Below are 576,716 nucleotides of genomic sequence, written 5' to 3' on the forward strand. Positions count from 1 at the left end.
TTGTGGGGATGTGTGTGTAGGGGGGGTGGGGTTCCAAGGCCAGAATCCAGAAGCCTCATGGAGGAAGCAGTGCCCTGACTCAGGCAGGACAGATGGACAGGCAGAGGCAGGAGGGAGGCCAACTAGGGGACCACCCCTGCCCTCTGGGCACTGAGCAGTCTCTAGAGGGCCAGGCAGGAGCTGGCGGGATGGGGATGTCAGAGGCAGGTGGCCTGGTCTGCAACATGAGCATCACTTTTCAGCAACCATAACCCATAACCCAGCCCGCACACCAGTCTCAGCCCTAAGGCTATCCCTTCAAGCCACCAACACCAAGCCAAAGCTAATCAAATCAAACAGTACGTAATAATAAGAAAACTACACCAGTATACCGTATAAACATGAAAGCAAGAATTCTCCACAAAATTACAGCAACATGAAACCATCAGAACATTGAATGGACGGTGCCATAAGCAATATCTCTACACCAGAAATGTCAGGTTGTTCCACATATTAAAACTAAGCAGTGTATTGAACCACTATAAACTGTGAAGCAGAAACACATGATCATTTCAATTACTGCAGAGGAAGCTATAATCAAAGTCCAGTGCTATCTCATGATGCAAACACTCAAGAAAGTAGGAATAAAAGGAAATTTGTTCAATGTGAGAGTAGCATACAAAGCCACATCAAGCTTCATGCTCAGTGAAAAACAGTGGAAGATTTACTCCTGAAATTGGGAACAAGGACAGGAAGCCGGCCTTCACCACTGTTACTCAGTAGGGTACTGGAAGTTCTACCCAGAGGTCTGAGGAAAGAAATAAAAGGCATTCATACATGAACAGAAAAATTAAAACTGTGTCTGCTCACAGAACACAGATCACACTATCTTATATGCAAAACTTCCTATAACAACGAAAAATTATTTGACTAGTCAACTAATTCAGCAAAGTCATAGGACAAAATATCACTTTACAAAAACCTATCTTGTACATATACACTAGCAATAAATAATCTGAAAATGAGCTTATAAAAATAATTCCATTTAAATGTTAACATTAATATTTAGGGATATATCTAATCAAGACACAAAACTTGCTCTCATGTACATAAAGTTGTCTATACATCTGAAATTACTGGAAAATAAAATACTTTTCAAAGTACCATGTCAAAACCATGCCAGAAAAGCAAAGAAAATATTAAACTTCCATATAGAGGCCAAGCCTTATCCAGATCCAGTTCACTCAAAATCCACATGGAATTCAGAAGCCACTGTGGGAAGACTATATTAGGGCTTCCCTATAGAGGCTCTTTGCAACCCCATGGACTATAGCCTTCCAGGACCCTCTGTCCATGGGATTTCTCAGGCAAGAACACTGGTGTGGGTTGCCATTTCCTTCTCCAGGGGATCTTTCCAACCCAGGGATTGAACCCAGGCCTTCTGCATTGTGGGCAGATTCTTTACCATCTGGGCCACCAGGGAAGCCTGACCATGATGCTGGGGAAGAGTGAAGGCAGAGGAGAAGGGTACGATAGAGGACGAGATGGTTGGATGGCATTACCAACTCAATGGACACAAGTTTGAGCAAGCTCCTAGAGATGGCAAAGGACAGGGAAGCCTGGTGTGCTGCAGTCTATGGGGTCACAAAGAGTCGGACACAACTGAGCAACTCAACAACAACAACAACATAAAGGACTTCCCTTTCCTCCCTGTTGTGGACAACCTGGATGTGGCAGAAACTGGGATTTAAAATTCCAATTTTCTACATCATTCCACCAAAAAACTACTAGAAATAATAAATGAATTCAGTAAAGATGCAAAATAAATACACAGAAATCAACTGCATTCCTAAACAATAATAATGAACCATCCAAAAGTGAAAAAACTCTATTTACAATTGCATCAAAAAGAACTAAATATCAAGGAATAAATTTAACAAAGGACGTCAAAGACCCGTACACTGAAAACTTTAAGACAATGATGAATAAACCAAAGAAGATACAAATCACTGGAAAGATACCTGTGCTCATGGAACAGAAGAATTAGTTAAAGATACTTCTGCTCACCATGAATATTCATTGATAGCCTGAATATTCGTTGGATGGACAGATGTTGAAGCTGAAGCTCCGATACTTTGTGGCCAAAGTATTGATGCAAAGAACTGACTCATTGGAAAAGACCCTGATGCTGGGAAAGACTGAGGGCAGGAGGAGAAGGGAGTGACAGAGGATGAGATGGTTGGATGGCCTCACTGCCTGGATGGACATGAGTCTGAGCAAGCTCCGGGAGTTGATGACGGACAGGGAAGCCTGGCGCGCTGCAATCTATGGGGTTGCAAAGAGTCGGACAGGACTGAGTGACGGAACAACTTGTGTTCATGAACAGAACAAATACGGTTGTTAAAATGTCCATTCTACTCAAAGCACACAGTGAATGCAATCCTTCCTAAATTTCCAATGATATTTTTCACAGAAAGTGCAAATCCTCCTAACATTTGTGTGAATCACAAAGGACCCCCAATAGCCAAGGTGACCCCAAGAAAGAACCGTCTGTAGGCATCTCCCTCCCTGACTCCACACTAAATCTGGTGAAGCTACAAAACTGTGCGGAATTGGCACAAAAAAACAGGCACACGGCCAGAGGTACAGGATAGAGGGCTCAGAATTCTGCCCACATGGATGGTCCGTTATCCATGGCAAAGGGGCCGAGGACTCACCAAGGGGAAGGACAGTCCCCACAATAAACAGAGCTGGGAAAACTAGACACCACATCCAAAGACGGGCCCCGGACACCGTCTACACCGTCTACAACTGACTAAAACCCCCGCTTTCCATCACGGCCTCCTGGGTCGCCTGAAAACAGTAGTCATTCGCACACAGGAAACTTCACCAAACTTCTCCTGAATTTTCCCCACCTTTTCTTCTCGACGTCGCCTGAGTCGTCAGGAATCCCAGCTCCCATCAGTGTGGACGCCGCCCCGTGTTGTCCTGAAGCCGACACCCCAGCGACTTCCAAGGCGATTGAGCGCTCACCTGGGAGTCCCAGACGAAGCCCTGCCGTACCTGAGCGGACAAACTCCCCTCAGCTACGCTAAGTCGGAGCTGCAGGGAACACGCATGCGCTGTGAGTCAGTCACGCGGGCTCAGCGCCACCCTGTGGTCAATAAGGAAAGTGCCGGCCACGCCTCACTCACAGGTCACGGGGCACAGCGGCCGCTGCTGGCAGAACTGCTGAGTCTGTTAAACTGGAAAGCGAAAGTCGCTCAGTCGAGCCGGACTCTTTGAGACCCCATGGACTATACAGTCCATGGAATTCTCTTGGCCAGAATACTAGAGTGGGTTGCCTTTCCCTTCTCCAGGGGATGTTCCCAACCCAAGGATCGAACCCAAGTCTCCCGCATTGCAGCCGGATTCTTTACCAGCTGAGCCACTAGGGAAACCCATTAAACTGGAAATTCAAACTCAAATTGAATATTCGTTGGATGGACAGATGTTGAAGCTGAAGCTCCGATACTTTGTGGCCAAAGTATTGATGCAAAGAACTGACTCATTGGAAAAGACCCTGATGCTGGGTCTTTTGAAGACAATATCCCATAACTTTTAAAAAATACGTAAAGAACAAAGAATTGAAAACCACATAGAATGAAATAAATGTAGACGCAAACTTTACGAGGTACACAAAATTCACTCAAAATTATTTATAGACAACTTGAAAGGTTGCTGCTACTGTCCACGTGCTATGCTGAGATTTGCTGCCTCCAGAGGAGAAGAATTTGATCCGGGGCCAGAGACGAGGCTTGACCACTGGGGCTTTTTGTGTAACAGAATTTTATTCAAGTATAAGGGAGATAGAGAAAGCTTCGGACATGGACATCAGAAGGGGCAGATAGAATGCCCACGTGCTAGTTTTTAGCAAGGCATTTTATGTCTGTTAGCGAGCTTCTAATCAGATAAAAGAAACACCTCAAGGGTGAGGGGAGTTTCACCAGGCCCCCCCTCTCACAATATGCATTTTTGAGATAGGATGGCACAAGTTGTATCATTCCTGGCCATAAAACAATTGCCATGAATACTGCCTTGTTGAGCCATTATTAGCCCAAGGTTTGAGAAAAGAAAAAAAAAGTTAGTCTTAGGCAGAACCTGTTTGATCAACAGAGAAGGGGAAAACAAAAGAAAACAAAAAACGTCTGCCACTTGCAGTTCCCCCTGCTGCTTGGGGGCCTCTGGCCTTCCTGTTACCTTCTCACAAATTTTAAATGCAAAACTATTCAAAATTATAGAAGAAAACACAAAACAAAATTGACATGAGCTTGGGTTTGGTCATGTAGATCACAAGCTTTGTAGTTGTAACACACAACACAAAACACACCATTCCAGAAAGAAAAGCAAGAGATTCCATGGATGTTATAAAATTAAAGATTGCTACTGTTGTGAAAACCTCATTCAAAAAATCAAAAAACAACACAACTGGGAAAAAAATATTTGCAAACACATATTTAATAAAGGTTTTATCTCAAAATATACAAAGAACTCTAACACAACCCCATTAAAATTAGGAAAGCTCTAAATGGACACTGGGTCAAAGAAGGTACACAGTTCACAAAACTGTGCCCAGGACTGGGGAGTAGAAAAATAATGGTCCAGTTTACTCCTTGAGCCATGTGTGACCATGGACTAGTCCTGTCCCTCCTGGAAGCCTCAGAGAGATAGAGAGGGAGCAAGGGGACGAGAGCCAGTTGAGCTTATACCTAACTAACCTGACCATTCTCACCACTTCCATTCAGCATGGTCTAGCAGCAAGAATACTGGAGTGGGTTGCCATTACTTTCTCCAGGGGATCTCCCCAACCCAGGGATTGAACCCAAGTCTCCTGCATTTCAGGCAGATTCTTCACCATCTGAGCCACCAGGGAAGCCCTCCTTGATTTCAAAATATACTACAATAATAATACTCAAGATGGTATGGTATGAGAACAAAAGATATACACACAGACCCATGGGACAGAATTGAGAGCCCAGAAATAAGCATATAGAGAGAGAGCTGACTCATTTGAAAAGACCCTGATGCTGGGAAAGATTGAGGGCAGGAGGAGAAGGGGACGACAGAGGATGAGATGGTTGGATGGCATCACTGACTCAACGGACATGGGTTTGGGTGGACTCCGGGAAAGCTGGTGATGGACAGGGAGGCCTGGTGTGCTGCAGTTCATGGGGTCACAAACAGTCAGACACGACTGAGCGACTGAAGTGAGTGAAGTGATACAGTCCGTTCATCTATGACAAAGGAGGTGAGACTACACAAGGAGGAAAAGAGAGTCTCTTCGGTGAGTAGTGATGGGAAAACTGCACACACATGCACAAGAATCACACTGGAATCCTTTCCATGCTATCCTCAAAAGCAACCTCACAATGAATCAAACACTTCAATGCAAAACCTGAAGCCATAAAACTGCTAGAAGAAAACACAGGCAGTACACTCTTTGACATCAGTCCTAGAAACATTTTCTGGATCTGTCCCCCCAGGCAAGAGAAACAAAAGCAGAACAAATGAGACTCCATCCAACTGAAAAGCTTTCCAAGGGTAAAGGAAACCATTCACAAAATGAAAGGCAACCTGAATGTGAGAAAATATTTGCGAACAATATCACCTGAAAAGGGGTTCATATCCAAAACGGATGAAGAATTGACACAAGTGAACCTCCAAATACCCAATTAAAAATTGGGACTGAACGTTTTTCCAAGGAGTAGTACAGATGGCAAAGAGACACATGCAACTATCATCGATATCGCCTTTCATCTGGGAAATGCACATCAACAGAACAAGGAATTTAGGTTATCACCTCACACCTAAAATAAAAAGACTACCATCCAAAACACAATAAATAAGAAGTATCAGCGAGAATGTGGAGAACCCTCATGCATTTTGTTGGGAATGTTCACTGGTACAGCTACAGAAAATAGTATACAGGTCCTCAAGAAATTAAGACTAGAACTACCATGTGATGCAGGAATTACACTTGGGAGTATCTTTCCGATGAAACAATACCACGATCCAAAATGATATACACACCCCTATATTCATGGCACTTTGTTCATAATAGCCAAGACACGTAAGCCACAAAATGTCCATCAACTGATAGATAAAGAAGTTTTCATATATATACATACACACACAATGCTATATGTGAAGTGAAGTCGCTCAGCTGTGTCCAACTCTTTGCAGCCCCGTAGACTGTAGCCCACCAGGCTCCTCCATCCATGGAATTTTTCAGGCAAGAGTACTGGAATAGGTTGCCATTTCCTTCTCCAGGGCATCTTCCTAACCCAGGGATTGAACCTGGGTCTCCTGCATTGCAGGCAGACACTTTACCATCTGAGCCACCAGGGAAGCCCCACTGGTATATGACTAAGCCACAAAAAAAAATGATACCTTACAACAACATGAATGGACCTAGAGGGAGAAATGACAGAGAAAGTGAGATATGACAGAGAAACAGAAACACCTTATAATGTCACTTACATGCAGAAACTAGAAAATAAAACAAGCGAACAAGTACATAACAGAAATGAATTCATAGATTCCCAAGAATGTGCTGGTTGTTGACAGAGGGCAGAGGGGTAGGGGCATGAGTGCAAAGGGTGAGAGAGACTGAGAAGTACTGAATTCCACTTGTGGAACAAATGTCATGGGGATGCAACATACAGACTAGGGAATAGCGTCCATGATACTGCACTAACATTGTATGGTGATGAATGGTAACTAGACGTATCTTGGTCATCATTGTGTAATGTATAAAAACATAAAATCACTACGTTGTATACCAGAAAATTAACACTGGGCTGGCCAAACGCTTTGTTCATTTTTTCAGTGAGGTGACTCTCTGTTTGTGCTTAGTCACTCAGTCGTGTCTGACTCTTTGAGACCCCATGGACTGAAGTCCACCAAGTTCCTCTGTCCATGGGGATTCTCCAGGCAAGAATACTGGAGTGGGCTCTGGTAGGGCTTAGTTGTCTTTAACTTCATTAGAAACAATTTTTTAAATTGTATTTTGACAGCTGTCAGAATGTATCTGTTAAAAATTCACCCTCTGATCGACAAGATGGCGGAGGAGTAGGTGGACATGGAACACATCTCTCTCCACGGATACATCAGGAACACACCTTCAGACACAGAAGTGCATGCCGAACACCAGCTGAGAGCGGACAGGAGTACCTGACCAGCGGAAAAGACTATATAGAGCCACACAAAACTCGGTAGGATGAAGGAAGTAGGGGGGAAACGGGAGTGTTAGTAGGTAGGACTGGGCCTGCCCTCGGTGGGTGAGGGAACTGAAGCAGGGGTCCGACCCCGACATCGGGGCAATTGTCTGAGTCAGAGGAGAAACATTTAAGACTGAAAGGGAAACAGCTGATCTGTGGCAGCCTAAATGGAATGAGAATCAGACAGACCTTGTCACAGTCTAGTGGCTGGGAGTTGGAGTTTAGGGATTGTGGAGCAATCCCAGGGCAAGGGCTGCTGTTGACTGTGGAGAGATGGATTGAGGGGATGTGAGGGAGGAGATTGTGGGGGGAAATGCCTGTAGAGGAAAGCCAGGCAGCCATGGAAACTAGGCAATACTGCTGAGTCACGCGTAGGGGGTGGAGTCATCACCACAGCCTCTCCCCCGACACGCCAGCATTGGCAGCTGAACAATAGAGAGCCTGGCCCATCAAATGCCTGACACACTGAACTACAGAGTAGGACCCCAGCCCGGGTGCCCCTTTAAGTGCCTGATGCGCCAATCTATAGAGTAGGACCCTGGCACCGAACAACAGAGAAGGACCCCAGGTAATGAAACAGACCTCTAAGTGCCTGAAAGGGTGGAGCTATGGAGAAAGACTGGTCAAAGAGGCCTTCTGATTGCCAGCTACAAGAGGCTTGAAAAAAGACTCTGATAGGGCCATAACTCCTACAGCAGAGGCAGTCCATGTCCCTGTACACTTGGCACCGCCAGGGTCCCTGCAAGCCAAGCAACTGTGCTACCTTCATGCTCAACTCTCACTGGGGCAGAGCTGCCACAGGCAGCCTTCGCCTAGGCGTGCAGGATCACTTCGGTAATGTCTGACTCTTTGCAACCCTGTGGACTGTGGACTGCCAGGCTTCTCTGTCAGAGAGAGGGGTTCACCAGGCAAGAATACTGGAGCATATTGGCCAATACTGGTTGCCCTACCCTTCTAGAGCACTATATTTCCTGCTGCCCTAGCTGCCAACTCCCCTGAGTACCTGGTGCTGCCAGAACCCCTGCGACCCAAGCAGCTGCATCGCCTCCACATCTGGCCCTCACAGGGGCAAACCCAATTTCTCCAGGGCAGCCTCAGGAGCAAACCCCAGCGGACGACCCATATCCAGAGGTGGAAATAAAACCACAATTGAAACCCAGGGGCAGTGTGACTAAGGAAGAAGACCTGAAACCCTTCCATCAGCTGTACAAGCTGCAGATTAAATCCACACAATCAACTAGGCAGACTCTGCATCTGTGAAATAGATAAAAGTTAATTGAGAGCTCCCACAAAAGAAGACACACTAGTTCTGACAGCTGTGGACATTGGAGGCAAGAACACAGAGGCATAGGAGCAGATTAGAATCTGAGCTGCCCTCAAAGCATGTCCAGAGATCAGCACAGTGTTAGAGGGCATCCTAGGGAGGTGAAGTGGACTGTGACTCCCAACGAGGGAAAGGACTCTGACAGCAGTGACTCAAGAAAAACATTTAATATTCTTATGTTTTGACTTGTTCTGTAGATCCTTTTTTCTTTTCCCCCCCTTTGTTGTAGTTGTCAATTTTATTGGCACTATGAAATCTAACTAAGCTTTTGAGCTTTTTTCTTTTCTCAGTCACATTTTTTATTGTTGTTATAAATCTCTGCCTCTGTATTGGGCTTTTGCAGTTTGGGGGAGGATTCGTTGTTGTTGTTTTTTAATCTTTTAAATCTATTATTATTTTTTTCTACATTTATTCCTTTGTTTGCTTTTCCTACTGTTCTTTTCCCCCTTTCAGTTAATTTTTTATATAAATCTTCATCTACCTCTATTTAACTTTGCATATCTATTCTTTCTTTTCTTTCTTTCCTTTAGCCTCAACATATTTGTTAGTTTTATTTTCATTGCTCTATACCCCAATTCATACCTTGCTTTAGTTTTGTTTTCCAGTTTGTGCTTTAGTTAGTTTTGTTCTTCTTCCATATTTTTTTCTTCTCTATTTTATAATTTTAATTTTTAATTTTCTTAAACTTATTGTATTTTTTCTATATTTATTCCTCTGTTTGCCTTTCCTACTGTTCTTTTCCACTTGCAGTTAATCTTCAATGTATATAAATCTTCATCTACCTCTATTTAACTTTGCATAGCTATACTTTCTTTCTTTCCTTTCCTCTCAACATATTTGTTAGTTTTATTTCCATTGCTCTATTCCCCAATTGGCAGCTTGCTTTAGTTTTGTTTTCCAGTTTGTACTTTAGTTAGTTTTGTTCTGGTAGATATAATTTTAGGCTTCCTTTGTTCTCCAGGTTGTACTTTATTTTTGTTGAACTGTTTTGATTTTGCTTATGGATGTATGTGTGTGTGTGTGTGTGTGTATTCAGTCACACTTTTTATTATTGTTATAAACCTCTGCTTCTACGTTGGGCTTTTGCAGTTCTGTGGAGTTTTCCTTTCTCTTTTTTTTTCTTTCTTCTTCCATTTTTTAAATCTTTTCTCTTTTTTTATAATTTTAACTTTTTATTTTTTTAAACCTATTATATTTTTCTACATGTATTCCTTTGTTTGCCCTTCCTACTGTTCTTTTCCCCTTGCAGTTAATCTTTAATATATATAAATCTTCTTCATCTACCTCTATTTAACTTTGCATATCTATTCTTTCTTTTTTTTCTTTCTTTATTTTCCTCTCAACATATTTGTTAGTTTTACTTTCATTGCTTTATTCCCCCCTTGGCACCTTGCTTTAGTTTTGTTTTCCAGTTCATGCTTTAGTTAGCTTTGCTCTTAACTGGTAAATAAAATTTTTTATTTCCTTTGTTTGCCAGGTCAATCTATTGTACTTTATTTTTGTTGGACTGTTTTGACTTTCTCATGGATGTATATGTGTATATTCCATTATTTTGATTATTATTTGCCTGATTTTGTAACTGCCATTTGTCTGGAGTTCATCTTTGGTTTTTCGTTTTTGAATATTTGTTTTAATCTCACTTAATGCCATAACAAACCACTTGTGGAATCTTCATTCCTGACCAGAGATCAAGTCCTGAGACTATGGAGTGGGAGCACTGACTCCAAGACCCTAGAATACCAGAGAACTAACCTTAGGGGGTATTAAATAGTGAGAACTCAAACAAAGGAAACCACTGTAATACAAGACCCGGCATCACCCAATCACTAATAGCACCCTGTGCAGGACATCTAAACAACAAACAAAACTAAAATACAAACCCAATCATCAGCACACAGGATTACCACCTCACTCAGCCTTGCCCCTCAGAGGAAAAACAAACAAACAAAAACTCAGCACAAATCTTACCTTATAAGAAGCTTACACAAACCACTGGACCAACCTTAGAGGGCAGAACCAAAAGGAAGAAAGAATTCAAACTTGAAGTCTGGGAAAACGAGAACTCAAATGCTCAAACACAATAAATTTTTTAAAATAACAATGAAAAGGCAGAGAAATACTACACAAATGAAGGAACAAACTAGAAACACAGAAGTCCAAATAAATCATGAGGAAATGGGCAAATTACCTGAAAAAGAATTCAGAATAAAATAGTAAAGATGATCAAAACCTTGAAAGCAAAATGGGGAAAATGCAAGAATCAATTAACAAAGATCTAGAAGAATTAAAGAATAAACAGAGACAAACAACACAATTATTGAAATTAAAAATACTCTAGAAGGAATCAATAGCAGAATATATGAAGCAGAATAATGAATCAGTGAGCTGGAAGATAAAATGGTGGAAATAACTTCTGAAGAGCAGAAAAAAGTAACAAGTGTGAAAAGACTGAGGACAGTCTCAGAGACCTCATGGACAATATCAAACACACCAACATTCAAATAATAGGGGTTTCAGAAGAAGGAGAGAAAAATAAAGGGTATGAGAAAATTTTTGAAGAAATTATAGTTGAAAATTTCCCCAACATGGAAAAGGAAATAGTTAATCAAGTCCAAGAGGCACAAAGAGTCCCATACAGGATAAACCCAAGGAGAAACATGCCAAGACACATACTAATCAAACTAACAAGTACTAAACCCAAAGAAAGAATATTAAAAGCAGGAAGGAAGAAGCAACAAAAACATACAAGGGAAACCCCATATGCTTCACAGCTGATCTTTCAGCAGAAACTCTGCAGGCCAGAAGGGAATGGCAGGATATGTTTAAAGTTCTGAAAGGGAAAAATCTACAACTAAGATTACTGTACCTGGCAAGGATCTCATTCCAAACTGATGGAGAAATAAAAAGCTTTTTAGACAAGCAAAAGTCAAGAGAATTCAGTACCACCAAACCAGCTCTACAACAAATGTTAAACAGACTTATATAGTCAAGAAATACAAGAGAAGAAAAAAGATCTACAAAATCAACCCCAAACAATTAAGAAAATGGCAATAGGAACACATATATCAATAATTACTTTAAATGTAAATGCATTAAATGCTCTAAACAAAAGACACAGACTGGCTGAATAGATACAGTAACAAGACCCATATATATGCTGTCTACAAGAAACCCACTTCAGACCTAAAGACACATATAAACTGAAAGGGAGAGAATGGAAAAATATATTCCATGAAAATGGGAAGCAAAAGAAAGCTGGAGTAGCAATCCTCATATCAGACAAAATAGACCTTATAATAAAGAAGATTACAAGAGATAAGGAAGGACACTACAAAATGATCAAGGGATCAATCCAAGAGGAAGACATAACAATTGTAAATATCTGTGCATCCAACATAGGAGCACCTCAATACGTAAGACAGACACTAACAGACATAAAAGGAGAAATTGACAGTAACACAATAATAGTAGGAGACTTTAACACCCCACTCACACCAATGGACAGTTTATCAAAATAGAAAATTAAAAAGGAAACACAAGTCTTAAATGATACATTAGATGAGATCGATCTCTTTGATATCTTCAGGACATTCCATTCAATGCAGAAGAATATACCTTCTTCTCAAGTGCACATGGAACTTTCTCCAGGACAAACCACATCTTGGGTCACAAATCAAACCTCAGTAAATAAGAAAACTGAAATCATATCAAGCATCTCCTCCGACCACAATGCTATTAGACTAGATATCAATTACAAGAAAAAAACTGTAAGAAACACAAACACATGGAGATTAAACAACACATTTCTAAATAACCAACAGGTTACTGAAGAAATCAAAAGGGAAATAAAAAAATTCTAGAAACAAATGACAATGAAAACACGACAACTCAAAACCTATGGGATGCAGCAAAAGCAGCCCTAAGAGGGAAGTTTATAGCAATACAATACTACCTTAAGAAACAAGAAATGGATCGAATAGACAGTCCAACTTTACACCTAAAACAACTGGAAAAAGAAGAACAAAAACCCCCAAAATTAGTAGAAGGAAAGAAATCCTAAAGATCCAAGCAAAAATAAATGAAAAAGAGATGAAAGAAACAATAGTAAAGCTTAATAAAACTAAAATATGATTCTTTGAGAAGATAAACAAAATTGATAAACTTTTAGCCAGACTCATTAAGAAAAAAAAAGAGAGAAGACTCAAGTGAACAAAATGAGTAATGAAAAAGCAGAGGTTACAACAGACAATGCATAAATACAAAGGGTTATAAGAGACTATTATGAACAACTATATTGCAATAAAATGGATAACATGGAAGAAATGGACAGATTCTTAGAAAAGTTCAGTCTTCCAAGACTGAACCAGGAAGAAATAGAAATTATGAACAACCCAATTATAAGCACTGAAATTGAAGCTGCGATCAAAATTTTCCCAAAAAAACAAAAGCCCAGGACCAGATGGCTTCACAGGAAAATTCTATCAAACATTTAGAGAAGAGCTAATGTCTATCCTTCTAAAACTCTCAAAAAATTGCAGAGGAAGGAACACTTCCAAATTCATTCTACAAGGCAACCATCACCCTGATACCAAAACCAGACAAAGGGAACACAAAAAAAGAAAACTACAGACCAATATTACAGATGAACATAGATGCAAAAATCCTCAACAAAATTTTAGCAAACAGACTTCAGCAACACATCAAAAAGCTCATACACCATGATCAAGTTGGGTTTATTCCACAGATGCAAGGATTCTTCCATACATGTAAATCAATCAAGGTGATACACCATATTAACAAGTTGAAAGATAAAAACCATATGATCATTTCAACAGATGCAAAAAAAACCCTTTGACAAAATTAAGCCACCCATTTATGATTCAGTTCAGTTCAGTCACTCAGTCGTGTCCAACTCTTTGCAGACCCATGAACTGCAGCACGCCAGGCCTCCCTGTCTATCACCAACTCCCGGAGTCCACCCAAACCCATATCCATTGAGTCAGTGATACCATCCAACCATCTTATCCTCTGTCGTCCCCTTCTCCTCCTGCCCTCATTCTTTCCCAGCTTCAGGGTCTTTTCCAATGAGTCAGCTCTTCGCATCAGGTGGCCAAAGTATCAGAGTTTCAGCTTCAACATCAGTCCTTCCAGTGAATACCCAGGACTGATCTCCTTTAGGATGGACTGGTTGGATCTCCTAATAGTCCAAGGGACTCTCAAGAGTCTTCTCCAACACCACAGTGCAAAAGCATCAATTCTTCTGCACTCAGCTTTCTTTATAGTCCAGCTCTCACATCCATACATTACCACTGGAAAAACCATAGCCTTGAGTAGATGGACCTTTGTTGGCAAAGTAATGTCTCTGCTTTTGAATATGCTGTCTAGGTTGGTCATAACTTTCCCTCCAAGGAGTACACGTCTTTTAATTTCATGGCTGAAATCACCATCTGCAGTGATTTGGGAGCCCCAAAAATAAAGTCTGACACTGTTTCTACTGTTTCCCCATCTATTTGCCATGAAGTGATGGGACCGGATGCCATGATCTTATTTTTCTATATGTTGAGCTTTAAGCCAACTTTTTCACACTCCTCTTTCACTTTCATCAAGAGGCTCTTTAGTTCTTCTTCACTTTCTGCCATAAGGGTGGTGTCATCTGCATATCTGAGGTTACTGATATTTCTCCTGGCAATCTTGATTCCAGCTTGTGATTCTTCCAGCCCAGCGTTTCTCATGATGTACTCTGCATAGAAGTTAAATAAGCAGGGTGACAATATGCAGCCTTGACGTACTCCTTTTCCTATTTGGAACCAGTCTGTTGTTCCATGTCCAGTTCTAACTGTTGCTTCCTGACCTGCATACAGGTTTCTCAAGAGGCAGGTCAGGTGGTCTGGTATTCCCATCTCTTTCAGAATTTTCCACAGTTATTGTGATCCACACAGTCAAAGGCTTTGGCATAGTCAATAAAGCAGAAATAGATGTTTTTCGGGAACTCTCTTGCTTTTTCCATGATCCAGTGGATGTTGGCAATTTGATCTCTGGTTCCTCTGCCTTTTCTAAAACCAGCTTGAACATCTGGAAGTTCACGGTTCATGTATTGCTGAAGCCTGGCTTGGAAAATTTTGAGCATTACTTTACTAGTGTGTGAGATGAGTGCAATTGTGTGGTAGTTTGAGCATTCTTTGGCATTGCCTTTCTTTGGGACTGAAATGAAGACTGACCTTTTCCAGTCCTGTGGCCACTGCTGAGTTTTCCAAATTTGCTGGCATATTGAGTGCAGCACTTTCACAGCATTGTCTTTCAGGATTTGAAATAGCTCCACTGGAATTCCATCACCTCCACTAGCTTGGTTTGTAGTGATGCTTCCTAAGGCCAACTTCACTTCACATTCCAGGATGTCTGGCTCTAGGTGAGTGATCACACCATTGTGAATATCTGGGTCGTGAAGATCTTTTCTGTACAGTTCTTCTGTGTATTCTTGCCACCTCTTAATATCTTCTGCTTCTGTTATGTCCCTACCATTTCTGTCCTTTATTGAGCCCATCTTTGCATTAAATATTCCCTTGGTATCTCTAATTTTCTTGAAGAGATCTCTAGTCTTTCCTATTCTATTGTTTTCCTCTATTTCTTTGCACTGATCACTGAGGAAGGCTTTCTTATCTCTCCTTGCTATTCTTTGGAACTCTGCATTCATATGGGTATATCTTTCCTTTTCTCCTTTGTTTTTCACTTCTCTTCTTTTCACAGCAATTTATAAGGCCTCCTCAGACAGCCATTTTGCTTTTGTGCATTTCTTTTTCTTGGGGATGGTCTTGATTCCTGTCTCCTGTACAATGTCACGAACCTCCATCCATAGTTCATCAGGAACTCTGTTTATCAGATCTAGTCCCTTAAATCTGTTTCTCACTTCCACTCTTCAAAAAAAATGGGCATAGAAGGAACCTACCTCAACATAGTAAAGGCCATATATGACAAGCCTACAGCAAACTTTATTCTCAATGGTGAGAAACTGAGAGCATTCCCTCTAAGATCAGGAACAGACAAGTGTGTCCAGTTTCACCACTATTATTCAACATAGTTCTGGAAGTCCTAGCTACAGCAATCAGAGAAGAAAAAGAAATAAAAGTAATCCATATTGGAAAAGAAGAAGTAAAGCTCTCACTGTTTGCAGATGACATTATACTGTATATAGAAAACCCTAAAGATAGTATCAGAAAATTACTAGGGCTAATCAGTGAATTTAGCAAAGTTGCAGGATACAAAATCAATACACAGAAATCACTTGCATTTCTATATACTAACAATGAAAAATCAGAAAGAGAAATGAAGGAATCAATCCCATTCACCATTGCAACAAAAAGAAAAAAATATCTAGGAATAACCTACCTAAGGAGACAAAATAACTGTACACAGAAAACTGTAAAACACTGATGAAAGAAATCAAAGGCAACATAAACAGATGGAGAGATATTCCATGTTGTTCAGTAGGAAGAATCAATATTGTGAAAATGACTATACTACCAAACACAATCTATACATTCATTGTGATCCCTATCAAATTACCAATGGCATTTTTCACAGAACTAGAACAAAAAATTTCACAATTCATATGGAAACACAAAAGGCCCCAAATAGCCAAAGCAGTCTTAAGAAAGAAGAATGGAACCAGAGGAATCAACCTTCCTGACTTCTGATTATACTACAAAGCTATAGTCATCAAGACAGTATGGTACTAGCACAAAAACAGAAATATAGACCAATGGAACAAGATAGAAAGCCCAGAAATAAACCCATGCACCTATGGGCACCTTATTCTTGACAAAGGAGGCAAGAATATATAATGGGGCAAAGACAGCCTCTTCAATCAATGGTACTGGGAAAACTGGACAGCTACATGTAATAGAATTAAATTAGAACACTTCCTAACACGATACATAAAGATAAACTCAAAATGGATTAAAGACCTAAATATAAGACCAGAAACTATAAAACGCTTAAAGGAAAACATGAGTAGAACACTCAATGACATAAATCAAAGCAAGATCCTCTATGACCCACCTCCTAGAGTAACGGAAAGAAAAACAAAAGTAAACAAGTGGGACCTGATTAAACTTAAAAGCTTTTGCACAGCAAAGGAAACTACAAGCAAGGTAAAAAGACAACCCTCAGAATGGGAGAAAATAATAGCAAATGAAACAACTGACAATGGATTAATTTCCAAGATATACAAGCAGCTCATACAATTAAATACAAGAAAAACAAGCAGCGCAATCAAAAAGTGGGGAAAAGACTGAAACAGACATTTCTCCAAATAAGAAGTACAGGTGGCTGACAAACACGTGAAAAGATGCTCAACATCGCTCACTATTAGAGAAATGCAAATTAAAACCACAATGAGATAGTACCTCACACCGGCCAGAATCGCCATCGTCAAAAGTCTACAAACAATAAATGATGCTGGAGAGAATGTGGAGAAGAGGGAACACTCTTGCACTGTTGGTGGCAATGTAGATTGATACAGCCACTATGGAAGACAGTATGGAGATTCCTTAAAAAACTAGGAATAAAACCACCATATGACCCAGCAATCCCACTCCTAGGCATATACCCTGAGGAAACCAGGGTTGAAAAAGACACATGTATCCCATTGTTCATTTCAGCACTATTTACAAATCTAGAACATGGAAGCAACCTAGATGCCAATCAACAGATGAATGGATAAAGAAGTTGTGGTATATATACACAATGGAATATTACCTAGCCATAAAAAGGAATGCATTTAAGTCAGTTCTAATTAAATGGATGGACCTAGAACCTATTATACAGAGTGAAGTGAGTCAGAAAGAGAAAGAAAAATGTCATATTCTAATGCACATATACGGAATCTAGAAAAATGATTCTGAAGAATTATTTACAGGGCAGCAATGGAGAAACAGACATAGAGAATAGACTTATGGACATGGGGAGAGGGGAGGAGAGGGTGAGATGTATGGAAAGAATAACGTGGAAACTTACATTACAATATGTAAAAGAGAAAGCCAATTGAAATTTGCTGTATGGCTTAGGAAACTCAAACAGGGGCTCTGTATCAACCTAGAGGGGTGGGATGGGGAGGGTGATGGGAGGGAAGTTCAAAAGGGAGGGGATATATGTATACCTACGTTTGATTCATGTTGAGGTTTTACAGAAAACAAAAAAATTCTGTAAGGAAATTATCCTTCAATAAAAAATAAATTTAAAAAATAAAATAAAAAAAAACCCACAATGAGATGTTATTTCATACCCACCTACATGGTTAAAATCAAAAGACAGGCAATAACAAGCATTCATGAGGATATGGAGAAATTGAAATGCTCATATATTGCTGGTGAGATTATATCAATAAAATTAAAAAACAGTTTGGTAATTTAAAATATTAAACATAGAGCTACCCTACAATGCAGAAATTTCACTCTCAAGTATATGTCCATAAGAAATGAAAATATATATCCACACAACAACTTGTACACAAATGTTCACAGGATCATTTTTCATTAAAGCCCAAAAGTGGAAACAATCCAAATTCTCAGCAAGTTATAGATTAATAAAATGTAGTATATCTATACAATGGAATATTACTCAGCCATAAAAAGAAATGAAATATTGAAACATGCAACGTGGATGGACCTTGAAACATACTATGTGAAAGAAGCCAGTCATAGAAGACCAATATTGTATGATTCCATTTATATAAAATGTCCAGAATAGGCATAATAGAGAGTAGATTAGTGGTTGTCTAAGTCTGGGGTGTGGGAGAGTGTGAGGTAGAGAATGAGAAATGACTTCTAATGAGTATGGGTTTCCATTCTGAAGTTATGAAGATGTTCTATTATTAATAGCTGCCTAACAGTCTTGCCTGGAAAATCCCATGGATGGAGGAGCCTGGTGGGCTGCAGTCCATGGGGTCATGAAGAGTCAGACACGACTGAGCGACTTCACTCTCACTTTCCACTTTCATGCATTGGAGAAGGAAATGGCAACCCACTCCAGTGTTCTTGGCTGGAGAATCCCAGGGATGGGGGAGCCTGGTGGGCTGCTGTCTATGGGGTTGCACAGAGTTGGACACAACTGAAGCGACTTAGCAGCAGCAGCAGCAACAGTATTCTTACCTGGGAAATCCCATGGACAGAGGAGCCTGGCGGGCTACAGTCCATGGAGTTGCAAAAGAGCTGGACACAACTTAGTGACTAAACAACAGTGAATGTACTAAAAACCATTGAATTGTACACTTTGATGAGTGATTGAAGCTGTGTTTTATATCACAATAAAGCCCCCCCCAAAAAAACTCACCCTCTGACCCAAATCACAGCAAGACCCTCTGTGACCCACCCACTAGAGTAATGGAAATAAAAACACAATAAACAAATAGGACCTGATTAGACTTAAAAGCTTTGCATAACGAAGGAAGTTATACACAAGGTGAAAAGACAACCCTCAGAATGAGAGAAAATAATAACAAAACTGACAAAAAGCTAATCTCCAAAATACACAAGCAGCTCATGTAGTTCAATATGAGAAAAACAAACAACCCAATCAAAAAGTGGGCAGAACACCTAAACAGACATTTTTCCAAAGAATACATAGAGATGGCTAACAAACACATGAAGAGATGCTGAACATTGCTCACTATTAGAGAAAAGCAAATCAAAACTACAATGAGGTATCATCTCACACTGGTCAGAAAGGCCATCATCAAAGAGTCTATGAACAATAAATGCTGGAGAGGGTGTGGCAAAAGGGAACTATCTTATACTGTTGGTGGGAAGGCAAACTGATACAACCACTATGGAGAACAGTAGTAGATTCCTTAAAAAACTGGGAATAAAACTATCATACAACCCAGCAATCCCACTACTGGGCATATGCCTTGAGAAAACCATAGTTGAAAAAGACACATGCACCCCAATGTTCATTGCAGCACTATTTACAATAGCTGGGACATGGAAGCAACTTAGATAGCCAGCAGCAGATGAATGGATAAGGAAGTTGTGGTACATATACCCAAAGGAATATTACTCAGGTATAAAAAGGAATGCATTTGAGTCAGTTCTAATAAGGTGGATGAACCTAGAGGCTATTATACAGAATGAAGTAAGTCAGAAAGAGAAAGACAAATACCATTTATTAATGCAAATATGTGGGATCTAGAAAGATGATACTGATGATCCTACATACAAGGCAGCAAAAGAGACACCGACAAAAAGAACAGACTTTTGGACTCAGTGGGAGGAGAGGGTGAGATGACTTGAAAGAATAGCACTGAAACATATACAAACAGATAGCCAGTCGGAGTTTGATTTATGATGCAGGGTACCAAAAGCCGGGGCTCTGTGACAACCTGGAGGGATGGGGTGGGGAGGGAGGTGGGAGGGGAGTTCAGGAGGGAAGGGACACAGGTATGCCCATGGCCAATTCATAGTGATGTACAGCAAAAACCATCACAATACTGTAAAGTACTTACCCTCCAATTAAAGTAAATGAAAACTTTAAAAACTTACCAAATTTGTGAATTTTTATATAGCAATTTTAATATTGAAGATGGTAGAAAAAGTAATATTTTGGCATATTATACTTTATTATTTCAAGAAATGTAAAAAGTCAACTGAAATGCAAAAAAAAAGATTTGTGCAGTGTATGGAGAAACTGTTGTAACTGTTTCACCATGTCCAAAGTGGTTTGTAAAGTTTTATGCTGCAGATGTCTCACTGGACGATGCTCCACAGTCAGGTAGACCTGTTGAAGTTGACTCTGATCAAATAGAGACATTAATTGAGAACAATCAACATTATACCACACAGAAGATAGAGGACATACTCAAAATATCCAAATCAAGCGTTTAAAATTATTTGCGTTAACTTTGTTAATCACTTTGATGTTTGGGTTCCACATACGTGAAAAAAAAGCTTCTTGACCATATTTCTACATGCAATTCTCTACTGAAACATAACAAAACATCCCGTTTTTAAAACAAATTTTGATGGACAATGAAAAATGGATACTGTGCAAAAATATGGAGTGGAAGAGAATGTGGGGTAAGTGATATGAACCATCACCAACCACACCAAAGGCCAATCTTCATCCAAAGAAGGTGATGTTGTGTATATGGTGGAACTGGAAAGGAGTCCTCTCTTATGACCTCTTTCCAGAAAACCAAATGATTAATTCCAACAAGTACATTCAGTTAGACCAACTGAAAGCAGCACTCGCATTGTCCTGAATTAGACAACAGAAAATGCACAATCTTCCAACAGGATAATGTAAAACCACATATTTCTTTGATGATCAGGCAAAAATTATTACAGCTTGGCTAAGAAGTTCTGATTTAGTCACCATATTCAGCAGACATTTCAGCTTCAGATTCCCATTTATTTCAGTCTTTACAAAATTATCTTAATGGAAAAAATTTCAATTCCATAGACAACTGTAAAAGGCACCTGGAACAGTTCTTTGTGCAAAAAGATAAAAAGTTTTTGGAGGACAGGTACCTAGAATTAAAAAGATACCTGGAAAATGGCAGAAGGCAGTGAAACGAAATGGTGAATACATTGTTCAGTAAAGCTCTTGGTGAAAATCAAAACTGTGTCTTTTATTTTTACTTAAACACCAAAAGAAATTTTTGGCCAACTCAATACATTTATATATCAATTTTTTATTGTCATTTATATATCAATTTTTTAAAAAGGGAATTATCTTGTGGTCCAGTTGTTAGAACTCAGTGTTTTCACTGGGAGAGCCTGGCTTCAATCCCTAGTTGGGGAACCAAGATCATGTAAAACAAAAATTAAATAAATAAATAAATTTTAAAAGAAGAAAAATACTCTTTAAAAAGTAAAAGAGTATAGTGAGAGTAAAAAGCAGATGTCACATGAAACTTAGAAAGGATGCAGGTTGAAAGGAAAACATCTGCTGAAGTTTGACTCTCAAGCGGATCAGACAAATTGAGGAACTGAAGAGGAACAGTGATGGCATGCTACTGGAATGTTTGTTTGTTTAAACAGGCTTTATCGTTTTTTTAAGGAAGTTTTGAGTTCACAGCAAAATTAAGGGTACAGGGAGGTGCCTTAAGCTCCCTGCTCTGCTAGTCCCAGCCCCCCACCCAGGTGCTCAAAGCCTCCTGCTCCCCAACTACCCTATCAGCATTCTGTGTGCCCGTTACTATGGATGAATCTACATGAAAACATCATGGTCACCAGAGTCCAGCATCGACATTAGGCATCACTCCTCGTGTTGTACATTCTATGGGTTTTGACGACTCTTATCTCACTGTATAATTTCCTGTCTTAAAAATCCTCTGTGCTTGACTTGCTTACCACCCCCCACCCCTCAACACTGCCACAAAGTCCTGGCTACACACTGATCTTTTCACCCTTTTCATGGTTTGCCTTTTCGGGAAGGTCCTAGGTAGTTGGTATCCTGAGCTTTGCCGCTTTTCCAAATTGGCTTCTTTCAATGAATAATATGCACTGAAGTTTCCCCACCTGTCTCCCCATGACTCCATCACTCTCACAACTGTTCAGCACTGAAGAACATCCTGTTGCATGGATGAAGCCCAGTCTATGTGTCCATTCACCTCCTGAGGGACATCTTGGTTGCTTCCACGTTCTGCCAGTTATGAATAAAGCTGCCATTAAAGTCCTATATAGACTTATATAAGCATTAGATGTAAGCATTCGACTCACTTGGGTCCATGGAAACAAACAGTTCAATGGCTGGATCATACGGTGAGAATGTGTTTCATTTTCAGAATTTCTGAAGATGGTAGCTGACAGCATGTTAGCATACTGAGGAACTAAGCCAAGGAACAAGGTAGAATTCAGTGATCCCAGCAAGAAAGATGTCGCCAAGACAAAACCACACTTCCACCCTCGGAGGGTTGACAGCTGATCCTGAGAACAAAGTGGACACAAGACTGATGCACAGGAGAGAAGCATCTACATTTATTTCCCATGAGTTTTATGTGACCCAGGGCACCCTCCCAAGGAAATGAAGAAAGACCCGCAGAAGTGGCAAAACCTAAATGCTTTTCTGTTGAACAAAGAGAGGTGATTGTGAAAAAGGAAGTACACCATGTGCGGAGGCTAAGGTGGAAAAGGTCTGTTTGTACAGAATTCCCTTGTTCTCAACTTTCTGCCCTTGACAATAACAATGTCATTCACCTTCCAGCAGATGAAGGACATATTCTGTGGGGGTAGGGGTGGATATTTTCTCTCCTGCTTCCAGGAAGAAAGAGGGGAAGGCTCAGCACACCCTTTTTGCACTTGCTGTTTTGAGGGTGTTGCTTTGTTTTTGTTTTTTAAAGTGTCTGTCTGTATGTATATGTATGTGTTAGTCGCTCAGTCATGCCTGACTCTTTGCAACCCCATGGACCCCAGGCTTCTCTGTTCATGGAATTCTCCAGGCAAGAATACTGGAGGGGGTTGCCAGCCCCTTCTCCAGGGGATCTTCCTGATCCAGAGATCAAACCCCAGTCTCCTGCATCGCAGGCAGATTCTTTACCATCTGAGCTACCTGGGAAGCCCTGAAGTGTCTGAAGCTCAAGACAGTAATCTGGTTTCCCTCACATCTAAGTCTTTTACCTGGGGTTTGCTTCTCATGGGAGAAGGGACGCCTTTTGCTGCCATGATGGGCCAGGCAGACTGAGGAGGATAAAGTGGCTGCAGGCCAGTGTCTGTTCTTTTCTCATGTGTTGGAGAGATGAGTCTGCTCTTGCTGGATGGTATCTAATCTCTCCGTGAACAATCTAGCAAGGTATCAGCAGAAAAGAGGAAGGAAATGGGTCAGGAGAACATGGAGAAGATTGTTGATAGATGCTGGGGTCTCCTGAGCAACGGTTTTGTGGGAGGCACACACACATCCCCAGTCTCTGGACCACCATGTTGATGGTGGATTTGGGGTGTTGGTCGTTTTGAAGGTATGGTGCTTCCATCGGGCCACTTTGGGGCACTGTGTCCAGCTCACCTGAGCAAGGCCGTCATAGCGACATGAGATGGGGCTCACCAGGGATGGCACTGTGCCAGAGAAAGGGACACAGCAGTAAGTCATTGAGCTAAAGTACTTCTGAGATAGTGACTCTGAAGTGGCTGAGGTAGAAAGGGACCAGCTGGAGATCTGTCGGCTGGTTTGCTGACTTGGGTGTTATTATCTGGATGAGGAAAAAGAACTCTTAAAGGGGAGGTGTTTGTACAAGGGGTCTGGCAGGATGGGAGGGTGCGGGTCAGTCTCTGTGCCAAGAAATGCAGAGAATCTGCAGAGGCTCAGGCTCAGCTTTTCTCAGAAATAGGCCGAGAGAGGAGTTGGCCTCGGTTGTCACAAAAGTAATGGCACCTCAGCAGTCATGACAGAAGGCTTCCAGAAGGAACTAACGTGCAGAAGCCAGCAGGCCTCCAGCCCTGCAGCCTCAGGCCTCAGGTCTCAGGTGGTGTACCTTTCACAGGAGAGATTGATTCCTGCTTCCAAGGAGACTGACAGGAGATGGAACCCTTAACCTTAACCCTTGAATTGTGCCCTTTTCACATGATGCTGGGGATATGAGAAGTATTGGCAGCCTGACTCTTTCAGGGAGATTCCTTCCAGTCTCCTGCCTGGAGATGGAGGAGGAGGAATCCCCATCCTCCTCGTCACACCCGATGGAGTAAATCCTTGGCAGCCCGAGTTTTCAGCAGGAGAGAGGGGGTGTGTCAGGGAAAAGAGGGTGTGGGTCAGGGTTATGTGCCACCGACCTCTCTGTTCTTCAAAGACGCAGTTGACTTTTCAGAGTGATTGTGTCTTCATTTTGGCTTGCTCCTACGTCAATTTCCAGGACCTGCGATGGTCTGTTTTTTCTTTTACTTTTCACTAGCTTTGTCTGTTTACTAGGATGTGGTTCAAAGTTGTTCTTTGTGGGCTCACTATTTACTCCCTTCAGAAGCCACATGGAGCCATCAGAGGATCCGTGGTTTTGGAAAAGTTATAGCTAATCAGAAACCCAATGTTTATTATTCAGAACTGTTTATGCTTTTCCTGGAGCAAATAGTTACTGGAACCACAAAATAAATAATAAATGTGAATACCTTTATGCTGTAACATTTAACATGGATTCATCTGAGCTTTATTTATTTACACACCAAGGTGAGCATCTGAATTGTCCCTTGGTGTGGGCAGCAAAACGCTTCAATGAGCTCCCCCGAGTTGAGTGACAAATGGGAGCACTTTCTCTGCATTTAACACACACTAGGCTGGGTATAAGGAATTCACAGATACTGCAACTTTCAATTCTCTGGGTTATATAAGTTACCGAACCAGGTTTGATTTCCCCAAATTGCATGTGTGCTCAGGTATGTTCGACTCTTTGTGACCCTGCAGACTGTAGTCCAACAGGCTCCTCTGTCCATGGATTTCCCAGGAAGAATACTGGAGCGGGTTGCCATGCCCTCCTCCAGGGAATCTTCCTGACCCAGGGTTGACCCCACGTCTCTAGCATATCCTGCATTCTGCATCAACAGGCAGATTCTTTACCACTGAGCCATCTGCAGCAAGCCAAATGCTGAGAAGCCAAGCCATGCAGCTGAGAGGGAGCTTATCCATGAGGCAGCCAAGTGTGGAGACAGAACAAGTCTGGTCCCCAGCCCCCCAGAAGGTGAAGGGCTTGTGATCTGTGTGGGTAAAGCTGAGATGTGGCAAGTGTAGGGAAATGTAACGGGCAATGAGAAGAAGGTGAGGTAATTGTCCAGCACAGGCACACCTAAGCTGCACGCTTTAGAACACATACTCAGGAAGTGGCAACGCCAGGGTGTTCCCAGGGGGTTGCTCTTAGCCCTCTGAAGTCAGAAGGTGAGTGAGTGGAAACTTGCACGTGCCTAGCTGGAGGGTCAGTGGTCTTAGCCCACCTTTAGTAGCTCAGTTCAAACTGCACCATCTGACTCCAAGTTCCTTCAACAAAAACAACTTGAGCAAACATTGTTTCGATTACATTTGAAGGACATACCAGTCTTCTGCAGCAACAAGTAAAGTGAGCATAATCAATCAAGGCAGGTCACAGGATTTAACTTATGATTACTTCCTTTTTAAGTGAAAGTGAAAGTCAAAGTGTCCAGCTCTTTGCGATTCCATGACTATACAGTCCACGGAATTCTCCAGGCCAGAATACTGGAGTGGGATCTTCCCAAACCAGGGATTGAACCCAGGCCTCCTGCATTGCAAGTGGATTCTTTACCATCTGAGCCACCAGGGAAGTCCAAGAATACTGGAGTGGGTAGACTATGTCTTTTCTAGGGGATCTTCCAGACCTAGGAATTAAACTGGGGTCTCCTGCATTGTAGGTGGATTCATTACCAGATGAGCTACAAGGGAAGCCCTTGTTCTTAAGTAAGCCAATGGAAATCTTCTCCCCTTCTTTTTTTCTTAAAACTCATAGTTTACTGCTCTTTATTAAGTATCTGTTTGTGAAATATTAAATTATATAAAGAATCTAAGTGTTGGCGAATAACCTGTTTAAAAATATACTTCTTTGCTGTGCAACCTTGGAAATGATACAGGAGTCATACAATCCACATGGAAAAGGACAATAATTATATCATGTGTGTTAGAGAGTTATACTAATAATAACAATGTATACAGTATATCTAACTTAGAATATGTGATGAAACATAACTCATGGAGTTTGTTAAAACTAATGAAATCAGTATTACCTTAATGTGAATTGTGTTCCAATATTCTTAAATTTTCCATAAGTGTCATGTATCTATCAATTATCAGTTAATAACATATTTTGCTAATTATAGTAACTAAAAAGACATGCAGCATTAGATACTGATACTTAGTGTCACAAAGTCACAGTTACCTTCATTATAATTCTATGACATAAAATATACTGAAACTCAAAATGGCTAAATAGTATAAAATCACATAGCCCTGAAGAAGTGGTATGGTCCAGATGAAAACTATATCTGATAAATGCTAATGCTATGCTCTTACTTGCTTTATTTTACTCAATTTCCTATAACAGCAAAGAAACTTATTAAAGTCCCGATAGAGTTCTCCCAGATTATACCTACCTTTCTTCCCATACACATGGAAGAGAAAGAAAAACATTAATATTGATATGTGCGAGATAAATTATTTTTCCTCTAAATATCTTAAGTTAAAACCACATTGTGTTGTACTGGATTTATTAATGTTACACTTTGTCTCTTTGATAGGCTGTGAGGTCCTGCAAAGATTGGTAAGAGTGTTCTGGATCTATTTGTATTAATAACAAGCACTTTGCAGGAGTTTCATGAAAAGCCTGTGGAAGAAAGGAAGGAAGCTATGCAGGCAGGCAAAAGAGAGGAGAGACTGGCTGACACTCCCAGGGTCTAAAAGCAAGACCCCAGGACTCTGGAGTTCTGAAGCAACAGCACTAAGGGGCTGAGGGAGGGAAAGCATACAGCAAGAAGCTTTAGCGTGTGCTACAGCCACAAGTAGGAACTAAAAGACTTTGTGTCATAAAATATATACACGGAATTGAGAAAGTAAAAGGGAATCAAGTTAGCCACCACGAGCAGGATGGTGTCAGCGGCCCCTTTCTCAGGAGACGTCCTACGGGCGAGGCTGGAGTGGTGGATGTAATGCACTCTCCGGTGGGGACTATGCAGGAGACACACCATGTGGACGCTGGCCAAGATCATAAGGACTATTAACATGGCACCCACAAAGGAGACTGGGATTACAGATAGTCCAGACAGGGAGAACTTGTACTGGCAAAAGAGGAGGTTCTCTGTTCTGGAAACACTGTTATTGTCCCAGGAGACACTTACCTGCATGGGAGAGAAGGAGTTGATTGCCAGATTCAGGGTCCAGCAGAACAGGCAGGAGGAGCCCATGTTCTTTGACGCCCAGCCCTTCAGGCTGCCCATGCCGCACTCCTGGGGCTAATGGTGGTGGCTTGCAGGCAGCTCAGCAGGCAGGTGGTGCAGAGAGAACGATCCCGGGACACCCTGTCCAAGTAGTAGGTGACTCTGCACCCAGCGGTCCCCAGGGGACCCGGGAGTCCCAGCACACCCACCACATGAGGTGTCCCCTTGGAGACGAGAACCAAGGAGTTGGCCACAGCCAAGCTGGACAGAACCACGTCTGTGGGCTTTAGCCTGTGTGCAGTGAGAAAGGAGGAGCTATAGGTGGACAGGAGGAAGGAGTTTCCCAGAATGCCAGCTCCCGCCTGGAAGGGGAAGACAGCCTTCAGGACCATGGCATCAGTAGTCACCTGTGCTATGTCTGTGCCGGCGTGTGGCTGGGGAACCAGGTGGCCTCCTGGAACATAACAAAATAGCATGGTAAGCCCAGGAATCACAGGGACCCTGGCCCTCACCATTTGCACTGAGAGAGAAGGAATCACAGGGACCCTCGCCCTCACCATCTGCACTGAGAGAAGGGATCACAGGGACCCTGGCCCTCACCATCTGCACTGAGAGAGAAGGGATCACAGGGACCCTGGCCCTCGCCATCTGCACTGAGAGAGAAGGGATCACAGGGACCCTGGCCCTCGCCATCTGCACTGATGGAGAAGGGATCACAGGGACCCTGGCCCTCACCATCTGCACTGATGGAGAAGGGATCACAGGGACCCTGGCCCTCACCATCTGCACTGAGAGAGAAGGGACTCTGAAGGCCTGAGAGAGTTCATCAACCAAAGAAATCAATGGGCTCACTGGGATGGCCAATGGTTAGTACCTCCGGTCACCGTGAGCAGAGCACACAGAGGGACAGCTTATGCTCACCCAGGTCAGGCCTTCTCTTTCTTCTACTCTATCGAACCCCTGCTTATTCCCAACTCAATGATTGGTGAAGTCTTCATTTCTGATTTTAGAGGAACAAACTCATAAACACATTTAACAATTAAATTTAAATTATCAGAATAAGAAATGTGCAAATGTCTGGAGGAAGTAACATCAAGGAATATGTGAAGGTTGTCCAGACTCCAGGATATCTGAATTTAGTTTTAGAATGAAAAGGAGACCAGCAAGGAGAAAGCCAGGGGGATAGCATGATAACTAAAAATGGTTATCTTTCTCTTTCTTCACTGAGAAGGCAGAAAAGTAAAGAGAGTCAGAGGCAGGCTGGAATTCAGCACGCATGGAGCCTTTAGGACAGCTTTAGCCCCCACACTTCTGGGGAGTCAGAGTCCCCACCACAAGCTGCCGCAGCCCACACAGTCCTGCTGAAACGGGGCCCAGGCAAGACTGGGTGCCACCTGAGACTGGAGGCCAGGCTCTTGTGGGCTCAGATCTGCGCCCCAAGCACCCCCGCCAGGAAGCACGAGCCCACTAGCAGCCCAGCCCTGACCTGAGCAACCCGAGGACACTCAGACTCACCTGCGCTGCTGGGCCTCTGGGTAGGGAGTGACCAGCAGGATGTGCAGGGGGCGTCTGCGGCCACTGATATAGGCATGGGCTTTGCAAGTCTGGTCCCAGAGCAGCTGTCACTGTGTCACCTGCACTGACCCTGAACAGGGAGTCTGGGTATCTCCAGGGAGGTATGCACGTGTGTCCCAGGTGTGAGTACAGCAGCGGTTACCCGTGATTAAGCAGGAGGCCTAACGAGCAGCATGCACTGCCGAAGGGAAGGTCTTCCAGCTCCTGGGGCTACAGGGGGAGGTTTATGTCAACTGCGGGGAGGGGAGTATTGCTCAGTGGGGAACAGGGACTCCCCCAGCCAGTCTCCCACATGGGTTCATTGTTGTCCCTTCTAACAGGGATGTCCCTCTGTTAAGTTCAAGGTGACCCACGGATGGTCCCCAGCTGTGCACCAGCGCTCCCAGCCAGGGGTGGGTGCTGTTTCCAGTCCTGGCAGTCCTAGTCCCTTCCCCTCCAGTCTCATCCCTGTATACAGGACGTCAGGGGTTTGCAAACATCTTCCAGCCTGCATGATCCTGACACAGCCTTGATGACTTCTAACCACGCCTTCACCCCCCAGCTACGGTTCCTTTGCTTCATGAAGTTTTCTTAGCTGTGCCTTTGCTTCTTAGATTTGCACCTTCTGTGAAGTGAGCTGGTGATCTGGTGGGGGTGCGTGTGTGAACGGGACCTCCCTGCTATGCCCACACCCTGAAGGGGGAGGAGTTGCATGTCCGTTCAGTGGGCAGGAGATGAAGGGAAAGGAAGTAGGCGCCGGGATCGTGGCTGTTCCTTCTTCCCCATCCAAGGAGAGGAGAGGATGCCAAGCAGCCCCTCAGGTCAGAGACTGGCCCAGCCAGTGCCTTCCCAGTCCCTTGGGAACCTTTCCCTGGACAAAGTGCTGAGAGAGAGGCTGTAGCCCGGAGCCTAGAGGAAGCCTTGGGTCATCTTGGGAGCAGATGGGCAGCCTGGGGAAGGAGTCCTGAGCCTGGCCTGGCCAGAGTGTGGAGATGCAGCAACCACTCTGGAAACTCGGTGGCTCACCTCCCTCCCTCGTCATCCCAGCACCACCGCCTCTGATGGGCCTTCTCAGGAGCCTCCCCACCCACAGCTGTACCCCATCAGCCCACCAAGATCCCCCGCTCCAGCCCACTGCCATTCCTGCCCTTCTACCAGAGCACTTGGGCCTTTGTGCTGTTACCACCACACACACACAGACACAATACAGACAGACAACACAAAACACAGACACAGATAGACACACAGACACAGACAACACAGGCACACACACAACACAGATACAGATAGACACACACAGACAACAGACACAGACACACAGACACACACACAACACACAGACACAGGCACACACACAACACAGATACAGATAGACACACACAAACAGACACAGACACACAGACACACACACAACACACAGACACAGACAACACAGGCACACACACAACACAAATACAGATAGACACACACAGACAACAGACACAGACACACAGACACACACACAACACACAGACACAGACAACACAGGCACACACACAACACAGATACAGATAGACACACACAGACAACAGACACACAGACACACACACAACACACAGACACAGACAACACAGGCACACACACAACACAGATACAGATAGACACACACAGACAACAGACACACAGACACACACACAACACACAGACACAGACAACACAGGCACACACACAACACAGATACAGATAAACACACACAGACAACAGACACAGACACACAGACACACACACAACACACAGACACAGACAACACAGGCACACACACAACACAAATACAGATAGACACACACAGACAACAGACACACACACACAGACACGGACACACACACTTCTCATCATACAGGCCACTTCCTGAGGGACACATCCTCTGATCCCTAAATTAAGTTTCTGTCTCACAGAAACTACAGCACTGAATCATGGGCAAAATTACACCCTCATCTTTTTATATGTGCAGCATGTTTCCATCTGAGATGTTGACTCTTGGTGTTTCTTTTTCTTGACTGGCTTCAATAGGCATTTGTGAACTTTGTTTCTTCAAAGAACCAAGTGTTGACTTTGTTAACCTACTATAAATTTTTTAATATTTTGTTCATTCCTCCTGCTTATTACTTCTTGCTTACTATCCCAATGACTCTTTAGATCACTGATTTATCATTAAAGGATATTAAAAGATATGACTCAACAGCCAGGAGTATCTGTCCTCTGAGGCCTGAGGCCCCACATGGAGATGGGTGGGAGCATGTGGGTTCCCTGCTTTTAAAGCTTTCTGCAAAGGGGCCAGAAAGCTGACTTTAGGGTTTTTATGGAGGCTTTTTCACATAGTCAAGATTGACTACATCATTATCCACGGGTGACTGACAGACCCCCCAGCTACCCTCCCCTTCCCAGAAATCGGGGTGGTCCTGAAAAGCCCAACCCTCTGTTCACAGGCTGCTTCCCCTGGCAGCCAGCCCCATTCTAAAGTGCTTCCAAAAAGTCACCTCAGTCGCATAACAAAAGATAACTGGTCACTCTCAACACCTGGACTATTCTAGCGGTTTGGGAGTTGGAGCCAGAAGGTGAAGACGGAAGCCATTTACATGAGAAATACATTGGGACCTATGAATAATCGAATACATATTTCTTCTAAGTCACAATATCACATACACTTCATTTTCTTGGGAGGGACGATGATTGGTCTGAATAACCTAGCTTGCCAGATTCCCAGAAAAAGAAGACAAATTGATTACAATTAATTTTTAAAATGAAAAAGTCACCTGTAATCCCTCACCACACCCAAAGTAGGAGGTAGTTTCATTTTTACAAAAGGCTTTTAATATAACTTTTAAAAGTGTACTTATATGTAAATTGTGTTCTGCTACATTAATCTAACATAAAAACTGACATCTACCCAGGCCACATTATTTTCCAAAATTTCTATGGAATGTAATATTGTAACCATTGAACATTTGAGTTGTTTCCTGTTTTCCTCTGAGAAATGAAGTCGTTTAAAGCAATATCTGTGGAGCCAGATTGCTTTTGTTTGTATTTTGTTATATAGCCTTTGGCAACTTCTTCAGTTTCATCATCTATAAAATGGAGATAATAATGGGACCTACTTCAGAGGTAAGGTAGTGGTGTGAATTAAATGTATTAATTATACAAAAGGTGCTATAAAATATGTCTGGACCATAAAAAGCATTTAATTAAGGGAAACTTTTTATTATTATTATATATTTTTTTACTTTACAATATTGTATTGGTTTTGCCATACATCAACATACATCTGCCCTTAAGGGAAACTTTTTAAATTGTGGATTTTAATAACATGGTAATTAATGTCACCAGGCATTAAATTCTGTCCTGTTATCCCAGTCTCATTATTGCCATATAATCTAATTCCCACCACAGTACTCAAAAGAACTTTTAATTGATTGTATCTCTCAGACTGAAGGCTTCACAAAGACACTTGGGATGAGAGATCATCTTTCCTCACCAAGAACCATCTTCCAGAAACCAGAATATATGAGGCCTGGAAGTGCCAAGGCAGCTGGAGGTCAAGGCTGAGGGGCAGAGGCAACTCAGCACAACTCTGGAGCAAGTCACAAACACCACTTGGCTATTACTGATGGAAAGAGGGGCTACCAGCGTTGTCAGTTCTGTGTAGACAGCCCAGCATCCCTACCAGAAAAAGGTTCTGAAATGGGATGCTCAGTCAGCTCAGGGAAGAAACTCCAGAGTGCTAGAAATGTGGCAACAAATTGATGGTCTTCCCAGACTTTTGGACACAACAGAGCTCGTGCTGGAAAGAAGCTGTCTTCAGTGAATATTAAAAAGCCGTCAGCCAGAGCAGCATGTTTCTTTTGAAACACAGATAATTCACGCTCACAAGGGTCCTTGGATGCAGAAGAAGCCCTGATCAGAGGATGCTCTATTCAGATGCAGACACTTGGTACCAGAGAGAATTTTTGTGATTGCAAAGAATATGGGAAAGCATTCAGCAGTAAAAGTTAATCAGTAACTCAACACCACATAATTCATGTGGGAGGGAAATCCAAATGCACAGAACATGACAAGGCCTCATCTGCAGAGTACACCGTACTCAGCACCTGAGAAGCCATTCTGGGGGCAAATCTTTTCAGTGTAATGAGTGTGGAAAACTCTTCAGCCTCACCACATCTTTCATTCAGCACCAGTTAATTCATTAGAGAGACCACATAGAAATGTAGCAAACTCAGAGAATGACTTCAGAACAATTCCTTACTCAAGGACTTCCCTGGTGGACCAATGGAGGGGACAGAGGTTCGAACCCTGGTCCAGAAAGATTCCACAACCAAGCAACTAAGCCCGCAAGCCACAACTACTGAACCTGCACTCTATAGCCCATGAGCCACAACCACTGTGCCTGCGAGCCACAACCACTGAAGCCCGCATGCCCTGGAGCCCTTGCTCTGCAACAAGAGGAGCCACCGCAACGAGAAGCCCACACACCGCAACTCAGAATGGCCTTTCCTCACCATGAGAGAAAGCCTGCACGCAGCAGTGAAGACCCAGCACTGCCAAAATTAAATAAACACGTTTTTAAAAATTCCCTTACTCAACATCAGGGAATTCACACTGGGGAGAAAGCCTATGAATGTGGTAAATGTAGGAAAGCTTTCAGCCAAAGCTTCATCCTTCACTGAGCACCAGAGAATTCACAGTGCAGGGAAGCTCTAAAAGTGTGGTAGGGGTGGATAAGGCTTCAGTGACCTCACAGCACACAATCAGCAGCAGTCCATTCACACGGAAGAGGAATCGCATGTATGTTTTGAATGTGGGAAGACCTTTCAGGGACACTCGGCTCTCAGTGAATATCAAAAAGCACAGTGGAGAGAAACCCAGTCCCTACATAAACAGTGAGAGTGAGAAGGCATTTAGTCAGGATTCCCACTTATTGGTCATCAGGGGACACACAGGAGAGAAACCCCACAGGTGCAATGACTGTGACAAAACTTTCGGCCAGAGCTCCTACCTTGCAACACATCCCAGAGGTCACCCTGGAGAGAAACCACCAAGGTAACTGGTGTGCAAAACGCTTCTGAAGAAGCACAGCAAGCATTTCATTCCAGAGAAGAACTCTAAGTGGAACAGATTGGAAAAACCTTCAGTCAGAGCTCACACCTTACAGTATATCAGAGAATTCAGTCAAGAGAACACTGTAAAATGCCATGCCTGTGCAAAAGCTGTCAGTCAGAGGTCACACATTACAAGTCTCAGACAATTCACATGGGAGAAAAGTCATATAAATATAACGGATATTGCAAGTTTTCAACCAGAACTCACATTTAAAAAAAATTCCATCTAATTCTCCAGGTAAAGTAGCTATAAAAACGTATTTTATAGCCTTAGACAATATCTTCTCTAGTCTGAATCAATTATTTTTTATTATATAAATTACTATTTTAATATGTTTTTTGAGTGGAGTCTTAAGGATTTTCTAATGTAATATCCTGTTACCTGCAAGTGCTAAGATTTTTACTTCTTCCTTTCCCAATGTATTCATTTTTCTTGTTTGATTGCTATGCCTAGGACTTCCAGTACTATGCTGAAAGAAAGTGGTGACAGTGGTCATTCTTATCTTGTTTCTGATTTTAGACAACAGCTTTCAAATTCTTACCATTGAGTATAATATTAGCTGTGAGCTTGTCACATACGGCTTTTATTATATTGAGATATGTTTCCTCTACACCCACTTTTTCTTGAGTTTTATTTTATTCTATTGGCTGTGCTGTACAGGTTGCAGGATCCTGGTTCCCTGATCAAGTACTGCACACGGGGCGCAACAGTGAAAGTGCTGGGTCCTAACCACTGGACCATAAGGTAACTCCCTCTCTATACCCACTTTGTTTAGAGTTTTAATCATAAATATACGTTGAATTTTGTAGAACACTTTTTCTTCATCTGTTGAAATAATCATATAATTTTTATGGTTCATTTTGTTATGTGGTATATCACATTGACTGGTTTGCAAATGTTGAACCATTCTTGCCCTAGAATAAATCTCATTTTGTTATGGTCAAAATCACTACAGATGGTGACTGCAGCCATGAAATTAAAAGACGCTTACTCCTTGGAAGGAAAGTTATGACCAACCTAGATAGCATATTGAAAAGCAGAGACATTACTTTGCCAACAAAGGTTCGTCTAGTCAAAGCTATGGTTTTTCCTGTGGTCATGTATGGATGTAAGAGTTGGACTGTGAAGAAGGCTGAGCGCCGAAGAATTGATGGTTTTGAACTGTGGTGTTGGAGAAGACTCTTGAGAGTCCCTTGGACTACAAGGAGATCCAACCAGTCCATTCTGAAGGAGATCAGCCCTGGGATTTCTTTGGATGGAATGATGCTAAAGCTGAAACTCCAGTACTTTGGCCACCTCATGCGAAGAGTTGACTCATTGGAAAAGACTCTGATGCTGGGAGGGATTGGGGGCAAGAGAAGGGGACAACAGAGGATGAGATGGCTGAATGGCATCACTGACTCGATGGACGTGAGTCTCAGTGAACTGTGGGAGTTGGTGATGGACAGGGAGTCCTGGCGTGCTGTGATTCATGGGGTCACAAAGAGTCGGACACAACTGAGCGACTGATCTGATCTGATCTGATGATCCTTTTAATATATTTTTGAATTTGCTTTGCTAATACTTTGATGAGGATTTTGAAATTGATGTTCTTCAGAATTACTGGTTTGAATTTTTCTTTCCACGTGATACCCTGCCTGTTTTTGTTATCAGGTTAGCCCTGGGCTGTAGCCTGCCAGGCTACTCTGTCCATGGGATTTTTCAGGCGACAATACTGGAGTGGGTTGCCATTTCCTTCTCCAGGGGATCTTCCTGATCCAGGGACCCAACCCATTTCTCTTACGTCACCTGCATTGCAGGCAGATTCTTTTCTTGCTTAGCCACCGGGGAACTTTATCAGGTTAATGGCTTTGTGAAATACGTTTGGAGGAATCCCTCTTCTGTATTTTGGAAGGATTTGAGAAATATTGGTATTAATTCTTTGAATATTTGGTAGAATCCACCAATGAAGCCACGTGGTCCAAAATTTTTGTTTTTTGGAAGGGTATCCATTACTAACTTAATCTTTGTGTGTGTGTGTATATAAGAATATTCAGATATTGTTTCTTCATTATTCAGTCTTATAGGTTACATATGTGTGTGTATGTGTCTGTATGTACTCTTGTTGGATGTATAAATATTTATGTTATATCCTTTTGATTGATCCCTATATCATAATGTAATGCCCTCTTATTACAATTTTTGTTTTTAAGTCTATTTTGTCTGATATAAGTATATAGCTAACCAAGCTTTCATTTCCATTTTCATGGAATATCTTTTGCCATCCCTTTTCTTTTTCCCCCAATTATGTAAATTATTGTCTATAAATCTTTACTTTTTTATTAAAGTATAGTATACAATATCTATATATTCTTTCACTTTTAATCTGTGAATGTCCTTAAATCTGAAATAAGTCTCTTGTAGGTAATATATAGATGGGTCTTGCTTTTTACCTGTTAAGACCTACTCTATATCTTCTGACTAGACTGTTTAGTTCATTTGTATTGAAAGTAATTAGTGATAGGTATGCACTTATTGCTATATTATTTTCTGATTGTTTCACATTTCTCTGTTATTTTTCTTGTTTCTCTTCCTTTGTGATTTGTTGACCTTTTTTTGGTCATACTTAAATGCTCTTTTTTTTATCTTTTGGATAGCAACTATAGGTTTTTGCTCTGTGGGTACCATGAGACTTACATATAACAATTTATATTTATAATGGTCTACTTTATGATGATAATAACTTGAGTTCGAACCTATTTTAAAGTTCTACATATTTATTTCCCACCAACATTTTGTGTTTGTGGTATTTTGTATCAATATCTATTGCTATAAAAGATATTGTACATCTTTTTATCCTGTATAACCACTAATTATTTTATAATGAATTTTATGGTTATATATTTTTTTACTATTTTTATCTTTTAATCTCTATACTAGCTTTATAAGTGATTAACCTACCACCTTTACAACATTCAGTCAGTTCAGTTCAGTCACTCAGTCGTGTCCGACTCTTTGCGACCACATGAACTGCAGCACGCCAGGCCTCCCTGTCCATCACCAACTCCCAGAGTTTACCCAAACTCTTGTTCATTGAGTTGGTGATGCCATCCAACCATCTCATCCTCTGTCATCCCCTTCTCCTCCTGCCCCCAATCCCTCCCAGCATCAGGGTCTTTTCCAAAGAGTCAGCTCTTCACATCAGGCGGCCAAAGTATTGAAGTTTCAGCTTCAACATCAGTCCTTCCAGTGAACACCCAGGACTGATCTCCTTTAGGATGGACTGGTTGGATCTCCTTGCAGTCCAAGGGACTCTCAAGAGTCTTCTCCAACATCACAGTTCAAAAGCATCAATTCTTCAGCACTCAGCTTTTTTTACAGTCCAACTCTCACATCCATACATGACTACTGGAAAAACCATAGCCTTGACTAGATGGACCTTTGTTGGCAAAGTAATGTCTATGCTTTTTAATATGCTGTCTAGGTTGGTCATAACTTTCCCTCCAAAGGGTAAGCATCTTTTAATTTCATGATGCAGTCACCATTTGCAGTGATTCTGGAGCTCAAAAAACAAAGCCTCAGTTTCCACTATTTCCCCATCTATTTGCCATGAAGTGATGGGACCAGATGCCATGATCTTTGTTTTATGAATGTTGAGTTTTAAGCCAACTTTTCCACTCTCCTCTTTTACTTTCATCAAGAGGCTCTTTAGTTCTTCCTCGCTTTCTGCCATAAGAGTGGTGTCATGTACATACCTGAGGTTATTGATATTTCTCCCAGCAATCTTGATTCCAGCTTGTGCTTCTTCCAGCCCGGCATGTCTCATGATGTACTCTGCATATAAGTTAAATAAGCAGGGTGACAATATACAGCCTTGACGTACTCGTTTTCCTATTTGGAACCAGTCTGTTGTTCCACGTCCAGTTCTAACTGTTGCTTCCTGACCTGCATACAGATTTCTCAAGAGGCAGGTCAGGTGGTCTGGTATTCCCATCTCTTAGAGAATTTTCCACAGTATATTGTGATCCACACAGTCAAAGGCTTTACAACATTAGGTTATTCTAAATTTTACTGTCTATTTACCTTTACCTATGAGATGTATACCTTTATGTTTTCTTGTATTTAGTACTCTTTTCTCAAGATAAAGAAGTTATTTTACCATTTCTTTAAAGCCATTTTAGTGACGATCAACTCCTTTAGCTTTTCCTTGTCTTAAAATTCCTTAGCTTCCCTTCAGTTCTGAATTATAACTTTTACAGATAGACTATTTCTGGTTAGAAGATTTTTAAAAAATCATTTTGTATATATTTCAGCCACTCCCCTCTTGGCCTATAGATTTCTGCTGAAAAATCTGCTAATAGTTTCATGAGGATTCCCATGTTGCTTTTAATAGTCTTGTTTTTAATTTTTGACATTTTAATTGTAATGTGTCTTGGTATGGGTCATAAAATAAGCCTCAACAAATTTAAGAGGGGAGAAATTATATCAATCATTTTTTTTCCAACTGCAATAGTATGAAACTAAAAATCAATTGCAGAAGGAAAATGGATAAATACGTGGAGATTAAATAACATGATACAAAAAAGAAAAACAATTGGTCACTGATAAAATCAAGGATGAAATCAGAAAATACCTCAAGACAAATGAAAATGGAAATACAACTTTCCAAAATCTATGGTATGCAGCAAAGCAGTTCTAAGAGGGAAGTTTTTAGCAATACAGGATTTCCTCAAAAAATAAGAAAAATCTTCAATGAACAACCTAATCAACCACCTAAAGGAATTAGAAGCAGCAGCATAAACAAAGCTCAAAGTCACTAGAAGGAAGGAGGGACACCAAAAAACTACTAAAAGAGAATACACACAGAACACTCTCTGACATAAACAGTAGCACTATTTGTTTTGGGTCAGTCTCCTAAGGCAAGAGAAATAAAAGCAAAAACAAACAAGTGGGACCTAATTAAACCTCAGAGCTTTTGCACAGCAAAGGCAACCACTGACAAAATGAAAAGATAACCTACCGAGTGTGAGAAAATATTTGCAAATGATATGACGGACAAGGTGTTAACCTCCAAAATATACAAGGAGATCATACAACTCAGTATAAAAAAATCAAAAGATGGGCAAAATACCTGAACAGATATTCTTCCAAAGAAGAAATACAGATGGCTAATGGGCACATGAAAAGGTGTTCAACATCACGAGTTACTACAGACATGCAGATCAAAACAATAATGAGATATTACCTCATACCAGGCAGAATGGCTATCATTGAAAAGTCTAAAAATTTACAAATATTGGAGAGGAGATGGAGAAAAGGGAACTCATAATGTATAATGTGAATGGGAATGTAAATTGGTACAGTCACTATGGAAACGAACATGGAGGTTCCTCAAAAAACTAAAACTAGGACTACCATGTGACCCAGCACTGCCAGTCATGGGTTATGAAAACACTAATTCAAAAAGATAAATGCACACCAAGGTATGCAGCAGTATTATTTACAATAGCCAAGACATGGAAGCATCCCAAGTATCTGTCAACAGGCAACTGGATTAAGACATGATATACATATACATATATATATATGTATATATATATAATGAAAAAATTACTCAGCCATAAAAAAACAATGAATTTTGTCATTTGCAGTAATGTGGATGGAACTACAGAATATTATGCTAAGTGAAATAAGTCAGAGAAAGACAAATACTGTATAATATCATTTATATGTAGACTCCAAAAAATAATACAAATGAAGTGAAAGGTACTCAGTCATGTCCGACTCTTTGCGACTCCATGGACCATACAGTCCATGGAATTCTCCAGGCCAGAATATGGAGTGGATAGCCTTTCCCTCTTGCCTGGAAAATCCCACTGGAGAAGGAAAGGGAAACCCACTCCAGTGTTTTTGCCTGGAGAATCCCAGGGACGGGGGAGCCTGGTAGGCTGCAGTCCATGGGGTCGCACAGAGTCGGACACGACTGAAGCAACTTAGCAGCAGCAGCAGCCTTTCGCTTCTCCAGGGGATCTTCCTAACCCAGGGATCAAACCCAGGTCTCCCACATTGCAGGTGGATTCTTTACCAGCTGAGCCACAAGGGAAGCCCAAACACAAATGAACTAACATGCAAAACATAAACAGACTCACTAATTCACTGATCTAAAAAATAAATGCATGGTTACCAAAGGGGAAAGGGAAGGGGGAAAGGACAAATTAAGAACATGGAATTGATACAAAGTACTATGTAGAAAACAAATAATCAACAAAGATACAGTGTATAGCACAGATAATTACAGCCATTGTTTTGCAGTAACCTGTAATGGAGTATAATGTGCCAAAACAATCACTATTCTATACACCTGAAACTAACAAAATATTGCAAATCAAATATACTTTGTTAAAAATACAAAGAGGGTTTAAATTTTATACTTAACTTTCTATCAGCATCTTTTGAATGAAAATGATGAACTTCCTCCACTAAGAGGTAAACTCATGATCCACAATTTATTTCTGCCTAATAAAGACCGTATATGACAAACTCAGTCAACATTATTCTCAACTATGAAAAGATGAAAGCATTTTCTCTAATATCAGGAACAAGACGAGAATGCTCACCCTTACCACTTCTATTCACTATAGTTTTAGAAGTCCTAGCCACAGCAATCAGAAAAGAAAAAGACATAAAAGAAATCCAAATAGGAAAGGAAGAGGTAACACTGTAACTGTCTGCTAACGACATGATACTACACATAGAAAACCCTAAAGATGCCAGCAGAAATCACAGACTTTGGTAAAGTTGCAGGTTGTATACAAAATTAATATACAGAAATCTATTGCAGTTCTATACACTAACAACGAAATATCAGAAAAAGAAATGAAAGAAACAATCCCATTTACCATCACATCAGACAGGATAATGGTCAATACCAAATCAGATTGATTATATTCTTTGCAGCCGCAAGATGAAGCAGCTCTACAGAGTCACCGAAAACAAGACTAGGAGCTGACTGTGGTTCATATTATGAACTCCTTATTGCAAAATTCAGACTTAGATTGAAGAAAGTACGGAAAACCACTAGACCATTCGGATATGACATAAATCAATACAGTGGTTATACAGTGGAAGTGACAAATAGATTCAAGTGATTAGATCTGATAGACCAAGTGCCCGAAGAACTATGGATGGAGGTTTGAGATATTGTACATGAGGCAGTGATCAAGACCATCCCCAAGAAAAAGAAATGCAAAAAGGCAAAATGCTTGTCTGACAAGGCCTTACAAATAGCTGAGAAGAGAAGAGAAGCTAAAGGCAAAAGAGAAAAAGAAAGACATACCCATTTGAAATTAAAGTTCCAAAGAATAGTAAGAAGAGATAAGAAAGCCTTCCTCAGTGATCAATGCAAAGAAACAGAGGAAAACAATAGAATGGGAAAGACTAGAGATCTCTTCAAGAAAATTAGACATACCAAGGGAACATTTCATGTAAAGATGGACACAATAAAGGACAGAAACAGTACGGACCTAACAAAAGCAGAAGAGGTGGCAAGAATACACAGAAGAACTATACAAAAAAGATCTTAATGACCTAGATAACAACGATGGTGTGATCACTCACCTAGAGCCAGACATCCTGGAATGCGAAGTCAAGTGGGCCTTGGGAAGCATAACTATGAACAAAGCTAGTGGAGGTGATGGAATTTCAGATGAGCTGTTTCAAATCCTAAAAGATGATGCTGTGAAGTGCTGCACTCAATATGCCAGCAAATTAGGAAAACTCAGCAATGGCCACAGGACTGGAAAAGGTCAGTTTTCATTCCAATCCCAAAGGCAATGCCAAATAATGTTCAAACTACCGCACAATTGCACTCATCTCACACACTAGGAAAGTAATGCTCAAAATTCTCCAAGCCAGGCTTCAACAGTCCGTGAACCAAGAACCAAGATGTTCAAGCTGGATTCAAGCAAGATGTTCAAGCAGAGCATCAGAGATCAAATTGCCAGCATTCCTTGGATCCTAGAAAATGCAAGAGAGTTCCAGAAAAACATCTACTTCTGTTTTTTTGACTATGCCAAAGCCTTGGACTGTGTGGATCACAACAAACTATAGAAAATTCTTCAAGAGATGAGAATACCAGACCACCTTACCTGTCTCCTGAGAAACCAGTATGCAGGTCAAGAAGCAACAGTTAGAACCAGACATGGAACAACAGACTGATTCCAAATTGGGAAAGGAGTATGTAAAGGCTGTATACTGTCACCCTGTTTATTTAACTTATATGTAGAGTCAGTCAGTTCAGTTACTCAGTCATGTCCACCTCTTTGCAACCCCATGGACTGCAGCATGCCAGGCTTCCCTGTTCATCACCAACTCCCGGAGTTTACTCAAACTCATGTCCATTGAGTCGGTGATACCATCCAACCATCTCATCCTCTGTCGTCCCCTTCTCCTGTCTTCAATCTTTCCCAGCATCAGGGTCTTAATGAGTCAGTTCTTCCCATCAGGAAACCAAAGTATTTGAGCTTCAGCTTCAGCATCAGTCCTCCCAATGAATATTCAGGACTGATTTCCTTTAGGATTGACTGGTTTGATCTCCTTGCAGTCCAAGGGACCTCAAGAGTTTTCTCCAACACCACAGTTCAAAAGCATCAAATTTTTGACACTCAGCCTTCTTTATAGTGCAACTCTTACATCCATACATGACTACTGGAAAAACCATAGCTTTGACTAGATGGATCTTCATTGGCAAAGTAGTGAAAGTAATGTCTCTACTTTTCAATATGCTGTCTAGGATGGTCATAGCTTTTCTTCCAAGGAGCAAGCGTCTTTCAATTTCATGATGCAGTCACCATCTGCAGTGATTTTGGAGCCCCAAAAGATAAAGTCTTTCACTGTTTCCCCATGTAATTGCCATGAAGGGATGGGACCAGATGCCATGATCTTAGTTTTTTGAATGTTGAGTTTTAAGCTAACTTTTTCACTCTCCTCTTTTACTTTCAGCAAGAGGCTCTTTAGTTCTTCTTTGCTTTCTGCTGTAAGGATGGGGTCATCTGTGTATCTGAGGTTGTTGATACTTCTCCTGGCACTCTTAATTCCAGCTTGTGCTTCATCCAGCCTGGCATTTCGCATAATGTACTCTGCATGTAAGTTAAATAAGCAGAATGACAATATACAGCCTTGATGTACTCCTTTGCCAATTTGGAACCAGTGTGTTATTCCATGTCTGGTTCTAACTGTTGCTTCTTGACCTGCATACAGATTTCTCAGGAGACAGGTCAAGTGGTCTGGTATTCCTATCTCTTGAAGAATTTTCCAGTTTGTTGTGACCCACACCGCCAAAGACTTTGGTGTAGTCAATAATGCAGAAGTAGATTTTTCTCTGGAACTCTCTTGCTTTTTTTATGATGCAGAGGATGTTGGCAATTTGATCTCTGGTTCCTCTGCCTTTTCTAAATCCAGCTTGAACATCTGGAAGTTCACGGTTCACATACTGTTGAAGCCTGGCTTAGAAAATTTTGAGCATTATTTTGCTAGCGTGTGAGATAAGTGCAATTGTGCAGAGTACAGCATGCAAAATGCTGGGCCGGATGAAGCACAAGCTGGAATCAAGATTGCCAGGAGAAATATCAATAACCTCAGATATGCAGATGACACCACCCTTATGGCAGAAAGCCAAGAGGACTAAGAGCCTCTTGATTAAAGTGAAAGAGAAGAGTGAAAAAGCTAACTTAAAACTCAACATTCAAAAAACTAAGATCATGGCATCTGGTCCCATCACTTCATGGCAAGTAGATGGGGAAACAATGGAAACAGTGACAGATTTTATCTTCTTGGGCTCCAAAATCACTGCAGATGGTGACTACAGCCATGGAATTAAAAGACGCTTGCCCCTTGGAAGAAAAACCATGACCAACCTAGACAGCATATTAAAAAACAGAGACATTAGTCTGCCGATAAAAGTCCATCTTGTCAAAAGTATGGTTTCTCCAGTGGTCATGTATGGATGTGAGAGTTGGACCATAAAGCTGAGAGGCAAAGAATTGATGCTTTTGAACTGTGGTGCTCTAAAAGACTCTTGAGAGTCCCTTGGACTGCAAGGAGATCATACCAGTCAATCCTAAAGGAAATCAATCTTGAATATTCGTTGGAAGGACCGATGCTGAAGCTGAAATTCCAATACTTTGCCCACGTAATGCGGAGAACTGACTCGTTGGAAAAGATCCTGATGCTGGGAAAGATTGAAGACAGGAGGAGAAGGGGACAACAGAGGATGAGATGGTTGGATGGCATCATCAACTCAATGGACATGAGTCTGAGCAAGCTCCGGGGGTTGGTGATGGACAGGAAGGCCTGGCATGCTGCAGTCCATGGGGTCACAAAGAGTCGGACACAAGTGAGTGAACTGAACTGAAGAGACAGAATAAAACACACAGAAAGAAACTTACCCAAGAAGGTAAAGGGCTTCCTTGGTAGCTCAGCCAGTGAAGAATCCACCTGCAATGCAGGAGATCCTGGTTCAAATCCTGGGTCAGGAAGATCCACTAGAGAAGGGATAGGCTTACAAACTCCAGTATTCCTGGGCTTCCCTAGTGGCTCAGCTAGTAAAGAATCTGCCTGTAGTGTGGGAGACCTGCGTTTGATCCCTGGGTTGGAAAATCCCCTGGAGAAGGGAACAGCTACCCACTCCAGTATTCTGGCCTGGTGAATTCCATGGACTGCATAGTCAATGGGGTCGCAAAGAGTCAGACACGACTGAGCAACTTTAAAAAGGAAGCAAAAAATCTATAATCTGAAAACTAAAAGACACTGATGAAAGAAACTGAAGATGATGTAAACAAATGGAAAGATATGCCTTGTTCTCAGACTGAAAGAATCAACGTTGTTAAAAGGACCATACTATGCAAGACCGTGTGCCAATTCAACGCACACTGATGGCCTGTGGCAGTGCTGACAGGCGGGGCTGGGAAGGTCAAGTGCGTCTCCTTCTTTTGTACCACTGGGAACATAAGCCAATCTGTGGCAGGTGGACACCTGACTCACAGAATAAATCTGTTCTCCGCTCTGGATGCTTTGTCGTCTGGGGGCTCTGTCTCCTAAATTCCAGAGGCTGAAGTGAATGCAGAATGTTTGACTCATTACAGTAGGTTTTTAAGGAAATACACAGGCTTTAGCAGTGCCATGGATGTGTGACCCCAATACCCAGTGGCTTCATTCTTATAGTCCTTACACAAAAAAATCTGAGAAAGAGGTTTATCTAAAAAGCCTGTCCTTGTAACTTCACTACTGTCTCTCACAGAACAGGAGAATCATCCCCTGAAGAGGGCACTAAAGTCACACTTTCTGTCCTTTTGATGCTGGCACTTCTCAGAAACTTTGTTTCAGACTTCAATTTGGAGAACTCTTCTTGCCTGTATCTTACACGTTATGAAGCACCCAAAAATGATCCCTTGTGAGGACTGACATGTGACTCCTCAGTGTTAGGAACAAGCCAGTCCCACTTTCTAACCCTGACAGTGCCTCTTAGCTGGAGTGTGTTCAGGCATGCCCAGTCCCCAGAATTTCTAGAGGACAGACATATCTGGAAAGTCCACCTGAAGCACAGCATCTGAAAAATTTCCATAGCAACATTCTACGGGACTGGGGGTGGGGGGTGGGTGGAGAGGGGAGAGGACATAACTTTACTCCGGTTAAAAAACGGGGTAAATAAACACGGGGGAATCCAAGGCTCCAACATTTTCAAGAAAACGCTTTCTTATGTGACTGCTTCCTTTGGACAGTCCTACTCAGAAAACCACACAAAATCACTCAGAATCAGAAAACTCAAGATTCCTAACTATGAGAAATCATGAACAACTTTATATTTACCTTGCATAAATTAATAGGAAAAGACAGTAGGTGGAGACATTTAAGAAATGAGTGTGAACTACTAACACAAAAGCTAAACTTTAAATCGTATTATTGTATTTCTATTGCCTTTAAAAGTCATAACAAATTCCTACTTTGTTGGTCTATGATCTTTCCTTTCTCATTTTTGGAAAAGGGAAGAAAATTCTTATCGAAAAGTTATCATTAATTACTAGTTACTTCATCTAAAAAATATGGGCGTAGTATCTCTCAAGCTCAATCCCAATGACATCCGAATCTACTAATCATGTCACCGAATTATTTTCAGGAGAATACGGTTTTCCCTGCAAGTATTTATTTTGCATTCCCTGACTAGGGAGGGCTTTAGTAGCGTTTTTTTGTCTTCCAAAATAAATGTCTTTTCTGAGAGTGTGCATGAACCACACATTAGAAGTTACTTTTGGAATACTGTGGAAGGTTGTGGGGCTTGTGGATTGCCTGGTGTTGGGAAGTAGCAAAATGAAAAAGGATGTGGACTGAGGCCCGGTCTGAAAACGGACTGTGATGTGAAAAATAGAACTAACCCGAAATGCCTGACCCAAATTGTAGCAAATGTTTACCAACAAAGCCAATTGACAGTCTTCTCCTGAGTTTTATAAAGTGAAAAGCTAGCAAGTTAATACCTTCTCAGAGCTACTAGTCTAAATATTATCTTTTTCTTAAAGGGGAACTACCCCACTGCTTTGGATCCAAAGGCGCTTCTTTTTGGAACACTGAACAGAAGGGGAAAAAAAAAAAAAAAGTCTGGAAGTATAGATAGGACCGAAGTAAGACACCACCGCAAAATGGGACTGCTCTGTGGACCTGGAAGCAGGGTCCGGGGCGCGGGGCTCACAGGAGCTGAGCTCGGAGTTCTCGGGCGCTCTTGGGGTTCATGGGCGCGCGGGGTTCGAGGCTCTCCTTGGCCCCAGGCGCGCTCCCCAGACATGGCCGAGCCTCGATGGGGCAGCGTCCCGACCTCCCGATCCCCGCGATAGGGAAGCACCGCGGCCCGAACTCCCTGAAGCTGCGGGGCAGCGCCCCGGTGCCCTAGTTCGCGAGCCGGTCCGGTGCCCCGTTCTGGTTCCGCCCCGGAGGCGCCGACCCACCAGGAGGAAGAAGGAGGCGCGGCCAAGGGAGGGTCGTTCCCGGCAGCGCCGCGCGGGCCGGGCCGGCGGGCAGGAAGCGCGGGGGAGGCGCGCGGGCGGGGGTCCCGCGGTTCGCGGCCGGGGCGGGGCGTGCGCGTCAGCCGGGCTAGAAAAGGCAGCGCCCGGCCCGCCCGGGGACCGCGCTCGCCGCCGGCCCGACGCCGCCATGAGCGCCGCGCTCTTCAGCCTGGACGGCCCAGCGCGCGGCGCGCCCTGGACGGCGGAACCCGCTGCCTTCTACGAGCCCGGCCGCGCGGGGAAACCGGGTCGGGGAGCCGAGCCCGCCGCGTCCGCCATGTACGACGACGAGAGCGCCATCGACTTCAGCGCCTACATCGACTCCATGGCCGCCGTGCCCACCCTGGAGCTGTGCCACGATGAGCTCTTCGCCGACCTCTTCAACAGCAACCACAAAGCGGGCGCCCTGGAGCTACTGCCCGGGGGCCCCGCGCGCCTCGGGGGCCCTGGCCCGGCGCCGCGACCCCTCAAGCGCGAGCCCGACTGGGGCGACGGCGACGCGCCCGGCTCCCTGCTGCCCGCGCAGGTGGCCGCGTGCGCGCAGACGGTGGTGAGCCTCGCGGCCGCTGCGCAACCCACACCGCCCGCGTCGCCAGAGCCGCCGCGCCGGAGCCCCGCGCCCCCAGCGCCCGGGCCCGCGCGAGACAAGGCGGCAGGCAAGCGGGGCCCGGACCGCGGCAGCCCCGAGTACCGGCAGCGACGCGAGCGCAACAACATCGCTGTGCGCAAGAGCCGCGACAAGGCCAAGCGACGCAACCAGGAGATGCAGCAGAAGCTGGTGGAGCTTTCGGCCGAGAACGAGAAGCTGCAGCAGCGCGTGGAGCAGCTCACGCGGGACCTGGCCGGACTGCGGCGGTTCTTCAAGCAGCTGCCCGGCGCGCCCTTCCTGCCCGGCGCGGGGGCGGCGGACGCGCGGTGACGCGGGGGCCGCGCGGGCTGCGGCCGCACTGCCTGGAGCCGCCGGGCCGGACTCCCGCGCTTGGCCGGGACTCGGACAGCTGCCGCGTGGACCCTAAGTTACTGTGACGGCAGCTTCTCTACATCCTACGCCTAGGATGCAGCTAAGGTACTTTCGTAAAAGAGACTTTTCCGACAAGCCTTTGTACTGTAGATACGAGGGAAAGACTGAGCATGCTCACTTTTTTATACTGATTTTTACAGTATTTGTAAGAATAAAGACGCGTTAGACCCACTTTGATTCCTGCGCTCGCGGCCCTCCGAACCCGCAGGGGAGGGCGCGCATCTGGCTGACTTGCACCCCGGGGCCGGTCATCCCGGGTTGCTTTGCTTCTCAAACAGGCCGAACTCCACCTGCGGACGTGCTGGTTAACTTGCCGAGATCCGTTCGGGTGGAAGGTGCCCGCGCCCCGGGAACGTGTTGGAAACCCGTTGGAGTGCGTCCCACTTCGAGTGGGGGTCTAGGGGCAAGGAGAAGAGGGCTCGGTTACCCGAAAACCAGCCCGACTCATCTTGGCTTTCATGGGATTTGCTTTCACTTTCCTCACTTCTGTAGTCAGCTTCAAGTAGATTTTCCAAGTGCGTGAAGTACAAGTCATGTAGGAGATGGAAAGGACAGTCACAAAGCTACTTAAAACTGGCTACCTTGCCAGTACTTGTAATATTTCAAAGATTAACCTGGACGAATAAATAAAGTCGTTGCCTTTCCCCCATGAGAGTGGGTATTGGGCAGCCTTTCTTTGTCTTGGCTGCTACCTCTATATTATGTAATTTATTAACCGTGGCCTGTCATGATTATATTGTCATAGGGAGGAAACAAAATCTTTAGTGTCCAGAGATAATTAGTCCGGGGTTTTACTTTTAACTCAGATACTCTGCCAACAAGGTGAACGATGACCCAGCTCTCCTGTGGCGGGGTGGCCTTGTCTCTGCACCCAGTGCTAACCAGACCTGTTGTTCTCTCACTTTATCTATACTTTACTCATAACAGTTTGACCTCTGACATAGTGCCCCCAGAACATTTTCCAAACAATAATAATGAACTGCAAAGTACTTAGGTTGGACACTGACTGTGCAGGGCAGTAATAGACGAGAGGACAAAGGTTGGCCCTTTGCTGGGTATTCTTTGAGGAAATGTTAAAAGAAATGGGGAAAAAAACCTGTTGAATCATGGTAAAATTTGAACAGAACACTTTAAAATTACAGTAGGACAAAATAATTTTTTCTACTGTATTATCTAAAATAAATACGAAGGCCTGAAGCTTATTTAAGCTTTAACATGCAGAAAGGTAATAAAAAATACATAATCATAGAAAAAAGTATTTTGATTTATAGTTTACAAAGCCATTTTACTAACATGAAGTTCTATTTCAAGATCATAAAGTACATTCACTTTGCCCAGGGTTAAGAAATTACCCAAACCACCACCACCTCTCAGCCACTTGGTAAAGTTCACAGATCCTGTGGCCGTTGCCAGTGTTCTCAAGAGGCTCTCCCCTCGCTCAGGAGCTCAACCTCCTCCAATCCCACGCTGCTGGTCGGGTGGGTGGTGATGCACCGGACAAAACAGGTTAACGGCCCCACCTCCTTTCCAAGGACACTCCTCACTTCGTAACTCTGCAGGGAGGAGAGGCAGGCTGGTTAGAGCAAACAGCCCTGGACACCCTGCTCCCCGCCGACTTGGCACACCACAGCCAGAGCAGGAGGCCCTTCCCTGGCCCGTGACCCTCTCTGGAGGTGAGAATAGGCTGTGATACAAGCAAAGGAACTGCTTTTTTCTGGTAGCTGAGTTTGTTTTTACACAAGAACATCAAGAATGTCTCTTATCGATGTCTGTCAGTGGATACAAGGCGCACACCTCTCAGCTGGCCGCTCTAGGACAGAAGCTGGGGGGGAAGCACACGGGAAGCCGTGCCTGGGGTCCCAGCGGGAGTTCTATCGCGCCTGCTGCTGACTCCCACTTCCGCAGTCGACCAGCACTTCTGGTCAAGGACTTGCTCTGCCTGCCTCAACAAGGTATCTCTCCCAGAGCTGCCCTGAGCTGAGCGCCTCTCCCCATGCTGTAGAAAGGCCTTCCATCTCACTGTCTGATGACAGTCTCAGGGAACAGGTTAGCCCTGGGCAAGCATCATGTCCACTTGGGAATGCAGAGCTCCAGGCGACGGGGCCCGGTGACCAAGTTGGGCAGTATGTTGTGCCCTCCTGGTCTCCAGGTATCAGACCTCAGGACACTTTCTTTGGGGGAATAGGGCTGAACAAAAAGAGAGGCTTATTGGTCTTCAGGAAGACTGAAGCCTCAGGTCACGTGTTCTTTGGGAAGTTTCTCCACAGGACCTGAGGCGCAGTGCTGGGGCTCCTCCCAGCCCTGCTCTGTGCCAGACACCTGATGGATGTCTGTGATCACTGAGTTCAGTGCTAACTTGCCCCTTCCATCATTAACGTGTCCTGGCAGGGAGACCCAGGCTGGGCGGTCAGCAGCATGGCCAGGGTTGGCACGTCTGTGTTCCTGATGGGCACCTCACTGCCCTCACCCCGTGTCTGGCTTCTTGTGAGCATGGTGTGGTGGGAGGGGCATGGAGTGTGCCCCATCCCTGCTCAGGACCAGACGCATGCCATGAGGGGGTCCAGACCACGTGGGTTTCTGGCTCAGGGCCCAGCGAGGTCCCAGCCGACAGGAGCATAAGGGCCAGCCAGGGACTGGGGGACATCTGTGACCACAGTCTAGCCTTGTGACTGCTGCCCAGCAGAGCCATGTCCAGACAGTGGGTCTGTGTGCACAGCATAGACACACTGAGGCCTGAGATGGCTCCTTCTGCAGCAGTAAATGTCCAGATTGGTCTGGGATGTGGACGCTGTGAAGCCAGCTCACTGCAATCCCCGTCTCCCACCTACAAGACAGGCACAGCACCAAATGCCCTGTTTCCCTACCGTGGTTCACAGGGAGGTCCGACCTCCCTGGTAGCACGTTCAGGTAAAGCGAGGGAGAGAGCTGAGGTCCACGCAGGTGAAGGGGGGAAATGAGAGGATGAGACTGGACAGTGTGGAGGCCTCCCGCCGGGCTCCTGTGGCCAAGACATCAAGGTCACACCCCCTCGGTCACTCCCAGGGCTTCTGTGCTCATGAGGGGCCTCGCACAGGCGCAGTGGCAGGAAGGCGGCAGAGATGCTGGAGAAGGGGGCAGGAGGTTCCCACTCAGGGCTGAGAGGGACAAGGTGATGCTGTATGCCGCTGTGTCGTCTACAAGGGCTTCCCCGGTGTGTATCCATGGGGGGCCCAGGTCCCCTGGATACAAGCACTAAACTCTGACTTGGAAAAAAAAGTCTGAAAAATACCCTCTTTTTAAAACGCCAGGTTTGGCAGCTATAGTTTTCAATAATAACTCTATCATTTATAAATAGAGATTTAATTATACCTATATTGGGGGGAAATTAACATGAAGAAGTTAAAAACAATCACAGTACCAAACTCACACGTGCTCGTTTACATGAATACATGTATTTGTGTGTGAGTATAAAACGTGCCTCTGTTTTTAAAAGGTACAGTGTATTTTCTTTGACTCTTGCTTCTGTGATGTCACTCAGGTAGAGTGGTGGGTGTGACCACTGCCTTCACATCTGAAGCTGGACCTTGTTAAGTGGAGGCCTGAGACCCAACACTCCTGGGTCCTACCAGAAATGGCACAGTTTGTTCTGGGAATGCAGTCATGGTTCTCATGGAGAGTCATCTGATTCTTTGCAATTTGTGAATGTACATCCGCACCCTAAACTGACAGAGTTCAGGTGGTCTTCGTGGCCAATGCCCCCCTCTCACCCACACCCGTGTCCACTTCCTTCCAGGTAGACATAAAGCCTGAGAATCCACTGAGTGCAGAGGCGGGGTTGGGGGTGACGAGCTTGGCACCTCCCCAGTCCTACTGGCCTCGCCTCTGCTGGCAGAGCAGCACAAAGGGGACACTGAGGTGCTCGCCACTGGGCCTCTCAGCCAGGGCACTGGTGCACATGCCCCACACACATGGATCACATACACACAAGCATACACAAGCTCTCTAGGATGCAAGCAGTCGAGAAGTCGAATGTGTGGGAGGTACAGCCTGCCTCCATTAAAAGGGAATAAGTGAATGAGTGGGTTCCTACCAGGCCTCTCAGACTCCAGGCCCCTGAAGAGAGCAGGAGGTCGAGGGCCACTGTCCAGGGAGCCTGGGGCCCAGGAAAGGCACCCGGGTTACTGCAGGGCCCATGGATGCTCTGGGTGCCATCCCTAAGCACTCAGCCATGGGCTTCGATTTGTTCTGCTGTGTTCTCCTTGAGAAGAACTCCCCCAGCATCCTATCCTCCACGGTAACAAATTCCAAATGGCTCTGACACAGACAGAGCTCTCCTCCCTGAGGGCATGAGGTGAGATGGACCTGCCATATTTAGTGTCTGTTTAAAGCCCCCTACCTTGGAACTCTCCAATCCATGAGCCTTACCCAAGGACCAACAGTCACCGAACCACAGGCTCACCACCTGTGAAACACAGGACTTCCATCTGAAGAGAACACACGCAGGGTCCCTGTCGTCCCCACCCAGGCTGGCTACCCTCTAGCTGTCGCTTGTGAAGACTGCAGTGACCTTCCCTCTGCGGGTCTCTTTGCATCTGACAGGAGCCCTGTCCCTGTGGCCTCTCCAGTCAGTGTGGCCTCTGCCCATCTTGAGGACAGCAGGGAGCATGGGGGCTGGCTGCTCTAACTGCTGATTCCCATCACACTTGAACACGATCAGGGACACCTGTCCACAAGCCCTCCTCGAGACATTGGTCCCCACCGCACAGCAGCCCCTTGGATGAAGGTTTGTTGGGGGGAGGGGGCAGGGGGTCAACAAGTTGCTCTAAAGAGGTGCATGAGGCTGGGGATTCGAGTTGGAACTGCAGCCAGACCAGGGCTCCTTACAGATTCTGTGCACGGACATTCCGATTTACTCAAAACTCTGACATCTGGTGTAAAGTAAAGACTGTAATAAGTGCCACTTCTCCCCCCACCCCTAAGCCCAGGAGGGGCTGGCAAGCAGCTAGGAGGGCTGCATGGAGCCTCCAAATTCAGGCTGGATGCAGAGTGGGCCTGTGGCTGTGGGAACCCTTAGCTCTGCCGATGTGAGCATCCTCTTTGCCAGCAACTGCAGGAGCTGTGCACGTCTGCCACCTGGGTTTCAAACACTGAGAGCAGACACGCAAGCCCCTCACAAGCTTCTGCATGGCTCTGACATGGACAGAGCTATCTGCTCCATAAGGGTGTGAGGCAAGGCAGGTGTGTGCAATTAGGTGTGTAAGGGAATTCAAGTGTGTAAGGTAAAGTGAGTGTGTGAGAGGTGTGTAAGGTAATACCAGTGTGTAAGATGAGGTGGATGTGTAAAGTGAGATGGGTATGCAAGGTGAGATGGGTGTGCAAGGTAAGGTAGGCCTGTAGGTGAGGTAGGTGTGTAAGGTTAGGTGTGTAAGGTGAGGTGGGTGTATAAAGGAATGCAGGTGTGTAAGGTGAGGTGGATGTGTAAGGGAATGCCACTGTGTAAGTTGAGGTGGTAGTATAAGGTAACAGTTGTGTAAGGTAACAGGTATGTGAGGTAAGGTGGGTGTGTAAGGTAAAGTGGGTGTGTAAGGTGATATGGATGTGTAAGGAGGTAGATGTGTGAGACTGGTGTGCAAGATAAGGTAGGCATGTAGGTGAGGTGGTTGTGTAAGGTGAGGTAGGTGTGTGAGGTAGGGTGGATGTGTAAGGGAACACAGGTGTGCAAGGTAAGGTGGGTGTGTAAGGTGAGGTGGGTGTGTGAGGGAATGCAGGTGTGTAAGGTGAGGTGGATGTGTAAGGGAATGCCAGTCTGTAAGTTGAGGTGGGTGTGTAAGGTAACGTGTGTGAGGTAAGGTGGGTGTGTAAGGTAAGGTGGGTGTGTAAGGTGAGATGGATGTGTAAGGTAATGTCAGCGTGTAAGGTGAGGTGTGTATGCTCAGGTGGCAGTCTCTTTCAGGAGCATGCCTCACACCTCTTCACAAAGCCACCACCATTCAGTCAGGGTAGCTCTGAGAGGTTTCCATGCACTCAGACTCACCCAGCAATTTAAAAAATGTATGTCTCAGATAGCTGTTCTATTAGGTCTAACTTGAAACCTTGAGACCATCCTATCACAGTGGAAGCCAGGGGACAGAGCCCCATATCTCCTGCAGGACTGATGAGAAGTAACCTCAGTTCCGAAAGGGAAAGGCGTGAGTCAGAGGAGGAAGCAGGGACCGAGCTGAGCCTCCAGAGTCTGACCTCTATTGGTGCCCAGCACACGAGGAACAGGCAGAGGGGAGAAGCACACACCCAGGGGCTGGGCCTCCACTTACCCCATCCTCGCAGGCAGCAAACTTCAGGAGCGAAGAGATGCTGTCTTGTAGCAGCTGCAAGAACCACCAAGGGGGCTGCGTCAACACCCAACCCCACTCACCGGAAACACCCCTCCCGGGGACTGCCGTGTGGCTCGAGGCCACCAGCCCCACTGCAGAGACTGAGCCTTCCCTCCCCGGGAAGAGACCAGGAGAGGCAGCCCCCTCCTGGCCGCAGGTGAAGGGGCCCTGGAGGTGGACACAGATGCGCCAGCCCCTGCCGGCTCCTACCTTGACCCTGACTGTGCACCGGGGTTGCGAGGGGGAGTCCAGGAAGACCTGCAGGTGCCTCCTGAGGATGGGCAAGGTGACCACGTGGGAGCAGTCCCCACAGGAGAAGGTGCCGCTGCTGTTGGAGACAAGAGGACAGAGAGTGGGAGCCTGGTGGGGACAGACAATTGCTGCACCCTGGGTCTGGGCGTCACGTTCAGAAACCCAGGTCTTGACACAGGCCCGAAGCAGCCTGGGCGCAGAGATCTGGCCACTTGTGGAGTGGCCGGAGGAGGGAGAGACCTGGCAGGGAGCTCACCCGGCTGAGTGCCTGGCCAACAAGGGGCGGGGCCAGGCAGACCTGCTCTGGTCACCTGCGTCCCTGCTCCTTCCTGCCTCCCAGGAACCTAGCTCCACGCTCCCGTCGTCTCCAAGTCCTGGCCTGCACTGTCTGGTCTGGGCCCGAGGCCACCACCCAGCAGGTGTCCAGCAGCAGGAAAGTGAGGGCGCCCTGGGTGCCTCTAACGGCCAGTGGGGCCAGAGGACTGGCTCGGAGGGTGGGTCCAGGGTGTGTGGGGGACAGGGGGCAGTAATGCTGGGCAGGAAGGTATGTCAGCTTGCGGAGGGTCGCCCGTGCGGTCACCAGCATGCCACACATTTATGTTTGCCCTAAGTTCTTTCTCTCCCACTTGACAACAGAGGAGCTGAGGAAGCCCGCTCTTTTCTCTTCTAGGACCAGAGGAGCCTCAGGGGAGCAGCAGGAGCGCAGTGGTGACTTGGGGAGAAAACGCGCCCAGCCTCCTTTGGCAGCTCGGCTGCCCCATGTGCCCCCTTAGCCCCAGGCCGTGGGGTTCCTGGCGGCTGCCCCCTACCTGTCTGCCAGGCTCCGTTCCAGTCTCTCGCTGCCACACAGATCACACACAGGCCACGAGCAGGCGGTGCTCTCGTCCACAGCAACCACGGTGCCTGGGATCAGGGAAGGGGAGCTGGGCTCAGAGGCGGCTCTGTCCCCCAGCCTCTCTGTGCCCCTCAGGTCACAGATGGTAACAGGAGGTGCCCAGGTTTGTTTCCTCAATTTGTGAGTTTATATAAATGCTCCTAAACTTATTATTATTACTTCCCTGGTGGCTCAGATGGTAAAGCATCTGCCTACAATGCGGGAGACCCAAGTTCAATCCCTGGGTTGGGAAGATCTCCTGAAGAAGGAAATGGCAACCCACTCCAGTATTCTTGCCTGGAAAATCCCATGGATGGAGGAACCTGGTAGGCTATAGTCCATGGGGTTGCAAAGAGTTGACACGACTGAATAACTTCACTTTCACTTTCAAACTTATTATAATTCCCATTTATTGCACTAAGTTACAGCAAAGGACAAGTTTTAAAGCGTAAGCCTATTACCACCTACCCGAGTATTTTTGTCTTTGCGTTCTCCCAGCATGCGTGTTATGAGTACGTGACAAGAACGCATGCCTGCGCCGTCACGTCCTGCCCTGAGGCTCTGCATGACTGAAGATTTACGTCAGGGTTCCCCTGACCACTCTCCAGACTGGACACTAGGCGTCCAAACTGCTCTAGGACAAGGCAGCAGGCATCTGTCTACTGGGCCCTTTCCGTGAAGGGCTCTTCCCCTGGAATGGACTCATGGGGTGGACGGAGTCACTGTGTCCAAAAGTGTGAGCCCAGAGATGGAAAAACCCTCAGAGGTGCATCCCACAGGACCTCTGGCTCACACTGTTCACATTCGCCCACTGCCTGGACATTTACAGTAAGCATCTGCCTCCTGGATGGTGGAATGGAATCCCACATCTTGGTTTCCACTTTCTTGATAAGGAAAGATTCTTACTGGTTTGTTAGTATCTCCTCTTATGTGGTTTCCCTATTTCTCTTTACTCCAACATTTGTGATTTATTTATTCAACAAACAAATATGTATACAATGTTTTTTACTGTGGGATATAAATGTAGCACTGTGAACATAAGAATAAATGCCACAATTACAATGGACTCCACAGTCTGACTGGGAAAGCAGATAAACAAATGAGTAAAAATATCATGAAATATGGGAGAAAATATCCGCAAAAGACACTCTGATAAAGAATTGCTATCCAAAATATACAAATAACCGTTAAAACTCAATAATAAGAACCAGAATAACCTGATTAAAAAATGGGCCAAAAACTTCAACAGACACCTAACCAGAGAAGATACACAGACGGCAAAGAAGCACACAAGAAGATGTCCAGTGTCATGTCATGAGGGAAATGCAAATGAACACAGAAGTGAGACACCGCTGCACACCCATGAACACAGAAGTGAGACACCCCTGCACACCTATGAACACAGAAATCAGACACCGCTGCACACCTATGAACACAGCAATGAGACACCCCTGCACACCTATGAACACAGCAATGAGACACCCCTGCACACCTATGAACACAGCAGTGAGACCCTGCTGCTCACCTACAGGGACAGCCAAGTCCTGAGCACTGATGCACCAAATGCTTCTGAGGATGTGGAGCAACAGGAGCTTGCAGTCACTGCTGGTGGTAATAAAACATGGTATGGCCACTGTGGACAGTTTGGCAATTTCTTACACAATTAAACACTGTCCTATGGTACAATGAACCAATCACACTCCTTGGTATTTTCACAAAGGAGTTGAAAACACAGGTCCACATACACATTGCTGCTGCTGCTGCTGCTGCTAAGTCGCGTCAGTCGTGTCCGACTGTGCGACCCCATAGACGGCAGCCCACCAGGCTCCCCTGTCCCTGGGATTCTCCAGGCAAGAACACTGGAGTGGGTTGCCATTTCCTTCTCCAATGCGTGAAAGTGAAAAGTGAAAGTGAAGTTGCTCAGTTGTGTCTGACCCTCAGCGACCCCATGGACTGCAGCCCACCAGGCTCCTCCGTCCATGGGATTCTCCAGGCAAGAGCACTGGAGTGGGGTGCCATTGCCTTCTCCACATTGGCATGTGGCTATTTACTCTTAATTACCAAAACATGGAAGCAACCAAGAAGTCCTTCAGTAGGTGAATGGATACATAAAGTCTGGCTTATCTAGAAAGTGCAACACTGTTCAGTAATTTTTAATAAATGAGCTCTCTGGTCATGAAAAGACATGAAGGAACCTTAAATGCATATTACTAACCGAAAGAAGCCAATCTCAAAAGGCTACAGACTGTATGATTCCAACTATAGGACATTGTGGCAAAAGCAAAACTATACAGATTGTGAAAAGATCAGTGGCTGCCAGGTATTAAGGGGGAGGGCTGAAGAGGTGGAGCACAGACGTTTTAGGTCAGGAAAACCACTCGGTACAGCACTGTAATGATGGCTGCATGTCATAAGTTTGTCTAAATCCACACAATGTAGTCACCAAGAGTGACCCCAGCTATAGCTATGACTCTGGGTGATGAGAGTCGGTACAGGTTCATCAGTTACAACAAACGCACCATCTGGTGGGGGTGCTGACGGTGGGGGAGGTTGTGCATGTGTGGGGGTAGAGAGAATGTGCAAAATCTCTGAACCTTCTGCTCAATTTTGCTAAAACTGCTCTAAAAAATAGTGTCTTGAAGGAAAAAAAAAAGTAGAACATAAAATACATGCTAAATTGAGAAATGGAAAAGACCCCTTAGAGGGGCCTAAGAGAGGCCCTCTAGGCTGGCCTAAGTGTCAGGGGAGGCTTCCTGAAAGAATGGAGCTGAGGTGGGGCTGCTGGTAGGGAGGGGCACAGGCCCACCCTTTACCCTGAGGCAGAGAAAAAGGCAGGTGAGACAGCAGAGAACTGTTCGGGCCAGCACCTTCCAAGTCTCCTTGGGATTCTAGACTTGATCTTGGAAGGGATGAGAAGCCAGGAAGGAATTTTAAACAGGAGATTGAGTTGGTCTAATTTTCTTGGAATGTGAAGCACTGTACATACCATCAAGATACACTGCAAATCTCAGACCATCCTTGTTGAAGAGTGGTGAAATGAGACATGTGAGAAAAAGTAAGATGTGAACTAAGTTTCCAGAAAAACAGGAGAGTCATCCTTCCCACTCTTGGAGCAAAGAATTTAATTTTCCACTAGAACAAACATTAGGAGAAAATTTATCTGTAGAGGATAAAATAATGAGAACTAAGTAGGCTTGGTTTATTAAAATGCATTCCTGCAATGCATCCTTGAATGACTTTTTGAAAAGGAAAATAATACATCCTGATTTAAAAAAGACTGCCTAGCTAATTTCATTGTTCTTACAAATCTAATCAAGATTGAGTCAAAGTTAAGCCAGTAAAAGCACAGCCAGAAGGCTTGTCTTCACAGAGGGCAGAGTCCAAGCTGAGGGGAGGGCTCCCAGCACAGAGACTCAATCACACAGTTATGGCGAGTCTGCTAAATGAATTAAGAAAAAGAAGACTGGTACAAACCACAGTTCCTTTTATCCTACGGTATCCGTGAGCGCTAACAATATTTACAATTACATGGGATTAAGCAATTTCCTTCCAATTACAGAACACGACTCGAGCTGAGGAAATACATTTTGTCTGGGGTCTTCATACCACTGGCAACCCCCTTCTGGCAAGCCAGGCAATGGCTGGATCTGGGTTTGATCCCTGGCTCCCAGTGTGCATAAAAGTTACGTCCACACTATACTATGGCTTATTAAATGTGCAACAAATGCATAATGTCTAAAAAACGAACACCTTAATTAAAGAATACTTAATTGCTAAATTACGTTAACTGTCATCTAAGCCTTCAGCAAGTTGCAATCTTTTTGTAATAGTAGCATCGAAGATCACTGATCACAGATCACCATGACAAATATAACCATAAGGAAAAAAATTGAAATACTGCGTGAATTACCAAAATGTGACACCAAAACACTAAGTGAGCTACTGAAGAAACAGCAGGGAGAGACTTGCTTGACACACAGCTGCTACAAACCTTCAATGTGTAAAAAGCATAGTATCCACCAAGCACTATAAAACGAAGTAAGCCTGTATTAAAGAATCGGAATCAATAATTCATAACTTTCCAAAACAAAGCACCAGGCCCAGAGGAGTTCACTGATCAATTGGAGCAAACATTTAAGAAAGAAATTATACCAATCCTATGCAGTTCCCTCCAGAAGACAGTAGCAGAGGGAGGGAGTACTTCTCAGCTCATCCCCTAACAACAGCATGCACCTAATTCCAAACCCAGATACAGACACTACCTGAAAAGACAACTACAGACCAGGGTCTGTCATGAACAGAGCTGCAAATGTCCTTAGCAAGATATCAGCAATCTAATCCAACTATATATAAAAAAGGATTACACCATGACCAAATGGGACTTATTCTAGGTTTATAGGCCAATTCAATATTTTAAAAAATCAACTAATTTATCACCGGGTGTAATTTATCACCGGGCTTCCCTGGAGGCTCAGCACTAAAGAATATACGCCAGTGCAGGAGACACGGGTTCAATCCCTGGGTCGGGAAGATCCCCTGGAGAAGGAAATGGAAACCCACTCCAGTATTCTTACAAGGAAGTTCCATGGACAGAGGAGCCTGGTGGGCTACAGTCCATGGGGTCATAAAGAATCAGACATGACTTACCGACTAAATAACAACAGTCTATCATATCAACAGAATAAAGAAGAAAAATCATATGATCGTATCAATAGATGTAGAAAAGCCACTTGACAAAATCCAATACCCACTGATGATAAAAACTCTCATTAATCAACGAATAGAGGAAGTTTCCTCACCTTGGTAAAGAACATTTATTAAAAGCCTACAGTTGGAATAAACCAATAAAGAAGTTCTGTGATTTAGGAAAGGATGACCCTAAAGGATTAATACAGAGGAGGCCTAGATGACAGCTGACAGCAGAGCAATCAGTCAAGGAAGGTTCAGAGGGACAGAAGGCTCCAGGAGAGAAATTACATAGGAAAAGGATGGCTCCAAAGATCTGTCACCATTTTTGAGGATTTGGAAAATAATTAAGAATATAGAGCAGGCAGTGTAAGTAAAACAAAATTCAACACAAAACTCCATGAAAAGAATCATACAAGAAAGGAAATACAGTATGTACTAGTTTCCTGTTCAGCGAAAAATATTTATATAATCATTATAATAAAATACCATTTACTGTTTTTCATCTATGAGGATCAACCTGCAACAAAGGGCAAAGCTTTACAGCTACAGAACGGAACATTATCGATCTTAATAATCAGAACTGACTGGAGGGGAAGTAAGAGACCGGTACATTCTTTCCCTTCAATATGTGGAATAAAGAGATATTATCTTTAGCTGAAAAAACAACAAACACTCAAAACCTGACAGCTGACATCACTGACTAATGGTGGGAAAGGTGGTGCTTTCTCCTTGAGATCAGCAACAGGGCAAGGAGGTCTCTCTCATCACTTCTCTTCAATCTGGTGCTGGGAATCCAGCTAAGGTGAGAAGGCCAGAAAAAGAAATAAAATGGATAGAGACTGGGAGTGAAGAAAAACTTGTCCTTGTTCACAAGTGACAGTTTCCTATATAGACTATCTCAAAGAATCAACAAGAAAAAAATCTAGCGCTACAAAATGATTGTAGCTAGGTTGTAGGATACAAAGGTAAAATACAAAACTCAATTGCTTTCCTATACACTAACAATGAACAAGTGAAATTTTAAATTAAAAACATACAATACCATTTATATTAGCTAAAATAAATGAAATACTTAGGTATAAGTGTAGCAAAATACATACAGATCTGTATGAGAAAAACTGTAACACTGCTGAAATACATCAAAGATCAAAATTATGAGAGAGATAGTCCATGTTCACGTACAGGAAGACAACACTGTTAAGATGTACACTTTTTCTAAGGTGCACTGCAGATTCAACACAATTCTCATCAAAAGCACAGCAAGTCACTTTGTGGATACCATAAGCCAAGTTTCAAGTTTACACGGGAGGCAGAAAGGCCTAGAGTAGGCAGGACAATACTGGAGAAGAATGGAGCTGAGGACAGACACACAACAGAGCCACCGTCATCAAGACAGCATCCTGCCCTCGAAAGAAAAAACCAACGCAACAGACCAGAGAGCCCAGAAACACACCCACACGAACACAGTCAACTGACCTGACATTTCAATAGAGGAAAAGACAGTGTTTCCAATAGTGTTACAGCAACTGACAAACACCCTGGAAAAACAGGAATCTAGAAAAAGACCTTACCTCTTTTACAAAATTTAACTCAAAACAGATTGTATACTGAAGTGTAAAATGCAAAACTATAAAATTCCTAGAAGAAAACAGGAAAAAAATCTGGGTGACCTTAGTCCGGCAATGAGTTTTTAAATACAACATCAAAACCACAATTCATAGGGAAAAATAAGTCTATGTTGGACTTCATTAAAATTAAAATTAGTCCACAAAAGACACTGTTAAGAGATGAGATGCCATAGATGGGAAAAGATATTTGCAAAATACCTATCTAGGACAGGACTGCTATCCAAAATATATGAAAAACTCAAAAAACTCAATAAGAAAGTGAGTAACCCAAATAAAAACGGACAAAGCCCTTGGCAGACACCTCACCACAGAAGATATACAGATGTCAAATAAACACAGGAATGACGTTCCATAGCACATGCTGTCAGGAAAACGCAAACTGAATCAGCAACCTGACACTAGCACACACCTGAGAGAATGACTGACGATCTACAACCTGAGAATACCCAGTGCTGGGAGGACGGAGCAGGGGGATGTCACATGTCACAGCTCTGCTCCAGGAGCGCGAGGCAGCCTGTGTCGGCCCAGGGTCACTCCACAGGCACCGCTGGCCAGAGACCCTCCACCAACACTGCCCCTCTCCAGACCGGTCACAGAGGATACCTGATCTCCCTCATCTTGGGCTGTGCCTCCCGACACTCCCTTTGGTCACCACGTCTGGACATGGGGTGTTCAGTCTCAGCCTCACGTTCTGCCCTCTCAAGGGCCACTTCCTACAGATGCCTCCCCCATCACGTGAGGAGGGAGCACAACTTCTGCTGCTGCTGCTATTTGTGACTGTGGCCCACATGAAAACTATGTCAGACATCAGGCATACACCCAAAGAACAGGAAGTAGATGTCCACCCAAGGACCTTACATGAAAATTCAGAGCAGCATGAGTTATAGGATCAAACAAGTGTGCATCCACTGATGAATGGATAAATAAAACAGGCTCTATCCATATGATGGACTATTCAGCCCCAGAAAGGAACAAAGCCTGAGAAACGCCTTGAAAATGTCCTGCTGAGTGCAAGCAGCCAGAAACCAAGGAGCACACAGCGTATGATTCATTCACATGAGTGTCCATGAGGTAGAGGGCAGAGGAGCAGGAGCCAGGGGCTGGGAGGGGATGAGATGTGAGTGCTGACGGACACAGGGTTTCTCTCTGGAGCTTAGTGGCCATGCTTGCACAACTGTATGAATACACTACAATGAGTTGCACACTTTAAAAGGGTGAATTTCTGCTCAATGACACTGTGATTGAAAACTAGGCTGCCACTCTATTTTCAAAGCCAGTGAGACGACAAAGGCCAAAATGTAAACTAGGAGAGGGTTGCACAGTACTGTAAATGGACTGCCACCGAATTTCTTGTTCAAATGGTTAAATTTTGTATTTTGTAAATCTCACTGTAAATTATTATTTCTTTAAAATGTGAGGTTCTTTAGGAAAGGCAAGTCTCTGTCTCACCACTGTCTGCACGCTCCTGGCCTGCATCTCTATGCTTCTTACTCCCTGGCTGCAGGTAAGAGCGGTCTGGCTCCAAACCCTTCTCAGGAAGCCAGCTCTTCAGGTACATTTTCTCATAAAATGCGGGAGGGGTTTGGGGGTGGGAACTGTCACCCGGAGTCACTTCCTCCTCCTTCCAGGGGCTCTGAGCCTGGATGACCCACCCTGGGAGACCCGAGGGGATGGGAGCCTGGAGAGCATAGGCCGCGGAAAGTCTGTGCGGCTCTGCAGAGTCCGGCCTTCACGCCTGTCCACCGGCCTGCCCAGCCTCCAGACTCTCAGCCAACCTCTCCTGTGCTCCTCCCAATAGCCAACAGCCAGCCCCCATTTTACTCCAGAGTCGACCCGTGGTGCTGAAAACAGGGCTTCATCAAGACAAAAACCTGACTGTTCCACTCCGTTAGCACAGCTGGGACAGCAGAACAGGACAGGGCCAGCTGGCCACCTTGGCCCCTCTCCTCCAGCACATGGAGCTTGTGCAGCTGTCCTGGGTTTCCCACGTGCCCTCCCACCTTTCTGAAAGGCCTGCACCAACTCTGCCTGGGCAGGGGTGGCAGTCTGGGCCCCATCCCTGCTGTCGCTGGCTCCAGCCCCCGAGCCCCCAGCCAGCCGCCCGCCTGTGGCAGTCGGAGCACAGAACTTTGGCTTCCCCGTCAGCCCACGGACTCCTTAACCAGTCTCTGAGGTCAGTCCTGCCATCCTTGGAGCAGAGATGAGAGAGCGGGGGCAGGAACAGACCCAGCTGACGGCTGGAGCCTGCCTTCTTCAAGTCCATGAGCCTGAGGAGCTACATCTTGGTGGGAACACTAGGGTAAAGGGAATGCACCGAAGGAAACACAGCGGACACGTGCTCAGCCTCACAATCACACAGGGGACTTGGGCTCAAGCAGCAGTGGGGTCACAGCCTTTGCTGTTCATAAAAAGCACACGGGGTTTGGGGGTCGAGTGGCCCTGGGGTGGAGGACACAGGCCCGCGACGTACGTGTGGAACCTCTGTACCTTCTGGAAACTGACTAGCACGGTGCTGTCCCAGATCACTGTTCCCCCACGTGTCCGGTCTCCTGACCGAACTCTCCCTCACATACACCTCCGCCCTGAATCCCCCTACCCCCGACTGCCACCCCCGCCACACACACCTCTGCCACCTCCTCCCACTTCGGAGCTCACCCACCCCTGTCAGCAGCCTGGGCAGGTGTGCTCGCCCCCCACCCCCGCCCCGCCCCGCCCCTCATCTGACAGGCTCACCCTCCCCTCCCCCTCGGCTCAGGGCTCCTGTCTGTGCCCACAGGGAGGGCCCAGGACAGGCACTCGGAGCCCCAGAGGCTGCCAACCTGGCTCTGCTTGTGTCTGAAAGGCCGGCGTCTTTTCATTTTGTTCCTCATGTACCCTATGTCAGGTACTCAACAAACACTCACTGAATAAATAACGAACACAAAGTGAGTGGGGTATTTAAGAAAATACAAATCTCTCTTCCATCAAGATCGATACACACCTTGGATGCTGCAAATGGAGTTGACCCGAGTGGCAGGGCCCAGCTCATCCAGACGCAGGGGGCCCGTCAGCTCCCAGGCACCCAGGGTCACACCCTCACGGGGTTTCAGAGGCAGGAGGACAGTTCGGCCAACACAGACAATCTGACCTGCCAACAGAGATGCTTTGGATTACTGCAGTTCTAGGTTTGAAACTAGCAAGTTCTCCTGCCAGGAAAGACTCATCCTTTGCCAGCCTCCTGGCAGTTAGTGGCAGAAGGGGTGGCCAGGGGCACTGGTGTGGGGCCCCTGTGTGTCCAGGGACACAGCCTATGCAGAAAGGGAGCCAGAGCTGTAAACACACACAAACACAGGTTCACATTCGATGCAGAAAGATCAATTTCGTGTCACGCAGCTTCAACACTGAAAATATGCTGTCCAGGCAGGGTCCTACTGTGGTTCCTGGAAAGAGTGCTGACGGGTTATAAGCAGAGAGTCAGGTCTCCGTACCTACAGGCCCCATATCTGCAGACTCCAGCCAGAACGGACGCAGACTACCGTGGGTGGAAAACACTTAGGGAAAGTTCCAAAAAGCCAAATGTGGATTTGCTGCACATCAACCAGTATTTACACAGCCTGACATGGCACGAGGTACATGTTTTACAGGGTTTACCTGGTAAGAACATGTATGTAGGTCACATGCGAACACCACCTTTCTCTAGACGGAGACTTGGTGCTGCAGAGGGTGGACACTGAAGGATGGACATTAATGCTTGAGCTCTCTGTTTGTTTTACAAAGTGGTGCTCTAGGCAGCAGCTTTGTTACTTCTGTACCCATAAAGCATGACCCCAACAGACCCTCCCCAGTGACCCCAGCATCACCCCTGCATGCCAGCACCACAGGCGGGGCTCTATTCTGTCTAGGCAGCTGTCACAGGGGCCTGGTCTGCAGGGAACTCTGGGCCGGGGAAAGACCAGTGCTTTCAGTAAGAGGAAGGCGTACCCTGGTCTCGGAGAGCGTCCCGGAAGAGGAAGCTTTGGGAGGTGGTCTTGCAGAGAGCATCCCGGACCTCCTGGTCCAGTAGGCAGGAGGCAGCAACACGCACAGGCATGGTTCTGGGGAGGCCTGAGTCCTTGTCCAGCGTCTGCAGAGTAATGTCGGTCACCACCAGCCACATCTCCCTTGGCTCCAGAAACAAACTGTTTGCCTAGAATTCAAAGTCACAGTCAAGGCTATTAACCTGGTGAAAGTGAAAGTGAAGTCGCTCAGTCGTGTCCGACTCTTTGCGACCCCATGGACTGTAGTCTACTAGGCTCCTCTGTCCATGGGATTTTCCAGGCAATAGTACTGGAGTGGATTGCCATTAACCTGGTAGCTCTTCTTAAATCCAAAATTATTTTTAAAGGCAATAATCTTAGATGATTATTATTAACACTAATATTTCTGATATCATTTCAATAAGTATTTCCACAGATGCAACGGCCTTTGCATATGTGGTCATCAGCACCCCGGACATGGCCAAGCCCAGTAAGCTCCAGCCCTGTCGCTGTTCTAAGGGCTCCATGGCTCGGGGGAGGCCTGTCCCTCCCTGGCTCCTCTCTCCAAGTCCTCTGACCAAAGAGGAAGAAGCCACGCACTTCCTCCCAATCCCACGTCCACAGGGTGAGGATGTGAGTCATCATAGTGGCTTCCACGAAGCACACACACTCTTCTCTCCTGCGAGATGTAAGTGTCCCAAGGATGAGGAAGTGTTATGAACGAAATGCTCACACCCCTGGCCCCACGGATGCACATGGTGAATCCTACACTCCAGTGTGACGGTCATGGACACAGGGCCTTCGGGAGGTGGCTAGGACACAACTACATCACAGTCTTCTGCCATTAGGACTCAGTAGATGCACATGGGGACAGGATCTGACTGGAATTACCCCTGGGATCAGCAGGGCCAGGCTATGAGAAGCTGGTTGGCATGAGGGTGTTGCTGGGATGGATGGTGGTCAGGCTGATGATCCCACGTGGCTAGTGGACATGACTGGGCAAAGAAGGTGACTGGTGAAGTCAGGGGCTGTGAGCTGAGTGGAAGAGGTGGTTCACATGGTTGGGAGGTTGATTACATATAAGAAATTAAAGAAGTTTATACTGAGGAAAGTGAGAGCCGGGTTTCTCAGAGCTGGATGAGGGAGTTATTAATACGGAAGTGAGGAAATCTAGAGTCAGTTCCATGGTTATGGCCTCGAGTTGGAAGTACTGGTATAAGATGATGAGTTTTAGGTAGACACAGATGTAAAGAAAGAATAGATGTGGAGCGGTAGGTACACGTGCATGAGGACACACACATACTTCCTTGTTCCATCTGCTGAGATGGCCCAGCAGCAATGAGCCCACCAAGGACCCAAATCTTGGCTTCTAAATGCCATTCTTCACTAAAATCAACCAGGGCTCCTTAGCAGACAGCTGACTTCAGAGCAGAGGAAACACAAGAAGAGTCTGAAGCATCTTATTATTGCAGAAAGTAAGGCAGCCCTTGAGGAGTGATGGGGACATGTCCAAAGGACACGGGAGCTGTCCTGAATCTGGGGAGACGTAAGCATTGGAATAAGTGACAGTTACAGATAACAACCCATTGAATAAAAATTCAATCTACTAGTTCAAGCTGAGATAAATGACTTAATTCATAAATAAATCATGGAAATAAAAGTTCCTAAGTATAGCCAATGCCAACTAATAAATGTAGAAAAATGCTGAAATTAGAAAATTATCATTTAGCCACTATCAGAGTAATAATTCAAGTAAGATTCATATAGATGTTACAATGAATGGGTAGAAGTTTGATAAGAAACAGGATATTAAAATAGTCTTAAGCTATCTTCCTACAAAACATTTGTTACACAGTTATTAAGCAATAAGTATGGAATATTTATTAGTTAACTTTAGAGTAGAGAAATCTTAATCAACTGGTATCATGTCACAGCACTGGGACAGCTCAACTGTGTGCTCCTGGTATGAACACAGCATTTTTATGTGGCGTAGATCACAAATCTCTTTGTGATCAGGCAAATCTAAATGGAGGGGCATTCTGTTAAGTAATCAACCTCTTCTTCAAAAATGACAAGGTCATAAAAGAAAAGAAAGATGAAAAAACATTCCATCTGAAGGAGACAGAAGGGACAGGACCCCAAGGTCCTGCACATGGCCTTACACTGGACGGAGGAGTTCATCTTAGCAAATGGTCAGTTTCTCAGGAAGGGTAAGGATTTCCACAGACCAGCCGAAGGTGGCAGTGCATCTGAACACTCCTTGCCCCTCCACCTCTGGCCCAGCTGCAGGGCTGTGGGCAGGAGCCAGTGAGCGACAGCCACGAGGCTGCTGCTCGCGTCCTGAGAGCACACTCAGGCTTCACACCCAGGACTTCATGAGAGGCCACAGCCCCACCTGCACAAGCAGTGCACTTACCACCATGTCAGTGCAGATCACGCAACTGGCATTTAACAATGCTTTTCTGTTTGGGGACTCCACCCATTTCTGAGGGAGATTATCCTTTGGTAAGCTGTACGACATGTGAGGAGAAAGAGAAATGGATCACCTGTGGTCTCCGGTAAATCACTCTGGCACAGAAGCTGCAATGGGTACAGAGGCCATCCGTCTGGAATGTATTGAAAACAGTGTGTAAGTCTCCCCAAGCCCACACACACAGCAAAGGAACAGAGGCCTGGCACACAGAAAGGCACCACCTGCAGAATTTCTTTTAAGAAGCGGGGAGTCGGTGGCTGGTAAAGTTCTGCAACAGGGTCATCTTCAATTACATCAATCTGCCCCACGTCTGGATGAGCGCTGAGGATGTAACAGAAGCTAGGAGGAGGCAGATGAGTTTTCTCCTGTTTAAAATGAAGACAAAAGTAGAACGTGAATGCACTGCCAAAAGACTCAAATGCGCTATTAACATAAATTGACTCTTCAACAGAGCCATCTCTGCTCACAGATGCAGACTGACTCTCTGCAAGGTTCTTTACAGATGGGGTTGTTTCTCTCTGGACCCAGCATGAGAGTTTCTGTGCTCCTGAATTTATCACCAATTCAAGATGTCATTCTAGAAATTCAATCTCCAGATTTACTGAAGACTCCATTCACAAAGTTCTTCCCTGTGAGGCATCTAGAAATGGCATTTCTGACTGGGCCGCTGCTCCAGCTCTGGACAGAGCTACTGTGTCCGCCTGTGCCAGGAGTCAGAACCACACAAGCAAGGGGCCAGCTCTCAGCCTGGGGAGCCAAGGCCTGAAGCAGTAGCTGCCAGCCTGCTGGACAGGGTTCAGAGCAGGAAGGACAGATACTCTTCCCAATTTTGCTACCTGTGGGCAACTAGCTACCATACACAGAGTGAGGAAGAAGGAGAGGGAGACCCCGAGCTGAGATGAGCTAGCAGTTGGACCGATGCCCACAGATTCCGTGCACTGAGTCTCTGCTCTAACTGGTACTCAGTGGTGGTTCTACTACTGACTGGAAGGAGGCAGGGAAACCACATGCTTCTTGTTGGGTGCAAGGCTGAGACCCTCAGCGTGCAGTGGCCCATGACAATGGGGGTGGAGAGAGGTCACCATAAAGGAACCTCCGGAAGCACGCATGCGACATGGTGGAGAAGGTAGCCAGACTCCAGCCTATAAGTGAGGCAGCAGTGTGACCTCTGTCCTGGCTCACACTCACTGGATCCAGGCTTCTCAGGGGGTGTGCACTGTGTGTGTAGGGGGGTGGGGGGTGCCTCAAAGCCAGGCTAACTCACAGGGCTTCTTGGGAGGTGCGCTATGTGTAGGGGTGCCTCAACGCCAGGCTAACCTCACAGGGTTTCTCAGGAGGTGCACTGTTGTGACAGGGCAGTGCTTCAATGCCAGGCTTACCTCGAAGGCCGTGCCAGGGCCTGTTGCTTTCAGAGCTGCCCGTGGAGGCCACATGGTGTCAATCAAACTAAAAAGCTCAGCCATCCTGAAGAAAGAAGAGATGCTGATCAGTGAGCCGGTCAGATGCAGGCTGAACACCAAGAAGCCAACATTCAGAATACGTGATGAAGTCAGGGGCACACACACAGACAGACAGACCTTGCAACCTGGAATGTGTAAGCTCAGGAAAGAGACTGTTCACTAAATTATCATGCATTTGATATGTCTAGAGAAAACTCTAATTCAAAAAGACACATGCACCCCAACTCTCATAGCAGCACTATTCACAGTAGCCAGGACATGGAAGCGACCTAAATGTCCATCGACAGAGGACTGGATAAAGAAAATGTGGTGCATATATACAATGGAATACTGCTGCTGCTGCTGCTAAGTCGCTTCAGTCGTGTCCGACTCCGTGCAACCCCACAGACAGCAGCCCACCAGGCTCCCCTGTCCCTGGGATTCTCCAGGCAAGAACACTGGAGTGGGTTGCCATTTCCTTCTCCAATGCATGAAAGTGAAAAGTGAAAGTGAAGTCGCTCAGTCGTGTCTGACTCTTCGTGACCCCATGGACTGCAGCCTTCCAGGCTCCTCCGTCCATGGGATTTTCCAGGCAAGAGTACTGGAGTGGGGTGCCATTGCCTTCTCTGACAACAGAATACTACTCAGCCACAAAAAAGAGTGAAGTAATACCATTTGCAGCAACATGGATGGATCCAGAAATTATACTAAGTGAAGGAAGTCAGAAACAGAAAGACAAATATCATGTGATATCACTTATATGTGGAATCTTAAGAAAATGATACAAATGAACGTATTTACAGAATGGAAATAGACTCACAGATGTAAGCAACAAACTGATGGTTACCAGACTGGAAAGGCAGTGGGGCTGGGATATATTAGGGCTTTGGGATTAACAGATACACACCACTATACATAAAACAGATAAACAGTAAGAACCTACTGTATAGGATAGAAAAATATATGCAATAAATTGTAATAATCGATAATGGAAAAGAAACTGAAAAAGAATATATATGCATGTATGTATAACTGAATCACTTTGCTATCCATCTGAAACCATGTAAATCAACTACACTTCAATAAAAAAATACACAAAATTATGATGCATCTGCACAATGAAATATGATACAGCTTTTGAAATGTTTACACAGAAACTATTTATGGACATGGAAAGATATTCATGATACCTTGCTAAGTGAAAAGCAGACAACAAATTATAACGTCTCTCTCTGAAAGAGTAAAAAAAATGTTTTTAGTGGTTATCCGAGTAGAACTTAAAGGTGACATTTATTTTCTTCCTTTGGTTTAAGTCTTTCCTGTATTTTTCAAAAACAGATACGTTTTACTCACAGAACAAGAAAAATTACCAATATTATCTAAAATAGAGAATATAGTCAGACACAAAAAGACAAGTAGTGTGTGATTCTATTTATATGAGATCCCCAGATCAGATCAGATCAGTCGCTCAGTCGTGTCTGACTCTTTGCGACCCCATGAATCGCAGCACACCAGGCCTCCCTGTCCATCACCAACTCCCAGAGTTCACTCAGACTCATGTCCATCGAGTTGGTGATGCCATCCAGCCATCTCATCCTCTGTCCTCCCCTTCTCCTCCTGCCCCCAATCCCTCCCAGCATCAGAGTCCTTTCCAATGAGTCAACTCTTCACATGAGGTGGCCAAAGGACTGGAGTTTCAGCTTTAGCATCATTCCTTCCAAAGAAATCCCAGGGCCGAACTCCTTCAGAATGGACTGGTTGGATCTCCTTGCAGTCCAAGGGACTCTCAAGAGTCTTCTCCAATACCACAGTTCAAAAGCATCAATTCTTCGGTGCTCAGCCTTCTTCACAGTCCAACTTTCACATCCATACATGACCACAGGAAAAACCATAGCCTTGACTAGACAGACCTTTGTTGGCAAAGTAATGTCTCTGCTTTTGAATATGCTATCTAGGTTGATCATAACTTTCCTTCCAAGGACTAAGTGTCTTTTAATTTCATGGCTGCAGTCACCATCTGCAGTGATTTTGGAGTCCCCCAAAATAAAGTCTGACACTGTTTCCACTGTTTCCCCATCTATTTCCCATGAAGTGATGGGACTGGATGCCATGATCTTCGTTTTCTGAGTGTTGAGTTTTAAGCCAACTTTTTCACTCTCTACTTTCACTTTCATCAAGAGGCTTTTGAGTTCCTCTTCACTTTCTGCCATAAGGGTGGTGTCATCTGCATATCTGAGGTTATTGATATTTCTCCTGGCAATCTTGATTCCAGCTTGTGTTTCTTCCAGTCCAGCGTTTCTCATGATGTACTCTGCATATAAGTTAAATAAACAGGGTGACAATATACAGCCTTGACATACTTCTTTTCCTATTTGGAACCAGTCTGTTGTTCCATGTCCAGTTCTAACTGTTGCTTCCTGACCTGCATACAAATTTCTCAAGAGGCAGATCAGGTGGTCTGGTATTCCCATCTCTTTCAGAATTTTCCAGTTTATTGTGATCCACACAGTCCAAGGCTTTGGCATAGTCAATAAAGCAGAAATAGATGTTTTTCTGGAACTCTCTTGCTTTTTCCATGATCCAGTGGATGTTGGCAATTTGATCTCTGGTTCCTCTGCCTTTTCTAAAACCAGTTTGAACATCAGGAAGTTCACGGTTCACATATTGCTGAAGCCTGGCTTGGAGAATTTTCAGCATTACTTCACTAGCGTGTGAGATGAGTGCAATTGTGCAGTAGTTTGAGCATTCTTTGGTATTGCCTTTCTTTGGGATTGGAATGAAAATTGACCTTTTCCAGTCCTGTGGCCACTGCTGAGTTTTCCAAATTTGCTGGCATATTGAGTGTAGCACTTTCACAGCATCATCTTTCAGGATTTGGAATAGCTCAACTGGAATTCTATCACCTCCACTAGCTTTGTTCGTAGTGATGCTTTCTAAGGCCCACTTGACTTCACATTCCAGGATGTCTGGCTCTAGGTCAGTGATCACACAATCATGATTATTTGGGTCGTGAAGATCTTTTTGTACAGTTCTTCTGTGTATTCTTGCCATCTCTTCTTAATATTTTCTGCTTCTGTTAGATCCCTACCATTTCTGTCCTTTATCGAGCCCATCTTTGTACGAAATGTTCCTTTGGTATCTCTGATTTTCTTGAAGAGATCTCCAGTCTTTCCCATTCTGTTGTTTTCCTCTATTTCTTTGCATTGATTGCTGAAGAAGGCTTTCTTACCTCTTCTTGCTATTCTTTGGAACTCTGCATGCAGATGTTTATATCTTTCCTTTTCTCCTTGGCTTTTTGCTTCTCTTCTTTTCACAGCTATTTGTAAGGCCTTTCCAGACAGCCATTTTGCTTTTTTTGCATTTCTTTTTCATGGGGATGGTCTTGATCCCTGTCTCCTGTACAATGTCACGAACCTCATTCCATAGTTCATCAGGTACTCTATCTATCAGATCTAGGCCCTTAAATCTATTTCTCACTTCCACTGTATAATCATAAGGGATTTGATTTAGGTCATACCTGAATGGTCTAGTGGTTTTCCCTACTTTCTTCAATTTCAGTCTGAATTTGGCAATAAGGAGTTCATGGTCTGAGCCACAGTCAGCTCCTGGTCTTGTTTTTGCTGACTGTATAGAGCTTCTCCATCTTTGGCTGCAAAGAATATAATCAATCTGATTTCGGTGTTGACCATCTGGTGATGTCCATGTATAGAGTCTTCTCTTGTGTTGTTGGAAGAGGATGTTTGTTATGACCAGTGCATTTTCTTGGCCAAACTCTATCAGTCTTTGCCCTGCTTCATTCTGTATTCCAAGGCTAAATTTGCCTGTTACTCCAGGTGTTTCTTGACTTCCTACTTTTGCATTCCAGTTCCCTATAATGAAAAGGACATCTTTTTTGGGTGTTAGTTCTAAAAGGTCTTGTAGGTCTTCATAGAACTGTTCAACTTCAGCTTATTCAGCATTACCGGTTGGGGCATATAGACTTGGATTACTGTGATATTGAATGGTTTGCCTTGCAAATGAACAGAGATCATTCTGTCATTTTTGAGATTGCATCCAAGTACTGCATTTCGGACTCTTTTGTTGACCATGATGGCTACTCCATTTCTTCTGAGGGATTCCTGCCCGCAGTAGTAGATATAATGGTCATCTGAGTTAAATTCACCCATTCCAGTCCATTTCAGTTCGCTGATTCCTAGAATGTCAACATTCACTCTTGCCATCTCTTGTTTGAGCACTTCCAATTTGCCTTGATTCATGGAGCTGACATTCCAGGTTCCTATGCAATACTGCTCTTTACAGCATCAGACCTTGCTTCTATCACCAGTCACATCCACAGCTGGGTATTGTTTTTGCTTTGGCTCCATCCCTTCATTCTTTCTGGAGTTATTTCTCCACGGATCTCCAGTAGCATATTGGGCACCTACTGACCTGGGGAGTTTCTCTTTCAGTATCCTATCATTTTGCCTTTTCATACTGTTCATGGGGTTCTCAAGGCAAGAATACTGAAGTGGTTTGCCATTCCCTTCTTCAGTAGACCACATTCTGTCCCCAACCAGAGCAATTCACAGACAGAAGGTAGGGGGTGGCTGTCAGGGGCCAGGGAGCCCTGGTTCAGGGCATAGAGCTTCACTTCACGAGGGTGACAGGTTCTGGGACATGCTGGTATGATGGCTGCAGAGCACTGTGAATGTACTTCCTGCTACCTAAAAACTGTAAGATGGAAACTTTTATATTATGTGGATTTTATCAGTTTTAAAAATGCCGTTTTAGTTGAAAAAAAAAACTATATATCTCAAAGGCTTCTTAGATTTTGCCCTAATTTTCAACAGTGTTAATAGATAATAATGTTGTTTACGTTATTAAAAGCTTGTGGCCTTGACAATTAATATTACACATTTTTATTTTTTTCCACATTTAATGTTGAGAAATGTACTATTTTAAATGCTTAGGATCCAGCAGTTAAACTCAGAGTTGAGAGCCTTGGCATCACAGAAAAGGAGACTCAAAGCTTCCCTGCTGTCTTCTGGCCCCTCGCATGGATCACAGCAGAAGCGTGGTGCACAGGGCAGGGTCTGCAGCCAACACCAAGACTCTGGGTCCAAATCAAGAACAAAAGCGGCAAGTAAATGGGGACACGCTGGTGAAAAGTCACTCTCCCCTTCTCCTGGCAGCAGCTGTTTGTGTAGGTGACCGGACAGAGCTGGGTGACTGACCAGGGCCAGCTGAGGTTGAGAGGCGGCCACTGGATGCCGGGGGTCCCCTGGAAGCTGGGGGCTGGTGGGCCCACTGTGCCTGTCTGCCCACTTCTGCCCCTCCTCCTTCCATACAGCTCCCTGAGGGATGGGCACCAAAGTGCTAGCCCAGTCGAGGCTTGGAGACCCTGTGAGGGAGTAACCAGCATTCACACAGTCTCATGTGCACTGACACAACCTCAGAGAAGAACCCCGCATAAACAGAGTCATGTGGTGCCTGGTGTGTTCAGTTCGGCTTCCGTCACTCAGCACAGTGGCCTTGAGGTCCACCCAGGCTGCAGCGGCACCAGCACTCGCTGCTTGTACTGCTGAGCGCTGTCCACGGTGTGCACGTGACACAGCTTGTTTACCATTCACCTCTGAGGGACATGGGGGTTCTTTCCAGCTTGGGGCTATTAAAAACACTTGGCACAGAATTTTATGGGAATGCTGATGTTCTTTTCTCCAGATAAATGCCCAGGGGTGCAGCTGCTTGGCTAAGTATGTTCAGGTTTTAAAGGGACTGCCAATTCTGTTCCTGCAGGGAACCACACCACCCTACAGCCGTACCAGCAACATGAGAGACCGTTTCTTCACATCCTCACTAGCATCCAAGGCTGCCACTGCTTCTCATTTCAGTTGTTCTGACAGGAGTGTGGTAATATTCACCTCAGTCATGCTGTGCTTCTACCTGAGGACAGTGACGTCAAACATCTTTCCAGGCGTTTATCTGCCATGCGATGTCCTCTTTGGAAATGTCTCTTCATGTCCTTTGCCCATTTCTAACCGGACTGAGTGTGTGTATGTTTACTGCTGAGTCTTTAGATTTCATTATATAGTCTAAGATATAAGATTTACAAATATTTTCCCATGGTCTGTAGCTTATCTTTTTCATTCTCTTAATACAATCTTTTGCAGAGCAAAAGATTTTTATTTTGATAAAGTCCAACTTACTGATTTTTTTTCCTTTTGTGGAACACACTTTTGGTGTCTATCTCAGAACTCTTTTCTTAGTAGGTCCCAATGGTTTTCTACTAAAAACTTTATAGTTTTATGTTATATTTAAACCTAAAATATTTCGTGAGGTATGAGATTGAGGTTGAGATTAATTTTTTGCCCATCCACGGGCAGTGAGCTGAGACCATCCTTCCTCCACTGAGTGGCTTTGTTTGCACTTGGTCAGGAGTCACGTGGCTGTAATCCCACAGCCCTTCCTAAGTTCTCTCCACTGACTAGTCATGCCTCCACCAATGCAGCAGTTTCTTGTAGCCATTTAATAAGTTCTGAAATTGGGTACCATTCCTCCCACTCTATCCCTTTTCAAAGTGGTTTTATCTATTCTGGTTCCTCTGCATTTCCCAATAAAGTTTGGAATAGGCCTAGACATATCTACACATTTTTTTTTGTTGGAACTTTAATGGGCATTGTGTCAAGCCGATCCACTCTTCTGGGGAGAAGTAGCATCTTCACGATGTTGAGTCTTCCAATCCATGATGTGGCACATGTTTATTTAGATGTCGACTGATTCCTTTAATCAGTGTTTTGGAGTTTGCAGCATACAACTCCTGACATATTTCATTAGGGTTATGCCTAAATAGTCCTTTTTCAGCAACTGAAAATACTGTGTTTTAAATTTTGGGTTCGAAGGGTTCACTGGAAATGTGACCGATTTTGAATGTTAATCTTGTATGCTGGGACTCTGCTAAACTGACTTACTCATTTTAGGAACCTTTTTGTCTTTTGCAGATTCCTTGGGATTTCTGACCTAGACCATCATGTCATCTCACAGTTTTATTTCTTCCTTTCTGATTCTTTTGTTTTGCCTTGCTTCACTGTGCTAGTCAGTCTGTTTAGTACTTTGAAAGCACTCTATCAGAATCTAACATTTAACTTCCACATATATATATATATTATATATATATAAAATCTATCTATATATATAATCTAACGTTTAACTTCCACTTTCAAACACTCTGATATGAAAAAACCCTGAGAGGACATCAAGGACAGAGAACATGACCAGGAGCACATGGAGAGTGGGGGGGTGTGATGTCAGCAACGGGACACTCACGAAGCTGGATGAAGGGCAAAGTCACTACCCTATTCCCTCAACCGCAGACAAGTTCTCTCATTCCTTTCCACTTTCTCCCTGCCCCCACTACATAATGAAACTACTCAAAGAAAGGCTGGGCAAGGACAACAAAAACTACAAACCCAGGCGAACTTGTGGAAGAAAAGCACACACGCCCCTTGCCATTCTGTGCATGTCTGTCTGAAGCTAAAGCCCTGGTTTTACCAACTGGACTGGCCATCTTGGTGAGTAAAAAGAGTGGTACAATACTACTGACTGCTATATCCATGTAACAGAGCATCAGGCCGCCATGAAAAGGGCTGAAGCACTGACACATGATCCAACACGGATGGACCTCACTATCCATGGTTCCTCACTATCCATGGTTCCTCACTATCACATGTTCAGTACGCACAAACTCACAGACAGACAGCAGATGAACAGCTGCCAGGGGCTGCTGACAGTGGTGGGGGCCGGGGAGGGAGCGGCGGCTCATGGGGATGTGCCTCTTTGGGAGAGATTCCTGAATTAGAAATCAACTGTATTAGAAATCAGCTGTTCCTTAATTAGACAGTGATGGCATCAAGTCGGGCACTCTGACTTCAGAGACCATGCTCTGCTAAGAACACCCCACAAGTGTGGGGATTACTAAACACGTTGCAAGGTTAATCCAGTGCATTTCAGGATGATATTTTTCAAATTGTAGATAGAGATACTGAAAAAATTAAGTGCTCAGAGGGTAAACTGACAAGGTTAAACAAAGCCACAAACAGACACTCCAGACAAGACAGCGGAGCTGTAAGACAGAGGAGCTGGTTTCCTCAGAAGCTAGTGAAAGGAAGAGAAACCCAGCAAAGCTGGGAAAGAATCAGGGGACACGATCTCAATACAGAGGTGGAGATGTGGCAACAGAACAGAACTTATGGTGACCGTGGTAACTGGTCACACAGCGGTGACCATTTCATGATGTATAAAAATATCAAATCACTATGTTGTACACTTGAAACTAATATAATATTGTATGTTAATTATAACCCAGTAAAATTTTTTACGTTAAAAAAAAAGAAAAATAAATGCATACACATCTGAATTTAAGCCTTTTTTACTATTTCTTTGTACCATCACTTAAATTTATTATATAACCATGTAAGATAAATTTATAATTTTGGAATACCTCACATTTTGCAGGATATCTGGTAGTTACATTTTTAAAATGTCCTTCCTAATCTTAATTCTTTCTTCAAGATTTAGGATATAAAAATATTAACTAGAGCTTCCCTGGTGATCCAGTGGTTAAGAATCCACCTTGCTAAATCTCTTCCAACTCATTTGTTATAGTTTTAATTCTTTATAAAGGCTACATGATATTCCATGATGTGTGTATCAAAATTAGTTCAGTATTTTCTCTGTTGATAAGCATTCATTAAAAAAAAAGTATTGATACGTTGGTGGCATTTACAAAGGAACAGAGTGAAATTTACATGCTCACTTTTATATTTTTAAGTTGGAATTGTAGCATTCAAACTGGTGAACAAATGCTAAACATGAGTTTATTTTCATAAACAAAGCTATAATTACTGATTAAAAAAAAAAAAAAAAGAATCCACATTGCAATGCAGGGGACACAGATTCCAGCCCTGGTCCGGGAGGACCCCACAGGCCACGGAGCAACTAAGCCCATGTGCACAACTGCGCCCATGCCCTCCAGCACCCGTTATGTCACAACAAGAGAAGTCACGGTAATGAGAAGTTTGGGCGCCACAATGACGAGCAGTCCCCACTCGCTGTAACTAGGGAAAGCCCCACGCAGCAGCAAAGGCCTAGGACAGCCGAAACACTAAGTAAATAAATAACTAACACAACTTTGGTGATTGAAGTAAAGTCCGATGCTATAAAGAGCAATATTGCATAGGAACCTGGAATGTTAGGTCCATGAATCAAGGCAAATTGGAAGTGGTCAAACAGAAGACGGCAAGAGTGAACACTGACATTTTGGGAATCGGTGAACTAAAACAGACTGGAATGGGTGAATTTAACTCAGATGACCACTGTATCTACTACTGTGGGCAGGAATTTCTTAGAAGAAATGGAGTAGCCATCATAGTAAACAAAAGAGTCCGAAATGCAGTACTTGGATGCAGACTCAAAAATGACAGAATGATCTCTGTTTGTCTCCAAGGCAAACCATCCAATATCAGAGTAATCCAAGTCTATGCCCTGACCAGTAATGCTAAAGAAGCTGAAGTTGAACGGTTCTATGAAGACCTACAAGACCTTCTAGAACTAACACCCAAAAACGATGTCCTTTTCATTATAGGAGACTGGAATGCCAAAGTAGGAAGTCGAGAGATATCTAGAGTAACAGGCAAATTTCACCTTGGAGTACAAAATGAAGCAGGACAAAGGCTAAAAGAGTTTTGCCAAGAGAATGCACTGGTCATAGCAAACACCCTCTTCCAACAACATAAGAGAAGACTCTACACATGGACATCACAGATGGTCAACACCAAAATCAGATTGATTATATTCTTTGCAGCCAAAGATGAAGAAGCTCTATACAGTCAGCAAAAACAAGACCCGGAGCTGACAGTGGCTCAGATCATGAACTCTTTATTGCCAAATTCAGACTGAAATTGAAGAAAGTAGGGAAAACCACTAGACCATTTAGGTATGACCTAAATCAAATCCCTTACGATTATATAGTGGAAGTGAGAAATAGATTTAAGGGACTAGATCTGATAGACTGAGTGCCTGAAGAACTATGGACGCAGGTTTGTGACATTCTTGGGGATCAAGACCATCCCCAAGAAAAAGAAATGCAAAAAGGCAAAATGGTTGTCTGAGGAAACCTTAAAAATAGCTGAGAAAAGAAGAGAAGTGAAAGGCAAAGGAGAAAAGGAAAGATATACCCATTTGAATGCAGAGTTCCAAAGAATAGCAAGGAGAGATAAGAAAGTCTGTGAAAGTGCTGGAGTCAATATGCCAGCAAATTAGGAAAACTCAGCAGTGGCCACAGGACTGAAAAGGTCAGTTTTCATTCCAATCCCAAAGAAAGGCAATGCCAAAGAACGTTCAAAGTACCACACAATTGCACTCATCTCACACGCTAGCAAAGTAATGCTCAAAATTCTCCAAGTCAAGCTTCAACAGTACGTGAACCTCCAGATGTTCAAGCTGGATTTAGAAAAGGCAGAGGAACCAGAGATCAAATTGCCAACATCCACTGGATCATCGAAAAATCAAGAGAGTTCCAGAAAAACATCTACTTCTGCTTTATTGACTATACCAAAGCCTTTGAGCATGTGGATCACAATAAACTGTGGAAAATTCTTCAAGAGATGGGAATACCAGACCACCTAACCTGCCTCCTGAGAAATCTCTATGCAGGTCAAAAAACAACAGTCAGAACAGGACATGGAACAACGGACTGGTTCCAAATTAGGAAAGGAGTATGTCAAGGCTGTACATTGTCACCCTACTTATTTAACTTATATACAGAGTACATCATGAAAAATGCTGGGCTGAATGAAGCACAAGCTGGAATCAAGATTGCTGGGAGAAGTATCAGTAACCTCAGATATGCAGATTATACCACCCTTATGGCAGAAAGTGAAGAACTAAAGAGCCCCTTGATGAAAGTGAAAGAGGAGAGTGAAAAAGTTGGCTTAAAACTCAACATTCAGAAAACGAAGATCATGGCATCCGGTCCCATCACTTCATGGCAAGTAGATGGGGAAACAATGGAAACGGTGACAGACTTTATTTTGGGGGGCTCCAAAATCACTGCAGATGGTGACTGCAGCCATGAAATTAAAAGACGCTTGTTCCTTGGAAGAAAAGTTATGACCAACCTACACAGCAATATATATATATATATATATATATATATTTTTTTTTTTTTTTAACACAGCAATATTAAAAAGCAGACATTAGTTTGCCAACAAAGGTCTGTATAGTCAAACCTCTGGTTTTTCCAGTAGTCATGTATGGGTATGGGAGTTGGACTACAAAGAAAACTGAGGACCGAAAAATTGATACTTTGAACTGTGGTGTTGGAGAAGACTCTTGAGAGTCCCTTGGACAGCAAGGAGATTCAACCAGTGAATCCTAAAGGAAATCAATCCTGAATATTCATTGGAAGGACTGATGCTGAAGCTGAAACTCCAATACTTTGGCCACCTGATGGTAAGAACTGACTCAGTGGGAAAGACCCTGATGCTGGGAAAGATTGCAGGCAGGAGGAGAAGGGGAAGACAGAGGATGAGATGGTTGGATGGCATCACCGACTCAAAGGACATGAGTTTGAGTAAGCTCCAGGAGTTGGTGATGGGCAGGGAAGCCTGGTGTGCTGCAATCCATGGGATCACAAAGAGTCGGTCACGACTGAGCAAATGAAGGGAACTGAACTGAGCTCAAGTTCATATAAAACAAGTACTTTGTGCATTTCTGTTCTACCTGGGCAGGAACTGCCACACACACACACACACACACACACACACACTCAGAGAGGGGAAATAAGGAATTCTTGCTGCAAGCTGCTGCTGTCCAGAACTGCAGACAGTTCTTAGGCTGGTCTCAGGGCCCAGGAGGTCTTTATCACTTCAACAGTGTGACGTGACCTACTTACCAGTGTGGAGACAGGAACACTCACGCTCCACACAAAATCTGTCAGCCCAGATTTTCTGATAGATACATACACTTTTTATCCAACACTACCGGTGCGCTCTCATATTTGAAACAAGCTAGCCTCTTCACAATCTACTCCATCACCACAAATTCACATACCACGTAGCTGCCCTGCACAGACTCCCCGGAAGACCCTCTGCTCTCCTGTGGGGATGGTCTACATGGGCACAAGCAACAAACCAACACAACCCTCCGCCAGTGACTGGGCTCTGAGGCAACATAAAATGGTAAAACTACAAAGAAGACAGCGGGGGAAATCAGGGCTGCAGAGGTCCTGGGGCGTGGGGTGGCGCCTGGACGCCCAGCATGTTTTGTCCTTTGAATCTGGTGGTGGCATCCTGGGTAGCCCTACAGTTGTTCACTCTACTCTGCACTGAGGAACAGCTCTCATGTCTGTCACGTTTCCCCATAAACAAGGCTAAGTGAGTGAAAAGATCAGTAAAGGAGACACAGGGCGCACACACGTGTCCGTTACTAGCGGTGGCAGAAACTGGAAAGGACACCGTTGGAAACAACAAAGAGAAAAGCAACCATTCTCCTTTGTTTATAAACAAGTTTGCATTCGTGGAGAAAGACATGCAGTAAATGCCCAGCGGAAAGGAGATGTTTAAATTTCCTTTTCCCCATATATTAACAACCAGTGACGGCGGCAGCTGTACTATGAGCTCCCACAGATAATCCTGGAGGCCTGGTCTGATGCTTCTCCAACATGTTGTGGTCCAGCCCCAGGGCACCCTTGGGACCACTCTCTCCACTGTCAGTGATTCCAGGCAGAGGAGCAAAGTCTTTGGTTTAAAAAGAATAGTAATGAAAATGACTATACTATAATGAAAAATAGTAACGAAAATGTCCAGTTCTTAAATGTCATATTTTCATTCGTAAGTGTCTAAGTAAACAGGAAAAAAAAAATGTTGAACTAAACCTGAGGCATTCAGTGCAATTAGTATGGATCTGATGCTCCTCCTGTCATTCAAGATAATTGCAGCAGAGATGGCTCACTGCTGCTGTTTAACAAAAACAGTGGAAAACACCAAGAATCTAAATTTACATCACTCCTGACAAGAAATGGTCAGACTTCTGATCTGAGGGCCAGGGATTACAACTATAAAGCAAATGAGAAATTTAACAGAAGTGAATTCCCCTGGAACTGGAAGTAACTACATGTAGGCCAGAGCACCAGGGATGCAGCCGATGGCCTCTGGAGGACCAGGCTCCAGGCCCACCCTTGACCTGCAGCCAAGTTATTACTTGTCTCAGGAGCTTCCGGGTCTTTACTTAAAAACACAGTAACATGACCTAATTTGCCAGCAGGCTGGAGAGTTGAAGGGAAAGAAAGAAGGACCACAGTGGCAGTGACACTTCTCTTCCCACTTCTACGTCCTATATGAACGGACAGGCATTTTACTGCAAACAAAAAGATTTAAGTAGCTTCTACCTAAAATTATCATACGTAAGATTCTCCAAATTTGAGAAGGCACTTAACAAAAGCAAAATCAAGCATTTGTGTTTCATATTTGAGATGAACAAGGAACATCCCACCAAGCTTCTGAATCACATGGCCCAGTGCCCCACGATAAGGCCTGCTGCCCCAGGCTATTATGCTGAGAGAGGAAGAGGAAAAACCATATACATATATTTTTATACTTAGTTTTGTTTATTTATTTGGCTGTGCCAAATCTTAGCTGCAGCATGCAGGATCTAGTTCCCTGACCAGAGATGGAATCCAGGCCCCTTGCCTTAGGAGTCTTAACCACTGGACCACCAGGGAAGTCTCAAGAAAGAACCGTGTGGATATGTGAAATGTCCAGAACAAAAGCCAGTCCTCAGTGATCACTTCCCAATCACGCAGCCCTAGGAGCTGGGTGGGGGCCATGGTGGCCCAACCCACCACCTCCCAGTTCTAAACAGAAGAGCTCTATGCAGATTTATTATTAACACAGAGCTTGCTGTCTGGACTTCTATTTTTTAAAAGTTTGAAAGCTTTAAAACTGCTGGTCCCCTGCAGGTAGATCATTTTGATTTTTGTGAGATGAGTGTGGGGAGAAGGGGAGTACTGAGATTTGTAAGAGAAGGAATGAATGAAAAAGCAAAAAAAAAATCCTGTCCACTGGCTGAATTCTAGACTTACTGTGCTGCAGGTAAATTTACTGGATAAATTACTAACCAGAGTTAGGCAGCAGATGTTTTTGTGTTCCTGTATCAGCTGATCTTCCTTCTGGTCTCTTGGATTCCTGTTTTAGCTAAAATCTCTCTGTACTTTTAACTCCACTGGCTTCATTACCCCTTCTTGCCCACTGTTATAATTAACAAGGCCAACTTGATTTCTGTTCTATCTTGGAAAAAAATAAAAACACTTCCAACCTCTAGTTATCATTCTTCTAAATTACTCATCGTACTCTTCCCATTTTGTTTGTAAAAACAAGAAAGAGTTAGATTAATGCTGACCAGAGCTCTACTTTTTAGTTAAATGGAAAAGAGAAAAAAGTGGGAGGAGCAAGGGCAGAACCACTACCATGGTGTTCTCAGGTGTGCAGAACCACTTGTGTGTGAACTCACGAAGTCACAACCGCCTGGGAAGGCAAGTGCTACCTGTCCTGCCTGACGCCTGAGGGGTCAGCCCCCAGCGCACAGACCGACGCCTGAGATGAGACACACAGACGGTGGTGCAGAGCCCTGCTCTCCCCTCCACTGCCTCTACTCAGTGACCAGCGTTGCTCCTGAAGCTTTGATTTTGCTAAGCAAGCCCCCTGCACCAGTCAGGCCGACACTGCCAAAATCACCCCAGTGAACTGGGTTCGACTTAGGAAAGGGGGTGGGTGTCTGAGCCACTTCGGAGATTGCTACTAACAATTCCTTTTTCAAATGGCCAAGAACTACTGTGACAGTCTGCTGTGGTTCAGACCTCATCATTTTAGTCAGGTTTTCACTGCACGCTCTATTGATTGCTACAGAGGACATGAGGATAAGTAACACTTGGCTCCAGCAAGACAGTCTATTTTTGGTCAAGAGATAACAGGAATGAACTTATGGGTGGGGACGTGCCCTCCCATGGGTGTCTGCCATGAACTGGAACAAGCCACACCCTGAAAGCCTCTGGGTAAAGCCCCACCCGCTCCAGCAAAAACCTCCTCCGACTGTCAGTACAGCCCCGCAGGCAGGTCAGCTTCCTGCTGACTGGACTGACTTCAGCCCTGCATCCACACTCAGCCACCGTGTTCATGAACCACTGACAGGGACAGACATGCAGAGGACCCTCAGGGCAGAACTTCTGTATCTAACTGCCGACAGGGTGAATTTCTTTTTATTGGATGGTTTTCTGAAGCACTACTAGGGCAGTAATCCTGACAGTGGTTAATGCTTGGCCTACACAGTTCAAACGCCTCTTTCAGGTGGTTTGTGGTTCTCTTCTCCTCCTCTTCCTGTGATCAACCTGGTGGGCGTATGAGCCTCTCTGTAATCTGCCGGTTTTCCCCTTTGTCTATATATTCATCACTGGTTACACAGAGAGATATACAAGAGTTTTCTCTTCTTAAGGGTTGTTCATTGAATGATAAAGGTAAGGAATGGTTTAGAAGTGCCCAGTTTACTAAAGAAATCTGTCCTGCTGCTGCTGCTGCTGCTAAGTCGCTTCAGTCATGTCCGAAAAGAAATCTGTCCTAGTTTCCCAGAAATAATCTTTACGGTTCAAGTTCAATACTCGACATTTCCTTCTGAGCCCCTAACTCCCGACTTAGGTCTTTTTGAATGATGTGAAATTATGCCTAGACATTCCATTTAGAAACTATTCTTCTCCAACTGGACTTATGAAACATTTGTAGCTGTTTTCATAACACAGTGTACTTTTGGGGCAATGAATTCATTTATGTCCCTTTAAAAGGCTGAGGTGAAATTCACATGACGCAGGATTAACTGTGTCACACAGCACAGTTCACTGGCAGTGAGCACATTCACAATGTCGTCCAGTCCTGGAATACAGTCATCGTCCCAGCAAGACACGGTGCCCGCCAGCAGTCACCCCCTGCTCTCCTCCCGTCTGGCGAGCACCAACCCGCACTCTGTCGCCATGGGTTTGTCTCCTCTGTTTCATGCAAGCGGGACCCCACAGCATGCATGCAGCCTTCTGCGTGGACTCCCTTCACTCAGCATCGTGTTCTACATGAGTCAGTGCTTTGTGCCTTTTGGCCAGTTTTTTGAGCATCCTTGGTTTTAGGATTTAGTACATTCTCTTTCAGTGACACTTTATTCTCCTGCCATTAACTGGGTGGTGAACCCACCAGGAACAATTTTTCAAAATGATGAAAGATTTCTTGAGTATGTCTCTTGAAAGAGGATTCCAACCACAGCAATGAGCAAACCCCAAGGGAAGTGTGTCTCTTTAAGAGGCAGCTGTTTGAAGAGGGGAATCAAAGGAGGAAGTCATTGAGGCTTCTGTTCCCAGGAGCACATTCACCAGACTCGCTTTCTGCTGAAACAGCATCTGAGATGATGCCTCAACAACGGCCCCCAAGCCCCGTCCACTCGTGCTGGACGGTTCCTAAAAGCTTCCTGTGCTGCCCCTCCACACACCTGGCCACACAAGGGCCTCCAGGAGACCGACGCCCCAGGGCCCAGAGTCACGCAGAGCCTGACCTGGGCTAGCCACCCTCACCTGTTCCAGGCCCTCCTCCATAAGCTGGGATTCCATCCCTGACAAAGTGCTTTCCCATCACCCTCAAGCGCGTCCCCCTGGGCATAGTGGGGAGGAGCCAGGGTCCCAGCCTGGGGCACACAGAGGATGTGTTTCCCATCTGCACTTGGTCTTTGGACAACTCAGCCTCCAATCTTCCCTCTAAAACTGTGCACCAGTGATTACTGCCAAGAAAGCACAAGTTCAAGGCTTGTTGAGGAAAATCTAAGATGAATCCAAGCAAACAACTAATGTCCATTCCACAAACACTTCTTATGAGCCTCTCAGGTGCCAGGGATTGAACCGTGCACAGGAAATACAATGGTGAGTGAGAAACAGAGCCTGCACTCACAGAGCCTGGCGATGGGCAGGCCAGCGTGGACACTGGCCACCAGGTATGCTAATCCACAAAGGTCTACACCATGCAGAGGGGAGTGACTGGGTTGAGAACCAGTCTGTATGTCAGTAAGCCACTGGGACTCTGAGCTGGGCAGCCTGTACCTGACACAGGCAAGCTAGGGGAGCCATTCCAGGGCTCCTCAGACAGGTGTTGATAATTGCATATTATCACTAAGATGTCACTCAAATTTACATTAGAATACACCCCTCTGGTGGGACACAGGTCATGAGAAACCCACATAGCCCTGAGCACTGGGCCAAGGGAGCTGCTGCAGGAGACAGAGGGCCTTAGAGAGCCCAGATATGAGGGCAGGAAGGACTGGTACCTGGGACAAAGGGTGACTGCTCTGGACAGGAAGTACTGTGGGCTGGGGGTGGGATGGGGGCTTCTGACCTCCTGGCCGTGGGTTAGTTTGTGAGCAAGCTAACTAAGCTTGGTTTTGAACTTAAAGATTATTGGTACTTAAATCTGTTACCTTTAAAACAAAAGCTGGCATGTAAACACTAACTATTAATTGGACCATTTTCTGAAATACACCCCCCTCAGCGTCCCCAACCCCTCACTCTATCCTCAAAGCTTACCAGTCTCTGCCCCAGGCAGGGGAGTGGATGTCTCAACCAGGGGGGTGGGTCCTCCCGCCCTCACCTGAGTCCTCAGCCCCCGACTCCTGCAGTTCTCTCCAGGGTCCCCAGATCTGAACCTGCCCTCTGAGCCCCACAAAATGGCTGCTGTGTCTGGTACTCACTGTCGGGTGTGTTTCAGGACCTCCTCCTGGCTCTCCTGCTGGTCTGTGAGCTCGGGCAGGAAAGGGCTAATCTACCCTCCTGGCATCAGTCCTGGCTCCCTGGAGAATCTCCCCACTCCCACCCCGGAGTGACCGGAAGTTACAAATCCACGGTGCCAGGTCCCTGCTTCTGCCCCCAGCGGCTGCAGAGATCCCCAGGTCTGCACCGCTGCCCCAATCACTCCCTCTGTTTCAAATATATTAAAAATACAAGACCAGAATCAGCTCTACTCCATTTTCAATTTTGTTACCTCTTCGTTTCTTCTCTCAAAAACTCCTAGGGGCCCTAATTTTCCCTGGGTCACTGCAGAATTCCTAGTTAACAGGATTTGAGGCTTCATCTGACTGACTTTTTATTTCAGTACTTTCTGATTTAGGATAAATCCCCCAAATCTAGCAGAGCAGTAACTAGCCAGACACATAGCACAAACAGGCACCAAATATTTAAAGAGTAAATGAATTATACTTTCTCCTAACCCTACTTTTATGTCTTCACAGATAACATCTTACCAATTTGAGGAGAAATTTTCTATTTGCAAGATCAAGATGTCTGTACATTCTCACTCACTGCTTTCAGGAAATCTTCTGAGATCAGATATTTAAGACCTCATCACTTAAAGCAACAACCGCCCAAGTCCTTGGGCAGGTCTAGTCTTCAGTTCAAAGGAGGCAATTCAAGGTCAAAGACCATGTAAGTTGCTTCCTCATCATGGTCAGCACTCAGGCAGACTCGTCTGTATACAGTGAAGGCTGACTAAACAACAGTCTTCAGTACATTACTCTCAAAGTGCCACTGAAAAAAATCTAAACAAATTTTCCCTCAGTATTGATATATCACATAAAAATAAGATCACCTACTAATCAGCAATAAAAAGATAAAGCTCATACCCAGAATTAGGACATCAAAGTAAAGTGAGTTTTCAGCCTATCTGACCTCTACACCGTTGCAGAGGCCACCTGGGAGAACAAAGGTCAGGGGACACGCCTGTCCCTGGACAAACAGCCTGAGTCCTGGGGAAGAAGCGAGCAGGGCAGGGGTGGGCTCAGCAGTGCTATTTGAAAGGGTCTTTGCCATTACATCCAGGCTATTTTCCTGACTCTTCTCACTTTAACTGGTCAGTAGGGACACAAAACACCAAAAATGTGTCAGAGAAACACAAAAGACGGCTGTTTTTGTTCAACCATTCCAAGGGGGGAAGGTGAACAGGGTGGGGTGCCCTGCACAGGGGCCCAGCCCCGAGGCCATCAGTCCACCTAGAGCTGCCACTAGGACAGTGGACCATCAGGAGCTAAAATTTAAACGACTCCATGACTTAGCCCAAACAAAAACTACCTTCAAACTGACAAAGAAGCAGCTTTCTATATTAGACATTGGAGTTATATAATTACAATTAATCATTTTAGCTTGAGTTCTGGGAAGTAAGTCTATTTTGTTAAGATTTATGAGAAATATATTTTGTTAAGGTTTATGAGTTGCTACGAAACACAATAATTTAGGGGAAAAAAGAGACAATTTTTGTTTACTGGGCCATGGATGGATGACTGGCAGTGGGTGATGTCACTAATAGGCAATTATAACATTCAGCATTCCAAAACTATTAAATAATTTGTTTTGAAGAAATATAGCTTCCAAAAGAACAAAAAGACAATCTATTTGGATGGTTACATGTCAAAGTAAAGTTAAATACATAAGATAAAGAAATTAATTCCAACCTAAAAAGAAGTATCAACTATTTCAATAGCAAACCCACCCCATTATTCTTGCCTGGAAAATCTCACGGACAAAGGAGCCTGGGGGGCTATAGTCCATGTGGTGGCAAAGAGTAGGACATGACTTAGCAACTAAATGACATTTAGTCAAATTTTAGTTCAACTTAAAAATGGAGTGGGTTCCAAAAGTTTGTCTGTAAACAAATTATTTAGATTACTCAGTGCATTTCCTACAGAAAAAATATGTCCTATGGCAATGTTGTAGACAATAGTATACCTCCAGTACAACTCACAAGAACCCGGTTAAATGTCAGGTACACAGACGGTTCTGTGGCCTCACGGTAAAGAGCAGGTGCTTTATGGAGCCAGAGCCCCTGGGCCCCAGGCTCTGTCAGTCCCCAGGAGCACGGCCCTGGAGGTGAGTCCCGCCTTCACCAGCAGGAAGTGTGTCCCCAGAAGCAGCCCCTTGGCCTGCAGCACTCCAGGAGATCTGCCAGCTGGAGGGGCTCCATTGAGATGCACGTGACGCAGAGCCCCACGTACCTGGTGTGTGGTGGCGACGGGGGGAACCGTGCTGAGTGCACCTCTGGGAGGTCTACACAGGGCCAGTGGAGTTACTGCCGCCAGGCTAATGTCAGGGCAACACCTCGCTTACCACAACTACACACGGTCTTTCCAGATGCTTGTGATTCTGAAACCAAGGGCTAAATGGGGTTCAACTTCATAAGGACAAGGTTCATGCGGCCCAGTTGGGCTTTCCAAATATCTGGGCAGTGCTGTGCCTAACGTATAAGGCAATTACATTATAATACAGCCACCTTTCCACAAACAGGAGGAAGAATCTGTTACAAGACAAACATGCATGGATCAACGCAGGGCTCACAAGGGATCTGTCCTTCAGGAAAGCAGGGTCCTGGGTGGAGCCACTGCTCACCTGCCTGGTGCCACGTGAAAGACAGATTAGGCACAGAGCCGGGATGGGGAGAGCGGACTGTGGATGGAGGTCAGGTGGAGGAATGCTCGGCAATGCTCCAAGTTTAGGAAGACCACAGCAGACGGCTGCGGTGCAAACCACCGGCTTCCAACCTGCTCCAAGTCAGACCGCATGTGCACATGATGGGCTTGCCCTCCCGCAGACAGTGTGACAAGCTGAGACGTTACTCCAGCAAAACACGGACATCAAGACCTACAATGACATGCTGTTTGAGGAAAGAGGCTCCAATGAGAAATCCCCAAATTCACTGTTTACAATTCTCTACATGACTGGATAGTTCCATTAAAAATGTTCTTCTTTCCCCTAATTCAAGACTAAGATGATTACTTGAATGGAACAATGAACTGCTGGGCCAGATCCATGTACTATTTCTACCCAAAACAACATCGAGGGTGAGGTGCCATGCAGCTCGACAGAAAATATGCTTTCTTGCCATGGAAAGCAAAAAACACGGCAAAATAAAGAGTTCTGAAATGCCTTTTCACAAAGTTGTATTTTCATTTATATAAACTGACTCATGCGAAGCTACCTTATTAGTATAGATAGTATATAGAAAAAACTTTAGAATGAAAAGACACATGTATAGCATTTTTAATCCTAATCTTAATAAAACTGTGAATCACTAAACTTGCAACATTATTTCTGTTGTCACTTATACTGTTTCTCTCAGAAATACTTTATGAGCTTAACCCAACTCCCAGCCTTGTTTTAGAGGCAAACTTTCAGGCCTAAAAATAAAAGTACAGATGTCTCACCTTGCTCTGGTGACCTTCTGCAGAACCTTCATGCCTGACAGCCTGCAGCACTTCCCCTCCAGCCGCCTGTCTTTCAGGATGCCGCCCTCCAAGTGCACCTCACTGAAGAGTCCAAGGGCGTCTTGCACAAGAAGGCAGACTCTACAAAAAAGCATCCACATGTGCTCTTTAGGAAACAGGTTTTGATTCGGTACAGAGACCAGAATTTCCTTCTCCTTCAACAGAAATCCACTGTAGGCATCTTCCCAAATAGGTGAACCAGGATAAATGAACAATATTGAACTAAAACATGCACTTCTTAGATTTGTACAAGCAGGTGCGTGGACCACCACCCACAGAAAACAGTAGGAGACAGAATTCTCTTCAGGAAGATAACTACGCCCTAACCCCAATGTGCTTTACAAGAGCACACTGAGACCACCTTTCAAATCAAGTATTTTACCACTGCCAGACACAGAGTAGCCCCTTTCCCTTGTTTACCCTGTCTGCCGTAACAGAAACATTTATGTTTCGTATGGATGCTCAACACTGAGCCACGGTCTCTCATGATCCTGTCCTGTTTGGAGCAGCCTGCCGAGTGAAGGCAGGGATGAAGACAGCACGCACTTCCATGTTACACCTATCCTGTGGTTTTGTCCCCTGACCATTCCGCAATGCAGAGCCTCTAGGAGGGAAGCCCTTCGGTTTGCCCTGACTTGCTCCTCTGCTCCTAGTCTAACTCAGGCTGAGGCAGGGGCAGGTGACCAGGCTCCATCTGCCAGCTGTGAGAGGGCAGGGCAGGGGGTGCTACACCCACTCTCATGCCCTCGGTCGCCTCACCGACCCCTGGAGCATTTCACACTGCTCTGTATTACTGTTAACATATATGAAGTCAAGATGTATACAAAAACCTCCATGGATCTGTTTTTAAATTTATTTAATTGGAGGCTAATTACTTTACAATTATTGTAGTGGTTTTTGCCATACACTGACATGAATCAGCCATGGGTGTACATGTGTTCCCCATCCTGAACTCCCCTCCCACCTCCCTCCCCATCCCACCCCTCAGGGTCATCCCAGTGCACCGGCCCTGAGTGCCTGTCTCATGCATCGAACCTGGACTGGCGATCTGTTTCACATTTATGATGATATACGTGTTCCAATGCTTCTCTCAAATCATCCCACCCTGGTCTTCTCCCACAGAGTCCAAAAGGATCTGCTTTTTAAGACTAGAATTTTTTTCTTAATTGGAGGATACTTGCTTCACAATGTTGTATTTGTTTCTGCCATGCAACAATGGGAATCAGCCATAAGTGTTTATATATCCCTTCCCTCTGGAACCTCCCTCCCCACCCCACCCTACCCCACCCCACTAGGTCATCACAGAGCACTGGGTTGATCTCCTCAAGGCTCACAGCAACTTCCGACTAGCTATCTACTCTGCATATGGTAATGTATATATTTCAATCCTACCTGAAACTAGAGAGAATTTCTGACTGCTTGTGTTGAGAAGGGGGAGGTGGGGAACTGGATCCTACCCTTGCCTTAAACCTGCTCTGACGTTTGCCCATGTCGCAGATGACCCAGGAAGGGTGCTCCTGTTTATTCTTCTGCCTGGAGTCCGTCCTGACTTGGGGGGGAGGGAGGCACTCAGGCCCCCCTACTACTCTCCTCACCGTGTTCACACCCAGCACACACACCCTCCCGCCTTGCTCTGCTCTCACAGGCAGCTTTGTCCCTCTGGCCCACGGGACGGGAGCCGGGCGGTCAGCACACTCCCAGTGGGAGCGGGCTGAGGAGCACACAGGAGCCCCAAGCACTACACTTGTTTCCTGCTCCTGACCAGCAATCTTCAAAAACCACTGCAGGTCTGCACAGAAAAGGCCCTCGATCAACTTGTTTTTCCTGAATCAAGAGGTGTTTCCCATAAATTACATCACATTCAGGGAACACGAATGCCTTCGCAGGGAGGTAGTACCCTGGGGGTGACTGCAGTAGCTGGAATGTTCTCACTGTAAGGAGATGGTGGGGAGTGAGCTCTGGGGCTGTGAGCAGGAAGGGCGCTCGGGCTGGCACAGGGACGGCACCAGGAGTCCGTCCTGCCTTGGGGGGAGGGAGGGGCGCTCAGGGCAGTTTTTAGAACAAGGTTCTCTGTACAGCCCATGCTCCACCTCCGTCGGTCTGTGACTAGACTGCGCATGACTGTGCTTGCTGTTTTAGATGGTGTTTTTCTTTGTGGCCAAAGGATGGAAAAAGTACAATCAGCTCCTGTAATTCATCAATCCTAATGGAGTTTACTATTCACAACACTTCTAAGGAGGTACAAGTTACCATCTGGTCTGTGCATAAGGAAAGCGTCCACCTCCCAGCCCCGATGCTCTTTTTGCATCATCTTCTCTGACTGCCCTTGAATGTCTTCAGTGCCACAGTGAACAGAGGCAGTGACATGGCATCCTCATTGTGTTCTTGATTTTAAAGAAAGTTTGTATCCTCAATTTTTTTTTTTTTTGGTTGTAGATATTCTTCATCAGGTTAAAGATTCCTAGTTTACTGAGAAAGTTTAAAAATCATGAATGGGTATTAGAGCTTATAAAATGCATTTTTTGTAGTCAATGAAAAGACTGTATGTTTTCATCTCCTTTACTAATGTGGTTAAATGACAATGACAGTTTACCAAGTATGAAACCAATTTTTTACTCCCAAGAAAGAGCAAGGATTCTGCTGTGTATTCAGACTTGTTATCTATACCCATGAGTGATATGGACCTTTAATTTTCTCTCTTAGATTTGGTATCAGGATTCTTTATATCAGCTTCATATAATGAGCTGATAGGAATTCCTTTTTCATGTGAAGACTTCATATAAGACTTGAGTCATATGTTTTTCGACACATGACTTTGAAAGGATTTAGTAATAAAATGACTTCGCTACCATGCTTTCTTTACCTGGGAAGACTTTAACTCTCAATTTCTTGAATAACAGTTGAACTTTGGGGGATTTTCTGGTAAGTTATATTTTTCTAGGGGTTTATCCATTTTGTTTACATTTTCAAGTTTATTAGCATAAAGATAGAATAATACCCTCTCACTGCATCTCTAACTGATGGGGCTGATCCTCATATCTTCCCTTTTCAGTTGTGCTTATTTACATCTTCTCTCCTCTCTTTATGAGTTTTTCATTGAATTATTATTAATCATTTCAAAGAACCAACTCTTGGCTTTGTTTACTCAGTTCATGTCATTAATTTCTACCCTTATGCTTATAATCTCCTTCCTTCTATTTTCTTGGTATTTATCCTATTATTTTTAAATTGCTTTTTATGTTAGAGCCTTGGCTTATTTAATTTTGAACCTCCCTTCTTTCTAAAGTGAGCTTAGACTATAACATTTCTTCTAAGTATCAAACTAATGATATCACATAAAATTTGATATTTAGTATTTTTACGATTATTCATCAGTTCTAGGTATTTTTAAATTTCCATTATTATTTCTTCTTTGATCCAGGAATTATTTGGAAGTATTTAAAATTTTTTTCTGTAAGGATTGAAAATGCACATATTTTTGTCATTAACTCTAATTTAATTGTACTACAGTGAAAGAATATGCTCTCTGATAATGGTTCTCTTACATTTGTAGGATCTGCTGTATGGCCTAGCACACAATCACTTTTTAAGACAATATCAACCAAGAAGAATGGACATGCTCTAGTTGTTAAAGATGGTTTTGTATGAGATTTGTAAGTCAAGTTACTTAAGTGTATTTTTCAAGTCTTGTGTTCCTTCACTAACTTTTTTTGTCTGCCTCACTGACTAGTTATTCGATTAGCTACCTATTGCTACACAGCAAGTCATTCTACAAGTTAGAAGCTTAAAATAACAAACATTAATTTTTTTGAGTGGGCATGGGTTAGAAATGCATCATCTTGACAGTGGGTGGTGGGTGCCAGGCCCTGTTCCATGGGCATCATTTTATCCTTAGATGGCCTCTGAGGGTGTGATTATTCTCACCCTCACTCAGCATACAGAGAACTGAAGATCAGAAGGTTTTCGGGTCTTGCCCAAGACCACATAATGTTACATAAGAGAACTCTTAACAATAAGATAAAATGAACATATAAACATATTTAACATAAATCTCTTTTTAAATGTACAAAACTGGGAAATTACCAGGCTAAGAAATTAGCCAGAAATGAAGCTAAACTCCTTATGTCAAGACAGGTAAACCCGATGAACACACAGTGGGAGTGAGGAGCAAAGCAGAGAACGGCAGCCCGCAGCAGCGTGTGGGCTCAAAAACCGTGCTGATGCGTGGCTCTGCACCCGCTGCGGCAGCCACGCAGGCTGCTGAGACTTCAAATGCGGCTAACGTGGGCGAGGAGCTGAATTTTAAGTTTTACCTAACTGTAATTAGTTTAAATGTAAACAGCTACATATGGCAGCACAGTCTAAAGGCATAACAATTAGAGTATCCGAAAAACTATAAATATTATACTTAATAATCAGCTAATCAACCTTTACATACAGATGTGAGAGTTGGATCATAAAGAAAGCTGAGCATCGAAGAATTGATGCTTTCAAACTGTGGTGCTGGAGAAGACTCTTGACAGTCCCTTAGACAGCCAGGAGATCAAACCAGTCAATCCTAAAGGAAATCAATACTGAATATTCACTGGAAGGACTGATGCTGAAGTTCCAATACTTTCTGTACCTGATGCAAAGAGCTGACTCATTGGAAAAGACCCTGATGCTTGGAAAGATTGAGGGCAGGAGGAGGAAGAGGCAACAGAGGATGAGACGGTTGGATGGCAACACTGACTTAATGGACATGAGTTTGAGCAAACTCCAGAAGACACTGAAGGACAGGGGAGTCTGGCATGCTGCAGTTCATGGGGTCGCAAAGAGTCAGACATTACTTAGCAATCAAATTATGTTTTACCAAACATTAATATTCAAATATATTAATAGGTATTCCTTGAAAATCATCACCAAAATGTTGCTAGCGATAATTTTTCTAAAATTTACTTTGTCAGATCTACAGAGGTAAAAATACATCAAAATCATATATAATTATTACTGTGTTCAATTTTCCTTGCAATATAGTATTTTATACCCAAGAACACCAGGAAACCCCTGTCCGCTCACCTGATGCACTATGGTTTCAGTCTGTTCGGGAGTGGTTATTTGGCAGGTGGAAACCAGAAGAATGCCCTATCTATCTTAAAGATACTAGTGTTAAATTTCCACACATGTGACATTTTTTTAATATGCTGTGGCTATAAGACATTGATACTGGCTCTAAGAGTTGTCCATGGGTCAAGCAGCTGACTGTCCAGTGTGGGGACGGAGGCGGTGTGGAGGCCTGCAGGGCAGTGAGCTTTGTATCCACCTCTCCCCGTGGGTGTGCCGACTGCTCCTGAGCGCACCCCTCCTGTCTCTCAAGTCCGACAGCGATTCCTGGGCAGCCCTTGGCTCTTTCCCTGATGCTCTCTGTTACCTGCTCATGGCTCTGTCATCTGCCTGAAGCACTCTGTGAACTGCTCTCCCAGATCCCGTTCCCTTCACTCTCGGGTACCACCTCCCTCTGGGCAGTGCCCCTCTGCCTGCACGGATGCCTCTGCCCCAGCATGGGTGCTGGTGGGCGTGGGTCTTCTGGGCGAGCCTCTCACCCTGAGGGTGAGCTAGGGGAGGTACTCTTGGCCCCCCACACTTGGGGTGGAGCCTCTCAACAGAGGCCTGGGGATGAGGGATGTGGTGGACAGCCCTCCTAGAAGGAGACCGAGTGCTGGACTGGGCACTGTCTGTGGCCCTGGAGCAGAGCCTAGAGCAGGAGCAGCTGGCAGGAAGTGGGTCAAGGCTCAAGAGCCACAGACTCACTGTTCTTACTGAGACATAGTAGGTTTCCATGATTCTACAGATGGAATGTCCTCCATCTGCTGTGTGCCCTTAGGACAATTTCCAAAAGCTCAAATGATTGTTGTTCAGTTTCTGCAGCTACAATGCTAGTTTGTGAGGGAAGAGTCCACCGTGCACTCACTGCTACTCCAGAAGCTGGTTCTTATCTGACTCTGCAACTCACATCCTCGCCAAACAAAGACCCTCTGGACAGCCAGCATGTGCCAGGCTCTTCAGCCATTATTTGTGAGTTATAAGAGTATTTGGAAACTCTCTGAGTTCACAGACTTAAGTGTGACTTGTTCTTTTTTCCTTAAAAGACACCTTGACTTGTGTGAACACAAGAAATGAGCCAAATGCAAAATTACTGGGTCAGACGCAGGAGTGCTTGACGTAGAGAGGCCTTGAGGGGTGAAGAGTCAGTAACAGTGGCACGAACATGCTCATCCCCGTGCCCCGAACAGTGCCCCAGCCTCGAGAGGTTTCTTGTGTGCTAAGAACAGCGGGACTGCGGCGGTCCCAGGCCTGGGCAGGGCCCTCAGCTCCTCCCCAGGGCAAGGCCTGGCCCAAGCACACACACGAGCACAGGCGCGGGACTGCTGGAGCCTGCGGCAAAGTGCTGGGGTGGAAGGGCCTGGCCAGGTGGTCGGGGAAGGCTTCTTCCAGGGCTGGTCTTGAAGCCTGTCCTGCACAGGGTTGACAGGAACACACTTAAGAGCAGGGCGCAAGGCACACTCAAAAACTGGGACAGCAACATGGGAGTTTTCCCATGTTTGAGAAGTTGAGAGAAGGCCGGAAAATACTATGCAAGAACAAAGATAGAGGGAAAGTGGTCATAAGGGGAAAGACTACTTACTATTCGGGTATTCCCATGCATTATTCTTAATTTAAAATCAGTTATGTTTATGGAAACAGGGATGGAGGTAGAGATGTCACCCTGGTTGGCAGCTCTGGGGGCGGTGTGGAGCCGCAGCGAGCAGCCTGTGTGGGGTGGAGGGTTTGGGTCCAGGGCCAGGTGGGTCAGTCACTGGCCCAGGACAGCCAGCATGCCCACCTCCTACCACTGGGGAGTAAGGGGGATGCTGTTGTAGAAACACGGCCGCTGGCACGGGAGGTAGTTGTTTTAACAGAGAATGTTCGGAGCCCCAGCCAGGACGCCCAGGACACCCAGTGACACCATGCCCCAGGCTGCAGGTGACTTTCATGCATGCTGAGCACTGATGCTGGGATCCCAAGCCTTGCATGGGAGGTAAACTGCTGCTTTCAGATGTGGTCCACTTGGATAAACGTTGATAAACGCTGAAACAGCACAGAGAAGATGTCTCCAGGGAGGAAGGGTTAAAGAGCCTGTCAGTCTGCCATTCAAAACTCTCCAAGAGTCTGGCAAGAGAATGCCACTTATCTCAGCTCAAGGTTCCACCCAAGCCTAAAAGACTGACCTTCACCAAGTAAACCCCTCCCCCCCTCTCATGGCTGTCAGCATGTGGTGCCTGGCTGTGGGGGAGGGGCTCCTCTACCGCTGGAGACCTGCCCGGCTGCTCGGAGCTCCGCTCTGACCCTCACAATCCAGGTAACTCCAATCTGTTTAGCCCCTGGTGAAGAGCCTGCCCCTACTCTGCACCTAAGCATCTCAGTTTCCTTCACCCACCAGGCAAATCCAATTTGCTACCAGACAAAGCTGATTGACAGGAAGGTGGCATTCTCTGGTCAGGTATCAGCTCTCCTGAGTGGTAAGAGGTGTGAGCCCCTTTGTAAAAGGCCGATCTCCTGCGTGAAGGGCCCATAGGACAGTGACTGAGGCAGTGGAAAGGGCTCAGAAACAACGCCGTCCTCCCTGAAGCCAGCTCAGGAGGTGCCTCAGGTGCCGACCACACCACCCGGGTCTGTTGTAAGGAAAGCGCCTCTCTGCTTGAGCAGTCGAAATCAATGACAAACCCTCGGCCGCCGCTCGCCTGGTCCCAGAGCCCTTGGCTGCAGTGCCTTGACTTTCTTGCATTCATGAGCCAGGAGGGTGAGGCTGGAGGAAGGGAGTAAAACTGCTGCGCTGCACAGCACCTGCCCAGCAACAAAATAACAGATAAGAGGTGCAGGGTTCAACCTCAGCCGTATCACCATGGAAGTATAAAGTCCACCATGGAGTTAATGTTTGTCTTTAAGAATGCTTCTTTCTTTCCTTCTCTTATGGGCTGAATGTCTCATCATCTCATCATGCTAACTAAAGAACATTTAAAAAATTCTGAATGTGCATGTACTGTTAATCTGTGAAAGCAACAAAACAAGCATAAGGAAGAAGAAAAACAAAACTGTTGATTCACAGAGGGGGTTTCAGAGAGCCTATAATTTAATTTCTGAAGCTTCAAATGCCCCTTCCCAACTTTTCAAAAATATTTATTTTTCCCTCCTTTCGTTCACTGGCTCTGCATCACAGACACAGAAGCAGAGTGGGAGAGAACCAGTGAGCGTGTGTGCACACGTGTGTCTGCGGATGCTTGTGTTCCAAGGGAGAAGCAGATGAAGTGACATGTGGATGTTTACATGAGTCGTGGAAGCAGTTCTGAGCACTTCACTAAGAATTCCCGGAATCAGAGTCAGGTCCGGCTGCTCTATTCTAGGTCAGAGTCAACCGAAGCAGTCTCTGATCAACAACGGTCCTTCTCGCCACGTTATGATCCCTTACTAAACCCAATCTAAGAAATAAACAGAAGAAATTCCAGGATAAAGTGAGAAAAAAAGCAGGAAAGACAGAAAGGGGAGGAGAGGTTGGGAGGGGAATTTGGACCCAGCCCGGGGCGGGGGCGGGTGGGGGTGCGGTGTGAGGTGGGGGGGCAGGGTTGGAGGGGGTGCGTAGCACGAGGGGCAGGGCCTTTCCCAGCTCCAAGCCGCAAGCAGACGGGAAACCAGATACAGCAGGACACTGTGTCCTCCTGAAAAACAAGCAGACCGCGCTCCTAAAGTAAACAGTTAATCCTGCTGTTTATCTTTTCAACATGAGATGTTAGCAGGATGATCTCTACTGCACGGAAATGTGGTTTTATTCATCAGAAAAATCATATTTTCTCTTTGCTAAAATAAAAGTGTGACATGGAAACTTTCTAATATCAGTGAATAGGAAAGAATAACAACCTTTTTTTTCCCCTGCTAAACGTAACTAAAGCATGGCAAAAGTCCCGAGAAAGGCCTTTTCCACACTTTCACTTCCTCTTTATTTTCGGAAAATACTGCATTGGTGAAATTAACCAAACAATAAATCCTGCTGCAAGCTTGGTCTGAAGGAGGACACAAGTAACCAGGACATAACTGGAGTCCTGGACTTGGACCGCAGTCACCGCCCCTGGAGATGAGACTAGACTGGGCCGAGGCATGTCGGAAGAGGACATCTCACAGCCACAGAAGTCCGCCTCCAGAACAAGTTTTCAAAGAGACACAGCTCCTCTTACACATTTTGAAGTGAAATTCCCATGGACAGAGGTGTCAGTTCTGCCCCTTCCCCCAGTGGCACACTGTCCCAGGCCGACAACAGTCAGACATCACACCAGACACTCGTGGCTGCCACGCACCTGGGCTCACGTCTCACCCATCCCGATGGTATCTGTGTGCCGTGTGCCTGGTGCTGTGAAGTTCACCACTGTGGACGTCCTGCACCCACCTCCACAAGGACCTCCCAGGGTCCTCCACAGGGACGCCTTGGCTGTCTTTTATCACCCACCTCCCTTCCCTCCCCTCCATCCCCAACATTTACAAACTGCTGATCTGTCCTCGGTTTCTAAGATTTGGCCACTTTGAAATGTTATAAAAATGGAGTCATCTACTATAGGATCTTTGGATTGAACCTTTCGCCTCAGCACAATGCCCTGAAAACAATCAGGCTGATATGCTTTGTATTTTTATAACAGCTTTACTGAGACCTAATTTACATGCCATAAAATTCACCCAAATAAAAATATTGTGGCAAAACACACATAAAACATACAATTCCACCATTCTAAAGTGTACAATTTAGTGGCATTACGTACATACACGTGTTCTCCAACCACCAGCACTGTCTAGTCCCTGAACATTAGTCCAAAAGCCCCAAGCTGTCACAGGGCCTCCCTGCTCTCCCCTCCCCCAAACACACTGATCTACTTCCTCTCTATGGATCTGTCTGCTCTGAACATTTCACAGGAATGAAATCACGGAAGCTGTGGCCTTCTGAGACTGGCTTATTTCACACAGCATAACATTTTCAAGTCGCATCCAAGCTATATTAATAGGAAGTGCCAGTACTGAACTCCTGTTTATTGCTGAATAGTATTCCATTATATGCATATGTAACATTTTATTTATCCATCCACCACTGTTGGCCATTTGCGTTGTTTCCACATTCTTGCATTTACAAGTAATACTGCTATGAATGTCAGTGTACAAGTTACATAGATATATGTTTTCAATTCTTTTGGGTTTATACCGAGGAGTACCTTTGCTGGATCATATGGTAATGCGAAGTTTAGATTCTTGAGGAACTGCCAGACTGTTTTCCAAAGTGGCTGCACCATTTTACCAGCCATTATGAGGGCTCCAGTTTCTCCACATCTTTGTTCAGTTCAGTTCAGTTGCTCAGTCATGTCCGACTCTTTGTGACTACATGGATTGCAGTACACCAGGCTTCCCTGTCCGTCACCAACTCCCAGAGCTTGCTCAAACTCGTGTCCATCGAGTCAGTAATGCCATCCAGCCATCTCATCCTCTGTTGTCCCCTTCTCCTCCTGCCTTCAATCTTTCCCAGCATCAGGGTCTTTCCCGATGAGTCAGTTCTTTGCATCAGGTGGTCAAAGTATTGGAGCTTGAGCTTCAGCATCAGTCCTTCCAATGAATATTCGGGATTGATTTCCTTTAGGATTGACTGGTTTGATCTCCTTGCAGTTCAAGGGACTCTCAAGAGTCTTCTCCAACACCACAGTTCAAAACCATCAATTCTTTGGCGCTCAGCTTTCTTTATAGTCCAGCTCTCACATCCATATATGACCACTGGAAAAACCAGAGCTTTAACTAGACATACCTTTGTTGGCAAAGTAATGTCTCTGCTTTTTAATATACTGTCTAGATTGGTCATAGCTTTTCTTCCAAGGAGCAAGTGTCTTTTAATTTCATGGCTGCAGTCACCATCTGCAGTGATTTTGGAGCCCCCCAAAATAAAGTTTGTTACTGTTTCCATTGTTTCCCCATCTATTTGCCATAAAGTGATGGGACCAGATGCCATGATCTTCATTTTTTGAATACTGAGCTTGAAGCCAACTTTTTCACTCTCCTCTTTCACTTTCATCAAGAGGCTCTTCAGTTTCTCTTCACTTTCTGCCATAAGGGTGGTGTTATCTGCATATCTGAGGTTATTGATATTTCTCCCGGCAATCTTGATTCCAGCTTGTGCGTCATCCAGCCTGGCATTTCTCATGATGTACTCTAAGAGTGCCTTTTCTAAATCCAGCTTGAATATCTGGAAGTTCATGGTTCACATACTGTTGAAGCCTGGCTTGAAGAATTTTAAGCATTACTTTGCTAGCATGTGAGATGAGTGCAATTGTGCGGTAGTTTGAACATTCTTTAGCATTGCCTTTCTTTGGGATTAGAATGAAAACTGACCATTTCCAGTCCTGTGGCCACTGCTGAGTTTTCCAAATTTGCTGGCATATTCAGTGCAGCGCTTTCACAGCATCATCTTTTAGGATTTAAAATAGCTCAAATGGTATTTCATCACTTCCACTAGCTTTTTGTCCATAGTGATACTTCCTAAAGCCCATTTGACTTTGCATTCCAGGATGTCTGGCTCTAGGTGAGTGATCACACCATCATGATTATCTGGGTCATGAAGATCTTTTTTGTGTAGTTCTTCTGTGTATTCTTGCCACCTCTTCTTAATATCTTCTGCTTCTCTTAGGTCCATACCATTTCGGTCCTTTATCCACATCCTTGTAGACACATATTATTGGCTGTCTATTTTATTACAGCCACCCCAGTGGGTGGGAGGTTATATATCACACTGTGGCTTTGATTTGCATTTCCCTGATGGCTAATGATGATATCATGCGATTCTTGGCCAACTTCTTTGGTGAAGTGTCTAATCAAATCCTCTGTTTTTCATTTGGGTTATCTTTTTTTTATAATGATGCAACTTTTTGCATTAGCTTTTATATTTATTTGGTTACAAATCCCCTACCAGATACGTGATTTGCAAAAAGTTTCTCCAGTTCTCTAGGTTGTCTGTTACTTTCCTGAATGTCCTGTGAAGCAAAGAAATTTCTGTGTTTATGAAGTCCCCTTTATTTATTTATTTTTGGGGTGTGTATATACTTTTGGTGTCATATGTAAGGAACAACTGCCCAGTATATATGGTTATGAAGACATATTCCTATTTTTTCTTTTGAGTATGATAGTTTTAGTTCTTATATTTAGGCCCATGATCTATTTTGAAATAATTCCTATTTATGATTTGAGGCAGGGGTCAACTTGACTCTTTTGCATGTGCATATCCATTTCTCTCAGGGCTACTTGTGGGAATTACTATTCTTTCCCAGTTAAAATGTCAGCTCCCCTGTCAAAAAATCAGTTGAACACAGATGAAGTGAAAGTCGCTCAGTTGTGTCCAACTTTTTGTGACCCCATGGACTATATGGTCCATGGAATTCTCCAGGCCAGAATACTGGAGTGGGTAGCCTTTCCCTTCTCCAGGAGATCTTCCCAACCCAGGGATTGAACCCAGGTCTCCTGCATTGCAGGTGGATTCTTTACCAGCTAAGCCACCAGAGAAGCTCAGATCACAGATGAAAGGTATTTATAATTTTAAAAGAACATATATATCATGCCAGTGATATCTTTTCAAAAATGAAGTATATGAGTGTAGGTCTTCAAAGAAATAGTCTGAACCCACCAAAGGAGAGGATTTAATTAGATTTTTTGCCTATCATTAGCACAGAGATGTATAAATGCATCTATCCTTCCCAGGATATACAGACTAAAGTTGTTGCTGTTGTTTATTTAGGTCCAGGGAAACGTGAGCACAGGTAACTGACCAGGATCTCATTTAATCCAGTTCTATGACTTTATCATCAGAGGACTCCCAGTGTCCTGTGTCTTGTGGCCCAGACTTGAGGTTCTTCCTGTGTGTTCCCTCTTTGTGTAACACAGCCACAGCCCCACCATTTCTTGGTCACTCTGTTCCAAAATCTGCAAGTGACCTTTATTTCCTTTTCCATATCCAGTTGCTGCAGTCAATCCATTTGCCCCATGTTTATCTTTTTTAACATCATCCTTCCTTCTCATTCCTGTTTTGCTTCTTGCTTTGCATGTTACGTGGACTAGGGATATGTCTCCTAACTGATCTCCTAACCTGGTCCTTCCCTCTCACCACTCCTGTAGGTTGCTCTAAAACACTCTTTCCTAAGGGACAGTTAGTCATATCACTGAACTAGTTATGGAAGTTCCAGGGCATGCTCATGACTCCTGCAGGTCTCCTGATTGATGCATGTGTGAGTCTAAGACCAAGTTACTGCAGCCTCACCCCCAACTGAGTCTTGGCTCCCATTCAGTTCAGTTCGGTTCAGTTCAGTTGCTCAGTCATGTCTGACTCTTTGCAACCCCATGAATCGCAGCATGCCAGGCCTCCCTGTCCATCACCAACTCCTGGAGTTCACTCAAACTCATGTGCATCAAGTCGGTGATGCCATCCAGCCATCTCATCCTTTGTTGTCCCCTTCTCCTCCTGCCCCTAATCCCTCCCAGCATCAGGGTCTTTTCCAATGAGTCAACTCTTCGCATGAAGTGGCCCAAGTATTGGAGTTTCAGCTTCAGCATCAGTCCTTCCAATGAACATCCAGGACTGATCTCCTTTAGGATGGACTGGTTGGATTTCCTTGAAGTCCAAGGGACTCTCAAGAGTCTTCCAATACCATAGTTCAAAAGCATCAATTCTTTGGCGCTCAGCTTTCTTTACGTTCCAACTCTCACATCCATATGACGACTGGAAAAACCATAGCCTTGACTAGACGGACCTTTGTTGGCAACATATCAATAATATCTCTGCTTTTGAATATGCTATCTAGGTTGGTCATAACTTTCCTTCCAAGGAGTAAGTGTCTTTTAATTTCATGGCTGCAATCACCATCTGCAGTGATTTTGGAGCCCCCCAAAATAAAGTCTGACACTGTTTCCACTGGGCTCCCATTAGTTCCTCTACACAAACTTCATGTTCCCACCACCATACCTGTCTAAAGATGCTCATTTTTCAAAGACAAACTCATTCCACTTCTTTCTCAATGTTTCTCATTCTATAGTGTAAACAATTTTCTTTTTTCCTTTCTTTAGTATTTTATTTATTTATTTGGTGGCACCAGGTCTTAGGTGTGGCATGCAGGATATTTAGTTATGGCATGCGTGTCACAGTTTATTGACCAGGGATTGAACCCAGGACCCCTGTATTGAGAGCATGGAGTCCTAGCCACTGGACAACCATGTAAGTTCCCAATTCTTCCTTTTTCTTTGTATGCAAAATGATTTATTTTTTGCCTTTTAGCTTTTATCACATTCTACTCAAAAACCTGAGTAGATCTTTTCTCTCTTCTTTTTGACTGCACATTCTTGGGGATGGGAACATACTTTGTATTCTCCACGTGCCCATCGCAGCCCTTAGCTGTGTATTACAGATGATCAATATGTGCTTGATGTACCAAGCTGAATTAACTGACAGGCATTTATTCTGGCTTTGTAGGGACAGAAGGTGTAAGAAGAAGTTTCAATACTTGTGGACGAGAATCAGTGTTAAAATGCCTTATACAGCTAGTTCACAAGCTGAGACTTTTTCACTGCTACAACGGGTAGGAGTATTAGTGGCCTAGTGAAGTTCTAAATCAGAGTAAGACAGATGAAGGGAAGAAGGGATCTTAGTTAAGAAAGTTTTTACTCAAAATGTGCCAAATCCACTGAGCAGCCCTGGGGGCTGTGGTCTTGTTTTCCCTCATTCATCCCCCAGTCACTCTCAAACGAGGGTCATTTGGTATTCCCACCTTTCCATGGCCTCTCACTGCTGAACCTGAAAGGCCGGGGGCCTGTGCCTGAGTGCAAAGAAGGAAGAAGACATTGAGTGCTTCTGTATTGCCGAGGGAGGTCACACATTCCATGATGCTCCCTGGATCACCACGTGGCTTGGCGGCCAAACCCAGAGTCCTCACTGCCTCTCTCGCTCAGAGTTCTCTGTGAAGCCTGAAGCCCTGACACACTAAGGCCGCACTGAATGCGACAGCTCCGACCTTCCCGAGCATCGTGGGGGCACTGGTTACATGCAGTCTTGGGAGAGAAGAGTCCTGAATATCCTCAGGGTCTGTGGTTCCAGGAAGGGCGCCAGTTGAGAGCAACCAGGCTGCGCTGGACCTCGTGACGCAGCAGGAGCAGGGTGACTCATCCCAGACGACCGGCTTCTGAGTCAGGGTTTCACACTAGAAGCTGACTAACCGGCCTGGAAACCGGTCCTGTCCAACAAGCAGCGTGTAAATCACCGGTGTTTGTGAAGCAGAGGTACATGTTCTACCTGCTCTGACCTTACCAAACAAAACACAAACCACCTCAGCAAGAGGCATGCATGCAAGGCTGTCTTCTTTTTTAAACATCAATATTGAGTTTGTAAGTTCTTCTGTAATCCTAAGAACACCTGTTCTAGGGACACTATCACTAAGCAATAGTAAATTGTTTTAGGGAGTTTGATAATGACATAATTTCAACTTCAAAGAATAAACCATACTCAGTTTATCATACTCAAGAGAGCAGATGAGGGATCACTTTCAGAAGACGACTCGACTGCAGAGAGAAGGAAGGTCCTCAGGTATGAATCCACGTCAGGGCAGGACAGTGGCCACACCCGGCCTCCAGCCCCAGCTCTCCCAGCTGGTCGCCCACCCCCAGCCCTGTGAGCAGCCCCTGTCCCGCTCTGTCGCCACAGGCCAGCTCTGTGTGTGGACCAGCACGGTGAGTCCCTGTAAGAGCAATGCTCTCCTCCCAGCAGGAGCCCTGCAGCCCTCTCTTCTGTCGTCTTCGAGAAACTACAGGTCTCACAGTTTCGAATTTTCTAAAACTTCTAAATACAGTACAAAGCATTCCCTCCTCTCCCTCCCCGCCCCCAACCCTGAATCACTAGTGTCCTAGTGAAGTTGTAAATAGAACAAGATAAATGAAGGAAGGACAGATCTTAGCTAAGAAAGTTTTTACTCAAAATCAGTTGAGTAGCCCTGGCGGCACTGTCGTCTTGTTTCTCTCACTTACTGCCCAGTCACTCTCAAATGAGGGTCATCCCTATAAACAAGGACCTTCTCCTGTGAAAATCACTACTGACGACCACAGAAGTGAGGAAAGGAACACTGTCTGCCCTCACATGCTCCGTGTTTCCCCACTCTGTCCGTCCCACACTCTGCAGCAGGAGACAACGCGGAGCTGCGTGCTGCTGTCGGATCCTAGTCCTCCTTGACTTTCATGACCTTGACATTCTCCAAGGACGCAGTTTTGTGGTACACAAACTCTCACTTTAGATTTCTCTGATATGTTCTCACGATGAGATCAGCTCATGTATTGCTGCTGTGTGCTAACAGTGGGCATGCTATTTCAGTAATGACCATTTGCGACGATGATCAGTTTTATTACTTAATTGAGGTGATGTCTATCAGGCTTCTCAACTCTAAGTTACTTTTTCCTTCTGAAATTTAAAAAAAAAAAAAAACTGTGTGGCAAATACTGTCAGGCTATGTAACTATCCTAGTCCTTGTCGAATTTTTGAATCATTAATTTTTAAAAACTGTGGATTCATGAATTCTCAGACAATGGATTGTACCCCAAACTATCATTGTGATGCTCAACTTATCCCAGAATCAGCTGGTTGTGGGCTTTTTTCAAGCTGGCTCCTGTGTCCTCCAGATATGTTTCCATCATTCTTTAAGAACATTCCTTCTTTTCCACATAAAATGTTCAAGATGCATATCCTATTTTCTCCCACCCCACCCTGGAATCACCCATTTCACCAAGAAGCCCTGGTTTCTTTCAGATATTTAAAAGCTAATACCCAGGTGCTAAATGTGCTCAGTGCTCCTGGAGTGTCACAGGCCCAGGACCTCACAGAAGACACACACCCTCCCACATACCAGCACACGTCCACCTCTGTTTACTCACCCGTGTGCCCATCACGAAAACTGTAAGTTTACTCATCACACAGTTCATTTTAGTTCTCTCTTTCTACATCTGTAACTCACAGGTACCTCAAACTCAACACATCTACAACAAAACCCACCCCTTTCCTTCTTCTTTCCACATCTGTTAGCGCTTCAATTTCCTATCTCCCTTATGGTACCCACCATTCATCTTGTGGCCCAAACCACTGAATCCTTCTCGGTTCCTCCCTTTACTCCACTCCCCACATCCAACACTTCATGCAGTCCTGCCTTTTCCTTGTCTTCAGGGTGCACCACCTCTTTATCCACCATTCCCCGTGCTTCTCACATGGCATTTATGATACATCCTCTTCTGACAAAACCTCCCAGAAGCTTTGAGTTGCACAGAGCATAGAGTCAACAGTCCAGCCACAGCTTCCTGACCTTCTTATGACAGACCCCTGTCCACCCTGCCCCCGGGACACTCTCTCCAAATGCCTCATGGCTTCTCACCTTTGGGATTTTTTTTTCCCAATGGCAGATAATTGCTTTACAATATTGTATTAGTTTCTGCCATACGTCAACACAAGTCAGCCATAGGTAGACGTATGTCCCCTCCCTCTTGAAGCTCCCTCCCACCTTCCACCCTAACCTACCCCTCTAGGTGGTCACAGAGCACTGAGTTTGAGCACCCTGTGTCATACAGCAAATCCCCACTGGCTACCTATCTTACTATGGTAGGGTGTGTGTTTCCTTCCACTCTTTCACTCAGATACTATGTAATCCACAAGGCTCGCCTCGATTCTTATGTGAAAGCAGCAACCACTGGGTCATCCAGGTTTATTTGAAGTCAGAACCAACATTACTTTCTCATACAGTATGTGTTTGCCTGCTGCCAGTGTTCCCCAATCTAATGTTGGTTCCATTAGCGCACAGACTTTGCCTTTTTTGGTCTTATTTATTGCTGTATCCCTAACACCCAGAACAACGAGTGACGGAGGTGGCACAAAGGTGCGTGCTATATGAATGTCTCCACTGGTCTTCTTCAGTATATTATGCAGCAGCTCAATATTATATCGTGAGGTTTGTCAGTGTTAAATAATCTTCCTTATACTGAATACTGGGATTGCTTCTATTTTTCCATTATTATAGGCATTGCTACCATTAAGAATAGTGTGCACTCTTGTGATTTTTTTATGTTTCTTATGAATTAAATTTCTAAGAATTTTAGGGTCAAAGAGTGTATCTTCATTGCTCTATGTACTGCTTTCCAAAACCATGGGTAATGGTTAAAAATTCCCAAGAGCAACGACTGTCTATAAAAGTCCTTTGTTTTCCTAAATAATATATAATTAAAAAAATTAAATTATACAGAGTTATGTGACAAAGATTCCCTCCCATTCTTGTCCTCTGTCCCCTAGTAATCATATGCCCTTCACAGATTATCACTGTTGCTTTTTACGTGTCTTTCCAGAGTTTCTGTTTATAAATTTCCAAGGAGCACAGCACATTTTAAAGACTGCCCTGCTCCTTGCTTTCTGTATTTAACCAATACATCGATGTTTGGGTATCAGATCACAGAGTGCTTCCTCATTCTTTTTATACAACAGCATAGACAGACAGCTGTGTAGTAAGTACCCCACTGGGTGTGATTTAGTTTAACCCTCTAATGCTGACCATTTACGCTGTTGAAGAGCACAGTTCTGTGCATCTGCAGGTAAGTTCCACGAGGAGTCTGGTGGGGAGGACGAGCTGTCACTCTGGGGGAGAGGGGCTGGGGGTGCATGTTTAAGCGCGGGTTTTCGGCTTGTCCTGTGTGGACCCAGCACTTCCTTCTCCAGTGCAGGCTGAGATAAGCCAGATCCAGCTTCTTTCTTCCCAGATGGCTTATCTGTTGTCCTCACACCACTTATCGAATGGCTAATCTTTCCCCATTGTTTTGAAATACGCATATTATTTATGAAATTCCTATATATATTTGGGATCTTCTCTCTTGTTCCATTGGTTTATCTATTACACTAAGGGGGAAAACTCTGCCTTCCATTAAATTCTAACAGCTAGATATGACCCAGCTCATGGTGTTTCCCTCTGTCCTGGGCACGGCACCTGGTTCTCAGGGCTTCGCCTCTCTCCTCCACTGCAAGTTCACGTGCAGGCGGGCTTCTCTAGTCTAGTCTCTCACGGGCACCTCCATCTCAAGGACGTACTGGACCTCTCAACTTCCACTCAGTGCCTCCCGGGTCACTTCCCCTCAGTAACTTGAGCTGCCCTCAAGCCAACAGCACACAGTCATCCCTGACCCCTCCTTCCATCACCCCACATCCAGCCACTGGCACCTTTAACAGAGTGCGAGTCTCTCTCCTTTCCTCCAGTTAAGCACAGCAAGCTCACCCAGATCACCCGCCTCCCATCTGGACTCCCGAGACAGCCTCGGCCCTCTCCTTGGGTTCCTGCTCCTCCACATTCCATGTGATCCAGCACAGCAGGAGCATTCTTGTCGAGGCACAGATCAGAGCAGCCCAGGCCTGAGCCCCTGGGGCCTCTCAGCACACAGGAGGAAGCTGCCTGCCTCCCCTGGCCCCTGTGTGTCAGGCCTGGGGTCGTGGCGCCCCAGTCAAGCCAGTTCCCTGCTTCCTGAAACACAAAGTTCATCCTTCTTTGCAAGCGATGGTCTTTCTAGAAAGTGCGTCTCCTGGAGCTTTCCAGGCTGGATCCACCTTTGCATTCAGGTCTTTCTTCAAAGGGCTCTTGCCAGCCTTCCGTCTCAGTCACTCCAGGTAACCCTAACACCCGACCCAAGCTCCTCCATACACACCATGGTATCACTTCCCATAAGAAGAGCAAACAGTTTTGAGCCCTCAATTACGAGGAGGAGGGAGGCAACCTCAGCCTTCATTCAGATTTACCCTCTTGCCAGGAGGTGGCCGAGGAGGCCAGCAGTGGCGGCTATGGCCCCCAGGGTCCTGCCTCCTTGATGACCCCTCGGCACTGGCTTGGCCATGACTCAGCTTTGCTGATAGCAAGAGTCACTGCCGAGGGCTAGTGAGGACAGAATATGGAGCCTACGGGTTCCAGAAATGTGAGCTCTGGGGACACTGTGCTTGGCGTTTAAACAGTGTGATTAACAAGCATGTGCATGTCACTAACTATGATGAAGGGCCTCAAAAGTTTACACAGTTGAATAAAACATATCATGGAAAAAACCAACCTTTAATAAACTGAAAGCATGTTTTAAGTATTGCTCTACAAGGCCATGACAGCACAGAGCTGAACGACTATTCCATTTCGGACAGGAAGCAAAGTCTTCCCATTTCAAATACCACTCTTCAAGATGTTTTTGAATACACAATTCAAAGTTTTTTCATGGCAAATGCTTTGTTCATATATAACACACTAAAAATATTTCAACTACTCGGCTGCAGTTTTCTCTGAAATAGATGATCACAGTTACAGCATGGAGAAAGTTACATAATGCAGAAGAGAAAACAGAGGACACTGCATCCATTAATTATCTGAATATTAGTACTTTCCACCACAAATACATAGACATGGGCTGAATTTGACTTAAAATACGTTCTGCTCAGAAGTTCCCTACAGTTTGTGTACAGAGCTAGGGTCCTCCAGTTTACGCACGGAGTTTTGTGTCCTCCAGTTTGTGTGGAAGACGTGTTCATGCTCATGTTCTCAAGCCTCTGTAGACCTTGACAGCTCTCTCTGGGTTAGACGCTGAGAAGACAAACACGGTGGCACTGATTTCATGGCAGGAGGACAAAGTAGAATAAATGAGAGTGCTCTGGATTCATATGCCAGAACCCTCATGTATGAATAAGACACATTCCAAGACCTTTATAATTTCCCAAGTTACAAAGACTGGAAATATTCGTACATCTTGCCTTCCACCAAATTACATTTTTTTCTTGAGAATTTTCCATGAACAGACTCATACTCACGACTGCTTTTTCAACCTTTGCTGAATTTCCCCTCTTATTAATGACCTTTTAAGATGAGAAAAGCACTATCATTTTACTAGGGTACCATGTGGAAGCGACAGCGTTGCCCTGATAGGAGGTGTTGGGTGCAGTGGAGCAGGGGCCTGGCCCCTGTCCTCGGTCACTGCTCATCACACCAGAGCAGGCCTCGGGTCCCCTCGCACACCGATCCGTGTATGCCAGCGTGACTGAGGCCACAACTCCACACCAGGCCTGTCACTGCCACGCAGACCTGCCACTGCTCTCAGGCCCCAAAGACCACAGCCAGGTCAGATTCAGTCTCTCCAAAGTGCAGGCAGGCGTTCCCTTTCTGTTCATCACTGAGTAAGAAGCTGTCTAGGAATCCATCAACTTCTCACCCAGCTCCAGCATGTGTGGGGCTGAGCTCCACTTCAGTGTCCCCTCTCCAGAGTCAGTCTCTGTCCCCCAGAGTCTGAGCACTGAACACAGCCCTCAGCTACATGTGCACCCACTGTGTTCAAACCGAGTCTCCTGGGTCGGGAAGATCCCCTGGAGAAGAAAGTGGCAACCCACTCCAGTATTCTTGTCTGGGAAATCGCGTGGACAGAGGCGCCTGGCAGGCTACAGTCCATGGGGTCACAAAAGAGTCGGACATGACTGAGCAACTGAACAATAGCATTCCATAGCTAATGGCATTCTAAAATGAAATTTTAGGACTGTGGGTCTTTGCAGTTCTCCTCCACAGGGAGATCTTCTTTATTGTACTTCACTTGATTGTGCTTTGCAGATACTGTGTGTGTGTGTGTGTGTGTGTGTTTTAAATAAATTGAAGGTTTGTGGCAACTCAGTGTCAAGCAAGTCTATCAGTGCTATTTTTCAAACAGCATTTGCTTACTTTGTGTCTCTGCATCACTTTTTGGTAGCTTCATTTACTATTGTATTAGTTTACGGTGATCTATGATCAATCATCATCAGTATTACTAATACTACTATAATTGTTTTCGGGTGCCATGAACTGCGTCCATAGGAGACGGATCAATCAACAAATGTTGTGTTTTCTGACCACTCCACAAACTGACCATTCCCTCGCCTCTCTCCCCCTCTTTATGCCTCCCTTTTCCTAAGACACAACAATAATGAAATTAGGCCAGTTAATAACCATACTAATGGCCTCTAAATGTTCAGGTGAAAGGACAGTTGCACATCTCTCACTTTAAGTCAAAAGTTAGAAATGATTATGCTTAATGAAGAAGGCAAGTTCAGAGATGGGTCAAAAGCTAGGTCTCTTGAGCCAAACAGTTAGCCAAGCTGCAAATGTAAAGAAAAGTTCTTGAGGAAATTAGAAGTGCTACTTCAGTGAATACACAAATGATAAGAAAGCAAAATGGACTTATTGCAGATTTAACTCTCCTCAGTTCTGTGAAGGCTGAGACAGATGCAGAAGCTGCAGAAGACAAGTTTAAAGCTGCCAGAGGCTGGTTCATGAAGCTTAAGGAAAGAAGTCACTTCCATGACAGGAAAATACAAGGTGAAGCAGTGAGTGCAGATGCAGAAGCCTCACCCAGTCATCCAGGGATCAAGCAAAGAAAATTCATGATTGTGGTTATACTAAACAACAGATTTTTAACTCAGGTGAAACAGCCTGCTACTGGAAGAAGATGCCACCCAGGACTTTCATAGATGAGCAGAAATCAGTGCTTGGCTGCAAAGCTACAAAGGATAGGCTGACTGCCTCGCTAGGGGCTAATGTAGCTGGTGGGCTGAGGTTGAGCCAGTGTTCCCCTACCATTCTGAAAATCCTAGGGTGCTTAAGCATCGAAGCTAAGTCTACTCTGCCTGTGCTCCAGTGACAGCACAACAGAGTCCGTGTGACAGCACATCTGTTACGACGCAGTTTGCTGAGCATTGTGAACCGACTGCTGAGACCTGCTCCTCAGAAAGATTCCCCTCAAAATACTAATATTCACTAACAATGTCCCTGGTCAGCCAAGAGTTCTGATGAAGACGTTGAACAACAGAATGAATGTTGTTTTCATGCCTGATAACACAACATCCACTCTGCAGCCCATGGATCGAGGAATAATTTCAACCTTCAGGCCTTATGATTTAAGAATTCCACAAGGCTACAGCTGTCATCGACAGTGATTCTCTGATGGATCTGGGCAAAGTTCACTGAAAATTTTCTGGAGGGGAGTCAGCATTCTAGATGCCATTAAGAACATTCATGATTCGTGCAAAGGAAGAGGTCAAAATACCCACAGTGATAGGAGTGAGGAAGAAGTGGATTTGGAGCCTCACGGACGACTGTGAGGGTTCAAGACTTCATGGGAGCAAGGGGCTGCAGGTGTGGTAAAAACAGCAAGAGAATTAGAAGTGGAGCCTGTAGATGTGTCTAAATTGCTCAAATCTCATGCTAAAACTCTAACAGGTGAGGAGCTGCTTCTTACACATGAGCAAAGAAATGGTTTCTTGAGATGGAATTGACTCCTGGTGATAAGGTTGTGAAGACTGTTGAAATGGCAACAAAGGATGTAGAATATGACATAAACCTAGCTGATAAAGCAACAGTAAGGTCTGAGAGGACTGACTCCAATTCTGAAAGAAGTTCTGTGGGTAAAATGTTACTGAGCGGCAATGCATGCTTTAGGGAAAATGTTTATGAAAGGAACACTCCATCGATGTTGCAAACCTCACTGTGGCCTTATTTTAAGAAACTGCCACACCAACCCCAAGCTTCAGCAACCACCACCTTGATCAGAGAGCAGCTCTCAACACTGAGAAAAGATCCTCCACCAGCAGAAACAGAAGACTTGCCAAAGGCTCAGGTGATGTTTTTTTTTTTTTTGCAATAAAGTATTTTTTAATTAGGGTATATACATTGTTTTTTTGGAAATAATGCTGCACACTTAATAAACAAGAGTATAGTGTAAACATAAATTTTATACACATGGGGAAACCAAAACATTTGTGTGACTCACTTTATTGGGATATTCACTTTATTGTGGCAGTCTGGAATTGAACCTTCCATGTCTTCGAGGCGGGCCTGTATTTCTTTCAAACATTTCTACTTCTCTCTTTTCAATTTTTCTAACTGTTCTGGTGGGTAAGAAGATTCCAAATGCCTTCTCTGGGCCTTCCTAGACCCCAGAGGCTGCGAGCAAACTGCACTTATAATGCTCCCTGCAGCAGAGTTCCTCCTGCGGATCAAAGGCGGAGGGTCTGATTCTGTCCTGCTGCTGCCAAGCACGACATTAACAGAGATCTCAGGGCCTGGCCAATCACTGTGAAGGCTAAAAGGCAGACATGAGGCATCACGAGAAGAGGCTTTGGAGCTATGAAGGGCTGGAGTGGGGAGGTCCTCACGGCACCCTGGCTCTTCAGTGCCACTCGGAGAGTCTGTCCTGAAGTCTGTTTCCTCACTTTTTCCAGAAACTCTTTAAGCCTTCTGAACTCTTTGATGAATCTTTTTCTGTTTAGGTTAAATGGAGTAGATATCCCTGTCACTGAGCCTAACTTCTTCAACATGAAGATTCTCACAGGAAGTAGATTGTGAGGGAAGAGAATGCTATATGCTTTTATATGCTTTTTCCTCAATAATCGACAACAACCAAAAAGGCAAAAACAAACTCATGAACAAAGACTTGTGTTAACTTCCACAGATAATTTTAAGTCTCTGAAAGATGAATGAGATCAGAAACACACCAGTTCACATATCTATGCCCAGAGTCCCCTGAGCAGGGACCCCACGAAGCTTTTGAACCTGGGGTTTTTCTACATAATTGCTGGACGACAGAGGAGAAAATCTGTAAGAAATATTACTTATGTGTCAACAACTATAGAGCAACTACATGGTAGCACATCCTGAGAAAATGAGTGACCCACAATAAAAAGAGGGTGTACCCAGAGTTTTTCTTTCCTTCTATTGCTTAGTATGATTTTCATAAGGCAACCACCAGTAAAATACATCTCAGCTAATAATACCAAATTTTTCTAAAAAACAGTATTTCTGGTGCTTAAAAAAAAAGGGGCCTTACTGTTTGGAAACCAGTGGTTAAAATACCTAGGTGTTATCTGGCCACACAATTTATTTTAAGAAGTATTTGAGAAGGCACATTCTTTTAATACCATAGTCACAGATCATAGAAACCATAGCATCTAGCACCAGAGACGCATAAAACAAACAGTAAATCATTTAGAGGAGCCTTTTTGTGCAGAAATATCCTGAAATGGTTCAGAGGACACCAGGGCGCAGGCACGTGGCTGAGAGGCCCAGCGGGGCAGGTGGAGGAGGGGAGGCAGTCCCAGGAGGGCGGCATAGATACCGAGGCTGACAGTGCACTCGCCCAAAAACACTGCAGACAACGCTGGATGACGAACGGCATCTCTGGAAAGATGGCGAGCATGACTGTGAAAGCCGTCTGAGAGACAAGTGAGCGCAAGACAAACATCATCTCTGGAAAGATGGTCGAGCATGATCGTGAAAACCGTCTAAGAGACAAGTGAGCGCAAGAGCTAAAGAGAGTTCTGTGTACAGAACAATGCTGAGACAGGCCATCTTCCTCGGACTACAGACAACCCCTGCCCAAGGTCAGGGCTACACAACAAACACTCCAGAACCAGGCACTCCTCTTTCTAGAGCCTCTATCTGACCCTGACTACTGAAGCTGGCAGCAACCCTATGATGCTTTAAGCGGAGCCTGCATTCTCCTTTTTAAATGAATTGTTTACTCTGTCCGTGCTGGGGTTTGTTGCTTTTTCCATTGTGGTGAGTGGGGGCTACTCCAGCTGCACGGTTTCTCATGTGCCAGCTCCCCTTTTGCTGAGCGTGGGCTCCAGGCGTGCGGGCTTCTGTAGTTGTGGCGCATGGCCTTGGTTGCCCCAAGGCATGTGGAATCTTCCTGTACCAGGGGTCAAACCCATGGCAGGTGGATTCTAACCCACTGTGTCACCAGAGACATCCTGAACTTGTATTTTCTTAAAATTGTGTTTTCTGGTATCTCCAAACCATTTTCCAACAAAAGAAACTCCTTGTTGAAATGGCTGATTCTAGCATAGGGGCAATAAACACTATGCAGTGCCAGGAAGTAAGAAAATGCTGAAGACAAAGCACAACCAAACTGAAAACCCACAATGATGGGAGTACATCAGAGAGACAAGGAGTCAGCACAAAGAGCTTCAGGGGCCGAAGCTGGAACAATCTGAGCAACAAAATAAGCAAAACAGTACTGGATTATAATCCAAGTATTAAAAAAAATGAGTCCATGCTGATCTAAATAAGTGAATAAATACATGAGGAACTCCAAGTCAGGACTCCGCGGACACGGATGCCATTGGAACCCATGCCTTGGGCTGGGGATGTGCAGACCAACTTCTTCCCAAAGACTCCGGGGAGTGGGGGTGGGGTGGGTAGTGGGGTCCCAGGAGACATGGAGAACCCGTCAGCCAGCAGTTAGGCCAACAGCAGCAGCAGCAGGATGTGTGAGCCCTCACACACGTGCCACTGCAACCCCACAACCCCGGTCTAATCCTGAGTCATCAGACCACTTCCAGTTAAGAGGATTCCACAGAGTACCCGCCCTACCCAGTCGCCCTGAAAACTGTCATCAGAAACTGGCAAAGCCTTAGAAGCAGTCACAGCCCAGAGGACCATAAAGACACAGGACTATTAAATGTGATGGGCTCCCTGGATAGGGTCGGGGTGGGGGTGGGGGACAGAATAAAAACATTAAGTCTAGGGAAACTGAATAAATTAGGGACTTCAGTTAATTAAAAAAAAAAAACCCTCTGGGGCTTCCCTGGTGGCTCATTGGTAAAAGAACCTGCCTGCCAATGCAGGAGACATGGCTTCGATCCCTGAAGGAAGATCCCACTTGCCTCTAAGCCTGTGTACTACAACTATTGAGCCTGTGCTCCAGAGCCCGGGAGCCACAACTATTGAGTCCATCTGCTGAAACTATTGACGCCTACGTGCCCTAAAGCGTGTGCCTCACTAGTGAAAAGCCCACACAGCAACAAAGACCCAGCACAGTCAAAAATAAAGCTAAAAAACAAAACCAAAAAACCTCTATATACTTTCAGGAAGTAGTCCATTCTGTGGCAGACACTTCAGTCCATGCAGATGATGGTGAGTGTCCATGTGGATCCCAGGACCCCTCACCCTAAGCTGAAGCCTTCAGGGCAGCTCTGTGCTCAGCACTACGCAGGGAAGGAACAATAATGCTCTATTATATTTTATTTTTTCCAGTTTTACTGAGATACAACTGACATACAGCACTGTTTTCCCAGTAGTCATGTACGGACGTGAGAGTTAGCCTATAAAGAAAGCTGACTGCCGAAAATTGATGTTTTTGAACTGTGGTGTTGGAGAAGACTCTTGAGAGTCCCTTGGACTGCAAGGAGATCCAACCAGTCAATCAAGGAATCAGTCCTGAATATTCATTGGAAGGACTGATGCTGAAGCTGAAGCTCCAAGACTTTGGCCACCTGACGGGAAGAACTGAATCATTGGAAAAGACCAGGATGCTGGGAAAGATTGAATGTGGGAGAAGAAGGGGAATGACAGAGGATGAGATGGTTGGATGGCATCACTGACTCAAAGGACATGAACTTGAGTAAATTCTGGGAGTTGGTAATGGACAGGGAGGTCTGGCCTGCTGCAGTTCATGGGGTTGCAAAGAGTCAGACATGACTGAGCAACTGAACTGCACTGATACAGCATAATGGGATAATATTTTTCTTGACTAGTGAGACTACTGAACTACTTTGTTACTGGTTTGTGTTTCTAAATTGCTACAGGTTTAGATTTAATCTCATTTCTTGGTCAAGCATTCATGAACTACTTAGAAAGCTTTCCGGACTGAATTTCTGTTCACAGAGGGACATGGTTCGCTGTGTGGATGGGCTGTGCTGCCTGAGCCTGCACAGCCAGCCAGCACGTGTGTGCGCCCAGTTTCCACGCCCAGGATGCCGGTCTGCAGCACACCTCCTACTCCCTTACAGGCTCAGAGGCATTTTCTGAAAAGCAGCGCTGCCCACAGGGCCGGCAGCAGCAGGAGGTAACACCGAGGGGCTCAGGGACCTTTACTTTCTCTCTTTATCAAACAGCTTAGGCAATTTACCACTGGATACATGACTGACTTTTTGTTTAAAAATCTTTTAGATGCCAAGAAATAATGTTATCAATGTTAATATTCCAAACACCAGATTACAGCCAGCTGTTTGGACAGGTGTGTTCTTTGCAGTTACTGTGCAGGCAGTAACTGCTCACACTCAACTACAAACGCCACTAGTAGCTTTTCTAGTATCAGTGCCAGTGCAGGCTGCACCAGAGTGAGTGAGAGTGCTTACAAGGACCCAGTGGTTTCAAATGGACAGTGTTCTACTGAACTCTGGAATGGGGCATACCTTGGCTGCTACACTTAAAATGGCAAATGGCTCAGAGCCACAAGGACTTGATTCTGAGTTCAAGCTCGGCCTGAGACAAGCTTAGCCTCCTTCCCAGTCGGTGGCCTCCTCTGAGCAATGGGAAAACTCACACCCACCTCTCCCAGGTACTGGCCTTTTCCATTGCTGCTGTGCACAGGGCTACTGGCAGGTACTGCATGGATATTTTATGTGCTTAATTAGGCCCTCAAGTGAAGTGAAAGTTGCTCAGTTGTGTCCGACTCTTTGTGACCCCATGCACTATACAGTCCATGGAATTCTCCAGCTGAGTCACAAAGGAAGCCCAAGAATACTGGAGTGGGTAGCCTATCCCTTCTTCAGCTGATCTTCCTGACCCAAGAATTGAACTTGGATCTCCTGCATTGCAGGTGGATTCCTTACCAACTCTGTGGCTCAACTGGTAAAGAGTCTGCCTGCAATGCAGGAGACCTGGGTTCAGTCTCTAGGTTGGGAAGATCCCCTGGAGAAGAAAATGGCAACCCATTCCAGTATTCTTGCCTGGAGAATTCCATGGACAGAGGAGCCTGGTGGGCTAGAGTCCATGGGTCACAAAGAGTTGGACATGACTGAGTAACTAACACATGCACACAATTAGCCCCTCAAACAATCACACAAAAACAGAAGCACTCGGCATACTGTAGGTCCTCAACCAAGTTCCCTCTTTCCTCCTTGAGTACAGAGTGAAAGTGAAATGTTGCACAAAGGAAGCAACAATAATAACAGTGTGCCGACATTCTTTGGGCTAAGAAAACAAGTGTTTTATGATTTCAGCTTGAAAGAAGTACCATAAAAACAGAGAATATACAAAATGATTACACGGTGAACAGAATTAGAATAATTTTTCTATTGCTGGAAATTTTCTATAGATGTCACCATGTTGCTTTTATGGTTTAAAAGTACACAAAAAATATTAATGGACCAGGCTATTCCTTCCATGGTTATGTTACTTCATGCACAAGATGGGCTGTGAGCACAAGCAATGCAGTGTGCAATGTTGAGCAACGCTGCTCCCAGAGCAGTCCTGCCAAGCCTGGCCCACGCCTGGGCACCACGTGTGACCTCCCCAAGTTCAGAGCAGGTAGAACGCTGCTATCTGTTTGACATAAAGATAGGATGGTCTTTCGATTCGGTACTTCACTATCAGCAGAATCAATCACAGTACAGGACATGTCATAATTAAATTAAAACATAATCATTTTTTATGGGCTGTAATGCAAAAAGTTGTGAAAAAACATTTCCTAACTCCCCTGTCATTTTTCTAAAAATAGTCCATTCCAAAGGGTTTAACGCAAAATATGTTCTGTTTGGGTGTTGGGGCGCGGGATGTGTGTGCAGAATTCTCTTTTACATCTGTGACTCCTGCAAAAATATCTGGCAGTACATTCAGTTCTGTGTCTTAAAACCTCACAGGGACAATTTAAAAATAATATTATAAATGCTCATGGTTATCATCACTTAACTAATCTAAAGCAATGAAACATTTGGCTCTTCAGTTTTCTCAGATCATCCGGAGGTAACGGCTGAATCCTGGATGCTGGTCTCACTGAAAGACTTAAGTTTGTCAGGGGGTAAATTTCACATAAATCAAGGAGCTGTATTTTACTGGCCTTCCAGAAAGCAAAGGACAATTATAAATGAAAACCGTATGTTGATTCTCTGAATTTTACATGAGTTGTGAACTCTGAAAAATCTAATAAGAATTCTTCATCTGCCCTTCAATCCTTTTTCAAATGTTAGGAATAGATAAATCTAAACTTGTTTTTGAGATACAAATTTCCTCTTTCACCATTTGCCCTGATATGTCTAATGTGATGACTCCTGAATCCAGTGCTTCTGGGCTACTTTTCAGTTTTACAGTATACATTAATATTTGTGAAGTTATTAAATCCATTAATACATGAAATATGTAATTATGAGGAAGTAAGACCCATGTGATTATGGACAAAAGCCTAAATTCTTACTTCTGTTTGTACAAGTGCAATACTGATTTTCCCTAAAATCTACTGTAATGACAAGTTTGCAGCCTGAAGTCCCCACTGTTTCAAGGCCAGCAGAGGCTGCAGGGAATAGCAGACTTGGAGGGGGAGGGCCCACCTCCCCTGCCTCAGCCACCCACCACCCCACCACGGGGTTGGTTGGATCCTTGCTCTAACCTCTGCCCAGCCCTGAAGGAGGCACCTGACTTCCTGCTTTGTTGCTTTTGAGCCCACAGGAAAGTCAGTAGGTCTGGGCTACACCCCTATAAGGACGAGTCGTGTCAGACTGGCTGCAGGTTCACCTGGGCTCAGGGGCGCAGGTTTGTGACCGACAAGGAGGATGTAGAGAGCACAAACTGCCACCACTCCACATGACTCCGCACCCGACTCCGCACTGGTGCGTGAGGCTGGACGAGGGCATGGCTGGTGGACCTGAGGCCCAGACCGAGAGTGGACCAGGTGAGTCTGTGCATCGTTTCCCCCAGCCCTGGGAGGCTGCTCGGACCGCTATGATTAGGTGAGGCTGCGCTCTCGCGCTCGGCCGGGTGGACCCGGAAGCTCGTGATGCACCTCAGCACCCACAGGACAACGTGAAGCCTCCACCCCCACTGCTTGCCCAGGGCTGAGGCCAAGGGAGCGCCAGGGCCGGCTGCTGAAGGTGAGACTGGAATCACACCCTGCTTCCCACTCCCCACTGCTTCACTCAGAATTCACATTAACAAAGCTTTCACCCATAATTTGATTAACATGTTTTCCTAGTGCTTACTATTCTCCTGTGTTCATTCTCTCACTTGTAAATCATAAATCCTGGTATAAAGGTTTCATGTTTTTACTTACTTTGGCTCACAAGTTTGCTATACTACCTCTATCACTCTGTAATTCATCACATCTGAAGGCCAAGTACACAGAGATCCCAACATTCCTAAAGTCAGGTCATTTAGCATGTGACAGGAGCTATTGTATCTGAAAATTAATATATTAACCATTACACACTTTAATTTCACATATTTTTTTGTATGTAGTTCAAAGCATATACTTATGTCTTCAACTGTTATTGTGACAAGAAATGTTAACCATTGCATAATTTTTACAGATCACTAATAGCTAGATGGAAATAAATGTCTATATATATTCAATTCTATGTAGAGAACTGGAAATGGGAAATAAAAAGCATTTTGAATGGAGAGTGTTTATTGGAGAAGGAAATGGCAACCCACTCCAGTATTCTTGCCTAGAGAATCCCCATGGACACTGGACCCTGGGTCGCTGAGTCAGACATGACTGAAGCAACTTAGCAGCAGCAGCAGCATTGAATTCTTGTGCTGCTTGTTTTGGGGGATTAACGGATAAGCCAATTTAGCTAGCATTCCAAAGTTGCCAAAAATCTGTGGGGCTCAGCTCCTTGATGGATCGGTCTCACTAGAGGCGAGAAAGTACGTTCTTTCAAACCTGATTTATCAGCAGAAGTGAGCTTCTTCAGCATGTGAAATGATGACGTCTTGAAAACACAGGGGCTGAGGTTTCTCCTCTGACAGGGGCAGCAGCTGCTGGAGGAGATGCAGGCCCCTCTCACAATCCAGACTTGTCCTTGGCTCCTCCTCATGTGCCTCTCTTGCCCAGAGCAGACTCTGACAGGGTCAGAGACCTGGTAGCTACACTGGTCAGGGTGGGGCTTCCCTTGTAGCTCAGTTGGTAAAGAATCTGCCTGCAATGCAGGAGACCTAGGTTCGATCCCTGGGTTGGGAAGATCCCCTAGGGAAGGAAATGGCAACCTACTCCAGTATTCTTGCCTGGAGAATGCCATGGACAAAGGAGCCTGGCAGGCTACAGTCCATGGGGTCACAAGAGTCGGACATGACTTAGTGAATGAAACTACCACCACCATTGTCAGGGTGGTGCCAGGGGCTGGACTGTCATTCGCCTCACTGGGTTGTTCAGGGGATTAAACGAGGTAGCAGAGGTGAGGAACCTGCTTACAGTGGGGCTTCGCTGTGTTCTCACTTGTGGAGCAGAGTCAGTGAGGATGGTATTTCAGGCTCTTGCCATTATTCACCTCAGCCTTTGAGGTGTGAAAGCACCTCTGGACAAGAATGCCAGAGAACAGAACAGATAGGCTGGTCCCAATAAAACTTTATTTACAAAGAGGTGGCAGGATGAATTCAGCCCACATTTATTTCCATCTAGCTATTAATGATCTCTAACAAGTTAAACTCCGCCTTCAGTCAGAGTTCGGCCCATGAAAAGCTACAGCGATACAAACAGATGTGTTGAACTTATCCAGAAATGACTGGGTAAATAACTCTCTACCCCAATAAGATGATGATTCCTTGCTGTGGGAAGAGGGAAAACCACTCTCTCCACCCAGTTTCTCTAACACCAATGGGAAATGTCTGCGCTCTCCTCACAGGCGTCAGCCCAGAGAGCATGATCTATGAAGGACGGCTGGCTTCACAGGAGAGCTATCTGTATTTTCTGTTTTCAAGGGTGATTTGAACAGCTCCCAGGGACTTCCTGTGTTTTCACGGAACCACTCTAAATCACATCCCATGACAGACGACAGGGTGAGCTCATGTAAACACGGTCGTGGCATCATGAGTAACAAAATCTCTTTCCACCAGAGGCCCTTTATCCTGCGTAAGAGACCTGTGCACTAATAGCAGCCCCGGCTTCAGTTAACCAGCTACAGCTGACTGGAGGCTATAAAAAGAACTAACGAAAACATGAACACTGCCTCTCACCCCACTTGAGCCAGTGTGTCAAGGCTGCTCAGCCCTTTCCAAACACTCTGTGAATGAAGCGGCTGAGCTTGGTTCTCCCAGTTGTTTACTGAACAGTGTGTGCAGGAACCACTGAGCAGAGGTGGGGAGGGGAGGAACCACAAGATCCATTAGCACATGGGGCCAACATTCCGCCTGATCCCAGATTTAGTTCTATAACATACAGGGGGCAGAGAAAACCTTCAAAAGCAGAGCCAGAGTACTCTGAGCAATTTTTTAAGCACACATACACACTTTGAGTACTTAGGTTTATGTTATGAAAAATTGATCATTAAATCTGGGATAAATTAATGCCTTATCAGATATTCTGAGCCTCATGGCTCAGCTGGTAAAGAACCTGTCTACCAATGCAGAAGATGTAAGAGACAATTGTTCGATCCCTGGGTTGGGGAGATCCCCTGCAGAAGGAAATGGCGGCCCACTCCAGTATTCTTGCCTGGAGAATTCCATGGACAGAGGAGCCTGGCAACCACAGACCACTGGGTTGCAAAGAGTCAGACACTATTGAGCGACTAACCATCTCATCCTCTGTTGCTCCCTTCTTTTTCTGGCCTCAGTCTTTCCCAGCATCAGGGTCTTTTCCAATGAGTCGGCTCTTCGCATCAGGGCGAAAGTATTGGAGTTTCAGCTTCAGAATCAGTCCTTTCATTGAATATTCAGGGTTGATTTTCTGTAGGATTGACTGGTTTGATCTTGATGTCCAAGGGACTCTCAAGTCTTCTCCAGAACCACAGTTTGAAAGCATCAATTTTTCAGTGCTCAGGCTTCTTTATGGTCCAACTCTGATATCCATACATGTCTACTGGAAAAACCACAGCTGTGACTCTGATATCTCTGCTGTCTAGGTTGGTCATAGCTTTTCTTCCAAGGAGCAAGTGTCTTAATTTTGTGGCTGCAATCACCATCCACAGTGATTTTGGAGTCCAAGAAAATAAAATCTGTCACTGTTTTCATTTTTCCTCCAACTATTTGCTATGAAGTGATGGGACTGGATACCATGATCTTAGTTTTTTGAATGTTGGGTTTTAAGCCAGCTTTCATGTATTTTAAAAATAATACCTCATGTAGAGTAATAAATTGCTTCTCAAGTAATTATAAAAAGGCAACACATTTATTTATATTCTTTTTGCATAATAAGTACTAGTGTGTTTTGAAAGTTTATATTCACAAAATTAAATTATGAAAAAATATAGCTTCATAAAGAGAAATTAACACCTGTTAAACTTCAGAAATGTTCACTGCACAGCCTATCATCCTTGGTGGTATTCTATTACAGTTTGTGTTAATGTATGCACCCAAAGGGAAAAACCAGTAATTCAAGTGATTCAGATTTCAAATAAATTCAGTTTAGGTTTCCTTCAAGACTAAATAAAGCAATTAAATTGTTTTAGTTGAACTGGATGATAAGAAAAGATGTCATGGATAGATAGATCTCAGCTGTAGAAGATAAAAGGAAGATATCTTACTAATTTAAAAAACCCAGCTGAACCAATCAACTGGAAATGACACATGGGAGGAATTCTGATTCAAACACAAATCACAGATATAAAAGTGTGTAACTCCGTCACCTGGCACTCTCCACGTTAGGACTTGCTTGTGACAGGAAGGCCCACTGAAGCCTCAAGGAGTCTTCTGAGGACTTGCACACACTGCAGATGCTTAGCTGCCCCGTGGACCATGCATGGCGCTGCCTACTTCAAGCACACAGCCTCCTGGCACCAAGTGTGTACATAGGTGCCCCGACACACACAGGACATTCTCACCTTAGAGTCTCCAACACCCACATGGGATCAATGCCCATCCAGGGCGAATCTGGGCACAGAGGTGACTTGTGCAAGCTTCTTTTCTGTTAATGCCATTTTTTGCACTGCAGGGTATTGCACCACAAGAGGCTCATGAAGATCTGCTAACTGACCACTCCTCTACACCATGGGTCCATCATCCCCCTGACCCTCTGCTAACTGACCACTCCTCTGCAGCATGGGTCCATCTTCCCCCTGACCTTCTGCTAACTGGCCACTCCTCTGCAGCACAGGTCCATCATCCCCCTGACCTTCTGATAACTGACCACTTCTCTGCAGCACGGGTCCATCTTCCCCCTGACCTTCTGCTAACTGACCACTCCTCTGCACCATGGGTCCATCATCCCCCTGACCTTCTGCTAACTGACCACTCCTCTGCAGCACGAGTCCATCATCCCCCTGACCTTCTGCTAACTGACCACCCCTCTGCACCATGAGTCCGTCATCCCCCCGATCTTCTAAAGGAAGACAGAGGGTCTTCTGATGGCCAGAGTAACGCCTTCTCAGCATACAAGCATGTTTGTGGGGAAAGAATCCTAACTCTGTACTTCCCACACAGAAATGAACATGAATAATAAATGACGTCAAAGATAACCAACTCAGAAATCTGACTCACATATCACTTTGCTCTGAGCCTATAAAAGTCACAAGCGCTCTTGGTCCAGACTCCCTCCAATACCAATGGAGGAAACAGTGAATGCTCTAGCTTTGTCATTATCCAACAGGAATTAAAACATAAAGCTAATTTTTAAAAATTACTGACAGGGTGCATGCACCCTGACATGATGTGTTCAGCATGGCTCTTCCTCCCCAAACCCATACTGGCCTAAACATCAAGAGGACACAAAACAAGGGATATTCTACAAAACACCTAGCCAGTAATCCTCACAACTAGCAAGGTTATCATAAGAAAGCAGATCTATGACACTGACAGTCTGGAGTAGCCTAAGAAGACATATCAGCTAAATGTAGTATGGTCTGTGGATGGAATCCTAGACCAGAAAAAGGACATTAGGGAAAATCTGAGGAAATCTAGTAAAGTATAAGTTTCAGTTAATAATAACAGAATCACTATTGGTTCAATAACAATGAGATTGCATGATAATAGTATGATATTAAAAATAGCCTGAAACTTATATAAACTTTTATAAAATTGTAAATCAACTATAGTTCAATTTAAAAAAAAATAGAGGAAGCTGTGTATGGGATACGTGGGACCTCTCTTTGCAAATCTAAAACTATTTTAAAAGAAAAACTGTATTAAAATCAATTTTAAGAAAAGCAAAGCTAAGTGCATGCTTGTAAACTCCCATTACAGAGAATATTATTGCAGAGAAGGATCAAGTAGAATAGAAGCAGTTCCATAACCTGGTGACTCAAAGCAATTATTTTAATAATCTGGTTACAATACCTTCTCTACTAAGAAACACGACGTTAATAACTTCTCAGATTCCTAACCTTAAAATGTATAATCCCAAAAAAGTTGGATTAGGCTGTGCAAAAAAGCATCTGACAAGATCCAACACTCTTTCATGATAAAGATATTCAACAAACTAGGAACAGAAGGGAACTTCCTCAACCTGACGTAGGACATATATGAATAATCCACAGCCAACATCAGACTCAATGGTGAAAGATCAAAGTTCCCCCTAAGATCAGGAACAAAGTGAAAATACTTTTTCTTGCTACTTCCTTTTAACTGTTGTACTGGAAACTGCACCCAGAGCAATTAGGTAAAAATAAGAAACAAATGACAAATATACTAGAAAGGAAGACGTAAAACTAGTCTTCAGACTAGTTACAAAAGTTGTTATTAAAAGAAAGACAGTAACATGTGTTAGGGAGGGTGTGGAGAAATCACAGGCCTGATACAGGAATATGAAATGGTGCGTCTCTGGTGGCTCCTCAGAGAATTAAACACAGAAATACCATACAGCCCAGCAATACTACTCCTGGGGATATGCCCAAGAAAAATGAAAGTATCTGTTCCCAAAGACTTCTAGAAAGATGTTCACTGAGCATCATCCATAACAGCCCGAAGTGGAAACAACCCAAATGTAAATCAGCTGATGAGTGGGTAAATACAAATGTGATGCATCTATACACTGGAATATTATTCAGCCATAAGGACAGAAGGCTCCAACATGGACAAACTTTGAAACCATGATGCTGAGTAAAAGACAGCAGGCACAGAAGTCCACACACTGTTAGGACTCCATTTACAGGAAATGTCCAGGACGGGTGGAGACGCAGAGACAGAAAGCAGGGCTGCGGTTGCCAGGGGCCGGGGGTGGGGGAGGCTTATAAGAGGGACTGATAATGGGCGCAGGATATGCTGGAACCAAATAGAAGTGGTGGCTGCGCGACACTGTGATGAACTAAGTATCATTGAGCTGCATGCTTTAAAATGGTTAGTTTTATGTGAATTTCACCTCAATCTAAAAAAAATTTTTTTTAAAGAAAAGGTGACATGGACACATAGAATCCATGTGTTCTAACAGGCATTCAGGGAACTGGTCCCACAATGGACAATTCCTCCCCAGGCAGTGATGGAAACAGCCCCTCCTCGTGTAAACTTCCAGGCGGCCTGAGAGCCCCTGAGAGGGGCTTCACTGCCACACCTCAGTCCCAGGTTTGGTCTCTGCTCCACTTTTCATTGACCCACCCCCACCCCAGAAGAGAGCACCAACTCTTCCTTAGGAAGCACCTGGAAGAAACTCCAAGTTTAAACATAAACAGACTCTGGTAGACTGTCCCCATGTTGGATGACACTAGCTACCAAATATGCTGTAGCCCTGGTACAAAGCATGTCACTGTAGGAATCTCATTCTGGCCTTTTCTGAAGAGAAGATGTTAATGAGCAGAGTAAAAACTGGAATTACTTGCTTTCGAAAGATTTAAAGATAAAATTTTCCAGTGTCTTTGCTGTCACTGCAGTTTTCCACTTTTCTGCAGCTCCCAGACAGACAGGCCTTCGAAGAATGTCTATGGTCTCCGACACACCAGGATCCTACTGCGGCTTCTCTGGGCATACACTCGTGGTGCAGAGCCTCCTAGGCCACCTCCCAGTTTTCCAGTTCAGTTGCTCAGTCGTGTCTGACTCTTTGCAACCCCATGGATCGCAGCACGCCAGGCCTCCCTGTCCATCACCAACTCCCAGAGTTCACCCAAACTCATGTGCATCGAGTTGGTGATGCCATCCAGCCATCTCATCCTCTGTCGTCTCCTTCTCCTCCTGCCCTCAATCCCTCCCAACATCAGGGTCTTTTCCAATGAGTCAACTCTCTGCATGAGGTGACCAAAGTATTGGAGTTTCAGCCTCAGCATCATTCCTTCCAATAAACACCAGTTTTCCAAGAGACTGTGTAAGTGGTGTGATGGTCTTGGTTTCTAAGTCATGTTCAACTCTTTCTGATCGCAGGGACTGTAGTCCGCCAGGCTCCTCTGTCCATGGAGTTTTCCAGCAAGAATACTGGAGTGGTTGCCATTTCCTTCTCCAGGGGATCTTCCCTGGAGTATGACCCAGGGATCAAACCCACATCTCCTGCATCTCCTGTTTTGGCAGGCAGATTCTTTGCTGCTGCACCACCAGGGAAGCCCCTGGTATAAGTAGTGAGACGTAGGGAAATGTAGCTCTTCTCTTTCCTCTCCCCTACGTGTAGCCGGCCTGGTCCTTCTGCTCCCTCTGTGTTCAGACTCCACCAAGGGGAGAGGAAAGACAGGCCAGGACACAGCCAAAGACCCCACAGAGCAGCAGGCTGACAGTAAGGGCTACTCCAAACCCAGAGACTGGCCCAGCCAGCTGCCCCTGCATGACTCAGACCTTCTCTCTTTCATTCAAGTCATGGGTTCCTTCCTCCTCACTAAGTGTCATTAAAATGTTTTTATCCTTTCATCTTCTACCTGTGGGGGCTTGCTTTTATCTTGATTTCTTAGTTCTGCACTAATTGTAACAAATGCTTTAAAACCTTCAGTCATTTGCAACAGGTTTTGTTTTTTTTTTTCCTCTTGATGAACACCCTGGGCCCAGAGCAGCTCTTACTCCTTCCTTGCTTCCTCTCTAGAAGCCCCCCTGCCTGCTGCTTTATACTGAATGACCCCCCTGTAGGGGCCCTGAGTCTTTCCTGAAGCACAGTGTCCCTGGCAATTCAGTAAACCACCCACCCTAAGCCTCCTCATAGGTCTCTTTTGAGGAATGACGGCTCCTGTGCTCCGCTGTGCCCACAGCTTGGTTAGTCCTGTGTGAAGACGGTGACACAGCCAACCATACACTGCACCCTCAGCTCCTCTCCCACTACTGTTTCTCCCATCCCCACAGGCTGCCTTCGTGGTCCTGTACCAAAACCAATGAGTCACAGTCCTTGACCTCAGATGGTTAAACAGGAGGAGTGAAATTTAAAAACGACATGTATGGGCTGATTTTGAAAGTACTGACAAGTGCCAGTGAATGCACAACACCCGGCCGTTATCCTCACTCTACAACAAGCACTGTCTAGATGCCCCTGTATCCATCCCTCTCTCTTTTTGTATCTGTGCAAATAAACATGAAGGTTCAGAACGTTTTCATCACTGCTAGGCCAGCTGATCCAGAAGAGACCAGGAGTCTTTGTTCACAGTGTCTCTCTCTTCCTAAGAATTGTTCTGGAGGATACGTTTGCTGCAGTTTTCTGTGGCACATGGCGCTCATCAGGCTCAAGCTAATTAGAACTTCAGGGCCAAGAAATGAGCACAACGAGGGCAAGCCTCCCAAGACTGCCAGCTGGCTGCCCCAAGTGCTCTGGATCCAACAGCAGCTGGGAGGCAGGGCGGAACAGGTCCACGTGACACAGGCGAACGGGGGAGAGGGGGCGGCAAGCCTGGCAGCCCAGCTGGAGTGGGAGGTCAAGTCCGGTCTCTCTGATCTCGCCCCTCTGAGCATCTGGCTGCAGAGGCACGTGGGGCTGAGTGTTTGCATCTGCTCCCCTCTCCCCATGCCTCCCACCCCAATGCTGCCGGCTGGCACCTTGTCTCCCACGGCTCTGCTCTGCGCTGTCCTCTCAGAGCACACATTCCAGAGCGCTGTCTGGCTCACAGGAAAGTTCTAGCGTGACCACAGCACAGCTCCAGATCAAGCTGCAGGCACGAGAGGGTGGGGGTGCAGACCATCAGAGGTCTCCGGCCTCTTTAAGAACAGAAGTTTCCAGAGAAAGGAGGTCAGGAACAGGCAGAAAATTCCACGGCTTTTATATAGGGCCACCTTGAAATCATTCTTGATCTTGATGGATAACAGGTGCTGGAAAATCACCAAGGTCAGACTAATATGCAAACTCTCAACTATGGATACACGCACCACAGTTGTCTGGCTATTAATTTGGAAAATTACTCTTGCTATCTTCATCAGGTTATGAACATTTTATTTTCCTAAATGTCTGTACTCATATCACTAGGCTGTTGCCATTCCTTTTGATTTTTTCCTTCAAGTGTATCACTGGTTTAATACATAAAAAAAGAATGAGGGAACCTTCATTGCTATTTTATATTATCAATAAGCTCATTAAGCATACATACACACATTCAAGGTACATGTATGCTGTAAATATAAACAGGATCAATGATATAGGTTGGTATTACACAGTTTAAAGAACATGAACATACTGCTTTCAAATTATTCATAGCTCTGATTCTACTCTGCAACATTTAAAATTGCAACCAGCTACCTGTAATCTGACACTAGACCAATAAAATGATAAAAGCTTAAAAAGGAGATAAAGGGTAGGAAAATGGATCCATTTTGTGCCATCTAGAAGAGGAGAAATGAAACTCACACAAACCATCATAAATGCCAAAAGAGATACATCTAACTGAAAAAATATTCAGGGATATATAACTATAGATATAGTAGGCACAGTATGTGTACCAGGAGGCAATAATAAATATTCCTACACATAATCCTTACCCACAAGGAGCTGACAACCTTCCAGTAAAGACGGACACTTCTATAACTAACTGTAATACAAAGGACTACAGCTGTCATAAAGCAAATAGTGTTAAGAGTGTATGCTTGGCACCAGGCATTTTATAAATCTTATCTCACTGAATCTTCAAAACAATTATACATGACTGACAATGACGTTACTAACTGCATGGGGCTGTTAAAAAAAATTAAGAGAGTTAAGATTATCTACCTACCTATCTTTAACCAAGAAAATATAGCTAGTAGGTTAGCAAAGCTCAGATTCAAACCCACGCCTGCCTACTTCCAAAATTTGCTTTTTTTTTTCATTCTAATACACTGATAAAGAGACTATTTGCATGGCTAAAACCAGGAGAGACTTCGCAGGGCAAGTGGCATACAACCATAGTGAAGTCTGCACAGGCCTCAAAAGACTGAGAAAATGAGTTGGAGATGAGCTACTGTGAAAACACCACAGCATTAAATAACCATTTTGGTTTTTCTGCCTCAAGAAAATTAAGAGAGCTTCCAGGGAAATTAAGAAAGAAAAAGAAATAAGATACATCCAGATTGAAAATGAAGAAGTAAAACTGTCTTTATTCAAAGACTACATGATTTTATGTATGAAAAATCCTAAGGAAACCACTAAAAAACTATGACAGCTAACAAGCAAATTCAAAAAGACTTCAGAGTATAGGCCAATATATAAAAATCACCTTCATATCTACACATTAGCAATAAACAATCTGAAATTAAGGGAACAACTGCATTTACAATAGTAAAAAAAACAGACAATACTCAGGTATAAATTTAACGGCTGAAAACTATAAAGCACTGCTGAAAGAAATGAAAGATCTAATTGAAAGACATCCCATGTTTATGGATCCAAAGACTAAATACTGATAAGATAGCAATTTTCTTCAAATTGACATACATATTCAACACAATCTCTATCAAAAACCCAGTTGATTTACTGAAAAATAAATAACAATTAACAAGCTGATTCTAAAACTCATACGTAAATATAAAAGACTCAGAATTCTGAACATCATCTTGGAAAAATACAGTTAGAGGACTTATACTTCGTGATTTTGAAACATAATATAAACATAGAGGGAGAAGGTAATGGCACCCCACTCCAGTACTCTTGCCTGGAAAATCCCAGGGCTGCAGTCCCTGGGGTCGCTAAGAGTCGGGCACGACTGAGCAACTTCACTTTCACTTTTCACTTTCATGCATTGGAGAAGGAAATGGCAACCCATTCCAGTGTTCTTGCCTTGAGAATCCCAGGGATGGGGGAGCCTGGTGGGCTGCTGTCTATGGGGTCCCACAGAGTTGGACAGGACTGAAGTGACTTAGCAGCAGCATAAACATAGAGTAACTGAGATCACTGCAGTGCTAGCATAGAGACATGCAGACAGCACAAAGGGCGAGAAATGAGAGTTTAGAAATAAACACTTACATGTACAGTCAACTGATTTTTGCCAAGGGTGCCAAGAAAATTCCATAGACAAAGAGTAGTCATGTTAGCATGACTGTGAGGCTGGACCCCAGCCTCACACCATAAACAAAAATCATTCAAATGGATCACAGACCTAAATGGAAGAGTAAACCTATTAAATCTTAGAAGAAAATACGGAAGTAAACCTTCATAAGCCTAGATTAGGCAACACTTCCTTAGATGCAACACCAAAAGCACAAGCAACCAAACAAACAAGCAAAAAGATAAACTGGACATCACCAAAATTATAAACTTCTGTTTCAAAGAGAGCTATAAAAAAAGTGGGGGAAAAAGCCCACCAGATAATGGCAGAAAATATTTGTGAATCATATATACGAGACTTATATACAGAATAAAGAACTCTTATAATTCAACAAAAAAGGACAAATAACCCAAATAAGAAAGTAGGCAAAGGATTTAAACTAGCATTTCTCCAACGAAGTATACAAATGAGCAAGAAGCATTAAAAGATGCTCAACATTGTTACTCCTTAGGGAAATATAAATCAAAGCTGCAATGAGATACAGCTTCATACCCACTAGGATGGCTGGAAGAAAAACCCGCAATGAGATACGGCTCCGTAACACTAGGATGGCTAGTAGAAAAAAGACCATGACAAGTGTTGAGCATGATGTGGAGGAACTGGAGCCCTCACACAGTGCTGGTAGGAATGTAAAATGCTGCAGTTTCTTTCAGTTCAGTTCAGTTGAGTCTCTCAGTCGTGTCTGACTCTGCGACCCCATGAATCGCAGCACGCCAGGCATCCCTCTCCATCACCAACTCCCAGAATTCACTCAGACTCACGTCCATCGAGTCAGTGATGCCATCCAGCCATCTCATCCTCTGTCGTCCCCTTCTCCTCCTGCCCCCAATCCTTCCCAGCATCGGGGTCTTCTCCAATGAGTCAAATCTTCGCATGAGGTGGCCAAAGTATTGGAGTTTCAGCCTCAGCATCAGTCCTTCCAATGAACACCCAGGACTGGTCTCCTTTAGGATGGACTGGTTGGATCTCCTTGCAGTCCAAGGGACTCTCAAGAGTCTTCTCCAGCACCACAGTTCAAAAGCATCAATTCTTCAGCGCTCAGCTTTCTTCACAGTCTAATTCTCACATCCATACGTGACCACTGGAAAAACCATAGCCTTGACTAGAAGGACCCTTTGTTGGCAAAGTAATATCTCTGCTTTTTAATATGCTATCTAGGTTGGTCATAACTTTCCTTCCAAGGAGTAAGTGTCTTTTAATTTCATGGCTGCAATCACCACCTGCAGTGATTTTGGAGTCCCCCAAAATAAAGTCTGACACTGTTTCCACTGTTTCCCCATCTATTTCCCATGAAGTGATGGGACCAGATGCCATGATCTTAGTTTTCTGAATGTTGAGCTTTAAGCCAACTTTTTCACTCTCCTCTTTCACTTTCATCAATGAGGCTTTTGAGTTCCTCCTCACTTTCTGCCATAAGGGTGGTGTCCTCTGCATATCTTAGGTTATTGATATTTCTCCTGGCAATCTTGATTCTAGCTTGTGCTTCTTCCAGCCCAGCGTTTCTCATGATGTACTCTGCATAGAAGTTAAACAAACAGGGTGACAATATACAGCCTTGACGTACTCCTTTTCCTCTTTGGAACCAGTCTGTTGTTCCATGTCCAGTTCTAACTGTTGCTTCCTGACCTGCATATAGGTTTCTCAAGAGGCAGGTCAGATGGTCTGGTATTCCCATCTCTTGAAGAGTTTTCTACAGTTTATTGTAATCCACACAGTCAAAGGCTTTGGCATAGTCAATAAAGCAGAAATAAATGTTTTTCTATGTTATTGATTGTGCCAAAACAGTTTCTTTGGAAAACACTAATTCCTCAGAGAATTTAAAAAAGAGTTACCCTATGACCCAGATATTCCACTCCCAGATATATACTCAAGAAAACTGAAAAATTATGTCCACAGAAAGAACTTGGATTAAAATGTTCATAGCAGCACTATTACAAAACAGACAAATCCATAGAGACAAAAAGTAGATTAATGGCTGCCATGGCTGGGAGAAGGGAAGTTAGCAGCCAATTGGTATGGAGTTTCTTTTTGAGGCAATAAAAATGTTGTAATACTAGAATGTGGTCATGACTGACCAACTCTGCAAACATTAAGTATTGAACTGTATACTGTAAAAGGGTGAATTTTTACAGCATGTGAATTATATAAAAAAGAGGAGACAGAAGTAAGATAGTTCCAATGCTGACACCTCTTCATATGCATTAAGAACAGTAAGACCTAGAGCTGTAATTCCAAGGACACGATGCTGTTTTTACCCTTCACGGTACTCCAGAATGTGAACAGAAGGAAGGGCAGAGAACATAATAAACAGGTCTGGATGTCAGTTAGTAGAATCACCAGTAATAAGACAGGCTGTGAAGGAATCAGGGCTGAATGACCCTGAGATATCACAAGGACCACCAAGAGCTGTTTGAGAGATCAGACAGGCAAAAGGTAGGAGCTAGGAAGCTGAGATTAGAGGCTTTATTTAAGACTCATGAACACAGAGCTAATGATTAAGAGAAGACTTGTATTTACTGAGAGCACAGGTAAGTAAGGAGAACCTGAGGAATGGGCTCTGACATCATTTATGAGGAGACATTAAGAAAATGATGCTCTGCTCTTATATCTTTGCATCACAATAAAAATACTCAAACCATTGAAAAGGAGTGATTCCAATTTTTCTACAATATGAAGAAATAAAGTACAAGTAACAATAACAACCTATGAAAATGTGTTGCTGTGCAGGTCGATCCATACAATCACTGCACAGACTGGTGGAGTGTGGGGGACACAGAAGGGCGCGTGGGGCGGCCTATGTGTCCTGGTGAGGAGGAGCGGTCGTCCTCCCTTTGCGCTCTCTCCCTGCGGACATGCATAATTCGCTATTCTGGAGGAACTCCATGCCACTCTGTCTTGATACACACAAGAAGAAAGAAAACTGGTACCTGTCTTGGGAGCAAGAAACAGAATGCCTGCACTGTAGTTCTCTTGTGCCACTGAATGCTGAGCATTCTCATCCCCGTCTGCATCAATAAGACCTTGCTATCAAAACCTGTCCATGCTCCTTGCATCACACCCTCTTCCGTGCCCAGGGAGCTAGCTTCCACCTTCCTCCCACCCCCTCGGTAACTCCTGCACGTAAGTCACCCAGGAACTTCACCTGGTGTCATCTGTCACCTTGTCAGGCATCTCTGCAGCATCAGATCAGCTGCCCTCTCTCACCTGAGGCACTGCCCCATGACAGAGTGCTGCCACGACCAGCCCTTCCCCTCCAGGCTCCATCCTCCAGTGCTGCAGGACCTGAAGTCTTGGAGCCAATGTTTTCCTTCCTTGGTGTCTGCTATGTCCGCAGTGTGCTCACATCCACTGCCTTGGCCTTAGACAGTCTCCGCCTGTGATGGAACAGCTCTGAAGGTATAAAGGGAGGAGGGCCGAGGGCATCTTGCTCTCTCTCCAGGCCCCAGGACCTCTGGAATCTGGCACCATGGACAAAAGTACTCTTCATCAGCCACACACGAATGCACATAACAAATACACAGACTGGCAAGCTGGAGGCTAAAAATCCCTCAATACTTACCTCCAAGCTAAAGTCTTCCCTAACTGTGAGATCTATTTATCCAGACTGTTCACCTGACACCCTTTCCTGGATGCCTCAAAGGAATCTCAAACTGAACAGGCCCCAGATTGAATCTGCCTGAGAAGCACTCTTACTATTTCCTTCTGCCTTACCACCCCCAACCCTCCATCCAGTCACACGCACATGAGAAGTGTCTCCATTTCCCTGCGGCATTGTGTGAGATGGGAGCCTTGTCTGTGCTGGGCCTGGCAGGAGCTTCCTCTGGGCCTCTCTACTTCCACTGAGGCCATGCTCCACGCCCTCTCATTCCCAAACCATTTCCGTCCCACAGCTGACGTGTCTGCCGGACAGGCACACCAGTGGCCCACACTCGCTTGCCACTCTGCCACCTCCTTCCTGTTTGGAGCTCTAGAAGGCCCCCCACACCCCTGCCTCCATGGATACTTCTCTTTCATCTCTTTTTCATCCAACATCCTCTGAGCTTTCCAGTGTCACTTAAGTAGCACTGCTTCAGAACACGGGCCTTCGATCCCCAAACTGTCGACTCACTGTCTCTCAGAATATCCTGTTTGTTCTCACCAAGCACTGACTACAACTTAAAATCATAAATGTCTTTGGTTTCAATTGGTTTATGTGGGACTCCCTCACCAGACAATGCTCCATGAGCACAGGACAATGCCTGGTTTTGTCAACTATGTAGAACCAGAACCCAACCCAGGACCAGGGGAAGTGAAAAGAGGAAGAAATGTAAGCCAAGAGACTAAGTAAGGGTCAAAAGATGAAAAGAGAATAAAACGTCAAAGTAGAGAGAAAGGACAATGTTTTTCTTTCCTGAGTTCAGTTCAATGAATTTCCATGAAACTAAAATGCAGCTTATGGAGAAGGAAATGGCAACCTACTCCAGCCTTCTTGCCTGGAGAATCCCATGGATGGAGGAACCTGGCGGGCTACTGTCCCTGAGGTCACAAAGAGTTGGACACGACTGAGCAAAACACAACATTAGTTCAGTTCAGTCACTCATTGTGTCTGACTCTTTGTGACCCCATGGACTGCAGCATGCCAGGCTTCCCTGTCCATCACCAACTCCCAGAGCTTGCTCAAACTCATGTCCATCGAGTCAGTGATGCCATCCAACCATCTCATCCTCTTTCGTCCCCTTCTTCTCCGGCCCTCAATGTTTCCCAGCATCAGGGTCTTTCCCAATGAGTCAGTTCTTCCCATGAAGTAGCCAAAGTATTGGAGATTCAGCTTCTGCATCAGTTCTTCCAGTGATTATTCAGGACTGACTTCCTTTAAGATTGACTGTTTTGATCTCCTTAGAGTCCAAAGGACTCTCAAGAGTCTTCTCCAACATCACAGTTCAAAAGCATCAATTCTTCTGTGCTCAGCTTTCTTTACGGTCCAACTCTCACACCCATACATGACTACTGGAAAAACCATAGCTTTGACTAGATGGACTTCTGTTGGCAGAGTAATGTCTCTGCTTTTTAATATGCTGTCTAGGTTGGTCACAGCTTTTCTTCCAAGGAGTGTCTTTTAATTTCATGGCTGCAGTCACCATCTGCAGTGATTTTTGGAGTCCCCAAAAATAAAGTCTGTCACTGTTTTCATTGTTTCCCCGTCTATTTGCCATGAAGTGATGGGACTGGATGCCATGATCTTCATTTTTTGAATGCTGCGTTTTAAGCCAACTTTTTTACTCTCCTCTTTCACTTTCAAATCAAGAGGCTCTTTAGTTCTTCTTCACTTTCTGCCATAAGGGTGGTATCACCTGTATATCTGAGGTTACTGATATTTTTCCTGGCAATCTTGATTCTAGCTTGTGCTTCATCCAGTCCAGCATTTCACATGATGTACTCTGCATAGAAGTTAAACAAACAGGGTGACAATATATAGCCTTGATGTACTCCTTCCCCAATTTGGAACCAGTGTGTTGTTCCGTGTTCGGTTCTAACTGTTGCTTCTTGACCTGGATACAGATTTCTCAAGGGGCAGGTCAGGTGGTCTGTATTCCCATCTCTTTAAGAATTTTCCAGTTTGTTGTGATCCACACAGTCAAAGGCTTTGACGTAGTCAATAAAGCAAAAGTAGATGTTTTTCTGGAACTCTCTTGCTTTTTTGATGATCCAACAGATGTTGGCAATTTGATCTCTGATTCCTCTGCCTTTTCTAAATCCAGCTTGAACATCTGGAAGTTCACGGTTCCCATGATGTTGAAGGCTGGCTTGGAGAATTTTGAGCATTACTTTGCTAGCGTATGAGATGAGTGAAATTGTGTGATAAATTGAACATTCTTTGGCATTGCCTTTCTTTGGGATTGGAATGAAAACTGACCTTTTCCAGTCCTGTGGCCACTGCTTAGTTTTCCAAATTTGCTGGCATACTGACTGCAGTACTTGCACAGCATCATCTTTTAGGATTTGAAAGAACACAACTGGGATTCCATCACCTCCACTAGCTTTGTTCATAGTGATGCTTCCTAAGGCCCCCTTGACTTCACATTCCAGGATGTCTGGCTCTAGGTGAGTGATCACACCATCATGGTTATCTGGTCGTGAAGATCCTTTTTGTACAGTCTTCTGTGTACTGCTGCCACCCCTTCTTAGTATCTCCTGCTTCTGTTATGTCCATACCATTTCTGTCCTTTACGGTGCCCACCTTTGCATGAAATGTTTCTTTGGTATCTCCAATTTTCTTGAAGAGATCTCTAGTCTTTCCCATTTTATTGTTTTCCTCTATTTTTTTGCACTGATCAGTGAGGAAGGCTTTCTTATCTCTTGCTATTCTTTGGAACTCTGCATTCAAATGGGTATATCTTTCCTTTTCTCTTTTGCCTTTAGCTTCTCTTCTTTTCTCAGCTATTTGTAAGGCCTCATCAAACAACCATTTTGCCTTTTTGCATTTCTTTTTCTTGGGGATGGTCTTGATCCCTTCCTCCTGTACAGTGTAACAAACCTCAGTCCATAGTTCTTCGTGCACTATGTTTATCAGATCTAATCCCCTGAAATAGTTAAATATGAAGGGTCTTTCCCTCCAGGCTTTCGTCCAAATGCAAGACCACTGGACAAGTTCTATGAATTCAATGCCCTCACGAAAGACTAACTCTCCAGCAATAAATGTTTCTGCAGTGACAGGCTAGAAACAACGTGTCTCTGAGGGATAAAATTATCTGTCCCTAAGTTAAGCATCTCAAGGAAAAAGGAAGTGATGGTTTCAGAAAGGGAGGAAGAAAGTCAATCACCACGGACAGGGAGTAGAGTGGTCTAGACACCACTCTGCCAGGAGGGGGTTGTGGCAGGCAGCCCACTTCTGCGCTCTCTGCTGCAGTTCCCTCCAGAAGAAACTAGTGCTCCCCCTGGGCTAAAAAGCCTGTGGTCTGATTAGTCATACGTTTACCTAGCACTTATCCAACATGAAGTGGGTCCAGGTAAAGGTGTGTGCTGGTGCTGAACAGATTTCCTGCTTACTGTTTAGGGAGTGCTTCGGGTCTGGCTTCTGTTACTTTTGATTGAATGATTTATAAAACTAAAGTTCATGTGGCTTACTCTGATATATAACACCTTGAGAAACCAAGTAAAAATGTTTTCTTTAATAGCGTGAGTTAAAAGAAGTCATCCAGAAGAACAATGGACAGCAGACTCACATATGACATTTCTGAAATCTAACGTAAACTTTCGCTAATGTTTCACAGCTCAGAGGACAAATCTATCTGACCCTCTTCAGGACTGGCAGGCCTCAAATAAATTTCTCTTAATTTCAAAGGTGACAAAAATTGGGCTACATGCCATCAGAAGCTAAGCTGTGACTGATCTCATAAAAGTGCCATGGGTAGAGTGCTGGGAGCAGACAGACAAACGAGATCAGGTGCCAAGTTAGACGTGAGTCATCACAGTGTTTCCTCGGGGGGCATCTGACCTGGTTGGGCAGGAAGGGAGAATCACTGTAGCAAGAGTCCCAGAAAACAGACTTGCTTCTGTTTATGCCCAGGCACAGGCCTCAATTTACTCTGACATGGCAATTTCTGGCTCTACGGAAACAAATGGTGATCAGAGAAGACTTCAGTTCACTGCTGGAGCAGAGGTTCTTGGGAAAAAGCAGGTGAGCTAACTCAGGGGAGTGGCCCTCACTGTTCAGTCTCCCTGCTATGTCCTCCGTGCTCGGGCCTCTGGACAAGACTGACTCTGTGCACTGCACGGCTGCCCGAAATTACCAGCAGGCAAGAAGTTACAGGCAGAAATCGCTGATAGAAAAGAGCATTCCGGGCAACACGCCTACGTCTTCTGAGGGTGTCTCCCCTCGTATCGTGTGGCACATGCAGGTGTGAAGGTCCACGCCAGGACACATGCTGCTGAGTGACTCTCAAGGACACACCTTATACACACCAGCAGAGAATCAGTAGAGGGCTAAGGGTCTTATTCCTTCTATATTAATTGGATTTGTAAACTGGAGACCTGATCATTATTACAGCAAATGAATCTAGAAAAAACTAATAATGGAGTATACAGTAAGACCTTTCTGTACCCCAAATACATTACAGAAGGCTCGTCTCCCACCCCAGGCCAAACGCTATGACCTCTGTCCAGAAGGACCACCCTTCCTCATGGTACACAGTCTACTCAGGTCCCATGCCGGCTTTCCAGGGTGACTGGCCCCTGGCCATCTAGCATCAAACAGAGCCTGCTTCCAAGTCAATATTCTTCCCTTTCTTTCAGCTTCAGTATTCTCTACAACCCTGTCATGTGGGGATTCTATATCTCATGATGGTTTTCTTTCATCCACGTATAACTGTCAGCAAGTCAATCTCTGAGGCCCAGTGTTCTCATCTATGAAATGGGTTACCGTCCTCCAGCCTCTGTTTATAATCTCACATGTGCTACAAGAAATCCCCATGCTCACTGATGCATATTCATTACATCTGATTAACTCAGTGTTGCTTTCTTATTTCTGAGCTTTACACCTGCCCTGCCTTCAATCCACTGTGAGCACAGCCTCAGTTGGTATGTGCCAGGTGGGAGCAGTGCTCTGCGGGCTTTAGGATCTTCTCCTCAGAGCCCAGCATGGTCACAGACCGCAGAAGCAGCCAAGCAAGACAAAACCTTTGTCTGATCTGTAACTGTCTCAGGTAAGTCTGTTTAAAAGGACACAATTTTAAGTCTAGAACAAAACCGGTCAACAGCTACAAGTGTGCTAAAGACCTAAAGACGGATATATTGGTTTCACACATACATTTTCCAAACAGAATAAAAATAAACTTTTCTATAATTCCACAAGAAATATTCTGTAACTCTGCACCTGAAAGGACTTTGTGAAATTCATGGTCCTTCAAAGTAAGCTGCAGTCCACCGGAAGGCGACTGACAGGTAACAGAGTCGTGCTTGCTGCCGCTCCTTCAGAACATCAGAAGGCACCGTAAGGACAGGATGCCTGTGACTTATTATTGCTTCAGTATGTGCTTCTCTAACAGTAGAGGCACAAAATGACTGATTGTCAGATAAACTGGCATCTACACTTTTAATTTCTATTCTTCTATAAATCTGTTACTGCTTTGAGAGCAATTTAACATAGAAAGATGACCTCAGAAGGGTCTGACAAGGACAAAGAAACTCTTACTCAACCATGTGTCTACAGCTGTCTGCAAACACACAACCAGGAAGAGTGGAAATGCGAGTAGAAAGCTGCCGCTCCCACTATCTGTTGGAGCGAAGCACCGTGAATCACAGGTCTGCCCTTGCTCCCACAGCTGCTGAGTTAGGCAGGGCACCAAGGCAGCCACTACCCACAGGGGGCTACCTAAAATGACTTAATTAAACTTCAGTGAAATTATAAATGTAGTTTGCTCGCCCCAGCAGCCGTAGTGCCTGCGTGGTCAGTGGCTGCTGCACGGGCGAGGGCAGTGAGCAACATCCGCATCACTCACAGATCCTGAGGTAACACCGAAGTGAACTCAAAAGGCCCATCTGAGAGCCACAGACCCACCAGCTGCCATTTCTTTATCCTGGTTTCTAAGACATAAAACTTGACAGCCATTGTCATGGTCTTCTTAACCTTGCCTTGGCTCTTTCAGAACAATACCAATCATGTTTGTATGACGTTCAGTAACATAAACAATCAAAGGTAAAAGTAAATGTGACTAACTTTTCTACTAGGTCTATTTAGATAAAATGGAGAAGGAAATGGCAACCCACTCCGGTATTCTTGCCTGGAAAATTCCATGGACAGAGAAGCCTGGCAGGCTACAGTCCACAGGGTCACAAAGAGTTGGCCACAACTGAGCAACTGAGCACATTTAGATAATTATACGTGGACAAAATCCTCTGTCATACCAGGTGTTTCAAATTTTGATGTAAGAGAAAACCAACCAAAGAAAAACCACCCCTGTGCGTGGTGATGAAACCACTCTGAGAAGAGCTTCCCCTCTGTGCAGATGAGTGTGGGCCCGGCACCCATGTCCGTCACTCACCGTGCCCTGGTTGGGTCTGCGCTGTCTGCCTGCTGGCCTCTGCAGGGCAGGGAGTACACTCTCTGCACCACCACTCGCACGCCCACTCCCGTCCAGGCGGCAGCTCCGTGGCTCTCGACTGCATCCAGCAGAGAGTCCCTCAGGGGAGCTTGGCTGGGGACGCATGGCTCCACTTGTTCAGGATGGAGGGTCTGGTCTGTGCCCACCGCAGTGTGACTATCACACAGAACCTGATGAGACATGCAAAAGGAACACTTGCAGCCTGACTCACGAGGGCATGCACCATACCAAATGTGGCAGCCCGCGTGACTGTAGGACACTCAAGGAATGACAAGGACAAATGCACAGCCACAGCTCAGGGCTCCCACCTGCGGGCCACCTGTGCAGCCATGGTGAGCGAGGCACACAGACCACCTCGGGGGTTTGAGAACATGCAGAAAGGACTCCTATTAAAATATCTCATGGTAATTTTAAAAGTTTTCTTCTATGAGGTAACAATCTCAAAGCACAAACTACAAAACAAAACGAAAGAAGGACCAGGGTTACTGTGAAGTGCCAGCACTCTGCACACTCCAGTGAACCACAGGAGCCGCCTCAGCAATCCCGGTAAACACCTTCACAAGAGGACGGTGCCTCCAGAAGACTCTGTGCCCCTGCATCCCAGCACTGTTCTCTACATCCTGTGCTTGCGTAACAAACATGTGACCCTCACAACCCAAGGAGGCAGGCTGCACCGTCACCACTGTTATACAGACAGGCGTGCTGAGACAGGAGCCGAGAATCCTGCCCAAGACTGCCAGCAGGAAGTGGCTGAGGCAGGACCCGAACTCGGCACTGAGGTCCACAGCCCGCACTCTCGACACTAAGCTCTCTGGCAGCTACCCTGGCATAGATGGCAACGTAGACACATTTCATGAATTTAACATCACATACTTGTTTGAAACTGTATGTTAAAGCAGTAATGTAGTTTGGGCCATATACTGTACATCTGTTAAATTGATTAAAGGGAGATTTCATGTAATTCCTTCCAGACACATGTTCTGATAGTCAAAGAGAGGCCCTGCTTGATTCCACACATACAAAGCAGGATGAAAGTCCATTTGCTTTGCTTTCTGGTTTCCCCTCATGTGGTCACCCTCAACATACCCCTCAGTGCTGACGCGGGGAGCCAGGTGACCCTGAGGTAGCTGCGCTGGAGTCAGACACTTGGAGCCCACAGCACCCCAGGAGTGTCCTCTTGCCTACCACAAGTGTGGCTTAGCGCTCCCCCAGTTCATCATCATGGATAGTCATGGCTCAGGGTCATTAACATTCCAAAAAGCAATCTCCAGTGTGTAACCTCAAGTTTACGCAACTCTCTTTATCCCCAGGGCAACAAACATCATGAAAAAGAAAAAGATGATTTTTTAAAATAAATTAAAGAGGCTTAAGTAAGCTCTTAGGCAGTTATGAGAACAGAAAAAAAACTCAAATTTTAATAAATTAGAGTATATATGACATATATGTGTGTTGAATACTTAAAGAAGACCAAAGGAAAACACTTCTATAAATACCTGGCCTTTAAATGCAGTATTATTACAAAGTGAAAATTTCTAAGTTGAGGAGTATACCTTGCTTTCGGGTGAGCTATCGGTTAGGCTCTTAAACTGGAACATCTGAGCCAGAGTGCTGCTCCTCCTCGGACAGGGCGTGTAACACTCGTGCCCATCACGTGATGCTTCTGAATCTTCTTTGGCAACAACTTTCTGACAAAAGTAAGTATTCAGAATAACAGGGCAACTTCCACCTGGGATAATAAGCTTTTGCCTGGAAAGGGAAAGAAACGCAAATAAAAATTTATTTGCAATGCTGGATTCCTCTCTCTTGCTAAATCTTGAGTACGAAGGGCAATGGCGTGCTGGCTACAGACACCACAAACCAGCCCCAGGGAGAGCGCCCTGGCCTCACGCAGCGTCAGTGCATCTGCTCTGCTGCTCGGAGCAGATCCTGCCTCTGGAGTCAGGTGGAGGAGGCGACCACACCCCTGCCAGTGGGAGCTGCTGCAGGGTGGCCTCAGGACCCCTCAGGGGCAGGCACCACCAGAGGGGAGGAGCACAGACCTGAAGGGAACGTTACAAGAAGACAGCTCGCCTCTTTCAGAGAAGAGGCGTCAGACACCAAAGGAACTCCACCTTCGCTACCAAACGGACACAGTTACAGTCACTGCGGTGGCTCACATTTGAGCAGAAACAGGACAAGGTTCTCCCGGTGCCTCTCAGACTCTCAGGCTCATTCCTCACACAGGGGGAGCTGCTTAACATTCAGGGAGATTTAGAACCTCCACTCCCAGGGAGATGGAGGAGATACACTTTCCCTGTTTCTCCCCCTAGACACAGGGACTGCCTGATGTTGCACAGAAACAAAATGAGAAGATGCTGAAAGGAGAGAGGAGCAGACAACACCCTCAAAAGCGCACTTTCTCCGACTGAAGGACAAGGAAGGGGCAGCCCAGTGAGCCAGAAAGGGTTTTGCTGTTTCCTTTTAGGCAAACTTCACAGAAAAACCGTGACCCATGGCCACACACACCAGCCAAGGGCGAGAGGAGCCCACACGTGGCCCTTGACAGGCTGTCGTGGGGAGTCTCTGCAGCCCAGTGGGACCGCCCACCCCGCCATCACAGGGTGATGCCCGACGCCCAGAACCAAGCCCCACCTCCAGCCCACGCAGTGTCAGAGGAGGCCCAGCAGTGTCAGGGCTTTCCCCACAACCCAGTCTCCCACCACCGTCCACTGCGGTCAGCGGGGGCCATGCGGGGGGCAGGGACGAGGGGTATCCTGACGTCTCCCTCTGCCTGGTAGAGAGAACCCCCCCATCCCCCCATTTCTCTTCCCAGAGCACTGTCAGACAAAGCCAGCTAAAACTGGTTTAAATAAGATCCAGGATCTCATAATACCTAACGTGCACAGTTACCATCTAAAATCACTTGTTACACAAAGACTGACGCCAGGAGGCGAACAGGGGCAACGGGGATGAGATGGTTGGATGGCATCGCTGAGTCAACAGACATGGGTTTGAGCAAGCTCCAGGAGATGGTGAAGGACAGGGAAGCCTGGCGTGCTGCAGTCCATGGGGTCGCAAAGAGTCAGCCACGTCTGAGTGACTGAACAACAAGGTTTGTAAAAGCTCACTTGATAAATCACATGACAACCAACAACAGCAATGAACATCAACATGAGGCTGGGCCTGCACGGATTCTTCTGCTAAGGAATATGAGGAATGCGATGTGTTTACTTTCCAGTCCTCGCTCAGGACCTCCCTGACGAGGCAGCGGCGGCAGCGGCACAGGCTGCCATGCAGGTAGTCACACACGGGGACACACACAGAATCCTAGGGTGTGGAGCCAAGCACCAGGGTTTCTACTGAAGCTCATTTAGAAAAGAAAGAGAACCCTGTATATTCAAATAGAAACAGTAATTTGTCAGAATGTCTGCTTTCACGAAGAACCATTTCCATTGTTCTTTACTGAGTCTGTTATGAACAGAATTCAGGTAAACAGGGAAAAATAGACTGTTTTTTAATGTCACCAAGGGCACAGAAGGAAAACCAAGTGAAATCTCTTTTCATTTTCCAGTGCTTGTCAACCCTGCCAAAGTGTGAAATATCCTATTAGCAGCTCAGAACAAACAGTATTTCTTTCACATCACAAATAAGATCAATGTGTTTATTTACTGTCTAGGAAGAAGGTGTCCTAATCTGGTGGGTGGCAAAGACAACTGTTGGGATTAATGCTGTGACCTAAAGAAAACAAGACAAACAGAAGGAATTCCCTTACTTTTTTCCTTCTCTCTTATTTTAATGGCTAGTTAGCTAAAGAGTCAGACTGAGAACTGTAGTCGTCAGAAAAACAAAAGGCAATGGCACCCCACTCCAGGACTCTTGCCATGAAATTCCCGTGGATGGAGGGGCCTGGTGGGCTGCAGTCCATGGGGTCGCTAGGAGTCAGACACGACTGAGCGACTTCACTTTCACTTTTCACTTTCATGCATTGGAGAAGGAAATGGCAACCCACTCCAGTGTCCTTGCCTGGAGAATCCCAGGGACGGGGAGCCTGGTGGGCTGCCGTCTATGGGGTCGCACAGAGTCGGATACGACTGAAGCGACTTAGCAGCAGCAGCAGCAGTCTTAATCTACTTTCCACTTATGACATACCTGGGACCAGTAATAAATTCTGTTTACAATTCTGTCTCCACTGGAAGCCACAGTACAGAGCTGGCTGGTGTACACGTCCCCCACCACCATGGGGGGCAGGCTGAGGGGAAGACAGCCCACAAGGGGACAGACACCAAGGGAACACCCGAGAGAAGCAGATCAACGCTGGTGCTGCCGGAACCCAGGCTTCTGAGGGCAGACAAGCATGGAGCTCTCCAAGTAATTAATCATCTACAGATTGCTATCCCTGTGAGAGGTCTTGTCTGATTGGTTCACCCATCATTATTTCATACAGATAAAAATGTTTTTCAAATGGATGTTACCCCTTTTTCTGGCGTCTGTGGCAAAAGCACCTCTTCTCTCTGTACTCACTAGTGCTTTTCAAAATGTTTATGCTGGCCTCTACAACTAAACCCCTCAAATCCTAGAATAGATCATCTGCCTCTCCTTTATCTTTGTTTCTGAGTGCCAGACAGTACCTGACATGTGTAAGGGACTCAATAAATGCTTCCTAAATTAATGCAACCAAAACCACTTTATTCCTATTCATCAGATGTGTTTATAAAGAAATGAGCGTGCCTTCTGAACAGATAAACCAGAACTTACACAGCTGTGTCCATGTTCTTTAGAGGAGGAATCTGGCCGTGGCACACATTTCATATCAGGCCGTGGAAGAATAGAAGGTTGGAGGGGACGTGTGCAGGCACAGAGCTCCAGAGCACAGCACACGATGGCTTGGGAGGCGGGGGGAAAGACATGGTTTGGATTCTAAGAAGCCTGGGTTTAAATCCTGGCTTTGCTACTGAAAAAGTCAGTTTTCATTCCAATCCCAAAGAAAGGCAATGCCAAAGAACGCTCAAACTACCGCACAATTGCACTCATCTCACACGCTAGTAAAGTAATGCTCAAAATTCTCCAAGCCAGGCTTCAGCAATGCATGAACCATGAACTTGCAGTTGTTCAAGCTGGTTTTAGAAAAGGCAGAGGAACCAGAGATCAAATTGCCAACATGCACTGGATCATGGAAAAAGCAAGAGAGTTCCAGAAAAACATCTATTTCTGCTTTATTGACTATGCCAAAGCCTTTGACTGTGTGGATCACAATAAACTGTGGAAAATTCTGAAACAGATGGGAATACCAGACCACCTGACCTGCCTCTTGAGAAATTTATATGCAGATCAGGAAACAACAGTTAGAACTGGACATGGAACAACAAACTGGTTCCAAAGAGGAAAAGGAGTACGTCAAGGCTGTATATTGTCACCCTGCTTATTTAACGTCTATGCAGAGTACATCATGAGAAACGCTGGGCTGGAAGAAGCACAAGCTGGAATCAAGATTGCCGGGAGAAATATCAATATCCTCAGATACGCAGATGACACTACCCTTATGGCAGAAAGTGAAGAGGAACTCAAAAGCCTCTTGATGAAGGTGAAAGAGGAGAGTGAAAAAGTTGGCTTAAAGCTCAACATTCAGAAAACTAAGATCATGGCATCTGGTCCCATCACTTCATGGCAATTACATGGGGAAACAGTGGAAACAGTGTCAGACTTTATTTTGGGGGGCTCCAAAATCACTGCAGATGGTGACTGCAGCCATGAAATTAAAAGACGCTTACTCCTTGGAAAGTTATGACCAACCTAGATAGCATATTCAAAAGCAGAGACATTACTTTGCCAACAAAGGTCTGTCTAGTCAAGGCTATGGTTTTTCCAGTGGTCATGTATGGATGTGAGAGTTGGACTGTGAAGAAAGCTGAGCACCAAAGAATTGATGCTTTTGTACTGTGGTGCTGGAGAAGACTCTTGAGAGTCCCTTGGACTGCAAGGAGATCCAACCAGTCCATTCTGAAGGAGATCAGCCCTGGGATTTCTTTGGAAGGAATGATGCTAAAGCTGAAACTCCAGTACTTTGGCCACCTCATGCGAAGAGCTGACTCACTGGAAAAGACTGTGATGCTGGGAGGGATTGGGGGCAGGAGGAGAAGGGGATGACATAGGATGAGATGGCTGGATGGCATCACTGACTCGATGGACGTGAGTCTGAGTGAATTCCAGGAGTTGGTGATAGACAGGGAGGCCTGGTGTGCTGCGATTCATGGGGTTGCAAAGAGTCGGACACGACTGAGCGACTGAACTGAACTGAACTGAGCTGTGTGAATGTGGGCAAATGTAACTGATGACTCAGTTTGTATAACACAGGAGCATGAACAGTAGCTATAAGGACCGCAGAGATTTCTTCGAGGATGAAGTAACAGCATGGTGTGGGGTTCTGGGAGCAGCTTTGCACAAATAGATGGAGGCTGCCAGTACTGCTGCTCCTCCAAGAATTACACCTTCAGTCACTTCACAGTAGTCACTGTCTCTTGTTTAGCAAAAACTAGGGTAACAGTGTTATTTGCCTGTGGCCCATCTTCTTTCTCCTCCTGAAGGTCAGTGAGAAGTCTACGCCATGAGCAGAAAATACGACTCCCCGCTGCCTCCATGTGCTCATGTGCACGAAGACGCCTGTGTCGCTCCTCCTCTCTGGCTGGATTCTGCTCTGGGTGCTACTGCACTGGCCACACTCTCATTCAGTCCTCTTCACAATGAGGAGGCCTGTCTGCATTTTCAGAGGAGGAACGATAACAACTGTGTCCACAGCAAGGGTCCACGACAGGGCTGAAACACAAGCCAACGGCTTTAAAGCCAGTCTGTTCTCTTTCCTGGTGGGAGGACGGGACCCACCACTGAATGTGGCCAGAAAGGTCCCGCACCACTCCCGGAAGGGCAGTGCCTGGACAGGAAGTGGCACGGCTGCCAGGCAGGGGCCAGTGCACAGGTCAGCGGAGCCACCAGGACAGTGTGAGACAGTGGGGGGCCCATCTGACAAGCAGCCACGCAGGGACGTAAAAGCAGATGCACAAAGGTCTCTGGTGACAACAGAGCCTCAGAGCCACTTTCTACACCCGTGCCTGGAAGGCAGCCATAGTGGCAAATAGATTTTAAATAAAATGAAAGAAAACAAAACCTACAATACAGATCCCAAGGTGCAGGAGCCACGTGTCCAGTCTGCGATGTGGTCAGTACCATACTGGGCAGCACAGATCACCGCACAGAGTTCCACGCAGCTATCGGAGAACTTCATTCTCCAGAGAGAAAATAAACCACATTCCATTCACTTGGTAAGCCCTTTTTCATTGATCAACTTGCTGGATTTAAAAAGGCTATTGTACCTCTTGACTTCTGAGCCACTGCACAAGCTCAGGCCCATCTGGCCCCTCCCCCAGACACCAGCATATGAATCCCTGCGTGAAACCCAAGTTGGCAACAAGACAGTGTTAGCAGTGTTTTCATGAATTTTTAAAAACAGCAAAATATCCTGCCCACATTTTCAATTATTCAAAGAGTGAATGGGCACTCCTCCTCTCACCAAAAATCAGATTTATTCTAAAAAATTTAAAACCTTAATCCTAGGAAATCTCTAAACTGAAGAATCAAACCAATTTAAGAAACAGTAAGTTTACAGTTCATACTCCCTTTATTTTCAACTTCTTATTTGACAAGATTTATCACCTGGTTCAAATATGTTTCTTTTACCTTCCTATCCAAATAACACCCACATTACCTAAAAAACTGATAAAAACACTGATGCAGAACACAGTTATAACTGTGTGTTATTTTAAATTCCCAGAGTAGACATTAATTCCTTTTTTATCCAAATAAAGACATCACTGACAGTTTATTCCCATTCTAAAGTGGACAGCAAAAGACATTAAAGATGAATTCATGGAAGAATATAAAATGTAAGACAGACTTCCTCTATAAACCAGAAGCCTAATTCTCCACACCAACATAAGTTTCTTCCTCTGTAAACCAGAAGCCTAATTCTCCACACTAACATAAGTTTCTGACCATATCCTTTTTCAGGCACAGGTCACTGGAAATTCCAGTTTACAGAAAGAACCACCACTTTTCTGGCAGTAGGTGTAAACTTTATTTTCAAGGCACAAATCCCACACTTATTCAGTAACAAAAATTCTGTTAAAATATAATAGAAAATGCAGAAAGAAAGAAGGAAAGCAGGAAAAAGCATGGTCTGATGTCAGACTGACCTCGGTTTAAATTCTAGCTATGCTACATGCTGCCAATTTTATCTTCTTCAAATTACTTAGATTTTTCTCAACTTTAACTTTTTCATAACTAAAATGGGGATCATGCCTACTTAATGTTGTTACTGTGAGACTAGGTGCATACATTCCAATATACAAACCAGAGAGAGACGAGTACATACCAGGCTTGGCATACACACTGGCTACTAATTAAAATAGTACGTAATACATTGGCTATTTTAAAACTCTCTATAGGTTAACGGTATTTCCAGTGTAAGACAGGAAACCTTAAAAAAATTTAGTTTCCTCTGGGTTCATGCTAATATATGTACTTCTATATACAACTGGGTAATTAAAGGCCTTAAAAATGTTTATTCATTTTTATTCAACAAAGTCATTGTTAAGAATTTATACCAATGAAATAATCAGAGATGTGGAGGAATAAGACACACAAAAACATTAATCATACTCATATATTATAGTGAAACACAGCAAAGAAGCTAACTTTCTAATAAAAAGTAGAAAAGTAATGAAACAGCTATACAAATGATAGCATAAAGAATCCTAATTAAAGAAAAGTAGGGGTCTTCCCTGGGGGCTCAGTGGTAAAGAATCCATCTGCCAATCAATGCAGGAGACACAGGTCGATTCCTGGTCCAGGAAGATCCCACATGCCACAGAGCAACTAAGCCGGTGCACCACAACTAGGAGCCCGTGCCCCAGAGCCCGGGAGCCGCAACTGCTGATCCCCCCTGCTGCAAGCCCTGCAGCCCTAGAGCCTGTGCTCCGTAACAAGACCAGCGACCGCAATGAGAAGCCAGGGCACAGCAACAAGGAGTAGCCCCCTGTGGGTAACACCACTGTGGGTGACAACTGTTATATTGTTGAATTAGAGAAACAGATTCAGGCTCGTATGAACTATGAGATTCCCAGATAGTAAGACTACATATTATTTATATAACATTCTTACAAGGAGGAAGTTTTGAGATGAATTGCACCAGAAAACTAAGCAACTTATCCTTAAATAAAAGGATTATATACCAGTAAGTTTGAATGCTCTTCTTTATATTATTGTCTTTTTTTCCTACAGTAAAAATGTATTCTTTAACAGACACAAATAAGCACTTGAATCAACCTTTTACTTAACAATAAACTGCCTCATTACTTGAATAAACTAAACAACAACCACTTCCTGTGAGTAACTCTCAAATGAGTCCAAACTGACCAACTGGTAAGAGTTCACATGCTCCTTTCCCATCTCTTCCTCAGCACCTCAGTTCTATTGTCTGTCTACCCATCTCTAAGTTCAGATTTGCAGCACGACAGTACCACCTTTAAAGATACTCAGAAAGTGGACTACCATCTTTCAGCCACTCTGCTTCATTAAAGCATATTCCACCAGCTTACACAGCACAGTGCTGTGGCTGGACTTCCTGCAGCTGTGGTCTCTGGGTAAAGGACTCTCCCTGCTCTATTCAGTTCTGTTTCTTGAAAATCAGAAACAGCGATCTTTATGACAAGACCTAAATATATGCATTAACAAGGACAGTGAAGACAGAAACCTGATGCCTCAGGATCAGTTGTGGCCGGCCTCTATCTGTAAGGTCATAAGCATTTCCTGAACACAAACCTACAAGTATTCCCACGTTGCCACACCGCTCTCTCGGAGCCTATCTGAAACCTTTACTTACAGACTTTATCTCCTAATGTGACTCCAGAACAGAAAGTTTTAACTTGAGCATGAATCAGAACTACAGGCTTGTTACAACACCCACTGCTAGGCCCCACACCCTGAGCCTCTGATTCAGGAGTCTGGGGAGGGGCCGCCTAATCTGTGTTGGTTACAGGCTCCACGGTGACGCTGCTGGTCCCCTCACCATACTCGGAGGATTACTGCTCTAGAAAAACCCACACAACCATCACACCTTCCTAACTTCACTCAAGAGACTGGCAGCCCTTTCAAGTTTACTCTTGTTAGCTACAGAACACCTGCTCCACCGTCAGGACTTCCTGCACAAAGGGCAGGAAGCTTCTTGGCGGAGTCTTCTGGCTTTGCCAGGACTTGTACAAAGGCAGCACTTCCTCTTTTGCTCTCCCATCACATCTGGTGACCTGTACATATCTAAGACTTTAACTCACTGATTGGCAGGGCTTGGCCTTCTCACCTTTGAATTAACAATAAAGATCTCGCTCCATGCAGCAGAAAAAAAGAGAAAGAAATTATACCTCTTGTCTCTGGCCCACAGCTCAATGGCTCCAAGATAAAAATCACAACGTGATGAAGCGTTTTCTTCATGTGACGGAGTGAACAGCGCCTCCCTCACATCTCATCCACAGAGTTGGAAGACAAGGCTGCAAGTACTGGCTTGGCCGAAAACTTTGTTTGAGTTTTTTTGCTACATCTTAAAAAAACCTGGATGAACTTTTTGGCCATCCCAATGAAATGCATTTTTTTTTTTTTTTTTTAGAAACTTGCAACATAACACTCCATGCTTCTTTCTAGGTAAAAATTGTCTATTCAGAGCAGCAGTTTGGTACAGCAAGTAGAACAAGAACGTGAAAGTCTAGAGATTTGGGTTCAAATCCCATTTGGTCACTTACAAGCCAGATGATCTGGACTGCATCGCCTAAACAAACAGAATCCTTTTTGTCTTGTTCTGGTGGATAACAACATTTAAGCTTGACGATTTTAAGACAACAATGGATACCAAAGTATTTGATACATTAAAATGCTTTATATAAATGATGGTTATTATTCTTCAACAACCGTGGATTATAAAAATTCACCCATTCTAGAAAACTTCCAAACAGCATCTTTCCAATTACAAACAATTTAAAGCTGCAATTTCAATGCAACTTAATGTTGAACAGACAAACAAACAAAAAAGATGCTTTTTTAAAAACTATCAAAAGTGAGAACTCTTTTGGTGTATGATTTTTTAATCAGAAATATATTACTTCCCAAATACATAGGTAACAAAGCTAACTTCAATTCTAAGATGTCTATAACCACAAACCTCAATGTGGAGACCACTTTCAAAGAAAAATGAAACTTAGAAACAAAAAGATGAAGCGACAAGACACAAGGCAAGCCAGGAGTCAGAGGAGTGACTGAGTTTTTCCTTATGCTCGCCTTCACTAGAGCTCTGAAGGAAAACCTGGCTCAGGACAGACCAAAGAACCACAGCAGTCAGAATGGCTAAGCTTATCTTGTCCAGGTTTCTCTTTCCAACAGAGATACAAAGTTGATTTAAAAATCCACTTTTATCAAGAAATGTTACCATAACTATTCATACAAATAATTTAATCCGCAAATAGATTCAGATCACCAAAAACTAACGAAGGCAGAAACATAATAGTGTTCTGTAAAAGGAATTCTAATAATGGTCACATAATATATAATATAGATCTCAACAAAAGATGACAGTATTCACATGTAAAATAAATTTTTTAATGGTTTGATCTTTTGATCTCACCAAGAAAAATAAAAGTTGAGGTAACACAAAAAATGAGGAATAGACTACAGTATTTGAATAGTGTGTCAAGAAAAAAAAAGGGAGAAAAACAAATCAAATGAATTGAAAAATATTTTTCTAAAATCCAAAAAATGTCCCAAACTGAAATTTCAGTACAAAAATTTATGAAATTTAGACCAAAAGGATTCACAATAAATGACATTTAAAGAAACTTTGGAAGACAATGATCACAAAAGAACTGAAGTTGACAGTACTAAATTCAGAGAGTTAATTAAGACTGTCCTCAAAAATCTCAAAGCCTGGGTTTAATTATTACCACAAACAAAACCTAGTCTAGCTTCAAACTGAAGGAGCATCAGCTGAACTAGATAAATGTACAAGACTCATTAGAGGACACGCTTTAAATTATAAAAGGAATAAGAATGTTCTGGGACAACAAAACACTCTTAGAAGAAGCAGTAGCACAACTTCTCTTGAATGGCACAACTTATCTTCATGAAAAAGAAATTAGGGCAAACAAGAATGGCAGAAACCTCAGAATGTAACATAGCAACCAGGGCAGAGCAAAACCATAGCAGGGCGTGTCATACGCCAGAATCAAAACCAGTATCTCTATGTGCGCTTCACCCACCCAGGAGAAACACTAAAGTAACTAGAGCCAGACACACAAAATACAAGTTTGGGCCTTTAAACAGTGAGAGTGTGCCGCACAAAAGAAAAACCTCCCTTGAGACGCCACAGCTAGCCGAGGCTGCAGTCCTGCGCATTAATCCAGGGGAGGGGATGAAAGCTTCTGTACTTAGTTTCTCCCGAAACCTTCCGCCACGTGGGTCCACCTGACAGTGTGTCCCCCTGAGAGCTGCCTAGCCCTGGTCTTGGGTGCCACACCCCCACAAACACAACTGCAGAGCAGAATCTGAGGGTGGTCCCAACATCACTGAGGCCTCCTGAGCCTGCCTGACCTGAAAGTGACTGTATGACCATGGAGCAGTTAGTATGCCATTACCCTTTCAACTCCTTACCGTGGAAGGTTAGTAACACAGCTTGAAACATACCTTTAAGCTACAAACGCCTACCCACATTCCCAAGTCTCCTCAGGTACGAGCTTGCCCAGTGCCCTGATCGAGACAAGCAGTGTGTAAGCTCACCGTGCAGAAGCTCCGCTCTGCAATTTAGATACGTTTAAATAGAATCAGGCTCACCTGTATTCAACATACTATTTGAAAAATTAATATAAATGACTTTCTACTTAACAAACTTAAATCATTCTTGTTTCTTAATACAAAGACAAGCACATAAGGATTTGTTTTCCTCAATGATGGGATTGTTTCCTTCCATCCACTGGGTACTGTTTAATGCTCTCCTCTTCCTGGACTCCATTGAGTGGGCTCCTGGGGACAGGCAGGGCAGAGCCCCAGTTCCCAGAGAGACACTGAGTCCGTGTGTGTGAGGCTGCAAGAGGGAACGGACTTACACAAATGGAAGCCTTTTTCATATTTCATTTTTGTCTTTAAAACGGTTATAATTTGCAAAGTGAATCTTCAAAGGAAACAATTCTACAAGTGTTTCTATCTTCTTTTATGAGTTTATTACTATCTATGAACTAAATACAATACCTATCAACTGAATTCTTGGTTCCTTAAAATGTATAGTTAGAGATATCTATACTTATGGTTGTAAATTATCACTCTGAAAGTATTAATCATTCAGTGTGTCAGACTGTTTGCAATCCCATGGACTGTGGCCTGCCAGATTCCTCTGTCCATGAAATTCTCCAAGCAAGAATACTGGAGTAGGTAGCCATGCCCTTCTCCAGGGGATCTTTCTGACCCAGGGATCAAGCCCAGGTCTCCTGCATTGCAGGCAGATTCTTTACCATTTGAGCTACCAGGGAAGCATACAATGGTAGAGATGATCTTTTTGTCATTTTTGTCAAAACAGACCAAAAAAGCCATTGACATTAATTCAAAATAGCCCGCTGCACCCTCTCAGAAAATAAAACAACACTCAAGTATTTCATATAATTACAAATTTTATACTATTTCAGCCACGAATTCACCTGCAAATACAGGAGACATGGGTTCAACTCCTTGTCCAGACAGATTCTACAGGCTGTGGGGCAACTAAGCCTGCATGCCACAAGTACCAAGCTTGTGCTCTAAAGCCAGCGTGCCGCGACTACTAAAGCCCGCACACCCAGGAACCCACGGCGCTCAGCAACAAGAGAAGCCACCGCAGTGGGAATGTGCACCACGACGAAGAAAGCAGCCCTCACTCGTCGCATCTAGAGAAGAGACCATATGGAGCAACCAAGGCCCAGCAGAGCCAAAAATAAATACATTTTTAAAAATAAAAAGTTTATACCATACCAATTAAATTCTCCTCTAGTACATTTACTGAGCACTTATTATACACAAGATATTACTCAGTAAACCAAATGATACAAAGAAGAATAGGATTAACACAATAAGAAGCTTAGTCTATTAGGAGAGGGAAAGCATAAAAATAACATACATTGTTATGTTAATTATAGTAATGCTTAATAATTATAATAATGTTTATTGTTATGTTTATGTTTCATGCACTAATTAAATGAACACTTTATAAATTATTTTCCCTTAAATTATCTCACTTGATTCTTGTAACTGCCCTGAGAGGAAAGTAGGGCACACAGAATCATCTGCATTTTAGAGGTGAAGCCTGTGGTCTGCTTGGAAGATGAGTGAAAAGCAGGGCAGGAACCAGGGTGCAGATGCCTGCACCGGCGCCTGGATGTGGCCAAGCACATGACGACAACCAAGAGAGCCAGCATTTCCTCATGCTTCTTAGGTGCCAGACACCCTCCACTCATGAACGCCTTCAACCTCAAAGGAGACCCCCTGAAGTACAGAAAAGTGCAATAAGAGTACATAGCTAGCAAGTGGGAGGCCAACATCTGAGTAGAGGCAGTCTGTCTGGACAACCATTATTCTTACTGGCATTTGTGTGTCTTCTCTGAAGAAATGTTTATTCATATTCCTTGTCTACTTTAACCTCATTCTTTTGCATATGGATATCTGATTTTCCCAGCCACCATTTGCTGAAAAGACTATCCTTTCCACATGAATGGCTTTGGCACCTGTGTCAGCATTCCATTGACCATATGTGTAAGGGTTTATCTTGGGTATTCTGTTCAACTCACTGTCTATATGTCTACCTTTATGTCACTATCATATTACTGATTATTATAGCTTTGCAGTAATTTTGAAATGAAGAAATGTGAGTCTTCTAGCTTTAGTCTTTTTTTCAGGATTATTTTGGCTATTCAGGGTCTCCTGAGATACCAAAAGAATTTTTTAAAACTTTTATTTATTTAAATAGTTGTGGTGTGTGGGTTTAGTTGCTCTACAGCAGGTGGGATCTTCCCACATCAGGGACGGAACATGAGTATCTTGCACTGGTAGGTGGATTCTTTACCACTGAGCCACCAGGAAAGCCCCATATGAATTTTAAGATGAGGTTTTCTGTATAACAAACAAAAATAGAAAAACTACCCCCTAAATTCAAATCCTTTGATAAAGATTGTATTGATTCTGTGGATAGCTTTGGGTGGTACTGACATCTTAATATTATTAGTTGTCCAATCCATGAACATTTTTAGGTGCACATATGTTTATAATTGTTCTCTCTTCTTGATGTACTGAAACGTTTATCAACATAAATGCCTTTCCTTATCTCTTATAATCTGAGTTAAAGTGGACACTGTCTCACAATCATCTGATTACTATCGGCATGGAATATCTTACTCCATCCCTTTACTTTCCATCTCTTTGCGTTCTTACACCTAAGGTCAATCTCTGGTAGACAGTATACAGATGGATCCTTTGTGAGAGGGAAACTCAGTCCTCCAATCTCTACCTTTTAATAGCTGAGTTTCAATCAGTTACATTTAATGTGATTAATGATAAAGGCAGATTTGCTTTTGGCATTTATAAATTGGTTTCCTAGTGTTTTTTAACTCTTTTTATGTATGTGGTTTTTATTCTTTTTAGGTATGTGTCTTTTGGTTGTTGTTCTTTATTTAGTTCCTTCATTACTGCTCTTTAAATATTTAGCTGATTTTTGGGGAGTGTATCATTTAAATTCTCTTCTTTCCTATTCTGTATTTTTAAATTTTCTTAGTAGTTACTTTGGAAATTATAATTAGCATCCTCAAAGATGTAACAGCCTGGTTTGAATAATCTCAAAGTAGTTTCAATATCATATAAACACTCTGCTCCTGCACATCTCCATCTCTTCCCCTTTATATGGTTATTGACACAGATAACAACTTTATGTATTATATATCCATTAGATGTTCACAGAGATTTATAACCATTGGTGTATATAGGAAAAAGTGAGAAATTACAAATATCTAAAATACAATAATACCAGCTTTTATAGTTTACCTATGTAGTTACCTTTACTGGTGTTCATTTTTTTCTTATGGATTCAAGAGGCTGTTTAGTATCCTTTCATATTAGCCTGAAGAAGTCACTTTAGCATCTGTTACAGGACAGTTTAAAGACATCGATTTGCAGAGTCTGACTAATAATTCCAATGTGTGTGCTTCCTCTAGGATGGTTTCTGTCAAATTCTTATTTCCTGTGAAAGAGAAATACTTTTCCTGTTCCTTTGTATGTTTTTTCTTTAGAACTGGGTATTGTGAATATTATGTTGTGGTAATTCTAGAAATCTAATTTCCCCACTCCTCGGGAACAATTTTTGTTTGCTGAGAGCTGGAGCTATCCTTCTGTGACTCTTCCAAAGCTGTTCTGCAAACTGTGTATTCTTACTGTATGTGAGAAACTAAACTTTCTCTTCATTTGTCTCTGATGACAGCCACAGACCTAACCAAAGGATTCTTCAAAAGTCTGACTCCCAAGAGTGGGGGAAGGGAGAGTTTTGTCTCTTAAATCCCCCAATATCTGGAAAGCAACTTCAGCCCATAGTGGAGTGAAACAATGGCTGACCTCTCTGTCATGCCCACAGTAATCAAAAGCAGCAACCAGCAATCAAAACTCGCAACCCTCATTGCTGGAGGACAAAATCCTCATTGCCCACCGTGGCACCAGCAAGCTGCATGAGGAATGCTTTAGCGCCTGACAGATTCCTGCCACAAGGCTGGAGGTGGCCGATGGCAGCCACAGCAGCGTGAACATTGAATTCAACCAAGATTTACTGAAATTTACCATTGTCTTCATCAAGTTCTCCCCGAACACTGCAAGTGTCCTATTAGATCCAAAGTTCCAAACAGTTGCCTGAGACATTTTTGAAAGTTCAGTTGTTGTTTTGGTGGAGGGACATGTTCCTGGAACTTCCTGTTCTGCCATCTTCCTTGACTTGGTTCCAAAAATAGCTCATACTTACTAAGAACTTACTTTGTGCCAAGTACTATGCTGAACAGTCTCCACCCTCATATCTTCCCACTGTGAGAGTGTATTAGGAGGCTTCCCATCTTACAAGTGAGGGATCAGAGACAAAGCAACAAGTCTAATCAAAGAGACGCAAAATAGTGGATCTGGGCCACAAGGCAGTTTAGCATCAGATTTGTTCTCCTAACCACTACACTTTGCACAAAGAACTTCAGTAGAGCTAGAAAATACCTTAAAAATCATCAGGTTTGGGTCACTCATTTTGTAAATAAGAAAACAAAAGTTCAATAAAGTTAGTGAATTGTCCAAAGGTCACACAAAGAGTCTATAAATCCAAAGTGATGATTATCACTTAGTCTACTAATTCCCAGCCCTTCTCTACCATATATCCTCACTTCTCTGAGCACCAAGGCATTTGGAATTTGCAGCAAAATCTCTGCCTCAGTAGAAGTATCTTCAGAAACAATGGCAGAGTCCAGAATTCACATTCTTCAGACATATGGCCTATCTTCCAAAACCAGGTTAATCTCCAGTATCTCCAGAAAGCCTACCATCATGAGTCCAGTAAATGCAGTCTCCATTCTGTCTGTACTACCTACATGGAATTCACTGCCTTACATTACAATTATTTATGTAGTCATGTATTTAAAAGTCTTTGAAAGAGAAAAGAAATTGTGTTTTCTCTTTATCTGTCACATGGATATATAAATAAAATTAGGTCTAAAACAAATATGTGCTTAGTGAGTGATAAATGAAAGCTTTTTGCCCAGAAACACAGATTAAATCTACTTAAAATATGACAGCCATTGCATCACGTCTATGCTAAGATATCCCTGATGGCTCCATATACAGAATAGAATCCTTAGTGTGATATTTGAGCCCATTCGTCTCTGTAGCGTAGTGGTTATCACATCCGCCTGACACATGAAAGGTCCCTGGTTCAAAACTGGATGGGAACAGACTTTTAGGAAGTCCCTGGTGGCTCAGATGGTAGAGTCTGCCCGCAATGCAGGAGGCCTGAGTTCAATGCCTGGGTCCAGAAGATCCCCTGGAGAAGGAAACCATAACCCACTCCAGTATTCTTGCCTGGAAAATCCCGTGGACGGAAAAGCCTGGCAGGCTAATTGCAAAGAGCTGGACACGACTGAGCGACTACACATTCACTTTCAACTTCTAAAAACGGCCTGCAGAGCCTTCAGGGATGAAATTTTAATTTATATATGTCTCAGCATATAATACTACGTCTTGTATGTACTAAGTGACAGTGGCTTAAACTATAGTGAACATGATCTAAGATAAATGTGAAAAGCAGAAAAATGATTCAAAATATCTAACAGTGGCTCCAGAGAGCTTTGAAATCTTTTTCCCAGGAGATTTTCAAGATAAAAAAGAGACAGTCATCTGCCTCAAGCAACTGTCACCCCATCTGGAGACAGAAGCTGGACTCTACCAGTCCTTCCCAGTCCTACAGTTCTATGATAATCCACTTAAAATTGCATACTATCTGTCAGGGAAGAAAAGAAAGTAGATGTGTACCTGTGGCTGGATATGAAAACTCGGGGGAGGACATCACTTTAGATTAGAGGAAGAAAGTAGTTCAAGAAAGAAAAAATCTGAATACAAACATCAGATCCTTATCAATAATATTCTGGTATATACTGTTTACATAATTTTCAGCCAAAAAGAAAAAAATAATTTCCCATTTGAAATTTTATTTTTATTCTTTTAGTAATATTTAATACTTAAATCTTAATAAACAGGTTAAATAGTAATTTATGGACTAGCATATATATTTATATTATATTTAATACAATGCAAGTATTAAAACTATATAAAGACTATGAAGACTACTGTGAAGAAAGCTGAGTGCCAAAGAATTGATGCTTTTGAACTGTGGTGTTGGAGAAGACTCTTGAGAGTCCCTTGGACTGCAAGGAGATCCAAGAAGTTCATTCTAAAGGAGATGAGTCCTGGGTGTTCTTTGGAAGGAATGATGCTAAAGCTGAAACTCCAGTACTTTGGCCACCTCATACGAAGAGTTGACTCATTGGAAAAGACTCTGATGCTGGGAGGGATTGGAGGCAGGAGAAGGGGATGACAGAGGATGAGATGGCTGGATGGTATCACTGACTCGATTGATGTGAGTTTGGGTGAACTCAGGGAGTTGGTGATGGACAGGGAGGCCTGGCGTGCTCCAATTCATAGGGTCGCAAAGAGTCGGACATGACTGAGCGACTGAACTGAACTGAAATGAACTGTGGGCTTATTTTACTAAGTATAATGTCCTCAGGGTCCATCCATGTCACAAAGGGCAGAAAAAATTTTCTTTTTCTCATGGCTGAGTAATATTTCACTGTGTATATATAAGTCACATCTTCTTTATTTATTCATTTATTCATGGATACTCAAGTTGTTTCCATATCTTGGTACTGCAAATAATGCTGCAATACACATGGGAGTACAGGTACCTTTTTGGTATCTGGTTTTCATTTCAAAGACTATAGAGTCATACATTAAATGTTTATTGAAATATTAAGTAAAAATATGTAATACGACATGGTTAAAATAACTGCAACAGTTAAAAAAAAGATACAAATGAGTAAATACTACATGAAAATGAAAAAAATCTAAATAGTTTATTATAATAGTGGGATTTAATTAGGTGCCTTTCTAAATATTTATGAGAATCACTCTTCTTTATTGTATCACAGATACCAAATTAAACAGAGTGGTAGAGTAACCAATTTTAAAGCTAGTGTAAAAGTCAAAACAGCAAAGTTGGGACACAGGTCAAGATGTGAGAAAGTAATTCTGTTTGGAAGCTCCCTGTGAAAATTACAAAAGAAATATATTTGAATTGAGAAGCACTTTTATTTGATATGCAGCCACACAGGTATACTTGACAGGCCCTAATCGGGCAGCCTGGAGCCACCTCAAATAGGATCTGAATGCATGAACAGTTCAAGCCTCCAAGTGCGAAGGTTTTATGAAACACCTGTTCTGAGCCAGGCACGCTGCATGTTTCACCTGGATGAGCTGTTAGGCCCGCTCTCCAAAGGAGGTGCTGTTGACATCACAAATACAGGTGAAGAAACCAATGTGGAAACAGGTTAACATACCAAGATCACAAAGCCAGGAACAGAAAAACTAGGTGTGAACTAACGTTATCTTACGTGGATAAGACCTAGAAAGGACATCCCCAGAAACAAAGGAATCGTCAGTTTCATTTTACAAAACAGTCCAAAGGGGTTGTTTCAGGTGAAATGCTTACTTTTTCTGAAGAAAACCCACATAGATACTAACTCTTCAAGTAGTAAAATGTGGGATCTGTTGTAGACTTAAGAATAGATAGATTTCCCCAAGGTATGCATAAAGGGGACAGGAGAACAGGAAGAAAAACAGTTGTTCTGATTACGAAAACCATAAACAGTCATTACAGACAACTTGGGAAAATCAGAAAAGTACAAAAAAGAAAGAATAATTAACAAGCAGACAGGCATTTGAATATGCTGGTATATCTCTGTAATTCTGGTGGAATATGTAAAAGCAATTACACTGGGCTTCTTGAACATCTGTCCCTAAACAAACCCAGAGTTTTGGCAAAATGATTATGTAATCTGAACCCCTTGTTTGAAACTGGAAGGCTTTTCATGGAAGAGAAAATTCTAAGCGAACTACTAGATGCAAGAAAAGCTGCAAGTGTCGATGAGAAAAACAGTAAGTGTGGATGCTTGACCCCTGAAGACACAGAAATGGAACTGTGAGTGGCTACCTGAAGACGTCTAGGAAAGACGCTGGCGCCAAGAATCTGAACACCAGTGGACAGGTTGTCCCCTTGGCTTACCAGGACGAGATGTGGAGAAACAGATTTGGAAATGCCAGCTGAGACTGTAACAGAGCGACAGTTCCTAACAAGAGAGTGGAACAGATGTCAAGTTTCACAGACATGTGTACGTCAGAATCCCAGGAAGAGTGTGAATACAGGAGAAATTGGGAAATGCTCTTTAATGCAGCCAACAACAACAACCACTTTTGATAAGATCGTCTGCAACTTTCTCAGGTGTGGCACATCAACATAACATAAGCAAGGAAATTTTATCATTCTGAGAGTTATATCTGCTTATTTTCCCCAAAGAGAATAAGCATTTCACTTCAAACAAGTAGCATCATATTACATGTTAGTCTTCAGAAGCTGGTTACATAAAACAAAATCAGGAACCACAGTTTCTGCTGGTGCTTGGTAAAGTCAACCTGATCTGAAGGAGAAAACTTGGATTTGGGTCCCAGATGGAAGACTCCAGTATTCTTGCCTGGAGAATCCCATGGGCAGGGCAGCCTGGGAGGCTACAGTCTTTAGGGTTGCAAGAGTCGGACACAACTTAGTGCTATCTTTCTTTTCTGGAAGATATAAGATACAACCATACAGCTTTTGCTATGAAGATTTCTTTCCTAATTTACTTCTTCATAAATGAGTAAGGTCCCACAAACACAGCACTATGTACTGCTGCCACCCAGCCTCGCCTTGAAACCCACTGCAAACAAGCCCAGGGCTGTGTCTGTGTCACCCACACTTGACCCCTGTCTGCTCAGTAGCCACACAGAGAAGAGGAAATCTCACCAGCAGTCAGATCACCCCTGCCTGACCACGGCTGTCTTCATGCCACTAGACACTTTATGGATGGGGAAGCAGACACACCAGACAACAGGTGGTGGCTCATGGCGGTCCCAGAGCTCAGGAAAGAGCATGGGCTCAGGTCAACTGGGCTGCTCAAAGAAACTGCTTCCAACAAAATACGTACAGCCACGCTGGTTAGACAGTCAAGTCTAGGCAGAGTAAAACCGATTTTTAAAAAAGAATATGCAGTTTTAGTCAGATGACACACTAGAATACAGGCACAGGCAGTTAAATGCAACATGTTTTTCAGAACAGAACTGTTATTATTCCAAAAACCTGTGTAATTTTAAAATGTCCACTCTTCCTGCAGGTGACTTTTTTCACCTCTGTGTCCAAAACTGCTTTTATTTTTCCTTTTATATTATACAGTAATCACTTCAAGGAATGCTCCAGAGTAACTAGCGCCAGACTAGAGAAAGAAACAAGAGCAAACATTCCTCGGAGCCTAAAACAAACCACGTCACCAGCAACCACAAAGGATATTAAAATCTACAGATAAGGTCACATGCTGCACAAGATACACCAGTGCATATTTCACTGGCTTGTTACAAGGTTAATGTGGAATTCAAGCCTTCCTTGGGTTTAAAAACAGGAGAGCTTGTATTTACCTGGAACTGGGTTTGTAAAGACGACAATAATCCCCATGTTCTGAAAGTAACCATAATTTGCTCATTATCTATTAGTATCTTCTGGAATAAAGACATTATGGGGCTTTTTCTCTTTGGGAGTATATAATTTGTGTTCAGCTGGAGCTATATAAAGGTTCAAAACAAAATTTTTACATTTGCATAATATGAATATTTGTATCAAACTCAAAAAGCTCCATTTTTTAAGAATATTAAAAATGTACCATCATAGCAACAGAAGCATCAGCATATAAAGCAGGCTTCTTTAAACCATTTACAGAATTCGAAAATCTGGTGTACATCTAAAAAGACCTTAGGTGTCTCAAGGACCACACCAAAGGCTCATATCCTCAAATAAGTAGACCTGTACACAACGCTGGCCGACGAACTAAACTAAGAGTCTGAAAGACAGTTAGGTAGTGTGGGCTTCAGGCTACATGGGAAGTGTTCAGCCAATGCATCTTTTGTCCACCATCGCTTACAAATTGACAATGATGCAATTAACATGCTTTAAAAATGAGAAACATACACATCAAACATTGTACAACCAGTTTCTGAGCTGCCTCCAACTTAGGAAATAACCAAACACACGCACAGACAGTATTTAGACAGCACTCCTCAGCATTTCCCCTGTGCCGTCTTCCGGCAACAACCCTTCTGGGCCAGTTCAGAACAGAGCAGTCTGGCCTGCACAGGTATCCTCTCAGAGAAGGCATACAGACCTGTCAGTGCTCAGGATGGCTTCTCCACGTATTAAGACATGCCAGCCTCCAGATAACAGATTCTCTCTTCCCTTCTCTCTCTCCCCACTCCCATGCACTTAACGCCCTTAACGTCTGAGCTTGGCCTCAAATTTTTCTTAGAGAAATAATGTTATAAATGTGGGATAAGGCAGCTCAAGTTCCACTGTCAGTAAAATGTTAGAATGCATTAAAGTGAAAGAGACTTTTTGGAGCTGGCCTGGGAATGAAGCCATTCTTCTACTACTGTTCTTTGGGCAAATGCAGTCCAAGTTCTAAGAAAGGAACCCTTGGGAGACAACCCATTCATACTTTAGGGTGTGTACTTTGGGTCCAGATACTAACAGGTAGCAAGGTTGGGGACAAGCAAACACTCTGATTTAAACTTAACAAGTTTTATTCCTACCACTATAGTAACCTGTGATTTCTAGTCCTAAATACTCACCTACAGGTTTCAATTACAACACGTAGTGTAGGCATTATCTGTTTATGTCGAATCAGAAGACTTCATTCATCAATTAATGTGAAGGCTAGATATGTTATGTAACATACTGGTGCTCCAGAAAACAAAAGCCAGGAATTTTTCAGCCCAAATATCTAGGTCCCAGATGACAGTTCTGGTTTGGGAGGCTGCTCATCTGCAGTCAGAGTGTGAGACTGTACCTAGTTTTTCCCCGGGACGGGAACCAGTGGGACAGAGCGGTGCAGGCAGGCTGAGAATCCACGTGGGACAGGCATCACACAGGATGAAGCCAACTCAGAGACACACCCCTGTGCAGCCCCCTGGGAACCCACCTGCGGCCAGCCTGCCTCCAGACCACAGCATGGCTCTCCGTCTAAGGTCACAAGGCCCACGGTTTGTTTTCATTACTGGTCCGTCTGGCCTAGCAGAGACTAAAAGCAATGCCCAGCTAACAACAGATGATGTAGCAGGAGGGAGCGTGGCCTTCAGGGAACTTCAGGACGTGGGCATCTGTGTACAAGAAACTCAAGGACACGCGTAGGGCATCTCTATTTGTCTAAGACTGGTGATTCCAGTCCTCTATTCGGTCCTCTTAATAACCCTGCCATTAAATTCCTGGTACTAAAAAAAAAAAAAAAAAAAATAACCCTGCCAAGGTGGAGAGGGTGCTGTTCTTATTTGATAGGTTAAGAACGGTGCCAAGGACTGCCCTGGTGGTCCAGTGGTTAGAAGGCCGCCTGCCAATGCAGGGAACATGGGTTCGATCCCTGGTCCAGCAACATTCTGCATGCTGCAGGACAACTGAGCCTGCACTCTAGGGCTTGGAGATGCAACTACTGGGCCCACACATCACAGCTAGTAGCCCACAGCCACAGCTACTGAAGTCTGAGCGCCTAGAGCCCATGCTCCAAAATAAGAGAAGCCATCACAATGAGAAGCCCACACTCAGCAACGAAGAGTACAGCCCCTGCTCGCTGCAACTAGAGGAAGCCAGCGTGCAGCAATGAAAACAAACCAATTACCAGACCACATCATTACAGGTGAGCGAGCACCTGTCTCCCAGGACCTTCCAGAGGACGTACCCCATGAGATCTTAGGGACTGGATGACAGCTCCTATTTTTCCACCTCATGTGGAATGCAGTAAGTGCTGGGCACACAGCAGGCGTCACCAGATATATGTTGGAATGAATGTTTCTCGGTTTCTTCAGCAAGTCCTTCCTATCCCAGGATGGTTATTTCACCTAATGGATTACTATAGATGAATTCATTTTCTAGTTTTGTTCCTTAAGAAATACATATAATGTCTTTGAAATCTGTGCTTTAGGACAATAAAATGATCCCACGAAAAGTGGGAGAAAGTCAAAGCAAAGCACAGAGAAAAGATAATAAAAAGGGAACTGTTTATACCATTCATTTACCTACAAGTTCTCTAGATTAACTCATGACCGTCTAAAGTTTCTAGACCAAGGACTGGAAGACAGGAACTTGATATTTCTAAGTAATCAAAATTATGGGATGCATGCATTTGATATTTAACCTAGACAATATACATTTCAATACAAAGAACTGTTAAGATAGTCAAATACACAGGATGGAGTATTTCCTCTTGCTTCTTAAAATAATTTTAATCAGTCCTTTTATCATTTTTGTTAAAACAGGTAGAATTATGTAAAAAGTTGACGTTTTAGGCTATGTTCTTCTACTCTTTTGGAGAAGGCGATGGCACCCCACTCCAGTACTCTTGCCTGGAAAATCCCATGGATGGAGGAGCCTGGTAGGCTGCAGTCCATGGGGTCACGAAGAGTCGGACACGGCTGAGTGACTTCACTTTCACTTTTCACTTTTATGCATTGGAGAAGGAAATAGCAACCCACTCCAGTGTTCTTGCCTGGAGAATCCCAGGGACGGGGGAGCCTGGTGGGCTGCGTCTATGGGGTCGCACAGAGTCGGACACGACTGAAGCGACTTAGCAGCAGCAGCGGCAGCTTCTACTCTTTGTGTTAATGTACATAGCAGATCTAAGCTATATTTGATTATCAATTTTATATAATCTGTATACTTCATGTGTCATGCATCAGTACTGTATCATATTCATTACTGGATTTTAATTTAAGGCAAAAGCCACTTTTTCCTGTCTTCTCATTAATAATAGAAAAATTATAGGAAGATCACCAAACATTTGGAAACTAAATAACATACTTCTAAAAAGTCCACGAGTTACACAGGAAGTCTTAAAGGAGACTGAAAAATATGCTCCACTGAACAAAAATGAAAATACTACACAACAAAACAGGTAAGATGCAGCTAAAGCAGCGCTGAGAGGGAATCTCACAGCATCCCTGTGGCTCAGCGCTAAAGAATCTGCCTGTGATGCAGGAGCCACAGGAGATGCAAGTTCAATCCCTGGGTCAGGAAGATCCCCTAGAGTAGGAAATGGCAACCCATTCCAGTATTCTTGCTTGGAAAATTCCCAGGCTACAGTCCATGCGGCCATGAAGAGTCAGACACGACTGAGCAAATGAGCCACAGACATAAGAAAAGTTTTAAATCAATAATCTAAACACTCTCCTCAGTGACTTACAAAAAGAAAATGAAAATAAACCCAAGCAAGGAGAAGAACAGAAATCACTGATGTTGAAATTTTTAAAAAAGAGAAAACCAATATAACAGAGAACTGGTTCATGGACAAAATCTACCAACCAGTATCAGAAATGGAGCAAGGGATCTCACACAACTCTGCAGACAAAGGAAAGGAAGGAAATACTACACACAGCTCTACACACATAAACGTGACGTATTCAATGAGACGAACCAATTCCTTGAGAGAACACACACCACCACAACTCACACAACACAAAATATTTGACTAGACTTAAGAGTCAGTACGAAAATTAAAAATGTAATTTTAGAACCCCCCGAAATATCTCTCTAAATCTGGGCAATTTCACTGGAGAATTCTACCAAACATATGAAGACACATTAACATTTGTAACTATACTACACGATCTCTTTCAGAAAAGAGAAGTGGGAACATTTGTCTATCATTTCAGGAAGCTAGAATCACCCCGATACTAAAAACAAAACAAAGACAGCACACACACAAAAGAAATCTACAGGCCAGTGTGATTTATAAATGTAGCTCTAAAAATTCTTCACAAAATAACAGTAAACAGAATTCAGCAACATGTAACAAAAAATTCATACACACACACAAACACATCCTATGAGCAAGTAGAGGTTAGTGCAGGGATGCAAAGCTGGTTTAATACTCGAAAATCAAGCATTATAATTTACTACATTAAATGCTAAGAAAAAAATCATACAATCATATACATCAATAAAGAAAAACTGTTTGGTAAGATTCAACACTCATTCATGATTTTTAAAAAGTCAGAAAAGTAGAAATAAAGGGAAACTCCCTCACCTTGATAAAGAGCATCCACAACAGACGCACAGGTACCCTTACACTTAATGGGGAAAGTCTACGAGTTTTCCCTCAAGATCAGGAACACGTGCTCTCACTGCTCTTCTTCAACACAGGATGACTGGCTGTGGCCAGAGCGGGGAAAAGGTGCACAGACCAGAAAGGGAGACGCAAACTGTCCTACCTGCAGATGACATGCTGCCTACATATAAATTCCCAAGGATTTTACAGAAAAATTCTAGGACTGATAAATGAGTTCACTTATCAATGCAGGACACAAAATCAACACACAGAAATTAACTGTGTTCATATGTACTAGCAATGAACACCAAAATTAAAAATACTCTTTACAACTGCTTTTATTTATTTATTTTTTTTACAACTGCTTTTAAAAAGAGGAATATTTCACTGTAAATCTAACAAAACATGTATATAAGACTTACATGCTGAAACTACAAGATTCTGGATGGGGAGGGAGATGGGAAGAAGGAGAGGGAGGGGACATATGTACACTTATGGCTGATTCCTGTTGATGTTTGACAGAAAACAACAAAATTCTGTAAAGCAAATATTCTTCAGTTAAAAAATAAATACATTTTTAAAAATGAGGAAAGAAATCAAAGAAGTATTAAACAAATGCAGAGAAATACTATGTTCACTGATTAAAAGACTACATAAAGGAATGATGTCAATTCTCAAACTCATAAACGTGTTTGACATAATTCCTATTGAAATCTCAGCAAGGTTTAAACAAAAATTATTCTAAAATTTATGTGGAAAGGCAATGTTTGTCTAGAACAGTTGAAACAGTTTTGAAAAAGAAGAATGTGGGGGTAAAAACTGATCTACCTAATTCCAAGACATTAAAGAGCTTCTACAATTAAGAGTGTATGGTACTGGCAGAGGGACACACATGTAACTCAACAAACAGAACAAAGAATCCAGCAATAAAACCACACACGTATGTTCAACTTATTTTGGACAAAGGGGCAAAAATAATTTAGAGAAAGATAGGCTTTCAGCAAACGGTTCTAAAGGAACCAGGTATCCACAGGCACAAACAAAGGACCTCCAAACAAGTGTCACACCTTATATAAAAAATGATTCCAAGCACATTGTGGAACTAACTATAAAACAACACAGGAGAAAATATTTGGATACTAGGGCTAAGCACAAAGTTCTTAAACTTGACAAGAAACACATAACTCAGAAAAGGGAAAACTGTTAAGTTGGACTTCGTTGATTTGAGAAAAATGTTGTTCTGTGAAAAGACTCTTAAGAAGGCTGAAAAGATAAACTAGAAACTGAGATTAGAACTTGAAGTCCTAGAATACATTTATGAAGCTTCAAGTCTTAACAGTAAATAGAAAACATTCCAATTGGAACATGGGTAAAAGATACAAACACACATTTCACCAAGAGGACACACAGATGGCAAACAAGCACATCGAAAGATATTTAATGTCATCTGTGAAAGGCATTTAAACCACACTGGCAATCACTACACACGTGGCTAAAATAAAAAGTGAAAACAAGATACACTCACTGGTGAGCATGTGGAGAACCAGGATCATGCCCACACTGCTGGTGGGAATGTACAGTGGCATAGCCAGTCTGAAAAAGTTTGCAGTTTGTTAAAAAACCGAACATGTAACTATTTATAAGATCCCATAACTACACTCTGGTATAGTGTATTTACCCAAGAGAGACGAAAGCATATGTTTACACAAAAACTGGTATATCAATGTCCACAGCAGCTTTATTCACAAAACCCTCAACAGGATAAACTACTACATTGCTCCTCACAAGGGAAGACTACCCAGCAGTGAAAAGGAAAGAGCTACTGACACAGGTGACAAGCTAGACACACCTCCAGAGAATCATCCCGAGTGAGAAAAGCCTACTTCAACACATTATGTACCATACAATTCCATTTAGGAAATGCTGCTGATATACCAAATAGCAACAACAGGAAACAGATAAACGATTGTCAGTGATTAAGGCGGTTGTTGTTCAGTCACTCAATTGTGTCCTACTTTTTGTGACCCACCCGTGGACTGCAGCACGCCAGGCTTCCCTGTCCTTTAGCATCTCCCCGAGCTTGATTAAACTCATGTCCATTGAGTAGGTGATGCCGTCCAACCATCTCGTCCTCTGTCATCCCCTTCTCCTGCCTTCAATCTTTCCCAGCATCAGGATGTTTTCCAATGAATCAGCTCTTCACATCAGGTGGCCAAAGTACTTCAGCTTCAGCATCAGTCCTTTCAATGAATATTCAGTGTTGATTACCTTTAGAAAATTACCTTTGTAGGCAAAGTAATGTCTCTGCTTTTTAATATGTGGTTAAGGAGTAGGGTGGGGTAAAAGGAAAGTAGGTGTGGCCCCTAAAGAAACAGGAGTGCTCCTGGAGCAGCAAGATGGGAGAGAGACCTGGCCCCGGAGCAGGCTGTGAAGTCCTTCTTCACCTACCTGCCACCCTTTGTGGTATCTCATCCCACTGCACCCCAGGGAAACAGTAGGTATTCATGAAGTAGTTATTAGGTGTATTAATGAGTAATGGAAATTAATTCTGATGAAACAAAAGTAACACTTAACATTTAAATTAACACTTAACATTTAAATTAACACTGTTTAAAGTAAGTACTACGAACCTCTCTTTGTACTGAATTCTTCGCATGAATGACCTCATTTAGTCTCACAATAGCCCTGGAAGTCAGAAACTGGCACTGCCCCTTTCTGACAAGAGGGGCGTCTGCTCCAGCCGGCACTACTAAGAGGCCCAAGAACATATGTTCTCAGAAGGTCCAGCCCTCCTATCCTCCCTTCCTCTGACCTGGAAAAGAGACCGCACACTTGTCCAAGGTTAAATCCCTCATTCTGGCTCTCTCCAACCTTCTCTCGTAACTCTGCCTCATCTCCGTCTTCAATCCCTTCCTATCCAAAGTTTTCTTGCCACCAGGTGAAAAATGTCCATGGTTTTCCCAGTTAAAGGAAAGAAAAAAGCCCTTTACTGCCATTTCTGTTAGCCACCATCCATTTCTAAGGCCTCTTCTTAGCCAAGCTCCTTGAAAGAATCACTGTTTGCTCAACCTTTAGTAGTACTGGCATCCACTGCAACACCCCTAGTCACCACAACCCCTAAGGAAAGGGGCACTTCCTCGTCTTATTTCTTCTGTTGACCACTGTCTTTCCCAAGGCTACTGGATGGCCATCACCCACTGTGGCCCGTCTGAAGGTCATTCCTTCCTCTCCCCTCTCTTTTCCCACAAGTGTCACCCCACAGGATGGCTACCCCATGGGCTCCTCAGCTCTGGCTCCAACCTGCTGACCTGCTTCTCCACGTGTATTTGACTCTAACGACCGACTAGACCACGTTGGATTTCAAATGAAAATCTGTCAAAAATGGAACGGGAAGCTTTCCCTGGCCTCAGTATTATTTATCTTGCCTAAACGTCCCACTAACATGCAACTGTCAATGTCAGAATCCGGGAATGGTCTCAGACCTGTCCCTCTTCCTCCTCCAAACTGTCCTGATGGAGTCCTGTCACTTTAAATACCAGCCCCAAGCCGTCCCTCCCAACAGCCTCAGCCCAGCCCGAGCTCATCCGTCAAGCTGCTGCCAAAGCTGCTCACTGCCAGCATGGGCTTTCTCACCCATCACGGGCCCACGCTCCATCCCACCCAAGGTTCTGGATTCCTCTCTTCCCCCGTGCAGCTCCATCAGTTTTTGCCTTGCATATGTTGCTGGTCAGTTATTAAGCACATACAGTTTAAGAACTGCTATGTCCTCTTAGAGAACTGATCTCTTTATAATTATGTGATGCTCCTGTCTATATCTGATCATCGTCCTCATGCTGGAATCAGCTCTGGCTGGAATTAACATGGCTACTGCAGCTTCCTTTTGAATCTTGTTAGCTCTTTGCATCCATTTACATTTTTGAACATTCAGATATAACTGACATTATATTATGTCAGTTTCAGGTGTGCAACATGATATTTACAGACAATGCAAAATCATCACCACAGTAATCTAGTTGACATCCATCACCATACACAGTTACAAGATTTTTTTTTCTTATGACAAGAACTTTAGGAGCTACTCGTGCAGCAATTTTCAAATGTGCGTATGGTGTTATTAACTATAGCCATCCTGGGTACATTACATCTCCAGGATTCATTAACTGCATAACTACAAGTTTGTACATTTTCACCCTTTCTGCCACCTTCTCCCATTCTCATCTCTTGTCTCTGGTAACCACCAATCTGCTCTCTCTATAAGCTTGTTTTGTTGCTGTTCTTTTTAAATTCGACATATAAGTGAAGTCAAATGGTACTTATCTTTCTTTTCCTGACTTAAATTTAGCACAGTGCATTATATTCACAAATGGCTAGACTGCCTTCATTTTTAATGCCTGAATATTATTCCCTTGTGTGTGGAACACACACACCACATTTTCTTTACCCATTCATCCATCGATGGACACTTACGTTGCTTCCCTGTCTTAACTACTATAAATCATGCTTCAGTGAACACTGGGGTGCATATACCTTTCCAAATTAGCGTTTTCGTTTTCTTTGGGAGTAGGATTGCTGGACCATGTGGTAGTTCTATTTTTAATTTTTTGCAGACCTTCCATGCTGTTTCCATAGAGATCAGTCACTCTATGACTGATCTGTCCCTTTTGCGACCCCATGGACTATAGTCCACTAGGCTCCTCTGTCCATGGGATCTCCCCGGTAAGAATACTGGAGTGCGTTGCCATTTCCTTCTCCAGGGGATCTTCCTGACCTGGGTGTCAAACCGCATTTCCTGTAAGTCTCCGGCACTGGCAGGCGGGTTCTCTACCACTGAGTCAGCTGGGAAGGCCCTCTCATCCTCTGTACCTTTTATCTTCTGCCACTGTCCCACAGTTCTTGGATACTATGTTCCCTTTTCATTACTCTTTTTCTCTCCCTCTACACTTCAGTTTTGAAAGTTCTACTGACCATTCTTCCAGCTCGTGGATTCTTTCCCTGGGCATGTTCAGTCTGCTGATGAGCCCACCAAAGGCACACTTCACGTCACCGTGCCTTTGATTTCTATCATTTTCTTTTGCTTCTTTCTTAGGGCTTCTCTCCCTCTGCTTGCACTACCCATCTGTTCTTGCCTGGTTGTCCACTTTTTCCTTTACAGCCCCCCAGGATACTAACACAACTGTTTTCCGTTCCTAATCTGAGTGATTCCAACATCTCTGCCACATCTATGTCCAGTCCTAATGCTTGATCTGTTCTTCAAATTATGATTTTTGCCTTTTAGAATGTGTTGCAACTTACTGTTGAAAGCCAGATATGATGTCCTGGGTCCAAGGAACTGAGGTGTGCAGGCCCTTAGCATGAGGCTTTACGTCTGCCTCATGAGGATTCACACTGTCTTTGCTGCGTGCGTAGCTGTAGTCGTCATAGCCAAAAACTTTCTCTGTGGTCACTGTTTTGTCTGCCCTTTGTGTCTGCCTTTCCCAAGAGGCTTCTTAAAGGAGGTCTGAGACGTGTGGCCCTTTCAGTTTTACTCCCGTGACAGTACAAGGAGACCTGGTGTGGAGGTGAGGCAGGACCTGAGGGGTGAAGCAAATGTCCTAGAGCCTACGATCAGGTCTCAGGGCTTCCTGAGCCTAAGCCTCTGGACTATGACCCCCTCAGGTGAGACAGGAAGATGGAGGAATCTGGCATGGGCTCTCTTCCCTCCCCACCAGGTCTGTTGGGCTCTAACAGTCGTGTTCAGTCCTGTCTTTTTGAGACCCCACGGACTGTAGCCCACCAGGCTCCTCTGTCCATGGCATTCTCCAGGCAAGAATAATGGAGTGGGTTTCCATTTCCTCCTCCAGGGGATCCAACCCATGTCTCCTGCATCTCCTGTGTCTCCTGTACTGCAGGCGGATTCTTTAGGGCTGAGCCAAGAGGCTCTGATAAGACCTGGTTAGATAGTTCCCCGAGGCCAGGACCTGTTAAGAAGTAAAGAGTGCCCTGGTGTCTTTCAAAATGGTTCCTGTTCCCTCTCCAAGCCAGGTGCCTGGGGGGAATTTTCTCTGATCTTTTCTGTGAGAATCTGGTAGGGCTCTGAGAAGTAGTCTCACAAAACTGTACCCTCACCCCCAAGGTGGGGCCCCTGGGATTTTTAACTCTCTGGCTTGTCCGCACTGAGCCCCAGTAGTTCTTCCACTACTGTTAAGGCCCTTCCGGCTTCCCTGATGGCTCAGTCGCTAAAGACTGAGCAGTGCAGTGCAGGGGACCTGGGTTTGATCCCTAGGTCAGGAAGATCCCCTGGAGAAGGAAATGGCAAACCACTCCAGTATCCTTGCCTGGAAAATCTCAAGGACAGAGGAGCCTGGTGGGGTGCCATCCATGAAATTGCCAAGAGTTGGGCATGACTGAGCGACCAACACTTGCACTTTCAAAGCCCTTCCACCCCAGTTCTGGTCCCAGTGAAGCCTCTACAAGTTGCTACATCTGCTCGCCCATCTCTCTCTATTGTGGGGCAGGGATGCGCCCTAGGACTTCAATTCTCTGTCGGACCTAAAGGAGCTGCTGATTTTGTTTCTTTGGCTTTTTTCTTGTTGTGAAAATAGAAGTGCCTTCCAAGTTCCTTGTATGTCAGACCAGAAACGAAATCAGAACTCCTGTTCTGATGGCTTCATTTGGGCCTTTAACTCTTCCTATTGCTCTCCTTGGGCCCTCCTTGTTTGCACCATTCCCGCGGCAGGCTCTGGGAAGCTTACCACCCACCAGCTCTTTTTTTCCCACATCTGATTACTGTCCAGTCTACAAAACATCCACGTGGGAACCTGGGTCTTTCTTTCTGTTCACACTCTGCTCTGAGATGACAGTTGGCTGGGCTTAGGTATTCTACCCAAAAGAAGACCATGGGCTCCCTGTGGCCAAAACCTGTTTCTCAGATGTTTGGATATTCTCTTAGTACTGAGCAAAGCAGCAGCAAGGCAGCAGGGCTCTCTGCTCCTCACTAATAAAAAACTCAAAACTTATTGATATTTACTCAATTAAACACTCAAATTTCTTCCATTTATATAAACTAAGTCTGAGGAAAAAGTGATCTAGCTCTAACCCAACGGGCCAGACCAGAATTAAATAAAATAGGGGCAGCAAGGGACACAGAGGCTGTAAGGTCACCAGGGCAGGATGGGAATCCACCCCGGGGCATCACCACCACACCCCTCATTTCACTTCAGGCGGGGCTGCCTCAGAGAGGGAACAGATTTGCAGCAGCAGCTGATCAGCCCACCCCCCCACCTTATCCTTTCCCCAGGTTAGGAGGGCTCAGAGTTTAACCCAGGGGAACGACTCTAAGTACTGTACCCCTATGGTACCTGGGGTGGCTGCGCTGCTGGATCCTTCTGGATGCCCTTCACATTTAATGGGAAAAATAATCCTTCTTAATGCACACTCTGCAACGTGTCTACTGCACTCAGCCATGTGTGGACCACCTGGAGTCATACTGAGTGGACTGAATCACATCTTCTATTAGTCCAGGTAGAGGGTGTGGCCTTGCAAACCTCACTCACAAATCCCAACAGCAGCCTGCTGATCTGGGCCCTCAGGACGACTCAGTGGGCAGAGTCCAGTCGGGCTGAGCCAACCAGCAGGGCCCCGTGAGTCTGCTCCTTTAGAGAAGTTCTTTCTTGAACAAAACTTTGAAAAGAGGGAGAAACATGAAGCCTATTTTTCACCTATGTTTTTTACACAGTAGAATTGCGGTATTCAGCTGCCAACACTAAGCTGAGAACCATAAAGAGATCTTAAGCAGTTCCTGTGTGCTGGGGTTTTCAGGCTGTCTCCTATTCCAGTAAGTGGAACACTGGGATTCTGCACAGGGTCATGTGACGGCCAGGCAGCACACAGCTGCCCTCTGGCACCGTATGTAAATGAACTCAGTCACCCTCTGGGTTTTCCCCTTTCCCGTCCCTGTTCTTTGCGGAGGACTCAGAACCATAGGGACGAACTAGCAGAAGTTTGCTCTGTGCTTTAACAGCAGGCAAAAAGCCAAACGACAAATACAATGACTGGATTCAGTTTTACAAGCAAACACTGGAACTGAATTCACCCTGTCCGGGAATAATGCCTGCCATCAGAACGAGCAGGAAATCCAATTCAAACAGGGCGTGTCACCTTAATTCACAGCAGGGCCTTGACACCTTGACTGACAGCCTTTGGAAATAAGAGCTTCCAGGTGTTAAAGGCCCATACAAGAGATGCCGTTTCACTCAGATGATCTAGAAATACTGTGCAGGACCTCTGAATGCCCACAGCCAGGCCCTGGAGCGGCTGGGAGCTCTGCTCCACCCCCTCTGGATACCGATTATCAGTCTTGGAAGGCAGTAAAGTTATCTAGTTCTGCCAACCCCTTCCACTCCGCAACCCTCTCTGACACTGTATCAGCCCGCTCTTGTCCCCTGGGTCACCTGAATAACTTCACAGGGGTCTCAGAGCTGGAGGGAGGGAAGACCTCCACACCCCCAGAAACACACCGGGGGTTTTACATGCCCGTCTCCCTTGCCTCTGGCTGGAGGGACAAATTGGAGTGCTGGGCCAGTGGTTTCAGGAGGGAGGGGTCAGGAGAGACAGGAACTTGCCCTGCTGCCACAGCACGGCTGGCCCTGACCTAAATGACAGTGACTCCAGGAGCCAGACACGTGAAACACAAGGGGCCAAGCGCCCCTCACAGAGATTTCCATTTGGGCATACGGGAGCGGAGTGTAGAGGGGTTAACATGAAGTAAAGTACAGGCTTCCCTGACTTCAAGGTTTAGATGAGGAGTAAGAAGGGGGGAAATGTTTCTTAACCCCACAAGGACATTATTTTAATGAATTCAAGAGGTGCTATTACTATTGGAAGAAAAACTGAGAGGCTTCTTTAGGATATACAGCAAGGAGCAATAAAGAGCAAAGAGTGGCAAAGCTGGGTGCAATCTGCTGTACACTGGGGGTCCTGCTGGGAAAGACTGAGGGCAGGAGAAAGGATGAGATGGCCAGACAGCATCACCAACTCACAGGACATGAGTCTGAGCAAGCTCTGGGAGATGGTGAAGGACAGGGAAGCCTGGCGTGCTACAGTCCATGGGGTCATAAAGAGTCAGACATGACAGGTTCAGGAGTGAGCGGAAGGTCAAGGACAACAGCGCTGAACTGACAACCCTGAGGCTGGTGGCTCAACTAAGGGGAGAAACAGCTCAAGTGTCACAGCCACAGCTCCAAGTCTCTGTGTCACATAGTAGGGGTCTCCCCTAAAGCACAGTCATCAAAGCTCCAGACTCCCAAGCCAGATTTTCAGGCCACGAAGTTACCATTTGAGGTCACAATCCCACCAAAGTCCATCTGTGTGCAATGCCTCCACCTTACTGATTCGGTCAGGGTCAGTGAAACAGGAGTTCAATAAAGCACCAGGAAGCTCATAAAATAGAACTTAGGCGAAAATACACCAAACTAGTAGCCAGGTTCAACTTGTGAAAGAAAAAATTGCCTTAAAACTTAAAAAAATTCCTTATCTTAAATGTTGCTTTTAAAACAATGTGGCAGAAACATTATTAGATTACTGTAGATTTCACAAATAATACATAATAAAGAGCTTTCCCAGAAACAGAATATTACTACCTGGAAGAAGAAGAAGAAGAAAAAAAAAAAAAAAAACTATCCAAAAACAAAGATATCCAGAAAATAAAATATTTTTTAGGATTAAAAAATAATAATATAAACTTGGATTTTAAAACCATGTTTTAAAATTCTACAAATAATTTCTACCTACAATGGTCTTTTCAAAAAAGGAAAACAATAGAATATGGTGCACACAACACAGTGATTTGTGATTTCTGACATGAACACACCTGTAGCCCAGTCAGTCCTGCAAACTTGGAGAGGAGACCAGTCAGGCCAAGGCTACTCTGGAAGCCGGCAACCTCTGAGCCAGGCCTCTGAGCTCACAGGCCCTTGCCTTTCCACGCTGGCTCTGACCAAGCCTTCATCAGCTTTTTCTGCCACTGACAACCAAACAGGGAAAATAAATGAATTTTACAATGGTTATTTTCCTCACAAGTTTGGAGAAAGAGATAATGCGAGGGAACGTGTGTGGGTACATGCAGTGATGTGTCACAGTGCCGCACAGCCAGTCAAAGCCACATGCTTACTGAAGCAACGAGCAGGTGGGACAGCATGATCCTCTCAGGGCTAAAATCATTTCTCTACTGCTCACACACTTCTAAGATCTAGCAGCATCCTTCATTAATGTGAAACGCTACCCTAAAACTAACTGAAATGCATCTATAAAACCCACCTGAAATGCTTTCAAATACAAAATGGATCTACTCTCTATTAGGACAACAAAAACATCTAGGTATTTCTTCTAAAATCCTCCTCGCCATTTCCATATTTCCTTCATTTATACCAACATACATTCCATAATACCCAAGACAGAAATTTCTGGCTTTAATCATTTGCTCTTGAGGAGAAAGTAGTAAGGAAAGGAAGATAGTTACTACTATTTATTCATCAAAGCAACTTAATCAAACATCCACAGTAAAAGTGAATGAGGTCACCCTCAACATGCACCTGGGGCCCTCTGCTGGGTCCCACCCACTCTGCCTCTGACCTGACGCCCACTCTGAAGAGACTCTCTGCTGGGGGAGGACTGGGATCCAAGAGGCAATCTCAAATGCTACCCATACCCTTTTCTCTGAAAGAGCAAAGTCTGGGAAAGGCCATGACCACAGTAATATGAAAGTCGCAGAGCACATCAGGAAAAGGTCCCTACAAAACTCTTGAGAGCCTCAGCCAGTTGCTTTAAATTTTCTCAAGGTCATTTCAACAGACTACCAAAAGCTCAGGAAAACTTGACATCCCTTGCTCTCCATGTGCTCCATACTACAGCAAGTCTAAGACAAAGATGGGGCTCCTTTCTGAAGCCAGGTAACCAGAACTCCTTCTAGGTGCCGACCTGCCCTGCACATGGCTCTGCCAGCCTCAAGAGTGGTGGACATGCAGCGAATGATCTCATCTCCCTGACTTCAGTCTCCCCATCTGAAAATTTCAGACAGTTATGCTTCTCTTATATTTGTGTTAAGGATGAAAAGAAGTAACATCCATGAAACATTATATCCAGTGAGCTTCTTCTCCAAAGAACAAGAACGTTCATGCCATCAGCTGCGTGTTGTCTTGCGTGGTCACAAGGCAGACCAGGAGAGGCAGGAATCACCCCGGGGACTGAGAGGAGAAAATTCAGGGACAAAGATTCTGAAGTCAAACTCTAAAATGAACAAACCACTCTTCAGTTTGCTTGATACAAGCACAAAACTCAACAATTTAAGTTTTGTTTCATTCATATCAAACAAACACTCAGAATGTGTGCCAGTTTCAAACTTACGGTTAACAAAGGGGAAGCGGGGGAGGGATAAATTAGGAGACTGGGATTGACACAAACACACTACTATATGTCAAAGACATAACTAACAAGGACCTACTGTGTAGCACAGGGAACTCTACTCAGTACTCCGTAATGACCTACACGGGAAAAGAATCTAAAAAAAGACTAGATATATATATACATCAGTTCAGTTCAGTTCAGTCACTCAGTCGTGTCTGACTCTTTGCGACCCCGTGAATCGCAGCACGCTAGGCCTCCCTGTCCATTACCAACTCCCGGAGTTCACTCAGACTCACGTCCATCGAGTCAGTGATGCCATCCAGCCATCTCATCCTCTGTCGTCCCCTTCTCCTCCTGCCCCTAATCCCTCCCAGCATCAGAGTCTTTTCCAATGAGTCAACTCTTCGCATGAGGTGGCCAAAGTACTGGAGTTTCAGCTCCAAATACTGGAGTTTTCAGTAGCATCATTCCTTCCAAAGAAATCCCAGGGCTGATCTCCTTCAGAATGGACTGGTTGGATCTCCTTGCAATACAAGAGTCTTCTCCAGCACCACAGTACAAAAGCATCAATTCTTCAGTGCTCAGCCTTCTTCACAGTCTAACTCTCACATCCATACATGACCACAGGAAAAACCACAGCCTTGACTAGACGGACTTTTGTTGGCAAAGTAATGTCTCTGCTTTTGAATATGCTATCTAGATTAGTCATAACTTTCCTTCCAAGGAGTAAGCATCTTTTAATTTCATGGCTGCAGTCACCATCTGCAGTGATTTTGGAGCCCCCCGAAATAAAGTCTGACACTGTTTCCACTGTTTCCCCATCTATTTCCCATGAAGTGACGGGACCAGATGCCATGATCTTCGTTTTCTGAATGTTGAGCTTTAAGCCAACTTTTTCACTCTCCACTTTCACTTTCATCAAGAGGCTTTTTAGTTCCTCTTCACTTTCTGCCATAAAGGTGGTGTCATCTGCATATCTGAGGTTATTAATATTTCTCCCGGCAATCTTGATTCCAGCTTGTGTTTCCTCCAGTGCAGCGTTTCTCATGATGTACTCTGCATATAAGTTAAATAAACAGGGTGACAATATACAGCCTTGACGTACTCCTTTTCCTATTTGGAACCAGTCTGTTGTTCCATGTCCAGTTCTAACTGTTGCTTCCTGACCTGCATACAGATTTCTCAACAGGCAGGTCAGGTGGTACATATATATGTATAAATGACTCATTTTGCTCTACAGCAGAAAGTAACACAACATTTTAAATATATTATGTATAATTCAGCTTAAGGTAAACAGTTGTCCGATTTACCAAATAAAATATAGGATGGCTATGTTTTATTCCTAACTACACTTCAATAAAAACTTTTTTTAAAGCTGTGCCAATTTTAACATGAAGTAAAAAGGTGACCAGAACAGGTGACCTCCTTGGGGCCAATGTTAAACTGATCACTAGCAAGCTATGTCGTTGTTCAGTTACTCAGTCATGTCCAGGTCTTTGCAACCCCATGGACTGCAGCACGCCAGTCTTTCCTGTCTTTCCTGTCCTTCACCACCTCCCAGCATTTGCTCAAATTCATGTCTGTTGAGTCAGTGATGCCATCCAACCATCTCGCCCTCTGTTGTCCCCTTCTCCACCTGCCTTCAATCTTTCCCAGCATTAGGGTCTTTTCCAATGAGCTGGCTCTTTGTATCAGGTGGCCAAAATAATGGAGCTTCAGATTCAGCATCAGTCCTTACAATAAATATTCAACCCTGATTTCTTTTAGGATTGGCTGGTTTGATCTTCTTGCAATCCAAGGAACTTAGGGGATCCTTAAAGACCTGCTGCTGCTAAGTCACTTCAGTCGTGTCCGACTCTGTGCGACCCCATAGACGGCAGCCCACCAGGCTCTGCCGTCCCTGGGATTCTCCAGGCAAGAACACTGGAGTGGGCCACCATTGCCTTCTCCATTGTGTGAAAGTGAAAAGTGAAAGTGAAGTCGCTCAGTCGCGTCCGACTTGTAGCGACCCCATGGACTGCAGCCTACCAGGCTCCTCCATCCATGGGATTTTCTAGGCAAGAGTACAGGAGTGGCTTGCCATTCCCTTCTCCGCTGATCAATAAAGTACTTAAAAAAAAAAAAAAAACTCCCTCTGTTATAATAAGCATATTGCTCTAAAATTCCTTTGTAGAGTTTCTCAAGAAAACTGAGCAACAAAGAAAAGTGAGTCAAGCAAAGTACCCTTCATTGCTGAGATCCCAAGCGTGGGCTGTGCATCTGTAGTGAAGTCGGGTCGTCCTGAAGTAACAACCCTGCCTGAAGGTGGGATGAAGCTGTGCTGACTGAATGAACAACGGTCAAACCCAAGGGCAAGAGAAGAATTACAAAACCCGCCAGATGTTGTGTTCATGGACTGGTAGGCTGTTATTTTTGAAACCGATCATGCACTTTGTTTTAAAATTTTTAATGATTTTGCCCCCCGATCAAGTGTATTTATCTATAAATTATTCATACATACACAGAAGCAAGGCATTGATTTATATCAAGGTTTACTGTCTATCAACACAACAAAACAGAATATAGAGCAAAGAAATAAATCCTAGGATACAGGAATATAATAAGCAATAAGAGAAATATTTAGAGTCAGTGATGGAAAATTATTTAGAAAGTGAGGCTGATAAAATTATTTGGAAAACATTAAAATTGATCCCTATCTCATATTATACACCAAAATATATTAAAGCATTAAATATAAACATATTAAGGCAATAAATGTAAATAATGAAATCATGAAATTACTAGTACAGAATTAAACATTTAATTGATTTCATCATTTTCACATGCCCTCACGGTATAGACCCTTTCTTTTCCAATTACCTAATGCCTACATATAGCTTTAGACTGACTTCCCAGGTGGCGCAGCTGGTAAAGAATCCACCTGCCAATCCAGGAAACCAAGGGATGTAGGTTCGATCCCTGGGTCAAAAGGTTCTCCTGAAGGAGGAAATGGCCACTCCAACGTTCTTGCTGGGAAATCTCATGGACAGAGGAGCCTGGCGGGCTACAATCCATGTGGTCACAGACACAGCTGAGCACACACACGCACATAGTTTTAGATTAAAAGCTTGGTTTGTTTAAGAAAATTAGTAAGTGTAAGTGAACATAATCATTTTTCATACTTAATGAATCTGATACAAACACAGCAAAAGAACATGTTGTGGAAGGGTTGCTGCTGCTGCTGCTAAGTCGCTTCAGTCGTGTCCGACTCTGTGCGACCCCATAGACAGCACCCCACCAGGCTCCCCTGTCCCTAGGATTCTCCAGGCAAGAACACTGGAGTGGGTTGCCATTTCCTTCTCCAATGCGTGAAAGTGAAAAGTGAAAGTGAAGTCGCTCAGTTGTGTCCAACTCTTAGCGACCCCATGGACTGCAGCCTACCAGGCTCCTCCATCCATGGGATTTTCCAGGCAAGAGTACTGGAGTGGGGTGCCATTGCCTTCTCCATGTTGAACGGTTACCTGACTTGAAAAGAACTTTTTCTATTTTTCTGAGCCCTGAGAACAGTGGTCCCAGCCTTCAGTCACAGATGCAAATGTTGAAGAAACTGTGTTTGTGGGCTGGAGAGGCCACAGTTGCAGTGAAAATGGTCTGATGAGGAACTCTTCATCTTCTTAGAGACTTTTAATTGTTTTCTGGGTTATTTTGGAATTTCAAAGTGTATTATGTGCTCAACATCGCTAGTCATGATGGAAACTCAAACCAAAACCAGGATGAAATACCACCCCACACCCATTAGAATCGCTATTTTTTTAAAAGGAAAATATCAAGCATTGGTGAGGACATCGAGAAACTAGAACCCACTGCTGGTGGGAATGGGCAATGGCTGGGCCACTGTGGAAAACTACAAGAGTTCCTCAAAAAGTTAAACACAGAATGAACATATGCTCTACTATTTTCACTCCTAGATATATGCTCAAAAGAACTGAAAGCAGTAACTAAAACAGGTATTTGTAAATCGATGTTCACAGCAGCATTTTCCACAATAAATGAAAGGTAGAAACAACTCTAGTGTCTGTTAACAAATGAATGAATAAATAAGATGTGATCCATCCATAGAGTGGCATGGACTTTGAGGACATTAAGCTAGGTGAGAGAAGTCAGACACAAAAGGACAAATACTGTGTAACTCCACTTATACGAGTTACCTAGAATAAGCAAGTCTATAGAGATGAAGGTATAACGGAGGTTACCAGGAGCTGTGGGGGGCGGCTGGGGAAAGAGGTGGGGAATTATTATTAAATGGGTACAGTTTCTGTCTGAGATGATGAAAAAGCTCTGTACACTGGTGATGCTTGCAACACGTTACAAATGTACTTAATACCACTGAATATGTATAAAAATATTAAAATGGTTTTATGTTATGTGATGTGTATTTGCCACTGTTTTTTTTTAAGCATTGATGAATTATGTGTATACATATACGAGAGTTTACAAAGTAAAGAATGTAGTTTTGTCTCAAAGTATAGAAACATCACTTACTCAGTCAACAAATATGTTAAATTTCTAGACACTCCTGGGCTTTGTAGATTACTGGAGGATCCCATGTGGATGGCGTGACAGGCCCTAGGTGCCTCTGCATCACCTCCAGCCTCAGGGCTATTGGCTATGCCCTGCCGGTGCTTATCCCATTCTCAAGCAAAACACCTACCAGAGGTCGGCAAGGATTTTCTCTGCAATGTAATTAGCGAACACACATTTGGAAAAGGAAGAGAACTATTCCTGCATTCTGAAATATGAGCATCGTTCTGTTAATAATTCCTTATGATCACCTCTCAAAACAGGTCAATGACTCCCTTGGTATAGCTCAGCAGAAGGTGACAATAGAGGTGGTCAGGAGACAGGACAAGAGCTCCCTGAACAGCTGCTCAGCGGGGCTTCCGCCTGCAGGCCACCTGCAGAGTTCCATGTGCCTCCCCAATGGCAGCGGCTCTACTCACCAGAAGGACACCTACTCTTCCTTCTGTCAACCTTCACATAACAGGAAACAGTTTTAGAACATGCTCTATGATTCCATGGTGAGTGTTAACAAAGAGCCACTCAATCTCTTTAGGAGTGTGTGAGAAGGGTAGACTCAGACACACAAGGCGACTGTCATGCTGTTTTGTGAGATGTACGTGTGTATGGAAGGAAATGACTTGACGTAAGGAAATATTTAAATTTCTTAAATTTCCTCTTAAGCAGTCCTGAGTAACTGTCACATATACTGGAGTACTTCCCTCATCTCCCTTATAAGCTTGTTTTTTTCAGCACTGCCTACTCAAATTACTTTCAGTCATCAAGTTTGACATCCTCAGAATCATATTAAAAGAGGCAACCCACTCCAGGATTCTTGCCTGGAAAATCCAAGGAACAGAGGAGAAGCCTGGTGGGCTACATTTCATGGGGTTGCAAAGAGCGACTAAGCACAGCACAATCTGACAGAATCTAGCATAGATCTAAGTATATCCCTTCTTTGTGCCCCACTGTACCTATAGAATTCTACCACGATAGCCATAACAGAATGCTGCACAAACCATGAACGTGTGCTTCCTGCTCTGGTCCTACATGCAGCACCGCTGCCCTCAGAGAGGGAACTAAGGGCACATCTTCCACAGCACCTATCACCCAGCACTCATCGCCTAGCGCCCAGCACCCAGCAGCACTGGCCTGGAACAGAACAGTTACTCGGCGAGTGTTTGTGGAATTGATGGATGGGTACACTTTGCATTAGATGAGATTAGATATGCATTTAGAAGTGAATTTTTGTTATAGATAGCTCCTCTCCCTCAAATTTAGCAGACATCTCCATACCAAATGAATGAAAAATAAATTTCAACCGGTAACTTCAGATTTAGACAATTTAACATACGTAAAATATTCAGGACAAAGCCAGGTACATTAAACGCAACAAATCTTAGTTTTTCTGCTAACTTCTGCCCGCTAATATTTAAAGTTGTAAATCATTACTATTAGTTTCAGAAACTTCCAATTATAGATACAAAGAATTCAACACCTCTTTCTGGACCAACCCCCCTAAACGCAAGCACCACCATCCCTGACATTTCATAGAGCCCACAGCCAGACACCATCCCAGCCTGAGGGCATGGGGTTCCTGTGGGGGGCAAGATTCAGACAGAACAACAGTAGGTGACTACAACAAAAACAATCTGGTTTCCAAATTCTAATAATAGCCTGTAGAAAAACACATTTACACACATACCTAACCCTAGAACTTTTAAAGCTATTAGCAAGACTAATAGTCCAACCAACAGCCTCTCTTCCACCCCCACAGCTACATCTAAAAATAAAGTAGCACATTACCCAGGCATATTTTGCTTGCTTCAACGAGGAACTCAGAAAACCCCCTCATGACTTACTGCAGTGGGATCAGTCCACTGTACACCATGAGTCAGCACTTCTCCACATTTCTGGAAATTCCTTACCAGCGACATGACCTACAACAGGAGGCCAACTTTCCATTTCAATATGTAACAGGAAGTATTCAAACATAGTTCACCTAAACTGGAGAACTGTTTTAATGTAACTGCTATGATACAGAAATAAGAGAATCTACTGAAAGGCACTGTTTAAAAAAAAAAAGAAAAAACTTTTTTACTTTAACACACACAAATTATGATATGCTAAGCCAGTACAATCACTGTGAACAAAGTACTTCAGTGCCTAGAAGACAGGAAAACACAAATTAAGTTTAAACTTAACTCAGTTACTGTCCAATTTTCTGTTGCACACACTACTGCAGAGTTGAATGACTTCTGGGAAATCTGTGTTTATTATATTAAGAGTCTGCTATGTTTTGTTTTGAATACCTGGCTTGGCCAGTAACATAATATTCAGAAACAACAACGTTAATGCGAATATTTTCAGGAAAAAAACTTCTGTAGCATATATCTTAATAGAATATACCTCTCCCCTAATTAATGGATTGAAGTTACTACATTAACACATTACAGAGACTTCATGTTTCAGAAGTCATGTTTCCGAAGATTATCAGATTTTACACAGCCTGTTCATTAACCACAGCACCTGGGCCTCAGTGCGCCATTCCCCACCCCCCTTTACACTCAAAAAGGTGCCTGCAGATAAAATATCAACTACAAGAAGTTGTTTTTCCAGAATTCTTAAAGAGAGTTTCAAAACTTAAGTTCAATAAGAAGCCAAATAACTCAGCTATTACAGTCATTAATAAATGCATTTAACATTCGTGCAGCATCAGAATGTTAGACATCTGGTTCTAATTTCAATTTTGGCTCAGAATAAAAGTGCCTCCCCCACAATAGTTTGATTATAAACTGTTCTCTTCCTCCTCTTTCTTTTTCTTCTTTGGAAGCTGTTATCCTTCATTCTTGCTGGAAGCCACCTGACCACTGCCAGGAAGAGGAATGCAGAACATTCCCAGGAGCGGCTGTGACGTCAGCCCCGCATTCCAACACTCTGTGGTCAGGGCTGTCGGGAAAGCCAGCCTCCAGCAAACCCTCCAGTGAGATAACAGCAGAGGCCTGCACTAAATCTCATTAAGAACGCCTTCATGTGATGCTCTAAACATGAATAGTTAAGATGGCAGGGCACTGAGCGAACTTATAAAGTACATGTAACACTAATCTTCAAAAATTTTATGTTTCTTGGGAGAAAAAAATACAGAAAATGATTTAGCAACAATGATCAACAGACTGATCTTAGGCTTAGCCATTACTATGCAGATCAGGTAAGATGGACAACAAAATAGGCTGGGTTTCAACCTGCAGAACTTCCTCAATTAAACAACCCCTCAACCTGTCTCCAAATCCTCTTACAGGAGGAAGAGATGGAAGTCCCATTCAGGGACTTCTAAAGCAAGCAGTGGATGCATTTAGAAAGTAGCAGATGTATTTCCTCTGGAGAGAATTATTGCATAGAGATAGAAACTGAAGGTGTGAATATTACAGAGAAAATACAAACATGCACATACTCTTTTTACCTACAATTTTCATTTGTAACTTCCTAGGTTTCTGTCAAGTGTGTTTGTTAACTTACTTGCAAATATATTCTTAAATATAAGCTGTAATTAGGGGCAACCAGCATCTAACACAACTGTGAACTGTGGTTTCCGGATAGAGACACGTATGCCACCCTATGTGAGCCACTAGGCGTGTGTTGAAGAGACAGCACAAGGTAAGGAGTCAAGGGATTCAGGTTCCAGTCCTAGTTCTGCCTCCAGAAAAGTAATTACCTTTTCTGAACCTGTTTCCTCATCTGTAAGAATCTAGTTCTATTTATACCACAAGGTTATCTGAAGAGGAAATAAGAAAACAGACATGAAAGTACTCCGAGAAGTTCCTTGATTAGCTTCTGTCTGTTAGGTATTGTAATATATCACTACAAAACGCATTTCAGGGATGAAACTGGGAATTCATCACAGTGGCCAAAGTGTTTGTCTTTAATTAGAACTATCCTATAAAAGCCCAACTCAAACTTTCTGCCTTCTGCATAGCCCAGAACAGAAATCAGAATATCTGGATGCTAGCAATGTGACAGTAAAAGACAGAGACAGAAATATGAAGACTGAGAGACATCTGTCATGTGTCATGGTCACCCACCTCTTAACTTGACCCCTCGGGGAGCCACAGAGAAGGTCAGTATGGCAGAGGCTGCCCTTGAAATAGGCTCCCAGATTTCCACGAGGTAAGGAAAAGTGGAGCCAAGTGCCCAGAAGCAGTCAGGCAGAGCACACATAAGGACCCAGAGGACCTAAGTTATTAATACGCCCTGAGGTACAGGAATATTTGGTGGAGGATGGCTACTGAGAGATTTGTGGAAGAGCTGAGAATCTAAAGAAACTCCCATATAACCTCTAGGGTAACAGAGGCCCTGCCTGATCAAGCACCATAAGGTCCAGGAGTATCCTCTGGGTCCCAGCCTGAGTCAGAGGCAGTCCCAGAGCCCCTGATTCAGAGAGCAGCTGGTCCTTCAGGAAAGAACCCTTCACTGACATCCTAATCCTGTCAGTTAATTCGTCCTTCTTCCCAAAGCGTTACTTTTGGGGACAACTGTGCACTGGAGGGAGAAGCCTGGTAGGATGCAGTCCACGGGGTCACTAAGAGTCGGGCACAACTAAGCGACTTCACTTTCACTTTTCACTTTCATGCATTGGAGAAGGAAATGGCAACCCACTCCAGTATTCTTGCCTGGAGAATCCCAGGGATGGCGGAGCCTGGTGGGCTGCCGTCTATGGGGTCGCACAGAGTTGGACACGACTGAAGCGACTTAGCAGCAGCAGCAGCAGCAGTGCACTGGAGAAAGAGAAAGCTAGACCTTTCGGGACTTACGGGTCCCTGTCCTGATGTAATGTTGATCCCCGAGGACTCAATACCCCTGTGCTCTACTGGCCAAGTTGAAGGTTTCATGAGTGACAAACACAAATGAAGTCTGTCTTATGATTATCTGCCCAGATCTTGAGTTTGTGGATGGAACATATACTCAGAAACAGGAAGAACTCCCACATTTGCACCTTGATTCATATAATGAGAACTGCTGTGATGAGATGAGCTGAAAAGAAATCCAAAGTTTCTCTGCACTGCAAACAACAATGAAAGAGATACCACATCTTCTGAGGGATCATCTCAGAGACTGAGACAGGCATGCTGCTGACTCCTCTCTCCCCTCCTGTTTGGCATCAGGCCTCCATAGAACACAGACGGCTTTGAGGATGACAGCAGTTACCACAGATTTTACCAGGAGCAGCCCCTGCTGCAGCTGCAGATCGAGCTGTGAGTTCTACTGGAGAGAATCAGCACATTGCCTGCCCTGGTTGGCAGCTACTGATCTCAGAGCTCAATGTGTATGTGCAGGTGTGTTTCTCTGTCCCAAACAGCAGAGAAAACAGAAAGCTACCTGCTTTCACCTGGCCGACAGCAGGCTACTTCCATCTTGCTGACATTACGCGATATAAACTCCAGTTCTCACTGCAGCTCAGCCTACAGGAACCTCATCATCTCACTGTTTCACAGGACAAGAGGGCGTCATACAGATAGAATGTGTTAACAGGAAACAAAAGGTAGCCTCAGACACCCTGGCAATACAAGCCTGTACCAATGGACAGAAGATAAATGCTAAAAGAATTCAGAGTAAATTTTGTGCCCTGCGCAAAGTTTCCAAAGGTGCTATGATGTGGAAGCATGTTAAGGTATTTCCTCCAAAGAGAAAAACTGTTGTGCTCTTCATCTGCTACCACCAAAAAAGAGGCACGAATGTCAGTATCTCTCATTCCACCCACCTGTGTTCTTCTCTATCTCCTGAGTGACCTAAAAGGCTCAGCATTCAGCGAGGTGAGAGAACGCACTCCATGTGGGCCAGGATACAACAAGGATCTCTGTTCTGGTCTCAGTAACTAATGGAAATGCCTACAGCTGATTGAGATACTTGGAGCCAAAACAGAAGAGCAGAAGGACCAAAGGTCTGGGGGCTAAGACATGCTTTAGTCAATAAATAACTGTTTTCCTTTTGACAGGAAATCCTGGCTTGCTGCTGGCTCCCAGTGGTGACAGGACACCTGACTATATTAGATAATCATGCAGCCTTGACAAGGGACATGAGATGGCCATGGACTTATCATGAACTGGGCACTATCTGATTCAACTAGTATTAGGGAAGGATACATCCAGGAATACCATGTCTGCAAGTGAAAGTGGTGTATGTAGCATACTAAGGGTGAAGAGCATCTGAAACTAAGTTCCACAAACAGGAGGCTTGTACTCTTGCTTTACCTACTCCTGTGACACCGGCCATCCTTCCCTCAGCCCACACTTACGGCCTCATAGGAAAGTGCATGACAAGTAATCTGAAGAGAAAAAGTCAGGTCTGGTTTTCAGATGGGCTGACGTGACAGAGGGCAGTGGCTGGAAATAAGCGTGTTAGCCAACTCATTGGAAAAGATGATGCTGATCTGGGAAAAAAAACCCTGATGCTGGGAAAGACTGAGGGCAGGAGGAGAAGGATAAGATGATTAGATGGCATCATCAACACAACAGCAGGAATTTGAGCAAACTCTGGAAGACAGTGAAGGACAGGGAAACCTGGCGTGCTGCAGTTCATGGGGTCACAAAGAGTCGCACACAACTTAGCAACTGAACAACAAGAAGAATCATGAAATAGCCATCTAATAAGCACAAATCTATTCCTTGAAAGCTGGTTTGATTTCTACATGAAAGGCAGGAAAAGAGTAAAAATCAAAACAAAGTGAGATAACAAAATATACTACCCTGCATGAGTACATTCTACTCAGAATATGTTTCCGGAATACTTGGCAGGGCATGAGGAGGACAGCAAACTGCACCCGTATGCCTCTGCTGGACCACCAGCCTGCCTTCCTCAACAGCTTTCCCTAACGCAGGGGCTTCAGGTAAAGACAACGCCAATCCAGCTGCCTTTATACACAGGGCAGCATCACAGGAGAATCATGCCATGGCTTCCCAGCAGTCTCCAACAGTCTCCCACTCTCCATGGCAACCTCCCCAGGACCTGAAGAGAATCTATGAAGCATCTACTGCTAGAACATGAAGTTGCTTCCTCACAGATCCAAAGTAACTTAAATAACTACGTGTCCATGACACTGTTAGTAAAAATGGTGATAGACACAATGCAAGCAGATGTGACAGTCAAGAATTTTGAATGTTATGACCCAACTGCCTGCATCAAACAGCTACACTTAAACTGTATTAATTCTGTTCCCTCATCTATAGTATGGAAATGACAAATTCTACATCCCACAAAAGAGAGCAGGTAACAAGTTAATTCTGTATTGGACTGGAGTCATAGTTCTTAAATCAATTATTTCTAAAATCCTTAGGATTCTAGATGCAGGTAAAATCAAACAGGCATTTCTATTTTCTGTTACCAGAAAAAAGAAAAGGGTCTGAGACCAACTTTGGAAAGGAAACGGAGTCAGAACTCTTTTTACATTACTGTCTTCTCTGAAGGAGAAGAGTATGCAAAATGATAAGCTGATCTGTTCATAGACATTGTAGAAGGTAAGAGCTGACCTTCAGCCCAATGAGAAAGTGGTCCAGGGTTCAGAACCACTGAGAGACTGATGCTGTGACTGGGGTTAGAGAAATCCCTTACATATTAGTGTTCCCACTACAGTAGTCTTTGGATTATTCTTTCAAGATTACATTCCTAAAACAGCTAAGGATGGCATTTTTACTGAGCATAATTACTGAGTAAGCTATTAATTAACATATATTCATTTTCAACATTATTTTCAAACTTCCTCAAAATATCCATGAATGTTCCACACGGTTTTGAAAAAAAAAAGCCTGATACTATTAAAAAAATATGCTTAAGATTTGTGGTCAAACATATATCTACTTCCCAATCATCAACCAGACTACTCTGATTTTTTTCCGCCTAGTGATTTTTCTCCAGCCATTAAAGGATGGTGATGGAGTCCCTACAGTGTCGCCATGCTGGGCTGAGCGAGAGTATGGCTCCTGTGAAAACAGCTGGAGACCCAAGGATCCTGCTTGTGCAGAAGCACTGTTCCTGACTGCTTGGTGCTGACTGATGAGGACAGCACTGCTGTTAAGTGAACACTACCTGTCCTGTAAGCTTGTGGAGAGAGAAGGAAAACTTCCAAGCATTTTCATGTTAGCTAGGCTAGGAAGATCTAATAACTGAGTGCTTTCACAGATACAAATACTGGTACACATATTCCCACTACCATTTCAATTCCTCAAAAATGAGCTGGTTATCTAATCTCAAGATTTTCTGAGAAAACATGGATCCATGGACAGAGTCTGGAGTCTGGCGGGCAACAGTCCATGGGGTTGCAGAGTCAGACATGTCTGAGCAGCTAACACCTTCACTTCGCTATGGTCATATGGTCTTGCAAAGCACCAATCACATGTGCCCTGCCCTCAAGAAGCTCACCATGGAGGGTCAGACAGAAGTGTGACTGAAATGATTTTCTATCAGATGTCTTATAATAGCGGCGTGTGGAAGGCACAATGTGGCATGTAAGCAGAGCAACCAAGAGCGTCTTGAATTGGGAAGAAGAGGCAAGGAAAGCATACAGAAAAGGGGCAGGAGAGGCATAAGTTTTGTCACGTGGACCTGGGGTCATGAAAAACCCTCTAGTAAGAAAGAACCATACCTACAGAGGCAGAGGGGTGGGGTGTGTGTGTGGACTCTCAGTGACCACAATAAGCCACTGAAGAACAAGACCATGCAAAAGTCACCCACTATCTATTCTGGCTTTTGTCTTTGTTTCACAGATTATCATTATGTTAAAAATAATAAAAGAAAAAACAACTTTGAAAAATTAGGAGAAACTTCATCATTCTAGCTAGGACATGTACGGATAAGGCATGTTATGCTTCCATGATCTGAACTCCCAGAAGGCAGAAAGCAGGATTGTTTCCAAGACCTTTCAACTAAGAATAAATCTATACTGAATTATGAGATATTTCCTGGGTTCGTGGATGTGCTTTAATCTGACAGGTCACGATGTGTCTGTTTATCTGACAGAACTCGTGTGCTACACGGAGTGTTCCAAGAGGGAGACACACCAGGAGAGCCGGGCAGCGACACTGGCTGCACTTTCTCCACCCAGGAGCTCCGGGGCTGTGCTTTGCGCTAACAGCCCACCTCTGGAAGACCACGGCCAGAAAGCAGACACATTTTTAAAACAAGGAAACTTTTTTGCTTTTCCAATCTTTATTTTTATGATAAAGAGTACACGTGGGCCAACTGGGAGGCCACATTAGACATGAAGCATTCCATTCATTCATTAATGTATAATATTTAACCAAAAGCTTAGTGCTGGAACCATAATGTTTCTAACAGGCCTTCACAGCACTTGTGCCTGTGCCAGGAGCTGCCTGTGTTGCTGGATCAAAATGACTGATGTGTAGTTTCTCTGAAAGAAATCAACCTTGCTCAAGACAGAAAAAGGGCAGTATCTGCTGACCTCAGTAAGTCTTCCTCTTTCAGAACAAATCCACAGAACACTTTATCCCTAGGACTTCACTTAGCTTACCCTAAATGTGTCACCTCAGTAAGCAGTGTTGAACTCAATGCTCTGTTACCTAAAATACTCACCAAGATTACTTCCTAATTCTTCACAGAATTTTCAAAATTACTGTGTGAAGTCGAAGCCCCTGAACCACACAGTTATAATTATGTTTTATGTCACAGAGAAAAACATGTAGAAATAGTCTGGTTCAAAATGGAGTATTTATTATCATTTATCTTCAGTCACCTTATGGAAAAGCACAGCAGCGTATCCCCGCCATGCGAATCAACAATTATGTATTTACCTCATGATAACTTAATGAAATATAAACTTGTAACCTGTGTATGATTCTATATGTGTATTATATTGGTCAATTTTAAAACGTATTAAAAATTTAAATAAAGCAATTCAAGTTGCCTGTGATATCCTCAGCCTATTTGGAAGAATTGAATTAGAGACTAATGCTCACTCACTATAGACAAAATGAAAAGATCCCTCCTCTGGGGAAGAAGTTAAACTTAAAGATCTTTACAATGACAATGACAATGTTAGTCACTCAGTTGTGTCTGACTCTTTGTGACCCCATGGACTGTAGCCCACAAGGTTCCTCTGTCCATGGAATTCTCCAGGCAAGAATATTGGAGTGGGTTGCCTTTCCCTTCTCAAGGGGGTCTTCCCCACCCAGGGATCGAACCTGGGTCTCCGGCATTGCAGGCAGATTCTTTACCATCTGAGCCAGCTGAATTCAAATCTAAGAATTTATTGATGAATGAAATTTAAAAAATGCCAGTAGGGGTGCTTTCCTGGTGGTCAAGTGGTTAGGAATGCACCCTGAAATGCAGGGGATACCAGTTCAACCCCTGGTCCAGGCAGATCCCACAGGCTGCTGAGTAACTGAACCTGTGCGCCACAGGTGCTGAAGCCCATGTGCTCTGGAGCCACGCACAGGAGAAGCCACCGCAGTGAGTCCATGAACCACAAGCAGAGAGTAGCCCGCACTCTCTGCAACTGGAGAAAGCCCACACAAAGCAATGAAGACTCAGCACAGTCAAAAATAAACAGATAAATAATTTAAAAAAAAAAAAACTGCCAATAAAATCAATATCCCTGAGGGACTTCGCTGGTGGTCAGTCCAGTTGTAAAGACTCCACGCTCCCAGTGCAGGGTGCTCGTGTTTGATCCTTGGTCGGGGAACTAGACACCACATGCCAACACTTAAGACCCCGTGTGACACAGTGAAGACTGAGGGTCCTGCCACAGCCAAAACCTGGAGCAGCCAGATGAACAGGTAGTTAACTTAGTAACCCTTAAAACAAGTCTGTGCAAACTTTCCCTCTTTTTATTGTGGTAAAAATTAATATCCTATGCAGAAGAAAACAAACATGGTATCCTCAAAAATAATTTCTGATCCACTAGTGACCACTTATGCCCCGGAAGATTAAACCCCTATTTCATCTTACTTTATGATTTTTACCCCTCCGACAAAATAATCACCATTACTAAAATTACATTTCTAAGAAAAATAAAAACAGAAACAGCCAGATTTTATAAAAACATGGCCCTTAAGCAGAAATTTTGATGTGGACCTCCACCCCCACCAAATTATCGAAACTTTGTTGCCAGAAGTACAAACAAGCCATGAGAGGCAGTTCAGAGCTTCTGTTACATAAAACCCATGTTGAATCCTGGCTCCCTTCCCCTGGCATCACCATATAATAAAGTCATAAAAATGTTCCTGATAACAAAGTCTTTTGAGACACACTCACAGTTGGTGACTGCACTCACCAGGGAGGATAGATGTGGACAACATCCTGTGGACGCCCCCTGAGACAGTGGGCAGTCTCCTTGGTGAAGAGAACCTTCAGGCTGGCCCCCACAGCCCCACCCTGAGAAGGGCTGTCAGCCTGTAGCTCTGACAGCTGCCTACACGTGGCGACGTGGACACTGCACTCCTCATGCAGCTCTAGAATCTTCACAGTTAAGACACCAGATTTTATACCTGGAAGGAGATGAACAAAGGCAAACCCATCATTTCATAAAGCATGTTTTTACTCTAAAACTTGAACCCTTTCAAAAACAACAACAAAGGGAGCATGACCGGGGTCCCCCTGTCTCACACGCTCCTCCACTTCATTACCTGCTCTGATTGCCTACTTGTAAACGATGCAGTATGACTGACCAGCTGCAAATACTATAACAATCATACAGATTAAAAGTTGTGGATTTCTGTGGAATAATGGGAGTTAGGGCTCGAGACTGAAGTGGATGGAATTTGATCTGGATTCAATCACCGGCTCTCTTATTAAGTTGGCCCAGTTACACAGCATTTCAACACTTCATTTTTCTCATATGTAACATGGGGATCATGCCACCTGCTTTGATTAATATTTTTAAGAATTAAGTAAGATAAATAAAGTTGACAGTGTGCATAGCCTGTAACCATATAGCAGAAATGCATCCAAGGCCTCTGTCACATGCTCCCGGAGATCGAGACAAGGCCATACAACTCAGTGTTGTAAGAGCCGGAAACCAACCCAGCATCAATCGGTGGCCAGTGGGTGGGCTGAGGGGGTGGACAGAGGAGACTCCACGGCAGCTACATGAGTGGACCTGATCTGTGTGTATCAGCTGGGAGAGATCTCAGTAAATAAAAGGGGTAAACAAGCCGTGGGCAGCCTAACACCCTAATGCTATTTCTCTCAAACACAAAGACCAATAAAATATCATTACAGACACAAATGTCAGACAGTTACAGAAATATGGACTAGTAAAACACACAGAAAACTTGTGATAACCACTGCATCATAAGAGAAAGGAGTGTGCCTCAGGATGGGAAGCCAAGAGACTTCAAACTTATCTGCTATACTGTTATAAAAATACGTGAAGCGGAAGACACAGAAGATTAATGTGCTGTTAATCCTAGTTAGTGACTACTTATTACTTTTATTACTCTCTGCTTTTTAATTAAAAAGTAAATGCATTAAATGAGATAAAACCTAAGTGTCTGGCACGTGTCTTGTTAATAACAGATACTAATACAAGTTTCATTGCCACTTTAGCTAACCGGTTAATGAAAGGCTTTAACGGAGCCAAGGCTGTGGATATACAGTTTAATCTCGTTTCCATTTCTAAAAAAAAAAAAAAAAAAAACCCTTTCACTTTTCTCCATCATTTTCCCCTCTTCCCCAAATTGTTCCATACTCTCCTCTCTCTGAGTGCCAACAGCACTTCACGTATGAAGTAAGGTCACAGCACCTCCCCAGAGCACAACCGGGAACAAGCGTTTCTAAGGCATGCGTCTACCCTGAGGAGGGGGAGGTACATGAACAAGCACAATGCTAGGCTGCACTGGTCCCTGCAGGGAGTAAAAACACACCATAAGAACAGCACTGCCTAGGAAGGGAAGACGGACTCGGCTCTGCCACTACAGGCGTCTCCAAGTAAAAGGCAGTGCACCCTCAGCAAGCGAACAGGAAGAGAAGTCAGCATATGCGGGGTCACTGTGGTGCACACATTTTTTGCCTGCACTGGGCAGCAGAGCAGTGGGCGGAGTCAAGTTCACCGGCAGCAAAAAGAAAAGCCCTAGGGTTAGGGCTAGCCACAGGAACATTTCTGGACATATTTCAGGAATTATTAAAACTTGTATGCGCACTCAGGGCTCACCCCCAACACTATCCTCCGCCACTGGCAGCGGCTGCTGCCCAGGGCTCTGAGGCCTGTGCTCCCCAGTACCCACTGCCCCGCTGGAGTTCAAGGGCCAGCGCCTGTCCAGGCAGCACTGTTCTTCCTCCGGTTACCAGTCACTGTTACGTGCGGCTGATCACAAAGTGACTTAGGTTTTCAATGGTCTGCCTCCAACTCTACAGTCCCTGACAGATTTTACAGAAGGCCAGACACTACAGAGACATGTAAATAGTATGACAGTAGAAATACCTGTAATTCTGAGTCACACTGCTACTGACTGCAGTTTCTCTGAAGATTTTTATGAGAACTCCTGACAATACCTAATAAATATGAACCCTGATCCGACCATTACCACTGGACGCTTCCTGACTAACAGGTCTTGGCTGCAAGTGGGGCTCGGGGGCTAGGTGGGGGGGTGTGAAGCTCCTCCCACAGGCCAGCGGGGAAGCCGAAGTCGGCTTTCTCTGGAGAAAGGAAACAGGGTAACCTCCCCTTCCTCGGCGGGAGACAGAGCCTGGACAATCCAAGACCAATTATGCATTCGATCCAAGTTTCAATCCGAGCACAGCAGATACTGGTTTTACAAATGACCAATTTTGCAATTAGATGGAGGGGAATACAAAAAGGCTATTCTGTGATGGTGGGACAACAGTTTTTCATAAGCCCTGTTGAGACTCGGTCGAAGCTTCTATCTATGTTGTCAAGGAAGTGTTTCCTGAATCCCAGCCACAGGCAGTGTTCCTTCCCTCAGAAACCCTCAACTGCCTTATCTACACTTATCTTTCTCATGAGAACCCTCCTTTTAGAATGGAGATGGTATCAGCTATTGTCTAGAACACTGCAAACACCGAGAGACACGGAGAGCATACAGTGCAGGGCCTGGTTTGCTACCCGCGCAACAGAGGCGGCCACTGTCATCACAGCGCTGTCACAACACTGACTTTCCAAGGCATTTCTACATCTATTGATATTCTCGCACCTGATCCACAATAACTCTATGAAATAGGTAAGGAATATACTAATCTCCCGTTTTGACCAGTAAGAAAACTGAACAAGTTAGCTGCTCACATGACTTCTTCAGGGCAGAGAGGATCACTGGCAGGACTCAGGGGTTAGGGTTAGGTGAGAAAACAGTGTTCTCATGAGTCCTGGAAGCAGTGTCTTGAGGGTAAATGCCAGTGAAAGACAGGAAACTGAGGATGCTTTTACCCCTGTTTTATTATACTAAAACATTGGACTTGTTTAAAACAATTTTTTTTTTTTTAGGTACACCAGGTTGAGAAATGGACTCCAGTGAGGCTTCTCACTGGCAGGACACAGTCAGGATTTCAACACTGGTAAGGAAGAGTGTAATCTGACAGAAACCAAACTCCGAGGAAGAAGAGCTCGAAGACCAAATGGAGGGTACGGACAGCAACACAGCACCAGAGCGGGGAAGGCTTGGGGAAGACCACTCACAGGAAATACGCCACCAGGGCTGAGCAGACAAAACGCTCCGCGCTACAAGGGAAAACAGGCGCCTTCCAGGCAAACATCTGCTGAATGAATGCATCAATAAGAGACTTATTTTTATCACCTAACTGCTCTAAAAAAAGTCTTTGCTTTTAAATAAACAAGAGGTCTAAAAACAATCAAGCAAATAATATAATTTGATATTTGATACTTGAATTGATTTATCTGCAATATACAGGTGGCTAGAGTCCATTTACAATACATGTTAATTCCAATCTTTCTCAGTGGGTTACATTGATGAATTAATATATATATTGTGAGGACAACTTTCATGAATACCTACATAAAAATACTATGCAAAAAACTAACAAAAATTATAAAAGAAAGTAGCAAGTGAGCCAAATTGCTATGTGGGGAGAAATATTGAAATCATCCTCCTATTGAGACAGAAACATCTGTAATTTTTTATTATGAAATACCTTTCATAATGGTTGCATTAACTTTAACTTGTTCCATTTACTTATCCAAATGTTGACCACAGAGTAATTTGGGATTTTCCCCATATTATTACTCTTTGTCTTCACAGATATTCCAACAGGCTAACCTATAAAGAGTCTGGCTTTAAAATACATGTCTACTATTCTCTGAAACTGGCACTTTTTCTCTTCATCAGGCCAAATCATCAGCAGGTGCCCATCATGTTTCCCTCGGTCCTCACTCCTCATGTACACACATGTGTTTACACATGCACACATGAAAACACACATGTGCACACACAGGCTGGGGTGGGAGGGCAAGACAGTAGAGCAAATCGGGGCTTCCTGTGCAGACAGAGGAGCAGGCGTGTGTGTGATGGGCAAGGGACAGGGGACAACAGTGATATCAAGATATCAGTGTTAGGCTTAGTAAGACTGAGATGTCTCTTAGTTATTACAACAGCCTGGCCCCAACTGACCTCCTCAGTCTGGTACCAGACTGCTCGGCCCGATCCCAAGGCCTTCCAGAGCTGTCTCTTTCCGCGTAAATTTGATGACAGCCATTCCTGTTCTTGAACGCTTCAGGGGCCAACCACTGAGTAACCCAAACAACGGTCCACTGTTTAGAAATGCTTTTGTAACCAGTTACTTCTCCCTGCTCTGCCCTCAAGTTCCACAGCTCTCAAGAAGCTTTAAATTATTGCCATACTCTCAGTTTAAGAAAGCACTTCATCACCATCTCCCAGGTGAATGCTCTGACCACAGTTGTTTCCCGTTCAGTAGTTTATCTCCATTATGTCATCACTGTAGCTCTTACTTACCAAGATTTTAACACATTAAATGAATAATTTTGTCTACTAAATCATTAACTTTGCACTGTACTTAGATAAATACCAATGAAATACGTATGAGCTGAATGAATTCCAACAACACAAATCGGTGTAAAGAAATTTGGGACCTCTCTTCTGTTCTTGATTTCACTGCCGACCAAGATGGTTGTGACCTCCCTCCCCTCAACTGGAAGTGATGTGTACCCAAGGGACGCAAAATAAACTGCAATAAACACTACAGTCCAAAAAATCAAATCCAAGTGGTATTTGATCTATTCACTCTATTGTACCACTGCTTATTTTCATTAATATATACTGAAAGTTGAATTGTATTTATTTGTACACAACTGTACTATCTTTTCTTTTGAGATGTTACAACAATGCCTGATTCTACCAATGATCTCAAACACCCAGCAACAGTATAGGCCTGTGAGTGTTCAGTTACTGAGTCTTTAACTGCACTGTTGTTGTTGCAGTTCAGTCATTAAGCCGTGTCTGACTCTGCAATCCCATGGGCTGCAGCACTCCAGGCTCCTCTGTCTTTCACTATCTCCCGGAGTTTGTTCAATTTCATGTCCATTGAGTTAGTGACGCCATCCAGCCATCTCATCTACTGTTGCCCCCTTCTCCTTTTGCCTTCAATCTTTCCCAGAATCAGGGTCTTTTCCAATGAGTTGGCTCTTACCATTAGGTGGCCAAAGAATTGGAGCTTCAGCTTTAGCATCAGTTTTTCCAATGAATATTCAGTGTTGATTCCCTTTAGGATTGACTGGTTTGATCTCCTTGCAGTTCAAGGGTCTCTCAAGATCCATCTTCAGCACAACAACTAGAAAGCCTTCTTTATGGTCCAACTCACATCCGTACATGACTACTGGAAAAATGACAGCTTTGACTAGATGGACCTTCGTCAGCAAAGTAATGTCTGCTGCTGCCTAGATTTAGTTTTTCTTCCAAGGAGCAAGTGTCTTTTAATTTCGTGGCTACACTCACCGTCCTCAAGATTTGGGATCCCAAGAAAATAAAATCTGTCACTGCTTCCACTTTTTCCTCTTCTGTTCGCCATGAAGTGTTGGAACCGGATGCCAGGATCCTAACTTTTTTTAACATTGAGTTTCAAGCCAGCCTTTTCACTCTCCTCTTTTACCCTTATCAAGAGGCTCTTTAGTTCCTCTTTACCTTCTGCCATTAGAGTGGTATCATCTGCATACCTGAGGCTGTTGATATTTCTCCAGGCAATCTTGATTTCAACCTGTGATTCATCCAGCCCCACATTTTTCATGATGTACTCTGTATTTAAGTTAAGAAACGTTACTCTGCAGGGTCACAATAAACAACCTTGACATACTGCTTTCCCAATTTTGAACCTGTCTCTTGTTCCATGTCCAGTTCTAACTGTTGCTTCTTTACCTGCATACAGGTTTCTCAGGAGACAGGTAAGGTGGTCTGGTATGCCCAAGTGCATTATTATATTATTACTAATGCTTGGTACATCAAAATTTTAGTTTCTGAGTAAATGTTGTAAGCTGCCATCAGATTCATTTCACAGATAATTTCACAATAAAATTCATAAAGCTCTAACTAGGAGTTCTAGATTACAATACCTAAAAACTGAATTCTGAGGAAATTTACATCTTAATCCTGTAAAAGCACAATTATTCTTTGTAAAACTTATGCTCCCCCTTAAAATTTTAAGTCATCTGGCAATGATGAACAGACACATTTCTTAACCACAACTGCTTACTGAACTGTAAACAATTATGCTTTCACTTCTTGATTCTACATTTTTTTTTTTGTTTTGGCCTTTTCACCCAGTTTAAAATATTCTCTTCCAAAAGCCACAATAATTCTAAGCATGAAACAGAAATCTGAAACCCAAGTCTTAAAAAGAAAAAAAAAAAAAAAGAACCAGACAAGACAACATGGCCTGAGAGGCTGTGATGCCCATCACAGTCCCCAGCAATGTGAACAATGGAGAGAGCACGTCAGCCCCTGGGATCACAGAGACACAGAGCGGCCACCAGCTGTGTCAGAGGGTCTGTTCTCTGGGGTAGCCTGCACTGTTCTGGAGAGGGTAAATGAGCAATGGAAGGTCTCATTTTTTAAGAAATTCAAGTAAGGAAAAAGCATACAGAAATTCCAGGAAAGCAACAGACCCCTCAGCAAAGTCCATACAAAACCAGAGAAGAGGGAGCACTCTGGAGAGCATGCCTGTGTCCCCCTAAACCCACGTATGCAAGCCCTAACCCCACGCTGTGGCTGTATTTGGAGACAGACCTCCAAGACAGTAATTAAGGTTGAAAGAGGTCATGGGAGGGGCTGATGTGACAGGATTAGTGAGGGTCCTTGGGCGAACAGAGCCACAGCTTCCTGTATCTCTTTGCCAAGCAGAGAGGAAAGGCCCTGTGAGCACATGCCCAGATGGCCGCCGTCTCCAAGCCACGAAGACAGCTCTCTCTAGAAACTGACCACGGTGGCACCTCAATCCTGAACTTCCAGCCTCTAGAACAGTGAGAAAATAAACGTCTGCTGTTTAAGTCCTGCAGTCTGCGGCATTTTGTACAGCAGCCAAAGCCGAGTAAGACAGATTTCGGTACCATGAAGTAGGCTTCTGCTATAGCAAGTATCTGAAAATGTGGGTGCAGCTTTGTAACTGGACAGTGGGCAGATACTGGAGAAGTATGAGGTACATATTAGGAATACAGATGTTAAAGGAGATTCTGGTGAGGTATCAAGCAGACGTAAGGAACAAGTCATGGACAGCGGAGGACAGGGGACTGCTATGGACCGAATGTTTCTGTCCCCACAAAATCTTTATATTGAGGTCCCTAACGTGATGGTGCCTGGAGGTGCAGCTTTGGGAGGTGATTATGCCAAGACAGAGCCCTCAAGAATAGGGTCAGAACCCTTATAAGAAGAGACACAGCGAGGCTCTCCCTCCTCGCCTGTGAGCACACAGCAGAAGGCAGAAAGAAGCAAAACTTGAAGATCTGTAAAATTCTCAGCCTGTCCATATTGCCAAACAATGAAAAAGCATACTGGGACAAGGATCCCAACGATGTAGCTAAACGATCACTCAGTAAAGAGATTCTGTGAGCACAGACACTACCAGTCTGCATCAGAGGAGACAAAGACCACGGGAAATGAAGGAAGGCTGTGAGGCTTCTTCCCAGGACAGAAAAGCTAGCCTGCAAATATGTGTCACCCTTCAAAAAAGGGAATGATGACCCTAAAGGCCACCCAGAGATCCTAAGGGCTGCCACTCTCACCACAAGGCCAGGGCAGGGCTGGTATTCCCTTCTGTGCTTCCAAGGGCAGGGCTGCATCTTGGGTTTGTGGGGAGAAGATGCCCTTCTCCGCCCCAGGGGTGGTGTCTCTACAGAGAGCCTTCGGTGAGAGGCCCAACAGAGCCGTGGGGGTGACACCGTCCTCCAGGGGGCCTGGGTGGCAGAACACTGAACCAAAGAGGATTTTCCTTGACCTTTAAAATTAATAGAATGACCCTTGGTAGTTTCTGGGCTTGCTTGGGACTTATCACTGCATTCTTCCTTCCTGTTTCTTCCTGTGGAAAGACAATGTCTGTCCTATACCTGACCACACTGTATCCAGAAGCACATGACTATGGTCTCACAGCTATTGAGGAATTCTGTCTCAGGCTGGAATCGAACCTCAAGTCTCACCTACATCTGATTCAGACATCTAGACGAAACTCTGGACTATAGAGCCGATGCTGGAAAGGCTTAAGGGTTTGGGGGCTGTTGGGATAGAATGAATGCATTTTGAATGTGAGAAGAACATGAACTGTTGAAGGCTAGGGCAGGATATTTGAGACTGAATGCTTTGGTCCCTCAAAATTCATACACTGAAGCCCCCTCGCCTCCCAGTGTGGATATAGTTAGAGACGGGGCCTCTAAGGAAGGGTCTAACTTAAATGAGGTCATAAGGATTGGGGCACCAATTCTAAAGGATTAGTGTCCTTTGTTGCTGTTCAGTTTCTAAGTCGTGTCTGACTCTTTGCAACCCCATGGACAGCAGCACACCAGCTTCCCTGTCCTTCACTATTTGAGCCTGCTCAAAGTCATGCCCTTTGAGTTGGTAATGCCACCCAACCATCTCACCCTCTGTCATCCCCTTATCCTTTTGCCTTCAACCGTTCCCAGCATCAGGGCCTTTCCCAATGAGTCGGCTCTTCGCATCAGATGGCCCAAGTGCCCTTAAAATAAGAAGAGAAACTAAAGAACCAGATCTCTCTCTCTCTGCATAAGCACGCAGCCAGATGGCAACTGCCTAAAAGCCAGGAAGAGAGCCTCGCTAGAACTAGGTCTTGCCAGCACCCTGACTTCAGAACTTCACCTAAAGAGCTCTGAGCAACAACATCTGCTAGCCAAGTCACCCAGTCTATGGTACTAAGTTATGGCTGCCCGAGCTGACACAGGGTCTAGTACGGGTTAGATTTCCAAAGGAGCTGTGTGTGGGACCACCTGATGTGCAAACTGACCCTTCCACTCTGAGTACACCCAAAGCAAGGTCTTCTTTATTGAAAAACTTCCTTGTTTAAAAACTTTCCTTCATAGTATTGTAGGTAGTATTTTTGGCTCAGAAAACAGTGTTCTAAACAGTGTTCTAACAGTGTTTTAAAATGGTGTTCAAAAATCATATTGCCCACCTCCTAGAGTAGTGGAAATAAAAACAAAAATAAACAAATGGGACCTAATGAAACTTAAAAGCTTTTGCACAGCAAAGGAAACTATAAACAAGATGAAAAGACAACTCTCAGAATGGGAGAAAATAATTGCAAATGAAACAACTGACAAAAGATTAATCTCCAAAATATATAAGCAGCTCATACAGCTCAATATCAGAAAAACAAACAGCCCACTCAAAAAATGGGCAGAAGACCTAACTAGACATTTCTCCAAAAAAGACATACAAATGGCCAATAAATTCATGAAAAGATGCTCAAAAGATACTCAATATTATTCATTATTAGAGAAATGAAAATCAAAACTGCAAAGAGGTATCACCTCATAGCAGTCAGAATGGCTATCATCAAAAAATCCACAAGCAATAAATACTGGAGAGGGTGTGGAAAAAGGGGACCCTCCTTCACTGCTGGTGGAAATGTAAATTTATACAGACACTATGGATAGCAGTATGGAGATTCCTTAAAAAAAAAAAAAACTAGGAATAAAACTACCATATGACCCAGCAATCCCACTACTGGTCATATATCCTGAGAAAACCACAGTTCAAAAAGACATATGTATCCCAGTGTTTACTGCAGCACTAGTTACAACAGCCAGGACACGGAAGCAACCTAGATGTCCACTGACAGGTGAATGGATAAAGAAGATATGGTACATATATACTATGGAATATTACTCAGCCATAAAAAAAGTATGAATTTGAGTCAGTTGTAGTGAGGGGGATGAAGCTAGAGCCTGTGATACGGAGTGAAGTCAGAAAGAGAAAAACAAACATTGCTTATATGTATATATGTGTTAGCATATAGATGGAATCTAGAAAAACAGTACTGATGAACCTATTTGCAGGGAAGGAATGGAGACGCAGATGTATAGAACAGACTTGTGGACACAGTAGGGAAAGGAGAAAGTGGGACGGATTGAGGGGGCAGCACTGACACATACACGCTGCCCTGTGAAAAGCAGACAGCCGGTGAGAGGCTGCTGCATGACGCAGGGAGCTCAGCCGGCGCTCCGCAACGACCTAGAGGGCCAGATGAGGGAAGAGGAGGCGGGTGCAGGAAGGAAGGGATAGGTGTACAATCATGACTGATTTGCACTATTATACAGCAGAAACTATCCCAACACTGTAAAGCAATTTCCTCAAAATAAAAAATTTTAAAAATCACACTGAAAACAACTTTTAAAAGGTCATAGGGCTGTTAAATATCTCTATTTTTTATATATTTAACATCAGCTATAAAGCAAACAAATGTCTTGAGAAAAATTTTAGGAACCCAACTACAAAACAGCCAATTACTACTTCTGGATAGTTATTAACTAGCAGAGTCCTCTAGAAATCAGGGCTCATATCCACCTTCTCTAAGCCATCCTGAGGGAGGCTAGAGTGCGTGTGCATCTGTGCAAAGTGCACACTCACTGGCAGTCCAACATACTGAAAATCCTGCAGCCAAAAGAACTAAAGACACGTGTACTGACGTATGGACAGATCCAGGGTGTCCCTAAGGCCCTGTTACTCTTGATACTCACTCCAATAGCAACCCTAATCCCCTCCCAGTCTCTGAGAACTATTCATAAAGGATATTCTAGTGAAGAACTTCTAATCCATCAGTTAAGCCACTTTATCATTTTATTTTTTATTTTTTTAGTTAAGCCACTTTAAATTGGGTCAAAATAGGCAAGCTTCCCAGGTGGTGTAGTGGTAAAGAATCTGCCTGGCAATCCATAACCCTAACCCTGGGTCGGGAAGATCCCCTAGAGGAGGAAATGGCAACCCACTCCAGTATTCCTGCCTGGCAAAGTCCATAGACAAGAGCCTGATGGACAACAGTTCATAGGGTCACAAAAGAGTTGGACATGACTGAGCACACACACAGGCAGTATCAATACTTAGAGCAGTGTACGTTCCAGCAGGAATTACAGTGAATTCACAACTGCTAAAGAAGAGCAGGTATTTCGGTCTTGGGTGCCATTCCCTTTCCAAGGACACTGTAATTGACCCTAAGAGGGAGGAGAGGCAAAGGAGAGCAATCAGCTGAAGGATTAAAATGAGATGATATAGAAAAGTTTATCGTCTCTCCAAGGGCATGCATGGAGAGACCAGGGAATACAATCACCAGAGAGCCTGAGGGGGAGCACTCGGAGGATGCCTTCATGCCAGAACAGTGGACAATGGCAACACAGGATCTCAAGAAGAAATCACCAAAGGTTTGGCTAAGACAAATTTTCTCAGGAAAGAAAGACGCACAGATCAAGTGACCTGCAAGGGCCTTCAGCTCCTTCAGCAGAGCTAGGACCATTTCTGTACTCTGGTGTCATGGAAAAATTTTTAATTTAAACCACCGACATCATTTATTTACTTCATAAACACCTACTGAGTCCTCGGGCACAGCTCAGGGTTGGGGTCAGCCCTGCACATCCTTGTGGCACTTTGCAGAGCTAGGATTTACCTTTACTTGGTATACCTACCGAACAACAGGACGCCAGCAGTGTAACTACCAACAGAGAAAAGTGTACTGGGCCTGGTGGTCAAGTGGCTATCATGAAAGACACGGCAGGTGCAGGGCAGCTGTGACAGGCTCAGGGTGGTATGTATGTGAGAAATAACTAGTTGGGTGGGCCAAGACCCAGACCAAGAAAGCTCACACCACAGGCTCCGACGGTGATGGACACTTACTCCAACACAAGAGGCAGTCAATGGACATGTTTTAAAGCAGATAAGTGACAGCAGATTTGCCTCTTAGGATAATGACCCCAACAAGCTGAAAATGAAGACAGGCAGGGACAGGGAGACCAGGCGGGAGTGACGCAGCAATCCAGGCACAAGGGGACAGGGGCCTGAGCTCGTGGCAGATGGGATCGCTGAAGAGGTCTGACCTGAGAGAGTTGTGAGGAAGAATCACCAGCACTGAGGGACTTGATGGCTTGAAAACATGTGCAAGACAGACCATGGGGAAAAAAAAAGAGAGCCCATGGAAGACACTTGGTGTATGGGCCGGGGTAGCAGGTGGCAGGCACACTGGTCCGCTGGGTGTGCAGGCACTGAGGTGCCGGTGGTGATGGTGCTGGGCCAGGGCAGTTTCCAGACTGCCCAGCAGTCCTGGGAGTGGGGGGGGGGGTGGTTGGAATGGAGATCCCAGATTATCCAGGAAGGGGACACAGAACAGAAGAGGTCAAGGCAGAAGCCTGACAAACACCTGCTGAAGCTGCACACAGAGGAGGAGTCACACAGGAGGAAAGTGTACACAGGAGGAGGCAGACCAGGAAGGAGCGTGTCCCTGAAGGAAGGGCGACCAGCTGTGTGAGGCTGCATGAACACAGCGCCGAGGAATGACCACTTCCGCATACTGGTGGAGATGGAGCAGCGTCACAGGGGATGGAAGCGGGTGTGCTCAAGTTGCTACCCTCGTAAATCGCTGTCACAGTACAAAGGCAGTTTCCAAACTTTGTAAGGCATTTTACTAATCCAAGAACTTACTTATTCTGCACGCATGTTGAAAAGTTTCCTATTTTGTAACAGAATGTGTTCGGAAAGCTTAGGAGCATTGTGTGATAAGCAGCCGCACACTCTAAGACCACCATCCTGCAACAACACTTATGAGCCGCCAAGTCGGCTGGCTCACTCCCCTTCCTCACCATCTTCCGGGGAGACACAGGCAGTCAAGCCTGGACTCCTACTTTCAAGCAGACTCCTTCAGGCACCAAGGTCCCAAGTGGAAATTACAACCTCCCTGAAAGTAAAAATGAGCTCACAGAGTTTGGAAAGATAGACTGGTGAAAAGGTTACGATGACACACTCAAGATTTCACATCAGGACGAAGGCCGACACGATACTGAACTAGGCTGGAGGGTAAAACGACAATTGCCTGAGCAAGCCAAAGGGAGTGCTGCCTTGCCAAGATCAACGCTTTTCTAAAGGTCACAACTAGCATTTTGAACATACAGATAATTTTTGTCATTAATGAGGTCCCAATTTAACTCTATGAATGAATTTTTATTCATTGAGCCACATGTGGAATTCAACAGCAAATGTGTATTACGCACTATATAATTCATTTAGAATGGGCTAACTTTGCAGTCTTGTTTTTGGATAATTTACAAAAGAAAACAGAAATAAAGATTCTTTTAAACCTCAGATCTATGAGAAAAGAATCTGTAGAATTACTGTTTTTCTTTTCGTGTAAAAAGAAATGGAGAAAGCACAGATTAAATAAACTTGCAGGGAATCTGAAAGCATCATTTAATTCTGCTGTGCCACCAAATCTCATTACATGGGTTTTTAGGTAGAAAAACTCACAAGAGATGAAAAATAGATGAAGCAGAAACAGCTAAGGACTGACACACAGTAGCTAGAGAGTTGGGTTTGGTGTCAGTATCCTTTCCTCTCTCTCTCAGGTCCCATCAATACTTTAACATAATTATGAAATAACTTGATCATATGAACTCTTTTCTACTAACTTACACTTAAAATGATCACTGGAAATTACAGTCATTTGGGACATGAAGTCACAGTTCTAACAGTGGGTAAACTGGTATCATTGTTTGTTTCCTGACTTAAATAACTCAAAGAGAATTAATGTGAGTTCCTCTTGCCCATGACTACAAAGAGCAATATTAAATACCACTGCCGTACCTAAATGTGGGTTTGGATATAAAAAGTGGAAAAAATAAAGCTTAGACACTAATCGGCTTTCTGGTTTTATTGGTCAGAGGGAAGCTAGAAATACTCCAGAGGCAGCTCCCTTGACCCCAGAGGAAAGCGGAAGTTAGGAAAAAGAACTGCAGCTAGACCTCCTCAGCATCCTGGAGCTGACCCACACTGAGCAGGTCACAGGCAGGGTCCCTTCACTTGAAGCAAAGGGTAAATAACTAAGATAGACCAAGGAGTTGAAGAAAACATTTTAAATGAGTTTAAGACTTGGAACTAGGAAACTGCAACCTGTTTCAGGCCATGTCATTATCATTCCATAAATCTGAACAAACATGTATTGTTTTTAAACTTGTCATATTATGTCAAAAACCCCACATCTTCACAGAAACCAAAATTTAACAGGCACAATACTGCCAAAAATCAGACAAATTAAATAAACAGCCAACCACATGCCTCTCTTTCCTAGCTTTAAGCTCTCAATATTAGAATACTTAGACCAAGTCATATGTATTTTCTATCAAGTATTTTTTTCAAGTAATTGAAGGATCTTAGTTTACCAACTAACTAGGTTTGGCAGAAATAATCAACCATTTACTAACACCAAGACACTTTTTATTTATGAGAAAATACTGCAATGAAGAAATTAAGACGGACATGGCAACCTATTCCAGTATTCTTGCCTGGAGAAGCCTCAAGGACAGAGGAGCCTGGCAGACTGCAGTCTATGGGGTCAGGAGTCGGACCCTACTGAGCGACTAAGCACAGCACAACACAGGAGACAACACACATCTACACAAAATCCCTGGTCTTCGGGCTCACACCACCATCACTGTGTAGAAAATGCTGGCCCTGTCATTTCTTCTTCCTGTCCTGACCACTCAAGTGGGGAGTCTTGAACACGACCCTGTTTCAGGGGCCTCCTGAGTCTTAGAGGGGTCCCTGGGAAGCAGTGAGAAAGAGGCAGGGGCCAGATTTCTGGCTTCTTGCTCCAGCAGGGCCGAGGGAGACCCACTCCACAGGAGCCACTACTCTGGACGCTTCCTGTGCCTCAGGGGCACAGCAAAGGGAGAGGAGGGCTCCAGGAGCAGTGCCCAGGGGACCCACTCTGCCCCTGGAGATGAAACTTCTGAGTGCTCACAGCTAATGATGCTCAAGGACAAGGAGCATCTTGTTACTCAGCGTTGTAACAACTGCCTCACTGGGAAAATCAACCTCAGTTTTAAAAATATTTTTTAATTGGAGGATAATTGCTTTAGAATGTTGTGATAGTTTCTGCCGTACAACAACGCAAATAAGCCATAATTATATATGTATATATCTCCTCTCCCTCTTGAGCCTCTCCCTCTCTCCCCCTATCCCACCCTTCTAGGTCATCACAGAGCACCAGGCTGGGCTTCCTGTGTTATTCAGCAGCTTCCCACTAGCTCTCTGTTTTACACGTGCTAGTGTATATGCTGCTAAGTCGCTTCAGTCGTGTCCAACTCTGTGCGACCCCATAGACGTCAGCCACCAGGCTCCCCTGTCCCTGGGATTCTCCAGGCAAGAATACTGGAGTGGGTTGCCATTTCCTTCTCCAATGCGGAAAGTGAAGTCACTCAGTCGTGTCCGACCCTCAGCGACCCCATGGACTTCAGCCTTCCAGGCTCCTCCGTCCATGGGATTTTCCAGGCATGAGTACTTGAGTGGGGTGCCATTGCCTTCACCAAGTGTATATATGTCAATGCTACTTTCTCAATTCATACTTCCCTTTCCTTCCCCACAATATGTCCACAAGTACATTCTCTGCGTATCCAGTTCTTCCCTGCAAATAGGTTCATCAGTACCATTTTTCTAGATTCCACATATGTGTGTTAATAAAAAATATTTGTTTTTCTCCGACTTACTTCACTCTGTATAATAGGCTCTAGGCTCAGAGGGTTTCGTCACAGAGATACCCCATGAGTCCATCCCTGAATTTCAGCTGTTCACTACATGGCAGTTCCTGGGATTGGGGAGAAAGGGAATTACCTCTATTTAATATTTACAAGTTTTTCTCTTATTTACCAGTTGCTATAAACATACAGAAGTGAGAAAATACTTTTTTATATTGAAAGGAAAAAAAGTCTTCTGCCAGCCCACAAAGGAAACAAAACACCAAACAGTGAGACGTTCTTCCTAATATACACCTACAGTGAGGTGTACCAAAAGTAAAGAAAAAGACACAACTTCTTACAAATATCAAGGAGAGGATTCATAGGTCTGAAAAATAAGAAATTCATCAAAGAGAAAAACAAAATCCAAATTCTTAAATACAAAGACTTCTAAAAGAACAATCTATTGGAGTTGGTCTTATTCATGTTTTCAATTAATAGACAATTTTTGCCTGTTTTTTTATTTTGCTTTTCTCTTTCACTCATCATATCAGTAAGTACCCTCTATTCTCAAATGAAAGAAAAGAAAACAAAAGGAAGATTCCAAATAAGCTATCTGGTGTTGATGAGCCAAACAAAAGCTCATCTGTTCCCTTCAGTCTCAGCACCCAGTCATACTTGTTTTACCTGGTATTTTTCTTGTCCAACCTCCAGAACGTACTTTCTCAGCTCTATGCTTGACCATCTGGTTAATTCACTTTAATGAGAAGTTGAAGTAGCAACTTTTAAGCTGCATACTACACCTCATTAGAAGGGTTCTACATCAATTTAGTGAGACAAGGACTTGGGATACTATTGAAGTTAGTGTTTATTGAACATCTGTTTCAGGTGTGTGTGTGTGTGTGAATGATATGTGTGAATGTTTCGGGTGTGTGTCTGTGTATGAGTTATTATGTGTAAATGTTAGGTTAGTGTTTACTGAATGTCTATTTCAGGTGTGTGTATTATGAGATGCAGTAAGATGTACTGCTTACTATGGGTCACAGTCACAACAATCAGAAAGCTACTGAAACAGATAAAGCAGAAACAGATATAATATAGAACCCTCCAACTCAGATCTTTGGCACCTAGAGAAAAAGGGGTAAAAATAGTAATGTATATATTTTAATGTAAAAATACTTTTACCTGGCATATTCTTTACTCACATATACCAGTGCAAGCCTTACCTGAAAGTGTCTTTTGGTAAGAAAGACCCTGATGTCTCCACAAAGAAATGGTGGATCTCTCTCGATTCTGCAGTCCATTTAGTCTTTCTGCTAGCCCGCCTCTGTTCAACAAATTATAATGTATTAAGTTTAGTGAAAAGAAAAGCTTCAGAACAGTTGGAACATTTATACTTTATACCCTCCAATCAGGGCATGCAAGTTTTAACTCATTTGGCATTACATTCTCTTCCTACAGGTCAAATCCTTCTACGTTAGTGATCTCCTTTTTTAAGACTTCTTGGATGATCAGTTTTCTGATTCTTAGAAATGTGAGCTCCTCTGAGATGAGTCTGACTTTCTGACTACTCTTTCTTAGTTAACTTACTCCATACATATATACCGATTATGTGTTTCCTGCTATGCCGAGCCAAGCACAGGTGCCAAGGATGTGAAGAAGGCAACAAGCCACACCACGGTGGACCTTATAGTCTAATCCACAGATGGGCAAAAAGATAAGTGTAAAATGGGTTCAGAGTTGTAATCAAGAATAAAACCTGCACCCAGTTGACAGGCAGAACACTCACATAAGAGGATCTGGGTATGAGCTCATTACTTGACCTAGAGATAAGTGAGTATTAACTGTAAATACAGCCAACATTATACAAAGGAAAAAACTTCCATGAATGGCAGGAAGATGACTAATAATAAAGGATACACAGGCACTTCACAAGAGACCCGATCTATCAATGAATAAATAGACATACAGATAAATTATAAAGCTCATTTGGGTTTTTCCATGAACTACCTACATTCAGAAGAGTCAGCAATTCCTAACATATCTCTGACCACAAGAGAAACCATGATCAGCTGTTAATCACCATTTGACTATGTAAGTCATCAATTATTTATTATCTCATAAAATTATGTTCACTGATCATTTCTCATTATTTCATTTTATTCTAATAATATTCCTTTGATGTAGAAACAACAGATATCAATACCCACCTCATACATGAAAAAAGTCAGAGCTTAAAGAGAGATCAGGAAAATTCTCCAATATTGTATAACCAGCCAGATGAGGAAACAGAAAGGATGCTGTGTCTGGCATTTAGTCAATCTTCAAGAAATGGTTGTCACTGCCATTACTGACTCTGTTAGATTTTTACTTGCACCCTACACTCTTTCCACAATGACTAAAAGACCTCATTTTAATAAACATTATATATATTATCACTACAAATTACTTCATTTTCCTATTAGGTAGGGTTTTTTTCTACAGGCACTTATTATTTCTGAATATGTGTGTGAGAGAGCAGTATATATTACAGGAAATTTTTAAAAATTCTCACAATCATATATATGCCAAAGCATCTCTACTTTATATATACGTAAGCCTTTCTTCAGATCATTCTGTTCACATGAAGTGACTAAGCAGGCACTACTGGCATCCTCACATGACACAGGACAAACAGAAGCACTGAGAGTGCAACACTGTGCAAGGTGAGACATCTGCTGAGGGGCGCAGCTGGTGAACACCAGGCGGTCTGGCTCCAGAGATCACAAGCTCAAGACTCAGTGACACACCTACTGCCTCTTCAGGAATACCTGCTACTTAAAGATACTAAGAATACATAGAAAAGCAGAAGACCGTGTTCTCTGCACAACGACCTAATTATTTACCAAATGTTTGTTTGCAAACTTATGACTTTAAGGGAGAAGGAAAAAAAAAAGAACATACAGTCTGAAAGCATTATCTTACAAGTGAACTTAGGATTGAAAGGTAAAAATCAGGAGTGAAAATGAATGAATGCAAAACTGTCCTCTGTCACATGTGGGAGCATCTGAAGCCTAAGAGAGAACCTACATTCCCTCCCAGGCTTTGGTCACAGGATTCCTCTGTTCCAAGAATTCCTGCAGGGAATTCTGAGCAGGTAGACCAGAACTCAGGAATGGAAACACCATGATCTCTAGTCAACAATCACAATTCCAGTAAAAAATCTCTTGTATATTTTAAAAAAAAAAAAAAGATTCAATAAGGCTCTGCTATAATATATGCAAAATAATTTTTTTCTTTTTCAGTTTTATTGAGACATATTTGACAAATGAATTTGTAAAGTACATACGGAATATACAGTGGTGACTTGATATATGTATACCTGTGAAAGGATCCTCCCCCATTTACTCAGCTGATAGATCACATGTTTATATTTTATCTTTTTTGATGTAAACATTTAAATTCCACTCTTGACAAATTTCAGTTGTACAATGTAGTGTTCTGAATAACGGTCACCATGTTTACATCAGATCCTCATAACTTACTCACTTTATGACTATAAGTTTGCACTCTTTTCGCATGAATGCATTCCCAGAAGTGGGACTGCTGGATAGTATGGAAGAATCTACTCAGTTTCCTCAGAACCTCCATACTGTTTTCCTTAGTGGCTGCACCATTTACACTCGCACCAACAGCCCACGAGTGTTCCCGTTTCTCTGCATCCTGGCCAGCACTTGTCATTGCTTGTCTTTTTAATGACAGTCATTCTGACAGGTGTTAGGTGGCATCTCAGTGAACTTGGACTTGCATTTCCCTGATGACGACTGATGTTGAACACCTTTTCTCACATCTTTGGTCATTTGAATGTCTTCTTTGGAAAATGTCTATTCAATTCTTCTGCTCATTTTTAAAAGCTGATGGTTTGATATTTTTGCTATTGAGTTGCATGAGTTAATGATGTGTTTTGGATATTAACCTTTATCAGAAATAATTTACAAGTATTTTTTTCCATTCTGTAGGTTGCCTTTTTCATTTGCTTCTGGTTTCCTTTATTCTGCAGAAGCTTTCTATTTTGAAAAATTCCACTTGCTTATTTTTGCTTTTTTAGATTTTGTTTTGGTGTCAAATCCCCAAAATCCATCACCAGGACCAAGGTGAAGGAGATTACCACCTATGTTTTCATTTAGGACTTCTACGTTTTCAGGTCTTCCACTGAAGTCTAACACCTGAGTTGCTTTAATGAGTGGTGTAAGACAGGGGTTCAGTTTCATTCTTTTGTATGTGGCTGTCGAATTTTCCCAACATTACTGAAAAGACTACCCTCTATCCATAGTATATTGTGGCTCCACAGTTATGAGTTAACTCACCATATGTGCACAGGTTTACTCCTGGACTCTATCATGCTCCACTACCACTTTGTAATGCGGCCTGAAATCTGGAAGTGTGATGCCTCTAACTTTGCTCATCTTTCTCAAGATTGCTTTAGCTATTTGGGGTCTTTGTGGATCCACATAAAGTTTAGGATTGGAATTTTGATAGGGGTTGCACTGGCTCTGTAGATAGCTCTGGGTAGTATGGACATTTTAACCATATTAATTCTTTCAATCCATGAGAACAGAATAACTTTCCATTTATTTTTGTCTTCCTCAATTTCATTCACCAATGTCATAATTTTAAGTGTTTTTTTTTTTTTTTTTTTACCTCCTTGGTTAAATTTATTCCCAAGTATTTTATTCTTTTTGATGGAACTGTAAAATAGGATTTCTTTCTTAATTTTTATTTTGGATAGGTTTGTGGTTAGCATAGAGAAATGCAACGGATTTTTGTACACAGAGATACTAGGGACTTGGTTCCAGAACAACACAGTGAATTTATTATCATAATAAAGCAGATCACAATAAACTTTTTGGTTTCCTTATACATGTAAAAATTAAGTTTACACTACACAGTACTCTATTAAATGTACAACAGCATTATGTCTTAAAAATGTATATATCTTAATTTTAAAATGCTACTAAAAATGGCAGAAAAACACAGGGTTGCCACAAACTTTCAATCTGTAAAACAAAAACACACAATACTTGCAAAATACAATGAAGCAAAGCACACAAAAAAAGAAGTAGGCCTATATTGATTTTGTATCCTTTACTGAATTTATTTACTACTTCTCACAGTTTTTTTAGTGAGTCTTTGGGTTTTCCTGTATAGTATCATGCCATCTGTAAATAAGACAAGCTCTAACTCTTCTGATATTTAGATGTCTTTTATTTCTCTTTCTTGCCTAATTACTGGGGCTAGGACTTTTAGTACTGTGTTAAATAAAAGTGACAAGAATGAATGAACATCCTTGTTGTTCTTGATATTAGAGGAAAAGCTTTGACCTTTTCGCTGTCAAGTATGATGTCTGCTGTGGGTTTGCACTTTGTGGTTTTTACAACGTTAAGGTATGTTCCTTAACACTCAGTTTGTTGGAAGTTTTTTTCATAAACGGATGTTGATATCTATAAAAACATTTTCTGCGTCTATTGAAATGATATGATTTTTTTGTCTATCTTATTAATGTGATATATCATGTTGACTGATTTGTGAAGTGTGAACAATCCTTGAATCTCTAGAATCAATCCCAATTGATCATGGTACATAATCCTTTTAATATATTGTTGAACCTGATTTGCCAATACTTTTATTAAGGATTTCTGTGTCCATGTTCATTAGGGATATTGATCTATAATTTTCTTTTCTTCAGGTGTCCTTGTCTGATTTCCATATCAGGGCCATGTAAAATGAGTTTGCAGTTGTTCCCTCCTTTTCTGTCCTTGGAAAGAGTTTGAAAAACATTGGCATTAATTCTTTATTGACTATGAGACAGAATTAAATAGTGAAGCCATCTGTTCCTGGATTTTTCTTTGTTGTGAGGTTTTTGATTACTGATGGTAAAGAATCTGACTGCAGTGCAGGAGACCCAGACTTCATCCCCAGGGAGGGAAGATCCCCTGGAGAAGGGAAGAGCAACCCACTCCAGTATTGCCTGGGAAATTCCATGGACAGAGGAGCCTGGTGGGCTAAGGACGGTGGGGTTGAAAAGAGTCAGATAGGACCGAGCAACTCACTTTCTTTCAATCTCACTAGTAGTTCCTCCATTCAAATTCTTAATTTTATCTTGATTCAGTCTTGGTAGGTCAATGTTTCTAGGATTTATCCATTTCTTCTAGGTTGTCCAATTCGTTGGTATATAATTGTTTATAGTACCTATCATAATTTTTTCTATTTATATGGTATTACTTATAATGACTCCCTTTTTAGTTCCAGTTTCGAGACTTTTCTCCTTTTTTCTTGTATCTAGGTAAGTGTGTGTCTATTTTGTTTAGCTTTTCAAAACATTAATCATTTCTACAAATCTTTTCAATTGTCTTTTCAATCTATATCATATATTTCCCTACTGATTTTTACTATTTCTTCTACTAACTTTGGGCCTAGTTGTTCTTCTTAATATGATTCTTTGAAGTGCAGTTAGGTTGTTCGTGCACTGCTGACTTCATCATTATGAAATGATTTCCCTTGCCTCTTGTTATAGTTCTGGGTTCAAAGCCTATACAGTATGGTACAAGTAGAGCTACCCCTCTTTCTTTAGGTTTCCATTTTCATGGAATATTTTTTTCCATCCCTTCACATTCAGTCTCTTTCTCTCTACTTAAAGGTGAAGTTTCTTACAAGCGGCATTTGGTTGGACTTTTCTTTAAAAAATCCATTCAGCTACTCTTTGTCTTTTGATTGGAGAATTTAGTCCATTTACACCAAAAGTAATTACTGATAAATACGGATTTATTGTCACCATTTTGTTCATTGCTTTCTGGTTTTCTGTAACCCTTTGTTCCTTTTGTCTTCTCTTTGTCCCTTTCATTTCAATTTGTTGATTTTTCTCTATGGTATGTTTTGATTCCTTTCTCTTTAACTTTGTTATCTATTATAGGTTTTTCACTCTGTGGTTACCATGAGGCTATATAATATGTCTGGTATTTAAAGCAGTCTACTTGAAGCTGATAACAACTTAGTTTCAAATGCTTACCAGAATTCTATACATTTACTTTATCCCACTCTGACATTTTATGTTTTTGATGGTACAATTTACATGCTTTTATCTTATGTATCCATTAACAAAGCACTGTGCTGCTGCTACTGCTGCTAAGTCGCTTCAGTCTCGTCCAACTCTGTGTGACCCCATAGACGGCAGCCCATCAGGCTCCCCTGTCCCTGGAATTCTCCAGGCAAGAATACTGGAGTGGGTTGCCATTTCCTTCTCCAATGCATGAAAGTGAAAAGTGAAAGTGAAGTCGCTCAGTCGTGTCCGACCCTCAGCGACCCCATGAACTGCAGCCTTCCAGGCTTCTCCGTCCATGGGATTTTCCAGGCAAGAGTACTAGAGTGGGGTGCCATCACCTTCTCCAAACAAAGCACTGTAGTTACAGTAATTTTAAATATTTTTGTCTTTAATTTTTTTTCATACTATATTTAGAGGTGATTTACTCACCACTATAACAGAATTAGAATATTGTGAATATAACGATATATTTACATTTACCAGTGAGATTTATTCTGACATGTTTCCCATTACTTTTAACATCCCTCTTTTCAGTTTGAGGAACTCCCTTAGCACTTACTGTAAGGCTGCTGCTGCTGCTAAGTCACGTCAGTCGCGTCCGACTCTCTGAGACCCCATAGACGGCGGCCCACGAGGCTCCCATCCCTGGGATTCTCCAGGCGAGAACACTGGAGTGGGTTGCCATTTCCTTCTCCAGTTCATGAAAGTGAAAAGTGAAAGTGAAGTTGCTCAGTTGTGTCTGACTCTTCGTGACCCTATGGACTGTAGCCTACCAGGCTGCTCCGTCCATCAGATTTCCCAGTACTGGAGTGGGTTGCCATTGCCTTCTCCTACTGTAAGGCTAGATTAGTGTAATAGATGTACTTCTTCAATTTTTTTGCTTCATCTCTTGTTCAACTCTGAAGGACAATTTTGCTGGGTACAGTATTCTACGTTGGCATTTTTTCCCCTTCAGTACACTAGATATATCATGCCACACACTTCTTGTTTGCCAATGCTGTGCTAAAAATCTACTCATAGTTTTACTTTGGTTTCCTGGTACATAAGACACTGATGTTCCCTTGCTGTTTTTACAATGATTTACCTTAACTTTTGATAATTTCATTATATGTTTTGACATGGGTCTGTTTGGATTCAACTTACTAAGAATTTTCTAGACTTCCTGGATCTAGATGTTTGTTTCTTTACCCATCATAGGTAAGTTTCAGGCATTATTTCTTTGAATGAACTTTCTGCCTGCTTCTCTCTTCTCCTTCTGAGACCCCTACAATGAAATACTGGCCCACTTAATGGTATCTCAAGTCCCTGAAGATATCTTCAGTCTTTTTCATTCCTCTCTCTTTCTGGTTCTCTGTTTGGATGAACTCTCCTGCCCTGTTTTTGAGTTCACAGATTCATTCTTCCACTGGATCTACACTGCCGTTGAAACCCTCCACTCAGTTTTTCAATGAAATTATTGCATTCTTCAGCTTTGTGGCTTCTATTTGGTACTTTCTTATATCTTCTATCTCTTAAAATTTTCACTTTGCTATTGCATTATTCTCTTGACCTCAGTGAGCATCCTTAGGACTATTATTTTTGAACTCTTTTCAGGCAAATCATTTATGCCTCTGTCTGTTTCCAGAGTTTTCTATTGTTTTCTTTTTTTTAATGTATTTCTCTTATTTTTTCATTTTGTTTGACTCTATGTGTTTAGGAGAACAACCTTATTGTTCAGCCAGGCCTGAGTTCTTGGTTCCCGCAAACTTTTGTGAACATCCAAGATGTCTTCTTTGTTCTCAGTGTCCTGGAAGTTGAGAGTGTGCCAAGACCCATCAGTGTCCCAAAGGCAGAATCTCAGTCAACACCTTTTAAAGAACACAAGTAAACTTCTGCAGGGAAATACAGGGAGCTGGGCAATTCCGTGCACTCCCTCTGTGTTGAGCCCTTTGGGGATAGCCAGATAAGAACTGCTTCTTTATTTGCTACTGTCCTGCTCAATCCGCAAACGCCAGTCCTGCTGGCCATCAGACATAGGCAATCAAGGTATGTCCTCTGGGTGGCAGTCACAAAAGCTAAAATGCCAGACATGTGCACAAGCCTCTTCTAGGAGACATCATCAACCCACAGCGATGTGGAGAGAGAATGAGAAGACGGCACCTGCTGGCCTCCCATGTATCCAAGGAGAATGGCAGTCAGCAGCCAAGATGTGTGATAAATTAGAACCTGATCCTCAGGTAATTGTGCAGTAGTTTGAGCATTCTTTGGCAAAGCGGGAGACCAGGGTTGGAGCCCTGGGTTGGAAAGATCCCCTGGAGAAGGAAATGGCAATCCACTTCAGTACTATTGCCTGGAAAATCCCATGGACAGAGGAGCCTGGTAGGCTACAGTTTATGGGATTGCAAAGAGTCAGACATGACTGAATGACTTCACTTTCTTAGGGATTGGAATGAAAACTGACCTTTTCCAGTCCTGTGGCCACTGGTGAGTTTTTCAAATTTGCTGGCATATTGAGTACAGCACTTTCACAGCATCATCTTTTAGGATTTGAAATAGTTCAACTGGAATTCCATCACTTCCACCAGCTTTGTCCATAGTGATGCTTCCTAAGGCCTACTTGATTTGCATTACAGTATGTCTGGCTCTAGGTGAGTGATCACACCATCGTGGCTATCTGGGTCATAAAGCTGTTTTTTGTATAGCTCTTCTGTTTATTCTTGCCACCTCCATATCTTCTGCTTCTGTTAGGTCCATACCATTTCTGTCCTTTATGGTGCCCATCTTTGCATGAAATGTTCCCTTGGTATGTCTAATTTTCTTGAAGAGATCTCTAGTCTTTCCCATTTTATTGGTTTTCTCTATTTCTTTGTATTGGTCATTGAGGAAGGCTTTCTTATCTCTCCTTGCTATTCTCTGTAACTCTGCATTCAAATGGGTATATCTTTCCTTTTCTCCTTTGCCTTTCACTTCTCTTCTTTTCTCAGCTATTTGCAAGGCGTCCTCAGACAACGATTTTGCCTTTTTGCATTTATTTTTCTTGGGGATGCTCTTGATCACTGCCTCCTGTACAATGTCACAAACCTCCATCCATAGTTCTTCAGACACTCAGTCTATCAGATCTAATCCCTTGAATCTATTTGTCACTTCCACTGTATAATCATAAGGGATTTGATTTAGGTCACACCTGAATGGTCTAGTGGTTTTCCCTACTTTCTTCAAGTCTGAATTTGGCAATAAGGAGTACATGATCTAAGCCACAGTCAGCTCCTGGTCTTGTTTTTGCTGACTGTATAGAGCTTCTCCATCTTTGGCTGCAAAGAATATAATCAATCTGATTTTGGTGTTGACCATCTGGTGATGTCCATGTGTAGCGTCTTCTCTTGTGTTGTTGGAAGAAGGTGTTTGCTATGGTCAGTGCATTCTCTTGGCAAAACTCTGTTAGCTTTTGCCCTACTTCGTTTTGTACTCCAAGGCCAAATTTGCCTGTTACTCCAGGTATTTCTTGACTTCCTACTTTTGCATTCCAGTCCCCTATGATGAAAAGGACATTTTTTGGGGGGTGTTAGGTCTAGAAGGTCTTGTAGGTAGACAGCATATTAAAAAGTAGAGACCTTACTTTGCCAACAAAGGTCTGTCTACTCAAAGTTATGGTTTTTCCAGTAGTCATGTATAGATGTGAGAGCTGGACTATAAAGAAAGCTGAAAACAGAAGAATTGATGCTTTTGAACTGTGGTGCTGGAGAAGAGTCTTGAGAGCCCCTTTGACTGCAAGGAGATCCAACCAGTCCATCCTAAAGGAAATCAGTCCTGAATATTCATTGGAAGGACTGATGCTGAAGCTGAAACTCCAATACTTTGGCCACCTGATGTGAAGAACTGACTCATTGGGAAAGACCCTGATGCTGGGAAAGATTGAAGGCAGGAGGAGAAGGGGACGACAGAGGATGAGATGATCGGATGGCATGACCAATTCGATGGACATGAGTTTGAACAAGCTCTAGGAGCTGGTGATGGACAGGGAAGCCTGGTGTGCTGCAGTCCACGGGGTCACAAAGAGTTGGACACTGAGCAACTGAACTGAACTGACCCTCAGGCAACAGCTTTTATCATATGCAAATAGGCCTCTTTGGGAGAAAGAATGGGAGATGTTTTTGTCAGCTCACTGTGGGCTGAGCCCTAGAGGAATAGCCACAGGGAGTCTTGGTAAGTTCATTAAGAACTATATCTCTGCTAAAGTCTGGTGGCAGGACCAACTGGATGTACATGAGTTTGAGTAGGCTCCGGGAGTTGGTGATGGACAGGGAAGCCTGGCATGCTGCAGTCCATGGGGTTGCAAAGCATTGAACACAACTGAGCGACTGAACTGAGAATCTGGTGGGTCTCATAGACACAAGCCCTTTTGGCTTTTAGAGCCAGGTGTGTGGGGGGCTAGTCCTTCCAGTGAAAGTTTTAGAAGTTGAAGTGCTAAATACTGGATCCAAATTCTCTGCTCCAACATGCAAACTGCATGTTGCTGAGCCAGGGTGGGGTCTATGGTGAGGATCTCATAAATTCACTAAGCAAGTTGCTGCTGCTAAGTCAAATCAGTGGTGTCCAACTCTGTGCAACCCCATAGATGGCAGTCCATCAGGCTCCCCCGTCCCTGGAATGCTCCAGGCAAGAACACTGGAGTGGGTTGCCATTTCCTTCTCCAATGCATGAAAGTTTTCAAGTGAAAGTGAAGTCACTCAGACGTGTCCAACTCTTTGCGACCCCGTGGACTGTAGCACACCAGGCTCCTCCATCCATGGGATTTCACAGGCAAGTTAAGACAGTCCAATTACCTTTTATGTAAAATAATTGGTACCAATAATTGGTACCAAAAATAGATTGGCATCAATTCAACAAGGCTAAACACTTATACAAAATGTGAAATGAAAAAGAGAAAGATTCAAAAGCATTCTAACTAATTTCCAGAAAAAGAATCACCACATACTTTTAATACACTCTACCAGGTGAAGAAATCAGGTAAAGAGAAAATAATTTAAATAAACATACTATATAATATCTTCAAGTTTTGCTTTCTGTCAAATATAGCAAGCACTGCAAAAAAAAAAAACAAAAACACCTGACCGTAAGACTGGTGAAATATGGCCTTATTATTGACAACCTAACTAAAATATCAAAGCAGTGCTAGATTGCCTTTCATTAGTTATGCCTTAAACAGTGCCATGCATCAACAAAAATAAAAACAGGACTTCCCTTGTGGCTCAGTGGATAAGAGCCCACTTCCCAACATAGGGGACATGGGTTTGATCCCTGGTCCGGGAAGATTCCACATGCCAAGGAACAACTGAGTCTGTGTGCCACAGCTACTGTACCCACCCTCCAGGGCCCACAGGCCGCAACTACCGAGGACAGTGCTCCTAGAGCCCGTGCTCCACGACAAGAGAAGCCACTGCAACAAGAAGCCTGTGCACCACGACAAAGAGTAGCCCGCACTCCACGCAAGTAGAGAGAGCCCACATGGAGCAACAGGACCCGGTACCACCATGAATAAATACATAAATAACTTTTAAAAAATAAACAAACAAGGAAGAAGGCCCAAAGACGCTGAATTAACATTTCCCTGTCGGACAAATCACAAGAGAGAGGGCCAATGTTCTCCAGCCTTGAAATGCCAACTACTTAACTGGATCCTTGCTAGCTAGTCCTTATGAGGTTTAAAAAAAAGAAAAAAATCCTTTTAATCGCATTTATAAATATTTTATTTGTGCTACATTTGTGCTACACCCACCTTTTTCCTCACTGCAGTTTCATTTTCCACAGACTGCCCCCCACCCCATCCCCAGCTGAACTTCTGTGACAATGGCTTGTGACCCTTCCCTGTGAAGATTATCAAGATGTCTGTATCCACAGCATTTTCATAAAAGTTCACTTCAACAAGTCTTTCTTTCATCATTACTAGACAACTAGTTAAGAGATTTTCTCAACTGAAAACATGATGCTCTAAACAGAACAGCCTATGAGCCGAACATGTGACCTTTCCCCTGCTTCTGAACCAGGTCAGCAAACCTGCTCCGGGCAGCAACCATGGGCCTTCAGGAAGTTCAGTAAAGCTCCTCCTAGTGTCAACAGAGAGTCTTCCAGTCTGATGCCTGAGACAGACAGCCCTAATCACACCAATCACACTCTTAGTATTTCAACACAGTAACTCTGAAAGAATAACCACAAAACAGACATCTCTCAGTTATCACTTAGAAATCACAAGAAGAAATCAACTATTTGCATATTGCTGGAGTTGCTTCAGTCATGAGCAAAGGATATTTGAATCCCTTTAATTAGATTCCTTTCCTGTTTTCTCAATAGACTACGACATCATTCTCATTTAAGGGTATTTAATAACTTCTTCACTCTGGGCATGAGGCATTCTGTCTTACTTTATGTCAAAAACAACAACAGTGAACAGGCATCGACATATCACCAGACTATATCCATCGCACTGGATCAGTCACATTCTTCTAGTCTCCCCTCTGCTCCTTTATTCAAAACAGGTCTCCTTCTCCCATTTGCATCCCTGGATATGGACAGCGATTATTCCTAACCTCTGTCTCCACTGGGTCTTCTCTATTATTTTCTAACTCATCTCACATTTTTCCTCTGGGATCTCTTTTAGACACTGGATCCCAATCAAGCCTGATCAAACGTGTGCCTGCCCCTTTCCTGCTTTGAACTGCAGCTTCTAGCAGAGGTGACACTGCTTTCCAGAACTCAAGCTCCTTGCCTCCTCCCCCACTGACCCAACACTAACACCATCACTGGGCTCTCCTTGGTGTGTGCTGTACTTGCCCTCCGTGAAGTACACAGCCTCAACAGATCCCAAACCGTATTCTTCATTAGTGCATTTACACACTCTACTGTGCTCCTGCACACATTCTGCTGGCCCTCTGTAGCCTAGCTTCTATGGTTCTTCACACACACACCAGCCAGTATCAGGCCTGTGAATCCTTGCTCTCGCCAACTACAATCACAAAAGCAATCTCAATACTCTTTATTTCTATTTCCCTCTTTAGATATAACTCACTCAAAAACAAGAACAGTCATTTACTTGTATTAACTGTCAAACACAGCACTTGGAACATGGTTACTAAATAAAATTTGATAAACCCAACCAACCAGTCTCCATTAAGGAAAACAGTTACATAAGCTGGTTATGATTGAAACAGTGGATGTTCAACTTATATAAACAAATCCATAAGTCATCTCCAGAAATTAGGACCCTATAACTGCTCATCAGAACTACAATTCTATTCTATAAATCTTCCTTCCCACATAAATAGATTTTTTTTTTTAATAAATAGATATTTTTAAATTAACATTTTAGGTATTTGGATTTTTTTAGAAAAAGAAAAACTGTTTTATAAAGTATTTAACCTTAAAAGCTTCTTCCTTTTTGCTGAACTTTCTGGAGTCTTGGGAAGTTTTGTCTGTTTCTTGGGTGTCTGCAAAATGGTCTCCGGAGTCTTGGGAAGTTTTGTCTGTTTCTTGGGTGTCTGCAAAATGGTCTCTGTAGATTCTACCCGCAGGTTTTTTTGTCTCTCTGTGACCTGTCTTCCATCTGATCCAAAATCCATGTGGTATTTGTGAGAGGATTCTGAATCAATGAGCAAGACGTTCTCAGAGCCGTCATCTTCTTCACTATCTGATGAATACTCTAAAATCTCTGTAGGATTTGTCTGAAAACAAAAAAAATTAAGAGAAATTCAATTAACTTTAGAGAATTGTTTATTCAAATCCATATTTATACCACGCCTATTATTCTACTCCCCTATGATTATACTCATTGAAATAACTTTGCAGACATAATATCTGTATCTTAAACTTCTTTCTTGATACAAAATCCAAACTAAGCAAGCCATATACCCAAAGAAGAGATTAAACCAATTGTAAGCCAGACACTATCTCACAGAATCCACCAAATCCAGTACAAACATTTCAATCTTCCTTCAATAAACTAAAAGAAATGTGCCACACATTTGTCAGTCTCAAAAACTGAATTAATAGCATGAACCTGAATGCCATCAGTCATTTAACACCTACTGGGGAAAAAGTAATCTTTTGATTCTGAATTTTAATGTGGGGTATAATAATAATTTACTATTTGTTAAAACTCAAATTTTCTCTAAAACTGCCTCTTCAGATGTAACCCACTTAATTGACCAAAGAAGTCTCTAAGGATAAAGATGAAAAATTGAGTTTTCCCATATAATTCCAATGAAATATTTTCCAGAGGCCAGTTTGAAACTGCTAATAAAATTAATACACAGAAATCGCTTGCATTCTTATATACTAACAATGAAAACTCAGAGAAATTAAGGAAACAATCCCACTCACTATTGCAATGAAAAGAATAAAATACTCAAGAATAAATTTACCTAAAGAAACAAAAGACCAAGTATACAGAATAAAACACTGATGAAAGAAATCAAAGATGACACAAATAGATGGAGAAATATACCATGTTCTTCAATTGGAAGAATCAACATAGTAAAAATGAGTATACTACCTAAAGCAATCTATAGATTCAGTGCAATCCCTATCAAACTACCAATGGTATTTTTCACATAACTAGAACAAATAATTTCAGAATTTTTATGGAAATACAAAAGGCCCCAAATAGCCAAAGCAATATTGAGAAAGAGGAACGGAACTGGTGGAATCAATCTTCCTGACTTTAGGCTATACTGCTGCTGCTGCTAAGTCGCTTCAGTCATGTCCGACTCTGTGTGACCCCATAGCCAGCAGCCCACCAGGCTCCCCCATCCCTGGGATTCTCCAGGCAAGAATTCTGGAGTGGGTTGCCATTTCCTCCTCCAGTGCATGAAAGTGAAAAGTAAAAGTGAAGTCGCTCAGTCGTGTCTGACTTGTAGCGACCCCATGGACTGCAGCCCACCAGGCTCCTCCGTCCATGGGATTTTCCAGGCAAGAGTACTGAAGTGGGGTGCCATCACCTGCTACAGTCATCACGATAGTATGGTTCTGGCACAAAGACAAAAATATATATCACTGGAACAAAATAGGAAATCCAGAGATAAATCCATATACCTATGGACACCTTATCTTTGAAAAAGAAGGCAAAAATATACAATGGAGAAAAAACAGTCTCTTCAACCGTGGGAAAACCAGTCAACTACGTGTAAAAGAATGAAACTAGAACACTTCATAATACCACACACAAAAATAAACTCAAAATGGATTAAAGACCTAAATCTAAGACCAGATACTATAAAAACTCTTAGAGGAAAACAGGCAGAACACTCTCGAACATAAATCACAGCAAGATCCTCCATGATCCACCTCCCAGAGTAATGGAAATAAAAACAAAAATAAACAAATGGGACCTAATTAAACTTAAAAGCTTTTACACAACAAAGGCAACTGTAAGTAAGGTGAAATGACAACTCTCAGAATGGGAGAAAATAATAGCAAACGAAACAACTGAAAAAGAATTAATCTCCAAAATATACAAGTAGCCCATGCAGCTCAATACCAGAAAAATGAACAACCCAATCAAAAAGTTGGGCAAAAGACCAAAACAGACGTTTCTCTAAAGAAGACACATAGATGGCTAATAAACACATGAAAAGTGCTCAATATCACTCATTATTAGAGAAATGCAAACCAAAACCACAATGAGGTATCACCTCATGTTGGTCAGAATGGCTATGATCAAAAAGTCTACAAACAATAAATGCTGAAGAGGGTGTGCAGAAAAGGGAAACCTCTTACACTGTTGGGTGGAAGGCAAACTGGTACAGACACTGTGGAGAACAGTGTGGAGATTCCTTAAAAAAACTGGAAATAGAACTGCCATACGACCCACCAATCCCACTGCTGGGCATACACCCCGAGGAAACCAGAATTGAGAGAGACACATGTACCCCAATGTTCACTGCAGCACTGTACAATAGCCAGGACATGGAAGCAACCTAGATCTTCATCAGGAGACAAATGGATAAGGAAGCTGTGATACATATACACAATGGACTATTACTCAGCTATAAAAAGGAATGCATTTGAGTCAGTTCTGATGAGGTAGATGAACCTAGAGCCTAATATACAGACTGACATAAGTCAGAAACAGAAAGACAAATAATGTATATTAACGGATATATACGGAATTTAGATGGTACTGATGATCATATATTCAGGGCAGCAAAGGAGACACAGATGTAAAGAACAGACTTTTGGACTCAGCGGGAGAAAGCGAGGGTGGGATGATTTGAGAGAATAGCATTGAAACATACGTATTACCATATGTAAAACAGATGGCTAGTGAAAGTTTGATGCATGAAGCAGGGCACCAAAAACTGGTACTCTGGGACAACCCAGAGGGATGGGGTGGGGAAGGAGGTGGGTTCAGGATTGGGGAGGACACATGTATACCTGTGACTGACTCATGTGATTGTATGGCAAAAACCATCACAATACTATAAAGTAATTATTCTCCAATTAAAATATATTAATTAATTAAAAATAAAGGCAATAAAATAAAATCCTCTTTTCACTGCACATCAAAAAAAAAAAGAAACTAGTCCTATGCACTTTTTCCCCTTTTAATGTCTTGTTTTTCAGAATGTTCTATTAATTTGTGTTTTTGTGCTATCTTGATAATTGAGGGAAATATCATGGCATGGTGGATAGAACTGTTATGCAATATAATATAATTATAATATAATAATAATATGCTTGAGAGCATAACAAATATTTACCTTTGGAATTAAAAAACAAACAAACAGGAACTATGTTAGAATGAGTCACTGAGTCTTTTTCCTAACATTTCCTATACTTCCTTCTACTCAAATTTCTGAAGTACCAAATAAGAATTTTTGCTTTGAACACCAGATTATAAAACAGGACTTCACATTAAGAGCCAAAACTAGGGCTTCCCTGGTGGCTTAGTAGTAATGAATCCACCTTCCAATGCAGGAGACATGGGTTGATCCCTGGTCCAGGAAGATCCCACATGCCTCAGAGCAACTAAGTCATGCACCACAACTACTGAGCCTGTGCTCTACAGCCTGGCAGCTGCAACAACTTAAGGCCACACACCCTAGAGCCCATGCTCTGAAGAGAAGCCACCGCAGTGAGAAGCCCGAGAATCTCAACTAGAAAGTAGACTCCCCTGCTGCAACTAGAGAAAAGCTCGTGCAGCACTGAAAACCCAGTACAGCCAATAAATAAATAAGTAAGTAAATAAACTGCAAATCCTGGAGAGAAAAATCAGAACATTCTTCTGTAATATCTTCTGTCTTTGCCCAGAAACATGCTAAAATGTTTAAATATGGTAGATATTTTCCTATTACTTGATTTTGCAAGTCACTCTCATTGTTTTAATGTCAGCAACAATTTATCCCTCAACATTCTAATTTTCCAGTATATTAGTAGCTGCTCCTAATTTAATAGCTACACTAAATTTTTAACTCCTTAAATGTAAACTGTACATTTAGTTGATTGGGTTCTATACCCCATTGATTCATACTGCAGCTACAGGGACCCTCACAAGGAGCACTTCCTATTGATAGTCAGCTTGGACAGTGTCTAAATTTTTAACTCATTAAATGTAAACTGTACATTTAGTTGATTGGGTTCTATACCCCATTGATTCATACTGCAGCTACAGGGACCCTCACAAGGAGCACTTCCTATTGATGGTCAGCTTGGACTGTGTCACTGGCACTGTAGCAGGCACATGGACACATGAGAACGAGGTTATCACTTGTGGGTGTGTGTGTGCGCATGTGCACTGGGGGTATGTGTGTGTGTGTGTGTGTGAGTGTGTGTGTGTGTGTAGGTTAGCATTACAATTTTAATCATTTACTAATCTACACACAAGGCAAAAAATTGATCACATTTGGCCTTTTAAGAATCTTATCGTTAAAATCTTTTTAAGAGCTTAAAAAGGACCTCACCTATTCCCACATCTCAAAAGTTTGGGTGGTCACCTGTTATCAGGTGCCATTTAAAATATGAAAAAGTACATGAAAAAACTGTCAAAAGAAGAGCTTCATCCCACAATCCTCTCCACAGGCTCAACTGTGTGCCCACTTTACTGTGTTACTGAAGTATTCAGTAGGAGAAGGCAATGGCACCCCACTCCAGTACTCTTGCCTGGAAAATCCCATGGACGGAGGAGCCTGGTAGGCTGCAATCCATGGGGTCGATAAGAGTCGGACACAACCGAAGTGACTCAGCAGTAGCAGAAGTATTCAGTACTACACACTGCTCGTCAGGGGCACCTGTTCCCCTCAACCCTGCCCTGCCAGACACAGCTTCCGAGTAAACATTAAGAACAGGCCACAAAAGAACCACAGTAGCGGACACTGAAAACTAAGTTTCTCAACATGAAATTTTCGGATATTACTTGAGAACTCCCAGTTTAATTTCATGGTTTTGCTATGGAATGTCTTTTTCTTCAGTACTCGAAAGTTGTGCACTTCCCACTAGAGCAGGGCTGCTCAGCGTCAGCACCGCTGCCATTTCACCCAGGATAACGTGGGGGCGGTCCTGTGCACCGCAGGGTGGTTAGCAGCATCCTGGCCACTACCCACTAGCAGAATGATCAAAAGTCTCCAGGCATCCCCCGATCGAGAACTACTGTCCTAGAAAAAAGTCAACAAATAACCAGCTACACGTGGCCTGTGCCAGGGACTCACATGAAAAACTGAGGAGGTCAAAATGAAATAGTCACAGAACAAACTGGTGGAAGTACTGCAATAGAAGTGTTGTTCAGGCTGCACAGGAACAGGTAAGAGAACAAAGCCAGCTGGGGCACAGGGAGAGGGGAAGAAGGAAACAGATGCCACTAGAATCAGGACTTGCCACCTAAAGTTGAATGCGAACTGCAGGTTATTAGGCAGAGAGAAAAGGAAGTGCATTCGGGGACTGAAATAGCACGACCACAAATAGGAGGCCAGAAAGAACAGAGCGCACCAGGGTAATCTACAAGAAGCAGAGGAAAGGGGCATTGAAGGCCGAGCAGACCACAGCAGGGCATGCTGCTGCACTCTGAGGCCCTTGCGAGCCACGGGCAGTTTTACCAGGGGCAAGCCAAGGCTCATGCTGGTGTGGAGAGATCACCCAGACAACATTCTGAAGAACAGACTCTACTGTTGAAAGGAAGAGGCAGCAGCTAGCAAGAAGTCTCCTCCATAATCAAAGCAAGAGATGAAGATGTGAGAGGTGGCAGGAGGATACAGAAGCAGACTGGAGAGAAAATAACAAAGAAAATGTAACAATACTTGAGGACTCCCAGATGTCAGAAATGAAAGTGAAGGCAGAGTGAAAGGAGACCCCAAGCACCTGGTCTGGGCAACAAGAGAGGTCCATTTATCAAGAAAGGGAATTCCAGAAATATATCTGGAACAGGATTGTTCCCAATACTGAATTTGGTTTTGGTATGTTAATATTGTAACGTCTATGAAATAGCTGAGGTAACAATGACCAAGAGGCAGCCACGGCTTAACAGGCCTGGAGCTTAAACAAAGAGATTCGACATGGAGATTCAAGTGCAGGAACCATAGGGACAGAAACTGTGCGCTCAAGTTGAGGGCTCATGGGAAAGACGGTCCACAGAAACCATGTAACCGAAGAGAAGCTCCAGGCTGGAACTTTGGGAATATCATCAACATTTAAGCTGTATTCAGGTGAGAAGAGACAGAAAAGTGAACTCACTTGAGAAGGAAGAGATTGCACAGATACGAACCCAACACCATCTCAAGCTCAGCCCTGCCCTCAATCGCAGGTTATCTTAAGCAATTTATTTAACTTTCCTATGCCTGTTTTCTGAAGGAAATCAGTCCTGGGATTTCTTTGGAAGGAATGATGCTAAAGCTGAAACTCCAGTACTTTGGCCACCTCATGCGAAGAGTTGACTCATTGGAAAAGACTCTGATGCTGGGAGGGATTGGGGGCAGGAGGAGAAGGGGATGACAGAGGATGAGATGGCTGGATGGTATCACTGACTCGATGGACGTGAGTCTCAGTGAACTCCAGGAGTTGGTGATGGACAGGGAGGCCTGGCGTGCTGCGATTCATGGGGTCGCAAAGAGTCGGACACGACTGAGCGACTGATCTGATCTGATCTGATGCCTGTTTCTTCATCTTCAATTTGGAGACACAGTAACATCTAACACATTAAGCATTTCATCGTCATTTAGTCACTAAGTCGTGTCTAACTCTTGCAACCCCATGATTATTGCCCACCAGGCTCCTCTGTCCATGGGATTCTCCAGGCAAGAATACTGGAATGGTAGCCACTTCCTTCTTCAGGGGATCTTCCCGACCCAGGAATTGAACTCGTGTCTCTTGCACTGCAGACAGATTCTTTGCAACTGAGGTTTTAAGCATTTAATAAATGTATTAAATTTTATATTTATTTTCTTTTTTAAGATTTTTCTTAATCCCTAAGAGGATCTCTGTAAATGACAATGAGGAACAGAGCAAATAATGTCTTCAGCAGCCGATCAAACACGAACAATGCCTTAGCCAGCAAAACAAACCATGGAGAAGGGAATGGCAAACCACTTCAGTATTCTTGCCTTGAGAACCCCATGAACAGTATGAAAAGGCAAAATGATAGGATACTGAAAGAGAAACTCCCCAGGTCAGTAGGTGCCCAATATGCTACTGGAGACCCGTGGAGAAATAACTCTAGAAAGAATGAAGGGATGGAGCCAAAGCAAAAAGAATACCCAGCTGTGGATGTGACTGGTGATAGAAGCAAGGTCCGATGTTGTAAAGAGCAATATTGCATAGGAACCTGGAATGTCAGCTCCATGAATCAAGGCAAATTGGAAGTGCTCAAACAAGAGATGACAAGAGTGAATGTCGACATTCTAGGAATCAGCAAACTGAAATGGACTGGAATGGGTGAATTTAATTCAGATGACCATTATATCTACTACTGCAGGCAGGAATCCCTCAGAAGAAATGGAGTAGCCATCATGGTCAACAAAAGAGTCTGAAATGCAGTACCTGGATGCAATCTCAAAAACGACAGAATGATCTCTGTTCGTTTCCAAGGCAAACCATTCAATATCACAGTAATCCAAGTCTATGCCCCAACCAGTAATGCTGAAGAAGCTGAAGTTGAACGGTTCTATGAAGACCTACAAGACCTTTTAGAACTAACACCCAAAAAAGATGTCCTTTTCATTATAGGGGACTGGAATGCAAAAGTAGAAAGTCAAGAAATACCTGGAGTAAGAGGCAAATTTGGCCTTGGAATACGCAGTAAAGCAGGGCAAAGACTGATAGAGTTTTGCCAAGAAAATGCACTGGTCATAACAAACATCCTCTTCCAACAACACAAGAGAAGACTCTATACATGGACATCACCAGATGGTCAACACCGAAATCAGATTGATTATATTCTTTGCAGCCAAAGATGGAGAAGCCCTATACAGTCAGCAAAAACAAGACCAGGAGCTGACTGTGGCTCAGACCACGAACTCCTTATTGCCAAATTCAGACTGAAATTGAAGAAAGTAGGGAAAACCACTAGACCATTCAGGTATGACCTAAATCAAATCCCTTATGATTATACAGGGGAAGTGAGAAACAGATTTAAGGGACTAGATCTGATAGATAGAGTGCCTGATGAACTATGGACTGAGGTTCGTGACATTGTACAGGAGACAGGGATTAAGACCATCCCCATGGAAAAGAAATGCAAAAAAGCAAAATGGCTGTCTGGAAAGGCCTTACAAATAGCTGTGAAAAGAAGAGAAGCAAAAAGCAAAGGAGAAAAGGAAAGATATAAACATCTGCATGGAGAGTTCCAAAGAATAGCAAGAAGAGATAAGAAAGCCTTCTTCAGCGATCAATGCAAAGAAATAGAGGAAAACAACAGAATGGGAAAGACTAGAGATCTCTTCAAGAAAATCAGAGATACCAAAGGAAAATTTCATGCAAAGATGGGCTCGATAAAGGACAGAAATGGTAGGAACCTAACAGAAGCAGAAGATATTAAGAAGAGATGGCAAGAAGACACAGAACTGTACAAAAAAGATCTTCACGACCCAGATAATCACGATGGTGTGATCACTCACCTAGAGCCAGACATCCTGGAATGTGAAGTCAAGTGGGCCTTAGAAAGCATCACCATGAACAAAGCTAATGGAGGTGATGGAATTCCAGTGAAGCTATTCCAAATCCTGAAAGATGATGCTGTGAAAGTGCTGCACTCAATATGCCAGCAAATTTGGAAAACTCAGCAGTGGCCACAGGACTGGAAAAGGTCAGTTTTCATTCCAATCCCAAAGAAAGGCAATGCCAAAGAATGCTCAAACTACGGCACAATTGCACTCATCTCACACGCTAGTAAAGTAATGCTCAAAATTCTCCAAGCCAGGCTTCAGCAATATGTGAACCGTGAACTTCCTGATGTTCAAGCTGGTTTTAGAAAAGGCAGAGGAACCAGAGATCAAATTGCCAACATCCACTAGATCATGGAAAAAGCAAGAGAGTTTCAGAAAACATCTATTTCTGCTTTATTGACTATGCCAAAGCCTTTGACTGTGTGGATCACAATAAACTGTGGAAAATTCTGAAAGAGATGGGAATACCAGACCACCTGATCTGCCTCTTGAGAAATTTGTATGCAGGTCAGGAAGCAACAGTTAGAACTGGACATGGAACAACAGACTGGTTCCAAATAGGAAAAGGAGTACGTCAAGGCTGTATATTGTCACCCTGTTTATTTAACTTATATGCAGAGTACATCATGAGAAACGCTGGACTGGAAGAAGCACAAGCTGGAATCAAGATTGCCAGGAGAAATATCAATAACCTCAGATATGCAGATGATAACACCCTTATGGCAGAAAGTGAAGAGGAACTAAAAAGCCTCTTGATGAAAGTGAAAGTGGAGAGTGAAAAAGTTGGCTTAAAGCTCAACATTCAGAAAACGAAGATCATGGCATCTGGTCCCATCACTTCATGGGAAATAGATGGGGAAACAGTGGAAACAGTGTCAGACTTTATTTTTCTGGGCTCCAAAATCACTGCAGATGGTGACTGCAGCCATGAAATTAAAAGACGCTTACTCCTTGGAAGGAAAGTTATGACCAACCTAGATAGCATATTCAAAAGCAGAGACATTACTTTGCCAACAAAGGTCCGTCTAGGCAAGGCTATGGTTTTTCCTGTGGTCATGTATGGATGTGAGAGTTGGACTGTGAAGAAGGCTGAGCGCCAAGGAATTGATGCTTTTGAACTGTGGTGTTGGAGAAGACTCTTGAGAGTCCCTTGGACTGCAAGGAGATCCAACCAGTCCATTCTGAAGGAGATCAGCCCTGGGATTTCTTTGGAAGGAATGATGCTAAAGCTGATACTCCAGTACTTTGGCCACCTCATGCGAAGAGTTGACTCATTGGAAAAGACTCTGATGCTGGGAGGGATTGGGGGCAGGAGGGGAAGGGGACGACAGAGGATGAGATGCCTGGATGGCATCACTGAGTCGATGGATGTGAGTCTGAGTGAACTCCGGGTGTTGGTGATGGACAGGGAGGCCTGGCGTGCTGCAATTCATGGGGTCGCAAAGAGTTGGACACGACTGAGCGACTGATCTGATCTGATTCTTGATGTAGGCACGTCCAATTTTTAAGAGGAAACAAAAGCCATAACAAACATCTTTGGGGAAAGATGGCAAGCAGCAGCACTTCAGCACATTTTCCTTTAGAACTGCTCCCCAAAGGCTGAAATCCTGATGAGTGTGGACGAGCTCTCCTCACATGGACACAGGGAGAAATGGCCGCTCACGAGACCCCAGCTGTCTTAGTCCCAGCCTGACAGTAAGGAACTCATTCTTTCACAAAGCATGCTGAGTCCATGAGTGCACACGCACTGTGTGTCCCTGTACATGCATGCAGAGGTGCAAGTGCATGGGATAGGAGGAGAAGGAAGGAATCAAAGACCGCTCACAGGAGTCTGCAGGTTCAGAAGCTCCAGGTGACTTTTATCTTTATTGTAGAAGCTGATTAATGAGAATGGAGGGCTATGAGTTTTGGAACAAAAAAAGACTTGGTTTTCAATCACAGGTCCCCTGTTTCGTAGTTGCACAAGTCACTTTGCTGGCTCTGTCATTCCTTAGCTAAATGGAAAAATTCTTCCAGAAGCATTTTAAGAATGAGGGATAATGACTACTTATTATGAAATGATTTAAGCACATGGAAAAGTGCAAGAAATAAAAAATACCTGTGCTCATTACCTAATCACTCTTCATCAAATATTAACACAATACAAATTTTTCTTCAGTTTTTTTTTTTTTAAAAGGCAGTTGAAAATTCCTGCATCTCTCTTCATGTTCTAGTTTTCCTCCACCCTAGAGGTAACTCCCTCCTGAATTTGGCATTTCATCAACATCCTCTTTGTATTCTTATAAAAGAATATTATTCTCTCTTTATTCTTTACCACACACACAAATACTATAGTGTATTATTTTGTGAGCTTTCAAACTTTATATAAAATTTTTAAATGGTATCCTCTGAACACAGCTCTGAATGACCTATTTTTTCCACCAACATTATCTTTTTTAAAACATTTATTCATGTTCATACATGTAGCTCTATTTCAGTGCTGCCCAATAAAAGATATATAATTTAAAACTTTCTAGTAGCCATATTGAGAAATAAAAAGAAACAGATGAAATTAATATAACAACGTTATTTAACCAAATATATAAAAAACAGTATCACTTCTTTCTCAGGTCTCACCGGAATCACCTTGAGCAGTCCCTTCACCCCCGTCTGTTTTTGTGTCTCTGTACCTCGAAATTCTCCCAGCCTTTCCCCACATCCAATTCTGAAGCCACTTCTGCACTTTAAGGTGTTTGCTATAGCAGCACCACACTTCTCAGCACCAACCTCTGGATGAGTCTGCTTAGGCTGCCAGAGCAAAAGACGAGAGACACAGGGAGATGGAGAGACTGACTTCCAGCAGGTTCCTTGTGAAAGCTGACCAAATGGAGCCCTCCGAAAACTTTCACATATAATTACTTTCTTCAGGTCTATAGTCCAGTTACAGAAATAATATATCCAGAGCAACCTCAGGATATACTAGCATGGTTCTAAAACCTTTACTCCTGTTCAACTATATTTGCTTTTTGTTACTTGCAACTAAAAATTAACTATCTGTTAAATATCTCAAGGTACAAAAAGTGTTCCATTAAAGAAATAGCAGCCTTATTAAGGATATACTATGTGTAAGGTGTTATATAAGAAACAAAATTTAATGAGATACAGTTCCATAACGAACCTGAAATCAAATAAAGGAGATAGTGTAAGCACGGCTCACATGAGATGTTCCAAATGAGCACAGAATAGAGCCCCTGTTTCTGGCTGATCAGAAACCAGCAGATGCGCTGGAAGAGACAAAACCTACACTGCGTCTCAAAGGACCGAAGAATCCTTAGCATTTTAAAGATGAGAAAAGATGAAAGAAAGCACATGAGGCAGGGAAGGACCAGGATATTCAAGATACAGGGACAAGTCTTGACAAATCAAAGTGTGGAGTTCCCACTGGGAGGCAAGAGATAACAATGTAACCGACAGACTCAGGGGTGTAGAGAGCACAAACGTCCTCTCACATAAAGACAAATCAAGCAAGCCATCAGCAGTGGGAAGTAGGTTCTAAATTTATTTCTTGGAATGATGATAAATTTGATGGCAAATTCACTCACATACTTTCCGTGTGCCTTCTTGGTACCAGGGACTGCTCTGGGTCAGTGATAAGGTCCATGCCTTCAGATTTCTTTCCATTCCCAAACCCACTGAAGACATGCTCTAGCAAATTAAGTTTGTTGTTGTTTAGTTGCTAAATCACATCTGACTCTTTGCGACCCCACGGTCTGTAGCCCACCAGGCTCCTCTGTCCATGGGATTTCCCAGGAAAGAATACTGGTGTGGGTGGCCATTTCCTTCTCCAGGGGATTTTCCCAACCCAGGGCTTGAACACATGTCTCTTGCATCTCCTACATCAACAGGTGGATTCTTTACCACTGAGTCACCTGGTAAGTCCAGCAACTTAAGTTACTATAGTATTTTAATGTGTGGAAATTCAGCACACTGGCAAGTGTAAATGCATTCACAGCCTACTACTTTAATAATTATTATTCTAAAACTGTTTGGTAACCAAATAGCACTAATGAAAATACTGCAGATAGTCGGTTCAAGTAATGCACTACAAAAGGCCAAACTTCAGTCAAGACAGTGGTGCTGTCTTGACTGAAACAGAGGACACATTCAAGAGCAAAGAATGGAAAGAGAAGCTGTTCTTTGGAACACATGGAGTTTTAAATGATCACAGGATGAGCACAGACACACAGAACCACCTAGCAGGAGACTGGAAATTCAGCTCCTTGACAAAGATGCCACTGGAGAAGAAATGATTCAAGACACCAACGACACCAACCCGTAAGACTCCTCATGGAGGACACGAGTGAAGACAAGCTGGCTGCAGCACTCTGATTTCTGGGCTCCGTGGACCGAGTCCAGGTGCATTTATTACTTCAGCCTCACCATAAACAACCAACCTCCTACAGACTATATCACGAATCACAACGACTCCATCTTACTTTGATAATCTGTAATACTGTGCACCTAAGATGATAAAAAAGACTCCACTGTCTCTCCCTTAAAATCTGCCAGTTATCTGGCAGTGCATACATCTGGGTGATGAGAGCAAGGAAAATATGGGAAGCATACACACACACTTATGTGAGCTATAATCACTGGAAAAATCAGGAATAAAAAAATTCTTCAATTCTCCAAATAGGTAGATATTCAACACGTTTTATTTAAAATAGATTTTTAAATAAGTATCACAAAATTTTAATTTAAAAAATTAATTCACACAATATTCCATGTAATTCATCTGATATTCTTTAAGCTGAAGTTACCCCCTGTAATCCTATCCACTAATTTCTGCATGAAATGTTCAGGAAAGAGTCTCATAATTAAAGAACTAGCCCTGAACCTAAGCATCCTAGTTCCCACATCAAATCTAAATCTAAATCCATGTCTACATGTGCAGGGTCGTCCTGGATACAAACAGCGTCCACTAACAAAGTCAGGAAGTCAAGCGTCTACCTGCAAGACAAAGACACACTGCCATAAAACAAGTGAAACCAATCAGCCAGATGAAACAACACTCTCTAACTTTCAGAAATTACAGCTTTCAATTCTAAAATGTATAGGCAGGTTGCACCAACAGCAACAGTGGAATATCAGTAACAAATGACGACCTCTTCCATTCTAAATGACACCTTTGTAAGCTAAATTACTTACCCAGCTGGCAAAACAAACGAAAGGTAACTAAACTAAAATCACTTCTTGAGATAACCGATTACAGGACAAAAACAGCTCACTTTACTGTATTTTATGCAAAAACAAAAGCCTTACGCTCTGGTCTCAGCCCTGCAGGGTCAGTGAAGCACCCTGTGCGGCCGGGGCCCTGCTGTGGAGGCAGCTGTCGGCTGCACCCTAACCGGCAGGCCCGTGTCTCGAAGCACTGGTTTCTGCTCTCTGAGGCTCCCACCCAATTACTGGCTGGCCCAGACCTGCCCGGGAAGATCAGCGAGGCCCAGGCCACGCCAAGTTCACGTTTATCCTGATTCAGCCTCCCTTTCTTCAACTCACACTACAAATGACAACAGTCACGGGAATTTTAAGGACATTAGAAGAGAAGTATAAGGTTCTGCCTGTTTAGGAGCTTTTGAATCTAATAACAACCACTAAACATGTTTATGTAGGTTAAAAGGTGCAGGCAACAGCTAAAATGCTAAAGAAGATATGCCCTGGCAGCTGTGATGAGTGAAACCACCAAAACCAATACAGCTCTTAAAAATTAATGGGAATGAGGAATACTGGCAGCTGATAAACCAACAAATTTAGTTATCAGACACTTCCATTTCCACTCAAAACTCTAAAATGGAATTCATTCCTTTAACAAATCAGCTCAATGCTGCTGTGCATCAGAAATCATTCTGGGTACAATGGATCTAGTGGTGGTGATGGGGGGAGCCGATACCAGAATCCGAACCTCTATGGTCTTTAAATTCTGGTGGAATCATCATACGCACACATACACACACACATATACACACTCACTCCTTCATTAACGTGGGCTGTTCTCTATCAAGAACAACACTGGATGTGTAGAAAAGGACAGCAAAACCATTGAGACCAGGAGTGTATCAGACTTCCAGATCCTAACAGAATTTTATTTTCTATTGGGATTAAAAATCAGTAAAAGCAACATAATTCTAGATAATACAGCCTTAAACTAATCACAGGTGATACACTTTCACTGTTTACTTTCGTGCTTTTTGTGACTGAAACTTTATCCATGAAAATCATTGCCAACTAGTGAGAGGGAAAACAAAAGCGACAGATTTTCTCACACATTCAAGAAAAAAAAAATTTTTTTTCTGAGGTAAACAGGTTTAACAAGCTACACCCAGAGTTACACCTCTGTAAACCACTTGGCTTGCCTTCCCCAAACAAAATGTTTCCAACCTCAAATTCCAGCCCGATGAGAACAACAGAACTCAAGTCCTACCGACGTTCTGTGGGTTCACAGAAGCACCGTTCCACCTCATCTTTACAACCAAAGTGCCTGCTCTGAGGAGCCCAAGGGGAAAACAACGATCAGCAGGGGAGAGGCTCATCATTAGAGACAGCAAGACAGCGACTGCAGCACTCAAAAAGGAAGCTGTGGGTCAAAGTTCACTGAGCAGCAGCCGAGAGCACAGAAGTGCCTAATGGCCCGGGGCCAGCAGGGCCTCGCAGCAGAGATCCACCCAGAATCAGGATCCCCCAGCCCAGAGAGTGACTACAGGTCAGGAAGTGAAAGCACGCCTCCTCCCAGGAAGACAGGGCTCGACTGGAGTACAGACGCAGTCTGTGACACAACCTGGCTGCCTCTCTCTCTGTTTCAGACATTTTCAGGGAAAGACACAGCCTGTCTTTCCCTGAAGACACAGGTCTTCTGGCAGATAGGCAGGGGTGGCATACCTTTCCCTGGTCAGCTGGAGGCTAAGGAACATCCAACTCAGAGCACGCTCAAAACTGGAGCCTCAAAACTAACAGAAAGGCAAAATGACCGCACACTCAAAAAATTAATCTATTCATTTGCAAACAGAATCAGAGGCAAGACACAGGCTGTTGCTGGTTATGAGCCAGACTTTGCTTTTTTTCAAGGCAAAGAATTAAAATCGTACACAAACTATTAGGTACAAAATAAGACCATGGGCATTCCCCTATGGCTCAGTGGGTAAAATATCCGCATGCAAGGCAAGAGGCACAAGAAAGGCAGGTTCTATCCCTGTGTTGGCAAGAACCCCTGCAGGAGGAAATGGCAACCCACTCCAATATTCTTGCCTGGGAAATTCCATGGACAGAGGAGCCTGGTGGGCTATAGTCCATGAGGTCGCAAAGAGCTGGACACAACAAACTAAGCAAGCAACCAAAGCTACAAGGGTATACGATACAACACGGGGAACATGGTCAATATTTTATAACTATAAATGCAGTATAACATTTAAAAATTCTGAATCACTACATTGTATACCTGTAACTATATAATACTGTACAGCAACCACACTTCAATTTAAAAGAACTAAACTGAAGCAAAATAAAATCCTACACAGTGCCGAATGGGGTGGGGGTGGGAAGTCAGAATGGAGGGAGGAGTCTGGAGAAGGCAGAAAGCTTCCAAGGAAACAAGCCAGGGAAGTGCCCTAAGGAACAAGGTGGTAAACAAATCCAAGTAGGGCGCCAGGAGGCATTAACAGGCATGAAGATGAAGGCAGAGGGAGCTCCACAGTCAAGGCAGTGTGAATAAACGCGGATGAATGAAATTAAATGCTGAGCTTTCTCAGGAGCCTTTACTACGTCCTTCCATCTGTGATCTCTAAGGGAGGGCTGTAGTTTTCCATAACTTCTGTCTGTTTAAATATCGTAGACTGAATGTAGTTTAACATTTTCTTGACAGCTGTTCTCATAGAGAAACATTACTTAGGATGTTGAGGTGTGCAGTTCTGCACGTACCAGATAGGCTTCCTTTCCCACCATTTGCAAGACTGCTGGTGGGCCTCAAACCTGCGATGCTCAAGCCCGCCCCTGCTGCATTTCTGACTATCAAAGTCACAGGCTCCTTGCTTGCTCTGGGTTTGAAACCAGGAAATAGCAAGGCTCAGTGCTGGACAACAGAAGACTAAAAAATATATACTCTGCTCTTTAGACACCTCTATCTGGCTACTTGCTTATAACCGAGTGAAGCCAAAACACTCACTGTAAAGCAAATCTAACAGCAAGTATGTCAGAGGACCTAGGCCTCGCTCCAGACCCAAGGTTAGCTGAAAGGGTCCCAACTGGACGTCAGGCAGGTAGCACCTGACCGTATCTTATATATAAATAGATGCTTCTTCAAAATAATCAAACCTCGTCAAAATAATCCTCACAAAATTCCTTTGAGATGAAAGAGGACAAATTAGGTAAACTGAAATACAGAAGATGACTTAAACATAGTTGTGCAGTCACACAAGATAAGGGAATAATCTCAGGAATCCTCACTATCCACACAGAATCCTAAACACACTGTATCAGCCTCTGTCAAGAAAAAGAAAACAACGCCGGGCGAAGGAATAGAGGAAAACTTATACATATATACACACACACACACACACACACACACACACACACACATACACACATATGTATACATATTTAACTTTGATAGTTACAGAAGTACAGGAAGGCAAAACTTATAAGAATTCTGTCCATAGAAGAAATCTGTCCTGTATATTTTTCCATAACATGAGGGTTGATAAAGGTGATACAGCAAGCACTTTATATTAAGGTATTTAAAAGGTGTAATGTTTCGTAAAGCTCATTTCATCATTATTTCAATAACTAAAAGATAATGTTTAATACAGTTAGGAATTTTATTGGCTACAATGAGCCAAAACAATATCATGGAGGTAAGTCAACTCTGAAAATGATTACTCTTTAACATTCATGCAGGAACATGAACTATGAAAAGAAGTACCAGGCTGTTTTAGTCCCTACAAAGCCAGAAACAGCAAAGTAGTCCACCCTTAAGAAGATACTTGATTTAAACTATGCTGCTGCTGCTGCTAAGTCGCTTCAGTTGAGTCCGACTCCTATCGACCCCATGGACTGCAGCCCACCAGGCTCCTCCGTCCATGGGATTTTCCAGGCAAGAGTACTGGAGTGGGTTGACATTGCCCTCTCCAATTTAAACTATAAATTCAAACAAAACAATGTTTATCTTTGTGAAGTTTTAAAGACCCATGATTCTGTAAAGTTATGTTGGGCTTGATACATGAAGCAATGCAGATTTTCTTACTTGAAAAATAAAGATAATGCTGACTAAAAATAATTCACTAAAAGAACATACTTGAAATACAGTTGTAACTAGAAGAACATTCTATATGTACCTGAAACTACATACATAAAGACTGTATAGCAGAACATTTACAACCAACAAAAACTCTGTGTGTGTTTCTGAACACGTACCATGGAGTGCTCAAGAGCATTAACGCACAAGCTGAACCAACCACGTGTGCTCAGAAGGGTTGCTTTACTCACTGCCTCTTGACTGGCACTAGAGAACTGACCTCTTGGAATATTCAAACTGATAGAAACATTTTGCACACTCAGTACCTTGGCCACACTGTACTGTTCTGTCTAGGTGGTCTGTGCAAATAATGTGATTCATGGTAAGCATCTGCTTTCCTTCTGGAACTGGGTTTGGTCACTGCCCAGTCACCAGGCACTGTTACAGGGACAACCAAAAGTGTGCGGAACCAATGAGCTTACTACACCCTGCAAGAGCTGCTGCAGGTTGAGATGAAGCATGTCCTCCGCTACCCCTGGGCGAGGACTCTTTGAAGCTTGTGCCTGGTCACCCAACTTCTGACACACTTTCCCCTGTGGACTGTGCTTAGTATCATTTGTTGTAATAAATCACAGCCTCAAGTATAATGACTTCCAAGTTCAATGATTCCTCCTGACAAATCGCTAAATCTGGAGAGGGTCTTAGGGACTCCAGACACACAGAGTTCATAATTTTAATACACTTTCCATCATTTGAGTAGAATAAGAGGTAAAAACTAGTCTATACAATCCTGGTAATCAGATACAGCTCTTCTAATAACATAAGTTACATGACTTAGAGAAATATCAATCTCCATTCATGGAAACCATTTATAGTTAGATAAATACGGTTTTAAATCAGATCACCATCTAGAACACGGGATGGCAGTTTTGTTTTTTTGGGTTTTTTTGGTAAAGGACCAGATGGTAAGTACTTTAGGCTTTGAGGGCCACACAGTGTCTTTCACAAATACTGAACTGTGTCACTGCAGCATGAGCACCATAACAGACAGTGCAGAAACCAGTATGCATGGCTGCATTTCAATAAAACTTTATTTGCAAAGACAGGTAAGGGGCGTGATGTAGCATGCAAGCTACAGTTTGCCAACCTCATTCCAGAACAAATGATTTTTTCAATTTCTTTCCTAGGTAAAGAAAACCACATATTAAAAATATAATAAAACAAAAAGTAAACAAAGGAGAATACCAAAATTCTTTCTTCATCACTCAATGTTGCTATAATAAAACTCAAATGACCTAAATCATAAATTTTAAAAATCAACTTAGGATCTGCTGATACCTTCTATGAACTCAGAATAATACCAAAAGTCACGAAAAGGCAAGCCAGGGGTAACTTCCTGGCTCTCTGGCACTGGGAAACTCTAGCCTGGGTTTTCTATTGCTTCATAACAAATCACCACTAAGTCAGAGGCTTAAGGCAACATCCATTTATTAGCTCACAGTTCTGGTGTTCAAGCCTTTATTCAGGGCAAGAGAGTCCAGGCTAAAGTCTCTACACAGAGTCCCTAAAGGTCAGTCAAGGTGCTGGCGGGCTGCTTCTCATTTGGGCACAGGGTCCTCTTCCCAGTCCCCACAACAGAAGAGTGAGCTCCTCACAGCCTCTGGACTGAGGTTCCTGCTGCCCGTCAGCTGGGGGCTGCTCCTACCCAACATTACTTTCCACATGGCCGCCCCATCTTCAGATCCAGCAACAAACAGTCCTGTTCCTGTGGAATCCTCACATAATCTCCTGCAACTTGTTCCTACAGTCAAAGTCTAAACATTTAATTTAGACAATAACTGGATTCAGCATTGCTCAATGAATATCGCAAAGTGTGCCTAACAAAATCAAAGCCCTGAAAAATCATTGAGAGGTTTTGAAATGAGCTTTTTTATAGAAATGGTCCGACCTTAAGAACATTTAACCCAAGCTTCTGAGACACTGGACCAGCACTGACGTGAACCTTAAGCATTCAAGGACTACATGACTTTGAATGAGGTCAAACAAACATGCTTATCATGCGAGGTTCTTAATCATACCTGTTAAGTGCCCCAAATCTATATAAATTCCTTCCTTCATCTCCACAACTTGCTGCCTTAATGATAACTAACACAAAAGAACAAAACAAGAAATTTCTAACAACTTGAGACCATAAACCAATTAGAGCCATTTTCTTGTTGTTATGCTCAATCATGTCTGACTCTTTTCGACTCTACGGACTGTAGCCCACCAGGCTCCTTTATCCACGGAATTTTCCAGGCAAGAATACTGGGACGGATTGCCACTTCCTCCTCCAGGGGATCTTCCCCACCCAGGGATCAAACCCTTGTCTCTCACATCTCTTGCATTGGTAGGTGGATTCTTTACTACGAGCACCACCTTGGAAGCCCGTGAAATGCCCTGCCTCTTTCTCTTCTACCAGGCAAATTCTTATTTAATGCTGAAGACTTTGTTAATCCATCCATCATCTACAAAGTCCTCTCTACCCCAACCTTCTATTATGAGTGAACACCCACACATCCACCACTGAGGATACCCCATGGCTACTCCCACACTTTGCTTAGCATGTATCTACTACAGAGCTCCTCCTAACCCACAAAGGCTTTTCTCTTGCCAACACTACATAGTGTACCCACTTCTATTACTGAATTTCTATATGTTATTTGTGTACATGTCCGTCCTTTGAGACTGTGAGCTTAAAAGCCTAACCTGGTTTCTGTATGCACGGCTTCAAGAGTTTAGACTGGCACAGAGAAAGTTCCTGTGAGAGAGAATATGAAACAAGTAGGTTCTGACCACATCACTCACTGAAAACTTCTCTTTATCTGATCTCTAAATAACAACAGCAGAAATCCATTTTTTACACTATATACCCTTCCCTTATGTGCTAGGCACAACAGTTCCATCTGAACAGCAGCAATGGGGAAATGAGTTTTGCACCACTTCTGCAGCTGGTAGAGAAGGAAGCTAAACAGGCTCCTTCTGCTTTGGGAGGAGCGCAGATTCTGTCTATGTTACGTAACACACACACAAAAAAAAGACCCTCGGGGAGACCACAACCAAACTTACAGATACTACTCATATGAGAGGGTAACCACCTCGGCTCTGACCTATTTTTACATCCAGGAAACTACCTCTTCAGGAGAGAAATGTGAAATCAGGTCCTGTGAGAGAAGATGGGATTAACAGAAAGCAACAGACCTGAAGTGACCGTAGGAAAACAGTCACTAACAATAGGATCTTTTTCAGACTAGGGTGAAAATATTTCTCTTTCTACAAGTATTTGTTCCCCAGATGACAAGACTCTTAAATGTACCATAGAAAACAAATTTTTTCTACAAAGCATCCCCCTCATAACTGCCTATCATGACACAGCAACCAAGAAACACGAAGCTTGTTCTGGGGACAGTCAACTGGTGATTTCCTGCTAGACTTTCTCAACTCAGAGGGTGATGAAACGGCCTGGTGTTGCAATGCAGTTATGGCTTGGGTGAAAACGCAGGGCATCCAAGGCAGAAGTGGCCGAAGACAGTGGAGCCCAGCAGGAAGTTGTTCGTACAAAGGAAATTGCAGGTTCTAAGATGAAGAGGAAGTCAAGAGGGAGAATTAAGTGTCTTAAGAACTTGAGAAAATACTGAAGAAACTACTTGTGGTCTCACACATACTTAAAACCTTATGCAGCATATTCAGGTTATCATTAATTATAAATTTGAAACTTTGCCAATGCAGTTCAGGGTAAAGTTTACCCACAGTGGGGATTTCCGGATGGCTCAATGGTAAACAATCCGCCTTACGACGCAGGTTCAATTCCTGGGTCAGTAAGATCTCCTGGAGTGGAAAATGGCAACCTACTCCAGTATTCTTGCCTGGGAAATCCTATGGACAGAGGAGCCTGGAGGGCTACAGTCCATGGGACCACAAAGAGTCAGACACAACTGAGCACGCACATATATGCCTCACGTTTTCACCTACAGAAGTCAAATCCTGTCTTCGTTAACTGTCTGTGAGGAGCTGCTGTCTGCCTCTATTCCTTGCAGGGAGCTCTTCTGTAAGAATGTCTATGATGACACTGACTAAAGGGACAGAGGAAGACCACTCTCACCCGTCTGCTCCTACAATGAGAATCCTGGTCATACTCCTCTTCATGATAACCATGCCCTGCACCCTCCTTCTCACATACAAATGCTCCCACAGGAGCTTTCAGTCTCCATAAAAAATGGTAGATTCTCTGAAAGTGTATTTCCATTTGCCAGTAAGATTGTCGTAGTCACAAAGAACATACTACTAGTCAGCTCCTTGGCAATAAATGAAAGAGCACAAATGATCATTTTGAGTTCAGAACAACTTTCACAGTGAGACCTAAGGACTCTCCGGTAGAAGTTGTTTCTGTCCCCTTCATCTGTGCATGCACGTGTGCTAAGTCACTTCAGTCATATCCAACTCTCTGCGACCCTATGGACTGTAAGCTTGCCAGGCTCTTCTGTCCATGGGATTCTCCAGGCAAGAATACTAGAGTGAGTTGCCATGCCCTCCCACAGAGGATCTTCCCAACCCAGGGATGGAATCCTGCACTGCAGGTGGATTCTTTACCACTGAGCTACAGGGGAAGCTACAGACAACAGAAACTGAACAGAAACTTCATATCTCAGGATTGATAGGATAGGATGCTTATAAATATTCACAGAACACACCTTTTCACCATTAAGCAAGAAATAGCATTGCATATATGTTTTTAGTCAATAACAGGCTTTATAAATATGAGTAGTGGCATTAACAAGACTATTCACAGGTTTCATACAAGACCACATGTGACTTTCTTTCCCAAGTCTGGAAAGTAAGTGTGACCGTGTCGATTTCTCTCTAGCCCGACTCTCAGCATGTTTACTTCTGTGAGTAATGTGAGGCACCAGAACCTGCTTTTTATTCTGATTGTCAAAATCAGAATGCCTCACGTTTTCACCTAGAGAAGTCAAATCATGTCTTCGTTCACTATCTATGAGGAGTTCTGGTAATCACTATTTTACTCTAAATGACCTGCACTCAACAGTGAGATCTCCCTTGAAAAACCACATTTTTGATATCTCAACAGTCACTGAAATCATCATCCTACACTTCTCATCTGGCTTCTGAATCCCTGTGTTCTTAGATCGACATCTCCCTGTCTCACTTTCATTCACGGACCAAACACCCCTGAGCGCCAGGCGCTCTGCTCACTGCTGCTGCACAAACACTGAGGTAGATGTGGGCGAGGCGTGGGCAGGGAGTAACCTGTACCACCGAGCACACCACGTGCCATGGCAGGAGGAAGGACAAAGCGCTATGAGGTGGGGAGCAGGGCATGAGCCTACCCGGGGTGGGTACAGGGAGGGCTCCCGGGAGAGGCTGGCCCTGTGAATGTCCTAGGCCGCCGGCAGTGGAGTTTCTGGCCAGCTGTTTAACTTCATCATGTTCGCATATTTCCACTGTCTTAAACATGTGCTTAACAACATGCACTGCCTGTGCCCTTAGAATGCTGTCCACAAGCTCTGCATTTGTTTTCTTTCTACCCTATGCAACAGGGTTCCACAAACTCAGGGGACTGCAGTCACATTGGCTTATTACCTAGCAGTTCTGCAGGCCACAAGTCTTGCTTGTTTTTCCCTTGTGTTTTTGTGGCCGTGTCAGGTGGCATATGGGATCTTAATTCCCCCACCAGGGATTGAACCCATGCACCCCCTACACTGGAAGCAGGGAGTCTTAACCACTGGATTGCCAGGGAAGTCCCTTGCTCATTTTAACTGAGTATTCTGCTCAGGGTATCACAAAGGTGACATCAAGGCATGGCTGGGCTTAGTTCTCCCCCAGACTCTGGAGAAAAATCCAATTCTAAGTTCAGTCTTCTTGTTGGTAGAATTCAGGTCCTTCTGACTTTAAGACTGAGGTCTCCACTTCCTGGCTGGCTGGGGGTCAGGGTCCACCCTGAGCTCCTAGATGCTCCCACACTCCTTGCCCTGTGGCCTCTTCCAACTGTGAACCAGCAATATTACATAAATCCCTTTTCTGCCTCCAATTCTGACTCCCCCATCTCTGACCTCTAGACCCAGATGGAAAGGGTTTGTGGGATGAGGCCAGGCCCAGAGGATCAACTCTTGTCCTCAAGTCCACTGAGCTAAATACAAAGTTTAATCAGGGAGTAAATGCACCCAAGTCACAGTTTCAGGGGCCGTGCAGGATTCAGCAGAAGTGGGGTATCAGGGTCATTTCAGAACTCTACCACAATTTATAAAGAAAACGCAAAAACCACAAAAAGCTGGCATCAAAATACTTGTCATCAAGGAAGAATTTATGGTACCGATGAGAAATAGAGTACAAGTTTCTTTCTATGTAAGGATTTTATTTTTCAAACTTGAGATTGCAAAAACCAAAAAATTACAGACAACAGTCAAATCTATGCCTCCTGCTTTTTTATCCTTAAATCACTCATCTTTACAAATACCTGAGACATTTATATTTGAATATCTCTCTCAACCTTACATAATACAAGCAAATTTATAGCCTTCCCCCTTCTTAGATTTTTGTTACACCCGCAGGCAGCCAGTGTTCCAGGCTACCTGCCTCAGCATGATGACTTTATCTTTTGCTCTATGTTCTCTGTGACAACAAGCCAAACTGAAACTAATTCATTCATAGGTCTTAATACTCCTTCCTCTCTCCATTCCCACGCACACTCCGTCTGGAACAGGGTCATTAGAAACCCAACCTGACCTCCCCTCCCTGGGACTTTCCTTCTTTCTCCTGTCCATGAACAGACTGGCCCCGCTCCACCCATGCCAGTGAAGTCCTCAGCAGCCCACTCAGTCTCCTCCACTTGGGAATCAGCGTGGCCCCCTTGCTCCAGTCACAGGGAGCTCCTCAGGCCAGCACCCAAGGCCAACACTTAGCATTCCCTGAGCCCCAACCTCATACTTCAAGGCCCTCAATCCCACTTCACACCAGAGTCGGCCTCAGGGACTCCTCCCCACGAGGCCCACACCTCAGGTTCAGAGCACACATGCCTTAGCCCTAGAGGCTCCTGAGCCTGCTCCACGGAGGCTTTTCTGGTTATAGCCCCCACCTGTCTCAGACACTCTGTACCCACACTGCCCAGCATGAGCCTCATCTGGCTTTGGCACCTGTCACTTTAATAGGGGCACTGTGCTTCTCTACCTTGTCCAGATCTGTGTGTGTGTGTGTGTGTGTGTGTGTGTGCACTCAATATACATATATACACACACACATATATTTAATAGGGGCACTGTGCTTCTCTACCTTGTCCAGATCTGTGTGTGTGCATGTTCAGTATACATACACACACACACACACACACACACATATATGTTTAATAGGGGCACTGTGCTTCTCCACCTTGTCTAGATCTGTGGGTGTATGTGTTAGGTATACATACACACACACACGTTTAATAAGGGCACTGTGGTTCTCTACCTTGTCCAGATCTGTGTGAGTATGTGTGTGTTCAGTATACATACACACACACACACACATTGTTTTCTAGATCCCTCAGACCTTGTGCAGCACACCTAAGAAGTTAGGGAATTTGTCATTTTTCCCCACTATCCAATTTATTGATATCTCCAGTCCTAATTTTTCATCTGTTTTTAGAATCCCTTTATTTCTTCCTGCTGGAAAGAACAACATGTTCAGAATAGAGGCTAATACAGTAAGTGATCCATTCTCCTCCTCTCTATAGGAATGAGGTAATAGCATAACTAACAATCCAGAGTTACAGATAAGTCAATTTACTTAATGTCTACATTAAATAATGGAAAAGAGATTCTAGGAAAATAAACTACTTCTTCTAGAAATCAAGGACACATAGTAAAAGCTTTAAAGTAGGGAGAGAAACATAACTTGGAAAATCTACATTTTCATATGCAAAACTGCTATGCATGGGGGCTGCTTTGTTTCCCAAGTAAAAGATGGGAAACAACTTGAATGTCCACACACAGGGGAACGGCGCGAGAGAAGGGGGTCCTGCCCTGTGTGGGCCCCGCACCACACTGGGCAGTGAAGGGGACCTCCTGCGTTCCCAGGGAACGACCCGGGCACACTGCCTGTGCACCCCGCGTGCAGCGCTGTGTGTCAGGTACGGAAGGACCCGGGCACACTGCCTGTGCACCCCATGTGCAGTGCTGTGTGTCAGGTATGGAAGGACCCAGGCACACTGCCTGTGCACTCCACATGCAGCGCTGTGTGTCAGGTACAGAAGGACCCAGGCACACTGCCTGTGCACTCCACGTGCAGCACTGTGTGTGAGGTATGGGAGGACCCGGGCACTCTGCCTGTGCACCCTGCGTGCAGCGCTGTGTGTCAGGTACGGAAGGACCCAGGCACTCTGCCTGTGCACCCCATGTGCAGTGCTGTGTGTCAGGTACGGAAGGACCCGGGCACATTGCCTGTGCACTCCACGTGCAGCACTGTGTGTCAGGTACGGAAGGACCCAGGCACACGGCCTGCGCACTCTGTGTGCAGCACTGTGTGTCAGGTATGGGAGGACCCGGGCACTCTGCCTGTGCACCCCACGTGCAACGCTGTGTGTCAGGTACGGAAGGACCCGGGCACTCTGCCTGTGCACCCCATGTGCAGCGCTGTGTGTCAGGTACGGAAGGACCCGGGCACACTGCCTGTGCACTCCGCGTTCAATGCTGTGTGTCAGGTACAGAAGGACCCGGGCACATTGCCTGTGTACTGCACGTGCAGCGCTGTGTGTCAGGTACGGACGGACCCGGGCACTCTGCCTGTGCACCCCGCGTGCAGCGCTGTGTGTCACATATGGGAGGACCCAGGCACACTGCCTGTGCACTCCACGTGCAGCGCTGTGTGTCAGGTACGGAAGGACCCGGGCACACTGCCTGTGCACTCCACGTGCAGCGCTGTGTGTCAGGCATGCTGGCATTCGTGTACAGAGGTCAGGGGACAGAGCGTCACACACTAATGTCTCTGGGAAAACTTAGTCATAGTGGTTGCCTGCTGGGGAAGGGGACTCTGGGAGAGAGGCAGCTGCCACCCTGCGTGTAGTATGGTGACTGCAGGAACCTGGTTCCAAAAGAGGCCTGGCGGAGCTGCTCTGCGAATGCAGGAGCAGGACAGACTGGCCCACAGCTTGTTACCAAGCTCAGGGCCCCAGAAGAAGCCTCCTACTTGCAGAAACCCACCTATGTCTTTACCTGACCTTCTCTGGCAGGGGAAGTTGCAGAGGTCACACATCCTAACACCTGTGGACCCCACTTCTGCGGCAGGTGCTGGGCTGCCCGCAGCACAGACACATCGGAGAAGACCCACAGCCTGTGGTGAGGGTGGTCAGGTGGCACCCGCCCACCCTGCCATAGAGACCATCAGATGTGCCATGTGTGACTACATGAATGGAACTCAAGGCCATTACGCTAAGTGAAGCAAGTCAGGGAGAGAAAGACAAGTCCTACATGGTATCATCTATACGTGGAATCTAAACAAACAAGCCAAACTGGTAGAGGCAGAGAGCAACACAATGGTTACCAGGGGCTGGGGGTGGAGGGGTGGGACAGATGCTGTGACGGGGACAGACCTGCAGCCAACAGGAAATAAGCCCCAGAAATCTAATACACAGCAGGGAATACAGATAGCAATAAGTGTTCTCATCATCAAACTGGCTTGGAGACTGACACCTAACAATTGCAAAAATTAAGAAGAAATGATAATTATGTAACATAACAGAGGTGCTAATTATCCCCACAAGGGCAATCATGTTGCAATATACAACTGTATCAAATTAACAGGCTGTACACCTTAAATTTACAGGTGGTATCTGTCCAAACTATTTCAGTTAAAAACTGAATCAATTATAAGTTAAAAATAAAGAAAAAATAAAGCCAATCCATCTGCTACCTGCCCCAGTGCATGCAGGGAAAGGCTGGAAACTCACCCGAGACTGGGCAGCAGCTGTGGACCCAAGACAAGGTCTGACCATAAGCTCAAAGGAAAAACCTAACTACTAGAGATGGAGACACTTTTCAGTAAACATTTTTGGAATATGAAGGCTGCTTTACCAGAAACACCCCTGAGAAGACTTCATGAGAAACCTGGTATTCTCAAAAAAGTCTGTAAGATTTGTTACCACTGAAAGAAATCAAATGAACACTGGGTATCTTCCAAATGACAATTCTATGTGGGGCCTGCGACTGATAATTAAACAACTGAGCAGACCTAGCCAGCTAGTGGAGCTGGTACCTCATCTAGGACTAGGCTCTACAAAAACAAAACCTGCTTTGAAGTTACAGGATCAAAAACACTGCTTAGGGATTTGAACTAGACTTCTGGTGATCATCCTGTGACACACACAAAAGACATACAGCATCATCATGCTGTACACCTGAAACTGCTACAACCTTATATGCCAATTACATGGCAACTTAAGAAACAGAAAAATAAACAAAGAACCAGAACACAGCTTGAAACCAAGCGGGGGTTCCTGTGGCAGCTTCTGGCCCAGATTAGGCCAACAAGACAACCACGGCTCTTCAAAGTGAGGCCCAAACTCCAGAGTCAAGGACTTGGGAGTGAACACCCAGCACAGAGGAACCTTGGCTTGATGGCCAACAGGGCAGGAGCCATGAAAGAGTTCAGGGAGGAACTCTTTATCTGTAGGATTAAATGTGATTGTTTACTCTCCTGGGCAGTACGCTTTCACAATGAACCAAATGTTTTATTTCATATTAACAGAAGAATAATGCTTTATAGGAGCAACCACTAAACACAGAGAGCATATTGCCCCTTCTCCATGTTCTCCTTTGAAACAGTGACCCATGTATATTTAAAACAGATGTCTACCTTTGATTTTAGTACTCTACAGGCACTTCAGCCACCTCGCTTTAAGCCCCCAAAACAGCTAGAACTCTGCTAGAAGAGAGTGATTTTCCTTAACTCCTAGAGATGGAGGAAAGGAGAGAGGGAGGGAGAGAAGCAGGGAGGGGGAGGGGGAGGGAGCACACTGGCAGCGGGCCACCGCACTCTCCCGACCAAACATGAGCTCAGCGGCCCCCAAACTGAACTGCAACACAAAGCATGTTTCTGCTCTTCTGAAGAGCAAAATCAGAAAGCGAATGCTTTTTTTAAAAGAGTCATTTTAATAACATGCAGAACTCTGTGATGCTTCCAAACACAGGCATGGAAAGGGGCCATCCAACAAGCCTCCCTTCTGAGAGGTCAATGCCAGAGGCAGGGTTGGGGGCAAGGACAGAGGGGAACCCAGAAACTGAAGAGTTCGAAATATTTTCCTACCTAAATAACATTCCTTTAAATAGCTCTAATTTCCATGTCTTTTAATTCCCCGGGAGACACTTTTGCAACATGAATTAGCCCATGAGTCTCCCCTGGAGCTTACTGTAACGCAACCTCTGACAAAACACACCGCATTGTTGGCTCACCAGGCAGCGGCGGGACAAGACTGGATAGGTAAGGCTTTGATCAAGTGGAGGTGATGGTGGCCCCCCAAACAGGAACATGGGTAAGAAGGGAGGAGGGTGCCTAAATTCTCCCTGTAATGTGTTATTTCCCAGGCTGTGCAGATTCATGGGTGCTCATGATTTTTTCTCTATTTTTGTATACCTATTTTATTTTTAAAAAAACAGGCCAAAAAACACAACGCACATATTCTAGAAATGGCAGAAATCAGATGTGGTGATGTGTAAAGGTGTGTGGGCCAAGAGTGATGGGAGAAAAGGCTCAAGGTAGGACTCGGAGACACACCTGCAAGAGGTGACCTGTGCCTGGCGGCCTGCAGACACGGGGCCCGGAGGAAGGCCCCCCAGGCCAGTCCCACGACAGCTCTGCAACAGTCTTGATGGGGGCTTCTGACCCCACCACACATCACAGCTACTGTGCGTCTGTAAACACGAGGCAAGTGTTCTGTCAGCAGCACGCAAGACAGGCCCTCGCAGCCTCTTGTTTCTGGGGCAGCACAGCAGGCCTCTTCCCCACCAACCTCAGGAAGCGCGCATGTCACCTGCCGTGCTGCTCGCATCCATGCACACACACCCCCTCCAAGCTGCCCCAGAGCCCTCCACTGCACCTGCTGTGCTGCACACATCCACGAAAGCATGTGCATATGCAAACACACACACCCTCCACACTGCCCCACAGTGCTCCACTGCACCTGCCATGTTGCACACATCCATGCACACACACACATACCCTCCACCGCACCTGCTACGCTGCGCGCACACACACCCTACACACAGCCCCACTGCCCCACAGCCCTCCACCACACTGCGATTAGGCTCACACTAACCACTCTGCCTTCCCGGGGCCCCTCTGGCTACTCCAAAACCTAGACTCAGGTCAGAAGACATGAAGCATGCAGAGCCTCTGGACTGGATGACCACCGCAAAGGCAGCCCAGAAGCGCTGGCCGTGACCTGACAGCTGACGAGCCCTGTGTTCCTGACACCCATCACCGAGGGCCTGCTCTTCCAGACCCAACTGAGCCAAACTAAGCGAGCACTCCTGCACTCCCGGAGCCCTGAGTTCCGGATCCCCACACACGCCAGTTCCAAGACTACTCTACGACACATATCTCCGAATGCCTCTCCGTCTTGGCAACGTTCAAGTCACAGAACGCCTGCAGAGCTCATTAAGGACAGCTGGGCCTCACCCCTGACTGATTCAGTGGTCTGTGGCTTGCCCGAGAATCTGTATTTCTAACAAGCTCTTAGGTGGTGCTCTGCTGCTGGTTGGAGATGACGTCTCTACACAGGCCTCACATCTGAATATTTGGTTTTAACTCCTGTCCACTTAATGCAGCCTTACTGAGTCCAAGCCTGTAGTCTCCCCAGGGGCAGTGAACTCCCTAACTAGGCATGGGGGTTGGCAGCCCCCACTCAGGCCCTTCCTGGGGGCCACAGTGTGTCACTGACCTATAGACCAGGGTCAGTGTACTTCCAGCCTGTCTCCTTACTAAGGGTCGGATGGCTAGAAGGCACTCAGCATATAAGGAACTCAATTATTAACAAAAATGATTTATTATGATGACAAATTCATATAATGCTTTACCATTTACAAATCCTTCATCCTCTTATGTGGGCTCACTGGAACCTGACAACAAGTTCTAATAGCAGATATCACTGTCTGCATTTCAGGGCTAAAAGTGAAGTCAGAGCAGTTTTGAACCTACTCAAGGCCACGCACTAGCACTTTAGACGCCTCCTTTTGCGTAACTGTGGTCATTTAATCCATTTATCAGCTGTAATTTTTTTTTTTTTACAGTTTCATCAGCATCACTTATCACTTATTTTCAATATTAAAAAGCACAACAGAATCTAAGCAAGGTGTGAAAGACATAGGTGAATGCTCACCATAACACAAAATAAATGCTGAATCAGAGTCCTACCCGCCCATGAATACAAACAGCACCAAAGCAATGTTCCAAGAACAAGGTGATGGGCACCGTGAAGCATCAACACTGCCTCAGACTGGCAGTAGCTGAGAAGTTTCCGTGTTTGCTTTTCACCCTATGGAGTGTTTCACTTTTCGTTTTGATTTTCTTTGCATGAGCTGCCTACATGTAGAAATGGGGAGATTTTTACAGATAGATCTGGAGAGCTTCCTGGAAACTGAGAGGATCTGATGTGGGAGCCACATTCCAGTAAAGCAGCACCTGTGGGAGCCTCCTAACAGCTTACAGGTCCTGTGCCCGGCAACCCCTCAGAGGCCTGACGCTCTGAACCACTCCCCCAGCCCACAGGCCTCCTACCTGTGGACCATTGATCCACAGGTAGAATCAATGACAGAGACAGGTGAGCAGAGGAAACTCCCCAGGCTTCAAGGTGAGCACAGTAAACGGAATCACCACTTGAGAGCGATGTCCTCTGGCTGCTTAAGAACTAATGAGAAATAACCAGCCACACAGCAATGATTCTTATTGTCTGCTTTCTGGAAAAGCCAGTTTCTCTCCATTTCTATAAAGAGTGTCCCAGACTCTTTCAAGCAGTTTTACATACATACATATGCATTGTTCAGTCTGAAAGTCAACCCTGATTACACTGCTGTGGTTTGTTGCTACTGAGGATTCACTTGTTGAAGCAGGAAGAATACCTGGAAGGAGAAAGCTAGTGGTAAATTTCAAAATGAGAACTACCGTTCGTGATGTATTCTTGACACACACAAAGTACCTGAAACACACACATCCACAAAAGACTGCACTCTCCAGAGAGATGGGGTGCTGCCTACCTTAAACTGGAAGACACCGATAAACCGTACAAGGCGCTAAGTCGAGTGATCAAATCTCAAGCTTGTCTGCAACGGTTAGCTGATTTTCAAGGAAAATGAGAAAAAGAATTCAAATATTCATTCCCCACCTTCATCCCTGCAGAACAGGCTGAGACATAAAATCACTATCCTGCATTCCTGCATTCCTAAACTCTCTTTTCAATTCTGCCCCTGTGGGTTCAGCCGAAAGGGAAGGCCATCTCAGGCTCTTCATGTGCTCTGACGCACAGACCTGGGACCAGAGACTCCCAAACAAGCAGAGGCCTTGTCTGTGGTACTTTTAAAGGAGTGATGCTGTCAACATTTGGGACTAACAGTGCTCTGACGTGGTATGAATTCTTCATCTAATGTGCCACGGATAATAATATAAAAATAGAACTCGACTAAAAACTTATACAAGTAAAAGGGTCGGAGACACTATGCTTCATTCTTATTACCAGATGTCCATGAAATCCCAGTCACACAGAGTTCACATCTTAAAATGAAAATAAATTATATAAAAGTGCTGATTCTAATTACCTCCAGCTAGACAGACTATAGAAAAATTACTGGAATATGAATTAATAATGAAGACAAAACTCAAAAGAGGGTGTATGTGTTCACATGTGTATCCTACATCCTAACTTCTTAAATATAAATAACTTTGGGCAGGACTAAAACCCATAGAAAAGAAAGATTACATGAAAATAGAACCTTTGAAGTTTCCCACTGAAGTAATATAAAGGTGAGAAAGTGCTCTTGAATTGAGAAATTCTTATGAGACAGTTTGAGCCAATGCCATTCCGTATTAGAGACAACTACAGAAAGAGCAGACGTGAATATATTTAATTGTCTTCACGTCACAAGACTGCTGTGCAATGGGCAGAAGGATATCTTAGCCTTAAATCTGAATCTTAAGAAAATCTGTTTCTGGTTCTGTCTTCCTGCCACCACAGGAAAATGTGCCAAACTCAGGAGTGAACCATACAGTGTAAATCTATCATTTTGGATGTGCAGTTATTTGGGGGAAAAATAAGATAATCATTCAATATTTTTAAATTAAATAAATAAAATGTTATGCCTAGAGCCCAGTTTACTTGTTAACAGATTTTATAAATACGGATGGCAATTTTTACCAGGGTGGAGAGCAAAATCTGTCAGAATAAAATATGTGCAAGCCACATTTTAGTGAGGAAACACTCACACATCTACTGAATCACAAATAAGCATATTTACATTTAATACTTTCTAATAGGATTTACTGACCTTAATGCAGCTTTAAAACACTACATCCTCAACACATAAGAAATCTCCTTTCCTTTTTTTCTCATTTTCTTCTTGTTTTTTTTTTCACAACTCCAAATTTGAGATTTCAAATTTCTTTCTTGTAAATAAACAAAACAAAGGCACATATTTAAGGAAATAAGGCCCTTTGAGCTTTCTTTCTTAGAAGTTCAGCTCAATAAAAGAAGCAGAAATCATACAGTGGGGAAAATAAGTGCTATCTTGCTCCATCATACCACACAAAGAATGTAACTCATAGCCAAAGAGAAAGGATGGATAAGATAAAAGAAAGAAGCTTGACTTAAGCAAATGTCCTCTTTCCCTTGGCCTTCCTAAACCCCTCCACTCAGTGCTTTTTTCAGGCAGAAATCCTAGTACCTAGCAGGACATCTTTAAAACCTGTAAGATACACACGGAGCAGAGCAGTGCGCTGATACCTTAACACAAGCAAGACAGGCACAAGTTCTGACTTGTGGCTAGGAGTGGGTGTCGGGACGTGGAGGCAACGGCTGCTGCGATGTGGAAACGTGGCGGGATGATGTTCCCTCCCTCAGATCCAAACAGCAAGTATGTCAAAGGTCCAGCAATTTGGATGGAAGACTCAGTAAAAGATGAACAAGAAGCACGGGAGTATGGAAAATTTAACATGTTTCCCTTATAATCCCTGTAGATAAATTCACACTTTCCCCTACTCCTTAAACTCCTACTTATTTAAGAATCAAAACCTTTTTTTTTTTAATTTTATTTTTAAACTTTACATAATTGTATTAGTTTTGCCAAATATAAAAATGAATCCATCACAGATATACATGTGCTCCCTTTTATATGAACACTCAACTAAACTGAGTAGACTACAAGCAGGTATCCCCTGCTCCCACACCACAAACGTGCTGTGTACTGAAGAGTGTTTCCACTACAATTCCTCCTAGAAATATAAGTGATATAGACCATTAGCACACATTCAATCTCTGAGACCCGTGTGCTTTGTTAATGAGCTCTCTACTTGGAATGTAGGTATCATACAAAATTCTGGTAAAACGTTTTCAAGTGGCTAAGCCATGTGATCATGCATGCTTATTACAAAGTCATTTGTTTAACTTTTTCCTAATTAGGTACAGAATCTTTCTCCACTTAGCTTTTCTCACAGCTGAAAATTTTGATGATATCAGGACACATACTTTGTTAAGTACCCTCAACTACAATCTGGAAGTTTGGGTACTGACAGGCACAGTGACTGGATGAGAAATCATGCTCCCATGACAGCACTCCGACCCCATTACTCTGTCCTGTCACCCTCACTGCAGGCATAAAGCTTTCTGATAAAAGTAGAGAAATGAAGGAGAATAAATAGACAAAAAATAGAATATCAGCTATTCAATTTCCATAAGAATGAACATTTAAATAGTTGTATTTAGTTCAGCTTTCACCACAGATATAGGTATTTAACTTGAGAATATATGAGTGTTGCCAGCAGTGTTTTTACAAAGTCCCTGTCACTGTCCATCTGCATGTCTTGCCTCTGTTTCACTCATTCATTCATTCCCTCACTCAGGTAGACCCTGGACTTCAAGAAACTTCAGTCTAGCTGGGGAGAAAGGCAATGTTTGCTGGGAGCTATGATAAAGGGCACAATGGAAGCAAAAGGAGTGCCATGGCGATATAATACCCAACCCTAACTCTCTACCAACACTACAGAGTGCCTCTTGAGGAAGGGAGGAATGCTATATTCCTTCCAGCACTTAACATTCTAAGGCTTTCTGAGAAATTCGTGCATATTCTATCTGCATTAACAATATTTAATACTGTTCAAAGGTCCTTGGAAGAGTGGTAAATTAGTATGCTTGCTACATGAAGATTTGATGGAAGAAGTTTCTTCTGCTCAAGCTTTACTAGAAGCCCAAAGTAACCCAGGCAGAAAAATTAGCCAAACAAATACTTATGTTACAGCTTTTGATAACATGTTTGCTTTTAAATAAGTCTGTAAAGGCATATGCTTATGATTTATTTGCTTCATGGGATTATTTTTTATGATATAAAATATGTTCCCAGACCTAAATGCTCCATCATCACACGTCTGACCCGTGGCGTGACTGGTATCCATTAACTGGCCAACTGTTGGTACCCGGTGAGCCGATGAGGACAAGGCATCCTGCTCGAGTCCAGACAGGCATTAATGAGTAAGACGGTGATCAGTCACAGGAAGAGAACTATTATGTGACACCGTGACCAATCACAGAAAGAGGGCCATCACCAGACACTGGCCCCCCAAACCACATATTCCAGCAGACAGTAAGTAATGCACGCGTTCTTTAAACTTTATCAGTAGCAACACCAACTCCAAATTATCCTTGGGTAAATACTACAATGAACAGGAAAAAAGTAATCTTCTAGGATCTAGTAAGCCACTTATAAGCCAAGATGTGTTTGCTCAATCACACACTGACAAATTAAATACTTTCAGAAAAAAACTGTTTAAATGTAATTTTCAGGCAAAATAGCTCTAGTCGTTATATTTCTGTGTACTTAGTAATTTTTAATATAACAGAGTCAATGAATTTCTGAAACTGGAAAACAAAGATGGTAACTGAGAAATTAAACCAAGGAACTAAGAAAGAACCATTCCAATGAGTGAAAGGATGAATAAAATCCTTAAAGATGGGTATTTAATAGCATTTTTCTTGCTTCTAATCCACCTTTTCCAGCTTTGATGTGCATATGTGACTGAAAAGAGCACTTCTTGAATCCTGCGTGTTCCCTTCAGTGGTGTAAAGCACAGTTCACATGACAGAGCAGAGCTCATCCAGGGCCTGCGAGGTAGTCGTCTGGAATGGTTAGGAGAGCAGCGCTATTTCACTAAGTCAGACTCAGAGTCAACAAACAGACAAGAATGTGACATTAGCACAACAATCTTCGAAAACAACTGATCCTCCAAACCCACCTAACATGCCAAGACAGAGGAATGTTCCTCACTCAGTTTACTATCTACACTGAAGCTTATCTGAATGAACTTGACCCTGGTTGGCAGCAAGCCAGCAGTCTTCGTCACTGAATGACTTAACAGAACACTGTGTTCTTGGCACAAGCAGAAAAAAAGGTGTTGAAATCCACGCTAAAAAGAAATCTCAGCTTACACTTTAAATCAGTTTTTAAATATGATAATAAAAGTTAAATATGATGAAGGCTGTTCCGTGTTCTGTCCATTTTTAATTCAGGTCATTTTTTTACCCCTACTCCATCTGGCTCACTTTCAGTACTTCCTGGAACAATCCCTGGGACTTCCCCAGGCACTGTGAATCTTGCTCCGGCCCTTCTGTGCTGCCTCCTCTAATGATATACCTGGAAAATTCCAATGCACCCAGCGCTGGCATGGGAGGGAGGGCCAGCAAGTAAAGCCAGAAACAACGTATTGACTCACTTCCGCAGAAAGCCCTGGAGAAAAATGTGGGCCACCGTGCAGTCCCCTCACACGATGCAGTCAGAATTAAGTGAGAGATAGGAAAGTTATGTCATTCCCACACAGGTTACGTTAACTCGTCCACAAGGGTGAGATGCAAATGAGGAGGCAAGGAACACACAATCTGCAGGCAGTCTACATACTTTCAGAAAAAAATGCGTCTCTTTTCCTCTAGTTTCTGTCATCTGCTTTTTCTCCTACTCCAAAAACGCCATCCTTGGTGTAACATTACGACAGTTCATCCTCATGAACTGTAGCAGTTCACAACCAGCTCCTGATCCGGGGAAACCCACAGGAGTCCTACAGTACTCACAGAGACAAGACTCAAACCACAAACACTCGGCAGTCTACGCTGGTAGAAGGCCACGATGAAATCACAGATGTTTGTTCACCCTTTAGTTTTCAGCCTTAATTTTTACTAAATAGTTTCATAGGTCTCTCGTCTTACAACAACACAAACTATGTCTTAAGATCAAAGCAAACAGGCCTATCACATCTTTAACTCTGACAGAATCACGTAGTCAAATGATTTTCCTCAACATAGTAAAAGGTTAAAAAATCTTGAACATTTATTCTTTTAAAATTATCACATACTTTAAACCTTACTCTTTCAAAACTATGACATAATTATTTATTCATAATTATTTCAAATTATGTTTAAAGTAAGTTATAAATAATACTAGCATAGGAAGTCAAAGGAAAAAAAACTGGAAATATATATGGTTTACCTTCTGATAAAAGCTTCTGTTTTCAATCAAATATGATTTACTCAGATGAATGTTAAAACTAATCTAAATATCTTGACATCAACTGACAACTAAGGTTACATGGACCAAAACTGCACCTAGAAGTAGGCCTAGGCTTCAGATTTTGTTATAATTAAAAAGTCAATTCTACTGTGGATTGAAGGCTGTAATTATGAACACCTGAACGCTGTAGTTCCTGTTCTCCACCCAGCCCAGGCCCCTCAGAGGCAGTCCTAAGAACACAAAGTTCACACATCTAGTTAAAGAAATGTTTTACTCATACTCCTCAGTGTGCATTCACCCATGAAGAGACACTATAAATAACACCTTTGTTTAAAGTAAAACAACGCAAGCTCAACTGATACTACTCACTCTACCCTTAACTCATGAAAACATTCCCTGTTCTCAGGGATCCTATCAATTAGTATAAAAGAACGGCAAGGCTGACATCCCACCAACAACTTGGATTCTGTTCACTGATGTAAACCCCTAGGCTATGTGGCAGTCCTGAGCATATGGTTTTTGTAAAGCAACTGTCTGAATAAATAATTGATTTTACAAAATTCTCATGGGCTCATGAGAGCTACGTGATTTATCAATGAAGTTTTCAAATATGGACTAGAAAAATAGACACTCAGTGTCTATCTACTGTGCAATCATGCACATAAATATTCTTTGTAGTGTAGTATAGACATCATATCTGCGGTTTTTACTGCCACAGTGAAAAACTAATTTCATAACTCCCAGTCAAGAAAAAGGTGACTACGGTTATCACTCACAGTGCTCCTAGGACATGTTGGTATTGAAACAGTACACATGTGCTCCGGTTCCTCGATGCCATTTAGTCAATGTTGGTTCTATCTCTACTAATGACACTCTTCTTCCATTGTATCACCTAATCACTAACTTCCAATGATTCTCTCAAAGGTTGTTAGATTTTGTTTGAAGACCTCAAGTCTTAACCAGGAATGTGTGAATAATTAGGCTTTCTGGTCATGTTACATTTACAGTTAGGAATTTTACAGCATAAAAGTAGAACAGCACTCTTCCAACCATGCCTCTCCTGAAATCTTCAGGCCCTGACCACTACTAGGTCATTTCTAGAATGTGGTCTCTTTCCTGCAGAATGCTCCTCTGCATTCCTCATGCTCCCACACACCAACACCAGGAGAAGGAAACAGGTCCTCCCAGCCATGGACGGGTGGGGCAGAAGAGGACAAAAATAGGAAACTCATTTTAAAATACATATGTAAATGCAACAGACCCAAAATAGCCAAAACAATCTTGAAAAAGAAAAACAGAGTTAGGGAATGCTAACTTTTCAGTTTCAAAATCTACTACAAAACTACACTAATCAAGAGAGGATGGAATTGGCAAAAGAGGAGGCATACAGATCAGTGGAAAATGATTTAGATTCCAGACATAAACCCATCCACATATAGTCAGCTGATTTTTGACACGGATACCATGACCTTTAAATGGAGAAAGAACAGGTTTTCAACACATGGTGCTGGGACAATTGGACAAACTCATGAAAAAGAACGAATTTCACCCTGCCTAAAACCAGGTAAAATATTAATTCAAAAAGGATCATACATCAGTATTTAAAAGGTAAAACTACAGAAAATCTAAGAAGAAAGCATAGGTTTAAATCTGCATGACCATATATTATATAGTTTTTTATATATGACACAAGAAAAGCACAAGGAATCAAAGAAAAAAATAAATAAACTGGACTTCTGCAAAATAAAAACCTTTTGCAACCAAGGGCAATATCAAGAAAGTGAAAAGACAACTCATACATGGGAGAAAATATTACCAAGTCATGTATCAGATAACACATATATACACTATATACAGAACTCTTTTATCTCAACAGTAAAAACCCAAATAAGCCAAGTGATAAATAGGTAAAAGATCTGAACAGAAATTCCATGTGAAAGAGAGAATAAAGAAACTGAAGAGAGAAATTATAAAAGTATACACAAATACCCAATAAGCACATGAAACAATGTTCAAAGCCATTTAGCTATTAAAGAGCAAATAAAAACCAAAATGAGATACCACAAAAAGTTCTCATTACAAGGTGATGCGGAGGGCCGACAGACACATGACAACATGCTCTACATCACTTAGTCATCAGGGAGATGCACATCAAAACCAAAATGAGAACCACCTCACACCTGTGCGGATGGCCATCATGAAAAAGTCTACAAATAACAAACGTTGCTGAGGATGCAGAGAAAAGGGAACCCTTGTACACTGTTGGTAGGAATGTAAATTGGTGCAGCACTGTGGAAAACAATATCGAGGTTTCTCAAAAATCTAAAACTAGAACTATCAGAGGACTCAGTAATTCCACTTCTGGGTATATATCCAAAAGCCCCACTAATTTAAAAAGAGGCATGCACCCCAATATTCATAGCAGCATTATTTACAATTGCCAAGACATGGAAACAACCTGTGTTCAACAACAGATGAATGAGTAAAGAAGATGTGGTACATACACACACAAAACAGAATACTATTCAGCTATAAAAAAGGAATGAAATTTTTTACCATTTGCAGTAACACAGATGATAAGCCTAGTAAGTATGATAAGTGAGATAAGTTAGAGAAAGATAAATACTGTATGATATTTCACTTATATGTGGAATCTAAAGACTACAACAAACCAATGAATACAACAGAAAAGAAGCAGACTCACAGATGTAGAGAAAAAACTACAGGTTACCAGTAAGTAGGTGCGGGGAGAGGTAATATAGGGGTTGGAGAGTAAGAGGTACAAACTGCTGGGTATACGACAGGCTCAGTGATATACTGTACAACACCAGGGATACAGCCAATATTTTGTAATAACTGTACATCAAAAATTGTTAAACTGTATAAAAACTTTAAAATTTAAATTAAATAAAAACACAATTCAGAATGGTGAGGTATGCAAGACTTTCCAATTTGGTGAACACAACCGTGAGCTAGGAGAATAGCAGACCAAGAGACTCCCTACCCCTTGCCGTACCTCCACCCCCATAACAACTTTTCCTATACGTCTCTTCCTTTTATTTGGCTGTTCCTGAGTTATACCCTTTATAATAAAACTATAACCATAACTATAGGGCTTCCCAGGTGGCCAGTGGTAAGTAGCCACCTATCAATACAGGAGATGTAAGAGATGCAGTTTCAATCCCTGGGTCAGGAAGATCCCCTGGAGAAGGAAATAGCAACCCACTCCAGTATTCTTGCCTGGAGAATTCCATGGACAGAGGAGCCTGGTGGGCCACAGTCCATGGGGTTGCAAAGAGTCAGGCAGGACTGAGTGACTAACTTTTGTATCTACTGTAGATGCCTTTAAAAATGTTCATGATTTCAACTGCATTAAATCTACATATCAACTAGAGAAAATTATGTTCTTTAATTTTTTTAAATATGAATTTCTCCTGGATATCTTATTATTACTGATTTCTACTTTAAATTCTATCATGGTTGCAGAATATCATGTTCAGAGTTACAATCTTTTGAAGTTTTTTGAGACATTTTATGACACAACATATGATTTATTGTGGTATGTATATCGTGTGCACATGAATAGAATGTGCATCCTATTGTATTTGTATTGCATGAAATATTCTACAAATACCAATTAGGTGCTTGATCCCATCACTTCACGGCAAATACATGGGAAAAAAGTGGAAACAGTGACAAAGTTTATTTTCTTGGGCTCCAAAAACACTGTGGGTGGTGACTGCAGCCACAAAATTAAAAGATGCTTGCTCCTTTGCAGAAAAGCAATGACAAACCTAGATAGCATACTTAAAAACAGAGACATCACTTTGCCAACAAAGGTCTAACTAATCAAAACTATGGTTTTTCCAGCAGTTACGTGTGGATGTGAGAGTTGGACCATAAGGAAGGCAGAGCACCGAAAAACTGATGTTTTCGAACTGTGGTGCCCGAAAAAGACTTAGTCCCTTGGACAGCAAAGGAATCAAGCCAGTCAATGCCAAAGAAATCAACCCTGAACATTCACTGGAAGGACTGATGTTGAAACTGAAGCTCCAATCCTTTGGACACCTGATGCAAAGAGCCAACTCAATGGAAAAGACTCAAGCTGAGAAAGTTTGAGTGCAGAAAGAGAAGGGGGCGACCGAGGATGAGATGGTTAAGTAGCATCACTGGATGGACATGAGTTTGAGACAACTCCTAGGGATAGTGAAGGACAGGGAAGCCTGGCATGCTGCAGTTCATGGGGTCACAAGGACACGACTTAGTGACAGAAAGACAACTCTACATTTAATTAGAAAGTTCTCTTCAATTTCTATTTTTCTGTTGAGTTTTTGATCGGTGCATTCATTATTTGCATATTTTCCTTTCTGTGCTGGAACAGAGTTACAAGATCTGGTAATTCTAATATTTGAGTTCTAATATTCTAATATTATCTAGTATATTCTAATATATCAGGGTCTATCTCAATTATCTGCCTTTTCCTTTAAACATGCATCACATTCCTGGGTTTACGTGTATATGTGTCTATGTCTAACAAATGTGAAGTGTATCCTGGTCATTATCAGGGATGTAGACTCTGGATTCTGTTACGCTCTTCTGAGGAGTATTTACTTTTCTGCTTAAACAGTAGTTAATTTGGCATACTCACTCCCCTGTGAGTACAGAAAGTACACTGCTTTCTCCTGTGTAGTGAAGAGCAGCTGAAATCTGTGTAGTTCTTATGGCCTGTAAGATCTATATGCATAATGTGGGGTTCTCCCTGGGAGGTTCTACTTTCACCTTTAACCTCCTATACCCCCAACTCTGTGTTATGATTTCTATCCAAGTTTAGTCACCCTGACCAACACAGACAGGGGCCTGCCTTTGGGTAAAAAGTGGTGATAAATGAAAATCCCTCCTTGCTTGTGCCATTTTCTTCTTTAAAATGCCAACCCCTGCAAGTCTCTGCCAGCTGTCTTCTCCTTCTATCTACTGTCTTCTCCTTTTATCTACTGTCTTCAAGTATTTTTATACTCTTTATATTTTTATATAAACTTATTTTTAAAATATATTTAATATACTTTATATGTCCAAAATTTGTCATTGCTATTTGTAAGAAAGGTAATCTGACACATGATGCTCTGTCCTTACTGCAAGTGGAACTCCTAAGGATTTTTTTAAATTAGAAAACTAGAGGAGAAGGCAATGGCACCCCACTCCAGTACTCTTGCTTGGAAAATCCCATGGATGGAGGAGCCTGGTAGGCTGCAGTCCGTGGGGTCCTGAAGAGTCAGACACGACTGAGCGACTTCATTTTCACTTTTCATTCTCATGCTTTGGAGAGGGAAATGGCAACCCACTCCAGTGTTCTTGCCTGGAGAATCCCAGGGACAGAAGAGCCTGGTAGGCTGCCATCTCTGGGGTCGCACAGAGTCAGACACGACTGAAGTGACTTAGCAGCAGTAGCAGAGGACTAAAGTCACACTGTAATGACTCATATTATGACTTTTTAATTTATATACATGTAATGATAATTCCTCAGAGAAGACAATGGCACCCCACTCCAGTACTCTTGCCTGGAAAATCCCATGGATGGAGGAGCCTGGTGGGCTGCAGTCCATGGGGTCGCTAGGAGTCGGACACGACTGAGCGACTTCACTTTCACTTTCATGCATTGGAGAAGGAAATGGCAACCCACTCCAGTGTTCTTGCCTGGAGAATCCCAGGGATGGGGAGCCTGGTGAGCTGCCGTCTATGGGGTTGGACAGAGTTGGACATGACTGAAGTGAATTAGCAGCAGCACCAGCAGCAATGATAATTCCTACAACACTCTTTTCTATTCTACCATTCTCATACCAGAAAACAGATGAATTTAGGAATAAAAGAAACAGAAGGAAAAACAAAACTGAAGGTATAAGAAATGACAGGGTGACAGTGAAAAAGGAGGAAGATTTACACTGAAACAAAAAATGACAAAGTCTCAGACCTGATATGTCATAAGCTAAGGTTTAGCCAATTAACAAGGGAGATGTGGAAGAATAAGGATGTTAAGTTCTGAAACAAATGCTACAAATGATATTGGCACATACTCACTTTCCTAAAGAGAATAAAAGCCAAAATATGCTATAGCGCTATCAGATCAAGAACAGATAGTGTTCACAGATATATGCACACAAAACTAATGTAAAACAACAACAAAAAGTACCTATTCCTCAGTACTACTCCTAAGAGTCCTCCTTTTTAACATAAGAATACACTGGAGTACAAATCTGCCTCTCTTTTAAAAAGCCCTGTGTTTAGTTATGTGTTTTTGGCTGTGCTGGTCTTTGTTGCTTTGTGAGGGTTCTCCCACTGCAGCGAGTGCGAGCTGCTGCCTACCTGCAGTGCGTGGGCGTATCACGGTGCTTTCTCTTGCTGTGGAGCACAGGCCTAGGTGCATGGGTTTCAGTAGCTGCAGCCCCCAGACTCTAAAGCACAGGCTTTAGAGCACACAGTAGGAGCAGCAGCACAGGCTTAGTTGCCCTGTGACACGTGGGATCTTCCAGGACCAGGGATGGAACCAGCATCCTGTGCATCAGCAGGTGGATTCTTAACCACTGGACCACCAGGAAAGCCTTGACTTTGTTTCTTAAATGTAATGTTTCTATACTGAAATCTTCAAAATATAATCAAATGAAATCATGGCTAAATACTCCCTATATTTTCCCTTTTACAAGCATGAAATTTTCATTTTATATAAACATAATTACATTTTAGAGAGGATTTCTAAAATGTGTGCTTTTGATCATCATAATCAAATTCCGTCAAATCTACATGGATAAATTGGGGAGTTCTCAGACATTAACAATTAGTACATATTTAGTTACATCAATTTATTCTGATTCATCATTTAAAATGATTAAATGTTAAATTACATGTGTTACTTTCAATTTTTCATATAATATAAACAAAGAATTACAAACATGCTCATTAAACTTAGAAATACTTTCAAAGTCTGCCAGATTACTTTCTAAATATCCTCTCAAGAAATATAAAATTTTGCTAGTCTACTTTTATTAAATTTTTCCCTATTCCATATTCTGTGAGATACTGAATCATTTGTTCTGCTCTTACTGTTAAAAATACACAGACAACATCTGTTTTGTAACAATGAATCCATATTTGAAATTTGAAAATCACATTTGCTTTCTCTTTAAAACTACAACTTTCAGATCTTGTTTGTCATCCAGCTTATGTTGCGCACCTTCAACAAAACTCCAACTCTCACTCAGGTTATCTGATATTTATTAAGCTACAAGCCTGTATTTGCATAGGAATCACTATATAAAGTACAAGAGAATTACATAACAAAGCTCACTTAAAGCCAATTTTCTTTGTGCTTCCTGAAAAATGTAGGTTAGTAGAAAACTCACTGCTGTATCTCTGCTGCCCTCTATAGGAAGGGTTCTTGGAAGACACATAAAATAAATGGAAAACCCAGATAACAATACTGAATAGGAAGTCACAGCAAGAATCAATTAATCACATGTCCTAAAAGGTGACATTATGAACTGAAGCTATGATCTTTTGATTTTCATCATGCTTTTCCTCCAAGTTGCATAACTGTGCTACACTGCAGGGGATCATGCTACACTAGTTAGAACCTCATTCTGCATTTACCAGCTATGTCTCAATCCCCTAATCTGCAAAATGGGGCTAATAACAACATCTACATAACATGATCAGCACTTACCAAAGTGTGTGGCATATAGCAATAACTCAGAGTTACTGTATTGTTATTAATGGTATCATTGCTATTACTATTATTGGCACTATAACAAAATGGACAGGACCACAGCTGTGAGCTATTTATCTTTTCTTTACTATTCTGCAGAAGTTCTCACTATATTCTGGATAGAAGTGTAAAGTGTCCTTTAAAAATTTTTTTAATACAAGTAATGCACGTACATGGTTCAAAATTCAAAATAGCATAGAAAAAAGTTGCCTCAACGCAGAGATTCCTCAATGCAGAGACAGTCCATACAGATGTACATTCTTTCCATTTTTCTACACAATTAGTCTATGTTTTTGTCATTTAACAAACTATTTTGAATATTTCATAAGCACACAGACTTATATCCTTCTTATACTTGAGAAAATGTTTTATCAATTCCACTGACATATGAAAGTATCACCACAATCAAGATAAACCTTCCCAATCAGCCCCAGAACTGTGCTCTTTGTCCCACTGTAATCCATCCATCTCCACCCTCATTCCCAATAAACCACTGGCCTGCTCTCTCACTAAAATCATTTGCACTTTTTAGAATTTTACATAAATAGAATTATACAGTATATATTCTGCCTCATTCATTTTAAGGACCTGAGGCTAAACTGTAATGGTCGAATTACATGGACCTTGATTCTCAGGCTGTGTGGGGAGCCACTGAAAGTATAAATAAGTAAATGATGAGGTGATAATGCTTATTAAGATGAATCTAACAAAAAGACATAAGCTAAGAAATCAGTTATGAAGCAAGGAAACAAGACAGACAACAGGGGAAGGGGCCCAATATAGGGAAGAAGTGGTAGGGATGCTGTGATTTTGAGGCCAAATCTGCATGACCTGATAATGAGTAGATTAAGGCAGTGCAAAAAAAAAAAAAAGAACTAGGACCAAAACACATGGAGAACATGAGCCTGGATTAGAAGGAAGAGGGACAGGACTTGGAACTCTGAGACTCGCGGTATGTTTAGGACATCCACACAAAGATGTCATCAGGCAGTTGAAAACCCACATGGAATTCAGGATGGCAAGGGGGTCAGAAAAAGACTTAACAATGAGCAGCTTGAAGATAATAAGGATAATAATTGAGTCTTTGTTCCTATACCAGGAAGAGAAAGGAGGAAAAGAAGGCAGGAGTTAAGGCCACAGAGAACACGGCTATGACTAGGCAGACCACAGTTTCCCCATCACAGGAACGCCTCCCAGGGCCTGCTTGGAGCAATCCATTTTTTGAGTCACTTTTTAATAACAACATAATATGTCATATTTTAACATATTAACTACTAAAAAAAAACAAGTGCACTTGATGAGAAACTACATAGAGAAATACTGAATTTTTTAGATAAAGAGCGAGCCACGGACTTCCCTTTTCTATCACCATAACTTTCAAAGTTCTCACGTGCGTGTGCACGCTGCTTCTGATATAAGAAAGCAATCAACGTGGATCCTGAGGCATTCAACCACCACCCAATACTTTCGTTGCAAGGTTTCAGAGCGGCCTTGATGATTATAGAAATAACCTGGTCACAGTCACATACCTTTAATAATACACTTTCCTGTCTGAAAATAGGGCATAACACCATTGACTTCACAAGCTTGTTCTAAGGCTCAAATGAAAAATGTACTGCTACAAACTCCATGCTGAAACCTAATCCCCAGTGTGATGGCACCTGGGAGTGAAGCCATGCTGTGTAGCCCTCATGAATGGGATTAATGCCCTTCCTGGAAGGTCCCAGGGAGACCCCCTAACCCCCTCCATCACTGAGGACACATGAGACGACAGCTATCTAAGAACCAGGAAGCAAGCCCTCAACAGACGCCATATCTGCTGGCTCCTAGATAGCAGAACTTCAGCCTCCAAAACTGTCAGAATTTCTGTTTTATAAGCCACTTAGTCTATAATATTTTTGTTACAGCAACTCAAACAGACTAATACATAAAGCAATTAGTACAATATAAGGCCCAGTAGATGGTCAATATACATGATCTGATTCTTCCTCTTCCTTGAGGGAAAAGCCAATGACTTTTCTGTCTTTTATTATTATTATTATGAAATATATATATATATAGCAAAGAAGGAAATAAACTTCTCCAATAATTCTACCACCCATAGACACACACTTCTCATAAACTATACTTATTCAAGTGAAAAGTGAAATTGCTCAGTTGTGTCCGACTCTTTGCGACCCCATGGACTGTAGCCTACCAGGCTCCTCAGTCCATGGAATTTTCCAGGCAAGAGTACTGGAGTGGGTTGCCATTTCCTTCTCCAGGGGATCTTCCCGACCCAGGGATTGAACCTGGGTCTCCCGGATTGCAGGCAGACGCTTTACCATCTGAGCCACCACAGAAGCCCACTTCTTCAAGAGCTAGCCTGAAAAGTCTGTGTTGTACTGTAATTTGTAATTTTAACAAGGTGTGAATTTGAATTGCAAGCACTACAAGACCTGTGTGCACGAGTTTCTCAATTAGCTGAGTTAGTAAACCCCAGTCAGCCAACTGCATCTCCACCACGCACCATTACAGTTCTAACAGACGTGGTTATTTACACAACTTTCAAGTGATAAATATAACCGTAATTAACAAGAGTATTTCCCCCCAAAAAAGCCAAGAAAAAAATTTACACAGCATAATGTTATCAAGTTTCATCCACCTTGTACCACGTATCGGAATTTCAATCCTTTTGAATGCTGAATAATAACCACTGTGTATGAAACAGAATAGGATCCTGCCTCTCGTTTGTAGAAAAGCTTCACCTGCTAGGACCTTCCCAAGTTCCAAAGAACAAATTTAATTAGACAAGTAAGAAAATGGAGGAACAAAGGAAAGCTGTCAAGCAACATAAAACAGTAACAGTTCAGCTACTGAACACAGTCAAGGACCTTCAGTTCTTCCGCAGGGGACAGAGGTATTATCCTGAGCACTGTCCTTGAGTCGTTCTGCTGACACTGAAACCTCACCAGGTGGAATAAATTAGCTGCATGCTGACCACAAGCACACAAGCCACAGGCTGGATGTTGCCAGAAGTGGGATAATGGTGACTCCTGACTACTTCAGCACCAGCCAAGCAGAAAAATGTCCACAACTGATCAGTCACCCTGCAGCCCTGTCACTAAAAGTTTTGCCCTGAAAGCCATGGCGGAGTTTGGGTCCCTGGGACCCAAACTCATGCCTCCACGCTCAGCCCCAAACAGTGGGAGTGCCATGCAACAAAGGCTGCACTTGCCCTCACCACAACCCAGTGTCAACAGACTGGCTTTACTACACCAGAGCAGGCAGACCCAAGTTTAATTCCGTAACACACACACACACACACACACACACACACACACACACACATATCTATATCTATATACAAAAACACACATATACGTACACACACATTGAGAAATGGTATATTTCCTGCCACATCAGTAAACAAGGGCTGGCACAGTCATTACCGATTGCAGCCACCACAGAAGATGAGCTGGTGAGCCCTGAGGGAACGCAGGAAGGAAGTACCTGCTGTCTAGCAGCCATCAGACTGCAGTCACCCCCCACACTGAGCCCTGAGGAAACTTGGGATGAGAAAACACAGGATACTGGCCCTAGACAGTTAAGATGTGTATCTAAGGAATGATTTAAGGGAATTCAGACTCTGGTATCTTCCCAAACACAGAAAAGCACTAAATTCCTTAACTTGAGATACCAGGTTTTCTTTAATTAACAATAACCTTTTGATGTTCAGACTACCTACCCTTTGTTGCATAACGCCTATATATTCTGACTACCCCTCCCCACTCAGCTCATTACAGCAGTTTATCTCGGGGTTACTTGTGATGCTGCCTTCCAGGCCTTAAGTCCTAAAAATTCCCACCAAATAAAACATAACTCTCATCTTTTAGGTTGTGAATATTTTTTTTAGTACACAATATACATTTGTTGTTGTTCACTCACGAAGTCGTGTCCAACTCTTCTGCAACCCCATGGACTTAGCCCACCAGACTCCTCTGTCCATGGGATTTCCCGGGTAAAACTGAGGAATGGGTTGCCATTTCCTTTTCCAGGGAATCTTCCTGACCCAGGGATCTACCCGCATCTACTTCCACTGGCAGTCGGATTCTTTACCAGGGAAGCCCAGACAATACACATACCCACACATTTTGTTTATTCCTTCACCTGATGATAGATATTTGGGTTGCTTCCACCATTAGGACACTGTGAATAGTGCCACTATGAACATTAAGGTACAATTTCTGTTGAGACCCTGCTGTCAAATCTTTGGGGTCTATGTCCAGAGGCAAAATCACTAGGTCATATGGTAATTCTACTTTAACTTTTGAGAAACCAACAAACTGCCTTCCAGAGTGGCTGCATCATTTGAAATTCCCACCAATCGTACCCAGGGGTTCCAATTTCTCCACATCCTCAACATTTATTTTCCCATTTATGGGTAACAGCTATCCTAATGGGTATATAGTAATATCTCATTATGGTTTTGATCAGCTAATGACTAACAATTAGGAACATCTTTTCATGTTCCAGGTTGCCTGGAAAGAATCCAGAATATGGCCATGATGGTATAATAGGAAATGGATTTATCCTCTTGCTTGAAATAACCAAAAGGAAAGAAATGAGACAAAATACTTGAAACAATGGCTTTCAAGACATGGGACATCAGGCAAGAAGAATACTAACTCCTTAAAGATGGGAAACAAAGAACTGAGCCCTACAATTGACTCAGCTTACTTTCCAGAAATTTCCAAACTACACAGTGAGGAGGGGGAACTGAGGTGGAGACTCAGGGCTCCCTGAGTTGAAGGGACAGGGCCGAGAGTCCATGGAGACAGAAGGAGCTCAAGTTCATAGGCCAGAGCACCAGAAAAGCCAGAGCTGCACAGAGAAACCCAAACATCCCCCTCAAGTATTCGGCAGAGTACTGATCAGCATGTGCACATAAAGAAACTCTACATCAGGGAAAGAGTCCCTCGGGAGCAGAGAAGACCAGCGCCTAGAGTTCATACAGGGTCAGGAAACTGGCTGTTCCTGCTAACCTGGTGGAAAACTGTAATTCAGGGCATTACAGAGAACACTCGGGAAGGTCCTGCTTCAGCACTAAGACCTAAGACTGAGTACTCCTCCAGACGCAGAGAAAAAACCATGAAGCAACATTAAAAAGGATGAAACTGTTTCCAGTAACTGTACCACAGAGCAAAGCCTCAGAGTATTCAAAGAAATTTTTTAAAAATCTAGTACCCAACAACATAAAATTCAAAATATTTGATATACACTCAAAAATTTCCAGGCAGGTAAAGAAGGAGAAAAATACAACTTCAAATGAAAAGAAGTATCAATCAATAGAAAGAGACATAGAAATGACACAGATGATAGATTTACAGAAAAAGCCATTAAAACAGCTATTATAAATAGACTATTTATGCTGAAAATACAGATAAATGTATGATTGTGTTAAGGAGAGACATGGACAATGTAAAATGACTCATATCAAACTTTTAGAGGTGGCAAACAGCAGACTAGAATGACAGGAAAAACGGTTAAACTTGATATAACAATAAAAACCGCTCAAAATGAAATGCGAGAAAAAATGGGCACAACATCAATAAACCATGACATAAAATCAAGCAACCCAATTAATACACAGATAATTACAGTCACAGAAGAGAAGGGAAAGGGAAATCAGAAAGGAAAAAAAAAGTGCTGAATAAAGGCAAAAAACTCTTCAAATTTGATGAAAGCTTTGTGCCCACTTGTGAGGAAGAGAGTTAACTCAGCAGACCTGAGACAGGTGTCCCGCGAGCTCCTTGTTTGCAAGGCTGGTCCTTGCCAACCTCTGGGAACTAACCTGGATGTCAGGATGGGCCCACCATGCCCTAAAAGATGTCAGGATGAGCCCACCATGCCCTAAATGATAACAGTGGCTCCCTGCGCCTCAACTGTGCCAACAATGCGGCTTATGTTGAATACCCGTTTTTCTTCCTGAAATCTGAAATTCTGGCAATGCTAGGCAGACAGCACCCCTCAGTAAAAATCCTGGGCTCAGAGTCACTGATGAGGGAGCCCCACTGGTAGACACAAGTGCACATATGTTGTCAAAACTCACTGCTGGAGCAATAAAGCATACCCTGTGTGACTCCGCTGAGAAAGACTCTTGGAAGAGTGATGATTTTGCTTTTGTATGCTAAGTTCTGCATGTCTTCCTGGCAAATCACCGAACCTAGACGGGAACTTGGGGATCCCAGACCAACCACAGATCCAAAAACTTGGCAAACTCCGAACAGAAAACTACATCTAAGCACATCACAACCAAAACAGTTTAAAACAGGGAAGAGAAATCTTAAAACATCAAGAGTAAGAATAACTGCTGGTTTCTTGATAGCAACTCTGGAACTAAAAGAAAAGGAAGCATTGCCTTCAAAATTCTCAAGAAAAATGATTTCCAACCAAAATTCTATATAAAGTTTCAACCCCAGGTCAAAGTGTAATGACTGCATTTTCTGACATGACAAATTCCACAAAATTATCTTCCATAAATCCTTCCTTGGAAGCTATTGGAAGAAGTGCTCAATCAAAATGAGAGTAAAAACCAAGAAAGAAAAAGACATGGAATCCAGGATAAAGTTACTCCAAGCAGGAACAAGGTGAAGGGAATTCCCCGAAAGAGGGTGAAGAGTGGCAAGGTTCACAAAGCAGAGAGGACTCTCAGGTGACATCAGAGAGGCTAGGAGTTTGTGAGAAATAGTTCTCCACAAAAACAAAACTAATCAAATGCTGAATATTTATTCATTCATTCATTATTTATTCATTCAGCATTTGATTAGTTTTGTTTTTGTGGAGAACTATTTCTCACAAACTCCTAGCCTCTCTGATGTCACCTGAGAGTCCTCTCTGCTTTGTAAACCTTGCCACTCAGCCTGGTGGGCTGCCGTCTCTGGGGTCGCACAGAGTCGGACACGACTAAAGCGACTTAGCAGCAGCAGCAGCAGTATATAATCACAATGGAATATTACTTAGTCATAAAAAATGAAGTAATGCCATTTGCAGGAACATAGACAGACCTAATCATACTACGTAAAGTAAGTCAGACAGAAGCAAATATCATATGGTACCACTTCTTTGTGGAATCTGAAATGACACATATGAACAAATATACCAAACATAAACAGACTCACAGACACAGACAACAGTCCTGTGGCTGCCCAGGGGAGGGGAACAGGGGAGGGATGGATTGGGAGTTTGGGATTAGCAGATGTAAACTAGTATATTTAGAATGGATAAATAACAATGTCCTACTGTATAGCACAGGGAACTATATTCAATATCCTGCGATAAACCATAATGGAAAAGAATATGAAAAAAGAATACATATATACACACATACATATATATAAAATTGAATCACTTTGCTGTAGAGTAGAAATTAACACAACATTGAAAATCAACTATACTTCAATAAAATATTTTTTTAATTTTCTAAAAACTTAATAGAATGCCTGCTATGTCTGAAAATCTTAATGAGAGAACTGAACAGTGAAAACTTAAGAGTTTTATTCATAAGTAAAACAAAGCAGCATAAACCCAAATAATTAACTCCATAAAAAAATGAAAGCTGTAAAGGAAAATCACAATTAGTAGTTGTATTGCTATGAATATTATTATTCAGAATTGCACATTGCTGAATCTAATCTGACTAGACCACGAGACACCTGTCCGGATGGAACAGAAGGATCCTGGGAAAGACCCATGTGTACCAGAGGGGAGAGCAGGTGAGAAGAGAACTCAGTATTTATCCATGTTTAAAAGCACATTACCAGCATACTGTTTAGAGGAGTTGCAAACAAAACACCAAAGGCTGTGACTAAGACATGCCATGAACAGAATGGAAAGTTGGAAACAGTTCGTCCTCACCTTAGGAAGCTCAGGTGGCGTCTCTGCTGGTGTCAAAGAACGACTGCTTGCGCCGGAAGCACAGTCAGATATCTCCACACTTTCACGCTCTTCAAATTCATCACATTCACAAGCATCTTCCCTCTCACTGTCAATCTCCCAGTCAATAACCTGCAGGTCATCTAAAAATACAATTTTAAAATATTCTTAAATTGTATTAAATCTGTGTGTCCTCAGGATTTTTAAAAGACCCATGTTGTTCAACAATTTAAAAATATATTAAAAGGCAGAAGAAAGTATATTTCTACTTTTATCTATAAGCATCTCATTTCTCCCACCTCTGACTACCACCTCAATTCTCAACTTCTATTAGTTGCTTTTCTGTTCGTCTGGAGTTTCTTCAGCATTACTGTTGATATGGAGAAAGTTTTAGTATCTCGATAGAAGATCAAACCAGAAACAACATTCCCTGACACCAAAGCCTAACCCAGAGCAAGGCCCTAACTCTCCTCAGTTCTGTGAAGACTGAGACAGGTGCGGAAGCTACAGAAGAAAAGTTTAAAGCTGGCAGAGACTGGTTTGCAAGGCTTAAGGAAAGAAGTCACTTCCGTGACAGAAAAGTGCAAAGTGAAACAGTGAGTGCAGATGTAAATGCCTCACCCAGTCATCCAGTGATCAGGCAAAGAGAATTCATGATGGTGGTTACACTAAACAACAGATTAGCAAATCAGGTGAAACAGCCTGCTACTGGAAAAGAGGCCACCTAGGATTTTCATCAGTTCAGTTCAGATGCTCAGTAGTGTCAGACTCTGTGACCCCTTGGACTGCAGCATACCAGGCTTCCCTGTCCATCACCAGCTCCTGGAGTTTACTCAAACTTATGTCCATTGAGTCGGTGATGCCATCCAGCCACCTCATCCTCTGTAGTCCCCTTTTCCTCCTGCCTTCAATCTTTCCCAGCATCAGGGTCTTTTCAACTGAGTTAGCTCTGCATCAGGTGGCCAAAGTATTGAAGTTTCAGCTTCAGCATTAGTCCTTCCAATGAATATTCAGGACTGATTTCCTTTAGGATGGACTGGTTGGATCTCCTTACACTCCAAGGGACTCTCAAGACTCTTCTCTAACACTACAGTTCAAAAGCATCAATTCATTGGCGCTCAGCTTTCATTATAGTCCAACTCTCACATCCATACATGACCACTGGAAAAACCATAGGCTTGACTAGAGACGGACCTTTGTTGGCAAAGTACTGTCTCTGCTTTTTAATATGCTGTCTAGGTTGGTCATAACTTTTCTTCCAAGGAGCAAGTGTTTTTGAATTTCATGACTGCAGTCACCATCTGCAGTGATTTTGGAGCCCAAAAAAATAGTCTGTCACTGTTTCCACTGTTTCCCCATCTATTTCCCATGAAGTGATGGGACCAGATGCCATGATCTTAGTTTTCTAAATGTTGAGCTTTAAGCCAACTTTTTCACTCTCCTCTTTTACTTTCATCAAGAGACTCTTTAGTTCTTCACTTTCTGCCATAAGGATGGTGTCATCTGCATATCTGAGGTTATTGATCTTTCTCCCTGCAATCTTGATTCCAGCTTGTGCTTCATCCAGTCCAGCATTTCACACGATGTACTCTGCATAGAAGTTAAATAAGCAGGGTGACAATATACAGCCTTGAGATACTCCTTTCCCAATTTGGAACTAGTCTGTTTTTCCATGTCCAGTTCTAACTGTTGCTTCCTGACCTGCATATAGGTTTCTCAGGAGGCAGGTCAGGTGGTGTGGTATTCCCATCTCTTGAAGAATTTTCCACAGTTTGTTGTGATCCACACAGTCAAAGGCTTTGGCATAGTCAATAAAACAGAAGTAGATGTTTTTCTGGAACTTTCTTGCTTTTTTGATGATCCAACAGATGTTTGCAATTTGATCTTTCATAGATGAGCAGAAATCAGTGCTTGGCTGCAAAGCTACAAAGGACAGGCTGACCGCCTCGTCAGGGGCTAATGTAGCTGGTGGGCTGAGGTTGAGCCAGTGTTCCCCACCGTTCTGAAAATCCTAGGGTGCTTAAGCATCAAAGCTAAGTCTACTCTGCCTGTGCTCCAGTGACAGCACAACAGAGTCCGTGTGACAGCACATCTGCTATCAGGCAGTTTGCTGAGCACTGTGAGCCTACTGCTGAGACCTGCTCCTCAGAAAGATTCCCCTCAAAATACTAATGTTCACTGACAATGTCCCTGGTCAGCCAAGAGTTCTGATGAAGATGTACAACAGAATGAATGTTGTTTTCATGCTTGATAACACAACATCCACTCTGCAGCCCATGGATCGAGGAATAATTTCAACCTTCAGGCCTTATGATTTAAGAAGTTCACTCCACAAGGCTACAGCTGCCATCGACAGTGATTCTCTGATGGATCTGGGCAAAGTCCACTGAAAATTTTCTGGAGGGGAGTCAGCATTCTAGATGCCATTAAAAACATTCATGATTCGTGCAAAGGAAGAGGTCAAAATACCCACAGTGATAGGAGTGAGGAAGAAGTGGTTTGGAGCCTCACAGATGACTGTGAGGGGTTCAAAACTTCATGGGAGCAAGGGGCTGCAGGTGTGGTAGAAACAGCAAGAGAACTAGAAGTGGAGCCTGTAGATATGACTGAATTGCTCAAATCTCAGGATAAAATTCTAACTGGTGAGGAGGTGCTCCTAGAAAGTGGTTTCTTGAGATGGAATTGACTCCTGGTGAAGAGGCTGTGAAGACTGTTGAAATGGCAACAAAGGATGTAGAATATGACATAAACCTAGCTGATAAAGCAGCAGCAAGGTCTGAGAGGACTGACTCCAATTCTGAAAGAAGTTCTGTGGGTAAAATGTTACTGAGCAGCACTGCATGCTTCAGGGAAAATGTTTATGAAAGGAACACTCCATCGATGTTGCAAACCTCACTGTGGCTTTAAGAAACTGCCACACCAACCCCAAGCTTCACTTGAGTAGCCATCAACACTGAAGTAAGACCCTCCAGCAGCAAAAATGTAAGACTTACTAAATGAAGGCTCAGATGGTACATAGAAGTTTTAAGCAATAAAGTGTTTTTAAATTAGGGTGTGTCTATCATTTGTTTAGACATAATACTAGTGCACACACACTTACTAGACTACAGTAGTATAAACACATGACTTGTATGTGCTGGGAAACCAAAACATTCAGGTAACTTGTTTACTGCAACATTCACTTTACTTTACTGTGCTGGTCTGGAGCCAAACCCAAATACCTCCAGGTACTTTATGCTTTATATTATATTATTTATACTTTATATATTATTTTATATTGTACTTTAGAGAACTGGCTTTGATCAATTTTAACATGTTCAAGCCTAAATTGTCAACTGTAAAAATAATCCTGGTAATACCTACCTCTGAGGGAGTTATTGTGAGAAATATTATGAGAAAATGTTTCTAAAAGGTTGGGACTCAGTAATATCAAAATCAATGCTAAGTATTAGAAGAGAAGTATAAGTTATTTGTATTATTAAAACACAATATATAATAGAAACTAAATTTCTTTAAAAAATTATCAATTTACCTTCACTGGCCCCATCTTCTGGACATAAAATGTTGCTGTTACAACACCTGCCTGTTCTAGAATGATATCCATTATCTCTTTGTGATTTAAAAGCTGTTTTATCTTCATCTGACAGATCACTTCCACTAGAACTCCACGTTATAGCTGCAAGCCCACTGGTACTCTTAGAGGTGGTAGGTTCTGCAAAAGAAAAAAAAATCTTAATGGCCAATTGATTATGGTTATTGATCAATATGAGGTTTAATACATGCTACTTTGCCAAAGGCACAAATATACAAAGTTCTGTTGATAGTGAAAACAATGTCTTATTTCAAATCTTTCCAACTAAAGGTCTATGAGCAACCTGGCTAAATTAAATCCAAACTACAAGAAGAAAAAAAATAAAATCAAAGTTATAAAAGACAAGGAAAATGACTGGAGCACAAATGAAAAGTCAAAAAATAACCCTGAAATAACTATAAAACTATAACTTTGTTATAGAATATTTCATCAAGCCTTAAGGGTAAAAAAGTTCCCCAAAAAACAAAAAATCAATAATTATCTACAAAAGGAATGCTTCTGTGTGCTTCCTTTACTATACTAGGAGCCCTGGTAACAGCAGTTTGCTTAAAATGCTTAACAGCGAACTTTTAAATTTAATTAACCTTATTTTCAGATTATAGTTGGTTCACATACAATTGTCAGAAATAACAAGAGAGCCCTGGTATGCTTCAAGCAGCTGCTCCAGGGGTAACATTCTGCAAACTACAGAACAACATCACAGCCAGAATGCCGACAGTGATGCTGTCAAAACAGAGAACAACTCCATCACTGTGGGGATATCTTGCACTGCCTTTTCAAAGCCAGTAACAGAGCTCGCCTCCCCACCTCAATTCCTATTTCCTAGCAATCACAAAGCAATTTTTCACTTCTCTAATTTTGTCATTTCAAGAATAACATACAAATGATATCACCTACATCCCCTTTTATCACTGGCTTTTTGAGCTTAGCATAATTACCTGGACGTTCACCAGGCTGTTGTATGTACCAACAGTCACTTCCTTTTTTTTTTTTTTTTTTAAATTACTGAGCGCTGTTCTGTGGTGTGAATGAAGCACAACACGTTTAATCAGTTACCCCTTGAAGGACATTTGGATTGTTTTCAGTTTGGGGCTATGACGAATGAAGCCACTACGAACACTGTGTACGGGATTTCATGTGACTGCAATTTCATTCTCCAGGATGTCTAAGGGTATGACTGTTGGACTGTATGGTAATTGCATGTGAAGCCTTATAAAGAACTGCCCAGCTGTGTTCCAGAGTGGCCGTGCCATTCTACAGTCCCACAGCACTGTGAGGGTGATACAGTTTCTCCGTATCATCAGCACGTGGTGTGCTCACTATTTTTATGTTGTCCATTCTACAGACAGGAAATCTAGCAGGAATGGAGCATCTCCACTGCAGTGGAACCGAAGTTTAACAGAAAATCTTACTGATATTAATCAGAACAGATTAGATATCTAATAAAAATCAATTTTCCTATTCACATTGAGTGGATAATTGAGTTATAATGCTAAAACCAAGGAAAAAACCCTTAACCACATTTCAATACACTATAAGAGATTAGATATTACAACTCAAGTTTTACAGAAGAGGAAACAGTATCAGAAGCTAAATGGCTTCATTAAATACATATTTATATAACATCTTCGATACAGTAAAACCTTGAGGAAAACAAAAAAAAGAAGAAAATTCCTGCCCTCGAGGAATGCAACATTAATTAACTATGAAAAGAAAAATCAAATACTTTATTTGAGATATGTCACAGAATATTGAGGATCACACAAAAAAGTGAATGCTCCACTTTATACTAATCAGGAAAGGAAGATTCACTGACAAAATGGTGTCTAGAAAATCAACACTTACAAAGGCACAAGAACATGAAATAATAGTAAACATTTACTGAACACTTACTTTGTGTTATGAACATCTAGAATTACTAAAGTTGTCTATCCATCAAAATATAAAATTAAATGTAAACTATTCAGAATAAACAAAGAACCCATATTGATTTAAAGAGCTAATAAAACTAAGCTGTGAACTTACTTACAAAAGACATTATCAATCTTTTTCATTATTATGCATCTGGAAAAGTAATCAAAAGGGAAAAGTGGAATGCTCTATACACTGAATGTGTGAGTCCCCCAAAACTCACACATTGCAGCCTAATCCTCTGTGATGGCCTCTTCAGGAGGTAATCAGGTCATAATGGTGAAGCCCTCAGGAAGGCAATTAGCACAAGGTGAAGTGAAGAGGAACTAAAGAGCCTCTTGATGAAGGTGAAAGAGCAGAGTGAAAAAGCTGGTTTAAAACTGAACACTCAAAAAACTAAGATCACGGCATCTGGTCCCATCACTTCCTGGCAAACAGAAGGGGGAAAAGTGGAAGCAGTGACAGATTTTATTTTCTTGGGCTCCAAATCACTGATAACAGTGACTGCAGTCATGAAATTAAAAGACACTTACTCCTCAGAAGGAAAGCTATGACAAACCTAGACAGCGTACTAAAAAGCAGAGATAACACTTTGCCGACAGAGGTCAGTATAGTCAAAGCTATGGTTTTCCAGGAGTCAGATACAGACATGAGAGTTGAACCATAAAGAAGGCTGAGCGCTGAAGAATTAATGGTTTTGAATTGTGGTTCTGGAGAAGACTCTTGAGAGTCCCGTGGGCTGCAAAGACATCAAACCAGTCGATCCTATAAGAAATCAACCCTGAAATTCCTTGGAAGGACTGAAGGTGAAGCTCCAATATTTTGGCTACGTGATGAGAAGAGCCAATCATTGGAAAAGACCCTGATGCTGGGAAAGATTGAGGGCAGACGGTTAAGGGGGCAATAGAGGTTGAGATGGTTGGACGGCATCACCGACTCAATGGACATGACTTTGAGCAAACTCTGGGAGATAATGAAGGACAAGGAAGCCTGGCGTGCTGCCGTCCATGGGGTCGCAAAGAACTGGTCACGACTCAGCGAATGAACAACAAATCCACTGATATGTTAAGTTCTAACCCCAGCATCTCAGAATGTAATCGTATTTGGAGACTGGGTCTTTAGGTAATCAAATTAAAGTGAGAAGTTAGTGTGGGCCCCCATCTATTACGACAGCTCTCCTTACATAAAGGAGAAATCTCGACACCTAACCACACATGCAGAGAGGGAAGACCTAGGAAAGAGATACTTGGAAAAGAAACAGCCACCTACAAGTCAAGGAAACAAGTCAGGAGCACATTTCCTGGAAGGAACCAATCCTGCCAATATCTCACTTTGGAATTCTAGCCTCCAGAACTGTGAGAGATAAAGTTTCTGTTGTTTAAAATATCCTGTCTGTAGCACTTCATTATGGCAGCCTTAGCCATATGCTAACCCAAGTCACTTTGGAGAGAAAGATGAGCAACAGAGGAGGGTCTGCCCTGAAAAAAACCTATGGTTCAACAGGGAGAAAGACACATCAAAAAATAACAATTTAAAAATTTACTGATGCCTTTCAAGGAGATTTCTGACCTCAACAAAAAACAGCCTCTGAGAATATATTCTGCAGAATATTTCAAGAAAAATAAAATAAAACACACTATTTTTTTTATTACATGGTTTCATTTGCTTAGGAAACACATTTTCACATTTTTTAAAAAGTTCTTCCTTTTAAAGAAAATCACTATTTACAAAGGTTCCAGCCTATTTTTATTTCAGTTTTCTCTTCTTCCACCTGCTACAAACCTTCCGGCAAGATCCTTTGCCAGCAAGCAAAGGATCACCTCTCTCACCCCTTCTCTTCTCCTCCATCTCCTCCCCCTTCCTTGTCTGGTTCTCAGTACCTTACAGGTAAGGAAACAGACATGGAGATAAGGAAATGGAGTCTCCCCGTTTTTTGCACACTTTGCCAAAGTATGTTCCCCCACTTTTGCTTCCCTGTTCTCAAAAAAATACTACTTCCACATTCTAGAAATTTTGTTAACAGCCTATCTTAAACTAACACTTTAAAAGTTACTATTTTTAAAATAAACCAGTTTCAGGGAATGCCTTGAGTCCCCTTTTCTATCAGTTTCTATTTGTGAGTTTTTGGTAAATTATTAATAACACTTTGTTCTCTTAACAAGCTGCTTATGCTGTAAACAAATTAACTATACATGGATATATGCTTTTCCAGTCTATCAGAACATACTGGTCATTGCACAGAAAAGATAGTATAGCAGAGTAGGTTTTAGGTTGAATATACATTGGCATGGAAAACCAACTCAAAAGATGCTTTTGAAATTAAACACAAGGTAGCAGCTTATTTAATATTTCTTTCTCTGTCCAAGTTAAATTTGATTATACCTTCAAATCTGCAGAAAAAGGTATAACCCACATCGTGTAAAAGAAAGAAAGAGTTTATTCTTGAACAACCCAGGCGTGAACTGCACAGGTCTATTTACACAGAAATTTTTTTGTATGTACTACTACAGTCCTATACAACCCACAGTAGGTTGAATCTGCTGATGCAGAATTGCAGATAGGGCTGATTGTGAAGTTAGCTCCAGGCGAATTTCTGACTGTGTGTAGGGTCAGCACCCCAGCCCCCCATGCCAGTCATTCAAGGGACAACTGTACTATTTATTTTCTCCATACTTCATATTATGACAGCTTAGAAATTAGAATTAAATTGATCTTTGAAAATTACAACATTTGGCATTAATAATAGTAAAATTTAAATTCTGTAGCACCATCAGAAGATTACGGTATTATTTTACTATACAGTATTTTAAGAATCAAAAAAATTAGGAGAATTTTATTTTTCAATTGCATAAAAGGAATCCCCTTAAAATAATAATACAGCTTAAAGTGTTAAATCTCTTATTCACAGAAAGTTTTTCACTCAGCAGGACACTGAGCAGGCGCTCACCTCTCTGCCATCAAACAGAACAGCAATTGCTGCAGTTGTTACCATCTAAGTCCCTAAGTCATGTCCAACTCTCTGCAACCCCACGGACAGCGGCACGCCAGATTCCTCTGCCCTCTACCATCTCCTGGAGCTTGCTCAAACTCATGTCCATTGACTTGGTGATGCCATCCAACCATCTCATCCTCTGCCATCCCTTTCTCCTCCTGCCCTCAATCTTTCCCAGCATCAGTCCCATTTCCAATGAATCAGCTCTTCTCATGAAGTGACCACATTACTGGAGCTTCAGCTTCGGCATCAGTTCTTCCAATGAATATTCAGGGTTGATTTCCTTTAGGACTGACTGATGTGATCTCCTACTAAGTGTTAACCTTTGAACAGGGATCTTTTTTTTTAATTCACAACAACCCAGTGAGATACACAAGTTTGATTTTCCAGATGCAGAAACTGAAGCAAAGCATGCTTAGCTTGCTTTCTCAAGATACCACAGTCAAAACACAGTCGGGACATGGCACAATCAAATGAGACCCCTGAAGTCTGGAGTCACAACCCCTCCTGCCCAGCCTGAGGGTGAGCGAGTGTAGCAGCAGAACCTGCGGCCTCCCTGATAGTCACACCCCTTCCTCCTTACCAACAAAATCCCAGTTTTATTGGAGCAGAAACACATATGTTTAAAAATCCCTAATTTCACTGATGTCTCTTTTGGTGGAGGTGACACTGTGGAACAGATTCTGGCTAAAGGCAGAGGTCCGAGGGAGAGTACTCCTTCTCAGAGGAAAGTTCATTTGGAGAAAATCCTCCCAAGTCTACACTTTTCCTGAGAACTGGGCCTGCAGAATTCAGCTTCTACCTCATGACTACAAAAACAGACAGCAGAACTCAAAATGAGTCCAGCCCCCTGACCTTCTTGTTGCAGGAGATAAATTCAACCCATCCCTTCAAACACTTCAATACACTTTCCTACGATCCATAACTCCAAGTCTTCCCTAACCATCACTGACTAAGTAGTATAGTCCTTATATTACCGGTCATAACTTTATTTCTCAAATCAGATTCCTTTTAAAACCCTGCAGCCATGAATCTGAGCTTACCTACTGGGTTCTGTTGATAACAGTGAATTCAATAAAGAAACAAAAAAATTTAATAATTATCTATAGGAAGCATAAAAAATGGGACAAATGGTGAAAAAAGATGAGAGAGATGCAAAAAACACCTTTTTACATTGTTTGGGTGTTTTTTCTAACCATGAATATATAGTTTTTCCAAACGATATAAATGACTTTTTAAAAGAAAACAAATAAATCAAAGGAGGATATATTAGGCTTTTATCTTTCCTGCCAAGAAATCAACAATATTACCTTTCTTGGGTCGACAGGATAATTCAAGGTGTTTTTCTGTAGTAGTCTTCTTTTCATCTGTTAATGACTTCAAGCAGATAATGGTAACAATAATAATAATAATTAATAATGATGTAGTAATTCATGTGACAAAAGCTAAAAACCAACATTACATAAAATATTCAAGAACTTACACTACACCCCTTTAACATATTCGTCTATTTTCCTTTATTTATCAACAAGTATTCCCAAAGCACATATTTATAATTGCATTTTTATATTTTTCCAGAATCTAAACAGAGGACTGTCTTTTTAGAGTTGATAACAGTGGTGAGCACTCCTTCTTACGGTGAGTACTTCAAAGTTACCACATAAACCAAAATCAACCAGAATCCCCCAGTGTCATCAGGTCCTGATACATAAGCATTTCATTAAATAGACTTCTTTTAAAGGTAGGATGCTCAACAGTGTCATCTTCTGAGAATATTTCCAGTATGCATCCCTACTTACAAAGTGCAAAGTCCTACATGACAGAAAGAGGTGAATACTACTATGCCACGATTGTAGGGAATTCAAGGATGAGAAAAACAAGGAACACATCAATTACAGTGTTCTGAAAGAAAATAAGGAAGGGAATTCCAAAGAAATGTAAGTATAGTGGCGTGAACTCTCAGGAAGCTAGGATTTATCGCTCAGCGTTCGGGGAAGACAGCATCATGACTTTACCGGAGTGCCAGGACTCTTCAGAAATCCTTCTCCACACCTGAGCCATGCTTCAGACAGGGAAGCCACAGTCCCCACGGTCCTGAGCCCTGCTCGTCTGCATGGTAGGGGACTCTCTCCTGGAAAGGACGGGTACTCTGCATCCCGATTTCTTTTTCTCTGTAGAAACAGTTTTCAAAGAAAAAAAATAAGGAAATCAATTTCATTAAATATACACTAACAAATGGCATTGGGGAGCAAGCCCAGCAATGGCATCAGTGAGGACCCAGTTTTTATTTCATTTTCATGTAGAATTTCCATTTTAGTGTCTTTTTAGAGAACAGTATTTCTCCAGTCTTTAAGGACTTAGCTCCTTCCATGGGCTTCGGTGGAGGCCGTGGGGCAACAGCTGCAGGTCTGCTTCAGGGGGAAGGTCCTTCTGGGCTTCCTGGGAATGACTCCTGACCCCCTGGCTGTCAGTGACACGGCTCATACAGTAAGGTAGTTTCACACACAGCTCGTGAAGCACACAGGCATTGGAAACACTCGCTTCAGCAATGTCTGATGGCTTCAGCCTCTACTTTGTTCCAAATGAGGAACTTCTTAATGGCCTTGTCCTTGGGCACACACTGGGCACAGCTGGTGCATGAACAGGCTGCACGTGGCCTCGGCCCTTCCTAGACACGACCATCGTTTTTTCCTTCCGTGGTCATTTTGGAAATGGAAGCAAGGAGGCAAGAGAGAACTGGCAGAGTTTGCAAATTGTCTCTGAACCTCCACAGAAAGAAGAGTCAGAAGACAGCAAAACTAAAAGGGCTTGAACAACACAACTAGACAACCAACTCTAAAATACAAGTGGATGAGGACAAACCATGAACCCTCCAAAGTCCTGCATGGTATCCCATCTGACAGGAAAGAGCCAAGAGAAGCAAGAAAGCAGAGGAGGGCCGAGCACAGAGGCAGCTGGTGTGCAGCAGGCAGGAGAGCAGCAGCTGAGAATGCACCAGAAATGGGAGGGCAGGGGCTCCACCCGAGACCCAAAGGAACCAAGGAGCTTACGACCAAAAACGGTGACAACACTGATTGTTTTCTCTCAAGCTATTTTATTTAGTTTTTTTTTAACATCTACGACAAACAATGGAGAAGGAAATGGCAACCCACTCGGGTATTCTTGCCTGGAGAAGTCCACGGACAGAGGAGCCTGACGGGCTACAGTCCATGGGGTCACAAAGAGTTGGACATGACTGAGTGACTAACACAATATGTGACAAACAAACACTCACCTTATAAGTTCTTTAATTTGCATTTTATTTTAAAGAAAATTTTAGATTTGCATTGGGAATTAAATTAAGGTAACCTACTAGAAGCTTATCACTTTATCAGAAATAAAACCCCCCAACCAATGACACTGCAGTTTTAAAAAATAAATTAAGATTAAAATACACCATTAAAACTTCCTTAATGAGGAAGGGAACAAATTCATAAACATAAATTCAGCCATAACATAGATGGCATTTTAATACTTAAGAGGTCTAAGCTTGTTTCCTCTTATGTAGAAATTCCCGTGGTGGGGAGAACTGCAAGCAAAGAGGCATCGACCTCAGGAAGGTGCCACCTCCACCACAGTGCAGCTATCTGAAGAGGTTCACTGAGTTACCTAGAACAGTAAGGAAACTGGGAAACATCATTTGGTCTATTCAGTTCTTGGTCCATATATATACATATATTTTTAACTCCCGAATATCTCTCTAATACAATAAATCGGTCCAGGTCGGCTCCTCAGTAAAGTGGGTGATACCAGGAATGGGACAGGGAAGGACAGCATGAGCCTGAAATATCCTGAGCCAGAGAGTAAGAAACTGCTCAAGGAATAATGAGGGCATGCAAAAAAGACATAGGGGCCTGCATGAAGGGGCCCTCGTGGCCAAATGTGGGACATTCCAGCATCAAGGAAGTAATGATAGTAAAGGATTATAACCAACTGAACAAAATAAGAACGTAAGTCTACAACGACATAAACAAACAAATGACAGATTTAGAATATCATCAATGAAACTAGTAGGTGAAGTTTGAGGGTGAAGAGAATATATACGTGGTCACAGAACATCTCCCCACAAGTGACTTATTAATTCCAAAGGGAAAAACAGTAACTTTACAGTGGAGCAATCTTTCAGACACCATCTTAATCAAGTCATGAATGTTGATGCAAACCATCAACAAGTGCTTCTTGATATGAGGCACCGAGCAGAATATAAGTCAACCTCCACAATATTACTACCAAAACACATAACCTCAATCTCAACACTGAAAACATCAGACAAACCTAAAACAACTGGACTGCCCGCCTCAACAAGGACCCGGCCAAGAAACACGGAGAGAACCTGAGGAGCTAACCCAGATCAACGTAAGGCTGCAGAGGCATGGAGAGAAAATACAGCATGTGATCCTGGACTGGATCCTGAACCAGGAAAACAGACCATTATTAGGCAACTGATCTGAGAACACGGACATGAGTTGGTGATGGACAGGGAGGCCTGGCGTGCTGCAGTTCATGGGGTCACAAAGAGTCAGACGCGACTGTGCGACTGAACTGAGCGGATCTGAGAACTGGAACAAGCAGACAGAGTGGGGCCATGAACCTCCGCTGGGAACATGCATGTCAGGTGACTCGGAATTTTCCCTGCTCTACATGCCTGCAAGAGACTATAAAAGCACCATGAGCAGCGATTCAGGGATTACAAATAAAGTTGAGCAAGGAGGCAATTTCATAAATATACAGTCTTTGAAAAATGAGAATTGACTGTACTTTGAACGGAGCATACTTAGAAAGAAGCAACTAGTTAAAACCCAAAAACGTTAAATTCTGCTTTACTATCCACATCAGCCCCTCACAGACCACTTTTCCTTCCTCTCACCTCTCTGCTCAAATTTTCACTTCTTTCACATCAGGTGTATGTATTTACTCATTTTGAAACTTTATTCCTTTGATACCAAATGCATGCCACTATACATCTGTGGGATACTCCCTTTGGAAAGAAGTGAAAATTTCTAAATATTGCTTTGGATATCATGTAATAAATTTGGAGAACAAATCAAATGTCTACCAATACAAAGTTTACTTGGGTATCTGAAAAAATCTCAGTGGCTCTAGCCACATACTCAATGGATGTCAACACTTTTCACCCAGGAATTGATCTACATTAAGGAGAGAGAATGAGGAACAGATGTGAAGTTTTAACTACATCAGCGAGTATGCCCACACTGTGGTGCTCAGAGCCTGTCCTGTGAGGTTTACTGAGTGCGTGTTTTTTTCAGAGACCCTTCCTCTGCTCTGACAATAGAACATCTCTCAGGCTTGTCACTCACTACTTTGGTTACATCTGACCCGTCCTCTGCTTCTCTGGATTTCATCCACACTCAAGATTCTTCAGGGACTAGAACCCTGTAACTTAACATAAAGGACAGAATTCTAAGGTCCTGCTTTCCAGTCAGCCAATGCAGACACTCTGCAGGCCCCGGGACACAAAATGAGCAAGAAGGACCCCACCCTCCAGCAGCTCAGGCAGGAGTGACACAGACCCTCCCACAAGTGCAAGGACAAAAGGGTCTGAGCCCCAGTTCGGGCAGCTCCCAGCCCGGCCCTCCACAGCCCTCTTCGGCGGTCCCTCCGACTGCCCCAGCCAGTCTCGTTTCCCGTGCTACTGCCAGGCGGGGCATTTCCAACACCACACCTGCATCCACGCACGCTTTGCCAGACGTCTCCTCTCCTCCTCTGCTCTCTCTAACAGATTCCTCCACAGATCATGCTCATCTTTTCCATGAAATATCCTTCAAAGTCTCCATCAACGCCCTCCCTCAGGGACCCCATCCGGTTTCTTGCCCAACTTACCCCTTGCCCTGGAGTAAAAGCTCCTGAGGGCAGGAGTCCCATGCCTCTGCACCTCATCCCCGCTGCACAGCAGCCCCCCTGAGGTCCTCTTTACATAACTACTGAACAAACAGGCAAATTCTGTGACTATTACACCAGATCTGTCACAAAATTTTTAAATATCCAAGGTAAGTCAGTCAGTAAGTATAAGCCTATGGGGAAATGCAGCCCACTTCATTTCCATTTTATCCACCTATGGTCAAAAACAATACCTCCAGCATCCCTCTCTACATGGCTAGACAGCATGGATACTTCTCTCTCCACAGTGTTCACTCTGCCACAAGCAGGTGCTTACAGGGCAACTTCACTACCCAACCTTCTCGTTCATCCACCTTTTTTTTTTTTTCCCACAAAAAACACACACACTCCCCAACCACAGTTTTGGGCACCCAGCATGGTCAAGGTTAATCATAGGACATCGGCCTGTCCACAGTGACTGGTCCAGTAATGCCACGGGACCCAAGCTGAGGCGGTCAGAGACCCGCTCAGTGGGACCACTGGAGAAGATTCTCTTCTCAACTTGGTCAAGGGTGTGTCCCCAAAGCAGCCAGCCACCTTATCCCATACAATGGGAAGAAACCTGAGAAAGTCAGAAGAGGAACAAGCCATGCTCCAGGCTAGAGGGCAGGTCCCCAAGCAGCCCAGGTGCCCAGATGCTGTGAGCTGCAGGCCAACGCAGCAATCTTCCAAGCCTCTATCCAATTTAAATTGGCCTTCAACCGCCAGATACTAAAAGAGCTGAGCCACAGTATTCAGTAAATATCTATACTGAGCTGAAGTGACTCACTGAGCCCTCTGAAGGTACACAGCCAAAACCCATTTTCACCTTCAATGACCTTGGGCTCTAACGACATAATTAGAGTGGAGGAAGAAATAGACCAACATTGGGCTGATGAGCTCAGAAACAGGTTCATGAGTGAATGTTTCCTGGAGAAAGCTCACTCTGACTTGAACAAAGGAAGAAATATACTTTGGTGACGGCTACCTGTAGATCCTGGGTTGTCCAGGCTAGTCAATGTCGTGAGCTATGATCCTCCTTAAGCACAGAAATACCCAGGAAATTTCACAAGCAGAACACAAATCCTTTCACCCTCATCTTCAGGCTGTGCTGTCACACTGGTCTGGCCTGAGTCACAGCTGTGCTACCAGTTGGCTACATTTACAATTCTCAAGACCCAGTTTCTGTGTCAGTAAAATATGGATAATAGATGCACGTATCTCAAGACCACCACCAAGACAAAATCTGTACTTAAAAACGATACTGTGAGATGATAGTACCATATACCACCATAACAGAAGGAAGAAGAAGAGTTGGTTAATATTCAGGAGAGTTAATATGAGAATGTACTTTAGACATTTTTAATAAAGATGTTTACTAGGATTCACAAAAATACTGTTTCAATCTAATGACCAGCTTTAATATTTCAAAACTCAAAAAAAAAAAATGAAGTTTACTGATTAGCACCCTACAGTCTCTCAGAGAGTTTAAGGAGCAGAAAGGAATTAAATGACTCGTTGGAAAAAGCCAGTGTATACACACACAATGGAACATTATTCAGCCTTAAAGAAAGAAAAAAATTCTGACACAAGATACAACATGGAAAAACCTTGAAGACATTAAGCTAAGTCAAATAAAAGAGACCCAAAAGGCAAACACCGTATGATTCCACTCACATGAGGTCCTCAGAGTCATCAAATTCACAGAGACATAAAGTAGAACTATGGTGGCCAGGGGCTGGGGGAGGGAAAAATGAGGAGCTGTTGTTTAAATGGGTAAAGGGTTTCGGTTTGGGATGACAAAAAATTCTAGAGATGGAAGGTGGTGACAGTTCCAAAACAACAGGAAAGTACTTAGTGTCACACACCATACACTTAAAATCGTTAAAACAGTAAACTACATTATTTTACCACAAGTTTAAAAATTGCTATCAAGGGCAATGCACATCAAAATCATCAGGTATGCTTCTGGAGACAGGAGATCCTCAAACCTCAAATGAGAACCCTGAGTGAGGAGAGGCTCAGGAATTTGCATTTCAGCAACCATCTTGCTGAGTCTTCCACTATTACAGTTTGAGAACTGCCACACAGCACACTGGGTTAAAATCCGCATTGTAAGGGGAAACTAAACACACAAGCGTCTCTCCCATACTTGGAATTTTCTATAGCTGTCAAGTACACACTGTTGGGTAAAACAAGTAAAAATACCATTGGCTCTGCTGAGCTTTTGAAAAGGCCAAGGGAGAAACCTATGAAGCTTTACATCCCAGGGGCTGGAGGCTGTAAGAAGGAAATCTTCAAAGACCAGGATGCAAGTCCCAAGACACTATATTCAGGCTCCAAACTCTCCTACCATAGACAGTTCCACTCCTCAAGCCGTCATTCAACCATGCACAAGTTTCTCTCTGCTTTTTTTTTTTTTTTAATCTCTCTCTTACCATGACCCCATCTAGTTATCCCTTGCTCCTTCTCTTCCCTAGCACACTTACATAGAGACTACTGCAACTTCATTTCTTCACTAACCTCTCCTCAAAACTGTTTTCCCTTTGATGAATGTATTGCTTCACACTCATAAATGTACAGGTATCATTATTTTCATAAATAAATGACAAGAACTGAAAAAAGAATTCAATGTGTCATGTCCAATTCTTTGCAACCCCACAGACTGTAGCCCACCAGGCTCCTCTGTCCATGAGATTCTCCAGGCAAGAATACTGGACAGGGTAGCCATTTCCTTCTCCAGGGGATCTTCCTGACCCAGGGATAGGACTGGCGTCTCCTGAGTCTCCTGCACTGGCAGGCAGTTTCTTTACCAGAGCCCCCTAGGAAGCCCAGGTGAATTCAATAAACTGGTTCAAAATAAGGAAAGACTTATACAGAATGTTCAAAGGGAAAATTTTTTGAGATCTTCATAAAACTGTGGCCAAGAACTCAGGCACTAAGTATGCTTCTCTTCTTTCTGTAAATAAATTAGTTATTGGGTATATAAAATACACTGTTTTTCTCTGTCATAGTTTTTAGGAGGAGATAACCTAGAGTTACACAAACTGGACAGGTTTTCTTACAAATAACTTTTACAGAAATTGTTCTTGTGTGTTTCAATCTTTATAGAAGTATTCCTTTTTGTGTCTTGACATTACAATAACTTTTTTTAAAGAATCACTCTATTCCACTATTTGTCTATTACAAAAACTGAGTACAAAATTGTGTACCAGGGAGCAGGCTAGCCACTGACACACCTGTTTTAATACACTGCTGCCCGATTCGTGTCTTCTGATTACACACATTTTAGCTGTATCCTTAAAACAGATAATGTTGTATTCTGCTGTTTTTCTTTGCTCAATGAGAATTTTCTGATGCTCTACAAAAGTCCTACCCCTTAAAAGAAGAGAAATCAAACCTATGAGTTTATGAGAAGCCAATGGAAACCATTTATACACAAGAATCAATGTTCTGTTTCTGATTGTATCCGGATGGAAAAGAATATTCAGAATTTATTTTCAAGTATATATCTATTAACACTAATGACTGTAAGTTTTAAAAGAGTAACATCAATTTTGATGTAGATACAAGCATTGATAGAAAAAAATATTTGCAGGAAACGCATGAAAGTGCCTGTGTCACCTGACTGCAGATTGACAGGTGATATTCTCTAGTGTATTATTTTATAGCAATTTTATAATAGGTGTGTATTATTATCAGAAAAGACAAAAAAAAAATTTAACTGTTCTAAACTGTACACACTAAAATCCCAAGTATCTTTCCAGCTTGAGTCTCTGTTCCAAAAGGAACCTAAGTACTCCCCCTGCTGGTTATTTAAACAATTCCCCAAAAGTAAGAGCAATGGTTAGAAGGCAAAGATTTCTTAAATCAAATCATATCAAAAGACAATGATACCTGAACTATGAACTTCAGAGCAAGTTAACAAGATATCAGGAAACAACTTAACCACTCTAAAGCTTTTCTTTCCTAAGTTTCTTTAGCTACCTCCTTCAATGTCTTCCATACCTTCAAACTTTTTTCTCCATACATCTGAATCCATTAGCTTTGCTGATCAAAATCCAAATTATGAAGCAAAGTATTAAGAGTACTGAATTTTTAACTTTCTTTTCCTAAATATATACACGGGCCTTGATTACGTGCTCAGTCACATCAGCTGTGTCCAGCTCTTTTTGCTCCATGGACTGCAACCCAGCAGGCTCCCCTGTCAATGGGATTCTCCAGGCAAGAATACTGGAGTGGGTAGCCATTCCCTTTTCCAGGGTATGTTCCCGACCCAGGGATCGAACCTGCCCCTCCTGTGTTTCTTGCACTGCAGACAGATTCTTTACCTCAGAGTCACGAGGAAAGCCCAACTCCATCTGCACTTATATTTTAATTAAGTCATTTAAGACAAAATGGACATTAGGAGACACTGGAACAATGTCTTTAAAATTCTGAGGAAAACTGGTTTTCAATCTAGACTTATATACTCAGCCAAATTATTAATCAACAGTGCAAACAAAATAAAGAAATTTTCAGACATGCAGAACTCAAAAAAACTCTTTATTAGGAAGATACTGGAGGATATATCACAGTAAAAGGAGGAAATAAGCCATATACCTGACTAGAGACAGGCATAAAAACTTTAATTACCTATAATTAAGTAAAAAATGATGTAAAGAAAAATATGCAGTGATTATTTCCTATATTAAAATAATGGCTGCACAGAAAGGAAACAGTATATACAACTTGAGTTTTCAATGGACCATATTTATGTGACCGTGGTATTAATATTCACTTCTGGTTTAGCAAAAAAACTGTAACATAACTATACAAGAAAGGTTAACAGAGATATGGAATGCTCACAGGAGCTATGTCCTGATTTTCCATAGTAGGTAATCAACAGATTTAAAGAAAGTGAAAGTGAAAGTCACTCAGTCATGTCTGAATCTTTGCAACCCTATGGGCTACACAGTCCATGGAATTCTTCAGGCCAGAATACTGGAGTGGGTAGCTGTTCCCTTCTCCAGGGGATTTTCCTAATCCAGGGATGGAATCCAGGTCTCCCACATTGCAGGTAGATTCTTTTCCAGCTGAGCCAAAACGTGTTTTTTAAAATAAGAAAATAAACTCCACAAAAAATAGCTAAAAGAATTAGTGATTTGCAAACTTCTAACCTAAACAAAATGGTACAGATTTGTTTCTCCCAGCTTCTGCCAAGCAAGAACAACTATCATCCCTAGAAGTACCACAGAGACTGGTGAGAATTCTCGAAGGTGGCAAGAAGATGGCAAGCTGGTTGAAGAGCCCAAGACTGAAGGAATAACAGAGCAACAAAGTGCCTTATGTCCCAGCATCCAACAGAAGATCACCCAGATCCCATGTCTCCCCACCTGCAATCTACCTCATTCCTCCACTTGATCAAGCAGGAGTCTCTCTGACAATATCAAGTAAGCCGAGCACCACCAACGAGAGCAATCACGAGCCCTACAGATAAGTGATCAAGGGAATCCCAATGCACTCAGACCTCCTTCTCCATTAGAGGTTTCAGGACAAGGAAGAGAGAGGAGAAAGGTAGAGAAGACATGAGTGTCAGTAAGACAAATCTCCACCACAACAGAAGATTCACTGATGTCAGAGGCATGGGGGCAGGAACATAGCATGAACCTGACGAGGGAAGCTTCTTGGTCACTCTGTGCCCCGAGACTGTCTGCTCCCTCACCGAGAGACACGCAGCAGGGCAGCCTGGGGAACCATCCTCTGTTCCCTCAGGTTCCTGGCACTAGATATGCCAGGCAGACCAACACCATCACAAAGATTCTAAAAATTAAACTATCACTGAAACCACAGTCCACAAAAGTAGGTCAGGACCTGAGTGCTTGATCGTAGCAGCATACTACTAAGATAAAACACTTAAATGGAACCCAGCATCTCCTAAATGGACAAAATGTCCAGAGTACAACTGAAAAATTGCTCTTCACTAAGAATCAATACTATCAAAAAACAAGTAAGAAAAAAGTTAACTGATGCCAACAATTAAATGAATCTTGTGCTGGAAATACCTAACAAGAATTTTTAAATAGCTGTCATAAAAATGTTTCAACCATCAATGTCAAGTTCTCTTGAAACAATGACAAACTAGTAAAAAAAGAATTATTTTAAAAAGACCAAATGGAAATTATAGAACTGAAAAGTACAATTATCAAATTAAAAAATAATAATAAATTACCAAAAAAAAAAACCACTACTGTATGGACTCAGTAGTAAAATAATTACAGAAGATAAAATCAGTAATTTGTAGGCCAATCGATAGAATTCACCTAATCTGAATAACAGATTAAGAGAATATCTTTTAAAAAAACCTGACTAGAGCCCCAGAGCCTGTGAGACAGTAACAAGATTCATCATTCATACCATCAGTGCCCCGAGAGGTAAAGAAAAAGAAAGGAGATTGGAAAACTATGTTAAAATATATCAGCTTAAAATTTCCTGCTACTGCTAATGCTGCTAAGTAGCTTCAGTCGTGTCCGACTCTGTGCGACCCCATAGATGGCAGCCCACCAGGCTCCCCCGTCCCTGGGATTCTCAATGCAAGAACACCAGAGTGGGTTGCCATTTCCTTCTCCAATGCATGAAAGTGAAAAGTGAAAGTGAAGTCGCTCAGTTGTGTCCAACTCCTAGCGACCCCATGGACTGCAGCCTACCAGGCTCCTCCATCCATGGGATTTTCCAGGCAAGAGTACTGGAGTGGGATGCCATTGCCTTCTATACTTGGCCAAAGGTACAATACTTCTACAGATTTAATAAGCTAAATAAACCCAAAGCAGGATAAACCTAAAGAAACCAATGGTGAGACATCAAAATTAAACTTTTAAAATCCAAAGACAAAAAAAAGTTTGGAAAAGGGTCATGATAACATATTGCCTATATAGAAATACCAATTCTAGTGGCAAAATTCTTACCTGAAACCTTAGAGGCCAGAATGAACTGGAGTAATTATTTTTCAATTCTTAAAGAAAATAACTGTAACTCACGACTTGATATCCAATAAACAGTCAATAAACAATAATAGTCAAAACAATAAACAATAAATATCCTCATTAGTAAAGAGAAAATAATGACATTTTTAGACCAAAAAAATATATAATACTTAGAAATCAACAGATGTATAAAGATTGGTAAAAAGAAGTCCTCAAACAGAAGAAAATGATTTTTTAAAAATCTTGTCATCAGTGATGAAAAAGGAAAAACAGAAATTACAGATATATGGATAAATACTAAAGACAATCCTTCTCAAGAACTGTACAAATCACATTCAATAAATATGAAATATGAAACAAGTTACAACACTAGCTGACATTAAAGATAAAAGTGAAGCTCCTATATTTTACCAGAAGTGGTAAAATGCTGCACATGTAGACTGTGGTAAGTTACATACGTATTATTGTATACCTAGAAAAACCATCGAGAACACAATAAAACAGGATAAGCTAGGAATAATTATAAGTAAGTCAAACTGGAAACCTAATAATGTTTAAGTAGCTGTAAAAAGTCAAGAAGAGAGAAAGGAAAAAAACAACAGAAAGAAAGTCACAAAAAACAAATAACAAGATGGCACTAATATATCAATAATTATCTCTTACATGTAAATGACCTAAGGACATCCATCAAAACACAGAGCCTGGCAGAATAAACTGAAAACATGAACCAATTACATGCTGTTTGGAAGAAACTCAAGTTCAATATTACAGTGACATTGAAAGTAAACGAATAGAAAGATATGCCAAGTAAACACTGACAAGAACAGGGGCTGCAATATTAGTATCTGGTAAAGTAGACTCAGGTCAAAGACAGATATTACACAATGATAAAAGGATAAATTCAGCAAGATATAATACTAATTTTATAAACACCCAACAACAGAGCCTCAAAATGCATAAAATAGAACTGATAGAACTGAAAGAATAAACAGTGAAATCCACCAATGTAATACTGGGGATTTCAACACCTGCCCACCGTGCTCAGCAGCTGACAGAACTAGTTGGGAGAAAACAAGCTAAATGATACAAGACCTTACACACACACAAAAACAAACCTAATGCCTGACACAGAGAGAACAGCCCACCTGTCAAAAACAAAATACATATTATTTCACCAAACAAAAAGGAATATTTACCCAAATAAAGCAGATTCAGAGTAAATTTAAACGACTGAAATCATACAGAATGTGTGGCTTGATCATAAACAAATTAAGTTAGAAATCAGGAATGAAAATAAATGCTAAACACATGACTAAAAAATAACAAATCAAACATACAGACTTTAAGAGAATTTTTAAAATATACAAAATTAAATGAAAAAGAAAACATCAAAATATATGGGATGTAGCTAGAGCAAAACTGAGGGAAATTCATAATACTAAATACAGTTGACCCTTGAACAACACAGGTTTGAACTGCATGAGTCCACTTACACATGGATTTTTTTTTTCAATAAATATCTACTCCAGGAGCACATGATCCACAGTTGCCAGAACCCATGGATGTGGAACCGTGGATACAGAGAGCTAATTATAAGTTAACCATGGATTTTCAACTGCACAAGAGATCAGCCTCCTAAACCCTGCACTGTTCAAGGGTCAACTTACTGTCACTGGAAATAAAGGAAATCTCAAATCAATAACAAAATTCCAATCTCAAGAAACTAAAGGAACAAAAAATAAAGCAAGCAAAAGGAAGAGAATAAACAGTAGGAATCAATTCAACTGAAAAGAGGAAAACAATTACTTCTTAAAGCAATGAAACCAAGGGCTGATTCTTCAAAGATAATGACAATTGATACACTTTTAGCATGACTGACAAAACACAAGAACAGAGAAGACACAAATGACCAATATGAGTTTAAAATAGGGGATATTACTACAAATTCAACAGTCATTAACAAGATAAAAGAACACTACAAACTTTGCACCCAAAATTCAGTAACTTAGAGGAAACCAACCAATTCCTCAAAAACTACAACTCAATCAAGGATAATGTGAACAAACCTCATAACCATCAAATAAATTGAATCTGAAGTTTAAAAGTCCATGAAATTGAATCTGAAGTTTAAAAGTCCCTGAAAACAAACCACTAGGCCCAAGTGATTTCATTATAGGGTTCTAACTAACCTTTAACACAAGAATTAATGTCAATATTATATAATAACTTCAGGAAAATAAGAGAGAACACTTCCAAACTCATTTTAGAAAACAAATGTTACCCTGATAGAGTCAAGTAAAAACAGTATAAAAAAGAAAACTGCAGACCAAATGTCTCTTATGAATTTAAGTGCAAAAAAAAAAAAGACTCAACAAAATATTAGCAAAAGGAATCCAACTTATATGCAGAGTACATCAGGAGAAACGCTGGGCTGGAGGAAGCACAAGCTGGAATCAAGATTGCCGGGAGAAATATCAAAAATCTCAGATATGCAGATGACACCACCCTTATGGCAGAAAGTGAAGAAGAACTAAAAAGCCTCTTGATGAAAGTGAAAGTGGAGAGTGAAAAAGTTGGCTTAAAGCTCAACATTCAGAAAACTAAGATCATGGCATCTGGTCTCATCACATCATGGCAAATAGATGGGGAAACAGTGGCTGACTATTTTTTTGGGCTCCAAGATTGTTGCAGATGGTGACTGCAGCCATGAAATTAAAAGACACTTACTCCTTGGAAGGAAAGTTATGACCATGAGAAGGCGATGGCACCCCAATCCAGTACTCTTGCCTGGCAAACCCTATGGACGGAGGAGCCTGATGGGCTGCAGTCCATGGGGTCGCGAAGACTCGGACACAACTGAGCGACTTCCCTTTTACTTTTCACTTTCATGCCTTGGAGAAGGAAATGGCAACCCACTCCAGTGTTCTTGCCTGGAGAATCCCAGGGACGGGGGAGCCTGGTGGGCTGCTGTCTATGGGGTCACACAGAGTCAGACATGACTGAAGTGACTTAGCAGCAGCAGTAGCAGCAGACAGCATATTAAAAAGCAGAGACATTGCTTTGCCAACAAAGGTCCGTCTAGTCAAGGCTATGGTTTTTTCAGTGCCATGTATGGATGTGAGAGTTGGACTATAAAGAAAGCTGAGCACCAAAGAATTGATGCTTTTGAACTGTGATGTTGGAGAAGACTCTTGAGAGTCCCTTGGACTGCAAGGAGATCCAACCAGTCCATCCTAAAGGAGATTAGTCCTGAGTATTCATTGGAAGGACTGATTTAAAGCTGAAACTCCAATATTTTGGCCACCTGATGAGAAGACCTGACTCACTGGAAAAGACCATGATGCTGGGAAGATTGAGGGCAGGAGGAGAAGGGGATGACAGAGGATAAGATGGTTGGACGGGATCACCGACTCAATGGACAAGGGTTTGGGTGAACTCAGGGAGTTGGTGATGGACAGGGAGGCCTGGCGTGCTGCGGTTTATGGGGTCGCAGAGTCGGACATGACTGAGTGACTGAGCTGACTGAATGTTTACAAAGAATTACACATCAAGGTCAAGGGGAATTTATTTCAGGTGTCCATGGCTGATTCAACATGCAAAAGTCAGCCAATGTAATCTACCATATCAACGAGTTAAAAAAACTGCACCATCTGATACAAAAACAAAGCGTATGGCAAAATCCAATACCAATTCAAGAAAAACTATAAACAAACTACAAGTAGAGATAAACTTCCTCAACCGAAGAGCAACTACCACAAACCTTCAGCTCACACCATACTCAACCAGGAAAGAATGAATGCTTTCCCCCTCAGATCAGTAACAAGTAAGGATGTCCACTCTCATCACTTCTTCAACATGGTACCGGAAGCTATAGTGAAGTGAAAGTGAAAGTCGCTCAATCATGTCCAACTCTTTTGCAACCCCATGGACTATATAGTCCTTGGAATTCTCCAGGCCAGAATACTGGAGTGGGTAGCCTTTCCCTTCTCCAGGGGATCTCCCCAACCCAGGGATTGAACCCAGGTCTCCCGCAGGCAGATTCTTTACCAGCTGAGCCACAACTGGAAGCTAAAGCTGCTGCAATAAGACCAGGAGATGGGGTGGGAGGCAGGCGGTGAAGGATGGCTTTTAGAACATACAGCTTGAAAAAGAAAAAAGAAAAACAACAGAGACATTATAGTCTATGTAGAAAATCCCACGAAATCTACCCCCCACAATGACCTGTACTAATAAGTGAGTGGAGTGAGGCTACAGGATATAACATCAATGCACGAAAACCAATCCATTTTTAAATACTAACAATAAACATATACAAACTGAAATTAAAAACAGAATACAATTTATAATCACACCAAAGGAAATGAAATATTAAGCATAAACTTACCAAAATATGTACAGAATCTACAGGCTAAAAAATTCAAAATGCTGATGAAAGAACCTAAAGAAAGATTAATAAACAGAGAAACATGAACTAGGAGACTCACAGGCGTCTCTCTGGTCCAGACTGACCTATAGTTTTAGTTCATTTCCTGTCAAAATTCCAGAAAGTACTTTATAGATATTGCCAGACTATTCTGAAACTTTCAGTGAAAGCCACGGGCCCTAGAAAAGCTAAAACTATTTGAAGAAGAATGAAGTAGAAAGTCACTCTATCAGATGTCAAGGCTTATTACGTAACTCCAATAATCAAGACAATACATTTGGCAAAGAGACAGACATGTAGATGACTAGACTGCTTCAGAAACCCAGAAGTAAAAACCAAAGTGCAATTGGTTTCTGACAAACACACAAAAGCAATTCAGTGGAGAAAGGAATAGACTTTCAGTAAATGGTACTGGACAACAGAACAACCATAGACCAAAAAATTAAAATTAAAAAAAAACAACCCTAAACTGCTCACCTTATATGAAAATTAACCTAGACTTTATGGGAAAACCATGTAAACTTTTTGGCCAATCTAATATGTCACAAACTTAAATATAAACTATTAAATGGCAAAGCTGTTTGTGAAAAAAAAAAAAATCTTTAGGTTCTATGGCTAGGCAAAGAGTTTATATAAATTTGATAGCAAAAGCACAAACTAGCAAATGGACATTGTAAAAATTTTAAAATGTTGCGCTGACAGAAGATATTTGGTAACAACATGTCCAACAAGGGACTAATATCTAGAATATTTATAAAACACTCAAAATTCAGCAATATCCAAAAAAAAAAAAATTGATTTAAAAATGGGTAAAAGACAAAACGTGGTCCATTTGAGACTGAAATGGCAGTCCATTCCAGTATTCTTGCCTGGGAAATCCCATGGAAAGAGGAGCCTGGCAGGCTAAGGTCCATGGAGTCACAAAGACACGACTTCGCTTCTAAGCAACAGCAAAAGACATGAACAGATATTTTGCAAAGAAGATAGACAGATGGTAAATAAGCACATAAAAACACATTCAACATTACTAGCCATCATGGCAATACAAAGTCAAGTCACAATGAGTTATCTGCACACACCTATAAAAATAGCTAAAATAAAATTGTGATGGACAAACTTCCAGAATAAGAGAATAACAACCTCTAAAAAACCATTCCTCCATAAGAGGAATAATAATAGTGGCAAAAAATAATCTAATTAATTAATTAATTAACTAATCTTTTTCAAATTAATTTAATTTTTCAAAACTTTGGAAATTAACCACAGGCTCATAATCTGAACAGCATTCACTCAAAAAAACAGCTTAATATCAGCAAGAACACTGAACTTTTGGTGTTTTAACTTGCCCTCATCTCATACCCCCTCTTTAGCTCCATGGCAGCCTTGAAAAACAGCAGCCTCACAGCCCGGGTAGCTGTGTAGACTGATAGCCCAGCAGCCATAGGAGAGAGCAAACTGGGCTTGCAGCTGTCAAAAAGGCTGCTTCCTCAGAGTACTATCCCTACCTGAACTGCCCGACAGCTAGTGGAGAAAAAAAAAAAACTACTCACAGAAATTACCGTAATTTGCTCTAACTCAGAGCTCACTCAGTGGGAAAGCCCTACCATCAGAGCATTTGTCTAAAACAATTGACAGCAATTAATTAATATTATAGCTGCCTGAGACAGAAACAGTGGATTAAGAAATCACACTGACAAAAAATACTAAAGGAATATCTGAAGAATGAGATGTCCATAGGCAGCACTGAAGAGCTGACACCTTCAGGGGATCTGGAACGCTATTTGTGTTTGAAGGGCTGTGTGTATGCCCAGGAAACCCTGAGAAGACCCTAGTACCTCAGGATTGAGGCCCTGCACAGAGTTACATGCCAAGCGTGTGAGTGTGTGTGCGTGCTCAATTATGTATAACTCTTTGCAATCTCATGGATTGTAGCCCACCTGGCTTCTCTGTCCATGGAATTTTCCAGGCAAGAACACTGGAAAGTCAAAGTGTTAGTCACTCAGTCATGTTCGACTCTTTGTGACCCCAAGGAGGGTGGCCCGCCTGGCCCTCTGTCCATGGAATTCTCCATGCAAGAATGCTGGAGTAGGTAGCCATTCCCTTCTCCAAGGGATCTTCCTGACCCAGGGATCTAACTCATGTCTCCTGCACTGCAGCCAGATTCTTTACAGTCTGAGCCACCAGAGAAGCCCCATAGGAAAGATAAGTTTCATTAAAATAGGCAAGAGGTTTGAATAGTCATTCACAATGGTGGTGGTTTAGTCACTAAGTCATGTCGTACTCTTGTGACCCATGGACAGTAGCCTGCCAGGCTTCTCTGTCCACAGTATTCTCCAGGCAAGAATACTGGAGTGGGTTATCATTTCCTTCTCCAGGGGATCTTCCCTGACCCAAGAATCAACCTCGAGTCTCCTGCATTGCAGGCAGATTCTTTAACGTTAACCACCGTGAGCCCTAAGGATACTGGAGTGGGTTGCCATTTTCTCCTCCAGGGGATAGTCGGTTATAAATTGCCAGAGTACAGAAGGCATGTATCAACATACAGTGAGTTCCTCAGTAAGACTGATGGACTCATTGGCTCAGAGCATTTAAAGAAATCTCTGTCCAATAACTCATAGACAAGTAAACTAACAATGGAGTGTCTTCAGCAGCTACACATGACAGAAAATTTTCCTCAGATTTTTGGCATTTACCTCAAACAGCCACTAATACCACATTTTATGCAGTCTGTGGGTCCGGGTTCACAGGACACGGGTTGGGACTGCAAGGCTCCTTTACCTCCAGCTCAAGGCGATGGCAATCTTCTCCTTGCCCCTTAATGGACCCAGCAGGAAAAGCTGGAGGTACCCCTTTTCCTGGGGGAAATATGAACATCACAAAACCAGACTAGGAGGGTCATCTCAAGCATTGGCAGGCTGGTTCTTTTCCACTAGTGCCACCTGGGAATCCCTAAACAAAATAAATAGCAATAACAAACCAAAAATATCCTCTGGAAAGGGAGTGGGAGAACTCAATGTTCAGAGTGGTCACATTATATTTTAAATGTCTGGTTTTCAACAAAAAATTGTGAGACACATGAAGAAATAGGATGCAGTCAAAAAAAATTGTACCTGACGGAGGCCAGAAGTTGGATGCACTAGACAAAAACTTTAAAATAGTTCTGTAAATATGCTCAAAGGAAAAAAAAAAAAGGAAATTGTCTTAAAACGCTAAAAGAAAACACCTCAGCAAACAGAGAATATAAAGCCATAACAATTATTCTTTAGAAAAAAAGGGAAAAAAAAACACAACAATAAAACAGAAATTCAAGATTTAAATAGTACAATAACTGAAATAAGATCTCAAGTTGGGCTCTATAGCAGATTTGTGCTAGCAGAAAAAAGAAGTCATCAACCTTTAAGATAGGAAAATTGAGCATATCCGAGGTGAAGAACAGAAAGAAAATAGAATGAAGAAAAATCAACAGAACCTCAGAGACCTGTGGGATACCATCAGGTAAGAAAATGAAAGCAGTAGAAACAGTATTTCAAGAAATACAGACCAAAATCTTCCCAAATTTGATGAGCTATTAAATATATACCCAAGAAACTCAAAAAACTCTTGAGGATAAACTCAAAGAGACCAACTATAAACACATCGTGTCAACTGAAAGACAAAGAGAAATCATAAAAGCACAAGAGAAAAACGACTCACCGTGTAAAAGGACCCTTAGTAAGATTAACAGCTAACTGTCCACAAGAAATCATGAAGACCCTTCAAACAAACAGCAGCAGAATACATTCTTCTCACACACAGAGGAAAACTTCTCCTAGACAGAACAAGCCTCCATACACTGTAAAGGAGTGAGATCATATTATTACTATTCGTAAGACAATAATGGCAGAAAGTGAAGAAGAACTAAAGAGCCTCTTGATGAAAGTGAAAGAGGAGAGTGAAAAAGTTGGCTTAAAGCTAAACATTCAGAAAACTAAGATCATGACATCTGGTCCCATCACTTCATGGCAAATAGATGCAGAAACAGTGGAAACAGTGGCTGACTTTATTTTTCTGGGCTCCAAAATCACTACAGATGATAACTGCAGCCATGAAATTAAAAGATGCTTACTCCTTGGAAGGAAAGTTATGACCAACCTAGACAGCATATTAAAAAGCAGAGACATTACTTTGTCAACAAAGGTCCATCTAGTCAAGGCTATGGTTTTCTCATGTGTAGTCATGTGTGGATGTGAGAGTTGGACTGTGAAGAAAGCTGAGCACCAACTAATTGATGCTTTTGAACTGTGGTGTTGGAGAAGACTCTTGAGAGTCCCTTGGACTGCAAGGAGATCCAACCAGTCCATCCTAAAGGAGATCAGTCCTGGGTGTTCATTGGAAGGACTGATGTTAAAGCTGAAACTCCAGTACTTTGGCCACCTCATGCGAAGGGTTGGCTCATTGGAAAAGACTCTGATGCTGGGAGGGATTGGGGGCAGGAGGAGAAGGGGACGACAGAGGATGAGATGGCTGGATGGCATCACTGACTCAAAGTACATGAGTTTGGGTGAACTCCAGGAGTTGGTGACGGACAGGGAGGCCTGGCATGCTATGGTTCATGGGGTCGCAAAGAGTCGGACATGACTGAGCGACTGGACTGAACTGAAGACAACAATACAATTAAATTAACAACAGAAATAAAACTGCAAAGATCACAAAAATGTGGAAATTAAACAAAAGACTCCTAAATACCCATTGGATCAAAGACAGAATCACAAGAAAAATTAGAAGACACTATGAGAAAAATGAAAAAATAAAATAGATAAAACTTGTGGATGTAGAAAAAGCAGCATTTACAGAGAAATTTATAGCCCTAAATACCTATTTTTAAAAAGAAGGCCTTAAAGTAACAGCTTAACCTTTCATCTTAGAAAACTAGAAAAAAAGAGCAAGTAATACAAAGCAAGCTGAAAGAAGGAAATGAGAACAATTAGGCAGAAATAAAATAGAAAACAGAACAACAAAGAATATAACCAAAAGTTGATTCCTTGAAAAGACCAAACTGACAGGTCTTGAGACTTCCCTGGTGGTCCTGTGGCTAAGACTCTGTGCTCCCAATGCAGGGGACCCAAGTTCAATCCCTGGTCAAAGAATTAGATCCTGCATGTCTCAACTAAAGATTCCTTACAGCCAAATAAATAAACAAAAATCAATATGAAAAACATTTTTAAAAACTGACAAAACTTTAGCTAAACTGACAAGAAAAAATAGGGACAGAGAGAAGATTCAAATTGCAAAAATAAGAAATGAAAGAAGAGAAGCACTACCAAACTAAGGATTATATAAAACACTATAAGATTATCCAAAATCACTGCAGATGGTGACTGAAGCTATGAAATTAAAAGATGCCTACTCCTTGGAAGAAAAGCTATGACCTACCTAGACAGCATATTAAAAAGCAGAGACATTACTTTGCCAACAAAGGTCCATCTAGTCAAAGCTATGGTTTTTCCAGTGGTCATGTATGGATGTGAGAGTTGGACCATAGAGAAACCTGAGCAGCAAAGAACTGATGCTTTTGAACTGCGGTGTTGGAGAAGACTCTTGAGAGTCCCTTGGACAGCAAGGAGATCCAACCAATCAATCCTAAAGGAAATCAGTCCTGAATATTCATTGGAAGGACTGAGGCTGAAGCTGAAACTACAATCCTTTGGCCACCTGATGCGAAGAACTGACTCTTTAGAAAAGACCCTGAGGCTGAGAAAGACTGAAGGCAGGAGAAGAAGACAACAGAAGATGAGATGGTTGGATGGCATCACCGACTCGATGGACATGAGTTTGAGCAAGCTCCAGGAGTTGGTGATGGACAGGGAAGCCTGGCGTGCTGCAGTCCATGGGGTTGCAAAGAGTTGGATACAACTGAGAGACTGACTGACAAGAGAGAAACATGAAAAAGCCACATGCTGAAAATATGGATAACTACCATACAGCAGACAAACTCCTAGAAAGACACAACTAGCAAAACTGACTCAAGGAAAAATAAAAAACTGAACAGACATAACAAATGGATTGAATGAGTAATTTAGAAGCTTACCACAAAGAAAAGCAAGGCTCACATGGCTATGCTGATAATTTATACCAAACATGTAAAAACCCATTAATAGCAATGCTTCATAAACTCCTAATTCATACTATGAAATCCAATATCCTTATAACAAAACCAAAGACATCACAAAAAACTACGGGCCATTATTACTTATGAATACAGATGCAAAAATCCTCAACAAGATACTAACATACTGAATCCAGCAGCATATACAAAGGAATATACACAGTGACCAATAGGGATCTTCCCCTTAGCAATGCAAGATTTATGCCACATCCAAAAACCAATCAATATACTGTATCAATATAATCAAGGGGAAAAAAAAAAACAGGATCAACAGGAAAACAACTTACAAAAGCCAACATCCTTCCACGATATTAGCATTCTAAATAGAACTCAGAGAGCATCATACACAATAACACAATAATAAAATACTGAATGCTTTCTCCTTAGGATAAGGATCAAGAAAAGGATGCCAGCCCTCACCACTTACATTCAAGATTGTACTAGAGGTTCTGGTCATGGCAATTAGGGAAGGAGAAGAAATAAAAGACATTCAAATTGGAAAGGAAGAAGTAAAACTACCTCTGAATATTCAGAGATAATATAGTCATCCCTGGGGCTTCCCAAGTGGTACACTGATAAAGAATCCATCTGCTAATGCAGGAGATGCAAGAGAAGAGGGTTCGAGCCCTAAGTTGGGAAGATCCCCTGGAGGAGGAAATGGCAACCCACTCCAGTATTCTTGCTTGGAAAATCCCATGGACAAAAGAACCTGGTGGGTTGGAAAGAGTCAAACATGACTGAGCACACTAAAGTCAAAAGAAGGCAGTGACAAGTACTGACAAGCATGGGAAAAATTAGAATCCTCATTCCGTGCTGGTGAGACTATAAAACATGTGAACTGACAAAACATGGTCCACTGGAGAAGGGAATGGCAAACCACTTCAGTATTCTTGCCTTGAGAACCCCATGAACAGCATGAAAAGGCAAAAACACAGGACACTGAAAGATGAATGCCCCAGGCCGGTAGGTGCCCAATATGCTATTGGAGATGAGTGGAGAAATAGCCCCAGGAAGAACAAAGAGGCTGCACCAAAGTGAAAACAGAGCCCAGCTGTGGATGTGACTGGTGATGGAAGTAAAACCCAATGCTATAAAGAACAATATTGCATAGGAAGCTGGAATGTCAGGTCCATGAATTAAGGTAAATTGGAAGTGGCCAAACAGGAGGCAGCAAGAGTGAACATTGACATTTCAGGAATCAGTGAGCTAAAATGGACCGAAATGGGCAAATTTAATTCAGATAACCATTATATCTGAAGGGCATGAATCCTTTAGAAGAAATAAAGTAGCCCTCATAGTCAACAAAAGAGTCTGTAATGCAGTGCTTGGCTACAATCTCAAAAACAACAGAATGATCTCTGTTTCCAAAGCAAACCATTCAATATCACAGTAATCCAAGTCTATGCCCCAACCACTAATGCTGAAGAACATGAAGTTGAACAGTCCAATGAAGACCTACAAGACCTTCTAGAAATAACAGCAAAAAAGATGTGCTTTTCATGATAGGGGACTGGAATGCAAAAGTAGGAAGTCAAGAGATACTTGGAGTAACAGGCAAATTTGGCCTGGGAGTACAAAATGAAGGAGTGCGAAGGTTGACAGAGTTTTGCCAAGCAAACACACTGGTCATAGCAAACACCCTCTTCCAACAACACACGAGACAACTCTACACATGGACATCACCAGATAGTCAATACCAAAATCAGATTGACTATATTCTTTGCAGACGAAAATGGAGAACCCCTATACATTCAGCAAAACAAGACCAGGAGCTGACTGGCTCAGATCATGAACTCATTGCCAAATTCAGACTTAAACTGAAGAAACTAGGGAAAACCACTAGACGGTCCAGGTATGACCTAAATCAAAACCCGTATGACTATACAGTAGAAGTGACAAATAGACTCAAGGTATTAGTTTGAGTAAACTCCAGGAGTTAGTGATGGACAGGGAAGCCTGGCATGCTGCAGTCCATGGGGTCGCAAAAAGTTGGACAGGACTGAGCAACTGAACTGAACTGAACTGATTAGATCTGATAGACAGAGTCCCTGAAGAACTATGGGTGGAGGTTCATGATATTTGTACTGAAGACAGTGATCAAAACCATCCCCAAGAAAAAGAAAGGCAAAATGGTTGTTGGAGGAGGCTGTACAAGTAGCTGAGAGAAGAAGCTAAAGGCAAAGGAGAAAAGGAAAGATATACCCATCTGAATACATAGTTCCAAAGAATAGCAAGGAGAGATATGAAAGCCTTCCTCAGTGATCAATACAAAAAAATAGAGGAAAACAATAGAATGGGAAGGACTAGAGATCTCTTCAAGAAAATATAAAATACCATGGGAACATTTCATGCTAAGATTAGCATAATAAAGGACAGAAACAGTATGGACCTAAGAGAAGCAGAAGATACTAAGAAGAGATGGCAAGAATACACAGAAAAGCTATATAAAAAGATCTTAATGACCCAGATAACCACGATGGTGTTCACATAGAGCCAGACATCATGGAATACAAAGTCAGGTGGACCTTAGGAAGCATCACTATGAACAAAGCTAGTGGAGGTGGTGGAATTCCAGCTGAGCTGGAATTTAACATAGAAGCTAAATAAGCAGGGTGACAATATATAGCCTTCACATACTCCTTTCCCAATTTAGAACCAGTCCACTGTTCCATGTCCAGTTCTGACTGTTGCTTCTTGACCTGCATACAGATTTCTCAGGAGACAGGTCAGGTAGTCTGGTATTCCCATCTCTTTAGGAATTTTCCACAGTTTGTTGTGATCCACACAGTCCAGACGTTAGCATAATCAATGAAGCAGATGTTTTTCTGGAACTCTCTTGCTTTTTCTATGATCCAGTGGATGTTGGCAATTTGATCTCTGATTGCTCTGCCTTTTCTAAATCCAGCTTGAACATCTGGAAGTTCTCAATTCATGTACTGTTTAAGCCTGGCTCAGAGAATTTTGAGCATTACTTTGCTAGTGTGTGAGATGAGTGCAGTTGTGCAGTAGTTTGAACATTCTCTGGCATTGCCTTTCTTTGGGATTGGAATGAAAACTGACCTTTTCCAGTCTGTGACCACTGCTGAGTTTTCCAAATTTGCTGGCATATTGAGTGCAGCATTCTCAAGCATCATCTTTCAGGATTTGAAATGGCTCAGCTGGAATTCCATCATCTCCACTGGCTTTGTTCATAGTGATGCTTCCTAAGGCCTACCTGACTTCGGACTCCAGAATGTCTGGCTCTAGGTGAGTGATCACACCATCGTGGTTATTTAAGAGCTTTTTTTATAGTTCTTCTGTGTATTCTTGCCACCTTTTCTTAATATCTTCTTCTGTTAGGTCCATACCATTTCTGTCCTTTATTGTGCCCATCTTTGCATGAAATGTTCCCTTGATGTCTTTAAGTTTCTTAAAAAGATCTCTAGTCTTTCCCATTCTATTGTTTCCTTCTATTTATTTGCATTGATCACTTATCTCTCCTTGCTATTCTTTGAAACTTTGCATTCAGATGGATACATCTTTCCTATTCTCCTTTGCCTTTAGCTTCTTGGTAAGTTTATACACAAGGTAAATGAAAACTTTCATCTTCACAAAAATTGGTACGCAAATGATCACAGTAGCATTATTCCTAACCACCAAAATGTGTAAATACTGCAATATCCATCAAATGAATGGATTTAATGTTGTATACCTTCCAATGAAAAAATATTAAATCACAAAGGGGAATGAAGTACTGATACATTCTGCAACAATGGATGAATCTTGAAAACAGTAGGCTAAGCATAAGAAGTTGATCTCAAGAGACCAAGTGTTACTCCATTTATACGAAACTTCCAGAGTAGGTAAATCCATACAGATGGAAGTTTGCTTAGTGGTTGCCAGGGGATGGGGAAGGAGAGAATGTGGAATGACTGCTAACAGCTGTGGAGTTTCTTTTTAGAGTGATAAAAATATTCTATAGTTAAAAATATATACACAACTCTGTGAATATAGTAAAAAAAAAAAAAAAACCCACTAAATTACATACTTTCAAAACACGAATGTATTACCTATGAAATTGATACAATCACTCATACATTTAAGTGTAGTATCGTACAGCCACTCTAGAAGTTTGCTGATTTCTTATAAAATTAAACACCCAATTATGACATGAACCAGCAATTACACTCCTGGGCATTTATCTTAGAGAAATAAAACCCTATGTTCCCACAAAAATCCATACACAAGTGTTGACAGCAGCTCCATTCTAACAGCCAGAAACTGTAAACAGACCAGTCATGTTTCAACAGTAAAATGCTAAGTAAACTGCTATATGTCCATTGGAAGGATTACTACTCAGCAATAAAATTGCCCAAACCACTGATATACACAACTTGGATAAGACTCTTATACTGAGTGGGAAAAAAATAACAAAAATAATGTCAAGAGGTTATAAATTAAATGACTCTTTCCCTGTAACATTTTTGAAATGACAAAAAATGTAGATTAATGATTGTCAGGAGTTGGGGTGGGAGTTATTGGAAAGCAGTGGGTGTATTAGAAAAGGAATATTTGTGCTGGTGCAACTGTTCAGTATCTTGACTGTGGTAGTCGATACACGAGCCTACACATGTCCCAGAATTGTACACAACTAAACACACACACGATACATACACAGACACACATCTAGGGAGATTTGAATAAGGCAGTCGGATTGTATTCAGGTCAATATATTGGTGGTGATACTGTACTACAGTTTTGCACAGTGTCACCAATGGGACAAACTGGATAAAGAATAAATGAGATCTCTGTTATTCTTTACAACTGTATGTGCTTCTACAAATATCGCAGTTTTAAAGACAGACTGCCTTCAGGGTCAGGACTAAGTGGAGAAAAGACCAGGGCAATGATTTCTAGTTTTCAAGAGAAATTTTTTCATACTACTTTATCTTATCTATGTATGCTTGACTTAAAAGAAAATATTCTTCCTTTACACAGGGATGTATGTGAAGTACCTGTCATATGAAAAGTCTTCAATGGATTTTAGGGGCTTCCCTGGTGGCTCAGAGGTTAAAGCATCTGCCTCTAATGCAGGAGACCTGGATTCGATCCCTGGGTCGGGCAGATCCCCTGGAGAAGGAAATGGCAACCCACTCCAGTATTCTTGCCTGGAGAATCCCAAGGACGGAGGAGTCTGGTGGGCTACAGTCCATGGGGCCGCAAAGAGTCAGACACGACTGAGCGACTTAATTTTAACTTTTCTTCCATGTTAAGGATAAGACAACCTCCAGACCAAGAAATTAGGACTAAGCAGCCTAATTCTAAGCAGAATTACTACTAAGTCATCCAGTGGCATTACCAAGAGCTAAAATTGGAACCATAAGGTACACACCCAAAGATAACTATAAGAGAATCTCTCACCATCACTGAACAGAGATTAAAACTAAGCCCTCTTCCTATTCCTTGTTCAACAAGTTGAGTCAACAATCCCAGGGAAAGTCAAAGGCAAAACAGTAGAGGATTCACAATAGTATCTAAAAGATACTTTCATTATCATAGTGTTTTATTAATTGCTTTCATTATCACTGACAGTAATTGAACACTTATATGCTCAGTATATCATTTCATGCATTCTCATCATTTAACCCTCATACCAACCTTGCAAGGCAGGTATTATCCCCATTTTATAGACAAAGAAGCTACAACTTAGAAATGCTGGGTATATTGTGCTGGTCAGAGAGCTAGTAAGCAATATGTCAGGATTTTCTCCCATGTATGTCTAATTCCCAGAAATAAAGACTCTAGCCACTCCACATTATCTCACTTTAACAAAACTGTCCCTCATAAAGGTACATACCGGCATCTGGGCTTCTGACTGGGTTGAATACCTGGGAATTCACTGGGACTTCTGAGTCTCAAGCCCAATCACACTGTCATCACCAGCCTCCCTAGTCATGAAGGCTCTTCTGCCACTCTGCACTCATGGCCAACGACTTCAGGGTGGCCTTTCAAGGGTTAGGACTCCTACCCTTCTACCAGTTCACTTTACCAGTCACCAACCCACAGGGCTAGCATAAAAAGACCCGAAAAGAGAGCGACCCTCTTCAAATTTTCTTATTACTTGTCCTTGATCAATCCTGGTAAACAGTTTCCACTCTCTACTCCTCTACTCTTACACACACACACTTACATATACACAAGTTCCACACTCAGGCTTGCCTTTACCTCTCCATGTCACCATCATAGCTCTGATCGTCTCATCTTCCCAAAGGGTAAAATGAGCCACCACGAAACTCAGCAGACCTCTCATCTACCGAGCTCTCCTTCTCCCCAGCAGTCCCAGAGGAAAAATGCTCCTGTTACCCAAAGCTGACTCCTTTCAGTAATACAACAGAAGCCAGGTCCTTACTTTCCCCTTGGCTCCTCCCCTCCTGCTTCAAAGAAGCCATGTTTCTCTTTCTTAAAAAAGGAAAAACTCTCTGAAATGATGAGTACACTTCATTTAATTAATAATCACTATGTCTTTGACATTATACAAGAAGCACCAGAAATAAGGTTTTGTAATGAGGACCCAAAGGATTAGAGAAGCAGGGTATTATCAGAAAGATCTCTTTCATGATCTTACCAAGATACAGGTTTTCTTTCAGTGAGAAACAGAAGTGGGACACCCAGGATTGAGTCTGAGGGGGCAAAAGGAACTGTGAGAGTGAGGGTAGGATCAGGGGTTCTCAGGGGGCAAGCAACTGATAAAGGGTTTGTGGTCATTCATGGCTACTTAGCAAGGAAAGAAGACAAAGCATAAAGGGAATAAGAGTCATAGTACTTGAAAGAACAGTAAGAGTGGCTAAGGCAAGAGAGAAGGAAGAAGTAAAATACTCTGCAACTGACTGCCCTAAGCTCTCCCTGGGCCCTAAGTTTCATGTATCTGTGTATCCTAACATCAGGTTAAGAAACAACTAACTCTCCTCAAGCTTCCCATTTTTCACAGGTTCAACTTTTGAGTCAACTCTGATTCCTCCCTCTTCATCTTTCAAGAGATTTCAGGTGCTTAAATCTCATCTTCCTTTTTTTAAATCTATCTACTCAGTCCTTTCCCAATACTATTTCCAATTTTACCATGTTAGTTCAGGCCCATATCAACTTTCCTTTTAAGAGTCCAGAAAGATTTATATATCTTGCTAAAAATCATATAATTAGTTAGTTGGAGAGCTGAGGCTGGTACCGAAGTCTTCTGACCAGATTATTTCCCCAATCTGCAATATTTGCATATCTCATGACCCAGATAACCATGATGGTGTGATCACTCACCTAGAACCAGACATCCTGGAATGCGAAGTCAAGTGGACCTTAGAAAGCATCACTACGAACAAAGCTAGTGGAGGTGATAGAATTACAGGTTTTCAAATTTCAGATTTCAAATTGAAATTTCAAATCCTAAAAGAAGATGCTGTGAAAGCACTTCACTCAATATGCCAGCAAATCTGGAAAACTCAGTAGTGGCCACAAGACTAGAAAAAGGTCACTTTTCATTCCAATCCCAAAGAAAGGCAATGCCAAACAAAGAATGCTCAAACTACCGCACAACTGCACTCATCTTCCATGCTAGCAAAGTAATGCTCAAAATTCTCCAAGCGAGGCTTCAACAGTATGTGAACCGTGAACTTCGAGATGTTCAAGCTGGATTTAGAAAAGGCAGAGGAAACAGAGATCATATTGCCAAGGTCCACTGGATCATCAAAAAAGCAAGAGAGTTCCAGAAAAACATTTACTTTTGCCTTATTGACTATGCTAAAGCCTTTGACTGTGTGGATCACAACAAACTGTAGAAAATTCTTCAAGAGATGGGAATACCAGACCACCTGACCTGCCTCTTGAGAAATCTGTATGCAAGTCAAGAAGCAACAGTTAGAACTGGACATAGACCAACCTAGATAGCATATTAAAAAGCAGAGACATTACTTTACCAACAAAGGCCTGTCTAGTCAAAGCTATGGTTTTCCCAGTAGTCATGTATGGATGTGAGAGTTGGACTATGAAGAAAGCTGAGCGCCGAAGAATTGATGCTTTTGAACTGTGGTGTTGGAGAAGACTCTTAAGAGTTCCTTGGAAAGCAAGGAGATCCAACCAGTCCATCCTAAAGGAAACCAGTCCTGAATATTCATTGGAAGGACTGATGCTGAAGCTGAAATTCCAATACTTTGGCCACCTGATGTGAAGAACTGACTCATTGGAAAAGACCCTGATGCTGGGAAAGATTGAAGGCAGGAGGATAAAGGGATGACAGAGGATGAGATGGTTGAATGGCATCACTGACACGATGGACATGAGTTTGAGTAAGCTCTGGGAGTTGGTGATGGACAGGGAAGCCTGGCGTGTTGCAGTCCATGGGGTCACAAAGAGTCAGATACAACTGAGCTCCTGAACTGACTGACTGCAGCCCAAAATAAAACTATTATGCAGTCAATAAGAAGTAAAATGATGCTTAAGCAAAGGAATGTGTGTGTGTGCTCACTCGTGTCCGACTCTTTGCCACCTCATGGACTGTAGCCTACCAGGCTCCTCTGTCCATGGGATTCTCCAAGCAAGAATACTAGAAGGGTTGCCATTTCCTTCTCCAGAGGATCTTCATGATCCAGGGACTGACCCTGCATCTCTTCGGTCCCCCACATTGGCAGGGAGATTCTTTACCACTAGTGCCACGTGGGAAACACAGGAATTATACATATTTAATTACACATAATTAAAGTGGTTCCTATGGGAAAGGATCTCAGAAGATGGAATGGGAGTACGCTACCTGTTACACACAAACACTCCATGCATAAAGTATTTACTCTGTACCCAATCTAGGAAGAAATGAAAAAAAAAAAAGAAAAAATCCTGGAGCAAAACTATCCTGATAGCCAGTCTCTAAGATAGCATCCTATGATCCCCCACTTGGTGTTCACAACCTCTACAGTTCCCTCTCACACTATCAGTTTGATCTATGTGATTAATAGAAAATATGGTATGTCACTTCAGAAATTATGTTATTAAAGACACCAGGGTCTCTTAGAAAGAAAGCCAGTTACCATGTCATGAGCTGCCTTATGGAAGTGGCAAGGAACTGACACTTGCCAAGAAGTACACGCATGAGCTTAGAAACAGATTCTCCAGCTGTGATGACCCTTGACTCCAACTTGATGACACCCTGAACTAGAACCACACAGCTGAACCATTCCCAATCCCTGACCTTCAGAAACTGTATCAGAAAACAAACATTTTTTAAGCTGCTTTGGTTTTGAGTCAAATCTGTTATATCAACAATAGTTAACTAATACAATTTAAAAAAAATGATAAGGTCTCGAAAACTAATAGAATGACTAGGGGAAAAAGTGAGTATTAGGTCAAAAACACGAATATTTCTAAGTGAAGATGTAGTGTAATTGCCCAACATTAATCATTTGACTGCCAAGTGGCATCCACTTCAGAAGTCCAACCTGAATAAAAGTATCCCGCAGGACTGGCCACAGGGGCACGGTCTGCTCCTGGTCAGCTGTACTCCAAAACAACAAGGCAAGGACTAGCCTGCCTCCACACATGGAGGTCCCGATTTCAAAAAGCCCTGGAAACCTACATAAATGACCGTCTGAGTGACCCTCCTTCTCCATTCCTGCACCCTGATCCCTGCTATTGCTTTAAACTAGCCAATGAAGAGTGAGCACACGAAACTCTAGACACCTAGCCCTCAGATCCTAATAAAGGCAGACCCAGGTGCACCTCCCTCTCTCCCTCTGTGTCTCTCTGCCTCTGACCTCACTGTGCAGCCCCTGGGTGTACCACGTACCCTTCAGGATCTGTGAGCAATGAATCTTGTTTCTCAGAGTCCCCTGATGGTTTCTGCTGAAGTGCATCCTGAGGTCATAATTAGAATGGTTGGTTTAGCCACGAACCTGGAGGGGATGGGATGGGGTAGGGGAGGCCTTTGGAACACACCAGAGTAACCCTGGCCAGAGTTCTTCAACTGTTTCCACAGCCACTCACCTGTGTGCACAGGGTTCAAGAAGAAAGAAATGAGAAAACTGTAGAAGAAGCCTTAGAGGAAGCAGTTAGTACCAGATGTCTGTGCATTACCAAAGTAACCAGAAAAAACCAAAACCTAACAGCTGGAAAGCCACATTGAACATGCCTTCCCAGTCCCATTAGACTAGTGGCCTTTCTCCAAAGCACCTTATAAACAGTTTCCCTTCACAGGGAGAACACCCTAAATTGGAGCCACAGCTCCCCAGGCTGGACAAGGTCAAAAAGGCCCCGGCAGGGACTCTCATATAAGGCTGTTCTGGGGAAATAGTTATTTGAGCACTTAATTTACAAAGGAGAGTTGTGTCTATTAGAAAGTCAATCAACTTGTTCCCTACTGTCACAATTACCGGAGGCTACTGTAGGGGAAATTAGAAAGGGATGCCTCAAGTTCAGGGGAGCCCCTGGGCCTGTTTATTATCAGTGTTCTTCTCCTTCTGCTTACCAGATTGTTTAACTGTGAGCCATTCGGGGGCCATTGTTCTTCTGATCTTAACATATCTAATATATGCCCCAAAGATCTTTCCTTTGTGACAGATGAAATATTTCCCATTTTTATAAGTTTTATAACATCAAAACACAAAAGACGCACACAAATTCCAACAAAAATGGTATGAACAGATTCTAGCATCGATGCATACAGATCAATCAATTCCCAAATCAGGTAAATAAATTTAACTTACAAAACAAATGAACTAATTTCAACTAGGCTGCTGCTGCTGCTGCTGCTGCTGCTACTGTGTCGCTTTAGCCGTGTCCGACTCTGTGCGACCCCATAGACGGCAACCCACCAGGCTCCCCCGTCCCTGGGATTCTCCAGGCAAGAACACTGGAGTGGGTTGCCATTTCCTTCTCCAATGCATGAAAGTGAAAAGTGAAAGTGACATCACTCAGTCATGTCCAACTCTAGCGACCCCATGGACTTCAGCCTACCAGGCTCCTCCATCCATGGGATTTTCCAGGCAAGAGTACTGGAGTGGGGTGCCATTGCCTTCTCCATTAACTAGGCTACCCACCCCTAAAAGACCTAGCTCTCCAATGAACCAGTTCCAACTGAACCAATTCCCAAATCAGATAAAGAAATTTACCCTAATCAACAAATAAGCTAATTCAAACTAGGGTGGGCTTGCCCCACAAGAACTAGTTCCCCAGTGAACTGGTTCAGGGTAGCGTCCAACACTTCCCTTCTCCAACAGGGTACCCCAACCAAATTGGCTTGTCCCATGAAGGAAAAGCCCAACTTGAGAGGAAAATATGTTCCCGGACACTGGAGCGACTTATCCTCCAAAATCGAGCCCATCACTCTTAACAAAAAAGAACACATAAAACAAGTGGACCAACTGCACCCGCTACCGAATTGGGTAGACTTACAGAGGGAAGGCAATCAAGGCTTCAGTGGACAGCACAAGGGTAACCGAGGTGTCAGCGGACAGCGGGAAAGAAGTAGAAGCTTCAGAGGACAGCGATCAGGAGGTGGCAACAAAAGTAACAGATTCCAAAACAAAGGCCAGAAGTGGAGTTTTAATAACGCAGTTGGACAGTAACTCGAAGTAGAGGATTTATTTGGCAAAAACAGAACTATGTTCAGCAATGTGGAATTGAACATTATTTTTCATACAAAGTTAAAAGCACATTGTATTTCCTTCCTGACCACTTGCCCAGTCCCCATCTTTTCAAGAGAGAAAAGCTTCATCTAAATTATTTCATCTGATTGATGACTGTCATTTATAACTTTATTGCTACTTTCGTCTTGGGTATTCTTTTGGAAAAGGTGTATGGATTCATTACATATTCTAATGTATTGTTTATAGATTATAAGATAAAGTCAAGCATGTATCTGCTGCTGCTACTGCTGCTGCTAAGTCGCTTCAGTCGTGTTCGACTCTGTGTGACCCCATAGACGGCAGCCCACCAGGCTCCCCTGTCCCTGGGATTCTCAAGCCAAGAACACTGGAGTGGGTTGCCATTTCCTTCTCCAATGCATGAAAGTGAAAAGTGAAAAGCGACCCCATGGACTGCAGCCTACCAGGCTCCTCTGTCCAAAAGTACTGGAGTGGGGTGACATTGCCTTCTCCATGTATCTGCTAATACTTTTTAAAGTGACCTGTCTTTATATGTAGAAATGTCTCTTAATAGTAAGCTTTCCTGGTGGCTCAGATGGTAAAGACTCTCCTGCAATGCAGGATCCCTGGGTCAGGAAGATCACTTGGAGAAGGAAATGGCAACCCACTCCAGTAATCTTGCCTGGAGAATTCCATGAACAGGGGAGCCTGGCAGGCTACAGTCCATGGGGTTGCAAAGAGTCAGGCATGACTGAGCAACTATCACTCATTCACACTATAAACAAAATCGAGTCCGTCAACTCTAGAAGTTTGTCAGTTCCTTGTCTCAACTGCCAAGAGCTGGGGGCAGCTGGTGCCACTTCAGGGAATCTTGAAGGAAAGAACCTCAGGACAGTTCTAGCAGCTGCTAGGGTCTTGCCCTAGTGTTCCCTGACCAGGGCCAGCTAGCCCCAAGCAGCTAGGCTCCCGGCTGGCTTGCCAAACTGTTACTGAATCCTAGCTCTCTCTGCTCTCCTAACAGGTTGATGAATTCGAGAGAGGAGGTGTTGAGGAAAGGAAACACACTTTATTCGGAAAGCAGCTGAGGAGACGATCGCAGGCTAGCACCTCAAAATAACCATTTTCTCGGGGTCTAGATGCCAGGTTCTTTTATAGATCAGAGATGGGCAGAGGTGAGGAAGCAAAGTAAAAAGGCCATTAATCTTGCACACATCTCCTAGAAAAGCAGGGGATGTGTTAATTTCTTCCTCCCTGCCATCTACAGGTAGACAGGGTTCTGAACAAAGGCATTTTAGTTAACAGTCAGGTAGAGGGGCAGGATTCTCTGAGGTAAGGTATTAAGTATGATTATAATAACAAAAGCAACAAAAAGCAAGTCACAGAAACAATTTCAACATGGAGTAAGAATTGGCTTCTCTGCAACGGGGCAGGAGAGGCATCGCAGCAGGGACGAAGGTCTCCCAGACCCCCGACACCGCTGTCATGGTTCGACTAGGCAGAAACCCTGAACACCAGCGAGGCTCATGCATTATCGTTGCCCCAAGGCAGCGACCCTCGCTCTCCAGGAAGGCGGCCAGACGCAGGCGGCGTCCATTCCACAAACTTCCACCAGCCCAGAGCCCGCCATACGCGCCCCGCGGGTCCTCCAACATATGGAGACCAGGGAGACTGCGCCCACAAGCCCACAGCCTACCTTGGGGCCTCGAGACTGACCCCCACCGGGCATCTCCAGGCGCTTCCACCTCCTCAAGGGTGCACCGCCCTCTGAAGGCACCGGAAGGCCGTGAGTCGCAGAACCAACTCGGCGCGCCGGGCCGCACAGCGTGCTGCGATTGGCGAACTTTCGGGTAGGGGGCGGGGCTTCCTCGGACGCACCGCCCTACCGGCGCGAGCGTTGCGATTGGCAGATGCTCCGGCTGGGGGCGGGGCTTCTCCGGCGCACGGCCCCACCACCTCCCGGCGCCCCGCCTTGCCCTGCATTTGGATGCTCCTGGACTGGAATGCGAAAGTAGGAAGTAAAGAAACACCTGGAGTAACAGCAAATTTGGCCTTGGAATACGGAATGAAGCAGTGCAAAGACTAATAGAGTTTTACCAAGAAAATGCACTGGTCATAGCAAACACCCTTTTCCAACAACACAAGAGAAGACTCTACACTTGGACATCACCAGATGGTCAACACTGAAATCAAATTGATTATATTCTTTGCAGCCAAAAATGGAGAAGCTCTATACAGTCAGCAAAAACAAGACCAGGAGCTGACTGTGGCTCAGATCATGAACTCCTTATTGCCAAATTCAGACTGAAATTGAAGAAAGTAGGGAAAACCACTAGACCATTCAGGTATGACCTAAATCAAATCCCTGATGATTATACAGTGAAAGTGAGAAATAGATTTAAGGAACTAGATCTGATAGATAGAGTGCCTGATGAACTATGGACGGAGGTTCGTGACATTGTACAGGAGACAGGGATCAAGACCATCCCCATGGAAAAGAAATGCAAAAAAGCAAAATGGCTGTCTGAGGAGGCCTTAGAAATAGCTGTGAAAAGAAGAGAAGCAAAAAGCAAAGGAGAAAAGGAAAGATATAAGCATCTGCATGCAGAGTTCCAAAGAATAGCAAGAAGAGATAAGAAAGCCTTCCTCAGTGATCAATGCAAAGAAATAGAGGAAAACAACAGAATGGGAAAGACTAGAGATCTCTTCCAGAAAACTAGAGATACCAAGGGAACATTTCATGCAAAGATGGGCTCAATAAAGGACAGAAATGGTATGGACCTAACAGAAGCAGAAGATATTAAGAAGAGGTGGCAGGAATACATAGAAGACCTGTACAAAAAGGATCTTCACTACAAGATAATCACAATGGTGTGATCACTCACCTAGAGCCAGACATTCTGGAATGTGAAGTCAAGTGGGCCTTAGAAAGGATCACTACGAACAAAGCTAGTGGAGGTGATGGAATTCCAGTTGAGCTATTTCAAATCCTGAAAGATGATGCTATGAAAGTGCTGCACTCACTATGCCAGCAAATTTGGAAAACTCAGCAGTGGCCACAGGACTGGAAAAGGTCGGTTTTCATTCCAATCCCGAAGAAAGGCAATGCCAAAGAATGCTCAAACTACCACACGATTGCACTCATCTCACACGCTAGTAAAGTAATGCTCCAAATTCTCTAAGCCAGGCTTCAGCAATACGTGAACTGTGAACTTCCTGATGTTCAAGCTGGTTTTAGAAAAGGCAGAGGAACCAGAGATCAAATTGCCAACATCTGCTGGATCATGGAAAAAGCAAGAGAGTTCCAGAAAAACATCTATTTCTGCTTTATTGACTATGCCAAAGCCTTTGACTGTGTGGATCACAACAAACTGTGGAAAATTCTGAAACAGATGGGAATACCAGACCACCGGACCTGCCTCTTGAGAAACCTATATGCAGGTCAGGAAGCAACAGTTAGAACTGGACATGGAACAACAGACTGGTTCCAACTAGGAAAAGGAGTATGTCAAGGCAGTATATTGTCACCCTGCTTATTTAACTTCTACGCAGAGTACATCATGAGAAACGCTGGGCTGGAAGAAGCACAAGCTGGAATCAAGATTGCCAGGAGAAATACCAATAACCTCAGATATGCAGATGACACCACCCTTATGGCAGAAAGTGAAGAGGAACTAAAAAGCCTCTTGGTGAAAGTGAAAGTGGAAAATGAAAAAGTTGGCTTAAAGCTCTACATTCAGAAAACTAAGATCATGGCATCTGGTCCCATCACTTCATGGCAAATAGATGGGGAAACAGTGGAAGCAGTGTCAGACTTTATTTTTTGGGGCTCCAAACTCACTGCAGATGGTGACTGCAGCCATGAAATTAAAAGACGCTTACTCCTTGGAAGGAAAGTTATGACCAACCTAGATAGCATATTGAAAAGCAGAGACATTACTTTGCAAACTAAGGTCCGTCTAGTCAAGGCTATGGTTTTTCCAGTGGTCATGTATGGATGTGAGAGTTGGACTGTGAAGAAAGCTGAGCGCTGAAGAATTGATGCTTTTGAACTGTGGTGTTGGAGAAGACTCTTGAGAGTCCCTTGGACTGCAAGGAGATCCAACCAATCCATTCTGAAGGAGATCAGCCCTGGGATTTCTTTGTAAGGAATGATGCTAAAGCTGAAACTCCAGTACTTTGGCTACCTCATGCGAAGAGTTGACTCTTTGGAAAAGACTCTGATGCTGGGAGGGATTGGGGGCAGGAGGAAAAGGGGACGACAGAGGATGAGATGGCTGGATGGCATCACCGACTCGATGGACGTGAGTCTGAGTGAACTCCGGGAGTTGGTGATGGACAGGGAGGCCTGGCGTGCTGCGATTCATGGGGTCGTAAAGAGTCGGACACGACTGAGCGACTGAACTGAACTGAACTGATGGTCGGCGGGGGGGCGTGGTTTTCCTGCTACTCGCGCCCCCTGGCGCTGACCTGAACCGTGGCGTCTGGGAACCGGCACGGGCAACAGATCCGGGGACGGATTTTCTGCGCTGTGGCCCCAACCTGTGGCTGGACCCGGATTAACGGAGCACGCGCAGCGTCGCGGTCGGCTCCTGGCCGGGGAGCTGCTGAAAAGCCTGCGCGGGGTTTTCCAAATAAAGCTCGTCCGGGGTGTACTTTGTCAGGCAAGGACCGACATTAATAATAAGGACCGAAATTAAAAATAAATGATAACCCCAAGTGGGCTATGAATTCAGCAAGCGGTGCTTAGGAAATGGTTGTAGCCGTGGGTACCCGGAGATAGGGGTCTTATTGCCCCATCTGCTGAGGCGGAGGCAGGGGTGTGGTTGGGGGGGCTTAGTATCCAGAGCTGGAGAAGGCAATGGCACCCCACTCCAGTACTCTTGCCTGGAAAATCCCATGGACGGAGGAGCCTGGAAGGCTGCAGTCCATAGGGTCGCTGAGGCTCGGACACGACTGAGCGAGTTCACTTTTCACTTCACTTTTCACTTTCATGCATTGGAGAAGGAAATGGTAACCCACTCCAGTGTTCTTGCCTGGAGAATCCCAGGGACAGGGGAGCCTGGTCGGCTGCCGTCTAAGGGGTTGCACAGAGTCGGATAGGACTGAAGCGACTTAGCAGCAGCAGCAGCAGCAGTATCCAGAGCAGTTTTCAAGTTCAGAGACGCCAGAATCCCCGGGGACCCGCTACAGCCCGTGACTGGGTCTCGGACTCGGAAGGTCCGGACTGGGGCCGGAGAACTTGCATTTCTAACAGGTTCTCAGGTGACATTGCTGCCATCCCGCGTCATTTTGAGAACCGCAGGCAGAGCCCTTCCTTAGACCCTGCACGTGAGTTTGCTTAAGTGTTCCAACACTTGGAGGCAGAGATTTTAAAGGAAATGTAATGGGAAGGGGGGTTGGGGCTGAGGAGAGCCATAATTAGGTTACAAACTCACCAGGCAGGCTGTCGTCTAAATAAAGGTGTCTATTGTAGAAAAAACCGACAATAGTGATTTGAAAAGCGTCAGCCTGGGAAGGAGGAAAGGATTCCGATTTGTACCCTCATAACTTGGCGGAAGTGGAGTTTTTTGCTCTAAAAGCACTTTCTCATGCCTCTGTAAGAATACCAATATTTTGCACTTGATCCATTTTCCATCTTTCCTGCCTAGTCCCTATTCTTTCAACATATTGCATTTGAGTTTCACTCACTAAAGCACAAATACTTTGTATAAAGATGTCCACACTGCGATTTTTGAAAAACAAAGAAAGAAACATATTAGCTCTAGGTAGACATTTCTACTGGGACTTCCCTGGTGGCTCAGCGGAAAGAATTCGCCTGCAACGCAGGAGAGCCAAGAGACACAGTTTTGACCCCTGGGTTGGGAAGATCACCTGGAGTAGGAAATATTAACCCACTCCAGAATTCTTGCCTGGAAAATTCCATGAACAGAGCAGCCTGGTAGGCTACAGTCCATGAGGTCACAAAGAGCACGCACACACACACACACACACACACAGATATTGCTAATTCTATTATTGTCAACACTTAGCCTAAGATAAACTGGACTCTAAATGTAGCTAGTTTAGGGTTTAGAATATTGGGCCTCTGACTGGGACACCGCACAAATGGTTGCCTCAGTTAGGCCCAATGACACAGCTCAGCCATCTCACTGTGTCTTTCTTGGCTCTCAACTTGTAAGTTGCAAACAGATCGCTTCCTGATGCTTGAACTAAAGTCCCATTGCACTAACTTCTGGTCATTGTCACTTGAATGTCTGAGAGACTCTTTAACCTAAATTCTTCTCTTCCCAAAATAGCTTCCTTTTCAGAAATCTCCATCTCAGTGGTGGCACTGACATCCAGCCAGTAGCTCATACTGAAACTGTCACCCATACCAGCCTCTGACAGTTAAACGATCATTGCCTCCATTCACCTCTATGTTTCGGAAGCATCTGATGTTTGACAGATGCTTTGCAGCTGTACTTTCAGAGGTATGTAGTGATCAACTGCTCCAAACTGGCTCTGACTTGACCACAGGAATGCACCTCTGCAGATGAGACTTGGAGGTCTCCAGAAGTTACCACTGCTTCATTACTATGTTAAGATCTCCATCCAAGGACGGGGGTGGAGACTTGTACTCTGCTAGGCACAGTTCACCGGAGAAGACAATGGCAACCCACTCCAGTACTCTTGCCTGGAAAATCCCATGAGCAGAGGAGTCTGGTAGGCTGCACTACATGGGGTCGCTAAGAGTCAGACATGACTGAGTGACTTCACTTTCACTTTTCACTTTCATGCATTGGAGAAGGAAATGGCAACCCACTCCAGTGTTCTTGCCTGGAGAATCCCAGGGACGGGGGAGCCTGGTGGGCTGCCGTCTATGGGGTCGCACAGAGTCAAACACGACTGAAGTGACTTAGCAGCAGCAGCAGCAGGCACAGTTCATGCTGCGTGCAAGCCCTGGCTGCTCCACACACCACCACCGCCCCGAACCTGGCTGCCCTCGGAAATCTCCATCCCCTTCCTGGTTGGTGGTTTAGTCGCTAAGTCATGTCTGACTCTTGCAACCTCATGGACAGTAGCTTGCCAGGCTTCTCTGTCCATGGGATCCTCCAGGCAAGAATACTGGACAGGGTTGCCGTTTCCTTCTACGGGGGATTGTCCCGACCCAGGAATCAAACCTGGGTCTCCTGCATCGCAGGCAGATTCTTTACCAACTGAGCTATGAGGGAAGCCATTCCTAGAACCCCACTAACAAGTCTGCCTCCTACCCCTTAAACTTCTCTTCAGTTCAGTTCAGTCGCTCAGTCATGTCTGACTCTGTGACCCCTTGGACTGCAGCACACCAGACCTCCCTGTCCATCACCAACTCCCTGAGTTTACTCAAACTCATGTCCATTGAGTCAGATATGCCATCCAACCATCTCATCCTCTGTCATCCTCTTCTCCCTCCAGCATCAGAGTCTTTTCAAATGAGTCAATTCTTTACATCAGATGCCCAAAGTATTGGAGTTTCAGCCTCAGCATAAGTCCTTCCAATGAATATTCAGGACTGATTCCCTTCAAGATGGACTCATTTTATCTCTTTGCTCTCCAAGGGATTCTCAAGAGTCTTCTCCAACACCACAGTTCAAAACATCAATTCTTTGGCACTCAGCCTTCTTTACGGTCCAACTCTCACATTCATACATGACTACTGGAAAAACATTAGCTTTAACTATATGGTTAAAGTTATAACGATATAACTTATGCTGTCTAGGTTTGTCATAGCTTTTCAAGGAGCTAGCATCTTTTAATTTCATGGCTGCAGTCACCGTCTACAGTGATTTTGGATCCTAATAAATAAAATTTGTCTGTTTCAACTTTTTCCCCATCTATTTGCCATGCAGTGATGGGACTGGATACCATGATGTCCATTTTTTGAATGTTGAGTTTCAAGCCAGCTTTTCGGTCTCCTCTTTTCACCTTCATCAAGAGGCTCTTTAGTTCCTCTTCACTTTCTGCTGTTAGAGTTGTATCATCTGCATATTTGAGGTGTTGATATTTCTCCTGGCGATCTTGTTTCCAGCGTGTGATTCACCCAGTCTGGCATTTTGCATGATGTACTCTGCATAGAAGTTAAATAAGCAGGGTGACAATATATAGCCTTATAAAAATCCTTTTCCAACTTTGAACCAATCTGTTGTTCCATGTCCAGATCTATTGCTTCTTGACCTGCATACAGGTTTCTGAGGAGACAGGTCACATGGTCTGTTATTCCAATCTTTTTAAGAATTTTCCACAGTTTGTTGTGATCCACACAAAGACTTTAGCATAGTCAATGAAGCAGAAGTAGATGTTTTTCTGGAATTACCTTGCTTTATCTATGATCCAGTGGATGTTGGCAATTTGATCTCTGGTTCCTCTGCCTTTTCTAAATCCAGCTTGAACATCTGGAAGTTCTTGGTTCACATATTGTTGAAGCCTAGTTTGAATGATTTTGAGCATAACTTTGCTAGCATGTGAAATGAGTGGAATTGTATGGTAATTTGAACATTCTTTGGCATTGCCCTTCTTTGGGGTTGGAATGAAAACTCATCTTTTCCAGTCCTGGGGCCACTGCTGAGTTTTCCAAATTTGCTAGCATAGTGAGTGCCACACTTTCACAGCAACATCTTTTAGGATTTGAAATAATTCAGCTGGAATTCCATCACCTCCACCAGTTTTGTTCATAGTAATGCTTCCTAAGGCCCACTTGATTTCGCATTCTGGGATGTCTGGCTCTAGCTGAGTGACACCACCATTGTGGTTATCGTGGTCATTAAGACTTTTTTGGTATAGTTTTGTGTATTCTTGCTGTTTCTCGTTAATCTCTTCTGCTTCTGTTAAGTCCTTACCATTTCTGTCTGTTATCATGCCCATCCTTGCATGAAATATTCCCTTGATATCTCTAATTTTCTTGACGAGATCTCTAGTCTTTCCCATTCTATTGTTTTCCTGTTTTTCTTTGCATTGTTCACTTAGGAAGGCTTTCTTATCTCTCCTTGCCATTTCCTGGATCTCTGCATTCAGTTGGGTGTATCTTTCCCTTTCTCCCTTGCCTTTTGTGTCTCTTCTTTTCTCAGCTATTTGCAAAGCCTCCTCAGACAACCACTTTGCCTTCTTGCATTTCTTTTTCTTGGGAATGGTTTTGATCACCACCTCCTGTGCAATGTTACAAACCTCTGTCCATAGTTCTATAGGCACTCTGTCTACCAGGTCTAATATCTTGAATCTATTCATCACCTCCACTGTATAATCATAAGAGGTTGATTTAGGTCATATCTGAATGGTCTAGTGATTTTCCCTACTTTCTTCAATTTAAGCCTGAATGTTGCAATTTCCCTGATACCTCAGTTGGTAAAGAATCCACCTGCAATGCAGGAGATCTGGGTTTAATCCATGGGTTGGGAAGATCCCCTGGAGAAGGGAAAGGCTACCAACTCCAGTATTCTGGTCTGGAGAATGCCATGGACTGTATAGTCCATGGGGTCGCAAAGAGTCAGACATGACTGAATGACTTTCATTTGTTGCAATAAGGAGCTCATGATTTGAGCCACAGTCAACTCCAGGTCTTGTTTTTGCTGACTGAATAGAGGTTGTCCATCTTCAACTAGAAAGAATATAATCAATCTGATTTCACTATTTCCCATCTCATGATGTCCATGTGTAGAGTCATCACTTGTGTTGTTGGACGAGGTTGCTATGACCAGGGTGTTCTCTTGACAAAACCCTGTTAGCCTTTACCCTCCTTCATTTTGGACTCAAAGGCCGAACTTGCCTGTTACTCCAAGTATCTCTTGACTTCCTACTTTTGCATTCCAATCCTCTATGAAGAAAAGGACATCTTTTTTTGGTGTTAGTGCTAGAAGGTGTTGTAGATCTTGGGATAAACTGAGGATGAGCTTGGTTCATTTCCAAGGCAAACCATTCAACATCACAGTAATCCAAGTCTATACCCCATCCACTAATACCAAAGAAGCTGAAGTTGACCAATTCTATGAAGACCTGCAAGATCTTCTAGAACCAACCCGCTGGGGATCAGTAACAAAACCTGAGAACTATCATGAGCACGTCTGGCTCTCCTGTCAAAGCCCTGTCTGTCCTGTGCTGATCTCTCCACCCACCCGACTCCTCCATGGATGTATTTCAGGCCCCTGATTTATTTTGCCCCGTCTACTCAGTGGCCTCATAAGCAGTGTCCCTGGTCCGCTCTTGCCCTCGTCCGTGCACATATAAGCACACACAATCCATTCTCCACACAGATACCCAGGGATGTGTGTGCTCTTCATGGGAGCCTTACCTGCAGTTACTGAATGTGCATGGTGCTTCAGAGTCTGCACATTCACTACTCCGTTTCCTGAAAGGCTCTGGTCTCTGCCAAGCCAGTTTATATACAGCTCCTGAAAAGTGCTGAAGCTGGGAGGTCAGCACATGGAGGTTCACTATAATATTCCTTGATATATGTTTTTATATAATAATAAATGAAATATATGAAAATAATTTTTTTAATTTCAATTGAGATTTAAAAAAACAAGACAGAGTGAACTTGAACCTGTTCTCAGTTTCCTTGAACTCCTAGGAGGCTGAACCTCCCTGTTCTTCATTTTCACAAACCCTATGCTCCTTTGATGATGTTACAATATTCATAACCTAAATAATTATCATCTGGCTCCACCTATATAAAGCAGTGCCATTTCTGTCTTCTTGACCTTTACATCCATAGCACTTCACAGTTTCTTCCACATATAAAGCACTCAAATAAATACTAGATATGAATGAATAAATGAACTAATAATTAGTAAGTAAACTTGCCTAAGGGTACAGAGCTAGTAATGTTTAGAATTAGACTCGAGTGTGACACCTAGGTCTGTGTTCTCTACATTATGCCATTCATAACGCAGTGTAATTATGAGGAATTTACAATTGAACCAACAGACATTAACCCTGATACTCAAACTCCCCTGGACTCTAACGCTTTTCCTGAGTCTTAACCAACCCTGAACCTAAACATCACTGATATTAACCCTCACTCTAATGCTGACCCTAACACATATCCTGAATCTCACCCTGACCCACACTTACCATAGCCCTGAACTGATCACAATACTCACTCTTTACCCAGAGCTTGACACTGACCCTGAACCTGACACTGAAACTTAACCCGACCTTGACCTGTGATCCTGACCCTCCTAAGACAGTAACTGCAGCCATCAGTATGACTCTCTCCCTAACACCCAACACTGACCATGATTACCCTGACCCTCAAGTCACCCCACCCTCACTCCAGCACTGACCCACACCTAAACTGGACCCTCATGTCACCCAGCCCTAGTCCTGAACCTAACCCTTGGCCTTATTGTAATCCTAATGTTCAGGAGTACATCAAGGCTATAGTTTGTTACCCTGTTATTTAACTTACATGCAGAGTACATCATTCGAAATGCCTTGACCCTATGCCGGCTTGAATAGTAGTCCCCAAAACATGTATCTAAGTTCTAATACCAGTACCTGTGAATCTAACCTTACTTGGAAATAGGGCCTTTGCAGAATTAAGGACCTCTAGATGAGATACGCTGAACACCGTTGCATTGTGGGTGGCGCATGTACTAGTTTGTTTAGTGATATATGTTGAAACACAGAAAAGGAGAAAGCACAGGTATGGAGGAAGTGCACATGAAGACAGAGGCAGAGACTGCAGTGATGCCATCACAAGCCCAGGAACTGCAGGGGGACCAGAAACTGCAAGAGACCAAGGAGGCTCCTCCCCTGGAGAGGGTATGGCCCCGCCCACACCTAGATTCCAGACTTCTGACATCCACAACTGTGGGAGAATACACTTCTTTTGGTTTAAGCTAACTAGTTTGTGTCAATTTGTTACACAGACCTAAGAACTAATAAACACCCTCATTCACCATAAGTGAATCTAACATTTACCATGACCGAGCCTTCTCCCTTATTGTTGTGGTTCAGTTGGTCAGTCGTGTCCTACTTGTTGCCACCCCATGGACTGCAGCATGCCAGGCCTCCCTGTCCTCCTCATGTCCATTGGGTCAATGATGCCATCACCCTTATACCCACCCCTAACATGAAACTGATTTCAATTCTCATACAGACCAGAACTTGACCTTTACCCTGACCCTATGACCTTTACACTCACTTCGGGCTACATCTTCCTAACCCTGATAATCACCGCGATACTGAATAGAACGTTCCTCATAACTTTGACATTGACCCTGATCTAGATCCTCATCCTAAACTTACCCTTGACACTAATTCTGCCATTTACTACTGCCATGACCTTGACCCTATTTCCATGACCTTGACCCTAACCATGGAGATCCTGATGATCATATACCTCACAATGAACATCTTGTCAGCTCTGACCCTTGTCCTCACCTCCTCACCAAAATCCTGAACCTGTCCTGACTGTATGAGCTTGAATCTCATCTGCTGCTTGATTCTTCCCCATTGTCCCTGACCTTTTACCCCCATAATAACCCTGAAGCTGACCTTGGACCACACACTCCAAGTACCCTAAATCCAATTTTGACCTTGACCTTCAGTCTGACTCTAAACTGGACTCTGCGCCTAAGTCTTACTCTGACCTTTGAATGGTGTTTGTTGAAACAGTGTGTTTAACAGTGATAGGCGAGTGTTCATCAGTATTGAGATGTTAGAAACATTGTGTTTACATGTGCATGGCATGGCTGCCCCCTTATTAAATGGTATATCATAATTCAGTGTATTTAAAACTGGTGGGTGCCTTACTATGGATAGAAGTATATGTGTGAAACATACTTTGTTTCCCTCCAGCTTTATTGAGATACAGGTATACAAAAAACTGCACATAATTAATGTATTCAATAGGGTGAGTTACTTCCTACTTTACTGATGTGTACTAACCTCTGTGTTTAAGCAACCTACTGCTGCTGCTAAATCGCTTCAGTCATGTCCGACTCTGTGCGACCCCGTAGACAGCAGCCTATCAGGCTCCCCTGTCCCTGGGATTCTCCAGGCAAGAATACTGGAGTGGGTTGCCATTTCCTTCTCCAATGCATGAAGGTGAAAAGTGAAAGTGAAGTCGCTCAGTCGTGTTTGACTCTGAACGACCCCATGGACTGCAGCCTACCGGGCTCCTCCATCCATGGGATTTTCCAGGCAAGAGTACTGGAGTGGGGTGCCATTGCCTTCTCCGTTAAGCAACCTAGGTGTATACTATTTTTTGGAATTAAAAATTGTTTTTAGCTGTATGTTTGCACATTCATCCTTTTACTGTATCTACGTATGTACAATTTTTATAACTGAAATATGCTGAAACACTATAAGCTACATGTGTTACTGGTTTTGCTTATATACCTATGAAACTGTGTTGAAACCTTCTTTTCAAGAGAGCTATGTAGGAGAGTGGTATCACAGCAAGATGGTGGAATAAGTTTTCTGTTGTTATCCTTCCAAAGAATAAGTATTTGGACAATCACCCACTGATAAGGGTACTTCTTTTGGAGTCCTGATTCCAGCAGTGAAGTTCCATCACTTCTCTGGAGCAAAAAATCTGAGAACAGATGTATTGAAGAGGGTAAGAACAGTTAATTACTGTTGGATTAATTTACCATCTCTAGTACTTTGTGCATCTTTGGGTTTTTTTTTGTATATATGATCATGTTGTCTGTTAGTTGTCTGATAGTTTTATTTCTTTTTTCCTAATTTGAATCTTTTTTTCTTGTCTGACTGCTCTGACTAGAACATCCAGCAGTGTTGAACAGCAGTGGTGAAAGTGGGCATCCTTCTCTTGATCCTGACCTCGGGGGAACGTTTTCTCTTTCACCAATGAGTAGAATGTTACCTGTGGATTTTCATAGATGTTCTTTGTCAGGTTGATTAAGTTTCCTTCTAGTCTTGGTTTGCTGTGTGATTTTTATCGGGAAACTGTATTGAATCTGTCAAATACTTTTTTGCATTGAGATGAACCTGTTTTTTCCTTTGTGTATTAATGTTATGCATCACAACAATGGGTTTTAGATGCTGAAGCAACCCTGCCACGCTGGGATGGCACCACGTGCCAGTGAGTAATCCTTCGTGCTGCTGGACTCCATTTCGGAGTGTTCTATCGAGGATTTCTGCATCAGTGTCCATAAGGGATATTGGTCTACTGTTTTCTTATAGAGTCTCCGGCTTTGATATCAGGGTAATGCTGGGTTCCTGGGATCAGTTAGGGAGCTTTTCCCTTTCTGATATTTTTTGGAAGCATTTGAGGATTGGTGTTAACTCCTTTTTCAGTGTTTGGTAGAATTCACCAGTATACTGTCTGTTTCTTTTGGCGGGTGGGTGGGGGGCGGGGGTTCGTTTTTAATTACTAATTAAGTCTCATTGCAGATCTGTTCAGATTTTCTATTTCTTGAGTCAGTTCTGGCAATTTATATTTCTAGGAATTTTTATTTCTGTAAGGCTGATGTCTCCACTTTCATTTTTTTTTTTTTGAATAAACAAGTTTATTTGTAAATTTAGTCAACTTACATAATTGACCTAAAAACTTCAATGAAGGATAAATTTTAAACCACTTGGAAAGCCATCTCTATGAAGTGATTTTCCTAGAACCTATGCCACATGAACACCATTTTAACTGGCAGAGGTTCCATAAGCTGAAGCTGTGTCCCTCCCCCACAGCAAGTTTACCCTAACGGTTATAATACAAACCCCACCAGGAAAAAAAGTTCGGTATTGTTCCTCCTCGGTAGAGAAAAGTTCAACCTAGTTATCAGACCAATCACAACACAAAGAAAAGCTGCACTAACTACTATATTAGTAACAGATGCTGCTGCTGTGAATAACTTGTATTATAGTCTGCTGCTGCTAAGTCACTTCAGTCGTGTCTGACTCCGTGCAACCCCATAGACGGCAGCCCACCAGGCTCCCCCGTCCCTGGGATTCTCCAGGCAAAACACTGGAGTGGGTTGCCATTTCCTTCTCCAATGCATGGAAGTGAAAAGTGAAAGTGAAGTCGCTCAGTCCTGTCCAACTCTTCGCGACCCCATGGACTGCAACCCACCAGGCTCCTCCATCCATGGGACTCTCCAGGCAAGAGTACTGGAGTGGGGTGCCATGGCCTTCTCCAGTATTATAGTCTAGAGCCCTTATAAATAAATCCCCCTCCCCGTTAGTGTTTGCATTATCAGCTAGAGGGTTAGTTTAACATGTGGTAGAACGAGGACTTACGCAAGGCATAACGCACAAAGCATTTTACTGCATAAACAAGTGCAGTCTACTCAGGAGAAAACCTATTGGCCTCTGAATTACACACACCTTAAAGACAACAGTCTCCAGCACATGTCAATGTAAAACATTTAATTGAAAAATGTTGACACTACAATATATAAAATAGCTATTATAAATGCACATAGTGTATTCTATAGCTGCCAGGTTGACTTTTTTTTTAAGGAAACTGTAAGTTACACTGTGGTTAAGACTTGTATCTTCACTCCTGAAAAAGCCCACATTCCATCACAGTGATGTATGGTCAGACTTACAGTCCCAATTGTTAAACACTTGGATGAAGTCATAACCAGTTTTATTGCAAAAGGACCCTGTACACATTTATCAATTCTAGTACCTTAATAGCTACCCAACAAATCATTAACATACAGAAACATCCATCATGAGAAGCAAGAAATATCACCCATCCCTTCTGCATATTAGCAACTTGTCACTCCTCAGCAACAGCGCTCACATCTCTCAGGTCTGTGAACAGTCACTTTTCGCCTTCATCCTGAGTGAAAGATGGAATAACTTAAGTACAAATGCAACATATTATAAACAATTTCTTACCAAAAAAAGTCACAAATTAAACCAAAGTATTTTACAAAAATGTACTGCAAAACACCATAAAAACCGCCCTCACTTAAGCTCTCTCTCCCCGTATCCGGCGAGCCAACTGGATGTCTCTGGGCATGACGGTTACTCTCTTAGCGTGGATGGCACACAGATTAGTATCTTCAAACAAGCCCACCAGGTACGCTTCGCTAGCCTCCTGCAGCGCACCGATGGCGGCACTCTGGAACCGCAAGTCGGTTTTGAAATCCTGGGCGATCTCCCTCACCAGCCTCTGGAAAGGCAGTTTCCGGATCAGAAGCTCGGTGGATTTCTGGTGACGACGGATTTCTCGAAGCGCAACAGTCCCGGGCCTGTAGCGATGAGGTTTCTTCATCCCGCCGGTAGAGGGGGCGCTTTTCCTGGCTGCTTTTGTGACCAGCTGCTTGCGGGGCGCTTTCCCACCCGTTGACTTCCGAGCAGTCTGCTTGGTTCGAGCCATTTTCTTTTACCCAACGCCTAAGCTTTAGGCCTCTTCGACCACCTCGCCGCCGCTGCTGCCCAAAGAGCCGCAATAGCTCAGCTACGGGAAAAACTCCTTCCAACGAACAGAAGAACTCCTTCCAACGAACAACCAAACCGTTCTGCGCTCCACTTTAGTTTCTGATATTAGATATTTGCTTTTTTTTTTTTTTTTTTTCTGAATCAGTCTAGGTTTATCAATGAGCTGTTCAAAGAATCAATGTTTTGCTTGCTGCTTCTTTTTGTGCTCTTTTTACTGGCACCAAGTTTAAGTTTGTTCTTTTTCTTAGTCTCCTAAACGTGTAGCATTAGGTTACTTTTTGCAATCTTTCTTTTCTAATATAGGCGCTAAAATGTGATGAAATAAAAATTTCTATTTGAAGGCAGGACAAGAAAAATTAAAAATTTCTTTGTTCAGGCCTCCTCCCTCCCTGCCGTCCCTTTAGTGTATAGAGGGATGTAGGGTGTGTCTGATCACACATTAACTACAGCTCCTTCAAGGTGAAGTGCCTGCTCAGCCATCAAGATCAGTGTTTCTTTTCCTTCTGATGCTAGCAGTGTAACTTAAAACAACAATGTTCTTTCCCAGCTCTGTAAGGGGTCAGGGTGACACGCTTTCCTTTGTACGTGCTTACCTGGGCTACATATCTTTCATGAACTTTATAGAAAATATCGGTATGTCATTTTCATATACTATCCTTTGTCTCAAAAAATGGAATTCAAGATGAGAAACAAAAACTAGTAAAAATTACAAAACACTGCTGAAAGAAGTTAAATAAAAAGAAAGACACCATGTTCGTGGATTGGAAGATTTACTATTGTTAAATATCAAACCACTTGGTTAAGAATCCACCTTACAGGGGTCAGCCCCAGACCCCAATCACCTTTGCTCATGCCCCTAACAGCATGGCACGGGCTGCTGCTCCTTGCTCCAAACAAGATGCAGAATGAACTGTGGGAGGCTTCACACATCCCAGGGAAGCCCAGTCCAGCCTAATGAACTTGAGCAATGCTGTCATGGCTGGCAAACATGAGAGACATTATTAAGTGACAACAGGAATAGCTCATGCACGGAGTTTCAGTGAATGCCTCTGAGGGAAGCTGGCACTGAATTCCATTTTAAATGGACGAGGCTGTCACATTACTGAAGTGATTCTCTGAACTCTCCAGGCTCAGAGTGCTGTGCTGACAGAGAGATCCTACAATCCGGAGAAGAAAAATTCTGCAGGAGACTCACAAACATTTTACTTTCTTAATGAGGCCATGTGGCTATCATGTTGATGTTTGGCAGAAACCAACACAATTCTGTAAAGCAATTATGCTTCACTTAAACAATAAAAAATTTTTAAAAATGGTGAAAATGGAAAAAAAATAAAGAAGAAAACACAGCATTCTTGTATTTCTGCACATCTAACATTGTTAATTAGCTCGGTTTCTTAGAAAGGAATCTGCCTGCCAATGCAGGAGACACAAGAAAGGCAGGTTTGATCCCTGGGTGGGGAAGATCCCCTGGAAAAGGAAATGGCAACCCACCCCAGTATTCTTGCCTGGAAAATCCCATGGACAGAGGAGCCTGAAGAGCTATGGGGTTGCAAAAGGATTGGACACGATTTAGCAATTAAAATGACAACAACCAGTGTTAATTATGGACATGCCTGCAGCAGGCTAGGTGATACCACACTGGAGCTGAGGCAGCTTGGAGGGTCTCCCCCAGCCCAGGCTCGAGCAGAGTAAGATAGAGATGGGTGTGACCATGCCCCAGGGGAGCAGTCCCTCTGGGGGATGTTTTCATCCACAAACTGCTCCTGATCAGCTGGCTAGAACAAGACAATCATGAGGTCAGAACTCACGGGGTCAGCAGCACTGTGACTGTATTACTATCACTGTCACATAGTTATGGGCTGTAACCTAGCGCTGGCCAACTGTTTTGAAAATAAATTCTACAGTCATAGATTCAGTCTGTAGAACAATTTTTTTGGGTACTACTACACAAAAACCACACCTACTTTACAGTCAATCAAAAGCGCCCTATTTATATAGCAATTTCCCCCAATAGTTGGAGATAACTACCTTTTCTTCAATTCCAGGATAGCAGGGTTCTTTCTTAAATTGTATTCTAGTACTAGATTTACTTATTTATTTATTTGGCTACACCGTGCAGCCTGTGGGAATCTTAGTTCCCTGAACCAGGGCTTGAACCTGTGCCCCCTGCACTGGGCACACAGAGTCTTGGCTCCTGGACCATCAGGGAAGTCCCTCCAGTGGTAGAGAGTCTGCTGGGAGGCAGTGGCAGTGATCTTGGGCAAAGACCATAAAGACAGGATCCAGGGAGAGGTACAGGACAAGAGGGGACATAGTGGGAGACACTTGGGACGTGACCGCCACACACTGGCATCCAGGAGCTTGCGGGCGTCATGCTGGATGGACCCAGCCTGGACTGACGGCGCCCTAACCGTGGACGCCAGCTGTCCATTGGAGCACAGACTCTGATAAACAGAAACCCGGATTCGTAGCACTTGCTGACTTTCTGAGTGAGCGTAACAATTCGCTGGCAAAATTCCTGGTGTTCTGAATGTTGCTCGTGTGGGTGGGAACAAGAGGGCTCTGGCACACCACTGATCTGAACTCCATTTCAAGAGGTGCAGGTGGACAACAGCAGTCTGTTTTCAAATTCACAATGCCAAAGTTTAAAGGGCAACTTGCCTACATTTTATTACAACCAAAGAGAGACTGATTCTGAATTATATAGGGTAGAGCTCAAAAACCTCACAACTGAACATGGTATAAATGTGTGTTTTTCTATAACTAATGTTTTACAAGGAGAAAATTTGGAGATAAACAACTGTAAAGAAGTTCTCATAGCATTGAGGGAACATTACTTCTGATTCCCTTGTGTTTGTTTATCAATTTTCTGAAAGCCACTGGGTAACAGATGGTGCCACAACTCCAGACAACAATAAAGAGATCGTTTTTGTTCATCTACACTGTCAGTCCATGATTACACTTGCCAACAGCAATAGGAACAACCCTTAACCTCTCCAAGGAGGGACCTATGATTTTAAAATGTTATGATTTAAAGTGTTGAGACAACAGAAATCTACAAGCTTGTCCACACATATATAAACATGCTTATCTCTTTAGCTAGAATTGGAGAATATGGTCCATACTTAAATATTATTTCACAATAATTAAAGTGAAAATAAAACTGAAGGACAAATGGTCTTCCAAACTCTCCCACCAAAAAAGAATCCGCCTTGCAATGCAGGGGATGTGGATCTGATCCCTGGTCAGGGCACTAAGATTCACCATTTCCCCAAACATTGAAGAGTCTGTGATTAGAAATGTTTGGAAAGCTCTAACACAAAGCTCAAGTCAGCCTGAAACAGGCTCCAGCTGGGGAGGTGTGGGGACCAAGGCTTGGTGAGTGGACAGGAAACTGTTTCCATCCTGCATTTCATAACCTGACCTGTGGCCCCAGAATCATGCTTTATCTCCAAGGAGGACTCATTTCAAGCAGGGGTTTTCTTCATGTTCCTAGAACAGGAATGTCAAGTGCCAGGCCTACTCAGACTTCCCGAGTCTGGGATGCAAAGCTCCTGTATCCACCTTCCAGCTGTGATCAGAGTAGCAAAGGTAGCAAAGCTAAGACCAAAACTTTCTCTCTCCTCAACACTTTACCTTCTAGAGGACAATTCTATCATAAACTCTCAAAGCTAGAGGAGAAAAATGTGAAAGAGAAAACCTACAAAAATATCCTAAAATGTCAAACACAATCATGTCAAATCACAATCAAGGAAAAATTTGGGGATAAACATCTATAAAGTTCTCATAGCATTCAGGTAACTTCATTTCTGACTCTCTTGTGTTTGTTTATTTATCAATTTTCTAAAAGCCACCGGGTAACAGATGGTGCCACAATTCCAGACAACAATAAAGAGATCCTTTCTGTTCACACATTACACAACCATGTGTAAATATAAGCCATAACCACACCCTGAGCTGTTCATATTCTTGCGCTGCTGATACAACCTAACATCCCATCAGTTACTCTCACAAAGTCTGCGGGACAGTCTTCTGGGCGTAATTTCCAAGGCACGTGGGATGCTCACACACACCACTAACGCTGACAGCTGTTCATCCGGCCATAGCGCCTGTTTGCTGTGCCATGATTCGGCACTTGCACGAGCCTGGATACACCCGCCCTTCTATGTCCACTGTGATCCTAAGCTCATCCTTGACCATGGCCTAGTCCCTCACCCGGGTCAGCATTCACTTCATCATGAGCTGGATTAAACTGTGATACAAGAGGAAGTCACACACAGACACCTGCTCTCTGGGGCTTTGGGAAGATGAAGTCACTGGTGGCTTGGATCAGAGTTCAGGACGGTCTTTAAACACACACACAGGGGCCCTGTCTGCTGCCTCCGGGGGATCTCACATCCAGGGCTCCCACCCTTCCCAAGTTCTGCCGAGGATGTTAGGGTCAGTTGCCTGGTCAATCAGGCACCTCACTTGGGCCTCTTCTGAAAGTCCACTCTCAGGCTCCTGGGCACGAACGCTGTGCTCTCGGCTTCCTTGTGCCACAGCGACGTAGTCTCTGAAGGCAGACTCCTTCTCATGGCCCAGGAGAAGCTCATTACTGGAGAAAAGATCAAGCAACACAAAGACACAAACTGCAGGTTATTTCTCCAGTCCAAACCAGACGCTCCACCTGGTCACACAGCATACTCTCTGCTGCTCATTGTCCTTAAAGTCAAGACTCCGTGTGTGTGTGTGTGTGTGTGTGTGTGTGTGTGATCCTCACCAACAACTTGTTATATTCCAGTTTCTGATTATATTAATAGCAATCCTAGTGGGAGAGGAGTCTCACTTGCATTTATCTGATGACTAACAATTTTAAGCATCTTTCCATTTGTTTATTGGCCATTTGTCTACATTCTTTTATAGAAATGTCTGTTCAAGTCCTTTGGTCATTTTTTTCATTGGGTGGTCTTTTAATTATTCAGCTGTAAGAATTTTTTAATGGATTCTATACTCAAATTCCTTATTAGCTATATGACTTTCAAATGTCTTACCCCATTCTGTGGACTATATTTTTACTTTCCTGATGGTATCCTTTGAGGCACAAAAGTTTTTAATTTTGATGAATTTATGCTTTTCTTTATCCTTTTCTTGTTTGTGCTTTTGGTTTTAGACTTAAGAAGGTCAAATATCATTGCCAAATCCAAGGTCCAAAAGATTTACCCCTATGTTTGCTTCTAAGGACGTTATAGTTTTAGCTCTCACAGGTAGGTCTTGATCCTCTTTGAATTAACTCTGTATGTCGTTTGGGGTGGGAGTTCCACCTTCATTCCTCTCAGTGATCTTTGCTGGAAAGACCACTGAATGGTCTTGGCATCTTTGTCAAAAAAGAACTGACCATGGTCACCATTTACTATTAATGGGAAAATCCAACTTTTTTCCTTCTTGTGAATCATTTCTGCAAATCTGTATTTGTTGTAGACCTCAACCAGAAAAACATGAAAGCTAGGTTAAAGGTAACCTGATCTGCATATGCATTAATGAGCCTCCACTATGCTCTGTGCACCAAGGGCTCTGCCACCAGGGCCACATTTGTCCCGAGAAAAGACAGAAGCAAATTTAAAAACAACATTTGCTCATGCAGGTAGACATGTTCATGAGACAGTCCAGGACTGTGGTGAGGGAGTCCAGGCTGATTGGTGCGTGTGTGTGTATGTGCGTGTGTGCGCACGTGCCCAGGCTGATCGGTGTGTGTGTGTGTGTACATGCATGAGCGCATCCAGGTTGATTGGGGGGGGTGTGTGTGTCTTGGCCCGGGGGTGTGGTGAGGGGGCCTGGTCTGACTCGGGTGTATGTGTCTGTGTCTATGAGTCTATGTGTGTTTCAGGGCTGACTGGGGTGTGGGGTGTGGGGTGTGCGTGTGTGTGTGTGGTGTGAATGTGGATTTCCGAGTTAGAACCTCACTGGGCTGACGGGGGGTGGTGTTGTGTTGGGGGAGTATGGTATGTGTTGTGTGTGTTTAAGAGTCAGGACCTTGCTGGGCTGACCGGTGTGTGCCTGTGTATGTGTGGTGTGAGTGTGGGTTTCAGAGTTAGGACCTTGCCAGGCTGACCGGGGTGTGGGGCGTGTGTGTGTGTGTATTTTAGAGTCAGGACCTGGCCGGGCAGTGAGAGGCATTGTCAGTGGGGGTGACGGGCTGATGACACAGGCTGAGGACATACACACACACAAATACGTTTAGTGATTCTCTTGGGAACAGCGGCATGTTGGTGTGTGTGTGTTTTTCCACAAATAAATGCTTACCAAGTAATAACTGCTGGATTGGCACCTGCTAGCTTTCTCTTAGCATAATGAATCTTCTGCCGTGGATACCAATTTTGTTCAGTTACATTTATTTCTTTAATCCACGATCCTCCTTTTCTCAGCATTGTCTGTTCAAAATTCTGAGGGAAAGGAACATGATTTTCTCTGCTTAATGGTACATACGGTCACGTTCAAACAGACCCAACAGGTAGTGATCTCAAAATAAAGCAAGTCTCCAGCCAGGAAGGGCTCTGCAGCTTTTTGCACACACCCTCCCTGCAGCACACGTGACAGTGATGGTGACCACCAGGGTCTACACTTGGGCTTACCGCGGCCCTCCCTGAGGACGTGTCACTGCTGCGCTTCCTCCTGGGGGCTGAGCTGAGAAGGATGCTGACCTTGTGTGGAACAGACTCAAAACTAAAACTTGTCTAAAAGAAACCAATCCCCATCACCAAAGGACTACAAATACTCTCAAGTCTAACAGTGTCCTCCAAATAAAAGGCAGGTCTCTTGTCTGATTTTCAAGCTAAATGATCCCAAATGTTAACTTTGAGAGCTGTACAGAACCAGGTAAGTACTTTGGTAAACACATCCCCACCAGGAGACAGGAAAGGCGGTCAGTCATGAGCACGCTGGAACAAAGCTGCGAAGCGGGGAGAACCACCGACCTTCCAGTCAAAGGACGGCTCCTTCACGAACACGTCCATGGTGGTGGTGAGCAGGTCGGCGCGCGAGCGGAAGGCCCTCAGCGCACACACCATGACGCTGCTCACGAGCCCCGTCTCCTTCAGTGGTGACATCAGGTTGATGAACTGGCGAGTCAGCCGGAAAGGCATTAGCTCAGGGACCCGCAGGACCTAAACAGCAAATGAGATGCAGGAGGCGGATGAGTGAGGCCGCCTGCAGCTGTCGCTCATGCGTGCAGAGCACATCTGCTCCCTTCTTCTTGGAACTGGCCACATGCGTGTGAGGTCACCGTACCCCGGAGCAACCACACGGCCAAGAGAAGGAGAGCTGTAGTCTGACATCAGGAAAGGTGTGTATCTCATCCACACAAGACGTTCTGATGAGCCTCCTACCTTTTTACAGGAGCAAGTGATGTAATTAATCTATCAGCACACCGTCTACAATCACCTGAATGAGGCTGATACAAAGCTGAGACTCTCCCATTTTGCAAGAATGGCCACTTTAATGATCACAGCAGGCCAACTGTCCATAGAGGGCTCACAAAGCTGACGACAGGTCCACCCCAGCACAGAGCCGGGCAAGCTCACCTGGGTGGCAGAGCCGAACGCATGTCCGAAGTCAATCCCGATCACGCCGCCCGTCTCCAGGCTCACCATGAAGTTGTTCAGATGCCGGTCTCCAATGCCCAGAACCCAGTGGCCGACGCACAGGAGTGCGTGGGAGGTGGTGAAGTGGTTGCGAAGGGCTAAGAAGGCCTCGGGGCCAGTGCTCATCTTCAGGAAGGCCCGCCTACAGGGGACAGGGGACGGTCATGTGGCCTCTGCCCCAACCCTGCCCCTCCCCCACAGGTGTAAAGTCAGAAAGGCACTTACTTTAAGAGATCTGCAGGCACTCTACTTTCTCTTTTCCTAAAAGATGTGACTGCTTCAGTGCGATTAGCTACTCTATGATTTAATCATAGGAAATGTCTGATTAGAACAAACTTCCCATGATTTAAAATTTAAAATTTTTTGTTAAACTGACACTCCAAGGCAAAATTTTCTCAGAAACAAAGTGAATGTACAACTTTGAGAAGAATGAACTAGTTGGAACGAGGGGATGAGAACACCACGTACCTGAACATGCGGGCATAGGCCCCAGGGTCACACTTTCCCACCATCATGGTCAGCCATTCTCTGTACTCAGATGCAGGCGCCCGGGGGTCACTAACATGCAGGAGAAAGAGAACCAATGTTAGGAAGGTATCGAGGGCAGCTGACTTCAGAGGCCCCACCACCAGGGACTCACTGCAAAATAGTGAAGAGGCAGGAAAAACAAATACGACTTAAATCATATTTAATATTGACACTGCATTCCTGCCACCCTGGGCCAAGAACAACATAACACTATTCATTCTGAATCACTCCTCAAAACCCATGGCTACTTCCTGTGCAAAAATGCAGGGATAGACCACCAGATACAAGTGACATCCCGTTTCACACAGAGGAAGAAAATGAGCTGATGATGCAGGCATATGGTTCCGAAGGCCCCGGGGAGGGGGGACCCCTCCCAGCAGGACGGCAGCACCACACACAACCTGTTCACAGCAGGCCAGTCACTAACAAACTACACAGCCACAAATTACTTGTTGATGGCAGACTGTCTGCTTCTGTCATTATTTAAACATTGCCACACGTTTTCTTAAAACATTTCCAATAAGGAAATACAGACAAAATCCAGAGTAAGTGCAAAAAAGCATTTTCTTAAATGACGATGGAGGTGAGCTCAATTTGAAAAGCTGCTTTCAGTGATGCTTCACAGACAAAAGGCAGTGTCTGGACAGGTGGAAACAGCTGGTGCTTGTAGAGCCACTTTGGGGTTTGTATCAAAAGCTGAAGATGAAACAGGGTTACATGTACTACTTAGTAATCAAATCACTTCCCTGAAGCTTTTCTGAGCTGCTACTAAGTTAATTTCAGGAAGAGATGATTTCAAACTAAATTCTCTTTCAGTTACAACTGGACAAAAATGTGTAGGCAGGAAAATTGCAATGTACAAATTAAGGGAAAAAATGGCAAGGATTTTAGGAATAGGGGGCTGTTTTAAAAAGGTGCTGCTGCTGCTGCTAAGTCGCTTCAGTCGTGTCCGACTCTGTGCGACCCCACAGACGGCAGCCCACCAGGCTCCCCCGTCCCTGGGATTCTCCAGGCAAGAACACTGGAATGGGTTGCCATTTCCTTCTCCAATGCATCAAAGTGGAAAGTGAAAGTGAAGTCGCTTAGTCGTGTCTGACTCTTAGCGACCCCATGGACTGCAGCCCACCAGGCTCCTCTGTCCATGGGATTTTCCAGGCAAGAGTACTGGAGTGGGGTGCCATTGCCTTCTCCAATTTATATGATTCCTATTTGAAAGTGAAAGTCACTCAGTCATGTCTGACTCTTTGCGACCCCACGGACTATACAGTCTATAGAATTCTCCAGGCCAGAGCACTAGAGTGGGTAGCTCTTCCCTTCTCCAGGGGATCTTCCCAACCCAGGGATCGAACCCAGGTCTCTCACATTGCAGGCGGATTCTTTACCAGCTGAGCCACCAGGGAAGCCCAATTTGAAAAGCACTTCACACTCCATGGACATCTGTGTACAGTGTGCTTTTCACACTTTCTCACCTTACAAGTGGGGCTGTGGGGCCAGTTGGGCTCACTGCGTGTTAGTAGATCCTAGAGCAGATTCCTGACCCCGGGCGCAGTCCTCCAGGGACAGCAGGAGTCATTTCAGGCAAAGGACTCCAGTGATTGGAATTTAAAGTGGGTAAACACTCTGTAGCAACTACTACCCAGGCGTGAGAGTCTGAAGAGAGCAGTGCTCCTACGTTAAGTAAGAGGCGGTGAGAGCGCTGCTGCTGCTGCTAAGTCGCTCCAGTCGTGTCCGACTCTGTGCGACCCCCTAGACGGCAGCCCACCAGGCTCCCATCCCTGGGTAAGAGCGCTGCTCCTACGCAAATGCTTTGAGAAGAAGGAGAGGCCTGAAGCCTTTTATGATTGTCTCCTCCCCACCATCCTCCTGCTGGTCCCCAAACATGCTGACTCCCGCTTCAAAATGGCTGTAAGCCACACTGTTCTTTCCTTTCTTTACAGAAACAAGGAACAATTTTTTTTTAATTACTGATTACAAAAGTACATATAGAAAACTTGGAAAATAAAAAAGGATAAAGGAAAGTATAAAGTTGTATCTTGACCTGGAACTCAGCACCAGTCCCCTACCTACTCTAACCTGTACCCACCTGCACCAGCCAGTCACACACTAATCTACGCCTACCAGTCACCCACGTGTACTAACCTATACCCACCAGTCACCCCCCTGCGCTAACCTACACCCACCGGTCACCCACCTACACCCACCAGTCACTCACATACTCTGACCTACACCCTCCTGCACTGACCTACACCCATGAGTCACTCACATGCACTAACCTACACCCACCAGTCACCCACCCGTGCCCAGCAGTCTTTGACCTGCACCCCTTACACACCAGGGACACCTCACCTCTCCAGCCTCAGCTGCTTTGTCTGCACAGAGGGGACAGTAGTACTCACCATGTTAAGTTTTGGTAAAAAATAACTTCATACACAGTAAAAACTGAGAATGGTGCCACAGAAAACATGTAACTAAATGTTAGCTGAAATTTTATTATTTGCTTTATCTTCTTCAAACACTCTTCTTTTTGTTCAAGGTTAATTCTTTTTTAAAGATTGTGATAAAATATATGCAGCTACTACTTAGGAGGAGAAGCGGGAGGCAGAGGATGAGATGGTTAGATGGCACCACCAACTCAATGGACATGAGTCTAAGCAAACTCCGGGAGATAGTGATGGACAAGCAAGCCCGGAGTGCTGCAGTCCATGGGGTTGCAAACAGCCGGGTATGACTGAACAACTGGACATGAGTGAGTGAATGACTGCTTAGAAACCTTGACTCCAGGTCATCTTTACCCACCTAGAGGCAGACTGAAACAGGCTGGGCAGGGCAGCAATGAAAAGGGCCTGAAAATATCCCTGCAGGCACGGGGTGAAGGAGTCCTGCCCAGGGAGGGGGGCAGTGGGCTGGGGCGGCCAGGTGGAGTGGGAGATGGGCCCTGGGCCTCGGGTCACCTGGTGTAGGCTTTCTTCTCCTCCCGCGACATGCTGCTCAGAAGAAGTTCCTTCAACGTGCAGGTGTTTTCAATCCATTCGATTAGCCCCAGCCTGAAAGGAAGGGACAGTCATGAGCCCCCGCTGCTCGGCCTTCTCTATACAACAGCTCTGCTCTCGCTTCCTCCACGAGGAGGAGCCTCACAGCAGAGCAGTCTGTGCTGCTGCTCTCTGTCCTGTGACACCTGAAACCCGAACTGTCCCTTGCCCCCGCCCACAGAGGGCAGCCCCCCACCCCCACAGAGGGGCAGCCGCACCTGGAGGTCATGGGCACCACGTGGTAGGTGGTCATTTGCAGGCCCCTCTGGCCGCAGGCGGCATCGTGGGCCAGGACGCTGTTCATGACCTGGAGCAGCTGCTGGATGCGGTGGTCTTGGCGCAGATCCTCGCCGCCCTTCACCAGGAAGGGATACTCCCGTTCATCGTGGCCGCGAATCACGATGCGCTTGGGTTTCCTGATCGAGGCCATCACTTTGACCTTTAGAGATTGAACAGCATCCTCAGGTGCAGCTGAGAGACCGGGTGGTCTCGTCCCCAGAGGGACGCAGGTGGGTGACAGGTTGTGGGGCCCCTGGTTGCCCTGATTACGAGTTACACTGACAAACACGCGTGCTCGTGAACAAGCCACACGACACGTCCACTTGCGTTACGTCTATAATGGACACACACAGAGCTGATGCCTCAAGTCTACTAGACCCTTACACATGACTGAAGTTGAAAGTGAAACATTATATTAAGGCCAGTAAATTCCATCAGAAAACTCATAACACAACTCTCACAGAACTCCATGCGCCCGAGACCAATGTGAGGAGTGAACCGAGGGGCTGACCCTGGCCCTGGAGCTGGTGGAACCGGCACCTACCCGCTCGTCGAAGCCTGCGATCCGCGCGTGGTGCTCGGGCATTGGTTTGCTTCTGCCATCGTACTGACCTGGGATGGACACAGAGCCGCCTCAGAGGCCGCAGGGACAGCACATGCTCTTCACACCCCACTTCATCCCCCTCCCCCAGTCTAATAGGAGAAAAATGTTACTCAAAATTTTCAGTGGATGTATTTTTTAAAAATGCTGTTATTTCTCGTTTGACTAATGGATGTTGCTTCCTATTTGGTGGAGCAGAAGCAAATGGGGAGACAGGGCCTTGGGCGAGCCCCCCACCCCCACCTCAGCCCCGATTCTAGTCACGTTGTGTATCAGGAGGCTATGCTTCAACGTTCTTCCTGAAACTCACAGTCTGGGATGCATAGCTGTTAATAATAACAAAGAGAAGTGTTTCTCCAAATCTTTTTTCCCCCCACTGGAGTAAGGATACAAGTCACTGTACTATAACATTTTTTGTCTGGCAAATTCCAGGGGGAAGAAGGGATGTGGGGATCACAGTGCCCACATCTGGCCAGCCTGCTGCCGCCTGCTTGCAGAGTCCCCAGCCCCTCCTGAAGGCATGTCAGGTGCCATCACCCCCCTCACTTCAGGTGGGACCAGCACGTCTCCAGAGAAGCAGGGTGCAGGCACACTGCATCTCACTGCTCTGCAGACACTGCCGTTTTTACAAATGGAGGCTTGGTGACGGCCCTGAGTTGCCAGGAGATGGCGTTTTTCAGAAACAGTGTGTTTCAACTTTCGTATGTACTCTGTTTTGTAGACAGGAGGCCACTGCACAGTGTGGTATAAACACAGCACTTACAATGCGTCACTGGGCAGCCACCTGCTTTGATGTGCTCTGCTGCAGGGGCTGGAATAAAACACACAGCATCTCGGGGGGTTGCCTGAATTTTATTTCTGAAGAAAAGTTCTGCAGGGCAAAGCGTGGGCAGGTTCTGAGGACATTACTAGCTACCATGACAGCAGGGGGCCAGCTGAGCACTCGTCCTCAGGAATGGGACGGGACTTGTAATGTGCTTAAGTGTACTGACCATAGAAACTACAGATTTTCATGATGAAAAACATGTGGAATTTAAAATCTTTTCAAAAAAAGAAAGAAAACTGTCATGATTCTGATTTCACCCTCTTAGAGACAGAGGCTCTTGCTCTGGCACGACTCTCCCCAGCGCCATGCTGTCCACACACAGGTGAACTCACCAGGGACCTCCAGCTCCGCTCTCAGGAATTCCACCCTGAAGTTGCTCATCCAGGGAGAACATTCCCTCAGGTTCCCCGGCGCATTTGAGGCCCTGAGCATCCCCTCCAGTAGCGAGCCAGCGATGGTGTAGAAGTCCTGGAGCTTCATGCCTGGGAGTTTAGAGCCTCCTCTCCCAAAGTGCTTATCAAATTCCTTTCCAAAAGCCTGAAAGTAATAATAAACTTACCTTAAATTAAAAAAAAAATTTTTTTATTGGGGTACAGTTGCTTCACAGTGTTAGTCTCTGCTGTCACCACAGAGCACTGGGGAGAGTTTCCTGTGCCATACCGTTGGTTCTCGTCAGTCACCTATGGTATACACAGTAGTATACACACGTCCATCTAATTTATCTTTAATAATAATGTGAAGTTGACGCCTGGAAAGGTTCTAGGTTTATAAATCTTTATAACAAATAGGTACTCAGTTACATTGCTTTTTTCCTGTGCCTTTAATCAACAGTTTCACTTTCCTTGAATGTTTCAACTCTGTTCTGGTGGATTAACCTTTTAATTGATGTAAATTATGTGTTGATTTGTGATGAAGTAGAAAGTTCTAGATGGATGGTCCCAGGTAATAGAAACCAACCTCAGGACAAACCGTGGCTGCAGCTGCAGCAAGGTTTCTTTCTATAGGGGCTCTGCCCAGGCGGGCAGCAGGCTATACTCGACCCAGTCAGGCCAGAGTTTCTGGGTCAGAGCTGATGGGCTCAGCAGGAGGGAAAGGAAACCCAGTGTGCAGAGTGACAACGGGCTTGACCTGGGTATGACCCCGCAGGAGCCCTCCACAGGAGGAGCGGGTGGGCCCCTCCTCTCCTCAGAAGGCTGCTCTGTGACCGCTTGCAGCACCTACTCTGCTGCCCTCTCTGGTCGACCCTGGGCCAGCCCCTGCCTGACCTCACACCCAAATTCTGCTGAACCCTGCCAGCCTTGCGGTCCATCCACCTGCCATCTGGGATTCTGAGTGGTGATGGTGCAGACATGTGTGGTATCCAGGATCACTCTGAGAACCAAGAAGATTAAACCACACTTAACCTGTACATCTAAGAATCTAGCCATGAAGAACAGAATGTAATAAATGTGCCACTATCTGACCTACAAACATGCCATCAATATCTACCAGAAAGTCACAGATCTAATGAAAGTTTACAAGCGCAACAGACATTTTAAAACCAGAATTATCAACGAACCAGCAAATATAAGCCCTGGTCTCCACACGACTCTGTAATCTCGAGGAGCCTGCCATCCACGTACCTGGATAAACCTCCTTCGAAAACTCCCAAGGCCAGGAGCCTGTGGGTCTCCCAGGGCTGCATGCATCCTCTCATACATTCTCTGAATGTTCTTTTTATCCACAGGTGTTTTCCCTAGTTCAACCTTAACGTCCTCCATCCAGTCCTGCGCAGAGAAAGACACGTCAAGCGGGACCACAGGCAAGTCGCACTGAGTTCCGTGAGTTACGCCAGGAGCTGTCACCTCACCTTAAAAAGCATCTCAGGGTTGGAGAGCTGCTCCAGGGCATTAATGAAATCCTGAACCACGCCTTCTCGATCCAGCTTAGCTTTAATCCTGTTACAAAAATTAAAGTTTAGGTGCTCAAACGTCTTCCAAAGATCAAGGCCAACAATTTTTATGTGTATATAACTATATTTATATATAAGAAAATATTTAACCAGCTACCTAGTCCAGGGAAGGAGCAATTTAAAAATTAAAACAGGGACTTCCATGGTGGGACAAGGGGCTAAGATGCTATGCTCCCAATGCGAGGGGTCTGGGGTTCAATCCCTGGTCGGGAAACGTGATCTCACGTGCTGCAACTAAAACTAAAGATCCCACATGCTGCAATTGAGACCCAGTGCAGCCAAATAAGTAAATGAACTTTAAAAAAAAAAAAAAAGATACTTATTAAAAAAAAGAAAGCAAATCCTCCACATTCTGATGCACACAAACTGACACATACAGTTTCTGTGGTTAAAAGGTCCCTTTCTCAACAAACTTGCAACTGTTCTCTTTCTAAGGAACTGATCACGCTACAGCTGCCTCTGCTGAGACAGAGGTGGGTGCCACAGGGTGGTGGGCGTCATGGGGCGGTGGGTGCGTGGCCAGCCCATCAGGGCACTGCACTCCCCCACACTGCCACTCAGAAGCTCACCACTCTAAATAACTAGGCACATCAGCTCCTGACACAGAAGGCCGGCTACGACACTGGTGTCTACCAAAGTCCTCTTTCTAAAGCGAAACACCACTGCCTGTGTGCTCACTCACCAATCAACTGAAGGAGCCAAAAGGATAACATCTGGGCTATTTTGCAAGTCCTAATTAAGAGGGGCTTCCCAGAGACTTTCAATTTCAGAACAACTTCAGGAACTGATTTCAGAATGCATCTTGAGTCTGTCTCAACCAAGGGATCACTAGCATTTAGCGCAACCCTCTCCTGACCAACACTGTGAGATGAATTGTGCTTACAAAAGGAAAGAAATTCTACAACAAGTAACACTCCAGGTGGATGCACCCAGCCTGCAGATGCCCAGGCCTCCCGCCCCAGGGCGGCGCTAACTCATCTGAGGACAAACATAAGCGTCCGTGTGTCTGCTTGGCCCACAGTCATTTTTACAATCTTTCAGTGTTTGAGCGACCTAATTTTTCTGTCACCTGGCCACAAACTCCTTGTTTTTATGACCAGCAGAAGTGTCTCTGAAGCAGTAGCTTTCGCTACTTATCATGAACGGGTAGACGATGGCCTGCGGGTAGTGGTCAGCAATGTCCTCCACGGTGCGCTGGATGGCAACCGCCTCCTCCTTGTCCAGCAAGGGCAGCATGTGGCCAATCCAGCCGATGAACTCCCAGCAAGGGACAGAAGAGATCTGCAACACAGAGCAGGGCATTTAATGTTCTTTCCCTACACAGGGGCTGTGTGTCCAACAACAAAGCACAGCTGCATTTGCGATTGTCAGCGTAAAAGCAGACAGACGCATTGATGGAGGTTGGCCTTCTCCTGCCCTTTCGGTTCTGACCCGCCACGAGCCTTCTCTGGGCACTCACACGGCCCCTTTCTTCATAAGAAGGGAAGCAGACAGAACCGCTGTCGCTGATTCTCCTTGGATTTACGTCATTCCTTCCGCCAGCTGTACTGTATCCCACGTCATCTCACTTGTGCTCCATCAGCAACTTTTAGGGTGCCCGCATGTCTTGCTTTCCAGACAATACTACAGGGCTCATCCCTGCATGTTTATCTCTTTGTACCTGTGCTATACGCCCACAGGAGAAATTCCTAACTCTCTGCTTACTTTTAATGTTAACAGTAAAAATCACTGATTTTCCTCCAAGAAGATTTTTCCAATGTTCACCTCTAAGTCTTTTCCAAAATCCTTTCCAACACTGAGGACAATCAACTTTTAAAATTTATTGTCAATCTGAGAAATGAAAAAGCATCTGATTGTAATTTGCATGTTTCATTTTTAGAAGCCTGCGCGTCTTGGCCTCACATACTTTAACCACGCGAGCATCTGCTGTTTTCTATTAGTCTGTTACTTTGGAGACCGGGGACAACTGCTCTCCATCTCCACTATGTGTTGCGAATATCTTTCTCTGAGTTTTCTTTTAAACTTTGTATACAGTTGTTGTTGTTGTTTTTTAAATGCTAGGAGCATCAAATTATTTTCCTTTATAGCCCCTGGTTGTTGTCTCTCAACTTCAAGATCATTTTAAAATTTCGCTCAGGTTTTCCTCCAAAGCTTTTCCAGCCGTTTGTTTCAGGATAAAGTCTGACGCACCTGAAACACTGGTGTAAAGCGAGGGAGGGCGGGCAGCTTAGGAAACCCGCAGCGCGAGGCCAGTTGCCCCTCTCAAGGGTCTTGATATAGACCCACCGCTCTGTTTCCACACAAACTCAAGATGTTATTTTTATTATATATAAATATGATTTGGGGAAAAATGAAATAACTTATTGAAATTTCTTTACTTATCTTTAAGAAAAACGCCTGTGTGTTGCATACTAAATTGACCTTAATTTCCTGTGTTGCACCTACTGAAATGCTCACCCATCCAAGTGCGCAGAGCACTGACTCTGAGCTCGGTGACAGCACCATCTACAAGCCTGCTGTGCCCAGCTAACAGTGCTGTGTCACCCTTTCTGAACATTGTCAATTCAAAGCCTGGCCTAGTTTTCCAGTTACAGCACCACAGAAGTCACTAAGGAGCCTCTCTGAGGACCCTGCCGCCCTTTTGCCCCAGCGCAGCCCCAGCAGAGAGGCCAGCACAGGACATGAGCAGGGGAGTGGGATGTTCGCAGGAGCCCTCAGGGTCGCTGAGATGCAGGGTGTGGTGGGCTGGTTCCCAAAACGTCCCCTGCCAAAATGTGGCACTGCCAAACAGTGAGCTGAGCATAAGGCCCGGGATGCGACAGACGAGGCTCGGCCCTGAAGGGAGAGGGGGTCATGTGCCAGCCTCGCCCCTTCTCTGCCCCTCGGGTCCCCCTGCAGACGGAGTCTTCACACCAACACCCCCAGAGGAAAGCAGGGCCTGGGAGCTCACTCTCAGCGTTTCACTGACACATGTTCTGGGATGGAGCAGAAAGCGGTGGTTAGGAAAAGCCATCACCCATGCCCCACACATGGTGCGTGTCTGGACATAAGTTCTATCAAGTTCCGGCTGCTGGAATGAACACACTGACCTCTCTGGTCATCAGGCCCAGCGTCTCCTCTGGATACTGTGTGACAATTTGCAGGAGCCGGGGGAACTTCAGCCGGGCCTCGCTCGAGTGAAACTTCAATGCCTTCAGCATCTTGTCCACCACAAGGGCTGGATACGTGAGCAGCTCTGCAGACCCAAGGACTAGTGGGACAGAAGAGGGGAGATGTGGTCACTACCCCCAGGCAGACACAGTGACCGACTCTGACGCTCACTTCCCGGGGCTTGCATGTTGTAATTATCATGTTCCCTCTGCAGCAACTACTGCAGCAGAGCAGGCGGTCCTGGGCCACGTGTGAGGGCTTCGCTCAGGGGCTGACCCCTACTCCTGGGTGAAGCCATCTGAGTCCTGGGCTGCAACAGGAGGGCGGCCACAGGAGCCGGTCATACTCGCGTCAGGTAAGCAGACGGAGGGACAGAGACAGCCTGCCACCGGTCACAGGCAGGCCACAGGGTGTGTCCGTGTCACTGCCGCTCAAACAAACTGCACGCTGACACAACATGAGGCTCACCGGACATGCCCTCCTCCTGCCTGTGGAGCTGCTGGTCACAGAACTCGGCGAGTGTCAGGTAAGCCACGGTCACGCCGGCTGTAGGGCCCTGGCCCCGTGCCAAGGGCCCGGCCTCCTCCTCTGCTGCCCGCACGGCCTCAGAAAGGTGGTGGAACGCTCTCTGGTATAAACCTGCCATGACCTGGAATTCAGAGACCCCGACAGCTGTGAGTGGGCCCAGAGCTTCCTGAGGACCTTCCTCCCTACCTGGGCCCCATGGGCCACCAGGGAACACAAAGCTGTTAGTGCCAGACCAGGAGAGACACGAGCCTCATACAACCTCAGGACCTGAAAGACAACACGAGGTGGGCCCCCAGGCCCCAGAGTGGGCTGAGGAAGGGCTGGGGACACAAGAGACATGAGGAGCACATGGGAATTACTGATAATACAGAATCACCTGAAAAAAGCCAACAGAGCAGCTGCTACACAAAAAAGCAGAAAAGCTGGTTTTCCCCACAAGCTAGTGGGGTGTCTGGATAACGATGGGTGGCAAGATTACAGCAAAGTGCATGGAAAAACTGTCCGCAGGGATCAACACAGACTCCTCATTCTTGACACTAAAGGAAGGCTGTTATCCGAATGAACAGGAAGCACATGGAGCGTGTCACCAGCCCAGTGGCAAACTCAGTTGCGTGTAACTGCCAGCTACGTGTTAAAAGCACACAGCAAGACCTGATGCTGCTTTCATGCAGCAGAACCGTCACGGGCAGGACAAACACACGACACAAGGAGCTCAGGTCCCCAGCCTCACTACCTTGTCTGCATCCTCCGAGCTGGACCCAGACAGCTCCACGACACTCCTGGCCTTACTCTCCCCAATCTCAGCAAGGCAGGTGGGCTCGTCACAGAGAGCATCGGCTAGGATCCGGTAGGTCGTACCCAGGAGGACGTGATGGTCACGGGAAGCCAGGGTGCTTGTGCTCAATGTGTTCTCAGCTATTGGATTACACACACACACACAAATTTTTTAGAAGTGAGTAAAAACACAAATTAAAGAGAATATAGTCATAATTAAACTATTACACCCAAAACTTAGCTAAGTGTTAAAAAGAACATTTTAAACTTAAACTTTAAAGAAATAAAAGCTCCAAAAGTCATACTTAATAGTATTATTAGGATACAAAGTACCTTGGCTCCAAATACCTAATAAACATTTAAGAAAAATTTTACAGGGCTTCCCTGGTGGCTCAGTGGTAAAGAATTTGCCTGCCAATGTAGGAGACACAGGTCCCATCCCTGAGCCAAGAAGATTCCACATGCCAAGAAGCAGCTAAGCCCATGGCCACAACTACTGAACGTGTGCTCCAGAGCCAGGGAGCCAGTTACTGAGCCCGTATGTCACAGTGACTGAAGCCCGAGTGCTCCAGAGCCCATCCTCTGCAGCTAGAAAAAAGCTCGTGTGGTACTGAAGACCCAGCACAGCCAAAAACAAATAAAATTATCTTTTAAAACATTTTTATAAAATTGAGTTCCCAAATGTCAGATAGAGCAGCACAAAGAAGAGGTGAGAAGACAGGATGCAGAACGTGCGCCGCCCAGAAAGCAGCTCGCACCCAGCAGGGACGCAGTCCTGAGCGCCGTGCACAGCTGCTCGGGCCGGCGCTGGGCCCGGGCCCGGCTGTGGCTGAGCCGGCAGTAGGCCTGCACCCACATCACCAGCCAGTCCTCCCGGGCTTTCGACTCTCTGTGCAGCTCCTTCAGCAGCTTCAAGGCGAGTGAGAAATTGTTCTGCGAGAGAGAGAGAGAGGAAGCAGAGAGATGAGATGGGGCCCGCAGCACACAATCCAGCAGGAAGCAGAGACCCATCACCTGAGCTGAAACCACGGGGTGTCCCTGTGTTTACCGTAGGGACAGTCGCAGCCACAACATGCACTCCAGGGAGGCTGGGAGAGCGTCACTGCCACCAAGTTCACAACACATTCCTCAACCACGAAAGCCCTGTCCAAAGGGGTTTCCCCTCCCCAGCTGCTGGCGACCATGGCCTTTTGCTTCTGGATCTGCCTCTTCTGGACCCTTGGTATAGTCAAATCAGCAGACAACTTTCGACTTGACTCACAATCCCACTCTTCCCTACAGCTGAACAATGCTCTCTCGCAGGGTGAACCACAGTTTATCACCCACCTCCTCCTGATACACATTCCAGCTTTGTTGTTGCCACCTTTCGGCTATTTCAAATAATGTTCTTTGCTAATCTGAATGGAAATAAAGCCCCTGGAGAAGCTAAAGGCAAAGGAGAAAAGGAAAGATATACCCATCTGAATGCAGAGTTCCAAAGAATAGCAAGGAGAGACAAGAAAGCCTTCCTCAGTGATCAATGCAAAGAGATAGAGGAAAACGATAGAATGGGAATAGAATTAGAGAAAGAAATGGCAACCCACTCTAGTATTATTGCCCGGAGAATCCCAGGGATGGGGGAGCCTGGTGGGCTGCCATCTATGGGGTCGCACAGAGTCGGACACAACTGAAATGACTTAGCAGCAGCAGCAGAGATCTCATCAAGAAAATCAGAGATACCAACGGAACATTTCATACAAAGATGGGCTCAATAAAGGACAGAAATGGCATGGACCTAACAGAAGCAGAAGATATTAAGAAGAGATGGCAAGAATACATGGAAGAAATAAACAAAAAAGATCTTCATGACCCAGATAACCACGATGGTGTGATCACTCACGCTGAGTCAGACATCCTGGAATGTGAAGTCAAGTGGGCCTTAAGAAGCATCACTATGAACAAAGCTAGTGGTGGTGGAGTTCCAGCTGAACTATTTCAATTCCTAAAAGATGATGCTGTGAAAGTGCTGCACTCAATATGCCAGCAAATTTGGAAAACTCAGTAGTGGCCACAGGACTGGAAAAGGTCAGTTTTCATTCCAGTCCCAAAGAAAGGCAATGCCAAAGAATGTTCAAATACTGTACAATTGCACTCATCTCACATGCTAGCAAAGTAATGCTCAAAATTCTCCAAGCCAGGCTTCAACAGTATGTGAACAAAGAACTTCCAGATGTTCAAGCTGGATTTAAAAAAGGCAGAGGAACCAGAGATCAAATTGTCAACATCTATTGGATCATCGAAAAAGCAAGAGAATTCCAGAAAAACATCTAATTCTGCTTTATTGACTATGCCAAAGCTTTTGACTGTATGGATCACAACAAACTGGAAAATTCTTAAAGAGATGGGAATATCAGACCACCTGACCTGCCTCCTGAGAAATGTGTATGCAGGTCAAGAAGCAACAGTTAGAACTGGACATGGAACAACAGACTGGTTCCAAACTGGAAAAGGAATACATCAAGGCTGTATATTGTCACCCTGCTTATTTAACTTCTACGCAGAGTACACCATGCGACATGCCAGGCTGGATGAAGCACAAGCTGGAATCAAAAGTGCTGGGAGAAATATCAATAACCTCAGATATGCAGATGATACCACCCTTATGGTAGAAAGCAAAGAACTAAAGAGCCTCTTGATGAAAGTAAAAGAGGAGAGTGAAAAAGTTGGCTTAAAACTCAACATTCAGAAAACTAAGATCATGGCATCTGGTCCCATCACTTCATGGCAAATAGATGCAGAAACAATGGACAGTGAGAGACTTTATTTTTTGGGGTTCCAAAATCACTGCAGATGGTGACTGTAGCCATGAAATTAAAAGACATATGATCCTTGGAAGAAAAGCTATGACTAACCTAGACAGCATATTAAAAAGCAGAGACATTATGTTGCCAACAAAATTCCGTCTAGCAAAGCTATGGTTTTTCCAGTAGTCATGTATGGATGTGAGAGTTGGACTATAAAGAAAGCTGAGTGCCAAAGAATTGATGCTTTTGAACTGTGGTGTTGAAGACTCTTGAGAGTCCGTTGGACTGCAAAGAGATCAAACCAGCCAACCCTAAAGGAAATCAGTCCTGAATATTCATTGGAAGGACTGATGCTGAAGCTGAAACTCCAATACGTTAGCTACCTGATGCGAAGAACTGACTCATTTGAAAAGACCCTGATGCTGGGAAAGACTGAAGGCAGGAGGAGAAGGGGACGACAGAGGATGAGATGGTTGGATGGCATCACCAATTCGAGGGACATGAGTTTGAGTAAGCTCTGGGAATGGGTGATGGACAGGGAAGCCTGGCATGCTGTAGTCCACAGGATCGCAAAGAGTTGGACATGACTGAGTAACTGAACTGAAAGCCCCTAGATACAAATTTCCGTGTGGACCTAAGCTCTGCTTTCCTGTGGGTATATTCCGAGGAGGGAACTACAGTCACATGGCATTTGCAGGAGCTGCCAGACCGGTGACCGCAGGGTGCACCTCTACTCCAGCCGTCCCGAGGGTGGTGGTGGGTGGGCCCTTGCTGTGGTCTGACCCGCCTCCTCCCACGACGCGTGGTGCTGCGTTCTTCATGTGTGTACTAGCCACTTGAGTGTCTTCCTGGGAGAAGCATCCATTCAGATCCTTTGCCCATTTTATCACTAGATTGTTTGACTTTCTGTTGTTCAGTCGTAAAGAGTTATTTATGTATTCTGGATAAGAGGACGCTTATCAGATAAACAATTTCCAAATATTGTCTCCCATTGTGTGGGTTGTCTCTTCACTTTCTTTAGTGTGTTGCTTGAGGTACAGAAGCTTTTAATGTACAATTTCTCTACTTTTTATCTGGTTGTTTTATGGACATCTCTTAAATCTAATTCTCTGCCAAAGCTTCAAGGACACTGACATTAGAGTGTGTTACGACCCTTCCAACCACTCAGACCAGAAGTCCAGGTCGCCCTCATCACTCCTGTCATCTCTGGTCTTCTTGAACACAGTTTTTGTTCCCACCAGCATGTTCAAGACCTTCCAGGACCTCCTGGAGTCTCCAGTACCTAATTTGGGGCCACAAGCCTCACGGTCCACTTCAAACCAGCATCACGGGATAGCCTTCCCCTCACAGCAGGCTCTTCAGTTCCCAGTTTCTCATCTTTGGGATATTATCTAAAAATGTATCTCAGCACCTTTCTTTCCTACCATTCCCAGGTGCCTCCTCTCCCTGGAGCCTTTCTCCCCCACAACCCTGTGCCCCCCCAGCAGTGGAAAGCACCCGCTGTGCCCCGCTTCCTGCTGAGAAGCCACGTGCATCACCTCAGCTGCATGCCCTGGACCACAGCCACTACTGCTGCACCCAGAGCTAAGGAGACAGAAGGAGAAATGGCCAGGACCTTCTGGAAAAAGAGAATCTTCTTTCTTTTCTGCAGGAAATAGTCATGGAGAGACTACCTAATCTCAGAAAGACGCAGTGGGAAAGCAATACACAAAACATCAAGAGCATTTCCAACTCCAAGGGAAGCCTGGAGCTACCAGAGTCACAAAGAACAAGATTCGTCTGTGTGTGGCAGGGGAGACTGGGACAGGAGACAGATCCTCCTCGGTGGCGAATTTGAGAGCATCTGAAATCGTGCTCCTCTAAAACACAATTTAGGGGTTGATACAGCTCCTTTGTTCACTCAGGCTGTTCCAGGCTGGGCTTTTTCTTATTGAAAATATAAAAATTCCTCATATAATACTTACCTCAAAGAAAAACATTATACAAGAGCATTAAAACCCACAAAACAGAAATACTAATTATTATTGGCATAATATTCTTTGCTTTATAACAGCAATCAACATAGGGTCATTAAAACAGAAAGTTCCCCTAGTACATTTAAATATGATTACATGAAAATTTTAATACTTAAAATGTTAATATGCCACTTTTAAATAAAGCACACTTGTATAAATTAAGGATCTTATCAAAGGACATATTTTTCACAAAATACAATTTGAAACTTAAATACAATACAATACAATTTGTAACAAACTGGCAAGCACTCACTTTGTTAAAGAAGAGAAAACCTGATGTTAGGCCTATTTTCTTTGTAAGTTACAGAAAATAATCCTTTTGAAATGACTGACAAGTGAATAATAAACTTTAGAGGCTTTCTGGAAAACTTTAATTTTTCTTCAAGCTTACTTTCTTAAGAAATACGAACAACTCCATCACCTCTAAGCATCAGCTTTTTAAGAGGAGCTGGGCTTAGAGACCGCCAGCTCGAGTCTGTGGCCCTGGTGCCCACCTGCTTCCTCGCGCTCTCAGCCATCTGCATCCTCATGGAGAAGCTGCAGCTCGTGATCAGGGCCCGTGCGTCTTCTTCCTGAGCCTGTGAGTCCATCTCGGCCCCGTCCTCACTCGCACCTTCACTGTCTGGAAGGAGACAGAGCTTCTCCTCTATTTTGCTGAGAAAGAAACATCTACATGAAACAAAGAAAAGTAAGAGTTAATGCCGGACTTGTGAAAGGAATCTCTGACATACAGGAAGCTACTGGATAGCCTTTAGACAGAAATTCTACACTTACTGAAATTTTGCTCATTTTTTAGACGGTTAATGTTACACTCTCGGAACTGGACTTAATCTCCATTTTTATTAACCAACTCTGAGGATCCTCTGAAGATCACCGAGGATATTTTAACTTTTCAGATATCATCTATTGCCTCCACCTCCACAAAGTACAGTATTTACACTCATAACCTGCCTTCTTAATGAAGGGACAGCACATCGGTGTTGGGTCAAAACCATTTTTCTCTTCTGTCTCCAGATCTAAGGTCCTCCTCCCAAAGTCAGACAGTGTCAAGTGGTAGGCAGGTTATAACCACTGTTCTCAGTGGCTGTGTTACACATATGGCCAATTTTATACATATCTGATTTGGTTCCTGTGATTGTATTGCAGTGTTTTAATTTTCAGTAACGCTGGCACACCAAAAAATCACTAAAGACATGGAAGATCTGAAAAACACAATTGACCACCTTGATCTAATTGAAAATTATACACATTATGTCCAAGAACTGCAGAGTACATTGGGTTTTCAAGTACACATGGTATATTTACTAAAATAGACCATATGCCTGGCCATGGATCAAGACTCAATAAATTTAAAGAGACCGAAACCATACAGTATGTTTATAACCACGAGGAATTAATTCAGTAAGACACAGACACTCACTTATAACTATTTTATGGATCAAAAAGGAAATCACAGAAGAATGAGAAAATATTTTGAACTATAAGATAATATAAAATATAAAAATATAAAACCAACATACTAAAATCTGCAGTGTGCAGCTGAAGCAGTGCTTAGAGGAACATTATAACTTTAAATATACTGAAGAAAAAAGCATAAAATCAATGATCAAAGTTTACACCTTAAGAAACTGAAAAAGGAAAAGCTAAGTCTAAAGTACACAGAAAGAAAATACTAAAGATGAAACCAGAAATAAACGAAACAGAAAACAGATTGATGATAAAATCAGCAAAGCAGATCCTTTGAGAAAATCAGCAGAATTGACAGACACCTAAAATTGAGAAACTGATGAAGAAAAAAAAGAAACACAAATCATCAATATCAGGACTGAATAAGGATCTCCCACTACAGATACCACAAATAATAACATTAGAGTATAATATGAGTAACTTTATGCCAACAATTTGACATGAAATGGAAAAATACAATTTAATAAAATTGATATGGAAAGAAATAGAAAATTTAAATTTAAATAGTCCTATATATCTGTCTTCAGAAAGGTGTTTTTTCCCCAGTATTTATTTATTTCGCCATGCTGGGTCTTAGTTGCACCAGGTGGTACCTACTTCCCCCATCAGGGAATGAACCTGGCCCCCTGCCCCGGGAGCATGGAGCCCTTGCTGCTGGGCCACCAGGGAGGTCCCAGCTCTATATTACTTAAGTAATGACATATACTATCAAAAAGCTGCCCCATAGGAAACCTCCAGGTATATACAGTTTCACTGATGAACTATATCAAATATTTAGGAAATAAGAAGTATCTTACACAAACTGTTTTCAAAAAAGAGAGAAGGGTGCTTGTCCTAACTCATTTTATGAGGCCAGCATAACCCTAACATCAAAACCTAACAAAGACATTACAAAAAAGGGAGACATTACAGACTAGTTCCCACTTGAATACAGACAGAAAAAATTCTTAACAAAATGTTAGCAAACCAAGAATATGGAAAAGAGATTGGAAAAGAGATCACCATAACCACACAGGTTTACCTTCAAATGCACCATCTACTTCAGAATCAAAAGCAACATATTACACCAAAAACACAGCAAAGATGAGCTACATTATCCAGATGGTGACACAGGTCATTCTTGACCTTGGTCCCCTCACAGGAAAACCAAACAACATTCACGGACAAGACACTCCTGGGAAAATCCCCCAACACAACGGTGAGTTGTAAATAAGCCTGTACCCCCAGAGACTGAGGGGATGCCCGCTCTCAGGGCTGTGGTTCTCACCTCCTAGGGGTCTCAGGGCTCAGACCATGACAGAAAAGCTGAGGGGATTACAGCAACCACCAATGGATCCAGGGAGGCAGGGCCCTGCTCCCAGTGGTGCCTGAACAGAAATCCTAACCAGTGGCTTTATGTACCTGAGCCAAGATGCTGGCCCAGTCTGACCAGGGAGCTGGGCAGGGTGCAGGTTTGCCTGATTCAGGACCCAAACAATGAGTGTCGCCAGTCCTGGAGTGTGTTCTGTCCTCTGCAGGGGCAGAGAAGGTAATTCACAGCCCCAGCCACCGTACTGGGAAGCCTAACTGGAGCTCGGGCGCCTGCAGAGCCCACCCTGCGACCCTGCTCACAGCAGCATGGGACAGCCCAGCAGGAGGCCCTGCCTGTGGACAGAGCCAGGACAGTGGCGTGGACAGAGCCAGGTCAGTGGTTTGGCCACAGAGCCATGTAGCTTGGCGCATGGTTCTGCTGCATCTGGTTCCCAAACAAGAGTCCTGCCAGCTGAGGGGCCTACGGGGTGTCCCCACATGGGCCGGGAACTGACCTGTGGAAGAGCCTTCAGCTCAGCTACCCAGGGAGCCGCACAAGAACATGTGGGCTGTGGAGCAGCCCAGCACACAGCACTGCTGCAGCAGACAGCTTGGCCAGTGTCTCTCCCGTCCTGTCTTCAGAGGGAACTGGTGGCCCTGTCTGGCCAGGGAATTGGTGTGCAGTCCCACCTGATCTGGGTCCCCAAATGGTAAGTTGTCCCCTCCCCTCAACAGTACCCTACCTTATTGCTGAGCACAGGACCCTGTTCCAACAACCCAGGAAGCCTGATCAGAGAATCCAGGCAGCACAGAGAATCCTTTTACAAGATAGTTTATGTAAGCCACATGCTAGACACAAAGGAAAGCCTGTAGTAGCCACACAAAAGATGTGATAAAGAAGTCAAAACTCAGTAGACAAAAAGTCATCAAATCACACAAGAAAGAACAGGGAAAGCAAAAAGGGGTAATGAACCCACAAAACTGTCAGAGGGCAAGTAACAAAATGGGAACAGTAAGTCCTTACCCATCAATAACTGTTTCAAATGTAAACAGGTTAGAGTCTTCAAGCAAAAGACACAGAATGTCTGAATGGATAAAAACAAGATCCAGGGAGAACTCTCGAGGTCTAGTGGTTAGGATCTGGCGCCTGCATTGTCCTGGCCCAAGGTCCATCTCTGGACAGGGAACTAGGATCCCACAAGCCACATGACACAGTCAGAAGACAAAAAAGATCCAACGATATGATGTCTACTACAGACTCACCTTTGCTCTGAGACACACTGACAGAGTAAAGGGAAAGATATTTCAAGTAAATGGTAACCCCAAAGAGCAGGCATAGCTCTACTCTATCAGAGCAAACTAAGCTAACAACAGTAAAAAGATACAAGGAAGGTCATTACACGAGGATAAAGGGGCCAACTACCAATCTGTCAAGAAAATATAACGATTACAAATATTTACGCACCCAACATCGAAACACCTACAAAGCAAACAGTAATAGAACTAAAAGGAGAAATAAACAGCAATCCAACTATTGTTAGGACTTTAATACTCCACCACCAACAATGGATAGATCATCCAGACAGAAAATCAGTAAAGAAATAGCAGATTTGAACAATACTATAGACAATACTGACCTAACAGACACATACATGAAAAAAAGAGAAAAACACGTTCAATTAAACGATGCAAAGAAAAGGCATATGACAAAATTCAATATTTCTTCATTACAAAAAAAAACTTTCAGAAAATCAGTAGATGAGCAGCAAATAATTGGAAAATACCAATACAATGAAAAAAAAAATCCATTTACAACAGTGCTGAAAAAACAACACATACTTAGAAACAAATCTAACAAAAGACATCTAAGATTTCCATACTGAAAAAATACAAATCTTTGAAATTAAATAAGACCTAAGTAAACCGAGAGACATACCACATTCCTGAACTAGAGAACTCTATGCTGTTAAGACAGCAATTCCCCAAGCTGATCTATAGTCAACAAAAGTCCAACCAAACTCTGTTTTTCTTTTTTTGGTAGAAATTGATAAACAGATTCTAAAATGTATATATAAATATAAGTATCCTAACAGAAACAAAGCAATTTTCATTAGGGAAAACAAAGTTGGAGGACTCACCCTATCTGATTCAAGAGTATATATAAATATAAGTATCCTAACAGAAACAAAGCAATTTTCATTAAGGGAAACAAAGTTGGAGGACTCACCCTATCTGATTCAAGACTTACTATAAAGCATCCGGAGAAGGCGATGGCACCCCCCTCCAGTACTCTTGCCTGGAAAATCCCATGGACGGAGGAGCCTGGTAGGCTGCAGTCCATGGGGTCGCTAAGAGCTGGACACAACGGAGCGACTTCCCTTTCACTTTTCACTTTCATGCATTGGAGAAGGAAATGGCAACCCACTCCAGTGTTCTTGCCTGGAGAATCCCAGGGACGGGGGAGCTTGGTTGGCTGCTATGGGGTCACATAGAGTCGGACACGACTGAAGCAACTTAGCAGCAGCAGCAGCATAAAGCATCAGTAATGAATACAGTTTGATATTGTAAAAAGATAAGCATAAAAATCGAGAAACAGGACAGAGAATTCAAAAAAAGACCCACAAATATAATGGCCACTGATTTTCACAAAAGGTGCCAAGGCAATCCAATGAAAAAAAAGTTAAGACTTTTGAACAAATGGGACTACACAATCAGATATCCACATGGAAAAAGTGCACTTGTACCCCTGCCTCACACCATCTACAGGATCATCTTTCACTGGATCACAGGCCTAGACATAGAAAATGAAACCATAACATTTCTAGAAGAAAATACAGGAGGATAATTTTGCAAGATGAGCCTGGAATACCAGATCGAAAGGTCTCCCAGTAACTAAACCTGAGACATTCTGAACATGAAATAAAGAAGAACAGGAATGGATTATATTCCATAAATAAAATTTGATTCCATGATTATATACTAATAATTAAAATTTAAGTAAATGAGTAGATAAACAGGTGGGGGAGAAGGAGGGCTTCCTACAAGGTGCAGACAAACACGGGCACTTTGGCAGGGGGAGACGATGGTCACTGGACAGCACTGCCAAGGCTGCTTTGTCCAAGGTCATCCAGACCCAGTGTGGAGGCGGCGGCCTCATCGAGCAGGACCAGCGTGTCGCAGAGCACCTCCTCTGTCATCCGTTAGGTGCAGAGGAGAAAACAGGCCTGACACCCGGGAAGGCCGGACACTGCTTTAACCAGACAGCCAACACCACTGCCCCCAGGAAAGGAAGGGCAGGGGACACTCTGTGTTTCTAGGAGGGATGCCGCAGGACGCACACACTGCTTCAGCCGCATTCCCACCATGGGCATCTCACCTGGACAGTCGTGACAACATACAGCTAAACCCAAACTACAGAAAACACCTCCAGAGCATCAGTGTCCTGAAAGATAGTTGAAGAACTGTCCCAGATTCAAGGAGATCAAGAAGACATATCAGCTAAATAAATGCATATACGATGCTGCTGCGTCCTGTCTTAAAGGCCAGAATGCTTTACAGGACATTAATGGAGAAATGACAAAACTGAAATTGAGGCTGTACATTAAAGTGAAAACAGAGAAGTTACTATTGTACTGTGATTCTAAGAAAATACTCTTTTTCTTAGGAAAGGTACACTGATAAACAAAGAGGTAAAGAAGCAGATGTGTGTAGCTTATCCTCAAATGGTTCCAAAAATAAGTACATATATGTAGAGAGAAAGAAAAAAAGGCTAATACAGCCATCTATTTAAAATGTTTAAAAAAACCATGAATCTGAGAAAAAGGCATACAGGAGAGTGCCACTTTTCTTGTTATTTTTTTTTACAGAATTGTCTCAAAATAAAAAGTAAAAAAGTTTGAAAAACAAAAAGTATTAAAAGAGAATCTTTGAAAAGCTGTAGTACCAGAGGAAACAGGGTCCAATGGCAGGAAGAGGAACTGTGGGGTCACAGTCCTTCAGTCCCGCTGACTGTGTTTCTGCACAAAACAGCTCACAGCCTCTCTGGCCCTGCTCCTCCCATGGATACGTGTGGCAAGAATCTGCCTGTGGACCACCCAGGGCTGTTACAAGGGAGGCAGAGAGCCTCAGACCTGGTGAAGTGAGGCATATGGTGCATAACAGGGCTGAGAAGTTGGGGTGTCGCTCCCCGTCATGCAGCCCTGAGACAGGAGCAGAGGGGCCGCCCCGCCTTCTCTCACCTCCGAGCGCATCCACAGCTCACCACCCAGCACAGGACGGACAGGGGACATGATCGCACACAGGCAGGGAGACTGCTGATGGACAACCTCAGTGGAAACGGGCGCACGCAAGGCTCAGACTCCACACTGCTCAACCACAGTTTGGGAGAAAAACAATTCTGGAAACTTCAGAAAAGAGATCATATCAACTTGGGGGATCACATCTCACCGATTCGTGATGATGTCATCCCAGACGTTCATCGGGTCCATTTTAGCATCAGGGTATCGATTTGTCCAGGTTTTCACAAGTCTCTTCAGGGGAACGTGAGATGATAAATTACCTAAAATGACATTATGGTATGAGTGTGGCCAACAGCCCAATGATCAGACCACCTTACAAAGTGAGCTGCCATCAGTAAACAGAAACTTAGTTCAGATTCCTGGTCCAAATTACAACACTTGGCCCTATTGTTCACAACAGGAGCACAAAGTTACCATGTTTAATATATTCTGGCATGAAAACTTAATGTCTTCAGGCCATCAAGGAAAGAGGAGGACATAAACATGCACAGTTTTTACACTCACCACAGGTCCACAATCACAATGCTCCACTCACTCACAATCCGAAAATCTAAAAAGCACTGAAAACTGACAAGCTATTCATGGGGTTGCAACCAATTTTCTTGTTTACAAAATCTAATATGAATCGTTGCGGGACAACCGAACCTGCTCGTGCCACTCGTGGGAGTGCCCAGAGGAGGGGGAGACTCGTCCGTTGATGGAGGATTGGCCACCAACCCAGATCTGGTGTGCACGTGAGGTCACCATGACAAAAGTCCCCAAACAACCTGGCTCAAGGGCTTCTAAATTCCACAACACTAATATTTAAAGAGAATGCACTAGTCATAGCAAATAACCTTTTTCAACAATATAAGAGATGACTTTACACGTGGACATCACCAAATGGTCAATACTGAAATCAAAGTGATTACATTCTTTGTAGCCAAAGATGGAGAAGCTGTATACTGTCAGCAAAAACAAGACCAGCAGCTGACTGTAGCTCAGATCATCAACTTCTCATAGCAAAATTCAGGCTTAAACTAAAAAAAAAAAAAAAAAAAAAACCACTGGAAAAACAATAGGACAACCAGGTATGACTTAAATCCCATATGAATTCGCAACAGAGGTAATGAACAGATTCAAGGGACTAGATCGAGTTAACAGTATGCCTAAAGAACTAAGCACAGTACAGGAGGTGACAAACAAAACCACTATAAAGAAAAAGAAAAGCAAGAAGGCAAAGTGGTTATCTGAGGAGGCTTTACAAATAGCAGAAGAACGAAGAGAAGTGAAAAGCAAGGGAGAGACGGAAAAGTACATCCAATTAAATGCAGAGTTCCAAAATACAGCTGCAACAGTCAAGAAGGCCGTCTTCAATGAACAGTGCTTAATAATCGAAGAAACAACAAAAGGGGGAAGACTAGTGATCTCTTCAAGAAAACTGGAAACATTAAGGGAATATTCCGCCCAAAAATGGGCACAATAAAGGATAAAAATGGTAGAGACCTAGTAGATGCTGAAGAGATCAAGAAGAGATGGAATGAATACATGGAAGAACTGTATAAAAAAGATCTTAATGAACCAGATTACTGTGATGGTGTGGTTAATCATCCAGAGCCAGACATTCTGGACTGCGAAGTCAAGCTGGCCTTAAGAAGCACTGCTCTTAATAAAGCTGCTGTTAATGAAATTCCAGCAGAACCATTCAAATCCCTAAAGGATGATGCCATCAAGGTTTGAAAATTCAACATTCAAAAAATAAAGATCATGGCATCTGGTCCCATCATTTCATTGCAAGTAGATGGGGAAACAGTGGAAATAGTGACAGACCTTATTTTCTCAGGCTCCAAAATCACTGCAGATGGTGACTGCAGCCATGAAATTAAAAGATGCTTGCTCCTTGGAAGAAAAGCTATGACAAACCTAGACAGCATATTAAAAAGCAGAGACATTACTAACAAAGGTCCTTCTAGTCAAAGCTATGGTTTTTCCAGTAGTTATATATGGATGTGAGAGTTGGGCCATAAAGAAGACTGAGTGCTGAAGAATTGATGCTTTTGAACTGTGGTGTTGGAGAAGACTCTTGAGAGGCCCTTGGACTGCAAGGAGATCCAACCAGTCCATCCTAAAGGAAATCAGTCCTGAATATTCATTGAAAGGACTGATGCTGAGGCTTCAATACTTTGGCCACCTGATAGGAAGAGCTACCTTATAAGAAGAGACCCTGATGCTAGGAAAGATTGAAGGCAGGAGGAGAAGGGGACGACAGAGGATGAGATGGTTGGATGGCATCACTGACTCAATGGTCATGAGTTTGCGCAACTCCAGGAGGTGGTGAAGGACACGTAGTCTTGGTGTGCTGCAGGCCGTGGGGTCACAAAGAGTCAGACACAACTGGGCGACTGAACAATAATAGCAACGTTTTAAGCTTTTGTTTTCTTTCTATGGTGAGAAAGCATGCTTACCTTGTTCAGGTAAGTTACTCAATCTCTGATGCCCTATAAATGAGGAAAAAGAATCTACGTCTCATTTGTTGTTGTTCAGTCCCTCAGTATCTCTCGGAGTCTACCCAGGTTCATGTTCATCGCTTCAGTGATGCTGTCCAGCCATTTCATCCTCTGACACCCTCTTCTCCTGCTACCCTCAATCTTTCCCAGCATCAGGGACTTGTCCAATGAATCGTCTGTGCACATCCGATGACCAAAATACTGGGGCTTCAGTTCGAGCATCAGTTCTTCCAGTTCGGAGTTGATCTCCCTTAAAATTGACTGGTTTGATCTCCTTGCTGTCCAAGGGACTCTCAGAAGTCTTCTCTAGCACCACAGTTCAAAGGCATGAATTCTCTGACATTCTGCCTTCTTTAACAGTCCAGCTCTCACAACCGTACATGACCACTGGGAAAACCACAGTGGACTTTCGTCTCTGCTTTTCAACACACCATCTACGTTTGTCATTGCTTTCCTGCCAAGAAGCAAGCATCTTCTGATTTCATGGCTGCAGTCACCATCCACAGTGATTTTGGAGCCCAAGAAGAGGAAATCTGTCACTACTTCCACCTCTTCCCCTTCTATGTGCCATGCAGTAATGGGGCCAGATGCCATGATTTTAGTTTTCTTGACAGTTTTAAGCCAGCTCTTTCACCTTCCTCCTTCACCCTCATCAAGAGGTTCTTTAGTTCCCGCTTCGCTTTCTGCCGTTAGAGTGGTATCATCTGCGTATCTGAGGTGGTTGTTGTTTCTCCCACCTATCTTGATTCCAGCTGGTAACTCATCCAGGCTGGCATTTCGCATGATGTGCTCAGTGTATAGGTTAAACAAGCAGGGTGACAGCAGACAGCCCTGTCACACTGCTTTCTCGGTCTTGAATGAATCAGTTGTCCCATGCAAGGTTCTGTTTCTTCTTGACACGCATACAGGTTTCTCAGGAGACAGGTAACATGGTCTGGTGTTCCCATCTAAGAGCTTTCAACAGTTTGTATGATCCACACAGTGAGAGACTTTAGCATTGTCAATGAGACAGAGATAGATATTTTTCTCTATAATCCAGTGAATGTTGGCAATCTGATCTCTAGTTCTTCTTCCTTCTCTAAACCCAGCTTAGATACCTGGAAGTTCTTGGTTTGAATAATGCTGAAGCCTAGCATGCAAGATTATAAGCATGATCTTACTAGCATGGAAGATGAGTACAATTGTCTGATGGTTAGAGCATTCTTTAGTACTACCCCATCTGGGTCTTCCAGATTTGCTGACATAATAAATACAAAACCTGATCAGTTTAGTTCAGTTTAGTTATTCAGTCATGTCCCACTCTTTGCAACCCTATGGACTGCAGCACACAAGGCTTCCCTGTCCATCACCGACTCCCAGAGTTTGCTCAGACTCATGCGCATCAAGTCAGTAATGCCATCCAACCATCTCATCCTCTGTCGTCCCCTTCTTCTCCTGCCTTCAGTCTTTCCCAGCATCAGGGTCTTTTCTAATGAGTAAGTTCTTCGTGTCACCTGGCCAAAGTATTCCAGCTTCAGCATCGGTCATCAGATGCCATGATATATATTAGTTTTTGAGCCTACATCTCATAGGCTGTTATAAAACTGGGTAAAATACAGCTCCTAGAATGATACGCCTAACACAGCTCCTAGAATGATACGCCACTAATAATACATACTTGAAAAACCATTCTCCAAATTTAAAACAGAGAACAGTCAGGTAGATGGTTCTGAATACCAACTTTTATCGGTACTCTAAGAAGTCTTTCATAGTTATTTTTAGAAATAGAAATGAAATTAACAAGACATTACTTCTGACTCTGGGGGACCTTCCATCGGCACCAGGATTAAGCCCACTCAGCAGCAGCAGAAAGGCCTTCGGTCTGGGCACAGCCACCCGGGCCTCACCTCACCACCTGGTACCTGGGACAGTCACACCAGTACCCCAGGCTCAGGCTGGCCTTCTGAGAACCCCTCTCTTCCGACCATACCCAACTCAAGCCCTACCTGCAGATTCTATCACCCCAATTTTTCATGGGGCTCCTGGACTGCTCTGCTCTGTGGGGACCACAGCGTCTGCTCCCTGGAAGCTTCTTAAATGCCCGGAAGAGCACTGGACTATTTTAAACACTTATTTCAACAATCTCAAAACACACATTCATGGAGTAAACTCAAGACAGTTTCTAACCCATACATTAAGAAACATGTACTATCACCAAACAAACTCAGATGCCAAAACTCTTCCTAATTATGAAAGGACAAAAGATACATATAAATAAAAAATTACCTTGTTTGCTAATAAAGCTGATGAACTCCTGAATTTCTATGAATGTCTGTACAGACTGCAATTTGGTGAGTCTACTTCTGTGTAAGAGGACATCAATACTGGAATAGTTCTGGAAAAGTTATTTAGCATTGGTTACAGGTCACTGTACTGCTTCAGATTTTAACACAGTCTAAACATGAAACAGCAACCACCCTATAAACAGATCAGTTACACGGGATGTCTGAGTGGTCACAGGAGCAATTAAATGGTCTAATTTATTTTTAAATTTTGGTTTTCAATTACATTTTGGTTCAACAAAATCAATAAGAGCAATACAATCAGGGGCTGCTGCCTCCATTCCCCACCAATTCTTAAAAGTCACAATATCCTATAATACAGAACTGCCAGCTATAGAAGCCAACATGTCTCCTTCCATAAACTTCCTCGAGTGGACTGCTACTCAACCTCAAACATGTTTAAAAACTAGAATAAAGACAGTGAATGTCTATGTTCGGCAACAACAAACATTCAGGGACTCTACACAAGATGCATCTTTAACAACGTAACGGCCAACCTCAGAGGCAGGACAGACCCTGGCTGGCGGGGCCGCACGACCCTCCTGCACGACCACCTCCCACCCAGATGCCTGGGGGTGGGGCCTGCTCCCAGGTACTCGTCCAGGGAGAGAAAGAAAACCCCAAGGGAAAACAAAAGGAACTTTCTAAATCAGAAACAGCCACTAAAAGGCCCCAGGCCATTGGCTGGTGTGCAGGGAATCCGAGGGAAGTGGCCAGCGAGCTGCCCACGTCGACCCAAGCTCACAGGAATAGCGCACCGCCGGCGGGCGCGCCCAGGTTACCTGCATGAACATCTGGATGCAGTTCTGGATGTAATACTTGGCCCTGTCAATGTCGTCCTGCAGGAGGTAGAGGAGACTCAGCTCCTGGCTGTAGCGGAGCTCGAGCAGGGCCTTCCGCAGCTCGGAGGTCAGTGCCTCGTCCACAAAGGTCAGCAGTGCCTGGTCGCCCTCCCCGCGCAGCAGCAGCTTCAGCTTGCTGCGCACCATGTATGGCAGGCAGGTCTCCTGCAGAGCAAGAATGGATGTGACATGCCGAGATGGCGCCGCCACGCATCTGTGGTGTCACTTCACAGGTTCAAATGATGGCGCTTAATGTTTCAAACCTAAGGCCATGATCTTTAAAGCAAGTTCATCTACAATTGCTTATTTTATAACCACAAAACATACAGGGACACGTTCTATGGAAAACGGGAACTACTTGTAGCTGAAAGAGAACCGGACGTGCAGTACCAAGTGAGGACCTGAAGGCCGGGCGAGGGCAGCGGTGCAGATGGGTGCCAGGCCAGCCCAGTGAGGCCTCTGTGCGGTGCAGACACAACAGGAAGCACTCTCCCTATGGTCACACCAGGGAGGCTAACATTCCTCTGTAAAGGCATCTGCTTGTTTTGAAAGCATTAGCTAAGAGCACAGTGAGTGAGTTAAAATCGCTCAGTCATGTCCGACTCTTTACGACCCCATGGACTATACAGTCCATGGAATTCTCCAGGCTAGAATACTGGAGTAGGTAGCCTTTCCCTTCTCCAGGGAATCTTCCCAGCCCAGGGATCCAACCCAGGTCTCCTGCATTGCAGGCAGCTTCTTTACCAACTGAGCTATGAGGGAAGCACAGTGGTTTAACCATATTATGGAGTTTGGGGGAGTCAAGTTCTATAAACACTCTAATGCTTTACAACCACTTTCCTGTTTCTGAAAAGTTTTAAACACCTTCATTAATGAGAGAGCACTTGACCATCGAGGACATCTACCTGGATGACCTCACAGATGGCCCCGCACCTGATAGAAGGGCTCGCTCCACATCTTGCTCAGGTCCAGGGTGCCCTCGCCATCAGCGCTAGCCGTGGAGCAGTACTCCAGCGACGTCCACTCGGCCAGCTGGTTGTAGCAGTCAAGGGACGCGAGTTCCCAGAAGTCCTTCTCAGCTTCCGTGGGCTCGCCATCTGCCCACTCTTGTGTGTTGAGGGCCTGTGAAGATTATTTTACCAAACTGGATACAGGTAACGTTCACACTAAGAATAATCACTGTCAGATTTATGACAAGTAGAGAAAAAAGGGAAAAGAGAGTTAACTTGAGGGAACCTAACAGTCAAATGAATATTAAAAATCCCAGCTAGGACAGAACCACTTCTTTGGGGAACTTAACTATAAAGTCAATTAATAAGCTGAAAACTGAAAACGGCCCCTAATTTGATGTAAATACTGTAGATTCTTCACTACTTGGAAAGTTCTTAGAATGAAAATTAGAAAACAGGACATTTATAGAAGACTGCAGAGGGTTTCACCATGTAGACGTCTCGCACAGGCCAAAGGCCCTCAACTGCAGTGTGTACCTGCCACACACCCACACTCAGCCACGGGCAACTCCAACACAAGACGTGCAAAACTGGACTTCTCCAAACCAGCCCTCACCCACCTTTTTATAAGTTTTACTCCCAGAGTGGAAACAATCGACTCAAACAGAAACTATATTACAATACCAGATACTGAAATGACATCTTACAATTTCATACTAACTTGGTAAAAAACACTTTCTCTTTGATTCAGTATTTTCTTAAAAAGAGTAAGAATCAGAACAGTAACTAGTTCACGTTCAGTTATTATGAAACCATTTTCTGGTAGTAATCTTTGTGCAAAAGTTAAGGAATACAGCTGAATATCTGAAGGTCTAAATTCTAAAGCTGACAGTGTTTCCATCCAGAGAACAGAAGTGGTAAAGCAACTGACACACTCGCTGGAGATCAGCTCTACCTCGTTATATAGCCTGGCAGCTTCAGAATAGTCACTTCTTGCTTCTGCTAACAGCGCGTCCTGAGTGATCTGCTTTGTTCCAATCTCACTGCTGAAAATACCACGGAGGATGTCATACTCCCCGATCGACCTGTACAGTCTATGAAACAGATCAAAAAAAAAAAGAGGACAAATCAGTGAATGCCCTAATATTTTTCAAGTCTTTCTTGAAATGATATTAAATCAAGATGCCACAATTATAATAACTAAAAAAGATGTCATATTGTTTTGTTAAAACATAAAATCTTAAGAATTTTGAAATTACCTTTAAGTTTTATTACTTGAGCCATAGAGAAGGCAGAAATTATTCTAAAGTGCATGCATGTGTGCTCAGTCACCTCAGCTGGTCTGACTTCTTGTGACCCCGTGGACTGTAGCCTGCCAGGCTTCTCTGTCCATGGGATTCTCCAGGCACGAATACTGGAGTGGGCTGCCACGCCCTCCCCTCCAGGGGACCTTCCCGGCCCAGGAATCTATGCCTTCTCTCATGTCTCCTGCATTGGTAGGCGGCTTCTTTGCCACTAACCACTAGTGGCACTTTGCCAAGAGCATCCCCTTGGGAAGCCCATTCTAAAGTGCACTCAATGTAAAAGCTGAAAATATCCTAGCTTTACAATGCACAAGTTGACTCATTAAATGAGACTGTTCTATGTCACGCCATCACTGAAACACTTATCTGTGGGGACCTTTCTGGAATCTGGAATGTGGTCCAAAACCCAGAAGTAGGTAAACTAGTTCTGGTCCTACAGATGCCATGTACTCCACATTCAACGGCTGTCTCGATGTTACTGAGCGTTTCAACTGTGATGTCAACACAAATTTGTGGGCCCATCAGCCAAGCCTCCCGCTTGAAGACAGGCTCAGGTGTCTAAAAGTCCATTCCCTCCTCCCTGGAGACTTCTTCCTGTCTTCAGTGTCTCCACACAAGGTGTCACGACCATCCATGCCCACAGAGGACACGACGGGGTGGGAACAGCCTGTGGGCAGAGCAGCAGCCCCAGCACGTCGTCCCCCAGGGGATGGGTCACACCCGGACTGTGAGGCTCCTCAGCAGCGACACAGCTCCTACTGCTCACTTCTCGCTGGTACAGGGACAGGAGTGACTACACAACAGTGACACTCTTTTATGCTTTTCCCAGAACCTGGAATATCTTAAAACCAGTGCTTCAGGAAAAGTGCAAATCCAGTCTCACCCTAATCCAGTGCCCTCAGAATCCAGTGCCTGAGAATTAGGCACTGGGTTTCTCATGATAAACCTCAGGTAAGAGAAGACTCAAACAGGATTGTGTGTTGCCCACATAAAGTAACTGTATTAGACGCATCGCTTTGGCCACAGCAGGGTCGGGGCCCAGAGCTTACTTGGCAAGTTCCATCCACCTGCCGACGTCGGGGGGCAGGCCAGGCCTCCCCCGCGCACGCTTGGCGGGCGGCTCCTGGGGTGCCAGTCGCAACAGCGCCTCCTCCAGCAGGCAGATGGCCCCGGGCTGCTGCAGGCCCGCCAGGCCGGCCCCACTGACCAGAGCCGGGTTGAGGCTCAGCAGGTCAGCGTGTTGGCAGCTGATCTCCTGGCAAGACACAGATACGCAGTCCTTCAGTGAGAGGGTCTCCAACCAGGAGCACCTCGTTTTACCAAAAACACTAAGTTCTGGCGTTAGCAGTCACGGGAGAGAGACATGGAGCACTTCACACACAGTCTCAGACCAAGTCTGCACCTGGATCCCTCCCGTGCGGCTCCCCCAGTTCTGGGCCCGAAGGCAAGCTGCAGGGTGATATGTTACCTATGGAAACCTCCTTACACAGCAGTGGACAAAACTGCAAAACTAGAAATTCAGATATAAAAAAATCACTGTAGGATACAACGTGAAGAGAAACTTACTCTGAAACACTGGCTGATGCAATATAATTTCTCAAGCCTTGTCTTTGGTATTGCCAGGAGAAAATCAATGAAAGAATTCTACATGTAAATTATAAACCAATAAAAAGTAGAGTACATAAAAAGAAACTGTATTAACAGTTTCATGCTGCATGGAAAAGAACAAAGTAGGCATAATAAATACTTCAACTCAAGGAATTATTACCCAGTTTGCAAACCACAGCTACTGATAAACAGCATTAAAGAACAAAATTTTTAAACTACTCCAAGGACGTTACTAATTACAAAAATACTGACATGAATCCAGATGATTTTCTATTAGGGGCTTTGTAATTATCCATGTTTCGAGTATAAAGAAAGTATTTCTTAATCCCCTAATAAGTATGCTTAGTGGTTACAGAAGTACATCTACACTAGTCCTCTGTTCGAACTGCATTGCTATGGAAACCTTCTCTGACACCTGTGTCCCCCGTGTCTGCAATGGTGCACAGCACCCCCCACCCCCCAGCAAGGTGTGGCCCGCTGATCTGCCCATCAGGCCCTGCACCCCACCCACTTCTGCATCATGTGCCATGCCCTCGTGACCTTCCACCTCTGCCTGCCCCCCGCCTGCCCCCACCGAGTGTAGTTCTGTGTCCCCTTTGCCTGGTCCCCACCCAGTGCACAGGTAGGCACGTACTCCGTCAATGTCCCCAAAGGTGACAGCAGGGCTGGGTGCCACGTGACATGCAGGTGTGACCAGAACCCTGCAGGGACAAGCTGACACAGTCAGAGCAACTTTGTATTAAGTTGGATCTCAGATTATTCTGTCATATATAAATTAAAAAAAAAATACAAATTAGTTGGGGCTTCCCTGGTGGCTTAATGGTAAAGAATCTGCCTATCAAGGCAGGAGACACAGGTTCAATCCCTGCTCTGGAAAATTCCACATCGCATGGAGAAACTAAGCCCAGGTGCCAAACTACCAAGTCTGTGCTCCAGAGCCCGGGACCCAGGACTACTGAAGCCCGTGTCCTAGAACCTGAGCTACACAACAAGAGAAGCCATGGCAATGAGAAGCCCGTGCACCACAACAAAGAGTAGGCCCCGCACCCCCCGCCAACACAACTAGAGAAGAGCCCACACAGCAAGGAAGACCCAGCACAGCCAAAAAGAATAAGTAAGCTGCCCTGAGTCACCTGGGAGGAGGTGGCCCCACCAGAGTCCAGCTGCTGTGTTAAACCCATACTGCAACTGGGAAACCAGCAGAGCCACTGGGACACGGGCGTGCCGACAGCCTCACCTGGATGCAAGACACGAAGGGCGGGAAGAAGGAGAAGCTGGTGTCCAGAAAGCACGTGAAATCCTGCAGGAGCTTCTGGGCGGCGCCCCGCCCCTCAGCCACTGTCCTGCGCTCGCCCGACTCCCTCAGGATCCCCGAGCACAGGCTGCCGAAGAGCTGCCTCGCGACGAGCGGGTCTCTCTGTAAGACATTCCCGAGTGGGACAGGTGCACTGACTTGCCCATGCGTCAGAGCCCGGCCTGAAACATCAAGCGCTGCCGCCGGTCGCCACGCTGGGCAACGTCACTGGAGGACTGTGCCCACCAATAAAGCTGGGAAGGGATGTGGGGCTGTACGCTATTTTGCAAATTCCTATCACTTTATAAATAGTTAGATTAGTAAAAAGCTTATAAAGCAGTAATGCGCTACACAGACGTAACCTATTATTATGATCAATATTGGGCTTTCCCAATAGTTCAGCTGGTAAAGAAAGTGCCTGCGATGCAGGAGACCTGGGTTCAAGCCCTGGGTTGGGAAGATTCCCTGGAAAAGGGAAAGGCTACCCACTCCAGTATTCTGGCTTGGAGAATTCCATGGACTGTATAGTCCATGGGGTCACAAGGAGTCAGACACAACTGAGCGACTTTCACTTATCACTTATGATCAATATTAGTACTGCAAGCTTAAGTACAGTAAAAATATGAGGCATCAAGTTTCAGTACCTAATTATGTACTATATGACACAGTATGAAGATTTTTAAAATTACTTCATTAAAGTCAAAGGAATCTTAACCAGACTTTTGAGGGATAAATATCCCGTTTATCTCAGAGCACTCAGCTACAGAACCTCACTCACTCCTGAAGCTCGTGGTCACCCTAACGACGCAGAGGAGTATTTCAGTCCTCGGTGCATGGGAATTTTGGAGGAGGATGCTGATACCACTGACCTTCCCTATCACCCCCACAAGAGGGTTTTGTATAATCAATGATTTAAGTGGTGAAGCTACTTACATACTATTTCATTCCCACCAACATCACTGGTGAGAAAAAGAGTGCGGTGTGACTAGCACACAGAGACACTGGGCCCAGAGCAAAGTGCTGGATGGGACCCCATGGCGGGGTCCCCGGGAGCCAGGACTTGGGATGAGGCTCAGCACTGAGGCCCGTGTTGGGGACAGGTCACCCCTGCTCCCACATGAGGCAACGGCCCCAGAGCATGTGCCAGCCCCGCACTGACCTGGGCCACAGCCTGCAGCGGGGTGATCAGGCTGCTGTGCGGAATCTGGATGTCAGGAAGGTCTCCACGGCGGTAACTTCTGTACAAGACGACCTGAGCCTCGTGCTTCATTTTCAACTCACTCTTGATCTCCTACGATCATCAGCAATACAGGAAGGTTACAACTTTCATCTAAAGAGTAGTGCTTGGGTGATGAAAGCATCCTCACCCACCACTGACAAAAGTGAATCAAGGTCAATTCTATCCAAGATGCTCTAGTCACTACACTTGATCAAGGTGGCAGACAGTGAGCCCAAAACCAGTGTCAGATGTGCAATGGGAAGATTATTTAAAGATCTGTTACAAAGAAATCCGAGTTTCTCTGAAATTAGAGAACTTGATTTAAAACTTTTTCAACCCACAAATGAGAAGACTGTATTTCTTTGTCACTCTCAAGACAAACCTTGGCTACAGAGCCCACTGGCCCCAGCTGGCCCTGCTCTCTGCAGCTGTTCCCCCTTCGGGCCCCATTCCCCCAGCGGGTACCAGTTCCAATGCCAAGGGGCCGTTCCCTCTGTGGGGCCAGGTTCCCCCTGCGGGCCCTGTTCCCCTCACAGGGCACTCCCTCACACGCGTACATCCTGGCTAACCCCTGAGGCGGCCCAGCTTCTCCATCTGCTACATGCTGCTCTGCAGCTGCAAGAGCAGAGGGGACCCCCAAACGCCTCTGCTGAGAGTGGTGACGACACCCAGCAAGGCCACCCCAGGTCCCGGGCCACACTCCATCCATTCCCTGAGACCCTCAGCGATCAGCCGAGTGCCTCTATCCCACCCCCGCCCTGTCCCCTCAAGAAGCCCAGGCAGGACTCAGGCTTAATGAGGAGGCTGGAGCGAAGGACCCTAGGCTGGGTGGGGCCGGCCCTCGGCCTGCAGTGCTGTGGTTACAGAGATATAGGGAAGTCCAATCTTTCCACAGAAGACAGTGGAACCTTTTGACCATTTCACACGCAGACTTGGAAGTGAAGTGCCTGAGGATTTAAACTGAGTCACAATGGAAACAGGATTCTCACCCACAGTCTAATCCTAGAACAGCCTGTCAACATCTCTGATCTGTATCTCACACTGACTCTAGGGCTGAACAACTTCTGCTGTTACTTCCACATTGGGAGAAACGTTCAACCATCCATTCATGCCACACGTGTGTCTGCAGTAGGCAGCTCGGGACTGGCCACGCTCCTCACCCAGCTCCCCACCAGCCTCCAGGAGCACAGCCCCTCGGTTTGTTTGCCCTCAGCCACGGCGTCAGGGCTCTGGCCTCAAGGCTGCGGGGACTGCAGCTGGGAGACGTGACCCCAGGGCACTGGGGGCGGGGGGGGTCTGGTCTCCACCTCATGCAGAAAGCCTGTCTGTCCAGAGAGAACAGCACCTCCCACTCCCCAGCAGAGCAGTGGGGCTCAGGGGACACCTGGAGGTGGGATCGCATGGGCCATCTCTGCGATCTGGCCTAGGCCAGCCAGAAGACATCTCCTGGGCACACATCCTGTGACAGAAATACCTATTTCCGACCAAATTCCAGAAATGGGTACAAACCTTTTCTCGCTTTTGCTCCACAACACCTTTCCTGGCATAAATCAAACTCAGCTTTTCTTGGTCCTTTAGAAATCGTCTGCGTAATCGCAGTATTTCTGCACGATTATCTGGAGCTGAAGAACAGACAGCAGGTTGGTTATGCGCGGCTGATGTCGTCCCCTCCTCCCCAGAATTGCTGACATGAAATGAGGCATCTGCTCGTCTCCATCTCCTACTCCCCGCCGCTCTATTTCCAAAACAACCTAAGCCTGTGAAGCGCAGTTTTGGAAGCTGGAGAACTGAGGCTGCATGGAGGAAGCAGGCAGGGCTCGGACATCTTGGAGAAAGAGAGGGCTTAGAAATGCGAGGCTGAGGCTGGAGGTGCGGGGCCACATGGCTGGAGCAGAGCCCCCGCAGCGGGGACCACTGGGGAACCCAGCGCTGCCCCAGCACCAGGCCTGGACGTGCAGGCGGGAGCGGGGAGACCTGGCCTTGGAGGGGGACCACCCAGTACAAAACGGGGGCCTCCACGTCTGGTGAGGCCAGTCAGCACACCCAGTGTGCAGCCACCACTCCCAACGCCAGTTACTGCCTGCCTGGACACAGCAAAAGCTGAAAATCAGCTGACGTTTGAGCAAAGCTTCAAGTAAGAAAAATAGGAACCAAAGCAACAGGGGGGAGAAAATGTTGAAAGCAGACCATCTAGGAAAAAAATTTGTTAAATGACCCTTTATCACAAGAGCAAAAATAGGTCCTGTAACAGGGCATGGAAGGGACTTTCCAAGAGCACAGAAGCTCGTGGGAACTAGAGACTGGACATCGTCACGCACACGCACAGTCAGAAGGTATCGCTGTGCCCAGAGCCAAGCAGAGATGGTAAGAAGGGAAAATTGGAAGGGTAATCCCTCGGGTCTGACAGTCAAGGTGGAATTCCTACAAGAGAAAACTGACGTTTGGAAATTATCAGCAAAATCACCCACGGGAGAAAAGGGAAGCCGTTTCCTAATGAGAAAGAACACGTATATATGTACATACATGCAGGTGGATCACTGTGCCACACAGGAGAAATCAACACAACTCTACTGCAACCAAAAAGGAAACGGAGGCCATTAATGCCCATGAACAGTGACCACACGAGAAAGGAGAAGCCCGACGTGAGCCAAGCCGCAGCAAGACCTGTTCAGGACGTCGGTGACAGTGTGGAGAGAGGGGGTGGGCAAGGGAGAAAGTGACCAAGACCCCAAAGAAAGGGGGCCACAGTAACGCCAACTGGAGCTGTGGAAGCAACACTGACGAGCTGGATGTGAAGATGAGGCTGGCTGGGGAAGGGGGCCCGGGGATGGGGCTGGGGGCTTCTCTCGAGTCTGGGGGGCATCTGGCCGGGGCTCCTCCCGGAGCACACCCCCAACCCCGGTGAGCCGAATGTCTGCATCCCCATTCCTGCCCTCAGGCCTGCCCTGACCCTCCCAGCCCCCGAACCTAAACTCTCTCTGACTCAGCTTCCCCATCCTGCTAGTACCATGGCCTCTAGACCCCTGGGAGCCCTGAGTGAGGGGCCAAGCCAGTTCAGGCAACCGCTTTCTGGACTCCAAACCAGGCTCCCACGTGGTGCTGGGCTCCACGCAGGCCACCCGGACTCAGGAACAGTCATGAGTTTGTGGAGGCAGGCGTTTCAACACTTTTACCTTGTGCTCCGTCGTCCACCTCATCCTCAAGGAGTCCTAGCCTTTTCTTCCCAAATTCAGGCCCCACGGGCTTCAGGGGCGTCCCCCGGGGCCTCTCGGGCCTCTTGTGGGCAAACAGCAGGGACGCAGACGAGGCCTCGGCGGTGGGGGCCAGGCTGCCACCCAGAGGGTCGGGGCTGCCCGCCGTCAGCCAGTGGGAGAGCACTCTTCCCCCTGCAAACACAAACGATGCGCGGGTCACAGCAGCGCCGCTCGGCCAGCACCTCGGCCAGGACCTGCTGCTCGAGAGCAGGGCAGCCCACAGTTACCAGGGTGGGCCATGTCCCAAGGAGGCCCGGCAGCCGGACCTCCTGTCCTTGTGGGCACGAGGGAGACCACCACATGCTCGTCAGGATGACACAGCATCTACATGCCACTAAGGTCTGTGATTTCTAACATCAGTTTCTAAAGGTCCCACGGTAATTGGCCAAGTTAGTCCTATTTCCACAACAGAGTATGAAAAAATTACATAAGGGAAAAACACTGAAGTATTTCCATAAAAACGACTTGGGGATTTTACTCTACAACTGATACTCTGATGATCAAAGGAAACAGCTGAACCGTTTGAGAAAGAGCAGTTTAATCAACTACGAACACAGTAAGTGAATCTGGTTTAGCTCTGCTTTGCTTCTGAGACAAGCGTTTTTAAATGGGATGCAATGGACAGATGTTTCCGGACAAAAATCAAACTAAAACTTACATGTACTGAAATCTTTCTTGTTTTCTCCAGTCAGAAATAATGTTTTTCTCCCCCTTTTTAAAATTGTGGTAAAAACACAGACAGTCCAATGGATGGCATCACGCACTCTAAAGAGCCCAGCACGTTTGCTGGTTGCACAGCCCTCCCCACCTCTGTCCCCAGGGCCCCTCGAGGCCACCCCACCCCCGAATCTACAACCCAGGGACCCAGCCCATCCTCCCTCCTGCCATCAAGGCCTTCACGGTGCCCTCGGCATGCATACCCACAGCGGAGGCAGTACCTGCGCTCTGTGTGGGCGTGAAGTCGAGCTGCTGCTGGGTGGCCCGGACCTGCCCAGCCATCGCCCTGTGAGCCGAGATGGACCCTTCCTGGGTCCGGGCCTGGAGCGTGCTCTGAGACGCCTGAGTCTCAACAAACATTGGTGTGAGGACCGTACTCCGGAAGCGCCAGTCAGGGTCAATGGTATACTCCTGCCAGGAGAGAGGGTCAGGTGAGGTCACGGCCCTTCTCAGAACATGCAAATGCTTTATTTAAAACTCCACAGTCCTCTCCACAAACAGTACTACACTCCATGTAGCTCTGCAAGAAGTCGCTGAAGAACAACTTTCTCAAATTTAAAATTTTTAACAGAACAATTATCTGTCAACAAATAAAACCAATCAGTGCTGGGGAGAAAAACTGCTTTTCTCCTCCTAACATCCTGCATTCAGAGGCTCACTGCCACGCTCAGGGAATGACTCGGCTCCTCTGACCCCACTGCCCCTGCCAAGTATCCAGAATGGGAGATGCTGGGGACATGGGGGGATGGGGCGGGGGCTCTGCGTCAGGGCTGTGAGTCATCATGTGGCTCATCAGCGGTGCTGCCAGGTAGAGGTGCAAACAAGCACCTACGGGGCGTGGAGGGGGAGCGGGGGAAGGAAATGCCTCCATGGAGGCCGAAGGGACAAGGGTGAGCTGTGTGCAGGACAGGGGGCGAGCGGGGTGAGGTGCAGGTGGGCATCTCGGGAAGAATGTGTGTGGATTCCAAGTAAACTCAGGAAGCCAGCACGAGTCATCAGGGAAACGCCAATCGAACCACAGTGAGGCATCACCAGACGCCTGCCGTGTGGCTGTGACCAGGAGAGAGAGGTGGCACCTGCAGCTGAGGGGGGAAGGGCACCCTGTGCACTGGGTGGGCGTGTAACCTGCTGCTGCCATGTGGACAGCAGAGTGCAGGTTCCTCAGGAAATTATAAATAGAACCACCAGAGGATCCAGCAACCCCACAGCTGGGTGTTTATCAGAAGAGAACAAAAACACTAATGGGAAAAGACACAGGCACCCCAGTGTTCATAACAGCACTGCTGACAACAGCCAGGATATGGAGACAACCTAAGTGTCCGTCAGCAGACAAAAGGAGAAAGAAGACGTGTGGTGAGCGCGCACGCACTCACACCACACACAATGATGGGCTACTACTCAGCTCTCAGCTTTGAAACACAACGAAATCCTGCCATTTGCAACAACATGGATGGACCCTGAAGATATTATGCTACATGAAATAAGTCAGAGAGAAACACAAATACTGCGTGATCTTATTCATACGTAAAATCTAAAACAAAAACCTAACAAAACCAAACCAAAAAAGCTCATAGAAACAGAGAACAGATTGGTGGTTGTCAGAGGTGAGGGGTGGTGGAGACGGGTGAAGGGGGTCGAAGGGCACGGACTCACAGCTGTAAGTAAGATCTGGGGGGCGATGTGCGCATGGCGACTACAGTCAGTAACACCATTCGTATACGTGAAGTTTTGTAAGAGAGTATATCTTGAAAGTTCTCATCGCAAGATAAAAAACCTCTAACTATGGGCAGTGATGGATGTTAACTAGATTTATTGTGGTGATAATTCTGTAATATATACAAATATCAAATCACTACCTTGTGCACTGAAAACAAATACTATCCTAATTATACCTTAATTAAAGAAAAAAGCAAGGATTTAACACCAGTGGACAAAGTCTGCTGACCAACAGGCGGGATAGTCAGCTCACAGGGCCAGAGCTCACCTGAAACTCACACTCTGACAGAGGGTGCTCAAACAGGGAAGTCCGGAAGTCGGGGCTCAGGCTGGTCATTTCAAGCAGGAAATCTGTCGCTAAACTCAAGAAGTGCACTTCTATCTTAGGAGAATATAAGGAATTTAGGGCCAGCAATCGGTCCAAGGTATTTGAAGGCAACCTAGTTTCATGGCTCCAGAAGTTCCGAATAGTTAATCTGGAAGGCAGAGAAGAAAGAAGAAGAGGAGGTCTCTACGTGTGCCCCACGGGGAAGATCTCTTCTTCCACCGGAGATCAGCCCTGGGACTCCATCCACGTGCAGACCTCCATCCACAGGTAAGCTGCCTGACAGATGAGGCACGTGCTGAAGGGGAAATATTCCAGAATGCTGGCATACTTAACAGGAGGTGAGAAGCTGGATCATTCTATTCTCATTTCTATTACCCAGAAGTTTGCAAAGATGAGAATTTTACATGACATACTCTGAAACTGAGAAAACACCAAGAGAACTATATATATAGTCCTTCATTGTCTTACTAAGACAATTCACTCTACACATTAGTGCCACAAAATATTCAAAACATAATGTGAACAGAAAATAGTCAAACTATTAAAGAAATTAAAAACCAGATCCGGCTTTATAATTTGTGAATGTTTGAGGAGTCCAAATACAATTTTTAAAAGCTCAATGAATTAAAAATTGCAGTACGCTCCAAGTTAGCTGACACACAGAATCGTCAGGGTTTCCGCCCTGCCTGCTATAACATAACGAGCGCGTGGCGAGCGTGTGGGCATCTGTGATGGCGCTGCAGCGCCCTCTGGTTTCCAAGGCCTCCAGCACGCAGTCTGACACTGATGTGCAGGGTGGGAGCTCACTTGGGGTTAAATGGGGAATGACAACCCACTTTTCATTACAGGTTTCTCATCCTGAGATGCTGTAACTCACAGCACAGTTAAGACAGCGTTACCCACACCAGTTTTTCAAGACTTGTATATTAAAGTAACATGCCAGGACTTTCAGGTTCTAATGTGATTTAAAATACATTTTTCTTATGCCAGCAAGAGGCAGAGAAAAGGCTAATACAGCAAAGGCCCTTTTACACCTCAGAGAGACCCCACATTGGCCTAGAAAGAGCCCTGAATGTGCCCACCCACCCACGCTGCTCCGGGAGGGGCACTTACTGAAGCCCAGGGTTCTCGTCGGTCAGCCCTTGGATCAACACATCTTTCGCCAGCTTGAATACTTCACGCGAGTCTTCATCTGCCTGACTCTCTGGGTCTCTGAGAGCAGTCACAAGACAATAAAACTGTTACTGCTCCTTCTGCTGCTCTAGGTCAACCCAACAATGTTGTCTAGGATGAAAGTAACGAAACCTGCCTCTTCCCCAACTTCCACCCCCCCCACGGGGCCTGCACCCTGACCCGGGCCCTGGTGGCCAGCTGGCGAGCAGGACCACAGTCCCCAAGGAGGAAACATCCCAGGAGCTCCTTCCTAAACCTTGTCAGACTGTAAGGGAAACAAAGTACACTTTCAGCTCAATCAGCAACACCGCGCTCTGAACATTTCCCACGGGTTCACGAAATGCAGTAAGATGAGAATATATCTCAACATACCAAACTTGTTGCAGTTGTTAACCACACATTTTTAAATGTCTTATCATTTATTATAGTCATTCCAGACTGCTGGAGGCACCCAGACGCTCCCTAAGAGACGGGACACGAGCGTCTGGCGGGGACAGGCGAGGCGCTCACCTGTAGTTGTCATGGACCCACATGAGGATGGCGTACATCCGCTCACGGCACAGCACTGCAGGGTGAGCCAGGAACTCCACCACGGCGCTCAGGAGCTCCCGGAGCTCTGCCGGTCTCAGCCGTGCCATCATCTTGGAAATTATGTCCAAACACACTTTCTGTCTCTCATCATCTCTATAAAAACAGGAATTTTCAAAAACACAGACTTAACTGCTATTACTATACCTTTAGATATGACAGGTAACATTTTCTTCTCTGTGCTGTTCTGTATTTCAGATTTTATTATTATAGCTAATACTACATTTATATAAAAATTAAACTCTTGAAAATAATTATCATGGCCTAGATTATGAAAAGGAAATTAATACTGTAGTGTCCTGCCTGGATCCTAGGAAGAGGATGAGGAAACTGGTGATTTCAAATAGACAGAAGTGCACTAATGTTAACTTCTTGGTTTAGAGAAACACCCTGATGATGTAAGATGGGGAAGCTAGGTGAAAGGTGTGTGCGAATTCTGTGTACTTCTAACTTTTCTGTAAAAATCAAATTATTCCAAAATAAAAAGTTCATTTTTAAAAAAACCTGACAAAAGTCAAACAAAATAAGCTAACTATAAAGGATTTCATGACTTTAAAAAATGGTTTCCAGGGCTGGTCAGGCACCAGGGGTTAAGTGCAGTCAGGGCCCAATGTGGTGCACCCCCATGTCCTCCTTAAATAAGCACCAGCTGAAGGCTCCACACACAGTAGACACTGAGCCAGGCTGACTGGAGGAAACCAACACAAAGACAGTTTATCACCGTGTAAAAGTGTGCACACAGGCGGGAGGAAAACAGCAGAGGGAGGAACACACGGGGTGCCATCAGCAGCCCTCTGTTAACATTTACCGTAATCGCGTGTTACCATTTTGAAAATAAACAAATTTAACAAATAATGGAAGCCTGTTAGCTGACAGAACAGGTACGGAACTCAAAACCACACATTTTGAATTTGAAAACAGCCCTGGACAACCCAAGACGGGGCCTCTCAAGTGTCAGGTGTCAAAGTGAACAAACACTCCTGTCATGAAGACTCACAAGTCCCCTTGAGTTGAGGGGACAGCGGAACAAACAGCTGCATCCAAGGACACAGGCGGCGGCCACTCACCTGTGCCTCATGACCTGAACGAAATCCTTGCTCTTCAGCTGCAGGTACAGGTCAGGGGTCTCCTCCACACGACACAGCACCACCTCCAGACACAGTGTCTTCATCACACCGTGGAACCTCGGCAGCAGGAAGAGCACGCTGTTCATGAACCTGGGCAGCGGGCAGGGCCAGTGAGCGGAGGGGCACTGACCCCCACCAGGACTGTCCCCGGCAGGCAGGTGCTGACAACGCCCCACGACCCTCTCCGCAGGCAGGGGCAGGCAGACGGACACAACCACCCACCCCGCGCATGACCCTCCCCAGCAGGCAGGCAGACGCCACCCCCACCTGTCAGCCAGAGGAGGGAAGTTCTTCGTGGCTCTGCTCAGGCACACGATGAACTTGTCCTCCAGTGTGTTCTGATGCCGCTTCAGCTGCTTCACCACCAGTTCATGCACAGACTCCTCTAGCATCTAGAAGACCAAGTTTCCTTTCAAATACACACAAGTGGGAACTCGGAGGAACTGAGAGGACTGAGGTGACCACCCAGAGCACCATCTCGAGGAGGCCGTGGGGGCCCTGACCACTGGGCACCACCAGAGGCTCGGCGGCAACGGGTTCAGGTGACCCAGGCCTCGGCCACACAGCGGGTGAAAGAATGATCAAGACTAAACTTCTTTCTGACACCAAAACTCTGCCAGCGAGTCATCTGAGCAGCTGAACAAAGACCAGGGACTGAACGCTGTTTAGGACGCATTTGAGGGACTTTCCTGGAGGTCCAGTGGTTGGGATGCCTTCCAATGCAGGGGGTGCAAGTTTAATCTCTGGTCGGGGAGCTAAGAACTCCCAAGCCTCAGAAGCAATATTGCAACAAATTCAATAGACTTTAAAAATGGTCCACATCAAAAAATCTTAAGGAAAAAAAGATGCATTTTATTATGTCAGTGTGCACGTATCTGGGCAAAGACTCACACAAACCAGGATTTCAGGGAGCTCCATCTGCAGGCAGCCTGCCCATCTCCCTATGCCCACCTTCCAGGCCTGGCCTCTCCTGACTGCTCCCCGAAACCCGTACCCCCAGGGAGCATCCACCCACAGAACAGGGGGCTCTGACCCCACGGGAGAAATGAGGAGCACGAGGGGCCCTTGGGACCAGAGACCATGGTCTGGAGCCGCGCTGGTCAGTGGTCAGAACACAAGTGACCCCCACTTCTGTGTCCCACACTGCTCCCCCATCTTCCAAGCTAAATCAGCCATTTTACACTCAGAAAAGAGCTATGTCAAACCAAAGGGGATATCATTTGTATTAAGTTGAGACTTAAGTCATGAGAGATTAACCTTTCGATCTGCTGTTGTGTGCTCCACCCGTGGTGATAACTGAGCACATTATGTGAATTGAAACCCACCACTCAAGGGCATTAGAATCATGTCATCACAACGTTATCCTGAATTTGAAACATGTTTTTATTTTATAAAAATAGCTGGCAATCCCTAAAATAAATTATAAGTTTGATTTTCTCAGGGGAGGGGGTTCCTATTTCCTCTCAGTTTAATTTTCCTCTAAATCCAAATAAAGGCCTAATTGGTGAAATAGGCCGGGCTCCAACATGTTGTGGGAGGACGGTTCTGCCCTAAGGATCCCCCAACTTCCCCAGCCTCTCCTCATCCTGTCTCGTTGTAGGAGGAGAGGGGACTGGAGACACGAATTTGGGAATCAGGAGCCTGAGGAGTTCTCAAGCCATGAGACTAGGTAACCGGCTAGGGGCCCACACTCCAAGTTGTGGGGGAGGCCGGCGGGATGACACCCCAGTGAGGGAGAGAGAGTGTCCTCTGAGCAGTGACAGAGGGCCAAGGACTGGTCCATTGTGGCATTCTAGACAGTGCACCTGCGTCTGGTCCTCACGGGTGACGGACTCTGCAGGCACCAGCACAGACCGTCCTGGACAGTCTGCACCCGCGTCCTGTCAGCGTGGGCGACAGGCTCTGCAGAGGCTGGCGTGAAGTCCCTGCAGTAACCCATGGGGGTCAGCCAAGTAGCAGCAAGTTATAACCTGTGATTTCCATACACGGGCCAATGCGGAGACCGTGCTTAGGGGTGCGGGAGGGGCAGAGCACACACCAGGCGCCCAAGTCAGAGGCTGCCCCTGCTTTTCAGCTGCACTATGCCAGAAACTGGAAGAGTGTTTACCCTCCCCCAAACAAAAGCAAGGCTCCATCAGGGCAGTTTCTCCAAAGTGCCCTGATGCCAGGTCAGAGGAATGAAAGCTGCTCCAATGCTTACATCCCAACTTTACAATAAGAAGCAGGTTAACAACCTTAACGCTTGCCAAGTTTCCAGGCATTAAAAAAACTGCCCACTCTAGCTCCTAGTACAGAGGACGCAGTACCGAGGCTGAGCCAACAGTGAAGAAGAGGCGTTCATGCCGTGTGTGCACACTCACCTTCTCTCTCCCACTGAGATACCGGAGAACAAGCCCCAGGACCTCCGCTGACGCTGCATACACCTCTTTATATCTGACAAAGGACATGTTACTGACCAGAGCTTCAAAGTACCTGCAAGAAACACAGAAAGCCAGTGAGCACAGGGCAACCCGTCCTGCTATCCGAAAGAAAGTGGAAGTTGCTCAGTCGTGTCCGACTCTGCGACCCCATAGACTATACAGTCCATAGAATTATGTAGGCCAGAATAGTGGAGTGGGTTGCCGTTTCCTCCTCCAGGGGATCTTCTCAACCCAGCGACTGAACCCAGGTCGCCCGCATTGCAGGGAGATTCTTTACCAGCTGAGCCACCAGCAAAGCTGCTGTCAGACAGAAGTGTATCACAACAGTCCTCCCCACCCACCCAGACGAATGACCCCTGGGCAGGCCCCGCCCACCCACACAGCTCCAGATATAGACACTGACAGTGGTGAAATCAGCAATGGCCTGACCTCTGACCCCTCTAAAGCTGTCTATACGACAGGAGGAGGACACACAGTCACACAGGGGTGGGGTGGGGGTGGGGGTGGGGGGCGGTGCACCCTGGCCTCATGACAGCAGGACTGGGGATCAGGAAAGCCACTTGTTCGAAAGTTAACCACTTCCCGCTGATGCTGTGCTGAGCTGCACATAGTCCATGGCACCAGGCGGCCAAAGCCCCTGGTGCCTGGGAGGCTGACCCAGGAGGACCAACTGGACAGTGAACACTTCCAGAGAGACAGTGAACTGGACCGAGTGACCGCCTCTGCAGGGATCCAGCCCCTCTCTGTGAAGTTTCGGGCTGTCCTGCTAAGGCCCGGCCACGTGGACCCTCCCCTACCCCAGGTGATGAGGAGCCGGTAGGCTGCACCTGCGGCAGAGCTGCAGCGCCCCCTCGTGGCCACACCCTGTGGTGAAGGGTCTCCAGACCTCAGGCTGCTTTCTGAAGCGGATGCTGAAAATGGCAGCTTAGAAAATAACAGAAATAGCTAACACCTTGTCTGCCAAAATTGCATGGAAAAAACCATACGGTCTCACTTTTCTCATTCACTCTACTAACATATTTCTTCTCCCAAATGATCTCTAAACCCAACTACTTAATTTAGGTGGAAATACTAATATGGGTTCTAGTCCTTAAATTTATCAAAATTAAACCATATTCCAGTCTCCAATCAGAATCAGGGACACTTTACCCAAAAAAGAAACAAAGCAAAAAAACATGACACTTACCGGACACTTTCCACGCCACACTTTGGGTCGTAGGGAGGCAAGTTGTTGGCCATTACAATACCCAATAACTGAATTCCTACAGAATTGTCTTTAGAATTAGGGTCTTTACTGGAAAACTTGTCAAATATTAACCTGAAATGTGAGTGTGAAGAAACAGTGTAAGTTGTCAGATGTAAGGAGCAGGAAGACAGACATAAGATCTTCCATAGCTGACTGTCAGGTAAGAAACCCCTTGCTTCCCATTACTTTGTTTACACCCGGTTACTCTGCCTCTGGGACACAGGGAGCTCTGCATCTCCCACAATCTAGTTATCTGCCCTAATTCTCCCTCGGTTGATGGTGAGAAAAGAAAGAAAAGTGCAGTTGCTCACTCATGTCTGACTCTTTGCAACCCCATGGACCAGCCTACCAGGCTCCTCTGTCCATGGAATTTTCTAGGCAAGAGTACTGGAGTGGGTTGCCATTTCCTTCTCTAGGGGATCTTCCCAACCCAGGGATTGAACCCAGGTCTCTTCCATTACAGGCAGATGCTTTACCATCTGAACCACCAGGGAAGCCCATGGTTGATAGAGAACCTTTGGGAAATGCTGGTTTGCCCCAGGCTATGCTGACAGGAATCAGCCCTGTGGGCAGAGCACATGCTGCAGGCCCAGAGAGAGGGAAGGCTACTTGAGGGCGGTGCAGTCCGATGCTTCTAGCGACAAATGCTGAGGGCTGATCATGAGTGACATCATGCCCTACCAACAGATTCCACTCCAGGAACCATCCTTCCTTCCAGCACTTCAAGTCCATTAGTATGCTAGTCGCTCAGTTGTATCTGACTCTGCAACCCCATGAACTGCAGCCCACCAGGCTCCTCTGTTCATGGGATTCTCCAGGCTAGAAGACTAGAGTGGAGTGGGTAACCATTCCCTTCTCGAGGGAATCTTCCTGACCTGGGGATTGAACCCAGGTCTCACGCATTGCAGGCAGAGCCACCAGGGAAGCCTTGAAGTCATTAAATCTCATGGTAATTAACCCTGCGCAATGTGTGACGAGTTAAAGGACACTGCAAATCCCATTAAACCAATACCTGTAAGGGACGGACAGACAATCCTTCCAGCACTCAACGAGGGTCTTTATGATTTCAAGGTTATGTCGAAACACAGCTCTTTTTTGATGAAAAACATGTTTCATTAGGAAATGGAGCAATCGATTCGCTAACACTTCATCTTTAGGGACCCCCTGAAAAATGCAGAGAAATTTCATGTAAATACGTAGCATTCCCTTCTGGGAAAACATTTCTTAACTCAGAAGTCTGTTTATAAAAGAAAACTGGCATTGTACTGAGGACTCTGGCTCCCATGATTGTTCAGACGACACATGACTGTAACACAAAGGTCTCCCCTGGAGGGTCTCCCCCAGAATCCTCAAGGGCAGCCCTGACACCAGGGTGGCTGTGCTCCTACAGGTCTGTACAGGGTCCTGCAGCCCCTGGGGGCCTCTGCTGAGACGTCCCTATGGGGTCCCTGAAGACATCTTCCCTGCTCTGACTGGGCACCCAGCCTTGCCCCGGCCTCCTTCCAAACCCAGGATTCCACCAACTGCTGGCGCCTTCCCACCCCTCAGTGGCGAAGTGACCCCAGGTCTGTGCCGGTCACCTGACCCACTGCCAAGACACTGCTCCATGGGGTACAAGGAACGGGGCAGGGACACCCTCCCTCTGCTTTCAGCCTCTTGCTCAAACTATTGCAATGAGTGGTGAAAGTTCATTATGGCCTTCAACCTGGCTGTTGCAGCTCTCCTAGCCCAGCTGAATGCCTGACACGGGAGTCAACCTCTTGCAGAGGTTCCTCAGTTAAACTCGGCTTGCTGTGAAATGGGATAGCCACATTCCAACACAAACACATGTGACAGCTCCATGGGCGCATATTCTGTTCAGTAAGCACATGCCAGGCCATCCTTCTAGGGGAACTCTGCACACCACTGGGGCCGACATCAGTAAGCAGATGGGAGAGCAGAGAGAGCTCCAGAGAGCCAGAGAGCTGGGGGACGCCACGGCCTGCATCAGGACAGTGCGGGCACTGAGCGTCACCATCACACTAGAGGTCACCAAGTCACACCAGGTCACCAGGAGCAGGGAGGCTGACAAGACGGATGCCAGAGACCATGACCTCAGCCTCACATTCAAGGTCTGCCAACATCTATTTTACATGTACTTTTAATAAAATATTTTTCCCTGGTGGCTCAGACAGTAAAGAATCTGCCTGCAATGCTAGGAGACCTGGATTCGATCCCTGGGTCAGGAAGATCCCCTGGAGAAAGGAATGGCTACCCATGCTAGTAATCTTGCCTACAGAAACGTACGGACAGAGGAGCCTGGTTGGATACTTCACATGTACTTTTAATAAACCAATTATCAGGGTCAGTCCTCCTAGCAAGCTAAAGCAGTAAGAAATCAGAACAAACATCCAACACCTTAAAAACAAAAGCAAAGCCAGAGGAATTATCAAAAGCAAAGCAAAGCAGACAGAAGTGAAGGAGTAGATTGGGGCCTTCTGCAGCAGCACAGATGGGCAGGATCTGGGCTGGAGACGCTGAGGACACTCGGGGTTGGGTCCCGGGTGCTGCGCGGGGAGAGGGCACCAGAGGCACAGCTGCTCTTACCACAGGGGTGGCTATTCCCGTCCACGAAAGGACCGTGGCCACGATCTCAACCACTAGATAGTGGATCCCGTCCCCACCGTTGTTCTCAGAGACCACCAGCTGCAGCAAGGGGCCCAGCCAGTGCCTCGCATGAGGCCGGAAGACCTAGGCGAGAGTTCAAAGGTCAGATGTCAGAACTGCTGAGTAACCAAGATGGGAGTTCAGGAACATCCTTCTGTATCACAACTCTCCCTAAATTCAAAACAGACATGAATGTCAACAACTATGCTGCTTGATTCAATTAGATTCTCAGTTCAAGTCTTCTTTGTGGGCCCTGAAACCACAGCTCAGTGGAGACGGATTCAAACTGATCTGCTCTTTGCATAGATCTGCTCCAACTATCGGAGAAGACAATGGCAACCCACCCCAGTACTCTTGCCTGGAAAATCCCATGGACAGAGGAGCCTGGTGGGCTGCAGTCCATGGGGTCGCTAAGAGTCAGGCACGACTGAGCGACTTCACTTTCACTTTTCACTTTCATGCATTGGAGAAGGAAATGGCTACCCACTCCAGTATGCTTGGCCTGGAGAACCCCAGGGACAGGGAGCCTGATGGGCTGCCGTCTATGGGGTCGCACAGAGTCGGACTGAAGTGACTTAGCAGCAGCAGCAGCTCCAACTATGCTTAGAGTAGTAACAACGTTCTACGCCAATCCCACCCTCCACACAGCATACAGCTGTAGGATCCTACTCTTACTGGATATAGAAGCAAGGGGAAGTGGAAAAGGAGGATATAGAAGTGAGGTGCATGTGGCGAATTTTTTCACACACCCAAGGTCTCTGAAATCCAGAGCACCTCGATGTACTAAATTCCACTGAATTTACTTCAGTAACTCAGACCGAGTGTAACCCAAGACTCTCGGCCTCCTTCCCCTCTGCCACCCTCTTCTTTCTCCAAATGTTTTCTCAGGGATTTCAAATCTATGCTCACAATTAAATCTGTGTTGTCTCAAATCTTTTTGATCAAGTACCCCAGAGGTAAATAATGTTTACACTTTCCATATATGTCTACTGGTTTGTTTATAAATTCTAAATATAAACTTCTTTACTGTATTATTAAACTATAAAAAAGGATAAAAGTTCAAACTTTAAAAAGAATTGTAATACAACTTCTATGTTTTTCTTCCATTAAGACAATGGGCCCTGAAGGTTCCTGAGCTCAGGACGTGTGCAATACTGCAGGCCCCTCATGCCACACGAGTGCACACAGCTCAGCAGCCCCCTTGTTGACCTAAACACTAGATGCCAGCTCCTCTCCTCCAGCCATCAAGCCAGCACTACAGGAACACAAGCTGGAAGTCACATGATCCCAAGTACTATGGCTGACCTGTGAACCCCAAGAGGACACTGAGGTCCAACTCACAGGACCTGTAAATGTGACCTGATTCAGAAACAGGGTCTTGGAAGGTTAAGAGTCATTAGCGGGGAACTTAACCAGTGACACTGTCTTTATCTGATAAAAGGATTAAAAGGGAAATTTTTACACGTGAGATAGATGCCGAGAGAAGACCGTCCACAGGCCAAGAAACAGCCAAGGTGCACAGCAGCTGGTCATGCATCATCGGGGCCAAGTGGCTGACATCCAAGTCTCGGGATTCCAGCTCCAGAACCAAAAGGGTCATTTCTGCTGTCTGAGCCACAGGAGCTAGAAGTCAAGTATGACTCTGAGGAAGGGCCCTCACTACTTGATGGCCTTAAGGCCTCACGAGTTGCTGCCCAGAGGCCCCCTCTTGACACTTGCTCCTCCTGAGCTGCATGTGAATCCCTTGCCCCTCCCAGGTCAGCCTAGGATCACTCATAAACCCGTCTGAGTGCCCCTCCTGACAGGGCCACGTGTGACGGACAGATAAACAGAGCCATGAAGCAAACACGTTGGCTACTCTTCACACAGTTACCAGGAATCTCTTCACCACGTTCTCTGTCACTCTAAACCAAGAAGGCTAGCAGCTGTAAGAAACCTGCCGACCCACATACTTCATAACAAAGGCCACTTCTAACTCAGAAGTTAATTTACGTGTTTTACAAGAAAATGAAAGAAAAATGATGCTGAATAAGTAATCCAGGCTGGCTAATTTATTCAGAGAATAAAGCCATGCTGTGACCCTTAACGTCTTCCTTTATTATGGGTTTTTTAAAAGTAGATTCATATGCGCTTTTGTGCTTAGTCGCTAAGTCATGTACAACTCTTTGAGGCCCCATGGACTGTAGCCCACCAGGCTCCTCTGTTCATGGGATTTCCTAGGCAGGAATATTGGAGTGGGCTGCCATTTCCTTCTCTAAGGAGATGCATGTAATTGAAAAGAGTTTTTAAAGAAATAAATAACTTACTTCTTCTGTATTAACAACCAGCTTGGCTAAGAAAAGACGGATATTTAATGACACTGATGGATTTCCCAGTTTGTCATGAAGAAATTTCATCCAAGGAGGAAGATTTCTTGGCACTGAACCCTGAAATAACACACTCAATATTACTTAGTGAGAAAGTGGCATTATGACACAACAGTGACAAAGCAGGACATGAGTGACAAGACATCACGAGTGTTAGAGATGGAATTCAGCTTAGTCTTCGATGTCAAATGTTCGTTCAACAGGACGTGGTGAATGAGACCAAAAAGAGCAGAGAGACCTCCTCTCCAGGCAGCGCAGCCTCAAGTCTTTGCATGTGCTGGACCAGGGCCACCAGGGGGGCCATGCACTCATGCTGGCTGAGCTCATCCACGTCCAGGTCCAGCACGTCGCCTGGGCCGTCAGGGTCCTGACGCTCCTGGGGAGAGAGAGTCGGGGTTGAGCACCCGACTGCCTGCTCCGCCACACAGTGCACACAGTCTGACCTCACATCTTCCTCATGTTCTCAGGAAGTGTCCCCTCCCCCCGTCTGCCCAGCTCTCTCTGGGGCCACACCGAAGTCAGGGCATCACTGAAGAGCTGCTGCTCTCTACACACACATCTCTTCAGACGTGTCCTGGTGGCCCCAGAACACTCCACGTCGAGAGCAACAGTCCCCACGAGTCTCAGCTGCCACTTTATGTAGAAAGTAGAGCGACTGAACGATAATCACAGGGTACATGGTTTCCTATCGTGTTGTCAGTACTTTGAAAAGTACTGAGGACTTCTGTGAACTTAATCTGCCTGAAAATTTTAATCAGTAATAGAATTTTTAAAATTCCTGATCCTTTTTAAGAAAGAAAGAGCAGGGATAATCATTTTACACACGGGATGCTGAACTGAGGTGTCACACACACGGGGAGGAGTAACTGATGTGGGCGTGTCCCAGCACAGACCACTTCCAGGAAACCCCGAGAGGACATATTGGACAAGTGAAGGTCCCAGCCTGCCCCTGCTGCCAGACACGCTTTCCCTGGAGGCCCGCCCTCCAAGGGGGAGGCTCTGCTTGGGCCAGGAGCACTGATGGCAGACACACAGTTCTGACATCAACTCTGAGCCCGGGAGGAGCCGGGAATGTGACCATCCCCCTACTGCCTCCTCCCTGTGCTGGCAGCGTTAGACCCTGAGCCTGGACTAGAGGCTCGGGCCCCTCTATCCTGAGGCGCCCCTTCCTTCCCAACACCAACAACACTCTTTAATCACCCGTCTCCGGAAATGACCAGCACTGGACTGAGGGTCTTGGGACCCATACGAGTAGCTCTGGACTCCAGTTGAAAAATCGAACTGACTCATTTCCTCGCTCAGGCTGCTGTCTGCCAGATACGATAGTGAAGACATGTATTGGGGGCCACCTGAAGGAAAAAGAGGATGAGCTACCATCACTCAAGTCAGTAAGACACGTGTGTCTCGAAGCTCAAGTGACTCCTGCATTTAGGATACTTTCATTAAATCCGTACTCCTCACCCACCATCCAGGTGATCTGGAATCCCTGAGCAGTTACTCTTTAGCAAAAACAAAGACATTAAGTCAAACTAGATCCAGTTTTTGGACGTGATGCTAACAGAACTTCTTGAATTTAAAATTTTGATGATGCACATTCTGCTCACAAACCCTAACATAAATGTGGCTAGAGGTATTACTGATAAATAACTAATCCAAAGTATGTAAGGTTACAAAACTGGTCCAAATTTTACCCTTGAATCAGAGGAGGGGAAAGCCATGAAGAAAAATTAAGCCAAAAATTGAAACCAGGACCACGTGGAAGGACAGAGGGTTGATTCTAAATAGAGAGGCTAGGGACGTCCCTGGGGGTGCAGTGGTTAAGAGTCTGCGTTCCAAGGCAGGGGACTCGCATTCAATTCTTAGTTACGAAACAGATTCCACGTGCCACGGAGCAACCAAGCCTGAGCGTCACAACCAAGGCTTGATGCAGGCATGTAAGTAGTGAATACAGAGGCTAGGAGAGCTCTCTTCAGAGACTGGCGTTACACAAAGGATCGCGGGCCACGCTGACCTCGAGGACCAAGACCCCCTTCAGGGACACTGCAGCAAACGTGGGGAGACGAGTCTAAGTAACACACAAACAGAATCCAAAAGCAAACAGCTCACCAATCTTGCTTAAGAAAGTGAACCAGATCTGAACTCCTCTGGCTACCCTGAGATGCTTCTGTGCTGCTTTAACTAACTGCATTTCTTTCAAAGTACAATTCTATTTACCACTTGAAAATAAAAATTTCTAAATCCAATTCAAAGTTGAGGTATTTAAAATACTATCTATATACTAGAATCTTCCTCATCATTTTGAAAATGTCCTACCTGAATCTTCATTTGCCGCCTCCCTGGCTTCTCTCCTAATTTCAATGTACTTTTTCTTTCTTTCCATAGGAACCTATTAGGCAAAAACAGACAATTTAAAACTTTTTAGACTCAGGGTCACATATTTTCTATTTTTACAGCAATCTGACAAAAATCACTGTTACTCATTTTAAGCAAAACTAACACCCACAGAGACAGACCCCAAGAGCCCGGGAGCTGGTGTTCCTTTGGCTCTGGGACTCAGCGGGTGGTGCTCCTCCAGCCTCAGGCCTGGTCAGGAGCTTCAGGCCCTCAACTGCACAGCTGCAACAGACCACAGAGCTCCCAGCTGCTCCCAGACACTCACAGGTAACACACAGGGTATTTGAGTGCCCCAAAGACTAGTGTGATTATGTGATGTCTTAGTTCTTGAACATAGGCCTAGAAAACAGTCCTAGCTTTATTCCAAAAGGGCACAGGGCACAAGGGCAGGAGCAACCACTTACCTGAACTTTGAGCCACCGAGCCACACTAGGACAGGGCGGAGGTCAGTGGCGCGGGACAGAATGCCAGCCTCCCCTCACACTTGCTCTGCCCGTCCACCACCCTGGGCTGTGAAAGGCTGCAGCACCCCCAGCACCCGCTGAGCTCAGTTCTGGTCACAGTGTCCTCCCCATCACCCTACTCCTGTTCCCGGCGCCCAGGACTGGGTGAGCCTCCACCAGGGCCCAACACTGCACGGGGCAGACCTCAACTCACTGACCACAGGAGCTTACTCAGGAGACCACTAGGGGGATGTGTGCTAACAGCTCCTTTTACTGGCATTTTCTCTCCTTTACAAGTTAAGGGGAAACATGAGTCAGGGCCAATCTTTTACAGCTGCCTGAGATTATACCTGAGGTTGAACTGTAAGAAACCGCCTGTGTTTACAGTTCACAGCGGACTTGAGTAGAGGGCATTTAGTGTTTAGCACCATGTACCTTTTTCCCTTCAAGCCTTGGTAAGTGTTTTTACTTTGGAAACACCATGACCAGCCTCACTTACCTCCACTTCTATGGGAAACGTGTAGCAGCGCTTCAGGTCTATCAGATTTTCAAAAATGAGCAAGTTCTGTAAATGCAAAGAGTCCTGTGACGATGCCCCAGCAGCAGAGAGACCTGGTGCTCATGTCACTGCAGCACCTGCCGTCCGCATCCGCACCCAGCTCCGGGAGACCCCCCCACCCCTCCCCACCCTGCCCTGTGGGACCCAGCAGCAACCCCAACCCCACCCCGCGGGACCCAGGCAGCACAGCCAGCGGTCTGGAGGGGCCTACCTTCTCTGGTTTCTCACTGAACAGGAAGCCCTGGTAAAACCTGAGCTCCGTGAAGACGCAGCGGACGAGAGCAATGGCACAGGTGTAGGCAGCACAGTGGTACAGCCGCCGGCGCTCCAGCAGCTGGGCCTCCCCAGCCATGTTCTCCGAGAAGGCATCGTGGCACAGCCTGTGGGCGACCGGGTGGCGGTCAGTCCCTCCAGGGGCGACCGGCTCCAGTCCACAGCACGGGACCTGCTCTGCACACCCGCGCCCACACCTAGGCTGTACTGCACAGGAAGCTGGGGTGGGGGGCCCAGCCTGAGGAGGAGGGGGTGCTCCAAGATGCCGGGTCTGAAATGACAGTCCAAGGTCTGTGCGAGGGCATGGAAGGTGGGTGGCAGCGGTGACAGAGGTGCCCAGCACACCCAGGAGCCTGGTCTTGGCCCTGCCCACAGCGGCCAGCCCCTGTGAGCACACTGCCATCAGAACACAGCTGCCCCTCCGTCTACGCTGCTCCCAGCTGCTCCGCACAGCCTGCAGTTGGAAGGGATCACCGGCCAGCCCTTGACGGGAGAAGTGTACCAGCCCCAGCCAGGGGACCACATCCCCTACCCTGCCAGGCCCCCTCCAGTTACAGGAAACCCCCAGCCATGGGACCCCCCAGCTATGGGACGGGGTCCCTCTGCAGAGTTGCAGGCCGAGGAGCAATCGATCAGGTTCCGGTAATACACGGATGGTAGCTGTGACCACAGGGCAGCGAGACTTGTCACCAGGAGGCCTATGCAGCTCCACCTGGCAAGCCCAACATTTCCCTGCCACTAGCTCCAGGAGACTAGCAACACAAACCCACCAGCCCTGGGGGCTGTGCTCAGAGGTTGGATTCAGAAGGAAAAACATGGCCCTCAAGACCTTCATCGATGCCAATGCCTGGGGGTGACATCACCCCCAAGGCGCACACATAAAGAGGCTTCACAGGGGTGGAGGGGACTCTGCAGAGCGAGACCCTACACATCTGTGTTCAGCACTAAGACAGGAGCTGCACAGAAAGCTGGCTTCAGAGATGACACGTCTGACTATTCTGTGCCTTACAGAACCACTGCTTAGAAATGCTAAACACTCCTTCAGTTTCAAATGAGAGAGAAATAAAATACACTCAATCCTGCCTTCCTGTAAATCATACACTGAAAACATACTGAGCTGTTGAGGGAGAAAAAATGGTAGAAAAACAGTAAGGGAAAAAGCTGTACTCTTTATGGATGATGTGTATTGGATAAAACATGCTGCTCAATGACATGTTGAATTAACTCCATCCAAGTACTCTGTAGGGGCTTCCCTGGTGGCTCAGTGGGAAAGAATCTGCCTGCCATGCCATGCAGGAGACCTAAGTTTGATCCCTGGGTTGGGAAGATCCCCTGGAGAAAGAAACAGCACTCCACTCCAGTGTTCCTGCCTGGAGAATCCCACGGACAGAGGCACCACCACCACCACATAGTCTGTACACAGGAAAACTACTAAGATTCAGTGTTTAGGCATGTATTCATATTATATACATAAGTAAAAATACATGCACCAAAAAAATTAACTACAATCTAAAGTTAAGGAAAACCTTACTTAATCAATGTCTTTGTAAGTTCATTTCCTTCTGTGACGCTCGAGCCGTGGAACACCTGGTTAATTTTAGATTCCTTGGAGTGGACATCATCTTTTGGAAGACGAGAGTACATCACCTCTAGCATCTTGTAATATCCCATCTTCTTGGTGATTTGAGTGTCAAAGGCAGATTCATTCAGCTAAAAACATATAAAAAATGATTATCTTTGGTCCTATCAAACATGGAAAATATTTTATTGAATAAATCAACTTTAATACTCAATGTTTCCTGGTGGCCCAGACAGTAAAGAATCTGCCTGTGATGCAGGAGACCCAGGTTCAATCCCTGGGTCGGGAATCTTCCCTGCAGAAGGCAATGGCAACCCACTCTAGTATTCTTGCCTGGAGAATTCCATAGACAGAGGAGACTGGCGGGCTACACAGTCTGTGGGGTCACAAAGAGTCGGACAGGACTGAGTGAATTGCTGTCTGTCAATACTCAATGCCCTTTAAATTGAAAATAATTTTAACAAAGATGTTAAACCACTTCAGTAAGAAACAGCCCAGGGGCTAAAACATGAACGTAAGTACTGATGTGTGGCAGCAAATACTTCAGCTCAGTGAAACTCATTTTGGACTTCTGGCCTCCAAAACAACAACAGACTTCTGTGGGGCCACCGAGCTTACAGTAATTTATTACAGGGGGTTAAGGAAACTAATATATATTTGGGTACCAAGAGTGGGGGGGCTACTTCAAAATGAAAAAAATACATAAGTGGCTTTGGAATTGAACAGGGAAGAGAGGAGGAAAAAAATTTCACCATACATGACAGAAAATGTCTATATTGCCTTGTAGAGACTGTTGTTAGAAATGTCAACATTGAAGGCACTGATGGTGAGCGCTCAGAAGGAAGTGGAGGGCAAGGAGTGGCAGCAAAAGCAATGAATGCTGTCTCGGAATGGCATTGTCACAAACCTATTTTTGGTAGAAATACGGACGTTAAAAGTAATTGGTGGTGAGGTCTCAGAATGAAGTAGGTAACAGTTTTTAGAAACTGGAGGAAAGAGGATCCATGCCCTATGGTGGGAGAAAGCTTAGCTGAAGAATGTTCAGAGGTTGTGCAGGAAGCAGAGAATGTAGGCTGTGCCCTTGAATATGGAGCTGAAAGGATTTCTAAGTAAATTTGTTGGAGATAAGCCTGGCTTCTTCTTTGCTGCTCATAATAAAATGTGGGTATGAGAAATTAGACAGAACTATTAAACAAAAAGAACCAGAACTTGATGATGTGGGAAATTCTCAGCCCATCCAGCTTGTAGAAGACGCTGCCACGAGGAGATCCATGGTGAGGGAAGTCGATTGGAGAAGACCACAGGGGCAGCCAGGGAAAGAAGCCTGTGCTCACTGCTGCCTCAGCCTGCACTCCCCCCAACCCCCGTAAGACCCAGGACCAGGGAGGGGCCGTGGCAGGAATCTCCAAGATGGGCAGGAGACAGACAGAAAGTTTCTGAGAAGCTCAGACCAGTTTGAACTGAAAGGGAAGGAGACAAGATGAAATTTAAAAAAAGGATGCTATATTCCCCAAATGCTACAGGCAAGAAACAGACAAAACTGCTCAGCTGAAAACAAATGCTAACCTTCAAGGAAAAAGGAGATGACTCCAAGGACAGAGTCTTTGGCCCAGAGCATAAACATCAGGCCACAGAGCACTATTCTCAGGTCTTGAAGCCTAATGGATCTGCCCGGCTGAATTTTCAAACTGCTTTGGAGAACAAACTCCTTCCTTCCATTGTCTCCTGTTTGGAATAGGAATGTCTATAATGATCATCCTATGCCTGTCCCACCACTGTATTTTGGAAGCAAATAACGTGTTTTCTAGCTTCACAGGTCCACAAATGGAGAGGATGTGGGCTCAGAATGCACCATTCTGAGAAGCCCACCCATACCGATTTAGATGATGAGGTCTGGGACTTGGTGCTAACAATTTTTAGGTGAGCTTTTGGACACAGAAGTTGATGTTGTAATGGGTTTAGACCTGGAATGAGGTAACTGTATTTTGCAAGTAGAAACACTTGGCACAGGTGGGCTGTGAGGCTGAATTAAAGACCTGAAAGGACACCCACACTCCAATCCTGGAACCTGGGTCTGTCACCTTGCATGAGAGAAGGGACGAGACAGATGAAATGAAACAAAGAATTCTGAGATTATCCAAGAGGGTCCTAAACGCACTCCTGTTTACAGGAGAGAGGCAGAGAGAGACAGTACACAGAACTGAGGAGGCCAGAAGCAACTCAAGTGTTCACTGACAGTGGAATGGATAAAGAGGTGGTATATACATCAACATGAGAGAATATTACTTAGCCATAAAAAAGAATGAAATAATGCCATTTGCAGCAACATGGACGGACCTACAGATTATCATACTAAGAGAAGTAAGTCACACAAAGACAAATATCATATGGTATCATTTATAAGTGGAATCTAAACTATGAGACAGTCAACTTAGAAAACAGAAATAGATTCAAAGACAGAGAACAGACTTCTGGTTACTAAAGGGTGAGGAGGGGAAGCAGATAAATTAGGAGTCTAGAATTAACATACACGTAACTATACATAAAACAGACAAAGACCCATTGTATAGCACAGGAACTATACTCAGTGTCTTGTAATAACCTCTAATGGGAAAGAATCAAGTAAAAAATAGACACACATATATGTATTGCTGCTGCTACTGCTGCTGCTAAGTCACTTCAGTCGTGTCTGACTCTGTGCAACCCCATAGACGGCAGCCCACCAGGCTTCCCCATCCCTGGGATTCTCCAGGCAAGAACACTGGAGTGGGCTGCCATTTCCTTCTCCAATGCATGAAAGTGAAAAGAGAAAGTGAAGTCGCTAGCGACCCCATGGACTGCAGCCTACCAGGCTCCTCCATCCATGGGATTTTCTAGGCAAAAGTACTGGAGTGGGGTGCCATTGCCTTCTCCGATATATGTATTAGGTTGGTGCAAAAGTAATTGGGGTTTTGTACTGTTGAACTCTGCTGTTTGATATTGGAATACATTCTTAATTTGGTTATGTTATATATCATTACATCATTTTAATGCACATTTCTCACTAAGATTTTTGCTAATGACTTATAGCTGTGTAATGATATGGTCTGTAATGTAATGTAATGATATGTGTAATGATAGACTATGGAAATGAAGCTAGACAAAAAGCAAATTTGAGCGATTTTTCTTATTCAAGTTCAAAATGAGTCATAAAGCAGAGGAGACAACTTACAACATCAACAACGCATTTGGCCCAGAAACTGCTAATGAATGTACAGTGCGGTGGTGGTTCAAGAAGTTTTGCAAAGGAGATGAGAGCCTTGCAGATAAGGAGTGAAGTACCCAGACTTCGGATGTTGACAACGACCAATTGAGAGCCATCACTGAAGCTGATCCTCTTAAAACTAGAAGAGAAGTTGTCAAAGAACTCATTGTCAACCACTCTATGGTTGTTCAGTATGTGAAGCAAACTGGAAAGGTGAAAAAGCTTGGTTGTTTTGAAGAGTCATCTTCTCTTATTCTATGCGACAACAGTGAATGACTGTAATGGTTCCTACTTTGATTAATAAAGATGTGTTTGAGCCTAGTTATAATGTTTTAAAATTCACAGCCCAAAACTACAATTACGTTTGCACCAACTTAATATAACACACACTTTGCTGTATACCTGAAATGAACACAACATTGTAAATCAACTATATATCAATTTAAAAAAAGAAAAATAGTGGATTTTTTTAAAAAAGAAGAAGAGGAAGAGGAGAAGGGGGGGGTCAAGTGACCAAGACTCGGAGGGAGGAGCACCGGGGCCATGAGCCGAGGGAGGAGCACCGGGGCCATGAGTGAGGGATGCTGGGCCCAGGGGCTGGTGGAGAGAAATGTGTTCTCCTTGGAGCCTCCAGAGCAAGTACAGCCCCAGGAAGCAGATTTCTGACTTCTGATCTCAGAACCATGAGACAGAAAGCCCTGTGGGTCTAAGCCACAGTCCCAGTCATTTGTTACAGACGTCTCCGGAGACTAATGCAGACGCCATGTGCCCAAAGGCTGAGATCAGAGCACGGAGGGGACGCTTCTTGAGTTGCTGACACCCTGGCTGAATACACGGCAGTTTCTAGTGACCCTGACCAAGGAGGGCTGTCGTCTCTTACTAACATCCAACTTAGTAACAGACTTTGATACCTTTGTAAACCTGGACTTCAACACATCGATAGCCTCCACCACAGTTCTGCTGAAGAAGTCCCTCAGAGCCCCCAGACCACAGTGCCGCAGCAGAGTGAGAAGGGCCCGGCCCACTACCGCCTGGCGGGTGGCACTGGGAAGCAGATCGTCCCTGCTGAACTTCCGGTACACGCTTTCCAGAAGGCCCAACTGCGTGGCACATGAACTCCTAAGAACAAAGGAAAATTACATGCACATGCCGGCTTTAAACGAATACTCCACGAGGGCCCACTATGCTACAAGTAAATGCTAATGATTATGAATTAGAAAACCAATGATTATGTATATAAAACCATGAAATACAAGAAGAATATGCACATAAGCCATGTGATCTTACTCATCCCCAGAAACCTTCATGCCTTTTTAGGCCTAGGAAAAAGGATATTTTCATTTATTTTCAAGTTTGGTCCGGTTCAGAGGACACCTGCAAGGCTTCGAAGAGCCCCAGGCTGAACTCCAGCATGTGTCCCGGACCCTGAAACTCATGAACCAAGGACCCACCATTGTACTTTCCAGGTAGAGACTCAGCCATCGGGGAAACACGGTCTATGAATGATTGCCTACACAATTCAGTCTATGAATCTTGAAGTTAAAGGATAGACTGTTTCCCTGCCTATAAAAATAAGAGGTTACAAAAAAAAAATAAGAGGTTATGACTGAATGGCCATTAAAATCTTTCCCAGTTCTAAAATCTTGATGTTCACAAGTTAGATATGAGAAAAAATACTGAATTTGAGGGTAATTCAGTCACAAAAAATTGAGGTTTCAGGACACGATTGGACCTACAAGAGCTCTGCAATGTGAGTCCAGACTCTGTCCCAGACCTAAATTCTCCAGGACCATCCTGCTAAAGGAAGAAGGAGGAAAGGGAAAAGAGCAAGAATGGCCACCACACAGTTTACTGAAAAGTCAGTGCAGATGAGCATTCACTATGAACACGTGTTCCACGTCACTCATAACAGAAGAAACACATTAGAGTGACACTGAGACATTCTTTCTCACCTGTTATCACCGGAAAAAATCCACGTTTGTCAGTATACTCCATTGACAAGACTGTGATGAAATACACACTTACACACATTGCCGAAAGGAATACAAATAACACATCCCCCAGAGGGGATGTGATGCTTTCTAGCACAATTAAAGATGCGTTTACCTTTGCTCTCACACTTAGGGATCCACTGCAAAGCTGCACTGGCAACACACAACAGGCCAGGCCCAGGGCGAGTCACTGGGCTACGGCTCCTCTGGTCGCTGAGCCATTACTCTAGTCACTGAGCCACTACTCTAGTCACTGAGCCATTACTCTAGTCACTGAGCCATTACTCTAGTCACTGAGCTATTACTCTAGTCACTGAGCTATTTAGTCACTGAGCCATTACTCTAGTCACTGAGCTATTACTCTAGTCACTGAGATATTTAGTCACTGTGCCATTACTCTAGTCACTGAGCTACTACTCTAGTCACTGAGCTATTACTCTAGTCACTGTGCCATTACTCTAGTCACTGAGCTACTACTCTAGTCACTGAGCTATTGCTCCTCTGGTCGTTGCACTATTACTCCTCTGGTCACTGAGCTATTACTCCTCTGGTCACTGTGCTATTACTCTAGTCACTGAGCTATTTATAGTCACTGTGCCATTACTCTAGTCACTGAGCTACTACTCTAGTCACTGAGCTATTGCTCCTCTGGTTGTTGCACTATTACTCCTCTGGTCACTGCGCTATTACTCTAGTCATTGAGCTATTTATAGTCACTGAGCTATTGCTCTAGTCACTGAGCTATTGCTCCTCTGGTCGTTGCACTATTACTCCTCTGGTCACTGTGCTATTACTCTAGTCATTGAGCTATTACTCCAGTCACTGAGCTATTGCTCTAGTCATTGAGCTATTACTCTAGTCACTGAGCTATTTATAGTCACTGAGCTATTGCTCTAGTCACTGGGCTATTACTCCTCTGGTCACTGTGCTATTACTCCTCTAGTCACTGAGCTATTACTCCAGTCACTGTGCTATTACTCTAGTCATTGAGCTATTACTCTAGTCACTGAGCTATTTATAGTCACTGAGCTATTGCTCTAGTCACTGGGCTATTACTCCTCTGGTCACTGTGCTATTACTCCTCTAGTCACTGAGCTATTACTCCAGTCACTGTGCTATTACTCTAGTCATTGAGCTATTACTCTAGTCACTGAGCTATTTATAGTCACTGTGCCATTACTCTAGTCACTGAGCCATTACTCTAGTCACTGAGCTACTCCTCTAGTCACTGAGCTATTACTCCAGTCACTGAGCTATTGCTCTAGTCACTGAGCTACTACTCTAGTCATTGAGCTATTGCTCCTCTGGTCGTTGCACTATTACTCCTCTGGTCACTGGGCTATTACTCCTCTGGTCACTGGGCTATTACTCCTCTGGTCACTGGGCTATTACTGCTCTGGTCACTGGGCTATTACTCCTCTGGTCACTGGGCTATTACTCCTCTGGTCACTGGGCTATTTCTCCTCTAGTCACTGAGCTATTACTCCAGTCACTGGCTATTCCCCTACTCACTGAGCTATTTAGTTACTGTGCCATTACTCTAGTCACTGAGCCATTACTCTAGTCACTGAGCCATTACTCTAGTCACTGAGCTACTACTTTCAACAGCAAAAGGCTGACACAGAGCCCAGCAGCAGGGACTGTGTCCACACACTGCAACACTTCCACACAGTGAATAATTACACAATTGCTTTTTTTAAAAAAAGGAAAGCAGAGATCTCTATAGCTGATTTGGAGTGTCTGTAGAATATAATAAGTAGAAAAAAAGGTAAAGGAGCATAAGATGACAGAAGAGGGACCAAGATGGAAGGAGGTTCCGGAACACAGCACATTACTTACTTTCAACGTGTTCAATGCATGTATGTATTTCACACGTTCAAAAACAAAATTAAATTAAAAAGAAAATAACTTCTAAGATCTGAAAATTAATTAAAGTGTACCTAATGAAGTGGTGTAATAACCACACACTGAAAAACACTCAAGTGAACATAAAGTGTGACTATATCCTCAGAGAATACACTCTAAGTAAATTATAAATAAAATTTTAAATGTTAACTTCATCCAGCTATGATTATTCTTAGTTATTTTTGAAGATACTTTCTGTGTATTATAGGATAAAACAATTAGTAACATGGAATGTTATTTAAATCAATACTCAACAGAAAAAATAAAGATCTACAATGTAAAGGAAAAAATAATAAAAGAAGTTAAACAATAAAGAACTCATAATGTTAAGATTGAAAGAGAAAGATCAGAGTATTTTTCTTTTCCTTAACAAACTCTTCCTTAGTTGTGTGAACTGAAAGTAACACTGCAACCCAGCAGCACCAAGTTCACCTCGGACCCAGACTGTGGTCTCTAAACACCATTTCACGGACCCTCTGGAGAAATGGTGTGATTCAGGAGCCTGAGACAATTTGCAGAGCCAGAGAGCATCTGAAAGACAATCGGACACCAGTGGAGAGCTGCCCAAGCACTGAGGAACTAGCTACCAGGGACCCACTGGCCACAGATGGGACAGCAGGAACATCAGAAAGAAAAGTGATGGCAATGGACTGACATTTACCTCTGTTTTGTCTTAAAAAGCTCTAAAAATGAAAAAAATTACATAGAGACAATTGTAGCATTGGAGTAAGTTTTAAAACTGGGGTGTGAAAAATCCTCCAATTTTATCCCTCTTTTTCAAAATTATTTTGGCTGTTAAGGGGTATTTTGCACTTCCATAAAATATTAGAAACCCCTAGACAATTCCTATATACAAAAAAATAAGACTTGTTGGAATTCTGATATGGACTGCACGAAAGCTACCAATGCAGATAGAAATAACCATGCTAACAATATTGTATCTTGTAATTCATGCACATGGAATATCACTCCACTTATTTAGATCTTTCATTTTTTAATTTCCTTAACCAATAGATTGTACTTTTTGGTGTACTAGTCTTGAACTTCTTTTGTTAGATTTATTCCCACCTGTTTTATTCTTTTCTATGCTATTATCAATGGAATTACATTTGTAATTATAGTGTCAAATGTTCTCTCTTCATATATAGAAATATCGTTGGTTTGTGAATACTGATCCTGTACGTAATAAATTTTCTATAATTGTCTATTTGTTCTAATAGTTTCTTGCGATCTTCAGGATTTTCTACCTTGGGCCATCTGTGAGTAAATACAGTTCTATTTCTTTCTTTCCACCTTGAGTGTCTTTTATTTCTTTTGCCTGCCTGATTACAATGGCTGGAACCTCCAGTACTATATTGAGTAGAAAAGAATATACATCCTTAACTTGTTCTCAAACTCAGGAAGAAAACACTCAGCCTTTCACTATATTTTGTTGGCTGTTGGTTTTTCTTAGATGACCTTTTGCCACTCTTATCATAAATGAGTAAATGAGTGTTGGATTTTGTCAAAAATTTAACTGCATCTACTGTTATAAGGCACTCACTGTTTTCTGCACAGCGATAATAATCTCCCACAGAAATAAAACATTTATGGTTCCTGGGATCACAAACTAGGAGTGACTTACTTTCTGGCAATCTTCCTGAAAGTAGACTGAAATAATTCTTCCAGAACATGCTGCTGTTCCCGACACAGAACTTCTGTCATCAACTCCATCAACATAGGACTCTGGGATAACTCCAATGCATCCAGAAACTAGGAAAGAAACACACACCAATGGTGGTGATAATCGTTGGACTGGTTTTCGACAGTTCAAATAAAAAAGAGAAAATTGTAACAGTTTCACAAAGATTAACAAATGCCAATATAGGTCATTTTGGGGGCTACAGTTAATGCCTGGCCCATAATGTTCACAAAATACTTGAGCTTTGATTCCCTCAGAGTTTCACAGATAGTTTTCCTCTGACCACGTTTTGGGTCCTCTCTTCCCCTCCACGAGGCCGCTCCTGGGCTCCAGCCCCCAGGGTGCGAGTGTCACCTCACACCAGCCTCGCCACACCGCACACACTCCAGGCTGTGGGTGCAGTGTTCTCACCTCACGTCCCACCTTCCACCTCCATGTCCCTCTGCTCTCTCTACACTTCAGGAGACAGCTGCAATCTCATCTGCCGTTTGGTGAAGGCTTTTTAATTCTGCCCTCGTGTAATTAATTTCCAAGAGCCCTCACTTGTTCTTTCTCAACATGACACCATCTCTAGTCTCTGAAGTTACTCTGAACAGTCTCTTTGATGTTATCTTGACTTGTTGACTCTGTTCCCTCTCAGTTCCTGTTGTTTTACATCTTTTTTAGGCCAGAAGCTTTCTTCAAACGTTCCATGATTATTTGCACTTGCACTTACAGTAAGAGAAAGGTACTATAGATCTACTCAGAACCTTTGTGGACTCAACAACAAGTTGCTGGCAGGTTGTGAGGGAGCAGGAAATTCAGATGGTACTGGTGCAGTGGTGCTGCTGCCCACTGATGACTTCCAATTTGCAGAAAGAATACACCATCCAACAGAGAAGTGAGGCGGCAACCACTGTGACCAGCCAGCAGACGTGAGGTCGCTCACAAGGCCTACTGGGGGAGGGTGCTGTTGCCAGAAAGGTGAGCCTGAATATCATGGCCATGCCTGCAGCCTGAATTCTAGTTTAGAGAAAATGCAGAGGGAGAGGGAAACAAAAGAGCACCTCAAGGAACCAATCAGACAAAGGGGGTCAGCCTCAAAGAACAGGCTCTGCTTTCTTCCAAAACCCAACATCACAGAGAAACAAAAGGGATGAAGGGGAAGCAGTTACAGATGTAAAGACACCAGAGAGACATGACAATTTAAAGCAACTGTTAATTAGACCCTGATTTGAAACATCCAGCCAAACACAAGGACATCAGAAGTGTGACCACAGACTACAGAACACAGGGTCTGAGAGCAGTGTGAACTTTCCTGCGTCTGGGTATTATTCTTCAAAAGTTACACATCATGCATAAAATACTGCACAAATTTATATGCATAAAATACCTCACAATTTTTATATTGGAAAAGAAAGAGAAGTCGTTTAGTCGTGTCCGACTCTTTGTGACCCCACGGACTGTAGCCTACCAGGCTCCTCCGTCCATGGGATTTTCAAGGCAAGATTACTGGAGTGGGTCGCCATTTCCTTCTCCAGGGGATCTTCCCAACCCAGGATCAAACCCAGATCTCTCGCATTATAGGCAGATGCTTTTACTGTATGAGCCACCAGGGAAGTCTGAGGAACAATTAGTTACAAAGGATTTAAATAACGCTTCTGCCTCCACAGACACCCAGCTTTCAAAATGAATTCAACAGAATCCTTAAAATGAGAACATTCTCTCAATATTTCAGTTACTTCTCCCCAAGAAATGTTAACAGGAAACAAACAGTGTTTTACCTTTGTTTGCTACTACTGAAAACTAACCTTTTTCATACAATCCACGTAGTTACTGTAGCGCAGAGTCCCCGGGGGAAACTCTCCAGACCTCATGGGGAAATGAGAGACGATGAGCTTCTCAAGAATGTGTCTGAGCTCCTGCAGACGGTCCCCCGTGAGGCTGGAGAAGAAGGGGAGCAGTGCCACGGCCTGGCCCTGTGGAGCAAGCACAAGGGTGAGACTAGCTGCAGGCCCCATGGACAAGGGCAATGACTGCTCTCTACAGATGGAGCCAGGGGGTTCAATGACCACTGCAGGACACCAAGCCCACGGTGGGATGTGCCCGCATCCAGGCTTCCACTCTCGTCTCGGTGGCCAAGTCAGGGCCACCCGAGAGCATGGGACAGGGCAGCATGAGTCTGCGTGATTTCTCCTCCTACAAGCAGAACCACTACTAGGAACCTGCTGCCCAAGTCCTTGAGGAAAGACCATTGTGGACAGCCTACAGGGTGAATACAGAGCTGACTCTCCTCCACCAGGGCCCCGGAGATCCCAGGCAGGGCCTTCCTCCCTGGGTGGGACATCAGTTCCCAGAGCCCCTTGTGCTGAGAAATGTGAAACCTGACTAAGCACATGAAGCAGAAAATCCCAAAGAAAAATCCTTGTGATCCAGGAGCAAGACACTTTCATGAGGCTACACTTTACTGGAGTAAAATCTAACTGTTACAGGACTCTAAAATTACAGTCTATGAAGTTCTGGACCCAAGTTACTGAGAAGTTTTAGATTCTTAATTAGTAGAAAGATGACTGATGGCTACAAAAACCAGTGACAGGGATCCAGCGGTTCTCTGTGCTGCTCCCTCTGCTTTTGAGAATGCCTGAAATTTTCCATAAAATAAAATTTTTTTAAAAAACAGAAAATATCACAAATACACAAAAATATAAAACAGGAAACAAATGGAGACCATAATCTGAAAAAAATCTTGTTAATCTCTTACCTTTAAATGTAGATCCAATTTTGGATCACCAAGTAGACTCACAAATGTTGTAAAAACTTCCGGGAAGGCACTGTGACTTGTATTAAAGGATACCGATGAATCGATCTAACAGAGGGAAAATAAACTCAGATCTCTACACTGTGCCTCCAATTTCCTATACTACATTTTCTACTTTTCAAATTTCATAAATGATCTATAAATTTGTTTTTGGGCTTCAAAAGGATGTCAACAATTTCTGTTCTGAAATATTTTAAAACTATCCTCTAAAACAATGCACATAAAGGCACACTGAGAAGATAAAGTATAAGAAGAAACAATGAAGATAAAGGACAATAAAGTAAAAAAACAGAAAAACATAAGATGTAAGTGAATAGGAAATTAGTCAAACTAATGAGCTTTTCAAGAAACCTCCACCAAACTTTCAAAGACACAAGCAATGGACACAATTACATTTTCAAGCTCTCTGAAAATACCTGCAGAATTTTTGCCAGTAAGGTGAGCACCGCAGTTTTGCTGTCAGGGGTGGCGTCCCCGGCCCACCACGTGCTGCAGCACCCCCAACTCTGCAGGATGGTGCTGACCAGTTTCAGGCCTTGGTGCTTCTGGCTAGCTCGGTCCCGGTAGCTCTGATCCAACAGGCCGTTCAGAACGGTGCTCACCTGGAACAGTGCGGGCAAAGAAAGGGAAACTTACCATCCAGGCCGACAGACGGACAACAGAATTTACTGTCATTCAAAGCTCTTCGCGGAAAATGAAGACGCTATTTCCAGAAAAGCCTCTTACCTCACAGCTCCTCAAATCTGAAGTTCACATGTAACTTAACATGTGAGTTTTCTTACAAAGGCCCACAGTGGTCTCCAGCCCCTTGACTAAATCAGGCTTACACCACTACTGTCTTCTTAGTGGGGGCATCCTCCATGGGAGGGGAAGTCAGCTCTCCGTGGTCACCATTACCACCATGTTCACGTGCACACACACAGGGACACAGGCACACAGAGATACAGCCACAGAGCACACACATACGTAGGCACATGCACACACAGGAACATGCACACAGGGACACAGGCACACACGTGCACACACACAGGGACACACGTGCATGTATTCCTGTCCAACCGCCTTCCCAACAGCGCTCTTCTAAGTCCACTGAGATCCACGAATCAACGTCCCCGCTGCCATGACGCCACTCACAGATGAGCCAGGCTAGCATATGTCTCCTTCCTTGGCAACACTGTCGGCCATGAACCTAATACTTGACTTGTGAACAACATGGTTTGAATGGCGCAGGTACCCTTGACGAGGAAATGCACTCTAGCACCGCCGTCCGTGGGAGGGATTCGCACACACAGAGGCTGTACGTGGATTCTCGCTGGGCAGAGGGACAGCGCCCCAGTGTGTCCCCCTCCTGAGCTTTTCTCATGACCATCACTGCTGTCATCAAACGCATCAGGGCGGGGGTGGGAAGGGGGGAGGCTGTGCATCATCGGGGGGGTGGGGGGGCGCCTCCCGGGGCTTGCGTGGGGGTCAGCGCCCTCCCCGGGAGACTGCCCACTTCCCAGATCTATGTCCTCCTCAGTCCCCACTGCAACACCATTTTGGTGCAGAACTTGCCCCAGCAGCTTTCCCAGAGAGGCGCACGGGACAGACACAGACCCCGTGGAGACCAGGCGCATCGGAAACACCTGCTCTTAACTCTCACATAGTTAACAACCTGCTGACTCGGGCCCCAGCTGTAAAGTCTCCTTGCAATAACAGCTCATTAACTCAGCAGGAAATTATGCCTCTGCCTTACAATGGCCATTGCAACAGTTAACAATTTTTGATGGTCTACCAACCAACTTAAAGTTCAAAATTAAGTTTAGCAGACCAAAGTCAACTACATATTAAATATTGACCTGCAAAGGTTCAGTGTGAGGGGCAGAGGGGCCAGAACATGAATGTGTGGGAAGCGAGGACGCAGCATTGTGGCGGGGACTGCGGCGTTGGCACAGCCGTAGCCGGGGGAGACTAAGGCCGGTCGCTCCCACAGCTGAGCCGTGTCGTTCGGGCCCTGCGAGATGAGAACAAGGGTCAAAGTCTCATATCCACTACGTCACTAACTGCTCACAGAGGAGAGGCTTTGGGCAGGAGTTTTAGACCTTCCAGGCAGAGATTGTATTTTGTTTTAATGATGCATTTTCTCAGCAGTACAGCAACCCCTTTATTACTAAAGAAAACACACTTTCCTAAGAGGAAAAACCCATTACCATTTTGGGATTACCCATAGATGACTTCATGAGCTCTGATACGGCAAGATCCAGATTTCTCAACAGTTCAGTGTTGACTGTTTCTGAGAACAGGTTGTAGAAATACTGTCCATGAGAGAAGCTGACAACGTTCCTCTGGGTGCCTCCTGAGGATGGCGTGGATACCACAGCTGTGTCCAGGAGGAGACCCACCAGGCGCTCACACTGCAAGGAGGAGAGGGGACGGCAGTGGTCAGGATTCTCTGGGCGACAGAGAACTCTGACATGTAAAGCATAGGGGCCTGGCCTGGGAGGTCGGGCTGGTGTGCACTGAAGACCCTCCCCAGGCTCCATTTCCCAGGTTCCATTTGGGGTCAGAACTCTTCCCTACTCCCGTGTCTCCCAGGGCTCCCCCAAATCCTGCTTTGAGGGGAGCATCTGGGATAGGTGCGGTTGTTAGACAGTCGTCTGCCTGTTCCGAGGGGACAAGGGGACAGGAGAAGGGGGGCGGTGGGTGGGGACCCTCAGGTGAGGACGTTAGACAGTAGTCTGTCTGTGCTGAGGGGGTATGGGGGCAGGCAGGAGAAGGGGGGCGGTGGACGGGGACCCTCGGCCAGCGAGATCATCCGAGGCCGCCCGGCAGAGCCCGAGGCCATGAGCACTTGGGGCGTCTGGACGCGCCTCCCACACCAGCCTCTCGAGTCACCAAGGACGGGGGAGGAAGAGCCACTGCGTCAGCACAGGGTGGCTCTGCACCCACAGAATGTGCTCTGCCTGAGAAAAACCAAACCTCAGTTCAAGAAGAACATCATTCTACTCCTTTTATAAAAAAAAGGGAAACTCTTTTCTTATGGGAGAAAAAGTCATCTCACGTAAATCAGTTATTAAAGTCCTTGTGCAGCTCAGAAAAGTGGCGTGAAAGTCAAAGTTGCTCAGTTGTGTCAGACTCTCTGCAACTCTATGGACTATACAGTCCATGGAATTCTCCAGGTCAGAATACAGCAGTGGGTAGCCACAGCTGAGAGGGTCCCCAACTAAACTCCCGTCTCCAGGGACGCTGTGAACGCTGCCCAAGGTCACCAGAAGGCACATGAGCACGCGGGCGCGTCTCCTACCAGTCCTCCGCACGCAAAGGCCAGCTCCAGAAGCTCACGTGCGAACCGCCGGCAGCTGGGGTCCAGGGAGGACAGACTCAGCCCCTCATGTCCAGGGGCAATGCTTTTATAAACCAAGGAAAGAAGCTTCATGCCGAGAGAATGCTGCTCATCTGCAGACTGAAGTGAAGCAACACTGAGATACCCAGCAATGAGACATTTGAGAGGAAAACACAACCTCACCGCTTTCATTCATAAAAAGCCACGTTCACTAACACTGACCACTGCCTTCCGACTCTCAGGGGCAACTTCACTCACCTCTGCTTCCTGCCACAAAGGGAGGACAGCAGTTAGTGCCTAAAGGTCTCAGAAGGCTGCTGAAAACATTCACAAGTCCTTCACTGGATTTCCAGTTTACATTCACGACCTTTAGCATTCACTGTTGCAGGCAACACTGACGTGTCTGGATCAAGTATTTCTCTAATTCCCATCTCAGCAAGCTCTGTACATAACAATGTCTTAAAAAAGACTACACACAAATAGACTAACTGGCATAATAAGCTAAGACAAATGTAAAACAACGCAGCACAGTTACCTGAGACGGCATTATGACATGCAGAAAGCCAGCCTTGTGCAGCTGCTTACAAGCCAACACGAGAGAAGCCAGTCTGGCCCTCTTCATGTGAGCGTCCGGGCCATACAGGTCAACAGCACACAGCTCCCCAATGCTGGCCAGGCAAGGAAAACAAAGAAAAACCAGGTGAGTGCTGGCCTCCTTACTGTAAAGACTCTGACAATCATGAGTCCTGCTGGAATGCATTTACAAGCTTGCAGGGCCCCAGCCATGGCCGCTGTCCTGGGGCCGAGCAGGCCCTGGCTGACGCCGCCCCCGTGCTGAGCCCATCCGGAGCCCCACCTTTCTGCCGTGACCTCTTCCCGGAGGCGGGCCTCCAGCATGTCCTGGTGTGGAGACGTCTTCAGGGCCCTCAGCAGGGCCACACACACGTCAGGGAGCTGCTCCATCACCCGCACATCTCCAACGTTGAAGCCCACACTTGAGGGTGCACACAATGTCCTCACCAGGAGCCTCATGAGGTCTGCGCTGCACGAGTCTTTCCCAAGGAGCTGGACAGACGTAATGGCAGCAGTGGGACTCCCAGTGCCCTGGACGGCCAGGCACATGGGAGTCCGTCTGCCTTGGGGAAGGGCTGGCACCCGCTCTCCATCTTTGCCCCGGGAGAGGCAGGCCTGGAGGTGCCCCCATGACACTCTCACAGGGAGGCCTGGGCCCCTAGTCCTGGTAGAGGCAGATCTGGAGGTGCCCTCATGACACCCTTATGGGGTCGTCTGAGCCCTCAGCCCCAGGAGAGGCGGGCCTGGAGGTGCCCCCCATGACACTCTCACAGGGAGGCCTGGGCCCCCAGCCCTGGGAGAGGCGGGCCTGAAGGTGCCCCCCATGACACCCTTATGGGGTGGTCTGAGCCCTCAGCCACCAGAGAGTAGGATCTGGAAGTGCCCCCGTGAAACCCTCATGGGGCAGCCTGGGCCCCCAGCCCTGGGAGAGGTGGGCCTGGAGGTGCCCCCATGGCATCCTCATGGGGCAGCTCAGGCCCCCAGTCCTGGGAAAGGTGGGCCTGGAGGTGCTCCCATGGCACCCTCATGGGGCAGCCTGGGCCCCCAGCCCTGGGAGGGGCAGGCCAGGTGCACAGTAGGCACACAGTAGATGCCAATGGGTGGGCTGTGGGCCTCGGCCAAACAGACACATTTACAAACTTTGGCTGATGTGCATTTCCTCAGGCAGGTACTCGGTCACAGCATAAAACCCAAGAGCCAATAAGACATTTAGAAAATTGTCTTCTGTTCCCACGTGAGAACCTGAAGTCCGGTATTTTCAAGAACAGACTGTTCCCACACAGGGACAGCTCTGGGAAAGCAGAGCCGGTGGGAGGGCAGGCCCACCTTCCAGCCGTCGGGGCAGGTGCCCAGCAGCGTCGTGGAGAACTCCAGGACCCGGACGACCACCGTGCACTTGCTGTAGCTGTACCTGTCGCCCTCCTGCGGGCTGGGCCTGTCACCCGTGGTCCCCACGCCAAAGCACTTTTGTGCTGCCGCGATGTCGTGCAGGGCGATGCTCTCTAAGAAGAAAGCCACTGCTTCCCAAAGCGAAGACTGCGTTTCAGCACCTAGAAAAAGTTATAGTAAAATATCAGCATACACCTCCTTCAAAAATCACTAAGATTAATGTAAAATTCCTTCTTTAAGTATGGGCGTGATATATATACTTTCAGTCAAATTTTTAAAGGTTCAATAAAAGCTGAATAAAACGGGCAGTTATTTCTTCTCATTTCAAAACACAACCCACCTAGAATTCAGCTGTAGACCCACACAGTAAGAACACACCTATGCAGGGTTAGATCCTGCTTCTCAAACACTACCCACGGGACCATAAATTCACACAAACTTTTTGAAGGGCTATTTGCTCAATCATACTAAAAGCTTTAAAATAACGTGCACACCAATTTCTATCAAAGGTTTAAAAGTTCATATCCTTTGATCCAGAACTGAGATTTTATCTTCATGAAATAACAGTGGAACTGCAAACATGCGCTTTGAGGATGTTCATTCTAGCAATGTTTTCAATTTAAAATAAGAAGAAACCACATAAATGTTCCCCAAAGGGGCAGCGGGGGAGACACATCCTGGCCTTAAACAGGGGGCTCTGACTGGCTGTTTCATGGAGTCAATTTCAGGCCAACTCCCAGATGGGTTTCCCACAAAACTCATGAGTCTGAGATACACTCCCCTGGCCCACCCCGTCTGCCACAGAAGGACAGACATAAGCTCTCCACTCTGCAATCGGAGTGCAGCTCACCATCTGGGCATAAAGACGGGGACAAGTGACCCCAGTGGTGCCTAAGTCGAGAGATGAGCAAAGGTGGAGGCTGGGTGAGACCCTCTCGGGTGGGGTGTCCAGTTCTCTGTGTCATTAGATTTAAGGAAAGTTAATCAAATTGCCACCTGACGGGTCACTTGAGTAATTTTGGACAGGTCATTATGTATTCAAGTAACTGAGAGTACATTTGGTCAGAGTCACATTCTCAAACCTGAGTTGCCCTGAGTGCAGCAGACCAGGGACCACCTGAGTCCTTCTAACCCTGTCACCTCTGACAGGACTGGGGGAGGACCCAGTCCCCTCAGTCAGCTGTCACCACAGCTGGAGCAGATGCCCCCAGTTCAATCATTTGAACAGCCCAACCTGTTCTGTGGGAAAGTCTGCAGTTAGGCCCACGCAAGCGAGGACCCCGGAGAAATCCCAGACACTAAATGCAGCTGCTCTGAGCCTCACAGCAGAGCGCACTTGGCAGCCACCGGCCAGCTGCACGCACTCCTCCCTAGGGACTCCCCTCCCAGAGTGGCACCTGCCCACGTGGGCCATGCAGGTCCCCAGGGGACAGGGCCCGCTCAGCACACACATCCCACCGCCCGCTGTCCTCCGCAAGCGCCGTCACTACTGCCTAGAACAGAAATGCTCCAGGAACAGGAAGAGCTAAGAAAACTACAGACACCCCCCCAGGAGCTCAGAAGATGAGGGGGCACGGGGGTGGAAAACCAGGGAGCAGGGCGAGAGAGTGGTGTGGATCCCAGGGCGGTGAGACAGGGGGCCTCGCACCCTGACTGTGAGCGCAGGGAGCAGGCAGAGCCGAGAATGACACCCATGATCCCGTCCAGTCACATGCCCCATCTCTTCCCCAGCCTGGCTCCGGGCAGAGCCGTGGAGCTGAGCCGACAGGCTCTACCCACCCAGGACCTCGGCGGCGCTGAGGGTGCCCGCATCCAGGAAGGTGTTGTAGCACTCCAGCGCAGCCAGCAGTGCATCCATCCACTGCAGGGCGGCGCGCAGGCTGAAAGGGCCCTGCAGGTGGCGGAGGGTGGGCTGGGCCAGCAGGCCGGCCGGCCGGTCCCGGGCTCCTCCGCCCTCGAAGGTGCTCACGAGGAAGGGGACGCCTTCCTTCTGGACCAGGTCTCTCAGCCATGAGGAAGGGGACCTGTTGCCTTAAAAGAGAAACAGGATTCAAACACACACATCAGTCACTCTCGGGTGATTAAAATCATTTGGTAATCGCTATACGAAAATAAAAAATAGCTTCTCCTACCAATAAAGAACAAAAAAAGGTCTGGTAGGTTAAAATGTCATCAGACCATAACAAAACGGGCAATATCACAATATTTCAAATACAGCCCCCCATAAAAGACTCACACAAACAAACCTACCAATGCAATGAAATTCCAAAATGATCCAGGATAGTGTTTTTCTAACTGTGGCACTCACAGCTCACTCCCTGTGCCCACAGACAAGAAGGTAATTTCACCAGAAGTCATTCTCCTCAGTGTCTTTAACCATTAGCAACCTAACTGGATACCTTTTCACTATCTATAAACTTCAGACTCTTCCTCCTGCCCTCTATCTTGAGAACCATTATTGCTTTTTCGCAGGAACAAGCACAGGAGTAGTGAGGCCCTCTGAAGGTCCTGCCTGGCCAGCCGGCGCCATGGGGAGCGGCCCCCTGGCCTGTGTCCTTGTCCAGTGACTCACACAACATCCGCCTCCGGGGCTGTCGCCAAGATTACGTGAACCAAAGCAGCTAATATCTGAAACAGTGCTCGGAAGAGCATCTACCACGTGGCAAAGTCCAGTGTTCATTAAATAAGAGAATTAAATGATCTCCTTTTTAAAAGATATTTTTCTAATAGATATTAATTATTTTCTAAATTAAACAAAGAATGTTAAAGCGTATTTTGTAGGCTCTGAAATCAGTGCCTTTAAACACGTCAAGTCATTCTAATGAAGTTAGAAACTGAAACAGTAAGGTATTTCTGATGCAAAAGAAGGAATGTTTTTTTATTGTCTCAGAAAATACGTATCACAAGCCACGTAAGAAAAGATTAGAACCATGTTTTCAGAGTTTTAGAAAGAAAAATTACCAGTTCATTATTTTCACTAAGAGACAAAGAAAACTGTAACAGTGAGTAAAGAATAAGAAGATATGTAAATTCTACATCAAGTGCTAGCTGAGAGTGGCGGTGGAGAACATGCAGAAATGAAGGGCCCAGGAAGAAAGGCCTAGAGGGAAACAAGATGAGTCGGGGAGGGTGGGGAGGTTGTCTCTCGCTCCCACTCCCCGTGAGGCGGGGCCTTTCCACCACCATCCCCTGGTGGGGAACAAACCTGCACTGTTCATCACGTCCCATGCATCTGGGTGTCCACGCGCCTGGCCCTGGTGCACAGGGCACCTCTGCAGGACGCAGGACCTTAAATATCCCTGAAGTGGGCAGAGGCCCCCTAGAGGACACAGGAGGACGAGTCAGATGGCGAACCCAGCGTCCGGTGCTCAACACAGATCATTCTGAGAGGTAGAGCCCTGATATTTCACCAAAGTATAGGAGGGCCTGCAGCAGGCAGCTGGGAGGAGGGCCTGCAGCAGGCAGCTGGGAGGAGGGCCTGCAGCAGGCAGCTGGGAGGAGGGCCTGCAGCAGGCAGCTGGGAGGAAGAGCGGCCGCGCCAATGCCAGCTGCAGGCATGGGGCCTGCAGGAAGCAGTCCCACCTCTGCTCCGCCCTCCACCCCGTCCATCCACTCTGCACTGACTTCCTTGTGAGAATGGAAACATGTGAAACAAACTTTGCTGACTAAAAGCATATATAAAATACTAATGCTTTTTAAAGAATTCCCTAAAAATTAAAAGCACAAACATACATCTCTATCACATATGTTAAATTATAGTACAGTGGATAAATACATACTATATGTTTACATAGTATATGTAAATATACAGCATGAATACAATCATGATATATAGTATGTAAATTATATAGTATTTAACATCACGTATTTCATAGTACCCTGGAGAAGGAAATGGCAACCCACTCCAGTATTCTTGCCTGGAAAATCCCATGGACATAGGAGCCTACAGCCCATGGGGTCACAAAGAGTGGGGCACGACTAAGCGACTTGTACTATATTCCACAGTATAACAAAATGCACAATCCTTCTAACTCCCAGAATGACAGGAAGGCATCTCGCCTCTTGTCCCCCACAGTGGTCCTCCACGCCACCTGCTAAACAGGCTGAGGAGCCATGGTGCAGGGCGCCGCCGCACCCGGATGCACGTGGCACAGCACCACTTGGTTCCGGACTCGTGCCCGGTGCACGTGAAGCCCAGCATCCCCACGCCCCAGCCACCAAACCTGGGGACGGACTAACTGGAGAGACAAGACGCTCACTCCTGAGACACTGAGACATGATCTCACGTCTCTAAGCACAGTTTAGAGATCCAGCACAGTGACTACTAAAAAGCACAGGTCCACTGCTTTCCTTTAATGTCACAGAGATCTGACAGCATCCAGACTTGGGAGTCCGGAATCCCTTATTAATTTACATGTCAAAATAAAACAACTACATTTCTTCATTAACCGTTAATAAGATTTCTAAATTTTAATTGAATATCACGTTAACAACTACCATGGTCATCCAACTCTTCCTTCTTTTAAGTGGAATAGAAAATCAAAAATGTTGTAGAAGAAAAAAAAAGATACTAAGAAATCCTAAATTTACTTCCTCTGTTTCATCTAACATCAAAACAGGATTTTTCCTTCTAAAGTTCTCAAATCTTTGAGAACTCTGTAGCCATAAATTATCAGCTGTCATACAAATGACCTGAAATGACTATTGAACATAACTTACTTTTTGTTTGTTAGAGGCATGTTACATTAGTCTAAATGGAAAGATCACATTTTATATAAGTACATCTCTAGACTACTGGTAAAAGACACTTATAGGGCACAATGATCGCCATACCTGGCAGCAAAGGAACAAGCTTATAGAAGAGTTCTATGGACTTGTGTCGACATTCCGTCTGGGGCCTCCCGCAGTTGGTGAAAAGCCACTGGACCACGTCCGACAGGCACAAGGACGCCATAGGTGGGAAGCCTCTGTATGGAGAACACACTGCATTCAGTATTTGCCCCAACATTCAGCATTTAGCCAACCATAAACCATAAATTTAATTTTGCTTCCTTAATACATGTGGAAAACTCATTAAAAGGTATTTGATTTATTTTTAATGTATTATCATTGGAATACAATCAAAATGTCACAGGTGAAATAGATCCTAAATGCTCATTGCCTTTTTTTTTAATTGAGGGAAAAATTAAAAAGCATTTCTAAAAGAACAGCACCACATATTTTCATGTTTTCTGTTAAGTGCAGTTTAAAACAAAAGGGGTCAAGGATCCGAAGCAGAGCTTCTCAAGTTGTGCTCCCTGGACCAGCTTCATCAGTGTCATCTGTAAACTCGGCAGAAAGGCAAATTCTCAGCCCCCTGTAAACCTACAAAGGCCAATTCCAGGGCAGGGCCCAGTGACCCACGCTGTCACCAGACCTCAAAGTAATCCTGCTGCTCAAGAGTGAGCATAGCAACCTGGAGGGATGCCACGCCTAGGGTCGGGGAGAATCGATTTTAAAACCACAGAGTAAGAATCAATGTCCAGTCCACAGGCTATGCCTCTGCAGAGTGTTAGCATATGCCAGGGCTCCTCAGGCCCCTGCACAGACCCAGGGGAGAGGGGACATGGCACACCCTGACCCCGTCTGAGAATGGGACCCAGCAGAATGGAAATGGGAGTAAAGACAGGAAACCACTGGGCGATGAGCCAGCCTTGGTTTTGAAGGACTTCATTTCAAAATCCTGTAACTTCATGTCTCTCAAAATCCTACTGTTCTAGTATTTTGGTTCTTGCATTCCAAACCTACTCCATAGCATGTCAAGCAATTCCACATCAGAGCTGTATTTAGTGCAAACATATCTCAGCTCCAACAACGACTCTAAAAATGCATCTACCACCCCAACCAAGATTACACCTTAAATGAAGCACTTTTAAACATACAGCTTTTAAATGACTTTGCAAAACTGACTCCTCCCAGATTCCCATGTGTTGACTGAGAATTGGTTTTATGTTGGGGGGAAAAAAAAGAAAGAGAAAGGAAGCAACATCACCTACCGGGGACAGCGTCGCTTTTTAGCTTTGTTTAAGGAAACGTGCTTCTTCTCGATGATGCGCCCCAGGTGGTCGACAGCATCGCAGCACTGCTGAACCGTACCTGCTCTCAACACACAGACATCGCCACGGAGATTCACAGCTGACAGTCATCAACACAGCAGTACTAGGCTTACTGGCCGAGCTTTGTAATCAAACAGGTGATTTTATAAAATACAACACTGCACGTCCACAACCAAAACCCGTGTTCAAGAAACGCAGGTCAGCATGGTGCGCACTCACACAGACCAACACCACAGCCCCGCCAGCCAGAGGCAGCCTCAGTTTCAGGTGGGACGCAGGACCCACCAAGCTGGCCAGAGCCACGCACCCCCACTGCAGGCTGTCATCTCGGGGGAGCTCCCTGACCCTCCTTCTCTGCTTTAGGTTAAACTCTGTTATAGTTGATAATACAGCACTGCAGGAGAACAGAAGTAAAACGGTGAAATCATCCACAGACATCTAGGGTGGTTAGGAAAGAGGCCTCCCTCACCTGTTACCAAGAAAGCATTTTCTCTCTACACTTTTTACCTGACAGTGATTTTTAAGAGTCAAATTTCTCCTGTTGAGAAAAGTCACCTGTATATGATGTCAAGATGAAGCAATTTTAATGTAATGCTGGCAGGACTGAAGTTTAGATGCTTTTACTCATTAGTAGGGCTATCAACATGGAGGACAACAGGGCTCCATGTGTCTGTTAATAACAGGCACCTCCCTGGTGAGGGCGGGGGTCTCCACACTTGAGAGCCACGTCAGAACCCTGGGCCAGACTCCAGGCAGACCGAGTAGGGGATCGCCAAGAAGTCTTAGAAAACTGAGGATGATTCTGACAGCTCCGGACAGAATGTAGCCTATGTCTGGCCCAGTATTTTAAAACTTTCTTCATTATTGTCACAACAGCTTTATCACAGTCTTGTTGGGAAAGCTATTTCCTACCTTGTAGACCACAGTTAGTGAGTTCAGAGACACTGTCCTCCTCTCTGAGCCTATCAGGTCCACTGTCTGCCCTGCACCAGCTGTGAGTTTCCACCAGCTGAGTCACCACGGCAGCTGACTGGCTTCACTGGGGCTTCACCGTAAAACTGGCCCGCCAGCCCTGGGCAGGACCCCGCATGACCAGGGTCAACCTGAGTGGCCACCAGGGGGACATGGTGAGTCTTAGTGGTAGGGATACAGACACCTCTTGTATAAACTGGGTTAGAGGCTGTGAGGGGCCCGTCCTTGCTTCACTCATCACCCTAAACAGGAGACGAAAGAAGACAGCGCCTCACAAGGGAGTGGCCTTGGCCCCACCCCGCGTGGACAAGCTGGCGAGCTGTGCAGGCCAGCGTGCACAGAAAGCCCGAATGGACCTACCCAAAGACCGCTCGTCTGTGTGCGCTAAGGCCAGGCTTTCCATGTACGTGACCAGGGCTTCAAACACAAACTGTTCCACCAGAGCCTCCTCCTCTCTGCAACAGAGAACATGAGTGTCATCTGAGAATCGGAAAACAGCCACGACACAGGGACACAGCAGTGCTGCCAGACAGAACACACTTGAACTGAATCTGTCTTTAGAAACGGCTCAAATACTTTAAAACAGAAAACAACCTAAAACATCTCAAAGAAGAAAACTTGGCCAAGAACAGACCCAAGAGACATGGCCTTTCATGACAAGCACCCTCCTCCACCTGTGGACCTGCTCACAGCACAGGACCTTGAACCACTGTTCTGACCACAATCCACGCACCTCTGCAACATTACATGTAGCAGAAAAGAAGATCCGGTCCTACATTCATCCTTTTAAAGCAACTTCAAAAGCTCTCTACCCAGCCCAAAACAAGTCAACTCTGGGCCTTTCACAGGCATACCCACCACATGTAACAGTTACACGGACCACTACCATCTCTGGAAGATCCACTAACAGCTGACTTCCGGGGGGCCTGGGCACAGGTCAGCCTGCCCCTGGAAAATCTGTTCCTCTGACACAGGACAGGGAGTGATTGTGTACACACTGCCAGGCAGAGGCTCGCAGTCTCATGGGTGTTCCAGCTTGTGACCAAGTACACAGGCACCGCTCCCCTCTCTGGGAAGGGGTGTTTTCCCGGAACCACAGTGAGGACCAGGGTGAAGAACCAGAGTGAGGACGAGAGTAAGGTCAAGAGTGAGGACCAGAGTGAGGATGAGATTGAAGACCAGAAATGAGGACCAGAGTGAGGTCAAGAGTGAGGACCAGAGTGAGGGACCAGAGTGAGGATGAGAGTGAAGACCACAGTGAGGACGAGAGTGAGGTCAAGAGTGAGGACCAGAGTGAGGGACCAGAGTGAGGACGAGAGTGAAGACCACAGTGAGGACGAGAGTGAGGTCAAGAGTGAGGACCAGAGTGAAGGACCAGAGTGAGGGCCAGAGTAGGGACCAGCGGGGCTAGAGGAAGGGGGCATCAGGACAAGACTGCACATTGCTGTCTGGTTTGGCAGGAATATTACCCTAATTTTTTTTTTTCAATTTGAATCCCAGAAGGGGATCCCAGAAGCCTCTTATGTTTCCACAGGCTCCTCATCTTCCACATGCACAGCCTGTCACACACCCAGATTTGACACTGAAAATACAGGCTGTGGGCAAAGGCGTGAGGCAGGATGGAACATGGGTGTCAGAGCGGGAAGAAGAGATTCCCCTGAAAAGCATCGTGTGGTCAAACTCCAGAGCTGGAGTCAATCTCAGAGGGCCAGGGTGACTACAGTAGTTTTATCTTAAACAAAGGACAGTAAGACAAAAACCAAATCCATTTAAGGTAGTGAGAAGAGAAATGACAAGACAAATGATCTCTAAAACTGTGCTCCCCAAAGAAAGATTTCCAGAACGGCCCTGGAGCATGCGGGAAGGAAGTGTCCAAGCCTGTACTCATATAGTCCAACACACAACACCCCCAACCCAGCTCCCTCGGCATCTTCTCTCAGAGCCACTTGGAATGCGGCCCAGCAAACCCAGGTATTCGAGGAAGACAGCAACAGGGTAAAGGAAACAAGGTCTCACCAGAACAGGGAGGGGAGGAGCGGAAGGGGAGGGGAGAGTCGCAGACAGGGAGAGGGGAGCACACAGGGCCAGAGGCAAGTCAGACAGGGCGGACAGAAGGGCTGGATGAGTCTTGAGACCCAGGGGATGCTTCCAGCCTGGCTCTCCTCCAGGACTGCTTCAGCTATTCGGGTCTTTGTGGCTCCCCACACGTATTAGGATCGCTGGTCCTATTTCTGTGCAAACAGCCATCAGGGTTTAGATAGAGACAGCACTGCATCTCGCGACTTGTATGGGAGGTATGGAAATTTTAACAACATTAATACTTCAATCCGTGAGCACAGAACAGCCTCCTGTCTCTGGCGTCTTCTTCAGTTTCTGTCGTCAGTGTCTTACAGTTGTCAGTGTGCAGGTCTTTCACTCCTTGGTTAAATTTATTCTGAGGTATTTTATTCCTTTTGATACAACTGTAAATGAGACTGCTTTCTTAATTTTACTTTCTGATTGTTCGTTATGAGTACACAGAAAGGCAACAGATTTTTCTGTACTGGTTTTGTATTCTGCAACTTTACTGAGTTTATCAGTTCTAACAGTTTTATTGGTGGAGTCTTTAGGGTTCTCTATGCAAACTATCATGTCATCTGTGGACTTCCCTGGTAGTCCAGTGGTTCAGAATCCGAGGTTCCACTGCAAGAGGTGCAGGTCTGATCCCTGACTGCAGAACTAATATCCCACACACCGTGGGGTGTGGCCATCTGTTTTAAACATTCTTATGTACAGATAGGTTTCACAACTTAAAAAGCTAAAAAAAAAAAAAAAAAAAGTCAAAATACCAAAGGCATTTTTCACAGAACTAGAACAAATAATTTTAAATTTTGTATGGAAATATAAAAGACCCCAAATAGCTGAGACAATCTTGAGAAAGAGTAACAGAGCTGTAGGAATCACACTCTCTGAGTTCAGACTATACTGTAATCAGAATGGTCTGAGACTGGCACAAAAACAGACGGATAGATAAACAGAACACAGCAGAGAGCCCAGAAATAAAACCATCCAGTTATGGTCAGTCACTCTATGATAAAAGAGGCAAGAATATAACATGCAGAAAAGACAGGGTCTTCAATAAATGCTGTTGGGCAAACTGGACAGCTACATACAAAAAATGAAATCAGAACATTCATTCTCTAACAACATATTAAAAAAAAATGAATTAAATACCTATATGTAAGATCTTTAACAGACTTTAAAGACTGTATATGTGACTGTATATGCAGTCATATGTAAGACTGCAAAACATAAAACTCCCAGAAGAAAATACAGGCAGAATACTCGTTGACATAAATTGTAGCAATATTTTCTTGGATCTGTCTCCTAAAGCAAAGGAAACAAAAGCAAAAAGAAACAAATGGGGCCTAATTAAACTTAAGCTTCTGCACAGCAAAGGAAGCCATCAACAAGACAAAATGACAACCTACGCAACAGGAGAAAACATCTGCAAGTGATATGATAAATATGGATTAGTATACAAAATACACAGACACCTCAGGATCAAAAAGCAGCCCCTTTAAAAATAGGCAGAAGACCTGAACAGACACTTCACCAAAGGAGACACACAGACGACCAACAGGAACATGAAAAGACGATCAACATCATTAGGCATCTGGGAAATTCAATCAAAACCACAATGACATATCACCTCACACCTGTCAGATAACTATCACCAAAAAGACCAGAAATAACGAGTACTGCTGAGGATGTGGAAAAAGGGGGCCCTTGGGCACTGCTGGTGGGAATGTAGACTAGCGCAGCCACCATGGAAACAGCACGGAGGTTCCTCGAAACATTAAAACTACAACTACCATGCCACCCAGCACCTCCGCTCCTGGGCATATACCTGAGAAAACTGTAATTCGGTAAGATAAAGGCACCCCAATGCTCACAGCAGCACGAATCACAACAGCCAAGACAGAGACAGCCTAAGTTTCCACTGACAGATAAAAGGATGAGCAAGATGCGTATATAGACAATGGACTATTATTACACAGCATAAAAAAGAATGAAATAATGCTATTCACAGCTGTATGGCTGGACCTGGAGAGTTTTATGCTTAGGGAAGCAGATCAAAGACAAATATCGCATAATATCACTTATATGGGGACTTTAAAAAATAAAACAAACGTATATACATAACAAAACAGAAACAGACTCTCAGATATAAAGAACAAACCAGTGACTACCAGAGGGAAGGAGGAGGGGCAAAACAGGGTAGAGGAATTCAAGACACACAATGCTATGTACAACACAGATAAGCAATGCACAATACAGGAATATAGCCAATATTTTATTGTAACTATAAATGAAGCATAAACTTTAAAAACTGAATCACACTGTACACCTAACATTTTACATCAACTCCACCTCAACTAAAAAATTAACAATGACTTCAAACTCCAGTCAATTCTCATACAAACGTGAACATGCCCCCACATGCAGATACAGACATCCATCAGTCCACCCGTCCGTCATATCTCCATCTACCATCCATCCATCTACAATCTATCTACTCACCACCCACCTACCTCCCCCATCCACCCATCATCTCTCTTATTTTAACAACTGCTCCCTCGTCATTATCCAAGTGCCATTTCCTGAGAGAAGCTCTTCTGACTAAATGAGGTCTGATTATTTGTTATAAGATCCTTTAGTAATCATGTACCACTACTTAATTTTTCTTCTTTTTCCTCTGCACACCATAGCTCATGGGACCTTGGTTTCCCAACCAGGGGTCAAACCTGAGCCCTCAGCAATGGAAGCATGGAGTCCTAACCATTGGGCCACCAGGGAATCCCTTATACTACTACTAAAAGCACTGATTTCAGCTACAAATTTTACCTTTATCTAAGTGACTATCACCTGCCTCGCTTTTTTAAATGCAACCGTCATGAAGCACGGCATCTTTGTACCTCCCACATCTGGCATGGAGCCTGGCACACGCAGTCTAACTTAGCAACCAGTGCTCGATGAAGGAACAAGCCAGCATCGCCATGACCTTAGGTCAGGGACTATCTTTTCCACGGACCATGAAACAGCCTCTTCCCCGGTGTCCCGGCACTCAGACCACTCCCCACACAGCTGCTGGCAGGTGAGCTTCAGGACAAGTCCAACCGTGTTCCCTGCTCCCATGACTCCGGGCCTGGCTGTGGCCTTCAGATCTTAGCTCTACAGAGAGGCCCAGGGCCAGCCTCACTTCACTCGCATCAGCACCTCAACCCCCACAGCAAGGAAGAGAAAATGTGTCTCCTCAGACCCCCGTCCATCTCTTCTCTCTGCCTGTCTCTCTGACCTGGGCCTGGGCCTTTCCACACGGCTCCAGTCTCACTCTCAGTGTAACCTACTCACCCTGTGTCAGACTCCTTTACGTGCTTCACAAGTCTCTTATGACGTCTTTTGTTGCACTTTCCAGACTGTGTATATTAAGCGTGAATGTAGTTCTCAACACTTTCTGAGCCTCTTCTTGAATGCAAACAGCATTTTAATTCATTATTTAATCCCCAGAAAACAGCACAGTGTCCAGAATATAAGTTTTCACTACGTGCTTGATACATGATTACATGGATGCATAAACAGTACTTCACAAAATCACTACTGGAAACGTAAGAATCTTTACACTCTTCCAAGCATGGGACTCCTGAACTCCCTGTAAATAGTATTACTCTCCCTGTGCCGCTCCCCCGCCCCGGTACCCCAGACAGGGAACTCACGCACCTGAACTCCCTGTAGATATTATTAAAAGCAAGCGATGCTCCCAGTCTTTTGAAAGCATTGGGGTGAAGTGCAAAGCTGTACAGTCGCTTGAAGAGTGACTTGGTGTTTACTGGACTGTTCTCCTGCTGCTGCGGCGTTGTCTGCTTAATGGACCATTTGAGGAATTCCCGAATACACCGACCACAAAAATCTCTTAAAGTGCTGTCCACAGGGTCCACAATTCCATCCTGAAACAAAGCATAAAGTGACAGCTGAGTACCCTGAACATAACTGGAGTACATTATGGGAATGAAGTTAGAGCTCAATTCAGGAACAAATAGACACTAGTCAAGGGGCTTCGCAGGAAGCATCTAGACTCTAATAACAAATTTCTTCGACAAAATGAAACTGTCTTTTACACTGACTAAGAAGCTGAAACATTTGTAAGAAGAGAGAGAATACTTTAATTATATATCAACAAAGCAGTCTCTCGTTCCCTGAATAAACACAATGGCTGCATCCTGAAACCTTCTGCTGCTGATTCTACCTGTAACAGCACCTGGGATGCTTATCTATTGAGGATGAAGAAAAGACCTTGCAAGTCTCAAGGAAACTGAAATGCTACACAAAGAAAAATCTGACAGATGCGGTTCTGAAAATATAACTTTCTGTCGGAGCATGCTCCACAATGGTATGGTCTCTGAAAGAGAAGTGAAAGTTGCTCAGTCGTGTCCGACTCTTTGCGACCCCATGGACTATACAGTCCATGGAATTCTGCAGGCCAGAATAACAGAGTAGGTAGCCATTCCCTTCTCCAGGGGATCTTCCCAACCCAAGGACTGAACCCAGGTCTCTCATGTTGCAGGCAGATTCTTTACCAGCTGAGTCACCACCGAAGCCCATGGTCTCTGAACACCTAGAAAAAACTGCCTAGGAAACTTGAGTGTTTGTTTCCCTCTTCGATCCACGAAGGAGAAGTTTAACTTGAGAAAGTACTCAGAAAATGAAATAAGAGGATTCTAACACAACTGGTTCCCTGCCATACACAAAATCTCTGATCACAGTCCCAACCAGAGTCAAGGAGGTGATGGTCACACACAGCAGAAATGGCAGAGGCGCGGACGGGAGAGACACGTGGGTGCTGGAGCCTGCACCAGCTCTCACCTCCACAACCAGCTCTCACCTCCACAACCGGCTCACATTACATTTCCATTCTCACCCTGACTTAAACTGCCTTCAGTGATCAGCTAAGATAGCGACTTTAGAAACAGCAGAATAAATCCGTCTGCTTGAAATATCCACAAGTGAAACTGAATTAACTGGATCTGTCACAGGCAGCTCCACCACCAGGCCCTGCTGGAAGTACACCACAGCTGTACTGACGCCACCATCCTAACTACAAGTGTTCACTAACGCCCACCACCCACACGTGACCTCTAGTCGGGGGCCTCTGCGAGTAACGACACACTTGACAGGACGCCAGGACTGACCTGGGCCAGCAGGGACGGATGGCAGTCCTCCAAGTGAGGACGCTACTCACTCAACAGAGAGTGACACAGAGATTCAAAGAAATCAGTTTTCAAAAACATAGAACTACAGGATTTTCGTTTAGACAAATGTGCTATGAGTTCAACTGGGGATTTTGACTTCAAAGTCAGCATATGAGAAAATAAAAGTATGGGTTGATATAATAGGTAAAAATCACTTAATATGACATTTAAAGAAATCACATGTATTTGTACAAGTTCAGAAAATGAAAATAAAATAAGTGTGGAAAGACAGTAAGGCTTTAGCTGACCACTGCCTTCTGCCTCCGTGAGCGAGAGACCACAGCCCAACAATGCCACCTCCAGTAGCTCAGGACACTTGTATGTAAACGCTGAGCTGAGATTTTTAGGGGTTTTGAGGAACTGAATCTGAATGCGGGAGAAAATGGGACAAGCTCAAATAATTCCTTTTACTTTTAACTATTATACCAGAGACATGTTTTTAAAAACAAGAGGATACTGCAACTCTGATAAAAGTCCAGGGACATTCCTGTTCACCCTTTCCACCCTCCAAACACACATACACACACACAGTCCCTCAAAGTAGATGAAGTTTGTCACGTTTATAGTTATCCTCCCAAAACAAAGCAAAAAAATCTGTTTGCATGCAGCTATTTAAAAGTATCACTTAAGATAATAAATATGGCACCACATTCATTAAATGGCATCTCACCGATTATGTAAAACAAAAGAAAAAGATGATGGATCTAGCGAGATGCTACATTCTGACACCCCGATGGGCAGCTTAAGATCCTGAACACTGACCACACAAGCCAGTCAACAAGAATGGCAGGAGGGGATCACACTCACCAGTATTGCCTCCAGCAGGGCAACCGTGTCCTGACTCTCAAACTTCTTGTTGTTGGTGAACCAGTGAATCAGCTGCATGACCAGAGGTTCATATAGCTGCCTTGTCACCTGGAAGAGCAAGACCATCACAATTCACTTCCTTCATGCTGATCTTATAGCAGAGAAAGTTCCATTTCTACGACAGAAGCAAAATTAAGCAATACCACTACTGTGGTTATACCAGTGTCCTTCTCCAGCTAAATTCTGTGACGAACATGATCTAACTTCTCCCCTTCTAAGAGGCCTGCAAAAAAAAATCATGTGTCCCAGGAGTCATTGTTCCTCTTCTAAGCAGGGCAATCAGGGTTGACAGTGATAGCTTCCCACAACTATCCTATTAACCTGGCCCTGAGCGTGCACAGGAGGCGGTCCGTTCCCACGTCCTCCGCGGACACGCTTCCACACGCATCACAGAAGAGGCACTCCCCCATCCCCGGCTAGAAGAAGGGAGGCAAGTCTTCACTGTATGGCATCCCAGTTTCTTACCCTAAGCGGCTCAAATGTAGACACAGTCTCTCCAGGACCCAGACAGCCTGCTGGCCTCTGGGTTTCACAGTTCCAGGCCTGGGGAGAAGCTGCAGTGTCCTTTTGGATCAGAGCAATCTCCTGAGACACGTGGTTATGTGGCTAGTCCCCTTTCTCTATGAGGAGTAAATGCTCACAGTCCAAGTGAAGGCGAACATCCTCCGTGTTCAGATCTCTCTCCTCTGTGTCTTACAGGCTGGCCGCAAAGGTGCCCCACGCAGTCCAGGGACTTTTACTTCCCCAGTGATACGGTGCTCGAGAAGGAAGCACTTGGTACGCACACCACATCAAAACTCACGTGCATGTCTTGGGGCTCAGGCTAAACAGGTCCTCTTGTACCCAGATATTTCTCCGAAAATTATCTTCCTAAACTTGAAACAATTTTAGACTAAATCAAAGTAAAAGAGTCTTACCTTTCAGTTTGGAAATTAACCTGGTCTTAAAGGGTTACTTTTTTGTTTCCAAAAAAATTATTTTGCATTCCTAGTACATAAATTATATATATGTACATACATATTCCTTATAGAAAATGTAGAAAACCATCCGTCTATAACCCTACATCCAATGTAGGGCTTGAACGTAACCACTGTTAACATTCAAAATCACTGTTAACACGATACACTTCTACACTTAAATATATGAATATACACGACTGTAAAAATACACTTTTGTAACCACCTTTTTTTCCTCTTGTCTGAATACCTTTCACATAAATACATGGGCTGTATCTGTATGTTCCTAGAGGCCCAGCATCTCCTGTATGGACGCAGCAGGACCTATTGCTAGAAACACAGGTGGTTCACAAGCGTGACAGCCACGTGCACACGCTCTGAATGCCTCTCTGGACTAGCATGGCATCCGCACTCCCTCCTGCCAGGACGACAGACCTCTTCCCTACTGGCCTGGCAACACTCAGTTCAGTTCAGTTCAGCCGCTCAGTCATGGCCAACTCTTTGCTACGCCATGGACTGTAACAAGCCAGCCTTCCCTGTCCATTACCAACTCCCTGAGCTTGCTCAAACACATGTCCATCGAGTTGGTGATGCTATCCAACCATCTCATCCTCTGTCATCCCCTTCTCCTCCCGCCTTCAATCTTTCCCAGGATCAGGATCTTTTCAAATGAGTCAGTTCTTCACATCAGGTGGCCAAAGTATTGGAGCTTCAGCTTCAGCATCAATCCTTCCAATGAATATTCAGGACTGATTTCCTTTAGGATGGACTGGTTGGATCTCCTTGCTGTCCAAGAGACTCTCCCACATTAAATACATATATATCAAAATTGTGGGGTTTGTGTCATTCAGCAGTTTTAAACACTGATCAAGTCAATATACTAATAATTTTCTTCCACATATCTGCCTTCAAATCTTGTATGAAAATCTCCCTTTCTACACAAACTTTACAGAAAGACACCTACAATGTAATGATAAAGTCCACAAGAGTAGCAGAACTTCATTTTAAATAAAAGAATTTCTGAACACTGTGACCCTACTTTTTCTATAAAACAAAATTTATACATATGTTTGTAAGAATGTGTTTTACTAAGATCTCAGGGAAGCTTCCCAGGTTTTCTGCAGAGGATGACATGCCTTTTCCTGGGGAGTGATGGGGGGCGCGGGGTGACGGTGGGGAGTTTACTTTTAGCAACCTATGTTTCCATATTAATATATTTTACCAGTGAAAAAGACCATCCCTATCCAAAGATTCACACAGGCTATAATTCATTACATTTCTCTCTCATATCTCCAGTTTGTTTTTCCTTCTGTATCTTTTAAATCTGAAATTAACCTTTCATATGTTAATAACTCTAAAAGAATATACTAAACGGTCCATTTCTCACTGACCCAGAAAACCCCATGCACCACACATACTTTATGTGCACACAGGGGCCCACATGTCCACTGCCAGAGAGCCCCACTGACACCTGTGCAGTAGTCCAACCGCTGTACTCAGAGTGTCATCCTCCTGATGTCTGCGAGGGCAGGACTCCCTCCAGGACTTGACCCGCCCACAAGTTTTGGGGGTTAGGTTCAAGCAATTATTCTTTCAGACTGCTTTTCATGTTCAAAATGAAATACTTTCAGGATTTTTGCTCGAAGGATACCAAACTTACTGAAGGATTTGAGGAAGATTCAGCCTTTTTTCAGTATTGATCCTTTCTTCTTGCCAAGTCATGCAGTATGCGGGACCCTAGTTCCCTGACCAGGTGTCAAACCCGGGCTCCACCAGTGGAAATGCCAGGCCCTAAGCGCTAGACCACCTGGAAATTCCCTCAGTACTGGTTCTTCAGGCACACATCACATTCATTTTATATTCATAAAATACACGAGTGCCTGGCATGTTAAAGTCTATTGCTAGATGCTTTCTGTATTTATTATGGCTGCACCACGTTGTCTACAGGCCAGGGACTGACCTGCATCATAGCACTGAAAGTCCGGAATCTGTCCACTAGACCACCAGGGAACTCCCCCAGATGCTGCACTATATTCTTTGATGCTGTTATGAACGGCATACTGTAGACACATTTCCCAAGGGGTCAATACTAAAATACGAGCTATATTAAAACACTGATATATGAGAGTCCTATTTTGTAATTCATCAGCTTTCACCTTCATTGATTCTTAGACTTATGGGTTGACATCTGAACCTTCCAGAGTTTTTACAAACTGTATTCAAAAAAGTAACTTCTTTCTTCCTTTCTCTGACATCCATGCCCTCAGGGACCACGTGGCCTGATGAGAGACACAGACAGCAACCCCCACAAATAAATTCCTAGACACACATGAAGCCGTTCTGAGAACAGGCTGCCCACAGGTCCTGCTCTGGGTGTAGAGTCACGTCTCACCACATCTCAACCTAGGCCCAAACAGAGGCAGCACAGTGCTTCAAGGCTGGGGGCGACCCAACTGTGTCATTCAGGTAAATGACATTTTAAAGGCAAAAGTAAACTACTCCTGGGTTGCCAACACAAATATTTTTCTGGCCTATATGGAGAGAATCACCACTAAAGAAATCTACTGTGGTAAATTTCTAGTTTTACCCCCAAATTCTATTTAATCACAGTGCATCCCACTGCACTGCTGGACTGTACTGGTTCACATATTCCAAGGGACTTTCCATCCATGTTTATAAGTGGGTTTTTCATTTTCTATTTTATGTGTGAACCCTCTATTGCTTCACAAAATAAAGTGAGAACTTGAATGTTTTCTGTGTCCCAGCACCAAAGGCTGTGTCTCTATCCACAAAGCCACAAGGAAAGAGCACCCTGCCAGTATCTCTGAGCCCCCTGACTGCTGGCCACGGCTTCCCCCACCTCCCCTCCGTGCGAGACCATGAGCGCTGACGTCACAGGGCCAATGGCACACACAGCCTCAGATGCCACAGCAGGGACTCTTTCCAAACCCTGTGGCACATGTTTAGGGACTGCGGGCGCTTTGAGAAGTCCTGAGTCCCAGGTCCTATCTAGAGGTGGGAGGGCAGCGCCGGGCACCAGGTTTCAAGGATGCTAAGAGTCATCCCAACATGCAACAAGGTGAGATGATCACTGGACCCGATGCGACATTTTTCCAAATTCTATAACTGTTTCAGATTCACGATCATGCACTGACCTGGTCTACGTCACACGCCAGTCGAAGCAGCACAGGAAACGTGCGCTTATAGAGCTGGTACATGGGTGGGGGGCCCTGGCCACCGTCAGGCATCTGAGTGGCTTTTCCCAGCATAAACATAACCACGCTGTGCAGAAGTTCACAGGCCGCAACCTGAAACAGACCAGGGGTCCAACAAAGGTCAAGAGCAGTTTGAAACGCTACAGAACGCAGCCCTTTGAAAAGGTAAACCTGTGCAGCAGGTAACTACCCCACCCATATACGAACTAACATTAAGCAACACTTCCTGTCGTATAAGATTAATGCTTCTGTTCACTCTGCTCTGGAGCCAAGAGCTGAGAACTGAGACGTAAAAGATCCAGGCACTGGGACGAACACATTCATAAGAGACACAGTCCCACGGTGCCGTATCACAGAACACAGCTCCAGTTGTGAGCACGCTTTAACTGTTACTTCCTGAAAATCGATTTTTAATGAACAAAATGTGGAAAGGTACAAATAGAAAACCTTGAGATCATCTGTTTTGAATCTCCCAACCTGAATAGAGAATCGAGCACAGACTAAAAAATCCCTTCCCAACACCCTGTGCCCTGTGTTCTCTACGATGAAGAATTCTAGTGCGTTAATGCTTTATCATCTATTCAGACTCTTTAGGGTTAATTTCCATTTTCCAAGGGTACCGACTTCTGATAACTGAGCAGTTTCCCCATCACTAAGCTAGAGAAAACACAAAGCCCATGAAACACAACACATGTCTCCTAAGGAGCACGCAGCTGACCGCGGCGAGTGACGAGTGAGTACCTTGGTGTGTCTGTCACCCGCAGAGAGTGCCAGCTCTGTGACACGCGGCAGGAACAGGTCCAGGTGAATGACGGGCTTCATGTCCACAAAGGGCACTGCGAAGCTGAGCCTCCTCTCTCGGTCCCAAGCCACACAGCCCCTGGCCCGCTCCTCAGGGGACGCCGCTGTAGGGGAGATGCCGGTCAGCCCTCCTCCCCTCACCAGGACGGCCCTGGCCCACCCTCTCCTGCTCTGTTTATCACACACACACAGCAGCAACATCAGAAACCACCACACGCTGTTTCTAATCTGACTGAAAGTCAGATTATTTTTAAACAAGTCTAATAGTCTGGAACGTTTAATTTTCAATTTTAGTTAAGTTATTCTTCTGTGAAAAAATGGTAAATGAACAATACTTTCATTAAATAGTTCCTCTTTAAAACACATATTTTTCTAATACACATTCTAACCGCTGAAATGCCAAACTCACCAGTACATTTAGGATGAAATTTTAAAACTAAAAATACAAATTTTTACTCATCAAAAAACACTAATTCTGATCAAAAACAACCTAAAAATATCCAAACATTAACAATATTAGTATTCAAAAAGGTAACTCTGAATTCCTGACACGATGTTTAACATAAAGGCCTATCCAGCTAGACTCTGCTTAAAAAATGAACAAATGCCAGACCCTGAAGATAGGAACCCACAGGCTTCAGGGCATGGCAGAAGCATTCACTCTCAGAAGACACCGTGACCGGTGTGCATTCAGCTGAGGGGCCCGCATGTCTCAGGGGTTGAGTTACTTTCAGGAAACGTCACCTGTTAGCAGGTTTTTGTTGATCTGTCCCCCGAGACGGCCAAGTACTTGCACTACTCGAACCCGTGTTTCTTCTAAGGACAGCGCTTCATTCTGCAAATGTGGTGACAATGAGAAACAACCTTGAGCTCAAAGAAAGACCCTCTCTTCCACTGATGCCCTCAATGTCTCCTTATAATCCTCCACAGCACTGCCGTCATTTTACTGCAAAAACATGAAAAGAAGCCACAATTCTCCCACTTTTGCAGCCAATGTCCATTTTCTAGGTCAGCAGTTCCTGTTTCCGGAGTCCTGATACCCTTAAAAAGTACTGAGGATTCCCACAGAGCTTCTGTTAATGTGGGTCGTATTTACCAGTATTTATCTTGTTAAAACTTAGCTTCCCTGGTGGCTCAGACAGTAAAGAATCTGCCTGCAATGAGGGAGACGCAGGTTCAATCCCTGGGTCGGGAAGATCCTCTGGTAGAGGGCATGGCAACCCACTCCAGTATTCTTGCTTGGAAAATCCCCTGGACAGAGTAGCTGGCCGGGCTACAGTCCATGGGGTTGCAAAAAGTCAGCACAACTGATCGACTAACACTTTTACTTTCCATTATTTAAATACTTATCATTTTATTTAAAAACACTGAACCCATGACATGTTAACAAATGACATACTTTTAGGAAAACTAAGGATATATTCCAAATAAACAACCTCAGGCAAGTGGTGCTGTTCACATTTTGCGTCTGTGACAGACTTCTGGGCTGCGACTAGAAAAGGGAGGAGGACTTCATAGTTTTTCTAGGAAACTAGGGTTTTCTTTGGAGAAGGCAATGGCACCCCACTCCAGTACTCTTGCCTGGAAAATCCCATGGATGGAGGAACCTGGTAGGCTGCAGTCCATGAGGTCGCTAAGAGTCGGACACGACTGAGCAACTTCACTTTGACTTTTCACTTTCATGCACTGGAGAAGGAAACGGCAACCCACTCCAGTGTTCTTGCCTGGAGAATCCCAGGGACGGGGGAGCCTGGTGGGCTGCCGTCTATGGGGCTGCACAGAGTCAGACACAACTGAAGCGACTTAGCAGCAGCAGCAGCAGGGTTTTCTTTGATACTACTTCAAAACTGAAGCAGTAGATTCTTAAAGGTTAGTTACAATGTGGCATGTGAGCCCACATGAGGGAAGTTTATGTAGTCTATTACAGTACAATCCGCTTGCTTTATCTTACACTCGGTTTAGGAATACAATGCACTGCTCATCTGGAGATAGTGGTTCACTGGCAGCAAAGATTCTCAGATGTGCTCCTGAAGTGACAGGCCCGCTCTCTATTTCAGAGAAAACGTCAGCCAGACACTGAGCAGCCAGGAGTCCATTGCCATGCTTCCAGTAACAGTGGTGCTCATGGGGGAGGTGGCTGCTCGATGCTCCCTGAGGACAACCGCCAGCGCCTCCTGCCCCAGCACACGGGATGGTACACGGTGTGTGCTCAAGGGTCGAGGCTTCGTGAAGCTTAAAGGAACTAACAGCCCCACCCACCACTGCACAGTGCAAATAGTCACGAGTGAAAACAGTTCTGGCCTCGCACTTTGGGGCCCCTGGGCCCTATGCCTGTAAAGAAATATGCAAAACTAGAGATATTCTCAAGAAACTTTATCTTCTTTTACCTAAATGTGATAAAATAATTTAAAATCATTAGACACCACTTCTAGTTTCATTCAAGTCGCCCAATCAAAAGCTGTCAAGAGAGTAGCCCCCACTTGCCACAAGTAGAGAAAAGCCCTTGCAGCAACAAAGACCCAGCACAGCGAAAAATAAGTAAAAATTTAAAAAAGAAATAAATGAATTTCTGATCCTATAACAAAAACTGTCAAAAATAATGAGATCAGAGGAAACTTCCTGAAAGCTTGCAATACCAGTTCTAGATATTAAGTTGCTGCTGCTGCTGCTAAGTCGCTTCAGTCATGTTCAACTCTGTGCGACCCCATAGACGGCAGCCCACCAGGCCCCCAGTCCCTGGGATTCTCCAGGCAAGAACACTGGAGTGGGTTGCCATTTCCTTCTCCATTGCATGAAAGTGAAAAGTGAAAGTGAAGTTGCTCAGTCGTGTCCGACTCTTAGAGACCCCATGGACTGCAGCCTACCAGGCTCCTCCGTCCATGGGATTTTCCAGGCAAGAGTACTGGAGTGGGGTGCCATTGCCTTCTCCGAGATGTTAAGTTACACTAACTCAATTTTCTCTATTTACATCATTTTTATCTCTTACATTATGTGCCACATCTAAAAAAAACCGGTCTTAAGAAATTATCACTGGGAAAAAAACATAAAAACTGCCATGAACTAAATTCGACAAAACAACCTATTTCAGATTTAATCAGTAAATGAGGCAATCTTATACATCAATATCAGTGTGGCAACTGCTTATTTCAAACAAAACAAACAAGATCAAGACAATAACACGGTTTACATGTTAACACGGTTTACATTTTTATCACTAAACATATACTGAAATTATTTTCATACTGTACACAAATTTATATGTAACAATGATATTTTAAATGAAGATTTTTTACTACTCATGAGCATCAGAATCTGATCTCTCCACTATTTAAGCTAAAGAAAATTTAAGGGTCTCTTACAGATGAAATGTTTTTTGTCCGTTTCAGATGCTTTAACACGTCTTTAGTAAATCCTTTCTGGACAGCCCGAGAAAGCGCTGACACTTCCCAGTTACTCCGGGTCTCATCTGTCAATGGTAAACAGAAGTCAATTTTAAACAGCACTCATTTGTTTAGTTAATAAACACAAGGGGAAAGACACTAGACTACCATACAGAGACATTAAAATGCTAATTTAAAGTATGATTAAAAATGAAATTTCTAGAACAAAAATATTAACAGTGGTCTCAGTTTTAAACACCACTACCAATTAAAAGAAACAGTTTCTTGGAGGGACTTCCCTGGTGGTTCAGTGGCTAGGACTCTGCACTCCCAATGCAGTACTAAATCAGTCCTATTTGAAAAACCAATAAAAATCAGGTAAAATTAGGTCAAAATATAACTTTACTATTGGATTTTCTTATAGTTTTAATCCCTGTTTGATTAAATAAGGTTTTCTTTGCAAGACAATAGATTAGAATTTATAAGAAGTTCAAGATGTTTAAGAGTTCTTCCCCTTGAAGATTTTATAAATTTTGCTAGGATTATACATGAGTAAGTAACATATAAGTAGTTTTAATACCTCAGTTATACTTATGTCCAATTATACTGAAATGAATTGGAAAGATTACAAAAATATCAACCAAATGTATTTTGAATGCATAATATGTAGAAATACCAACACATGTATTACATTACCATTTTAAGATACACATCAAAACTCTTCTATACTTACCTGATAAGGCTGAAGTTTTCAGATATCCATCAAGGCTAGGCAGAATATCCTTATAATAGGGTTGAATTACATGTTTGCAGATATAAACTGACCATTCTTCCAGGGCATTCAGGCCGGCTTCTGCCAGTGGGGCATAGCTCAGGCCCAGTTTAAAAGCCATCTGTACATGAGAACAAATGAGATAATGAACACCAGGAATTTAGTATTGAGAGATGGCTTCTTAAATGACAAGTTTTCCTCTGTCAGACCTATGCAGGCTGGAGAGAAGGGGCACTGAAGCCCCCTCAGGAAGGCCCGCCCACGCAGGATGTGGGCAGCGGGTGGGGATGGGGGTTCTGACATGTGAGTGGCGCTGTGACTGCCATGTTTCTCAGGAACCACGACCCCCACGAGTGATGTGCCCACCTGCAACGCGGGGACGTAGGCTCTGATGTCAAGTGCGATGATGTCATGTGGCAAGGATAGGACAAAGGTCAAACAGGAGGCCAGGAGTTCATCTTTGTACTGCTTCATCTTAACTGACACCTCGGCAGGGAAGACAAGGTTAGTGCTATGCACCTGAACAGAGCCTTCAGCTCCATCATCAACTACGGAACATCTGATTTGCAAATACAAAAAATGATCACGTGGCCTTTGACACGATCATGTTCATTTAAAAATTAAGTACTTATCTCCAGCAAAAGTTCATGTGTTGAGTACTTAGTTCCCATCATGTGGAAAAGCTAAAGAATCTATGGACCCTGAGTCATCATCACTAAAATTATCGTGAGAAACCTCAGGGGACTTTGGAAGTGCAGTGACTCTCTGCCAGTGTTTTCAACCCCTCCACCCCCATGTGGATTAAGCAACCCATTTCATCTTTAAATAATATATGATAAGACTGGATAAAGCTTTTGAAAGTTACCTCTTTACCAAATTTTGCAAACAAAGCAAAGCAGGAATGCTTCTCTGGATCCTCGGGAGACGGTTTCTGACTCTTTGGACCAACGCCCTGTCAGATAAAACAGGCAATGAGCTCAGGGAATGATAACCAGATAGTCCCATGTTCTAATCTGGCGGTTCCCACTGGTCCTTGTGAGGGGACCCATTCTCATTCTGCTGAGGCCTCATGCAGAGAGGAAGACACTTCAGGCAGAGGCCCATGAGGAAGCACGTGTGAGGTGGGAGGGGGACCGCTGGCCAGGAGTCCGGGCCCAAGTCCACTCCCCGTGCCAGTCATCTGACGTGCACGCCTGTGAGCTGAGACAGCTGCTCTCAACTAGTGCCCCTGGACACTGACGCGGCCACTCTCCAACCTTAGGAGCCACCAGATCCCCAGGCAGCAGCTGTGCTGCTGAGGTGTGGCCCAGAGGCTCTGAGGACTTGAGTCTGGAAAGGGCGCCAGTGATGCTGCAGGTGGGTGCTGAAGAGCTCACAGCACCAGTCAGATGCTCGCCAGTCAGATCAGAAAATGGGGAAAACGTTCAACGTTTAAACTTTTAAACCGTGTCATCCAACTGCCACTCACATCAGTTTTTCAAAATACAAATAATAAAAGTAGTGGACTTTAAAACTGCAATATGCTGCACAGTATCATATTTTAGAATGTACTTATACACACTCATGTAATCCAAAATACACAAGCATGTTCAATGCCCTCAAAAACACTTACCTCAAAATACTTTATCTTCTTGGCATTTCTCACAGCAAGAGAAAGCAGTTTGTAGAAACCACTAATGAGTGGCAACCGTGTAGACTGCAGAATTAACTGGTATGAGAAGGAATGTACCCATGGCCCAAAAAATTCTACATGTTTCTCAGGAAGAATCTCCCTGTAAAAACAAATTTAAAGCGTAACACAGAAATCCTCATCATATACTATTTTTACTCCGCTTTGAAATTGTAAGTGACATAATCAAAACAAAGTCATCATCTGTGGTTCCATTATACACCATTTTCGGGTGTATCTGTACTCTTTCTTTGCTGTGCTGTGTTCTGTGCTCAGTCGCTCACTCATGTCCAGTTCTTTGCAACCCCATGGACTGTAGCCCGTGAGGCTCCTCTGTCCACGGGATTCTCCAGACAAGAATACTGGAGTAGGCTGCCATTTCCTTCCCAGGGGATCTTCCCAACCCAGGGATTGAACCTGTGTCTCCCGCATAGACAGACAGATTCTTTACTGTCTGAGCCACCAGGGATGCCCCCTTATTGTCCTTACCTGAGGCTCTTTTAAATACAATTTAAAAAAATTTTTTTCAACAGCTATTAGATCTATTTTAAAATTTCATATAAGCTATTTTAGATTTTAAGTCCTACTATTTCTTGTATCTACATAAGTGGTTCTCCTATGTCACAGCCAACAATTGATAGTATCTACTCTTAAGTATACAAAACTTTATGAATACCTGCAGAACTCCACCAGGTTGATGAAAGCGGAGAAGTCTTTGGGTTTCGCAGGATGCAGGTTAGCAGCTGGATCTGAGGTCGGGATCACCCAAATGCCAGCAGCTTTGTTTTCATCCTTAAAAATCAGTTGCACCAAAAACACGGTACCGTTCAGTCATTCAACAAATGACTCAGCAAGTGAACCACAGACATGGGTGAGGCTTTGAGCAAGGAATGCAGCAGTGAGGAGGAAGAGATGGGCCCAAAGCTAACAGTCAGATAAAAATGACAGAACCCTTAGAACATGCTACACCGGAGGCCACAAGGGATGCAGTGAGGAGGAAGAAAAGTGCAAACACAGAAAGAGCGGGGGGCGGGGCGGGGCAGAACTGCGCACAGGAGCCACAGCGCCCAGACAGAGGCAGGATCTCAAAACAGACAGTTACCAGTACTGCCAAGACTTCAAAACGAGAGACAGAGGACCAGTGGCTACTGTTAGGTAAAACACAAATATAAACACGTTCAATTTGTGTTTCAGACCCAGGTGGAAATGTCAAACAGGCAGGAAGAAGAGCAAGGCTGGAGACCAGGCATGTCCCGGGAAACACCAACAGAGACGACGGTGACCGGGCGGTGGCTGCGGGGGAGCAGAGACACAGAGACTAGGACGGGCGCTCTGCACGCAGACATGTGGCCAATCACCTCAGGTAGTGAGCACGTCTGCTCGTGAAATTACTTTAGACGTGAATAAATAAAAAGCCTGAAGAGTGGCAGGCGACCCCTCAATGGCCCCGACAACCAGCGCAAAAACTTGGCCCTTGACGAGTGCAGCCAAGGCCAGGGCTCTGCCCCTGTAGGCCCCCTGACCACACGGCCTCAGCCATGGAAGCCAACGTGCAAACTTGATTCTAGGAACCACTGGACTCAGAAACAAACTACCTTAGATGACAGTCTCACTACCTGAGTGTCCTGTCTCCTCAGAGGGACAGCAGCTCCAAGCTAGCAACCTCATACCCAGTCTGATCTTTGAGCCCAGCCAGAAAAACGGTGCAGAAACGCGGGAGGCGTGGCCTTTCCTGCCCTCCCTTCTACTGTCTCCAGAGCCTAGAGTCCCCCTGGCTATAAATCAGAGGAGCACCAGGGTGCCCAGACCCTCTGCAAAAAGCCACCTCTACACAAAATCAGACTAGTCTCTGCTGTTGCTAAGTCAAGAGTTCTAATCCTCCCAAAAACTTTTTCCAAAAAGTTGCTTTAACTTATTAAACATATAAATTACTTCTTGAACAATCTAATACAGAATATATTCTGCACACTGGGCAATTCAAATATCAATAGAAAAGTATCAATGACACATATTAATGCTGATAAACCAATTTCCTGCCATCCTCTACAAATGTAAGATTTGCTCCTGAATACTGCAGCATGCAGATAGAGCTGGTACAAAAATGATGCAAAATTGCTACTGACAACATCTTCTAACCTCTTGTTCCCCAACACTCTGCTTTTCCAGTGTAAGATCCAGTTTTTCAACGATCTTCAAAACTGATTTTACAAATTCATCATATAGCAAACGATTCAGACTTTGAAGGGAGGAATTCACAAAGACAAATGCTTCATCTGCTAAGAGAGAATCCTGAAAGTAAAGAAAATAAATTTTAAAATGCTGCACAAAACAGTGTCAGTACGAGTATTAAATCAGCATGACATACACGTGTAATTAGGTTTTATGGAAACACTTGTGTAAACTAGAGCAGACTTACCTCTAAGTTTTCAAGCCGTAAAATACAGACAACTTTCGAATTATTAAGACAACACCATTTGAGTCTGACATGACTTACACAGTCACGCAATACACATAAACAGTAGTGAGAAGGTTTAGGCCAACCTCGTCTAAGTATTTACTCCATTATTGAGTGTGTGTGTGTGTGTGTGTGTGTGTGAGAGTGTATGTGTGAGAGAGAGAGAGAGAGAGAGACGCTTCCTTGGTGGCTCAGTGGTAAAGAATCCACCTACCAATGCGGGGGATGTCAGAGATGTGGTTTCGGTCCCTGGGTTGGGAAGATCCCCTGGAGGAGGGCATGGCAACCCACTCCAGTGTTCTTGCCTAGAGAATCCCATGGACAGAGGAGCCTGGTAGGTTACAGTCCACTGAGTTGCAAAGAGCTGGACACGACTGAGGGACTGAGAATATACACAAGCAGTGTGTGTATACACACATCTATATGCTATATACACACGTTCTGTATGTCTATATGCAAATGCACATGCATGTACGTATATACATGTGCACTTGTAAACACACATGTACTCACATACACATGCATACTCAGAAGGGACTGAAAAGCACTATAATCTATTATTTCTTTCAAAGTGAAATATTCTACCATCCCAAAACATAGACCAGTTATGCTGTCTTCACTCAAAACAGTCTATGGAACTTAACCTCAAAATATACCTAATATCACATATTAAAAAAAAACATTTTAGTAATACTCCTGTACTACTTTACTAATACCTTGATAAGAAAAACTCCTGAGGTTGTCCACAGGACAGGAACCATCTACTGACAAAAACTGCTTTTCCTAGGATACCCATGCTCTGTCGGAGACTATGTGAAATGGTGACCAACCTGGCTTGGAGCAGATACTGCAGAAACACCTGCCAGCAACACAGGAAGCAGGAGGGGTGGTTCAAATGGTGACAGAACTGTGCACCGTCTCCATCCTATCACATCACCCTTAAGGAATACAGAGAGCACAGCTCTCCCACCATGATAACGCTGCCACATTTCTGATACCTTGTACGCAGTTTCTTAAGCTAAAATGAGGACTTGGCTACAACTACTCATTAGTTTCAAATGAGTTCTATGACTTCGCTCCCCTAATTTGATTTTTTTCAAGTCTCACTTTATCCTTATTTACATTACTTGAAGTACTTTAAAAAAAAAAAAAAAAAAAAAGACCGAAAGTAAAATACGTTTCTGAAATAATTAAGTCTCCAGTGTGAACTATGGAAACTGTAGAGGAGCCAAAGCGCTTCTGTGGCTTTCAGCTGCAGTGTTTACCATCGTCTGGTCACAGCTCAGCAGGCTCCTGAACAGGTCCACATAGTCTCTGTAGGTGGGCACTCTCCACTTGCCGGTCCTGGCTTCCCCCAACGCTCCAGGGTCCTCAGACTCGGGCTCGGCTCCCTGGCGGGAAAACAGACAGACAGCCACGCTGAGGAGGGACGGAGAAGAGAGGCACTGCTGTGCCTCCCGATGTGCATTCTTGGAGCTAAGGGAGCTCCGGGCTGAAGAATGCAACTTGGTTGAGGAAGATAGCACGTTATGAAAGCACAATTAAAAAGCTGGGAAAAAGTCACCATTCTCTAGGACCAAAATAATGATGCACGAACTAAGCTTCAAAACAATACCCAATAATTCAACTCCTCATACAGATCTCTCATCTCATCCTATTTTCTCTAACTGAAGTAAACTTAAGACAAGCCTCCCATTATATACTAAGTATTTTGTCCTAGACTTTCAAGGGGAAAATATCCTTTTGTAAAAATGTAGGTACAGTAATAAGGTTATGTTTAAGGATGTTTCACACCCAGAATTTTATTTATCTGAAAAAATAGTTAGGTATTACATCCTACACTTATCAAAATCTAAGGCATTTCTAATAACAGAAAGGCCATTTTTTCCCCCCCAAAAGAATTACCAATCATTGCAAGTAATTTACACATTTGTCTGCAATTTCAAACACCTGAATATAATATTAACATTGCATTTGGGAAAGCAGCTATCACCTACTATAGAAAGTAATGGTAATTCTTTTAAGTGACAACCATCCTATTGGTCAACTTCATTAAAAAAAATCTTTCAGGCAATCAAAAAGGCCCCTTTTGTATATTTACAGACTAAAAGTTCCAGCAACATCTCTAACTTGCAAGGTGACAAAAGACTAATTTTCAAAGCATATATTCAGAATTTACCTTTTGAAGGATCACTGGCTTAGAACATATTCTGATTAAACTTTGATGCACTAAAAAAAGAAAATAAAAACAAAAATGAAAAATTACACTGAAAAATACTAAACTCTCAACAAACTGACAGCCATTTGAATATACAGTACCTCTTGGTTTTTTCTCTAAGTTTGCTAACACCTTTAATTTTTTTTTCTTTTTTTTAATGTTTAATTTCAAATTTTAGACTATTAAGATTCAAAAGGAAAAGATGAAGAAATTCAAAACACTAGAGAAAAAAAGATTTTGGTTCACCAAAATATTAGCAGTTCTACAAGAGGCATCAAAAGACAAAAAAGAATTTGGCAACTGGATGTTCTTTATCTCAAATAACACGGTAAGATTCTTCATGCATCATCTCAGGAGTAAACTCCAAACTCACCCATAGCACCAATGCAGCTCCAGAGGATGGGCCCCTTCTCCGCCAGGGCCAGGAACAAGCGCACAATGGCCCTGCAGCACACCATCTGCATCTTGGGGCTGTACTGGGGGAAACTGTCCATCTGCATGACCACGAGGTGTTCCAGGACAGGCGAGTGCACCTCAGGAACCTGCAGGGACGAGAGCACACGCGGGTCAGGGCTGCGGCAACAGGCACAGCAGACACAGGGGGGCGGAACCATGAAGAAGCGGCTTGTTACCTAGGGGACTAACTCCTCGCTGGGACCGCCTGAACACAGCGGAGTAAAACTGTCTGCATGACATGTTAGCTACGATTCTATCTCAAGCAGCAATCCTAATCTTTTAGAAATATGAAAAGAGTAACAGATAGCTTTTCTGTTTTGGAAACAAATCATCAAGTTTCATGACAAAAACTATACCAAAAAACTGTACAAGGTACTAGCTAAAGAGGTCACCTTGGTCATACTGGTGCCTGAACTGACTGTATGTAACTCCCACTGCATCAAACCAGCTGAAGACCTGAGCTAAACTCGCCAAGCCCATGTTCGGCGGGCCACCCCCTCACTCACGGCATCAAGGTGCAGCAGGACACTGGCCACAGACTGCAGGAAGCTGGGCAGCTGGTACACATGGTCCTCGGCAGCGTCCGCCTCCATGAGGAACAGCTGCCGGCACCGCTGGATGAGCTCCACGAACATCAAGTCCACGTCTCGGGCATTCACTGCCTTGCACGGCTGGAGAGCGGTAAAACCAGTCTCCATCAGCCTTATCCACCTCCGGGTGATGGCACCTAAGGTGTCTCATTAGGCCATGTTATTATAACTGAATGTTAACAAGCTTATCAGTGGAGAAGAAATACAGACATAGAATGCACTGTACATCGGAAAGATGCTTTCCAAAAAACCTGTAAATACATTCTAAACAGTTACTAACACACAAAACACTTATTGTCACCTGTGTTTCTGGCAGGGGCAGACGGCAGACAATTGGGTGCCATCCCTGCAGAGGCCTGACACCCAGAGGAGGGACAGGCCTGATCCCCCCACCACACAGCAGCGGCTCCCACAGCCACACCCTCCTAACTCGGAGACAGTCCAGCTGCACGTTTCCCAAAGGCTCCTCAGACGTCGGCCCCAGTCCCACCTTCTCACGAGCCTGGACCAGCGCCTGATCCGTGTCCTCTCCCTCGTTCCACCATACTCTGTCTACACCAGCTCATTACAGTAAACAGGTCCCTGCTGCCAGACCTCAGCGTCTGAGGATACAAAGTCCGTGCCCTTGGTCACCTCTGAGCCTCCTCACACACATTTCCTCTGCCCTAAGTTTGTATAAACAAGCCACGGAAACATGTGGAGATGAAGACTTTAAGGAGAAAGGAGTGTTGGGAAGAAGCAAATGAGGAGGCATCAGGATGGAGGAGTGAGCAGAGGGCTGGAAGAGACTCTCCATCCCAAAAACAGGGGAGTAGCCCTAATGGGGATCTATACAGAGAAACAGCAGGAGATGTAATCCGCCAGTGGGAGCCATAGACCCCTCCAGGAGGATGCAGCCATGCCGACTCCCAGCATCTCCAGCAGACCTCACCCGGGCTCAGGGGCTCATGCCAGAGTGAGCTCAGGGGTTCATCAGTGATGGGTGGCCAGGCGCAGCCAGGAGAACATGGTGTTCCTCGTCTCCAGGCTGCAGCCATGTCTCGGTTCTGTCTATTGCTGGCTGAACCCTTACACGAGTCCTCTAACTCCTCTGGCCTCAGTTTCCTCAACTGTAAAGTGGAATAATATTCCTAAAAGCTTAGAGGAGAGTTATGAATATTTGAGATAATACACAGGAAGCACTGAAAAAACGCATTAACAACAAAACAAATAAGAATAATATTTTCAAAAGTGTGAGACGCTATTCAAAATATACTAAAGTGATATATATCAAAATATACTACAGTTTCATCAAATGAAACTAAAAGGGGTCAGTGAGTGAGACATACCCCTGCGAAGAGCCCGTATCCGCGGATGGCGATGGACAGGTCCTTGCTGTTGGCGTCCACGTTCCTGATGATGCTGTAGAACTGCTCCATGAAGAAGCGCAGGGGGCCCCTGTGTGCCTCGGCATCGTGCGCCACCAACAAGGAAACCTGCATCACACAACGTTCACTTTAGAGGCATCCCTCCAAACGCGAAAAGGCTGGAACGGCCGAAGGGGACAACATCAGTGAGCTACTACAGGTCCACGGCAGCTATTACTTGTAAAGAACCATCTGTTCAATCCACTTAGTCTCCATCAGGTTCAGAAAAAGCCTTTATTACACGTGATGCATTCTTCCTAGGGAAAGGGACTGAGAGAGAAACCAAGTAGATACAGGAAGACATATGCACAAAACACAGGCTCTGGACTAAAGCTCCCTGATGAAGCAGAAAGCTTCCTTAGACTCATCTTTGACTCAAGGTGACACAGAGCTGGGCAGGCCCAGCAGCTGGCGAGCTCAGAGTCACCCACAGACAGGACCCCCAGGAGGGAACACAGAGAGGATTCAAAACAAACAACCAGGGGAAAAAAAAAAAGGTGTCTCATTTCTCAAAACAATAAGCTACAATAATTACGTGAGCCAAAGCAAGTACTCTGAGAAGCAAGCAGATGACAATCCACCATACACGGTGACACCTGCCAGAACTGGAGACCAGCAAGGGCATCAGGAAGCTCTTGCCACCTGCCCACAACCGTCTAAGACAAGGATGGGAATAAGCCAGACAATCACCAAAGGGAGAAAGAAGACATCCACATTGCCGACCTGCAGCCCGCGCCGACCCGTAGGAAGGCCTCAGGTCTCAGCACCCGGAGACGGCAGGCCGCCTACAGGCTCCCTGCACCCATACCCAACCTAGACGGAAACACCCTGGGGCAGAAGGGGCAGGAGGGCTCGCCTCGGCCGAGAAGCCACAGAGATACAAGCATCCAGTCTAACAGGACAGCAGATCCCGCCAACCTCCCCCTCCCCTCCCTCCTCCCACCCTGACCCAGCCACCGCCTCCAGGGAGCCCTGACCTCCAGCCCTCCCTCACCCCTTCCTACTCCCATCCTGACCCAGGCACCACCCCTAGGGAGCCCTGACTGCCAACCTTCCCTCCGTCCCACCTCCTTACTCTCTTGTCTGGCCTTGGCTCTGAGAACCTGATCAGACTTGATGTCTTTCAAGTTTTTTTTCTTTCAAACCTGCTGCCACTCCTGTGGCAGAGGGATAACCAACTTTTCTCTTTAAGTACTGCTGCTGCTAAGTCAATTCAGTCGTGTCCGACTCTATGCAACCCCATAGACAGCAGCCTGCCAGGCTCCCCCGTCCCTGGGATTCTCCAGGCAAGAACACTGGAGTGGGTTGCCATTTCCTTCTCCAATGCATGAAAGTGAGAAGTGAAAGTGAAGTCACTCGGTACTACAGAAGCTAATGGACCAACTTGTATTTTTTTTTTCAAATGTTCATGCACAAGACTGGAATTTATGTCTTCGCATAGAAAGAATTTTACACAGTACCTGTTTCAGAAAAGACTCCAGGGCTGAGTGTGCAGCTTTCTTCAATTCCACATTCATGTGGCTGCACCACTTCGATAGGACTTCAAATAAAGAAGCGTAGTTGTCCAGAAGGCAGGTGCTAAACTGAGATGCGTGCAGGGTGAATAAGGACAGGCCAGCTGCAAACACAGAACACACCGTATTGAAAACAGGATGACAAAGGGCAAGACAAAGAACTTAGGAAGCTTCAGGCACACATCAAACCAAAACCGTGCTCACAAAGCCCTCGAATCCTTACTTCAGGGGCCCAGGGTCCCCTCACACCTAATGCCTCCATCCTCCATTTGAATCAAGAGGCCCACAATCCGGCCAGTGACCCCCAAAACAAAGGTCAGAAGTAGGATCAGGGTTTATTTAAATACAGACAGAGTCAAAAGATCCGGATTGCTCTAAAGTAATTTCTTCTGAAATGGTACAATCTTAGTGTGACCATCTTGAACAGCACCAAGAGCTGCCATCAGTGACCACGTGGGAGCATCACAGGGGTCACAGTACCACCTTCACTCACAGTTTAAGCAAACGCTCACTCAGACACCAACCTAATAACCTCCTTAAATGCAGAATCTTACCCAGAGGCACGGCGTATCTCTTCAGATCAATCTATTAAAAAAAAAAAAAACCTACCGTCAATGTTTGACAATCACAAGGCTCAGTTGTGAAAGAATTAGAATACTAAATCCTACCTGAGGACGGATTGCTTTTAATGCAAAATCAAAAATCTCTCTTGAAGTCTGGGGATCTGAGGAAAGACAGAAAGCAGCCGCTGTCACAGATCACAAGGTGTGTCTGACAAAGCTCATGAGACTCACGACCCACCGCTCTGCTGGAGACAGTAGGAGCTCTTCCTCCATTAGTGAACGTGCTAGTACCCAGTACTACTGCCTGGAGTCACATAATCACAACGTGACCAGAACCTGAATTTTAGCCTCAGACCAAGGGGGCAGTCCCAGTCCTGCGTGCACTGGTTACGTTAGTTTCCCGTCACCACTGTCATCAATTATCACCAACTTTGTGCCTTAAAACAGCACAAACCCACTACCACCCAGCTCTGGAGGTGAGCAATCTGGAACCATCATCACAGACACAAGCAGAAAACCCCGAGAATGACCTGAAGACAGCAGGACAGACCTTCCACAACTGGAGACAGAAGGAGCGGCCCCTGGAGGGGGCCGGTGCTGTCAGCCCCATCCCGAGGACTGGGATCCCAGGGTCTGGACTCCACCTCAGCCCCCCAGCTGGAGACCCTGCACCCAGAAGACGAGGTGCAGGGTCTGACTCTCCATCTAAGCCAGCAGCACCACCCACCCCACCCAATTTCATCTGCAGGCCCGACACAGCTGGTGTTCCTCCAAGCTGCTCCCCCACCAGCCCTTTATGCAGGCCCTTGGCCAGCACCAAGACCCCTCCAAAGTGACCCCTGCTGTGCCAACACCTCAGCCAGCACCAGCATCCCCCAAAGTGGCTCCCTCCCCCAGGCTGCCCCCACATGCCAGAGCACCAGCCACAGCGGTAACAGGCCTTAGAAACCGCAGCACAGTGGCCCCTAGGAGGCCAGGTTGGCCCACCTACCACAGGGGATGCTCCTGGAGTGCCTGGCTCCAGGGCAGTCAAGGGGAGGGGGAGAGCTACACTCCTGGACCCCACAGGACACCTTCCTACACAAAGACCAAGAAACGTAACTGAGCTACCAAACACAAACAAATAGAGAGTTAGGCAGGACAAGGGGCCAAAGGTCATGTTACAAGAAAGAAGACAAAATCTCAAAAAAAGAACTGAGTAAAACAGAGGTAAGTAACTTCCCAGAAAAAAATTTCAAAGTAATGGTCATAAAAATGCTCAATGAACTCAGGAGAAGAAGAAAAGAACACAGTAAGAACTTCAACAAAGAACTAAAAATCATATCATATTACCATCTCAATAGATTAAGAAAAAAGTTTCTGACAAAACAGGGCCAAAGGTCATGTTACAAGAAAGAAGACAAATTCTCAAAAAAAGAACTGAGTAAAACAGAGGTTAAGTAACTTCCCAGAAAAAAATTTTGAAGTAATGGTCATAAAAATGCTCAATGAACTCGGGAGAAGAATAAAAGAATACAGTAAGAACTTCAACAAAGAACTAAAAATCATATTACCATCTCAATAGATTAAGAAAAAAGTTTCTGACAAAACTGACACCCATTTATGATAACAACTTTTAATGAAGTAGGTAAAAAAGGAATGTACGTCAACACAGTAAAGGTCATACATGCCAAACCCAGGGCCAACGTCATACTCAATGGCAAGAAGCTGAAAGCATTTCTTCCAAGATCAGGAACAACACAAGGATGACCACTCTCATTACTTTTATTCAACATAGTATTGGAAGTCCTAGTGAGAGCAATCAGACAAGAAATAAAAGGAATCCAAAGTGGAAAGGAAGAAGTAAAACTGTCACTATTTGCAGATGACACACTATATACAGAAAATCCTAAAGACTGCACCAAAAAGCAATTAGAATAAACGAATTCAGTAAAGGTGCAGAGTGTAAAATTAATATACAGAAATCTATAGTGTTCCTATACATTAATAATAAACTATCATAAAGAAAAATTGAACAATCCTATTCATGCTACTGCTGCTACTGCTAAGTCACTTCAGTCGCATCCGACTCTGTGTGACCCCACAGACGGCAGCCCACCAGGCTCCCCCGTCCCTGGGATTCTCCAGGCAAGAACACTGGAGTGGGTTGCCATTTCCTTCTCCAATGCATGAAAGTGAAAAGTGAAAGTGAAGTTGTTCAGTCATGTCTGACTCCTAGCGACCCCATGGACCGCAAGCCCACCAGGCCCTTCCATCCATGTGATTTTCCAGGCAAGAGTACTGGAGTGGGGTGCCATTAGTTGCATCTAAAAGAGTAAAATACTTTGGAATAAATTAAACCAAGAAGGTAAAAGATCTATACCCTGAAGACTCTAAGATATTAATGAAAGAAACTGAAGACAATACATAATATACATACAAAAATACGTACAAATATACATACGTATATGCATACATACAAAAATACATACAAAAATACATATGTATATGCATATATACAATATACATACGTATACTGTGCTCACAGGCAGAGAGAACTAATTTTGATAAAATGTCCACACTCCTCAAAGCAGTTGACAAATTTAATGCAATCCCTATCAAAGTATCCACGGCATTTTTCACAGAACTGTAACAGTTAAGCAAAATATTTGAATGGAAACACAAACGACTCTAAATAGTCAAAACAGTCTCTGAGAAAGAAAAGCAAAGCTGGAGGCATCGTGTGCCCTGATTTCAAACTACACTACAGTAATCAAACCATTATGGTTCTGGCACAATAAAACAGAAACATAGATCAAAGAAACAGAGTAGGAAGCCCAGAAAAAAACCCACACACATATGGTTAATTAATGTATGACAAGGAGGCAAGAATATACAATGGAGAAAAGATAGCCTCTTCATCAAATAGTGGTGGGAACACTGGACAGCTACATGCAAAAGAATGAAACCTGACCCTTTTTTACACCACACACAAAAATAAACTCAGTGGATTAAAGACCTAAACCTATAATCTGAAACCACAAAACTCCTAGAAGAAACATACATGGCACTCTTTGACATCAGTCTTAGTGCTTTTTTTGATCTGTTACTTCATGAGTGCATATGTGTGTGTTCAGTCATGTCTGACTCTTCTGCAATCCCATGACCTATAGCCTACCAGGCTCCTCTGTCCATGGGATTACCCAGGCAAGAACACTGGAGTGGGTTGCCATTTCTACTCCAGGGGATCCTCTCGACCCAGGGATCGGACCTGCATCTCTTTCTTGCATTTCCTACACGGGCAGGCAAGTTCTTTACCACCGGTGCCACCTGGAGTTACCTCACTAGAGGATGACAAAAGCAGACACATGCAGGACTACATCAAGCTAAAAGGCTTCTGCATGGCAAAGAAAACCGCCAACAAAACAGAAAAGCATCCTGCTGAATGAGAGAAGATATTTGTAAATGATAGGTCTAATAAGGGGTTAACGTCCAAAGAACAACTGAACTTAACAACTCAATATAAAAAAAAAAACCAACTCAGTAAAAAAAAAAAATGAGCAGACTGTGACAATACAGAGATGCAGGATGGGGTGAGAAGTGGGAAGTAAGTTCAAGAAGGAGAAGATGTATGTACACAGATGGCTGATGCATGCTGATATTTGGCAGAAACCGACATAATATTGTAAAGCAATAATCTTCCAATTAAACACAAATACATTTAAAACAGAAAAAATATAAAAATAAAAAATGAGAAGAGGATCTGAATAGACATTTTTCCAAAAACACACAGATGGCCAACAGGCACAAGATGCTCAACATCACTAAACAGGGGAATGCAAATCAAAACCACAGTATCTCACCTCACACTTGTCAGAATGGCTATCATCAAAAAGACAACAAATAAAGAGTGTTGATGAGGAGATGGAGAAAAGGGAACCTCATGCACCGCTGATGGGAATGAAAACTGGTGCAGCCACTGCAGAAAACTGAGCGGAGGTTCCTCAAAAAACTACAGTTACCACATGATCCAGCATTCTACTTCTGGGTACTTATCCAAAGAAAATGGAAACAGTAATTAGAAAAGATATACACACTCCAGTATTCACAACAGCATTATTGACAATGGCCAAAACATGGAAGCAACCTTTAAGTGCCCATAGACAGAAGAATGGATAAAGAAAATGTGGTGAATGTGCAGGTATATGTATTTGTAGGAATCTATTCAGCTGCAAGGAATGAAGTCTTGTCATCTGCTGCTACACAGATGGACCTAGAGAGCATTATGCTAAGTGAAGCAGAGTCACGGAAAGACACGTTACACGTGATCTCACCTAAAAGTGGAACCTAAAAGAACAAAGAAACACAGAAAAACAGAAACAGATACGGAGAGCAAACTGCTTGTTGCCAGAGGGAAGCGAGCCGGGAGCATGAGAGACACAGGTGAAGATCAGGACGTGACACACAGCTTGAGGAGCGCAGTCAGCACTGTCACAACTCTGCTGACGGACACTATGAGACTCGTCATGGTCATTTCCTAAGGTGTTTCATTGTCAGATCACTATGCTGTACACCTGAAGTAACGCAATCCTGGACTGCAACTACGCTTCAGTTAAAAAATAAAATAGGGAATTTCCTGGCTTACAACTTGGTGCGTTCACCGACAGGGTCCAAATTCAATTCCTGGTCAGGGAACTAAGATCCCACAAGCTGCAAAGGACGGCCAGAAATATAAATGAATAAACCATTAAAATAACACAAAGCAAGGAGTCACCTGGGTGTGCTCCTCTCTAGAGGCTTGAGGGCTGCCTTCAGTTTCTAGAAGCTGCTCACCCCCTTGCCTTGGGGCCCCAGTTCCATCCTTATAGCCAGCTTCTCCCGTCACAGCACCCTGACCCTGACCCTCGTCCACAGTCAAATGTCCCTGTGATCACACTGGGTTCACCTGGACAGCCTCGTCTCAACGTCCCATCCACAAATGATTCCCCTCTGCCTCAGACCTAACAGTCGAGGGGCTAGGATCAGCATGGCACATCTCTGGAAGCCGTTATTCTGTCCACCTCAGTCCAGTGTTCTAATCCAGGAAACAAACATTATCACCTGCTTTAGTGAATTGTTACAGGAATTTCCCTTGCAACATGAACACGATAATCCTTAGCACATGGTTAATGAGCAATAAGTACTATTAATTTTCTTGTTCACCAAATGTCAATTAACACGCCAAGCAAAAACAAACAAAAATAAGCAACGTCACCTGCCACCGAGGTCAAGTGACAAAATAGACAGTCTAGGAGATGAAAAACATGTCGCAGAAAGTGCTGTAACAGAGAGGACTACAGAAGCCCAAGGAAGCAGCTCACACAAGGAAGCACAGAGGCTTCAGACAACAGGAGATCCCCGAGCAGGAAGCTGAGAGGGCAGGATGCTCCACGGACAGGGAGCCGGAGAGAGGAGACCGAGGAGGGGAAACAGGAGCAGCTGGGCCAGCTTTCCTACTCAGAGGCAGCAAAGACTGGGAACACCCGGTGGAAACGTTAGAAACTGCTGCTTCCTCAGGTTGAAATGATCAGATCTGGAATTTTCTTAAGTTGCAATTCAATAAAAGCAAACACATGCAGGAGGTAGAAAAATCTGGCAATTATCTGAACAAAAATGGTAAGGAACAGCAAACAAGTTCTTCTTTTAAAGAATTTCCTGGGATTAAAAAAGTTTTATTTGTCCTTTAAAAACAAATGAATTCATTATAAAGCTCTCATAGCTAGATTATCCTCTAAGCTTAAATTTGAGATACTATAGAAGAACACTACTGACAGTTACAAAGAAAACTGTATTAAACAGTTTAAAACCAAAAGGCAAAGATCTGCAGCACAAGAATTACAAAACGCTAATGAAAGAAATCAAAGAGGACCCAACTCAACTAAATGGAGAGGTGCACTGTGCTCATGGGCTGGAAAACTCAACATGGTTAAGGCATCAACTCTCCTCCAACTGATCCACAGGTTTAGCACAAAGACCACAAATATCCAAGGAAGACTTCGTCGACACAGACCAATTCGTTCTAAGATTTACACGGAAAGGCACAGACCTTATAATACCCAAATGATTTTTAAAGAATAAAATGTGAGAACTATACTGGACATTTAAAGCTTGCTATATAATTATATCATAAAGACAGTGTGGTGTGGGCAGGGGAACAGAGAACCAGGATCCACCCCCACAAGTGATGAGCCAATCAGCTAATGCCCAGCTGGCTTTCTACAAAGACACGACGATTCAGTGATTTGGTGATGATTTCATGGATGTGGCACGAAAATCACAGGCAACCAAAGAAAAAATAAACTGAACTTCATCAAAATGAAGAACTTTTGCACATCAAATGGCACGATCAACAGAGTGAAAAGACAACCCATGGAATGGGAGAAAATATTTGCAAATTATGATCCCATAAGGAACTGATATGCAGAATACGTAAATAACTCATACAACTAACAAAATGTCAAATGACCTGATTTTTCAAATGGGCAGAGAACCTGAATAGACACTTCAACCAAGACGACACCCAAGTGGGCAAGAGGCACTTGTGAATACACTCAACACCAACAGCCACTGGGGAAATGCAGTGAGAAACCACCTCACGCTCACTAGGAAGGCTACGTCACACAACAGGAAGCAAGTACTCTGAGGGCGTGAAGAGACTGCCCTGATGGTGGGAACGGGAATTAGTGCAGCCCCTGGAAACTACAGAACCACCACGTGGGCCGGCAAGCCCACTTCTGGGGATGCTCTAAGGGAACGGGGGACTCCAGGTGTTCGCACACCCATTTCCAGCACCATCATTCACAACAGTCAAAAAAGCAGAAGCAACCCAAGTACTCACTGATGGCCCAATGGACATACGTGTACTGTATTCATACAGCGGGATTCTGTTACAACAGGGGTGAACCTCGAAGACCTTGCTGCTAAGCTGCTAAGTCACTTCAGTCGTGTCCGACTCTGTGCGACTCTGTGCGACCCTGTAGACGGCAGCCCAGCAGGCTCCGCCGTCCCTGGGATTCTCATGCACAGTGAAATAAGGCAGCCACAAAGTTACCTGCTATGAGTCTATTTACATAAATGTGAAAGGACAAAGCTCAAGGTGGGAGACTGAGCAGTGGCTGTTGGGGGGGTGGGGGGCGGGGGCGGGGATGTGGCTACAGAAGGACAGGAAGGAGGCTGCTCCCGCGGCAGGCTGCCAGGGCCTCGACTGTCATGGGCACACACTAGCCCACATGCAATAAAGCGGCACAGAACTAAATTCAACACCCAAGTCGGTGCATGGGAAGCAACTGGAACCGAGAAGACCCGAAGGTTCATCAGGCAGCACTACGTCACGACAGGCATCACCGGGAGGTGCCAGGGGAAGGCCACACGTGCATCTCTGCATTGCCTCTCACGACTCCATGTGAATCCACAACTGGTATACAATTTAAAAATCACACAGGAATTCATCAGACTAGTAGTAGTTCTTCAATAAAGAAAGAAACTCAAGTGCCATCAAGCGATACCTTCCTCCATGGACTTGGTGAAGTTACACATAAGTGACGCCAGTCCCTTCAGACACCCCGCCAGCACCGCAAGTTTGGGTTCTCTCACTGTCGATGTCATCTGAAAGGAGAGTTTAACAAGGTACCATAAAGAGAGAATAGCCCACCAGATACAAGGAAGCAGAAAAGAAGATCATAAAGTTTATCATACCTGGGTCTTAAGTTCACCCAGAAAAGCCCGGAAGAGTTTATCCGAATTGTTTATCATCTCGCTAGGATGAACTTCACCTAATACTCCTAGGAGCTCATATATTTTTTCTAAAACTGAAAAATAAATTTTAGACAAATTAAGGCCTAAAATTAAATATATTAAGCAAAAATCCACAAATAAAAGGAGAGGATTTTACTTCAAAATAATTTAACAATAAGCCACACAAACTATCTAGTTTTATGTACTGAATCTTTCCTGATATGTTTTATGTGAATGTATTATTATAAGCTAAATTACATTTGACGTGTGAGTTTTCTATTTGAAGAAATCATTTTGTATAGATTAAAATTTTTATAAGCAGATTTAACACACTATTTCTGTTTCCATTTTGGTTTCTTTTCAGCAAAAAGAGTTCATCTGTATTAAATGGGGAGGAAATCCAAAAAAAGAGAGAACTGATTCATTTTTTTGTGCAGTAGAAACACAATGTCGTAAAGCAACAATGCTCCAACAAAAGTTTTAAAAAAAAGTTCATCTGTAAAATATAAATACCTTGGCAGAAAAAAATCCAAGTTTTACACTAAAAACTTGTTAAATTTGTTAAAGCATTTTAAAGACACATTTAAATACATCTTACCTGTATCTGGTATTTTTGCTTTCAATGCAAGTTCTCCATAAAATTTGGTAAATAACTCTCCAACTCTTAATTCATCCATGAGTCTAGAACTTCTCAAAGTCTGAAGTAACTAAGAGAACACGAGTTAGCAGAGTCTAGGAGGAAGCAATGGAAGGCTTCCATCTATTGCACCTGTTCGCACACAGCCATGTTCCACAGCCATGATCTCCAGGCACTCACGATAGGTGTCAAGCTAGGTTATGGGGAATGAGGGGCTGAGGTGGGTGGTGGAGAAACAGGGGAGACCAAGTGGAAAGGGATGTAGACTTAATTTCACCTTCCCAAGAAAATTATTCTATGACTAGACCCATTCTCTCAGAGGCACTTAAGAACCAACAAGACCCAAAGAAATTCTACAACAGAGATGCAAAAAAAAGATTTGCATCTGAGCAGAGATCCAGGTGAGAGCGAGCCCAACGACCACACACACACAACACACAGACCCTTCGCGGTGTGAGTGTAAGGTTTCAAGAAAACATTCAAGGACACAAAGAGGTGCATCTGGGCAAGTCTCAGCAGCATTAGGTTTTCAGAGTAAGGGCTTCCCTTAAAGCTCAGTTGGTAAAGAATCCGCCTGTAATATGGGAGACCTGGGTTTGATCCCTGGGTTGGGAAGATCACCTGGAGAAGGGAAAGACTACCCACTCCGGTATTCTGGCCTGGAGAATTCCACGGACTATAGTCTATTGGGTCGCAGAGTCCGCCACGACTGAGCGACTTTCACTTTGCACTTCTTGCCCCTCATAGCCCAGATTCTTCCTCTGCTCCCCAGAGTGGTGTGAGGGCAGAACACCAAGTGCTGCTGGTGATGGCTGGAAACGGGCACCTTCTCACACCAACGGGAGTCCTCAGCGTCTCACCCACAACTCTCATTTTCAGTTCAAGTTATATGTGCGCCACAAACTACATGCACTTAGACATATTTTTTTAAATTACCTTAATAAGAAGTTCTAGGGCTGGAATTCTACATTTAGCAGCTTTATCTTTTGTGTAAACACTGGTACAAATATTCTAGGATTTAAAAAGAGATATCAAAATCATCAATAAGATCTTACTTCTTATAACTAAGACTTAATAGCTAAATCTACACCTGGGAGAAGAAATACCAATACTTGACATACTACACTTTAATAGTTTTCTACAAGGGCCTCAGCTCATTAAATTTTTTAAAAATTAGCCACTTAATTTCTAATACAATCAAGCAAAAATAAGTAAACTCCCCAACAAGAAAGAGAAATAAAATTAAGCTTAACCATGTTATGACGTAAGTTACCATGTAACTTTCCATGTAAGTTAAGAGATGCTGATATACAAAGAGGTAAGTTTTTTCTTCTTACCTTAATATCTAGAGAATAAGGTATGATCTTCTGGCCAATTTTTTCTAAGAAAACACATAAAAACTTTAGGGCTTCTTCTCTACAATCACGAAACTATAATAAAAGAAATAAACATTACGGAAAAGTGGGCTAAAAAAAAGTCACCTCAACATGAAGAGACATACACTAGAAGAGCAAAATGAAAATGGTCAACTTACTTCATCAATGCTAAGTGATTTCCGAACAAATACAAGCAAACCAAAATCTTTGGAAAAAACTAAGGAAGTGTGTAATGCTGGAAAAAAAAAAAAAACAGGTAAGCGAGCTGCCAAGTTTCTCCATTAACGCACACTAAAGGTGATGCTTGTTTCTCAATTCAGCCTCATAACTGACAAAGGAAAATGGGAAACTCTAGACAATGTTCCACAGTGATAAGGTCAGAATAATGGCCAGAACCCTGATGCCTAGCATCACACCTGTGAATGCGCTAACTTTACACAGCAAATGAAAATTAGGTTGCAAATGGAATTAAGGCTGCCAATCATCTGACTTTAAACTGGGGAGTGCCCTGGGTTATCAGGGCTTCCCTTGTGGCTCAGCTGGTAAACAATCTGCCTGCAATGCGGGAGACCTGGGTTCCATCCGCAGGTTGGGAAGATCCCCTGGAGAAGGGAAAGGCTATCCATTCCAGTATTTTGGCCTGGAGAATTCCATGGACTGTATAGCCCATGGGGTCTCAAGGAGTTGGTTACAACTGAGAAACCTTCACTTCACTTCACTTCCAGGTTATCAAGCGGGCCCAATGCAGTCACAAGGGCCCTCACAAGTGGAAGGGGGAAAAGGAGATGGAAGACAGGCAAGCAGGACAGGTTCCAGGTGTCTTACTTAACCCTCTGCTGCTGGCTTTGAGGAAGCGGGGAGAGGGACAGCATGATCCAAGAAATGCAGGTGTCTTCTGGAAACAAGGAATGCCAGAAGAAAGGAACCTCAGTGCTACAACTGCAAAGAACTGAATTCTGCTAACAACCTGAATGAAAAGGAAATTAACTCTCCCCCAGGGGCTTCAAAAAAGGAGTGGCCCTGCCTGCTGCCTCGGTGTTAGCTTGATGAGATCCCTGCTGGCTTCCAACCACAGACGGATAACCGACAAGCCTGTGCTGTAGTAAACACCAAGTTGGTGGTGTGTTTCAGGACCAATAGGAAATTAGTACACAGTCCTACAATGCCTCAAGTGAAAGGACACATCCTGGATAGAGTGAACCTCGAACTGCTTTACGACAAGGTTACTAAAGAACAAAACTGAACTCTTAGAACAGACTGGAAAGCATTTACACAGTGATGCTCCTCATGAACACACCCTGACAGTCTGTAGGTACTACACAGCAATCTCTTTAAGGCTTTATTTCTCCTCTTTATTAACAATGACGTTTTCAGAAGAAAATCTCATCCTCTAATTAAGACTCTGCATGTTTGGGTTTTTAAAAGGGAATGTAACCAAGTTTTCACACAATGACACATTAAAAATGCTAAGAGGCACTTCAGCTGCAAAGGGTCAAGTTCTTACCCAGGCATAAGTCAAGATAAGAGCATGACTTGTTTCTCAAAAGGAACAGCAAAACTGGAGTTTGGAAAAGGTGCTGGTGGGTTGAGGCAACAATGAGGTGGAAGAACATAAAACTTCCCTCTCATCGCCGCTCCCCACCGTGGTTAGCAGTGATGCCAAATTCAGAGCATTTCCACAACTCAGGCTTTGAAATACCTTTCCTCTGGTGTTAAGAACAGAGGAAGTTGACAAAGTTTTACACAGATCACAAATTCCCACGGGCCCGTTCAAGCACCACCCCGGGTGCCCACTCGGACTCGAGCGGGCGGCCGGGCACCGGCCGTCCGGAGCCCCGAGCCGTACCCACCCAGCAGCGCGGGGCCAGAGCTCAGCACGCACTCCTGCCCCAGGCCCCGCAGCAGCTGACCACTGGCCACCGCCGCGCTGCAGCGATCGGCAGCGGACAGGGACTCTTGTAGCTGCAGTAAGGAGCCCCGCACGCCGGACCCCGAATCGGCCATATCCTCCAGCCGCGAACACCACTCTCGCTGCCGGGACCGGAAGTGCCGCTGGGCGGGAAGGGGCGGGAAAGGGCGAGGATGGGCGGATTTTCCAGCGCGTGCGCACAGCTGCCTGGGCCCGAACCTGCCCCTAGGACTTGGGGGCGAGGTGCTGGGCCGAATGGGGCCTTAGTGGGCCGGGGAGGGGGATCCATGATCCCTGAGCACATCCAGCCTCGGCCCTGTAGTGCTCCGGACTTGGACGCGGGCGAGGGGTCCCTGCTGGAGATCTTCGAGGAGGTGGCCTGCCTTGTAGGACCGGCGGCTTAGACATCCTAAGTTAAGATACACAGAGCACAATGCAGTCAAACTTAGGGAGAGTCAGGAACCCATCAGCTCGACTTCCGGAAATAGATGCGGAGGACAGGTGGCAAGTTGGAGGTGACCAACTGCCCGAGGCAGAAAGAGACAGGCTAGGGCTAGGGTCAGGGGCCACCGCTAGTCCTTGGTAACGGGGATCGGGTTGGGGGCGGTCGTTTGGAATCCCAAGGGACACAGGGACAAAACCGCTCCCCCCCCCCGCCCCCCGCGTCCCGCCCCGCCCCGCCTTGGAGGAAGGCCCGGAACGCAGCCTCCACAGATTTCCCGCGAAATCGCGTTCCGGTTGCGGTAAAGACCATTCTAGAGGGGGAGCGCCGAGCCAGTTGTGCGTAGGTGTCCTGCGGGGCGCGGGCTGAGGCCGTCCAGTTCCCCCTATCGCTGCACAGTGGTGCCTTCCGGGGTCGGGGACGCGCGAGGACGCTGTCGCGATTGGTGGGCCGCCGCTGGGGGCGGAGCCAACGGTGCCGCCGGCGGGAAATCTGCGTACTGCTGAAGCGGAGGTGAAACGCGCACTTTAGGTGGGCCCGGGCGGGGCCGGGGGGGTTTGGTTGTGGTCGGCCACGGGGGCGAGGGGGTGTAAGAATTGAGAGGAGCGAAGACAGGAGCGAGGGAAGAGGGGCGGGGGTCTGTAGGGAGCGTTCACGCGAACCCGCGTCCCTGTTGCGCAGCCCGCCATGTCGTCTCCTGCATCTACCCCGAGCCGCCGCGGCTCCCGGCGGGCGGCCCCAGCTCAGCCACGTGAGTGTCTGGTCCCTGCTGTGCCCCATGGGGTCCCCGGGGAGGGCGGGCGGTGCCGGGTCAGCCCCCGTGCAGGCCCGGTGCCGCCCGCGCCGACGCCGCGGTGCCCTCCACCCCCACAGGACAGGACCCCTTGTCGTCCGGAGAGCCGCAGCCGCTGCCCTCGTCGCCTAGCGCCGAGCCCCGCACCCCGTCCCGCGCGCCGCCCGCAGGTGCGCTGTCGGGGGTGGGACCCGGGGCGGGGGGTTGACGCCCCACTGGGCTCCTTCCCCCTCCGCCCCGGCTCACCCGTGTGGATGCGATCCCCAGCGGTCCCCCTGGACCTGGACATGAGCTCGCCCCTGACCTACGGCACCCCCAGCTCGCGGGTGGAGGGCACCCCGAGGAGCGGCGTGCGCGGCACTCCCGTGCGGCAGAGACCCGACCTGGGCTCGGCCCGGAAGGGGCTGCAGGTGGATCTGCACTCGGACGGGGTGAGTCCAGGGCCGGTCGGGGCGCGGTGGGGTGCGCGATGCGGGCGGTCCCCCGAACCCGCTCCCGTCGGCTTTTCCTGTGCAGCCGGCCGCAGAAGATACAGTGGCGAGCGAGCAGTCTTTGGGCCAAAAACTCGTGATTTGGGGAACAGATGTAAACGTGGCGACGTGCAAAGAAAACTTTCAGGTGAGATACCATTTCTCCAGGCTTCGAAAATGTGAGAGCAAGTGTATGTGACCTATGTCCAAGTGCCCCAGTGTTTAGGCACAGATGCTTATGTGGGTCAGAATCATAGATGTAGTTTTCAGGAAGAAAAAATGTGTTTGTTTTCAAATTCTGACACTATTCCTACTATTATTTTTGTGTAGTCGAGTTGGCTTACAATAGCAAAGAGTTACAGTGATACATTTTCTTTCTGATTTGATTTCATTTTAGGTAACTAATAAGATATTGAACATAGTTTCTTGTGCTATATAGTAGATCCTTGTTGCTTTTCTATTTTACATAAAGTAGTTTGTGTTTGTTAACCCCATACTACTAATACATCCCTCCCTTCCCCTCTCCCCCTTCTCTTTGGTAACCACACATTTCTTTTCTGTGTGAGTCTTTGTTTTGTACGTAGACTCATTTGTGTTATCTTTTAGGTTATATAGGTAAGTGATAGTGATACATAGTACTTGATTTTCTCTAATTTACTTCATTAAGTATAATATTGTCTGCACCTGTCTGTGTTGCTGCAAGTGGCCGATTTTTTATGGCTGAGTTGTATTCCATTTTATATAAACACACATATGTCACTGTGTTTGCGTTTGCCTGGTTTTTGTTGCCACGCCGGGGCTTTTCGTTGCAGTGAGCAGGAGCTGTGTCTAGTTGTGGTACGTGGCCTTCTCACTACTGTGGCTTTTCTTGTTGCAGAACATGGGCCCTAGGTTGTGTGAGCTTCAGTAGTTGTGGGGCTTAGTTGCCTCGAGGCATGTGGGCTCTTCCCAAGGGTGGATCTCATACTCTCTGCATTGGCAGGTTAATTCTTAACCACTGGAGCACCAGGGAAGTCCCATCACATCTTTAGCCAATTGTTTATTGATGGGCACTTGAAAAGATACATGAACCCTAGTGCCCATAACTTGAGTAGCTGCTTAATCTATTCTCTACGTTTAGAGATTTCTTCAGCGTTTCATTGATCCTCTGGCTAAAGAAGAAGAAAATGTTGGCATAGACATTACTGAACCTCTGTACATGCAGCGACTTGAAGAGGTAATGAAATGTGCTTACCTAAAAATTCAGGTTAACTGTTGTAAAAACAATTAGAATATAATTTGTTTGTTCTATTCTATAGATTAATGTTACTGGAGAGCCGTTTTTAAACGTAAACTGTGAACACATAAAATCATTTGATACAAATCTCTACAGACAGCTCATCTGCTACCCACAGGTAAGAATTTGGCTTTGACCTTAGCATACTACAGTAAACATCTAGAACACCTGCAGGGTTTCTGGATAGCAGTCTTCTCAGTAACAGAATATGCCTGCAGAGTGCCCGTGTGTGGGGGGGCACTACAGGGGATGAGAGGATGGGACAAATTGTGACAGCATAGTAGTGAGGAAGGTGTGTGTGTACACTTAGGGCTGATTCATGTAGTACAGTAGAAACTAATAGAATACTGTAAAGTAAGTATACTCCAATTAGAAAAAAATAAGTGAACATATAACCATCCTATGACACAGCAATTGCATGTCTGGAAATTTATCCCAGAGGAACAAAAGCTTATGTTCACATAAAAACCTGTACACAGATGTTCATAGCTGGAATCAGCCCCGACGGCCTTCAGGTCAGTTGTGGGCAAACAGCTGTGGTATGGCCAGTCTGGAACATGCCTCAGAGGTAAAACTTACTGGGACTTGAATGGATCCCACGGGAGCAAAAGGTTACATACACATCTAAAAGGTAATATACATAGGGCAGGCCCAGGTGGAGGGAAAAAAACATATAAAAGGAGGAGCCAAAGCATTTTCTCACGGACTCTCTCTCCCGTGTGCGTGTGCGCTCGCTCTCTCTCTCTTACTCTCTCTCTCTCTCACTCCCCACGCACTCCTCCACTCTCTTCTCTTTGAGTCTTGGATTCTCCTGCTATCTTCTAAATAAAATGGAGCTGTAACACTGAAAAAAAAAAAAAAAAAAAAAATAAAAGGTAATATACAGTTCCACTTACATAACATTTGAGATGACAGAATTTTAGAGATGGACATATGAGTAGTTGCTTGGGGTTACAGAGAAGGAATAGGGGAGGGGGAGCTTGGTATGGTGACAAAGGGACAACATAGGGATCTTGCTGGCTTTGAAGGACTATTCAGTACCTTAACTATGGTGACAGATCATGAACCTATGCAGGTGATAGAATTGATAGAACTTGATACACACGCATATACATACAAGAGTGAATACACGTAAAACTGGGAAATCTGAATATAGGTGAGCTGTACCAAGTTAATATCTGCTTGTGATATTAGACTGTTTGCAAAATGTTATCATTAATGGAAACTGGGCAGACTCAGATCTTTATATTTTTTACACCTGCATGCTGATCTACAATATCCCAATAAAAAAGTCAATGAGACTTTAAAAAAAAATTTTTGTAATAAATAGAATATGCCTCAAAGAGCCTTTTTTCCTTTTTCTCTTTTTTTCTTTGGCCTATGCCTCATGGCATGTGAGATTTGGAGTCCAAATGACTGGACCGCCAGGGAATTTACCCCCAAACTCCTAAACCATGTTCTTTCTTTTTTAAGTTGAACACTTTTTTGTACATATTAACGTTGAAATCAAGATCTGTGTTACTTTTGCTGGCATGTCGTAGTTTGATTGGCAGTGTTTCTTAGTATGTGCATAAGGTAATGGGTGACTCACAATAGTGCGTTGGGTTTGCTGATGTGAAATATTTTGAATGAAAATGGTCACACGCCTTCCATGTCTTAACAGGATGTGTTAACCATACTACAGTCTTCTCTGGGCTTAAGGCCAGGCTTTATCAACAAAGCATCAGCTGTACTGATCCTATTAATAGCTGTAGGCTTTGGAGGCAAGCAGACTTGGTATTAAGTCTTGATTTTGCTGAATTGCTGTGTAACCTTGGCTCAGTTTCTCAGCTTCCGAGCAGCCATTTCCTCATCTACAGAACGGAGAACAGGTGTTAACAAATTTGAGTAAGAATTATGGTTTAACCTACTTTGCTATCATTTTGATATGGAGGAAAAGACATGAAAGTATGGGCTTGTGTTACTAGTTAAAAGCCTACAGTCATGCCAGCACGGCCTGAAGAAACTACTGTAGACTCGCCTCTTTAAGTCAAGTGAGAAAGTGCTGATGTATGAGATTGCAGCATGCCCAAGGGTTTGTGAACTGCACATGTGTGATTTCTAGGGTAATGCTTCTGGATTATACCATGTTCTTTGTTTTTATCCCTTGTTAATGTCAGTTGCTTTATTATATTTAATCCTAAGCTAAAAATACAAGCATAGCTTGGCATCCTACGTTTGGTTTTTTAGGAAGTCATCCCAACTTTTGACATGGCAGTCAATGAGATCTTCTTTGACCGCTACCCTGACTCAATCTTAGAGCATCAGATTCAAGTGAGACCATTCAACGCCTTGAAGACTAAGAATATGAGGAACCTGAATCCAGAAGGTACTGTCTTTCCCCCAGTTTTATTGAGATACTGTTGACATATAGAAGGTAATGTTTTTAACAGCAGGAAAATACCTTATGTGAGAGTCAGTTCACCAGGGAACCTTAAAGGAGTTGCTAACAGTGACGGTGGTGGACTGTGAGTTGACAGAAACCAGGAGCAGAAACCAGGCTCTGTTGTGCCGTATGCTTGGAGTCCACCATACCTTTTTTTATTAGTGACAAGTGAAATTATATAAAAGATATAACTTTTGACAGTTTTCTATCTTAAGGTAAACTTACCCAATGATAATAGTTTTAGTTACTTTACTAAGTATGCACTTTCTCTGAATCAGTATAGAAAACAGATCTATAAAATATGGTCCCTTCCCTGATACATAGGAGAAAGTCTGGTTTGGGAAGAAGGAGAAGAGGCAGAAGAACAGTGTAGGGGTCTCAGTCCAGGAGACGGCGCACTCTGGGCCCTGATCGGAAGGTTTGGAAAGCAGACCTGAAGCTTCTGTTCTTTATTTGGGGAAATGCTATATCAGGGCCCCAGTTATTAGTGGGACAGGTGAACCCCACATGTATAGTGGGTGGTGGGTGTGGCTATAAAGAATATTATCACAAGCACATGGGCTCTTGCAGCTGCTTCATAAGTCCGGTCGTCCCCAGGCAGCCTTGGGCCAGCTGAGCTCAGTGCAGGTCAGTGGACTTGAGGGATTGAGAGGAATCTGGCTGGACACAGGAGGGGCATCCCAGGCCAGAGCTGAGGGTGCCCAGTGAGGTGTCGGTGCTCTGGCCACAGCGTCTCCTGTGACTCCAGCACCCCCATGCAGCCTGCAGTGAGGTCCTCCAGGGCTGGACAGCAGACCCAGACCCTTGGGGAGGCCCACACCCAGCTGGGACGAGCCACCTTCTCTCCGCCTTACAGACATTGATCAGCTCATCGCCATCAGTGGCATGGTGATCAGGACATCCCAGCTGATTCCAGAGATGCAGGAGGCCTTCTTCCAGTGCCAAGTATGTGCCCACACGGCCCGCGTGGAGATAGACCGTGGCCGCATTGCCGAGCCCTGCGTGTGCGAGCGCTGCCACACCAGCCACAGCATGGCCCTCATCCACAACCGCTCTGTGTTTTCCGACAAGCAGATGGTGCGTGCCCCCTCCACGTGCCCTGTCCTTGTTCTGCCCTTGCCGGGCCCTCTGAAGCCCATTGTAACCTGCCCACTCGTGTAACCCTAAAACTGCGCTTCCTGACTGGGTTGACCTGGAAGGGAGTACCGTCCAGAATGAATTGGAAAAGCAGGCAGGGGGTGATGCAGGCTCACCCACTGCCACCCTGATGTGGCCACCCCACATAGGGGAGCATTACTCAACAATGCTCTCGTAATGGAGGTGAGACTGAGTTGCTGGAGACTAGTGTGTTGTGGTGAGCATAGCCATCTTCCAGAACAACGTCCCTGGGGCAGTGGAGGTGCCAGGTATCTGGATGTCCTGAGATGTCCATTCCCCATCCTTCCAGATCAAGCTCCAGGAGTCCCCTGAAGACATGCCCGCGGGGCAGACGCCGCACACGGTCGTCCTCTTTGCTCACAATGACCTCGTGGACAAGGTCCAGCCTGGGGACAGAGTGCACGTCACAGGTGAGGGGCTCCACCTTAAGGCCTCTGACCTGGTCGGGGGCGCATGACCTGGGGCTGCTGTTTTCAGTGCCTGCCTCTGACCTCCAATGTGGTGCCTTCCCAGACAGCAGTTTGTCTTCCTGCTGTTGTCCGAAATAACTAGTGAGCGACTTTAAATATATTAGCCTTTTGGATTTCCTTTCTTTTTAGGCTTTTGGAACAGGATTTTAGAATTTTTAGTCAAATTATTAATAAGTGTACATTCACTTAAAGAGAAATGAGGATTCTGTCTCACACTGAACACAGCAGCAAGCAGGCGCCGTGCGGAGGTGGGGGTCCCCAGTCAGCCTTTCGGCTGTGCTCAGAGCCCTGCTCCCCGCGCTTTGGGCTGAGAGCAGGCGGGTGAGAGGTGTCCTTTGTGCCCTCAGGCATCTATCGAGCCGTCCCCATTCGCATCAACCCCAGAGTGAGCAATGTGAAGTCTGTCTACAAAACCCACATTGATGTCATTCACTACCGGAAGACCGACTCAAAGCGTCTGCATGGCCTTGACGAAGAAGCAGAGCAGAAACTTTTCTCTGAGAAACGTGTGGAGTTGCTCAAGGAGCTTTCCAGGAAGCCAGACATCTATGAGAGGCTTGCATCTGCCCTGGCACCAAGCATCTATGAGCATGAAGATATAAAGAAGGTAACTGACCTGGAAAGGCTTCTTGCTTATGGCCAGGCCTGAAAGCTCAGGGTCAGATGGTGTGAACACCGGAAAGGCTGAGCCTCGGGTGGAACAGAGGCCGCACCCTCATCTCCACTCGCGGCTCACCCATTTCCAGGCAGGGCCCGCATGGCTTCTGACATGCTCTCGTTCTCTGATCTCTTCACCATCCATGCTCAGCCCCCTGCCTCTCCACCGCCCACCTCAGGTGAGTGCTGAGACCTGTCTGTCCGTCTGTCCAGGGAATCTTGCTTCAGCTCTTCGGCGGGACTAGAAAGGATTTCAGCCACACGGGGAGGGGCAAGTTCCGCGCGGAGATCAACATCCTGCTGTGCGGGGACCCAGGGACCAGCAAGTCCCAGCTGCTGCAGTACGTGCACAACCTGGTCCCACGGGGCCAGTACACGTCCGGGAAGGGCTCCAGTGCCGTGGGCCTCACTGCCTACGTCATGAAGGACCCTGAGACACGGCAGCTGGTGCTGCAGACCGGCGCCCTGGTGCTGAGCGACAACGGCGTCTGCTGCATCGACGAGTTCGACAAGATGAATGAAAGCACGCGCTCCGTACTACACGAGGTCATGGAGCAGCAGACACTGTCCATCGCCAAGGTCAGCCACCCACCCGCTCTGAGGTCTGCGTGGGGGTGGGGAGTGGGGCCTGAACCACAGCCTCTGGACTTGCAGCTCCGGGGGCTGGCCAACACTCTGCTGTCAGGTCCCAGCCCATCTGAGTGGACTCTATGGGACCTGTGTGCTCTGTGCAGTACTAACCTCTAACGCCTGGCGCTCAGAACTTGAGTTTGTCCTAAGTCTCACGCCAGGGGTTTGGTTTTTGAGAAGGATATAGCCACGGCAAATGTTACCCCCCTCCATCCTTGGTGTGAAACCCAGTTTAGGCTTCCCCGGTGGATGCTGCAGGTACCAGGCTTGTGGTGCCAGGAGTCCCTGGCAAAGGCCACCCAAGGCAGGGGCTCTCAGCTCCTGCCGGCCTCACTGTGAGGCTGCTAACTGCACTATCTGTCCCTCCGGCAGGCTGGGATCATCTGTCAGCTCAACGCCCGCACGTCCATCCTGGCAGCAGCAAACCCGATCGAGTCTCAGTGGAATCCAAAAAAAACCACCATTGAAAACATCCAGCTGCCCCACACACTCTTATCAAGGTATGATAGCACATGTTCATCAAACAGATGGTTTTATTTTACTCATCTGTGGAAGGTTCAGGGTGAGGGTGAGAAGGAAATAACCAGGATTAACACAGCCAATCGTCATCTCTTCATGGCGGTGTGTTCTGCATGTCTGCTCAGTCATGGGTCCTGAAGTGAGGACCACGCGTTTGCTCACCTTGGTGCATGCTCGTTTCTTGGAGCAGTTGGGGCCTGTGTGCTCCATTCTGTCAGAAGCCCACCTCTTGCTGCGCTCGGTCCTATAGCCGCTGTAGACAATCAGCAGAGCGCAGAGAGCAGCTTCCTGCAGTAGACAAGGGTCTGAGAGCGGCATTTGTGGGAGGGGAGACGTGACGCAGGCTTCCCCTCAAGGATGGATATTTCATAAATGGGTTTTAGAATTTGGTTCCTTCACTTCTTACACAAATAGTTGCTTTTCCCCAGCACAGCTAAATGTGTTTCACTCACCTCCTCCAGTCTTCAGAATCACAGCAGTGTTTCCCTCGGGGGCCTCCTGCTTCTGACTCACCTTCAGCGCCCAACACTTGTTCCCAGGCAGACTGAGGGCCAGGGCAGGAGACCCGGGGGCCTGGGCTCCTCAGGCCACCTGGGCCGGGCACGCCTGCGCCCTCACACGGAGGCCTCAGGTGCTTGGGTGTTCTGACTGGGAACCGTCACCGTGTCTCCTCAGGTTTGACTTGATCTTCCTCATGCTGGACCCCCAGGATGAGGCGTACGACCGGCGCCTGGCTCACCACCTGGTGTCCCTGTACTACCAGAGTGAGGAGGAGGCACAGGAGGAGGGCATGGACATGGCGGTGCTCAGGGACTACATCGCCTACGCACACAGCACCGTGATGCCGAGGCTCAGCCAGGACGCCAGCCAGGCCCTCATCGAGGTACCTGCGGCCCGAAGTGCTGCTGGGCCCTGCTCGGCTCTGAAACGGTCTTTAGTCGAGAACAACACTGTCTTCTACAACTGTTTTCCTTCCTGTGTTGCAAAATTGACTTTTCCAAGTGTGGAAGAGGAAAAAGGATTGATTTCTACAAGTTGTGCGCTCTTTTTATATTTAAGTTCTTGTAAGCACAGTGTATTTAAGACCAGGATGCCTGAGTTGAAATATCGGTGAGGCTGCTAATACTTAGTGACTTTGTAGTTCTGGTCTCTGAGCTGCGTTTGCTCATTTCTAAAGAACTGGAAGTATTTTACGTTCACTTCTCAGTACCTTTTAAGTGGGCAGCAGTGCCTGGTGACACACGCATGGACGTTGTGACACTACGAAGGTTCCTGGTGCTTCGGTGGGTTTTCCATCCTGACAGCCCTGAAGATGCTCAAGTGACTGTTACAAGTGATTCGTAGTTTTCCCTCTGGGTCATCATCTTGAGAGAATTAGGTCATCCACACGCCACAGTTTACCTTTTGTGTGCTCTGTGTCAACGCCCCTTGGCCTGCTGCTATTCAATCCTCCCAGGGTGTGAACAGGCCAAGTCCTCCGCTCCCTCCCCAGCACCGCGATCCCCCCACAGGTGCCACCCCTCCCCCGGATGAGGGTGGAGGCCTAAGGCTAGACCAGCTCTTGCTCCCCTCAGGACTTCCCTCCCTGCAGTCACCATGTGAGGAGTTAGCCTGTCTCCTGTCTTGCAGGCCTACGTGGACATGAGGAAGGTTGGCAGCAGCCGAGGGATGGTGTCTGCATATCCCCGGCAGCTGGAGTCGCTGATCCGCTTGGCAGAAGCCCACGCGAAAGTGCGGTTTTCAAACAAGGTGGAGGCCATCGACGTGGAGGAGGCCAAGCGCCTGCACCGGGAGGCGCTGAAGCAGTCGGCCACCGACCCGCGGACGGGCATCGTGGACATCTCCATCCTCACCACAGGTCGGCCTTCCCCCGACGTGGGTGCTGCCCTGTCTCGGGTCAGAGGCCCTCATGACCACGCGATGGGCTGGACGGAGACAGATGCTGGCGCACTCGGCCTAGCTCTGTCCCACCCAGCTGTCCAGGCACGGAGTGATTCAGGCCCCCACGAGGGGGGCTCTGCTCCTGTGTGGACTGCTGGGCTGTGTCTTAGTGGCAAGTAGCGGCTCTGAGCTTTTATAAAATTGGGGACAGGATTCAGACCTCACTCTGACTTTGTGTGTTCTGGCATTCAGCCACCATCCCCTACCTTGTCTGGTGACAAGACTAAAGATTATTTTAGACTAAAGTTGATTTATGGCTGAAGAAATACTTCTAGAGATTTGAAAGGTGTTCCCTTCCTTATGGGAGAAACATCTTCATTGCTTTCTCTTAACTCAGGAATGAGTGCCACCTCTCGGAAGCGGAAAGAAGAGTTAGCGGAAGCATTGAGAAAGCTTATTTTATCAAAGGGCAAGACGCCAGCCCTGAAATACCAGCAGCTCTTTGAAGATATTCGGGGACAGTCTGACATAGTAAGTGTTTACACGGACATTTTGTTTGTTTAATAGTTTTCTTTTCCCTTGATGCTGCTTTAAAGTTTTTTTCCCCTAGCTTTCCCCCTTCATTTACTGCTTGAGTAATAAATGTAGATACAGATAAAGAAGAGAAGTAAGGTCCCCATCCACCATCTGGGAGTGATCACAGTGAGAATTTTTTCAGTCTTCTGTGTGGGTGTAGATGAGTGGTTTTGAGCGGAGTCAGTGGTTTCTTTTTTAATCAGTGACAGTCTTAGCTCTCTCTGTGACACTGAAGCCACTACAACATGTTTGCTCTGTCTCATGCCTTCCCCATCATGTACTTGACTGCTGGTGGGCATTTAGAGTGTTTGCAATTTTTGGCTGTTATTAGGAAAGCCAGGTTCATGGCAGGGGCTCTGCTGGTTGGGACCAGCCCTTGCCTGCTTTCCTGACACCCCTTTCTTGGCCCCACATGACTGCTGAGTGGTGCACACAGACCAGGGGCCCCAGGCCTGTGGTGCTTAGCATCGGGCCCTTTGGGGGAAGAGTTGGAGCATGAAATGTGTGTCCAGCCACCCAGAAGGCAGGAGACTCCAGTGGTTTCTGAACTTGGGCTCCTTGTGTGTCTGGGGAGGGCAGCTCCAAATGTAAACTCTTTATTCTTACCCGAAGGCAATCACCAAGGACATGTTTGAAGAAGCGCTGCGCGCCCTGGCGGATGACGACTTCTTGACAGTAACTGGGAAGACTGTGCGTCTGCTCTGAAGGCCCAGGAGCAGCATGCTCCTGGCCCTACCACTAGCAGGAGGAAGGGCTTCAAGGTCATTGCTTGGCACCATGAGAATTTGCTCACGTGGCTTCAGTTTTCCTGGGAAGCCTGGGTATTCATCTGTTGATGCTGAGTGAAGTATCCTGGGCTGTCTGTGAGTGTGTGGCAGATACTGTTCCTGGAGCACCAGGGCTGAGTAGCGTGTCCCTACAGACAGCAGGACACGCTCTTCTCTGCAGACTGCAGTCTCGGTCCTGGTCTGTGCTGGACTCTGTCAGGTACTGGAGACACGCAGGTGTTCCCATCCCTCCCTGTGAGGAGGCGACGGGCCCCGCTGAGTCCTCCAGGCTTGTTTTCTTGCCTACAAGAGACTGGTAACAATGGGGTTCCATGTTAACTTGTATTGCTTTGCTCTAATGTGTAAAGCTTCTTCCTCAATAAGTGATAGAGTAAGTAATACTTGGTTATCTGGCATTTTTCACTAAGAAAAAAGCTTTAATAAACACTGCTTTTATGGAAATTCATGATGCTAATTACTTTCTATAAGTCACTAATAAGTTTCATCATATTTAAAAATTACTTCGGTTTTAGCAGTCATTCTCATAAAACCACTATTGGCTGCAATCTCAGGCAGAAATACGACTGTAACAAGTAATCCCTGAAATGTGTCACTCTGTGAGTTTGGCCTTTTTACAACTTAGAGTCACTATTCATTGGGAAAGTGTCCGGACCGAATTGAGTGCTTAAACAGCATTACATTGGGAGTGGGGGGTGGAATTTGAGGTCACCCGAGCAGTGTCACCTTTGACTTCCCCTGAAGTAATACATTAATAATGTTTTTCTGAACTCTAATTCAGTAACAACATAGAACTGAAGGCTGCAGATGAAGTTCGATTTTAAGGGAATTTGAGTCGAATGAACCCAATGAGGGTTCTGTTGTGCAGGATCCCAGTTTATTAGGGCACGTTTCTGGTCCCTTTTGGTCTGGGGGGGGGTCCCCAAGAGCCGGGGGGGGGTAGGGGGTTTGTCCTTTTGGCAGAGCCGGGACAGAAAGGTCTACAGGCAGTGAGACGGAGGAGGAAGAGTGCGTCTCCCTGGAGAGCTCTGCCAGACCCAGTTCCAAGAGCTGGAGCTGGAGGGTGAGCGTGCGGACTCACCCCCAAGTGCTGGGGCAGGAAGGATGGCACCTTCCCAGCTGTGGAATGTGGTTTGTTGAGCATAGGTATGGGCGGCCCAGGCCAGGGTCCTGGTTCCTCTTCTTCCTGATCCATGCACCGGGCTGGCACGTGGTCCCTGCCCAAGTGTCCCTGCAAACGAAGAATTTTTCTTGTTAGGACGGTACAATTCAGCTTAATTCCTACAAGTACATGTTTCAAATGCTATAAAATAATGTAATTGAATTTGAATTTTTCTCTCTAATTTTCACCCAGACTTACTAGTTGGAGCATCCTTACTGGATTTAGACACAGACACAGATACTCCTAGCATCTGTTATAAATATAACCACCTCCACCCAAGGAATCAAAGATCAGCAAGACTGAAGATGCTCAAAATGTAACTCTCTTAGAATGAAGTTAGGAAATGTTTAGTTTAAGAAAGTGCTGTTAATTATTAAGTCTGAGGTAATTTCTTAAATAACTCTGCAACTCAACTTTTAAAACTTTGAAGTTTCAGACTTAAAAAAAGTTGTTGCTGCTGCTGCTGCTAAGTCGCTTCAGTCGTGTCCGACTCTGTGCCATCCCATGGACTGCAGCCCACCAGGCTTCTCTGTCCATGGGATTCTCCAGGCAAGAACACTGGAGTGGGTTGCCATTTCCTTCTCCAATACATGAAAGTGGAAAGTGAGAGTGAAGTCGCTCAGTCGTGTCTGACTCTTAGCGACCCCATGGACTGCCGCCTACCAGGCTCCTCCATCCATGGGATTTTCCAGGCAAGAGTACTGGAGTGGGGTGCCATTGCCTTCTCCCAAAAAAGTTGTTAGATTAGTATAATTCTCATTGACCCTTCACTCAAATTCCTTTGTTAGGCTTTCTCAAATCTGCTTTTAACATTCTCTATAAAATTTTAATTATTTAAGACACTTAGACAGGATGCCCCTTTACTTATAAGTATGTCCTTAATACCATTTATGTCCTAAATCCAGTAGCTTTCATATAAAACCAGAGAATTACTCATAAAAATTCAGGGACTTTCCTGGTGGTCCAGCGGTTAATGAGTGCTTCCCCTGCAGGGGGCATGGGTTCAGTCCCTAGTTGGGGAGTTAAGATCTCACTGCCATGCAGTAGCACCGCCAAAATTAATTTTTTTTTTAAGTTATTCATTACCTAATCTACAGACATTCATAATTCATCAAATGTCTCAATAATGCTCATAGTAAAACTAAGAAATTCATGTTTCTGCTTTAGGATCACAAGTTGCATTTAGTTTTCATGTCTCTCCTCTTCAGTCTTGAGCATTCCTCAGTCTTTTCTCATCTTTTTGTGACTGACATTTTTAAGGAGTGCAGGCCACTGCTTTTGGAGATGTCTCTCAACTTATGTCTGTCTGACATCTTTGTGGTTGGATTCTGAGTACTCTTTGGCAGCAGCAGCACAGGTGAGGCTGTGTCCTCAGCGCATCACACCAGGGGGTCATGAACCTGACCTTTACTGCTGAGGTTGAACTTTATCACCTGAGTAAGGTGGTGTTCTCCTCATTTCTTCATTGTAAATTGTTTGGGTTTTTTTTCTTTTTAAATTAGAAGTATCTTTTGAGAAGACAATCTGGGGTGATGTAAATATTTCTGTTTCTTGTCAGATTTTGAGAGTATGTTTGAACCCCGAAGATTTTATTGATCTGGATAACTACAGTAGTGTGGTGACTTAACCTAGAGCTAGACATCCTGAAGTGTGAAGTCAAGTGGGTCTTAGGAAGCATTACTGTGAACAAAGTTAGTGGAGGTGATGGAATTCCAACTGAGCTATTTCAAATCCTAAAAGATGATGCTGTGAAAGTGCTGCACTCAATATGCCACCAAATTTGGAAAACTCAGCAGTGGCCACGGGACTGGAAAAGGTCAGTTTTCATTCCAATCCCAAAGAAAGGCAATGCCAAAGAATGTTCAAACTACTGCACAATTGCATACATCTCACACACTAATAAAGTAATGCTCAAAATTCTCCAAGCCAGGCTTCGACAGTCTATGAACCGAGAACTTTCAGATATTCAAGCTGGATAGAAAAGACAGAGGAACCAGAGATCAAATTGCCAACATCTGATCACAGAAAAAGGAAAGGAATTTCAGAAAAACATCTGCTTCATTGACTACACTAAAGCCTTTGACTGTGGATCACAACAAACTGGAAAATTCTTAAAAAGATGGAAATACCACATCCCCTTACCTATTTTCTGAGAAATCTGTGTGCAGTTCAAGAAGCAACAGAACCTTACATGGAACAACTGACTGGTTCAGAATTGGGAAAGGAGTTCATTAAGGCTGTATATTTGTCACCCTGCTTATTTAAACTTATATGCAGAGTGCATAATGTGATAAGGAGGGCTGAATGAATCACAAGCTGGAATCAAGATTTCCAGGACAAATTACCTCAGATATGCAGGTGATACCACTCTAATGGCAGAAAGTGAAGAGGAACTAAAATGCCTCTTGATGAGGATGAAAGAGGACAGGGAAAGCTGGCTTGAAACTCAACTTTAAAAAACTAAGATCATGGCCTCTGGTCCCATCACTTCATGGCAAACAGATGGGGGAAAAGTGGAAACAATGACAGATTTTATTTTCTTGGGCTCCAAAACCACTTCTGACAGTACGGTGACTACAGCCATGAAATTAACAGACGCTTGCTTCCTGGAAGAAAAGCTATGACAAACCTAGACAATGTATTAAAAGAGACATCACTTTGCTGACAAAAGTCTATGTAGTCAAAGCTATGGTTTTTCCAGTAATCATGTATGGATGTAAGAGCTGGACCATAAGGAAGTCTGAGCACCAAAGAATTGATGCATTCAAACTGTGGTGCTAGAGAAGACTCGTGAGAGTCCCTAGGACTAAGGAGATCAAACTAGTCAATCTGAAAGGAAATCAGTCCTGAATATTCATTGGAAGGACTGATGCTGAAGCTCCAATACTTTGGCCACCTGATGCAAAGAGCCAACTCACTGGAAAAGTCCCTGATACTGGGAAAGATTGAGGGCAGGAAGGAGACGGGGGTAACAGGATGAGATGATTAGATAGCATCACTGACTCAATGGACATGAATTTGTCCTGTGGAGGACAGAGGAGCCTGGCGTGCATTGATGGGGTAGCAAAGAATTGGACAGGACTTAGCGACTGATAACAACAACCCTTAAATATCAGCACTGATCATTTTAAAACAAATCACATTACTGCAATCTGGCAATGCCACACGATTTCACACTACATATCCTGTTCTTAAAAACCTTTCCAAGTTTGCCTATTCTAATTAAAACAGAAACTCCTTGTCATTCGTAAGTAAAACACTGCAGGATCTGGCTCTAGCTGTCTCTGGGACCTCAGGGACACAACACTAAAACAACACTTTCAGTCACACTGGATTTCCTCTGGTGGCCAAATAAGCCCATTACTAAGGCCAGTGACAGATACCAGGGCTTCCCTCTCAGAGGCCCATTCCCCAGGCCCCAGGCCCTCCTCTTTCAGCCCCCGGCCTCTGCCTGGGCTCTCTCCAGGCTTCACAGGACCTCTGCCCCATGGTCTGAGCTGCAACCCTCCTCTGAAAGGGCCCTTCCCTCACTGCCCGCCCTAAAGAACGGGGCCAACTCTGTTGCTCTTCTGTTGCCCCGTTTGCTTTTCAGTACTTATCATGATGGGAAAGTGTCTCATGTATGTATTGTTTAAGTCTGCTATTTGTCTACTTCCATTAGCACGTAAGCTCCATGAAGGCAGGGACTTTTTCCAAGGCAACTATAAATTTTCCAGATTAAAAGAGCAATTTATAAAACCTCATGGGCCTCATGATCATTGCAGCATTATTCACAACAGCCAACACATGGAAACGACCTGTGTCCATTGGTGGATGAGTGGATAAACAAGATGTGAAATTCTATATAAATATATATATGTAATTATACATACACGTATGTACATATACACACAATGGAATATCATTCATCCATAAAAAAAAGAAGGAAATCCTGCCCTTTGTGACAACATGGATGGACTAGAGGGCATTATGCCAAGGGAAATAAGTCAGAGAAAGACAAAAATACTGTACAATCTCTTTTACGTGGAGTCTAAAACAAAACAACGTAAAACCTCAGAGGTGTTTATTCTTTGGATTCTTTTCTCTCACTGCTCTCTGTCTACTTTTGTAAATGGAAAGTTGGATTTAAGATCTGCTTCTATGTTTTTCAAGCTTCCCTGGTGGCTCAGAGGGTAAAGAATGTGCCCATGATGTGGGAGACCTGGGTTCGATCTCTGGGTAGGGAAGATCTGGAGAAGAGAATGGCAACCCACTCCAGTATGTTTGCCTGGAGAAATCCATGGACAGAGGAGCCTAGAAGGCTACTGTCCAGGTGGTTGCAAAGAGTTGGACACAACTGAGCAAAATAACACTTTCACTGTTTTCTGTTTCCCAAGGCTTTATCAGGCTCTGCCGAGACCAAGCAATGAATTCCATGTTTTATTTCACAAACACACACCACTCGGCCCATGTGCAGTGTTCTCCCCTCTCAAGAGCTCCGCAAGGCAGTGCTGGTCCCGTTTCACAGGCACGTCTCTGTAGCCCCGGACATGGGAGGGCTGGAGAAGGACACTGGTCCAGCTCCTTCCCTCATGAAAGACAAGCAGCTGATCCAGCTGCCTTACCTTTGTGGGGTCTCCTGGCATGGGGGCTGAAATGCAGGGCCGATTCCTGCAAGGGTGGAGAGCTGTCTTTGAGGAATGGACAGCCTTCCGCAGTGTTTGCTCCAGAACCACTTGGGAGCAGCTAAGCAGGGGCCCTGCTCTACCCAACAGAATATCAGTCTTTACTGGAAACATACAATTCAGTGACATTTCCGGCTCATAAAATTCAGAGTCTCCAACTTCCTGTCTGTTCCTCCGAGGGCTGTGCTTCTGGCACGGCCACTGTGTCTTCAGTGGGATTTCACAGGCAGAGTGTGATCTGCTGGCCTGAATTGCTGTGAACCCTGAACACATAATCTCACAAAAATGAAAACAGTCTTCCCTTAGTTGGAAGATTATATTGTAATATTATGGAACATATAGCATCTGTGCTAACGATTTCTATAAGCTATCTGCTGTGATTATTTCAAAAAGGGCTTACAGTAAAAGATCCCTGAAACCTATTTCTACTGTATCAGATACATTCTGAATTTTTGCACAACCAGAGGGCCAAACTCAAGCTCAGCAACATGTATGTTAAATGGATGAAGTCTCTTCCCTCTGAACCTTGAAAAGGGCTGAAGCACTGGGGAATAATGATTCAGTTGACTTCATGTTGCTCCTTAAGACTTTTGGCATCATTACAGCAAAGCCACATTTGACTCAGGAATAAAGTTCAATGACTGTTTCTTACAAGACTCCTGAAAATTAAAAAAGGATACAGTAAAGGCAGGCAAAGAAGTAAAAATTACAGACAGTCACAGAGAAGAAAGCTTCAGAACCAGGTACAGCCTGTCCTCGGTGACTCACTGAGTAACTGTCTCTGCACATTTATAACAATGGCTCTGTGGGACCTGAGCAGACCCTTTCGGCGGCTCCGTCTCAGGACCTAAATTTGCCCAATCAGCCTAGCCGCAGTTCAACTCTGGAGCTTGCTGTCAAAATGCAAAATATCTGGAAGGATTTCCACATCAAAACACTGCCAAATGTGAATTTTTGCTCAGAATGAATTTGTCAGTGAGAAGAAAAAATGCCAGATTGGAGAATTTTCAAGAAACACTCTGCTCACTTGTTCTCAACATCAGATTTCCAGGCTGTGGATGATCCTACATAAACTCAACTTCTTATGGATAAAGGACAGACAGTTCCATGAAACAGGCTTTGACTGTGGGGTCCAGGTGCTTTCTAAACTATTAACTTTACACCTTAATGATTCTTTTAGAACAAGGTTAGAAAAAAAGTGAAAGTCCAACTCTTTGCGACCCCATGGACTATACAGTCTATGGAATTCTCCAGGCCAGAATACTGGAGTAGGTGGCCTTTCCCTTCTCCAAGGGATCTTGCCAACCCAGGGATTGAACCCAGGTCTCCAGCATTGCAGGCAGATTCTTTACCAGCTGAGCCACAAGGGAAGCCCAAGAATACTGGAGTGGGTAGCCTATCCTTTCTCCAGCAGATCTTCCCGACCCAGGAATTGAACTGGAGTCTCCTGCATTGCAGGTGGATTCTTTACCAACTGAGCAATGAGGGAAGACCAGAACAAAGTTAATGTCACATCAAACTATTGGGTTGCTTAATTAGTAACTGTTATTAAAGAAATTAGACATTTATCCACCAAGGAAAGATTAATTCATGTTGTTGATAAGCCTGTTTAGTAATAATATTTTACTTTTACATCTTGTGCCCTCTACATATTAATAACTAGATATGAAGGTGCCGTAGGTATATCAACTTTTGGGGAAGGCACAGTTGATTTACCATATTATATCAGTTTCAGGCGTATAGCATAGTGATTCACAGTTGTTACGAGGTTATGCTCTATTCATAGTTACTATAAAGTACTGGCTATATTCCTGGGTCAGGGAACTTTTAGCTGGTTTATTGTATACCTAGTAGTTCACGCCTTGTACTCCTCCATTCTCCCTACGTTGCCCCTCCATCACTCCGGTTCCCACTGGTAACCACAGTTTTGTTCTCTATATCTGTGAGTCTGTTTCTTGTTATATTCACTAGTTTGTTTTATTTTTTAGCGTCATTTAAATGTCTTTCTCTGACTTATTTCACTTAGCATAATACCCTCCAAGTCCATCCATGTTATTGCAAATGGCAAAATTCAATTCTTTTATAGCTGAGTAATATCAATGGTTGGAGAAGGCAATGGCACCCCACTCCAGTACTCTTGCCTGGAAAATCCCATGGATGGAGGAGCCTGGTAGACTGCAGTCCATGGGGTTGCTAAGAGTCGGACAAACTGAGCGACTTCACTTTCACTTTTCACTTTCATGCATTGGAGAAGGAAATGGCAACCCACTCCAGTGTTCTTGCCTGGAGAATCCTAGGGACAGGGGAGCCTGGTGGGCTGCCGTCTACGGGGTCACATAGAGTCAGACACGACTGAAGTGACTTAGCAGCAGCAGCAGCAATATCAATCGTATATACACACCACATTGTCCTTATCCATTCATCTGCTGATGGACACTTAGGTTGCTTCCATGTCTGAGCTGTTATAAGCAGTGCTACAATGAATACTGGGGTGTGTGTTTTTTTTTTCCCAATTACTGTTTTGGTTCCTTTTGGGATACATGCCCAGGAGTGGAATTGCTAGACCAAACAGTAGCTCTGTTTAGCTTTTTGAGGATCCTCCATATTGTTTTCCATAGTGGCCGCATGGGTTTACATTCCTACCACCGGTACACAAGGGTTCTCTTTTCTCCACATCCTCACCAACACTTGGCATTCGTTATTATTATTTTTTTAATGACAACCATTCTGACAGGTGTGAGGTGGTATCTCATTGTGGTTTTGATTTGCATTTCCCTCATGATTAGAAATACTGGGCCTCTTTTCATGTGCCTGTTGGCCATCTGTGTGTCTTCTTTGGAAAAATGTCCCGGATAAACTGAAGATGATGCATCAAGAAGGAGCAAATGAGAATTTTTTTCCACTTTGTCCAGCTCCACTGGCCCTGAGAGGCAGAGCCCTTTGTCCCTGGATTCTGGGTAACACAGTATACACAGAGGCAGCAGCTGAGCCATGCGGGCAGTGAGGCACTCTCCTACCCCACCCCTAAAGACAGGGCAGCATCTTCCTGAAGAAAAACAGCCTCCTGTTGGCAGGACCTGCCATGTGCCGTCCTTCAACGAGGACTTCATTCAGGCTGGCAGGGGGGCCTATCCAGATCCCCAACTGTTGTGGGCTGAATGTCCAGTCCCCCTAAAATTCCTGTGTTGAAACCTCATACCCAAGGTGATAGTATTAGTGGGTAGCATTTGCGGGGTGACTGCAGAGCCTTGCGATAAAAGCAGCACTGTTTTGTAACAGAGGCCCCAGAGACCATGCCATGAGCACACAATAGGCCTTCTGCAACCCGGCAAAGGGCCCCCACCAGACCCTGAATCTGCTGGTGCCATGACCCTGGACTTCCCAGGCCTTAAAAATGTGAGAAATACATTTTTGTTGCCACCCAGTCTCTGGTATTTCCTTTTTTTTACAGCAGCCCATGAGGGGAAGACACCAACCTTCCTTCCACTGCCCCCCATTCACCCCTGGATGTGTTATGCTCCCCCACTTGGTGCTTCTACACAAATGCTTTCTCTGACCAAGTCCTACCTGTTCTCCAAGATCTGTGATGTCCCCAGGTCCTCCCGCTGCCCTGCACCCACCTCTCTGGGATCTCTGTTCTGCAGTGCAGTGCTTTCTGTACCTACTGTCGTGGGTCTCCTCCCTCCTCCTCGGGGCCCAGCACAGGGCCTGAGTGCTCTGTGGGAGTGGAAGAAATACATAAGTACAACTGGGGTGCACTTGTAGTCCCACGAGCTCTTGCTGAAATTCACCATTTGGAATATAAGCAAAGCTTCTCAACACACTTAGGCATGATGTCCTGAAGTTGACCAGATGTTGGACATGGGCTTTGCTGATCAAGTGGAAGAGATTTTATATGTAGCATACAAGAAAGATTCAGAAGAAATCCCCAAACATTGGTCTTTTCTGCAACTTGTCCTCATTGGGTGTATAATGTTGCTAAGAAATACATGAAACCTACAAATGAATAGGCAGTCCCGATTGGTAAAAAGACACAGAAAAGAGCAATAACTGTAGAGCCTCTGGCTATCAAGTGCCACTGGACTGAGAGGGCAGCAGTTACTGGGGACGTGAGCTGAGTGTACAGTGGTTATTAAGGGTGCACTATCACATTTTGTGAAACGAAGGAAGAAACCCAGTTGTCACAGAATGTGGCCATAAAGCAGGATGCCCAGTCTTTACATGGAGACATTCCATAGAAGGAAGGCGAAATCACCCTGAAAGGTTTTAGAAACGATGATGTTGGAGTTCTGGTTGCAACCAATATTGCTGCACATAGGTTAGACATCCCTGAGGTTGATCTGGTTGTTCCAAGTTCTCCACCAAAGGACGTGGAGTCCTACATTCACCATTCTGGGTGAACAGAGCTGGAAAGACCAGAGTTTGCATCTGCTTTTATCAGCACAAGGAAGAATACCAGTTAGCCCAGTTCAGTTCAGTTCAGTTTAGTCGCTCATTCGTGTCCGACTCTTTGCGACCCCATGAATCACAGCACGCCAGGCCTCCCTGTCCATCACCAACTCCCGGAGTTCACTCAGACTCACGCCCATCAAGTCAGTGATGCCATCCAGCCATCTCATCCTCTGTTGTCCCCTTCTCCTCCTGCCCCCAATCTGTCCCAGCATTGGAGTCTTTTCCAATGAGTCAACTCTTCTCATGAGGTGACCAAAGGACTGGAGTTTCAGCTTTAGCATCATTCCTTCCAAAGAAATCCCAGGGCTGATCTCCTTCAGAATGGACTGGTTGGATCTCCTTGCAGTCCAAGGGACTCTCAAGAGTCTTCTCCAACACCACAGTTCAAAAGCATCGATTCTTCGGCACTCAGCCTTCTTCACAGTCCAACTCTCACATCCATACATGACCACAGGAAAAACCATAGCCTTGACTAGACGAACCTTTGTTGGCAAAGTAATGTCTCTGCTTTTGAATATGCTATCTAGGTTGGTCATAACTTTCCTTCCAAGGAGTAAGCGTCTTTTAATTTCATGGCTGCAGTCACCATCTGTAGTGATTTTGGAGCCCCAAAAAATAAAGTCTGACACTGTTTCCACTGTTTCCCCATCTATTTGCCATGAAGTGATGGGACCGGATGCCATGATCTTCGTTTTCTGAATGTTGAGCTTTAAGCCAACTTTTTCACTCTCCACTTTCACTTTCATCAAGAGGCTTTTTAGTTCCTCTTCACTTTCTGCCATAAGGGTGGTGTCATCTGCATATCTGAGGTTATTGATATTTCTCCCGGCAATCTTGATTCCAGCTTGTGCTTCTTCCAGCCCAGCGTTTCTCATGATATACTCTGCATAGAAGTTAAATAATCAGGGTGACAATATACAGCCTTGACATACTCCTTTTCCTATTTGGAACCAGTCTGTTGTTCCATGTCCAGTTCTAACTGTTGCTTCCTGGCCTGCATACAAATTTCTCAAGAGGCAGATCAGGTGGTCTGATATTCCCATCTCTTTCAGAATTTTCCACAGTTTATTGTGATCCACACAGTCAAAGGCTTTGGCATAGTCAATAAAGCAGAAATAGATGTTTTTCTAGAACTCTCTTGCTTTCTCCATGATCCAGCGGATGTTGGCAATTTGATCTCTGGTTCCTCTGCCTTTTCTAAAACCAGCTTGAACATCAGGAAGTTCACGGTTCACATATTGCTGAAGCCTGGCTTGGAGAATTTTGAGCATTACTTTACTAGGGTGTGAGATGAGTGCAATTGTGTGGTAGTTTGAACATTCTTTGGCATTGCCTTTCTTTGGGATTGGAATGAAAACTGACCTTTTCCAGTCCTGTGGCCACTGCTGAGTTTTCCAAATTTGCTGGCATATTGAGTGCAGCATTTTCACACCATCATCTTTCAGGATTTGAAATAGCTCAACTGGAATTCCATCACCTCCACTAGCTTTGTTCATAGTGATGCTTTCTAAGGCCCACTTGACTTCACATTCCAGGATGTCTGGCTCTAGGTCAGTGATCACACCATCGTGATTATCTGGGTCATGAAGATCTTTTTTGTACAGTTCTTCTGTGTATTCTTGCCATCTCTTCTTAATATCTTCTGCTTCTGTTAGGTCCATACCATTTCTGTCCTTTATCGAGCCCAGCTTTGCATGAAATGTTCCCTTGGTATCTCTAATTTTCTGGAAGAGATCTCTAGTCTTTCGCATTCTGTTGTTTTCCTCTATTTCTTTGCATTGATCGCTGAAGAAGTCTTTCTTATCTCTTCTTGCTATTCTTTGGAACTCTGCATTCAGATGCTTATATCTTTCCTTTTCTCCTTTGCTTTTCGCTTCTCTTCTTTTCACAGCTATTTGTAAGGCCTCCCCAGACAGCCATTTTGCTTTTTTGCATTTCTTTTCCATGGGGATGGTCTTGATCCCTGTCTCCTGTACAATGTCATGAACCTCAGTCCATAGTTCTTCAGGCACTCTATCTATCAGATCTAGGCCCTTAAATCTATTTCTCACTTCCACTGTATAATGATAAGGGATTTGATTTAGGTCATACCTGAATGGTCTAGTGGTTTTCCCTACTTTCTTCAATTTCAGTCTGAATTTGGCAATAAGGAGTTCATGGTCTGAGCCACAGTCAGCTCCTGGTCTTGTTTTTGCTGACTGTATAGAGCATCTCCATCTTTGGCTGCAAAGAATATAATCAATCTGATCTCGGTGTTGACCATCTGGTGATGTCCATGTATAGAGTCTTCTCTTGTGTTGTTGGAAGAGGGTGTTTGTTATGACCACTGCATTTTCTTGGCAAAACTCTATTAGTCTTTGCCCTGCTTCGTTGCATATTACAAGGCCAAATTTGCCTGTTACTCCAGGTGTTTCTTGACTTCCTACTTTTGCATTCCAGTCCCCTATAATGAAAAGGACATCTTTTTTTGGGTGTTAGTTCTAAAAGGTCTTGTAGGTCTTCACAGAACCGTTCAACTTCAGCTTCTTCAGCATTACTGGTTGGGGCATAGACTTGGATTACTGTGATATTGAATGGTTTGCCTTGGATACGAACAGAGATCATTCTGTTGTTTTTGAGATTGCATCCAAGTATTGCATTTCAGACTCTTTTGTTGACCATCATGGCTACTCCATTTCTTCTGAGGGATTCGGGCGGGTCATGGTGGAGAGATCTGACAGAATGTGGTCCACTGGAGAAGGGAATGGCAAACCAATTCAGTATTCTTGCCTTGAGAACCCCATGAACAGTATGAAAAGGCAAAATGATAGGATACTGAAAGAGGAACTCCCTAGGTCAGTAGGTGCCCAATATGCTACTGGAGATCAGTGGAGAAATAACTCCAGAAAGAATGAAGGGATGGAGCCAAAGCAAAAACAATACCCAGCTGTGGATGTGACTGGTGATTGAAGCAAGGTCCGATGCTGTAAAGAGCAATATTGCATAGGAACCTGGAATGTCAGGTCCATGAATCAAGGCAAACTGGAAGTAGTCAAACAAGAGATGGCAAGAGTGAATGTCGACATTCTAGGAATCAGTGAACTAAATTGGACTGGAATGGGTGAATTTAACTCAGATGACCATTATATCTACTACTGCGGGCAGGAATCCCTCAGAAGAAATGGAGTTAGCCCAAGTGGAGCAAAAAGTGAGAGTTAAATTTAAGCGAATAGGTATTCCTTCTGCAGCAGAGATAATAAAAAAGCTTCTAGCAAAGGTGCCATCAGGCTCTTGGACTCTGTGCCTCCCACTGCAATTGGTCACTTAAAGCAGTCAGCTGAGAAGCTGATTGAGGAGAAGGGAGCTGTGGAAGCTTTGGCAGCAGCCCTGGCCCAATTCTCCAGTGCCACATCAATAGATCAGCGCTCCTTGATCAACTCAAATGCGGGCTTTGTGACCATGATCTGTGATGCTCAACTGAAACGCCAAACATTAGTTATGCTTGGAAAGAACTTAAAGAGCAACTGGGTGAGGATATTGATTCCAAAGTGAAGGGAATGGTCTTTCTCAAAGGAAAGCAGAGTGTTTGCTTTGATATCCCTACTGTATCAGTAACAGAAGAACAGGAAAAGTGGAATGATTCATGGCGATTGGAACCTTTCTGTGGCCACAGAGCAACCAGAGCTAGAAGGACCATGAGAGCGATGTCACAACAGGGGGAAGGCAATTGAGGCTTCAGGGGACAGCGCGAGAACAGCCGAGGTGTCAGGGGACAGTGGGAAAGAAGTAAAAGCTTCAGAGGACAGCAATCAGGAGGTGGCAACAAAAGTAACAGATTCCAAAACAAAGGCCAGAAGCAGAGTTTTAATAAAGCATTCCGACAGAAATTTGAAGAAAAGGATTTATTTGGCAAAAACAACTGTGTTCGGCAACATGGGACTGAACATTGTTTTTCATACAAAGTTAAAAGCACACTGTTATTTCCTTCCTAACCACTTGCCCAGAGTCCATCTCATCGAGAGAGGTAAGTTTCATCTAAATTATTTAATCTGTGGTGACTGTCAGTTATAACTTTATTGCTACTTCTATCTTGGGTATTCCTTTGGAAAAAGTGTATGGATTCATTACATATTCTAATATATTGTCTATAGATTATAAGATAAAGTCAAGCATGTATCTGCTGATACTTTTTTAGTTGATCTGTCTTTTATACTTAGAATGTCTCTTAGTAGGCTTCCTGGTGGCTCAGATGGTAAAGAATCTGCCTGCAATGCAGACCTGTGTGTCAATCCCTGGGTTGGGAAGATCCCCTGGAGAAAGAAATGCCAACCCAATTCAGTATTCTTGCCTGCAGAATTCCATGCACATAGGAAGGAGCCTGGCAGCCTAGAGTCCATGGGGTCACAAACAGCTGGACGCGACAGTGACTATCACTCACTCTTTGCTGTTGCTCAGTTTGCCCAGTCATGTCCACCAATTTGCAACTTCATGGACTGCAGCAGGCCAGGTCTCCCTGTACCTCACCATCTACTGGAGTTTGCCCAAGTTCATGTCCATTGAATCGGTGATGCCATCCAGCCGTCTCATCCTCTTACGCCCTCTTCTCCTTCTGCCCTTGACCTTTCCCAGCATCAGGGACTTTTCCAATAAGTCATCTGTGCACATCAGATGACCAAAATACTGGAGCTTCAGCTTCAGCATCAGTCTTTCCAGTGAATATTCAGGGTTGATCTCCCTTAAGATTGACTAGTTTGATCTCCTTGCTGTCCAAGGGACTTTCAGGAGTCTTCTCCAGCACCACAGTTCAAAGGCATCAATTCTTTGGTGTTCTGGCTTCTTTACAGTCCAGCTCTCACTGGGAAGACCACAGCCTTGACTATGTGGACCTTTGTCAGCAGAGTGATATCTCCACTTTTCAACACACTGTCTATGTTTGTCATCACTTTCCTGCCAAGAAGCAATCATCTGATTTCATGGCTGCAGTCACCATCTGCAGTGATTTTGGAGCCCAAGAAGAGAAAATCTGTCACTACTTCCACCTTTTCTCCTTCTATTTGCCATGAAGTATGGGGGCTGGATGCCATGATCTTAGTTTTTTTAATATTTAGTCTTAAGTCGGCTCTTTCACTCTCCTCCTTCACCCTCATCAAGGCTCTTTAGTTCCTCTTCATTTTCTGCCATTAGAGTGGTATCATCCGCATATCTGAGGTGCTTGTTGCTTCTCTCACCTATCTTGATTCCAGCTTGTAACTCATCTAGACCAGCATTTTTCATGATGTGCTCAGCACATAGGTTAAACAAACAGGGTGACAGCAGACAGCCCTGTTGTACTCCTTTCCCCCTCTTGAACCAATCAATTGTTCCACACAGGGTTCTAACTGTTGCTTCTTGACCTGCATACAGGTTTCTCAGGAGACAAGTAAGATGGCCTGGTATTCCCATCTCCTGATCCACACAGTCTAAGGCTTTAGTGTAGTCAATGAAACAGAGATAGATGATTTTTTGAAACTCCCTTGCTTTCTCTATAATCCAGCAAGTGTTGGCAATTTGATCTCTAGTTCCTCTTTCTTTTCTAAACCCAGCTTGGACATCTGGAAGTTCTTGGTTCACTCTCTCTGTTGGTAAAAGGTGACTTTTAAAAAAGATACAATCAACACATGGAGAAAGATAAAATGATTGTCAAAGATTTTAACTTATTAATCAAAGAATCAAAAAGAAATTACAGTTGGCTCAAATGAAAACTGGAAGAATATTGGCATTAATTTATAAATTGAAGCAAAATGGAACTACACCCAGGGAATGCACATGTGTGTGCTCAGTCATATACAACTATTTGAGACCCCGTGGACTGTAGATGCTCCTCCATCCATGGGATTTCCCAGGCAAGAATACTGGAGTGGGTTACCATTTCCTTCTCCAGGGAATCTTCCCTACCCAGGGATTGAACCCATGTCTCCTGTGTCTCCTGCCTGCGCAGGCAGATTCTCTACCACTGAGTCACCTGGGAATCCCACCACAGGGAATAATCCATAGCAAACTACTGGACACAATTGATTTGTATTTCTGTGGACAAAAATCATGGATCATTACCAGTTTTTTGTTTTTTTACAAATTAATGAGTTGTAAAATAGCATAAAGACAGCAAAAGGAGCAGAGAACCTGCAGAATCAGGTTACCCAGACATGTTTCCATCGCATATACCCAGTGAGCTTCTCAGTCCATTTCATAGTTTTTTGTTTTTGTTTTTTTTTTGTTTTACAATTTTTCCTTTTACTGCTTTAAGTTTGAAACTGTCAAAAATGTCAAAAAAAACTTTCAAGTGTTTTATAAATGGCAACAGCAGGGAGATGGCAATTGAAACACCTATTTCAACCATCAGAAGATGCATTTTTTTTTTTTTTACAATTTTACTTATTTATGTTTATTTTGGCTGTGCTAAGCCCTCGTTGTTGTGCACAGACTTTGTCTAGTTGCAGTGAGCAGGCGCTACTGTGTAGCTGTTGTGGTTTCTCACTGCGGTGGCTTCTCTCATTGCAAAGCAGGGGCTCTAGGGTGTACAGGCTCAATAGTTGTGGTGCACCGGCCTACTTGCCCCTGGGCATGCGGGTCCTGTACCAGGGATTAAACCCATGTCCCCTACATTGGCAGGTAGATTTTTAACCCCTGGATCATCAGGGAAGCCTGATACATTTAGTTTTGAAAGCAGTATGTGAAAAAAGCTATTCTAGATTAAGGTGGAAAAAAAAAGGAAAAAGTGAATTCACTGTAAGTTCAGATGTATCTAAAATAATCAGATACATATGCATACAAGTTAGCACTATCAAAAAATTTTATGAATTTGGAAGTAATCTAAAATATATTTCATAAATCTTTCTGATGTCTCTTCAGGCATAAAATTACAGTTTGAATGGGTAAAAAGAAGCTCTGTGCAAACCAACATGATGAGTGTCCTCAACTCTGCATGTTGAATTTCTTAGACAACTGGAAGGAGATGTCAGTTACAATCAAAGCTAGAACACAGTCCAATGGCTTTACATGAAGCATTTGCAGCCTCCTCACTTGTCAACAGACTTTCTTTCTTGGGTTATAAATATTCCATGTGTGTGGTGGCTGTGTTCCCTGTCCACTTGGTTAAGCTGGAACTATTTTTTTTAATATAATTTTATTTATTATTTTTGGCTGTGCTGGGTCTTCCTTGCAGGCTTTCTCTAGTTGCAGAGAGCGGGGGCTACTCTCTAGTTGCGGTGCCTGGGCTTCTCAGCTCGTTGACTTCTCTTGTTGTGGAGCACAGGCTCTAGGGCATGTTGGCTTCAGCAGCTGTGGTGCAGGCTCAGTAGCTGCCGTTCCCAGGCTCTAGAACACAGGCTCAAAAGTTGTGGTGCATCGGCTTAGTGGGATGTAGGATATTCCCAGATTAGGGATCAAACCCCTGTCTCCTGCAGTGGCAGACAGATTCTTGACCACTGAGCCACCAGGGAAGCCCTGAAGCTATGTTTTGTGCAGTTCCTTCCCTGGGCTGTCTGGGCTGGGCTGGCCACAGGAGTGGTCAGCCGGAGACCCAGGGGCAGTAAAGGAGCAGCCACTCCGTCTGCAGCTGCACCCCTTCCCAGGTGCAGAGTGCTGGCTCACCTGTGGGGAGGAGGCAGGTATCTCCTTTGGGAGCAGGTGTGAGCACAGCCCTGCGGCAGAGGCACCTCCTTGCCTTCAGATCCTGGCCCATCTGCTTACGTTGTTGCCTGCGTGCTTATCTGCAGCCACGTCAGTATACTCTCATCTTAACAAGGTTAGGTCTTCCAATCTGTGAATATGGGCTGTCTTTCCATTTAGGTATGTCTTTTTTAGTTTCTTTCAGCGATGTTTTCAATATTGTTCAGTCTTTTATTTTTATGCTATTGCAAATGAAATGGTTTTCATAATTTCCATTAAAAATTCTTCATTGTTAGTGTATAGAAATGCTTCTGACTTTTGTGTGATGATTGTATCCTGCCCCTTTGCTGCATTAGGTTCTTAGTTCTAAAAGTTGTTTTTTGGCATTTTTTAGGATTTTCTACATATAAGGTCAGGTCACCAGTGAACAGAGATAAATTTTATTTCTTCCTTTCCAATTTGGGTAACTTTGATCCCCTTATCTTGCCTAATTCTTCTAAAACTTCCAATAATGCATTAAATGGAAGTGACAAAGTGGGCATCCTTATCTTACTGCTGATCTTATGGGAAAAGCTTTCAGTCTTTCACTACTGAGAATGATGTTAGATGTAGGGTTTTCAGACGTGGACTTTATGATATTGAGGAAGTTTCCTTTTATTCCTAGTTTTTTTGAGTGTTTTTTAATCATGAAAGGGTGGTGAATTTGTCTAAGGCTTTTACTGCACCAATTGAGATTACAATGTAATGTTTTCTTCATCCTATTAATGTGGGTATCATGTGACCATACTTTGCATTCCTGGAATATGTCCCACTTGGTCATGGTGTACAATCCTCTCACTATGCAGCTGATTTTAGCTTTCTGGTATTTTGTTGAGATTTTTTGCTTCAATATTCATGAGGGATGTTGGTCTGCAGTTTCCTCTTCTTGCACGGTCTTTGTCAGGCTTTGATATCGTGTAATGCCGACTTCATAACATCCATTAGAAAGTGTTCCCTCATCTTTAATTTTTGGGGAAAATTTGAGAGGACTGGCATTAATTCTTCCCTAAATCCTTGGTAAAATTCACCAGTGAAGCCATCTAGATCTGGGGCTTTTCTTTGTTGGGAGATTTTTTTTTTAATTACTGATTCAATCTTACTGGTTATAGGTCTATTCAGATTTTCTATTTCTTCATAATTCAGTTTCAGAAGATTGTGTTTCTAGGAATCTGTCCCTTTCATCTAGGTTACATCACTTTTTTAGTATACAATTGTTCATGACAGTCTCTTATAATACTTATTTCTGTGTAGTTCGTTACATACCCACTTTTATTTCTGATTTTAATCATGAAAAAAAAAAGTAGTCTTTTTCTTAGTCAATGTAGCTAAGGGTTTGTCAGTTTCATTGATCCTCTCAAAGAACCATCATTTGATTACATTGATTTTCTTGATTGTTTTCTTATTCTCTGTTTTTCTCCACTCTAATCTTCATTGTTTCTTTCTACTAGCTTTGGGTTTAGTTTGTGCTTCCTTGCCTCGTTCCTTATGCTATAAGATTAGGTAATTAATTTGAGATCTTTTTCTTTTTTAATGTATATATTTACAGCTATACATTTCCCTGTTTACACTGCTGTCACTGCATCCCATAAGTTTCGGTAAATTGTATTCTTGGGAAATTAGAAAACTTCCCTTGTGATTTCTCTTTTGACACACTCACTGGTTAAGAGTGTATTGATTAACTTCTACATGCTTGTGAATTATCCAGATTTTTTTCTGTTAATGATTTAAGTTTCATTTGTGATAAGAAAAGATACTTTTTATGGTTCTTATCTTTTAAAATTTATTTTAAAACTTGTTTTGTGACAGATGCTCATCCTGGAGACTGTTCCATGTGCACTTGAGAAAACCGTGGGTGATACTGTTGCTGAGTCCAAGTTGTCCAAGTTGTCCATATTATGTCTTGGTCCTCAATTTCTTTCCCAGTCTTCTGCTTCATGGTTGTCTCCATTATCAGAAGTGGGGTGCCAAAGACTCCAACTGTTATGCAGAACTGCTTATTTCTGCTTTTAAGACTCGAAGGAGGAGCTAGTGATGTAAGCTTGGAGTTTATTCAAAGAATGAGGGGGAAGCTGGCCTTCTCTTCTGCCCCACTTTTCCTCTGGTTATAAAAGTGTAGCCCAGTAAGTTCTTGGGGTGGAGCTCTTCTGCCTGCCTGCTCGTATCCTTCACAAGAATCCTATACTAACAAATCCACTTCTTACCTCTCACTCTGTCTCTGACCGAATTCCTACTGTGTTGAGACATAAAGAACCTAAGCTTCATTAAGCTGAGTGAGACAGCTGTGTGGTTTCAGTTGGAACCAGAAGACTGATGATTAATATTCCTGAAACATCACCCTGTGACCTCACCACCAGTCAGAAGAATGTACCTGAGCTGGTCCCACACCCTGAGACCCTCACACCAGTTGTTGCCTTAAAAAGTTCCCTGAAAGTCCTTGGGGTGTTCAAGTCTTTCCAGCACCAGCTGCTTGTTCTCCTTGCTTGGCGCCTATGACTAAACTCTGTACTTTTCTTCACCACAACCAGGTAGACTGGCTTTGGCGCTCATCAGGTGAGCAAACCTGAGTTTGGCTTGGCAGCATGAGGATTAATTTAGGCTGATTATGTTTAAGGCCCCAAAGACTCAGGAAGAACCTCTGACCTTTCCCCTAACTGCTTAAGGATGTGGACAGAAGATCTTATTCTAGAAGAGTCTTGGAAGCAGTGATAAATGACCAGAGAAGAAAATGTCTTGATAATATGATAAATATTAATATTTTAAAGCCTTTAAAATTGTACTTCTGAAAACTGGAAAAAAATGTTTTACTGAAAGTAGTAAATAATATGTAGGATGGAAGGGCAGTGATTAAAAAGTATGTTTATGTGAAAGGTGTATAAGAAACTAAAAATAGATGTGTTAGCTTCCCTGGTGTCTCAGATAGTAAAGAATTTGCCTGCAATGCAGGAGACCCAAGTTTGATCCCTGGGTCAGGAAGATCCCCTGAAGAAGGGAATGGCAACCCATTCCAGTATTCCTGCCTGGAGAATCCCTTTGACAGAGAAGCCTGGCGGGCTACAGCCTGTGGGGTCCCAAAGAGTCAGACATGATTGAGTGATTAGCACTTTCACTTTCAAAGTAATAGTCATGAGTAAATTATAGTAGAATTATTATTAACAAAATATTTTATCTTTTTAAAAAGAAGGAATTTAGATATCTAAGAAGTTTATGACTTTATGTCAGATCCTCTCTTTCAGAGTTCTTTGTAACCCTGAGTCCTCTCTCCACTTTTAGCATGCATAGTTCATGTTATTTCAGTTGTTGTCCATTCTTTCCAGTTAGGGACATGAAACTTCAAATGTTATCAATGTTCCTAAGAATCTCCTTCATAGTGAGAAAATAACACACTGGAGTAAGAACAAATTCCATCTGTATTATCTTAAGTTTTCATTATCTCCTATTTATTTAGATTTAAGAATACTCCAGTTGCTGAATGAGAGGAGGGAGAATGGACCCAGTGAATTTGAACTTAACACCATGACACCAATCACTGTTCTAAACCAGAGGTGACCTGAGAGTGCCCACCACTAGGGTGCAAGTGCTTACTTGTGGAGCTTGGGGCCTGAACAGTCAGCTCACAGTAGATGGTGAAGGATGAATCTACTCTCACCCCACAGCTCTGCCTGCTTGGACACTCCAGAAAGGATGCTCCAACCCAGGGCTGGTTGGAATGGGCAGCAGAAACATGCAGACCTCCCCCTGGGGGGCTGCTCTCAGCAGAGCACAGCCAGTGGTAATCCAAATCACAGGTGATGGGCTCTCATCAGCCTGACTGAGGACAGGTGAGCATCAGGATGCACTGGCAACACACTGCAAGGAGCCAGCAGGGAGGACGCTCAGCTGCAATGTACTGGGAGGAAAGGGGTCCACGTAGGAGCAATGGCCAGGGCACAGACCCAGAACTGACTCTGAATCTACACTGTTGAACAGACAGTGGGTAAGCACATGGACCATACGTGAAAGAGCACAGAGGAGAGGAGACCTAGAGGCGAGCATGGGAGATAAGGAAGCAGGCATGGGAACAGACCATGTGGAACCTTCTAGTCAACTGCAGGAACCTTAGCTGAGGACAAGGAAAGCCACTGGTAGGGTTTTTACAAAATCTTTTTTTTTTTTTTTTTAAAGCACAGTCTAGGTTTGTAATACAACTGAGTGATTTTCCATATACCTCCCTGCCCCAACCCTGCATAGTCCCACCGCCTGCCTCCGTTATCAACACCCTTGACAAGATGGTAACCTTGTCATAATTAATAAATGTACACTGAAACATCATAATCACCCAAGTCCACAGTTTATATTAGGGTTCACTCTTGGTGTTGTTATTCCATAGGTTGGATGAGTGTATGACACAAATCCACCACTACAGAATCATAGAGTAATCTCACTGCCCTAAAGTCCTCTGTTTATTTATCCCTACCTCTCCCATTACTTTGAGCAACCACCCATCTTTTTATGGACTCCACAGTTTTGACTTTCATAAAGTCAAACCGTATGTAACCTTTTTCAGAGTACCTTCTTTCACCTAATATGCAGTAATATGCATTTAAGTTTCTTCCAAGATTTCATAGCTCATTTTTTTTAAAGCACTGAATAGTATTCCATTGTCTACAAACATCACAGTTTATGTATCCATGCACCTAGTAACATTGGTTGCTTCCAAGTTTTGGCAATCATGAAGAAAGCTACTATATTAACATGTAGGTTTCAAGTGAACATAAGTTTTCAGCTCCTTTGGGTAAGTATCACAGAGTAGGCAATGGCACCCCACTCCAGTACTCTTGCCTGGAAAATCACACAGATGGAGGAGCCTGGTAGGCTGCAGTCCATGGGGTCGCTAAGAGTCGGACACGACTGAGCGACTTCACTTTCACTTTTCACTTTCACGCACTGGAGAAGGAAACGGCAACCCACTCCATTGTTCCTGCCTGGAGAATCCCAGGGACGGAGGAGCCCGGTGGGCTGCCGTCTATGGGGTCGCACAGAGTTGGACACGACTGAAGTGACTTAGCAGCAGCAGGGTAAGTATCAAGAAGCAAAACTGCTGGATTATATATGAAGAATATGTTCAGTTTTGTAAGAAACTGCCAAACTTCTTCCAAAGTGGCTGCACCTTTTTTTATTGCCACCAGCAAAGAATGAGAAGTCCCATTGCTCTACATCCTCAGTGGCATTTGGTGCTGTCAGGGCTCTGGGTTCTGGCCATTCTAAAAGGTGTGTAGCAACATCTCACTGCTCTTTTAGTTTGCCTCTCCCTGATGACACATGACGTGGAGCATCTTCTCATGTGCTTACTTGCTATTAGTATTTCTTCTTTGTTGAGGGGTCTTCTAGGATCTCCAGCTCATTTTTTTTAACTAGGTTGTTTGTTTTCTTGTTGAATTTTAAAAGTTCTTATATTTTGGATAATAGTTCTTTATCACATGGGTCTTCTTTAAATATTTCTCCTGCCTGTGGCTTGTTTTTACATTCTTTTGACAGTGTTTTTTGCAAAGAAGAAAAATTTTAATTTTACTTAAGTCCAGCTTATCAGTTCTTTTATGGATGGTGCCCTCAGGGTCCTATCTAAAAAGTCATTGCCAAACCCATTGCCATCTAAGCTTTTCCCATGTTAACTTCAGGAATTTTATAGTATTGCATTATATACTTCAGTCTGTGATCCATTTCAAGTTCATTTTTGTGAAGGACATAAAGTCTGTGTCTAGATTTTTTTTTTTTGCATCTGAATGTTCAGTTGTCCAAGTACCATTTGTTGAAAAGACTCTTTCCTCCATTGTACTGCCTCTGTTGTCTGTCAAAGATCAGCTGACTCTATTTATAGAGGTCTATTTATGGGATCCAGAGAAGGCAATGGCACCCCACTCCAGTACTTTTGCCTGGAAAATACCATGGATGGAGGGGCCTGGTAGGCTGAAGTCCATGGGGTCACCAAGAGTCGGACACGATTGATCGACTTCACCTTCAGTTTTCACTTTCATGCTTTGGAGAAGGAAATGGCAACCCACTCTAGTGTTCTTGCCTGGAGAATCCCAGGGATTGGGGAGCCTGGTGGGCTGCCGTCTATGCGGTCACACAGAGTCGGACACGACTGAAGTGACTTAGCAGCAGCAGCAGCATTTATGGGATCGCTATTCTGTTCCAATGATCAGTTCTTTCACCAAAATGATTTTATCTTGAATACTGCATCTTCACAGTAAATCTTGAATTTGAGCAGTATCAGTCCACCAATTTTGTTCTTCCCTAATATTGTGTTGGCTACCCTAGATCTTTGCCTCTCTAAACTTTAGAATCAGCTTGTCCACATTCACAAACTAACTTACCAGGATTTTGATGGGGATCACATTGAAACTACAGATTAATTTGGAAAGAACTGACATCTTGACAATACTGACTTCTAATCCATGAACATGAGATATCTCTCCACTTATTTAGTTCTTCTTTGATTTTGTTTATCAGTTTTTGCAACTTTACTCAGATATTATATGTTATTTGTTAGGTTTGTACCTAAGTGTTTAATTTGGGGGGTACTTATGTTAGTATTATGTTTTTAACTTCAAGTTGCAGTTGATCGGAGAAGGCAATGGCAACCCACTCCAGTACTCTTGCCTGGAAAATCCCATGGATGGAGGAGCCTGGTAGACTGCAGTCCATGGGGTTGCTAAGAGTCGGACAAACTGAGCGACTTCACTTTCACTTTTCACTTTCATGCATTGGAGAAGGAAATGGCAACCCACTTCAGTGTTCTTGCCTGGAGAATCCAAGGGACGGCAGAGCCTGGTGGGCTGCCGTTTGTGGGGTCGCACAGAGTCGGACACAACTGAAGTGACTTAGCAGCAGTTGATCATTGCTGATATATGAGAAACTGATAGACTTTTGTATGATAACTTTGTATCCTGCAACCTGGCTATAATTGATTATAGTTCCAGAAATTTTTTGATTTTTTTCAGATTTTTTTACACAGAAAATCATGTCATTGGCAAACAAATAGTTTATTTCTTTGGTTTCCAGTACCATGTTGAAAAGGATCAAGGATTGAAATGGTGTCCCTTGCACTGCAAGGCAGGTTCTTAACCACTGGATCACCAGGGAAGGCCCTTCCTCTATTCCTAGTTTACTCACAGTTTTTGTCATGAATGAATCTTGAATTTCATCATATGCTTTTCTGTATCTATTGATATGATCATGTGTTTTTTGTTTTAACCCGCTGATATCATGAACTATATTAATTGATTTTGAATGTTGAAATAGCTTTGTATCCGTGAGATAAATCCTACTTGGTTGCAATGTGTAATTCTTTTTATATATTACTGAATCTATTTGCAAATATTTTGTTGAAGATTTTCTATCTATGTTGAAGAGACAGATCACAGTTTTCTTATGTCTTTGATTTTGGTAGTAGGGTAATGTTGACCTCATAAAATGAGGTAGAACATATTCAGTTTGTTTTCTCTGAAACAGACTGTAGAGAATTGGTGTAATTTTTCCCTTAAATGTTTGACAGAATTTACCAGTGAACACATCTGCGGCTGGTGCTTTGTTCTGAAAGGTGATTAATTATCTTCTTCAATATACACAGACCTATTCATACAATCTGTTCTGTCTGTCAGCTTTGGCAGACTATACCTTTCAAGGAATTAATCCATTTCATCTGGGTTGTCAAAAGTGGGGCATAGATTTGTTCATACTATTCTTTTATTAGGGTTTCCCTGGTGGCTGAGATGGTAAAGAATCTGCCTGAAATACAGGAGACCCAAGTTCAACCCCTGGGTTGGGAAGATCCCCTGGAGAAGGGAATGGCTACCCACTCCAGTATTCTTGCCTGGAGAATTCCATGGACAGAGGAGCCTGGTGTTAAATTTCCCTTTAAGTATGGCTTTCACTGTATCTCACAAATTTTGGTAAGTTGTGTTTTCATTTATTTAAAAAGCTTTACAGCAATCCCAAGAATTCCCTGGCAGTTCAGTGGTCAAGATTCAGCGCTTTCATTGCCAGGGTCTGGATTCAATTCCTAGTTGGGGAACTATGATCCCACAAGCCTCACAGTGTGGCAAAGAAAAAAAAAAAAACGCTTTCTCACAATCCCTATCAAAACACCAATGGTGTTTTTCACAGAACTAGAATAATTCTAAAATTTGTAGAGAAACAATAAAGACCCTGAATAGTTAAAGCAATCTTGAGAAAGAAGAACAGAGCTGGAGGCAGCATGCTTCCAGCCTTCAGACTACACTACAGAACTACATTAATCAAAACAGTATGATAGCATCAATCAGTCCTCACCCCTCAGCTGCTGATGAGGCAGCTGAGATCTACAGAGGCCCGAACAGTCAGATAATGCTGAAGACAGAGCTAGAACAGGTCTAACAACTCCCATTAGATGAGCTGTGTGGGACACACCAGTGCATTCCCTTTCTCCTGGACTGTCTGCTTCCTCCTCCGCCCCAACCTAGGGTGCACAGGGTAAAAGCACTAACAAACACCACTGGCTTACCAGGAGGCTGATGTACAGATGCTTCTGCCAAAACAGTTAGTTCAAATAAACTTTTTGACAAGCATCCCAGCCACCACCCCCCCCCAAAAAAACCCCATAAACAGTATGAAATGGGCACAAACACAGGCACATAGATCAAAGGGACAGAATGAAGAGCCAGTAATAAACCCACGCACTTAGGGTCAATTAATCTACAACAGAGAAGGCAAGAATATAACTGCTTATTGTTATTGTACATTAGCTTATCTTATAATACTGAGTAACCATTACCATACATCAAAAAAGTTCACTGACTCCCAAAATATATGGAGACAGAATAGCACACTTCTAAATAACAGCAGAGGCAAAGACAAAAAAATCTCAAGAGAAATTTACAAATTTATTTTAAATTCAGGCAGAGTTGATTTACTAGTTTCAGGTGTACAACATTGTGATTCTAAATTTTTATGTTATACTCCATTTAGAGTTATTATAAAACATTGGCTATATTTCCTGTCCTGTCCTTGTAGTTTATTTTCTACATAGTAGTTTGTACCTCTTAATCCATTCCCCCTATCTTGCCCCTCCTCCTTCCTTCTCACCACTGGTAACTACTAGCTTATTCTCTACATCTGGGAGTTTGTTTCTGTTTTGTTATATCTATTTCCTTGTTTCATTTTTTAGATTCCACTGGAGGCCTTACAAATAGCTATAAAAAGAAGAGAAGCGAAAAGCAAAGGAGAAAAGGAAAGATATAAGCACCTGAATGCAGAGTTCCAAAGAATAGCAAGAAGAGATAAGAAAGCCTTCCTCAGCGACCAATGCAAAGAAATAGAGGAAAACAACAGAATGGGAAAGACTAGAGATCTCTTCAAGAAAATTAGAGATACTAAGGGAACATTTCATGCAAAGCTGGGCTCGATAAAGGACAGAAATGGTATGGACCTAACAGAAGCAGAAGATATTAAGAAGAGGTGGCAGGGATACACAGAAAAACTGTACAAAAAAGATCTTCATGACTAAGATAATCATGATGGTGTGATCACTCACCTAGAGCCAGACATCCTGGAATGTGAGATCAAGCGGACCTTAGAAAGCATCACTACGAACAAAGCTAGTGGAGGTGATGGAATTCCAGTGGAGCTATTTCAAATCCTGAAAGATGATGGTGTGAAAGTGCTGCACTCAGTATGCCAGCAAATTTGGAAAACTCAGCAGTGACCACAGGACTGGAAAAGGTCAGTTTTCATTCCAATCCCAAAGAAAGGCAATGCCAAAGAATGCTCAAACTACCGCACAATTGTGGGGGTTCTTCTGTCCTTTCTATTCTCTGTGCCAAGGATCAGACCAATGAAACTGTGAGCACCGGTCAGATATTTAGCAAATTTTCCAGCAGGCAATGAAGGGGATTCCTTGGCACGTTTTCCCCACTGCTTTTTCCTCCTGTCCTTCAGCTCTCTCCCGGGACTCAAGCCCGGCCAAAACTAATGAAACTCAGGCTCTGATGTCTCATTGCAAAAATTCATTGAGAGACAAAGCGATAAGAGGTGGATTTGTCAGGATCCAGAGAGAAGCCCCACTCCAGTACTCCCGCCTGGAAAATCCTATGGACGGAGGAGCCTGGTAGGCTCCAGTCCATCGGGTCGCTGAGGGTCCAACACAACTAAGCAACTTCACTTTCACTTTTCACTTTCACGCATTGGAGAAGGAAACGGCAACCCACTCCAGTGTTCTTGCCTGGAGAATCCCAGGGATGGGAGTCTGGTGGGCTGTCGTCTATGGGGTTGCACAGAGTCAGACATGACTGACCTGACTCAGCAGCAGCAGCAGGTCTTAGTTGTGGCACAGGGGCTCTAGAGCACGTGAGCTCAGTACTTGCAGCTCAAGGCTTAGTTGCCCGTCGACATGTAAGATCTTAGTTCCCTCACCAGAGATTGAACTGCATCTCCTGAATTAGAAGGTGGATTCTTAACCACTGGCCCACCAGGAAAGTCCCATAATGTCATTCTTTTAAAAGGGTGAGTAATATTCCAGTGCACACATATTCTGCATTTTTATCCATTCATCTGTTGATGGACACTTAGGCTGCTTCCATATCTTGGCTACTATTAAGAGTGTATTAGTTTCCTATTGCTGCATATTATCACAAAATGTCCTTGCTCAAAACACTAAACATTTGTTATCTCAATTTTTAAGGGTCAGGAATGGGGTGACCAGATGGGTTCCTCTGTCTCAAGGTCTCTAGCAGAGTAGCCATCAAGATGTTGGGGCAGGCTGAAGACCTGACTGGGGAGGATCTGCTTTAAAGCTCAAGCCGTGTTTGTTGACAAGATTCAGCTCCTCAGGCTGTTGAACTGAGCTCCTCACATCGTCAAGTTTATTAACCAGAGACTGATCTCAATTCCTTGCCATGCGGGCTTCTCTATAAGGTAGCTGTCGTAACTGACAGCTGGCTTCCCTCAAAGGGAGGACTGGAGCAAGGGACAGCAATGCATGCAATCTAATTTTTTTTGGCCCAGACCAGGGCTGTGGGATCTTAGTTCTCTTAGTTCCCTTACCAAGGTTCCAACCAAGGGCCCCTGGCAGTGAAAGAGCTGAGTACTAACCACTAGACTGCAGGGAATTCCCGGCCATCTAGTCTTCTAAAACAAAATCTCCGAAGTGATTACCTCCGCCACCCCACCTCCCCACGCTTCTGTTATTTTATTCGATGGAAGCTGGTCAGTAAACAGCGCACACACAAGGCGAGAGGATTATAAAGAACAAGACAGGAAAGCCAAGCGGGGAGCCACGATAGTTTTCCACCAGAGTGAAAAGTAACAGAGCGCCCAGCAGTGTCACTTCACATTAGGGGGGTAGCTGGGACCAATTGGGAAGAAGCAGCAGCTGACACTAAACGTTCAGAACTAAGACTAGAGCCTGTCTTCTCCCCAAGCCTCGGTCGTGCTAAGGCATGGGTAAATGAGTGCACAGGATGGAAAGAAGAGGTCCACCCAGCAGGGACCACCGCCCTGCGCAGAACAAGTTCCACTGGGGCTGGAGCTCGGGCCGCGGGGAGGGAGAGATCGGCGTGCCCCAGGAAAGTCGTATCCTCGGGGGTCGTCCTGGCTGTCACGGCCGGGAACCGCCCCGTGCCAGTGGCCGCCCAAGCCCCGTGGGCACCTCAGCCCGCCGGACGGAGTCATGCTCCCTAATCACTCAGAAACGGAAAGAACTTTCTAGAGTCACAGAGACTTTAATCATGTTTCTCCAGGAGGCCTATCTCAAAAGAAAATATGAATACGGCGGCTTAATTCTAAGGTCTCTTTAAACATTCTGTCACTCCTTGAATCATTTTCTGCAGAACCGTCAACGCCCCGGTCAGGGCCTCATTTCTACAAACACTTGGTGTACCTCAACACAGACGCCACCCTCTCCCAGACAGAGGACAGCCCTCTGGGGGGCGCCCGCGCGCCTGCTTCGAGGCACGCCTGTGATGTTGGCGCCGGCGGGAGCTCCCGGAGCACTAGACCCTCACAGAGCATTCTCGCCTCACGCTCTTGCTTTTTCTTGTTGACTGACTCAAGTCTGTTCCATGATCTTAGCCTTCAACCCTTCCCTCAGAGTTAGCGGCTGCGTCTCAGGAAGTCGGAAGCCGCGGGGCGGGCCCGCTGTGACACACCGGAAGCCGAGGAGAGGGAGCCGGGAGCCGGAAGCCGCGGGGCGGGCGGTGGCGCTCCCGGAAGTGGCGCGGACGTCGCGTGCGTCTGAGCGGTGCGTCGGGCTGCAGGAGAAGATGGCGGTCTCCACAGGTCGGTTCCTTGCCCGGCTACCTGCTTTTCCACCCCGACCCGCGCGGCGTCTCATCTTGCATCTGGCGACCGGCCTGGTTGTGTGAGAGAAGCCACAGTACGGCCCCTCGACCGCCAGACTTCCTGCGTAGCGCAGGCGGAGCAGGGAGGGTCCTGGCGACCGTCGGGGCGGCGGTCGTGCCCCGCGTCGGCTGCGCGCCGGGGGGCTGGGCTGGGCCGGGCTCGCTGGGGGTCCGGCAGACGGTGCAGGATTCGGCTGGCGGGGTCTCGCGGGTGATGCGGGAGCGAGGAGAAGAGTCTGGGGCGGCCCGCTGTCCACCTCGGCGCGCGATGGCTCGTGTGGGGGTCGTGGATGGAGCGAGTCGGATCCTCCGGCTCGCCCTAACGTGGGCGGAGGGCCCATTCTTACCTGACTGAATGCGTGTTTTCTGTCCTTCCCGTGAATGCATAACTGCGGTGCCGACTAAGTAAAAGCAACGAGCGAGGTGAACGCTCATTGAAGAAAAAACGACTTCTTATATTAGCTTTTCAACTCCTCTCTCCTACTGAATACAATTTTGGTTTCTTGTAAGCACAGATTTTGAAATTAAATGTTAACACTGAGGTTTTAGAAATCTGACTATTTAAAAATGTTAAAAATGTTGAAAGCTGTATTAATCTAAAACCTTAGTACGTGTGGTCTTTCGTTTTTCTGATCGTTATTGAAACCAGACTAGAGAACAGTGTGGTTTTGTATTTCTTGCCATCATTGCACGAATTTTCGTTAAGTGGAATACTTTATTGTGTGTTGCGATTGGTACTTTGAAGGTAGTACCTTTCTAGCTACCTTTTAATGGAAAATTGCGTCTTTTGTGTCTCTGTTCCGTGCAGGTGTCAGGATAAGCTGTTTAACGATTTTAGCATTGCGGAACTATTTCAAGCTTAGGCTCAGAGCTAAGAGGTAAAACATAGGTGATTTGAAAAGTGACGTTTTAGAGTTGAGACTCTGCTGTTGTCCTTGCTATTTGAAATCGAGTGTGCTCATGAATGGGGCCATGTCTTTTTTAAGACTTGTGCATCCTATCTTTAGGTTCTTGAAAAATTAGTAATAAAATGGTGTATTTTAACTTGATAGTTTTCATTTTGTAGATTTCATTTTTTAAATACAGTTTTTCTCCCCTGTACCATTTTACATATGAAAGAGTGTGGAAATATTTTGAAAAAACCAATGATTAGGTTATATTAATGACAGAAACTTCTTGGTAACATTTAAGTCATTTTTGGAAGGAATTATAAAGAAGTTGCTGAGAGATTATTAGTATATTTTGTTGTACATCTGAAGCTTGAGTTTTATAGTTTATATTTCAGCATTCCAGTTGTTACATTCACACTAATTTTATGTTTATGAGTTTTGAAATCTTAGCATAATTAGGAAGAATAACTGTTAGACTATTAATTGATGTTTTCTTAGACCCTGAAACTTGTTTTGACACTGTTGCTGAAGATTGCCTTGGTCAATATCAGATTATTCCTCTTCTGTGTTTTGTAACCTTGACAGTATCATCCAGCATGGGGAGAGAGGAGTGCAGAAGCAGTTTTAGACTATGTTTTGTAAATAACTATTTTTAAATTACATTTTCGCTTAGTTATACTTTAGTATTGCTTGCTTCTTGGTAGCAAGGGAGGGAAACAGTACCTGTTTGTGAAATAAATATGATAAAGTTTGAAATTTAAAATAGATGAACTAGATGGAAAAAAACTGTACGTGTTTTTTATTTAAGCCAAATTAATGTAAGAATAACTGTTTGACCATCCAAAAAGAAAAAACACTGACAGATTTTTTAAAATCTTATTTAAAGCATTTTATTTTAACATGTATTATTTAAGTCATATACTTTTACACTTGCTGTTACTAAGAAGAAGAATTGGGAAGAATTTTAATTAGACTTGGGACTTCCTAGGGGGCCGCTAGTGGTAGAGACTCTGCCTGTCAATGCAGGAGACATAAGAGACTCAGTTCGATCCCTGGGTCTGGAAGAATCCGTGGAGGAGGGCATGGCAACCCATTCTGGTATTCTTGCCTGGAGAATCCCATGGACAAAGGAGCCTGGCAGGCTACAATTCATAGGATCACACACAGTCAGACATGACTGAAGCGACTTAGTACTAATTAGACTGAGACCTCTAAGCTGGAAAATACTTAGCCATACCACTTGGTTCTCTTGTTTTGCAGTTGAGAAGACTGAGGCCTAAGGAAGTATAAGCTTTTACATAGTTGGTTAGCACTAGAGTCCAGATCAGAATTCAGGTGTCTTGCTTAGTCTGGAATTGTGAATTTGGAGTAGTCCTGAAATGAAGACTCTTACTTCCTTTGAGACTTGAGAGTGGCTTTCATACTTCTCTTCTCTCTGCAGGTTCCTTGTCTCAGACTGTCAAGTGTTTCTCATGGATGGAAGTAGGACTGTGGTGGAGACTCCACTGGCTAGGTTTCCCTTTCCCAAGAGACAGTCATCTCTGGGAATCAAGATAATTTCATAGGGCACAACTCTACAGAATAGAAATTTGTTAGTATATTTAGTATGTGTGATTCAAAAATTTAATCGCAAGGAGGAAGCTCTACTACAGGCTTTGTTGTCTGTGAATTGAGTAAGCTGTGTGGTGAACCATCACCTGCAGACTGAGAGATGTGGCATGTGGCCGCTGGTCGGGATTGCTCGGCAGTTACTCACATAGTGACTTGTGAACTCTCTGCGTTTACTCATAGTGTGTGTGCCCTGGAGCCTGGAGTCCGAGTTCTCTTGTTGGTCTTGTGGACAGAAGAGTAGCAGTCATGTGTACTCTGTGCTTATTCCTAGTGTGTGTGCCCTGGAGACTAGAGTCTAAACCCTCTTGTTGGGGGATTGGCGTTTAAATCATGGTAACTGAAAGTCACACATGGAAACCATGAAAAGCAGAGATTGCCCATATGTGGAGACATCTACTTAGCAAGTATTTAGGGAGCTTTTTGACACCAAGCTTCAAAATTGATATAACAGAATAAATGAAATGAAACCCGGCATTTAAAAGTTTGTTTTAAAAGTAGTTGACTGTTTGTAAAGAGCCAATATATTTATAAGATCTTTGAGATACTATGAGATGGCACTGCAAGACTGGATTCAGGAGTGTGTTCTTGTTTACAAGGTCTCTGCTGACTTGTGTTAAACTGGATGTTATTTTCAGTTTAAGTTGTAACTCAGCAAAATTTCAGACCACAGAAGGGAAGAAATTCTTAGGGCTTTGTATAGGTGCTTACATACACTGGAATAATAGTTCTCATAGAAAGTACATTATGAATCATCTAGGCTCTAGCCAAGTTCATTTTATAGATGAACAGTGAATATATAGATATAAAGTGAGTTTCCCAAGATTATTTAGCTCGATGTTGATTCCAAACTAGTTTCTTGATTTCAGCTTCTTTGGTGCCTCTTCTGTATCACACTGTATTCTGTAAACTTGGTTGCTGCCTATAAATGAAATCATACAGCATCTGTCTTTTTCTGTGTGGCTTATTTCACGTCAGTCAGTTCAGTTGCTCAGTCATGTCTGACTCTTTGCGGCCCCGTGGACTGCAGCACACCAGGCTTCCCTGTCCATCACCAACTCCTGGAGCTTGCTCAAACTCCTGTCCATCAAGTTGGTGATGCCATCCAACCATCTCATCTTCTTTTGTCCCCTGTCCTGCCTTCAGTCTTTCCCAGGATCAGGGTCTTTTCCAGTGAGTTAGTTCTTCACATCAGGTGGCCAAAGATTGGAGCTTCAGTTTCAGAATCAGTCCTTCCAATGAATATTCAGGACTGATTTCCTATAGGATTGACTCATTTGATCTCCTTGCAGTCCAAGGGACTCTCAAGAGTTTTCTCCAACACCACAGTTCAAAAGCATCAATTCTTCTGCACTCAGCTTTCTTTGTAGTCCAACTCTCACATCCACACATGACCACTGGAAAAACCATAGCTTTGACTAGATGGACCTTTGTTGGCAACGTAATGTCTCTGCATTTTAGTATGCTGTCTAGGTTGGTCATAGTTTTCTTCCAAGGAGCGAGTGTCTTAATTTCATGGCTGCAGTCACCATCTGCAATGATTTTGGAGCCCCCAAAATAAAGTCTGTCACTGTTTTCCACTGTTTCCCCATCTATTTGCCATGAAACGATGGGACCAGACGCCATGATCTTCGTTTTCTGAATGTTGAATTTTAAGCCAACTTTTCACACTCCTCTTTCACTTTCATCAAGAGGCTCTTTAGTTCTTCTTCACTTTCTGCCATAAGGGTGGTATCATCTGCATATCTGAGGTTATTGATATTTCTCCTGGCAATCTTGATTCCAGCTTGTGCTCCATCCAGCCCGGCATTTTGCATTATGTACTCTGCATTTAAGTTAAATAAGCAGGGTGACAACATACAGCCTTAACATACTCCTTTCCCAATTTGGAACCAGTGTGTTGTTCCATGTCCGGTTCTAATTATACTGTTGAAGCCTCGCTTGGAGAAGCTGATTTCACATGGCATAATACTATCTAGGTCCATCCATGTTGCAATGGCAACATTTTATTTCACTCTTTTTTATGGCTGAGTAGTGTTGCGGTGTGTGTGCATGCCTGCCACATTTTCTTCAGTCATTCATGTATTGATGGGAACCTAGGTTGCTTCCACATCTTGGCTATTGTACATGATGCTGCAATAAACATGAGGGCGTGTGTATCATTTTAAAATAGTGTTTTTGTTCTCTTCCATTAAATACCCAGGAGTAGAATTGCTAAATTGTATGGTAGTTCTATTTTTAACTTTTTGAGGAAGCTGTATACTGTTTTACATGGTGGCTGCACCAATTTACATTCCCATGAGCAGTGCACAAGGGTTCCCTTTTCTTCACATTCTTGCTGACTTGTTGTTTGTTGTCTTTGTGATGACAGCCATTCTGACGGGTGTGAGGTGGTATCTCATTGTGGTTTTCATTTGCATTTCCCAGATGATTAGTGACGTTGAGCATCATCTTTTCATGCGCTTGTTGGCCATCTGTGTGTCTTCTTTGGGAAAATGTCCTGTTCAAATCCTCTGCCCACTTTTTAAAATCCAGTTTGCTTGTTTGTTTGTTTTTAATGTTGAATTGTATGAGTTCTTTGTATATTTTGGGTATTAACTGCTTGTCAGATTCAGTGTTTGCAAATGTCTTCTTCCATTCCATAAGCTTCCTTTTTCTTTTGTTGATAATTTCCTTTGCTGTGCTGAAGCTGTTAGTTGATGTAGTCTCATTTTGTTTATTTTTGCTTTTTTTCCCCCTTGCCTGAGTAGACAGATCCAGAAAATCATTGCTAAAACTGATGTCAGAGAGCGTGCTCCCTGTGTCTTCTAGGAGTTTTAAGGCATCAGGTCTTACATTTAAGTCTGATCAGTTTTGAGTGTATTTCTTTAGATGGTATAAGGGAGTAGTCTAGTATGATTCAAGGCCATATTGCTGTCCAGTTCTTCAGCACCATTTATTGAAGTCACTGTCTTTGCTCCTTTGTATATTCTTGTCTCCATTGTAGATTAACTGCTCATGTAAGTGTGGGCTCATTTCTGGCTTGCTAAGCTGCTAAGTCGCTTCAGTCGTGTCCGACTCTGTGCATCCCCATAGACGGCAGCCCACCAGGCTCCCCCATCCCTGGGATTCTCCAGGCAAGAACACTGGAGTGGGTTGCCATTTCCTTCTCCAATGTATGAAAGTGAAAAGTGAAAGTGAAGTCGCTCAGTCGTGTCCGACTCTTAGCGACCCCATGGACTGCAGCCTACCAGGCTCCTCCATCCATGGGATTTTCCAGGCAAGAGGACTGGAGTGGGGGTGCCATTGCCTTCTCATAGGCTTATCCATGTTTAAAAAATTGTGTTGACTGTCTTTTTATTGTTGAGTAGTAAGAGTTCTTTCTATATTCTGGATACGAGTTCGTTAGCTATGTGTTTGTATTTTCTTTTACCTTCTTGATGGCGTCCTTTGAAACCTCAGAGTTGTAAATTTTTATAAAGTCCAATTTATTTTTTCTACTTTATTAAGATGGGAAGTCTGGCTTTTGATATGTGCTTCATTGTTTGACTCTGTTTTAAAAACATCATGTTGGTATATGTGAGTTCTCAGTGATGGTCTGGTTGTGATTACTGCACATGATTACCATCTGACAGAGGGCAGGAGTCTAAACCCTGCCTTGCCAGGTGTGAGGTTTAAGGTTACATTAGAGAGAGAAGGCAATGGCACCCCACTCCAGTACTCTTTCTTGGCAAATCCCATGGACGGAGGAGCCTGGTAGGCTGCAGTCCCTGGGGTCACTGGGAGTCGGACACGACTGAGCGACTTCACTTTCACTTTTCACTTTCATGCATTGGAGAAGGAAATGGCAACCCACTCCAGTGTTCTTGCCTGGAGAATCCCAGGGACGGGAGAGCCTGATAGGCTGCCGTCTATGGGGTCGCACAGAGTCGGACACGACTGAAGCGACTTAGCAGCAGCAGCAAAGAGAAATACAGCCAGGTAACAGGCAATGCTCCAAGCAGTTTATTCTTTGTAGGTATATAATCATGCAAAGATTTTTTCAGCCTAGTGTCTGGAATGCTGTTGAAAAGGACCAAGAGCGCATAGCTTGGTTTACTGTTTGTTTTTCATGGTAGTGTCACCTGCTCCCTCAGTTATCAGTTACGGTTGACTAACCAGTATTGATAGAAGTGGTTGTTTCCTGAGAGGATATACTTAAGTTATTGAGAAGTTTTTAATTTTCTGAAGTGTTTACCTACCGGCAGCGACTTGGCAGGATCGCTCCTTTGTTTCTAGCTGCAGCTCCCGGGAGTCCCAGGCGAGCAGTTGTGTTCCTGGAAGTGGTCTCTGTCAGGGGAGAGTGTGCCAGCCCTCGATCCCCTTAGAAGTCTCTGCTAGGGAGGGACCAGAGGCGGCCTGACCGCCCTCCACCCCCGTTTCTTCTGAGGGAGGCATTCCTCCTTAGCTCTGAAGTAAACAGTGCTGGCAGCTCTCCTGGAGAACATTGAGTCACTCTGTTCTCACTGGCTTGTCTGTTCCACGGAGATACCAATAGTGTGTTCAAGCAAATCTTTTGGGACAGCTTACTGCATTTGAATGCGTCTGCTTCCGTGGTTGTCCTCGCTTGCCATCTCTGCCAAGATGCTAGGCAAAGGAGTCTGTGTCCTCCACCAGCAGCACTTCTTACAGGACAGGCCCTTAAGTGTGGACAGAGAGGTGGACAGTAAGCATCTGCCGGAAACGCACCCCGGGTTTATTGAGCGCCTCTGGCACTCGGCATTACTTATGGTCCAGTTTCTGTGTAAGTGATTTTAATGATGAAAAGACAAACGGCACAAGTAAAATCCAGCTTTCCTCCTTAGTGTATTATAATGTTTTACTCATAAATTTTGTTTTGAGCTTACTTTTCTGAAATGAAACAGTACTAAGGATATTTTGTGTTTGGGTGCATTCATTAAATAAACACATGAAGCTGCTTGTTTTCTTCCTTCCCTGAGTTAGTATATCGCATGTGGGATGTGAGAAGAGTTCCAGAATTTGGGCAGTGGCTGGGGGCAGAGTGGTTTTGGCTGTAACCTGTACCAGTAGCGTGATTCACCCTCTGCTGTATGTAGTGCAGCCTCCACACCTTGGTTCCAGGTTCTTCACAAACCCTGTAATGCAGAGGTCTGTCTTCCTGGTGATTGAAGGTAAATTCAGATGCTTCACAGGTACACCGTTGAGTTGAAATTTTTTCAGATTTATTTTTATTTACTATAGTTCATCAATTCTAAGACAGATTTTAATATCTTAAATGGATAATGGCTTCAGACAGGGGTTTCTTCTTATGATTTGGGGGTTGACTGGCTGGGCCTGGTTGTCTCCCTTCGCCTGAAGACGGGCTTGGCCTTTGCCCAGGGCCTTGTTTCTTGTCCATGTGGGCAGTCTAGGCGTCGTGTTTGGACTTACTTGCATCCCAGTAGTGTCTGGGAGTCAGAACTTAAATGGGAGTTGGCTTTTGAAAGACCAAACAGAGGGTACCAGGGCTCTAACAAGGATGGTCCCAGAACCGCACTAGCGTCGTGTTCTACCAGAACAAGTGGCAAGGCCAGCCCAGATTCCGGGGGGCCGGGAGGGGCCCAGCCTGGAGCCTGGAGAAGCTGTTCACAGCTGACTCTGTGCTGGAGGCTGCCTGCCTCCTCGTGCTTTGTTCTTGGGGGCGAATTTCACTCAGTGGGATTTTAAGTCAGTGTGCATGAATATTTAAGAATTCTTGCGATGGTTTGTCAGTTTACCCCTTCAGCAAGGTGTATTCAGTTTTCAGTGATGTGTTGAGGTGGATAAATGAGTTTTTCCACTGTCTTGCCGGCATTGTGTTTACCATGGTGTTAATTTTATTTTTTGATGGGGGTCTAATAATAATATGATTTTTTTATCTGCATATTTTTGTTGTTCAATTATCATTTGTATTTCACACCTGTGAAATATATTATCCAATTACTACTTAAGTGCAGCTGGTTATTGACATAGGGTTTTAGTTGTTTAAAAATCAACTTAAAAATTTTCCCTTATAGCTCAGTTTGTAAGGAATCCGCAATACAGAGACCCCGGTTCACTTCCTGGGTCTGGATGATCCGCTGGAGAAGGGGTAGGCTACCCACTCCAGTATTCTTGGCCTTCCCTTATGGCTCAGCTGGTAAAAAAGTCCATCTGCAATGCAAGAGGCCTGGGTTCGTTTGATCCCTGGGTTGGAAAGATCCCCTGTAGAATAGAAAGGCCACCCACTCCAGTATTCTGGCCTAGAGAATTCCATGAACTGTATAGTCCATGGGGTCGCAAAGAGTTGGACACAACTGAGCGACTTTCACCTTATTTTTGTTACTTTTTCCCCTTTGCATTTGTGTTTTGTAAACTTCTTCAAGTCATGTCTCTTGTTCTGAAACTCCTTCAGATAGAATTCCAGGGTCCTAAACCTGGGAGGAGCTTTGGGAATACTGTGGTTCTGCAGGGATTCTGAACCTGGGGATAGAGGTGAGGGGCAGAGACTGGGGACAGGAGTTCTCCTTTCTGCCCAGTCCAGTGGACTCCCTCCAGAAGGAGGCTTGCACATATTGGTCATTGAGCTGGGGTGAAGCGGGCAAAGCTTGGACGTCATCGCCTGTGAGTTTTAGCTCCATATTTGACGTCAGAGTATGCAGCTCTCTGCTTTTGTGGTAAGAGCAGATCCCCTGCCTTATGGAACGTGCTCGTTGCCTTGGTTGTCTCGGTGCTTCTCCTGTGCCTTGTTTTCCTTGTCTTGCTGCCCTGGTATGCTGTGTGCTCCATGAGGGCAGGGCGGCCTCGCACAGTCCCTAGCTCGTACTCGATGTTTAGCTTTGGTTGTCAGATGACAAAATCACAGAATTACAATAAAATGTACCACGTTTTCCTTAGTGGAGGCATGTGCCTGATTCCTCTTTCATCACAGCTGATACTGTACCCTGCCTCCCCATCCTTAAAGTCTGGGTTTCAATCCCGCCCTGGGTCCTTGTCACCAAAGGTTAAGTCTGAATTTGCAAGCACACCTGTCCCTCCTGACAGTTTCTGGCTCTTTGCTCATTTATCCTCAGCTGCTGTCCCCAAACATTGCCTGCAGTTCCCTCTCTCCTTTTTTGGATACTGTTTTTCCTTTTCTGTTGAGACAAAAGATTTAAAACACAAGAAAATGGGTAAGTACACATGTTACACCCCCTCCCACCCTCGCCCAGCTCTCCCAAATGGTGCTAAGTTTTTCTTGCTTCAGATTGTTTTGTTTTTTTTGAGAAACTAAGACGTTACCTGCATCCTCCCAAGTACTAGGCCACTTCTTCTTGGCCCAGAGGTGATCAGTATTCTGACTTTGGAGTCTGTTCCACAAGTATTTTTATACTCTTGCTAGATATGTATGTACTCAGAACAGTATAAAGGTCTGTTGTTATATGGCTTTTCTGTTTATTTCTCTTTGTGATTATGGTGAAGTGTATGTAATATACAGTGTACTGTCCTAACTTCCTCTGTACAGTTCAGCAATATTGCATATTCACTTTGTTGTGCAGCCATAAAACTGAAACTGTGCACTCATTAAACAGTGTTTTAAAATTTTAGCATTAATTGATACTTGTAGCTCTGATTCTTTCATTTTAATTGCAATATCATTGTGTCATGGGTTATGCTATGTTATGTCTGGATTGTTTCTAAATTTTCACGGTTAGAAATCACAGTACATGAGCGTTCCTGCCTTTCTCTAGCCTGGTGCCAGCATCTCTGTAAATGTTACCAGTTTCCTCTTGAAGTAGTTGTGCCAGTTTATTCCACCTTCAGCAGTGGAAGAGCCTTCATCTCCATATCTTTGTCAAACCAGGTGTTGCCAGAGTTAACATTTGTTTGTCAGTCTGGCGGATGGTCTTTAGGGTTTAATTCTTGTTTTCCCAGGCAGTGAGAGTTGTGGCTAAGAGGTTGGCCTTTGGAACTCATATCATGTATATGGGCCGTTTTGTTTTTTCCTTTAATGAAGATCTCAGACTAAGGACTTAAAATATTTAAAACTATTAAATAAGGATAGTACCACCACCACGCACACATAGACACACACAGGATAAAGGCAAGTGGAAGTCAGGAAAGGGCTCCGAGATGGCCAGCCATCAGAGGGCAGCTGACGCACATCCTGCAGCATTCACAGCCGCACAGCCCCACCTTGTGGTGCGTTCTCTTTACAGACATTAGTGGTGGGGAGAAACGAAGCCAGAGTACACCAGGCCTCAGTTTGAAAATAGAGCTTACTGATATTTGTTTGAGTCTTAAACTTTAAAAAAAAAAAAAAACAGAACAACCTTAGCTGCTGTAACCCTTTAAATGTTACCATTGCCGGTAATCTTAGAATTATTTTCTCAAAATGCTGCTTTGAGAAATGGTGAGAAGTTTAGCAGTCCCTCGGTTTATTGCTTTTATGGCACTTACATAAAGAAACATTTTTACATTTTTTACTTTGTAGTTTTGGATGCTTATAAAGCTCTCCTGACTGAATTGTTTTTGAAAGGGAGGAAAGGAAATTACACACAAATTTAGAATTTTTCTTGGGTAATGATTTCTTAGATGGTGAGGGTGATCAGGCTCCTTTCATATTCCTTTAAAGAGCAGCTCAGGAGCGACAGATGGTGGAGATTCTGACAGAGTGGCTGTTGTTTCAGGGTGCGAGCACAGTGTGTGTTTATAGACACTCTCGGCTCAGGGACCCCTTCTGGGTCATTCTTTTGGACTGCAGAGAGCTTGAATTCTCACAAAACATAGGTCAAGGTGAGTGGAAGATTTATGTAATTTTTCTTAATATGAACACTAAAATGATGAGAGTCAGTTTATCCTGTTTGAGACCGATCACCTTACAGAGGCTCTGTGAAGTGGAAACCACGGTGGCTTCCCTTTCACAGATGAGGAACCTGCAAGAGGCCCTGCCCGAGAGGCAGCAGCACTGGGAGCCGGCTGGGCCGGTTGGAGGTCGGGTCTGCGCCCACGGTGCTGCCTGGAGAACCTAATGCTTGAGAGTGACTTCGGTCTGGAAACTGGGCGTTAATACTGGGGCTGACATAACTTAGTACAACAGCAGCAACAGTTGCCATTTAAAACTATGTGACCTTGAGTAGGTCATTTAACTCCTTCAAACTGCAGTTTCCACAACTGTAAAATGGGTGCTTTTAGGATCCAATGGGATAGTTTATTTAGTGCAGAGGGTACACTAAGCAAATGGTTATTAATAGTTATTATAGTTGTAATAATGCTTACTCTTGTTTTGTGGTTTCTGACATATCCATGTTTCTGTGGCCCAGAATTTTAAAGCACTTTTTATGAAGCACAGTACATAAAGTGGCTACTATTTCTAAGTTACAATATTTATTGGCTTTTCATTATTTGTCCAGAAGGACTACTATGAATCAGTAACTGAAAGAGATGTTTTAGTTGCTCTGCGGCATGTGGGATCTTCCTGGACCAGGGATTGAACCCGTGTCTCTTGCATTGGCAGGAGGATTCTTTACCACTGAGCCACCAGGGAAACCCTGAAAGAGATGTTTTAGTTTCGGCAGGAGAGATAAGTTATGCAGAATGACAGTTGCCTTAAAAGAGATGTCACTGTTTTTTCCTGTCTCGTAATTGTGTGTGCTTGCTTCTGAGAGTGGGAAGGGAGGGAGGGAGGCAGTGCTCCAGAGCCAGCAGAGGGGTCTTGGTTTTTCTCAGAACTTGCGCAGTGGGGCTGGGGAGTTTTCAGGCTGGATGCTGTTGAGAGCTCGCAAGACCACAGGGTCCATCCTCTGGAGAGGCCAGGCCAGTGATCCTGAGAGAGGCTGTGATCAAGTCACATGCTGTATCACCAGCCCTGCTGGTTCCAGGGGTTGGAGGTCAGGATGGTGATGGTGGCAAAACTAGGTTCAGTGAGAATGAGGGGGTGGGGACTGTGAAAGGCTGGGGTTCTGGGCAGAGGGGAAGATTTTTTATTAAGATTTGAGAAATAGAGTGATGAGGTCTAAAGGGTTCAGAAGTGGACGTGTGAGAAGGGCTATGAAAGTGTTGCTGGGTTGGGCCAGGGTGGGACAGATATGTCATAGGGAATTACCCACCAGGAGACTGGCTCTCCAGCAGCGGACCTGCTCACAGTGGAGGCAGGACGCTGTGGTTATTAGGCAGCCAGCAGACTGGTTGAGGACCAAGGGTGGGGTCAGCATTCTAGAAAGTAGTGCCTTTTAGTGCATTTTTACAAATGGAACGTAGTTCTCTTTTTTACAGATCACTGGAGAATATGTGCTAATGCAGTGACACTTTTATGGACTTTCTGGTCATGCCTGTTTACCTGATACATTGTTCTTGGCAGAAATCTCAATTATGGGAAAATAATCACTTGTAATGATTCCCTTATGATTGATGTACATCACTGTAAAACTGGTTAGGTGTTGTTATACATGTTCTGTGCTGCTGTTATGTTTGGAACAATGCTGTCTGTAGCTTTTTCATTTTGAAGAGTTATTATTATTAGATTGAGCATTTCCTGGGGCAGAAGACTTTTTAGAGAATTTTGTCTTTTTGGTAAATAATTTTTAACGGTTAATTTGGGAAAAGCTGAATTTGATTGTGTGTAGCCCTTATAATTATGAGCTACTTACATTGGCTTCCTTTTGTATAGGTGTTAAAGTTCCTCGTAATTTTCGTTTGTTGGAAGAACTTGAAGAAGGACAGAAAGGAGTGGGCGACGGTACGGTCAGCTGGGGCCTGGAAGATGATGAAGACATGACACTCACAAGGTGGACAGGCATGATCATTGGGCCACCACGGGTCAGTGCATACATTACATTTATTTCCTATGAATATTTACTGTAACTTTCAAGTATGCATTTTATTTTATGTTATTAATATTAAAGTAAATAGTTAAGATAACTTTAAGTGAAACAGTTCGTGACTTTTTACTTATTTTTTGTACATTTGTTGATGCTGGATTTTCTGGAGGAGTTGGAGGGCGGGAAGACTGGTGTGATCATTGCTGTCAAAGTGTTTGCGATTCAGTAGAGGAGAAGGCATGAATGCAGACGACAGACTGAATGTGGCAGAGCGAGCCCACGGTGGGACTGTGGAATATGTCTCTTCTAGCTGGAATAATTGAGGAAGGCTGGACAGTGGAGGAAGTTGCCTTTGGAGTGCCTAAAGGACTGGCTGGTAGGATTTCAGAAGGTGAGATGGGGATGGACAGCATTCCAGGTAGAGAGTGGAAAAGATGAGGCGTGGAGCGGAGGGGTATTTGGGAAGAGCGAACAGCGTGCCGTGAGGTAACATGCTGCTAACCGCCCGTGTGTATCAACAGGGTTCCCAAACTGGTTTGTGTTGACTGCACATTGCTGTTGGCCAGTGACGGTTGATTGGCCTTGGAAATGTTCTGGCTTCAATGTCTTCATCTATAAAGTATGTCAGAAAGGCTGATTCTTGCATGTTTCCTAGTGTTGGCCACAGACCTATTGTTTTAATTTTAGGTCTTTCTCAAGTTCGTGACTTTTTATTTTTACTCAAAATCTATTTTAGATTGGGAAATTTTTTTGTACCTTGCATTCCTCACTCAAAGGCCGCATTTGCTGCATGCCCCTGCAGCAAGTCTTTTAAATAGGTTTTGTATGACCTTTGACTTTGTTAGAAAGAACACAAATTTTAAGTTTCTTTTTAGTCTTTGGTTTTGTGTACTGTTTGCTACCTGTAATGGGACTATTTCAACTATTTTGCTGTTGGGTAGAATTTAGATTTTTTTATTTTTATAAAAGAAAAATGGTCAGGTAATTAGCATTGATAACTTCAGACAAATGTTTGTTTACCGTTTTCTAGTATTCCTTTGTAGAATTCATGCACTCTCCTAAACTAACAAGTTCTCTCTTCCTCCACTGCTCTGATTTTTCCATTAGACATGTAAGGAAGGAAATAAAATGCTGATGGTTAAAATTCTTGTCGTTTTGTAACTCAGTTTTTGTAATGAAAACCTTGATTTTTTCACTACCTGTGAACAGTATCACCATGGTCTGTTTGGTAAAAGTAAGTGCTTATAACTTTTGAGCATTCTTACTTAATGAATGACTTGAAGATTGGACAGTCTGAACTGAGTGGAGTATGCTTTCAGAATTACTTAGATTTTTTCTTTTTTAATTATTTATTTTTGGCTGTGCTGCATCTTCACAGCTGCATCGGCTTTTCTGGTTGTGGTGAGTGGTGGCTACTTTCTAGCTCTGGTGCTCGGGCTTCCCATTGCAGTGGCTTCTCTTTGGAGCACAGCTCTAGGACTCAGTGGTTGCAGCGAGTAGGCTCAATAGTTGCGGCACGCGAACTTAATTGCTCCGCGGCATGTGGGATCTTCCCGTATCAGGGCTCAAACCCACGTCTTATGCATTGGCAGGCAGATTCTTTACCACTGAGCCACCAGGAAGTCCTGAAATTACTTAGATTTGAGTTTTATCCCATTTGTTCCTCTGAGGGAACTTGAAGAGTGTTGGAGTTTATGTAAAGTAAGACCCTCAGCCCCATAACCTAGTTTGCAGATATCTCTCTCCCAGTTCCGGTCATCCACAGGACCCCCACACTGGCTGTTCCCTGGTGTCATTGAGCCACAGGAAGCCCCTGTGTCCGGCTGTGCCCACTGGGGGCCTGGCTGTTGTAGGGTAACATGGGGGTGGGCCAGCTGGCAGGGTTTCAGAGACAGGTGTGCCTCCTGCCGCTTTCTGTGGTGGTCGACTTGGAGCCCCTCCCCCTCTTGTGGTGCAGGAGGGCGCAGCCTGAGTGGACCCTGTCCTCCAGCCAGGCTTCAGCCCCCTCGCTGAGCTGGGGGGCTGGATGAGGGCTTGTGGTTCCAGCATTCGTTCAGCTGCCTTTTAATTAAACTTGCAGGAGTTGGCATCTCATCTTGGTTGTTTTTTCTTTGTAGGGTACCAGATTTAGAACAGTTTTGTCCCAGCTTTAGGGTAATGTGAAAATTGCTACCTTAACATTCTATTACTTGGTTAGTTGTTGCTTGTTTTTTTATGTTATTAAGATCCCTGGTTGCTTTATATTATTCCAGTATTTATTTGGATTTATATAATTAGCAGTTTTGTTTTTCCATGTTTGTTAAATTTTTAGCATTAGAGATTTAGTAATTTTTCAAAGTTTACTTTTATGTAAGTGAAGTACCATATCACTTTAGAAGTTTTGAGAATTAAATGAATTAATAATTAGGCAATAGGAGAGTATCTGACTCTAGTATATAGTTCTTGAATAGTAGTTCCTTTTACTTACTATTCTCTTCTTTACTCTTTTGTTAGGTAACAGAAAGGCTTGGCTTTTAATTTAAAATCCAGTGATGATGAAATTAATCCAGGGTATCAAAAGTTAGGATATTTAATTTTAAGCATTGTAGGCTAGTTTAGAGTTTGTTTGTTTGTTTTTAACTGAAAAACTTTTATAATTTGCATAGGTCTTACCATGACTTTCAAAAGGTGTATCTTGTTACCTGCACCTGTGTCGAGATACAGACCGTTTCTATCACCCTAGAGAGTCCCTTGCCCCTCCTCCACCCCAGAGCTGACCCGGTCACTACTTCTGACGCCCTAGAGTATTTTGCCCGTCGGAGAACTTGGTGTAAGTGGAATCGTGTAGCGTATGTACCGAGAGGTCTGCTCCTTTTGACTGGGTGTGCCTCAGGTTCACCTACGTTGTTTCATCCGTGCGCTGCGTAGTGGTTTGTTTCTTTTTATTATGGTGGGGATATGCCACAGTGTGCTTGTCACTTCCCCTGATCATGGTTCTCTCTGGTTATTGCAAATAAAGCTGCTGTGATTATACGTCATCTTGTGAACATAGGTTTGTTTCCATTTCTCTTGGATCAAAAATGCCTAGGGTTGGAATTGCTGCGTAGTAGGGGAGTTAGGCGGAGAAGGCAATGGTACCCCACTCCAGTACTCTTGCCTGGAAAATCCCATGGACAGAGGAGCCTGGTAGGCTGCAGTTCGTGGGGTCGCTAAGAGTTGGACATGACTGAGCTACTTCACTTTCACTTTTTACTTTGATGCATCAGAGAAGGAAATGGCAACCCACTCCAGTGTTCTTGCCTGGAGAATCCCAGGGACGGGGGAGCCTGGTGGGCTGCCCTCTATGGGGTTGCACAGAGTCGGACACGACTGAAGCGACTTAGCAGCAGCAGCAGCAGGGGAGTTAAGGAAGGAGAGTTGAATGTGTCTAGTGAAATGCATAGGAAAAAATGCCATATTTTTTCCACAGTAGTTATACCATTCCCTATTCCTAGCAAAGTATGAGAATTCTGATTGTTTCCATGTACTTTGAGTATTTTTAAGAGTATGAGATTTTTCAGGGCCTTTTTTTGTTTTCTTTTTCTTGTAGTTGATTTACAGTGTTGTCTTAGTTTCAGGTGTACAGCAGAGTGATTCAGTTTTATCTACATATGTGTCTATTTTTATTTCAGATTATTTTCCCTTAAAGATTATCACAAAATACTGAGTATAGTTCGCTGTGCTGTACAGTGGGGTCCTTGTTGGTTATCTAATTATTATACTTTTACTGCAAGTTCTAGAGAGGCTGGTATGCGTGTGAGTGGAGAGCAACAGATAGGTGTCTCCTTGACCTTTTTAGTTCTTTTTAAGCCTTTCTGGGTCCTGGGCATACTGTTAATATATGCTTGCTGTTAAACTTAGATGAGTTTTATATAGCTGTTTACTTTTTAAAAATAATGAAACATTTATTAATATATGTACAAGATTGTTGTATACCTTTTAAACCATGGTTATTAACACCCGAGATCCACCTCCACTGGGAGATCTCTTACTATGAGAGAGAAAGCCGTGGATCCGTTGGGGTGACTGAGATCCATAGATGGTCAGCTTCTTTTTTTACAGATTTATACAAGAATCAACAGGTATTAAATTTGTCACTTTCATTTATGTTTTATTTTCTTGTTTTAATTGCATACTAACTGTATTTTTGCTAAGCATATAGATCAAATAAATTTGTTGAAAAGTAAATTCTTAGTCACACACGTGGCAATATTAAGTACATTTATCTTGTGCTTTTCCGATTTATTAGCACTTGAAAATTGTTGTTATTATTTCTGCCTTCCAGACAAATTACGAAAACAGAATATATAGCCTGAAAGTAGAATGTGGACCTAAATACCCAGAAGCTCCTCCATCAGTTAGATTTGTAACCAAAATTAATATGAATGGAATAAATAATTCCAGTGGAATGGTAAGTTAAAGTAGTTATTTTATTTTTACACAACTTATAAGTTTATAGTCAGGAGAACATTAAAAAACAGAGAAGCATGTGGAAGCTGTTTATTGGGTTGATAATCCTAATTAGTTGAGTATTTTTATTATGAAAGGTGTTGGATTTTGTCAGAAGCTGTTTTGTGTCTGTTAATATGGGGTGTTACATTGATTTTTGTATGTTGAGCCAACCTTGCACTTCCTAGATAAATTCTGCTTGGTTATGGTGCATAATCAAAATGTCTGTATGTTGATCAGGGTCAGCCATAGGTGAGAGTTTACTGCTTTCTCAGGCTTTGAAGCCTGTGTGCAGCCTTGCACACGTGTGTGTCTCCTGGACCCTCGGGTGTGTATGGGACTTTGTAGCCTCACTGGACATCTCCTCTCCCAGCATTTCCTGTGGCATCTTTGGTCCCCTTCCTGCTTGCCCTCTTGCTGCCGCTTCAGGCAGTAGAACTATTAAAACAGTTTTTTCTTTAATTTTTAAAAAATTGTATTTTTTATTGAAGTATAGTTGATTTACAATATTATATTTATTTCATATGTACAATATAGTGATTCAGTAGTTTTATAAGTTATACTCCATTTAAAGTTATTGCAAAATCATGATTATCTTTTCCCTGTGCTGTACCACACATCCGTGGTGCCTCTATTTTCTACATAGTAGTCTGTGTCTCTGGTGTTACACATTGGACACTGGTTATTTTTGACAGGTACCAGGGTGGAGAGGAGGTGGTCAGGGAATAGGTGGTCCTCAGTGGGCAAGTTTCCAGGGAGCTGCCAGATAGGCCAGGCGACAGCAGGTACCTGTGGCTGAGGCTTCGAAGGGGCGGTAGCCCCAGCCTGTCCATCTCCCCCAGTGGAAGATGAGTTCAGCACAGTGCAAAGAGCACGCTGGAGTGGGATCTGAAAGCAGAAGTCAGGGTTACCGCTGTCTGCTGATCCCTGGTGTGAGTAACTGCTCAGGCCTTGGATTGTGGCCCTAAGTATTGTGTGGACCTGTGGTTTTATAATGTTTGCTTTTGTGAAAATAGTGCCTGACTGGATTTTTAAAGCCCTTCTTATTAAACTACATCTAGTAAATTGGTGCCCAAGTACTTTAAACTTCGCAGTTAATTGTACTTTTTCCCCTCCTTTCAGGTGGATGCACGAAGCATACCAGTGTTAGCAAAATGGCAAAATTCATATAGCATTAAAGTTGTACTTCAAGAGCTAAGACGTCTAATGATGTCCAAAGAAAATATGAAGCTTCCACAGCCACCAGAAGGACAAACATACAACAATTAATTTTAGTGGATCTCAAACTTGTCTTAAATCAGCAACCTTCTACTCATGTTAATGTCTTGATTAAATATCACAATGCAAAATACCCACACATTAAAGTAAGATAATTCCAGCTGGTAAACATGACCTGGACGTTTGTAAGAATATATTTAATATATGTACACCCATTATGTTTTCAGGTAACAGGAAGAAAATTCAGCAGTCTTTTCTTGTTAAGGCACCACCACTTAAGCACGCACCTGGAGTCCTCACTGGAGCTCAGGTTTGCAGGTGAGAGCACAGCAAGAAGTGTCGGCTGGCTGTGCAGGCAGGTGTGTTTCTGACGAGAAAGCCGAGAAGGAAACTCGAGTGGTGTGCTCCATCATCTTGCTTAGAGAAAGAGCTTCAGTTGAAATTGTCTAAAGTAGCAGGTACAATGAATATTGTCACAAAGTGTGTTCATTTTTGAAGCGGTATGGGTGCTGACTACTAGTAGTATCAAAAATATGTTCAGGATTGTTTTGATACCTGTATTTATAATAAAAAATGTTGTGGGGGAGGTGGATGAATTTCTGTTACAAGCTGTTCCTGTGTGTTCCATGTAACAGATGTGGTAAATATTTGTTTACAGTCTTTGTTGGACAGACCATGCATTTACGTTTAAATGAAATCAAAAAGGAATTAGGTGTATGGATATGTGATTTGGAGATTAAAGTTAGTCTTAAATTGTAAATAAAATGTGGAATGTGTCTTCAGAAACGGTGCCATTTCTGTTATATTGATGTGTGTGTACAGTAACTTGCTGAGATTGCAAAAATTGGAATTCTTGTAGCTGTTCATCTATACACATCTCTCATTATTTATCCCGTATGGTATACTTCTTGCAAATTGGAATTTGCAGAGTATTTCAGAGTACAGATTTCCTATTAGGCTTTAATTTCTTGTTAGGAAGAATAATCCCAGGTATTATGTTTTCAACTTGATTTCACTAGAAATATTATTAAAAGAGATGTCTGAGTTCTAGCAGTTTTTATAAAATTTAGATTACAGATTATCCAAATATACATTCTAGTTTTCTTCATAGTATCTGCTCCCAGTGCTCTTAGTACTGACTGGGATTAATTTTGTCCACTTACCCTTAACTCTGGCAGCTGTGTAATTCTGAATTGAAAGTTCACTTTTGCTCTGCTTTGACCACAGTGACTTGAGGCTTTGGGTCGCTATTTTTCATCTCCTAGCACTTGGGTGTACTACTTTGTTGAAACTCCTTCCTTCTTAAGAGTTGTGTTTTCTGAAGAAAATAGACAGGTGGTCGTGTAATAAGAACTTATTTCTCAAACAACCACTGGCGTGTTTTTATCAAGTGCATTCAGAGTTAAAACTCTGAGCTACCTTTTCTTGGCCAGAATACATTAAAGTTAGCAGCACTGTATCTAAATTTACTAATCTCAGTATGACTTGAAATAGCAAAGATGTTTAAAGTGACACGTAGAGAATGTATACATACGTACTAGTGCGTGTGTACTTTGTTAAAATGGGTTTGAAATGGACTGTTACCTTGGCATACATTCTTTAAAAATTTTAACTGGTTGAGATTAAGTGGAATCCCACTGACATCCTGTGTGAGAGTGGTGGTTCCTGATGGTCTGGATTGGTGTGTAGTGGCCCCTTTCATAGGGAGAGTGTGTCCTATCCCACGTGGTCGCCAATAACCACCTGAATGCTGTTTGTTGTTTCCACATAAGTGGGCTGATCACCTGGGCACCTTGACCTCTTGTCTTCTCTCATTTCCCCACATCCAGTGTTGTGAAGGCCTCCCCTCCTCTTCCCCCCCAAGGTGTGCATTGCCTTTGAAAGGCTAGCAGGTAAGACCCTCGGGGATGATCATATATTAATAAAAATTGCAAAAGTAAAGTGTTTGTCCTGTTAGGTCAGTGTTATTCTTGAATGGTTTTAATTACTAATTTTCAGAATCCCTTATTTAAAAAATATTTCTTCTAGTACTTTAAAGGCATTTGTTGTTGCAGGTTTATGTGTGACTTTTCAGGATTTTGGAACATAAACTTTTGTTACAGGTAGTCAGTGGTGTTTGATCTTTTGAGTATAAAATAGAAAAAAATTATTTTAAATCTCTTTAAAGGAATTTACACTTCAAATTTGAGTAAGTGTGTGGAGAATTGGTTTGACTTGCATATAGTTTATAGTCTGGATTACTTAATACTGATTCATTGACTTAGTTTCCACTAAGTATATATTGTTATTGATAAATACACATGAAATTCAGTTGTTTTGAAATTTTAGAGGACACAGTTGGAAAATATCAATGTGTTTTCCATTCTAGATGTGGTGTGTGGTGACGTGGGCGTGGTGGAGTGGGCGGCTCTGGAAGGAGCCTTGTGAATTGTTGGCTTTGGTCAAAGTTGTGTTCTTTCTGATGGGCACACGGCCATGCTCTCATATCAGAAGTATGTGTGCTGCAGTCTGGTGTCATGAGTTACAGGATTGGCGAGTTACTTAACAGGTTTTTTCCCCCCAGATTTCCTTTTATATTTTTTAGATGCATATGTGTAGCATTATAGTATAATTAATTGCTGGGAAGGATCTAAAAGGTACTGATTTCACTTTTCTACCAGAAAACTATGAAGTACCAGTATGATTTTCCAGTAACAACTTGGTTGGCTTTTGGTTATAGTCACAAAAAGAGTCCAGCTCCTGAGATTTTGGGAAGTGTATATATTTTGTATATAAAAATAGAAACATGAAAAGCAGTGGATACAGTATGTTACAGGATTGGTAGCATTAGCAGTTAATTCCTTTCCAGTACTGTTTTTATTGAAAAGCAGGAAGTATATGGAAATAGAATGTCTTTTATGCTAAATTAATATGCCTCTGAGGTTATTAAACTGTAGATGGAAATGTTGTTATGGGTCATACTGAAAATGTTGGTTATTTTATAAGTATAGTAAGAGAACAGAAAAGAAAAGGTACACTACAAGTATTTTCTGAAGACAAAAGTATTGAAGGTATTTGATGACAGAAAATAAATGACAAGTCAAAATCATCATCCTGTGAAGTAAGGGAGTTTGAGGAACTCATGGAGTGAGTATGTCATTAAAAAAAAAAAATCACTGGATCTGAAGAGATTGCCCATGGAGTTTACATCTTTTTTTTTTTTTTTTTTTTGGAGTTTACATCTTTAATAGGACAGTCTCACTAAAGATTCCCTAAAGATCTGCTCCATCTCATTTTCACATGCAGTCTGAAGATCTGTACAAGATTTTATCTTCAAGTTCATTTGTGAAGTCGGTGATTAAAGCCAGATGGATTTCACTTCTTAGAGTCCAGGAATTGTCCTCCCTCCAATGGTGACTGACCAGGTAGTGTGTCAGGACTGGGCACTGACCCCTCTGCTCCAGATGTAGACTTCCTGTGAATCCCTTCATCTTGTCTTTGTTCCATAAGAACAGCTGCTGACGTCTGAGATTTTGGCAGCCAAAACATTATAAAGTGAAGTTAATATTCCACCTTCAAAGGAGGGCTAATTATTGACACTGAGGAGCCAGCTGAAGTCAGAAACCTGTGGGCAGTAAAGAAGCTGACTGTTGGATACGTTGAGAGTGAAACTTTGCGTTGTTTGTTCACTGCACTTGAGTAATTAAATATTGTTCAGAAGTTATGGGGAAACACTGCTAACTACTAAGTGGAATAGTTTTCCTGTATCTAATAGTTTTTTTTTTTTTAACAGGCACTTAACAGTAGATAACTTTACCAAGTAATCTGAAGATTAACCATCTAACGTAAAGTGAGGTTTTGACATGACACCTGCATTAGAATGTAAAGTTGGTACAGTACTTACGGTCATGTTTTTGGGTCTGAAGACTCACTGTCTTTCAGTCAACAAACCTGGTCATTGTGAACGCTGTATTACACAGGGCGGAGTCTTATGGCCTGTGTGGTTTGTCCTTAACATGAGAGAAGAGTAGATTCTCTCCACAGTTGATAATTGATAAAGAGAAATGTCTGACTGCTTCTTAAGCCAGGTTGCCCAGATAAGTAGTGATTGACAGACGTTCAGATTATATCCACTAACATAGATTATCTTTTTACTGCTATAATTGAAAAAATCATCTGAATACCCAAGTGAAAAAATTGAGTTCACAAGAAAAGTGCAGTATCTAATTGCCTGGGTTTCTTTACCTTGAGTAACATGTGGACTTCCTTAAGGAAAAAAATAATTCTTTTGGACTCAATATTGTCTTGAATTATTTTTGTTAAAATATTGTTTAATGCATAAAACTGTGTTAATGCAAATGTATATACTTCTTAGTCCTATAAAATTATAAAGCCCAATAAAATTATAAAAGTTACACAGTAATTAAAATGTAAAAGACTTTAATACTGAAAATGTTTTATTGAATTAATCTCTACTTGAAATGTAAATATTGTCTCTCCTTGGCTTTCTGTTGTTGTCATGTCTATACTATGTGCTGCTGGACCTTAGTTTTTTTTTGTTTCTCTTTATCTATTTTTCTCTTGCCATACTGGTACAAAAAAACCTTTTTTCTGTTGTCTGACCTTCATTTGATACACACACACTTCTGCATTAAGTCCCCCTCTGCTGTTCTTTACCAGAAAACTAGAACTCCTGACTTTTTGGCTTCCACTTTGAGACCATAGTTGTTTTAAACCCTGGTTCTCAAGAATGACCGTGACACTCACTCTGCTGTGTTCATGGCCCTCTGTAGACATAAACATAATCTGTGATTGGTGATGGTCTATAAGTTGATCTATTAGTAACATTGTTTTAAATCTGGGTGATAACGGTTTAATCCCTTGTATGTTAGAGCTAAGTGCTGCGATTCCCCATGCTTAGTGCTGCGAGGTGCTGAATGCGTTTATTGGTTTAGAAAGCAAACTGCAGGTGAACATGGCCCCTCCCTCTGTGAGTCTGTCATCAGTGGCTCTCTGGTAGTCCCCCTCACCTGTGGTCTCTGTGTCTCCCTCTCGTCAGCCCGTTCCTGTGCTCCGTCATGTAAGGTGGATCCGTTCTCTCAGCTGCTCCTCGGATCATCCTGGATGTGCTCTCTGCACGTCATCTCTCAGCACAGACTTAAAGAAGACTCGTGATGGGGCTTCCTTGGTGGCTCCGATGGTAAAGAATCCACCTGCAATGCAGGAGACCGGGGTTTGATCCCTGGAGAAGGAAATGGCAACCCACTCCAGTATTTTTGCCTGGGAGATCCCATGGACGGAGGAGCCTGGCAGGCTGTCCATGGGGTCCCAAAGAGTCGGAGCTCACACCATCTGCTGTGCGTGGCTCCTTCTTGCCTGTGCCCTTTGTTTACCCCTTCCCCTCATTACCTGGGTCCTCTCGCACCTTCGCTGCCACCTTGGTCTGCAGGTCTTCTCCCTGTCACTCTTGTCCTGTTTGACACACAACATGGGAGGGCATGTATTCGTCTCTTACGTGGGGGCACACACCTCACTGGCCCACCAGAAGCACAGGCCCTCCCCTGAGCTGAATCCTTGTGTGTGATGTGTTTGCTTTATTTGCTTCTGAGAGTTCTAAGTCGCCCATCATAGTAATAAGATTTTAATAATATTTATAAATGTATTCTAATAATTTAATATTATTTGAATTAAAAAATCTCCAAAGTATATTTTTTGAAACTATAAATCAAAACGTGTTTTCTTATTTGAGATATTTAAGATTATTAGAAATACATTTTTGAAACCAATGTACTTGGCTACAAAGAAATGTTGGAATTATTTATTTAGATTAAAAATTATTGACATATCTGCCAGAAACTAGGTTACTTTTTATGTGATGCAGATTTTACTGAGTTTTGTTCAGCAGACAGGCTGGGGTGTGTTTTCCAGCCCTCCCTGTGTTGAGTCCTGGTGAAGACATAAAGGTAGACGGTGCTATGGATGTTACAGGCCTCTGCCAGTTATAGTCAGCCCTGGTGATGGAGTGAGTGATGAGGCCTGTGGGCCTCCCCTGGAGCTCCTCACTGACAGCCCTAGGCTAGCCCTAGCCCTAACCCTAGCCCTAGCGCTGTCAACCATGAGGTTCTAAGCTGAGCTGGTGCAAGTCCTAGGGCAGTTTTCCCCATGGCTTTGGGCCAGTTAGCCCTGTGTCCTTCAGTTTCTCCTGAGAGGAGGTTATGCTTACCCTGTAGAGTTATGGTTTCATGAAATAGTAGAAATGCTCTTAATCACAATCAGATGCAGAATGATTTATCAATAAATGGTAGTATTAAAAAATGTTACTTAATCTAAGAACGTTCACTTAAATCATGTTAAGATATGCATTTACATCAGGTCTGTCCTCGTGTGTAAGGGGTAGGCTGACTTTCCAAGAGGTTATATGAGGTTCTGTAGGCTTCATTAAACCACTCATGCTTTCTGAAGTTAATTTCTGCTCATGGTTGAAGACTGACAGATGGTGTTCTGGGTGCCAGGGAGACCTGGCATGCCTGGCACCCCTCCCCCAACCCCCTGGGTATAGTCACCCTGGTGGGTCCACCCCTGGGGGCACACCACTCCTGCCCTCCCATGTCATGTCCATTATTAGTGCATTTATGATTGTTGTCATTATTGTTCTGACCAATACAAGTTACAAGTGGACCTGGAGGGGAGTTGGTGTGGTTCATCCATGCATTCATCTCACGCCGTGGGGACACACACCTCGCTGGCCCACCAGAAGCACAGACCCTGACCTGGAACTTAGAGCAGGCCTGCAGAGGCTGGACCATCCTTTTTGCTCAGGGCGTATAGAGGAAGCCCTGGACAAAAGGGACTAAGCCATTTGAGCTAACTTGGTGTAAAATGCTGCCTAGTAGGCTCCTTACTGGAGGGTTAGTGACCGACATCTCAGTCGGATCCTCAGGGGGATCCAGGATCCCCCATCTGGGGAGGGGGCTCCCTGGAGCTGAAGCCCCACTGCACGGGGCTCCACCCCACCTGGAAGTGCAGGCCCAAGGCCAGGAGAGCCGGGAGAGGAGGTTGGGTCATATTTATTATTCCTGTTTCTTGCAAAGTCGAGATGTAAATTACATATCATAAAATTCACTTTTTAAACTGTTCAGCTCAGTGACTTACCATATCCACAAGACTGCAAACATCACCACTGTCTAATTGTAGAACACTCCAAAATGATGGATATTGGGCTATTTATGTATTTTGGCTGTGATAAGTTACGCTGTTACAGACGTGTGTACAAATGTTTGTGAGGACCTGTTTTCATTTCTCTTGGGTGGATACCTAGAGGTGGAATTGCTGAGTCATAAGGTAACCCCATGTTCAGGCATTTGGGGAACTGCTTGGCTGTCTTCTAAAGCGGCTAAGCCATACATCTCCACTTCCGCACCGACACTGTTACTGTCTTTGATTCTCACCATCCTAGTAGGTGTAAAGTAGTTTTCGTTGCAGGTTTTCCTAGTCACTAATGATGCTGAATGTCTTTGTACAAGATCACTGGCTATTTGCATATTTTCTTTTTTTTTTTGCATATTTTCTTTAGAGAATGTCTACTCATGTCCTTTGTCTATATGAAAAACTGGCTTATTTGTTGTTTTATTGTTGAACTGTAAGAGGTCTTTGATATTCTGGATACCCAGGTGGTGCTAGTGGTAAAGAACCCACCTGCCAATGCAGGAAGACAGACACAGGTTTGATCCCTGGGTCAGGAAGATCCCCCGGAGGAGGACATGGCAGCCCACTCCAGTATTCTTGCCTGGAGACTCCTGTGGAAGAGCAGCCTGGTGGGCTACAGTCCATGGGGTCACAAAGAGTTGGACACGACTGAAGCAAACTAGCATGCACGCAGGATATCTTAGATAGTCTGGATATTAGAGCTAATTAGATCCATGGTTTGCAGATATTTTTCCTGTTCTCTAGGCTATCTTTTCACTGTTTTTGATACTATTTCTTTGATGTGCAGATTCTGAAATTTTCATGCAGTATAATTTTTCTATTTTTCCTTTGGTCATTTGTCATTTTAATACTGTGTCTAAGAAATTATTGCCTAGTCCAAAGTCATTGTGATGGTTAGTTTTGTGTCAACTTTGCTAAGTTGTAGTAACCAGTGACTAAATCAAACACTAATCTGGGTCCTTTGGAGATGTTTTGTAGAGCATGTTGTCCTTAACAACGTGATGAACCCCACCTCTGGTCTCCTGAAGGCCTCAAGCAAAAACAGTTTTCCTGCAGGAGAAGTTCTGCTTCAGGATTGTAGTGTCGAGTGCTGCCTGAATTGCCAGCCTGTCCCCACAGTCACTTAGGCCAGTTCCTTAAAATAAATCTATCTCTATGCCTGTCTGTCTCTCTTTTCTTTATCTGTCTACCATTTATCTGTAATGTTGTGTTCTAACCGATACAGTAACAGAAATTTACATCTATGTTTTCTAAGAATTTATACTTGTAGCTTTTACATTTAGGCTTTTGGTCTGTTTTGAGTTAATTTTTGCATATGGTGTGAGAGAGGGGTCTAAATTCATTCTTTTGCATGTACATACCCATTCATTTTTAGCACCATTTATTGAGTGGTTCACCTTTGTTGAAAATCATTTGACCATATGTCTGTATGGGTTTATTTTTGGACTCTCAATTCTGTTCCATTGATTTATGTATCTAGCCTTAATGCCAGAAGCACAGGTAGTTAGTATAGTTTTATAGTTAGTTTTGGGATCAAGAACTAGGAGTCCTCCAATTATGTTCTTTTTCAAGATTGTTTTGGTTATTCTGGGTCCTGTACATTTTCAAATGTACAATTCTTTCATGTTGTTTAAATTTATTCCTAGGTATTTTAGTTTTTGATGTAATTTTCAATGAAAATTATCTTAATTTCTTTTTTTTGAGAGCTAATTATTTGTGTATAGAAATGAAGCTGATTTCTATATATTGATTTTGCATCCTGCAACTTGACTGAATTTGTTGATGAGTTCACACGTGTTTTTGGTGGGATCTTTAAGGTTTCCTGAGCGTAATAGCACGTTGTCCACAAGTACGGTTGTGCGTCCTCCTTTCTCACTTGCATCCCTTCCCCTTCTTTTTCTTGCCTTATTGTTTTGGCTAGAACTGTCAGTGCTATGTTGAATCAAAGTGGTAGAAGTAGACAGCCTTGTCTTACTGTCCTGGAGGAGATGATTCAGCTTTTCACCGCGGAGTGAGGTGTTAGCTGTGGGCTTGCACTTTGTGGCCTTCACCAGCTGAGGTATATCCTCTTTGTACCCACTTTGCTTGGGGTCCTGTGTTTGCCATCTTACTGAACTTACTAGTGTGGGTAGGCTTTTGCTGTAAATTTTTAACGGTTTTCTGTATGTAGGTTTGTATCATCTGCAAATAAAGATAGTCATCCTTATTTTCCACTCTGAATGTCTTTCGTTTCTTCTTCTTTTTTTTAACCTAATTGCTTTTCTGCTATCTTTTGCAGTCATAATTTCTAATTCATTTCCTAGCTCATTTTTTCTTCCTTTCCTTAATTAAGAACTTTTTTTGTTTTGGAGATCTAGATATTTCTAGCAGTAACATTCATTATGAATTGGATAAAAGGCTTAGTTTGTGTTTATGTTTTAATCCAAGGGAGTATAGTCTTGAAATGCTCTGTGTTGTACAACTGGTCCATGGGATTGTGTTTCTTCGGTCACTGTGCTTTCCAGCAGTGTGTGCTGCTGCTGCTAAGTCGCTTCAGTCGTGTCTGACTCTGTGCGACCCCATAGACGGCAGCCCACTAGGCTCCCCTGTCCCTGGGATTCTCCAGGCAAGAACACTGGAGTGGGTTGCCATTTCCTTCTCCATTGCATGAAAGTGAAAAGTGAAAGTGAAGTCGCTCAGTCGTGCCCAACTCCTAGCGACCCTATGGACTGCAGCCTACCAGGCTCCTCTGTCCATGGGATTTTCCAGGCAAGAGTACTGGAGTGGGGTGCCATTGCCTTCTCCGAGCAGTGTGTGCTAACTTTGCATGAACTTGGAGCTAATAAACTGTGGAGAACAAGTTGTTCTAGAAGTCCAGTCAATCTGAAAAGGCTGTATTTTGTATGATCCCAATTATGTGACTTTCTGGTAAAGACAAACAATGAAAAGATAATGTGGTTGCCCAGGTTTCGGGGAGGGATGGGGAGGAAGAGGGATGACTGGTGGAGATCTTAGGACAGTGACACTGTTCGTAATGGTGGAGACATGTCCCAGCCCATAGAGTGTACAGCATGGAGAGTGAGCCCTCATAGTAATTATGAACTTGAGTTAGTAATAATTAGGGTTGTTTCGTCAGTTGTGGCAAAGGTACCACAGTAACTAAGGCTTGATGCTAGTAATAGGAGAAGCAGCAGGGGGCGGGAGTACACAGATATTCTCTGTACATAAAAATGTCCTAAAATTAGAGGAGAGGAAAAAAAGAGTTTATTAGAGTAAGCAATAACTTTAAGGAAGCAATTTTTTTGAGATCCTTGTCGTACAAGTGAGATTGAAGTCCAGGAGAGCTGAAACTTGGCAGGTGACATCAGCAGTGGTAGGGATAAATGTTCTTTGTGGGTCTGTTAGTATTGTGTGAAGATGTGGGTTTTCCCAAATCACAGAGAGGAGCGGATCTGCGTCCTTGGCCACCCCAGCAGTTCCTCAGCAGGGAGGCAGTCAGGTTTGCACAGTCTGAGGCTGCAACCAGGCACTGGTGAGCGGTCCTCCACAGCCCCATCTGTGTGTCCCCTTGTGCCCAAGTCAGGAGGCCCAGAAGAGGCGGCCACTTGGATAGCAGGATGCAGAGGACTGTGTGAGGTTGTCGCTGAAACCAGAGCTAATAGGGTTCTGGCATTGGAAGTGGCCAGACAGCGAGAAAGCCTGAAGAAGACAGTGCTTTATATTCCTTTGCGTTGGGTGACAGCCTGGATGGTTTCCAGAAAAACTATAACCTCAGTGGGCAGTGGTGTGAACTGGCAGCGCTCAGGATGAAGGACCACTTACAGAAATCTTGTTTCCTCTGTCCTGGTGGAGATTACAGTGGCTGGCAGGACCACGCTGACTGGAGAAGATGCAAGGCCCGCAGTGAGAAAGCAGCTTGACACAACCCATCCTCATGCGTCACTTTTCAGGAATGCCGCTCTGCTCTTCACACGCATGGAGGCCATCTAGGCCGTCTGGGAGCAAAAATTGGTGTACTTGACCAGAGGAGGCAGGTTTCTCAGCGAAATAGGGCATTTGTTTATTTGTTATGCTGTGGGTTTAGTTAAATAAATGCTGAAAATGTGCAGGCAGCAGACTTGTTTGGTATCGAGAACTTGGCAGATGTGACAATGTGCAGACACGTTGAACTGCGATTGTCATGTTGCGTGGTAGGAATCAGTGAAGGGAGCCCAACTGGGTGAATCAAGTGTGTGTGAGAAACAGGTTGCTCCTGAAAGACTAGTGAGAGGCCAGCTCCGGGTCCTGAGAGCGCTCAGGTGTGCTTCTGTTTTGAGTCTGAAGGAGCACTAGTACTAGTCGGGCACCAGGAGCTGCTCCCCTCCCCTCCAGCTCTGAGTTGCCTGGTGGGACATCTCAGGTGGCTTTGGCAGGGGAGCATGGGGATCGTGGAGGAGGAAGCCAACCTTCCGCAAGGTGGACCAGGTCCCGTGGACTCATCCTTGCCCCAAAGTGTCTGACTGACCATCTAGGGTGGTGTTGCAGCTGGAGACAGGCCTTGCTGAGCAGAAGCCCACCTGTGGCCCCCACCCACCACCATGGACACTCTCTTCACGTACCCATTGCCCACACCAAGGTCGTGATAGCAGGCGAGCTGACTGTTCTGTCTGCTTGGATGTTCAGGTGATGTTCTTAATGAGCATTGACATGTGATCAGTGGTCTTCATGCTATGTGCCAACTCCCAGAGGACCATCTGCTTGCCTCTCCGACCCCTGTGTCTGTGACCTCCCAGCTGCGCTCCTGCCACGCTCATTGCTGACCAGCGGAACCCTTTGTCACTTCCCATAATCTTTTTCCACAAATGATTCTGGAACCATTGGGATCACTATGCAAAACTAAAGCCATACCTCACACCACATAAAAAAGTTAATTCAGAATGGATCATAGAAATGTAAAGTGTTTACATTTTCCTCAAACTTCTAGAGGAAAAAAATAGAAAAATGTTAACTTTGGGGGCAACTTGGCAAAGATTTCTTAGATAACAAACCACAGCAAGCAGGATTTGCAGAACAAAAGTTCAGAACCTGAACTTCACTAAAATGAGTAACTTGTGTTCTTTGAAAGACTCTGTTAGAGAAGAAAACTACCAGCCATGACTGGAAGAAAATATTGTGACTCACACATGTAATTGTCTTCCGAAGACATCTATGTCCCCATCCTGCAAATCTGTGAAAATGTTACATCACAAGGCAGAAGGGGGTCAGGTTGCAGACAGGATCAAGGTTGCTCATCAGCTGACCTTGAGAAGAGGCTGTCTATGTGAGTCCGGGGTGATCACAGGGACATTTGACTGTGGACGAGGGTCAGGGTCAGGGTGGTGTGACAGGCAAAGCTGGCTGTGAGTATGGAGCTGGGCCCCAATGCAAGGAGGGCGAGCAGCCTCTAGAAGTTGGAGAAAGGAAGAGGACACACACTTCAAGCCTGCAGGGAACCACAACTTCATCTTAGCCAAACAGTGAGACATTTCAGCCTTCTAACCTGCAGAACTAAAAGGTAATACATTTGTTTAAAGCACTTAAGTTTGTGGTTGGTTGTTTTGATGACAAATTGAAAACTGATACACTGGTATAAGAAAACATATAGAACTCTCAAAACTCCCCAATAGAAAACAACCCAGTAAAAAAATAGGCACAAACTGAACAGACACTTGAGTAACAAAAGTATACAGGTGGCAAGCACATAAGAAGATGGTTAATATCATTCATCATTAGGGAAATGCAAATAGAAGCTATAATGAGATAACATTACACACCTATGAATGTCTGAATTAAAAAGGTTTGACCATACCAAATGTTGGGGCAGGTGTAGGTAAACGAGTTCTCATATGTTGCTGATGGGTCTGTAAAATGGTATGACTTCTGAAAGTAACATCTACTATCTGATATAGCATTTCCATCCCCAGGTATGCCCTCAAAAGACAGTGACAAGCATATGTCCATGCAAAGAAATGAATACTCAGAATATTTGCAGTAGTCAGAACCTATCATGTAATAATCAAATGTCTATCATCAAGTGAATGGATAAACTGTGTGATATATCCATAAATGGAATGCTATTCAGCAATAAAATGAAATTTCAAAATAAGTGAAAGATGACAAAGAGTTCATACTATGTGACTTTATTTTATGAGGTTCTAGAAAATGTACTAATCCATCACGTCTACAGCTTGATGGTTGCCTCGTAACAGGACGTTGGGAGGGGAGAAGTCATAAACGAGTGTGAAAGAACTTGGGGATAATGGATAATATTGTCTTGATTGTGGGGGTGGTTTTATTTACATAAACATGAAATTTATCAAATTGTGCAGTTTAAACTTGCTATTTAATTGTATTCTACCTCAAAGCTGTTAAAAAATAAGGATACAGAAAGATTGAAAATAAAAGAATGCAGGAAGGTAACAATACAAACACTAGACAAAGACAACTTGCTGAAGATAAAGCAGGCTGGTCACTAGGAAACATCTGCATCCTATGTTCATACCCACGAAACATAGTCTTGAAATAGGCACGGGAAAAATTGATAGGAAATCAGACATCTTTAAGAAAACCACACTTGCACACTAACATATGTCTCTCTGTGTAAGATACAGCACAGACCATTAAGTTTACGGAAGACCTGAATGTGATTAGCAGACTTGAACTAAAGGGCGAGTGTAGAAAAATAAACCCGCCAACTGCAGAGTGAACACTCCTTGGAAGCACATCTTTGCCACTGAGTGTGCTCTCCAAGCATTGAGGAAATTAAAATGAAGACCAGAAAGTGATGAGATGAGACACTAGGGATTCTGTTGTGTCGGTAACCAGTGGGTCAGTGGAAAAGTCACAGTGGAAACTGGAAATGTCTTAAATTGAGTGATGACAAAAATCTACATGCTAAAACCTGTGAGATGAAGCAAAAATATTGTGTAGAAGAAAGTGTATAAACACAAAACATACATATTTAAAATTGTGAAAGGCTAAAAGTTGATTATCTAAACATTCCTCTCAAGAGGTCAGAGAAAGCAAAATTAAACTTAAGGAAAGTAGACAGGAGGAAATAAAGATAATACTAAAGATCAATAAATAAGAAATGTATGATAGAACCAAGATACCATTAAGAAAAGGAAAAAGCTGGCCATCATCAAAAAGTCTAGAAATAATAAAGGCTGGATGTGGAGAAAAGGGAACCTTCCTGCACTGTTTGTGGGAATGTAAGTTGTACACCCACTATGGAAAACTTCATGAAGTTTCCTTAAGCCAAAAATAGAATGACCATCTGATCCAGCAGTCTCACTCCTGGGCATACATTCTGGAAAAGACAAAAATGGCCAATGTTCATAGCAGCACTCTTTAGCCAAGACATGGAAGCAATGTGTCTGTTGACAGATGAATGGATGAAGAAGATGTGCCATATAAATAGAATATAACTGAGTCTTAAAAAAATAATTATTGCCATTTGCAGCAACATGGAGGAACCTAGAGATTATCATACTAAGTGAAATAAGAGAAGGCATGATACCACTTCTATGTGGAATCTAAAAAAAAAAAAAAACAAATTAATTTATTTACCAAACAGACTCATGCAGAAAACATATTGGTTACCAAAAGGGAAGGCGGGGGAGGGATAAATTAGTTTGAGATTAATGCATACACAGTACAATATATACAATAGATTAAAAGGATTTACTGTATAGCCCAGGGAAATATATTCAGTTATCTTTCAAATGTTAAACTTTATATTTTGTATTGGAGGAGAGCCAATTAACAATGTTGTGGTAGTTGGAGGTGAACAGCTAAGGGACTCAGCCCCACTATTCAGTATCTTTTAATAACCTATAATGGGAAAGTGTGTGTGTGTAACTGAACCTGAGCTATACTGTTTAGACTTTTGTGGTAAAACTAGAGCATGGATCCTGTTGTTTTGTCAAGAGGGTCCTGAGAACTGAGGGGATAATTTGGTCAGCTGTGATGCTGGCTGTGTTTGTGATGTTTCGCAATAGAAAAGGCTTTTTGAGAAAGCCTCCAACGACTTCACGCAATTAAGAATTTACTTAATTCCCACCACCAGGTGAGTATTTCAGTCTGCTAGTTGCAGTGTGGGTGGAAGTGTGGCCTCTGCTTCTCTCCAAATGTTTACAATCTAATTTGAAATCTAAATTTACTGGAGGAGAAATACGGGTGAAGAATAAGTTGCAAATAGGACAGGCCTGGTTCTGAGGGGCTTCGTTGTGGGGTGCCTGGCTCCTTCTGTCCTCTGGCCCTTCAGTGCACCGGGGGCTTCTCTGGGTCTGAGCCTTGTGGCAGAGCTGGAGGCTGAATGTTCCCAGAGCCACTGACTGTCCCTGCCGTGCCCGTTGTGGCCTTAGCATCCTGGACGTGGGTGCTGGGACATATGGAGCGCACAGGTGTGTGTGCGCATGTCCAGGGGAACTCCCAACGGCCCGAGCCAATGGAGGCGCACTGTGTCCCCAGAGCCCAGGCCCTCAGGTAAGAAGAGCTCCAGGTAAGGGGTGGGACCTAGCTGGGCAACAAACAGGTGCAGCTGCCTGGGCGAGGGGGCCCTGCAACTGAGAGGGTCAGAATGGAGGGATTGCGCCTGGCTCCTCCCGCCCCTCAGCCAGGGGCGCCTGCCCAGCCCGGCTCAGAGCTTGGTCCGGGGCTCCGGGGCCTCTCCCGCAGGCCTGGCCGTTTCCCGCAGCTGATCGGCTGCATAGAGAACCTTTCCAGGCTGGGGTCTTTCTCCATGTTGTATGGGGACGCTGTGTCCATACTCCTGGGGGAATCTTCTCAGACCCCCCGCTGCCCCCAGTAAAAGGGCTGAGAGGGGATCCAGGGGACGCATTAGCTAACTGAGACCAATTCCTAGAAAGCTGTGAACTATCAGTTACAGACCAAGAGAAAGTCTGAACAGGCTTAGAACAAGAGAGAGACTGAATTAGTAATAAAAACAACTTCCCATGAAGGAAAGCCCAGGCTCAGAAGGTTTCACTGATGGATTGCACCCAACATTTAAGGAGAATTCAGACACACTTCCAAAAAGAGAGAACACTTCGCACTCATTCTATGAGACTAGTGTTACCTGTTGTTGAAAATCACCTGAGCGGTCACTGCAGGGCTTGGGAGACTGAGGCGGAGGAGTCGCCAGTACCATGCCGAGCCCCTGAGGCACAGGCATTCAACAGGTGTTCCTGGGGCTGCTGTGTATGCAGACGGTGCTGTGGCGCCTGAGTGAGGGGTGGGCCGAGGCCCCTGGGCATTTCCTGCCATGTCTCCAGCTTGGGGGTTGTGCGTCGGTGCGGCCCCAGGTGGGAGGGAGGCCTGAGTTGGGTCCAGGCCCAGCTGATGCTCCGGAAGAGCGGCGGTGACAGTGGCCCCCTGCCCAGTACGTGACCGGAGGTTTGACTGAGCCCATGCAGCTGAGCCCAGGACCCAGAGGAAGTGCCGTGTCATGACTCAGGCCGCCGCCTCTGCAGGGTGTTCTTGAGGCTCCTGTGACCCACGGGTCTGAGCTGCTTCCCTAGATGCTATTCGTTCAGGTTGCCTGCCAAGAAGTTTCTTCCCAATAGGGATGAAGTGAAGAGAATACTTCTGGGTGTGGGAATAAGGAGGATGTGGATAATTAAATGCAGAACAAGCATTGTTGAATGTATTAATTTCATGGCCTAAGGGGATCTCAAGAAATAAGTTTTTTTTTAAGTATTCTCCCAAGGAAAGAATTTGTAGTGATTTAAATCATATTCTGAAATCTTAATTTTAACCCCAAAATCAGACTCATTTTAACAAATCCACTTCTATTCTTTCAGTTGTGTCCGACTCTGCGACCCCATGGACTGTAGCCCACCAGGCTCCTCTGTCCATGGGATTCTCCAGGCAAGGACACTGGAGCAGGTTGCCATTTCTTCCTCCAAGGAGTCTTCCCAACCAAGGGACTGAACCCCCGTCTCTTGAGTGTCCCGCATTAGCAGGTGGGTTCTTTACCAACTGAACCACCTGGGAAGCCCCATTAAATATTAGGACATGGTTTCTCTATACTTAGACAAAAGCAGCATAGGCTCCTTAGAGACTTGGAGAAGATCCTTTCTTACTATGTTTCCTACTTTTAAACACCACACGTGTATTTGAAAACCTAATGTGTGTTATTCGACTTTCTGTGTCAGCCTGTAAGGGGGCACCCTGTTCTGGAAGGGGCCATGGGTGGCATCGCTCTGAGCCTCATGAGGTCGACACACGTGCATTCGCACGGCCATGTTGGGGAGGGCACTCTGTCCCCGGTGACCAGCTTCTCTGTGAGGGGCAGTCTTCACTCCTAGCATCGGCACCAAGCAGAGGGACCCTGTATGTGGCCGTGACTTCTAGGAGGGTTTCCCCTGGACTCCTGTCCCCTTTGAGGAGCCTAGGTCCCTGACACGTCTGTGCTCAGGGGTCTCCCTGGTGATCCTGAGCTCTTCGGGGACCAAGGTCCAATCTGTGATGGGCGCGGCCTCAGTGATGAGTGGGTGGCATCGGGCTGGACATGGCTGTGGGGGTCTGCCTGCCTGTCCCCTTCCCCCACCAGCAGGGAGGGGACAGATGAGGGAGGGTGTGAGGGAGATGCCTGCTCTGCCTGCACCAGGCAGTTGTCCTCCCCCAACTCTGAGTCATCAGCAGAGGGCAGTACCCACCCTCATAAAGAACGGAGGACGCTGTTCCCCAGGGAAGGATCCCTGTCCACAGGGACCCAGATGCCTCGGATGCAGGCAGGTGCTGCTGTCTCCCCTGCAGTGTGGGCGTCTCCTCGCTGAATGTGACCTCAGCTCTGCAGGGGTGGAGGCGTCGCTGTTAATCTGAATATAACCATGAAGGAAGCACAGAGGGATCTCAGCAGTGTGCGTGTCTGCTAAGTTATGTGTCCTGTCTTCTCGACTTCAGAAACTACAGGGTGACTCTGATAGGCCATGACCCAGGGCCACCCGACTGCCTCCACCTGGGCCCTACTGGTGATCAGGGTCTGCTGGCCTCAGGGATGATGGTGTGGAGGACCCTGCACTGGTTCATCCCTAGACAGATGCATGGCCATTACCAAAAGCCCCTAGGATTTGGAGCTGTAAATTTTCCAAGCCAGGCTTCAGCAACATGTGAACCGTGAACTTCCTGATGTTCAAGCTGGTTTTAGAAAAGGCAGAGGAACCAGAGATCAAATTGCCAACATCTGCTGGATCTTGGAAAAAGCAAGAGAGTTCCAGAAAAACATCTATTTCTGCTTTATTGACTATGCCAAAGCCTTTGTGTGGATCACAATAAACTGTGGAAAATTCTTCAAGAGATGGGAATACCAGACCACCTGACCTGCCTCTTGATAAATCTGTATGCAGGTCAGGAAGCAACAGTTAGAACTGGACATGGAACAACAGACTGGTTCCAAATAGGAAAAGGAGTACGTCAAGGCTGTATATTGTCACCCTGCTTATTTAACATATCCAGAGTACATCATGAGAAACACTGGACTGGAAGAAGCACAAGCTGGAATCAAGATTGCTGGGAGAAATATCAATAACCTCAGATATGCAGATGACACCACCCTTATGGCAGAAAGTGAAGAGGAACCAAAAAGCCTCTTGATGAAAGTGAAAGTGGAGAGTGAAAAAGTTGGCTTAAAGCTCAACATTCAGAAAACAAAGATCATGGCATCAGGTCCCATCATTTTATGGGAAATAGATGGGGAAACAGTGGAAGCAGTTTCAGACTTTATTTTGGGGGGCTCCAAAATCACTGCAGATGGTGACTGCAGCCATGAAATTAAAAGATGCTTACTCTTTGGAAGGAAAGTTATGTCCAACCTAGATAGCATATTGAAAAGCAGAGACATTACTTTGCCAACAAAGGTTCGTCTAGTCAAGGCTATGGTTTTTCCAGTGGTCATGTATGGATGTGAGAGTTGGACTGTGAAGAAGGCTGAGTGCCGAAGAATTGATGCTTTTGAACTGTGGTGTTGGAGAAGACTCTTGAGAGTCCCTTGGACTGCAAGGAGATCCAACCAGTCCATTCTGAAGGAGATCAGCCCTGGGATTTCCTTGGAAGGAATGATGCTAAAGCTGAAACTCCAGTACTTTGGCCACCTCATGCAGAGTTGACTCATTGGAAAAGACTCTGATGCTGGGAGGGATTGGGGGCAGGAGGAGAAAGGGATGACAGAGGATGAGATGGCTGGATGGCATCACTGACTTGCTGGACGTGAGTCTGAGTGAACTCCAGAATTTGGTGGACAGGAGGGAGGCCTGGCATGCTGTGATTCATGGGGTTGCAAAGAGTTGGACATGACTGAGCGACTGAACTGAACTGAACTGACTGATGTCTATTTATGAATGACATCTCCTTTTTTCTGAGTGTCCAGGTCACTGTGTTTCCAGTGTTCCTGCCACGCTCTGGGAATGGACTCCTGATTGCTGTCGACTGCAGGCCCCAGGTTTGCTTCCTTCTCATCTCTGGGGGTTCAGTCGATGGGAGGACCAGTGGGATGCTGGAGAGCAGAGGTGCAAGCTCAGGGTGTGTATCCCTGCTCCCTGCTGGCTGGCCAAGCCTGAAGATGCCTGTGTCACTCTCCCTAAGACCCTGGTGACCTGGTCACTGCGCCCTCCCCTTGGCTCCAGACCCCAAGGAAATGGCCTATTGCTGTTATGTGTCTGGTCACAACTTCTCATTTTCTTCACTTCATCTCTTCACAAAGCTCTCCCTTCATCCCTGAGCCCTTACTCATACCCTTGGGGCAGGTGGAGTCATGGGAGCAAGACCTGGCCACCCTCACTCCTGGGACGGACATTCAGGGCATCACCCCTTTCAGGGCAGGGCTGCAGCATTGACAGCATCATCTCTGTGTGTAGATTATACCTCTGCGGATGTTCACTGCAGCAATGAAATAGTCACAAGTAATATTTGCCTGGAATTTGCAATCATTCCCATGGTGTTCTGAGTCTCCCAAAACGGTCATTATCCCAAATTCTCAGGAAAGGAAACTGCCCATTTGGGAAGGTAATGACATACCAGAGGCCACCTAGCGTGCCCGCGTGAGGGCAGTGTCTGCAGCCATGGGGGCAGAATCCCTGACCTGCCTGGCCTGGCCCCAGCATCCACCTGCTCCCCGAACCTGTGCCTGTGACAGGCCTCACCCATGCACTCTGCTGGTACGTGGTTCAGTGGACCCCAAAGTGAGGAGACTGACGACCCTCCTGCAGAGAGTTTCTCAGGCTGGCGGGGGGTGGGGGGGCAGTGTTGGACTCTGAAACTCAGTGTCCCTACCTCTTCCGGCTCAACAGAGATCTGAGCTGTCTGTGCCTGTGGCTGTTTTGGAAGCTGCACTGTGTCAGAGGTCTGGAGGAGGGGGGTCATTTGTTCGGATTCGTGTCTGTTGTCTGATTGGTGGCAGGTCCTTGGAAGACGGTCTGGTACACACACACAGGCCTCACACATGGCCCAGGCCTGTGAGGAATTAAAAATTACAGTGAAAACAATCAGAAGTGTGACTGTGTCACTGTGTCCGTGAGATGTGGACGCGCGTCTGGGCTGCTGGCCATAAGTGGGAATTGGGCTGAGTGGCAGTTGCCTTGGAACGGTCACCAGAGGTGAGCCACACACACTGGTGAGGTATATGAAAGCAGTATTCAGGATAAAGTGTATCTTTTCCTTTGAAGAAGTAATGGAAGCCGCATCACCCCCAGAGCACCAGGATTTGGCTAGTCTCTTCTACCTTCCCTGGCAGTCCCTGGGAGGAGGAGCTGTTCTCTTGAAATGCCCCCTTTCTCCTTTCTGCTTGATGTCCCTAATAATTAGGGGACTGCAAATTAAAAACTCAGCATGATGCCATATTTCACTGGTTAGCCCTGTGGAAGCTAAGTAGATAGAAATTGTCCTGGGGTTGGTGGGGTCAGGTCCTGAGGTGCATATTGTTGTGGTCATCATGATGGCTTTTGGCAATACCCGTCACAATTTGGCAGAATCTAAAAAAATTTTAAATGCACGTTTTTGACCCAGCCATTCCATATTTGGCATACAACTTGCATGAATACTTGCATATGGACACAAGATGAATAAAAATTAAATATCCCCTGCAGTGCTGCATAGCGAATCCTGGAATCCACCTTCATGTCTGTTAGAGAACAGTGAGCGTTTTCTAGCGCAAGTATGTAGCTTATGAAATATTGTGGGGCTTTGCAAAATATAGACACAAACACAGAAAGTTCTCCATGGCATATTCTCCACTGACACCTCACACACGCACTTCTGTGGTTCCTATTTTTATATCGTGATCAGTCTTTTTTTAAAGTTGTGTCCTGGGAATTCCCTGGCAGTCCAGAGATTAGGACTCGGCACTTTCACTGCCAGGGCCCATGTTCAGTCCCTGGTTGGGGAACTAAGATCCCCTTGTGGTATGACCAGAAATATAAATAAAAAAGTTTAGAAATTTAAAAAGTTGCATCCTCCCAAATGAAGTGACTTCATAGTAAAGATGGCTGTGTCAATGTGGCAAGGTTAAGTCACCTTTCTGGTGGCTTTTAGGGCAGTGGTGCCAGCACTCTCCGATCAGCAGTACTTCCTATACTGGTGGATGGGAACACACTTGGAGGCTGGAAGGCTGGCTCAAGGATGCTGTGCAGTCTCCTCTCCTCTTCCACCCTCCTTCCCCCGCTTCCACCATCCCCTGAAGTCATGTTGCTAGGATTCTAGACGACTGCCCAGTCACTGGACTGTGACTTCCAAGTCCCTGGACTGCCGTCTGCCTCTGTCCCCTGGAACCCTTCTCCAGATGCCCATGAGACCCCACACCCTAGTCTTTCTCTCTCCGCCGCTTTCCTGTTCCTGTGGCTCCCTACCTGCACCCTCGGTGTAGTTTTCATTAGGATTTGTGTTCAGACTTCCCTTACTTTCCGTGTTCTCTACAGCTGTCCTGCACGAGCCCATCCACTCTCGTGGCTTAAATCCAACCTACGTGCCGTGCTTCCAGCTCAAACTGTTCCGAGCGCCAAGCCTGGGCCTCCAACTGCGACCAGCCGCCGTCACGTGGGTGTGTGATGTCAGATTCAGCATTTTCAGAATCAGACTCATTTTCCCCAAACCTGGACCAGGATTTCCTTCTCAGCTCCCTGCCCCTCTGTCCGTTCAGAAACCTTTAATTCGCCCTGGGCTTGTCCCTTCTCCATGTGGCATCCAGTGGAAGATGAACCCTAGCCGAGTTTTCATCACTAATGGCTCACAAACCACCCTAGTCTGTGCTGTCCAATCCCAAAGCCACCCTCTTGGTTTGGGCCACGTTCTTGGCCTGGATGGTGGAACAGTCTTCTAACCCTTCCTCTGCCTTTACTCTGGTGTCTCGGGAACCATTTGTTGCCATTTGCAGCAGTGGATGAAGCTCTATTGGTAGCTTTTTACTGGTTTCAGAATGAAAAACACGTGTCACCCCACTGGGCTTCTACCTTTCATCCCCCTGTGCTCTCTGTTGCTTGTTACTCCTCCCGCTCACACAAACACCGTGCCTTCTGGACAGGCCATGCTCTCAGGCCATGTTCGTTCCTCCAAAGATGCTTGTGGAACAGTTGCTAGGTGACAGCTCTCATCCCCATGCTGCAAGTAGTGGACCAAGTTCCTGAGCAGTGTTCTCGTGAGTGAGACCCTGGCTCCCTCTCCCATCCGCACACCGCTATGGGGAGCCAACAGCAGGTCTGAATGTGGCTCTGACCTTGACTGTGGGGCCCCTAGGGCTGTGAACAGGCAAGTCCTCCATGGTCACAGTGCTGGGGACTGAGTGTGCAGTCCCGTGGGCCCGGGCTGGGGTAGGGGCTGGAGCTGGGGGCTCCCGGTGTGGCAGGACCAGGCCAGCTGCCCACGGGCGTCAGTGTCTTGGTGCCTGCGTGGGAGCCTTTGGAAGCCTGAAGGGATGGTTGGACTCTTACTGTTGCAGGGAGGGGCTGCAGTTCTGAGGGAACCCCTAGGTTGGTGTCAGGATGTGAGAGGAGGTAGCGGGTGGGATGTGCTGATGTGGGGGAGGGGCGAGGAGAGGGAAGGACCCCAGGTGGGCTTGAGGGGGCCCGCCACTCCCTGCAGTTTGCCTGCCTGGGGGGCCCACAACTTAATAGGCTGTGTGTCTGCACTCCCTGCTCCCTCCACTAAAGCTGAATAACCCCTGAAGTTCATAGGGCACCCCTCATCCCAGGGAGTTTGAGGCTCCTGTCAGGGGCTTCCACCCTTTGTGATGTTACACGGGTTGATCATTTGTGCTCTGTCATCATCAGCATTCAAAAACTAAGATTATGGCATCTGGTCCCATTCAGTTCAGTTCAGTCACTCAGTCGTGTCTGACTTTTTGCAACCTCATGGACTGCAGCACGCCAGGCTTCCCTATCCTTCACCAACTCCTGGAGCTTGCTCAAACTCATGTCCATTGAGTTGGTGATGCCATCCAACCATTTCATCCTCTGTCATTCCCTTCTCCTCCTGCCTTCAATTACTTCATGACAAATATATGGGGAAAAAGTAGAAGCAGTGAGAAATTTTATTTTTGGGGGCTCCAAAATCACTGCAGACGGTGACTGCAGCCATGAAATTAGGAGATGCTTTCTCTTTGGAAGTAAAGCTATGACAAACTTAGACAGCATATTAAAAAGCAGAGACATCACTTTGCCAACAATGTTCCATGTAGTTAAAGCTGCAGTTTTTTTCAGTAGTCAAGTACAGATGTGAGAGTTGGACCACAAAGAAGGGTGAGCACTGAAGAATTGATACTTTTGAACGGTAGTGTTGGAGAAGACTCTTGAGAGTCCCTTGGACTGCAAGGAGATCAAACCAGTCAATCCTAAAGGAGCTCAGTCCTGAATATTCATTGAAAGGACTGATGCTGAAGCTGAAGTTCCAGTCCTTTGGCCACCTGATGTGAAGAGCTGACTCATTGGAAAAGACCCTGATGCTAGGAAAGACAGAAGGCAGGAAGAGAAGGAAGTGACAGAGGATGAGATGGTTGGATGACATCACTGACTCAATGAATGTGAGTTTGAGCAAATTCCGGGAGTTGGTGATGGACAGGGAAGCCTGGAGTGCTCCAGTCCATGGGGTCACAAAGATTCGGACACGATTTAGTGACTGAACAACAGAACATCATTTCTCCAAATGGTTCTCCAGTAGAAGCTGCACCCCCCACCCCACAACCACCCCCACCCTCATTCTAACTGGGCCCCTGGGCTGCTTCCCACTGTACTGGCCTTTCTCTGAGAACAGAGTGGGCACCAGAGGGACGAATGCCTGGAGATGCTGGGCGAGCCTGAGATTTTGTCTTGGGTGCATTGTGGAGCCATGTGTCAGACGTGCATCTTGTACATTAACAATGCGAGTGTGTCTCCTCAATGAAGGCCTCGGACTGGACCCTCTCCCGGCAGTGTGCAGAGGCATGCCCTCAGGCTCCTGAAGCCTAGGCCCAGGTGCCCGAAGGCCCTGCCCTCCTGGCCCAGGTGCCCAAAGGCCCCACCATCCTGGCCCAGGTGCCCGAAGGCCCCGCCCTCCTGGCCCAGGTGTCTGAAGGTCCTGCTCCACTGGCCCAGTTTCCTGATTTGTAAAGGACACAGAGGCCTCTCCTGTGACCCTGAGGTGCAGGCCTGGCCGGCCAAAGACAAAGAGCCGCTTCAGCAGAGTCTCTGGATGCTTTGCCTCAGCACTGCTTCTCCAAACTCACACACGTGCAGCTCAGCGGGTCTCCCCGTGTTTCTGCCTCCAGCTCCCAGAAGCCTGTGTTGTGACTTTGCTTCTTGTCCACAGGAGGGAGTTGGGAAGCGGTTAGTTGTCTTTCTTCCTCCTTGCAGAGAACTGCCAGCATGACTTGACTCTCCCAGATGAAGTCAGCTTTAAATTGTGGCTCTCCTGAGGTTGGTCTGGAAGAAGACACAGCAATTCTGAGAAACCAGCACAGGGGCTGCCAAGCTGCCCGCTTCCCTGGCCACAGCTCCTGCTTCCGCACGTCGGGTCTTGAGAACCAAACCCAGTTCTTTTCACTGGAAAAGGCTGGAGAGGCTGGTTCCGCCCTTGGCCTCGCCCACCCAGGCCTCTCCTCACCAGCCAGTGTCCTGGCTCCAGAATACTGGCTGCAGTCTGGCTCCAGGGCGAGTACCTCTGCAGATGGTGCCTGGTTCCTGCCGCCTCTGTCCCACCTGGGGGCTGTCCCTCCTGGTTGGGGCCACTTGGATGCCTGGGCTACGCTCTGGCTCTGGCTGGTCTGGGGGTGTGGAGAGGAGCCCGTAGGTGTGACTCAGGGTCACACCCAGCAGAGCAGTTCAGAGCCACCAGGACATGGCTGCAGAGTGAAGGGGGAGAGGCCTGGTGGGCTTTCAGCACGTGTGGCCCCATGGGGGCTGAGGGTGACGATCTGAAGGAAGTTTGCTGACCTCCAGAAAAGGGGAGTGAGGCCCCCTGGTACCCAAGGCCGTGGGTGGGCCCTCTGTGCCGAGGGCTGGCTGTGAAGCAGGTGCTGTTTCGTGCCCATCAGTGCCCCGCACTGGTAGGTACACATGCCTGTCCAAGCTGGTAGTAAAGTCTGAGACCTCCTCCAGGTGTAATCCCTCCCCAACCCAGGGTTGCAGGAGGAGGGGACCCCCAGGTCCTGGGTGCTTCCTGCAGGGGAGGGTGGGAACACAGCCAACCTCTGTCCTGCTGGCCTGGGGGTGTCAACGGGCCCAGCTTGCTCCAGCTTCCAGGGTGCCAGTAAGAAGCAGGCAGTGGTTTGGTTTAGCACGGAGATCCAAGAAGCCTCTGGAGTCTCTGGCTAGGCTGGGTAGGGGTCCTCTCTGTATTCTGAAGCGGTCAGGTCATGGTGGCCAGGAGAGGGGGCTGTTGTTTCTAATGTCCAGATACCAAGAGAGGCAAGGAATGTGGAGAAACAGTGGTCCCACACAAAGGACCCAGATGGATGTTGCCATCTTGACAGCCACACCCGAAGTATCCTCACAAAGCCACCCCAGGGTCTCCTGAGCCTACTAGGGGCTGGTGGCTGGGGGAATGAGGACCCTTCAGGGCCACCCCTTCCTCACGCTGAAGCACTTTTATAACCAGCTCTCTCTGGTGGTTTAATTAAGAAGATAACTTGATTACTCATGCAATTCTCATTCAAGCCATCACTTTTGAAAAGGGGGGAAATCCACATTTACTGTAAATTGGATAAGCAGAGACCTCAGCCTTGTGCTGTTTTGGAATTTTTCCTGCATGTTTCACAGAAAGTGCAACAGGAAAGATATAAAGTTAAACAGTGGGACCAACCTTGATCTGAGGCTGCTGAATTCTTGTCCCCTGCACACCAAGCCTACACTTGACTCTGAGAAATGGAAATTAAATGCTTGTTCTGTGTACGTAGTGGTTGTGAGGGTCAAATAAGATGACACGTGTGAAAGCGCTGTATAAACTATGGGCGTCATGTGCGCAGTCAGCGTGCAGTATCGGACCCCAGTCCACATCTTGTGTTTCCTTTTCCCTGATTTATTTTTAGAGTGTGTCCAGAAGCATACCAGTTAGAGGGCACGCTCAGATTCTCAAATTTAGACGTGTTCACTTTCTCATCATTTGGGGGAAATGGGATCTGATCCTTCAATTTCGCTGAGCAGGTGCCAGAAGAGGGCTCCTGGGTGCGGTCGTGTGTCTTCTCCGTGGAGCCTGCAGGGAGCGCTGCGAGTGTGTGCGGTGGGGCTGCGGGTTCAGAGCCAGCCTGCAGGAACCTCCGGCTGATTGCAGAATTCAGGGCTGGCAGGAGGTGTTGAGCTGGATGAGGTAAGGCAGGGGAGGTTGGGTGTCTGTGTCTGTGTGTGTATGTGTATGTGGTGTTGGCATGGTGTGATGTGTGTGTGTAATGTGTGTCTGTATATCTGTGTGTGGTGTGTGTGTGTGGTGAGTGTGTGTACCTGTGTGTGTGTGGTGTGTCTGTGTGCATGTATATGTGTGTATGTGAGCTGTGTGTGTGGTGTGTGTGTTTGTATGTCTATGTGTGTGATGTGTGTGTGTATGTATGTGGTGTGTGTGTATCTGTGTGTGATGTGGTTGTGTGGTGTGTGTATATCTGTGTGTGGTATATGTGTCTGTGTGTGTGTATCTGTGTGTATGTGAGCTATGTGTATGTGTGTGTCTGTGAGTGGTGTGTGTGTATCTGTGTGTGATGTGGTTGTGTAGTGTGTGTGTCTGTGTGTCTGTGTGAGCTGTCTGTGTGTGTGGTGTCTGTCTCTGTGTGTTGTGTGCGTATCTGTGTGTGTGTATCTGTGTGTGTAGTGTATGTCTTTGTATGTCTTTGTGTGGTGTCTGTGTTTATATGTCTGTGTGTGTTGTGTGTGTGTCTGTGTGTGTGTTGTGTGTGTGTATCTGTGTGTGTGATGTATGCCTTTGTATGTCTTCCTGTGGTGTCTGTGTTTGTATGTCTGTGTGTGGTGTGTGTGTATCTGTGTGTGTGGTATGTGGTGTGTGTATATGTGAGCTGTCTGGTGTATGCCTTTGTATGTCTGTGTGTAGTATCTGTGTTTGTATGTTTGTATGTGTGGTGTATGTATCTGTGTGTGATGTGGTTGTGTGGTGTGTGTGTCTGTGTGTATCTGTGTGTGATGTGGTTGTGTAGTATGTGTGTCTGTGTGTCTGTGTGAGCTGTCTGTGTGTGTGGTGTCTGTCTCTGTGTGTTGTGTGTGTGTGTGTGTGTATCTGTGTGTGTAGTGTATGTCTTTGTATGTCTGTGTGTGGTGTCTGTGTTTATATGTCTGTGTGTGTTGTGTGTGTATCTGTGTGTGTGTTGTGTGTGTGTATCTGTGTGTGTGGTGTATGCCTTTGTATGTCTTTCTGTGGTGTCTGTGTTTGTATGTCTGTGTGTGGTGTGTGTGTATCTGTGTGTGTGGTATGTGGTGTGTGTATATGTGAGCTGTCTGGTGTATGCCTTTGTATGTCTGTGTGTAGTATCTGTGTTTGTATGTTTGTGTGTATGGTGTATGTGTATCTGTGTGTGATGTGGTTGTGTGGTGCGTGTGTCTGTGTATCTGTGTGTATGTGAGCTGTCTGTCTTTGTGTGGTGTCTGTCTTTGTGTGGTGTGTGTGTATCTGTGTGTGGTGTGTGTGTATCTGTGTGTGGTATGTGTGTATCTGTGTTGGGTGTGTGTGTATCTGTGTGTGGTGTGTGTGTATCTGTGTGGTGTGTGTGTGTGTGTGTATCTGTGTGTGTGTGGTATGTGGTGTGTGTGTGTGGTGTTGGTGGGGGACGTGATCGTGTCCCTCACTGAGCTCTGAGACCTTGGGGCTCAGGTACCTGGGTTTGCTCCCAGAAGGGTCTCCGCTGAGGGCACGCAGGCCTCAGCCACTTGGGCCGTGGTGGCCCCAGCAGGAAGCTGCGGTGACTCTTGCCGCATCGCTCACTACCGTGCGGGGCCACGCTCTCTCCGAGCACAGAGAGGCCCAGGGGAGACGCCCAGGTCTCTGCCGTTCAGGAAGGAGGCTCCAGGGAGCACCCCCACCCCAGGGAGGAGCTGGTTCCCTGTGACTGCCTCTGTCACTCACCCCACCTGGAGTCCGGTGAGGAAGGATGTGGGGAGTGGGGGGCAGCGAGGACAGGCCTGAGGTGGCAGCTCCCAGTCGGTCACAGGGTTGCGGGACTGAGGGAAGGAGTGGAGGGGAGGCGGGTGGCCCAGCCCAGGTTGTGCGTTTGGGTCGAGGAGGCCGGAGCTCAGCTTAGAGGCCACGTTATCAAAACACACTTAAACTTCCCGTTGCCTAACCATTGAATTTACATTTGCTAATCCGCATTCTAAATCTCCTTCTTTCTCATGAGGAGCTAGAAACAGACAGAAACCATTTGTTCAGTCCTACGGCATGAATAGAGGGCTTGTGGAGGGTGCAGCCTAATTTTTATCCTGAGTGAGTGAGCCTGTGGATTTCTGCGATGTTGGGTGGAATGCTGTGGTTGGTGGAGAAAGTTTCTCTGCTGAAAGGATCATCACAGGGCCCTGCCTCTAGGTTCCTGATATCCTCGGGAAAATGAGTGAAAATTTACTGTACAGCTGTCCATTTTTTTAATCAGAATACTTTGTTTTTTATTATTTAAAATAGAAAAAGCAGTTATAACCTTGTGGCCTAATTGTTTGACAAACAACTCGTGATCTTGGAGCTGAACTACTGCAAACACTGTTTGGAACCAGTAAGTTGTATTTATTTTTAGCTTTTAAACAGCCAAGTAGCTTGCCCCCAGTTTCACAGGAAGAAAGTTCCCTCTGGGCCGAAGCTCGGGGTCTCTGCGCCTGACTGTCCCTGTCCAGGCTCCACATCACGGAAACAGAGGTTCCTGGCGACTAGACTGTAATAGCAGCGCCCGTGCTCATGAAATACCAGGTTCTGAAATTACACTGAAGAAGGTAGTTAGATGGCCGTGGGACCGCAGCACCAGTGCCCCAGTGGTGTGAGCAGGACCAGGTCAGGGCTGCTGCCCTCTGGCTGGGGTCCATGTGGGTGTGCTCTCCGCGAGGCTGGGTGTGTGGACCTGCACAAACACAGCCGTTGGGCAGAGGAAAAGGAGCAGGTGTCCAAGCACCAGACACGTCCATGTGTGTCCATCCTTCAGTCTTCTGTACCCCTTGCTGGGGTGGGGACTCCAGGCTGATATAGTTGGTGATGAATGAGGTTGCCTTTTCGAATGGGCTGCAAGGACCAGGGTAGGTCTGGGGAATGGCCGGGAGGTGCCCTCCGCCCTCCATCATGCTTTTAACTGTGACTTCCAAGCTGTGTGATCATGCATGAGTTACCATCTCTCTGAGCCTGGGTTTTCTCATCAGTAAGAGTAATAATAGTGCCTGTCTTATAGGGCTGTTGTGAAAATTAAAATGTCTGTAAGTCTCTCAGGATAGTATCAGACACATACACGATGGTAAATTATATAGCATTTTTATTTCTGTTATGTTATACATCCTGGAGAAGGGCATGGCTACCCACTCCAGTATTTTTGCCTGGGAAATCCCATGGACAGAGGAGCCTGGTGGGCTACAGTCCATGGGTCACAAATAGTCGAACATGACTGAGTGACTCATACTACTATTACTACTACGTTACACATCTTTTAGTTCAGGCTAGCATATTTATTTCTTGAAGGCATCAAATACAGAGGACAAGGAAGATCATTCTTTTGAGTTTTCATGCTACTGCTGGCCTCTTCCTTGAGTCACAGAACCTTGTTAGCAGCTCTGGTTCAACTTCAGCACCTGCCACATTCCTCTTGTCTGGACTTTGACTGTGAGAGTGAGTCAGGGTCCCCAGGGCCCTGCAGGATGACCCTGCCCCTTCTTGTTTCTGGCACCCCAGCTTAGTGCCAAGCTCGCGCTTCTCGAGAGGCATCAGAGTAGGAACCATCTGGGAGGCTCTTGTCAGATGCAGAAGAGCGGGGACCTCACAGCACTACTAGGGTTACCGTAGCCACTTCCTGCTGTGACCCACAGACCTAAGCATGCTGTGCATGTCCTGTGGGAGATGCAAAGGACTGAGGTCAGGGCCCAAGGTCGCCGGCAGCTGAGGCTTGGCCTCCTGCTGGCCCTGGGCTGCAGGTCTCCAGCTGAATGAGGCACCTGATGCTGCAGGGCCCTGGGCTCCCTGAGGGCAGAGGCCAGAGGCGGGGCAGGTGCCATTACTGAAGCCACCCAGCTCCTCCTCTTGCAGAACGATCAATGGCCCCGAGAAGGATCGTAGGGAACTGTGATGTACAGTTCACTGTGCTGTACAGAAGAAGCCAACACAGCATTATAAATCAACTAGACACCAATAAAAGTTAAATTAAATCAGACCTCCCTGGTGGTGCTGCCATGCAAAGCAGGGGACACCCTTTTGATCCTGGGTTTGGGAAGATTCCATGTGCCTCCGAGCAGCTAGGCTCATGCGCCACAACTGCTGAAGCCCAAGCGCCCTAGAGCCCATGCTCTGCAAGAAGAGAAGCCACCACAATGAGAAGCCCACGCACCTCAATGGAGAGTAACCCTTGCTTGCCACAGCTAGAGAAAGCCCACTTGCAGCAATGAAGACCCAATGCAACAAAAAATGAAATTTAGAAAAATATAAAGTAAAACTTGAGTTTTATGTAAAAGAAAAAAAAGCAGGCTTGAAAAATTCTTCTCATTTTAAGAGAAGTTTTAATGCATAAGAGTTTGCTTTTTTGCTTTGATGCAAAGATCTATTAGCAATTTTAAAAATAAAAAGTGGTCATTACATTTTATGTTCATAATAAAGAATTCAGTGTACAGAGAATTAACTGGGTCAAACCAAAAAAGCCACCAGCAAGGTTCTGGTCCCAGGGTCCAAGCAACTTGAGAGAACCACTTATGACAGCTTTCCATTTTGTGGTCTTTCAGCTTCACCTTAAATTACAGCTTAGAATAGCATGGAAACTGGAGCAAGAGATGGCTAGAGGGAGGGGAAGGGGAAAAATTAAAAATAACAGCTACCATATTCTTGCAACTTATCCTATTGAGAAGTTTTATTAATAATCAGGAAAACCAGGACAGAATTTGAAAATTTATTTAAAAAATACTTCTCAAAGTGTTTATTTTTCTCCAAAAGAGTTTATTTTTACTCCATGGCATATTGGTTTCCCATTGCTGCCGTAACAGAGTGCCACGAATATAGTGGTTTCAAACACCGTGGTTTCTCTCACGTTTCTGTACATCAGAAGCCAGCCAGGGTGTTCCTGGGCTGGAACAAGGTGTCTGCTGCCCTGCGGTCCTCACTGAAGCTGTAAGGCAGGGTGCTCGGATCCTGCTGTCTGTGCCCTCAGCTGGCGGCCTTCAACCCGGGGAGTCCTCATGTCATGTGGTCACATGATCACCTCACTCTTGCACTACCTCCTCTGGGCAAGCTGTCCACGGTGAGGTTGCCCACGCCACCACGCTCAGGACACTCAGGAAGGACATAGACCCTGTCTGTCATGGGATGATGGCTCTAAGGATGGAAGTGCCTGCCCAGGACAGAGGAGGTTCACGGTGGACGAGGGACCAGGAGCTGTCATTTTCATGAAGGAGCGGATGGGACAACTGAGAGGGCCGAAAGGACGTGGTTCAGAGGGGCTGGAAGGGCACAACCGTGACTGTTCAGACTTCAAAAAGTTGGTGATCAAGTCTGGAGGCTTTACTGTAAATAGTGTATAAATACGCAGCTTAATAGAGTTGAAACTGGGGACACGGGCTGAAGCGAATCCAAGTCAGGTAACAGTTCCTTCTGAGTGAGGCATCGGGTGAATGTTCACCAGCCTCAGGAAGTTATCTCACCCTGGAGTCTCCCTCCAAAGACAGTGCTGTTTTCAATCAGCAGAATGGGGATCTAGAATGTGATCCATAAATAAGTCATTAAAGCTTGACCAAGATCACTGGCTGAAAGGCACATTTCCTTAAGAAAATAGGCTTAGAAAAATTTAAATAAAACACTCAGCAGTCTTTTTAATGTTTTAATTATCAGTTTGATGCCAATTCCTTTTTACTAGATAAAAATTGAACCATTAAAAACATGGCACCAGGGCTGTGCCTGGACGCTGGCCAGGAGCTGTTTACGGGGACCACCTTTGGGGGCGAGCTCAGGTGTGGTTACGACATGGCCTCATCTTTGTCTCCGTTTGGGGGAATATGAGGGGTGGTCTCAGCTTTAGCTCCTCTCTCCCCTCCCCACTTTCTTCTGTGTGTCTATTGAGTCCTCACCACGTCAGAGTGGCACAGGTAAGGCCTGGCCTTCTTGGAACTTACCTTCTAGAGAGGGAGAGAGAGAATTATGTCAAGAGATAAACCACACAGTTCCAGACAGTGACTGATGCTCTGATGACAGCAAGATACAGAGAGAGTAAGGGGAGCCTCCTGTAGTCCTGGGGTTCAGGGACTCTACCAAGTGGCGCGTCCTGGACAGGTCTCCAGACTGTCCAGGCTACCCCTTGGGCGGGCACGGTCTACGTGAAGATGGAGCCTCCCTGCTTTCCCCTTCATCCTTCCTGTCCCAGAGGAACCTGACTTACCTTGGGGACAGGTGTGTTCTCTCCCACGTGTGGGGGCCTCTGAAGATTGTCACCCCCACTTGACGCCAAGGAAGCTGAGACTAACCTCTCCACCCCAGACAGCAGGGCTGCAGGCTGGTGTTTGTGAACACTGACCACTCCTCGGGGGCCGCCCTGGCTGGAGAGGATGTGTTTATGCAGGACCCTGGGCACTGAGAGGGTCAGGCACCACTTGCCTCTCCTAGAGCTCAGCTCAGCTCCGGACCCTGCTTCACTCCATGGTGACTCAGTTGTTGTTCATTTGCTTAGTCGTGTCCAACTCTGTGTGACCTCATGGACTGTAGCCCTCCAGGCTCCTCTGTCCATGGGATTTCCGAGTCAAGAATACTGGAGTGGGTTGCCATTTCCCCCTCCAGGGGATCTTCCTGACCCAGAGATTGAACCCAAGTCTCCTGCACTTCAGGCAGATTCTTTTGCACTGAGCTGTCAGGGAAGTCCTAAATTGCTTATTACAGCAGAATTAAGATCAGTCTAGACGTTTGCAGAGCACATTTTTCTGGTAGGCTTGGTAGGAGAGGGACTTTTCTGCTTCTTTATGTGATTTAATGTTTTTAAGGCCACATGGTCTTGGGGTAGAAGTGGTCCACAGGGCAGAAGCTCAGAGGTGTTCTCTGTTCTCAGTACAATCACACTGGCCTCCAGTTTACCCCCAGTTCTGGCTGTTTCTTGGGAGTATTGGGGTGGGGGTGCTGGTGCCCGGACCTGCTGGGCTGTTATTTCCAGCTTGCCACTCGGGTTTAGGGGCTCCTCCCAGGGCTTCTGGGCTGTGGGGGCCCTGGGGCTTGGGCCTGGGGTGTCTCTGGGCCCCTCCATCCTGTTGGCCCCACGTGCCACATATAATATTAAGCTTGTAACTCAGACCAGTAGACAGGTACCAGTGTACATGTTCTGTTGTTTTATCCTGATAAATGTCTTTATGATGACAAAAATATAAGTAAAGCTACAAGTTTTGTATGACTAAGAGCAAAGTATCAAAGATGATTTTAATTATTATTCCATATATATGGGTGTTCTGTGAATGTTTGAATAAATAATAAAATAAAATATACGTAATTATACAATTAATAGATATCATATAAAATTTATTTTCTCTTGCCTTATTTCAGCTAAATCACAAATTATAGATATAACAATGATTTTTACATAATTTGTGTTCAATTGACAGTAGTGCTCTAAACGGTTAAGATGAAAATGTCTTTAAAAATATAAATTAAAACAAGTGAAAATTACAGAAAGTAATATTTTTCAAAAATTATTTTTATTTTACAACATTAACATTAAAATGCAAATTTACAAAAATGGATATTAATTTTCAATCAAAATGATTGAAATGAAGCTGAAATTTAATTTTAAAAAGTCTGATGATACCTTATGTAATTTGTATTATTTGTGTTTTATCAATATAAAGCAATCTGTGTTTCTAGCATTAAATGTCCATCTCGTCCTGATGTAAAGCACTGGCATCACGCTCTGTGCATGTTGTGTCCAGGCTGACACACACAGGTTCATGAGTATCCTGAGCAGTTAGAGATGGCACGCGGTTTCTCAGGTGCCCTTGGTTCTCGGCTTAGCAGTGAGTCCTGGCTGCTGAGCGGACCCCTCAGGACCCATGGGCAGAACCACCAGAGAGTGAGAGAAGTGCTTTCGGCGCCCTGGGTCCTGCTTCATCGTGCAAGGTCTGCTGTGCTTATGGTGAGGGAGATTGAGAAGGTAGGTTAACTTTCCACACAAGTGTAACTCGCACATCCGTTTTCACACCCACATGTCCCCCCGTGTGCAAGGGCAGCGTTGGTCCCGGCTGAGGGCAGTGGTTCAACCCACAGACCGGCACCACATCTGGACATGGCCGCCCTCGCTAAGGAGAGTGGGCTGGAGGCGGGGAGGTGGTGGTGGGGCCTGGCGGGGCCGTGTCCCGGGGAAAGCGCCAGGCCGGACCTCCCGTGAAGGCTGTGCCCCCCAGGCACTGCACGCTCCTTCAGTTTGCTGTGTGTATTTACGACGAGCAGAGTTGGGGCAGGTCCCCTCTTGCCTGGTCTGGCTTCTGCCTGTCAGTCTGAAGTCTGAAGCTGTGCCAATGTTGGAGGCAGTTCTCTCCTGGACTCCTGTTTCATTTGTTTGTAAACCAGAGTGGATGAGTGCCCCCATGTCCCGAGGAGATCGAGGAAATAGCTCTCATTTCTCCTTGGTCTGCGTTTTGTTCCTCTGTCCCTGGGAGTCAGTCCTGAGCTGGGAGCAGGTGGAGGGTGTGCTGAGTTACACAGTGATGTTAGACATCACTATGCTAGCAACACTCAGGAAAACCTCACCTTGACTTGTACTCAACCAGCTTAGGGGCATATCTGTGACTTTGACTCTTTCCTCTTTTATAAGAAACATTTCCTAGGAATCTTGACCCCTCGTGCAAAATATCCCGCTGGCAGGCCACTCCATCTGTCTTCCAGAAATACCCTAGACTTTCACCCTGGAACCTCCTGATACACTGCATCACATTTACACACTGTTACAGCATGTGCAAATGAAAAAGTATATAAACCAAGACTGGTGTCCAAGTAGTATCTCTTTAATAAAGTTAGAATTCATAGCTTTGGGGAAATTTTCATTTTTTTTACTAGCAAAGGGAACATGAAATTCAATATTACAACTTTGAATCTGCTATTTTATTTCATTTTCATGTTATCCCTGCCAGACAGTTGTTTTTTCCATTTTACTTTTCAGATGAGAAACAGAGTTTTATAGAAATTAAGTAATTTGCTATCAGTATGTGCCAATATCCATATTTGAATATTGGTCTGTTTGATTTCAAAGCCTTTGTTTTTGTGATAAACTACCTACTTCCTGGTTTTCACTGCTGCAAATAAAATTCTACTTAATTTTAAATGGGGACCAACATTATTTCTTATCATGGAATTTTAAGAATGGATGAGTCTCTATCCTGGAGGAGGAAATGGCTACCCACTCCAGTGTTCTTGCCTGGGAAATTCCATGGACAGAGGAGCCTGGGGGGCTACAGTCCACGGGGTCACAAAGAGTCGGACGTAACTTAGCGACTAAGCATACACTAATGAGACTATCTGTAATTATCACCTTTTGACTCTTAGTGCTTCTGACATCTACAAGGCTCTTGACACCTGTTGACTGTTTTCCCTGGGGAGATTTCATGGCTTGGGAGCCTTAGTTTGTGATTCAGTAAAAACCAAAGTAGCTCTAATGCAGGGTTCTGATTATGGGACAGATGCTGGTGAGACAGGGCAGAAGACTAGGAGAACATGGCGACTAAGCATGCTGTTTTTCTAAAACTCTGAATAGAGAATTGTGGATGACAGGAAGCTGGTGGAGACGAAGATCACGCTGGACACGATTACCTGAAAGGTAGTGTGATGAAGGTCCAGCAAGCCAAAGTCTTGCAAGTAAACTGGTAAATTTGTATACTTTGTTTCAGAATGTCACTACACTAGAAGTTCAAGAAATGTAGTGAAAGTGGTAAAATAAGAATGAGAACTGGGAGAGGGGTTAATATGAGCAGAATGGTGGTCTGAGAAGCTTATAATTCTTGCTCCCTGACAGAAGCATTGAAGGAAACAAACTATCTCAACCACCTCAACTGGGGCTCGGGAAAACCGGCAGTTTACAGTCGCCAAGCCAACGTCCAGTCAAGAACACACCGTGTTCAGAGTGGTCGGAGAGTCCTGTGGTGTTCCTCCCTATCTCACCCCTCTCCTGCCTGCAGCCGGGGCAGGTTTCAAGTGAACAGAGTTGAAGGGATTTATGGGAAACTAGTGAAAAAGTTGGCTTAAAGCTCAACATTCAGAAAACAAAGATCATGGCATCCGGTCCCATCACTTCATGGCAAATAGATGGGGAAACAGTGGAAACAGTGTCAGGCTTTATTTTTTTGGGCTCCAAAATCACTGCAGATGGTGACTGCAGCCATGAAATTAAAAGACGCTTACTCCTTGGAAGGAAAGTTATGACCAACCTAGATAGCATATTCAAAAGCAGAGATGTTACTTTGCCAACAAAGGTCTGTCTAGTCAAGGCTATGGTTTTTCCAGTGGTCATGTATGGATGTGAGAGTTGGACTGTGAAGAAGGCTGAGTGCCGAAGAATTGATGCTTTTGAACTGTGGTGTTGGAGAAGACTCTTGAGAGTCCCTTGGACTGCAAGGAGATCCAACCAGTCCATTCTGAAGGAGATCAGCCGTGGGATTTCTTTGGAAGGAATGATGCTAAAGCTGAAACTCCAGTACTTTGGCCACCTCATGCGAAGAGTTGACTCATTGGAAAAGACTCTGATGCTGGGAGGGATTGGGGGCAAGAGGAGAAGGGGACGACAGAGGATGAGATGGCTGGGTGGCGTCACCGACTCGATGGACGTGAGTCTGAGTGAACTCCGGGATTTGGTGATGGACAGGGAGGCCTGGCGTGCTGTGATTCATGGGGTCGCAAAGAGTCAGACACGACTGAGCAACTGATCTGATCTGATCTGAACAAGCAGATACATGTTTGCATTATGGGAGTCCCCAAACATGAGAGTGAGAGAGAGATTATGTGAAGAAGAATGGCCAAAACCCCCAATTTAATGAAAGATGTGAATCTACAAGTAAGAGTTCAATAATTCCAGGTAAGATAATTTCAAAGAGACCCAAATGGAGATACATTATAATCAGACTGTCAAAAGGCAAGGCAAAAAGAGAATCTTGAAAGCAGCAAGAGAAAAGTAACCCAGGACTTCCTTGGTGGTCCAGTGGTCAAGATTCTGCCTGTCAGTGCAAAGGGTACCAGTGTCAACCCTGGTCAGGGAAGACTGCATGTGCCAAGCGGCAGCTAAACCCATGTGTCCCAACTATCGAGCCTAGAGTTCAGAAATGGCAGACATCTCGGTGCAATGAGGAGCCCGTGTACCACAACTAGAGAGTAGCCCCTACTCAGCAAAACTAGGGAAAACCTGGGCACAGCAAGGAAGACCCAGTGCAGCCAGAAGTAAATAAATGAGATAAGATGAAATAAAACATATAAAAAGTGACTCCTTACATACAAGGTGTCCTCCATAAGATTGTCAGCAGTAGGGTGATAGAGTGAACTGTCAACCAAGAATTCTCCATCTGCCCTTCCCAATGAGGGAGAAACTAAGACATGCCCAGGTAAACAAAAGCTGAGGAGACTCATCACTACTGCTGCTGCTGCTGCTGCTAAGTCACTTCAGTCGTGTCCGACTCTGTGCGACCCCATAGACGAGAGCCCATTACTACTAGACCTTCCCTATAAGCAATGCTGGAGGGACTGCTGACAGTGGAGTGCAAGCGTGTTTGATGTAAATAGTAGTCACAGAAGCTGTAAAGATCTCTCTCTGGTGCAGATAAATACATGGCAAATGTGAATACCAGTACTACTGTAATTTTGGTTTATAACTACTTTTTATTTTCTACAGGATTTAAATGATAAATACATAAAATAATTAAAAATCTGTGTACATCGTGTGCCAATCTAATTTGGCAGGTGATGTATAAAAATGTAATTTGTGACAATGATAATGTGGAATTGTGTAGGAGTAGTTATTATATGTGATTGAAGTTGATATCATTTCAGATTTGATCATCATAATTTTAGGGTATTATATGTAACCCCCACAGCAACCACAAAGAAAATATCTATAAAATATACACAAGGTGAATTAAAAAAAGAATCAAAACATCATTACAAAGAATCACCTAACATAAAAGGCAATAATGGAAGGAAACATGGGTAAGAAATTATATAAGATATACAGAAACAAATGGCAAAGTGGCAGAAATAAGTCTTTCCTTATGAGCAATTGCTTTAAATTTAAATGGATTAAACTCTCCAACCAAAAGACAGAGATTGGCAGAAGGGATTAAAAAAACAGAAAACCAGAAGCATGATCCAACTACATGCTCCAAGCCAGAGACCCACTTTGGCTCCAAGGCCACAGGTCAGGTGAATGTGAAGCAGGGGGAGTGGAGTCACCATCATGGCAGCTTGAGTCGCTCCTTTCTTCTCTCCCCTTTGACGTACCACTAGCTGGACACCTGTGACTGACTCTAACCAGGGAGGTTTAACCACCTGTGCACCGACAGTCAGCAGACAGGCCTTAGAAGGTCCAAGGGGGTCACAGAGCCTGCCCCACCCCCACGAGCCGTGATGGGGAAGGCAGCCTCGGGTGAAAACTGGGCAGATGTCTGCCAATGGCCGAGCATCGGTGGCAGTCCCGCCTGCCCACGGGGAACCTGGCAGTGGGTTTTGAGGGACGGGCGGTGGAGGGCCTCACACAGTCAGCTCCCCTCCCCAAGGGGATCGCTTTGGCCGAGAAGGTGGGATGTTGCAAATGACCATCCAGTTGACCCAGCAGTGGGATTGTGGCAGCACGAACCCGTTTCAGTCCAGCGGCACCTGGACTCCTCAGGCCGGATGGATGACCGGGGGTGGAGATGGGGGAGAGGCGAGGGGGCGAGGGGAAACCGGAAGGCGGGGTGTTGGGGGGGCGGTGGGAGGTGGCAGGACGGGGGTGGGGGGTGGGTTGGGGGTTGGTTGGGGCAGAGGGAACACTCTCTGAAGGATCGTGTCTCCCTCTGCTGCCCTGGAGTCCTCCCCCGGGACCTCCGGGAGCACTACCGGAGGGTCACCTTACTGCTTTCGCGGGGACCCCCAAGGCCCCGTGCCAAGGCCAGGCCCCTCTCAGGCAGCTTAGGTGCACAAGCCTCGGTGGACCCGCCCGAACGCCTTCAGGAGAGGCCGCAAGACTGGGCTGTAGCGCCACCTTCTGGGACACAGGAGAAAGGTTTCTAATTGCCAGCCTGTTGAATGGTTCAGTTCAGTTCAGTTCAGTCGCTCAGTCGTGTCCGACTCTTTGAGACCCCATGGACTGCAGCACGCCAGGCTTCCCTGTGCTGGTGTGGGAAGGACAGGATCATCAACTCCCAGAGCTTGCTCAAACTCATGCCCATCGAGTCAGTGATGCCATCCAACCATCTCATCCTCTGTCGTCCCCTTCCCCTCCTGCCTTCAATCTTTCCCAGCATCAAGGTCTTTTCAAATGAGTCAGTTCTTCGCGGCAGGTGGCCAAAATATCGGAGTTTTAGCTTCAGCATCAGTCCTTCCAAAGAATATTCAGGACTGATTTCATTTAGGATGGACTGGTTGGATCTCCTTGCCGTCCAAGGGACTCTCAAGAGTCTTCTCCAATACCACAGTTCAAAGGCGTCAATTCTTCGGCACTCAGCTTTCTTTACAGTCCAACTCTCACATCCATATATGACTACTGGACAAACCATAGCGACTAGACAGACCTTTGTTGAATTGTTAGAATAAATTCTCAACTAAGGAAGCTGTCTGTTCACTCAGGTGTGAAAGTAGAAACACAGGTTGTCAGACACTATGAAAAATCAAGAAAAGATGGAATCAGGAAAAGAAAATTCTTCAGCAACTGAACTCAAGGACACAGAATATTGCAATGTAGCTGATAAAGAATTTTAAAAATAGCCATTATAAAGCAATTCAATGAGTCGTAAGAAATCTCAGAAGGCAATTTGATGAACTCAGGGATAAAATTAACAGAGGATTTCTTTATCAGATCCTGAAATTATTAAAAAAAAAAAAAACCCACAAAACCCAGAAATTCTGGAGCTGAAGAATCCAGTGAATGAGATGAAGAAGCAATAGAGAGTATTCGTAACAGAGCAAACCAGATAAAAGAAAGACTAAGTGACTTGAAGGATAGGATTGAAGAAATAATTCCATTAGAATAGAGAATGTGGACTTAGTGAAAAAACCTTATGCGAGCTATCAGGTTTGCTCAGAAAGACAGATATAATAATAAATGTGCACCAGAGGAGAAGAGAAGGGGAGGAGACAGAGATTATTTAAAGGAGTAATAGCTGAGAACTTCCCAAATCTGGGAAGAAATTAGATGTAGATCCATTAAGCTGATAGAAGTTCTTGTTATCTCAATTCAGAAAGACTTTCTCTAAGACACATTCTAATGAAACTGTCAAAGAATCAATGATAAAGAATCTTAAAGGCAACCAGTGAAAAAAGAAACTAACCTATTAATAAAATTCATGATCCAAAATCCTAATTATGTGTGTACCAACCTAATACAAAGGTAGACAGAATCAGAGGGGAAAAAAAAAAGAAATACAAATGACCAGAAGACAAACAATAAGAAGGCAGGTGAAAATCCTGACACATTAATAATCACTCTAAATGTAAATGGATCAAACCCAGAAATCAAAAGGCGTGGAATGGCTGGAGGGATGAAAAATGAAGACCCAACTGTATCTGCCAACAGGAGATGCATTTCAGCTTAAAGATACATGTTGGCTGGAAGTGATGTCTGGCAGGAGATATTCCATGTGAGTGGAAACCAAAAAAAAAGCAAGGCAACTGTCCTTCTTTCAGATAAAATAGACTTCTGGGTGGGAAGGAAGCTGGCGGTGGAGGAGAGACAGAGGAGCTGAAGGAATTACTGCGAATTAAACGCACACAGCCAGTTTCACAGAGAAGCACTGTGCTTCATCCAGGAGGTGCTGAGCCTGAGGTGCTGTTTGGGTCAGGAACCCAAACAGGAGCTGGTGTGCCCCGGGTGTGTGTGTGGCTCCCCCAGCAGAGATCAGGTTGCCGCTGGTCCCAGGGTGGAGCAGGTGCTGGGGACTGCAACCACTCCATCCCAATGTCACCGGCCCCACTGGGAGTTTGTTCCTGGTTTGGTGGTAAAACCGAGGGACTGCATCTTATGCCCAGCACAACTTCTTATTCTTACTGATCTTCAAACACAGAACAGGCCTGTGACCTAGTCCAGCTCATGGACCATGAAACACGAGATGAAAGGAGGAAGCAGGGGAGAGATACTGAGGTGTCTGTGACCACAGGGACAGCAGCCCTAGGGGAGGGGCAGCGGCCGGGGCAGTGGGCATGCCCACAGCGGGCTGGATCATTTACTTTTTAGTGATCAACCCCTTGGAAAAAATCTCTCCCACTGGTTACACATCTGGTCTTCGTGATTTGTGGAAGATAACTTCCTGAACTTTTTTGACAGCCAGTGATTTTGGCCACAAGTACCTTCTGACCCAAGGAGTTGGCTGTTGATTCCCTGAAGAGGAGAAACATGGGTCTCAGAAGCCCCCAGCCCTCTGTGTGGCATGGATGGTCACCACGGACGGTTACCTGGACAGTCACCATGGACTGAGCTGCTCTGCGAGGCTCCCACCAGGGAGGAGGCGGCTGCTGTGACAAGGGACGTGCCATCTCTAGCGAGGTGAGGGGCCAGAGGAGATGGGCGGGGATCCTGTGCTCAGTCGTTTCAGTTGTGTCTGACTCTTTTCAACCCCATGGACTGTAGCCCATCAGGCTCCTCCATCCATGGGATTCTCCAGGCAGGAGTTATTGGAGTGGGTTGCCATCTCCTTCTCCAGGGGATCTTCCCAACCCAGGGATCCAACCCACGTCTCCTATGTCTCCCGTGTTGGCAGGCAGATTTTTTACCACTAGCACCACCTGGAAAGCCCCTAATAAGTTCTAGTGACTAAAAATCTTTGCCAACCTTGGTGGACCCGTGTGGGGGCTCCACGGGGCAGGGGGCGGGGCTCTCAGATGTGCAGGCAGGTCCAGAGGGGAGGTGGGCACGACTTCCAAGACCGCTATTCCTGAGCCTCTGAAAATACAAAATACAGTCGTAAAATTATTTGGTTTTCTGTTTAGCACAACCTAGAGATGGAGATGACATTGCTAAATGTGTGACGTTGCGGGTTTCCTGGTAAAGATGCAACTGACAAGCAGACAGAGGTTTGGAAAGTGCCCTTGACTCTGTCGTTGTCATCACTCAGCAGCCAGACCAGGTCTGAACCCAGGTCTTTGGATTCTAAACTCAGGCCCCACGTTGATCCCAGGTGCCTCCCGCTGTAACCAGCCCCTCTTGTCCTCCATCTCCGCTGAACCCTGTGGGACTGGGAGTTTGGAGCAATGCTGAGAGAGAAAACAGCAAAAACAGGGCGTTTGTAACTTGAATTTGAGGCTGCTCCCTGCCCCAACTCGTGTGCATCCCTCTGGTCTGGGTGCCTGTCCTCCCCCGCCCCCGCCACCCCGAGGGCTCCTCCGCATGCTTCCCTCTGAGCCCCCAGGCCTGCCACCTTCATCTTTAAATGCTTTACTCCTTTTGAAAAATAGTCACTGTTCATTGTAAAACTTATATTTTGCACGTTGTGCCTATTTTTTGTGTTTATCTGGAGAGAGGGTCAGATAAGAGATTCAGAGTTAGACAAGATCCCACTGTTCAGAAATAATCAGTCTGCTGACTTGCTGACTGAACACTATTCTAGAATCTTCATGTGTGTGTATGAAACATGCAAATACAGGCAGATAGATATGTACATAAATAAGGCCATATTGTATTAGGTCTTGCTTCCCAGCTTTTCGTTCAGCGATGTGGCATGGGCCTCCAGTGAACCCGCTCTGCATGGTTTTTTTCTGCTGGTTGGGAGCCGAGCTGCTTGCTGCGTGGACCAGTTCCCACACACCTGGTCCTGATGTGCGTGGACATGGACCCACCTGCCCGCCCATCCATTGGGCAGTGGGGGGGTATAGACCTCGTGGGGTGGGGGCAGCACAGCTGTTAGCGCCACAGTTAACAGTGAGGACAGGGGTTTTCATGGGCTGCGTGGGAACACCAAGTCCTGACCGCACTGTTTAGCTTTCCCTCTGGGGAGGGCGGTGCCGCAGACCTAAAGTAAATGCAAGAGACCGGAGTTTAGAAAATATGACAAGAGTTGAAAACCTAAAGCTGGATCACACAGAAA

At 44.4% G+C, this 576,716-nt stretch overlaps 6 protein-coding genes, 2 long non-coding RNA genes and 2 pseudogenes across 19 annotated transcripts in view; 5 read left to right on the plus strand and 5 right to left on the minus strand.

The window, feature by feature from the left end:
- The window catches only part of LOC139186887 (uncharacterized), a 9,488-nt gene extending 6,075 nt beyond the window's left edge, over nucleotides 1-3,413 (minus strand). Inside the window, exon 1 of the long non-coding RNA XR_011570566.1 lies at nucleotides 2,895-3,413. This is a non-coding gene — a long non-coding RNA (uncharacterized lncRNA). The remainder of the gene's footprint in view (nucleotides 1-2,894) is intronic.
- Nucleotides 3,414-47,223: 43,810 nt separating this feature from the next.
- Nucleotides 47,224-48,798, plus strand: CEBPD (CCAAT enhancer binding protein delta). Its single transcript, XM_070802517.1, has one exon. It carries the CDS (start codon nucleotides 47,274-47,276, stop codon nucleotides 48,042-48,044), a length of 771 nt encoding a protein of 256 aa, XP_070658618.1. The 5' UTR covers nucleotides 47,224-47,273; the 3' UTR covers nucleotides 48,045-48,798.
- A 604-nt stretch (nucleotides 48,799-49,402) lies between these two features.
- SPIDR (scaffold protein involved in DNA repair) lies at nucleotides 49,403-327,023 on the minus strand. 11 transcript variants are annotated; one of them, XM_019973800.2, is made up of 20 exons: nucleotides 326,900-327,023; nucleotides 292,179-292,334; nucleotides 291,474-291,540; nucleotides 285,201-285,380; nucleotides 281,651-281,811; nucleotides 228,233-228,534; nucleotides 214,989-215,089; nucleotides 197,905-198,118; nucleotides 145,224-145,419; nucleotides 143,614-143,843; nucleotides 91,144-91,284; nucleotides 69,787-69,871; nucleotides 68,629-68,772; nucleotides 68,481-68,540; nucleotides 65,900-66,104; nucleotides 64,920-65,066; nucleotides 55,558-55,651; nucleotides 54,707-54,824; nucleotides 54,437-54,490; nucleotides 49,403-49,699 (listed from the first exon to the last, which is right to left on the minus strand). In XM_019973800.2, exons 1-20 carry the CDS (start codon nucleotides 326,930-326,932, stop codon nucleotides 49,565-49,567), a joined length of 2,823 nt encoding a protein of 940 aa, XP_019829359.2. In that variant the 5' UTR covers nucleotides 326,933-327,023; the 3' UTR covers nucleotides 49,403-49,564. The 11 variants fall into 11 exon arrangements, with proteins under 11 accessions (XP_019829359.2, XP_070658608.1, XP_070658610.1 ...); XM_070802507.1 differs by lacking the exon at nucleotides 91,144-91,284; XM_070802509.1 differs by lacking the exons at nucleotides 281,651-281,811; nucleotides 285,201-285,380; nucleotides 291,474-291,540; nucleotides 292,179-292,334; nucleotides 326,900-327,023 and adding an exon at nucleotides 265,981-266,151.
- LOC139186888 (uncharacterized) lies at nucleotides 93,988-96,115 on the plus strand. The gene is made up of 3 exons (XR_011570567.1): nucleotides 93,988-94,125; nucleotides 94,757-94,856; nucleotides 95,644-96,115. It is a non-coding gene; the product is annotated as an uncharacterized lncRNA (long non-coding RNA).
- Nucleotides 292,291-292,867, minus strand: LOC109568155 (small ribosomal subunit protein eS26 pseudogene; annotated as a pseudogene).
- Nucleotides 327,024-340,533: 13,510 nt separating the features above from the next.
- On the minus strand, nucleotides 340,534-341,537 carry LOC109568450 (histone H3.3C). Its single transcript, XM_070802520.1, has 2 exons — nucleotides 341,102-341,537; nucleotides 340,534-340,969 (listed from the first exon to the last, which is right to left on the minus strand). Exon 1 carries the CDS (start codon nucleotides 341,510-341,512, stop codon nucleotides 341,102-341,104), a length of 411 nt encoding a protein of 136 aa, XP_070658621.1. The 5' UTR covers nucleotides 341,513-341,537; the 3' UTR covers nucleotides 340,534-340,969.
- Nucleotides 341,538-345,376: 3,839 nt separating this feature from the next.
- PRKDC (protein kinase, DNA-activated, catalytic subunit) lies at nucleotides 345,377-471,987 on the minus strand. Its single transcript, XM_019973745.2, has 86 exons — nucleotides 471,301-471,987; nucleotides 469,609-469,685; nucleotides 469,412-469,504; nucleotides 469,011-469,085; nucleotides 468,036-468,144; nucleotides 467,399-467,511; nucleotides 467,209-467,308; nucleotides 459,791-459,846; nucleotides 459,677-459,707; nucleotides 459,069-459,226; nucleotides 457,531-457,677; nucleotides 456,119-456,283; nucleotides 455,530-455,698; nucleotides 455,118-455,167; nucleotides 454,204-454,329; nucleotides 452,620-452,772; nucleotides 451,160-451,275; nucleotides 450,427-450,586; nucleotides 449,680-449,766; nucleotides 449,181-449,300; nucleotides 448,776-448,935; nucleotides 448,022-448,128; nucleotides 445,407-445,497; nucleotides 444,603-444,766; nucleotides 443,802-443,954; nucleotides 439,631-439,738; nucleotides 437,295-437,521; nucleotides 431,895-431,989; nucleotides 430,503-430,602; nucleotides 429,301-429,434; nucleotides 426,247-426,498; nucleotides 424,405-424,628; nucleotides 423,362-423,570; nucleotides 423,041-423,173; nucleotides 422,467-422,625; nucleotides 421,373-421,576; nucleotides 419,600-419,785; nucleotides 419,127-419,231; nucleotides 418,177-418,344; nucleotides 416,330-416,457; nucleotides 411,721-411,928; nucleotides 407,518-407,696; nucleotides 405,925-406,093; nucleotides 405,654-405,719; nucleotides 404,631-404,703; nucleotides 403,518-403,666; nucleotides 402,556-402,693; nucleotides 402,258-402,377; nucleotides 399,892-400,035; nucleotides 398,318-398,469; nucleotides 397,246-397,377; nucleotides 396,000-396,111; nucleotides 393,907-394,031; nucleotides 393,580-393,729; nucleotides 392,435-392,608; nucleotides 391,865-391,963; nucleotides 390,692-390,899; nucleotides 388,929-389,118; nucleotides 387,910-388,122; nucleotides 386,246-386,358; nucleotides 384,677-384,808; nucleotides 383,461-383,640; nucleotides 381,665-381,870; nucleotides 380,267-380,405; nucleotides 379,295-379,483; nucleotides 378,302-378,526; nucleotides 377,464-377,572; nucleotides 372,861-372,972; nucleotides 366,152-366,326; nucleotides 361,618-361,792; nucleotides 360,819-361,000; nucleotides 360,026-360,206; nucleotides 359,497-359,657; nucleotides 357,477-357,688; nucleotides 356,306-356,393; nucleotides 356,079-356,222; nucleotides 354,789-354,993; nucleotides 353,574-353,641; nucleotides 352,969-353,189; nucleotides 352,673-352,765; nucleotides 349,662-349,751; nucleotides 349,419-349,490; nucleotides 349,134-349,335; nucleotides 348,528-348,716; nucleotides 347,857-347,996; nucleotides 345,377-346,171 (listed from the first exon to the last, which is right to left on the minus strand). Exons 1-86 carry the CDS (start codon nucleotides 471,452-471,454, stop codon nucleotides 345,967-345,969), a joined length of 12,375 nt encoding a protein of 4,124 aa, XP_019829304.2. The 5' UTR covers nucleotides 471,455-471,987; the 3' UTR covers nucleotides 345,377-345,966.
- Nucleotides 471,988-472,033: 46 nt separating this feature from the next.
- On the plus strand, nucleotides 472,034-483,885 carry MCM4 (minichromosome maintenance complex component 4). Of its 2 annotated transcripts, none has more exons than XM_070802518.1 (17): nucleotides 472,034-472,332; nucleotides 472,483-472,552; nucleotides 472,675-472,764; nucleotides 472,862-473,025; nucleotides 473,111-473,212; nucleotides 474,185-474,280; nucleotides 474,363-474,458; nucleotides 476,570-476,708; nucleotides 477,622-477,842; nucleotides 478,213-478,333; nucleotides 478,741-479,000; nucleotides 479,264-479,629; nucleotides 480,053-480,180; nucleotides 480,875-481,082; nucleotides 481,829-482,057; nucleotides 482,478-482,611; nucleotides 483,269-483,885. In XM_070802518.1, the coding sequence occupies exons 2-17, from the start codon at nucleotides 472,489-472,491 to the stop codon at nucleotides 483,359-483,361; spliced, it is 2,511 nt and encodes an 836-aa protein (XP_070658619.1). In that variant the 5' UTR covers nucleotides 472,034-472,332; nucleotides 472,483-472,488; the 3' UTR covers nucleotides 483,362-483,885. The 2 variants fall into 2 exon arrangements, with proteins under 2 accessions (XP_070658619.1, XP_070658620.1); XM_070802519.1 differs by having other exon boundaries at nucleotides 472,034-472,314.
- A 5,166-nt stretch (nucleotides 483,886-489,051) lies between these two features.
- Nucleotides 489,052-513,078, plus strand: LOC109568211 (nucleolar RNA helicase 2-like; annotated as a pseudogene).
- A 365-nt stretch (nucleotides 513,079-513,443) lies between these two features.
- On the plus strand, nucleotides 513,444-533,481 carry UBE2V2 (ubiquitin conjugating enzyme E2 V2). The gene is made up of 4 exons (XM_070802521.1): nucleotides 513,444-513,675; nucleotides 526,860-527,008; nucleotides 531,314-531,439; nucleotides 532,600-533,481. Exons 1-4 carry the CDS (start codon nucleotides 513,459-513,461, stop codon nucleotides 532,744-532,746), a joined length of 639 nt encoding a protein of 212 aa, XP_070658622.1. The 5' UTR covers nucleotides 513,444-513,458; the 3' UTR covers nucleotides 532,747-533,481.
- Nucleotides 533,482-576,716: the final 43,235 nt, after the last annotated feature.

This window comes from Bos indicus, chromosome 14 (genome assembly GCF_029378745.1).
Source record: "Bos indicus isolate NIAB-ARS_2022 breed Sahiwal x Tharparkar chromosome 14, NIAB-ARS_B.indTharparkar_mat_pri_1.0, whole genome shotgun sequence".
In the NCBI taxonomy this organism is placed as follows: Eukaryota; Metazoa; Chordata; class Mammalia; order Artiodactyla; family Bovidae; genus Bos; species Bos indicus.

Bases quoted from the DNA above. Each gene is read 5' to 3' on its own strand.
- LOC109568450 (XM_070802520.1), bottom strand. From the start codon at position 341,512: ATGGCTCGAACCAAGCAGACTGCTCGGAAGTCAACGGGTGGGAAAGCG.
- PRKDC (XM_019973745.2), bottom strand. From the start codon at position 471,454: ATGGCCGATTCGGGGTCCGGCGTGCGGGGCTCCTTACTGCAGCTACAA. The intron at 459,847-467,208 runs GTATCGCTTGAT...GTCTTTCCTCAG, and splicing joins CACCAAGTCCATGGAGGAAG to ATCCCCAGACTTCAAGAGAG. The intron at 388,123-388,928 runs GTACTGCCTCCG...TTGTGTTTGCAG, and splicing joins CACGCCCACACAGAGCGCAG to GGGGAAGAGTGCTCTCCCAC.
- CEBPD (XM_070802517.1), top strand. From the start codon at position 47,274: ATGAGCGCCGCGCTCTTCAGCCTGGACGGCCCAGCGCGCGGCGCGCCC.
- SPIDR (XM_019973800.2), bottom strand. From the start codon at position 326,932: ATGCCCGGTGGGGGTCAGTCTCGAGGCCCCAAG. The intron at 143,844-145,223 runs GTATACTCCTCA...ATGTCTCATCAG, and splicing joins ATAGCTCACCCGAAAGCAAG to GTTCTGTGTGATAGTCACAC. The intron at 65,067-65,899 runs GTACGCCTTCCT...CTCTGTTGGCAG, and splicing joins GGACGCTCTCCGAGACCAGG to GTCAGATTGTCTGTGTTGGC.
- UBE2V2 (XM_070802521.1), top strand. From the start codon at position 513,459: ATGATCTTAGCCTTCAACCCTTCCCTCAGAGTTAGCGGCTGCGTCTCA. The intron at 513,676-526,859 runs GTCGGTTCCTTG...CCTTTTGTATAG, and splicing joins GAAGATGGCGGTCTCCACAG to GTGTTAAAGTTCCTCGTAAT. The intron at 527,009-531,313 runs GTCAGTGCATAC...TCTGCCTTCCAG, and splicing joins TGATCATTGGGCCACCACGG to ACAAATTACGAAAACAGAAT.
- MCM4 (XM_070802518.1), top strand. From the start codon at position 472,489: ATGTCGTCTCCTGCATCTACCCCGAGCCGCCGCGGCTCCCGGCGGGCG. The intron at 472,553-472,674 runs GTGAGTGTCTGG...CCACCCCCACAG, and splicing joins GGCGGCCCCAGCTCAGCCAC to GACAGGACCCCTTGTCGTCC. The intron at 481,083-481,828 runs GTACCTGCGGCC...CCTGTCTTGCAG, and splicing joins CCAGCCAGGCCCTCATCGAG to GCCTACGTGGACATGAGGAA.